The 576,716-nt window shown below is 37.8% G+C and overlaps 1 protein-coding gene across 1 annotated transcript; it reads left to right on the top strand.

Moving 5' to 3' along the window:
* Positions 1–292,605: 292,605 nt before the first annotated feature.
* LOC150083652 (aryl hydrocarbon receptor protein 1-like) lies at positions 292,606–575,320 on the top strand. The gene is made up of 10 exons (XM_090378555.1): positions 292,606–292,661; positions 414,510–414,613; positions 445,146–445,235; positions 469,891–470,026; positions 474,679–474,752; positions 481,233–481,420; positions 490,926–491,032; positions 508,525–508,666; positions 514,933–516,124; positions 575,210–575,320. The coding sequence occupies exons 2-10, from the start codon at positions 414,590–414,592 to the stop codon at positions 575,318–575,320; spliced, it is 2,064 nt and encodes a 687-aa protein (XP_090234681.1). The 5' UTR covers positions 292,606–292,661; positions 414,510–414,589.
* Positions 575,321–576,716: the final 1,396 nt, after the last annotated feature.

Raw genomic sequence — 576,716 nt, 5'->3', positions numbered from 1 at the left:
GTACTCCCCACACCGGGTAGAAAAGACCTGAGTTCGAGTTCCGTTGATGATCTGGGGAATTGTTATGGGCTTTTTTACAACCTGGTTGAGTTAGTCGATCTCAGGCGAGGATAGAAGGGTTTGTTTTCTCCCGGAAACTCGGGTTTTTCGTCCAGCAAGCAGAAAATCGACCTCAGAACACACGCAATTTACAGACAATATCACGAAGCAGTATGGACCTAGTTGCTGATGCTCCTAAAACCCTACAACAACAACAAAGAGAACAGTTGTGTGAACTGTTGAATAAAAATTGTACTGGCCAGACTATTCAATGAGATAAAATATTTCTTACTTGGGAATTCGGATATAGTAGTGTAAAATGTTAAAATTAAAGCGTACATAATTTGTGACCAAGTCTTAATATATCCGTTCGCAAGACAACTACATGTTAGGAAAACTGTACCTCCGCATATTATTGGGCTGTCTGGTCCTTTCTAATATGCACAAAGATTAACAAAGAAAGTAATATTTCTTTTGCCATTCCTCCACTTTCAGCCGTTAGTTTTTCTTGTCTGAAACCGTTGCATTATGTCGTTTCTTATCAGAGCCTTAAAGGATCGGGGACAGAGGGGAGAGGGATGCCAGAACTCACAAGATGTTAGGGGAAACCATTACACAAGTCAACATTATCCGCGTTAACTGTGTAATAGAGCGTTACAATTACATAATCGAGATTGCACGATAATTAACCACTTACACAGCCAGCGGCATCTGCTGACCTTTGTCGGAAGCACGTGTCCTTCTCCGCTTCGCACCTGTCATTTGGAGTTGCCAAACAATTTTTTTTTCATTTTCCTCTTTTCTTCTCTCTCTCTCTCTCTCTCTCATTATACTGTCCCCTCAACCCAGCCCCTAGTGTCGTCCTCTTTTGAGAGACTCCAAGCTAAGTAGTAGAGAAATTGATTCTTAGTGTGGGAGAAGAAATGTTTGCCTCCAAGACAGTGTTCCTGTTGGAAGCAAAATACGCTGTCGGGTTACGCAGTTGGACACGTTTGCCCTTGGAGACGAAAGATTTCAACAGTTAACAAGGCTCCTAGAGGTAAATAATATAACTTAGTGGTATAATATAACTTAGTGGTTAGTGGTATAATTATAATAAACAAGTAAAAGTAAATTTAACTTATGAAGACTTAATTAAAAATCGCTTCACTCTGGCCTCTTATGTCTTAATCAAAAATTAAACAAATATAGAACCGATAACTGAATGCGAAAGCAATATGCGTCCATCTATACGCGTTGTGTTACATTTTGGGCGTGTTCGATTATCAAATTATGTATCTTTGGGGGCTAAAAGCTTCTGTACTGTCCCGTTTTGAATACAGAATAGAAGCATTGGCAAACCAAACCAAAACTTCACCGCACGAATCTCAAGTGATGAGCAACTGTGAGGTGGAATTTGCGTAGAAGGTAAAAATGTTCTGGTTATAGAACATTTTTCTTCGGGGCACGATTACAAAACGGCAGAGAAAAAATAGCTACCCTATTCTCATGAAATCCAGTACACAGATCCAGAAGAATATTCTAAATAACTCTTGATTTTTTGAAAAGGATCGGAACTGTTGTTTACAGATTTATAGGAATGATTCTGTAGGGGTATTTGGAGCTAAAGGTTTTCTCAGTCAGAAACAAATCCTGAGCTTTTTTTTTTTTTCTTCCCCTTCGAGTAGTGACTGAACATCAGAAATATATTATGTTTGAGGATTGAACTAGTTTTTGGGAAATGATGAAGTTTACTGGCTATTGGGATGGATCTCAACATTTCTTTGACAATCTGGGAGCCTTTCTGATAGTCTTCTTGTGGAATTGCTATTAGTTCCTGTGTGGCATTCTAAATACTTTCCTTAATCATTGCAAATCTCTGACCTTTCAAGGTGGGTTTAAGTTTTGGAAACAATCATAGGGAGATAAATCTGATGAGTACGGCGGATGGTCGACTACAGTGATCGTGTGTTTTTCACGATATTCTTGAATGGAAAGTTCCACATGTACAGAGCAGTTATGATGCAACCACCAATTCTCTGAGGCCTACTTTCTGGTTGTTTTCGTTGAATAACATCGCAAAATCGCCGTAGAACTGTTCTGTAACAAAAATAATAAAATAAAAATTCTGTTTATACTCCAGGACGACCGCACGATTAGAGGAATTCACAAGATAGAGAGAATACAAGATAGCACGGTATTTAGTAGTCACGCAGGTTGAACCGCGATCACTCAAAGCACGTGTACTTATGTAACTTGTACTTGACCACTCGGCAACAAAGTACTCTTGTAGCATTTCTGGTTCACCTTTTGACCATACGGGACAAATTAAAAGTGAACTATCGCCCTGTAAATAAAAAAATACGATAAGCTTGATCGTCGCATTTGTAGAAGATAAACCAACGTCCAGTCCTCTAAATGGAAGACTCTGAAATATATATATATATACATATGAGATAGATATAGATAGTATGGCGATAATTGTTAACTTTATTATATGGAATTATGGGCTAGTACCACTAAAGCCTTAATGTAATATATAGTATCTTATTTTTAAATTTACCTGATGTGTACTCCAAAACAACAAGTTTTTGACGATTACAGGAGTTCGAAGTCAAGAAGAATTATTTTATTTTCTGCCAGAAAAATTGCCTATAACAGCAGAAATAACAAGAAGCAAATCTTAAAGTGGCCACGACTTGTTAAAAATGTGCACAAAGAGTTCCTGTGCTAGTTACTGTTTATAGCTTATTTGAAATGTGTTTACTTCTCCTATAGCCTCACTGTAGCACAATTGGTATAATCACCGTCCTTTCCATACCGGATGGAAAAGACCTGAGTTCGAATCCCTTCAATGGCAAGCGGAATTTTTATAGGCCTGTTTAACAATGTGGCCAAGTTAGTCGGTCTCAGGTAAGTATAGCATGATTTTTTCCTTCGGGAAACCCAGGTTTTTTGTCGAACCAATTAACCACAAAACACAAGGAATTTACAGGCACAGTATATTGACTCTTCATGCCCTCTTGCCAAATGACGGGAATAATTTATTGAGCTATTCTAAAAAGGATGAGTTAGAAGGTTTCCCCCATGATTTTTACATTTGTTTTTCATCGTGCAAACAGACAAAAAATGCACGATAATGTCCTGATAGTTATGGTCCGATTCGCCTTGGCACTAACTCAAACCCAATCCATTATATATTTCCGTTTCAGTCAGTTTTTTGCAGCGTATTTTGGGCTGTATATACACCAATATGTGTCTTGTATAGTGTATATCAGGGCCGATTACCATCGCTTAATAAGTGACAGTCGTTTAAAATCTAAAATACACAAAACTTTTACAAGCCAAATTATAAAAATTTTAAATGCGTGAAGCTTATGAATGAATCTGATCAATCACATCTAAGTTTTATCTGTACACAAAATCAATGGATCAAAATAAATTATTATGAACATATATGCAGTTATTTCAAATATACATAATCAGGTAACGTTATGATTTGATATTTATATTTTATGTCTTTTTAAATGAATCAGAAGCCAAAAATTGGGTTATATATATATATATATATATATATATATATATATATATCACGCTGTCCCACAAAATAGGCTGGGCATTTTGTGGGACAGCGTACAGACCCGATCTCGCAACGTGTGTACTCGCATTCGCGTTTGCTACTCTAGGGCCATAGCCAGCCATTATTTATTATTATTTTTTTCCCTCTGATTATTTCTATAAAATTGTACATTGTAACGCAGATATACTGTATAATAGAATAAGGAGTGAAGTGATTGTGTTGAGGTCTTCGAATCCTGTCGAAGAAGCCTTTTCAATCGGGGCTGCAGTCCACCGGTCTCAGGTTTTTCACCATGCACAACACGGGAATGCACAACAGCGCAATGATGTCTTCGATACTACGCTATAATAGGGTGTTTCGAAACTGCATGTAACAAGCGTAAGAGCATATTCTAGCTAAAAATAACCAAAATCAGTTCCTATAAACTGTAAAAGTCTTTATTTTCTGAGATATTAAACATTATAAATTTAAAAAAAACCAAAAACATAAAAAGAAACTTAAATAAGCCTCTAAAAGGAAAACATCTGAAGCAGCTGTTCAAAGTGACCTCCATTTTGTTAGTGCAGCATTCTGTGCGACGAATCGAAGATTTTCTGGCATGTCTTATCGTTTCAGGATTATTCTAAGAGTATGAGGTCGGGTGATCATGCTGGCCATTATACAGGGCCGTTCCGACCAATCCATCACTTATTATACTCCGTATTTAAAAAGTCAAAAATCTCACGGGAAAAGTAGGCTGATAGTGTGCATAAACCACATCCAGGGGTGTGTTTTCCAGTAATTCCCACAAATTGTTCTGCAGAAAACGTAGGTATGCTATTCCTGAAATCCTTGCGGTAAAAAATAACGTTCAATGAGATTCCTCCCTCCAAACATTAAAAGAAAAGGTATGCTGATAACGAGAATTGAAAATCGCATGTAGGTTTTCTTCGATTCAAGTACATGTGTATCAGTGTTTCGAGAGGTGAGAATTCTGTTTCCTGTAAAACATGATTCATCTGTAACCAGAACACGGCTGAGAAATTGAGGATCACGTGTACATTGAAAATTGAGCCACTGACAATTTCTGCGTTTATTCATATCTTTGTGGCAACAATTCTTGTACAGGCTTACTGTGAAATGGATACAATTGCTATTCATGTGGTGTCCTTCATACGCTTGCATATGAAACATTTATGCCATCTGAATAACTTCTGGTATATGTAGTAGAAGAGACTTGTACAGCACGAAGTATTTGCTCTTAGATATTTGCAGTTCATCGAAATGTCCCTCCAACAGCATACATTCGTAATGGTTTCAACGTAGATGTTTCTCTAAGTCGTCTCTACGAATGTTTTGCAGTTTGGTGCTTCGTTGCACTGGAAAATTTTCGGCTGTCTGCGAACAACAGAAATTCTTGTGTACCTCACCATAGATACAAACCATACCAGTTAACTCAGCAAAAGTAAACAGATTTGTACTGTTTCCATAATATATATGTTTTATTCTCCCAACTTGTATCAACGTACCAAGTACCAGTTGTTACTCACAACTGATACTTGGTACGATTCATGTACTAAACAATTCATTTCGATGTTGGTTAAAACAGATGAATATGGTTAAAACAAAAGTAATGATGAACAAGTATGCCACAGGAAGGGAAATAATTATTGAAGGAGCAGAAATTGAAAAGGTGGATTCACATACTTATCTGGGACAAGTCGTTAGCTGTAATAATGATAAATGCCTGGAAGTCAAGAGAAGGATAAATTTCGGATGGACAGCATTCAAGAAATATAGTCACATACTGAGGAGCAATATCCCAATTTGTCTGAAACGTAAAATAATGAACCAATGTATACTCCCCAGTATGACTTATGGAAGTGAAACTTGGCTATTCACCAAAAGAATGGAAGAGAAGCTAAAAACTACACAGCTAAGAATGGAACGAATTAAATTAGGAATCAGACTGTTGGATAATAAGAGAAACACTTGGATTAGGCAGCAAACTCAAGTAAAGGACATTCTTAGCAAAACTAAAGAACTAAAATGGACTTGGGCGGGACACAGAGCTTGAAGACATAATGACAGATGGACTAAGAAAATAAGAGAATAGTACCCAAGAGGAGCTAAAAGAAAACCAGGAAGACAACAACAGAGATGGACAGATGAAATTCAAGAGTTCGTGGGCAGTAAATGGATAGCCATTGCACAAAACAGAAGGAACTGGAAAGTTGCTGGAGAGGTCTTCATTCTGCAGTGGATTGAGAATGACTGATGATAATGATCTCGGAATTAAAAACTTTTGAGACATAATGTTTGTCAAAGTTTTTTCTTTTTATTTGTAGGAATATGATCCTATATTTATTCGGTGCAATCTGAAACACCCTGTAAATAACAACTTAGAAAGAATACGGTTATTGACTGTATTCTTGTAGAAATGATCAGCTCTAAATTCCTTTGACCTAAGTAGCATGCTGGAGTATAAACAGATTTTTTTTTTTTCTTTTTAGTCTGTTGTGACAGCATGATTCTCCATTTCCTGCATACTCTGGTTTTTCATCCCGAAAAACAGTAACAGGCGTAACAACCATAGAACATACGTAATTTAAAGACACGATATACTTATTTCAGCTAAAAGCTTTAGGTTCCTCGGATTTATTCTAAATCACCACACTAACTGAGTTGGATTGTACAGAATTCGCATGGAAGCAACGAAGGCAATGAAGCGTTATGCCTCCGTGGCCGAGTGGGCAGGAGCGGGAGTGCAGTAGCACACGCTCTTTGAGTAGACCGGGGTTCAAACCCCTGACTGCTGAATACGGTCGATCTGCCAACCCGCACTGGACCAGCGTAGCAGATTATGGTCCATTTCCCTCAACATGAATTGTTGAGGAGGCTTCCACCCTGCAGTGGGTTGATAATGGCTGCACTTTACTTTTTTTTTTGAGTATTGCGTATCCACCATGGCAACTTATTCAGCATGATACATCGTCGCGAAAGTATAGCGGATTCGCCATTTGTCACTCATTTGGAGAGTCTGGGTTCGGTTCCCATCGATGACTGAAGAAATTTCTAAAGTCCTCTTCAACTTAGGCTGTAGTCATCTTGATCTCAGGAGGAGGGAGTAAGGACCTCCCCCTATCCGACGATTTATTCCAAGTTTTATAGCAAGCATAACATGCAAATCGGCCAGTGAACACACACACACACACACTTTGTACGAATAAAATATATTATACGGATATGAGCTACAAGTTACGGTGTCCTTAAAATAATTTGAATTGAATCTTTTCTGTGTATTTGTGTGCATTCTTTGCTTGGTAAACCGACTAAAGGATCGCGCAATTTTCTGCTTTTCAATGGCATCTAATGAAAAATTTTTATGAAACGCTTGTTCTGATAAGGCAAAAGACAGTTAACGCGTATTCATGACATTATCGTTATGTCCTATGAACGGTAACGGCTAAATCCTAACTCCAAGCCTAAACCTTTCCATACTGTTGGAAAAGTTTCTCCGGGGGCAGGAGATTTAAAATTCTGTTTCTCATTGTCATGCAAAGACAAGGAGACAGAGAATTGTGCCCACATTACACGTCGTCGCTATATCTGTTTCTCCCCAAACTATGATAACGCACGACAAAAAAAAAAAAAAAAAGACAAAGCTCATGGAATCTCGAAATGAAGATAATTTTCATCATATGGACTAGCCACAAAACAAACAAGATTCTTTTTAATCTGCTCAACTGTTCAGGCAATAGAAAACCGATGGACAGACACTGGGGAATAACATATACAGACAATAATCCCTCAGCATTTTTCATTTTTGACACTGCTGTTGACGTGTCAAAACATGGCTGGTGACATTGGATTATAAATGATCTTGCAGCCTGGCACTTTGAATGCTTGATCCAATACCGGTTTGTGCGGGTTTTTCTCAGCACGGAATTGTCTGTCATCTGAAGGCTTGCAAGCTGCAAACCCATCACGTTGCAGGAGTTTGGGCTATTGAAAAAAAATATATACTTGTACACACTTTTTTTTCGTAGTATGCGAAAGCTTCTTTCTTGTCCAGAAAACATGATCACGATCGAAAATGAAGGCGCGGTGAGAGGGAATTAGCGGCTGTTCAATACCTGGAAATGGTTGGCGCAATTTGCTGTTTTCTTTTATCACGGAATAATAACCTAACTTCAAAGAAACAGCTTTAATCATTTCTTTCCTCGAAATACGTGGGCAGATGTTTTCTTTCACAATGTCCACGGCCACTACAATAGGAACCTGCCAGTGAACATATTTCTTCATAAAAGAAATATTGTATCTTGATAGCGATTCCATCAGCAAACCTTCATCAAAAAGTTCGGTAAAAGTACAGTCGAATCGATTGCTTTTAGTAAAGCTAAAAGACAATGACATCTCTCTGTCTTTTTTTCTTTCTTTCACCCTCTCCCAGGCCATCAGCCTAATAACGGAACTGCAGTCATTTTGAAGACGAAGGCAGGGTATAATTTGTGCGATATCAGATGTCTCTGTGAATCGTGCCTCATCAATTACTAACGCCCTGCTTTTTTATTCTTCTTTTTTTTCTTTCTTTTTTATTTTTTTACTTGAGAGGTTCCCTTTCTGATCGCTTGCTGTGAATGACACCAGTGAATATCCCACCCGCTGAGCTGGACAGTATGCACGCGCCAGTAATAAAATCTGTTAGGCCTCGCCCATAGCTGATAGTGCAGCAGCGTCCTTAAACATCACGTGATGTGACAAGAAAATAACAGCGTGCAGGGACTCCCATTGTGACCCAAAGGGAAGAGATGGGAGGTGGAGGGGACCTCTACGTGATTGGCAGTCTCTTTAGTTCCAGCATCAAGAGCGACAGCTACGGGTAGCAACGCAGGGCCGGTTACGTTTTCCTCCATGGATTGGTCATGCTGCGATGAATGACGCAGAATTATACTGGGGTTGTCTTCATAATCGACCCCTTTTAAATTATGTCACATGACTTGTGTGTTTGCAACCTTATCCTAGTTCTATAATGGATAAAAAAATATCATAAAATCTCATATAATCATATCATATCATAAAAAAAAAAAATCTGATTCTCCTGCGATTTATTCTTTAGAAATCGCGCTGAGCATCTATTTATAAATCGCAGTTTCATTTATTTTTCAATAGTCACTCTAATGTACAAGTAATTGTTTCTTATTCGTTCTCTTTCTCTGTCTTTCCATCTCAACAAAACAATTCCCTCCCCCCACATACACACACACTCCCCCCTGCGATAAAATCTTTCCTTATAACAGTTCTGATTATGGCTGATCTTAATCAGTAGAAATTTGCCGGATTATAGACTTGTTTTTCCCACTATTACTTGAATAAAACATGTTTTCTGTATATAAATGTTTTATTTTCGATATCTTCAAAAAGAAAAGACACATTTACAAGATATTTCATTAGCGATCTATTGACAGGAAGTAGCTTGTTGATAAACCTGTTTGACTGGCAAAGGAACATCCTTAGGCATTTTTTTCGCGTCTCAGGGTTAGCGGATTAAGTGGCAATTTTGTTGCCAGGGGAAAATGATTGTAGCAACTTATTTGTAGCCTTCATGTAGAAAAGAAGTTGAATGGGGAGAGTGGAGGAACGACATCAGTTAAAAAAAAAAAAAAAAAAAAAAAAAAGTTAGCATTGTTCTCTGAGGACCGAGAATGGTTCACGACTTTATGGATACTGAGAAAATAAGTGTGTGAAAGGAAATGGTTTGTTACGCTGATGCGAGGGGTTCTTTAAAACGACAAATGTGTGATTTTTGGCTGGAAGACTCACTGGTATGGGAGGAAAGAGGGGGGTTAATAACCGTCTTACTTCGTCTGATTATACTGCTGATGGAAGGGGCAGTTTGGATGAGCAGTTAACCTGCGTGTAAGTGCAATCTGAAATACTTCGACCTTTGGGGTCTGAAGAGTAGTTGAAAGTTAAGTTCACTTTGTCCGCGGATTATATCAAAATCTAAGTGAAGCCTCTATAACTTTTTTGTAGATGAAACACCTTATCAGATATTAGCGCCACATTATTTAAAACTTTCCTTTCCCTCATACTGTGAAGTTTGTTATATCAGGTTCGACAGGTTCTCGATATAAGTGTCTCTCAACTGATGAATAATTTCAGCAGTGACGTTTAGTGGATGTTCAAGTATGAACGCGGATTATGCCTGGAAAAATTACGTACCTTCGTTTCTAACATAAATTATAATAATTGTATGCATCTGGAATAACCAGTGATACTACTGTAGTAGCCAGAATAAAATTCCATCAAGTTGCCGATGATAAATCCACACTTGCAATTTGGGTTGCACGCATTCTGAATCACTCTGTAGTTGCAAAACACATGCTGAATTTGATCAGTGCTGCTACTTATAAGGGAACAATATGGCTTTCGCTTGGGAAAGTCCATAGTAACAAAACTGCATTTTCTGGTTGTGTTTGAAACATTTCATGAGGCATTTTTTAAAAAGACATTAGTAGTTCGGACATATATGAAAGAGGAGTTGTCAGACGCGATTGTGCATAAGTACACTCATTTTGAGTGACCGTGGTCAAGCGAGCTTGAACCACGGTCACTCAAATATGTTAAATACGTATGGTGTGTTGCGTATATTCTCTATCTTGTGAACTCGTATGGTCATCTCGGAGTTAAACAGAAAATTTGTGTATTTTTAAATACAATGATTTCTTATTTTGTTGTTAGCAAAAAAAGAAATCTTAACTGTATTCGTTATTTTAATCCATATCAAATTTTTCACAAATATCTAGCCATTTGCCGATCTCTCTCTCTCTACTATCTTCATAGATAGTACAGAGAGAGAGAGAGATGTTAATAAGCGAGCGGTGCACGCATGCGAACTTGCGTCTGTTTGTGTAGGAGGGTATGGAACAGCGCAGGAAGAAGGAGGATAGGGGCGGACAGCTACAATCGTGCTTATATAACTTAAAAAAAATAAATAATAAATTTTAAAAAGTTACTTATTTCGCATAACATCCATCTATTACCAAGTCAGTGCATTAGTTTCACTGAGACTCCAAAACATGACCTGGAAAACGATTTACAACAAACTAAACGCTCCAATAGGTGAACATGAAAAAAGAGCTTTGCGTGCGGATACAGATTGCGCTTGAAAGATAATAATAAAACGATCACTGGTCCATTATATAAACGTATATATAAAGTAACGCTTCATTTGTTATTCCTCATTCAAACCTGTTTCTCTTTTTTCTCTTCTGTTTTTAAATGGAGGAGAGCGAAGTGTTGCAGTTAAAGTTATTCATATATGGACATTTGAGGAAGTTGTTGTAGAAAGGTTCTGGGAGCATCAGCAACTAAGGCCATATTGCTTCGTGCATATTGTCTGTGTTCTGAGGTCGATTTTCTGTTTGCTCGACCAAAAATCCTTGTTTCCGGGAGGAAAACCATGCTACCCTCGCCTGAGACCGACTAACTCAGCCACGTTGTGAAAAAGGTCCATAAAAATTCTTCACGTCATCGACGGGACTCGAACTCAGATCTTTTCCACCCAGAGTGGGGAGGGCGGCGATTCTACCAACTGTGGTACCCACGAGGGACTGCAGATCTGTCTTTCACTGAGTCTTTTTGCAAATCGAAATCTTTCGCAAAACCCTAATATCTTTAAATATTCTAAATAATTAATAAAATTAAAACAGTAATATGTGTACAAATTAAATAAGAAGTGAATGAAAAAAAGTAATGGAACATCTTCAGAACCTCTGGGATCCCTTGGGTTCCGAGGAACATGCTTTGCACCGTTCTAGACAGATCGGATTGGATATTTCTTAATCCATATTAAAATATTGCCCATATACATAGCTCAAAAATCTTTATCCTACACTTTCTTTTCTAAGTTATCATTCTGGTGTTGATTAAAAATAAAAGAAGCGTAACAAATGTCGTACAATCTCTCTTCTTTGATTGAATATCTCACGGAACTCATTTTGAAACATATGAGCTAGTCAAATACCCGATTATTGATCCGTTCAACTCGTAAAGTTGGAACAACAGAATCCTTTTAGGTTTAGGTCGTGGGTGTCATAAAACTTGTCACTTTCTCCTGTCCCCCCACCCCTGTAACTCAAATAACACGTAAGGAAAGTAAACTGTCATGTGGGGAAGAATTTTGCACAAAGAAAGACTTACTTTTGTTGCCCGAAAGCAGATGTTTACTATACGAAGGTGGTTTCTCTTAAGAGCTGAATATTTTCAAAAAACCTTCTATCAGCTTCCGTGTTTAAGTTTTAGTGCCAGTTAACTCATTTGTGCCAGTGACGCCATTAGAGCCAGATGTTTGGAACAATATATGAGGTACACATACAAAGCAAACATCGCAAGGAATGAAGGAAGTAGTGCTTGGTAGATTAGATGTCGTGCTATTGTGCGAGAGAAGGCACCAGTAACTGAACAGCTGTATCCGCGTGCTGTTGGAAGGTGGTTTGCAATAGAGCACCGTATCCGGTGTGATTAAACAGTACCATTCCCTTTCTTCTCTTAAAAACAATATCATGTTTTAAACGAGTCTGCGCACTGATAACCTCAACTTCAAAGTGTTTCATTACTGATCGCCCAATTCTGAAGGTTAATGGTAACTTGACCGAACTGATTCTTTCTTTTGATTAAATTTTACGCCTTTGATGTTTTAACTCCCGAAATATGATACATCTCGTGGATTTTGATGAGTCGAATCCAAATTGCCTAGCATTATTTAGAGAGGGATGCAGCTTATGTATTTAAATTTATTGAACATTTTCAGAGTAATTTTAACAAATATTACAATGGCATAATAAAAAGTCTACTAATTTTCCTTTCGTTTGTTTTTTTCCTTTGCAATGATCAGAAGCTTATCTGATCAATGTCCAGCAATACTCTAATCGTGATTGGTAGGTTGTCCCCTCGCCACGCCATGGAAACAATGAAAGGAAGTGATACTTTATTAAGCGCGTCAGTGTATATATACGCGTAATGCACCTATTTATCTTCACCTTGTCCGTCCGTCTGCATGTAAGAATTTTGCTCCTAGTGGACAGATTTTAATGAAATGTTATATTTGGATCTTTTAAAAAGATTTTCCGAGCCATCCCAAATTTAATTAAAATCAGAGCAATAGAAATCTGGCAATTAATTTCTTTGTCCGTCCGCATGCAACTCGAATCCCAGTGGATGGACTTTCATGAAATTTTCATATTTCGACCTTTTAGAGAGATTTGTAGAATCATCTTAAATTTCATTAAAATCGAACTAATAGCAATTTGACAATTATTATTTCTTTGCTCCTCAGTCCGCGTGTCGACTCCTTTGGATGGCCTTCTCAAATTTTAATTAAAATCAGACCAATAGAAATCTGGCAATTATTATTATTATTATTTTCATACATAAGCTATTCATATACCGTATATTGTAGCTGAAGCACTGGGCATTATGTTATTACGGCAGTGTTTCTTGTATTCTCTCTATCTTGTAAACTCCTCTGACCATGTGGTCGTCCCGGAGTATAAACAGACAATTTATTTATTTAATTTATATCTCCACTAGAAAGCTGACTCCAGAACTTCTCACCAACAGTCTAAGTAATATGAACAGACAGACAAAAATCTAATTAAGTGAAAACTAAAATATGAAATATTTTGCATACTGAGGATGCTAGGATAAACGGGCTGCAGGTTCGAAGCGTTAAAAAATACCTTGTCCACTACATTTCAATTGAAAAATTTTTTCCATTGGTATTCATTGTTACGTATAGGTTTTGGGTTTTGATTAGTTCTTAAATAGTCATCTTAAAAAAGGGGGGGGGGGTATTTATTTTTTAATGCAGACAACATACTAAATCTTTAGAAATGACAATTAGGCTTGACATAGCCAAGTGGTCAGGAATGAGAGTGCGGTAGAACACGCTCTTTGGGTGGACCGTGGTTAAACTCTCGTGATTGTTAAATACAATTACCGATTGTATTCATCATAATTTCTCTGAACTGGTGGTCATGACGTTTAAAGATTTGAATGCTTGGGTTAATTAATGAGATTTTCAATTCAATCGCGTAGATTTGAGTATATACGCGATTGAATAGAAAAAAGTATCCGTTACAATGCAATGATAGCATTTACATTTATATTAGTGATGGGAATAATCCAGAGGTTTTCCTCCAGCAAACAGAAAATCGTACTCAAACTAAAATCCTACTACAATAACTGTTTCGGTGGCAGCTCTTTAAACGATGATATTGCAATTTCATCAGTGGAGTGCAGGGTAAAAAAACCCCAGTGCACACTTGGCAAAACATTACAGGAAAACGTTTTAAAGCAAAACAGGGTGCCATTGTTAATTTTCTTAAATTTTTCTAGACCAGTAGCTTCTTTAATCTCATTTTAACATCCTAGATTTACTATCATCGATCTTAAGTTCAAGGCGTGGATGATTTGAAGAGAATTACCACGGCCGCACTTATGTTGGATATCCAGTTATTCTAGGAGAAGTTTTGTTTTCTTGTCTCAGTGGCAAACTTGCTAAAACTGTACGGTTAATGATCTTATTCATTGTCAAAATTATTAGTTGTAAACTCCTCTGGCCCTAGTAGTCATGGTGGATTATAAACAGAACATTTAAATTTAGCAGCACAACTACAACACTTGAGTCAGCATCTTTTTCTGCGCTGCAAATTTAAATCGCCACAGAAGGAAGTGGGTTGCGTCAGGTATTCTCTCACTGTATGTGATCTGAGTATGTCCTAAGGATGGTTTATCTATTTTGTGAGAGAAAAATTCGAAATTTTTGGTGCATAGAATACAAAAGTATGCAGCGTAAAACTATGTAATTTTAAAAAAAAAGGGGGCAACAAATGTGCATATCCTCCACAAACAAAGACTAGAGTGCTTGGGAAGCTTGAGAAGGAAACAGAAAAAGGAGAAGAAAAAAATTCCATTTTCTTTTAATTTAAAGGCTTAGCAATGAACACAAAATGACATCAGTCTGCTAAGGCATCTGGATAAACAATATAAAAATTTAAAAATATTCTTCCATCCATTTCGGTAGCGAAACAAATCAACTGTTCCTCTCAGAGAAAGAAATTACACTGAAGTAACAAATGAACCCACTTTGAAGGAAAAATTCAAGGTCATACCATAGCACAGCTTCTTGTTTAAAGTGAAGACTTGTGATAAATCTGGGAAAATATTTAATGTCGGACCTAATTTCCCAATTTAATTAAAAATATATTCACTTATAATAAAACTCATTTTTACTAACTGTTGCAGTTTTTATAAGGACTTTTATTGGACAAAGGACCTAAGTATGCGTTATGAGGGGGCAGTAAATAAGTATTTACCCTCATATAGAAATATCTGAGTTAGGGATTTCAAACTTGGATGGACATTTCACTCTTCTCTATGTAGCTACCTTCCAGAAGTACACATTTTTTCATCTGTGGATAAGCTCTTTCAGGCATAACTTGAATAGAATTCCTCACTTTGAGCCGAAAACTAGGCTTCCACTTCATTAATTACCTCTTTATCAGTTTGAAATGGTTTCTTCATTTCAAACCCCTTAATGGTTTCTCCCCTTAAACCCCCTCTACCCTTTAATTGTTTCTTCATTTTAGGCAAGAGGAAGAAGTCTGATAGCGAGAGGTCGGGAGAATAAGGTGGGTGCTGCAAATTTTTAAAGCCACACCTGACTGAAGGGTCCACTGTGAGAGCAGCATTGTAAGCAGGGGCATTGTCGGCTAGAAGATGAACACCTTTGGATAGTTTCCCGCGTCCCTTCCGCTTGATAGCCTCTCTTAATTTTTCCAAGAAATTTCTGTAGTACTCCCCAATGATGCTTTTGCCTTTTGGGAGGTAATCTGTAAAGGTGATACCTTTAGAGATGCGGAAGTCTGATAACATAATCTTGTTGGCAGACAATTGAATCCTGGCTTTTTTGGGATGTTGGTGAAGACGATTTTTCCATTGTTTTCTCTTCTTTTTTTTTTTTTCTGGGTCATGGTAATGTATCCAGCATTCGTCCAATCATCCCAATTCGGTCAAAAAGTCAAAACTCTCTCTATAAAGCTCCAACAATTGTGCAGAATACTCTTTTATGTGGTGTTTTTGAGGTGTCACCAATCCTAGAACCCATCAGGCTGCCACCTTAGATACATGCAGAAACTCATGCATTATGGAGCAAACAGACCCATGACCAATGTTCGCTTCATTTGCTATAAATTTTATAGTCACACGTCTGATTAAAAACAGACTATTACATTAGGGTCACCCGGAAAGTTATTTCATATACCCATGTGAATTGTGTCTGTAAATTGCGTGTGTTCTCTGGTCGATTTGCCTGTTTTGCTAGACGAAAAATCCCAGTTTATAGGGGGAAAAAACCTTGCTATCTACGCCTGAGACTGACTATAATAAAACTCATTTTATTAGCCAAGGAGTGAAAAAAGCCCATAAAAGTTCCTCACGTCATCGACGGGATTCGAACCCGGGCCTTTTCCACCCGGTGTGGGGAGGACGGTGACAATATTACTGCTGCTACCCGCGCAGACCTATCTTCAAACCAGCTGTTCCACTTTAGCCACAATGTGAGTGTCTGCGGCTAAGATATTCTTGGGTCATCATGCAAACTGCTTGGCCCGCACCTGAACTGTCTTTTCTAATTTTTCAGTCTCATATGATGGGCAATCCTACCCGTATACAGCTTTCATCACCTCATGAATTTGTTTTGCTTCTTTGCCTTGCAAATGAAGAAATTCTATTACGGATCGGACCTTAACTTTCGCAAGCATACCACCTCTCGCTGTATTCATGTCTGTAGTTCAGTAACCGACGGATCTAGAAAAACAAATAAATATATTCATTTAAATATAACAAATAAACAAATACTTATTAGACTTAGTTGTATATATACATAATATCAAATCCCTAACTGAAATATTGCTAGGTGAGAGTAAATACTTATTGACGGCCCTCGAATATCCTAATTATTCATATTTTATTTATTTTATTCAATTAGAGACACGGGATCTTACCCAGAGAAAGCAAAATGCTACTGGAGTTCACAGAACATCACATTAATATCCATACATAACTGCAACATCACAAAATTATCTACAAAACATCAATTTACAAATTAAATCATATAACAGACACTTCAATTAATATCTAATTTTTAAATACTGTGATATACATAAAATTAAGATAAAATTCACTAGATTCAGATAGTTACAGTTTTAAAGTTAATCAAGCTATAAACATTGAAGGAATTTCAGATCCTGTGGTACAAAAGCACATAACTCTCATAAAAAATATCCAGAAACTTTCAGTATAAATCAAGTGAATTGTCAAATTCAAGTCAAATGTCCCCCACACATTATTTACAAGAACGCTGCTTTTCATCCCGAGAAGCAGCATCCGTATGGAACGACGCCCCCTGGGTGTGATACTGGCTGGTCGTGAAGTTTACTGAGTATTTCAGATGATTTGGATCCGTTAATAATTGCTCGTACTGCATCAGATTTGATCAAGAGGAAGATGTTAACTAAGATGCTGGTTTTGTAGCTTCTGTCCTAGCAAGGTGTTTCGGGACATTTTGTAGGTCACACATTTTGTAGGTCACACATTTTGTAGGTATAGGACTATTGTGATAGTCAGGAAGAAGCGAAGGGGGCTGCAAACTAGATTCTGCAGGGCACTTTGACAGTGGTGGATGCCGTAGTTTGCTGCCTTCTTCTTTTCCTACTGGTTATGAAGATGCCATCGTCATTTTCGGGGCATCTAGTGATCTCTGGTCGATTTGCTTGTTTTGCTAGACAAAAAAACCCCAGTTTTTTTATTTGGTTTTTAGGAGCATTAGCAACTAAGGCCATATTTCTCCGACATCTAGTGAGTGAGTGACAAGATGGTTAAAGGTTACAGTGCTAACTCGGATCAGCATTAGCTACTTCGGTGTAATGTCCAGGGTAGAATATAATCCTGATCTGGATATTGTGAGCGGTTTCCTATTAGCCAGTGTAGTATCTCATAAACCAATATTCCAGACTGAGGTGTTGATTCGGAGCAGATCACGGAAGCCTTATAAGGAAGAGGCATTCCTGGGCACATTGGACATGAGTGCCGGTTCACAACTGCCAATGAGCTCTTGTTTTAAGGACCACACAACTGCATAATTATAAATGATCATAAATACTTAAATAAATTATAAAAGTTTTTAATATTTTATTAATTCTAAAAGGGAATAATTTTTATCGTGGTAAACAAAAGTATTCATTTAGGCTAAAAGAAGAGATAAAGGTTTTGCTTCCATAATCGATAATATGCACAAATGCAAGGTCTTGGCACAATTTAAAAACTCGTTTATATGGAATATGTCAATATAAATGAACAAAAAAGTAAGTATGTTTCCAGAATTATCACAATTATACGAAGATTTTGGTACACCTAATTCTTGCGACAAAGAGAAAATCAAAGATCCGTTAATGTTGTTCGAGGAAGTTCACGGCGTTACATGAAGTGTGGCTAGTCATCCTGTAGTGTTGAATCCACAGTCAATTGGAATTCCTTGCTTCACAAATTCGTTGTTTGAGCAGCTTGTTCCTTATAAAATAGGGATCAGTGGCAAGCTGAGTTCGGAGGAAGTCGCTGAAGATTTTCTTCATCATTCATAAATAGACCATCAATTCAAACTCTACTAGATTCTTTAAGAGTGATAGGTATTGGAATCTGAGGTTCACGTCCCTTTAAGGAGTTGTTGTTGTTGCTGTAGGGTTTAGGAGCATCAGCACTAAGGCCATATTGCTCCGTGTATACTGTCTTTAAATTGCGTGTGTTCTGTGGTTGATTTTCTGTTTGCTGGAAAAAAATAATAAAAGCCACGTATCCCCGCCTGAGACCAACTATCTCAGCCATGTTGTGAAAAAGGCCCATAAAAATTCCTCACGTCATTGACGGGACTCGAACTCAGGTCTTTTCCACCCGGTATGGGAGGAGGGAAATTTTACCAACTATGCTACCAGTCACGTGGGTATGCTTTAAAACATCGCATGAAGGAGGGAGCAAAATTTATAGTTTTCTAGCCACTATCGCAAAACTGATACTAAAACAAAACACAGTAAGTGGTTCTGCAGGTTTCAGAATGCTATGAAAAACAATTTGAATATTCCTCAATGATCAATCTTAAATAATAAGGGGAAAAACAAATTCGCCACTTATTTTCGTGTCCAGTAACATTTCAAGTCAAAAATATATAACTTTTCTACTCAATAAGCATAAGGAAGAAAAAGAAATTTATAACTATTGTAATGTTATTTACAAATTCAAGATGACTTAAAAAATTGTTTTGGAAACATTCAGACACTCTGTTTGAGGATGGAAAGAAATGTGGAGAACGCGCTTCTCGTAGCAAATTTAAAAATTTTCAATTTTAAAACTCCAGATATAAATATATGGATCTCATAAAAAATCTCATAGAAATTCTGAACCGAGTGGGTAATGCAAGTGTAATGGTTTCCCATGAACGAAGCAGAAAGCCTACAACCATACCACTAATATTCTATAAAAATTCCGCCATATAGATATATATTTTTTATTTTAGCCTAACCGACTGTTTTTAAAAACAGTTTCGGATGCGAACAGTTTTCTTCCTGTTTGCCTACTTCTGTCGGAAGTTGCATGGCGTGCAAAGAAAATGCACGTGTTTTGCGTGAGTAGGGCTAATTTCCGGGGTAGATATTCACTGCCGGCCAAAAGGAACAGAAACATGGAGACCAAGGAGAATGTCCAAAATCTGTATTCATTTGGAAACATGAAATCAGGCCAGAACCTAAAAGAGAGGGGGGAGACCCTTAAAAAGAGGGAGGAGTAGCAGATTACTTTCCTCCCTCGTGCCGATACTAATAAAAAAATGCCAAATTCTTTAAAAATTAATCGCGTTCTATGGAGATGTTTGTATCATTTAAGTTTTGTGCACCTTAGAATGGCGGCTAACACAAGAATAATTGCAATAAGTAATTATTATCCCTTGTATGTTATTATCATTATTATTTAATCAGGTAAAGAAAAGTTACATCCACCTCTAGACAGCAATCAGATACTAGGAGGGTAAACATACAAGAGATTAACAATATTTATATTGGGTAAAATAAAAGATACGCAGATCAAGTCAATAATTAATTACAGAAGGTTAAGAGAGATTATTTTCAACATAAAATCTCTAAACACACTAGCGTCAGGCCAAGAAGAGGGCAGGGAAGGCAGCCAGATGCTGCAGACTGTCCGGAACAGGAGAAGGAGCGCATATCATCCTCTAACACTTCTGTGTTAGAGGATGATATGCGCTCGAGAAGCCACGTAAAGCGATGGTGAAATGAAAATTTTGATCTGAAGGCCTTGTCCACACAAATCGCCTCAGGGTTGATATTTAGGTTGAGGATCCAATCGTGTTTGCTGGGATATGTTAGACACTCGAGAATAATAATCACATTGGGTGCTACTTGATGAAGGGTGCTATAAAGGAGACATCCATAACCTTTATTTTCACAAGGATAAATGCTACCAGGAAGGGGGGAAGGCTCTACTCTCTCCGCCTGCGATCTAACTACAGCCTCGATTGAAGAGGTCCTTAGAAAAATGGCGATGTATCGTGCCGACTAAGGAGACTGTATAGAGGATAATGATAGCTTTCCATCAATGCAATAAATAGAGGTGATGAAAAGCTTATCATATAATTCAGAAACAAAGCTATACAGTTCAAATACTTTGCTATTGTACCTAAAGAAGGGTCAGAAAAAAACCAAAGTGATTCTGTTTATATACTCTAACAGGAAGGAGAAGTATGTCAAATTTGGTTCTTTGTCTTCGTGATGCAATTGAAATAATGTTTGTTTGAAGCATATTTTTAAGTCTGTTCGACTTGTATGTCTCAAATATTCTGTAATCATCCCAGTGAGGAAATTCTACATCTCCGCGTAAAACTCACTGACTCACCTTGTCTTATCCAAGTAAAAACAAAAAAAAAAAAAAAAAACAGAATTCTCCGCTCAGCTATAAGAATGAACCTGCCTTTCCAAACTGGGAAAAGCAATAATACTGGGGATGGGCAACCTTTGATCAACTGCAGCCGAATGAAAATTTTATAATTTTTTTTTAAAAGTCCTTCAAAAGGACTTTAATTTTTAAAATCCTTTTGAGCATTGTCTTTAACATTAAATATTGTCTAAAATTTATAGTCGACTTATACACTAAGTATAAAATCCTAAACTGAATTAAATGCACGTGATTAGGATTAGAAAGACATGAATTAATATCATATATATTTTCAATTTCTTACATATATATATACATTTTTACGTAAATATACTCTGCTTTCACCGTTTAATATCCAAAAATTTGATTTGATCATTATCCTCTTCATCAGACAAAAAACGTCCATGGAATTAGGGCTTACTTTTTAAATTCTCGAAAAGTAAACTTTCGAGATTGCCATCTTATAGTAAAGCACTTCCAAATTGAGGCACTGCATACAGAGTTGATGGTTGTTGTTGGGTTTTAGGAGCATCGGCAACTGAGGCCATGTTGCTCCAAATTGCGTGTGTTCTGAGGTCAATTTTCTATTTTCTGGACGAAAAACCCGAGTCTCCGGAAGGAAAAACCATGCTACTCTCGCCTAAGACCGACTAACTCAGCCACGTTGTGAAATATACCCATAAAATTCCTCCCGCTGCATACAGAGAAACCACTTCGCACTACAGTACTAAACGTGCAACAAGGAATGGCTCAGCTAAATAATCAAAATCGATGTGCACATATTAACATAAATAAGAGCGATGTCACGTCCTAACCCATAGGTTTTGGTTTCGTGAGCCACATAAGGGAATACGGTATACGCTTACCGCATTCTTTACAATTTAATGTGCAGCGTAATTAAATGTCACAAAGTAAACTTTCGAAAAAACAGCAGAAATAACCGAATTAAAAAAATGGACAGTGGTTCCTAATGCAGATTTTACTGCAATACACCACTGTGCGAGATGCATTAATTCCATTCTAAAGGGATCGGCTTATAAGTAGAATATACTATTATAATGTTTAATAAAGGAGAATATACTATTATAATGTTTAATAAAGGAGAATATACTATTATAATATTCTTCAAGGCCGAAAACAGTCGACATATAAGGAGGAATATGTATTTTAATTTGTAAATATGCAAAAAATCGATATAGCGATTGAATATTGGATATTTCAGTGGTCAATTTATATTTCATGATTATAATTTGGTAGCCACACAACACAATTATTAATAATTGTAATTAACGAACTTAAAGCTAATTTTGAAGTTATTTTTTATTATGACAGTTTTTTATGAAGTTTTACGATTCTTTTTCACATTTACTTGTTTCAAAATTTATCCTTTCTTGGAATTTAAAAAAAAAAACGAGTGGTAAAGGCAAAAACTTGCGTATTATTTGGTTGTAGTAAGGTATGCTAATGGACTTAGCAGGGTGGAACATGATACTTTTTTTCTGGAAATAGCGGCACATGATAGCGATAAGTTGGAACACAACTGTTTTTATGATTCTCTTTTATTTTTACAAAAGTTATTAGTTTTCTGTTTTGCAAATTTACTATCGTTGCTCTTATTTCGATCATAAATCTTTCCAGGATGTTGTGTGATCATATATAATTTTAAAAAATCCAACTTGTGCAGAACAGCCGTTCCTCAGTTAATAATTCAATGAAAGGTACGCCTTTCCCAATCCGCCAGTGCAACCAATGAGGACTCTCTAATTTCGTTGATGGTGGGCCAACAGATCGATAACATGAATACACTGGCTGCTTGCCTCTTACGAAGCAACTTATATTAACTGAGCTGCAAACGGTGTATTTTGAAAGGAAATTAAAGTCCGTTTCTACCATTTCTGCTTAAAAAGATTTCTTAGATCTTTTATTTATTTACTTTTTACGCGGCCAATCTCCGGTTAAAGCACGAAAGAAAATCATTTACGACTACAAAGTTAGTGAGAGAAAAATAAACAGAAGCAATGCCGGATTATCTAAAATGCTAAGAATATATTAATAAAACTTATTGATCCCTGAAAGGCGAACACTGATCACGCTGAAGTTGAAAAAAAAAAAAGTATATATATAGTTTATCTGACAATAGAATCTGGTATAAACATTTGCCACCGCTGACGATCCCTTTCCCTCCACCCAACCTTCCCTCTAATCCCACAGAGAAAGCGCAGTAAGCTTTTTTCTCTACACGGTTGAACCATCTTACAATCTTATCTTTTAATGCACCTGTGCCTCAGCGAACAACGTCGTTAAGAGAAGAGCACATAAAATGCAACATCCCAAATGGCTACATTTCCCAAGGACCCCTCCTTCTCTCCCCCGTTTTCCTGAGCGTTTGATCTAAGATGGAAATAGCCTCGAACTCAAATCATTCTACAGCAACTCACGCTATGTTCCAAGTCCCTCGAAACTCTCCAAATGGCCTTAATAAATTCCATTCTCTAAAACGCGAGGAAGGAGAGGGGGGACAAGCTGGGATGAGGGGGGGAGGGGTTCGGAGATTAAATAGCCAAAGTCTGTATTAATTTCGGGTCCATTTACCGCTCTCGAGACGCCGTTACTGGCATCATTCCACCTTGGACGTTCACACGAACTTAATCACCGCATTCTCTACACAGGAAGGCTGCTTGTGCGGATCAGTTCGTAGCCAACCGCCTTGCTTGGCGAGGAAGGAAGATGCAAGCGTTCGCGTTGCAATGGGCACCAGCGCACCTGTCACTATATTCAGTAAGGGGAAGGGGAGGAGGGGGTGGTTAATTTCGCGGCCAACCGTCCGATTGCGTTTCTCGCCGTACCGCTGAGCTCATTCTCACTTTTCCTGTAGCGGGTACACAGTATTTGCTGAAGTAGCAAATCGTAAGTTGGAAGAACCCGCTAAACACGATGCAAATGTAAGGAGATATGCAAAAAGATAAAAGCGGGCGGCTCCTGAGTAATGAACATTACGCACGAGAGCAACGGTAGTGAGCGAGATGAGCGTTAAAGAAACTTTCTCTTCTCTTCTCTTCTCTCTCTCGGTTCTTGATGCCCGTATTCCACGTCCGTCTTCGGAAACAGAAGATATCCACTACTTTTTTTTTTTTTTTTTCTGGTTGTTTCTCTGGGTAAGTGGTATGTGTTACTCGGCACACGGCATACAGTGTCACGAGATGTGTTTGTGTGAGTTACGTAGAACCACGAGAGTCGAATAATGAGAAGAAAGCTTTATCGTTTTAATATTCCGTAATACAACACTAGACGATGCTAAAGGTTATTCAGAAATATTTCTAACATAAGAAGAAAAGTACCATTAGGGAAGAGGCAAACCTGTGTGATAATTATAGACGTCTTGCTCTCCTGGTCAAGACACCATCGTATAACACAAGCAGTTAAAACTAAAGTCAGTCCCTTAAGAGAAGAGAAGAACCGACGCCATTTCATCTGCTCAGATAGAATTTGGCTTCTTGGAGGAATGATTCAAGACATAAATTACACTAATGGAAGGCAAATTGACGATAGAATACACGCAATCTGTCTCGGCGCGAATTCTAAGCAATCGAACTTAAGTACAAAAATAAACAAGAGGTTCTTATTTATAAAACCGGTCTTCTTAAAGATGCACTTGGAGATAGGCTCTGTGAAGAGGCTATCTTCAAGTGCACCTTTGAGTACTCTGATATACAATACTGTATTCATCTTCCATATATAGCAGGGACGTCCAACCCTTTTAGGCTAGAATGCCAAAAGAGATAAACGGCTAAAGGTCGCCGGATGTAAGGGATGTTGTGGCAAGCGGGTTTCAAGCCGTAAGACTAGTTCCTTATCCCTAATTATGTATTTTTCGAAATAAAATTTAATTTTTGTTATTTATATTTGTGTTTACAGTTAATAATTAAATAAGAAATCCACCAATTATTACATAATACTAATAACATTCCTATTTTATGATTATAATAGTACTGCTAATTGTGAGGAAGATATATGAGAAGCGCATGCGGTCCGCAGGTTGGACAACCCTGATATATAGGATCCCTAATTACTTTCTCTGAACAGCAATCTATGGTTTTCCCTTTAACTTGAACTAGTAGATACCGATTTCCGAAATAACTAAAAAGCTAGTCTTCGAGGACTTTTTATTGCTGTATAGGATTACCTGTTTTTAATATTCTGTTGCAGTTTGCCCATTTTTATTTTTGAAATCCTCAAATAAAAGTTTTTTAAATAAAATAAATTTTCTGTTTATACTTCGGGATGACCATACGGCCAGAGGAGCTTCCCTTACTGGTTTGGAGATTTTTGCTTCAAATTTTGAACAGGATACTCACACCTTTATGATTCCTAGATAATTTTTATCGTTTCTAAATCGGCAATTTGGAAATCCCCGAAGTGTCGTTTTGAAACATTGCATCCATAATTTTTCCTGAATTCGGCTTGCCTACTGCATTCAGAAAAAGCTAATTTCGATTTAACTGTTTACTGGAATGCGATGAAAAGAGGAAATAAGTGAACCAATGAAATGTTTAACTCGGAAATAAAAGCCCATTTAATTAGTGAAAATAGGAATGAAGCGGCGAACAAGTTCTGTACCCGAAAATTGCTTATTGTGATGTATTTCATATTCCTATAAGGAAACTACGAAATAGAAAGATTAAATGTGAAAGAAGACGAAGAATATTTGCAGAGAAACTGCTTATAAAAATTTTCTTGCGATAATTTTCATCCGCAGATAACTCGGAAAATGAAATATTTCTTCAGTTTAATTCCTAAGAGATAAGAAAAAAAAAAAAAAATTGTTACTGTCAATGATAATTGACGTAGCCCAGTGGTCAGGAGCGAGAGTGCATAGCACGCGTTCCTTGAGTGGATCGGGGTTCAAGCCCGTGACTACTAAATACGATAAATATTTGTATTGACGATTTATTGTAAACTATACTGACTTGGTTGTCGTTCCGGAGCATAAACAGAAAATTTTTAATTTATGTTCATAACATTAAAAAATTCGACTTTTCTATGGTAAAGAATTCGTCACTTTCCCACCGTTTAGAGCGGTCCACGTTCGAATTTGCCTATTATTTAAAGAATTTATTGAGGCCTTTATAAGCAGGGCTAAGTTAGTATCTAGGGCTGTACGACGCATTGCTGTTTCATGGCCTGAAATGCCTTTGTGAAACAGTAAAAACTGAAAAGAGAGAAAAAAAGAAACATCTAAGTGGCTTAGAACTGATTTACATTGAATATGATTTGCTAATTATTTGGACAAGAAAGAATTTGTAAGATATTTCATAGCTCAAAGACTACAAATATAAATACAGTATTTAAAATGAGGTGGTGTGAATACAGTTATTCCTTGCGTGATGATTTTTTTAAAATTTTGGTTATATTCTATACACTTTATGGTAAGACAAGTTTGAAGTTATGATCTTCAAGGAGCAACAGCAACTAAGGCCTATTGCTCCGTGTATATTGTCTGTAAATTGCGTGTGTTCTGTGGTCGATTTTGTTTGCTTGATGAAAAACCCGAGTTTCCAGGAGAAAAAACCATGCTACCCACGCCTGAGACCGACTAACTCAACCAAGTTGTGAAAAAGGCTAATAAAAATTCCTCCCGCCATCGACGGGAATCGAACTCAGGTCTTTTCCAGCCGGTGTGGGGAGGACAGTAATCCTACCAACTGTGCTACACACGAGGGCTTACGAATTTAGGGATACGTATCAACGCTAATACACCTGATGATAAATGTATCAAAGCGGCGATATAATCGATTTCTGTAAGAATTGGCACATAAATTAACAAGAAGGCCGCGCATCTGTGAGGAAACCATTGGTCATATTTGTGAAGCATTCTTGTGCAATCCTAAACAGTCAACCAATCATCCAAGTTTATAGCTAGCTTCCTCAGTTTTAGTGTTCATAACGTCCATCTGAAGAAACTGCGATGTTTGAAATTCAACAGCTAGGCCTATGTGTGGCCTTTCAATTTGCTACGCTGATGGGTATGGAGACAGGCCAAACATAAGCCTAGCTGTTGAATTTCAAACATTTCAGTCCGAATCTTGAGTATAACATTGTTGATGGTTTCCAAGTTTGATTTGGGAATTTACAAATATAGCTGATGGAAACATTCAGCAGAGAAGTGGAAAGATGATTTTACGTAGGAATAAAAGTACACAGATTAAAAGCAACTTATGTACGCTGGTCATTATTAGAAATGTATGACTTGAACTGAAATTGGGAGTACATGTATTATCATATATGAACAATGGAAAGTAAACTGTAAATTTTGTAAATTCCGGATGTCATTGCTCAGTATTTCTTTATACGTTGCACCAACTAAGCTGTTTTTAAAACACTCGCCAAAAAGGCTCAGATGTAGTGGACATTGAAAAAAATTGGACGATTGTTGCCAATTACTAATTTTCCAAAACATGAAAGAAACAACACCGATATTACATCGAAATGACTATCCCAACAACGTATACTGCACTTAAAGGAGCAAATGAAATCTTTGGATGCTTCTGGAAACAGATGTTTGCGCGTCTGTTATAAAAACACTATCCCAACACTGTTGTTTAAAAAATCAACAGAAATCTCAAAGTCTGTTAAAGCCGTCTTTGAATTCATTTTATAAACTATGCAAATCCTATATGCGGATAATCACCACCCATTGGGACTTATCTGCGAATGTGGACGAGCAGATTACGAGTGTCAACTTTTTAAAATTTTCCCCTCAAAACCAAGATTATGACAGTAAATGTAAGTTTAAGGATAAATAAGGATAGGTCTATTTCTGTAATAAAAACACAAAGGTTTGTACTGGTTAGCTCAATTTTGAACAACTTCTGGTATCTTGAAGGTCGGAAGGGCAATTGAATTAATGGAGGACAGGAGCTTTGATACTATCGTACCCGTTAATGTTTTCTTTAATAAACTTAAATCTAACATATCCTGCCTTTCTGATAGTGTAAAAAGTTTTAAACGGATAACACTAATCAATATAAAAAGTATTTCATATTGGGTTACTCGAGAAAGAACAAACTAATTCATCCACCTATTTGTATTACTTCTTAAATTGCGTGTTCTCTCTGGTCGGCGTGTCTGTTTAGCTGGATTAAAAAACCTGGTATTCCGGAGAAAAACATGCTGACTTCGCCTGAGAAAATCAGTCACTTGGTGAAAAAGGCCCAAAAAAGCTGCTCGCATCCTTAATGGAATTCGAACAGAGACCGTTTCCCTACAGTGTGGGGTGGACCGTGATTATAACGAGTAGCACAGTGGACGAGGTCCACTGTGCTACCGCGAGGACGAGGATCAATTAATATAACGAGAATCACACTTTAATACTTCTCTATAACATAGGTAGGTATTTGATAAAACATTTCTGAATTCATTGCATTGCTTTTTTTTTTTTTTTTTTTGGGCAGCTTCACAGGGTGTCCAAACTTGAGAGGCACATCCAATTCGTGGAAGAACGGTCATCTGATATGTGACGGGTGAGTCATGAACGGTCATCTTACGGGTGAGTCATGATTTAATCCGTTGTGGAACCTGTGGAATGTTTTCCAAGGTCGACCTGGTGACTAATCCTACCTCACCTGGGGATTCTTTTCTTTGTGATCGATGTAAGGAGTGCACCGATCTTAAATTACAATTTGGCGCACTGATGGAACAATTTGAGTCCCTGAAAAAACGAGTGCTTGCCCTCGAAAATAATGCTTCTGGGAGCTCGTCAGGGACTCAAAACTCCAGCAATCTACCAAGTGATGCACACCCGATTCGAGCCTCAAAACAGAAAAACCAAGTGCAAACTACCCTGGTTAGAAAGGACATTGTTTTATTAGGAGACTCCATTGTCAGGGAAACGGGGAATATTTTTTGTAATAAAGATAGGTGGAGCAGAACCAGGGTATGTCTGCCGGGAGCAACCATTGATGATGTCACCAACAGACTGTCAGATTTTAAAGGGGGTAAAGAAAATATTATTATTCATGTGGGAACAAACGATATTAAACGTACACGATCTGACGATTTGTTGGAAAAATACAGGACCATGCTGAGGAAATGTCGCGAGCTAGGCCATAATGTCTATGTGTCTGCAATTCTGCCCAGACACGATAGGAGGGATTATATGTTAAGAGCCTTGTGGATTAACTCAAGACTTGAAGGAATCTGCAAGGCTTTAGGGGGTAAATTTCTATCAGCATGGCCCACACTTGTAGGTAGAAGGAATTTGTTTTGTAGAGACGGGATACACTTAAACAAAGGTGGTGCAAAAGTTTTTGCCAGTATTATTGAGGATACCTTAAAGGCTCAGGGAAACTGCTAGTTAGGGGGGATGTGGGTAATACTGACACGCGTTTATCTGATAATATTGGTCAATGTAACTCTTGCACATACCTTAAGAGTTCTTATCTGTTACCCCAACTGGACGTATTATCTAGATGTTCTGGGGGCAAAGACGTTTCACGTGAGCAGGTAGCTAATATCAGGGAAGAGAGCCTAAAAAACTTCAAGGGTTGTGTTAGGGTTGTTAAATATACAAGAACAGTAAATCTTAATTGTTTATACAGTAACGTTAGAAGTGTCGTCAATAAAATGAGCGAATTCGAACTGCTGGTTAAAACAAGTAACGCGGACATAATAGGGCTTACGGAGACGTGGTGCCACCCGGAAATTGGGGATGATGAGTTTCAGTACGGCTTGTATAATGTATTTAGGAAGGATAGAGTAGATAGAAGGGGTGGTGGGGTAATGCTTCTTATCAGAAGCAGCCTGAGTGCGACGATAGCTTTCCCAGATTCAGACATTTCACATGCTAGTATAGAGTCTGTATGGTGTGAGATAGTTGGAAACAAAGGTACAATGCGAGTAGGCGTAATCTACAGACCAGGTGATTGTGAAGACTATGACAAAAGCCTCTACATGCAAATGGAATGGGCAAGTAAGCGTCAATGCCTTATTATGGGTGATTTCAATTTGCCTCTAATTGATTGGAGTAAATGGGAAGAAAACTCGACATGGGGAACAAAATTTTTAAATCAACTAGATGACTGTTATTTGTATCAACATGTCAGGGAAAGAACTAGAGAAAATAATATCCTAGACCTCATCATCATACATGAATCAGATGACATAACAGGGCTGACAGTAGAGGAACCAGTAGCAGGAAGTGATCACGGAGTTCTACGGTGGATGATGACGAGAGAGGTAGCAGAAGTAAAAGGCAAAGGAATGGGTTTTAATTTCAGAAAAGGAAATTACGATGCCTTAAGGTACTACATGGCCTCTATTAACTGGGTAGATATCGCGCAGAGAATGAATACAATTGAACTGTGGTACGCTTTTAAAACATTAATCACAGATGCCTTGAATGCGTATATACCATTAAAAAAATACTCCACGAGAAGGGTTCCAAGTTGGATGAATAGTGAAGTTGCCACATTACTTGAGCAGAAAAAGGTGGCATGGAAACGTTACAGAGCAATAAAAAGTACTGAAGCCTATAACAGCTACAAGGTGATGTGTAATAGAGCCACAGAAAAGGTTCGACAGGCAAAGGCAGTTTATGAGAAATCACTAGCAAACAGAGCAAATAGGGGGGATAAAGAATTCTTCACATATATAAATGCCAAGAAGAGCAGGACAAACCAGATCGGACCTTTACGTAAGGGAAAGGGGATAGTAATAAATACACCAGCTGCCGTTGCAGATGAACTCAACAGTTATTTTGCATCGATATTTACAAATGAAAAGCCTTTTGTGGCAATGGGAAATTGTGGGAGCGAAGTTAAAAAATATGTAATTAATGATATTGAAATTTCGCAAGATTATTTAATGAAAAAACTTTCAAGCCTACAGACTAGTAAGGCTCCTGGAGTTGATGGAATATACCCTATAATCTTGAGAGAGGCGGCAAGCGAGTGCATTGAACCACTGAGGCTGGTTATGCGAGCATCACTAGACTCTGGGGAGATTCCCTTGGATTGGAAAAGTGCAAATGTATCTCCCATACATAAGGGTGGCTCTAAAAGTGAAGTGGGAAATTATCGACCTGTCAGTCTGACTTCAGTAGTAGGGAAAATCATGGAGGCATTGATCAAGGGTGGAATTCAGGATCATTTGGATAGAATTGAAATTCTCAAGGATACTCAGCATGGTTTTGTAAAGGGAAAATCATGTTTAACAAATCTGGTTCGCTATTTCGAAAGGGTCACTCACGAGCTGGATTTAGGAAATAATTTCGACATTGTTTATTTAGATTTCAGCAAAGCTTTTGACTCAGTCCCACATGAGCGGTTGCTTTATAAGCTGGAACAGGTTGGAATCACTGGGAAAATCCTTAGATGGATAGAAGGATGGCTTCAGGGCAGGAGGCAGAGGGTTGTGATAAATGGCTATTCCTCAGATTGGGTTGATGTAAGAAGTGGGGTTCCCCAAGGATCAGTATTAGGACCACTGTTGTTTTTAATTTTCATAAACGACATTGATGAAGGGATAGAGGGCGTGATGTCTAAATTTGCAGATGATGTTAAAATTGGTAGAGTAGTTAATGATCACTGTCAAGCTGAGCTTCTTCAGAGAGACCTAGATAGACTTCAAGAATGGTCAGAAAAATGGCAGCTGTGCTTTAATCCAACAAAGTGTAAGGTATTACACCTGGGAAACAGTAATCCCAAAATAACTTATTCACTTGGTGGAGTTCAACTAAACCCAGTACTGGAGGAAAGGGACTTGGGTGTTACGATACGGTCAGACATGAAATTCTCTGAGCATTGTAAACAAGTTGCAAGGAAGGCCCATGGTGTCCTATCGATGATCTATCGAACTTTTGCAAGTAGAGATAGGGACGTGATAATCCCATTATATAAGGCCTATGTTAGACCACACTTGGAATACTGTGTTCAAGTATAGAGACCGCACCTAAAGAAAGACATCGAGCTTCTTGAAAGGGTGCAAAGAAGGGTAACTCGCCTGGTGAGATCGGCAAAAGGGCGTCCTTATGAAGAAAGACTTCGAATATGTGGGTTGCAGAGTTTGGAAACTAGACACCTTAGAGGAGATTTGATTGAGGTGTTTAAGGCTCTGAGAGGCATCAGTAAAATGAATGAGGACAAAATTTTCAAGATTATAAATGATGCTAGAACTAGGGGACATAAATTAAAGTTACGGGGGGGGGGAAATGTTTAGATTGGACTGCAGGAAGTTTTATTTTAGCCAGCGAGTTATAAATTACTGGAATAAGTTGCCTTCATGGGTGGTGGAGGCCGACAGTTTGGGGAAATTCAAAGGTCATCTGGATAGTACTTTCGGGTAAGGGAAGCGCATAGGATGATAGGATTAATTTCCTTTTTATTTAATTTTTAATTTCATTTTATTATTTTTATTTATTTATTAATTATTATTATTTATTTATTTAATTTTTGTTTTTATCATTGTTTTGTTCGGATTTTTTTTTTTTTTTTTTTGGCTGGTGCAGCATAAGCCATAGGCTTTCTTGCACCATACGGCCGTTACTAATACTAATACTAATGTCTTGATAAAGTGTTTTTATCATGAAATTCCTTGAATATGCATTTAGCTAGATCCAGTACTCTAAATGCTCTTTTGATAGTTTCAGCAAAGTGAATGTTAAACATGGTATGCTTATTAAACTTATATAGAATGAGATAATAGAACATTTTTTCCAGTCACATCTAGGTATTTGGTCCAATTACGTAATGAGTTAATATCGCTTTCCAATTCTATGCAATTTTGACGTCATTACACAACTCAAGCATCAAGCCTCGATTATCAAATAAACTGAATGGCAATGAATCAAAAGCCTTTTTTACATCTATATAGATTACATCCATTTGCTTATTTTTAACAATCGTCTCCTCGATAAATAAGTGAGTTTCGATGGCTATACATGTTGTTGCTACTTTCTGAACACTGGCTTGTATTTGCCACCGTACCGTATTATATGCAGTTACATAATATACTGTAAAGACAGCAGCCCTGATCCTAACTGTTCCAGAGTTACCCATGAATCCAACCAAGTTGGGCTGCCAGTAAGTTTTCAATGATTTGATGGATCAGCATAGGTATAATACTTCTAGGTTTCTCTATCTGTAAACAAACAGGGCGGTTTATTATACGATTCCTAATTTGAAATATTAACCGATAACTTATTTCTGATTAGCTGGTAAATATGTCTTTTGTTGTCGATCACAACACGCACAATTTTCATCTCGCTTTGAATAATAAAGTTACTAGCTCACCATCGATATTATCAGCTCATAATACCTTTTTATATTTAATAAGGTTATTCTCCCATCATGCAATTCGTATGCTTAGTAACATCATTCAGTGCCCTCGTGAGTAGTTGGTGGAATCGCCGTCCTCCCCACACCTGATGGAACAGACCTGAGTTCGAGTTGCGTCGATGACGTGAAGAATTTTTATGGCCTTTTTCACATTGTAGTTGAGTTAGTCGGTCTCAGGCGAGGGGTAACATGTTTTTTTATCATGGGAACTCGAGTTTTTTGTCCCGCAAACTGAAAATCAACCACAGAACACACGCAATTTACAGACAGTATACACGGAGCAATATGGCCTTAGTCGCTGATGCGCCTAAAACCACACTACGTCATTCAGCCTATTGTAATGAGCTCTCCTTTAACTTATGCATCTCAGTGGTGCAATTTTTAAATATAATAAAGATTGCGTAGTAAGGGCATTGCGCATAAACTCTGAAATAGGTTTATATGGCTTAGTAACAATAATTTCCGACTAACTTTTAATAGACTAATGAATCATAATATATGCTCTTGTTTATACTCCGGCACTGACCTGGCGTCGTGCCGGAGTATATTTGTATTGATGATTTACAATAAATCATCAATACAAATGTTAATCGTATTTAGCAGTCACGGGCTTGAACGCCGGTTCACTCAAAGAGCGCGTGCTACTGCACTCACGCTCCTGACCACTCGGCTACGTCATAATTTCTATCTGAAAATGTAGCAGCATTTCTCACTACCTCACAACTCACTGTCGATTTTAACACCGGCCATAAGTCCAACTATTCAAACTACAATATGTATTACTCTATTTTATTATTTGAATGCTAAGAAATGTAGTGCGTATAACAATCTAAAAAATAGTTATACACATTACACTTCAGTACTAGATTATAAAAGAGAAATTGTAGTTTCCTTCAGGGATCATTTCTTTCTCTGCAATCCAACGTTCCACTCCATTCCAGAATACATAATTCTACGGCTAAGAACAGGCAGCAGCTACGAAGCTTACCAACCTGTCCGCTATGGCTCGGTCCATGATTTTCAATTAGCAGTATTTTACATTATTTTCCTACAAGAAACAACTCAAAAAATATCCTGATATTAAATCGCCTAAATAGAAAATAGAGCACTTCAGGGAAATGTTCTTCTTCTTGCTATAAATGTGTATGCACATTGCTGATACAGTTATAAAATCAACATATAGATGCGTTCAACTTATCTCTATAGTCCTTGCTGCCCCTAAGAATAACGTAATAAATTACATTTTCGGAACTGCACTACATTTTATGTAAAGATGCCATTACTTACAGCATCATTCTCTGCTGCACATAAAACTCATGGGATTTACTCTACCCAAGAGAAAGATTACGCATTACTAGTTATATCAATATGCAAAATGGCAGGAAAACCACATTATTGACCTCAAGTCTGTTGTACTTCTCAAAATTGTTGTGCCGCCTGTGCTTTTGTGACATGATCCCATCTCCAAAGAATTGCCGCAATGTAAGTGAGGCAGGAATGTTCAGAATGATATCACAATAGACAGCTACATTCAGCAGACCGGGTTAGTCAGGTGGGTAAAGTGCCTGCCTGGCAACCCAAAGGTCGCGGGTTCGAATCCCGCCTCGGGCTTGGATCAGGGTAAAATGCAAAAACTTTGGGAGGTACATTATGGCCACAGAAGCCGATGCGCCAACAACTAACCAACTAATAAAAAAAAAAAAAAAAAAAGCTACATTCATTAGTTTTATCGGTGACAATCAAAACACCAAATCCAAAGCACGCAAAACAGGACCGTACCATCACTACTACTACCGAACTTCAATACAAAAAATGTTGGTGAAACTGTTCTTTGGAGGTATATCACATATCATATTCGTCCATCTGATGCTTGGACTGTGTGTAGCGTACTAATCATTCTACACCACATCCTATCACTGTTGTAATGGTCATTGTTTTCGTTCTCTGCACCAGAAAAGCACTATTAAGTGTTGCCGAGAGTTGTTGCTGTTGTTGTAGTAGGGTTTTAGGAGCATTAGTAGCTAACGCCATATTTTTGTGTATATTGTCTGTAAATTGCTTGTGCACTGAGTTCAATTTTCTGTTTGCTAGACGAGAAACCCTAGTTTCCAGGAACAAAATCCGTGATAACCTCGCCCGAGACCGACTAACTGAGCCACGTTGTGAAAAAGGTCCTTAACAAGTCATTCGATCATCGATGGGACTCGAACTCAAGCATTTTCCACTCGGTGTGAGGAGAACGGCGATCCTACCAACTGTGCTACCCACGAAGGTTGTTGCTGAGAGAAGCATAGGCTTACAAATAGTTTCGCGACCATGATAATCCATTTTATGAAGTGATTTTCTGATATTTGTTATTCGTTTACTTAAATCAGTTTTTTAAACTGTCTCTCCTGCCAACTGTGGGTGGTCTACCTGGCTTAGAATTCTAGGTAGAATCCCCAGACTTGAAAATGGTCGCGTTGGTCCTCTCTTCCATGACATACAATGTCTCCAGTAGTTGATTTTGGGTGTTAATGCGCCGAATGGACAACCAATATATGACAATCTTCACACTTCTACACTTCTGAAGGGTTTAGGTCCTTTTCTCATCTCATTCTGTTCCAATGCCTTCGTTGGCATCACACTTGGCATAATCAACTTACTCCCCACCCAGGGCGGAAAAAACCTCAGTTCGAGTCCCTTCAATCAAGCAAGAAATTTTTTTTGGGTCTTTTTCACAACGTGGCTGTGTTAGTCGGTCTCAGGCGAGGGTAGCATGGTTTTCCTTCCGAAACTCGGGGTTTTCGTCCAGCAAACAGAAAATCGACCACAGAATACACGCAATATACAGGCAAATTATATACGGCGCAATATGGCCCAAGTTACTGATGCACCTAAAACCCTACAACAACAATCTGTTCCATCTATCTGTCACCGAGTGCGCATGCTTTCTTTATATCATTCTTTTGATTGGTACTACCATCTACCAATGATACTAGGATTTCTGCGAGTTTTTTCATAACGTTGTTGAGTTCGTCGGCCTTAGGCGAGGGTTGCATGAGTTTTTTTCTCACGGAAATTCATGTTTTTGTTTGTCCAGCAAACAGACAAATCAATCACAGAACACATAAAATTTACAGACATTATATACATATACTGTGCAATATGATCTAGGTCGCTGATATGCTTAAAACTCTACAACAACTGCCATCTACTTGTCATCTACCGGTTTTGCAATGATGTTTTTCTGGAGATGGATTAGTTGAAAGATAACAATTAAAAGAGTGAACAAGTCGTAACCTACTGCGTATAATTCAGAAATAATTATTTGTTAGTACCTTTCAGTGAGCAATAATGAGGATAATATGGAAGAAAAACTATCTAAAGAACAAAACGAATAGAAAAAGTAACCTATTATCTCTTCCTAATAATTAACTAGGTGTTTGCTCTGCCTTTAACTTGACAAGATCATTTTACATGGCGTTCCGCTCTGATGGGTAGCACAGTTGATACAATCGCCGTCCTCCCAACACTGGGTGGAAAAGACCTGAGTTAGTTAGTCTCAGGCGAGGGTGGCATGGTTTTTCTTCTGGAAACTCGAGTTTTTTATCCAGCAAATGGATCACAGGACACAAACAAGTTACAGACATATTATGTACGGCGCAATATGGCTTAAGTTGCTGATGCGTCTAAAACAACTACATTGCTGTTCCTGATAAAAAAGAAAAAATGTCCACTGTTCTGATCAAATCCAATCGATAACCATAAGTTTTCGAACAGTTTCTGAATTAACTGGTTTTGTACGTAATTTCTGTTTCTGATTGGTAAAACCAACGTTCCTATATATAGTAATGAAACAAGCATTACTCGTATTTACTTTAATTAATAAATAATCTTTATTTGACTACCATAAGCATTATAATAACTTTTATATTGACACTTTATAAACAACCACTCCACGTCCTTTTTCTCTAAATGTTGTATGCACACATGTTGTCGTGTAAATGCGATTACAAAAACACCTGTAGGCTTTCGAATAGCTGGATCCTCTCAGGGGTGTTGTCATTAGGTCATCATATTTAATTATAAGATTGCTGCACTACTTTATTAGCGGTGATCAAATCACATACAGTGGAAAATGGCAACGCACGAACCTGTGACTGAAGATTTTTGCTAATATTGGCTCTTTGTATCATAATAAATAAGCCCAACTTTGCTAGTGCCATTAGGATGCATATGTTGTTGTTGGAGCATCAGCAAATAATGCTATATTGCTCGGTGTATATTGTCTGTAAATTGCGTTTGTTCTATGGTCAATTTTCTATTTGTTGGACAAAAAATCCGAGTTTTAGGGAGGAAAAACCATGCTAGCCTCGCCTAAGATCGACTAACACATTGTGAAAAAACACCCCTAAAAATTCCTCCCGGGATTCAAACTCGGGTCTTTTCCACCCGTTGTAGGGAGGAGGGCGATCTACCAACTGTGCTACCCACGAGAGCCATTAGGATGCGTAAAAATAACCATAACACAGTCAAATAACTTCGAAAGTACCAGCTAAGCGATCTGTGTAGCTGTTATCACTGAAACTGTCATACATGATAGATTTTCTCCATTGCTATATATTGACTACTTACAGATAGCATAGACTACAATATGTGGTGCGTAACATCTCGACTGTATATTGAACATGGGTAAGAAGTAGATATTACGAAGGCAACAAAGCAACTGTTCATCACATTTTGTATTCCGACTTAACCACTGAAAGCTTTGAATCGAAATCCGGATGTGGACGTGTTATATACTTTAAGCTAACACTAGCTTCAGAGCATAGACTGATAATCAAAAGAATTTTATTTCTGAAACAGCTGTGGATGTGCTTTTAGGTTCAAAATATCACGCGTATGTATATGGACATATCCATGCTGGCAAATCTATCATGAACGGGTGTTTTGGTGAAAGCGACACAGAAATGGATAAGAAAGATTCTTAAGAGTGATGGGGAAAGAAGAAGAAGAAGCATTTAGCAAAACCATTTACTGTCTCTCTACCTTCTCACCAAGGGTGTTTTGACCGGGCCAGGATACCAGAACCCTGTCATTGCATCTTATCATTCCCCACTGTCATCACCCCCAAGCGTCTGTTAGCAACAGTACATGACGACTTGCATAATAAACAAACCACTTTCTCCGTCTGCACCACGATCTACACAGCTGCCCTAGCTATCGTTCGGAATGCCATGCCGTAATTTGCCACTCAGCTTGACCTAGCAGTTGGAGTTTCCAGCCTAATGATACTGCACCTACTTGAAGATGCAGATGACAGAGTTTCTCTGTACGTTCGATAACCGGTGATACGGATTGCGTGGGGACGGAAAGCGAAGGGGGAGATAACGGTACGCACTGCAGATCGCACGCGCTCTGTCCATATGCTGACCACGTAGAGCCGAAGCACGAGCTTTCCCCCCAAAACTCGTCTTCAGGGACGTCTTGTTCATCTATCTTCGGTCAACTGAGGGCCCGCGAAAGTCACGGGGTTTATTGCTCACCTCGCGCCCGATGCAATCACACGTCTGCGGGGAAACTCAAATGACAACCTTTGTTTCCCGCACTCAAGTGATCCATAATCGGTGTCATTGGCGCCCATGCCTCCGCAACTCCGACGGTTAAACCACGGGGTAGGATGGCTGCTTTGCTGCATCGTGACCGACGCACCTGCCCTACCGATGATGAGTCTTGTTTAAGTTGCGGTATTTAGTTCAAGCTCCGGGATATCACGGAGTACGCGGGGAAATACAGTTTTCTAGCGCCTTCGCTCAGCCTACACCGACAGACGAACATCTACTTTTCTTTCGTAGTTCCGGTGAGTGCAGTTCAGCGTTAGGGTAAGTGTGTTGAGACCTTCGGCAAACAGTACGGCAGAACCGCGGCAAACAGTAACGTTAATTGTGGTAATAAGCAGCGACGGCTAATATTATACGATCTTGTATTATTTTCCTGAATATCGGCACACTTGGGTAATAAAACATATATGATCGAGAATAATAATAATAAATAAATTTCTGTTTATACTCCGAGACGACCACACGGTCAGAGTTCACAAGATAGAGAGAATACAAGAAACGGCACCGTATTTAGCAGCCACGGGATCGAACCCCGTGAATGCTAAATACGGTGCTGTACATGCAGTCCGTTTAAGCACATGGTTAAATTATGCTAATCAAAAGTTCTGGAACCTGGAAAGGGAGTGAGCATTTTTCAAAATTGCACATCCCCCCCCCCTCCCTTTTTTTTTTTACTATGGGCTGTGTGGAATGGCCCTCTGGTCTGACATTAGAATTTGCTGATTTCCAAAGCATTTTAAGGGGCAAACTCGATCAGTATTCAAGAAAAGAAGACCGCTCATTTTACATAACTTTTGTTTCTAGACAACAAGATTTATTTCTTAAATTGGAAGCGCTATTAAAATTCCTGTGGTGGGGAAAAACATATTACGTCCTGTCAAAGTTAAGAAACAAAGTTAAGACATTTCACTTGGGTGTACATGTAATAAGTTATAAATTTCTAAAGAAAGAACGCATCCTTCACTAATTATGGACTGGTACATCTGCCGTAAGGCATGCAGGTCACCTTAGCCGACCGAGGAAGTCCGCAGGGGTTAAGGAAATGTGAATGGGACATTAGTTAGCTATTACAAGGAGCCGCTACGTGTCGCACCCCCATAACCCTCCTTTTCCCCCCTCTATTTCCTGTGGTGGAACCAGGTTGGCCGCCCAGGGCTCAGCAGAAAACAACAGTTTGCTAGTTTTTCGTTCGCTTCATAATTAGGGTAATTTGTTTATCGTCACCATTAGGTAGCCGGACCCTGACCTGTAGCTGTGGCAACCACACACGTCTGCCTAGGGCGCCAGCCTAATCCATCTTTTGTCACCCCTTGGCAACATTCAAAGAAAGAAATTGAAATTTTGGCAGAGATCCATTGTTCGTGGTGATGGGGCGAAGGGGCTTACGTACAAAGTCCCAGATTCACTGGGTCTGGGACTTTGTACGTAACTGAACCCTTTTATTACGACTCAGTTAATTAATAAGCATTATACATCACAGAAAACGTAAGTAGATGGAGAATTTTAATTCCATGGTTTCCACTTTGCCTTCTACACACATTAGGAGACAAAAATGTCTGAATATTTCATTAGCATTCCGTCCAATCTGCATAGCATCGCAGACCGGAGTAATCCAAATCTCCGTGAGTTCAGGTCTCCTAATACAATGGAAGAAAACGCGAACATCTTTTGTTCGCATTAAATACTTCTAGTGAAAAGTGGATTCGAAATTATTACCTCCTGTTGGGAAAGACATGCAACGTCTTCTTTGACCATTGTGTGCCAGAAGGTAAGGGAAAGGAAGCGTAAAATATTTCTGTGACTACCAAGCAAAGATTCAAATTTATACGCGCTGAACCTAGACCTGGATCAGTATCAACGCTCCTATTGAACAACAAAACGTGTCGGTGTCCTGCATGCGTAGGTTTGATGTGCAGCAGCAGCAGAGGAAATATTGTTATTAATATCAATTTATTTCCAAAGAAATACCTCTTTACAGCTATAGCTAGAGGACACGGGTTACGTGATAATAATGAATAAATATTGCCATACTATTTACAATCTATGTACAGAGTACTCAAATGGTTTGATACATATATGGCTTAAAACTGCATCTGATTACATAAATACAACAATAAGTGGATAATATAGCATCACAGAAGTTATATCACCTAGAGTTTGACCAGGGCATACATATCTGCTAGAGAGGCAAATTGTACGTTTTGTCCTTGCACAACTTCTGACAGTCAATGGATAACCTCTTAAATATTTCCACGGAATTAAATGGAAACATGTTATCCAGGGAGGTCATGCTAAGCAGCTTGGACCTGTATGGCAGTGCGCTGGTATTACTTCTATTACGATCTAGCAATGATATCCCAGATATCAGGTGAGCTTAATTTTCCGGAGAGAAACTGGGAGAAGATCACAAGGTTCCTGGAGATTATATGATACTTCCAAGGTAGCATATTTAGATTAGAGAGAATGACAGATTTTGAGATTGTGGGTGGTAGGCATGCGATCTTATTTAGCCATTTTAAAATCCAGTATTCCAGGGATAGGAACCTGGTTTGGTAAGATGGAGGTGCTGAGGACCATATAGTTGCGGCATTGACAGTGACGAGTACGTCCAAGATTGCAAAACGCAGTGTTATTCTGTTTCTTACAGCAGAGCGCGTCTATCTTGCAGAAATTCACAGATGTATGGAGAACGTGTAAAACTGTACGTGTACGAGTGTACCAATGGATATATAGTTACTGCGAATGCAAAACTCTAGAGGATGATCCGCACCAAGGGCAAAGTTTGCACAGAAGAATAAGTTTTGGCAGACATCATCAGGGCGAATACCTATACAAGGGTTGCCTCTAGCCAGTAAATAGTAGATGTGTAACCAAACCGGTATGCAACTAAGATTATAGGTTATGATATGACAAGGTAGATGAATGTCAGGATGGGTTGCCTACCAAAGTCCATGAAAAAAAAAAAATCTCGTTTTCTTCAGACTCACACTTTCGATATTGTGATTGCAGGCGTTTCTTCTTCTACTATATGGATCTTAAAAGAATTTTATTTTATTTTTTTTTTTTCTATAACAAAGCAACTGATTTCGTGTAATGGAAAGATCTCATCTAACTGTGCACTGAAAAACGTTTTATGGACTGAAAGCCAGTCGGTCGACTTCTCCTTGAAGGACATGCGCCGTGCATTTCCGCGGAACACAGGTAACGCAGAAGCGTATTCCATAACACCAGTATGCTAAGAGAAGCCGCACTGAAAGTTGCCAAAAAAAAAAAAAAAAAAAAAAACACCCTCCAAAGGGAAGAGGAAGATTAGACCCAATGGATGTTCACTGCACGGATAGTTTATAAAATCTAACATTGCCAATTAAGCGATTGATAGCGTATAGTAAACAGTAACTGCTGCTAATTATCGCTTACCTTCAGGGTGCGTTGATGTTCTTACAAGATCCGAGCATCCTTCCCAGCAGCCTCACCGATGTCCGCGAATCTTAGTCCCAGTCGTAACACTTACCCACTTCCTTCACTAGTAGCGTATCCATCTGTACCTGACGACGCAAGAAAAGGCTTTTGGAAGGCAGTCCATGCAGTGTAGTTAAATACTGTACCATGCACTCCGTTCTACGATAAATTCCAATCAATGGTGATCCGATCGTGTCGTGCCGTTACCGTGACTCACGGAAAGGTAGGCGACAACCTGGCACTTCGTATTCCGACAAGCTACGGCCCCTGCGTGACACCCGCTACTTCGCCTAACGCACGTATTAGGCGGGCCTCGGGATGATATCCGTGCCAGTCACCTCGTCCTTCACACTCGTCCTTCACGTGAATTTTTGTAGCATCCTTTTGACGGTTAGACCCAGTAATTTCTTAATTTCTTCAAGATTTGTGACTATTTCCTACGCTTCAAGACGTGCTCTATGGCCATTACCCAACATTCTAAACATAAAGCGTATAGTCTCGTGCAACGGAGGGGTGGTTGCGGAATCGCGTTATTTACGTTTGGATTTGCAGTCGGCTTAATCGTATTTCTAGTGACTCATTGGAAACTGTGAATAAAACCTAGAATAAGTTACATTCGTGTCAGCGTTGCGAGACTGTTAAGAATCTAACGTGCTGTCTCGGCGGGGAATTAGTAACGCTCAGATGCAACTGTCACGAGGAAGCACGCCGATGTACATTTCAAGCGATATGTACATTTCTCTTTTAAAAAGTGAAAATCTACGTTTTCGTGGTAGATTAAACGTTTATCATCAGCGTGCGGAGATCGATACAATTAATCTTAATACGATATTAAGATGCCAGATATCGGTATAAGAAACCAAACGGCTTTGAAAGCGTAAACAGAGGTAGAAACGTTTCCAGAAGCCATCTTTGTGCACCCTATTTTCAGAAGTTTATTAAAAATCTCCCAACTTGAAATAAATTAGCTGTAGAGAGATGTATTCGCCTTCATCATCTATGCAGGTCAATCCGTAATCAGTGTTAAATGTAGCCTAATGTTTTTTGAAGGGCGTTCGCTTTCCCGACTTAATAATACATCACTGTTCTCTTCTCAGCTCAGTGTTCCCGAACTCCACGTGCTGGATACCTTCCATAGAAGAACCGACGCTCCAGGCTAGAAGATTCAAGGTTAATCAAGAACCTGACCTAAGTCGGTGATTAGTATTGGTTGCCGTAAGGTCAAGTGTGACACTTACTACTTCGTGCGGTATTTTTAGACAAGTAATAGAACTGCCTTTTTTTTTCTTTTAGAGAAAATTAAACGAAGAAGACGCACTGTTTAAAAATAATGAGATAGTGAAAATAATAACAAAAAATTACACGATTTTAATGGATGAAGAAAGAATATTCTCATTTAAAGTTGTTGCCGGAGTTCAATTACTTTCAATTTTGTTTTTTAGTAAAAAATAATGATTTGATTGCATTGTGTTTGTTGGGTTTGAATGGGCCGTTCAAACTCTCCATTTACATCTTTCTTACTGAGTTAAGCTGAGAAAGTTTTAATGTCTCTTGGATCCCGACTTCCTTTAAGAGCAGTCTCATTTCCCTCTAGATCACACGGAAAATGAAACTGCGCTGCGTTGGCTGTTACACAAAGTTTATTGTGTATATAATTAGACCGCCCTAGTTAACGTGCCGACTACCAAGGTCAAAGACAGTAGCCTCAAGCTAAGCTTATCAATACGTGATACGGGTTTAAAACCTCTTGTTGATAATGGTGGCCATTGTCAGAAACAAAAAAAAAGGGAAACTCCAGAAGAGGAGCTTTCTGGTCTACTGGAATAAGTCTTAGTTATTGGCGCAATCTTCCAATCCAATGGTGTTATTGTGGAATTTTAAAATGATTAGAAACCACGTAAGATGCACATAAAATAAGTTAAGCAGTATTGCTCAAAAGTTAGGTTAATCAAGTGTCAAGTCTCTATTAACAAGCGGATTATTGAGAGATACCCGTTACGAATGGGTAAAAATTCGCAGGGAAGCGGTATTTACAGGGGATATGGGACTACACTGCTCGACAAAATTAACAGAATAAAATATTTTTCATTTTATTGTGAACGGTGTTGCCGAAGACACTGTTCACAATAAAACAGGAATCCGGTTTTAGCCTAAAAACAAATTGTAGACGATATTTCATCTGGAGACAACGACAAATGCTGTACTATCCCTCCAACATCAGAGAAAGGGACACTTCAGGTTGAAGTGGTGTTCTAGTGTTGGGCGGAATCCTCGAACCCTATTTGCGACTTTTCAGGGGCGTGGTTGACCCAGATTTTCTTTTCATGCGCGACAACGCCACTGCACATAGAGCTCAAGTGGTGGAGGAATAGCTTGAAACTGAAAACATCCAACGACTGCCGTGGCCAGCATGATCACTAGAATTAAATCCGATCGAACATGCGAGGGACGCCCTCGGACGTGGCATTGCACGCCGACAGCAAACTCCTTGGTCACTTGGTGGGCTGAGTTCTGCGCTGGTGGAAGAATGAGATTTGTTGCCATAGAATCTTATAGATACCCTTATATCGATTATGGTTTACCGCTGTGAGGCCTGTTTAGCTGTTGGAGGATCATACGCCGTACTGCGGTCATGTGACTATTTTTCGAGTATCTTGTATCGACTTCAGTAATGTGACCTTTTGATAATTCTTATATAACTCATTTAAATGTCCTTTATACCTGTCCGAAGTTTCTCGTGTCTCTATAGTACACCACCATCATACCAAATTTTGTCCAGTTTCAGCAAGCTGCACGAGTCACACCACGTTTCTGTGTGTTCTGTTAATTTTGTCGAGCAGTGTATATTTCTATTTGCAATTGCGTTTTTTTGGGTATACGGCGACACACACACACCATAAGGCTTACGTTATGGCTGCCTACCTTTAATAAGGCTTACCACATCTCTTGTGCATTTTGTTCAGACATCAATCAGTTGTACATCGTTTTGTTATCCTTAACAAGCTCTGGTCACACACTCTGTGTGATCCCGAAATCAAGTCGGAAGTTTATTCGTGTACAGAACAGAGAAAAGCTATTACCCCCTTATAGCGAAATATTTATCGCACCAAGCTTAAAATTGAGTTTACTCAAATATTTACAGAAATGTGCAACGTTTTTTCTGAATTTTTTTCTGAAATTTTTAGAGTTATCCGGTTTTAAACCGAATTCTACTACTTCTAAAGATGAATCATTTTCTGCCCGTACAACTTGAAATACGAGCAACTCGTACTTGCTCATTGGGCTATTGCCTTCTCGCCCATTTCCTCATCGCTCTATCAGTACTCTGATGGCTCCACATCTTCCTCCTTCGCTTTACTTGCCACTTTTTTTTTTTATTGATAATCAAATTCCCACTTTACTGCATTTGATTGCATTACTGGTTGGAAGGCAACCATGTACTCCTCTCGCGATATGGAATATCACTGAGAGAAACGGAGGAATAACAAAGTAGTTTACCTCCTTTAAATGGCCTTTTGGTGTTCAATTTTTTTCTTTATAATAAAATTACAAAAAAAAACGTATAGGTGAATTAAAATTAAAATTATGCTGTAATCCATCCGAGATCAACAATCTCGGAAAAAAAAAAAACCCTACAAAAGTTCCTTGCGTCACTGAAGGGATTCAAAAAAGCGCAGAAGATTGATTGAAAGAGTAGGGTCCCCCCCCTTCCCTTTGTGTTATTCCGAGATTTTCGGCCTACTTCTTCTTCTTCTTCTGGCGTTATACTCCAGGGTGCGTTAATGCTTCTTATGAGTTCAGGAGGGCGAAAAGTTACGATTTCAGTACAGTGAGACACCAGTGCACTTGTAGTAGTAGCAGTGGCATTTGATGCAAGAAAGCAAGTGTATGAGCTTATGCAGCATCAGCCAAAAAAATATATATATATATATATCACACCATTCCCTCCAAATGCCTGTCCAGTTCCTCCTTAAATTTATTCAACCTATCAACTTCCACAACGACAGATGGAAGTTTGTTCCAGCAATTAACCACCCGCTGGCTAAAGGCAAATTTCCGCACATCTAATCTACATCTGTCTTTTCTTAATTTGAATTTATGCCCCCTTAGGTTCGTAATCTGAACAAGTGGAAGGATCCCATCAGAATTCAGCGTGCTCAGTGGGATGAGATGGGCAAAGGCCTAAGAGGGCTTTTTACGAAATTGGGGAAACAAAAGTAAGGCTAACACGTTGAAGAGTCTTAAAAATGGTGAATATGTAGAAGTTATGGGACCCACACTCCGACCAGCTTGTTTGTTTATTTGGTCCTTAGGAGCATTAGCAACCAAGGCCATATTGCTCCGGGAAATGCGGTGGTCATTCCCTGACCTTTCCGCATCCTCCGTATTTGGTGGTGACGGGCTCGAACCGCGGTCTAATCAAGAAGCGTGTGCTACGCACTGCTGCTCCTTCCCACCTGGCTACGGAGGGGCCTACTCCGACCAGCGCTAAGCAGTTATAACCGAGAGGGGGTAGTACGATAATATAAAATACACTTTTAGATCATAAACAATTTTTGATTAATAAATAAATGGCTTTTTTGTGGGAGCCACTGCCATTCAAATCAGTGGCTCCCATAAAAAAGTCGAAGTCACTGATCTATCCATTCCCAATGTGCAAATCTATATAACAAACGGTAATTTATGCACATAAACTCAATTTATTATAGTAATAACATGATTTACTTTTATTGCTCTTAAAGCAACTCAGAAAATATGATGGAATATCTACTCAAAGATCTTTAACTCTTTAAGGCCGAGGGCCACACCACACACCAACAAACTTTTAGAAAGTGTTAGACATTGGTGGGTTGTCTGTCTCCCCTCTCTCGTTTTAATTGCTATTGGTGGCCTACAAGCGTTATACAGAAGAGTTTATTGAACAGCGATATTTAATACTATGGGCGTCGCAAGGTGGAAGGGTTGCACGAGTCAGTCGACTTCCCTCCCTTTGGAAAATATTTGTATATCAGGTAGAATCACTTTATCGACCCCTCCATCTTAAGAAAATTCGTGGAAACGCACCTATCCTATTTATTACACCAAGGGGAAAAAAATTACGAATGGAGATGTGTGGTTATCCGCATCCATATGCTTTAGGAAATAGATGGTCGTTGTGACTTCTAGATTAAAAAAAAAACTTTTGCATAATAAAATCACTTTCTTCAGGCTTTTTTATCGACGAAAGAAGAAAAGACATTTATCACACCAACTTGTTACACTAATCATTAAAAAAAAAATGCACTGTCCAAAGCAATATCTTACTGATAACAGTGAAAGGCTGGGTGTGGTTGCTTTCTTAGGCTGATTTTATCATCAGAACCTCAATTTTTTTTAGCGATTTATCTAAATAAATAATAATTTGTAAAGGTGGGATGTAACAGGAGAGTGTCTTTTCTACATAAATTATAAGCTGTAATGAAGCTGGCTTAATTGCTGTTATTTGCCTTTTTATAAAAAATCGTTTTAAATTAAAGCAGCCGCAGGATATGAATTTATGTGGAGTAGAGGGATCGTTGCTATCCTCTAGTTTTAAGCATAGAAGCGTAAGCAGGGCCGGACTAAGGATGAAATAGGCCCTAGGCCATATATAAATTTGAGGCTCCTTTAATATATAAACATTTAACTTATTTATTGTACAATAAAAAAGGTATAAGAATAAACACTTAACAAAGTTAAGTTTAAATATGCTTTTATATTACATGTTTTCTTGGTTTATTATTCCCCCTATCCCCGAGAATTTGATAATTCTTGATAATTCTTAATAGTTCTTGTTATTATTAATCAGTAGCATAGATAGGATTTTGAACCCCGACTTCTTGCTACAAATCCTGACTCTGCTACTAATGAATACACAAGTTCTTGAACTAACTTAAATTTCTCTGGAGCGTATTCATAATTTAAATTCCAAATATCGAATTCCGTTACAGAGAAATTTGAACAGGACAGGTTAAGTCAAACTGCAAATGAAAAATCAAATTCGCAAGGTCCAGGCACTGCTCCAGAGATATGTAAGTGCGCAAGTAGTTGTATTCATCATTTCTAGTCAACATTTCTCAACTTATTTTCAAATCCTAATAAATAAGCCCTGCTCACCATAACTAACAAGATTTCCGATCTACTTAGATGGAACATAAGTAACAAACGTAACGACACATGGACTTAGGTCTCACGTGCCATGAGAACTTTACTTTAAAATCACACTGTGGTATAGCAAAATCCAAGACCCTCTCTACCTTGTGGGCTTTAAAACAATAAAACTAATTTGTATTCGCAATCTTGAGCTAGTTAAATAAATAAATAAATAAATTTTCTGTTTATACTCCGGGACGACCAAACGGTCAGAGGAGTTCACAAGATAGAGACAGAATACAAGAAACAGCACCGTATTCAGTAGTCAAGGCAATATCTTAAGGGCTTGAACCCCGGTCACTCAAGGCACGTGTACTTATGCACCCGCGCGCATTATAAAATGCTCCCTATACCCTATATACGCATCTATTCGTATGTTTTCTACTCGGACTAACTTCCAACGAACTGAACAGTTCCTTCCTAAGAACTGAATAGTGGCATTTTAGATAGAGAAATAGAAATATTAGGCAACCCCTTCACCATAATGAGGGTCATCTTTCACATCATCCTTAATACGACGCCTTGGAAACAACTGGCAATCTCTAAAAACCTGAACGCCTTAACCCAGTTACTAACTGGCAAGATCGATATTTCCGTTATCAAGACTATCCTAATCAACCTTAAGGGATCCATTAGGCTCTCTCAGCAGGGGCATATCCCAAACCGCACCCATCTTTCTGCCAATCTTGAAGGACTGGATTGATATTTTTCATGAAGCACATGGAACATAATTCATTTTACATTAGAATATAATAGAAGGCACTATATTCAACTATGCCTAAAAACTCTTAAGTTCCATTTACTTATTATACCTCTTATTTACTTTTCATCATTATCAATCATTATGACCTGGGTTACTGCCTCAGCCTCAGGGAGGCGGGTCACCATTATCTAATACAAACTTATTAAAATATGTATATGGCAAACTCTGACCCAAACCATCACAATAAAGTATCAGTTGTATAAATAAAAATCTCTATAATAAAATCCTTCTATACAAACATACGCCTTTTTACACTATACATATAAAGCTTTTAAATATACAGTATCTACTTAGCCCTTTTCTACGTGTAAACACAGCAGTAGGAAAATCCAAAAAAACTTCATAACTTTGTTGATTTTTAAAAAACCGGGAGAAAAAACCATGCTACCCTCGCCTGAGACTGATTAAACCACGTTGTGAAAAAAGCCCATGAAAATTCCTCACGTCATCGACGGGACTCGAACTCAGGTAAACGGTTCTAGTGAAACTATAATTTAGGTTTATCTGCTAGGTAAGGATGTTCACAAAATAAGGATAAGGACGTTCACAAGATAAGGGTAATGAGGTTTCTTATGTTTTGGGCTTTGCTTCCGTTGATATCAAATTTAATATCAGTGTATTCGAGTCGTTAATATGAATTCCGTATTAACGATCAGGCTTGGATAATTTTATAAATTTTAATTATTACTTTTATTGCGTAGTAAATTATTGTAAATTAAAACAGATTCGATCTTCGTGATGATCGAATCTGTGCTCTGAAAATTAATATAACACTAGTAAATCATTCTGTACGTAACGAAAGAACAAATAAGTTTGCTGCATGCCTCTAACATCTCATATTGCGAAGCAAACCATCATGAACTCCTATAGTTTTACACCAAAAAAAACAATACCGCTTCTTCAAGAAAATATATCGCTATATATTTGTAGAGTCATTATACATGCAGTCATTTCAGACATGGAATGAGTGTTTGCCGATTAAGGGACAATAATTCTTAAAACGGCCGTTTCGGTAATGACAGCTATTACAAATAAACAGAAAATTACTTCTCCTATGGAGCAGTGCTGTTTATTTGGCGTACAAGACTAAGACACCTCGTGGGATTTGTTTCATGATATTGAGATGCATGGTGCATTTGCAGAATACAGCTCTTCCCGAACAAAAAAAAAAAAAAAAAAAACATTTTTGTACTCCACATACATTAGTGTATCTGTACAGTTTTAAAATTATGATAGTACTTTTGGCTTTCTTTACTATAATCTTTGTTCAGAATATTAAATAAATTAAAACAGTTCAAAAGCATAGACGCTTTACAGAGAGAGAGAGAGAAAGAGGCTGTGGGATGAGGGTGAGATCGTTTGGAAGGAAGCACATATGTGGTATAGTACTAATATAATATACAAAGTTGTGCAGAAGGCAGGTATAACTTGAATTACGTATTAAACAACTAAAAAGCATGTCGTGTAACATAATAGCCATTACATCGAGTTCTAATGCTGCGTGATGTGAGCTGTCGCCTTTGTCATCTGCTGCCCGCGATCCTTCTCTCACGCACTCTGACTGATGAAATGGAAGCTACCACATCTTATGTGGATGATATCGAAATCCGTGGGATCTGGCACGGCTGTCGTATCTTGATGGATGAATGGATGTTTTATTGGGGGGGGGGATAACTTGAAATCTGTGAGATAGTGTGTAAAAATGTTTGCCTCCTATATTTTTCTCCAGGGTTCAGCAAATGTTTAACAAATTAAAATGGACAAAAGCAGCGCAAAATTCATAACGAAAATCGAGCGTGGTCTTAGAAACTCAGTATTAAAGAAGCATTTGTATTCTCGAGGTTCAATCACTGCTCGTTATAGTGCAGTTTCAAAAATGAACATATGCTTACCCCTTATAAAATTTTGTAGAAGCTACAAAAAATGGACTGTAAAGGCAATCAGGCCAATTGCCATGTAAGATTTATATCAAGACCTAACTACTCATTTAATTTAAATTCTGAAACTTATTTTATGGGCATTCAGGGCATACACACATGTGTATATATAGAAGCTCCACGCTGTAGAATCTATTCTTCTTCCTATTATTATTATTATTTTGTTTTCGTTGTTAATGATTTCTTCAATCAGTTTGCTTCCAATCTGCTGTACAGTTTTCAAATCTCAACATATATCTAGTGGAAAAGCTGTTATGCATATTAAACCTCCCCCCCCCCCCACTTCCTATACCAATAATCGCATGACATGTATAAATTGTCAAGGGATCGCCATCTTTGATCGATCTTCTAAAATAATACAGATGCATTGGCGACCAGATCATAAGGACAGCATAAACACACTTCATGTGCCATGTTAAGGTAGGTCGCCCGCTACTGGAGCGCTGAAGTGAATACAACTCCGCCCCCTAGGTGGCAGGAATACAACTCATGAATCACACACGCCTACCGCCTCTTGCAATGAACAAAAAAAAAAAAAAAAAAAATCAAACTATCTACCAGTGTTTCTATTGTCGGCCATCAGCGACACCAATACGCGCGAAGACTGAGCCCTAACTATGCCCAGTTTTTTCTCCGTAGAGGGTGGTGGCGGCGCCGTTCGAGCGCACTGGACCATCACGTGCATAGCTGTGACGCACGAAAAGCCATAGCCTATAGCACCTTGGCCTGCGGCCGTCAAAGGGCATTCCATTTAGCCGTCATGGATGGGCGTTTGCACGCAAATGCTAAAAACGAAGGGGGTGGTGCCGGGAAAAACAGAAGAGTGGAAAAAGGAGGGGGACATCAGTGGAGTGCAAAAGTTGATTCTTGCTTTTTCCTTGACTACTGGGTTGCGTGAAACAACACCGCTTGACAATATCAGCGTGTGCTACTTCCTTCATCCCAGAGATGGTTCTGCTGGTACGTCAACATTGCCAAATGAAACTGGGATGAGATCGCATGACCTTTTCCAGCTTCCTATTAAACGTTTCACGCATTGTAATAACAATACACTGAGCATCTCCAAAATACCTTTTTCACATAGTTACGGATGGGAAACATTAATAAGCAATCCTCGACTGCTCATTGAACCAATGTTGAACTACTGATGACCTCCCAAATGGTATAACTTTAACTGGGATTTTTGGGATACATTTGGTGATCCTCACTTGATCTGTCAATTCCAGCTATTTTTGTTCTTTTCGTTCATAGTTTCCTGCTACCAGAATCGAGATCAGACATCATCATTTATCAAATAATTTCATAATAGCATCATAATTTAGCAATTGCAATTGCAAACTGAATTATACTAAGTAGAAAATTGCAATCTCGAAATGGCTCAAGTATCATAAATATACAAGTATTCTTTACTTACCACACACACACACCAGTCAGAAGGGTTTAAAGATCGATATTGGTATATATATTTATTAGTACATTTTTATTTCTGCGCCTGTATGATTATTTAAAACCAGAACATCATGATATTTGTCAGAGTGCACCTTAGTAGCCTATGCTAAGGCTTTAAGAACTCTATTTCTTGTTACAACTGCATTTCAACGGTTTTAGTTTTACCCGAACAGTGGATGGATGGAACTGCAGGGAAGAGGACACAGGCCCATTGTGCAACTCCCTTCCCATTCCAAGATCGATTAACTGAGCCAGAGCGAAAATGGGAAGCGTTCCTCAACTTCGGTGGCGAGCGGAAATCTAATCGAGACTGTTTTCACTCATTACGAGTTTACCGAGGTTCGAACCCACGTTACCTAAGAATATATCAAATATTCTTATATTTATATCTCGTCAACTCTGCTGACTCTATGTCTCCGTCCTGGAGTATAAGCAGAAAATTTATTTTATTTACAAACCCGCAAGGGCAGCCCAATAGTAATACAGCATATACACTGCCTTACTAAAAGTATTCGGGCACCCACTCGCAATACAGTGAATGGTACAAGAAGAACTCTGTTGGTTGTTCTAGATTTCAGACTTGAATCCTATCGAATATCTTCAGAATGAATTCGAACGCAGGATCAGGGTGCAGTCAGGAGGTTTCTCTTCTATAGTTGACCTGGCGACTGCACTGAAGACGGAATGGATACAAATACCTCCTGCAGGGAACTAGGCGAAAGTGTTCCACGACTGGCTGATGCTGTCATCGGGGTTCAAAGAACCTCCACTTCAATAATAAAATGAACAAAATAATGCTTACAAGTTAGTGCATGTGCATCAGATCTGCTCGCAGCTAAATACTAAATAGTTATAAGATTGGCATCATTATATATATCTCATATTGTGAATACCTTCACAACGAGTTGCCATGATATTGCACTACCTCGAATAAGTAACTTCACCATAGGAGAAGACTATTATTACTTATTCTCAGCGGATGCTGCCACCCAGAACCGTTTCGGAGTTGATTGGCTCCTCTTCGGTGGGTGAGCAGGCACCCTGGTGTTGCAGTGATGGCAAGGCAGTTACGAAGTATAACTCCATAATATCTGGGTGGCGGCATCCGCTGAGAATAAGTAACAATAGTCTTCTCCTATGGTGAAGAGTTACTTATTCGAGGTAGTGCAATATCATGGCAACTCGTTGTGAAGGTATTCACAATATGAGATATACATAATGATGCCAATCTTATAACTATTTAGTAGTTAGCTGCGAGCAGATCTGATGCATTTGCACTAGATTGTAAGCATGTTAACCCACTACACAACTTGAGGCTTTGCCCTAAAATGGGACGTAAACAGAGTAATATAAAATAATACAATTAATTTGTTCCTTAAAAACCCGTGCTTGATCAAAAGTGATGGCGTCCGAATACTTTTGATAGGTTAGTGTATATTGCACATTAAGAGTAACAGCAGGGGCCAATATCAAAAAAATTGGGGGTGACTTGTTAAAAATTTTCGTATATGTGGCACTAAATGTAATACACCCACTTCTACATTTATATATTTATATCATAAATATATGTGTAGATGTTTGCATTTAATTGTAATTATGGCAAGGAATTTTCTATAGTCTATTCACGAAAAGGAAGTAAAGAGCTGTTAACAATAGTGCATCATTCTCACGTGTTCACATGTCGGGGTACAAACAGATTGTAGCATTAATGGCATGAAGGGTAAGCCAGTACCATTTTATTTACTAACAGACGTTCAGAAGCATAAATATCCCGATTTTCTTGGACTTTTAAGTGTAATAGTTTAGACTTAAAACCTCCAGCAATTTTTACTATCGCTGTTCGTATGAATTCGTTTTCAATCTCGAACCTGAACTACCAAATACGACTTCATAAAAGGCATTCGCATTTTTCTGTATTTTTTTCAATGAGTTTGAAGCCTCATTTTCTACACGGCAACTAAGACTAAGTCTCTGAGAACCTTGGCGCAGTTGGTGAAGGCCCAGTGCAAAGGTGAAAAGATATCAAAAATAAGATAAAACGATACCAGGGAAACAGAATGAGGTAATGATGGCTGATTACTGGTTAAAAATCAATTTGTCTGCTCCTCATAAAGAAGTACAAATTCACCATTAGGGAAAATAATTGTGTACCAAGAAATAAACGCTCAAGGTGCATCACCATGTGCTCTGACATACCTGCATATTCACATTAGCATCCACTAATCACTCTCGTATATAGAAAACTGGCTTCTTGAAAAAGGACGTGAGACTTCCTTAGCTGAGCGTTGCTTAAAAATAGAGTTACAGTGCATAAATCCACGTGTGCCACAAAATACGGCGATGCTCTTGTAGTTTCTATATTCTCTATCTAATAAACTCATCTGACTTTTGTTACCGTCCCAGAGTTTTTTTTTTTTTTTTTAATTTCATTTATTTTGCGACGGAGTACAATAAATCATCAATCGCATTTAGTAATCAGCTTGAACTCCGGTCCACTCAGAGAGCTCGTGCTACTGTACTCTCGCCCCTGACCACTCGGCTACGTCAGGCCTAAACATATATCTGAACAGCAAAATACCAAACCCTTATCAACCTCATGGCCTGAATACCGGCAACAGTTGCTCACTTTGGTTATAATCAAAATGCCATAGTGCTTGGAGATCTTGATTTGCTTGCAACAGATGCAGAAATTTTTGGGAGAGATTAACGTCGGACTACTTTTTTTATAGTTTGATAGTTCCTCTTCCCCACTTCCAGTAGGAGGTTTCACTGCAGATGAACTTCTGTTCTTTATCCAACAAATCAACACTGAGCGCGGATGTAATCTAGATTAACAGTGTTACTTCTTTACTGATAAATACGACTCACTTTGTTAGCAGGGCTTATGAATACTTTAAAGGAGGAGGAGGAACGCAATACCAACTTTTTATTAGAAATAAACAGAAAATCTTCGACACACTGAAGCAGTCTTTGTGGCCAAAGGTGAGCCAAAACCGAATGCTATTAATTTCTTTGAATAAATACATGTTTATTTCAAAATTTCAAGTGTCCCAAGGCTTTTGATGGGACAGTAAATTCCGGTAAGAAATCTCAGAACTACCCCAATGCTATGTTCAAAGTTCGACACACCCAGTCATTTAAAAATTTCCAAATATTATTCTTAATGTTATTAATAACATACTATAAATGCTATTAATATTCTAAATGACCTTACAGATTTATCCTGATCTATGGTCAAGATCTTAATCTACTGGTTTCAGGAGACATCCAAAGAATAAACGATGCCATTTTCTGGGCAAGGTGGAAATAACTATAAATGCATTTCCGAAACAGAGCCGAATAGAGACCTCTGATCAGAAACGCTTCTACCCAGTGAATTTTATAAGTCCATTCACCCGTCTCAAGACTCCTCTCCTGCACAATAAACAGTTTTCATCTACGCTAGTTCAATTTTAATTCTTTTCAATGTAATTTAATGTTATCACTGCAATTTTGAACTATTAGCATTTAACGTATGATTTTAAGTTATGTAACTTTAGTAAAATCTTGGATTCCTATGGACATCTGTGTTAGGAATCCTTCCTACCAGGGCTGTAATGTTGCATAACTGATAAAGATAATTATTATTTTCAATGAAATAGAAGAATATGTTTTTTGTACTCATATTAAGATTATTATGTGGTGGCTTAGTAATATTCGAGGAAAAGAGAGAATCTGAAACGAGCCTCTCTCTTCTATTTACTTACCACAAATAAACTTTGGATACAATTGATGCTATACAACAACCAAATCCTTCCTGAAGGAAAAATGTCACTTCGCATTTAAAGGGAATTGAAAGTAGGAGGCATAACTGGGGAAAGCTGCGAATACTGCGGTACCATCTTAGGCCAGTACCCCAGATTATTGACCCTCTAGCACTTCTGCAGGATGACGAGTTGTTGACCTTAACTCCGCTTCACTCCATCATAATGGGGGCCTCTAAAATGACCCTTCATTCCCTCATCGAGTGCCCCCTAACTGCTCTACAAGAATCTCCCTCTATATATATATACGAGTATTATAGACTTACAAGCATTTTATCCTTATCCCTCGCACGAAGAAATTGTTCTATCTTACATCAATCATATCGGGATTTAGTTTCTGTCAACTTGATGCTATTCTTCATATTTTTTTTATAGAGTTACTCCATTTATGTCCTCGAAAAGTATAACTAAGACTAAAGAACAAATATTACTGTGGATGAAATTGATGCTATACAATAATCAAATCCTTCCTGAAGGAAAAATGTCGCTTCGCAAAGAAACAACCATCCCCTCAAAGTATTATTTTTTAATTTTTTTTTACTAATTTTTTCTACGAATAGCGTTACTCGTACTACACATAGGATTGTTTGTTATGTTTGTTATTTGGTTTTTAGGAGCACTAGCAACTAAGGCCATATTGCTCCGGGGATATACGGTGGTCATTCCCTGATTCACAACCAAATACGGTCATCCTCCGTATTTGGTTGTGAGGGCTCGAACCCCGGTCTAATCAAGAAGCCTGTGCTATGCACTGCTGCTCCTGCCCACCTGGCTACGAAGGCGCCTCTACACATAGGACTATAATACTTGACATCAGCGTTGTTATTGGGTGAATAGGAAACTTTTATGGCTTTTATACGGTGGCTGAGTTAGTCGGTCTCGGCTGAAGGTCAGATGGTATTTTTCTCCCGAAACAGGCAAACTGACTAGAATACAAGCAATTTATAGGCATATCCAGACACCACGTAGCCCATAGCCCTAGTTGTCTAGGCAAACATTCCGATAAACGGAAAGTAATTAAAGAAAAAAAAAAATGCTTCTTAATTCTTAACTTCTATTGAACAATAATCACTGGGTGACGCCAAAATTTCTGCACAAATTTTAATTCTTTGTGAGAGAGAACTTGTCTGGTCCTCCCAAGGGACCCTTTGCGTCCTCCCTCTAAAGGGAGTTGTTACAGTTTAGAAACCATGCCCTATGCAATGTGGAGGTAATGTCGAGAGTATGGTCGATTTTTTTTTTCTGTAAGTAGGCTAAAAATATATTTATATATACATATACTGTAAACAATCAGTCATTATGACCAGTATTCCCTGTTGTCCTAGCTACCATCACTGAACAAACATACATTTCCGCTCAATGATACAATGACCTCGCTGCAAATCGATAAATTACAGGACAATGTAAATTGGAGAAGAAAAATTTCGAGCAATAATCAAGAGAAGAGCAAGGTGGGGTAGGAAGTATCGGTATATGGGTATAGAATATAACAGCAATGAGCTGGAAGGCGGGAATTTTCAGAAACTGTACAAAACAAGGCGAAAAAGTAACAAAGATTTAGGCATAACGTTGAATGAACAATTTTCCTTCAAGCACATTTCTCTGAAATGAAAGAAAAAGAAAAGAAAAAAAAAAAAAAAAAAAAACACAGAAGCTAGCTTCTTTATGAATTGCCACGCCGATCGGTCATAGCCTTGCTTTGGCGCAAAAACAAAGCAATGACAATAACCATGAGAAATATTATCCTTATTAAACTATTAACATACACAATCGACAAACACAATAGATTAATAACAAACTTTCCCTTTCACGAGGAAACTTCAGTGAAGGACTCGGACAATTTAGATAAACATCCTAAATGTTTCCAGGAAAGAACAATTTAACATTGAGGTGATGCCTAGCATGTCAGGCGTGCTATACTAGCAGATGTCCTATGGAATTTAGGCCAAACAACACCTTCGGACCAAAAACCAAGTATAATACGAACACTTGGTAAACTGCATGATTAACTTTATCGAAATTCTGATATATCGCAAGTGCGCTTTTTTATTCTATGCAATTTTTGAATAACTGGATAAAATAGCTAATTGTTCTAACTGACGCCTCTAGCTTTAGTTCGCATGTTGTCCTTGTCATTATATTACATACGAGGGGTGATTAGTTAATCCGCGGACTGGTACAAGATCTTATCTTAATTGTCATCATCTGAATGTTTTGTGCACTTCTCCTTCTCGAAATACTCTCCCTTGAACTTTACACACTTTCGTCACCTTCGTACCCACGCATTAAATGCTTCTTGCAAGCCATTTTTCGAAAGATTGCAAAGATTGCGCGTTGTGGCTTTGCGAGCATTGTTGTCGGACGCGAACCCTTGCCTTTCAAAGCTTTCTTCAGACGTGGGCACAGAAATCACACGGGGCTAAGTCCGATGAATAAGGGGGATGTGGAAGAACTTCGGCATCAATGGCAGTGATCACTGCCTGCACATTATTAGCCGTATCAGGCCTGGCATTGTCTTGATGGAAAAACCACTTCACACAGGAAAGTTCGGTCACACCGGAATATGGCCGTCCTACCAGACATTCATTACCATACGCTTCATTCATCTCTTTAACTTTTTCCAATGCATTTAAGCCCCGTCTGACACAATAACGAATCGCATATCGCTGTTCAATCTGTATGTCTGACATGATACTTGCTTCAAAACGATCAAGTATCATGCAACACTAGCTCGACAAGTACTGGCATGCGCACACAGTTTGCTCAGTAGCGATCAGGTAAAGAACTTCTAGTGGAATTTATGGAACATTCGCGCGGTAAACATAAAATCTTGCACAGTCTGCGAATTAAATGATCATCCCTCATAAATTAAACACGTAAGCAATTGTAATACGAGGTTATCATGAAAAAATGCATAATACAGTGTATAGTAATTCAGCAATATACTAGGATTTCTAGAAACCTCTGATTAATAAAATTAATGATTAATATTAATTTCAATTTGCATAAAGCCGCTATACATGCACGCTCAATCAAGTTTTGCAAACTTGTCTGAACGCGTTTGACCTTGGGCAAATTTGTCACACTTGCTTCAGCGTGTATGGTCTGCTTAAGTAGGTGAGTATAGCATCTTATTATCGCTATATAGAACAGGTTTGAAAAATTTCGTAATCTTAAGGGATGAAAATTCCACACTAACGTCCACTGCAGAGAAATTCACCATACTATGAATTTCAGATAAATCTGGATTTATGGCGTGATTGAGTAGTTTACTTCACAGTGATCAATAAACGGATACTGCGCTTACATACTTATGTCCTTTCTAAGTATTATATCTTCCCCTGAGAGAGTAGAGCAATCTTTATGACTGAAGTGGACTTCACCGTGTTTACATATAAGGGGAGTGGGAAGTTGCCTATACACATATGTTATGTACTGTATAGCAATGGATGAATGTGTGGGGGAGGCTGGAGATGAATTAAAGCAAAAATATTCAAAAAGCCTTCTTCAATTAACGAATAATTTCAGTGACTGTTAAGAACTACTTGGAAAATACTTCAGCTTTGGTCGTTTCCACAGAAACTGTTTATGAACAAGATATTCGAAACATATCAGATAAAGGTGGGTGTGACGAGATGCTTTTCTATGGTATAGGGTGAAGGAGCGGGAAATGTCGATAACGTGACGTATGCGGCGCAGTGGGTGATACACGAGCCCATAAACGTGGAATCTGATGTGGCTAGAGACGACAGCCCCTCTGATGGGCGGGGGGAATCAGAAGCCCGTATCGACGAATTGACGCACGTTGCCGTCCTCGCTTCAAATACCCTACAGTAAAGAAACGATACGACTGCGAGAGCGTTAATGGTCCATTCATGGTTTGTGTCCGTCTGTAGCCATAGCAACCAACCAGGCTACACGTGAAGAATGCCCTCTATTACACTTCCCACATAGCAAAGGTAGGAAGAGGGAGAAATGGTTGTTTCTGAATGCATAAATAAGATAGATCAGTAGTTGCTGTGTTGATCCGGGTCGTGTTGGTATTAGCTTTACCACTAAAAGTTTGTTGCTAGGATACCAGACTTAGGCTGCTATAGACAATCTAAGTAACCTATATCTATCTACATTTATTAGTTATACTTTAGACGCTATCGTATGTATCCGATGATTAGTGTACCAAAGTGATGAGCGCACAAAACACACACACAAAGAAATATAAAAAACAAAGTACGATAGTGTTGACAGAGAAGGTGTGCATACACATTTGCTAAAATGTTAGTTATACCATATTTGTAGCAAAATAAGGTAAGAGGAGTCCCTCGCTTTTCCCGAAGAAACACTTCACGGGTACAGCGTTGTTTCTTAGGGAACACCACTGCATAGCACTACACACCCAGAAATACCACTGCTTTCGCCAGTTTACGTTTCATAAATCAGCGGATTAACTCTCCGCAAGGAAAGGTTTTGTACGACTGGGTTCTCTCGTAACTAAGATGGTATTCACTAACGGCTGCTCAATGCCAGTCCACTCAATTCACCTTACTTCCTCTTCCTTAGGACTTGCCGGGTGCTAGTAGTACTCTGATAATAGCAAAAGCACAAACATATACTTTTGTCATTCTCTTCATAGCTTCGAATGGACCTTGAGAAGTTTTGCAGAGACTTCTCAACATATTAATCCCTAGCTAGGTAATAATCCCTAGCTGAAACGTATAATAAGAAAGTGAAAAAAGGAATAAGAAAGTGAAAAAAAGGCGGCAAAGAACAGGAGTAAGTTCAGGAGCACAGGTTTTGAGAACAAGTGGAGAAATACCACAGGACCTGGAGCTTTCTTTTTTTTTTTTTTTTTATGAAAACCCCAAACACGAAAGGTATCAAAAACTATAGTACTTAGTACCGTGCATGGGTTGAAAGAGAAGTATGGGGGGGGATACCGGAAACTTTGCTCTAGAGACTAAACATGGGTTTCGCCACTTCAAGCCTCCAATAAGCAAAGTGGTGCTATTTCACCGGTTGATGAAAGTCATCTACCACCTAGCATCAAGATTCGGCAAAATCCTTCTGACATCCTTTTGACGGAAGACCACAGGTGGCATTGAATGGAGCGTGTTGGGAATGGTGGAAAGTGTTTTACCAAAATCATTAATACATGAGTTGGAAGAAAAATGGGATGCTAGCAGGTTAGCTTTATCCTTGGCTGAAGTGACAACAGAACCATCTGGTTTTGACAGAGGTGGGAGCAGAGATGGGAAAAAGTTGTGGTCAATAGCTTTGGCATGAGACCAGAATGCTCGGCTACCACCATTAGGGCAAGAAGCAAGTTTTTCTACTCTCAGCCTGTTCAAACTCTAGTTTGGACTGATTAATAACTGCCTTACAATTGTTGCGAGCTTTGGTGTAGGCAGAAAATTAAACTGAAGAATTAGAAACAAGACAATTACGATATGAAACGTTCTTCTCTTGAACAGCCTTAGCACATTTATTGGAAAACCAAGGTTTAGATAAAGGACGAGATTTTAAAGTGGAGTGTGGGATAAATGATTCCATTCCTACAAGAATAATTTCACTAACACGATCAGAGCAAACGCTGACATCAGAAGTTTTGAAACAGTAATCCGACCAAGGAAAAGAAGAAAAGAAATCTCGCAGGTCATCCCATTTTGCATTCTTGTAATGCCAAACAATACGACATTGGGAATAGCCATGAGATAAAGGTTCCATTGGAGAAGAGACAATCACCAAGTTGTGATCTGAAGTGCTTAAAGAACCGTGTACTTAGAAGGGTTCTTTATGAGAAAAAGGTCCAGCGTGTTGGCTATATGGTTAGGATTGTCCGGTATTCTTGTAGGTAAATGAATAATTTGTGTAAAGTTATTAGTAACTGCAAAAGCCTCAGCATCTCGACCAGCTGGGTTAGTGTCACTAGAAAACGGAAGCCAGCTGTAGTTGTGAACATTAAAATTACCTCACTGTTAGGAAAGTTGGACTGGAGAAAGTCAAGTTGCAAAGAGAGGAAGTCAAAGAGTTACAAGTGATTAGTGGAGTTGGGAGAACGGTAGAAGGTTGGGAGAAGATTAAAGAGAGGAGATTCTAAATTGCCAAGTCTCTGACAGGGAATATCAGAACGGACATATGCACAAGTACCACCTTTGAGGCGAAAGGAATCATACAGCAAATAATTTGGGCATCTGAGATGAGCAGTAGTTGAATCAACTGATAACTGAGATTCTGTCAGAAAAAGTACATGGGGTTTGGCAGACTGCAAGTGGAAATGGACTTCGTTGAGATTAGAATTGAGACAATGTATATTTCTGAAATGAATTAGGAAGTGTTTGGGAGGTTTAGATCTTTTCGCAGATAAGCTCGCTCTATTAGTTTGAAAATTCATGGTGTATTCAATGGTACGAAAAAGTGGGTGGGACATGCTGTATGAAGTAATGAAATTTTTGGATATGGTGTACACATGGCAAGAATATACCCAGATCCTTGGCATAACGTGGCCTCGACAATGTCCCCCGCATATACACTACTCGGACTCCCTCCAGTCACTATCTGGCAGAGTAGAGGTAGCAAGATTATACACTAGCTGATCCAGAAGCCTCCTAGAGAGTTACCAATAGGTTCGGTCCGGTGTACTAACTAGCGGCCGGCCTGCGAACACCGTTTTAGAGCTGTACCCTCGAAATGTAAGGAATATTGGATCTCGCCACGATGTTCATCATAACCTCAAAAGTCGTCAATCATACTGCATGATGGAAGAAATGGGGAAGGGTTGACTGGAACTTAGCTCTAGAGACTTAACATGGGTTCCACGACTTCAAGCCTCCAATAAGCAAAGTGGTGGTATTGCACCGGTTGATGTGAATCATCTACCATCTAGTACTGCCTGGTAACAGAGGGGCCGCATTCCTCCATGTGGTGTGGGCGCCACACCTCGACCCCTGCTTACGTTGGTTCACACCTGAGTGGTCACCCACCATGTACTTGTGCATGGAGGTTATACCCAGGATTACTAACAGTCCCACTATCGTGAAGGTGCAAGCAGAGGATCTGGCTGTCACAGACCGTCCGGACTTTGCCGAAATTGGGTCCACTTGACTTGAATGTCACCTGAATATCAGGTGACACTCTGGTGAATATCAGTTCCATCAGCGTTTTAGACTCCCAGGTAGCAAGTACAGATTGTCTGGCATATCTGAGAGAATGTCTGTGGCAACCTCAAGGACCTTGGTGGTCACAAGGACATGTAACCACCACTATATTCTAACGCCGCTTTGCTCTTTGCATAGGATATTTCCATTTAGAACCATTAAAATGTTTTCATGAATGTATCAATCAATATTTATCAAACCATTCCCAATTAGTGCAGTTAACTAAATATTTCCTGATGTCATAAAACTTATTTAACATCCCCCCCTCCCGCATTCTGAGGCACACATGAACGTCTAGAGCTGAATACTTCTCTCATCGGAGCCCTGACTACCCTATAATAGGGAACAAACGTTGGAATACATAGCCAATATAATCTTATTGGGATTCAGAGCAAAACAATTCTCTCCAAGTACCAATTCTCTCCAATATAGAACATAGTGTGTATATAGTATTAGGGTCAGGCGCCACCTGTGGTTTCCCACATCTGCGCCATATGTACGCTGTGAAGAAATACAGTACTATTGTAAATGCCAGAAAAGTGTTGTGTGTTGTATGTGACCTATTGCGTTAGGTTCTGTTGTGTATCCTGGTATTTGGTCGCAGGGTCCCTGGTGGGACTCCACGTTGCCCACACACACACCACTAGGAGGTAGCCAAGCTGCCCATTATTCTCTGGCTTGTCTCCGCCAGGATCGCCAGAGTTTCCTGGACGGAGGAAAAAAAACAAAAAAAGGTAGAGTCGGGGAAGTACAGAGTGTACGCAAGAAAAGAGGGTATAGCTAGAAATATGGAGAATGTAGGCGAAGGCATCCTACAGGTTATCAATGGAGCAATAAGCGCCATCAGGTGAAAGGGGAACCCAGGGAGGAGGATAAATAAGACACAGCAAGAGTGCTGTGTGTAAGTTGCCACTGGTAAATCAGGTGGCTCGTGGGCCGGTTAATCCTATCCAGGTTAAGATCGGTTGGCCAGTTAGGTTAGGATCAGATGTTTGGAGTGTTCCTATTCTGCGTTGCAATAGGGTGCTCCGTCTTGTGAAGAGGGCTTGTGCAAACTTAGTAAACTCATAGTAGTAGTTTTCTTCTGTGATGAATATTTATCATTTCCTTGACGGTTGTCTTGAATACGAGTAAACAGGATGCTGCGGAGGTCCTCATCGTATTGACAGGTATATACTAGCTGGTTCCAGTGTTCTATTTCACCACATGCACAGTAGGGGTTGTCAATAGTTCCTATGGATGTTAGTTTGTGGTTTATTGATCCGTGTCCGGTAATGAGGTAGGTGGGATAAAGGACCAGGAGAGAACCAATTTGGAGACTTGGGAAATACGGCATTCACATAAGGTATAAATTTCTTGGTGATTGGGCCCTTGTCGGTAGCAGTTCATCTGTCCTGCGAAGTCTGAAGTAGTAGGGTGGCAATTTGCTTCTTTTCCTTCCCGATTTCATTCAGGTTATTGATGGAGTTTCAAAGGATAGTTGCTGGTATTCCCCTTGATAGATAGTAGTGGAGGCCCTTCGAATAACCTCCATATCGAGCAGAAGGATGCCCCCAAGAACCTGAAGGGCTAGGTTGCTAACTGTGCAGCATGCCCTTGTAATAGGAAGAAGGATGGTGCGCTGGATGGTTTCCAGTTTACGTTTGTTGTTGCTAAGAGTTGCCCTGCGAAACCAGACTCCAATTTCCACCCGACGTAGGGCGCTTCCACGAACACAAACTTGAAAACTGTACAGTACCACCCACAACTCACGGCGCAGCTTTCATCACTGACTGGAGCCTCGACTTAGAGAGAAGTTCCATTAATGCACAGCGGAAGATAAGGAAACTGACACACTCAAATCCCATCAAGCGATTTGAACTAGGTGCCTAACTTAGGTGTCTTTAAATCCCCTACCCTAGGCAGGGGAGGATATTGATTTCTGTCTCCTCCCCTTCCCAGTGGGGCAGGCCCACTGACTTTTTGGGGTCGCCTTCTCTATCGAACAAAATAAAAACTACCCACCCAGGTCATTTACAATCTCGCAGCTTACTCCATGAGAAAAAGAGAACGAAGAAATCTGTGTAACCGTATAATATTCATTACGATTAACAATTGCCACTTTTGGATTAGCACGGGAAAAGAGTATTCGATATCTATAAGGTTAAAATTAAATTATTATGTTAACGGTACTCAAACGTAACAACCACCCGGCGGACACACTTAGAATTTTATCACTAAATACATAAGATTCCTGTATTAAAGCAATATCTAAATCTTTCTTCTTCATTAGTTCTTAGTCCTCTGGCCGTTAACATGCAAAACTGAAATTTTTATTCCAAAATTATCCATAGTGCTGTCCTTTCTTCAACAGATCTAAAGTTTTAGCTCTTTCTTAGCAGCTTTTTTATCTATAGCAGAATGGCCAGAGGCATTACCACGATTCTAACAGCTAATGCAAGGTGATTCTGCTCTAGATTTACAACCTTTATAAGAATGACCTTTACTAAAACAACGACCACATAGTCTCACCCGACAGTGCTCAGCAACATGGCATATGACATACCACGATAACATACAGTTACTGTTATATATACTCTTAATATTCTAGATCTTTCTAATAAGGTCTTATACAAATGTCCATCTGTCTGCAAGATCCAGTTATTAGTAGTCTTATTTCAAACTTTGTTAACAGAAAGAATTTTTACAGCTTTCAGACCATCCTTCCTGGTGATCACCAACTACCTCAAGTTCCGACTCCATAAGTCCATAAATCCGCTGCTCCATAAATTCTTCTTTTATCCGTGTTAAAGTCAACTTCATAAACAATTATTTTAAGATTTTCTCTTTTTCAAAACTTTACACTAATCCCGAAATCACTAATCTCCCCACAACTTAATATCTTAGTAATAGAAGACAGATTAAATTCCTATCTCTAATCCTCTCTGGTCTCATGCGATTCTTACTTTAATATCCTTTAGTAAAGGTTTCACATTCATCAAAATTCAGATTTTACCTGTTCACTGTCCTTAAACTTATCATTAGCTTTAATAAATATGTGTATGTTTATTAACCAACACATATGAATCCTGCATTTCTGTCGAACGTAGCCTGAATAATTTTGCAACTGCTGCTTTCATCACCTGAAAATACTGGCCTCAGTTTTACGGGAATTTTGTCTATTGTATGTACACCACAATTCAGGAATCGTGTCTATTGTATTAATTGTACAATTAAGTTTAAGTGTATAAATTTCAGCATCATTGTAAATAATATGCAATTCAACTGATTCGTTTTTTTAGCTATCAGGTAGATATACAGTATTTAAAACAATGTAATTTTATCCTAACAGCACCAACAGAACACCTTCTAGTAGACACTGTTGGGAGGCTGTATTTGCCTACAAAGCCTGGTCTCATTGAACCTATTACCAGTCTCCCAGACAAGATTACTGTGGGGTTCAATGGCTTTCCCCCTAATTATTTGTCCGCGTGGATAGCATAGTGGTTATAATTACCATCCTCTTCCCACACGGGGTGGAAAAGGTCCGGCTTCGAATCCGATCAATACTGCGAGGAACTTTTATGGTTTCTTTCGAGTTAGTCGGGCTTTTCGTCCATCAAAATATCGACCAGACAAAACACACAATAGACAAAATACATTTGTTCAGATCAAGTACTTTTTGGGTGACCCTAATATGTCTGACTTTTTCTTCTATTTATTATCGAGAGATCTGTAGTTCCCACATAATTGACCTACTCCTCCAAGCATTCAACAATATCCAGCAAACCGCAAAAATTTAGCCGCAAGCCTTGTGAGGTAGTTTTCACATCGGTGCCAAAATGCCCCCGATATAGAAACTACCTTAGAAGGCCAGTGCCTAAAAATACTCACCCCAACTGAATCCAATTCATACTGAATTCAACGCTTAAGGAGACTATCACCATCAATTTTCTTGAGACCTTTTGCCGAATCCAACGCTCTCTGAATCAAATGGATGGAATAATTTGGATATTGTGCTAGCTTTTGACAGCCTCACAGGATCTCAACTGAAGGCTGTACTAATCAAAAGGCAAATACAAGCAATGCAGCACAATTGTAGCCTCTTGATGGTCTCAGGCGAGGGTAGCATGGTTTTTTCCAGCGCAAGAAGTGATATGAGTATCCCACGTCGTTCTATATGCCTCCCCTGTTTCGGCCTCTGCACCAGCTGTTAGTTTCAGAGGATTCCCGACTGACAGTATATACGGAGCAATAGGGCCTTAGTCGCTGATGCTCCTAAAACCCTACACAAACTAACCTCTTGAACAGAGTAGTCCCTCAGGAAAATCTTTCTGCTTCTCTTTTCATCGCTGCCATTAACCCCTTTAGTCGCTGCAATGCGAATTTCATTTTACAAGTGACGACCTTAAGGTGTTCATTCCCTTCGGTGACAATCTAAATGTCCAACTAAAAGGATTCTTCAGATAAGTCGATGACTTCGCTTTGTATCTCAACAAGTCTCGCCCTTAACTAGAACAAGATTATTCAAATGTCTTTCAGTATATGAAAATACTATTAATGATCAATGCGGGTCCCAGCGTCAGGTAAGTATAATATATGAAAAGACTGACGATATACAGACAGATCACTCTACAGAGGTATCCCTTCAGAGAACATGGCCCTCGCGGATAAGAAATGGTTATAATCGCAGTCCTCCCCACACCGGGATAAAAACTAAATTACCGTCAATGACGCGAGGAATTTTTATGGGTTTTTTTTTTTTTTTTTTTTTTTTCTACAACGTGAATGAATTAATCGGTCCCAGGCAAGGATTGCATGGTTTTCTCCCAGAAACTCGCGTTTTTCGTCCAGCGTATGGAACGGCCCACCAGGTCCCTATATCTCAATACAATAGAGCATGCTGTGGAGCATGCTCTAGGCAAGACGTTTGCTAGTTTTTAAGCCCCCTCTCAGAAATCTTACTATTTGTGTTAGCCCTTTAAGCAAAAAATGGATATTTATATCCTCTCGTTTTCAACATGCCTCGACATCATCCTGTTTTTGCCACCCACAGAGAACACACATCTTATTTGGGTATGTTTCCATTGAATATCAACGCACAGATTTTGGCCACTGGTGAAGTCAATTGCGTAACTGTAATTTTAGATGGAAATTTATCCAATGGTTGTGCATTATTAACACACATTAAATCGAATGCCTCGATAATTTCACAGCACAGATATAGGGTTGTGATAATCTGTCTTATTATTTTTATCGCGTGCTAATATTACAAAATAGAAACAAATGTAGATCTTATTTTAAAAATAATTATCAGTTATTTTTACAATATACATGTAAACTGTGCTGCCGCTTTATTAGGCACACCCCTGCTGTGCATACAAATGGTTTGTCCCAAACGTTGCAAGTCACATGACCATAGTTGTGGATATAAATGCAGCAGAACAACCTTTCTAGTATCAGTTAAGCGTACAAACCGTAGCAAGAATGGGGAAAACGAGTGATCTAACGGACTTCGAACGTGGCATGGTAGTAGGCGCAAGAATTGCTGACAAAGCATCTCTGAACTTTTCATGCACCACAGGGTGTATCGAGAATGAGGCAATGAACAGAAAATATCCTCTGAACGGCACTCCTGTGGAAGAAAATCGCTTGTTGATGAGAGAGGTCAGAGGAGGATGGTTAGAATTGTGCAAGCAAACAGACGGGCAACAAAGTCGCACATCACGTCAGAACACAACCTTGGTGCGCATAACAAAATATCGCAACGGACCACTAGTCGCACTTTGTCGCGAATGGGCCACAACAACCGACGGCCACATCGCGTACCTTTGTTATCAATGAAGAACAAGAGAGCACGCCTCCTGTGGGCACAGCAACACCAGCACTGGACTATCGAGGATTGGAAAACAGTTGCTTGGTCTGACGAGTCGAAGTTCCTGGTACATCATGTTGATGGAAAGTTCATAATTTGGCGAAAACAACATGAATCCATGGACCCGTCATGTCTGACGACTACTGTGCAAGGTGGTGGGGGCAGTGTTATGGTGTGGGGAATATTTTCTTGGCACACGTTGGGTCCATTGATACCCATAGATTCACGTCTGAATGCCACATCGTACCTAAACATCGTTGCTGACCAAGTGCATCCGTTCATTTTGACAATTTTTCCTCAGTCAGATGGTTACTTCCAGCAGGATAATGCGCCGGTGCACAAAGCCCGAATCACTATGGAATTGTTCGAGGAACATGACAATGACATTTCTTTGCTGCAGTGGCCCGCTGAGACCGCGGATCTCAATCCTATTGAACATGTTTTGAATGAGCTGGAAAGGGCTGTTCGTTGCAGGCCTACACCTCCATAATCTCAAGGAACTGCGTGACACACTCATGTCTGCATGGTACTCCATTCCTACACAACATTTTCAGCATCTTGTTCAATCCATGCCTAGATGAATTCAGGCTGTTTTGAAGGCTGAAGGAGGCTCAACACGCTACTAGGTAGGTGGCAGCACAGTGTATATTATATGAAATCAAATTACTGTATGTTCATAACATGAACAAAGAAATAGTATTTCGAGCAATGTGTTCGAAACTGTGCCACTCTCCAGGTAGCACAGTTGGTAGAATCCGGTCCTTCCCACACCGGGTGGAAAAGACCTGTTTTTTCTCCCGGAAACTCGGGTTTTTCGTCTAGAAAACCGACCATATAACACATGAAGCAATATGGCCTTGGTTACTGATGCTCCTCAAACCCAACAACAATAATACGTGTTCAAATCTGTATATACTCACAGAATACACATCCACAGTTAAATGGGAATTATGTATGGCCGATGTAAAAACAGCCAACAGTCGTTCTTTGTTTGATTATCGAAAAGTATAATAAAATTTGACAGAAAGGGTGTCGAATTCGGAATTATCCATTTGAATTTCCTATTTGTTACAAGAATATGCATCTTTATATACATTCTTATAATAATTATGAACATTTGTACAGTTTTTAAAGATTTATTTAGTACAATTTTCAATACATTTAAGTAAATAACATATTTTTTTTGTTTCTATTTCAGAGTGATCCATCGTTGGATATCTGAACTTGGAGAAAAGGTGAAAAATTGTATCTTGGGTGAGTGAAGTATGAAAGTATGGTTGTGCAAAGCGAGAGAGAGCGTACCGACGACACTTGCTGAGGCATCCTCCAACATGGAAAAACCACTAAAGATGTTCGCAAGGCTTCATAAGAATAGCATATTCTCAGAGAGCTATTCGAACAAGAAAGAATGTCAAGTCAACGAAACTATTTCCCAACATCGAAACAAGAGTGTGGTTTCAAGCTTTTATCAAATGGTCGATCTAACTGTAGATTGCAATATTAAAAACTGGCACATTACAAAACTGAGACAAATTTAAATATGTCGTTGGGCTGCAATACCTTTATATCTTGTGCTGCTTTCGCTTAAACATGTCTACTCCGCTTTTAGACTGCACCACCGCTGAGCAATGAGCGATAATTCGCTATTGTCGTCTGATGGAATGCCCTAGTGGGTAGCCAAGTCTGCTCAAGGGTATATGGCGCCCCCTTCCGCCAATACGAAGTTTTAATTTTTTAGAATGATTAATTTTACATTTTATTTACTTATAAAAAGTAAATTATACGCAATATAATTATGTAAAATACATTATGTAAATTAGTACATAATTATAAATTATAATTACGTAAATTAGCAAATTATGAATATCAAAAGCCAGTCCTGGGTAGCACAGTTGTTAGAATCACGGTCCTCCCACCACTGGGTGGAAAAGACCTGAGTTCTGAGTCTCGTCGATGATGTGAGGATTTTTATGGTCTTTTTTCAAAACGTGGCTGGGTTAGTCGGTCTCAGGCGAAGGTAGGACGGTTTTGCCTCCTGGAAAATCGGGTTTTTCGTCCAGCAAACAGAAAATTGACCACAGAACACACGCAATTAAGAGACAGTATATAAGGAGCAATATGGCCTTAGTCGTTGATGCTCCTAAAACCCAACAACAACGAACGCATGTCTGATGGAATGAAAACCGTCGAGATTCGTAGACAAATGTCAGCTCAGTACGGGTTAAGCTGTAATAGAAAAAAGGTTCAAAGGTTGTTTGACGGCCCGAACTTCGACTACTCTACCATTTTAACCTTTTCCATCCACTTTTACACGTATCACCAAAACCCCCATTAAGTCATTACTCATCTATAATTGTGGTAATTGTACATAAACGACCTACTCATATCTATTAGTCATACAAACAATTAAAGTGATCAGCCCACTGGCAAGTGTGCAGGCCTAAAGTGCGGAGCTGCTGATATTCCACATGTATATGACGAGCTGTGCAATGATTTTAACTTGAATTGTTAATCTAAGGATTTTGACAAGACAGAATATCGATGAATTTAGATATATAGGCAAGCACTGTCATTAATGTACAAGATATAAACAAGATAGTCGTAGATATAAACAGTGACGTTCAATGTTCCAGACTAACGTTCCTAATCAGTATTTTGTGTTAAATGTTATTCTGGCTGCTAATGAGCAAAAGGTGCTAATACCTTGCATACATGCCCAGCTGTGTCATGTTACGTGGCCAGTTTGTTATCCGCCATGATCAATAATGCGTAATTGATCGTGGTTTGATAGTGTAATGTTTAAAATAAAGATAAATAAAGTTTTATTTAATTATTTATTTGTCAAACTAAAACTTTTTGAATGATTTTTTTTGGATCCTTTACACACCAGACTATAAAATCCTTCCAAAATTATGGTAAATAAAAATATAGCTTAACAAGCGTAGTTTATTTTCCTCCAACTTATAAATTAGTAAACTTATTCAAATTTAATATAATCCTATTATCAGCACTGCAGAACTATTGATAAGCATTATCGAGAGATCATAATTGAAATAAACCATTATGGCACTTGCATAATTGAATTTCGGATTTTTGATGATCGAATGGAAAAGAATAATGGGAAATGTGCGGGAGAGAGAGATTATTTTACCAATTGATTATGGGGAATCATTCAATTATTGAAATAATCAATTATGCCCATCACCAATGCAGCACCAAGTTGACCTGGACTTTGTGTTTTTTTTTTTTTTTAATGACAGAACCATTTTCAGTATCTGCGCTGTAGACCCATACAGGATGATATGAGCCCACATCAATCCGAGTATATGGGAGTGTAATACATTACGACAGCGATGTATTACAAAATTTCTGGTCATTGAAAACATGAATCTTACTGAAATTCTAAGCAGGTTATGCGCATGGTATCCCAAAGAGTCTCTTATCATGTACGGGTGGTACTAACAAGGTTATTGTGAAATAGGCAACCTGTAATGCTCGACAAAATGGTTTCGTGAATATTTTATTGTGAACGGTGTTGCCAAAGGGGAATATATAATAGGCATCCTGGCATGTAAATTCCGAGTATCTAACAGAAATGGATCTACCACCTTACATAGCAGCACATTATGCAAATTATTCATGCCTATAAAAACACGGGTTGCAACCACAAAACTTCATTCCTTTTTTTTTTTTTTTTTGGCTTGCTCAGTTGCATAGCCACATTTCCAGCACTCGGGATGGTCGTCGTCGTTTAGACGATTCTTTGAGATGGCGGGCAGTTGGACGACTTGAAGACGGGTAGTCGCAGGCGGAGGTGGCACGTTGCTTAATGTATCACACAATGTCGTCTCGGTTCTATGGAAGCAGTTTCAGGAGACAGAATCCATTACAAGAGAAGCTAACCAAGGTCGCCCAAGGGCTAGTCAACCAGAGCAGACCGCATCTGGCTTTAACAGCAAGACGGAACCCTACGATGTCCTGTCATCCACTGTCTCTTGAGGTTGCTGCGGCCAGAAGGAAAACATTTTCAACCGTACTGTTTTAAGAAGGCTCAGTTCAAGTGGATTCTAAGCAAGAAAGCCAGTGGTTTCCGTCCCATTAACCCCAAACCACCGCAGAGCTCATTGGAACTGGTGCCATGAACACAGGACTTGGAGCCCTGACAAATGAGGTACAGTTCTGCTCTCTGATGAATCCCGTTTTAGCCTACAGACACTGCACCTTATTTCATCTGGAAACAACGAAGAATGCGGTACCATCCCACCAACATCAGAGAAAGGGACAGTTATGGTGGAAGCGGTGTTCTCGTGTTGGGTGGAATAATAATGAATGGCTGCACCCATCTTCATGTTTTGATAGGGATAGGAGTACCGTAACTGCTCAGAGGTACCGAGAACAGATTCTCGAAACCTATGTGCGACTTTTTAGGGGCGCAGTCAGCCCAGGTTTTATTTTCATGCACAACAACGCCACTGTACATAGAGTGAAGTGCCACTGCACAAGTGGTGGAGGAATATCTTGAAAGTGAACATATCCAACGACTGCCGTGACCAACACGATCATTAGACTGAAATCCGATCGAACATGTGTGGGACGCCCTTAGTCGTTGCATTGCACAACGACAGCCAACTACTCGGTCACTTGGTGAGCTAAAGTCTGCGCTGGTGGAAGAATGGGATTTGTTGTCACAGAATCTTATAGACCTTATATCGAGCATCGTTCACCGCTGTCAGGCCTGTTTAGCTGTTGGAGGGGATCATACGCCATACTGATGTCATGTTTCCATATTTTCGATCATCTTGTATCGATTTCTGTAATGTGACCTTTTTTGGCAATTCTTATACAATCCCTATAAATGTCCCTTATACTTGTCCGAAGTTTCTCACTCCTCATTTCATTGTTATTCTATCGTACACCACTATACCAGATTTTGTTCCGGTTTCTCGCAAGTAGCACGAGTTACACCACGTTTTTTTACGTGTTCTGTTAATTTTGTCGAGCAGTGTATTACAGTTGCACACCCTAGTAAGTTACATTCCATAACTCCTAAAAAAAAAAACATTCAAAATATTTATAAAATTTTACCTTGTCGCTTCATAATTTCATGTAAATAACCAATTTATTATTATTACGATAACTCAGTGAAGAATATAATTGTACTTACTGGAGAGTCCTTTTGCCAAATCTGGTTATAATTTCTAACCTTGCCATTCTTTCCATGCTCGCTGTACTTGATTTTGCACAATAAATGGATCTGATAAGAATTTTATGAAGAAAATGTCAATGAAACATTTGCCGTTTAAACATTATTTTAACGCAATCCATAAAAAACAAATTAAGCATATTTTAATCATCTTATGCCTTTTAAATATTATTACGTTATTTTTATAAGGCATTATTTTTATATGAAACATTATTTTTATTTTTATTTTTCTTACATTATTTTTATATGAAGCACAGAGTTTTGGAATTATCGGTTCTGTGATATATAGATTTAATTTGTTTTCAACTCTCTGTTGCTTAAAAAAGTTTGTCACTAAAAATACATCAGTTAAAGTTGAGAGGTTTACAATCATTAGGAGTAAAAATATACTTTATGACACATTTTTGGATTAAAAAAAATTTCGACTGAGTGTATGAATGCGGCAAAAGCAATAATATTAATATCGCATTAGGCAGTTTTCACTTCTTCCGGTTATGGTTAGTATAAAATAAAATAAATTTCTCGTTTATATTCTGCGACGTCCACACGTCAGAGGAGTTCACAAGATCGAAAGAATACAACAGACAGCACCCTCTTTAGCAATCAAGGGCTTGAACCCCGTTTCAATTTCTCATTCCCCAACCAACATACAATAAACATAATAGCTAGTGCGTCATCTACAATATACTGTATATGAATAGCCTATATGATATGCATAAAAAAAAAATATATATATATATTATTGCCGGATTTCTATTGGCTGATTTTAGTTAAATTGGAGAAGATTCGACAAATCATTCTAATAGAGAAAAATGTAAAGTTATTTGAAAATCCATTCAATAGGAGTCGAGTTATTACATGCGGACGGACGGACAAAGAAAGAAATAATAATTTTCGGATATTTATTCGTCTAATTTTAATGAAATTAGAAATCTTTCCAAAAGATCCAAATATAAAATTTAATAAAAATCTATCCACTGGGAGTTGAGACGTTGCATGAGGAAGAAAAAATAAATAATAAAAATAAAATAAAATGAAAATAAAATAAAATAAAATAAATAAAATAAAATGATATAAAGTTTCATGAAAATCCATCCACTAAGAGTCAACTATTACATGAGGCCGAAAAAAAAAAAAGCAGAAAGAACGTGATACTCAATAATATATCTGAAAGTACAGTAATCGTTTAATGAATATTTCCTTTATTTCACTATGAGATGTAAGGAAGCAGTGGCGAATCCAGAAAAAGAAAATGACAGGGGGGCACCATTTTGTGCACTAGAATGGCGCTCACTTTAGCATCAGTGTTGGCAACTGTAGTCAGTTGAAAATAGCTGAAACACAACGCAAAAATGGATAAAATCCTATGTTAACAATGAAAAAAAAAATTTTTTTTGTAGCTAAAGGGAATTTAAACAATTGGTGTATATTTTACGAAAGACTACGGGGGGGGGGGGCTGCTTCCTCCACCCTGAATCCGCCACTGTAAGGAAGGATATATAAAATACCTTCCTCCCTGATGTATGCTCTTTCTATTTTCATCTCGTGTTGTCATTCTTAGATCACAGTGATTCTCACGCTTTCAATAGAATAATTCATGAGAATAAGAGTGCAAATTTCTCTGAATTGAGCTGCAATATCGATTAATGTATACTGTAGCTTTTCATTACTGCTGAACTAATTCAGCCATAATGGAAGGTATCCTAATATACTTCCACGATAGTGACAAACATCAAGCCACTACTTGATCTTTCAAGTCATTCACGAAATAATAATAAAGAAACATGTATAATAGGATGAGCGAAATCGTGATTTGCTCGTCACGGATCCAACACGTGACAACTTCGACTACTGGGAGTTGTCAGTGACAAATGAACTGAATTTGCATTCCGAGTTCCCATGTTCACGTAGCACCTCATTCTTTCAGCCAAATTGTTAATTTATTAATACGAAATATAACTCCATTGGGATAAATAATCAGATTATCATGGATGCTATACAAATAGGGGAAGGGTTAAAAGTGCTTATGGACAAAAGAGACATGATGCAATTAAATATTAAATTTAACAGGAGGCTAGGAACGCACATGGTGTTGTCTATAATTTGTAGGACCCTTCTAAGCAGGCAAAATGACGCTGTTGTCTCTAAAACATGGAGAGACAGCATTTGGAATATTGTATTCAGGCATTTGCATTTGCATTTAGAGTTTTCATTTAAACACGACTTCTAGAGAGGGTTCATCTTTGGTGTAGCGTGGTAGACCTGTTTAGCATACATAAGACCCTGAAGAGGTTAAAAAAAAAGTTCTTGTTTATACTTCAGCAGCACCACCACCAGGTCAGAGGAGTTTACAATAAATTATGAATACATTGATTAATCGTATCCAGCAGTCACGGGTTTGAATGATGCTCGACTCAAAGAGCGTGTGCTACAGCACTTCCGCTACTGACCACTCGGCTACGTCAGGCCTAGTAAAGTAAAACGAATGGGAGGTACAGTCTTCTGTAGTCGTTTATATTTGTGCCATCTTAATCATTTAGGTGTTGTTGTAGTACGTTGTACTACAACAACACCTAATTGAAAATTTCAATTAAAAATGGACTATATATCATGTATAATAACCGGAGATTGTACTAGACTAGCTGTGGTATACCAGGGAGGGTTTACCCCCCACCCAGTGGGTTCCGGACTCGTCCTACCAGCATAGTAGAACAATATAAATAAATAAATTTTCTGTTTATACTCCGGGACGACCAAACGGTCAGAGGAGTTCACAAGATAGACAGAATACAAGAAACAGCACCGTATTCAGTAGTCACGGGCTTGAACCCCGGTCACTCAAGACACGTGTACTTATGCACCCGCGCGCCTGACCACTGGGCTATGGCGGCCTTCAGATATGGGGCGCCTCCGCAGCCAGGTGGGCAGGAGCAGCAGTGCGTAGCACACGCTTCTTGATTAGACCGGGCTTCGAGCCCGTGACCACCAAATATGGAGGATGCGGAAAGGTCAGGGAATGACCACCGCATATCCCCGGAGCAATATGGCCTTAGTTGCTAATGCTCCTAAAAACCAAATAACAACAACCTTCAGATATGTAGATGACTTTTAAGTTTAATTGAACAGGAGGGCAAAAATGAACATTAAGAATTTGGCACAAATGTCGTTACCAAAGGCGCCAGTGGCATATTATCACGAGCTTGGGTTCTAGTGGACACAACTTATATATATATTTTAAACCTTTTCATTTCCCCTACCCCGGGGTTAGGGCCCTTGCGTAGCTGCACCATGGATGACACGCTACTGCCAAAGGCAAAGAAAACAAAATAAAACAATAAAAAAGGTTAACGATTAATGAAAAACATTAATAATTAATGAAGGATTAAACATTTATTTTAATATTTGTATCGGACGATTTCCAAAGTTAATAATTTAAATTCTGGACACAAATTCAGAAACTAAGAAGTTTAGAATTTGAGACTATGAAGCAAGAGACAGCTGGTATCATACATGGAAACCAATTACGTAACAATCTCCCCAGCAGCTCGCGCTTAGGTAAGCCCAAAATTTCAGGGGTCTAACTGGGTGATTGTGATTCTGAGTTGCGGTACCCTCTATGAAAAGCATCTTTGTTTCTCTCGGGTATTTTTGGTAGTTTATTTATATTCGTAGATAGATATGATGAATATTTAAATAAATACAGTGTACAGTACACCTTGCCAAACATTGAATAAAATTAAATCTCTTCGTTTCCTGTAAGACAGTGGTTTCAACCGGAGTGCCGCGGCACACTAGGCTGCCACAACAACATTCCAGGGGTGCCACGTAATTTGAGTTTAAGTTACTTCAACTTTTTTTTTTTTTGAAATTTATATATTTATTTCATTATAAAAAGGTGTACGGTATCCATTGTACCATACCTTTTTAATTTTTTGGTAATCTATAATTGATGTTTATTTAGTATCTCTATATAAAGAATAAAATTATTATAATAACTATCATATAACATATATATTTTTAATATATATATATATATATGTATATACAGAATCGGATTATTAAAAGGTCGAAAACCACTGTGTTACGTAGTGCTTTTGGGCTAGGGGCGCCGTGAAAAAATTACTGAGACACTAAGGGTACAGTGAACCGAGAAACTTTGGAAACCTCTGCTGTAAGATCTTACATAGTAAGGTAGCATTTGATTAAGGTGTATGCATCCCGCAAGCAGACAAGACAAAACTTGTTTATACTCCGGCACGACCACCAGGTCAGTGGAGTTTACAATAAATCATCAATACAAACGTTAATCGTATTTAGCAGTCACGGGCTTGAAACCTGGTCCATTCAAAGGGCGTGTGCTACTAGCACTCTGACTCCTGACCACTTGGCTACGTCTTCTGAAATTTAGAACCGAATATGGAAGATTACGTCCCTTGTTTAAACTTTAAAAATTGGTTAACACTTTAGCTCTAGATTCATAACCATATAGTATTTATCAATTCTTATCTAGTTGCTCAATATTTTTACATGGGCCGATACATAGAAATAAAGTTTATAGTCATCACCACTTCTTAGGAATGGAGGTGACATGACTTGACGATTTCGCTTATCTGAAAAATGGAAATGACGATTTTCGCTTATCTGAAAAATGGAAATACTGTACTTGTAGGTTTCTTCAAGAATTTCAGTTCTTACTAAAAGAAGAAATTCAGGTTCAATGTATTGATTATCTCAACAGAATCTTCTAGGAACATTTTTTGAAGGCAATCAAGTGTTCTTTTACTCGGAGGCCTCTGTGGGATTTGCTTTCTCTGAGATGAAGTTATCTACACCTGGAGCATCAGTCCTGCACGTATTAAAATCTGTGAAAGTGTCATTATGTTCACCATAAAATGACAAATTTACAGAACGAGGGGTTAGTGAGGTGTAGCATAAACAACTCTTCGAGAGAATGAGGGTATTTTCCTTTAAATGGCTCCCGTCCACGATCCTCATGCTTCAAGTTGGTTCAGAATATTTTAAACAGACTGCTCCTGAAAGTAGTGCTCTTTTCTTTCTTCATTTCCTTATTTATTTTATTTTAAATAAAGACTTCCTTTTACAGAACCACTAAAAAGACACTTTCCATTCAGCGCACGATGGCATCATTACATTAGGCTTTGAGAACCAAACACGGTTGGAGACTATCCCTGGCCACCAGCACAATGGATTTTGCTTTGTTTATTTGTGATCCTTGTTGCACTACTTATGGCAATAAAGATCCAAATATAAGTTGATATTCTTCCCTCATAAAGAATGTCTCCCATCATGAAAAAAATAAATTAAATTATCATTAGAATGAATAATCATTCTTAATTCCACAGCTTTTCATTGGCAGATACACGAAAAACATTAAAAAATTAATTAAGAGGTGGGTATGTAGAAAAAAAATCTATTTTTTTCTCCCATGGAAATTTTATCCAATGGAGAAAAGGCAGGATTCGTTCGAGGAAAGTTAAGGCTGTTTCTCAGTTAATTAAGGTTCTGCAGCGATTCCATAAGTTAGATCCTGAAATCTGCTCACGATTTCACGTGTGTGGCCCTTTCTGCTAGTACAATAACAAGTGATCATCCAAAGAGGCACAATTTAAGATGTCGCATGTTGGGATTTACTGTTGTCGTAGCTAAAACAAATGTCTTGGATATAATATTCTAAGAATTACAAATAAAATCTTACATTATATGAGAGTCTAACATAATACATTTATGCATAACCACTAATCAGCAAAATCTTGTGCAGCCTCATCTGTCTCTACTTGTCGGGTAAAGCGTTAGGACGTGAACGCGGACATTCCACGCCCGAACTGGACGAAGAGCCTTGGGTAAGACAGGAAACAGATTATCAAGGCTAGTTAAGCCTAACAGCGATGTTATCTCTGACCGCCAGAGGGTGCTGTCGGGTGGCCGCACGACATAACCAGGAAACATGACATCTTCAGCCGGGGGCGAACCTGCTGTGTGGAATCGAGCTCGTTATGTAAGCTGGGCAGCGTTCTTTTGCACTCAATTAGGAGCCAGCACCCAGCATCTGTCAGCAGAAGACAAACTAATGATCAAAATTAACGTTAATCCGCTCCAAATGAAGCGAGTCTAGATAGGTAAATAATAGACCACTGGTCGTTTACTTCTATAAATATACGATAACAGATCAAGCAACAGCGAACAGAGGAGGGGCACCATTTTATCCCTTCAATAATTTTCCCAGTTATTATGCAGGAGCTGAAAAGCCTATTTAGAAATATACGGGCCCGAAAGAGTAGAAACTTAGACCGATCATAAAATTTCGAGATAAATACTTAATTTTTTGGGCATACATATTAATTAACGCTTAATCTTTTCTTACAGGGACACAGGACAAACTAATATGACTAAAATCGCGCAGAAATAAATTCAAAGAAAGTACTGTAATTACATGCAGCTCTCTAAATATCCTGTTTATTTTTAAATATAACATGAATCCTGCTCGTGGAGACAACTGTCTTAACAACGCATGAAAATATGCAATGGCTTGGTTATTAAAGAAACATTGTCAGTTTTTATGTATACTGTAATTGAACTATTATTTTGTTATATCTTCCTTATGTTAAAAAGGTCTAGCATAAGAAAGATGCAACAAACTTTAAGTAACGGCAGATATGGAAATGGAAATTTTTTTGCACTGTAGGTATGAATGCATATTTATAACTTGCTTTCCTCGTGCATACAGTACAATGCCACTGTTTAAATTTTGCTTTCATAAAGGATAAAGGATATCAATGCTGCTTTCATTATGACTCCTCTGAGCTCTGAATTTCTGCGTGACCGGAGCTGTTGTTGTTGTTGTAGGGTTATATATATATAAATAAAATAAATAAATTTTCTGTTTATACTCCGGGACGACCAAACGGTCAGAGGAGTTCACAAGATAGACAGAATACAAGAAACAGCACCGTATTCAGTAGTCACGGGCTTGAACCCCGGTCACTCAAGGCACGTGTACTTATGCACCCGCGCGCCTGACCACTAGGCTACGGCAGTTGTTCTGTAGTCCATTTTCTATTTGCTGGACGAAAGATGCGAGTTTCTGGGACGAAAAGCCATGCTATTCTCGCTTGAGACTGATTAACTCAGCCACGTTGTGAAAAAGACCCATAAAAATTCCTCACATCATCGACAGGATTCGAACTACAGGTCTTTTCCACCCCGTGCGAGGAGGACAGCTAATCTACCAACTGTGCTTTCTACCCACGAGAGCGTGACCTAAGTTTTTTCGCGAATAGCACAGCGATTATAATAATCGTACTCCACAAACTGGATGAAAAAGGCCCGAGTTCGAATCCTGTCACTGACGCGGAGAACTATGGCCATTTTTCACTCCATGGCTGATTTAATCGGTTTCAGGCGAGAGGAAGGTCAGCTCCTCCGGAAACTCGGCTTTTTAGTACAGAAAAACAGCCAAACCAGAGAACGCACACAATTTACAGACATAATACACGGGTAGATGAGGTAATTCTCGGGTGTCCCTAATATGGCAGGTTTCTTTTTTTTTTATGACCGAAGTATAAACATATTTTTTTATTAATCACCATCATATATATGGTGATTAATGGAGAAGTAAGCGGGGGGGGGTTAAAATTAAATTTAGGAGAAGGGTGTTGCAGAAGGAATACATAGTTGATAATTTAGTTGTCTTGTTGTCTTTCGACAAAATGGAACGGACATAATGATTTTAATTTTTATTTTATATATTGGTCACGTTGTTGTGGTCGTTTTACAGTATCGTTACTGGTGATATTTCACCTTATTTGGTTTCAGCGTTATGTAGGGGCGCGAGCCAAAATTTACCCGTTTTTGATATCCCACCCCTCCCTTGTCTGTCCTAGTTACTGCTCCGATAAGTAATGAACTTGTTTGACTTTCTCAAATTTCACACTGATGTTTTTGACAGTGTAGTAGTTTCGCCACGAATCACTCATTCAAAGAGATCTGGATTTGGGCCTACTAGTGGCTTGAGGAATTCTTAAAGACCTACTTCAATTGGGAGTGTAGTTAGCCGATTTATTGGAGACCCAGTTGTGCCTCTCTCTCTCAATGAATAATTCTGGGGTTTTTATCCCGCACAAAAATGGAAATCGGTCAGTGAACACAGTATATTAACTAGCCAGCGAAGAACTGGCGTACGTCATTTAAAGTCGGATTGCCAAAAATTCACATACAGTCAACCAATCTTTAATAGTTAATAAATGAAAATTTATTTAAGACATTTTTTTAAAGGAAAGAGCTTCTAAGGTATCATTCCTCTTAGAAGTATTGCCTAAGTACCCCTGTAATGATAGAGAATAAGCTAGAAGAGGTGATGACCAGCCCCTTTTTTGAAATTAAATATTTAAGGATAAACAAATCAAATTTTATCTACTGTAACTTGTGTCCAGGAAATTAAATAAATTTAAAATAGATTTCCTGCTTATATTCCAGGACGAAGCAGAGTTCACAAGATAGAGAGAATACAAGAAACACTGTATTTAGCAGGTACGGACTAGAATCCCGGCACTCAAGGCACGTGTATCATCCTAAATATGTTACAGACCTTAATATTTTGCGCCTCATTCTTGACAGAATGATGGTGGCATTTAATATCAAAAAATTGATGAGATATTCACAGGTACATATCTTTTGTCTGAGTTCAAACCGTGGAATAATTTATATGAAAATCGAAATAAAATTCATTGTCCGAAAACAGCATTACGCATCTTTGCCATTTCATACTCATCTGCTCTACTGTATTTAACAAAACTCGTAAACCATAGGGGTGTTATTATATGTGTGTGCCAAGTGAACATGGAAAAAGTAAAGTTAATAGGAGATAAAATAGAAAGGGAAACTTTTTTGTTTGCTATTTTCGTTTGCGATTGGCTCTGGCTAAAACGGTAAAGAAACAGTTGGCTTTGGCTAAGAGCCATCAAAATTATACAACTGAAGGGAGGAAAAACGTATTGTGGACGGATGAATTGAAATTTGAAATTTTTGGATCCAAGCGTAGTAGAGTTTATATAAAACGATCAACTGAAGAAAAAAAAAGGTGCCACATTGTTTAGTGCCTACAATCAAGCACAGTGGTGGTTCCATCATGATCTGGAGTTGCTTCTGTTTTTCGGGAGCGGGCGACATCGTCAGAATTGAAGGATCTTTAGGAAAAGAAGGCTCTAAAACATTCTTGAACATAATGCAATATCCTCTGCACTTCGACTTTGTGGAAGAAATTTTATATTATAAGACAATGACCCGAAGCGCAGCTGTAAGGTGTGCAGGGACTTTAAGGTCTGGCAACTAAACAACAGGAGGATGGGGGGGACGATATTGCAAATTATGGTGTGGCCCCCCAATAGCCTGACTTAAACCCAATAGAGCTTCTATGGGCTCATCTAGACAGTCAAGTTCGTGAAGTTTGCCCATCTTTACAAAATTTATAGGGAACCTTGCAGGTCGCTTTGAATAATGTTAGTCAAGATACTATTATAAAATTAATCACCAAAATGCCATGTCTGTGATAAAATCTCGTGCAGGATATTTTTATGAAAACGCAGTAAGGTTGTTTAACATTAATCCTTTCAATATTTTTTGCTGTAAATTTTTCGTGTAATAAAAAATCTTAAAATACTTTGTAGTGTGTTGTTTTTTTTTTATTATAAACCTTACATTTTCATAGATAATTTTTAAAAAAATAATAAAAAAAAAAAATAACGAAAACATGTCATACACTGCGGTTCCAAACTTTTAGGAAGGAGTGTGTTTATATATATTCGTTATATATATTCGGAGTGCCTAATATAGTCAGATAATGAAAATTTCGAACTTTTACCAAAGTGAAATATATATATTTAATTAGGAAATGAAATTTATGGTATTAATGAGTAAAAGCAGGGTGGATTAGAACGGAATAACATATAAACTTGTAGGAAAACTAACGTTTTAAATAAATTTCATAAAATATTAGATGGTCAAAATGGCTAAAATCTTAAAAGTCAAATTGTATTGATATATAAAGCGATAGAGAAGAATGTCTTAAGTGAAATATCAAAGCATCCGACAGTAAACTTACAAAGAGTAACTAGTGACTAGATTATCTTAAAGAATGCTTAAAAACTATTATGTATTAATATATTTAAAAAATGATCGTTCATTTAATTTTTATTATTTTTAAAAGTAATATTTCATATTTTTAAAAAATTGATATGGTCATTAAAATCGCCGTATCGTCGTTCTGTCGCGTTTTCGGTTGTTACGAAAACCAGTTATCAGTGTAATGTAGCAGCTACCATAACAGCCTTAATAGATATCTAGCAAGAGTTAATATAATAATGCTAGATAACTAATCTTAAATAACTGGTTCTTGTGGTTAGCACAGTTGGTAGGTGGAAAAGACCTGAGTTCGATGTTAGGTCCTCACACACCCGCTGGAAAAGACCTGAGTTCGAGTCTCGTCAATGACGTGAGGAATTTTTATGAGCGTTTTTCACAACGTGGCTGAATTAATTGGTCTCAGGCAAGAGTAGCGTGGTTTTTTCTCCCAGAAACTCGGGTTTTTTGTCCAGCAAACAAAATTAACCTCAGAACACACGCAATTTACAGACAATATACATGGAGCAATATGGTTCTGATGCTCCTAAAATCCTACTACAACAACATAAATAATTAATATTTATATATTAACACCTCATTAAAAACGCTGATTCCATAGCGTACGGTATATGGGACTGACTACACAGTGAAGAATTGTGTCCAGTTTGTCAAACGAAACAGAATGGAAATGGTAAGCTTGAAAGATATACCTTCTGGTATATTTTTCAAGCGACATTGAATATTACCTTTGAATATGCGACATTGAAGATTACCTTTTGGTAATCTTCAATGTCGCATACTGGTAGATGTTGTAGAAGAAAGAGAAAAACTTCTGGACGAACTAGCAGTTAGGTTAAGGAAAAGACAAAACAGTCGTAAAGCTGAACAGTCTTATATAAAGGGATTTAATTTACTTAGTAATTAGTATCAGGCAGTTTATATTTCATAATTAGAAACAAGGTACGTGGAGTTGTCTGTATATTTTCGATTGTGAAGGGAAAAGAAATTAGCAAGTTCTTTAGAAAACATTTTTTGATGTTCATGGTCAAAGAAACTGCGACATGGATACCCAGTATCTTGATGTCAGTCAAAGCATAGCAATGTGTACTTTTTGTCATGTACTGTTACAGAATTGTAATTGTACTATATAGTGTACAACAGTGTATAATGAAATGTGCCTTTATCTCATCCACAGTTGGGTTACCATCTGTTTTGCATGGTTGTTAAATTCGTGGAGTCGCTAATCAGGTGGATCCCACTATAAATGAATAAAATAAGTTAACAGAGTTATCCTAAAGGATTTTATCCATCTAAACAGCAACATTATGCAAGCGAAATGGATAAGCATAATAAGTTTTATATTGTCCATTATCTTATTGCTTTTATCAAATTATTCCAATTTTTTTTCTTTTCCCTATCGAACGATAACTTGGCGTTTTTTCGAACAGCTGCACGATAAACACCAGATGTTTGTGCGTGCCCACCTCTAACACAGTTCAGACTTTCGGTACCAGATGGAGCCTTTGTGCTAGTAATTGATGATCAATAATGTTAGAATAAGTGAAACTCTGAAAGGATACTTGTAGTTTCTGCTTCAAATTTTTTTGGAGCATCTGAATTTTTCGTTTTCATGTTTGCCAACGATATACCAACGATATCTGTTTGTTTTCGCAATTTCATACTCACAAATTAAATTTATATGAAAAGTTAACGGAGAAAGAATAATAGGACAAAACAGAGAACTAGCTTTTGAATATTTAAAACATCTCGGATGGATAAAAAATGCCATTTTACAAATAAATAAATATATAAACCTTTATTATTTGTTGTGGGAGAGATCTCAGACATGACCTGCAGTAATATCCGATACAGCACGCAGGCCCAGGGGTTAACATTAGAGACATTAATTATGTGTGAAGTTAATGATTATATACCAACAATGATGGATGATTATCAGCTAATGATGATAAATAGACGGCAAATATGCGAATACTTGCGTATTAAGTATAGGAAATATGATGAAGGAGGAATAAGAAATATATTATTAGCGATATCTGTGTTTAAAAGGACAGCACCAGTCTTGAGCATCAGGTCAAGGATAGGTATCCTGTATTTAGCACTTTTACTACAGAAAATTGAGCGTATCACCATCAAACTACAAGATCCTGTTAATCATTGGTGCTGAAATGAATCTACAAATATTGGCTCTGAGTCGTGATTTGGGAGTGGGTTCTCTATTGGCAAATGTCCCAAAATACAGGAGCATCTTACACCCAGAAGCCCATTTATTAGAGGGCAAATGAGTCTTTTGGTTGACTCATAATTGATCAATATCAGAAAATAATTATAGAAAATAAATGGTAAGATATTTTCGAAGTGGATCATTGAGTTACTTCGAAATACGTTACCATTAAAAATACAATACACGGACGGTAAAGTCCGTGCATTGTATTTTTATAATATATTCGTAATTTACTGTGTAATTTTATTAGAATGTTTACACAGTACAATAACAGATTAAAGAATACAAACAATTCAGTACTATAAAATTCTTTAAAAAACGGTTTAAATATTTCATTTTGGATTAGAATTAAGAAACATGACTGTCTGCACTTCTTTCGAGAATATTCTGTTACTTGGAACTGAAATTGCAATTGTGCAAACTCTACTGTGGACTCATTCGAATAGTCTGGAATAAATAATTTTGTTTTCTTTCTATCAATTCGGGCGATTTCTGTGTCTTGATAAGAAGGATTGATTTAAATAGTTATATCTCAATAAAGCTAGGTGCTGCAGGATTTTCTATTTGAACAAGTTGTGCCACAGTATAATCAAATTTCTTTCAATAGCCAATGGATTTGTTGACAGATTTTTAAGCTGAGGGTGATGTACGTAGTTGGAGCTGCCATTTTGTTGTTGTTGTTGTTGTTGTAACTGGAGCACCACTGGTATATGGACAGGCGGATACGGCCTCTGCTAATAACTTGAGTCATTAGATTATTGATAACCCAAGTCACTTATTCAGCAAAATGACTCGATTCATTGAATGAAGTCACTCACTGGCTAGCCATCACTACTATACATGACTCCTTGGGAGGTGCAATCAGAAGAAAATTCCCCAGAGGCTCATAAACAAACTGTCATCATTTGAATATTAGTTTTAGAAATGATTCCCTTGAAAATCTAATGGACATAACATCAGATCGCATTCTCTTTTAAATTTCGGTCTTAAATTCAACTTATTATATATATAAAATTACTCTTCTAAAAATTAAAACTGATAAGTTTCTATATGGTTTCTTATAAGCTAGTTTCTATATAGGGAACACCAATTACTTAGCATATAATTATTGTCTGAAGAGTTCGAATAAGAGGGGAAAATTTAAAAGATAAGAGGGGAATATTTCTCTTGTTTATTGGAATAGTAGTACTGATCATCAAAATAAGTGTTGGAAAGCTAATTTGAAATGTAACAGTAAATTGTATACCGTGGTACCTCGTGGATGCCTCGTCATAAACTTACATGATTCCATTATGTTATTCTTGGTATAATTTATGTAATATGTGATCAAATCTCGATACATTTCGAAAGTCTCTAATTTACATGCCTATAGAGCGTCTTTTCATGCTTATCATTTAACAGTTCAATTGTAGAACCCTGTTGGTTCAGTTACGTATATTTTATGTATATATTATGTATATTTCTGTAGTTTATAAATGACTTAATTTTTCTTGTAATGTTCCGTGTAAAAATGGTTTTAATTTTACACTCAGAACTATTTGTAAATAGTTTTCATTTTTCTCCGAACTATCTATGAATAAGTATTTAAAGCCTCTTTATCTTGCAGCGAATCCTTAGGCGATAATTTAAATTACCATTAAGGTTTTACCAAATCTCATGAACTCTTAAAAAATACTGATGTGATCTGCTGAACATTCTCATCGCTGCACATGTTTTCTCTTAATGACTTCCACCTGATTCACTGCACGTTCTTAATGGACAGAATATTAATATACGTTGGACTTATTCATTCAACCCACGGAAACTCAAGCTTGATTAACAAAAAAAAAAAAAAAAAAAAAAAAAGGAAAAAGAAAGAAAAGGAAAACAAGCTGTGTTGATATTAGATGTTTGTCCGCTATTTCCAACTATTCTTATATTCAGAATCTTCTCTCTCTCTCTGCACAAGAATCAGGCAGAAATTTTTAATTTCAGTAATAAGCAGAACAGCTCAACGTTACATATATTAGCATTGCAATTTTATCTCGCTTGAATCTCTGAACTCATTAGAAGACAGTTTAATTATTCTATGCATTATGTTTCTTCGTTTTATCAATTGTAACAAAAACATTTAGCTTTATATGCAGTTAACATTTTTTATTTCAAAATTAATTCTAAAAATAACAACTAATAAGCACTTATACATAATGGTATTTTTATGTTGTTTCAAATAAAGGATTTTAATATTAACTGACAGATAACAAGAGTGGCCAGTTAAAAAAGGATTACACTGGTTTCAAGATTTTTGCTCATTGAAACACGCCTTCGGGGGCAGCACAGTTTGTAAGATCGTCATCTTCTGCACACGGGTGGAAAAGACCTGAGTTAGAGTCCCGTCGATGACGTGAGGAGTTTTTATGGACCTTTTTTGCCAATGTGGCTGAGTTAGTCAGTCTCAGGCGAGGAGCATAGTTTTTTTTTCCCTCCGGGAAACTCGGATTTTTCGTCCAGCAAACAGAAAATCTACCTCAGAACACACACAATTTATAGACTTATAAGTCTAAGGCTAAGGCCATATTGCAATATGGCCTTAGCCGCTGATGCTTCTAAACACTACACTGAAACACGGTTTTTATTTATGAGTACAGTTTTATTTCCTAGCTAGTGTGATTACCAAAAACTACTGTTATTTTTCCTATCGAGATTTTCTAAAAATGGCAACCCACTATTTATCATAGTGCACCCAACTGACATACAGAATATATCGAGAACCTAACGTACAAGTTAGTGCAATTGTATCATTTGTGTACGTAGCCAACTACTTTAGTAGTTATAAACTGGCATTATTAAGTATATCTCATATTGTGAATACCTTCACAACGAGTTACCATGATATTGCACTACTCGAATAAGTAACGCTTCACCATAGGAGAAGAGTATTGTTACTTATTCTCAGCGGATACCATCACCCATACGGCACCGTTTCGGAGCTTATTCTATATGTGTGGGATAATAACTCTACTATCCACTTGTCCCTAGCAAAAAGTAGGAGTGGAAGAATAGGTTATGGGAGCCGACGACCCATTGCTAACACCGCGACACAGGACTCTACGTCTCAACTGGGCTAAAGAACGTCGGCACTGGACTTTGGATGATTGGAGACGGGTCTCCTGGTCCGATGAGTCCCATTTCCAGTTATTTCGAGCGGACGGGACGGTGGGTGCCTACCTGGAGGAAACCGCACGAAGCTATGCACCGGCCTGTCAACAAGGAACTGTTGAGACAGGTGGACGTCGGTAATGATCTGGGGCGTGTTCAACTGGCACACGTTGGGACCTCTGGTACGTCTAGACCAGGGGTGGGCAACATCCGGCCCGCGACGATGTTGAATCCGGCCCCCTCGGTAAATGCATAAATATAGAAAATCCATACCTGACTACACTCGCCGTAAACGTTCGGCTTAATTCGGTTCAATCGGGAATCACTGTTGTACGGAAGTACAACAGTAACCAAGTGATTCTACGCAGCGTCAAAGAGTTATTTCCTAATTATTATTGTAGCATCGATCGAACGATGTTCCTTTGGGTTTGACTTCTTATTGAAAAAAATAATATTGGTGCGAGATATTTTATGTTTTATGCCTTTTCTAATTATTACAATTTTTAATTTAATATAATTTATAGCCCATAAAATGAGCCAATTAAAAAAAAAAGAAAAATTGATGCCGAATGCCGCATTTTCAATGATAATTGGACATTCAGATATTTTTTTTAAAAATACATTAATAATTTGATAATTCAAGTAATATAACATTTTTTAGGTTCTGATTTTTTTTATTAAATCGTTCAATCTATTCCGGCCCGCATCACGATGCGAAATTTTCATTCGGCCCGCATCATGATACGAAAATTTCATTCGGCCCGCTGACGAAAAAAGTTGCCCACCCCTGGTCTAGACGCATCTGTGAACGGTCTAGGTTACGTGTCCATCCTTGCAGATCATCTGCATCCCTTCATGGTCATCGTGCACCCACAGACTCTGCCAGCAGGACAATGCGTCCCCCCATAGAGCTACGGTGACGAGAACATGGTTTAAAGAGCATTCCGCAGATTTTACCATCATGGAATGGCTTTCCCGTTCACCGAATGCGAACCCTATGGAGTATCTTTGGGATGATGTCCGTTCCAACTTTGGATCCACCACCCAGGAATGCTACGGAATTATGGACAGCGGTGCAGCAAGCATGGATGTAAATACCTGTGGAACGCTTTCGTGAACTAGTGGACTCAATGCCTCGCCGTGTGACCGACCTTATCCAGGCGAAAGGTGGCCTATCCGTTACTAGGTAGGTAGCCCATGATTTCTGTCCACTCAGTGTATACAAGGCTTCATAAGTGTTAGTCAGGAAAGTGGTTTTTGTGTGTGTGTGTGTGTGTGTGTGTTTTTTTTTTTTTTTTTTTTTTTTTTAAATGGTAGTTGTTGGCGCATCGGCTTCTGTGGCCATATTGCACCTCCCAAGGTTTTTGCAGTACTTTGATCCAAGCCCGAGGCGGGAATCGAACCCGCGACCTTTGGGTTGCCGGGCAGGTACTTTACCCACTCGGCTAGCCCGGTCGGCTGTGTGTGTGTGTGTGTGTGTGTGTGTGTGTGTGTGTGTGTGTGTGTGTGTATACAGGAGGAATACGAAAATATTTTCCCTTCAATATCGATACCCTAATACGACTCGCGAAGGCCGCCGTAGCCTAGTGGTCAGGCGCGCGGGTGCATAAATACACGTGCCTTGAGTGACCGGGGTTCAAGCCCGTGACTGCTGAATATGGTGCTGTTTCTTGTATTCAGTCTATCTTGTGAACTCCTCTGACCGTTTGGTCGTCCCGGAGTATAAACAGAAAATTTATTTATTTACATCTGAGTTTGACACCCTTTTTCTTGGTTGGTTGTCCTGGTTCTTGCTTGTCCTGAGTTATGTACGTGTCTTGTAAGATCGAATTAATTTTATTTTCAGTTATATCAGAATTTTTATTATTTATTTATTTGTTTTTTATATTGGAATAAAAGGCAATACCGTAGGGCATGAAAGTTCGACAGTTAGAATATGGGAAAAGTACTTATCCTGTTAGAAGAAATAGGGAAAAAAACGGGAAAAATGTTCGGTTTATACTCCAGCGTGATCACTAAGTCAAGGATTAAGGGATTAAGCCAACTAATCATTTTGATAAGAATATTATCATTAACGGTAAAGTATCACAGTCAACTGAAATGCGCGTACTAACATTTTATATTGACTACTCGGCTACGTTAAGCTTATTAACAGTTGGAAATTATGCATTTTTTAAAATGCAAAACTGATTCACAATTTGTGTGTTAGGGGTTATACAGAACAACTGCCAAGGCATGTAAGGTTATGCATCGTCAGTATATCATGTCTGAAAATTTCCTGTTGATGGAATGAAAACTCCTAGTTTTCGGGGAAGAAAGGAGGAGGACGACTGACTCAGTCACGGTGTGAAAAAAGAAGACCAAGGAAGATGGGACCAAATGATGGAAATTTTTACCGCACTGTGTGAGAAAGCAGTGACGCTACCCGCTTAGCCACCCACGAGGGGTTGGTCAAGTATGTTTTACTATCACAACTATAATGGAATTCTCCATCCTAAAGTTCACAAATACTTAGCAACTCATTATACTGTACTCGTAATCATTTCAAACCAAATCTTGCTGTTTCATGGACTACACTAGCTTATCAAAAGTATTCGGACATCACGAATTCATTACTTTGCTCATTCGTTATTCGTGTTTTTGTGAAAATCGAATTTAAATGAACAAAGTAATAATGTGTAGCACCATCTTTAGCGTTAATGATAGCACCGATCCGTCGTGGAACGTTTTCGACCAATTCCTTGCAGCAGGCAGTAGGAATTTGGGTTCCTTTTTACCATCGGGGAAGTCTCCATTTCAGCAGAAGACGAGGTGTCTATTCCCCATGCCCTGATCCAATATTCCAACTCATTTGAGAGGTGCCAGATCAGATTCAGTTCTAGATTCTTCGCTGGCCGATGAACTGTTGCACTTCGTTTTCCTCAAACCAGATTTTTACACTGTTTCGCAACATGAGACGGAGCATTATTGCTGATACAGGAAGGGTACGTACAGGACAGCCAGCGTATGGGCAAATGAAATCGTCCAAGATATCAATGTATGGCTTGGTAGTGATAGCATTTAGCACTGCACCCAACGGACTGAATCCAAAACACAAGAATTAGACCCTATCCTACAGAAACTCGTCCTCCGAACTTCATTGTGGGCACAACAGATGACGGTATATAGAATTCCCTAAAGCATTCTCTACAGCCACTCACTGTCTAATCTGAAGTCTGTAATGTGATTCGTCGCGCCACAAGACTTTACACTGTTCCATGGTCCAAGAACAATGGAACTAACAAACGCTGCAGACAACGTTGGACTTGTGAACAATAACTCTGCTATATAACTCCCTAAACAGCGAACTAATTTACGGACACTCTTGTGGGCATCTGAAGCTTCAACGTAACCTTCTCCAAGGACATAGCTCGGTTTGCTGAGACCACTTTTTTTTTTTTGAAAAATGCTTGGAAGGTATTCTAAGTGCGCACAGTGATGTTTTCATCTCTAGTGATGGCTAGAGGAAGCATAATCAAAATTTCCGGGTGGCCTTCTAAAAAAGAAGGCCCCCTGGAAATTTTGAGAGCTAGCAGCAATTACAGGAGGTCTTAGTCAACAGCCATGGGACATCTCAGTTAAAAAAAAAAAACTCTTGTAAATCATTTATAAGTGTGGAGTGGACCAACTGGATGGAGACACCAAATCATGCTTTGACACTAACAGGACGAATGAAGCCGTTTGTTTGTTTGGGGATTTATTAGTCGCATCGGCATCTGTGGCCATGGTGCGTAGTGCGCCACACAAATGAAGCACCAACAATTTCACAAGTGTAAGAATGGGGGGAAAAGTGGAAGTTATTGAACACATCTCTCTTTCAAGAAATTTGGAATCGGTAATGCGACGACGAATTTTTGGCATTCTATGAAGTTTCGTTCTACATTGACACTTTATTCAGTAAGCATTTGTGAATCTTGAATCAGGTATTTCAAATTTATACAACAAAATATATTTTTGCAAAAATCTGCAGTCTAAAACAAACGTGAAGAGCTTTATCGACCTGGTCATCTTATTGTCCGGAAAACACGATAAGTTGAATATAAGTGATTTGAGCAAACTAGCAGTTCAGTTGGGTTGCTTTGAAGTTTTGAATTTTCGCATGGGCAACTAAGGCTACCAGGACTCAGTAAAAGTATGCAAATTGTGTGTATTTTATGGTCTGTTTACCTGCTTTGCAGGATAAAAATCCCGAGATTTCAGGAATGGATGGGGGGGGGGGAATCGAGCATTCATATCCCAGGACAGATTAACTCGCCTATGGTATGAAAATCTCATAAAGTTTCTTCCGTTATTCCTAGTAGGAGGACGTTTTGTAATTTCTGCCTTTTATGTTTGCTCCAATATTTTACATAATTTTGAGTTTTATGAACATGCTTAAAATTAGACACATCACGAAATATCTAACAGAGAATTATTTAAAATTTTTAACAAAATTTTTATTTGAATATAAAGAGATTTTTCTTAGTTTATGCTACGAAAACTGAAATATGCTAATCCAGTCCGATCTAGATAAATGTACAAACTAATCAGAAATTATAAAATACTTCCAAACAGTGGATTTGTATCTTATGAAACAAATGGGAGCAATATCGTTCTGTTACACGTCAGTTCCATTCCGATTTCCGATGATTTTTCCCCATCCTAAAGATGCGTGCACGTGCATACGAATGTTCGTGACGTTGTTGGCAGATCAAAAGACACCAACTAAGGCCCATGTTACAGCACCAATAAGGTGATAACATGACATTGTAAAGCAGATTCCTTAAGCCCTTAAATTCTTTGGGTCTAAAACGCACACTCTGCACGAATAAGTTGTGCATGCAACCAGATCTCTCTCTCTCTCCCTCTCGAAATAAAAGTACTTCCTGGCAGTTGACAGTTTGGAGTTTGGTAGACGAATACACCATTAAGGAGTGGTCTCCTGGCCTAACTAATGGAGAATAATAATCGTCCAGTAGTCAACTAACGCTAGTAGCATATTCAATGAAGACCCTTCTGTCGCTGCTCCACTTCAGCAATCGTGAAATGGCGCGTGCCGCGTGCTACCTTAAAGGCCGATTCCCCTTGTGACGGTAGACACGAAAAATGGCGTGACCTGCATGACGGTGCGTGTGGCAAAGGTCAGCCGGCTTTTTTTCCTTTCGTTTTTTCCCCCCCTTTATATTTTTTCTTTAAACTAAAATGAGTGCTATGACGCAGCCGTTTCGAGATGCACCCGGGGTGTTCGCACATCTCGTGCGTGCTCAGCAGGCAGGTGTCTCCGTGGCGGAATGAAAGACTGTCTCCACGAGTGTGGTTGCAGTTCCAAAAGCCACCTCCATTTCCGCCGAAGATCGCTAATGCCGCCCGATTCGTTCGTAAAGAGCGACAATCAAGACCAGTGAAGAGGCAATTAAGATACGGAGATAAAGGAGCGGATACGATCTTGATCATTAGCAGCCGGGGGCAAATGGCACGTGAGACCAGGGCAGCTGAACATCCCTATTAAGTTAGGAGAGAAATAAGAAGGAGATCGTACTTCGGACCTGCAGGCAATGAAGAGCAAAAATTAAAGGTCTCCTGTATTAAGCTTTAAAAGAACTTTCACTCAAGGAGGATTCGCTTAATAAACAATTTGATGTTCTTTGTGTGTATCAACACACGAGAAGAACTCGTTTGTCCTTACAAAATTATTGCAGGATACAATACGGTATCGGTTAATAGCTTCACATGTTCTGTTGTCCGATTCTACTGATTTTCGTGTGCGTCAACTTCACGTGCGTGAGCTCATAAACAATAGACTGTCCAACGTCACAGTAATCTAAATGTTTCGTATATATCATCCCATACAACAGCACACGCTACAATGCGTGTGAACGAATATAAATCAGGCAGGCAAACGAACTTGACCTCACACATTTTTGTGATGCCTATTTAAAAAAAATAAACAAAAAAAAACCGAAGCTGCTCGACCTTGACCTAAGAAATCCCTACCGTGAGGAAGATTATCTTTGCATCACGTGATGTTGCATATGCTTTCAAATGGATAATGGCCTATTCCGGAACAGCTAACGCTTTAATTTGAAAATAAATACCCGTTATATTTACATACCTCACTGCCCACCTCTTTTTTTTTTTTTTTTTGTCCGAAAGTCCGCGTGCAAAGTAAAAATGTCTCTTGGTACGTTTCCAACATGAGAATCTTTTAGAACTCAAGTCCTTCCGTCCATCAATCCAGACACTACAGGGTGTCCACAAACGTCCTTTATAAAACTAAAACTTTATTGTGTGAATAGGACATAATAAAAATTTGAAAACCACTTCCAGATGATGAGGATATCTTCAAGTTTTTACTAAGCAACAGGATGATGCGCGCGCTACAGTAGATGGCAACATGATCGCAAAACTGTAATCAAGGCGATATCTACCAAATCCAAGAAGGCGCAGTGCGTACTTTGGTTCAACAAGCTAAGTTGGCCACCGCTGTAATTTTCAACATAGTTCAAAAACAAGTCGCCCAGTACACCTACAGTTCTGCAATCGATATCGGACACGAGAGGACTTCTTTTAGAAGAGTTAATAGTAAGTCATAACTTATATGTTATAAACAGACCTAGCCAGTTATCTACTTTTTATGGGCCCTATGGGTGCGTCCAACATTGATGTTACCAACGCTTCTGTTGGTTTACGATATCGAGTAAGGGATTGGAAAACAATAGAAAACTGGACATCCAGTAACCATCCTGCCATTTCCTTCCGTATGGATATTTTTCCTCGGACTGCTGATTGCTGCCAACATTTTCCAGATCTCATTGGATATTCTATTAAAACTTGGTCAGTATTTGATTATTCTGTTTCTGTCGATTTCTAATAAGCAACATCAGATGATGGAAGAATCTGCAGTGTCTGCAGATTCTTCACTATTCAGGAATACATTAGAGCGGCGAATAAGTCATCTAAGAAAAAAATTTTCAGTCCTAAATCTTACCCTTGGTGGTCGAGTGAGCTTACAGTACGTTGTTGATTTGTGCATCGTGCAAGATGCCAATATCAGCGTCGCCGTTATTGGGATCTTCAGAAGGTTAACTGGCTGCATGAAATATATCAGCTAAAAATATAATATATCATGAAATATATCAGCTAAAAACACCTACAGCTTTGCTGTAGGTGTTTTTAGCTGATATATTTCATGTTTTTTAGAAAGGGTGAAACAGAGGGCTTTTGTCAGGGAATCAGGAAATCAGAACCCATGGGGATTGTTATATGCTAGCCATCCTGATCAAACGCTTACCAATTTAGCTAACTTGTTAAAAGATATCGCCCGTGAAGGGGCCTCCAAATCTGTCCACCTGTCTCCCAGGACCAAGAACTGGTTTACCAGCGACGCAAAACTCGCCTTCATCATGAAACAGAAACTATACAGGAAATGGCAAAGGACACGGGATCTAGCCGACTACCAGCTCTATAAAAAACATCGGGCACGCTTCCTACGCATTCGGAGGAGGGCGCTGAATGACTGGATTGCATACAGAATGACATTTTGGAAAAGAATCTACACCAACAAGAACCAACAGTCCCCCATGACCACTGATATCTTCCCCGCGTGGGCTAACTCGCTCGAAACTAAGCCCCTACCTGCCCCAAACCCCTTTATTCGGGTTAATCCACCAGCTAACCAGACATCACTGGATAAAATAGCCATCACAAAGGAACGCCTTACTGCGGTCATCAACAGTCTTCCCAACAAGTCTACCACTGGCCCGGATGGATTCCCTGTTTTCATGATTAAACTATGCAGTGTATATATCATAGACCTCTTGCTTGACGCATTCAACTCCGTCCTCGTTACAGGAGTTTACCCTGCCATCTGGAACACATATTAATTTTCTCCCGTTCCAAAAGAGTGTAACCCAAAATCGCCTAATGACTACAGACCAATTTCCGTAGGATGCACTTTCCTCAAAATCTTGGAAAAAGCCATACTTCCTGCTCTCACCCATCACATGTTCGGCCACAAACCTCCATACCTCCATAGTGTACTACCTGGACGACCCATGATCACCAACCTCTTGGACACTGTTCAGAATTGAAGGTACCTTAAGCAACAAAGAACAACTGGATATTGTGTTCCAGACGGCCTTTGACAATCTGTCCACCCATGCATTATGTACCATACTGTGCAACTACTTCAAAATCTCTGGCAACATCCTAGTTTTCCTTAGGAAACTCCTTCAGTCCAGGACCCTATGGATCAGAAATCAGAACCATAATCACCGCATTCTCTGCTCCAGAGGGCTCGCCCAAAGGAGCGTTCTCTCTGCCGCCCTCTTAGCCGCATCTTTAAAACCCTTCAAAGCAAACCGTACTAATTTTACCACTTACGCAGATGATATTAAGTTCTTCATCATCACAAAATGCCCCCAGTCTCTCCAGTCTATTATTGTGAGCTCCAACCGACAGCTACATGAACTGGAAAACTACCTTCATGCGATTGGGCTCTCCATTAATAAAGAGAAAACTTCAGAACTCTCTATCACCAAGAAGAAAAATACCAACGATGTGAACATCATATAGCGAACTCTTCAGTTAAAAAAGTCACCCAACATAAGGATTTGGGTGTCACCTGGGACAAAGACCTCACCTTCTTGCCCCACTCGAACGAAAACATATTTGGCTTTATGGGCAGTAAAACAAGAGATCTCCAACTTCCATAACCCGGACCTTATCATCAAATACATTCTTCGTTGCATTATCCCAATTCCTTTATATGCCTCGACTATATGGTACTCAGCACCCTCATCATACAATCTACGAGCGGACCGGGCTAGCTGAGTGGGTAAAGTACCTGCCCGGCAACCCTAAGGTCGCGGGTTCGATTCTCGCCTCGGGCTTGGATCAAAGTACTGCAAAAACCTTGGGAGGTGCAATATGGCCACAGAAACCGATGCGTCAACTACCAAATCAAAAAAAAAAAAAAAAAAAAAAAAAAAAATCAATCATACAATCTACAATAAAATAACACCTACAATCTCAAATTTTGTTCTGGTCACCAATCTTAATACGCTTCCTTGGAGGTATCACATCATCTCTAGGAACCTTCTTACCCTCTCTCAGCTTCTATTCGGAAAACTGAGCTCACCTGATATATGGGATATCATTGCCAGACCGTCAGACAGGAGACGATGCCAGTCCAACACGTCCCCATACAGATCGAAGCTGCGTAGCATGTCCTCCCTGGACAACATGTTTCCACATAACTCCTTCCAAATATTGAATAGATTAGCCACAGACGTAGAGAAGCTCTGCAAGGACAGAACCTACAGATCCTCCATTCTTGCAGACATGTATGCCCTCGTCATGCTCTAGGTGCACTCTCTGTGATGCCGCACTATCCACGCTCCGATGTATCCGTATGCACTTTTATTTGTTGTATCTTTATGTTTTTGTATCTTCACCAGTGGCTGTTTAAGGCCGTATATTGTATCTGGGCTCTGTACAATACAATGCACTTGTCTGTCTTTTATGTTTTATCTCTGTATGAACTCATGTCCTCTAGCTGCATAACTGTAAAGGGACATTTCTTCGGAAATAAATTGATAATAATAATAATGATAATAATAATAATAATAATAATAATAATAATAATAATACAATACAAATTTATTTATCATTTGAATTTGTTTACAATACAAGAACTCGTTAAGAAAAGTAAATTTCTTGACAAGTTGCAATTCATCAGTTAAATCAGTTTTTGCATACAAAATTGTTAGCTAACAGAAAAGACAATGAAGTCATTACACATAATACATTCCACTCTGTATACAGAGGTAGTGATTGATCCGCATTGAAAATCTATTCTAGTGTATCATTGAGTATAAAAAATTTTCTTACAAGGAATTTTAATTTGGAGATTGAATAACCTCTCCTGAGCCTGAAATCAATGCTTGTCAACAAGTTATTTAATATGTTCATTGTATACCTATCTCCAAATCTATTTAGTACCCTAGGGTGAGGCAAAACAACTGCTTTTGGATTCCTTAAGTTGTGTGAAACATTCCTTTGAAGATTCAACTCTTCATAAATAGTGTTAAGATTTTTCAAGAATAAATTTAACTTCAGTTTTTGAATTGGATATAGTATTTTGTATTTTAACAAAAATTGCCTTCTCTTATTCAGATCACTCCAAGGTTTGTCCCCATTAACAGTTTCAGAATCCTGTTTAGTAAATTGTTTATAACCCTTATTTCAGTTATATTTGCTCTTGCCCATACATTTACTAAATAATTGAGTTCGGAGTCCACTAATGCATAATATAAGGTGACTTTTGTTCTTTGATTTAATTTATTTTTAATATAATAAAAGAAGTGCACATAAAATCTCATTTTTTTGTACAAATTTGTTATTTGCATTGCCCAACTTAGATTATAGTCTATCCATCCCAAGGTAACGGTGATTTGAAACTTCTTCAACTGTTTGACAATTGCAATTCTGGAAGTTCTGTTCATGTAGGCATTCATGTTTATGTAATTTAATAGAGGGATGAATGTCCAGGGTTTGGTGAGGGGGGGTCTAATTACCAAGAATTTGGTTTTTTCAAAACTGAGTGCTAATTTATTGTCATGCAACCAATTTTGTAAATGTGTTACATCCTGCTGTAAATCTAATGCCATTTTTGTAAGGTTCTTTCCAATTGTATATAAGATTAAATCATCTGCATAAATTTTTAAAAAGGAGTTCTTAATTACTTCGAATATGTCATTTATATAGATGTTGAACATGATTGGCCCTGCATGGGTGCCCTGTGGTACTCCTCTCTTTATATTGTATGATTTTCCCTTTGTATTCTCTACTTAAACTGTGATTTTTCTTTTGTATAAATAAGATGTTAAGAGTTGATTGACTGTTCCCCTTATACTATATTTCAGTAATTTCTGTTTCAAGATTGCGATATCAATTAAGTCATATGCTTTGGTCAAATCTATAAATAAGATCATTATGAAGTTACTGCTGTTCAAATGTAAGTTAAAAGAGTCTACTAAACTCTCTAATAATGTCTGTGTGCTATTACCCTTCTGATATGAGAATAGAGAGTTATTTAACAGTTCATATTGATGTAGATATATACTTATATGGGTAAATATATAATTTTCTATTATCTTATTTATAACTGACTGTATTGTTATTGGTCTATAATTACAAAAGTCATCAGGTGTTCCCTTTTTTATATATAGGAATTATTTTAAAAGAAAGTAAGTTTGTAGGATAGACTCCTGACGCCATCATCCGTGCTATAAGCTCCACCAAGAGAACAGAGAACTGTTCTTTATTTTTCTTTACTTCGGTTACTGTAATACAGTCAAGTCCGTAAGATTTCTTGTTCTTTAACTGTTCTATGATCTTGAGAATCTCCGTGTACTGTGGAGCAAGGATTACACAGGAGTTCACTACCTGAGGAAGATTATCTTTTTGAGCAAGGGAGTCTTGGCAATAGTGTATATTGTATCTGCTGAACTGTAATACAGCTTCGGAAAATCTGTTTGCAGCCTCATATTGTTTATTTGTACCAGATACCTGTTCAAATAGTGTTTTGTTTTGATTTCCCGTTGACTTTTTCTTCCTTGTACTTAGCAGGTTATTTATAATGCTCCATTTATCCTTTTGAGTTATCTGTTTATCCATAAAAAGTTGATTGTAGTAAGGGTTTTTTTGCTTTCTAATCAAACCTGTCAATTTATTTCTAATTGTTTTATAATTGTGATAATGTTCTATCTTTGATGGACAATTTCTATACTGCTTGAAGTATTTATCTCTTTGTACCATTAATTCTTCTATTTTTCTTGTCATCCAAGATTTCTTATGTTTAATCCTGCCACTCCTTGAATTTGTGTTGCAAGCTGAGAGATTTATTTTTCTCTCCGTATTAATCCTCGAATTGTTTATCATTTTAATTATTTTATTTGAAAAGACATTTGCATTAGTTGTGTAAGACGCTTGCTCTTGTCTTAACATGTTTTCTGTGTTGTGTTTCAGCTTGCCTGTTGATAAATATTTGTTCTTCGCAACATTTGTTAATTTTTTATGTTCACATGGGTGTTGTTTTGCGTACATATCTATTATCAGTATGCATGTTCTATGATCTGAAAGTTGATTTAGTTGTATGTAGGAATTTGCATACTTCAACTTTATATTTATTATAAGATGATCTAAGCAGGAGCTCACTGTTATATCTCCCTCCGTCCTTTGTTGCCTTGTTGTTCCAAATAAGGTATGTTCAAATCCATAATTATTTAAGATTGCAGAGTATCTGAGTATAACATTTTCTGTTTCATCGTTTAGTAAATTGATATTGAAGTCTCCCACTAGTATGGTCTTATCAGCTTGTATGTCTTCCCATTGCAGAATTATGTTATCTAATTCTATTAGAAAAGTGTTTATAGAATCTGATGGTGGCCTATAAAAAGCACAAATCATGAATGTGTTCTGTGGATCTTCTCCTAATAATTTGAGACAGCAGTTTTCGCAAGACTGAGTCTCGTGGTAAACCTGTATTGCCTTATAGCATGTTCTATAGTATATTATTATTCCACCACCCCTTCTCAACTCTCTCAACTTATAGACCTTGTCATATCCTATATGTTATAGTTGGCAATTTCATCACTTTTTACGTTAACCTCTGTTAAACCTATATAAGAAATATATTTTTTCATTGTATTTATATATTGCAAAAAGTTAAACCAATTTTTTCTTAATGACCTGATGTTTAGAGCTACCAGAAAAAACTGTTTTTTTTTATAAATTAAAAGAGCTTGGATATTTGGATTTTTTAAAAAATGTAAAGGTGAATTGAAAGTTCGTGATTCCTCAAAAAGTATACCTGATGTCTTAATATATACTTAGGCCTAGATTTCAAGAAATTACAATTATTCACAATGAAGGAGTCTATTTTATATACTGCAGATCCTTTGAACTCAAGATTCCTATGGCTCTTGAAGAGTCATTCTTCTTCACGTAAATCCTTCCATATTTTAACCATAAAATTTTGAAACTGAGTTTTTACTATAAAAATTTGAAACTGTGAGTTTTTACTAATTGTTTTGTTTCCCAAAATAATTGCTTGAGGCGTGTTGTTAAGTGGTTATTTATGTAGATTGGAGCACTGCCGTTGTTCTGAAACACATCATTTGCTATGAGTCGAATTTCCTTTGCCTTTCTCATCCATTTTTTTCTTTACCACATGATTTGAAAATTTCACAATTAGTGTAGGCTTGTCATTTATTTTTTTGTTGTTAAGTATGTAGTAGTGTTCCACTTCGTTATTGTGCTGTAGCTTTAGTACATCTTCTAAATTTAGTGTGTTCACCTGCATTTGTGTAACCTCTAAGTCTTCGTTTATGCCTATTGTTGAATTCAGCAATTCACTTCTTTCTTTCTTCTCTCTCTCTCTCTCTCTCTCTCTCTCTCTCTCTCTCTCTCTCTCTCTCTCTCTCTCTCTCTCTTTCTCTCTCTCTCCCTCTCTCTTCTTTCCTGCACAATATACATCTCCACTGCTGTTTCTTCTGCTTCGCCATCCCTTTATAGGTTGCTTCTTTTAATGAGCATCATGCTCCTAAAAACCAAATAACAACAATGAGCATCGAAAATGATATCCATTGTTGCAGCCATGACATACCACCTCTACCACGTGTAGGCGGTAGATTGCACTTTTTGCATATATAGTAGTAGTAGTAGTAGTAGTAGTAGTAGTAGTGGCATGGGATGCAAGAAAGCAAGTGAATGAGCTTATGCAGCATCAGCCAAAAAAAAAAAAAAATATCACACCATTCCCTCCAAATGCCTGTCCAGTTCCTCCTTAAATTTATTTAACCTATCAACTTCCACAACGACAGATGGAAGTTTGTTCCAGCAATTAACCACCCGCTGGCTAAAGGCAAATTTCCGCACATCTATTCTACATCTGTCTTTTCTTAATTTGAATTTATGTCCCTTTAGGTTCGTAATCTGAACAAGTGGAAGGATCCCTCATAATTCAGCATGCTCAGTCCATTCAAGGCCTTATACACCTCAATAAGATCACCTCGCAGGTGCCTAGTCTCCAGCCGCTGTAATTTGCAGAACTTAAGCCTCTCTTGGTAAGAGGATCCTTTCATCCCTCTCACTAATCTTGTTGCCTTTCTCTGTACACGCTCAAGCAAATCTACATCCTTCCTAAAATAAGGCCTCCAGACCTGCACGCAGTACTCAAGGCGTGGCCTGACCATTGCCTTATAAAGAGGGACAATCACCTCCTTCTCCCTGCCAGCAAAATTCCTATAAATGATTGACAAAACCCAATGACCTGCCCTGGCAGCCTGTCTGCATTGCTCAAAAAACTTCATATCTGACTGCACAATTACTCCCAGGTGTTTTTCATTTTTTACCACCTTAAGTGTAGTACCACACAGTTAGTACGTTTCTCTGGGGTTACTTCTACCCATATGCAGTACTTTGCATTTGTCAAGGTTCAACTTCAGTTGCCACTTCTTAGCCCATCTGCTCAAATTATCTAGATCCTGTTGCAGTAGCACACTGCCATTACTGTCATTAACAACCCTGCCAACCTTTGTATCATCTGCAAACTTCGACACTAAGCCTGATATACCTTCATCAATATCATTGATAAATATACAAAACAACAGAGGACCCAACACCGAACCCTGTGGGACTCCACTAATAACATTAGTCCACGAAGAGCAGCACCCATTAATTACCACCCTCTGTCTTCTCCCACTCAACCATCCTTTTATCCATTGTAGCAACTTACCCTTAATACCATTCTGCTCCAATTTGTACAATAGTCTTCCATGCGCAACAGTGTCAAAAGCTCTCCTGAAATCCAAATATATGATATCAAAATTATTTTTTTGCATCCAGTTCCTTTGTAACTACATCATAATATCCTATCAAATTTGTCAGACAAGAGTTTCCCTTAACAAACCCATGCTGTGTCTGAATTATTGCTGCAGTCTTGTCTAGATGATCCTGCAACGCATCTTTAACCAGTGGCTCCATTATTTTACCCGGAACAGAAGTTAAACTAACTGGTCTGTAATTACTCGCGTCACCCTTCGATCCCTCCCTTTGTGAATTGGGGATACATTTGCACATCTCCAGTCCGTGGGGACCTCCCCAGAATCCAAGGATGCCCTCATAATTATGGCTAAGGGTTTGCTTAGTTGCTTTACCGCCTCCTTTAATATAACTGGATAGATCCCATCCACTCCAGGTACCTTTCTTATGTTTAACTTCGACAATTTCTCCTCCACTTTGCTCTCAGTTATTACAAAATGATTATGCACCCTGCTACAATTTGATAACCTTCTGCCATTTTCAAATCTTAATAATTCCTCACGTGTGAATGTAGATGCAAAATACTCATTCAGTTTGTTTGCTATCTGAGCAGGATCATTAACAGTCGAACCATCGATATCAAGTGGCTATTCATCCCCTTCCTTTTAGATTATATTTTAATTCATAATTGTAAATCTTTGGAGTAGTCAACACAAGACGCTTTAGCTAATGCACTTGCACTAAATAAACAGCAAAAGATAGGATTAGACAACTTACAAATGGCAAAGATTTCCGATTTTCTTTAAGAGCGTTGATACGTAATAATAATAATAATATAAAATTTCCAGGGATAAACTGCATACTTGGGGTATGTTTGGAACAGTCAGTGTAGACTCTTAAGAAACCATAGGATGGGAAGATACTGTTCAGGCAATAGTTACCAAATTATTTGCAGTAGATAATCCTGTACATGACATAATAGAGCAATTAGCCATTCGAACTGATAATCAATTGTATGAAACTCAAAGAATTGCACCGTTAAAGTTCCATAAATTGCATCCTCACACGCTCTTGATGATGTACAATAAATGTTTAACTGAGGGACTCTTCCTTGATGTTTAGAAAGTAGGATTGTTGAAGCTTATCAGAAAACCAGAAAAACCTGTATTAGAACTTAAGTTATACCGACCATTTGCTCTTTTAGCAAACTTGGATAAAATTCTTGAACGGCTAATGGCGGTGCGTGTTTCTGACCTGTTGGCAGTTTGTAATATGGTTTCTTCAAGACAAAATGGTTTTTCAAGACTGCCTCAGCCACAGGGTAGATCATACTAGGATGCTCTTGTTGACTTCCTGACATATATTAAAAATTGTACGTCCAAGTAGAACAATAAATCTCCAGTAATGAACTGACGATTTATGTTGATTTGAAGGAGCATTTGACTCTCTGTGGTGGGAGTCTGCTCTTGCACAGCTACAGCGAACGTTGTTTCAAAGTTATTTTACTTTATATACGTTGTTTCAAAGTTATTTTACTAACAGATATATGGTGGTTAAACCTAAATAGTTGTGTCAAAAACAAGTATTGCGAGGTGTCCTCAGGGATTGGTGCTGGGGCCTCTCATTTGGAATTTAATCCCGCAAAACTGGCTAACACAATCCTTCTCAAATAATCAGATAATTGCATTTGCAGATGATCTTACTGTTATTACTGCTGGAAGATTTAGGAACGACTTTAAAAATGTAATGCTAACTATGTATTGACAAATCTTTATTCTTGGGCACAAACAATAAACTTACCATCAGCCCCTTAAAGACGAAGATGATGTTTGTTATTTAAGAACAAATTGGAATTCAACCGAGCACCACAGATTAAGTGGGGTACAGATACCACTGTCGTCGGAAACCAAATATTTGTATTTGATTATTGACTATAAACTATCATTCTTCCCACATCGAAAATACCTCAGTAATAAAGTTTCTGAAGAAATTATCAAGGTTTCTAAATCAGATTGGGGATTATCGCAAAACAACCTATAGATTTCAGATCAAATTAAATTCAATTCAGTGTTTAATGATTCTCAGCAAGTATGTCCAACAGCTGCCGTTCAAGTGTTAGCGGTACACAAGGATTTGTTTCTTGTGTACCGGCGCCTCCGTAGCCAGGTGGGAAGGAGCAGTAGTGCGTAGCACACGCTTCTTGATTAGACCGGGGTTCGAGCCCGTCACCACCAAATACGGAGGATGCGGAAAGGTCAGGGAATGACCACCGCATATCCCCGGAGCAATATGGCCTTAGTTGCTAATGCTCCTAGAAAAACAAAAAAACAAACAAACCAAATCTTGTGTACCGAGGGCTTTGTTACTGTATTAATAGAGAGAGATACCTGCTGCTATTGTTGATATCGAATTAAACAACTCTGCTAGTGTTAAAAGTGAAAAGATGCGATGTTTAAATGAAATAATTAATTTATAGCAAACAAGATGGAACACTGGGACTTATGGAAGGGCCACACGACTGTTCATTTCTGAAGTCACATTTCTGATTAATAGGAATTACGCGTTGGTTTGATTCCAGTTTGGAAACATTATTCTTAGTCACGGATATCTTAATGATAAACTGCATGCACTTGGTTTGATCGATACTGCTTCGTGTTTTTATGGGGCCAATGAGAACTAGCAACATATTCTTTATGAATGCAGCATTTATGACAGCTACAGGACAGTGCTTCACGAAACCACAGGAACTTTGGTGCCCGGCCAGGAAGCATTACTTCTTTCTGATGAACGTATCTTTAGTGCATTCCGGGAGCTTTAGAAAGCAGTATTTACAGACAGAAGAAGCTTGCCACAATCAGACAATCAGTACTGAATTAGCCTTATTCTGTATATGTACATCTGATGGATCCTGGCTGCCCTTGAATGATTTTGGTGGATGGTGTGCTTTTTTTTTTTTTTTTTTTTTTTTAATACCTTTAGTGTGAGCTCCCAGAGTTTTTTTTTTTTTTTTCTCTTTGTCTCATAAACTGAGACCATACTTTGGCTCACATTCCCATGGGTGGAAAGTACTTGGAAGCAGCTTTCCAGGTCATTGTTGCTTCAGGGTAGATAAGACTAAGAGGCCAGTACAACACAACACAATACGCACTAAATACACAAACATAACACTACTACACGTCTGGCCTATTTTGCCCTGTGTTAAAAATTACAAGGAGAGGAGGCAGATTCGAACGGATGTTCTAGGAGTCGCCTTAATTAAATACATACATACATACATACAGTTCTGCAATAATTTGAAAAATTCACAAAGGAACAAAGTTAGTGAGGGCACAGTGGAGCTTGTTGGAGAAAATTTTACGAGAAGCTGAGGGAAATGCATACATGAGCTTAACATATCAAGGACAACAGTGTGTAACGTATTACTTATCTGCATAAGGATTAAACCATACAAGTTAGAGCTCGTACAGCAGCTGTCGATCGAGGACCAAACCATGAGGATGGAATTTTGTTCGGAAATGTTTCGATTTATGGAAGATAGTGACAATTTCCTGAAACGAATCATCTTTAGCGACGAGTGCACACCAGTGGGAAAGTAAAACAAGCGAAATGTGAGAATATGGAGCACAGAAAAGCCGCAAGAAATCTTGTAATACCAGCGCGACAGTTCGAAAATAACTGCCTTTTACACGATGAGTTGTTGCGAAGTGTACGAACCTTTCTTCTTTGGAGAAACTACATCCACAGGCATCGTGTATCTGGGCATGTTATGGAATCTCCTCATGCCCCCAACTGCAGGTTGACAATGATGACAACTTGATTTTTTAACAAGACGGAGTTCTATTACATTACCACAGCGGTTCGTGCATACTTGAAGACAGTATTTTCTGGATTAGAAGAGGAGGACCAATTCTTTTGTCCCCGCAGTCGTGTTATCTGACTCTATGGTACCTATGCCACGAACCATTATGGAACTTAAACGCATCTGTGAAACAATCGGCCACGTGGACAGGGATATGTTTTGTCAAATATCGGAAGAATTGAATTATAGGTGAGACATCTGCAGAGTGATTAAAGGTACCCAATCAAACACCTATAATTAAAATTTGATGATATCCTCTGTTTTCATGTTTGTATCAATTCACACAGTAACGTTTTAGTCTCATAAGGAGATTTATGGACACCGTGTATAATTTCGTAATATAACTACGTCATGCCAGAGAGCAGCAACCGAAAATAAAAGTAGCCAGGACATTTAAAAACACTTAGATAACAAACAAAATCAGTACCGACCATAATGCCAAGCTTAATGATTTTTTTTGCAGGAAGAAATGGACGAAATGCGCAACTCAACATAAGTGGCGTTGATTAACTGCCATGTTGACCAACTTTCGTTCCGGCCAATAGTTCTGTACACCAACTGTCAGAGTTCGGTTTAAGATAGAGTGAACGGACTTGCAGGGATGGGAATCGAGATAAAATGAGGCATGAAGGAGAAAATTGGAGAATAGCTGGGATTTTAGCTACATCCACGATGATGTAATTTTTTTTTTTTTTTTTTTTGGATTTTTATTAGTAATGCTGCAGATACTGACTTATATTTACGTATAAATTTAAATATGAATTATTTCCCCATCTAGCACTGCCTTGGCATTTCCGATACATCTTATCGTCTCACTGTAGGAGATAACTGCAATTTATTTAAATAAAATTCATTTATTTTCGTCCATCTTTTCATCTACATGCAATAAATTGGTTGTAGAATAAAAAGATTGTCTACTCCTTTCCAAGAGGGAAGTTATGTTTAACCTTGGGATAATCACACCAAGGCACGCTTCGATGCCTACTGGCGGCACTAGCTAGAATGTAAATAAGCTGGTTCACTCTGAAAGCATCTAGAGGCACACAGCAATTGCAACTGATAAAAACAACAAGTTTCCATCATTTGGGATTATAAAGTAAACATGGAATATATATTAGAGAGAAATTCGTCAAACTACAGTACACAAACCTTTCTCTTGTTGCTCTTTAATTCGACATTATTAGACTCAACATCTTGTGTTAAAGAAGCCTCAATGAAATGTTCATTTACAAATTTAATTTAAGAAATGAAAAATATGTCGCATGAGACATTATTTACTGGAGGATTCCCTCATGAGGGAAACAGATCTTCGCTTTTTTTGCAACACAAGCTGTCCAGATAGTCGAAACTGGTTTACATTCGAATTAATTGTGCGGTATCAGTCGTAATTGTTTTTCATCACAAATACGCAAATCAATCTCAGAACCGATAAAATTCATAAAACAGAAAATACATCCCATCCACTGTGTGTATGAAAAGCAGAATACTATATTTTTCTAAACTAATAAACAAAATTTTCTAATAATAAATACATTTAAGTGCAAGGTTACAGCAAGCACAACAGAATCTTCCCTTTTATCCTCCTTTCCAACCTTATGGAACGTGTAATAAATTATTTACTAAAAAGAAGTTCTAATTTTTGAGGTTACTTTGAACGAGCACCGAACCATAATTACAATACTTAACTGGCTGAAAATGACAGAACCTGCGCATTTGTGAACGAGATTCAAGGCTGCTCTTTCTGTTCTTCAAGAATGTTTTCATCGATCCGCTAGCATTATCCATCTCCATATGATTAGAGTTTTGCTTTCTTTAATCCGCACTGCACCTTTAATTGTGGTTATACTATGAGTAATTGTTAACCTTTCTAATGTTGCGTGAAATTTAAGGACCCACACTAATTGGTGGCGACGATTGTGGAGTAAGGAAAAAATCCAAAATGAATACTTAAACACCATTATTCAATTGTTGTAGACACGGCGTGCTCTTTTAAATACCAATGCCAATGCGAGCCATTGTTTCCCAAATCCATCATCATCTACTTGAAAATCGTGACTCTAGAACCACTCTTATGGGGTTAAAACTGGGCCTAACATGGTGCGCGAGGCATACATTAAAAAAAGAAAAAAGCGGTACTGGGATGACTGTAATTGTTTCTAATTAATGCACTCAACGCTATCCTAATAACTGGCTTGTGTCCACCAATCCAAGCTGTCTTAGGAAGGTAAAGAAAAGAGCCCAGTTCGACATGGTTGGCACGCGAGATAAGTCAGGATGCTGAGGTGGATGTATTTTGTGTACACTCACCTTGCACGCGCCTGCTAACAATGGTTGCGTTCCTCGGAGATATAACACGCAAAGCAGAGAAAATGTTAATGCAAGTATGCCAAGACCATCACGAATCCGACACCGCAATATGGGTAACATTTCCGGCATAAAGGGATAAGTTAGTTTAACAGACTTATGTGAAGAGAATTTGAAAACGAAACTTGGAAAGAACTCACAGGTGAAAGATTAACCAGAAAGCGGCATATACGAATACGCGTACAGTACCTAATTTAACTCTGACTTCTTAAAATTAAAACGGGAATTGCAAAGTTTGACCAATGGCTGTTGATTTTTATTTGTAAATTCGAAAAAACAAATTTTAAAAAATGTTAGTCCGTGTATCGCCTTGCAGTAATATTAAAAAGAAAGGTTGCTCAATCTGTAGTACACCACTGTAGCATGGGAACGAATAGAGATTGAAAACCGAGAATAATCTTGTTAAACATCGGACTTAATATATCTGCAAGCTCTAACGTTTCGAGAATGAGGTTGGGTTAGACTCTATTGAATAGAAGTAGAGGGAATGAAAAAGGGGGAGGGGACATCGACTGCCTCAGCCATAGTACTCAAGGACGAAGAGGAAGAAAAGTTAAGTCGAGGAGTGTGGAATTGCACTCTTTCTTAAATGTATCACATTCGCACGATGTGATATAAAGCCGTGAATAAATACGTAACGATAGTGTATGTGCTCAATTCAGTTCAAGACGAAAGATTTAAATGATATTAAACGTGGCCTGGAAGCCAGCGCCTGACGCGCCGGTATGAGTATCTCAGAGACTGCAGCCCTGCTGGGCTTTTCACTTATGATTGTGTCTCAGGTGTACCAAGATTTGTCCAATAACCAAATAACCCGCCGAACGGTGATCCTGTGGTCAGAAATAGCTCGTGGATGCGAGAAGCCAATGGAAACTGTGAAGACTAGTGTAAAGTAATAGAAAGGCTACAGTCAGTCAATAATAACCCAGCACAATAGTGGTAATGAAAAAGGAATTTCAGTAAGCACAACTCGTTTGTATCTTGTCACGGATGGAGTATCGCAGTTTACGACCTAACCAGGTTTTACTGTCAGCAAAAACAATAAGGTACGATTAGAGTTAGCTCAGGAGCATCAACAGTAGAGGATTAGGAAAACGATACATGTACTGAAGAATTCTGGTTACCATCGTTTAATGCTGATGGGAGGGCCAGAATAGCCAGAAGCTGAGACTAAATAGAGACGAGTCCGTGAACTCATCCTGCCAGGTGTCAATGATCCAAGCCGATGGTGGTGTGATTTGGTGCCGGAAGTATATTCATGGTGCACATTTGGCTCTTGATAACAATGGAACAATATTTAGATCTACAGACTACAGTATTTAGAAATTAATTTCGACCAGGCATATCCCTTCTTATAAGAATCCATTCACAGATGCATTCACACTGCAGCTGGATAATGTGCCATGCCACAAGTCCAGAATTATAGAGAATTGGTTCTAGGAATATGAAAGTGAATTGAGCCTACTATGGTGGCTTCCTAAGTCACAATAGTAGGCTCAATTCACTAGACGAGAGCACCTGTAGGATGAGGTGTGACGAGCTCTTCAGATAGAGTAGGGATCCGCAATCATCCCATATGCAACAACTGGATACATATTGGTGTAACGTTAGAAGTGGGGTCCCCCAACGATCGGTTCTTGGACCACAGTTGTTTCTGATTTTCATACACGATATCGACGAAGGGATAAAGAGCGTGATGTCAAAATTTATAGACGATGTAAAAGTTGGGAGGGTCGTTAGTGATCAGTGCTAAGCAGAGCTTCTTAGGACGACTTGAACAGGTTTCAAGAGTGGTCAGAAAAGTGGCACCTATTTTTTAATGCAGCAAAATGGTAATTCAGCCCTTGGTAAGGGCTGAATTAAAAACATAGGGGAAGAAAGGGATCAGGGAGTTACGATACGGGCAGATATGAAGTTTTCTGAGCAGGTTAAACAGGCGGCCAGGAAGGCCCATGGTGTCCTTTTGATGATTTATCGAACAATATTCTTTAGAGTGTAAGAAGGTCACAATCCCACTGCATAAGGCAATTGTAAAACCACATTTGGAATACTGTGTCCAAACATGAGAACCTCGTCTGAAAAAAAAAAAAAAAAAAAAAAAAAAAAAAACCCAGGGCAACTCGCATGGCGAGATCGGCAAAAGGGCGACTATATTCGGAAAGATTTCGATTATGTGGGCTACAGAGCTTGGAAACCAGGCACTTTAGAGGGAGCCTGACTCAGGTTTATGAGGCTCTGAGAGGGGGTTAGTAAAATGAATGAAGGTGGAATTTTATTTTCACTGTTATAAAGAATTCTAGTTGTGGAAAGCCAACGGTGGCAATCCCCTCCCCAAACACTATTATATTATAAAGAATTACAGAACTAGGGAGCCATAAATTCAAATTACATGGGAAGATGTTTAGATTAGATTGTAGGAAGTTTTCTTTTAGCCAACGAATCGTTGATGACAGGAACAAGTTACCTCCGCAAGTAGTTGAGACTGGCAGTTTGAAGAAACTGTCAACTACTCAACTAACTGCTGGATAGTTACCTACGTGAGGAGGGAAGCGCATATATTTTTGTATTTTCTTATTTACCTTTACTTTCTTTCTGTATTTTTTTTCCGACGCAGCAAAATCCTGTGGCTTCCTTGTACTATATGACTAATGCTAATACTAACTGCAGATACAACTTAATAGACGTACATGGATCAGCATCCCTGTGACATACTTTCAATACCTGGTTGTATCAATGGCACGAGTACATCCTGTTTTGAGGGCTATAGGGATAATACTTACTCGTTATCAGGTAGGCGAGCCTAATAAAGTAGCCACTCAGAGTAAGTGCAAACAATTTCATAGCACGGACAGAGAGGAACACGAAGATTAATTGAAATGGACAAAGGATTATGCCAACTGGTAATCAATTGGCATAGTCAATCAGTTGGTAAACTCTGCCAATCAACGTAATTTGTTTTTTTTAAAAAAGGGTACAGGAACATTACTTTGTGACATTATTTTGCATTTATTCTTTTTATATCAAATTGCGCTGTCATTTTATTGTAATATTATTGAAATATTATTTTCCAAAATTCAAAGTTTGTTTGTAAGAACACAATATTCATACTTCAAATGGTCTGCTAATAGTCTTCGTACAAACCGCATCAAATACTGGTATAAAGTGATGAGAACAGCGGTTGCACAAAAGCATCCCAGGGAAGGGGGAAAAATGTAGATAATTGTATGTGTGACATAGAACTGCGTTGGTATTATATTAAAGATTTGATTTTTACAGGATTGCGACACAATATGTTCTTATTACACAATTCAACATTGCAAAATTATTGGTCACCTATAATCACATTTGTTATTAGCAGTTTTAAATATATAAATTAGCGTATAGGTTAGTGCAATTGCATCAGTTTAATTCGTAGCCTTCTATCAAAGTAGTCAAACTGGTATCGTTTTAATTATATCTCATATTGTGAATACCTTCACAACGATTTGCCATGGTATTGCACTACGTCGAATAAGTAAAGCTAGTCATGCTACCATGTAGCATGAAGCTCTTGCACTAAAATACTCTATAAAATATATAATCTTTATTACGGTAAGAAAAACTATACACAAATAAGAATATCAGCGGGTTTACCTCGGCGCCTCCACGTTTTCCTTTTTTTAACTCACTTTTTGCAGCAGATTTGCTACAGACAGAACTACTCTATTATTATTTTTTTTAATGAAGCATATCATTTAATGAAATACTTCATTTTAAATCGAAGTGAGCTCCAATTTTAATGTCTATATACATAGGGTAACTTTCTGCAACTTGGAGATTAATTTTCTCTCTGCAAGCCCGTTTACTATGTGGATGAATGGTTATTTTCCCACTCAAACATCTTGACTAATGACAGAGTACAGTGAGGTTTTTCGTCTTCTTTCTCCAACTGTTTACTTTTTTGAAAATCAGTCGCCTGTTTCCGCTAATTGCAAATCTAATCCAGATTTCAATAATTTTTGCTAATTACGCCTGCCTTTTTCATTCGACAAAGAATTTCTTAAATGGTGCTCCACACACTATTAAGCACTCTTTATTTTAAACTTGGCCTGTACAAACAAAGCCATGTGCAAATCATACGTTTCGCGATTATTTTATCCACAGCTTCTTCAGTGATCATGATCTTGCTATTAAATTGTGACAAAAACACCAAAATAACAGCAAATTGTCAGTTAGGTGTTTTTATTTTTTAAGTTTGGTGAACGGATTAAAAGATTTAAAGCTGTCATTTAAAACATTTTAATCCGTTCCTGTTCTATTATTGAGCTAATGTCACTATACTAAAATTCGACATATTAAAAAGTAATCCAATTGACTCCTAGACATTAAGAAAACTCCAGGACATCATATCTAGAAGAGTAAGTGGTTAGAAGATAGCAGTAAGCTAGGAAAGGAATCTTCATGGATATGGTTACCATAACGAAGATGGTTGTGTCATAGGCCCCATATTCACTGTACACGTTCCATAGCACCGCATGTGAGAGGAAAGAGTGAGAGTCAACGCATACGGTGTTCATCCTCACTGATTTTTTCCAGCTGCAGTGCGCCATCAATGATCAAAATCATCCTTCTCTAATAGTTATTGATGATCTCGTAACTTCAAAAACTGAATCTTGCTTACTTTTCCCAACAACTGTCCTGTCTCTATGATTTATTTTTGTACTAATGCATATTTTTAATAATGAAATCTCTGGACAAAGTAATTTTTCTCTAATTACTATTTTCTGTTAATTTCTAACCTTTTCTGGGAACTTCCATCCTAAGTCGAGCTTGTGATTTGCAATTTATCCATCCAAGAATTCATAATATTTCATAAGAATAGACTAATTATGTTTACTTTTTCAAATATATTAACGCTTTACAGTGTGCTGCCACTTTTAGGTAGACCCCTGCTGTGCACACAAATGGTTTGTCCCACAAGTTGCAAGTAACATTACCACAGTTGTGGATATAAATGCAGCAGAACAACCTTTCTAGTATCAGTTAAGCGTACAAACCGTTTTACACACCAAAGTTTCAAGGGTGTATCGAGAATGATGCAACGAACAGAAAACATCCTCTCAAGGGCACTCCTGTGGAAGAAAATCGCTTGTTGATGAAAGAGGTCAGAGGAGGATGGCTAGAATTGTGCAAGCAAACAGGCGGGCCACAATATCGCACATCACGTCAGAATATCGCAACGCACCACTATCGCACTTTGTCACGAATGGGCTACAACAGCCGACAGCCACATCGCGTACCTTTGTTATCAATGAAGAACAAGAGAGCACGCCTCCTGTGGGCAGAGCAACACCAGCACTGGACTATCGAGGAGTGGAAAACAGTTGCTTGGTATGACGAGTCGAAGTTCCTGGTGCATCATGTTGATGAAAGGCTCAGAATTTGGCGAATGCCACATCGTACCTAAACATCGTTGCTGACCAAGTGCATCCGTTCATGTTGACAGTTTATCCTCAGTCAGATGGTTACTTCCAGCAGGATAATGCGCCAGTACACAAAGCCCGAATCACTATGGAGTGGTTCCAGGAACATGACAATGACTTTTCTTTGCTGCAGTGGCCCGCTCAGTCCGCGGATCTCAATCCTATTGAACATCTTTGGGATGAGCTGGAAAGGGCTGTTCGTTGCATACACCTCCATCGAATCTCAAGGAACTGCGTGACACATTCATGTCTGCATGGTATTCCATTCCTGCACAACGTTTTCAGCATCTTGTTCAATCCATGCCTAGACGAATTCAGGCTGTATTGAAGGCTAAACGAGGCTCAATACGCTACTAGGTAGGTGTACCTAATAATGTGGCAGCACAGTGTATATTTACCTTGAAAACATTAATCACAGTTGGGGAACAGTTTATCCTGATATAATTTATACATCTGCGGCTTACATTTTACTTATGGGCTAGTGCCATTGCTGTGGCAACGGCACTAGCCCATAAATACCGTATACTAATACTAATAATTAACACAATACTATGTACCTCATATAATATATATATATCTTTAAAATTAAAATCAGCGTGAAGTGTAAAAATACACACAGATATTCATCCATTTATTATTTGTTTCATCCACTACTGATTAGATGAAACTAAATGGATGAAAATCAGTGTGAAGTGTAACAATCTACGCACAGATATCCATTCATTTATTTTTTTTCTGCTACTGAGTGGAACATCCACTCTGGGTGCGTTATCTCAAGAGGTCAAGGGAAGTCAGGTTGCAGTGCCTTTGACAACTGCCCTGTCTTTATGATTTTTGCTTTTCTTTAAATCTAAATTGTGACTAGCGATGGTTGTCCAACACATTAAGAAGTCCGGAAGTCTATCAAATCCCAATAAAGCAGATAAGATCTGAGTTTTCTTGCCTCAGCCAGCAGAAAACAATGCATTACCCGAAGCAGGGTGTAGTTTGGATACCAATTACCATGTATTACCTCCGTCCGCGGCTGTCATTGCATCTCCACAGTGGCCGCGCCCGTCATTTTAAGCACACTTGACTCCCCAAGGCTTGGCCTCTGGCCAATCCGCTCTACAGCAGTTAGTTCATTCATAAAAGGACGGCTTTAGTAAGAAGAGGGGTTAATTGGGGGTCAGCAGCGGGCCAATTATCGCGGTCGCAAGGCCGCTAACGGAAACGCTAAGAGTGATTTAAAGAAAAAAAGAGTAATTAATGTCCCATGGTATAAGTCGTAGTTGCTGGGTGCATGACATTTCAGGCGAATATGTTTGTTAGGCTGTTTAGAAAAGCTCTCTCATTTATAATGGTGCAGCAAGAGGACAGAGAGAGATGGCGAGACAGAGATAAAAAAGTTATAAATATGCTGCTTGAGAATACCGATGGTATCTTGGAGTTGGGCAAGAAGGCTTATCATTTCTATATATAGCGTTTAATGATCACTGTTTGAAGTAGTAACAAGTGCTCTGACCAGCTGTTATTGATAGCATCACACACAGCCAATTCACTTCACCCATTTCCGTTTATTATAGAGAAAATTAACTGTGCAATGAACACGCGCGTGCGTATTTGGAATAATGAGAGCAGTTACTTATCTAAATAAAGTTAAAGGAATTTAAAAATAGCCACTTTTTTTTTTTCTTTCACAGAAAGGATCCGCGTCTACAGTACAATGTGCTGTTCATTTAATAATCATTCTCGCGTGTAGCCCTATGATCCTATCGCTGTCCTTCACACCATATAGAAAAGGCCAGGTCCAAATCTCAGCAAGACTGGAAGAGTTTTCATTTGCTTCTTCCACAAAATGGTCAAAGTAGCCAGTCTCTGGCGAAGGTTGTACGATTTCCTTCCCACAAACTTCTATTTTTCATCCAACGTAACAAGAATATAGAAATCCCTCGCCAAGATACATTTCCGTAAAGTAAAAGAAAAATAAATACACAAATAAAATAAATTTTCTGTTTATATTCTGATACGATCACACAAGGTCAGAGGTGTTCACAAATTTGAGAGAATACAAGAATATTATCGCATTTAGCAGTCGCGTGGATTTGAACCACGGTCTACCACATTTGACAGACCTAAGATCCCACATCCCATATAAAATAAGGGTTAGGATAAAAAAAAAAAAAAAAAAAAAACAATAAATACCATAACAAAATATATGAAAAATCATAGGAAACGTCATTTTACATTTGTACAATATACATTTCATGAAATTTTTTTTATTTTACAACGTTCATTCAGCAACAGCTTTCGGTTGCATAATAAAATAAGTATGCTTTTTGCTAACTAAATAACCTAAAAATATTGTTAGAAATCACAGTTGAATATTTTTATTAGATAATACAGTTGCTCCGATCCCTAATCCCCACAGAGTGACAGAAGCCAGCATTAAGTCAAAACATGAAACGTGCAGCTGGATTGTTCCTCTGGGTAGCGTGTTTACCTACCCAGAAATAAAGTTCTCAGGTTCGAATCCCGCCTGGGTGTTGTGGTTGTGAAATATTTTTTTAATGTGAGGTATGAATAGTGCGATATGATATCAGCAATCGAATCGCCTTAAAAACTAAATACGTATACTAAGTACTATGTTTTGAACTAATACTGAATGTCACTGAAAAAATAAATGATTTTATACGTTGCAAATAGATTGTAACAGTGAGATACAGTCAAGGAAATATGGAAAACAGAAAGATATTGGGTCTGGAAATTATTAATGGAACACACTGCACCAATCCAGCGTCTGTATTGCTTAAATAAATATATATATATTTAAGTCCGGCCAATATATTTCCTCTTTGCCCTTGTAGGGTCAACTATCCTCAAAGAAATATTCAAAAAGGAAGGGCCCGATTTTTGAAGTCCTACTGTATACGGCAGTGATCAGTGGGTAAGTGGGAGGATAGACTGCATTGGTTCCAAAAAGATTAGTCACAACACCGTGGGACAGGCAGGATTAAGAAAAACTCCATTGAGTTCAACGGCAATCACTTGAGAAACTATGGTTCCAGCTCACGTGACTGCTAATTACTGTGCTGTTGTAGTCTAACATCTAAACTCATCTGATTCTATGTAGCCGTCTCAGAGTATAAATATAAACTTTTTTTTTTATTTTAGGATTGCCGTGAATTAGTGTCCTCTCCAAGTGTGAGTCGAGTGACAAAAGTTTGGAAACTACTAAGATAGACCGTAAACAAATCCTATCCCCTTTATTACCTACGTGCCACCTCCCAAATTGATTTAAGGAAGGCGAAAGCTAGAATTGTCGTGTTTAAAGAGACCGGATTGAACCGCGTATACATAAAAATATTACCGAATGTAAAATTTTGGTACAAATATAAAAACGCATTATCTTACAATCTGTGGTTAGCATATTGAATTTTCTGTACACAAATCACAGACAAAATACACTGACACCTCACGGCGCCTTAGTTGCTTTTGCACAAATACAACAATAACTTCATATGCAAAGTAAATACAGTAAAAGTGTCGTTATCCTATAAGTAAGGAGGTTGGGTAATAGCTATTATTTAGGAGCATCGACGACTAAGGTCATGTTACTCCGTGTACTGTATATTGTCTGTAAATTTCGTGTGTTTGGAGGTCGATTTTCTGTTGGCTGGACGAAAAACCCGAGTTTCTGGGAGGAAAAACCATGCTACGCTCACCCGAGACCGACTAACTCAGCCACGTTGTGAAAAAGGCCCATACAAATTCCTCACGCCATCGACGGAACTCGAGTCTTTTCCACCCGGTGTTGGGAAGACGGCGATTCTATCAACTGTGCTACCCACGAAGGCAATCCTTTAGTACATGTAATTAGCATTAGCATTAGTAGAGGCATTTGATGCAAGAAAGCAAGCTTATGCAGCATCAGCCAAAAAAAAAAAAAAAAAAAACCACTTCCACTTCACCCCTCTGTTCGTTCAAAATACCTGTCCAGCTGAGCCTTAAATTTAGGCTATCAACCTCCACTACAAGGGATGGAAGTCTGTTCCACCAACCAACCACCCGCTGGCTAAAGGCAAATTTCCGCACGTCTATCCTACATCTGTCTTTCCTCAATTTGAATTTATGCCCTCTCAGGTGATTCTTCTGAGCTAGAGGAAGAATCCCATCAGCATTGAGCATGCTCAAACCATTCAAGGCTTTATACACCTCTATCAGATCACCTCGCTGGTGCCTAGTCTCCAGACACTGTAATTTTGCAAAACTTAAGCCTTTCTTCGTAAGAGCACCCCTTTGTTCCATTCACTAATCTTGTTGCTCTTCTCTGTACTCGTTCCAGCAGCTCTACATCCTTCTTGAAATGAGGCCTCCAGACCTGTATACAGTACTCTAGGTGTGGCCTGACCATTGCCTTATACAAGGGAATAATCACTTCCTTATCCCTGCTGGAAAAATTCCTGTATATCATTGACAATACTCCATGAGCTACTCTTGCAGCCCGTCTGCACTGCTCAGAGAACTTCATATCTGCCTGCACAACCACCCCCAAGTCCCTTTCATTCTCTACCACTGTCAGTGTAGTACCACAGAGTTGATACGTTGCTCTGGGGTTGCTGTTTCCCATGTGTAGCACTTTACATTTGTCAATGTTAAACTTCATTTGCCACCTCTCAGCCCATCTGCTCAACCTTTCCAGATCCTGTTGCAGTAGCATAGTGTCAGTAGTGTCCTTGACAACCCTGCCAACCTTTGTATCGTCTGCAAACTTGGACATTAAGCTTGATATACCATCATCAATATCATTTATAAATACAGAAAACAATAATGGACCCAACACTGAGCCCTGAGGGACTCCACTAATAACATTAGTCCACGATGAGCAGTGTCCATTGATTACCACTCTCTGTCTTCTCCCCCTCAACCACCCCTTTATCCATAGCAGCAATTTGCCTCCAATGTCACACTGCTCCAATTTGTGTAGCAGTCTTCCATGTGCAACAGTATCAAAAGCCTTTCTAAGGTCCAAGTATATAATATCAAAGCTATTCCCTGCATCATAGTATCCAATCAAATTGGTCAGGCAAGACTTCCCCTTAACAAAACCATGCTGTGTCCGAGCTATAACTGAAGTCTTGTCTAAATGATCCTGCAGTGCTTCTTTAACCAGTGCCTCCATTAATTTTCCTGGAACAGAAGTTAAGCTCACAGGTCTATAATTACTTGTGTCAGCCTTTGATCCTCCTTTGTGAATTGGGGTCACATTTGCACATTTCCAGTCTATGGGTACCTCCCCTGAGTCCAAGGAAGCTCTCATAATTATGGCTAAGGGTTTGCTTACTTCCTTTGCTGCCTCCTTTAATATAACTGGATAGATCCCATCCACCCCGGGTGCCTTTCTTGTGTTTATCTTCAACAGTTTCTCCTCCACTTTACTCCCAGTTATTTCAAGATTCTGTAGCTTACTACTAGAGTTGAATACACCTCTGGCATTCCCCTTGCTGAATAACTCCTCATGTGTGAATGTCGATGCAAAATATTCATTTAGTTTGTTAGCTACCTGAGCAGGATCATCAACAGTTGACCCATCAATATCAAGTGGACCAATCTGATTCATCCCCTTCCTTCTAGAGTTTACATAAGTAAAGAACTCTTTGCTGTTTTTCTTTGCATCCCTTGCCAAGGATTTCTCGTAATCTGGCTTCGCCTGCCTAACCTCCTTTGTAACTTGGTTGCATATCAACTTGTATCTATCATAGGCTTCTGTGTCATGTGTTAATTTGTAAGTATCCCATGCATTTTTCTTCTCTGCCATATGCCTCATTAGTTCATCTGACATCCATTTTGGCCTAAACCTTGAACAATATTTCTTAGTTGGTATGTAAAGCCTAGTAGCTTCCAAGATAAGTTCTTTGAATGCTTCCCATTTTGAATTTGCTGTTGGTAATATCATCAGTTGGTCCCACTGTATAGAATTTAAATACTGTCTCAGTCCATCCTAGTCACCTTTACGGAAGCAATAACCCTTCCCTTTACCCCTAATGGTAGTTACCTCTTTGAGTAAATCCCACTTCAGCACACTTGGATCACTGCCACCTAGTGGTTCATTTATCTGCAGATTCTTAATGCATGAAGAATCACTGCTGATAATCAAATCCAGAGTATTACTCCCTCTAGTTGCCTCCCGAACATGCTGATGTAGAAAACAATCATCCAATAAATCCACAAAAGCCTTGTTAGTGTGTGAGTGACCAACCCACAAATTCCAGTCAATATCTGGGAAATTAAAATCCCCCATTATAAGACTCTCTGATTTACTGGCCCACTCTATTTCCCTGTACAGTTTCTTATTATACTCATCAGAGTCATTAGGCCTATAGCACACTCCTACTCTCAATTTTGATCTCCCAATGTTTATGTCACACCAAACTGACTCAACACTGCACTGTCCAGCGATGTCGACTGGCTTCACTTCCTTGGTTTTTATGTGTTTCTTAACTAATAGCATAACCCCTCCCCCCCCTTCCTATTCTGTCTATCCTTTCTGTAGACGTTGTACTCCCCAAATTGCAGTTCTGCATCCCTTATATCTGTGTGACACCACGTCTCTGATATCCCAACAATATCTGCCTTCGATGTTTTGAGCAATACCTCAAATTCATCAAATTTATTTACTAAACTCCTAGCATTGGTGTACACGCAAGTATACCTGCACCTGTTTCTATTCTTAGCTACCCTAACACAACCCATGTGTTTACTTGTACCGCAATGGCTCCCAGCAGTCTCTGAAATATCATGCATCTTGTTTTTCAGGCTTCTGCTCATTCTAATAGAAGCAGTGCAAGAATCTCTTTCACCTCTGCCAGTGGCTACTGTCAATCTATTGGTCTTTGTCTCCCCCCAAGCTAGCAGTTTTCCGACCCACCTAACACTGCCTCGATAGCATCAGCAAATATTCTTGCACCCTTTCTATGAGGAAATACATAATGAGGAAATCATTTGAATCGCTTTATGCATCACTGATGTAGCTAATAGAAATTAATAACATCATCTAATTAACTCCTTTGATTCATGTGATCATCTCGGAATATAAAACAGAGTTCTCTTATTTAATTAGCTACTCATTATTGTTTGGACTAAGAAAAGTAATTGCATCAGATAAGTTTCTACGCCTCACAGAAAATCAGTATAGTCGATTACGTGTGTTTTACTTAATAAATCTTTACTGCACTGCAATACGACCCTTCACGGCCAATAGCCAGAGGTTTTACATTGAGAAAGTTGAATTAAGGATAGAGAGTTCAAATCGAAATAATGAGTCTCTAGGCGTCCAGTGTAAATTTGTCAAATATTACATAATTTAGAGAGGCAGAAAAAGATGAATTAAAGATCTGTTTAAGATAAGTGTTTAGTCTCTAGAGCAAAGTTTCCGGCATCCCCCTCCCCCCATACTTCTCCTTCAACCCATGCACGGTACTACGTACTATAGGTTTTGATACCTTTCGTGTTTGGGGTTTTCATTAAAAAAAAAAAAAAAAAAGTGTTTATAGTTGTAAGATTTGATTTCATTTGAACAGCAAAGGTATATAAGGCATTCTAAACAGATCAAAGTATAACTACTTTGCAAATTAATATACATCGTATTTCAGTAAGATATAGATAGGTATACATCGCGCTGGTTTTAATCGAACTCATCTTACATTGCACAGCCAGGTCATAGACCTCAACGTTTCAGGTTTTGTCGTCCTAATTTGGAACCACTGATTTGAAGGAAGCCAGGGTTTCAGTGATCCGTACTGCCCGTCAAGGCACAAGTTTTTAGTTCATACAGCGTGGCTGAGTAATCGTTAAGCTCTTCTTGATTAATCGATATACAAGTAACACGTCTACCAGCTGGAATTTCTAATGGCGTACGTTGTGAGGGTGGTTAGAACAGAAAGTTGCGCTCTTCTACGGCTCCACAAGATAATATGTGGACATGTGTTATTGTAAGGGCGGCACCTGAAACGTTTGTTCAAATCCCCCTCCTTTGCACTGTGCCGATTCAGAAACTCTGAAAAAGCGGGCCAGATATGTGTGTAGTGTTATGTTTGTATGTATAGCGTGTGTTATGTTGTGTTATTCTAAGCGCTTGGCTACCCGGAAGCAGCAATCTCCTGGAAAGCTGCTTCTGAGTACTCGTCCAAGCCACGGGATGAGCACAGTGGATGTGTTCTGAGTTCAGAGTAGTCAGGACACGTGTAATCTCAGATTATGAAACAAAACAAGAAAAAAAAAAAAAAAAACAAGAAGTCATACGGGTAGCAAGGTCTTTGCGGTTAACACTGTAGTTAAAATAACTGTCCTCTCCACATCATGTGGAAAAGGCTCGGGTTTGAATTCCGCCAATGACGTAAGAAACTTTTATGGCTTTTTTTAACTGATTTAAAAAAAAAATATTTTTTTTCCCCCACTGGTTTTAATTGAATCCAAGCTGAGTCGTCGATCTTAGGCAAGGATTCCAAAGTTTTCTTTTCCCAGATATTCAGTTTTTCGTCCAAAAAAAAAAAAAAAAAAAAAAAAACCCGGCAAACCGACCAGAGAATGCATGCAATTTATAGACATATACACACACCGGGAGATAAATTCTTGGGTGGTCCTAATACGATGGATTTTTTTTTTTTTTTTTATGGATAGCCAGAATGTGGAAAAAAATGATAGTACTGTACTTTTTTATGGGTAGCAAGAATGCGAAAAAAATTATAGTACCACGCTTGTATACACCGCAACAGATTGTGGGTGTGAAACGATGAAAGAATCGCTGGTGCTAGTAGAGATTTGAAATTGCACTAGTGATGTTAAGTAATGTTTTTATGTTATGTCACTCGTATTGTGCTGTCTGTATGTGACTGATGCAAGACGCATGCGGTTCCTTGTGCTGGGTGGATCTTAGCATTTGTGCGGTTCCTTGTGCTGCGTAGATCTTAGGATTTGTGCGGTTCCTTGTGCTGTGATAGGAAGGCATTACCTGCTGTTTTGATGGGATCAGGATGTACGGAGGTGCATCTGATTTTCTCAAATAAGTGGAACAGGAATGTGACGTAAGTCTCCTGTTGCGCAGTCCGGTATCCTTAGGATTCGTTTGGGTGCAATTTGTGACATTAGGATCGGAATGCTGACCCAGGACGATTACTCGATACAACCAACATAACACTACATCATATTACGCAAACATATTCACCACTACATTGATCGGCTTTGCTGATCTTCACAAACATACGGCGAAGTTGGCACAGCATGGCTAGGCCGTGCTCCCTTCTCTCTCTCTCTCTCTCTCTCTCACACACACACACACACAGTCTATAACTGTATGATATTGTTTGCATGTTATTATACCTCATTATGTATAATAACCAACTGTTGGTTATCTGGCCGTCCAAAAATTGACCAACTAGTAATTGGGATAGCCATATAGCCAAAATGTATGACAGTCAGTAAAAAATGGAGAAAATGCAATTACCAATTTGCAGGTATGTTTACAGGGCTCACCTCGAATGCCAACCTACATAGGTTGGTATTCGAGGTGAGCGGACGCGTTTCGTCAGGGCTCCTCAGTTAAATGGATTGGATTGCTGTTGATTATTGCTTTTAAATATTTGATTTATTTAGGTATTGTTGGATTATTTTGTTATAGGTTTTCCTGTAACAGTTTGATTTTTTTATAATATTATAGATATAATTTTTTAAAGTTAATTTTCATTGATATTTAGCTAATTTTATAATGGTAGTTACGAGATCTGCCTTAAACACGTCACAGGGTATCGTGACTCACACGGAAATAGCCGATGGCGATTTACGGGTGAGTCACGATTTAATCCGTTGCGGAACCTGTGGAATGTTTTCCAAGGTCGACCTGGTGACTATCCATAGCTCACCTGGGGATTCTTTTCTTTGTGATCAATGTAACGAGTGCACCGATCTTAAATTACAATTTGGTGCACTGATGGAACAATTTGAGTCAGTGAAAAAACGGGTGCTTACCTCGAGAATAATGCATCTGGGAGCTCGTCAGGAACTCAAGACTCCAGCAATCTACCAAGTGATGCACATCCGATTCGAGCCTCAAACCTAAAAACAGAAAAACCAAGTGCAAACTACTCTGGTTAAAAAGGACATTGTTTTATTAGGAGACTCCATTGTCAGGGAAAGGGGGAATAATTTTTGTAATAAGGATAGGTGGAGTAGAACCAGAGTATATCTGCCGGGAGCAACTATTAATGATGTCACCAACAGATTGTCAGATTTCAAGGGGGGTAAAGAGAATATTATTATTCATGTGGGGACTAATGACATTAAACGTACACGATCCGACGATTTGTTGTTAAAATACAGGACCATGCTGAGGAAATGCCGCGAGCTAGGCCATAATGTCTATATGTCTGCGAATCTGCCCAGAAACGATATTTCAACATATAATCCCAGAGGGATTATATGTTAAAAGCCTTGTGGATTAACTCAAGACTTGAAGGACTCTGCAAGGCTTTTGGGAGGGGGGGGATTTCTATCAGCATGGCCCACACTTGTGGGTAGAAGGAATTTGTTTTCCAGAGACGGGATACACTTAAACAAAGGTGGTGCAAAAGTTTTTGCCAATATTATTGAGGATACCTTAAAGGTTCAGGGAAACTGCTAGTTAGGAAGGGGGATGTGGGTAATACTGACACGCGTTTTATCTGATAATATTGGTAAAAGTCTTGCACATACCTCAAGAGTTCTTATCTGTAACCCCAACTAGACATATTATCTAGATGTTCTGGGGGCAGAAACGTTTCAAGTGAGCGGGCAGCTAATGCTAGGGAAGCGAGCCTAAAAAACCTTCAAGGGTTATGTTAGGGTTGTTAAATATATACAAGAACAGTAAGTCTTAATTGTTTATATAGTAATGTTAGAAGTGTCCTCAATAAAATGAGCGAATTCGAACTGCTCATTAAAACAAAGGAATGGATTTTAATTTCAGAAAAGGAAATTACGATGCCTTAAGGTACTACATGGCCTCTATTAACTGGGTAGATATCGCACAGAGAATGAATACAATTGAACTGTGGTATGCTTTTAAAACATTAATCACAGATGCCTTGAATGCGTATTTACCATTAAAAAATACTCCACGAGGAGGGTTCCAAGTTGGATGAACAGTGAAGTTGCCACATTACTTGAGCAGAAAAAGGTGGCATGGAAAGGTTACAGAGCAATAAAACAGCTACAAGATGATCTGTAATAGAGCCACAGAAAAAGTTCGACAGGCAAAGGCAGTTTATGCGAAATCAGTAGCAAACAGAGCAAAGAGGGGGGGGGGATAAGGAATTCTTCACATATATAAATGCCAAGAAGAGCAGGACAAACCAGATCGGACCTTTAAGTAAGGGAAAGGGGATAGTATTAAATACACCAGCTGCCATTGCAGATGAACTCAAGTTATTTTGCATCGATATTTACAAATGAAAAACCTTTTGTGGCAATGAGAAATTGTGGGAGCGAAGTTGAAAAATATGTAATGAATGATATTGAAATTTCGCAAGATTATTTAATGAAAAAACTTTCGAGCCTACAGGCCAGTAAGGCTCCTGGAGTTGATGGAATATACCCTATAATCTTAAGGGAGGCGGCAAGTGAGTGCATTGAACCATTGAGGCTAATTATGCGAGTATCACTAGACTTTGGGGAGATTCCGTTGGATTGGAAAAGTGCCAATGTATCTCCCATACATAAGGGTGGCTCTAAGAGTGAAGTGGGAAATTATCGACCTGTCAGTCTGACTTCAGTGGTAGGGAAAATCATGGAGGCAATGATCAAGGGTGGAATTCAGGATCATTTGGATAGAATTGAAATTCTCAAGGATACTCAGCATGGTTTTGTAAAGGGAAAATCATGTTTAACAAATCTGGTTCGCTATTTTGAAAGGGTCACTCACGAGCTGGATTTAGGGAATAATTTCGATATTAGTATTAGTAACGGCCGCATGGTGCAAGAAAGCCTATGGCTTATGCTGCACCAGCCAAAAAAAATAAAAAAAAAAATAAAAAAAATAAAATAAAATTAAAAAAAATAATAAATCCGAACAAAACAATGATAAAAACAAAAAAATAAAAATAAATAACTAAATAATAATAATTAATAAAATAAAAAATAAATAAAAAGGAAATTAAACCTATCATCCTATGTGCTTCCCTTACCCGAAAGTACTATCCAGATGACCTTTGAATTTCCCCAAACTGTCGGCCTCTACCACCCATGAAGGCAACTTATTCCAGTAATTTATTATTCTTTATTTAGATTTCAGCAAAGATTTTGACTCAGTCCCACATGATCGGTTGCTTTATTAGCTGTAACAGGTTGGAATCACTGGGAACATCCTTAGGTGGATAGCAGGATGGCTTCAGGGCAGAAGGCAGAGGGTTGTGATAAATGGCTATTCCTCAGATTGTGTTGATGTAAGAAGTGGTGTTCCCCAAGGATCAGTATTAGGACCGCTGTTGTTTTTAATTTTCCTAAACGACATTGACGAGGGGATAGAGGGCGTGATGTCTAAATTTGCAGATGATGTAAAAATTGGTAGAGTAGTTAATGACCACTGTCAAGCTAAGCTTCTTCAGAGAGACCTAGATAGACTTCAGGAATGGTCAGAAAAATGGCAGCTATGCTTTAATCCAACAAAGTATTACACCTGGGAAACAGTAATCTCAAAATAACTTATTCACTTGGCGGAGTTCAACTAAACCCAGTACTGTATTGGAGGAAAGGGACTTGGATGTTACGATACGGTCAGACATGAAATTCTCTGAGCATTGTAAACAGGTTGCAAAGAAGGCCCATGGTGTCCTATCGAAATTTTGCAAGTAGAGATAGGGACGTGATAATCCCATTATATAAGGCTTTTGTTAGACCACACTTGGAATACTGTGTTCAAGTATGGAGACTGCACCTAAAGAAAGACATCGAGCTTCTTGAAAGGGTGCAAAGACAAGTAACTCGCCTGGTGAGATCGGCAAAAGGGTGTCCATATGAAGAAAGACTTCGAATATGTGGGTTGCAGAGTTTGGAAACTAGATACCTTAGAGGAGAGTTGATTGAGGTGTTTAAGGCTGTGAGAGGCATCAGTAAAATGAATGAGGACGGAATTTTCAAGGTTATAAATGATGCTAGAACTAGGGGACATAAATTCAAGTTACGGGGGGAACTGTTTAGATTGGACTGCAGGAAGTTTTATTTTAGCGAGCGAGTTATAAATTACTGGAATAAGTTGCCTTCATGGGTGGTAGAGGCTGACAGTTTGGGGAAATTCAAAGGTTATCTGGATAGTACCTTCGGGTGAGGGAAGCGCATGGGATAATAGTTTTAATTTCCTTTTCTTTTATTTATTATTTATTTTTTTTTTTATCATTGTTTTTTTCGGGGTTTTTTTTTTTTTTTTTTTTTTTTGGCTGGTGCAGCATAAGCCATAGGCTTTCTTGCACCATGCGGCCATTACTAATACTAATACTAATACTATTTTAAATAATTATTTTAACAGTTATAAAATATAAGCTTAAGAGGAAAATCAGAGTCACATTAAAAAGTTCAAGCACAGGCCATTTCTGAAGAACTCGAGGAAGCTCATATTTGTATGTGTTAAGAACCAAAGCAACTAAGGCTATGAGGTGAACATATTGTGTCTGTAAATTCATAATGTGATCAATTTGCCTATTTGCTGGACGACAAAACCGAGTTCCAGGAAAAAAAAAAGAAAAACAAAAAAACCCCGCAATTCTCGCCTGAGACTTACCAGTTACAGTACTCACTGTTTTAATGTTATGAGAACCTCTAGTACGTTTCCATTGGACAATTCAAAGCAGTGCAACAATCTACCTCCGTTTTCAACCACGTTTAATATAACTCGAAGCTAACAGTTTCCAGAAACACCTAACTTAGCATCAGTAGTATTAATAAATATTCTTGCACTTCTATTTAAATACAAGATATAATCCATATTTAGAAACGCAGTCCCTTCCGTTAAAAAGTGCAGACAATGCTGAAAAGAAATTTTACCACAATAAGCTCTGCACAGTCTATCTAGGCAAGAATTTATTGACACTCGGGACATAAATTCCTTCCTATCATACATGAGTAAAAATTTGACACTTTTACATTAAGTGGCTACGATGCTGCCAGTTGTGAGATATACAAGAAATCTTTGAACTCTCCCAGATTTTTAGGTATGTCGCAGGCTCACAGTTCCTTCTAATTTCTTGATATAGCTTTTGCTCCCCCAGGGAGGACGACTGGTTTTGAATTTTCTTCAGATTGAGTATATGCTCAATACTCATTTTGGATACGCATGTCTTCCATTTAGAATTTCACTGAAATTCGGCATGGAGAAATACAGTAGTTTGCAAAATATCAATTATTTTCAGACTACAGTATTGTATTTTTGTGAGCGATACTTGTATCCTACAGTGTACAGTGGCGGACAAAACAACTGCATCACTTGTGAATTTTGCAAATAATGTGTTTTGTGCTGCACTGTGGGTTGCAGAAATGTTCGAAATGCATTTGTTAGATGGGATATATATCTCTGCGAATGAAATCCAATAAAAAGACTCCACCTGATATACCTAATTGCCATAAATATCTTCCCAAAGGGTAAAATGCGTAATTAATGGAAATTTGAGAAATCATGCAAATGGCAATCATGACAACCAAACATACATTTTATTGTATTTACGTGTACAAACTGAAATGGCAAATTAACGTGATAGTATTGTACTGTAAATTAGCAAAATAAGTCCTCAATATTTTGTTATTCCTCCTCGAGTTGCAATTACAGCCTTGCAACTATCTGACATAGAGTTCATCAACTTTTGGATATACAGTTGCCCAATTTCGTTGTACCACACCCTTATAACGCTCTCCTGCTGCTGAATCTTACTTGTTGCTTTCTTCTGAACAATTTTAGACGACATTATGTACCAGGAGAAAACGAGAGAAAACATGTTTTAAGCTTTGTGAGACAAGAAGACAAACTCATCATTAAATCTAAATAGCATAAAATTTTACCAATTTTGCTATGTGGCAAGGTTCTGAGTCCTGTTGAAAAATGCAGTTTTGGACGTCTGTGTGGTGATCCCTAATAAAGGGTTTCAGGCACTCTCCAAGATAGCAGTGTAGGTATCTGCATTCACCGTTCCGTCAATAAACTTAATTCGCCCCACTCCTTTGCTTGTTATGCATCCCCAGACCATCTGACCGGCAGGGAACTTTACAGTCGGTGTTATGCAGTCAGGATGGTATGCCATCCTGACTGCATAACACCGCTTCCCGAGCCATGCAGGTTGAATTTTGATTCGTCAGAAAAGATGACGGTGTTCCATTGCTCTTTTGTACATGACACATGCGTTTTATCCCAAGCAAGTCGTTTCTTCCTCATTTGTCGGGTCAACAAAGGCTCCTTCTTGGGCCGATAGGCATGCTGACCACATTCCGAAAGCCATCTTTGGATAGTTCGTGCACTTGTTTCAACAACAGAGGCCATCTCAAAGTTCAGTTTTAGATCAGGAGCACTAGCATGGCGATTACGAAGGCATAGCCGTTTCAAATATCGATCTTGAGAAGGCGTAATCACTCTCTTACGGCCTGATCCAGGTCTTCTCTTCACATCATCAACACCGTTTTTCCCCGTTTTCACGCTTTAATTTCAGCACCCGCGATACTGTTGACTGGTGGCAGCCTATTTTATCAGCGAAAGCACGCGTAAAGAGCTCTTCTTGGGACAGAGCAACAGTTACACTTTTTTTCCTTGGTGTCAACTGAACATATGACGCAAAATAGGATATTAATGAGCTTGTATACCCTTCCAACGCCGTATTTATACAAACGGCTAATGCAATACCTTGAAATTACTGTCTTATGCAATAGAAGCGTTATCTGAGGCAATACCTTTTCTTTGCAACAAACAAAATGACTGTAATCAAATAATATCTTATATATTTCACTACAAATGTTACTTTTTTATAAGGTGATGCAGTTTTTTTGTCTGCCACTGTATTTATAAATATAGATAAACACAATGAACCAGAAATATTGAGAAAACTATATTCTACAGATGTAAACATCAGTCTGTGCAATAGCACAGTGGTATCGTCACCACCCTCCGCACGCCGGGTAGAAAAGGCCCAGGTTCGCCACTGTATTTATAAATACAGATAAACACAATGAACCAGAAATATTCAGAAAACTATATTTTACAGATGTAAACACCAGTCTGTGCAATAGCACAGCGATATAGTCACCATCCTCCCCACGCCGGGTAGAAAAGGCCCGGGTTCGAATCCCGTCGATGACGCGAGGAACTTTAACGGGCTTTTTGTTTCACTCCGTGGCTGAGTTAGTCGGTCTCAGGCGTAAATAGCAAGGTTTTTCCCCCAGAAACTGGGGTTTTTCGTCCAGCAAAACAGACAAATCGACTAGAAAATACGCAATTAACAGACATACGACACACAGCACGGCAGATGAATTTAATTATTCTGGTGGCGCAAAAATAATAGTTTGTTTTGGTAGTTTGGATGTAAATGAACATTGTCTAACGCATTACAGATATTATCCCTCAGTGACCAAAAAAGGAATGTTATCCGAAACTTATTCCCACTAGGGTATAATAACGAAGTAAATTTAAATTACTGTCACGTACACTAAATTTCTGGAAATAAGCTATTGCCGGTTCTACCAGCATTTTATACAATAATGTAATGATACGCAACTAGACAGCGGTAGACAAAATTCAACAGAGCATTCTCTGAAACTCCCACAGAGTAAACCACTCGTGAGGGGAACAAAATATTTAAAAGCGAAAACTTCAAAATACTTCGCGAAATGTAGGTCTTACCCATAATCCATATACAATTCAAGAGCAACTTCAATAGTCGCTTATGATAAATTTATGGTGTCTCACTATGAATTTTAACCTAGACTAAGGATATGTTTCCACGGTTTGCCAAGCTTGTTGTTAAGACAATTAGTTACGCGTAATGAGCAGTTCACCTCTGTCATAGGCTAATAATTTTCCAAAGAAACATTATCAACACCTTCATAAACATGTTTGTGGCTGACTAACAGCATTTCCTTTTCCCTCCACCATGAAGTGAGCTTCGGTGTAGCAAGTTCAATGTTTGGAATAGAATATTGATTCGCCAAAGATGGCTGTTGTTGTTGTTATTTGGTTTTTAGGAGCATTAGCAACTAAGGCCATATTGCTCCGGGATATAAATAAAATAAATTTTCTGTTTATACTCCGGGACGACCAAACAGTCAGAGGAGTTAACAAGATAGACAGAATACAAGAAACAGCACCGTATTCAACAGTCACGGGCTTGAACCCCGGTCACTCAAGGCACGTGTACTTATGCACCCGCGCGCCTGACCACTAGGCTACGGCGGCTGCGGTGGTCATTCCCTGAATGACCTTTCCGCATCCTCCGTATTTGGTGGTGACGGGCTCGAACCCCGGTCTAATCAAGAAGCGTGTGCTACGCACTGCTGTTCCTTCCCACCTGGCTACGGAGGCGCCCTGAGCGAAAGATGGCATCTAATCTTAACGGAGCAACTTCAAGAATTTGTTTAGGAATCATTTAATAATGACAACGTCTAAGCTAAATTTTTCATTGACTTCCTCGTTGATTCGATTTCAATGTCTGTGACTCTTCATTATGGAGTATTTAAAGGACGTTGTTGTATTGGGGTTTTAGGATTGTTTGTTTGTTATTTGGTTTTTAGGAGCATTAGCTACTAAGGCCATATTGCTCAGGGATATGCGGTGGTCATTCCCTGACCTTTCCGCATCTTCCGTATTTGGTGGTGACGGGCTCTAACCCCGGTCTAATCAAGAAGCGTGTGCTACGCACTGCTGCTCCTTCTCCCCTGGCTACGGAGGCGCCTCGGGGGGGTTTTAGGAGCATCAGCGACTAAGGCCATATTACTCTGTGTAAAAACCATGCTACCCTCGCCTGACTAACTCAGCCACATTGTGAAAAATGCCCATAAAAATTCCTCGCGTCATCGACGGGACTCGAACTTAGGTCTTTTCCATCCGGTGTGGGAAGGACGGCGATCCTACCAACTGTGCTACCTACGAGGGCGTATTTAAAAGAGCGCATAAACACACTAAGATATGATATTCATTGTCTACTGAGTGTTTGCATCTTATATGAATGGCATTGTATGACTGAATTGTTACTCTGCTTTGGCACAACTTTCCAACGACATTCCACTTTTTTTCCATATTTGTCTTTTTTTATTATTATTTTTTCATTTCTGAATAAAATATCTTTTTTGTTCCTTTTTTTTGGGTCAAAGTCGTCATGTATAAGGAAATGTATTTCATGGAATGAGAGGAAAAGATTTTGACTGATTTATACTTTTGGATCATAATGCATCAAATGCAGTTGAGTCTGAGCAATTTAGCTTATTATCACATACAGAACAAAGTAATCACTTCTTGTCTCGCATGTTAATTCTTTATTCTTCTGTAAATATTTGCCAGGAAAAATGGACCGTATTGGTAATTTTGTGTTCGTTTATCATTGAGAATAGGATGCGTGCGTGCGAATCCATTAATAAAATTAAATGACCGCATTAACAGGCTCACGAAACTGAAACCTACCCTAGTGAATTAAAAGTAGTCCCGGAAATGGTCATTATAATGTTCAAACAAGGACAGCATTCCAATTCCTAGGAAATTATTTAAATTTAATAGGTATATAAAGCACATTAATATAAAAAGCAACTTATTTTTTGATTCTATAAGTTATTTCTATCATTCCCAATTATTCTTTTATATAATTTGGTACATTTTACATCAATTAAGCAGCCTATTTGTCAAAAAAAGGTACTAATAAATCGAAGAAGATATGAGAAAAAAAAATTTTTTTTTCTTAAAAGGCACTGACCTCTGGTATTCTATGCAGTCGGTAGTAGTTTTTTTCAACAAACACTGTCCGTTATTCGTCAAAAGATGTCCCTATCATTAAAGCTGTTTCAATACGCATGTGTTTTCATCGCTCCACTCTTTCCTGAAAAGGGATGACAATGCAGCTGAAACACCTGTCATAACTATTCCAATGGTGTTGCCATCCCTTCAGAGTGGGCAGCCACACTATCAATGTATTATGTGGCAAACAAACAGTGACAGCTGCATATGAGAAATCAGTGCTTTCTAAAAAGCTCAGATTCTGCTGTTACGAATAAACGGTAATATTCGTGCTAATTTTAACATCAAATTTAAAAATTTTAGCCCAAATACAACAAAAAATTAAGCCAGACAGATGGAGGTCTCTTTTAAATTGAAACACCCTGTATAGCCTTTCAAGTCTCTATTCCTTCTTGCAGCACGTCATTCGCATTAGAATTTCTTTCCCTCTTTTCAGATATGCAACTGGGGTTAAGTGGACGTGAGATCAGGAAAATGGATAGTAGTCCTTTAAAAGCGAATGCTGTGAAGAGAAAGAGGCTGGAGTATGATCTATCTAAGTGTGTTAAAAAGCAATTAAGATAAGAAATAAAGGCAAGCCATCAAGTAACTCGAGTTTAAGAGGAAGTGCGCGAGGTGTGAGTGAGATGTCCTTAAAAAAACGCCATTATTTTACTCACAGCTAGGGAGGGATTGATAATGGCGCTAACGGTGTAACTGCACCGGTCCTGCGCTTACATACACGTTATTTAAAAAAAAAATGTGATATAACTTTGAAAATTTTAAACTCTGACACAATGTATTGCTAAATATTTTTGAAATGTAAGATGCCTCGTGCACACTCCTCGCGATTTTTCCAAGCTGGCTCTGCACACATAGGAAAGAGAGAAAGATGATTTTGGAATTCGAAGACCCACTACAACATTTACTGAGGGGGAAAGCATAAAGTGCTTTCCCCCCTCAGTAAATGTTCTAGTGGGTCTAACAGAAAGTTCAAAGAGAAGATTGCAATTTTGAATGTGAAAAAGCAAATTCAAATTATTTCTTTTAATGACATCGGAGCTCACCGCTTATATTCGGGTCATGTATTTGACTGTAGAAGCTTTCGTTCACGAGTCGATTTGCATACTGTGCGGCTGAACAATCCGAAATAACTCACGGGGAACCCCTACACCCTCCGCTTGAAACGAGCTAATTACAGTTTCGATTGGATGACATTTTAAAAATCCTTCCAGTCAACGTCAAATTCGGGTGGTCAAGAGCGAGAGTGCAGTAATGCACACGCATTTGAATGAACAATGGTGTCCTTTGGCATTGGAAAAATAATTAATTGCAAACTTTTCTAGCCTAGTAGTCGTGCTGGAGTATAAACAATAAAAGAGATTTATTTTCCAGCTGGTGTCCGAGACATCAGCTCATCCAATTACCAGTGAGCTGATTTGAGCATTATTCAGGCCATAGTACTTGTTGCATATATAACACACGTGACCTCTAATTTGGATGCCATAGATTATCTGTAAATTGATTCCCACAGGCACAGTGATTCGATCACCAGTTTGTGGCACTCTCATCCCAATTGCTACTAGCCATAAGAACCTCGGCGTCTATTTTGATCCGCAGTTGAGATTTGATGCTCACGCAGAATACCGCCGTAAGCAATTTAACACCTTACACTGGACGGCGAAACCGCACTTACTCTATATTAATGATGCTACAACCACCATCCGATATCTACTAATCAGAGTTTATCCCATAATTTTATATGCTGCTGAAATTTGGCCATCTGCTTCGCCTTGACTTCAGAAACCGATGTACGTATTTGAATAGAGTATCTTGAAATGGGCCACTCGTAAGCATCGCCATCCTTCTCAACTGAGAACCACTGACATGGCTAAGCAGCTAAATGTATCCACACTCCCAAAATTAATTGACATCACACCTTTAATTACTACTGCAAAAATGTTCACAGGCGCGAAAAATGTCCTGAACATCTGGAATATCTGTCAGTGGCATAACCCTTCACCATCCTCGAGATCTAACCTCAAACTTATCCTGAAACACAATTGGCTGAAACTATGTGATCGTTTCTTACCTGTTTAGGCACTACTGAGATCTGGAATTGGTCTGCAGAAATGCTATGTAGAAATTGGCCTGTAGAAATGGCTATCGGTAAGTAATACCATCGCATTCTCCTAGAGTGGAACAGATCAGTACAACTGGAATATCTATTGCTACATTTTGTGGTATAAACTGTGCCAGATTACCCGTGTCAGTTAATGATGAAATCAGCAATCCACATCGCTTTTATACCACATCGGTTTATACCACATTTTGTGGTATACTTTTCCCCCAATTTTATATATTGAAGACAAAGACGCGTCGTTTCCAAAATGGAAACACCCAACACACGAACTCCCATAATCATGCCTTTTTGAAACTCCGTTATACCTTTACAACGCCCCATAATTGCTACTTTATCACTTTGACTTGCACGACCAGATGCAAATTACCACTGCTCTAGGGTAGGAGCCTGTTGGGTGTTTTATACTGCGAGTATAAAGTACAAAAACTATACTTTCTATACTTTTTATACTATGACTAAGCTATGCGGCTTAGTCTATTACGGAATAGGGTGGTCAGGCTTGACGTAGCCGAGTGGTCAGTAGCACGAGCGTAGTGCACACGCTCTTTGAGTGGACCGGGGTTCAATCTCGTGACTGCTAAATATGATTAACATTTGTATTGATTGATTTATTGTAAACTCCACTGACCTGGTGGTCGTGCTGGAGTATAAACAAGAACATTTTTTTAGGCCTGACGTAGCCGAGTGGTCAGGAGCGCGAGTGTAGGAGCACACGCTCTTTGAGTGGACCGAGGTTCAAGTCCATGACTGCTAAATACGATTAACATTTGCATTGATTGATTAATTGTAAACTCCATTGACAGAGTATTAACAAGATCATATTTATAATTCAGTAATCGCTGAGCGTAAAACTCTATAAAACCAAGAAGGTATACCCTTCTCCGCATATACTAGAAGAATGTAATGCCTCAAATATTGACCTCAAGAAATTCGGTACTGATAACACTAGCCAGCAAAAATTATTTTTTTTCATACCTCTGCAATGAAAATGTGATTCTGGAGAAAATAAACGCGCCGATTCCGAAAATCACCATGAAAAGTCTCTATCAGGTCTACATCAAAAAGTGTACCAACGTTTAATGTTAAAATAAAGGGATATATATGTATAATTCAAGTTTGTAATACAAGTGTAAAAAATATTATACGTCATCTGTTATGTTTGGAGGATAGATTTACACCCCTGAGAACATGTCACGATCAGTTAATACTTAGAAAATATTGATACAGCCTAAAAAAATCCTCACCAAAAACGCTAAGTGTGCGCTTTTCAAATTGTCAATTGTTATATCGGAATTTGAACGTAAGAACCATAGGTAGATCTTATCTGAGGCCAGAATCGATTGCTAAAATAAGAGGATTAGCTTATATCTGTTAAAATAAATCAGTATATCGTACATTACTGGCTATATTATGCGAAATTGGCATATTTTGGTAAAACTAACCTTCCATATTTAATAACTGTGACGTGATGTGAAACTATCATGGCGATTTTCGAAATCTATGCATAAAAATTGGTTAAAAACAGCATTCAAGTTCGTGTTGGCTAGTGTAATCATTAATTCAACTCTAAGGACCTCGAGTGGGCCAAAAACCACCAACATCAAAACAACCTCACCGGACGGAGCTTTCCCCATGAATGACTCACAGCGGACCTCCGACAACTGATATGGCCTCTTAACACTGACCGTGAAAACTTGCAGCTATGCTGGAGCATTGGCGATCTGTACCACACTCTCTTGTGAGGTGCCTTTCCCTTTTCATGTATCTTTCCCTTTCCTGGGCGGGGGAGGGAGGATACGGTGTGCTGTCCCCTCTCCCACCACCCCACTCCGCATGCCACTCAGTGTTGCCAACTCTTAATAATATTTCCCGCTAGCCGCATACTCAAAATCCGCTATTTTTAGCACTTGACCCGCCAAATTTTTAAAATTTTCATTTGTTTGTAGTGAATAAAAACAAACAAACAAATAGTATATATAAATAGTTATTTATTTTTCTGTTTTTAATATAAAATCAATATCTAAAAATCTAAATTAATTTCGAAATTCAATACTTCCTCATCATATGCTTCTTGTGTAGCTATTTTGCGAAGCACTTCTTCAAGTAAAACAATTTTTACAACACTTTTCAACTCTTTTGAGCCCGTATCGTACTGAAAAGATTGCATTAACCGTGCCAACACTCATTCTGTTTTTTACTAGATTTAAGTTGCTGAATATTCTTTCCACATCTGCATTGGATAATGGCAAAATTAAAATACCCAATGCAAATTCGCTAATTTCTTTAAATGGATTTTCACCGCTTGCATCTGGATATTTCTAAACTTCTGACCAAAACTTCATTGTATTGTTGATGTTTTCCCATTTAATAAGAGTAATGTTTATATACTGTTGCTCAATTTTTTCAATTTCAGACAATTTTACTTCAGACAATTTTAAATTTTGTAATAAATTTATCAGTGGTTCTTTTTGTTGCTTTAATATATTGTTAACTGAGATTAATGACATTTTTTCTAATTCTTTTATGTTGTCCGGAAGGCGTTGTTTTAATTGTTGATACAAATCAATCAAGAAATTACGGCATCTCTCTCTTATTGCCATTTCATCTGTTGTTGTGGTAAGTTTATTCATTATTAATTCATTTATTTTTCTTTCAAATTGGTAACCTAAATATGGCTTAGGGTCTAAATAATTATTAATATCCTCTTCTGTCCTTTCAATATGTGTATTTGGTAAAAACATTTTATTGGCAATCATCGACAATAGCATGTTTAAATCATGTAGTAATAATGTAGGATCGGCAGTATTTGATTCAAAAGATTTGTTTACTCTTTGTACTTCAGATAAGATAGGTTTTAAAAATAAAAGATATGCTAAATTACTTTCATCTTTGAACTTTGAATAAAGAAGTTCTGCAGTATAACATTTGTCAGTCAAACGAGTTATTTCAAAATGGGCTTTTAATTCAATATACTGTTCTAAAATTCTTGTTATAGCAACTTCAATGGATAACCACCTTGTTTGACACGAATGCACTATCTTTTTCGGATCTACACCATCGTTTATGTCACTGTATAAATATTTGAATTGATTTTGTCGGCTGGTGGATTTACTAAACTCAAGATTTTGCATTGCACAAGGGTTTCTAGGAATACAACTATCGTGCTATACGAGGACTGACTATACTAAGATATCATTACACTGTGGTTATTAGAAATAATTATTACTTATTGCTCTGTGGTTATTAGAAATAATTATTACTTATTACTCTTATTACTTATTGCTCTGTGGTTATTAGAAACGTTGAAAGAGATGTCGGTAATTCGGATCGCATTTCTTGGAAGCCAAACAAATACGACGAAGAAAAATTATCCAATGCCATTCCTTCGCTGTTAAAAAAAAAAGGCGTCATTAGAATTTTTTCCACATTTTTAGATTTGATTCAACAATTTAAAGCCATGACCCAATGATCAGGTCGTTTGACCGCGAGCGTAACTACGTAAAATTGTTGGGGTTCTCCTCAGGGAAATCCACAATAATATAAAACCGATTCTTCGCTTTATAAAAAAAAAAAAACTATGAAATATGATATCACTACTATTTCAATTATGAATTATTTTTATTGTTAATTAAATAATTAATTGAACAATTAATTTAATATTTCTTAATATAAATGTTACATTGCCAAAATACATAAAATGCTAAACATTTATACTCTTCCCGCTAAAAGATCCGCTATCCGCTATTTCATATTTTTATCCGCTAAACCTGAAGCAATTCCGCTAAATCTAGCGGGAAAACCGCTAAAATGGCAACACTGATGCCACTATGTCCCCTCCCCCTGGTGAGGCATGGGCCTGCGTCACTGACACTCTCGGCGTCTTTCCTTTTTCCCCCCATGCTTCCCTATTGTTCCTATACTATGCCACTATGTACCCTCCCCTCCCCTCCCCGCCACTCCACTTTTCGCCGGGTTAGGCATGGGCTTGCCTCACTAACACTCTGGGGCCGTCTTCCCTACCAACCCCATACTTCTGTCTATCCCCCCCCCCAGTCTTCAGTCTCCCTTCCCTCTCTAGCTATCTCACGACTAGCGTTTCATCCTTGTCAAAACTACACAACCCCCACACCAAAAATTTTTAACTCTACCCCGCATAACTTATATCTCTTTCGCCCTGACCGAATTTCTAGCGTTTCTCCACATTTTATTTATTTATTATTATTTTTTTTTTTTTAGGTCCTAGCCACTGAAATCTTAGGAAATTAGGTGGCAAGACCTGCCAGAGTAAATATCTAAAATACTGGTATACCTGGTCTGCCTCCACGGGGCATAGTGTAGAAAACGGTGGGTCCCATTAGGGACCCAAAGGTCAGATGAACAGTGGTACAAAACATCACGCTCCACAATATCCATAAACCTCTGGCCTCTACAGTGTTCTGTATCACCCCATAATGTATACTACGCGGAGATGGGGGAAACCCATGGTGCCGTTAGACCCTAAACACACTATTCTGTATAATTCAACTCTAATTGCTACTTAAAGTATAACTAAAGTGAAAGAAACGGAGAAGCTAAAGAAATTTTTTTATCAATAAGAACAGTTTCAGTGAATAAATATTCGTCTGGAACTAGAACTTTGTAAACAAACATCCACTCGCTGAAACTTTCAGCTCCTGCTTTCTCTTAACGCCCTTGTGGATAGCACAGTTAGTAAGATAACCGTCCTCCCCTACACCGATGGAAAAGACCTGAGTTCAAGTCCTGTCGATGATGAGAGGTTTTTTTATGTGTCTTTTTCACAACATGATGAGTTAGTTGGTCTCACGCGAGGGTAGACCCGAATTTCCGGGTTTTTCACCCAGAAAACCGACCTCAGAACACATGCAATTTACAGACAATATACACGGAGCAATATGGCCTTAGTCGCCGATACACCTAAAATCCTACTACAACTACAATTTTCTCTTAACATTTAGTAAAAGAAATCTAAATGAAATTGGTACTCAGATGAAAACATGTATTTGTATCCCACTGAACGGCGTTCAGTCTACAATTATGCCATTATCTATGTTTGTTTTTATTATGTATGAAATTCAATAATGTATACATTATACTTTCCTCCAACATGTACATTTGGGACACTAAATGAAGGGCAAGAAAATATCTAGTTACAAAAAAAGAAATTTTTATATGTCCCCCACGGGTTTTAATGACATCTCTGTTATTCGTTTCCTGCTAGTTTTTGTAAGTGGAGCCTGGAATCTTGCTTCACTTCTTCCGTAAAGCTACGGGCTGGGTCTCTATTTCAACTAGAACGCCTTGTTTCGGCTTCTAATAGTTGTTCTAAAACATCCCAATGCCGTTCGCCTGATTATCATTTGTTCGGATTATTAAAAATTCCTTTATGTGTGTGATTAAAAATTTCCAAACTAAGAAGTCATCGAAGCCTTGCAATGTGATTCCGATAACAACCACAAAAGTTTCTTTGATAAAAGTATTCAAAAGTTAACAGAAGTGTGAAAGACACTGACTATCTGGAGAAGTAATAATATTTGTATTATCGATAGTTGACGATGATAAAATTTCATAAAAAATCTGAACTGTCAAAGTATTCTTGTGATGTTTCTGGAATCGCTTATCATTGTCTTTAAGTTTGGTTTTTTTTTGAATTCTAGGATATGTCAAATTATGAAATACGAGATCCCCATATTTCGACAATTTTTCTTGCTTGTTGGTTACCTTCTGTTAGATTTCTCAGAGTTCGAAGATACCAATGAAAGAGAAAAAAAAAAAAAAAAAAAAACGACTAATCTTTATCGTTATACGTAATGACTGGGGTAATGATACTTTGCACCTGCAAAACCTTGACCTCTTCTCTCGCTCCTGGAATCAGAAGAATTAAAGCAATCCCTGAACAGATCTTTTAACATGGTTCTTAATGGCAGTTGGGTGTATGAGTTTCTTGGCTGGCCGTCAGAGCTGCCATTTGTTAGGCTGGTTGTAACTGAAGATGAACGCGTCTGTCATTTCCCTGCAGCTGACTTAATAGTGAACTGGTGAGTAATGACTTCGGTCAAAATGATCTCCCCTCTATCGAACTGTGCCATTACTACTGCAGAGATGGAGGGGAGAGTGAGAGAGAGTATTGAAGTTCTTCACTAATGCACTTTTCCAATGAGGTAAGTTTTAATGCTCGATTCATGCAGCCCATTTTTGAGATTGGAAGGTCTCCCATTTCAGTAAAGCTTGGATCTCCTCTTTGACATCTTATGTTTATGCAAAGGTAAAAAAAAAAAAAAAAAAAGGCAGAAAATCACCGATAATTTAAAAATTTATAAGGATTAAAGTAAGAGACGTTAACCAGTACGGATAGAAAAAGAATGAAAAAAATAACACAAAAGAATGAAGAATGAAATATTTCACGCAAAACACGCTAGTTGAGTACAATAAACCAATCCCATTGCATAATAATTCCAGCTGGTTCTGCTGTTTCACAGAAAAGAGTATACTGTACTTCAAATGAACTTAAAATGGTAAAAGATGTTGCAAAATCACACACACACACACACGCGCGCGCGTCTCCAAGGCTTATTGGATAACTTGTGCTTTCGAGTGGAACAGTCTAGGATTCAAAGCCCACTACTAAATGGATGAACAATTTCATATTTTATGCAAGATTCTGTCAGTCGATCTTAAATAGAAATCGCAGTGTGGTAAAAAGGAAACTCGGCTTTACAGATGTAGTAGACTGAATTTTTTTTTTTTTTGCTGTAATTTCTAACTAATTGATTTCGAAAACAAAAACTAAAACAATATCTAAATTATTTTAAAACATTTTGTTTCCGTACTTATATAAAGTACTTATAACAATTTCTGCTAGATTCCCCCTTTTTTTTTTTTTGTTAAACAATCTTTGCTGGGTGCTTTTTATTTTTTATTTTTCCCATCCAGTAATGCATAGAATAATAATGTTCTCATAACAATTTTACCGCAGTAATTGCCCTCGTGGATAGCACAATTGGTATAATCATCGTCCTCCCCACATAGCACAGGTGAAAAAGATCCGAATTCGAATCCCGTCAATGGGATTAGTAGCATGGCTTTTTCTGCAGAAACTCGGGTTTTTCATCCAACAAACAGCAAATCGACCACAGAATACAAGCAATTTAGAGACATATTATATACGGCGCAATATAGCCGATGCGCCTAAAACCATACATCCAACCAACCAACATCCAACCAACCAGCTGCAGTAATTTCTCTCATGTTCTTTCCTTATTGTCGCTGTTTTTTGTTTTTTTTTTTCCACGAAAAGGAAGGTTACAATTATAAAAATATCAAGGTTAAAAAAGAAGAATAGGTAAAACAGAGACCTTGACATATATATGTGAGCATGTGTATGTTATGTACACAGAAATTAAGTTTGGGAAAATAAAGAAAATGTAAACTTCGGTAGCTGCTACTCATTTACTATCCGCATGTTACTTAAATAAAACAGTGTTAAATTAGATTAAGAATAGGTAAACAGTAAGGCCAGGCAAGTTTTTCTTTGTATTTCTATCTTACTTGGCTTGGCCTTGCTGCTTACCTATTCTTAATCTAGCTAAATATTGTTTTATTCAAGCATTTGACAGTTGAAAGTTTTTGTTGTAGACGCATAGTAGGTCATAGACTTAGGTCATATTGCACCGTACACATTGTCAGCGTCTGTGGCTGATTTTCTTGTTTACTGTACGAAAAACCCGAGTTTCCGGGAGAAAAAAACCATGCTATCCTCGTCTGAGACCAACTAACTCAGCCACGTTGTGGAAAAGGGCTATAAAAATTTCTCACATCGTTGACGGGATTCGAACAGCGATTCTACCAATTGTGTTACTCGCGAGGGCTTTATTCAAGCAACGTCTGGTTAGTAAATGTGTTGAAGCTACCGAAGTGTGCTTTACTATATATATATATATATTTTTTCTTTTTCCGATTTCTTATATCCTTAAGTATAATGATTTCAGAGAAACGTTTGTGAGAAAAGCTATTGAAGAGGTTAATTTTTATTTATTTATTTATTAATTAAAGCGGTCCCAGCCAACCAATGGCAACCCCGCTGTCAGTTACACACCATAGTTAACCCATAAATTTGAACTTCGTAAGTAGTGTAAAAGGCATCGTTTTAATTGTATCTCATATTGTGTGTGCCTTCACAACGAGATAGCTGGTATTGCACTACTTCAAATAAATAACGCTTCTCTAATAGAGAAGACTACTGTTATTTATTTTCAGAGGATACCACCACCCAGACGATCATTTCGAAGCTATTGGGCTTCATCATCATTAACTATTATATAGTTAATTATCAAAACCCATAAGGATTATGCCTCGTGTATTTCGTTTTCAAAATAAAAATTAAATATACATATAATTAAATTTCAGACAAAGTCCAAACTGTCATTGCAACGAGCTACATTCGTTCAGAGTCTGTTGGAAAGCCAGCAGCACAAGGCGCTGCCGAGAACAGAAATGCCAGCACAAGGAGCTGTAGTTGAAACAGACTCATGCTACCACCAAAGTAAAGCCTTTCAGAAAGATTCCACAGAACTTGAGGTAATTTGGCACTACACCATACCGCATTACCAATCAAAGGCTTCCAGATGCAGAAGAGTCTTCCGCCTAAGAAGTATTGCGGTTGCAAAGGCTTGGAAAGCCAAGAGTTCTCCTGTTTATCAGTTAGAATCATCTCGCAGCCTTCTGCCATAAAGTTGAGATTACTCACCCAAGATACCAATTCAATTCATAGATCGCTGTACTCCTCACAGTTGTACTTAATATGTTCCCATGATTCTCTTTCGCCACAATGGTAGCTAGATCTTTCAGTGATTCCTAAATCGTGCAACTTTGCATTAATCGAACCATAACGAGTCAAGAAGAACATAGCTTGTAAGTTTGGTGTAAACCATTTGAACTTTACCGAGGCTGCATTTCTTATATCTGGGAAAAATATTTGTGCAATCCGCCCTTTATCACAAACACTCCAACGCTCCTGCCATACTTTTACCAGTGTCCCAGATCCTTGCCTTTTCCTTCGTGAGATCTGCCAAGATGTCCACCTCTATATTCAGAAAAGAACAGGGAATGCCACGGCGGACGAAGTAACCAACGCACAATACACCAAATGCAGATCAATAGGCAATTTTCCAGTCACAACCTCCAAAGCTGGGGTAGACACAGTTCTGCATGTCATGGGTCTGCGCGGGGTAGCACTGGTATCGTCACCGTCCTCCCCACACCGGGTGGAAAAGGCCTGAGTTCGAATCCCGTCGATGACGCGAGGAACTTTAATGGGCTTTTTTCACTCCATGGCTGAGTTAGACCGTCTCAGGGGTAGATAGCAAGGTTTTTTTCCCCCAGAAATGGTTTTTTTCGTACAGCAAAAGAGGCAAATCGACCAGAGAACACACGCAATTTACAGACACAAATACGGATTTATGTAATGATTTACGGGTAACCCTAATATAATAATTTTAAATTTTGTCTCTACTCTGTGATGTAATCATTTACAGGAGACCCTAATATCATAATTTGTTTTTTGTCTCTACTCTGCCAGATAGTTACTGGAGGGAGTCCGAGGGTGTGTATGCGAGGGGAGGTGTACTGTCGAGGCCACGTTATGTCAAGAAACTGGGTATATTCTTGTCGTATGAACGCCATATCCAAATTTTTCATTACTATATATAAATATGTCCTCTCCACCTTTTCTTACTACTGAATATACCATGAATTTTCAAACTAATAGAACAAATTTATCTGTGAAGAGAGCTAAACCTCCGAAACTCTTCCTCGTTCATTTCACAAATATACGTGGTCTCATTTCCAATGTCAGTAATGTCCATTTTCACTTACAGTACAAGGTACAAGGTATTCGTGTAATGATTGCGGCCTCCAGGGTTTCCCCTATATACCGCTGTATCTTCTGTAGTTTATTTATAGCCGGCAAGTGTGTGTAAATGTATGTGTGTATGTTTTAGTGTAGGTTCTGATGGGTGTTGTTTGCCGGCCCTGGAGACTTTGCAGCCTGGAGGCAGGGGGGGAAGCCACCTGCGTCCAGACTCCCGTACCTTGCCACGAGGAGGCGCTCCAGGGGTTAGTAACCGCAAAGAGGGTTTCCAACCAGTGGTAAACCCGTGAAAGTTATGGGAAGGAGAAGTAGGACAAAGAAAGAAGAGAGATATTCTCTTAAGAAAGGAGCAGAAAACGGTAGGATGAATTAACAACTAAGAACAGAGAGGAAAGTTAGGTTTTCTCCGACTGGAAGAGGAGCCCAACCTCAGCCAGCCAGAGAAAGGAAAACTCAAGAAACAAATTTAATTGTGTCTGAGACACCAAGAAAATAACTTAACTTAACTTAGCATCTAATTACAAAATTTTCCAAAAATTTACAGTGAGAAGACAAGACTTCTGAGAAGCCCAGAAGAACTTGTCTGAACAATAGTTGGTAAGAGTTTTAAACAGTTACACTAAATAACAAGCAATCTAATAACCTTCAGTGATTTTGTTAGAACTGCAATTCTAGTATCTTAACACACAATGAGGAAAACTTGAGATTTAACAAGGCTATTAACTCCGAGAGTCATAATAAAATTAAGATCACAATTACATAAAAGAGGAAGTTGTAATTCTAAACAATAATTTTTTTTTTTAATCCAAAATTTTGAGTTAAACAGGATGAGCTGTATTTAGCATCTTTCGTCTTCTAAACACGGAGTTAGCATACTTACAAAAAGCTGAGAAGGATTCTGATGTTTCCAAAAATTTTGGGAAATCATCTAGGGTGTAAACATTAGTGTCTAACATGAGCTGGTAACGTAAATCTAAATATGTTGCAATTTAGGACTAAATGTTCCACCGTCTCCTCAGCTCCACAATGACAAAGAGGAGAGGGGACCAGTCCAAACCTAAAAAGGCGGGAGTTAAGGCCGTGACCCGTAAGAAGAAAAGAGGAAAAAAGTCCAGGTTGAAGCCAGGAAAGATTCTTAGATTTTACAAAGACTTTAGGAAGGAAGGAGAAAGTAATTCTGCCAAGGGAAGAGTCATCCCAAGAGAGCTGCCACTCATCAAGGGCTAAACTGAGCAGTCGAGAAACTTCAAGGTCGGTAGAGTTATTATAATTATTTTCAAAAACACCAATGGAAGCAGGGGTAAGACGCCTCCTGTGAAATTTAAGAAATGCAAGGATAATTTCTAAATGAATGGGAAGGCGCCCATTCAGAACTAGCAGGGCATCAGTAGAAACAGTTCTACATGCCCTGCTCGTGGCCAAAAGGAAGGATCTTTGCGTCTGTAGAAGAATTTTAATGATGAGAGAATTTTGAACACGGGAACCCCACGCACCCGCGCCATATGTAACAATTGGGAGGAATATAGATTTGTAGTATAAACCCAATGTTCTAGATTTGAGGTTCCAAAGAGATCTGGCAATGTGAATTAACCAGCCAGTAGTTGATTTAATTTTTACCTTTAGGAATTTGCAGTGTGGAAAGAAAGAAAGACGATCATCAATCACCACCCCAAGGTATTTAAATTCACGTACAAGCTTGATTGTCTGGTTGAGAAGCCTCACCACAGGAGGACGATTACGATTTAACAGACCTTTTAAGAGAAGCTGCTTTGTCTTAGATACAGAAATCGAAAGTTTATGAAGTGAGCACCATATGTGTAGATCATCCAAGATGTGGTTAGCCTTTGTTTCAAGCTCAAGGCGAGAATTCCCAGGGATCAGCAGGGCAAGATCATCAGCATAGGCAATATTAACAATATCGCCATGAGGGGCATTTAGCCATCCATCAAGGACCACGTTCCAGCAGACTGGGCCAAGAACGGATCCCTGAGGACAACCCCTAGAAACCGGTCTCGAAACCGAGCAGAAGCCCGATGAGACCACAAGGTTCCTATCTTGAAAGTAGCTGGAAATAAGGCTATAGATAGGACAGGAAACCTCGGCCCTTCGGAACAGTCTGCGAAACCAAATGTACTTTTTCTAGTAGAATCCTATTTATCAGTTGATTCAATCACTGCTCATCTCAGTTGTCCTGATTATTCGCTGTGTGATTCCTTTCGCCAAAGGTGGTACTTGTGTATATATGTCCACACTGATATTCCCTGTCAGAGCATAGTAATTTTGAATCTCCCTTTTCGATCTTCTCTGTTTTAAAATCTCTCTCCCAATCTGTCAGATTCATCTGTTGCCTCTATCGTTCTGCCCCCTCCACCAATCACTTGGAACTCTTTGACTTCCTTTCTTTGAAACTTGATCTTCTCCAGTTTAACAGTGAGGTAATTTTCCTTAGTGATTTTAATATTCACAACTCCGCTCGTCTAACGTTTTCTAGGTCACAGAGACCCAGCTGGTCGAGATGCTGAGGCTTTTGCAATTAGTAATGACCTCGCATAGATTGTTCATTTACCTACCGGGAATACCAGACAACCCTAAGCACGGTGCTAAAACGCTTGATCTTTTTCTCACAAACAACCCTTCTAAGTACACGGTCGAGGTGAGTGGTCCTCAGATCACAACTTGGTGATGGTCTCTTCTCCAGTGGATCCTTCCTCTCATGGCTATTCTAAACCTCATGCTGTTTGGCTTTACAAGAAAATGCAAAATGAGATGATCTGCGAGATTTCTTTTCTAGTTTTCATTGCTCGGATTGTTTCACATCTTTTGATGTGAACGTTTGCTCAGATTATGTCAGTAAAATTACACTACCCAACAAAAATTTTTTTTCGTCATACCTCTGGAACGAAAGTTGGTTATTCTGAACAAAATTAATGTCCTGATTATGAAAATATCAATCTTTTACTTCTGTCACGTCTACATCAAAAGATATAAGCATTTTTTAAATTCCTTGTTTTTATACAATATCAGCATACATGGTTGTAATTATTACACACAATGTATGTTACTTAGACATGTTTCCCACTCAATGATTTCCTTTTATACTCCAGATTGCTTTCCCGTTTAAGGAACCACCAGTAATCTCCCATCATGGCAGAGTCCCATCGTTTTTACATTGCAGATACGTCCTGGTGGAAGCGCTCTCCTTGTTCATCACTGACATCTGCTAAGTTTTCAGGAAAGAAATCCGGATAGGAATGAAGGAAATGCATTTTAAATGACGTTCGGCACCCCATGTTCTTGTAACATTTCAGCAAGTTTGTCACCAGTTGCTCATAGTTCTCTTCTTTTCTCTTTCCGAGGAATCCGTGTACCACAGTCTTCAAAGATCTCCATGCAGCCAGTTCAACATCATTCATCAAATGAATCCAACATCATTTATCCAATGAAAATTCCTTCCTTCAGCTTTGCATGATATAAATTTGGAAATATTTTCAGTAAATATGCGAATCCTCTGCTATCTTTATCCAGTGCCTTAGTGAAATTCTAAATCAGTCCAAGCTTGATGTGTAAAGGGGGAAGAAAAACCTTTTGTGGATCAACCAATGGAACATACTTTACATTTGCCGAGAATATCTCTCTCTCTCTCTCTCTCTCTCTCTCTCTGTCTCTCCCTTGTCCCAGTGTTGTACGACGTAGTGTTTGGCTGTTGCACGACTATCCCACAAACAGAGGAAACAACAGTATTTAGTGAAACCACCTTGCAACCCAACAAGCAGTCCAATCACTTTGAGATCACCACAAATATTTCAACAATAGTCATTGTAACGTATAGCAGCAAGAATCTGGAACGTACAATCGCGTTTCTTTCAGACCAACAGCATGAACAAGAGGAATTTATGGTAAAGTATTTCCATTATGAAGCAATACTGCTTTTAAACTTAGCTTTGAACATCAATGAACAAACGCCATTCAATGTTCAGTTCGTGCATAAGACAAACGACGTCTTTGCAGACACACATATTGTTTTCCATTGCAAAATATCTTGAAAACCCTTAATTTTGCTTACAGTATATTGTAATGTTTGTACCGTTGGCGAGTAAGTTCCACTGTTGTAGTCTGGATCCGAGTAATTCAGCTTTCTCTTTGGGTAAGGCCAAGTCTCTGATCAAGTCGCTTAATTCTTCTTGTTCAATGTAGTGTGGGACCTTTTCTTTTTCTGGCTCGTAGTCCAAATCATTTGAAGTACATGGTTCCACGACATCTGGTAAAACGATTTCTTCTGTACCTTTATCACTACTTCTAATACCCCAAGATTTTGGTGGCACAGGTGCTGGCAGTTCTTTACTGTGGCACTGGCCTAATTGCTGATGGGATACTTTTTTTTTTTTTTTTTTTTTTTTATGTGAACCCAAAAAACGAGAGGTATTAGAACCTATAGTACTTAGTACCGTGCTTGGGTTGGAGGTTGAGAAGACGAAAGAAGATATTTGTTGACATTGGACTTCAACTTCTGTAGATTGTAATTTTCAGGAAATACGTATGAAGGAAGGTTGTTCCAGAAAATTGCAGTTGAATGAATAAATGAGGAAGATGAAAAGTTGGTTCTGTGGGTTAGAAGTTGGACAGTAAATGAATGTTGGCTGGTGGTGGCACGTGTTCGGACTGTTTTGAAAGAGAGAGCGGGAATTATAGAAGCCAATTCAGAAGAACAGTGCCCACGGAAGTATCTGTAGAAGAGGCATGCAGCAGTCTATGAGAAAGCAAGTGGAGAGACTCTGTTAGAGAAGAATCATTAATTAACCTAACTGCCCTCTTCTGAATGGAATCAAGAAGCCTGAGAGAGGTTTTGTGGGCACCATCCCAGATGTGGGAACAATATTCCATGGCAGGGCGGATTTGTAATGTGCTTGTGCCAAGAGAGATTAGAAGTCAGGGTAATCCCTAAAAGAGATATATCATTTTGCCTAGAAATCGGAGTGTCACTAAAGATAAGCATAGGAGCAGAAGAATCCTTTTTGCGAGATATAAGACAAGACTGAGTTTTAGAAGGGTTGAAATCAACTAAGTTGTCTTTGCCCCACTGGAGAATTACCTGAAGATCGGCATTTAAGGAATTGGTAGCAGATTTTCGAGAAGTTGAATCTGATTGAGCAGGACAAGGTTTCTCAAAATGGAAAGTGGAATGCAATGTGCTATCATCGGCAAAACTATGGATAGGATCTCCAGTCAATGGAAGAAGATCATTAATATACAAGAGGAAAAGAGTGGGGGAAAGAACTGAACCTTGTTGGACACCGGCATTAGTAGAGAAGTTAGAAGACAGAGCAGCCATCTACCATCACCCTCAGTGAGCGATCAGAGAGAAAACTGGATAACCAATTACTAAAAACAGTTGGCAAACCATAAGATGGAAGCGTGTTTAGAATACCTTTAGGCCAAACACGATCAAAAGCCTTTGAGATGTCAAGAGCAACTACTTGTGTTTCACCGAATCTTTCCATTGAATTAGTCCATAAATGGGCAACATAAGCCAGAATATCACCAGTGGATCGACACTGACGGAATCCATACTGGCGATCGTTGATCAGATGGAAGGTTTCTAGGTAGTTTAAGAGTTGGCGGTTAATTGATTTCTCCATTATTTTAGAAAGAGTAGAAGTAATTGCAATGGGACGATAATTGGATGGGAGGGATTTGTCACCCTTTTTAGGAACTGGCTGGATATGGGCAAATTTCCAAGCAGAAGGAAAAACACCTTTGGAATAAGAAAGTGAAAAAAGGCGGCAAAGAATAGGATAGGAGTACGTTCAGGAGCACAGGTTTTGAGAACAAGTGGAGAAATATCATCAGGACCTGGAGCTTTCTTAGCATCAAGATTCATCAAAATCCTTCTGATATCCTTTTGACGGAAGACCACAGGAGGCATTGAATGGACGCTCCATTCAATGCCTCCTGTGTTGGGAATGGTTGGAGGGGTTTTACCAAGATCATTAATACATGAGCTGGAAGAAAAATGGGATGTTAGCAGGTCAGCTTTATCCTTGGCTGAAGTGACAACAGAACCATCTGGTTTGGACAGAGGTGGGAGCAGAGATGGGCAAAAGTTGCGGCCAATAGATTTGGCAAGAGACCAGAATGCTCGGCTACCATGAGGGCAAGAAGCAAGTTTTCTACTCTTAGCCTGATCAAACTCTAGTTTGGACTGATTAATAACTGCTTTACAATTGTTGCGAGCTTTGGTGTAGGCAGAAAATGAAACTGAAGGATTAGAAACAATCCAATTACGATATGCAACATTCTTCTTTTGAACAGCCTTAGCACATTTATTGGAAAACCAAGATTTAGATAAAGGACGAGATTTTAAAGTGGAGTGTGGGATAAAGGATTCCATTTCTGCAAGAATAATTTCACTGACACGATCTGAGCAAACGTTGACATCAGAAGTTTTGAAACAGTAATCCGACCATGGAAAAGAAGAAAAGAAGTCTCGCAGGTCATCCCACTTTGCATTCTTGTAATGCCAAACAACACGAGGTTGTGAATAGCCATGAGATAAAGGTTCCATTGGGGAAGAGACAATCACCAAGTTGTGATCTGAAGTGCCTAAAGGACCTTTCACTTCGACCGTGTACTTAGAAGGGTTGTTTGTGAGAAAAAGATCAAGCGTATTGGCTGTATGATTAGGATTTTCCGGTATTCTTGTAGGGAAATGAACAATCTGTGCTAGGTCATTAGTAATTGCAAAAGCTTCAGCATCTCGACTTGCTGGGTCGGTGTGACTAGAAAACGGAAGCCAGCTGGAGTTGTGAACATTAAAATCACCAAGGAAAATTACCTCACTGTTAGGAAAGTTGGACTGGAGAAAGTCAAGTTGCAAAGAGAGGAAGTCAAAGAGCTCCAAGTGATTAGTGGATTTGGGAGAACGGTAGAGACAATAGATGAATTTGACACAATGAGGTAGAGAGATTTTAAGCCAGAGAAGATCGAAAAGAGGAGATTCCAAATTGCCAAGTCTGTGACAGAATATCAGAACGGACATATGCACAAGTACCACCTTTGAGGTGAAAGGAATCATACAGCGAATAATTTGGGCATCTGAGATGAGCAGTAGTTGAATCAACTGATAACTGAGATTCTGTCAGAAAAAGTACATGGGGTTTGGCAGACTGCAAGTGGAAATGGACATCGTTGAGATTAGTATTGAGACCACGTATATTTATGAAATGAATTAGGAAGTGCTTGGGAGGTTTAGATCTTTTTGCAGATAAGCATGCTCTATTAGTTTGACAATTCATGGTGTATTCAATAGTAAGAAAAAGTGGGTGGGACATGCTGTATGAAGTAATGAAATTTTTGGATATGGCGTACATACGACAAGAATATACCCAGTTTCTTGACATAACGTGGCTTCGACAATGCTCCCCGCATACACACTACTCGGACTCCCTCCAGTCACTATCTGGTAGAGTAGAGGTAGCAAGATTATACACTAGCTGATCCGGAAGTCTCCTAGAGAGTTACCAATAGGTTCGTTACGGTGTACTAACTAGCAGCCGGCCTGCGAACACCGTTTTAGAGCTGTACCCTCGAAATGTAAGGAATATTGGATCTCGCCACGACGTTCATCATAACCTCAAAAGTCATCAATCATACTGCATGATGGAAGAAATAGGGATGGGTTGACCGGAACTTAGATATTTGATGCAGTGCTTGCTCTTTTTGGAAATACCTTTTATTTTTGTCATGCAGAAATAGCAGTCGTCGAAAGGATTCTTGGGCTCGCGCCACACCATAGGGACGGCAGAAGGTAATGCTCTCAGCTTGCCATATAACCACAGCCTTAAGTTTCTTGTACAAGTAATACAGCAGATATGTGGAGCCCAATTTTTTCTTGGTCACCGATCTTGCAGCCGAAGTACAATGAATATGCAACTTTTGTGACATTGCATATTTTCTTCCTCTGAATTTTTGAGGTTAAGTGTCCACAAACATAGCAGAAGTTGTCTGGGTGATTGATGCAAGTTCTGTACTTTGTCTTCTCCATTTTAACAATGAATTAACCTAAAAACAGTAAAAGCAATTGGTAAATTTTAACAGAAGGTGAATTCTTGTAGCGTAGTTTATCATACACTATACAGTATATTGAACAGTTGAATGATGTAATAAAATTAATAACAATACTGGCTTTTCTGGAAAGGTTTTTATTATTATTATTATTATTTTTATTTCAGTGGCATGTTGAAACTGCTTAAATTTATCGTTCCTTTTAGCACTTCTCTTTAGATAGTAGTAAACGTCCACCAAATGTTCAATGATTGACACAGGAAGGCATGCAGCTCCCTTTTCAGAACACAAATTAATGAGACGACAAGGAAGTCGATTGAGCACTTAGTGGTAACACCAAGTGCTCAATCGCCTCTTCTAAATACCCTCGCTACTCCTGTTTTTACGCCTACCATAACAGTGGCATGATCAAGCAGGCAGATTTTTAAAGGAATACCACATTCTTTCAGGTTGTTCATTAGATGCTCGATGTTCTGTATCCTGTCAAATTACTATCCAATGCTGCTAATGAGAGCAAGCTTCTTTCGATGTCACTACAGCAGGAAATATTTCAATTACTTTCATTACTGCTATCTGCAGACATCAAAAATGACACTTTTTTTCTTTTTCTTTTTTACAGTGATGAATTTTTCAGTCCTTTTCTTTCTCAATTTCACTAACAATGTCCTGCTGTTTCGTTCTAGCACCTTTTTTTGCTATTTCAAAACTGGAAAACAGATTTCTTAACAACACGCTTGCATGACTAGCACAAGTCAGAGAATTATATTCTATGATAAACGATGCGAATAAACATTTGGCACATATGACAGTATTATCGTCACTGTGAAATGCTACATCGATTTTTCTCTGTACTCCATTCTATCTTCATGCTTATTTGTTTTCGAATGTCTGATTACACCACATTTCCTGCCGCTTGAAACTGAAAATTCAGATCTACATAAAGTACACAAATCAAATGTGTTACCTCATCCAGATATTACAGTACGCGGTTGTTATTGATTTTTAGAAGAATCAGCGACTTATATCATATTTCTCCGTTGTATATTATGTCCGTAGTAGTGTGCGTTCAAGGGCTGATTTGCGATGTTATACAAGCTAAAAACAGAATAAATACAGAAAAATACAGAATAAATCATCGGGATAAACCCTCTTAACTAACTACTGCCTGAATTGAATTCCTCCAGTCACCGACGGGATTCGAACCCGGACCTCTCTAAACACGTGGCGAGACCACTATACTGTCAAGGAGTACAATACATGGAAAATCTTGAATATATGGCTTATAAAATTTTACTTTTAAAAAATTCTCAAGTTAACTTGGTTTTACTTTTTTTTTTTTGCAAAAAAAAGACAAATAAAAACTATAATACAACAAGATGGAGAGGAGGGGGGAAAGATAGTATCCTAGTCGTAAATTCTAAGAGTTGCTAGTAATGCTAGAGTATCATTGGATCCAATAAGTTTTCATGCTTGGGGTTAACATGAAAAATTTTATATTGCTAGCAAATAACTTTTGCTAGTAAATAACGATTCTATTCACAGTCATCGTGCTGCAGGTTAAACTAAAATCTACATTAGGTACAGACACCGGACAGAAAATTAGTCACTGTGGTATTTAGAGCACATAACAGATTGACCACAGGTGTTTTCTTATAGCACTGAATTTGAGTAAAGGTTAACCAGTGTTCTCTGTTTACATGTATATCAGCTGTGATTGAAGCAGCAAGTGGTTTCACCACGAAATATGGGGGGCAGAAAAGACATTAGTGATTGGCAAAAAGGTGTGATAGCATTTGGTAGGTCTAAACGATATCCTATTAAAGAAGGGACTGAATTTGCTAGCGTTTCAGAAAGAAAAGTAATAACATTTTTTAAGGAATAACTGTGTGAATGAAGGTGAACCAGAAATCAGAGGCGGAATTGTGGTCGAAAGTTTCTGTTAAGTTGGTTGTTGTTGGGTTTAGGAGCATCGGCGACTAAGGTCATGTTGCTCCGTGTAATGTATATTGTCTGTAAATTGCATGTGTTCTGAGGTCGGTTTTCTGTTTGCTGGACGAAAAACCCTAGTTTCCGGGAGAAAAAACCATGCTATCCGCGCCTTAGACCGATTAACTCAGCCACGTTGTGAAAAAGACCCATAAAACTTCCTCCCGTCATCGATGGGATTGGAACTCAAGTCTTTTCCACCCGGTGAGGGGAGGACGCTTATCCTACCAACTGTGCTACCCACGAAGGCTTCTCTTTAGTGGTCGTGAATGACGAGGACTATCGCGACTAGTAAACGAAAAACGAATTCAAACTAGACAAAAACTGATTTCTGTGAGAACATTGTAAAGAGAATTGCATAACGTGGATATCTGGAGTAGGGTCCCCCGAAAAAGACCAATATTATCAGCTGCACATAAAAATGACCGTCTAATATAGGTTAAACGGCATAAAAACTAAACTGCTCACGACTGAAAAGCTCTGATTGGTTAGTTGTTGTTGTAGAGTTTAGAAGCATGAATTACTAACACCATATTGCGTTCTATATAAGCACACTGGGCAAAAAAAATATGAACTTTTATATTAAGACAATCACAAACAGAAGAAATGCAAATAAATAGTAATAGATGCAAAGAAAACTGTGGCGTTGGGTGATGACGTGTTGCCTTGTTGAGTATATAGACTGCACTGAGCTGAAGCCAGAATGGCAAAAACACATGATCTATGAGAATTCGAAAAAGGTTTTATCGTGGGTACACGTTTAGTAGGAGCCACGATTCAAGAAACGAAAGACAACTGGTTTCTGAAAAGTTTCCATTTCAAAGGTTTTTAATGACTGGAAAGCAAGCGGCTCTTTCACATCTCAAAGGCGTAAATGTCGCCGAAAAACAATATTTCAAGAGCGAAGCCATTGTATTCTAAGGACTGCACCGAAAAATAGGGTTCCAGTGTGCAGTAAATAACATCTGAATCAACGAAGCCCAGAGCTGTCCTATTTCAGCAGGTACCATACGCAAGGAATTGAAGAAATTACGTAATGGCAGTTGCCTCCTATTCGGAAGCCACTTGTTTCAGAGAAAAACAGAAAAATCCGCTTGTCAAGAATGTCGTGATTAGACAGTGGAACAATGGAAGAAAGTCATGTGGTCGCACAAATTACGATTCATTTTGTTTTGCACTGATAGTAGGTAGACAAATAACGATACATTTTATTTTGCACTCATGGTAGGCAGAGAGTGTAGCGAGAACCCCACGAAGCGATGGACCTTACTTGTCTTGTTAAGACAACTCAAGCATCCGGAGATGGTGTGGAGAATATGTTGTTGGCACGAACTGGGTCTCCGTTGATGCCGGTGGAAGGTATCCAGGGAGTAGATCTACTGCACCCGGCAACATTACACTTTCATCCAGAAGGTGATAGCCGCTTTATTGATGACAATGCAACAGCGCATCGTGCCAGAATTGTGCAAGAATGGTTTGGAGAACATGACACGGATTTCCACCATCTTCCCTGACCCCCACATTTACTTAATCTCAGTCCTATTGAGAATGTGTGGCATATGCTAGAGGTAGCTGTCCGGAAACGAAGTCCTCTTCCTTCAACTTTGTCGCAGCTGCCCGATATTTTGCTGGAAGAATGGTTACAATTAGACCAAAACGCACTAAAATCCATGCCGCGCCGACACCTGCTGTTATTCGAAACAAAGGCTGCCCAATTCGATACTGAATAAAGGTTCGTACTTTATTGGCCAGCTTGTGTATTATGTCTGTAAACCGCGTGTGTTCTGTGGTCGATTTGCCTGTTTTCTAGACGAAAAACCCAAGTTTTCGGACTACCCTCGCCTGAAGCCGACAAGCTCAGCCACGTTATGAAAAAGGCCTAAAAAAATTACTTGCATCATTGACAAGATTCGAACTTGCGTATTTTCCAACCAGTGTGGGGGGAAGATGGCGATTACTGTATATTAATGTTGCTACGCGTGAGGGCACGATGTTGACTGCTAATCCAAACTTTGTCCATACTCTAATCATGCCAAGCACCAAATTTGCAGGAGAAACAATAAGGCGTTTCATGCAGACTATTTTCAAGATTTCAAGGTGGGTCAGCGATGTTTTGGAGATGTTTTAACTATGATGAAGTAGGTCCTCTACTTGAAATACCAACCAAGATTAATCAAATTGCCTAGATGCACAACCTGGATGATCAGGTTGTGCATCTTGCTGAATATTTGAAGGGCACCCATGATTTAGATACTCGTGTATTCCGGGATAACTGTTTGGTTCACAGGATCTTCATTGTTTTATACCGGCATGAGGAATACTAGAGAAAGGTAGGGTATTTAGTTGGCCAGCCAAGTCTCCAGATCTAAATCCTACAGAGGAGTATGAAACTATATCGAATAGAAAGTAAAAACACAACAGCATTCACAAAACCTGAATGAATTATGGGCTCAATTGATTTCAGAATGGTCTAATACTGATATAAATTATTTAACCCATATTTTATTAAATCCCTACCAACGAGAACTCATGAAGTGATCCCTGCTGAAGGGTTACACATTATTAATTGAAATTATTAATTAATTAATTGAAAAAATTACACAGGTGACTAAATTTTTGTGCAGTGTAATGTATATTCCAAATATATTATGCAATAAACATACATCAAAGAAAATAAAGTATTAACAAGTACGCAAGTAAGTATCGGAAATAAGGCTTATAACAGAAAAGGTTATGAGATGTGATATAGCTACGTACAAGGAGAAATGTGATCACTTAAATTATAATCACTTCAATTTACGCTTCAAACGAGATCACTTCAGTTTACGCTTCAAACGAGATCACTTCAATTTACGCTTCAAACGAGATCACCTCAATTTACACTTCAAACGAGATCACTTCAATTTACACTTCAAATGAGATCGCTTCAATACAGTACAAAAACTATGATCAGATATCATATGTCCTAAATACAGTAGCTATTTAAATGAAAACGGACCCAAATAAAATCTTGAAAAAAATTTTCCTAAAGTTTTAAATGAGTTTTAGAACGTGAATTACACATTAAAATGAATTGCAATCTTCATCTCTATAGAAAACCTTTCTTCACTTAATTACTCATGAATTAATAAAAAGAAATTACAAACTATACACATAAATGGTCTCTCCTGTAATTAATGTTTCGCATGAAAGTATTCAGCCATTACTAAATATTTTTATAAATATATTTATACTTTGACTATCTGACTATCTGTAACCACTTTTTACTTTATAAATGATAAATATAGGCCATTTTCCAATAAAGCTATCTACAATGAGTTCATGGAGAAATGTTAAGCTTGAATTTAATAACATTAAATCATATATTCATTAAGCGGAAGTTTTCTGTAATTAAAAAAAATTGAAGTCAGTTTTATTGAAAAAAAATAATAATAATGAATTATCTTTTATTAATTTTAAAAATTGATAAATTTTAAAGTTTCGTTTTAAATTTTTAGATATAAAACTTTTCTGTTTACACTTATAACTTCGATACAGGACAATAAGAGTTATGTAACGTTGGCTGTTACTAGTATGAAAGCTTAACTTATTTGGAAAATCCAGAAGAAAATATAAATAAATAATAAAAATTTAAAAACGTGAATTCAATAAAAATATATTTCATAAAATTAACAAAAAAAAGACAAAGCGACATTATTTAATAAAAAGAAAAAAAAAAAAACAACATCCTTAACCATTAATGTGGTCAGTGTAAAAATTTGCGGACTTTGATATATATATTTTTTTTTTATAAATTATATTCTCATCAGTCATCCTCCCATTTAAGCTCGTTAAAATGTGTTTAAGTATGGGAAATCGTCTCGAACGGAAGTGAAAAACTGCAGAATTTTTTATCTGTAAATGGATGTTCCCGTTTTCACATTCACAATACAGACGTGTGAAGATTTCGCAACAGATCCAAAGGCCTTCGTACCTCCTTTTAACAGTAGCCAAGAATCTTTTAACCTGTGGATAAATTTTCCATTATCATGCATTAAGCAGCAAACACCTCCATATACTAAACACTTCTAGAAGTTCCGGTGTTCAAAGGTGACATTTCTGTTGGTGGAGACCTTTTGACCGCCAATTTTTGCCACTCGGCGGGCTGCTGCCATACTCAGTCCCGTTTATTGCCGCTAGGGTGGTTTGTTTTTACCTGTCTACCTGCCGTGGCAGCGTCGACGTCCACCGCAATCATTATTCTGATACGTCAAATACGCTACGTTATCATTGGTGGATTATACCCTGAGGGGGTGTGGCCAACGCAGGGCTGCTTGCAGTAGAAAGTGACCCATCAATCATGCTATGTTTGAGATATTAAAAAGAAAATGAGGCAGCTATGGTCAGAATTTGGAGGGGGGGAGTTTAGAAGGGGGATGATTGTATCTTTGAGCCTAATTCCCTTCTGCCGTTATTCCCCCTCTCACCTGCTGCTGGGCGCGAATGCGGCCTCGGCCTTGCTCACGGTAGGATGCCTGCCGACACCGCTGCAGTGACCTCGCATCGGCTAACGTGGTGCTCCACATAGATCGCATTTAGCAGTGGAAAAGCAACAACGGTCGACATTCAAACTAGCGTTGGAGAATGTGTTTGGACTTCACGTGAAATCATCTTTACGTAGGCACGCGGGAGGGAATCTATCAGCATTCGGGGAAGTAAAGAACAAATAAACACACACACAAGACACCTGCCGGGACATGGTTGTGTACGAGATGCTGGGGTTACCTCTGTAAATTGTGTGCGCGTGCCGTCAACATGAACCACCTCGGGACTATGTACGCCACCAAACGCCGGCGACGGAACAGCAAAAGGTGAGTCCGTTTGTCCGTCATTCCTTTAGATATCGTTATGCACGCGTTGGCTGCTTTTCGTGTGTGTGTGAGTGTGTGTTGATGCCGTCGGGTGTATTGGAAGCACGAGAGAGAACACGCAACAGCCATCAATAGCCGATAATGCTTCTACTGAGCAGGGAAAGAATATTGACAGGCAATGGGCAGGACGTCAACTTCCAATACACCACAGTCATGCAAAATGTTATTTAAATCGCATTATCCATTGTTTACAACCTTATTGATATGATCCTAAGTGTGAACCTCTTACCTCTACTTTCCAGTTCCCCCTTCTCTTCGGGGGGGGGGGCTTTCACTACCATCTTCGGTTGATCCTTGAGCATTCTGTTATCGGCCACCACGTGAGCGAAGCTTTCGTGCTAGTCTAGCCCGCGTGTGACATGCCAAGCTCAGGCCTTGCATGCACCCTTGCCACGCACGCGCTCCTAAGGTGTTAATTTGATTATCGGATATGTCTATCCGCAAATAACGGTCATCCGACACACACATGCACACAATCACAGTTAAAGACTGTCGCGGAGTGTGCAACTTGCTCTTCGTCGAGAATATTTTGATGTAGATACAAACCGCTCTGTTCAATTTTCCTCATCACGACACGACAGGCCCTGCGTGTTTCGGATGTCTGTCTTGCAGCCCTGACCAGATGTCATTATGCATTGAAGTTAATGATGGAATAGAAGCAACAAATTGATTATTTTTCCTAGTAAAAGGATACCGAACTCGGAGAAAAAATTAAATAATAAATGAAAAAGCTCATGCGATGGTGTTTGAAAATAACCACATAATGGAAATAAGAAATGGTGAGAATCACAGGACAGAGAGAGAGAGATAAAAATACTTTTAAGAAATTTGTCGTTATCGCTATTGAAAGATAAAACAAGATTTTCTGGAAAATCAACGTGTTTTGTTAGCTGAACTCTCAAGAATTTTCTGATTGATAGTCAGTCAGTCTTTAGCTTACCGGAATTGTGAATATAGTATTTTACTGGATGAGTTCTTGCTAAGAACAGCAAAAGTGAGACTCGTGGTAATATGCAGAAAATTTTAATGCGTTTCAGTTACACTATCGTTTATTCTATATAAATAACACAATGCATCGCTATGGTTTTCAATATCAACTTGAATATCTCGTATATTTTTTAACATTGGAAATATATTTTATAGCAGTGTTTCTCAAAGTCCGATGTTAAAATAAAATAACTCCAACTATTACAAAAACACTTACAGAATACAACAATGCTTGCCAAAGGGAACTTTTTCTTTATCAGCACGAAATTCTATTGATACTCCGATAACACAAAAAATAAGATGAAAAGAATAAAATAAAATATTGTATTTTAATATCCATTTGTTTAATCGGTGCGTAAATAAAATTATTTGACTTCTTATGGTTCAATTTAGGTATACTCTTGAGGGGGGAGGGGAAATACGAAGTTATAAGCATCATAAAAAAATTAAAAACCAATAAAGGGTTATTTACCTAGTACGTCTTTGTGTTTTAGTTAAATAATTTAACTAAAACTTAAGCTTTTCGGGCCCATGTTGAGAAACACTGCTTTATATATTTCCCACTGTTTATGACATTTGATTCTGTTTGATTTAGGTTATGCATATAGGGCTAATTATATAAGGAAGGATTCCTTAATGAGTAGTATTCGTAATTCCACCAATCACTATTCGTAATAACACAGTGTACTCAATCGGGACAATATTATCTTGTAGTGCTCTTAGGATAACTGACTTCGAACGGAATTTCTACTATCTTAAAGTTTCTGAAACGCTGAGGTTATTAAAACCTGCCGAAGTCATCATATTGTGACAAAACAGAAAGAACAGACGCATAAAATACTCGAGGCTAAGGCCAGGAAGCAAATTAGATTGCGTTTTCATTGCAAATTTAAATGGCGGTGGAGGTTCAATAATATGTGATCGTATCTCACATTTTAGGCCTAATTTAAAATTCCTTTAAATTTCCCAGCAACCTAGGGCTGTCGGGGTGATTATATTAAAAAAATATATATTAATGATAATGTATAAACAGGATGTATGCCGCAGTCATTAAATTTTATAATAGTACAACTTCCAGTCATTATAATGCTCTACATCAGACCAATTATTTGCTTATTAGCAAGAATTAAGTGGAAATTAGTAGTTGAAAAGAATGTGAAAAGACAAAAACACAGGTTACAGACAGAAAATCCTAGTTACATGGCTCCAGTCATTATTCAATGAACTGAAGTTTCCAACTAATAGTTTCAAACTTTATTTCATTTAAAAAATTGGACAGCGGTTTTAAGAGGGAGTTAAGAGTTTATAAATTCGTGAAAAGGATAATATTAAGAGGCCTTTTGGATATAAGATATGTGTTGCTAGTTAAATGAGAAGACGACCTGAAAGAAATCTCTTATATTCCGACTGAAATTATCTATAGATAATTTCAATAATTTCTATGGATAAACACAGTACAAATACATTATGATCCTTAAACAATTACTATCGACAATAACTTAAATTATATATTAAACTGATTGATAAATAAATAGAGGTTTTAAGAGGAAGTTTCTGCAACTCTTGGACACTAAGAGGAAAGTGCATTTAGATTTAAAACACGATGTTTTACATGGCTAAAGTAGAAGAGAGCGGGATGATCAACTTACGCGTTTGGAGTCTCGCTAAACAGACAACTCGTGTACGTGGGAAAGGTATTAATATAACTTACCACCTGTCATCGTGTGGCTTATCCAATGTAAAAACAAGGGAGTAATAAGAAAGTGACTTCCTGCACTCCATGTATGAGAACATTACTATGCATCTCGTATTATCCTTACTATTCTTAGCTAACAAAGCTGAATAAAATGACACGATCTTATATAACTTATAAAAATGCATTCCTCTCTCTTTGCAGAAAGTTTTAATATTTATAAATACGTATTATTCATTAACGAAGTTTTCTGCTGTGAACTTAAGAATACCAAGTGATGACCTCCTGAAGTTTTTTTTCTCGATATGCAGCCACATCTGTTTTGGTATTCATTTTGCATTTGCCAATCGATCATCAGATGAACAGCCTCCACAGCCATCCATTTTCCAGATTACATTTCCAGATTGATGCATCGCGTATAGCTCAATTTCTAAACCGCAATAATTAAGCAGTGAAATAGATAAGAAAATCTGTGCAGATGTCTTTCATATCATTTTGATTTTTTGCTATTAGTGAAGACTCACTATTTTTTCAGTTAGGGAAGAGTCACTTTTTTTCTGTTAGTAAAGTGGCCACTATTTTATAATCACTATTACACATCTGAATATTGATATGCTTTGTAAGTGAACTCAGCTGCACGTAACCGAAATGTAGATAAAACAAATATTTTCATTGAGAAATAATGGTTCACATTCCGAGTATTAAAATGTATAAATTCTTTTTTTTTCTGTCGCATTCTTCTACAGTCTTCTATAATTCATAGCCTTTTATAATGCTATTCCTCCATCTCCTGTAGTGCTCTGTTTTGAGGAACAAACTTTTAATACATATTTCCTGAAAATTACAGCTTCTCACTTCCCAATCTGCCCACTCATGGGGTCAGCGTACTATAACATTTGCAACTAACATAAAAACTATATTTACATGAAAGAAAGTCCTCATGAAATTACGGAGGGTTCGCCGCTTGTTCAAAGAAGTTTGAATTCAAATTCCCTCGAAATTTCTTGGAACTCTAAAGACCTCTTCATCAAGGTTAAACGTTAACTGATCTCAGGGTGTTTTTAGCCTGATAACATGCAAATCGACCCGGGAACACATACTGGTAAAAGCCAAGTATGCGTTATCGGTTTCTATAAGTATACCACAGGAAATGCACTTTATTACCAAAAGTTGTCGATGCACCAAAAATCTTCCAAAAAAAGAAATTCAGAACTTGGCAAAATGCAGTATAGTACTATTTGGTTTTTACTTTCCTGTGGTATCCAGAAACCTTTATCATTCTGTGGTAACGGACTGAAAAACCTTTCGAAAACACTTTTTACCTTCCTGTGGTATCGAGCTAATTAATCTCCTATGAAAACAAAATTTTTAAAAAATGAAAAGAAAAATTTCAGTTTAAAACGCAACCATATGAAGAGAGCTCTCGATGCCTTTTAACCTGTGAAAATCATAAATATACCCGTAACTTCATATTTTTAAAATTAACTATAACCAACTATATAAGCTATTTGCTTATATGAAACTTAACTGTTCCCTGTCTCTGTCGGCAAATTACTTTTCCGATAGTGGCTCACTGGTCGCTTGGGAATGAATTCAGCAAAGTTCCTTACTTATGCTAAAACTGACAAAACACCAGGCTGGATGGATTCGGAAGATAAAAGAAATAAAAATAAAACTTACCTGTTTTAGCAATGAATGCAATACACTGAAACAATGTGTGGTTTTACATCCCGATAAAATTTCCACGGTTAAATGCTAATAACAGCGTCAGATGGATCCTGTATATCGTTAAAAAAATGAATTATTTAGATAAACTTTACATAAGTAACTTAATCTGTTGCCTGAGGGTGATAATACGAATTAACTGTCAAAAAAACAGAAAAGAAAAGAAAGAGAAACCGAATAGGCAGCCTATAATGTCTATGCAATATAAGCGAATAAGATTGTGATTGTAAAAGATTCAGAAAGCGTTTACACTACAGCCCAGTACTGTGTATATTAAGTTGCTGAAATAATAATAATAAATTTACATACAACGGAAATCGTAATTATGATCCATTGTACACAGGTTAACACAAAAAGTGAAGAATCTCGCATGTTGAATCTGTACCACGCCAAAGATTGTTGAATGTTGAATCTGTTTGTCGCATGTTGAATCTGTACCACGCCAAAGCCGTTCGAAAGATAGTGGTTCCACTAGAAATAAATTTCCGGGAGCATCAGATTCAATTTCTTCCGAAGGTGTGAATATTTTATCATTTATAAGTAACGTATTCAGTTTGAAATTCCCTATGCGTCTTCTTTTTTAATAAGAAAAAGAGAAATTTTAAAAAAATTATAATTATTTCACTCCAAGAAGAACCCGCAAGCCTGTTCCTTTGGAGTGAAGTAACGAGAAAAAGTAGTCACTAGTGCCGAGTGACTAGTTTTTCGGATTTTTCAACGGATTTGAACTATTATTGGCTACTAATATATGAAGGTGAGTCAAAATGAAAATTATATTTGGATTGCCTAAATTTATACGCTCTGTAATGGGAAAAAAATTCAGTATTGCCACTAAGTTTCCACTGCACAACAGGGCACATCTGATGCCTGGTACTCGCGGAGAGTGATGCGCAACAGCAGCATTTTAAAATCAGTCGAATAGATTATCAAGGAAATTTATTAGGGGAATTTATAAAGCAACATGCTTCTAGACTATTAAGATATTATACTGAATTTATTTTCTAGGGTACTACTTCAAATTATATCACTATATACAGAACTGAACGTCAAAGAAACTTGGCAGAAGGAGGATATTTTAATCAGATCAAAAAACATTAAGATAGTATACTTTATATTGTAGACGTCTACAAGGGGAACTGAGTAGAAAAATGATGTAGTTTATACTCTTAACCGTATCTACAAAAAAAGGTTTCAAAATAAGTAGTTTCGTCCTCATGATTCTGAAACAGGAACTCGGAGCTAAGTGCGTAATATACGAGTGCATAGGTTTAATACAGTACACAAATACTTATACACTAAAACTTTGCGAACAGGAAAAGGATTAGTATAATTAACTTAGAATTAATCACAGCAAGAATTAAAATTTAATAGGTGTAATAATATAATATTTAAATTTTAATAGGTGTAATAATTTTCATACGTACTTTAGCGTATCGGGATAAAGCATGAATATCATTCTCGTTGATGGATAATGACTTCGTCATGTCCCCATTTGGAAAGGTTTCAGGTTCGATTCCCGTTGCGGAGCAGAATACGAGAAGTTTATAGAAACTAAACACGAGTAATACACTTATATATACGGCGAGATAGGCTATAGGAATTTATAGGTTTCGACAGAGCATTCTTTTTCAGTAGTTTCCCTTGTGGAATTCCATTCTGTATTATGATATTCAAGAATGTGAAGCTGTTTAGAGTCAACGTGCAGAATGTTTTTTTTTAATTTGCAATTCAAAGGTGAAAGTGTTTGCATTAAGCTGTTTCAAGATTGTAAAAAAAAAAAAAAAAAAAATTCATAAACATATTGGAATGCTACGAACAGTTTTTGATACTTTATCAAAAACTGTTCGTAGCATTCCAATATGTTTCTTTTGTGCTTATCAAAAGCACAAAAGTTCAGTTGGTTTTCTTCAGATTAAAGCCAAAAATTAGATGCCGGAGGTACCTTAATCTCCTCTTGCTGTCCGAAACTGCAGGTTCTTTTCCAAAAAAAGAAATTAGGGCTGAAAAAGATATTTTAACGAAGTCTTGAAAATTCAGAAAAAATTGCAGAAGACATTTTTAGTTTTGCGAAAAAAGAATTTCAGACAGAATCGAATCTGGGCTGGGTTAGGGAATACTTTGAAGTAGATATGATATAAAATTATTCTATCCATTTAAAAGTACAATATGCCAAAGCACTTCCCGAACTGTTTACACACAACTCCTAACTATAAACATTTCAGGTTAGTGCCGAGTGGTCAGCGCAAAGGTGCATAAGTGCCTTGAGTGACCGGAGTTCAAGTCCGTGACTGCTAAATACGGTGCTGTTTCTTGTACTCTCTCTATCTTGTAAACTCCTCTGATCGTGTGTTCGTTCCGGAGTATAAACAGAAAATTCCATTTATTTTTTATTTATCTATGATTTCATAGATAAATAAAAAATAAATGAATTTTATTCATAAATTTCTGAGTGATGTAGGACAAAAGTTTTACGACGCAAAATTTCAAAGAAAAAAAAAAAAAAACTGTGTGCGTGTAAAATTTCAGTTTACACAGAAGTTTGCGATGTGATATAGTAAAACTGGCCGATCGACAAAATGAAGGCATCGGATGACGACGTCTCATTAAAAATAATCAGGAAAGGCAAAAATTTTTCCCATTAGCAAACATGGCTGAACCTTAATTGATGATATTTCATCCCCCTCTATTTTTCATCTGACTGGCTGTTTAAATCTCCCCCCCCCACCTACCACAGCCGAACGATTTACTATCAAGAAGTTATTAGCTACGATATACGTGTAAAACTCTGATAGCTGGCTTACAGAGACGGCACGAGAAGCGGATTCTTCCTTGAGGAACCAGCAACCCTCTGCAGTTTCGCTTGCCTTAGTGACGGAGCTGCCGTTGACGCCTCTCCTGCGGGCCTTGGGAAAAAGTAGCGAAAGCAGAGTGTACAGCGCGAATTGAAGTTATTTAAATAATGAGATAACTCGACGTTCTGGTGCAGTTCGTACTAGTGTTTTTAAGAAAGCAAGCTAAGAGTACAATAGTAACAAATTGCTCAGAGTTCCTCTTTTCCCTTTATTATTCATTTCAATTTTAATTTTAAATGCGTATTTTCCGTTATCCCTTCAAATGCCCAACATTTACAGCATGAATAATCCCATCATGAAGTTCCTCCTCTTTACCTTATAAAATTCTCCGTCTGTGGAAACAGTAAATTAGATTCATCTTCTTTCTTTCTGCTTTAGACTGCCAGAAAAACAAGTATTTCTAACATGATCTTAGCTCTCTCACTCAGAGTCAAATCCTTCCAAGTCTTTTTTTTTTTTAATTCCACAATATCATTTTGTTTCAAATTGAAGGATTACTGAAGTGGACCGATCAAGATTTTTTCTTATTATTATTGTAACAGAAATTGTTATTATTGTTACAAAAGCTAGCCTTCTGTAACAATAATAAGAAGAGATACGGGGAAGTAGTGCAGTACCGAGGCAATCCGTTGGAGAGATGGAATGCTCTTTGTTATTACAGATTCAGTTTGGGATGCATGCGGAAAGAGTTCTGGGAAATATATGAAGGGGTATATAGAAAACATATGTAAATTACTTCAAAAGCATTTATTAATACTTAGTGATCACATCCACTATTATTCTTTTGAAAACGGGAGAAGTCGCGCATTCAATTCACGCTACTACCTCGACTGAAAATTGTCCTTCATACAGTATACTCAGCTCTAAATGAAATCGGTCTCAGGTCGTGGGCGTGAGGTATACACGCAATTCTCGCACAACAACGTCTGGGATGGGTTAGGGTTATTTGCATGGCTTATCTTCCTGGATGGTGTGAAAGAACTTCCGATTGTAAAGTTCAGGTCCGATAAATTATCGTCATTGCCAGACCCCGGAAAAGTTTAAAATTATTTTATGTTATTGATGATAATTACATTAAAAATTACTATTTTATCCTCTTGAAATTCTTTTTTTTTTTTTTTAATAAGCTTTCTTTTGGTTCGTGAACAGCTTTGTCAAAATTGAACAGCGGAAGGAAACATAGCGAATACCTCACTCTTATATGCGTTAAGGGTTTTTATTTCCTTGGAAGCAAATAAAATAAAATCGAGAAATAAATTGAAAATATTAGATATTCGGAGCCGTGGTCTAAGTTCTCACTTTTTAAAATAACGTTTAGTTTTCTGAGAAAATGTTTCTCTGTCGACAAGTTTAGTTTGCTGTACTGTATTTGTTTTCCTTCGCATTAGCCGATCTGTTCATCTTCTGGAGGCTCTCTGCCTAGAGAAGATGGCACTTCATAGTTTATAGCATGTGAATAGTACTGCATGCGATCAGAGATTAGCACAATAACCTAATGTAATGCTTCTCCTGCTTGTAACACTGTATTTCTTTACAGAATAAATGAATTTATTAGTATCGTGGTCTAATATGTAATCTGTCGAGTATATCTGATGGATCTGACTCACGAAGAATACTCATTTAACAACACGATTCTTTAATTTTCTTTTCCTTTATTTAATTTCAAGGACGACCCTATGTGGCCCTTGCCTCAAATTTTCATAAATAGTACAGCGCGATATTCATATTTAGATTATATGAAATTGAGTAGATATTAAAAAGATACACTCAAGAGATATACCACAGCATATATGTGGTAAAAGTAGAACTGATACTTAGAACTGCACTGCTATATTTAATTATTTTATAAAATAAATTAATCTCAAAATAGTCCGCTTGATAGCAATTAATGGAATGAATAAACTTCCATCTCAAAGGTTATCACGATAAGTGCAACTTAAAAATAATTTCGTTTCCACCGGGAACGTCGAGAGCCAACAAACGCCCCAGGACAAACAGACTCACCGGGTTGCCTTTCCCCTACAAAAGGCAAAGAGGAATTTATTCCTCTTTACTCTTCAGATATGCCTCCCCACGATGTCTGAACTCAGGGAAGCTGACCCGCCTGACCTCCTTTCGATATTTTGCCAAGAGGGCTCGAAAAGTTACGACCTAAGTCTATGAGTGACATGGTGACTTAATAAAGATGTATGCACCACTTTATGTTAATAAAAGAGTGGTGCGTACATCTATATTCATATAGGTTCTTTACTCTTAAGCCAATAGCTGAAAAGTTTGACTTGTGTTCATCGTAAATGTGAGATATTTAATTTTTTTATTTCAAATTATATTCCATCAGGTATCTTCATAAGCTGCAAATAGTTTATCAGACCTGCCAATATTTTCTGATATCAACACACTACTGGCATTTTCTGCTCTTTGAAAGTTAGTTTCTATTCATTGCAAGTTGAAAAATTAGTTTTTATTTGACTCTGCGTCATGAATATTTAAACTGGAGCTTTCTCAGTATTCCTGATCCGATATTATATAAAGTTAAGGCTAGATTTATTAAAAAAAGTTATAAAGTTTATTAATTTTGCTAACTTCCACATGAGTGAATGTGGAGATAATAATAAAACCTCCCACACGAATTCGTCAACTGGCGGTAAAACCTAGAAAAAAGTTTTTGCAATCTTGAACAGGATTTGAACTACAGAATTTTTATTGGGAGGAATAACTGTACCCAAATAGGCTAAGGGGGCGATTTTAATTAAGGCTAAATTTAAAGTCTAAGGAAACGTAAATCGTAAGCAACATGGCTGTGTACCTCGCATCAATTACTGTTACGAGGAAGGCAAATACAAAAAATAAACTAAATCTGTCGGGATTTGCTCCAAGTGAGAGTTAAACTGGGGGGGGGGGCGCTATCACTACATAAACCCTTTATGCTTCAGTTAATTTTTAAATTTCCCTCAGCTAGTAAACTTGTAACCCCTGAAGAAACTGTTATTCGTGATCCCACTGTCGTTTTGCGCAGTTTATTTTTGCCAAGAGGGCTGGAAAAGTTACGACCCAAGTCTATTTAAGGGATGTTGTTAACTGCAAGGTTTTCTTACGATTTACCTGAGGCGCACCATTCCGACTCAGGACAACTTGCTCCCTGGCGAAGCAGAGAAGAACACGGAAAGATGAGACAACTCCATTTGTCGTGCAATGCGTGCGTTCTGTATATCTCGCGACGCTAACTGCTTCTCTCTCTCTCTCTTGCTCAAATTCGTGTAATTTCGTAGTTTCACGCGACTCTAAGGTGCACGAGTTGTCGTGCTGTTCCGCATGTGGTCCCGAAAAAGTCTCGCTAGGGCATGAGCGACAAATTTGGTACGAATATTTCTTCCTTTTAAGTTTTTCCCTATAATTCCCCCTACATCCCCTTTCTGGAAGCTTTGCCTCACGTAAACAACTACTTTATGTTCTGTTTATTGTTCTCTTTAGCAGACGGTTCGGGTCAGTTTTTAAAACCAGCAAGAATTTAACCAGTCGCTAAATGCGTGGTGTACCACACTTTCAACACTCCTATCAAGACTGTCTTAGAAGATTCAACAAAATATGGGTATTATTTATACCACTACAAGCTGTAGATATATTGGACAGCTAATTTCTAAAAACGTCACATAAGTTTTAATAACTTTTTGGAGCAATTTAAGCAAAATCGGCTCTTACAGTCCGAACAGAGAGACTTGGCTGTTTATTTTATAATGTGCTAACCTACAGCTGGCGCAGACCGCGATTTGGAATCGGGTGTAAGTGAAGGATCGAAACTCCCACGTGCAGAACTCGTCTCTAAAATTATTGACTAAAAAAAAAAGAAAGGAAGGGGGAGATCTTTTGACTAATGCCGTCCAAAAATGGTGTAAACACTGAGATACAAATATTGGAAATGTAAATCATTTGGATTTATATTAGCGACATCGAGGTACATCGTACAGGTCAATTTAGTGATATATTCAGCAGCAGTTGCATTTACGTGACACTGGTGGTTGTGAGATGATACGGGATTTCCCTCCGAACTGTATATTACATTTAGTTAACATTATCTTTAAAGGAGAAGCATCGATAGCCTGTGCGGCTACAGTGTGGGTTAATGGATCGGATTGCACACACACACACACGAGAGAGAGAGAGATCGAACGTTCTGTACCAGTTAATAGAGTCGATGTTGACGCATAATACTTTGTGTACTAAGTACTTAAAGCAATATACAGATTTTGTTTACTTTTGCTTACATCGCACGACAAAGATCGCAGGTATTCACGTAAAATATAAGTTTGCCTTATAGTTAAATGCTAGAGGGACCTAAAAATAGTACCTTAATCACTTCCTGACCATAAGGATAATACATTTAAGATAAATGTTTAATCGATTGGTATAATTTCGTTTCTTTTCTTATGTACAATTTGCATAAGCTGCTGTTTTTTTTTTTTTTCTTTTTCATTCTGTAACATCATTATTCATGAGCACGTCATTTATTATTTTTATTTTAATTAGCACAAATGAATACTTCATATTCATTTGTGCTATTCGGTGACAGAAACTAGGTGCTGATGATGACGCCTTGTTGTTCAAGAATATACTGTATGTATACTATTAAAGTTGAAAAGAGTCAACTTTAATTCCGGTTAACAACAATTTGCTGGTTCAAAATCTCCCACTTGATCACCTATTTTCCGGTGGATTATTTCTTTCATAACGAAATTTGAAACTTATTTCAATATTAATAACATAACTCCTGGGTCCAAGTGGGTACCACAGTTGGTAGAATCGCCGTCCTTCCGTTCGAGTGCCGTCGATGACGTGAGGAATTTCTAAGGGCTTTTTTTTTCACAACGTGGCTGAGTTAGTCGGTTTCAGCATGGTTTTTTCTCCGGGAAACTCGGGTTTTTCCGTCCAGCAGACAGAAAATTGACCACAGAATACACACAATTTATAGACAGTATACACGGAGCAATATGGCCTTAGTCGCTGATGCTCCTAAAACCAAATAACAACAACGACATAACCCCTGGCCATGGCCGTAACGGAAGTGTACACTATAATTCTATATATTATTCAACATTAGTTATTTATATATAACTGTAATCGATCAAGGTTATGTATTATACTTATGCTGTGAAAGTGTAGTGTTCGAATTCTGCCAATGATGGGACCTTTTATTAATATTCTTCGCCAGGTGGAGCTGTAAAGATTTTCTCAATTATTTATTTTTTTATTTTTTTTTAGATAGACAAACCGATCTTTACAGACATGATTAAACATGCAATCAGTTACTAAACAGGAATAAGCATTATATTTGTGTTGATGAGTCGAAAAGATCACAAGCAATTAGTGACTTATGTGAAAAGCTAAAATTAGTCGGGCATGCATTTGTAAAGTTATGGTTTTTGATCAGTGGGGAGCGAACCATTAAAAAGTACTTATTAATGGTTAACTTAAAAACACTCAATATGATAATATTTTTAACTACATACCATTAGTCTTATTTTTTTGTTTTCGTTTGTTCAGATTAGACAGAACAAAACTGAAGCAGTTGGCAAGTAGAATGTTTTATTTATATTTGGTTTCTTAACAGTTGCGTGTTGATTCCATCCGTCAGATTAGAGTTTTCATCGATCTCTAATTAGCTTTAACCTCCGGCTCTTCTACTACGTTGGTTCTATCCCTTGCATGATCGGTAAAAAAAAAAAAGGAATGACACATTAAAGGTGTAAACCGGAATCATTTTAATGAACATCAAATCTCAATGAGGTTCATTAACCCCCAGATGAGAAATATATAGGAAAACCTAAGGGTAAAGAACTCGAGGTTAACACCATTATCACTTTAAGTTGCTTGTATTTTTATTTTGGATACTTTCCCTTTTTGTTATGCTTTATTGCCATTTTCGCTAGAAACACCCATAAAAACTACACAGGAAGATCAAAGAGTCACTGTGCACCTACATTACACTAATTGCTATTGAATTGCCAATAAACCTTGTTTTATGTTTTTTACTGTGTTTACTAGTAATTAATAATTTTATTAATAATTTAATAGAAGGCGCCTCCGTAGCCAGGAGCAGTAGTGCGTAGCACACGCTTCTTGATTAGACCGGGGTTCGAGCTCGTAACCACCAAATACGGAGGATGCGGAAGGTCAGAGAATGACCACCGCATATCCCCAGCCCGGATAAAGGGTGAGGGTTGGCGTAAGGAAGGGCATCCGGCCGTGAAAATTGCATGCCAAAACAATAAAAACGCTGATCCCATATATAACGGTAAAAAGCAAGGACAAAAAAAAAAAAAAAATAATAATAATTTAATAGTAGTTAGTGCATTACAAATTTTCTGAAACAATCTACTGAAGATATTTATAGTTCCAAAATTGTCACACGAGAGAGAGAGAGCTTATCGACTTATCGAGGTAAGGATATATGGGAGGTGGGTTCTGTATGAGAAAACCTGGTCTCTGCCAGATGGTAACTACAAAGAAATGGTGTTTACATGGCAGGTGTCAGTCTAATTAGGCAGAGTGGGTTCATTAATATGGAACTATAAGTATCAATGCACTTGCTGTTCACTATTTATTCGTATAATCGCACCCTCAGTAGGAGCGCTTTTATACAATAGAAACTCAATCGCTTCCTAATGGACAGAATATTACTCAAGACGGGAGTAGTGATATTATAATAACTGCCTGCCTGAATATACCCAGGTCTAGAATCTGTTTTTTTAATTAAATGTAAAATACGAAGGACTCCATATGGACATGTGACTTAAATGCGCATTGTAAAAAGTACAAATTACAGTAGGACCTCCCGAATCGGCTAATCTCGGAACTCGACCTTCGCCTTTTCTTAGGCTTTACCAGGTTTAGAGTGGTCATGTCATAGTCATAAAAACAGCAGAGAAAAACACTGCATTTCTATACTGCAACCTATTGTACATAGTACTATACAAGTGTAGCCTTTCTTAAAAGAGAAAGGTAACGTACAGTACATAAATATACAACACATATTGTACAGTATAGTTAAAACAAAATTATTTCCTGTTCCAAAGTATACAGTACTGTGTACAGTACATTTTGAAAGAGGAAAAGTTTTTTGACAATATAACTTTTTGCATAGTATGCAAGGACTTGCATATGCGTTCGTCTGAGGGCTACACTCCTCGGGAAGACATCTGGGCAATAGATTTCTGAACAACGCACCTACACGAAGAGAACAACTCAAGATGATCATATTCTACAACGAATGATGCGCATAAATATTCGGCACGTATGACAGCATCATCGCCACTGTGAAATGCTGAATAGTTTGCATATTTCTTTCTAGCACTGCACATTGTTCTTATGCTTACCTCTTTCCAAATGTCTCAGTCAATACCACTTCCCGCCACTTTAAATTGAAAAATCTTATCCATACTACAATACATATAATCGTTTTCAGCTTTTATAATATGTGAAAAATCTAGTATGTATGTTTTTTTTTAAATATTATGTCGTACTTCTTTGGCATCTTACTTGAAGAATACCCTTAATCAGCTTTGCACAAAAAAGAAAGGAAAAAAAAAAAAAAAAAAAAAAAAATCCCTAGAGTAACCGTGGCGGTTACCGTGGTGGTAGCGGACGTTCAGTTCTATGCAAAATAGACAAGCAACACTTTACGGTCAATTCTTTCATGAAATAAGTAAAAATTCGCAGATTTTTTTTAAAATTCACAATTTAACCGCGAAGATGGAGGAGTCAAAACGAGTCAAAGAGACGTAGTCTCCGTCGTAAATCCGGAAAGCTGGCAGGTGAGAGTCATATTGCAAAGTTTCATTGTTTCAAAGTTTTCAATTGTTTCAATGTTCGCAAAGTTTTACCTGCTGCTGACTCCTAGAGACCAGCCCTAGTCTCTAGGAGGCGGCAGTAGGTGAAATGCACCCGAGCTCCAAATCCAAACAAAGGAGCCTTCTTCAAATACGGCAAGGTGGATCTCTTCTTTCTGTCCTTCCCCAACATTAAATCTTACACCTGTGTCACTCTAGAATCGACCCTGCCCCTAGGCCGCTGTTTTCGTACCGGAAACTGTTATTATTATTATTATTACCGATTCAAACGTAAAGTTATTCATTTTCAAAGACTTTCTACTAGAAACTGTTGACGATTGGCAACTTGATGTAGCTCCAACCTATAACTATACAAAATTTGTAATGGCGAATCCTTCGAGAAATTCGTGCTATTTCTCCTTCAGTGTGTTCTATTATCTGTGTGTGAGTATACCGTAAATACTCTGGTTTAACTATAAGGCAATGGGCTTGGAGAAATTAGTGGAGTTATAAATAGCGAAAGAGATATGACTGGATTTGTGGACGAGGAAGTTGATAATGGAAAGGATGAATATAGTGAAATCTACATGTCTGTGGCGAGTCATGAGAAAATAACAGATGTAATATCCGCTGGAACAATGCAAAGAAGTTCTGGAAAGGGTAGGCCAAAGAACGTTAAGAATAAAACCGATGAAACATTAACTAAACTAGATACTGAAGAGGAAAGCAGAAGTGAAGGTTTGCAGATGACTGGTGGTGACTTGGGGATGTTTACTCCATTATCTTCCAGAAGTCGGTCTCCCGCCTGTTTTAGAGCAGTTAGGCTTCGAAATAGATCTAATATAATGGAATGCAGTTCAAGGGGCACCCCTACCTCGCGGGGCACGTCTACGTCGTCATGCAGTAGATCCCCTCAGCCTAGGAAAAGTGCCAAAGGTAAACGTGTGCAACGTTCCAAAGTAAGTAACAGTTTGAAAAATACTATGCACAATGTTCAGAAGGATCTTGACTTAGCCAAGGCAAATAGGAATTTGGAGAAGTTGATGAAATGCACAACAACTGTTTCCCTTGGATTGTCTCCATGCGATGGAACACAGAATATGCTAGATCAAGGGGATTTTTACCTAGATCGTGCGAGGGAACCTGTAGATTTAGCTGAGAAAATATCTTTTAAAACATTTAGTGAGCTTTCTCTCTGCCTGCGCAAGGACCTGGAGGAATTTCTTTTTCAGGAGAAAAAAGGCGTTGGTTTGAGGATTGTAAATGGGATACTTTCAAGGTGGCGCACACTTGAAAGTGCTCTACATGATGTTGGCATTGAAAATGAACGTCTAAAGGAGAAGGTCACTGGCTTAGAGAGGGTACTAGATGTGAATGAGAAACAACTGAGAGAGATCCAGATCAAGGAAGACTGGCTAACTAATGCTTCCTTGTTGGGAGCAGAAAATAAATGCTTAAAGGATAACATTACATCCTTGGAGGTGAAATTGGAGGAATACAAACAAAAAATTGAAGACTGAAAATTAAAGATAGTGATATGGTAAGAGAACTATATAGTAAGGTAATCCAGCATAGAACACCTCAGAATCAGGTGAACATCGAGGGACGAGGGCAAACTAAGGGCAGAAATGAAAGTCAGGTGTGCTTGTCTTCCTCGTCATTGGATGGGACAGGAGGACATGTTCTGATCAGTGTTGCCATTTTAGCGGTTTTCCCGCTAGATTTAGCGGAATTGCTTCAGGTTTAGCGGATAAAAATATGAAATAGCGGATAGCGGATCTTTTAGCGGGAAGAGTATAAATGTTTAGCATTTTATGTATTTTGGCAATGTAACATTTATATTAAGAAATATTAAATTAATTGTTCAATTAATTATTTAATTAACAATAAAAATAATTCATAATTGAAATAGTAGTGATATCATATTTCATAGTTTTTTTTTTTTTATAAAGCGAAGAATCGGTTTTATATTATTGTGGATTTCCCTGAGGAGAACCCCAACAATTTTACGTAGTTACGCTCGCGGTCAAACGACCTGATCATTGGGTCATGGCTTTAAATTGTTGAATCAAATCTAAAAATGTGGAAAAAATTCTAATGACGCCTTTTTTTTTTAACAGCGAAGGAATGGCATTGGATAATTTTTCTTCGTCGTATTTGTTTGGCTTCCAAGAAATGCGATCCGAATTACCGACATCTCTTTCAACGTTTCTAATAACCACAGAGCAATAAGTAATAAGAGTAATAAGTAATAATTATTTCTAATAACCACAGAGCAATAAGTAATAATTATTTCTAATAACCACAGTGTAATGATATCTTAGTATAGTCAGTCCTCGTATAGCACGATAGTTGTATTCCTAGAAACCCTTGTGCAATGCAAAATCTTGAGTTTAGTAAATCCACCAGCCGACAAAATCAATTCAAATATTTATACAGTGACATAAACGATGGTGTAGATCCGAAAAAGATAGTGCATTCGTGTCAAACAAGGTGGTTATCCATTGAAGTTGCTATAACAAGAATTTTAGAACAGTATATTGAATTAAAAGCCCATTTTGAAATAACTCGTTTGACTGACAAATGTTATACTGCAGAACTTCTTTATTCAAAGTTCAAAGATGAAAGTAATTTAGCATATCTTTTATTTTTAAAACCTATCTTATCTGAAGTACAAAGAGTAAACAAATCTTTTGAATCAAATACTGCCGATCCTACATTATTACTACATGATTTAAACATGCTATTGTCGATGATTGCCAATAAAATGTTTTTACCAAATACACATATTGAAAGGACAGAAGAGGATATTAATAATTATTTAGACCCTAAGCCATATTTAGGTTACCAATTTGAAAGAAAAATAAATGAATTAATAATGAATAAACTTACCACAACAACAGATGAAATGGCAATAAGAGAGAGATGCCGTAATTTCTTGATTGATTTGTATCAACAATTAAAACAACGCCTTCCGGACAACATAAAAGAATTAGAAAAAATGTCATTAATCTCAGTTAACAATATATTAAAGCAACAAAAAGAACCACTGATAAATTTATTACAAAATTTAAAATTGTCTGAAGTAAAATTGTCTGAAATTGAAAAAATTGAGCAACAGTATATAAACATTACTCTTATTAAATGGGAAAACATCAACAATACAATGAAGTTTTGGTCAGAAGTTTAGAAATATCCAGATGCAAGCGGTGAAAATCCATTTAAAGAAATTAGCGAATTTGCATTGGGTATTTTAATTTTGCCATTATCCAATGCAGATGTGGAAAGAATATTCAGCAACTTAAATCTAGTAAAAAACAGAATGAGTGTTGGCACGGTTAATGCAATCTTTTCAGTACGATACGGGCTCAAAAGAGTTGAAAAGTGTTGTAAAAATTGTTTTACTTGAAGAAGTGCTTCGCAAAATAGCTACACAAGAAGCATATGATGAGGAAGTATTGAATTTCGAAATTAATTTAGATTTTTAGATATTGATTTTATATTAAAAACAGAAAAATAAATAACTATTTATATATACTATTTGTTTGTTTGTTTTTATTCACTACAAACAAATGAAAATTTTAAAAATTTGGCGGGTCAAGTGCTAAAAATAGCGGATTTTGAGTATGCGGCTAGCGGGAAATATTATTAAGAGTTGGCAACACTGGTTCTAATAGTGAAAGCAGCTGAGGGATCAAGATTGAAAAATAGTGATGAGGTACGTTTAGCAGTAGCTTAAAGAAACTTAGGATAAGGAGGCTTCGGATCGGAAGATTAGGGATAATGGTGCGGTATTGGAGATGCAAACAGAAAAGTAGCTACAAGAGGTAAAGGAATGCGAGAGCATTAAACGATTGGGCGTGATTCTTTCGACTCCAAAAGAGCCAGGGCGAAAAATAATATTGTATGATGTGGAAAAAACGATCAACAAGGAAGAACTGTTAGAAGACTTATTATAAGGCAATGGGCTACTACCCGAGATGGCTCTATCTGCTGATGTGTGAGCCCTCTATATTGAAATCTCTTGTAGCCTGGAGGAAGGTTCTACAGAAACCCGTTATACGACCCTCCATCTTTCATCCTAAAAACGTATATGTAATCCTGTTTCAAAAACCGGATTATCTGTTTTATATAGTTATTGGTTGCTGCTTGTCAGTCATATAGAACACGGGAGGCGTTCTAAGAAACTGTAGTCATTACCAGTTTCTTTTTACTCGTACTTAAAATAGATTGACATTTTTGCGTACTGGAAACTAGAATTATTACTAATTTATACTGGTGCCTGCAATCACGCGTCACCACCCAATGCATGGTAAATGCCACCATCACTGAGTTCTGCTTAACTTCATGTTCCCGTTGCTAACTATTGCCAACTGAACACCTGAAACCATTTAAAATTTAATGTCCTTCAGATTCTGTTTAAGAACTCTTCGATTCTGTTTAACAATTCTTCAATCTGTCTAGATTCGTCTAGACAGATCGATTGGGCTTTGTCCATAACACGAATACAAAAAAGGAGAACAGTCTAATAAAAAGCAATACATAAATCATACAGTTAAGACGATTATGCTTCTTATAAAAGTTTTAAAATTGGTTCCTCGTTATTACTTTTTTCTCTCTCCAAAGTTTTAGTATTCTGATATTTCCTTGGTTGAGTTAAACACCACTGCTCTGCAACAACTCTAACAGCATTTGCATTCTATGATTTGTACCAGCTATGTTGCCTGGATGTGTACATTTTCTTCATTCCAACCTTCAGCATAAACACTGCGAGACAAGAAATTGCTTAATACTGACAATAGTACTGGATTATTGATAGATGGGTGGTGAGGTGCACAATATCGTAACTTCAGGATCTAATTAACTGCAAGTTAGTTAGGTTCTCAGTTTAAACAGATATTTATTCTCAAAGATTTTTATACGTCTACTGGCTGGTGACCCCTCCTTGACAGTTGTTTGGAGAGGTCTGGGTTCAACTCCCGCGAGAGACAAGAATTCTTAAGGCCTCTTCAATTAGGGCTGTAGTTACCGATTATAACTATATACCGAGGGGAAAAAGAAAAAAATATGAACACGGCCACAGTATCTAGTTATCAATCCTAGTAAACAACTATATCAAATATATCACCGGTACGTAAAGTATCCCTATTCTCCTTCACCTGTTTACATTATTTTATTATCTTTCCTACAAGAACAACAATATTCTTACCAAAGGTACTTTCAAAACCATCATACTACTTATACTTCAGTTCTCCGAAGGAATGTCACTCCCTGCAATTACTCCACAGCTGAATTTTGGTATCATTTCTGTTCATATAGTCCTGAACAAATCTTAAAATCATCCGCCATATGAAAAAATACATATACACAGAATCTTCACGCGTCGCATCCTTCAAGTAAGCCATAGTCTCCTGCAGGAGCTGTCAATAAAACCACATGAATATTTTGACTCCTATTAATTTTAACTATAAAATGCCCTGGAACCAACAGAATAGAGCTCAACGGACACCCTTGTCTCACTCCTCTATGGAACTAAATTGAGCTAGACACCCATTTATTTTCAATTCAGTTTTAATCCAGACAATACAGTTTTAAATAGTAATCTATCTGGTTATTATTGCAGTATACAATAAAGCTTACTGTAATAGGTAAAATAAATGAGAACACTGTCAACAGACCCTCGTAAAATAAATCGAAATAAAGGCAACTCTATAAGCTATATAAGGGATCTTATTAAAGCAATTCTATACAAGGGATTTGAGTTTGTATTTTGTTAGTGCATATAAACTGAAACCCCTTAAAAAGCTAATATTAAAATCCACATTCCTTCCAAGTACATGCTTCTTAGACTTGACCGCTATAAATCATCTCCTTTATATGCTTTTGAAACCGTTTATTTAAGAGTTTGCATACGTATTATAATATAACCTGTTTTTATTTTTAAATGTAGTAGGGATTGCCAGTTTTGTATGTCTTTAGTTTACCCTCTTTAGTTTTCTTCCTTGGAAATATACATGTTCCTGTAAAAATCTTGAGGTACTCTTCTCCTCCATTCCCAATATAAAAATCTCCAAAAACATAGGTGCCAACAAATCCCAAAACTGTTTATAAATATTAGAGAAAAACCATCCGGGCTTGGAGTCTGACAATTCTAGCTCTTCTCTAACAAAGGGGTTGCCTTGATATACTCTATGGATTTCAGAAAAAATCCCCTTACTGGGATTTTTTTCTGAAATCCCATTCCTGTAACGCATAGATTCCAGCCATCTCGTTTTAGATGAGAAATGGGTTCGATTCCCGCTTATGACTGGAGGAATTTCTAAAGTCGTCTTCAATCAAGGCTGTAGTTAGGTATCTCACGCGAAGGGAGTAAGGTTTCCCTGTCAGTTATTCCCAGTTTTTCAGCCTGCACAACATGAAAATCAGCCCATGATTGCACAGTTCTACAGACACAAAAATAGCTAAGGATGTGAGTGTCAAACAATAATTTGACTATCTGACTTTTTCTTCTTTGACCGCACGTTCCATCATTTGCTTCTTTAACTTTATCACTGTATTAAAGTGACTTAACTCTATTTATACCAACAGATTGGCATCTCTAGTGAATACTGCTATATAGTAGTAACTTCTTATAGCTCGCCACTAGTTCCACCTTAATTGTCTCCACACAAAGGGGAAACTCTTCAAATTTTTTTTCTCTAGTTGCTATATGTGACAACAAAGCCTCATTCTTACCTACTACTACAAAATGAAGTAATTCCCAAATTTTCTCAATAGGTATCTTATTCAGCATACCATGTAAAAAATCAAGCCTGACGTAGCCGAGTGGTCAGGAGCGAGGGTGCATAGCACACCCTCCTTGAGTGGACTGGGGTTCAATCCCGTGACTACTAAATACGATAAATATTTGTATGGCGATTTATTGTAAATTATACTGACTTGGCACTGTCGTGCCTGAGTATAAACAGAAATTTCATTTTTATATTTTTTTTATCTAGAATCACGTGATTTGTCTTAACAACCAACTGAACAGGCGAAAAGAAAAGCCATCTTCTTTTAAACAGTTCACCAAATTGGTATTAAAAAATCCCACACACCCAATAGGTGGGGTCTGCAGATATTCCCCACAGTATGTCAGCCAAACCTGTCTTACAATATTGTAAGTTCAGTAGATCCTACCCTACAAAAGCAATCTTCACGAAAAAAAAAAAAAAAAACGAGGCAAAAATGACTTACCATCAGGATTCCCATTGACTAATCGTCGGTCGGAAATTAAGCTGAAATTTCTAAAGTCGTCTTCAATCAAGGCTGTAATTAGCTAAACGTCGTAGTTAAACCTCGGAAACTTAGTGGTTTCTCATCAGGTATCATGTTCTTGCTATTGACAATTTCCTGAAAAACGGTGAAATCAAGTTGTTTCAGTTGAGCTGTTCAAGTTTGTTAGAACTTCAAATTTATAAAGCAGCTATTGATATTGTGGCCTTTTGAAAATTAAAATTGTGAAAAGTAGGACGGCGTTCTTGTCCTCTCTCTTGAGTTTTTGTAGCTGGCAGGATTTTAGATCGCCTAATTATCAATCAACATTCATATTTTTTGTTTTGAGTGTATACCACTGTATTTTCTCGGTAGTTTAAATTTTATTTATTTATTTAACTTAGTTTAGTTGTACAGCTCGCTCACGTATAGCCCGGCTGGCTAGGAAAGTGTAAATTGTAGGTTAATGAGAAATTGTTATATATAAAAGGTTAACGGCAGTACAAATTTTAAAGAGACTTGGATTTCGTTAACTGTTAACAGAGATAAAATCGGACGATTTAATCTCTATTCACAGATCGGAAATCTTATGGCTCTTTTGTATCCAAGATACAAAAGTAGATTAATTTTAAGTATACCATGTAAAATATCTGGAATAACGTGATTTGTCATAAAAAAACCCACGGTTCTCATTCTGAAAAGGAGAGCCATATTCTTTCACACAGTTTACCACCTTGGCGAACTATGTGACATCATTTTGAAAAGTTTTATTTCTTTTACATAGTTATAAACGGACTTTCGTCATCTTATTGAAATTTGCAGAGTTGAGAAGATTCTTTTAGCTGTACCATCTAGATGATTTAATCCTGCAGGCCACGAGAATACATAAGAGAGGACGAGAAAGTGCTACTATTCATAATTTTAAAAAGGCTAAAAGAGCATTAGCCATTTCATAACAATAACGTGATCTCTAACATGAGTAGAATATAAGTTGTGATTTATAAGTGCATTGGCCAGATATCCTAAAGGACTAAAGTAACGCTATTATGACCTAGAACAATACGATTACTATTTATTTAAGAATTGCTTAAATAAAAGTACTCTACTTTTTTTACCCAATAATAGTAAATTTCTTATGTATAATTCTTCTTCTTCAGGTTCCGTGTTCAATTGGAACGTCGAAGACCAACATTTTCCAGCTTCTTTTTCATGTCTCTTGCTTTGTGAAATATTTCTTGTGTCGTAAGACCCCCTGTTCATTCTTTGATGTTATTAAGCCACTTTTTTTCTTTGTCTTCCTTTTGCTCTTTTGCCTTTAAGTATTAGTCTTGCCGACTAGTCTATTAGTCTTTTAGTAAGTATTTTCCTTGCAGTATTAGTCTCTGCAGGTCATACTGAGGGCCTCTCATAAATATGCCCGCGGTAGGCCTGTAGTTAGAAGTGTTCTTGTGGCTCTTGCCCTCTTAAGGACCCCTCTTACGTATAAATGCATGTTAAATTGCACTAATTGTGCCATTCGTTTTTGATTTAGTACTAATTTTAAGAAAATAACATATACTAAACAACAATCTATAAACAATCTAATTATCTGGAGAAAATAGTTGTACTGAACGACCTGAACCACTCTAGTCAAAACGTACAAAGGCTGTAATTTATGTCAAAACATCCAGACAGCTATTCAATGGTGTGAGCAGATAAATAAAGTGAGCAGATAAATAAATAAGAATAAGACGCGATTAAAGATATAGCAAAGATGGAAGCACTAGTGTGTATATAGCACACCAGAGCGGCGTTACTGAAAGAAATTAACTAAATATCTCGACGTATTGATCCGTGTACATTTTTATTGAACCTTTATGACACTGTTTTCATATAGTTACAGCGCACGAATTTCTAAACATCCACAATACTTGGGCGGCACAGCATTTGTTGTGGAGCCCGTTTGACGGCTGCATGTGGCCCAGCGAGCGGCTTGTTCGACACTTTCTCCTAATCGAGAGAATCAAAATTTCTATAGTGAGACCCATTCCAGTTAACGATATTAGAGTGATTCGTCTGTTAGCATAATCAAGTTTTTGACAAAGCAGTCAATAAATAGAACACAAGCATTTAATGGTATGTAGCCAATTTCTCAGAATGAGAAGTTGCCGGCACAACTTAGCTTTTCTAGCCTCGGGATATCTATAAAACGAATAATCAAAACCGATAAAAACATTCGTAGTTCTAAATGACTCTTTCGTTTCATTAGTATGCCAGAAGATTAGCCTCTGGAGAACTAGTCCTAATTATAGGATGATAAATACAACTCATCAAGAAATGATTTGCCATAATTCTAGGAAAACTGGAGGAAATATAGTCTGACCCTGGCAATGAGGAATGTATTTAGATAACACCTGACAACTCATGCATTTGACAATTTGATGCCTGATCCAAGGGGAACATTAATAAATCTCCACATTTGTTTATTTAATTGGTTCAACTAAAATTTGAGAAAGAAAAGGAAAGAGATAAATGGAAGTTTTCGAACATTTAGATATAGTTCGCGAATAATAGATCGCTTTATGAACACTTTCTCGACAAATTGAAACATTTCTTTCACGTTCGCTTTTACAAGTATCCACCCGTACACTATAAATCTTATTAGTTAGATCCTTCTTGACGAATCTAACTAACAAAGACAATTATTTATATTTATGTATTTTATTTTATTGGCTGTTTCTTCAGTGCCTACTGCTCAGTTGCTTCCGTAATGTGAATAGATCCATAAATGCATCGTATTTATTGCACAAAATAAAAAAAAAAAAAAAAAGAGGGGGAACAATTGCACTCCATTGCGAGAACAAATGGAATTGGAAACTTTAGTAGTTACAAATAGTTAAAGAAAAGCATGTTGTTCATAGAAAACCACGAAAAAGTGAATATTATTAGTTATGGATAAGAGACAATAGTGAAACTGTTGTCTCATCCAATAGGAAAGACATATTAACGTAACGCATGGACGACAATGGACTAGTTTGGTTCGATGGTAATGGTGCTCGATCTCATTCACGGAATAAAAGACCTCTTGAATCGATGAAACATAACTTCATTAATTCAGCACACTTCACTCAGCGATTTTACAAAGTGCTGAGTTCAAATCTGCGAAGTGAAATTTGGACATCCTCCTAGCCTACCTATGAAAAAAGCTGAATTTATTCCGTTCTTCCCCTTTAAATCCCAATTTAGAGAGAGAGATTTGATTTGATTTGATTTTGGGTTTATTGGCGCAAAAGAGAGAGAGAGAGAGAGAGAGAGAGAGAGAGAGAGAGAATTAAAGTATACTATATTGAAACAAAGCGTGTGTGCTCACAGTCGATTTCTCGTTGGGTAGTTGAAGAATTCATGAGGGGAACCTTACTCCCTGTGATTCAGATTGGCTAACTACTGGATCTAGTAAGGAAAACTTATCAGTAACAGGAGCCTCTGTGTGTGTGTGTGTGTGTGTGTGTGTGTGTGTGTGTGTGTGTGTGTGTGTGTGTGTGTGTGTGTGCGCGCACACACACACACACACACACACACACACACACGGCAAGTTATATCGCAGTCGAGTTGCGCGAGAGGTGAATTGATAAATTCAGCTTCTTTCATGATTTTATATTAATTTAGTAGTGCAGATCCAGAAGTTTTCTGTTAATTACATAAATTACATATCAATGCATCTCAATATACATCACATCTCAATCTTCATTGTTGTTGTTGTTATTTGGTTTTTAGGAGCATTAGCAACTAAGGCCATATTGCCTCCGGGAATATGCGGTGGGTCATTCCCTGACCTTTCCGCATCCTCCATATTTGGTGGCTCACGGGCTCGAACCCCCGGTCTAATCAAGAAGCGTGTGCTATGCACTGCTGCTCCTGCCCACTGGCTACGAGGCGCCCAATCTTCATCTGAATAGTGAATTTTATCCACTATTCAGATGAACACCACTTCATCTGAATACTGGATAAAATTCAGAGTGCATGCATTTGCCATACACAAGATACTTAACGTGTAGCTGCTAAATACCCATCACAAAGGAACGCCTTACTGAGGTCATCAACAGTCTTCCCAACAAGTCTACCACTGGCCCGGATGGATTCCCTATTTTCATGGTTAAACTGTGCAGTGTATATATCATTGATCTCTTGCTTGATGCATTCAATTCCGTCCTCGTAACAGGAGTTTACCCTGCTATATGGAACACATATTATGTTTCTCCAGTTCCAAAAAAGTCTAACCCAAAATTGCCTAATGACTACAGACCAATTTCTGTAGGATGCACTTTTCTCAAAATCTTGGAAAAAGCCATACTTCCTGCTCTCATCCATCACATGTTCGGCCACAAACCTCCATACCTCCATAGTGTACTACCTGGACGTTCCACGATCACCAACCCTCTTGGACACACTGTTCAGAATTGAAAGTACCTTAAGCAACAAAGAGCAACTGGATATTGTGTTTCTCGACATTAAGGCGGCCTTTGACAATCTGTCCACCCATGCATTATGTACCATACTGTGCAACTATTTCAAAATCTCTGGCAACATCTTAGTTCTCCTTAGGAAACTCCTTCAGTCCAGGATCCTATGGATCAGAAATCAAAACCATAATCACCACATTCTCTGCTCCAGAGGGCTCCCCCAAGGGGGCGTTCTCTCTGCCGCCCTCTTCGCCGCATCTTTAGAACCCTTCCTATCAAACCGTACTAATTTTACCACCTACGCAGATGATATTAAGTTCTTCGTCATCACAAAATGCCCCCAGTCTCTCCAGTCTATTACTGTGAGCTCCAACCGACAGCTACATGAACTGGAAAACTACCTTCATGCGATTGGGCTCTCCATTAATAAAGAGAAAACTGCACAACTCTCTATCACCAAGAGGAAAAATACCAACGATGTGGACGTCATTATTGCGAATTCTCCAGTTAAAAAAGTCACCCAACATAAAGATTTGGGTATCATCTGGGACAAAGACCTCACCTTCTTGCCTCACTTTAAATGCCACTCGAACGAAACCACTCGAACGAAAACATATTCGGCTTTATGGGCAGTAAAACAAGAGATCTCCAACTTCCATAACCCGGACCTTATCATCAAATACATTCTTCGTTGTATCTTCCCAATTCCATTATATGCCTCGACTATATGGTCCTCAGCACCCTCATCATACCAAGCCAGGTTCCTCTCCCTGGAATTCTGGATCTTGAAATGGCTAAATAGGGTTGCCGGGCTAACACCTACAATCTCAAAATCTGTTCTGGTCACCAATCTTAATACACTTCCTTGGAGGTATCACATCATCTCTAGGAACCTTCTTACCTCTCTCAGCTACTATCCGGAAAACTGAGGTCACCCGATATTTGGGATATCATCGCCAGACCGTCCGACAGGAGAAGATGCCAGTCCAACACCTCTCCATACAGATCGAAGCTGCGTAGCATGTCCTCCTTGGACAACATGTTTCCACACAACTCCTTCCAAATATTTAACAGATTAGCCATAGACGCTGAGAAACTTTGCAAGGACAGAACCTACAGATCTTCCATTCTTGCAGACATGTATGCCTTAGTCATGCTCTAGGTGGACTCTCTGTGATACCGCAATATCCACGCTTCGATGTATCCGGATGCACTTTTATTTGTTGTAACTTTATGTTTTGTACTTGTTGTAACTTTGTGTTTTTGTATTTGTTATAACTTATGTTTTGTATCTTCACCAGTGGCTGTTTAAGGCCGTAATTGTATCTGGCTCTGTATGCAATGCATATGTCTGTATTTTATGTTCTTTCTCTGTATATAACTCATGTCCTCTAGCTGCATAGCTGTAAAAGGACATTTCTTGGGAAATAAATTGATATTAATAATAATAATAATAATAATAATAAATGTGGTATAATCTGCACAGTGGTATAATCGCCTTCCGCAGTACATCGGGTGAAAAATTCCACCGGTTCGAACCATGTCTTTGACGTGAGGAATTTTTATGGGCTTTTTCACAAGGTAGCTGAGAGGCTGAGAGTTGGTTCCAGACGAGAGGTTTTTCCTCGGAAACTCGGGTTTTTTGTCCGACAAACAGATAAAATCAATCACAGAATACAACACATGCAATTTATGGACATAATATATGCAGCGCAATATGGTCTAATTCGCTGATGGACCTAAAATCATACAACTGTGAAATGGTCATTCCTTTCGAGAGGTTTGGATTCGAATCCCGTCGGAGGAGAAATTCGAACATGAGTTATTCTGGGTTTTTTACCTTGCACAACATGAAAATTTTAGGACATAGAACAACTAGTTATGCACTGCGCTGTGTGAATATACACAGCGCAGTGCATTATGTCCTAAAATGCTGGTGCGCCATAAAACCATCACCAAGAATAACCACTATCAAATGGAAACCATCAGCTGCAACTGCGAAATAACAAAGAGACATCCATACATCTGTGATAACAATCAAGAAATTTATCAATTCGCAGTACGTCCTAACGATATGTTGTTTAAATTATTAATATTTATACTGTGAAAGTAAAATTTACTGCATAATTTTAAACACTTGAATATACTTAAATTAAACTGTCATGTTTCGAATCATTTTAAGAAATTATGGGCGAGATATAATAGGTCTAGTCCCACCAACTATTTATTTTTATTATTTTGCCCCCGTCCTATCTGGTTCCTGTATGAAAGCCAGTTGAAGCGCCGTGCCGTAAAGGAAATGTGCAACCCTTCTATTGTCAATTGTGAGGGAAATGTGTATGCTAACACGGCACCTTGTCGAGGAAAACGTGCATCCTGTAACGTTTGCATTGTCGAAGACCACTCAGAGTGTAACCGAATTGTCGAGAAGATTCGCAGGATGTAATAACATTACGCATTGTTGAGGAAGCGCGCAGGAAACTCAAATATCGTGACCAAACACCTGAAGCGTGCAAAACGGGTTGGGCCACGATGAATTATTTTCGAATATGACATTTCAGTTTAGTGCACTTGTGATTTGTCGAAATCATGAGATCGAGTATGCAAAAATGGCTACAGCTCGGTCTTAAGGCGTTCCCAATAGCAGATTTGGGCTTTTCTGCATGAAGTGATGCGTTAACAAGTGAAGCGCACAGTTGCAAACGATGACAAATCGCTTAGGTCGTTTAATTTCCGTCGTAGACACTTGGCCATTGCTACTCAAGTGCAAAATAAAAAAACATCAGATCAGCCAAACCACTTATGTATTTGGAAAATTCTTGATTGTCTCCTCGACTGCATCATTTCTATTATCCTGAACTTTCTTTTGGACCAATCAGTACATTTGAGTATATGCTTTTTTCCCCCTTCCCTCTCTGTTGATGCCGTGTGGTGTCAAGTAATGTAATAATTATGCATCTCTAAATACATAAGAGATATCATCAATCTCGAATAAGCCATCTACACAACTTGCCTTCGACTCCACGGCCACCAAGCGCTCGCGTTCGTCGCAAGAGGCCACTGCTGCGTTGAGGCTCCATCAAGGTGGGCCGCCGGCCTATGGGCAAAAGAGCGAAGCTCTGCTATGCACGGTGGCGAAATGAAGCCAAATTGCTACCGGTTTTGCGTCTCTTAATCGTTGTCCCATTCAGGCAGACGATAATCCCGTAGGGCACAGCCTCATTTGTGGGTTTGACCCTGTGTCGCGTTCTTCGCCTTCTTTCCTTCCGGCTCCTGGTAAGGAAAAGACAGCTTGAATGAGACAAAAAATAAAATAAAAAATTAAAGAATATTAAGGGTTTGACGTAAGTTACAGTACAAGCTGTACAAGCTTTGACGTAAGTTACAGTTTCTGTACGAGCTCAAAATACAGGTTTCATTTTATCAAATTAAGTTCGGTTATGTCCCCACACTCCTGAATCTCACAATGCTATCACTTGCTTGACCAATGATATATGTTCTAATATCAATGGTGTGACGCACAGAGTGAATACAGAATTTCAATTCACAACAAAATACATGGCATGAAAATACTTAAATTAAAAAATGTGTTATTTGAATAAGTTTATTTTTAGGGAAATTTTTATTACAAAGCTAACGAAATTAATTCAGTCGCCAGTAATATTATTCTAGCTAATTTTATTAGTTATGGCAATGCCATGTCTTGTTAATAGCCTATGAGCTAATTGCTGAAGTATCAAGACATCGTAAATTAATTTACCAGATTTTAAAATCTTTTCTGGCAATTACATTTCACAATATACCGTAAGGGATGTAAGAAGGAGAACTTTTCCTCTTGATTTTAAGCAGTATTAACCCTATCCCTCTACATTTTTACATTATATTACATTATTAATATAAATCTTCGTTTTACATTTCGATTACTGTAATATACTCTTCAGTGTCTCTGACTCTCACAAATTATGTTCTTATATTCTTTATCCCATAAGCTTGTATGACATGTGTGGCAATCCCCAAGTATGAAGAGAAACTATAATGTCGAACAGCACTGTTGTTCAAAATCGTATTTGAATATACATCATCATCATCATCAGCCATTTTCAATCCACTGCAGGATGAAGGCCTCTGTTTGTGCGTGTGCTGGAGGGTTTGGTCTTTTCCTCTTCACGCTGACCAGGCGTCTTGAAGAGAACCACTCTACACGTTCGTTGCCACCTAAGTGACGTAACAGGGCTTACCAATGAGAAGTCAGTTTTTAGAGAAGATATGATTCCTTTTTATTTTTTTAATTTTTTTTTTAAGGAAACTTAAGAAACGAATGACATTCGAGGAATAGCATGTAGCCAGCCCCCTACCTTATATGCTCCTGTATGGAAAGAAAAGGAAGAGTTTGGCGAGTTAGCCATGAGCTTAAAATAATGCATGAGAGGATTTTAGAGAGACAGGCCAACCGGACTTCTAAATCTTCTGAGATAGAAAGATATTGAATCCATCATTGTTTTAGACTGAGTGTCAGATAACACAGAGAATACCTGTTCCCCTCTAAGCCCCTTTGAATATACACTGAACTGTTTTCTAGTCCAGTGTATATTCAAAATTTTAATATTTAAAATATTAATATAATTACTTGATTATATAATCTGATGGTAAGAAAATTCATAAATTTTAAAAATACTAAAATTAGAATAAAAATTAATAAATATATCACGCATATTACTATACTTTTACGTTTAACGCAAATTTATTCAGCAGATTTATTCATCTTCCCCTAAAAGGTGACACTTCTGAAGTGTAAGTAAAAGAGGTTGTTGTTAAATTAGGTTTCGCAGTAGTTTCTAAATTACTGGAAAAGCAGAGCTTTCAAGGCTAACGTAAAAAAGAAGAAAAGGTAAAAATTTAAAATAAATTAAAAGTCCGTTAAAATAAGACGATGTAGCAGAAATCAGTTTAAAAATAAGATAATAATTTAATTTACATTTTATTATAATTGTTTGATTACAACAGCTATCAAGTGAAGATATTTTAAGCTGACTCTTTTTTTTTTTTTTTTTTTTTTTTTACGCTTACTTAGTTTATGTAGTAATAAAAACCTAAAAACTTATTGTAAAACCCGAAGAGAACAATTTCAGGTAGGTATAATCAATCCGGCTTGATTGTTCATTTTGTTCTTAAGAATATGGCTTGAAAAGGAAACTTTTCTAAATTAAAATAAAATCTTATTAATGTGGCCCATAAAAATTGTAATTTAAGTTATTAATACTAATAAATAACTTATTTAATTAATGATGTACATCAGCCATATTCACTGGAGAACCTTCACTGAACTTTAAATATTTACAGGATGTACTTTAAAAAATTATATCCTATATTTTTAGAGAGAGAGAAAGTGCTTCGTCACAGAACAATGCAGTCCTTGAAGAGCTTAAGGGCAATGTAAATTTAATATATAAAAACCGTCATGTGAAACAAGAAATGCGATTAACATTTGTATCGATGATTTATTGTAAACTCCACTGACCTGCTGGTCGTGCCGGAGTATAAACAAGAACTATCTTATTATGGAGAATGCTCGGCAAGCGTTTAGCAACGAATAAGAAAAACACAGTAAAAAATGGTAAAAAGATGGTCATTGCATTATTTAAATTTAGCCGAGGAATTATGTAAACAGAAACCAAAATTCGATGAATTAGGTTAGTCAGACCCTTACCAAAAGTCAGTTTTTAGAGAAGATATAATTCCTTTTTTTTTTTTTTTTTTAAAGGAGACTTAAGAAACGAATGACATTTCAGGAATAGCATGTAGCCAGCCCCTACCTTATACCCTCCGGTATGGAAAGAAAAAAAAATAGTTTGGCGAGTTAGCCATGAGCTTAAAATAATGGTTTTTATTACTTTAAATGGCCACACATAAATATGATTCTCAAGCTCAGTGATTGGGTCTGGTTAAGTTCAACGGATAGCATCACTGTTCGCTTTCACATATCACTTAAGCCGGGTGGTTAAAGTGCCTGCCTGGCAACTCAAAGGTCGCGGGTTCGATTCCCGCCTCGGGCTTGGATCAAAGTACTACAAGTGGCAACGTAGCACACGTCTACCAACAACTCACTCGCAAAAGCCTATTCATCTCACGATTGGCTCCACACACAACCTCTGAGCAAGTTAAAAATGGCATAAGTGATAATTTGAATATATCCGTTGATGTATACCAACTACCCACAAAATGGCCTTCTTATTCATCTTTCAGATTAGACTGCAACAGTACCCAATATAAAATCCTGTGTCAGCCATCCACTTGGCCTCAAGGGCTCCTCATCAGACCCTACTTTCAATCTTCGCCCCCCACCAGACTTCAGAGGAACAGCCAATCAAGCCACGATCACATTCAGGGTCCAGTAAACCCCACTAGCTGACTCACTACCGAAATCATGAATGGAAGCCAATTCACAATAATTCCTGTTAGGATATCTGAAAGAAACACCTTAAAAAAAGAGAGAAAAAGACCGCAGAGGGTACTAAGGAATATCCCCAGACATAATAGCATCTCTATATTCTATCAGAATGCCCGTAGCATCCATAACAAGCTTGAAACTGTAGAAGATCTTCTACTTTCGCACAAGTTTGATGTGCTCTGCTTAACAGAAACCTGGCTTGGCCGAAATGAGGAGCATTTTCCATATGCAGCGTCGGCTGGATATAATGTGATTCTCTGCTCCCGACAGGACAAAAGGGGAGGTGGAGTGGGACTCTTCTACAAAACACCGCACATACTTGTTACTAAGAATTATAAAAGTCAGTCCACTAAGTTCGAAGGGCTAATTGTGTCATGCGAATTTAAATCTGCTCGCATTGATTTTGCAGTTACATGCACCCCTCCAGGACCCGATGCTGAAACCGTCGACGAGATAACTAATTGGCTCATTCATGGGCTCCATCACTCAGCAAGGCATGTTATCTGTGGAGACTTTAACTTTTCCCTCAACTTGTTCATCTTCAGTCCAGATTGCTAAATAACCTTCACCCATTAGGAATCAATCTGATTAATAATCTCCCGACCAGAGGTGATCACCATCTTGATCTTGTGCTATCATCAAGCAATTGTGAACTTGATTCTACAACAGAAATAGCTTTTCAATCTGATCACATGCCAATTTTAATTAACTTATATTTTCCGACTCCAAATTACAACGTCTCGACTCAGGTCCACACCAAGATAATAACGAGCCCAAAATTACTCAACATTACTAAATGTCTAGAAGTAGCCACTGCAATTCCTTGGAATGCACTTGAGCAATGTGATAATCAACTTGCCTTAGACCTTTTAATTCGCTGGCTCATCACAATTTCTAATTATGCAGCCTCAAAGAAAATAAGGATCTCTGAACGTACGAGAGGATGGTGGACTCCTGAGCTGAGCAACAGTTTTAAGCTTAAACAGGAACTGTACAAACAGTGGAAAATGACAGGACTAGCTCCGGACCGAATTGCGTACTCCAAAGGACGAGCAAGCTTCAACCGCCTCAAGTCTCAAGCCATAAAACATCACATTGAAACCACACTTCATAAGGGCTGTCCATCATACCGACAGAAATACTGTGAACTCCCTCCACAGTTTGATCCTGAAAGGTGGATGGACTTTATTGCACGAGTTCAGCAAAACCAACATGAGCCCAGTGATTTCCATGTCTGATGATGATGATGTGCCCAGAGATGCACTTGAAACCATTCAATTAACAATTGCCGAGGCAACTAATTGCGTGAGACTCATTTTTCAAACAAACCATCATTTTCTCCTTGTGTCTGTCAAAATTAATTCTTTGCACTATATTTCTTGAAGTCACACAGAGATTTACGTCAATTAGGTTTGAAATAACCTCAATATTTTAGAGTTCCTTTGTTTTAAACATCCAAAAGGAAAAATTCAGGAATTAATTCAGGCGAAGATAGTCTACAGATCTTGGTGTATATCAAATTTTTAGAAATAGCGCAGCAAAAAAAAACCTAAAATTGTTATCGTTATGTTTGAGCTAGACGCCGTTGCTTAGTATTCAGTATTTAAATATATCGTGTGATAAATTCCTAGCAACACTGGGTTACCGTCTTGCTGAAGAAAATAGGACAAACCACACACCTACACGAAACAGCACACCACACCCGTTTTTTTTTTTTTCTTCTTCTTCTTCTCTTCCTCTCACAGTGTAACTCGTGAAAAATGTGCTGATGTTGCTGTTCCATACTCTGTTGGTTTGGCTATTAACACTTCCATTAATTTTGGCTATTAACTCCTCCATTGATAACAGCTGATACCACTGAAAATATCGTAATCAAGGGCGAATTCGGAGGAGAGGGTTGAATAATTGGGGTAATTACTAGTGATGTGCATAATCAGAAGATTAATAATCGATTAATTCGATTATTAATTATTCGACTGGGTCACCGAAAGTAACAATAGTTTTAAAAAAAATGAGTTCAGGAATTCGAACCGATGTTATCAATACCAAAGCTTAAGTCCTGCACTGTCTCAGCCAATCGACATCTCTCTTTCTCTTCTCTTGCATGTTATGCTTCTGAATAACTGTATCTGTGAACAGAACAATTTCATATACTGTTAACCCTCTGCCCACTTCCTTCGAAGACTGGACGTTCCTTGTTTTTCCATGGCTGGATTCGCGCTGATTGTACTTGAATGTAAAGGTTGTAAATTTATAATAATTTTCTGAGAAAAAATATCGCGGCGATTGGAGGAGGCAAAACGTTTGTTTAGTAGTCATAAATTATATATAAATAAAACGACTTACTCGCTTACTCCAAGTGAGAGCAAATTATTCGTTTAATGGGAATTCCAGAAATTCTCACAAAAGATCAACTAGTTCTAAGTAATCGTAGGGTATTTTTTCTAAGGTTGTCTGGAACTATAGTAAAGAAAAAAAATAGGCGAATCAAGATCATTCACGGACTCCATACGCACACTATAAAATAAGTGAGGACAGGGAATCTTAGCGAGTGGTCTTAAGCCCCAACTGTTTTTTCCTTACTATAACCGATATTTTTCAGGATTCAGAACAAACTTCATACTGAATTCTAAATGTCATCAAAAGTAGCCAGGAGATCTAGTTAACTGGAACTTTTCGTAGGCATTTAGTGAACATCCAATAAGCAAATCAATTGTTGGGTAACGTGGCGTTAGGGTTCTCATTTATATACAATTTATAACTGCCAGTTACTTTCCATGTTATTTCTTTCGCACAAGGTTTAGGTTATAATAACATTCATGAACGAAAGGTAGGGATCCTCCGAAAACTACGCACCCACATCTCAAAATACCGTTTGCGCATCATGATAGAAACAAACTTTGTCTAGCGTTCCATTAATGAGCACTGACAGTCTATTGAATTGGTTTCTGTCTTCATTGTTCCCAGTTTTACGAAAGGCGGCACATTCTAAACCAGACAATCTGAAAATTCCTGCCTGTATATATTCTGACATTCTGGATAAGAATGATGCATAAAGTAATCGTCACTAATTAACAAAGTTGCTCCTCGGAATAAATCATCTTTTCTCTAAAAGGGTTTACACATATAACTGGCACATTAGTAGAGGAGCAAGAAGGGTAGAATGATATGGCAATGCATAGAGGCATTGCCATATCATTCTACGAACAAAACATGTATTTTATTCAGAGAATTTAACAGTATGTTTGTCTACCTTTCAGACATGTTAATGTTGTTATTTATATAGTTCATTAGCATCTAAGCGTGTTGTCTGTACAAGTGAGCATACGGGCTGATCTGTGTGTTATACAGCCTGAAAAAGCAGGAGTAACGCATGACGGGAACCCTATCCCTCTACTAGAGATGGGCTAACTACAGTATCGAATGAAGAGCCCTTTTAAGAATTCCTCCACCCGTCCTCCTACGGGATTTGAACCCAGATCTGCTTCAGACACCGTTTCCACTCATTTTTTGTAAAACGTTGGTAGTACTGAGCCCCACTCCTGAGCTCCAACATTCGTGAGCTCCGCTAACGAAGAAGGCCGTCTTGGCCTTGCCCTAATTCTAAGTTCTTATTCATCCCAAAGACGTTTAGTTAGGTTGAGGTCAGATTCTGTGCTAGTCACTACAATATTCCGATGTTATTCTCTTCAGAACACGCGTTCACAATTTTTGCTTTTCGATATGGAATGTTTCAAAGTTTAAGGGCCACTTCCATAAAATTTCCAGGATGCAGTGCCCACCATTCACTATTCCATGCACTGTGACCAGTGAACTTAGTCTATATCATGTGGAACATCCCACACCACGAAACTACTCCTCTTCCTTCCAGATTTACAGTTGAGACAACACATTTAGATAGTAAGTGTTCTGCAGACATCCTCCATACCCATACGCAAACATGTCCAGACTGAAAGACCGTGATTCCTCGCTCCACAGGAACGATTTCCTTTGATTCACAGTTCAGGTTCGGTGTACCTCCATCATGCCAATCGACGGTGTGCATTTGCTTTTTATCAAAGGCTTTCAGGCTGCAGCTCTTCCGTAAAATTCATGGCATGCAGCTCTCTATGTATGATGTAAACACTTACAGGTTTGCCTGAATTAACTCGCAGCTCCAAGGCCAGATTATCTGGAATCTGACAGCGAAATGAGATAATCAGCCATCTCAATGTGCGCCATGATTTTACGCCTACCTGGTCGTTTCTTGAGCTCACTGCCACCTCTGGATTTCAATTCCTTCAATTTACGACGTTTGGGAATATTTAATCCTGGGCAATAGCACGCACAGACATTTTTGTCACTTCACATCAAACTATCATTCCCCTATGTTAGCTCTTTCCGTGTCCTCATTGTTCAGCGTACACATAAAAAATCAATTGCAGGCAACCGCTGATGATCTTTAGAGGTCATCAGTGGTTGTCTGCTGATGACTTTCTTATGTGTACGCCTAAGAAAGGTATCCCATGACTTTTAAACAGGATAGCGTTACATTGTCTCTACAATATCTTGTATAAAATACAATGTTATTTTATACATATATAGAAAGAAGTATTTCTATTATGTCGGCAAGACGATGCAAAGAAGAAAGCTTATGTAGCACCAGAAAATAAATAAATAAAATTTTAAAGAGTAACCAATGTCATTTTCTTTCATTTCATTTATCTATTTCTTTCAAGTATTTATCCAATTCCTCCTTAAATTTTGGTAAACTGTCATTCTCCACAAGAGTATGTGTGAGAGTTTATTCTACAGTCAAAAAAAACTCTGACAAAAGGAAAATTTTCGGAATCTAGTATTCAATTATCCCCTCTCAATTTAAGTATATGCCAGCTGTATAATTCACGTGATTAAACATTTCAATCAATTAAACAGTTCCTATCTAATACCTGGTTTCCAAACATTGTACCTAACAACACTCAAGTCTTTCTTAATAAGAATAGTCCCTAGGTGCCGTTAACCAATTTCGTTGCTATTCTCTGTATTATTTTTAAAAGGGGTCCGCATCTTTTCTAAAATGGGGTCTCAAAGCCTGTATGCAATATTAAAGAGGCGGTCTAACATTTCTTCGCTTAAACTAACCTAAGAAAGAAACCCATATTATTGTTCTTTTCATTCTTAGCTAAGGTCTTCTCGTAATCTGCCTTGGAATACCTAAACCCCTGAGTAATTTTATTACAAAGTAATTTATATTTACCGTAGGGTTCTGGGTCGGCTGATAATTTGGAATCATCTCATGTACCTCTCTTCTCTGTCATTAAAGTAAGTTGTTTTGTCATCCATTTCCGTCTATACCTTAAACAATACCTCCTCGCTGGTATACAAAGCTTAGCAGCTTTCAGAATAACTTCCTTAAATGTTCCCCATTTAGTATTTGTATTTGTTGAAGTTATTATTTGGTTCCATAGAAAATAAAGTATATGATGTCTATGAATACTATAATCCTCACCATAAAACTTTTCCCTGTGACAGCAGTCACTTCTTTAAATACCGCCCCTCTACTTCAATACACTGCGATCACCGATTGCCAGTGGTTTTAATTTTTATTCTTTTATTCGAAGCTTAATATCTGCTAAATCCTGACTATTAACCAGGTCGAGAATACTTCTTTCCTTTGTGGGGGTCCCTAACGTGAGAAGTGAGTGGAGTTACCAATTATCAAGTTCCATCCAATCTGTAAAAAAGTAGAATCGTCCATAACAAGCCATTGTGATTTGCTCTCCCATTCTCTTTTTCTGTAAAGATGTTTATTATACTCATCACGGTCTTCTGAACTATAACACACTGTTACTCTCATCTCTGTTTGCCCTCTACAATTCTTGTAGAGTTTGCCCTCTACAATTCTAAGTATGATGTGAAATAAACGTCACATCATACTTAGTCCAGGAATTTTACTTCCCGGTCGACTTCATAATCACCATGTACAGTATATTAAATTAATATAATTCAAGCAATTTAAGCTAAGCAAATATTGCAGCAAATCTCGCCACTGAAATCTTGGTTACGTTTCAGAAAAAAGATGAAGAACATACGATTAAAAATTAAATAAAAGAAGGATTACAAGAGGGCTGTGGCTATCTATCCATGTGCTAACACTTTGCTTATTAATTTATCGGAATCAAGTTGATGAAAGGAGACGAAAAAGTGCAGGAGTCTAAATTGTTTTTTGAAATTCGCACGACAATTTTATGATAGGTTATCATACATTTCAGTTTTAAAAATTGTAAACGAATATGCCAGCTCAACATTAAATTATCTAAGGGTACAGTATTAAAACGAAGAATTGCTTGGAATTAGGGATATTTTTATCAAATCTCAGCTCCGTATGTAAGGATGGGATATTCTATATATATATATATATATATATATATATATATATATATATATATATATATATATATATATATATATATATATATATATATATATATATATACACTTTTTTTCTCCTGGATCGTGATGGTTTCCTGCTTGATGATCAAATAGCATTTTTTGGATAATCCGAGGAAGAAGCATATAGTGGTCGTTAAAGGGGTGATAATTCTTTCCAAATAATCATACAATGTCAAGGTATTAGGACTAGGGGTGTGCTCTGGCTGTACATGATAATCTGAATGGAATTATTCGGTAAAGAGTAAATGATCTGGGCACATTTATTCACATTAATGATGAGGCTAAGGGAATCATTATAGGTGACTATAGTTTCTATTACATGAAGTTCCCCACGTCCTATGGGTGTGTTGATCCGGCATAATATATTAAGACTGCAATATTCTTGCAAAGCAAAGTTTAGCACACGGATGAGAAGCATGGGCCATTTGTAAAACATATAAAAAAAAGAAAAGAGTATAATTAATGCAAGAATTGTGAAAATGAGTGGACTGAATTTTATCAGTTGATGTTCTTTCACTATTCATCTTAATAAAAGTTGAAAAAGGTAAAAATAGAATTTATATTGAACTTCATATGATATAACATAAAAGGAAACCTTCTAAACGGATTAAGTAATTCAGGATCTCAAAAAAAAAAGGTCCCCTTTAGTTTGTTAAAATGGCCCTACTGCATGTGCGCAAGTGCAAGATATGAAGAAATGGGGGAAGAATTAATCAATACTATTAAAATATTTCAGAATGAAGTCAAGCGATGTAATAGGGTTTTCCCGTGAGTTATTCGGTTTTTTTTTTTTTTTTTTTTGTTTTGAGTCAGCCCAATATGCGAATCAGCATATGAACACACATTTGTGCAGACATAATACACAATAAAGACAATATGGACTAGCGCATTATGACGCGAGTGGTCGATACGTCTAGAAACGGCAAGCACAATCGAACAAGAGTGAGGTGTATCCTAAAATTATTTTTATCCATTAGTTGCCTGCACGACTCAGTAGGTTCATGACTGACATTTCATCGGGGCACAAACAGCCCCAAAGACTTCCGAAATTCGTAGAGCACTTGAACAACAAACATCGACCAGAATTTCGTGTATAATAGGTGTAAGTGGGTTGCTTCCAATATTTCGGAGTAATGATTAGAGCCAGAGCCGATTCGGGGTACCAGCTGACCAGGCAGATGACGGGGAATCTTGATTCAAAGGGCGCCAAGCAATCGTAGAAACAGAAAAAATAGCAATGTCACGGGGCGTTGAATGCAGACTTTGCCCGGGGGCGCCGTTTTACCTCGAGTTGCCGCTAATCAGAAAAATATTACAGCCAATGTTCGGTTTGGAAATAAATAAGCAGAACATTTATATCAAATTAATAGTGCGCACATGTGTTCATTAAAGATCTACGGTTTGCCTTCCGGTCTGTTACAGTCCAACCTGAGCGCTGATCTTGGCGTATCGAAGGTAGTCACTGTAAGTGACTACCTTCCATACGCCATTGTTATGCTTAAATGATGATTGCGGATGCCAACCATCGCACCAACTTTCAACTGACTAGCTTAAGCTGTAGTCAGAATGTAAATAAAAGTTAGAATTTCGTGAATAATATGTGCTTTGGCACAATAATCACTAGCCTTCTTACTTTTATATTTTGTTGCGCACAAAGTTTTAAAAAACCTATATTTGCATATTGTGCTGGTTAAAAAAACCGGACTAACTTATTTGAAGGTTAACTAAATTTAAAAATGAGAGGAATATATATTCCAACGTATTTTTTTTTAATATTCTGTTCCTTGGAATTATTTCATGACAGTATAGTGGTATCGTCACTTGGCACTCATTTGAAGAAGTTTGGTTTTGAATCCTTTCACAGACTGGAGGAATTCTTAATGGCCTCTTCAATCGAAGCTGTACTTAATTCAGGGTTCAGAATGGACGCCGGAATTCCGCTTTAGTTCGTCATACGTATAGGTAATGTCATGTATACACGTTAACCGTCTGCATATATTATCCTGACGAGCGTTTCACTTCGTAAAAGTTTCCATTTCGAGCTCTGATTTAATTGATCATAAGAGTAGTTATTCTGGATTTTTTTTCAGCATGCAGACTGTCTTGTCAAGAGAATTTACACTGAGTGGGAACTTTATTAGGTACGCTTATCCTTTTTGCGCAATGGAGTGCATCTTCAATCACAGAACCACGTCGCCGACCGGGCTAGCCGAGTGGGTAAAATGACTGTCTGGCAACCCAAAGGTGGAGGGTTCGATTCCCGCCTCGGGCTTGGATCAAAATACTGCAAAAACCTTGGGAGGTGCATTATGGCCACAGAAGCTTATGCACCAACAACTACCAAAAAACAAAAAAAAAAAAAAAAAACAGAACCACGTGTTCGTACCATGTGATATAAGGCAGGTGGACAGATGTGTACCAGACCCGACCTAGTGCTAAGCGTAAAAGTCTACAGTTACGTACATCGTTGCAAATATGGCATCCAACATAAAATACAGTAATATATGGATCTGTTCTTGCAGTTTTTATCTATTAAAGGCCTCTCATGTTGTTGCTTTTGGAATATAAACAACAATTTTATTTATTTATTAAATACGACCACCGCAGCCGAGTGGTCAAACAGCAAGGTACAGGCGTTGGAATTGACGTTGGCACACGCATTGGAATTGAACGTGGTTCTAGCCTACGTGACTGTTAAACATAGTGATGTTCCGTATTCCTTCTATCTTGTAAACTCCTCTGTGCATGTAAAGTGTGTTAGTTGTCTGACAGCACAGGGATTTCCCCCCATCTCCGCGTTGCAGTGGCGGATCCAGAAAAAAATGGCAGGGGGGGGGCACCACTTTGTGCCTTGTTTGTGCACAAACAAGGTACAAAATAATGCACAGAACAAAACAAATAATGTGACTGGCGGACGCAGGCACACAGCTGAAGTCTGAATTACTTTGAAGTCAACATTACGCACGACCAAACTGTGTGACACCTCAAACTAGAATGACAATCACATCATCATCAGCGTTGCCAACTGTAGTCAGTTGAAAATAGCTGAGCCACAATGCAAAAATAGATAAAGTCCTATGTTAACAATGAAAAAAAACCCTTTTTTTTTGGTATCTAAAGGGAATTGAAACGACTGGTGAATATTCTCCGAAAAACAACAGGAGGGCACGTGCCCCGGTGCTCCTATCCTGAATCCGTCACGGCCGCATTGTATACTCTGTTTTTGCGACACAGAACTCTGTGGAGGCTAAAGATTAAAAGTGTATGGGGGAGTGTTTTGTGACACAGAACTTTATAGAGGCCAGAGATTTAAAAGCATATGGGGAGTGGAATGTCGTGTAGTGTTTTGCACCATTGTATCTCTGACCTTTTAGCTGTTGGGCCCCTAGTGGGCCCACCGTTGCCCAGACTTTACCGCGAGGAGGCAGGTCAGGCACCCAGTAGAATTTTTATAGTACTCTGGCAGGTTCTGTTACCTAATTTCCAATGGGCCTTAAAAAAAAAACAGATTAGGGGATGTTGAAGGTTAAGTTTGCACGTGTGCCCGTTCTGAAGTATAAACTGAAAATTTCTCTACACTTATTTATTTATAAAATAGCTCACTGTAACTAGGGTACAGTATGTTCCAAAGAACATCGAAGCAACCAATAAACACCAGAATTATAAAGATGCGTACAACAGAACGTAAAAAAGTAAGAAGACTAGTAATGATTGTTTTATGCTCACTAGTCGTACTTGTAAGCATTTAAAACTTAAGTTTGCCTGATAACCGGTCACTTGATGATATCGCGCCAGCATGAAATAGTCAAGAATATATACACTGAGTGGCCACTTTATTAGGTATGCTTTTCCTTTTCGCGCAATGGAATGTGTCGTCAGTTACAGAATCACGTGTTCGTACTATGCGTATGCGATATAAAGCAGGTGTGTAGATGCGCAGCGATGCTATATGTGTGCAATTCAGTGAAAGAATCAGCATAATGAATGTAAGAAACATTGCACGTGGCATAGTGGTCGGTTCCAGATGCGCTGGAATGATTAAGCCGGAAACTGCAGACTGCTGAGGTTTTCAAGTACGATTGTGTCTCAGGTATATGACTGGCCCAATAAGCAAATAATATCCAGCCAGCTGATCTGTGAGAGCAACAGAAGCTGACAAGTCTTGTGCAAGGTAACGTAAAGCCTACAGTCAGTCAAATAACCGTGGCAACCGAAGAGGCATTTCAGAATGCACAACTAGTCGTACCTTGTCACAGATGAGGTATTGCAGCCGATGACTCAACAAGACTCTACATTCTGCAAAAAATAAAAAAAAACAGCACTGAAGTTCAAGATTAGAAAAATATCTCACGCTGATGAGAGAGCCATAATTTGGCGAAAACAGCATGAGTCCATACACCCTTCCTGCCAAATGGCAATAATGCAGGCTGGTGGCAGCGGTGCCATGGTGTATTTCTAGTGTGAGGAATGTTTTTGTGGTGCTCATCCGGCCCTTTAATACCAGTGGAGCAATATTTGCATGTCACAGACTATCTGGAAATTGTTTCCGACAAGGCACATCTCTCCATGGTTGCAGTGTATCCATCTGCCAATAGGCTCTTCAAACAGGATAATGCGCCATACCACAAACCCAGAATTGTTCACCTGATTCCAGGAATCTGAGAGTGAATTCAGCCAATTATTACGGCCCCTCTCGTCACCAGATTTCGATCTAACTGAGCACTATGTGATGAGGCGGAAAGAGCTCCTCAGAGTAGATACCCGCAACCATCCAATTTGCAACAATTGTGGGAAGTAGTTAAGTCAACATGGACCAGCATCCCTGTGGCACGCTTTTGACACCTCATTGAGTCCATATCACGACAAATCCAGGCTGTTCTGAAGAATAAAGGAGTGTCTACTGAGCTGGTCAGTCAGTGTAGAAATATTCGAATTCCCTAATTAAGATAATTCAACTATATAATACGAATAAATTGAGATGACATCACTCACAAAAGTAGTGAATAAACGAAAGAAAGATAACACAAAAAAAAAAAAAGAAGAAGAAGAAAAGTAATAGAAAAAACTCCCTCTGCTACCGATTGCATCGTGGCCAAGCTCACTTTGCGATGTGACAAATAATTTTATGCCCGCAGGAGTACCCGATTATGGGCAGTCATTATGACTGCTCTGTGATATCTCTTCTGCTTGATCTACCTGAGAAGAAAAGTATGAAGTCACGTAATTTCCTCCCCCGTAGTCTTTAATTTTTGTTCTCACCAAGCAGATGGCTGTAGACGCTAATCTAATGGCTAGGTTATTGAAAATTATAGCTAAGCCTTTTGTAGGCTTAATGGCTGTCTACACGAAACTAATGGCTACAGACAAGTGGATATTGGACCGAATAGTGGAGTCAGGCTTACAACTTGGAAAAATTACAGGTTAGCCTTAGACGATTCAGTAAACTAGTGGCAAAAAGGAGGGAAGCAGCAGACGGCGTATCTCTGTGGAGGGTAGCGGGGGAAATACAGTTAGGCAGGTAATGCGACCGTCTGTGCCTAGTGCTATTGATGGACAGCGCTCGTTCAAACTAGTACAATAAATATTTGATGGACAATCATCTATTTTGATTTATTTACATAACCTTTGGCAGAATTCATGCTAACGTCATCAAGGGCAAATGTATTGCTAAAATGGAAATCGACGAACTTCATACAATTTGGATAGAATTTAAAACATTGGGAATCACTATAAGAGTGTTGTGACTACAGTATTACAAAAACAACAAATCCTAAAAGCTTACGGTTCTATTTATTACGAATGCCAACTTCGTAATATTGTACTAAAGTACAATAACCAAGAAATGTGTTTTGAGTTTTGATGTTCAAATGGATCGTTTCGTGATGGTAATGATGAAAAGTGCAGTGATTACAGAAATCAGATGCGAGTTGAATAGCATTATTAGTGCATCGATGCTAACACACTTCTCTAGTTCTAAAAGAAAAATGACTGTGCAAAAGAAACTGGAAGTTTTCTAGCGGTGGCTAATAATGTGCAAACAATATTTTGTAAGGAAAAACATCCATCACAAAGCATCCTGATAAAACAAAAAAAAAAAAAAAAAAATCATCAAATAAAAGCCGTTCTATTAGAGTGTTCTCGGAGCATTACAGATCCCACTGGTTTTCGACTGTAGTGAATACAGAAGCAGCTCACTATTCCAATAAATGTTCCATTACCATTGAATCAGATATTAAATAAATTTTCTGCTTATACTCCGAACGACCACACGGTCAGAGAAGTTCACAAGATAGAGAGAATACAAGAAACATCACCGTATTTAGCAGTCACGGTTTCATTTATTGGTAAATACACCTAATGGGATGGGAAGGGGGGATCCTAGGCAAGAATCTGCGTTATACTTTAATAGAAATTAATATTAGGGCACGTTTATTTAAAAATATTCATTAAAATGAACAAGTGAGACGATACATCATAAAACAAAATTAATCGGTAAGGGAAACATGCTGTTCAATAAGTATAGAAGTACTAAGTATTGACGTGAATATACGAGGGGTGATCATTTAATTCGCGGACTGGTGTAAGATCTTATCTTAACTGTCATCATCTGAATTTTCTGTGGATTTCTCCTTCTCGAAATACTGCCTCTTGAACTTTACACACTTTTGCCACCGTCGTACCCACGCATTAAATACTTTTTGCGAGCCATTTTTCGAAAAACTATGAAGTGCTTCCGTTGTGGCTCTGCGAGCATCGTTGTCGGACGCGAACCCTTGCCTTCGAGAGCTTTCTTCAGACGTGGACACAAGAAGAAATCACACGGGGCTAAGTCCGGTGAATAAGGGGGATGTGGCAGAACGTCGGTATCTACGGCAGTGACAACTGTCTGCACAATATTAGCCGTCTTGATGGAGAAACCACTTCACACCGGAAAGTTCGGTCCCACCTGAATATGGCTGTCTTGGTAGGACGACCATATTCCGATATGACTGAACGAATCACATATCGCTGTTCAATCTGTATGTCCGATACTTGCTTCAAAACGATCGTCAGTGACACGCGGCTAAAGAAACTCTCTTCACACAACACTAGCTCGACAAGTACTGGCATGCGCACACAGAGTCTGCTCAGTAGTGATCAGGGAGATCGCCTCCAGCGGCAGTTATGGAAAGTTCGCGCGATAAACATAAAATCTTATACCAGTCCGCGAATTAAATTATCACCCCTCGTACAAATTTCAAGAATATACAAAAGATGGCTAACATATCCTTAATAAATACTGACTGCACCAAGTGATGATAGTTAACTTCCTTCACAATTACAACTTATCAACATAAGCAGATGTTGATAAGAAAATTTAGTTAATTATTTTATCAAGGAATTAATCAACGGAAAAAATGGGGGAATTCCGTTAAGGTAATATTGATTAGAATAAAAAAAAATTGATAATTTGCTTATTTAATTTGTTAGGAGCTAGAAAATGTCAATTTTATGGAAGTTCAAGGAAAGAACAAAACTATATGATAATTACAGTGTTGTGGTGAGTAACGTAGATACTTGTGTGAAATCTTGCGTTGAATGCGGTGATTATTTTCTTTATTTCTGAAACGTAAAAAAGTGTGAACTTAATTTAAACCTTTTCAACGATGCATTAGAAATATTTCTAATGATGATAGATTGAAACAGATTACGTCTCCGAAATTAAGGGTAAGAAAAACATGTTTAAAAAGTTTAATCAAAGCAACATTAGAAGTAAATTACATTAGCAAAGGGTTTAATATGTTTTACATTTTTGTTGCCTGAATGAAAGCGGCGTAGACATGAGAAACAGAGCGTAAATTTGAAAGAAAGTGATACAAGTTCTTAATTGGACTGACGGATTTCATAAAAAGAGTTGTTCATTTTTTTAGGTAAAGTGAAAAGGAAGGTTAAAAAACCACCACTTTTGAAAAAAATACGAGGATGGAAACAACACGAGTTGATTGCTATTTTGGGGGGGTGTTAGTCAATTACGGTTGGATTGAGGTCAGTGATAATGCTATCAAAGCCGGATTGATATAGAAAGCAATCATAGTGTGTGTGTGTGTGTGCAAATTCTGGTGAAATTTTCCAGATCACCAGCCAATAACTGCAACTGAAGATTGGTTTTGATGAGCAGCGAAGTGATGGCATAAAAAAAAAAAAACAGACTGAAGAGCAAACAAGTCTAAAGCAGAATTCTGTGAACACTAGAGTTTACATTATAATACATTAGAAGCATAACCCAAGTTGTACAATTATACTGATGAATTGAGATACCCAGTTAAATAAGTAAGTACTCTAGCAGCTTAGTTTATTAATTAAAAGGTCATTATTAATCTTGTTGAAAAATTGAATAAATCGAAGTCGAATTAAATCGGAATAGGTTCCATTTACAATATTTATCCTGACAAAATCATACAAAAAAAAAAACCTGGTAGTAACGGGCATGAACCCATATTGGCTGTAATAAATGGAGAAATGAATTGAGGAAAAAAAAAAACCTAATTGATAATGCTAAGCTAATGTGACAATGTTATTGAGGTGGATTTTGATCCTTTTTGCTTAAAGATGGGCACTATTTGAAAGTCTTCAATGTTTGTGGCAGAGATCGTGGATATAACGATTGCATGATTTAAGAACGAAAAAAAAGTAAAAAAAAGTTCGCATAGATACTTTTTTTTATTAAACAGTAAAGTGTTTTCTGTTTATACCCTGTAACGATCAAGCGCGAAACGCACGTACTGCTGCACTCGCGCTTTGACCACTCGGCTACGTCAGTCTTAAAACTGGTAGCCCATCAGGGCCTTTAGCTACGTTATAATAAAAATAAATAAATTTTCTGTTTATAATTTTTCGGGACGGCCGTATGAGGTCAGGGAAGCTCACAATATGTGAGAGTACAAGAACATCACAATTTAACAGTCATGTGAGCTTGAACCACGATCAACTTAAACGCCTGCACGAATGTACCTCGCGTTTGACTACTCGGCTATCGCGGCCGTTAAATAAATTTTCTGTGTATATTCAGTACGACCACATAATGTCTGGAAAGTTCGCAAGATATAGATAATAGATTAATAAAAGAACATAACCATATTTATTACTCACGTAAACTCGAACCATGGTCATTCAAATGCCTTGACCACTCTACGGCTATGCTCCTTGATTTTTTAAATTGGTGGATAATCTCTTCTGACGAGACAACAGAATTAAAAGCGTTATGATTAACCAGAAGAGGCAGCTGATAGCATGCTGAATGAGAGTAAATGCCCACGAAGGTTGGAAGCCAAAAGATTAGCTTTACCTTTTGGATGAGCAGCGAGTTGTTTCCAACCTTCCACATTACTTCAATATTAGTAATGAAGTTATATCGCAATAAGTTTTAGCAAATACAGTGCAGCGCTAGTCTTACAATCACACCTTAGAGAAAAGAAAAAGGTGTCTGAATACATTTACTTTTATTAATTATTAACTGGATTAATAGATTAGATAAGAAATAAATTTGCATTTAATTATTTACAATTAGCTCAAAGAATCCAAACTTTTTATAAAATAAAATAATTATGATAATGAAAGCGGCAGTGATATTTCTTAATGAACACAAACTTCATACAACAGCATGCAATTTTGTCTAAAGTTTCGTTGTTTCAAAGGAGTGCAGATAGGTCCATAATGGGGTGGTTGGCCTTTTCTCAGTATGTGCCGTGCTTGGTAAGATCTGCTTATCCCTCTAGAAAAAGGAATAATAAAGGATTGGCAGGTCTACTTCAACAGATAATCCTTCAGTCTGCATGGTGACAGAAAATTTCATGGATATTAATATCAAAAAGATGTTTCACTACCATTATGAAACTACCATTTCACAAGTAAAAGAAGTGCCACTTTTGATTGTTTCTTTTGCATTGAAAATGTGCAACTATGGAAGTGACTGTTTCATTATTTTGTGGCACAACAGCTAGCGCTTTATGATATATCAAATATATTTATAATAGCATGACCCATCATGGTTCATGCTGATAGTTCATGCTGTTAAAAAAAACAAAAACAAAAAAAAAAAAAAAAACGGAGAAGTGATCACAATACTTTGAAGTTTTTCAAGTGACTATCATTTTCCGTCATTTCATTTCTTTCTCTTCTTATTTGAGCGAGATGATTTTGTTTCCTGATATTATCAATATGTAATCGTTGAGAATGTTTTGTTTAAATTTTAAGACAAATTCTATGCCTTTCAATCAGTCTCTTTTTTGATGTTCTATGTCTCACTTATAAAGTTTTCTGTCACTACAACTATTTGAGCAATGGGTTAACAAGCAAAACCATTTGTGAAGTCGAGCGTAAACAAAACAATAGAAAACAACTAACTAGTCGAATTGGAAGCAACCATGCGAACAATAAAACTCCTTTTCGCTGTCAGTGGCAAAAGAGTTGAAGATACATTAGACGTTTACAAATGACCACGATGCAGCATTTCTTCCTAGATGAAGACTTTCTTTCACAGTGCTGGCTGGAAACAGCACGAGGAACATCAGTACTACAAAATATAACCGGAACGATTAGGCGTGCTAATTTAATTGTCTTATTCCAAACCATTTGAGCATCTGTAGAATACAAAAGAGGGTATAAATCAATTATTCATGTAAATCTTCAAACAGGAAGAAAGATTATGTATCGAGATTTCGAATCCGTTAAGTTCATCCAAGGAATGGTATATCAATTAATAACGTTGTATGCTGGGAGAAATTCAAACAAAATAGCCTAAACTCTGGCTACTTAAAAAAAAAAAATAATAATAATATAAAAAAAAAAAAAAATATATATATATATACAGGGTGTTTCAGTTAAACGTTTCAGAACTTCTAAGAGGGGTAGGGTACATCCTGACAACTCGAAATCATATAGCAATGTGGGGTCGGAAATGCTTTCCTGAAGCGGTGTTCTACACAGAAGCACCATAAAGAAAAGAGACCGTAAGTGAGAAATCGTTTTAATTATACATGAAAAGAAGCAAAAGGTACATGGATTAAAGTAAGTGTTCGAAGTTTCTTCCACGGGCTACAATGCACGCCTCACATCTCCGACGCATGGACATCCGAACATTCTGGAATACTCCAGGCGAATTTCGAATTTCTTGAACAAGAACGCCAAGTTAGTAGGATGGATGATTACACGAACGCAGAGTTAGCCGATATGCATTTGGCGTACGGGGCTGCAAATTGTAGTGGGCCAGCCGCACAGCGTTTGTACGCGGAACGATATCCGACGAGGCGTATTCCAAGTATAATTTCTTTGCAAGACTGCACCAGAGGTTAGCTGAGAGAGGTTCATTTGAAAGAGCTGACAGGGACAGGGTAAGAACAGCACGGACTCCAGCCGTCGAACAGAATGTGCTGCAGCATGTACAGGGGAATCCAAGAACGAGTACACGAAGTCTAGCAAATGCAGTCGGGGTTTCCCATTGCAGCTTCTGGAGGATTCTCCGAGAACAAGACATGCATCCGTTTCACGTGCAGCGTGTCCAGACACAGCAACCGGAGGATTATGCACCTCGTATTGCTTTCGCACAGTGGTACCTTGGAAAATGTGCTACAAATGCCCTTTTTCCTGCTGAAGTGTTGTTTTCCGATGAGGCATCCTTCACAAGGGAAGGAATTTTCAACACGCATAACGACCATATCTGGGCGGTCGAGAACCCGCATGCAATACGACGTCGTGCAACACAGATTCGATTTTCGGTCAATGTATGGGCCGGTATTATGGGAGATCACCTCATCGGACCTTACCTGTTACCGTGTCGTCTAACCGGACCTATCTACTTGATCTCTCTGCAGCAAGTATTGCCACAACTTTTGAGAGATGAACAGATTTCTGCATCGACGCAACAAACAATGTGGTTCCAACACGATGGAGCCCCTGCCCATTATAGCGGAGATGTTCGTAACTACCTGGATGTCACATTTGGTCAACAGTGGATCGGACGTGGTGGTCCCGTGCGTTGGCCTGCTCGGTCACCCGACCTATCATGTCTTGATTTTTATTTCTGGGGTCATATGAAATCGCTAGTTTATGACACCCCTGTTGACAATGCTGAGGAGCTGGTTGCAAGAATCGCAGTAGCTGCCGAAGAAATTCGAAATTCGCCTGGAGTATTCCAGAATGTTCGGATGTCCATGCGTCGGAGATGTGAGGCGTGCATTGTAGCCCGTGGAAGAAACTTCGAACACTTACTTTAATCCATGTACCTTTTGCTTCTTTTCATGTATTATTAAAACGATTTCTCACTTACGGTCTCTTTTCTTTATGGTGCTTCTGTGTACAACACCGCTTCAGGAAAGCATTTCCGACCCCACATTGCTATATGATTTCGAGTTGTCAGGATGTACCCTACCCCTCTTAGAAGTTCTGAAACGTTTAACTGAAACACCTTGTATATATTGCAAACATATATAACACCGAAAGGAAGGTGGAATATACAGTAAGAGCCCTGAAAGAAAGAAAGAAAGAACGAGGAGTACATTTTAACTGTGATGTTCAGTCCCTCCATGACAACGTAGTACTGTCGAAAATTTCGAGAAAGAAATGAACCACGCTGTCTCTTATCCAAGGATAACTTCCATTTTATTACATTTGCTCCTTGGGAGATTACATACATTTCAATGTACCGTATTACAGTATTTTCTTTATGCATAAAGACGACCAAATGCTTATCAAGAAATTCCAGTTTAGTTTCAGAAAGAAAGAAACAAGTACTTCTAAAAAGAAAAGCACCAAAAGATTTTGCATCTAGAATAAATCATGGACTTTGAAAATAAAGTTTTCTGAAACCATTAATTTTTCTCAAAAACATTGATAAACTTACAGAAAGCGTAGAGGGAAGTTTAGAATGGGTCACTTTGAGAAAATAAACTAATTTATGCGAATACATGTTTATATTTACATAAAACTAATTTATATATATCTACAAACTACTATAAACGGAAACATTGATAACGGAAATGCGAAGTATTGAAGAGCTTACAACGGCTGTAGGAAAACGGAAATACAATTATACAAAGGCCGCCGTAGCCTGGTGGTCAGGCGCGCGGGTGCCTAAGTACACGTGCCTTGAGTGACCGGGGTTCAAGCCCGTGACTACTAAATACGGTGCTGTTTCTTGTATTCAATCTATCATGCGAACTCCTCTGACCGTTTGGTCGTCGTGGAGTATAAACAGAAAATTTATTTAATACTGTGCCATATGTGCTCCAGTCTCTCTATATATTTATATGGAGACATTGAGTTTTAATTATATATATTCGTTCTCCTTTAAATTGCATAGTATACCGCATGCTAATCAGATTTAGTTAGCCTTTTACAACAATCTGAAATCTAGTCTATGGTCTCGTAAATACTATAATCTCTTTCGTGTTTTCTGCCGTTCAGAAATTCGCATACTTGATTACTTTATCAACGAATATGAGCATCGCATCTTTCAATGGTATATGAACAAATATTTATGTATCGAATAAATAATGTCTCTTCGTGTCATACATAAATGCTTCCCAAGCAAACCCAGAGGAAATTTTCCGAAAGTCAACTTTGATTTATATCGCTTCTTTCTACTTGTGACGCATAATTGAGAGAGAGAGAGAGAGAGAGAGAGAGAGAGAGAGAGAGAGAGAGAGAGAGAGAGAGAGAGAGAGAGCTACAGAAAGATATCCCCTATGATCACTCTATATTTCAAAGTTCCTTGGTCCACCACTATATACTATAATAGCTTGCTTACAGAGCATCAGAGCATTTACTCCACAACACAAAAAGAAACGCGTTTCCCTTTCGTGCTACAACTCTGTATGATGAGACGCCTCGTTACCCCGGTCGTGGAATGACCCCCGCTGGGTACTTGCAAGGTGTAATTCAGGTACGCGGCTCCGGTAGAAGACCTATTGACCAGCTACTGTTGTTGACTGAGTCAACATACCACGTAGATGACTGCCAGTAACGACCTGTAATGTGCTCGTGTTGTTGATGTGTCTCGTGAAATACGACCAGTGAGTCAGCCAAAGCACTAGGTGCTGCGATGTAGACATACAAAGGCTGCAAACTCCTATAAACAGGAGAACAGTAGTTACTCCACATTATATAAAAAAAAAAAAAAAAAAACCACCAATTAATCACTGTCTGAATCCGTTTTCGACACTGCTTTTATGAAGTTGAACTAATAAAAATTCTTCAAAATCTTCAAACAGGAAGTCTGAATTAGCGCTGTACTCAAACAGTACACCTGAAAATCAACTAATTCCAGGAAGAATTCCAAACTTTAACAACGTCTTAAAATTGTTCAGTAAGAGAGACCATGGGAAAAATAAATAAACAGTGCTACTGGAATTCTAACAACCTTAAAAAAAATAATAATAAAATTAAAAAAATAATAATAACAGGCTTCCATCTGTTGTTGTGGAAGTGGATGGTTTGAATAAACTCAAGGAAGAACTAGACAAATTCTTGGAGGATATGGATGGTTGAAGTATCTTTTTTTTTTTTTTTTTTTTTGCTGATGCTTTAAAAGCTTGCTTTCTAGCATCATTTGCCACTGCTACTACCACTATCACAATATGGCAGTACATGTACAGCCAAATGGTTCCACGCAGTCACATAGCATTCTCGCAAGCTCGCTAATAATGACTAGTAAGCAGTACAGGAAAGCCTCGCATAACGCGAGTTCGATTAACGCGAATTTCAGTTAACGCTATTTGAAAATTTATACCTTCTTCCATCGGAAGAAGACGTGTTACTTGTTTGTCTCTTGCTAATAAAGTCAATGCACACTTGCATAAAAATTCAAATTTTTAAATGAGCCAGATGAAAATGTTACCGCGAAGGAGATAACGGTAAAAGAATTAGATGAAATCTTTCGTATCGCATAGAACCTCAAACTAAAGGTTTGAGGTTCTCTGCGATATTTATTTCGCCAGGGCCCAGAGAAGATTGTTGTCAGAAGTTGATTGATGAAAAGAGAAAGTCAACACTGTTCAAATATTTCCGCAACACTCATTTCTTCATTGTGTATTTTATGTCAGAGGGTCCCAAACTTTCTCGGTTCATGGCGCTCTTAGTGTCTCAGTAATTGTTTCAAGGCGCACTCAGACCAAAAGAAATACCTAACAGTTCCGCTTAGTAGTTAGGTCCAAACAACTTAATAAGAAATGAAACTGTGAACTACCTCAAGGTAGTAGTTCGCGCGGTGTCCGACAGATGTCGAGTATCGCTGTGTTTCCCTCGAAAATTTAAAATATTCCGCGGCGCGCAGTTTGGGAACCGCTGTTTTATGCAATAAACCTTTAATTCCATAATTATTTTCATTATCTTTCATATTGTATACAGTTAAAAAGTTATTTAAAAGGTATTTTTAAAATTCTTTATGGACATTCCAGAAGGTCAAGGACCAATTATAATTTTTCTTATTGGTTATTATATTCGATTAGGGCGTTTCCGTTTTGCGCGATGCGCTCGCGGGACGAATTAATCGCGTTAATCGAGGCCCTCCTGTTATTTGATTTTTAGGAGTATTAGCAACTAAGGCCATATTGCTCAGGGATATGCGGTGGTCATTCCCTGACCTTTTCGCATCCTCCGTATTTGGTGGTGACGGGTTCGAACCCCGGTCTAATCAAGAAGCGTGTGCTACGCACTGCTGCTCCTTCCCACCTGGCTATGGAGGCGCCAAGAGGCCCTCCTGTATTTCCTCGTTAGCTGCATAGTGCACATTACGTAATACCAACATCCCACTAGGAAGTAAACTACTGATATGACTAGGAAGTAAGCTCTGATATGCCTTAGAATACGAATAGCATTGAGACCTTGTAAGTTTTTAATATTATGTACTTCCTACTCATATTACAGCCTCTGTTATTCATTATGACTTTTTCCCGCGGGGGTACTCAAAAAAGCATTGCGAAAGCCATAGTGCTTGCGGGCACTGTGTTGGGGACCACTGCGCAATGGAAACTCAGGGTAAATGGCAGCAGTAATTCACATCCATAAATTGCTTACAATGGTTTCTCCGTTTTCGGAAGTGAAAAAAAAAAAAAGAAAAAAAAAAAAAAAAAACATGTGAGAAATCCCAGGAAATTCCTTGCCTCCCGGCCTGAGATCAGAACTGAGCTCTATTTCAATTGTCTTCTTAAATTTCACGCATAAGCGATAGCATTCGAACATGGTCTTTCCGATGGAATGATAAATGATATCAAAAACACTGTTGAGAAAGAAGGCAGAAGCCTTTGAAAGCTTCAGTTAGTATTTTAGCGCTTTTAACCCAGTATATTTTATTGCATTTTAAATTCGGCATTTTATTATTATCCTGTATATCACAGTTGTTTTATTTTATTTTAAAATTACTATCAGTAATATTTTGTTTGTAAATCATTTATTGTAAATATTAAATATTTTAAAAATTTGGGTTTTTCGTCTTTCGTTTTATTCCATGGTTGGTGGAAAACACTAAAAATTATAGGATAAATGACATAACCGCAATAGCTGAGTGGTCAAACGCGAAGGAACAGTGATGCACACGTTTGAATTGACCGTGGTTCAAGTTCACATGACTGCTAAATATGGTGCAGTTTTTGCATTCCCTCTAGCTCTTAACTTCATTTACCCTATGGTATTTCCGAAGTATAAAGAAAAATTTCATTTTATTTTTATAACCATCATCCTGCCTAGACTAACAGAGGAGTTGCTAGTCTGCTGCAGTATTAGCCTCCAAACTCCAACAGTAACAGGCAACAGAACCATAACTGCAGTAGATGGAATTCTCAATACAACCGTCTAAAATTCTCTACTTAATTCACTTGCATCTTACAAAATTTAGTATTTTCTACAACGTTCTCGCATTAGGCAGTATGTCCAGAGACCTAGATATCTGTCTAGGATTCTATATTAGCAGCCAGCATCTGATATTATGTGTATCTTGTCTGTATAAATGTTCACAGGCCGATTTGCACGTTGCAACCCAGAAATAATTCATGGGGAGGGTGCTCCACTCCCTCTGCCCAGATTGAAGAGGACTTTAAAAATTCCTTCAATCGTCGACGCTACAGGAATCGAGCCCAGACCGTGCCAAACGAGTAGCAGGCGGAAATGTATCGTGGTGACTAAGCTGCCACAGAGGACTACTGATTAGGTATATGAGCTCCTGAGCCATTCAGTGTATGCTATTAATAATTGGCAAATATTTATATATATTGGGTGCATAATTTTTTTTTTCTCCGACAGGTATAAGGCACGTTATATTCATTCAGGGTACGTACGAGCGGGGCAATAAAGTACCTGGACTGGTGCTATGGCAGTCACGTTCGAAAAGTTTGAAAATAAACGGAAGTGTTATGTTGTAATTGAAATTTCCTCCAACAGATGGTGATACAGAGATTGTCCAGTAGGCTGACAGGTTGCAAGTAAGAACCAGTTTCGTTAGTAGCGTTAGCGTTCCAGGTCACGATTTTCCAATGGAACAAAACGAATATCAAAATTTTTTTAAACTGCGAAAATTGCAACAGAAACGGAAAAACTGTTTTTGAAATGTTAAAAACAGTTTATGGCGATGAACCGTTAAGTCGTAACAGTGCGTTTGATAATATAAGCGGTTCAAAGACTGACGTGCGGATGTTCGCGATAATCCGAGAAGCAGGCGTCAACCTCTCTATATGAGGACAGAGCTGCAGAAGTTCGAGAAATTGTGGCAAGAGATCGCCATTTTATCCTCAGAATCATGGCTGATGAGTTGGATATGAATAAGAAGACGATTAATCAAATTCTGTATGAAGATTAAGGGAAAAGGAAGGTCTGTGAAAATGTGTACCGCACAGCTTCACGGATGAGCAGAAGCAACGAAGTGCCATCATGCAAAGACTTCATCCAAACTTGTCGAGACAATTCTAATTTCCTTGACTGTATCGTCAACGGAGATGGCGATAAGTCAAGGAAAGTTAGTACGACCCATAGACGAAGCGTCAGAGCATGCAGTGGACTTCAAAATCAACACCAAGGCCCAAAAAGGTGTGATTTAGAAGGAATTTACAAGCGGGAGAATCAATGCTGCGTTCTATGTACAGATGCTTCAGACTATTGAAGCGCATTTCCCCCCCGGTGAGGTTCAATTTCGGGGGAAAGGCACAACAATGCCCCACATTCCACACTTGTTTTGAAGAATTATACAAATCAACCATTTAACTTACTCTCCCCATCTAGCACCAGTGGACTTTTTCCTCTTTCCCAAGGCGAAAAGTGCCCTCAAAGGAAAGAGATTTCAGGATGCGTTGAGGACAAAGAAAACCTCAACTGCCGAACTGAACATTATCTCTTTGGAAGCCTTTGCTGACTCTTTTTAGTAACTTTTAGAATGGTGTAATAGGTAGCAGTAGTAGTAGTAGTAGTAGTAGTAGTAGTAGTGGCACATGATGCAAGAAAGCAAGTGTAGGAGCTTATGCAGCATCAGCCAAAAAAAAAAAAAAAAAAAAAATCACACCATTCCCTCCAAATGCCTGTCCAGTTCCTCCTTAAATTTATTTAACCTATCAACTTCTACAACGACAGATGGAAGTTTGTTCCAGCAATTAACCACCCGCTGGCTAAAGGCAAATTTCCGCACATCTATTCTACATCTGTCCTTTCTTAATTTGAACTTATGTCCCCGTAGGTTGGTAATCTGAACAAGTGGAAGGATCCCATCAGAATTCAGCGTGCTCAACCCATTCAAGGCCTTATAGACCTCAATCAGATCACCGCGCAGGTGCCTAGTCTCCAGCCACTGCAATTTGCAGAACTTAAGCCTCTCTTGGTAAGAGAATCCCTTCATTCCCCTCACCAATCGTGTTGCTCTTCTCTGTACACGCTCAAGCAAATCTACATCCTTCCTAAAATGAGGCCTCCAGACCTGTACGCAGTACTCAAGGCGTGGCCTGACCATTGCCTTATACAGAGGGACAATCACCTCCTTTTCCCTGCTAGCAAAATTCCTATATATCATTGACAAAACCCCATGACCCGCCCTAGCAGCCTGTCTGCACTGCTCAGAAAACTTCATATCTGACTGCACAATTACTCACAGGTCTTTTTCATTTTCTACCACCTTAAGTGTAGTACCACACAGTTGGTACGTTTCTCTGGGGTTATTTCTACCCATATGCAGTACTTTGCATTTGTCAAGGTTGAACTTCAGTTGCCACTTCTTAGCCCATCTGCCCAAATTATCTAGATCCTGTTGCAGTAGCACACTGCCATTACTGTCATTAACAACCCTGCCAACCTTTGTGTCATCTGCAAACTTCGACATTAAGCCTGATATACCTTCATCAATATCATTGATAAATACACAAAACAACAGTGGACCCAACACCGAACCCTGTGGGACTCCACTAATAACATTAGTCCACGAAGAGCAGCACCCATTGATTACCACCCTCTGTCTTCTCCCACTTAACCATCCTTTTATCCATTGTAGCAACTTACCCTTAATACCATTCTGCTCCAATTTGTACAGTAGTCTTCCATGCGCAACAGTGTCAAAAGCTTTCCTGAAATCCAAGTATATGATATCAAAATTATTTTTTGCATCCAGTTCCTTTGTGACCACATCATAATAACCAATCAAATTTGTCAGACAAGACTTTCCCTTAACAAACCCATGCTGTGTTTGAGTTATCGCTGCAGTCTTGTCTAGATGATCCTGCAATGCATCTTTAACCAGCGACTCCATTATTTTACCCGGAACAGAAGTTAAACTAACTGGTCATTCAATCAGGTAGTGGTAGTGATTACATTAAAAATAATAATAAATAAATAAAACCCTTTTTGAGCTCCTTCACTTTGTGTTCTTTTAATTGCAACAGTCCAGGAACTGAAAAACATGGCTCGCCGCCAAGGAATGGCGGGGTGGGGAGCCTAGTTTTTCAATTATAAATTTAACTGTTATCTCCCACTAATCATAGCTACTGTCTGTATTGTTAAGATGTTACTGAAAGATAAAGCTCTATTAATCAAACTTTATTACAAAATTACGATTATGATATTTAGCCCAGTGAGTGTAAAAGTCCTCATACGCACATAAAGTCTCCGCATTAACCTTAACTCTTAATCTAAAGATAATGGCAACATTGATTTAGATGTATTTACAATTATATCAGCGCGTGCTACTCATGTTCTTAATGAACAAAGCTTATAGTCCTTGCACGTAAAGGAGCAGTCTATGCTGAACTGAATACTCCTTATCAACTGTTCAACTGTGTCAGTCATGTTTAAGTGTATTGTGTTGTATGTCACGATTTATAATTATGTATATAAACTTCAAAGCAAGGAGCACTTCAAACGCAGAGAAATGGATGAAAGCTGCCTTGTTCAAGACAGCCTAATAGTGTCTAATATTGTCTAATAATATTGTTTTGAAGAAAATGTTCTCCTTGCTCCTAAGATCGGACTAGTCGTCCATCAACTGCACAGCATGTGTCCAGTGTTTTCCGTATCTTCGTTTTACTGGAATTCCCTGAGGTACCTTTGGTAGAGACTTACGGTAAGCACGCATAGATTTTCTTGTCAGATTAAGCATCTGCATATGTTGGAACCAGAGGATCATCAAATTCACCGCGATCATGCTCCGTGGATGATTTACAAATTTCCTATGTAGATTAGTTACGGACCATACACGGACGGATGAAGGTAATTTACCAGTAAGAATGAAATGCTGCGTATAGGCTACAGAAAATCTTCACGGATATTATAAGCATGAAAATCTTCATGCTTACAATATCCGTGAAACTACCAAAAACTTCCCATATATTACAGGCGTACCAGAAATTGATTTTCTGCTTTATTCGGTTCAGATTATGCTCTGTTTCACACAAGATCATTTCTGAGGTTCCATTGTTTATATTTAAGATTAATCAACCCGTTTTCCGAGATTTGTCCAGATTTTCAATGATTTTTTCTGTCCCGAAAGTTTTTTTTTTCCGGATTGCATGCATGTCCCAGTTTTCCGAAATTTTAAACGATTTGGACATAGTCTCTTCTGTCATTTACGGGCAGTTCGCCGAAGCTTTGGTTGTACGGTGGCGCTGCCATACCATGAATTACAAGATTAAGCCATGTATAACTGGTTCCAGATCTATCACGTTAGTATCGAGTTTTCAAATTACGTTTCAGAAAAATTTATAATTCATTTAAAAGATAAGATTTTGTAATCTGTAATCTACTATCTCTTAGAATCTAAGATCTAAGATTCTAAGCAATTTTCTGAGATCTCTTAGAAAATTGCTTTTCCCAGAATATTGTTTTAATATAAGGCATTAACCGTGTGGATGTAAGACCTTTAATACCATTATGTTGTAGTATGTAAAATTAGCATAAATTAAACATGCAAAGACTTTTATGTCTAGGACAGCAAAAACCCCATACACCGCTATTTAAAAATCGAAAGCAATTATTATCAAGCTCATTATCAGATTTCCGATGAAAATTAAATTGAATTTTACTATGATTAAACTTTACTTTTAAGCTAAATTAAACTTTTATTAAACTTTAAATTACACTTTACTATAAAGAAAATTAAACTATGAAGATTAAACTATTATAAGCTATAATAGTTTAATATTATAGCTTATAATAATTTAATAAAAGAAAACAAAGGTGATGAAGGTCAGCAGGACTGCAAGCAAAATCACGATCAAACTAAACAACGAAAAATTAGAGCAAATACACCGCTTCAAGTATCTCGGAGTACTCATTGATAACCAGCTGAACCATGAGGCCGAAATCAAAAGCAGAATTGAACAAGCCAGGCAGGCATTCACCAAATGGAGAACCCTCCTCACCGACAGAAGCTTGAACATCATGCTCAAATTACGCACATTGAAATGCTACATCTGGCCAATACTGCTCTACGGTGTAGAAACCTGGACTCTAACATCAGCCACTACAAAAAAGCTCCAGGCCTTCGAAATGTGGCTCTACCGAAGAATGCTGAAAATTCCGTGGACAGCCAAGATAACCAACGCACAGGTCCTGCAGGACATGCACACGGAACGGGACCTGCTCAAAACCATCATCAGCAGGAAATGCAAATACCTAGGTCACATCGCTAGGAACCAACAAAAATATCACCTACTACCACTCATCCTGGAGGGAAAGATCGAAGGCAAGAAACGCCCAGGCAGACCGAAAATGGCATGGCTAGATAACATCAACACCTGGCTTCACATGACAACAGCACAAATTCTACACGCAGCACTAGACAGAGAACAATATCAAAACGAAGTCGCAAACGCCATTCGGCAGCATTAAAGAAGAAGAAGAAGAAGAAGCTATAATAAATTAATAAATATAAACAATATAAATAAAATTAATAAATATAAACAATATAAATAAAATTAATAAATAATACATAAATAAACAAACAAATAATAAATAAAAGTATTAAATATAAATACATTAATAAAATATTATAAATTAAATTATTTACTACGAAGGAAATTAAACGTTACTATGAATTTATCAGTTAATTTATTAAGAAGCATATTTATTTATTTAATATTAGTAAAATAATAAGAGGAGTTTACCTCAGTATAGTGCGTAGAACACTTCCTTATGATACCCTCCAGAAATTAAAACGGAAAAAACGAAAAAATCGAAAACTTACCGGTACATTAGAGTAAATAATGTACCGGTAAGTTTTCGATTTTTTCGTTTTTTCCGTTTTAATTTCTGGAGCGTATCATAAGGAAGTCTTCTATGCACTATATTGAGGTAAACTCCTCTTATTATTTTACTAATATTATCTACGTAGAACATATTGAGTAGTACAGCTCTGATTCATACTATCTAATTATTTATTTAATATAATTGCGTATAATTTAATATAAAATATAATTTTATATCTTATGTGTTATGTTAATAGGATAATAACTATACTAAATTTAGCTCTAATGGAGTTATTATAATTGCCAATTATTTATAATAAGGTTCTACTCCTGTTACAGCTGCCTGGCAAGGTTCTTATCTCCTTCAATGGTGGTCAAGCACCTTATGAATGCAGACCTGATTAACCAAAGATGCTCTGATTTCAAGATGGAGACATTTTGTTGGACTGTTTAGAATTTGCACAAAGGCAACTAAAGCCATGAGGCTTCAATATATCACGCCTGCAAACAGTGTATTGTATTATTAGTTTTCCTTTCCTGTTCTGCGGTATAAAAAACCATAAATTCGGAAGGGGGAAACAATCTTCTGAGATGGCTAACTCGGCAGATGAAAAAATACTAAGTTGAAGATATCTAAACTAGAAAAATGAGACATCCAGTCTTAAGTTCTATCATGGGTTATCTGTAATTACATTATATATAGCAGGATTTCTACCAATTGCTAAATTTACAATAATATATTTGCAATTAGTAATAGTATTAGCCACATAATGCAAGGAAGCCAAAAGCTTTATGTAGATCAATGATTTAATATGAAATAGTATAACTATGCATCGATATACAGTAATTGCTTTTACTGAAGACTTACAAAGATTCAAGGACTTTGAATAGCGGGCAACAGAGCACAAAGAACATGAGATCATAGCATTGCTCATGTTAATTGGATACAGAATAAAGGTGCGAAGAAAAAAAAAAATCTATAAAAAATAACTCGAATAATGTGTGAGAAAACCCATGAGTTCTTTTTTTTTTTTTTTCCATCGGAAGTATATTTGAATTCTTCCGATGAGCAGAACTCAAACGTTTCCCAAGCAGGTGAGAAAGTTATCCATTGTGCTAACCGCTGTGAGAAGGCATTGATACTAAGTGCTTATCTGTGGCACTAATAGAAGGATAGCACGACCGAAAGCAGCAAATAACAAACTTAATTTGATCCTAGGATCAGCAGGTATTTAGAATCTAGGATCGATCTGACTGGGAAAAGCCAAATTCAAGAATGTTTAAAACTACGGTTGTCATTTTGACCAGAAATTGTGAGTCATGGCGAATATGATGAACGATTCGAATGAAATAGCATCAACTTAAAACTTCAGTTTCAGATTAGTGTTAACGTTTTATTTGGTTCTTCGAAAGACAACGATGTGATTAACCTAAATGTGGAGTACAGAATCAGGTTTTCTACAGATAATAATAAAAAAAAGTTATGAGGTAAGCATATTAGACCGAGCTTATATGCAATGTGGAGAGAAGACGGTGCAACATGATAGGAATATTCAAGGTTTTATTTATTTTTATTTTATTTATTTATTTATTTTTGATACTGGCTCAGTAAAATTACTATTCATGCCAATTACTATTTGACTTATTGGCATAAATAAGCAAGCAGGATGCGCAGTAAGAATGAAATTCAGCAAATCAAGCAACTCGTTGATGACTGAATTCTGAGGAGGTGGGAGATAAGAAATGAGATTAAAGCAGATAACGAAATTGTTTGCACTTTTCGAATCGGAAGTGATGAAGTTCAGTCTGGATAGAACGATTAAAAATACTGGTTTTAAGGCTTCTCGCTCCAACATCCCAGTTTGTTAACTCTTATGCTGAGTAGCTTACACTGAATGGACAGAAATCATGGGCTACCTACCTTGTATCAGGCCCACCTTTCACCCGGATAAGGGCAGTCACACGGCAAGGCATTGAGTCCACTAGTTCACGAAAGCGTTCCACAGGCATTTCCATCCATGCTTGCTGCAGTGCTGTCCATAATTCCGTCACATTCCTGAGCGGAGGATCCAAAGCTCGAACGGACCTTTCCACAGCATCCCAAAGATGCTCCACAGGGTTCATGTCCGGTGAACGGGGAGGCTTCCATGGTGGGTAGTAAAATCTGTGGAATGCTCTTCGAACCATGTTCTAGTCACCACGGCTCTGTGGGGAGGCGCATTATCCTTCTGGAAGAGTCCATTGCCCTGTGGGTGCACGGTGGCCATGAAGGGATGCAGATGGTCTGCAAGGATAGACACGTAACCTGGGCCGTTCAGTGATGCGTCTAAACGTACTAGAGGTCCCAACGTGTGCCAGTTGAACACGCCCCCAGACTATTACCCACCGTCCACCTGCCTGAACAGTTCCTTGTTAACATGACGAGTGCATAGCTTCGTGCAGTTTCCACATACATATCCTCCCGTCCGCTCGAAATAACTGGAAACGCGATTCATCGGACCACGAGATCCGTCTCCAATCATCGAAGGTCCAGTGCCGATGTTCTTTCGCCCAGCTGAGGCGTAGAGTCCTGTGTCGTGGTGTTAGCAATGGGACTCTGGTGGGTCGGCGGCTCCAATAACCTATTGCGGCTAATGATCGCCTTCTTGGTGGAGACTTTCTGGCACCGCCTTCGTTGAAATTGGTGATGATTTGTGCCACTGTCGCTCTCCGGTTGGCTGAAACAATGCAAGACAGACGTCTACGGCCACATTCATACACCACCTTTCTCTGCCCACAGCCAGCGTTGTCTACGATGAGATGTTATTCCGGAAATGGCGTATTACCGATACACTTTTGATACTGTCGAACGGCGATATTGTAATTTCTGTACCACCTTCGGATAGAGTGACCCATGCGTCGGGCACCCACTATCATACCTCTTTCAAAGTCGGTTAACTCACGACGTTTATCCATACTGACATCGAATTACCGTCTACGTGAATGCAGTGATGCGGTGTACCTATATACCTGCCAAGCGGTGGGTTCGTCCACACAGCGAGAGAGTAACAGCGTTGCGTTGCCCAAGAACCAGGTATCCCATGAATTCTGTCCTTTCAGTGTACCACAGAGAACTTAGTGGAGACAGCAATAAAACCAAGATTCTGTGATTGAAAATACAGCATGCTCAAAGTTATTTTGGATCACTCTCAAGTGGGTCAAGATCTCAAGCCATGCCTCTGAAGTCCTGATCCAGAACAACTTTAAGGGACAAAATGGAGTCGTTGGTGATGGTGTAGATTAACTACTATTCAGAAACTGAACAAAAGAAAGAGTCGAGTCACTTTCCGATGGTTCACTGCGCTGGGTTTGAATGATATTGACTTACGTGATATATCGATATTCAAGGATGCTTGTATGAAGCGCTGCTTGGTGAAGGCAGAATAATATGCGTTCATAATTAAGAAACTTATAGTCCAAGTTCACCTTTATGCAGAATGATATACATCCAGTGATCACTGAGTTATGACAACCCCATCGGTAATGCTGCATGTCTCCCAGTATAAAATGCTGAACAGCTTCCTACGCTAGAGCAATGGTAATTTGCATCTGGTCGTAAAAGTCAAAGTGATAAAGTAGCAGGTATGGGACGTAGTAAAGATATCACGGAGATTCAAAAGGGCATGACTGTGGAATCTCGTGCATCGGGTTCTTCCATATCGGAAATGGCATGTCTTGTCGGTTGCTCACAGCCCACTGTGGTTAAGGTATTACAAAGAACAGTGTCCAATGGGTCAAATCACCTCCAGCAGACTGAATTGTAAAGGATTACTCAAGATGAATGTTCGTGGCGAGAGAAGGGTGTAGAGCGTTGTACGGGCTCAACCGGCAGGTCACTATGACATTGCAATACAATATAGGAAATGCAAGAACAATATCCCAAATGATGATGCGTCGCACACTCAGACGTATAGGATTCCACAGCAGATGACCACAGAGACACCCCTCTCCTCATCGCTGATCACCATGGACGGACGGCGAATGCTGTGGTGTCAAGAACACGCTGGTTGGACACTGGAGGACTGGAAACGAGTGTGTTGGTCGGATAAGTCCACATACCTGGTGCAACACGCCGACGGACGCATTAGTGTGTGGCGCACCATGCACCCATCGTGCATAGTGCCTACTATCCAGTCAGATGGCGGTGGTTGCTTAATACGGCGCGTGTTTTGCTGGCAAGAACTAGTACCCCTGGTGCGAAAACACCAAGGTGTCTACCCGCAGTTCTTAGGAGACCTTTTCGCAGCGGTTCTGCGCCGTCACAGGTGAACAAGGTGGAGATTTTTTTTTTTTTTTTTTGGTAGTTATTGGCGCATCGGCTTCTGTGGCCATAATGCACCTCCCAAGGTTTTTGCAGTACTTTGATCCAAGCCCGAGGGGGGATTCGAACCCGCGACCTTTGGGTTGCCAGGCAGGCACTTTACCCACCCGGCTAGCCCGGTCGGCAAGGTGGAGATGGGTCTAGGAGCCACCCTGACTCAAGAACATACAAAAAAAAAAAAAAAAAAAAAAAAAACCTCTTAGGAGACCATGTGCACCCTGCCATGTTGCATTTTTTCTCGGACACAAATGGGATCTTCCAAGACGATAATGTGTTATGTCATTGGGCTCTCACTGTGGACGAGTGGTTTGAGGAACACAGTAAAGATACCATTCATCTTGATTGGCCTCCATATTCGTCTGACCTCAATCCGATTGAACGCCTGTGGGATGTTCTGGAACGGGAAGTGACGCGTATGGACACGCAACAGTCATCTATTCCGACACCGTGGAGAGCCTTGCAGGCAGCGTGACAGGAGATCCCTAAGGACGTCTTCAGATATCCAGTGGAGTCAATACCTAGGCGAATAGCGACTGTTATCCGTGCGAACTGTGGCCCAACACAGTATTAGGTAGGTGTTAATAATTCAGTGATCACTGAGTGTATATTGTTTCTGCTATTGAGTTAGCAGACATTGAAGTGTTGTAGTTTCGTTCTGTGTTATATGGTGCCAGTGACAAGAGAACCAGTCTGACCTATTGGAGAGTTTTTACTTTTTTTACAATATCTGTATGGGGCACTATGGAGTGAGCGGACATTTGCTTTAGGACGATTGATGGAGGATCCATACATGTAGCATTTTCAGAATCAGAATGAGAAAAGGTACTTTTGAGGAAATTGCGTGTCTGTGTGTGCGTGCGTGCGTATCAAGCTCCAAAGACTAAAGCTATGAGGTATCAGTAGATTGTGTCTGTAAGTGGCATGGATTCTGTAGTCTATTTGCCTGTTTACTGTACGAGAAACACGAGCTTCCGAAAGACATAACAATGCAACCCACGGTTGCATAATACGGATAAAAATTCCTCGCGTCATTGATATGATTCGAAACCTGGTTTTTTCCACTTGGTGTGGGGACGACGGTGATTATATCAACTGTGTTATCTGCGAGGGCTTTTCAGGAAAACCGTGGGAGAGGAGACATCTTATTATATCAAGTAAATTAAAACAAAGTGGTGTCTGGAGGAAGGACTGCATCTTCTACGTTTGGATTCAAGCCGTTTCCCATTTTGTCGTGTGAAATATTTCCATTAAAGTTATTTCACATGACAGAATGGGGAGATTTAAATTTCCCTAAATAGAAGAGGCATTCTAATAATTTTAAGATAGTCATTCATCAGATTATTATTTGTATCTTAGAACTACCCATCAGTAACGTGTAGCGCCTGAGTACAGTATAATATTTAGTATATATCAGAACGAAGATAAGTAATGATATTATTCAGTGGACAGTATAAGATATGTGATACAGTTAGAGGTGCAAATAACATCCATTATCATCTCTTGCTCTTTCTAGCGTCAGCCCAATTTTTTTTTTTTATTTTTACAAGATTAGGAGATGGAGAAGCACATAAGACGGAAAGTATGGTGATACACGGTACAAACAAACTCTGAAATGTCATTTGTATTAATAAAAATAAAAATAAATTTTCTGTTTATACTCAGAACAGCACATAAGTCAGAGCAGTTTACGAGATAGGGAAGACAAGAATATACGTGGTTACGTGGGCACGAAACAAGGACACTTCAAACGCATTTACTATTATACTCTGGCGATAACCACTCAGCTAGGTCATACTTCTGAAAGAAGCTTTAGTGCAAAAATATTGAAAAAACAGGTGTTAATTTGGTAGTTTAGATTTTGAGCCGAGGCAACTAAGGCCACCGGGGCGTCACTATATTGTATTTGTAAATTGTGTGTATTCTGTGTTAGTTGCCTGTTTTTGAGGTATGAAAACTAGTTTCTAGAAAAACTATGCAACTCTCATCCAACTGACTCTAATACAGTGTGAAGAAATTCATAAAAGTTCTTTCATTCTGATGACAAGTATATCTCGATTTCAGCCGATGGTGGGAACTCATACACAGCGTTTGAGAGAGAAACAACTCTATACTCTTCACTACTACTCTTCCTTTATACTGTATATAGGAAAAAATATAAAGTGTGTGTTTGTACACTACTGAGTGTAATGTTCACTGGCATGTCAATAAAATACGAGCGCCTCTGCCACTGTGAATAGTGCACTTTGTCTTATTTTGCATATGGTTATATGATGTTAAATAAACGAAATATTATCTTATATTCTTGCATATGCGTGCTCGAATCTGTAAGTTTATCATCTCAAAAATGTACAGCGCATTGTTAATAGAGAACTGTTGAGCTATCATAATACTGCTTGCCGCATGGCAGTCCCTGTGTGTGTGTGTGTGTGTGTGTGTGTGTGTGTGTGTGTGTGTGTGTGTGTGTGTGTGTGTGTGTGTGTGTGTGTGTGTGTGTGTGTGTGTGTGTGTGTGTGTGCGTGCGAGAGAGAGAGAGAGAGAGATGTGTTCATATGTCTAACACTTTTACAACTCGATCATCTTATAGTGATCTATAATGGCCACAATAAAATCTTTTTATTGTAGCCATTCATTAATACTGTTTGCCCTTAGTGCAGGGTAGATTATGTGAAAGAGTGATGTTCTCAGTAAGGGCTGCCGTAGGGGAGCGGTCAAGCGAGAGGATACAGACGTGCACGCGATTGAGTGACCATGGTTCCACTCTGTGTGACTACTAAATACGGTGATTTTCTTATATTCTTTGTATCTTGTGAATTTCTCTGACCTTATATGTTCGTCCCGGAGTATAAACAGAAAATTTATTTCTGATATGATTTATTTATGATTGTATTCCGGAAGAAATGTGCCACCCCCTCCTCCGAGTTCCTTATTTCTGATTCAATACCAAGGTGCATAAGTTACGAGAGATAGTTTACCATACATTTCCGAGTTCTACAGCAAAAAAGGAATAACTGTAGTAGTAACCGAAGATGTTCAATGACAACCAAATTCTTATCTTAATTATCATCATCTGAATCTTTTGTGCACTTCTCCTTCTCGAAATACTCTCCCTTGAACTTTATACGCTGTTGCCACCGTAGTACCCACGCATTAAATGCTTCTCGCAAGCCATTTTTCGAAAGATTGCGAAGTGCTTCCGTTGTGCGAGCATCGTTGTGTCGGACGCGAAACGCTTGCCTTTCAGAGCTTTCTTCACACGTGGATACAGGAAAAAATCACACGACGCTATGTCCGGTGAATAAGAGGGATATGGCAAAACCTCGGCACCTATGGCAGTGATCACTGCCTGCACAATATTAGCCGTATGAGGCTTGGCATTCTCTTGTTGGTGAAACCACTTCACATTGGAAACTTCGGTCTCATAAGAATATGGCCGTCCTACCACGACACTCGTTACTATACGTTTCGTTCATCTCTTTATCTGTTTCCGATGCATTTAAAACCCGTCTGACACAATAACGAATCACATATCGCTGTTCAATCTGTATGTCCGACATGATACTTGTTTCAAAACGATCGTCAGTGACACGCAGCTAAAAAAACTCTCTTCACGCAACTCTAGCTCGACAAGTACTGGCATGCGCACACAGAGTCTGCTCAGTAGCGATCAGGAAGAGCGCCTCTACCGGCAGTTATGGAAAGTTCGCGTGGTAAACAAAAAATCTTGTACCAGTCCGCCAATTAAATGATACTCTCGTATAATGAATTCGATAGTCAGAGCTCAGAATCAAAACGATTTCCTAATTTAAAAATCAATGCCCGCATTTCATAGAAAAGTAAATGTACATTTACTCCAGCTTTTAATGTTTTAAGTTCTCTTAGCAAAACCGGTTAGTTATCATAAAATGAAATTTATGTAAAATAAATTAAAAAAAAATAATAATAATAAAATAAAATAAATAAATAAATACTTTTCGGATTTTTCCTCCTCAGTCTGAGTTTGTCCCCGTCTATTTTTCTATCAAATATAACAGATATTACAAGTCCTGAGAGGGAAAAGAAAATTTTTAAATAAAAAAGGCAATCCTTGGGACTCTGAAGTTTGAACACCGTGATGTAATACAGCATATTAAAGAGTTAAAAGAGATCAATAATGATGAATGATTTTCAATCTAGGTGTGTGTGTGTGTGTGTGTGTGTGTGTGTGTGTGTGTGTGTGTGTGTGTGTGTGTGTGTATGTGTGTGTGTGTGTGTGTCAGTCCACCTTACTGTTGTTTATTTTAATTGAAACATATGAGCATGGTTGAAATTAATGTAAGATTATACTGTTGGCTATTTCGACATAATAACCAACCTATAAGCAGTAAATGTCGGTGAACTACAGGATATAGCTCTTTCACTCGAATTACTATTAATGGGTAACCTGCAGGCGTTCTGCGTGAGTTACTGCGGGAGCGGTAGACTGACCACCACTACGCAGCCAGGTAGTCATGGGAAAATGGCCAAACAGATCATAGAGGTGATTTAGGGATAACACGTCCACCAGATGGTAACCCCCACAAAACTCAAACGCCGAGCTTATCGATCAACCGTGAACATATGGAACGTTACAGTAAGACAACAGGAGAGGTAGACTTCAAGCTTCGAGTATGTAGTTAATCGATACTATGGTGGAATAGAGTAGTACAAAAAAAAAAAAGTCTTGTCATACGGCTTTATTTTTGACACATTTGTTTTTTCACTCCTTATATGCCCACTTCAATGTTAGCATCAGATCCGCAAAATATTTAAACAGCACAGTTCTTTTAGTTTGAAATCTCTATCGTCACTCAATGGTACTTGAAACGCATCATGATGACCAGCTTTTAATAAAACCTACAAAGCATTCTAAGGGCTGGGCAAATTATTTTCTGCATATTGTGATCTCCGAAATGAGTCTTACACAGCAAATACACATGTTCTTCTGTATATAGATGAATCAAGTTAATCGAGAGCGAAACCGCAAAGCTGCAATCCTTCCCATTTTTTGTTTTTAATCCATTTTCTACCCTATTCGAAATTTAGGTCATACTGTTTCTTATGTCGTGCGATCGGAAACCCGATGTGATCTTTCTGTACTTACTTATCACCTTTTTTAATACGAGATCTTCACTTTCATCATAGTTAAAAAGAGATTTGGGGAAATGATACATAAGCAGGGGCGGATCGAATTGCTAAAATTCGGAGCTGCTCCAATTTGCAACTTTATGAACTAAGCGTCAATTACAGTATTTTCTACAAATATAAATTGATGTCAGGACAAGTTGAATTTTTACCGCAATAACCTAGACTCGGCTATTGAGAAAAGGATAAACTAGTAAAGTTATATGCAAAACATAAAAAAATTGTAAGCATGATCAAGTGAAAGCAAATGTTATCAGGCGCTTGAAGATCCATAACTTGGCGAACAATAAGAACTTTTGACAACAGATAAAGTGTGGAAGAGCTTCCAATATGGGGTAGACCACGAACAAACACAAATTAAAGTAATACTGTTAATTGTCCTCGCGGATAGCGTCAGTATTCTTTCGCACACCAAGTGAAAATGGCCTCGGTTGGATTTCTGATAACTCTCTTTTTTTCGAAACAGTAAGTGCCGTTTTTAAGTACTAGATGGTATTATCCATAACTTCAAGGAAAATGCGTTTGTTACATGCAAGATAATTACCCTCTTCATTATTTTCTTGTTGTATATTGTATAACCCAAGGCCGGACTTATCGAGGTGCAGTGGCTGAAGGACTACTCTCCCCCCCCCCCCAGCCTCCGGAACAATCGATCAGTGTCGGTAAAGGAGTCCAACGATCTTATTTTAAGGGCCTCTAAACATATGTGCGCAGGGTCCCCAAACTACCTAAATCCAACATTGTGTACGACAACATAAGGATGAAAAATTTTCTCGAAAGTGAGGAGGCTACTGTGAATCTACAGAACAGCTGCAGAGGCTACTAGATTTAATCTCTGTAGATTTTTTTTTTTCTTGTGGGATTATCTAAAACATAAAATGTATTGTTGAAAACCTGAGGCTGCAAACATTCTTACAACAATAATTAATTAAGCAATTTTCAAAATTTAAACCAGCTGTAACAACATGTGTCTTACGAAGGGCGGCTCCTGAACGCCAGTTCACCCCGCTGTGGTGCACTGTGATGATATAGAACTCTGTAAATGGCCAAAAGTATACCAAAAAACCAGTAAAAAACCAAAAGACGGCAAAAGGACTTCTATTGCGCTAATCTCAACCATTTTAAAAGTAACAGAATAACATCCACCAACTCAATTCTACTCTTACGCTATCTTTAAGCCCCCCATTTCATCAATGATCGTCAACATGGATTCCGTCAGGGCTGAACCACTGATGATGTCTTATTTTTGTTACTTTCCCAGACATATTACAAAAACTAGATAAATTTCTTGAACTTTTGGAGATATTCAAGCAATGGCTACGCGCATTTCGTAAGATTTTCGATTGAGTTTGACCTTCTAAGTCTAAGCAATCGTTCATCTTATTATCTCCTTCCAGTTTTTGCAAATCCATAGCCAGTTTCCGTTTTGATCACTTTCTATGTGATGGTAGCCTCGTTCTCAGCTAACGCCGGAGTTTCCCAAGGTTCTGTTATTTATTCATTGTTTTTCCTCCTATATATTAACATTGTAACCTTATCTGATTAACTAGAAACGCTAGCCATTGTTTCACTGATGACAGTACAGTACATAATATTTCACTTTCTTCGATGATGACAGTATTCGACATTCCACTTTGACACACACACACACACACACACACACACACACACACACACACACACACACACACACACACACACACACACACACACACACACACACACACACACACAGTTTATTTATTTTCTGAACTGAAAACTCATCCAGTTAGCCCCACAGAAAGGACCGTGCTGATTAATGCGGAAAGTCATGCAGAAATTATATGTTTGTCAGCACACTCTTACGTCATTCCAAGAATCGAGGACAGTTTTGTTACACGAATGGTCCAATATTCTTCTTTAGTTTTCATTAAAATTATTGACTTCATTCTGAGTCGTATCGGAGCAGAGAATCAGCCAACGATGGCCCAACACGCTGTTAGCTCACGATCCTAATAAAGCGTCCAGGCAGTGTACATTCATCTGTAATACTTTATTTTATTTATTTATTTACTTTTCCATATAAGGTACATAAATGATACATTTTATCCGCCACCAGAAGAGAAAAAATAAAAATACAAGGTGGGGACGAGATAACAAAAATATTAAGAAAAACTTAGTTCATATTAAAATAACACTTGGTAATGTAGGTAAAAAAACAAAGAAAAAGATTTTCGTACATCTTTAATCAATATGATGTTCCAAACTCATTCCAGCGTTCATGATAACTCCAGAAATATTCAAATATCACTCTAGTGTTAATGATTATTCTCCATGATAACTTTTCGGAGTGGAATTCAGATGGAAGACCAGTTTCGAGGTCAACTGCGAATGATGGATGACGCACAGCTAAGAATATAATAATTAAATACGTAACCAATAAACCTGCGTATCCTCTATGACAATGTACTAGTCGGGGTTCAAATCCTGTAAGAGACTGAAGGAATTCTTAACGGCCTCTTCAACTGAGATTGTAATTAGCCGATATCAGATGGGCAGAGCGTTTTCTCGGAATTATTCAAATGACATTAAGAGTACATAAACTAGCAACCCAGATGAACTGGTTAATCTGACCAAAGCAATCGATGCGATACAAACCTGAAGCAACATCGATAAAAAATTAACTTGTAGGTTTATAATAATAAATTTAACGTATATATTAGTTAATAACTCGTCCCCAAAAGAGCATTACAACGTACTCAGTTATAGTTATTTCTTAATAATATAAGCCTAATTGGAAACCCCTAATGAATGTATATCTCACAGAAGGACTCTAGGGAAAGAATACAGAAATATACTTTTCGTGTTCGCTCAATATCAGGTACAGCCGGTGAGTAAAAGTCTCCTATTGTATCAATGTACGCGTTTCCTTAATTCACATAGAAAAGAATGGAAATTTTCTGCAAACACATTACCTTTCCATTCTTTTATTTATATGTTGGGGTATTTCACAGTCAGTCTAATGTGCGGTTACTGCTGTCAAACGTATTGGTTTTGTAGTGGAAGTTCTGGAGAGAGACCCATCCTCTTGCTCTTAAAAGACCCCATTAATTCTCTCTGTGATCTGATAACGACCCTTAAGAGATAAAAAAAAGAAAGAAAAAGAAAAGAAATCGTCATTGCTACATTTAGGATTTAATGGTCGCCAGCCGACCATATTGTCGGTGCGTGCTCTTGCTGAATGTTAGCTGTTGATTCCAAGATCTTCTCTATCTAAAGGCCGTACTGTGGCCTCATGTGCCGTCATCAAATTGCCGCCTGTCACGAAGGCTACTACCTCTGGCTACAGTTCATGCCGTCCGGCATGAGAAAAATAGAGCGCTTGTGTTTACGATGAACAACTTCTTTGGAACTTAGAAAAACCCTTCCGCCTTTCTTCATCCTGTTGATGTCTTGTTTGAGTACTTTCCTTAAGAACAATCGTCTTCAAGGCAGAATGATATTTTTCGTAAGATGAATTAAAATTAAAATGATCTAAATAGTCATCTTATAAAATTCAAACACATCGTTTTTATCTTTAATTAACTTGAAACATTCATGCTGCGGATAATAAGTAATTGTGCGTTACAGTTTTAAAATGAATGTTTTTCTTTTTTTTTTTAATATACGCTAATTTTGATACTCAAGATCAAAATTAGGTTAATTTTGATCTTGAATTCAATAATAAAATTCAAAAAAATCGGGCTTGACTGAGAATGAAATTAGTTGATAACAATTATATGTAACGCAGAGGCATCTTTTACATTACTTAAACATCAAGCATGCTTGTGTGCATGTGCCTCACTGAAAATGGATTGCAAATATCAGACCTATTCTATCAGCACTACTAATGAAATTAATGGGATCAGTACGGTTAATTAATAAGTCGAAAAAAGATGATTGATATCTGGAATTCATTCTGAAAACACGAGAGCCTGTTCTTGTACACAAAGTGTTAGAGAGATCTTTGGATTTTTGTACCGTCTTAGCTGAGGAAATAATATCAAAAAAAAAAAAAAAAAATCATACTCTAGTTTAAAGAACATTTACTTCTCATTAACTTAAGTTTGCGACTGTTAAAACAGCAGTTACGTATGTTTTTCTATAGTGAATTATGGCAAATAAAATTTCTAAAAGAAAAATATTTAAAAAAAAAAAAAATTCTTCATATATGGCATTATCAAGTAGATTGTGGGCAACAACACTCGAAATGGCTAGTAGTAGCATGCATTACAAATAAAACAGCATTGTTTGAAAATACAAATAACATTACACTTGCAGCGTAATGCTATTTGTATTTTCTTCGATATGAAAGATTAATACGTTTATGATAAGACTTTTGATTAAACTTTATTTTTTTATTACATGAAAAAGAATAGTGAGCATCATCTAAGTTAATCAATTTGGCTAGGGGTTACCATCCCTACCCTCGTGGTAGCACAGTGGTTATAATCACTCCACTCTGCGTAAAAAAAGTCTGGGTTCGAATCCCATCACTGGCGCTAGGACTTTTTATAACCCTTTTCACACCATATCTAAGTTAGTCAGTCTCAAGCGAGGCTAGCAAGTTTTTTCCCTCCCAGAATCTCGGATTTTTCTGTGCTGCAAAATAATCACATTGAGCAGAGAACACAAGCAACATAATATAACGGATGGCGAAACTTTTTTATGAAATATTTTGCTATCCCGTAGGCACTGTAGTGTATCATGAAATTCTGTTTATTAAATAAATAACTTTGGATTCAGTATGCTTTCCTTAAGTAAAAGTGCAGCCATTATCAACCCACTGCAGGGTGGAAGCCTCCTCAACAATTCATGCTGAGGGAAATGGACCATAATCTGCCACGCTGGTCCAGTGCGGGTTGGCAGATCGACCGTATTCAGCAGTCAGGGGCTTGAACCCGGTCTACTCAAAGAGCGTGTGCTACTGCACTCCCGCTCCTGCCCACTCGGCTACGAAGTATTGTGAGCTAACTTTGTATAGAAATTTATAAACAGATAAAGGTAGCAGTTTTCAGTTACTTAAAAAGCCTATTCGAAATACAAGATACCATATTCTATGTTCAGATCAAATTGCCGGCAATCAAAAATACCGAGAATTAAAAATGCTGATAGCCACAAGGATAAATGGTTCAAAACGTGAACAGAGTTAAATTTCGATAGAATAAAACGCTGAAGCACTGGTTCTCAAACTTTAGTGACCAATTAATTCTCTTTTAGTTTGGATAAATTTCTGGGGACCTTCAAGATTAGCAACACTATTTCTACGAGAAAGAAAAGACAAATGACATGCCTAGTTAAAACATATAAACGAACAACTACACACGCACTAACTAGAAGCTACACGGAAAACTTAGTTGTAACTTGATGTACCACCTAGCGCTGAGGTAAAGAACTAAGAGCAATTCCTTTTTGACCACCCTCATATTATTAATAGTTCGATCAAAATATTTCTGGCGGAAGTCTCTTCGACGAGTTTCATAAGCGGTAACAAATCCAAGTTTCCATGAAGAAAACTGATTTATCACCAACAGAACAACCGAATATTATTATTATTATTACTCCTTAATGGGAGTTCCACCCCGTGCGGGTATTCGTACCAAGTGCACAGGGTGGTTGTTATGCCTGGTGTCGGTCGAGGAACTCTCTGACTATCCTGTTCAGGAATGCGACTGCTTGGAGTTCCTTGTAGGTGTTCTCTGGGAGACCTATTGCTACTAGGCTCTTGTGTGGGGATCTTTAGCACCATCCCGGTGGTTGACATGATGATCGGGATGGTTGTTACTTGTTGCATATGCCACATCTCTTTCATCTCCTATCTTAGTCTGTGTGCTTCCTGATCCTCGTCGGTTTATCTAGTATTTAGTACAACAACTTATTTTTCTCATCTTAAGCATTCTATATATAATAAAATATAGAATTTTATCTAAAATCATTGAAAGAATTTAATGTCTGAACAAGTAATTCATTATTGGGTCACAATAAAAATTCAATACACTTGGAGAAAGGATTTCATGTACTAATATCCGACAACGCTCCGAGCTCTCATCAACCAATTTTCCTTCTGTGGAATCACTCTTGATTATCTCAAGGGTTATCACAAAAAATTTCATGTGACAAGCATTCAAACTTAGCCATGATGATATACAGTATTCGCTTAACATATAACATTACCCTATTTTCATAAACGATGATAAACGGGCGAAACGCGGTTCTGTTCCCCCCCCCCCCCCCCCGCGAAATAATTATGTCACGCCCGCAGAAATAACTTTCAACGGCAATCTTTATATTTTTTGTTCAGTACAAAAAATATACAGTATAAACTTCAAGTATTTTATCTTGTTTTTTATGTTTCGCGATTAATGTTATTGATATTAAAACTTTTCACTCTTGCGGTCTACTGTCGTTAGATCCTAAAGGTTTGATTTTTTCTTTTCTTTTCTTTTTTTTTTTTTTTTTTCCTTCACTAGTCTATTTTTTTTCGGACAATCACAATAAAAAACGAAAAGTAAAAAAGAAAAAATATATACGTAAGTTGGTCATCCCCCATCTACATTATAGACCTATGAAGAAATATATTGTGTATTACGAAGATACGAATAGAGTTAGACTATTTTAAATTCGAGAGAACTGAAGATAGCCTACGAAAATTTAAAACAGAAATTCTAGAAGAAGAGTTCCTTGTCTTTTGAAAGGGATTTCCTCTCCATGCAAAAATTCATATCCTCTTGCATGTGTGCGTATTTCATAGATGAAAGTGTTTGCGATATTATAGGGAAACCATGCCAGATGAATGGATGATTTGTAGTTTATACAATTCGTTATAAATGATTATATTTTGTGTAACTATTGTATATGGTTGATTCTGAGGCAGCCGAAGTGATTTACTTAGTTTTAGTATTTTTTGGTTAATCTTGGGCCGAATTCTCAGTTCTCGACTCGTTCTTCAGTCATTTCTCATATTATTATTTATCTTATGATTTAATGTCAGCATTTCAACGTAAACAACGTTTTAATCAATATTTTAGAGACGACAATGCCTTCCTTTGACTTTTTGAATAAAAAAAAAGTCAAAGGAAGGCATTATTACCGTAGTGATTTGTCATACAAGGCATGAGTTTGCCTTATATATGTACAAATCACGTATACCAGTTGTACACAGTTACTGTGGTTTCTAGTGTGAATTAGCTGTTTGAATGTGATTTTATTTCCGTCAACAAATATTGGTTTATTCTATGGAATGTAACTAGCTGAAGCCATCATTCCGTAGTAGCTTATTGTTATAAATTATTGTCTCCTCAGACTGGGAGGCGAAAACTTCTTCGAATTTCCTGTTTCCAGGAAAATGTTCCCACTTGATGAACCGCAAAGGAAGTTGTGGTCAATCAATCGCATTGCTAGCAATAGAAGACAGGCTAGGATCGGTCGATCACCGCAGATCCATTATGGCTTCCTCCATGCCCCTCCCCTCATACCCAGTCCCAGGTGAAAGAACACCTCCTCCGTGGGAATGGGATCTGGCGGTTGTGCTGCCCGGGTTAAGCAGAGGAATATGGCTAAGACAGGGAAACCTCACGAAGATCTCCGAGTATATCCAGTGGTACCGTCTTTTTGGGGGTGCCCTATCAATCATTTAGGCGGTTGGCATTGAGGTTGTTTTGTTCTTTAGTTCGTTATTAGAACGCCTGTGGTCAAAATACACCCTTATAATGGTCAATTATGAGACTAACACATGCAGGCAATTCCAAGGAAGTCAAGCAAACCCGTTAAAAAATAATGGGCTTTGCAGATATAAAAAAGTGTAATAGTATAAGAAATATGATTCACCATTTTCATAATTTTTAAAATTAATGTTATTCATTTTTAAAGCAATGCAAACGAAATCGTGTATTTCATACTTATTTATAGTATGAAGTGTTACAAAAATATTATATATACACTTATCAATGACTCTCAGACTTTCTGTACCAGTGGGCACTAAATGAAGAAATTTGTGGTGAAGGTCGCACTCGATACGTAAACATGTGGTGAGGCTGAGGCCTACACCTTTAATCAGACATGTGAGTACAAATAAACAAAATATCTGTTTATACTCCAGATAGAACACACATGTCAGAGGGGTTCACAAGATAGATACAAGAACATTATCGTATTTAGTAGTAACGCGAGTTGAACCACGGTCACTCAGAGCAGTGTACTTCTATATCCTCATGCTTGATCACTCGGCTACGGCAGCCTAACAATCGCCAAGGTCTGACGTAGCCTCGGTCAACGCGGAGATACAGTAGTATACAGGTTTGAGTTAACCATGGTTCGAGCCCAAGTGACCGCTAAATACGACAATTCTCTATCTTGTACACTCCTTTAATCCAGTGTTTCTCAAGACGTGCTCCGTGAGTACTCTTCGCTTGGGATTCCGTGCTGGAGAATAAATTTTTACATAATTTATTTACAAGTTTTTTTGTTTTTTTTGTACTCGCCTTTTTCCCATTATATATGAGGTCAGCATTTTTTTTTTTTTTACTGTTTTGGCATGAAAATTTTACGGCCGGATGCCCTTCCTGACGCCAACCTTTACCCTTTATCCGGGCTGGGGATATGCGGTAGTCATTCCCTAACCTTCCGCATTCTCCGTATTTGGTGGTCACGGGCTCGAACCCCAGTCTAATCAGAAAGCATGTGCTACGCACTGCTGTTCCTGCCCACCTGGCTACGGAGGCGCCACATAATTTATTTACAAGTATTGTCTGTAAATATGAATGAGATCTTCTTAAGTTCATGTTCTGGATCGCTTTAAATACAATAAAATTAAAACACAATAAAACATTCATTAGATACTTGCCGGCCTGAAATAACTAAGTTGCCAAGAGCGAGAGTGCAGTAATACACGCTTCAGTGGCCTGTGGTTCAAGGCCCCATAACTGCTAAATACGGTTAATGATTGTATTTGTGATTTATTGTCCTCTGATCTAGTGGTCGAACCGTAGTAAACGCAAGAACATTTTTTAAAATTATTTTTAATTTTAAATACAATAAAAAAAAGAAATATATATATACAGTACATTATTCAGGTTTTCCATCTAAATTAGGAAACACTTTGTGGTACTACGTGACCTACTAAAGGTTGAGAAATACTGCTCTGCCTCTATGTGGCTGTCTAGGAGTATAAATAAAATCTATTTAAAATAAGAAAATTTAATATAAAAATAGTATAAGAAATTAATATAAAGGGAAAAAACATTTATATTTTTCGACTCTTTGAAACAAAGGACTTTATTGTAGGTAATTTTTAGTGTGTGTGTGTGTGTGTAAACATATCCTGAGGGAAGGAATTTTTACATAAATATAATTTAAATACAATAACGTTATGCTACAAATCTTTCATTTCAAGCATCCGAATATCAAGCATCTCATGTGTTAAGCATCTCAACTCTTTCTCTTAAAAATATAAATTCTTCTCTGTTTTGTTATTTGACTAGTGAAATATTCAGGAATAATAAAATGGACAGTCACATATGGTAAATGAAATTTGCTAGTTTAATTGATTTTTCCACAATCTGTAATTCACAATTCTTTTCATGAAAATTAGAAAAAAAGATGTCAGTTAAAAGTATCTTAAAAATTAAAATTAATGAATTCCAAACGTGATGATGTCCGAATATTTGTCAAGGAAATTCCTCTAATTTTTAGAGATAAGAAAATATTAAAGTTAGTAGTTACATGACGTTGTGTGTTAATTTCATTGGAAGTTGTAGTACGGTGGATTCATTTTACTTTATTTAAATTCTTCCGTACTTTTTATTTTATTTAAATAAATAAAAATAAATCAACCAGTCAATGATGAAATAAAGAACAAAATAATCAAAGAGAACAGCAAATACTAAGTCAAACTACTGCTGTTTGACTTGGTAGGGTTTTAGAGCATCATCATCATCAGCCATTTTCAATCCACTGCAGGATGAAGGCCTCTCCAGCAACTTTCCAGTTCCTTCTGTTTTGAGCACTGGCCATCCATTTACTACTCAAAAACTCATGAATTTCATCTATCCATCTCTGCCTTTGTCTTCCAGGTTTTCTTCTAGCTCCTCTTGGGTACCATTCTGTTATTTTCTTAGTCCATCTGTCATCATGTCTTCGAGCTATGTGTCCTGCCCAAGACCATTTTAGTTCTTTAGTTTTGATAAGAATGTCCTTTACTTGAGTTTGCTACCTAATCCATGTGTTTCTCTTCTTATCTAACAGTCTGATTCCCAATATAATTCGTTCCATTCTTCGCTGTGTAGTTCTTAGCTTCTCTTCCATTCTTTTGGTGAGTGCCCAAGTTTCACTTCCATAAGTCATGGTGGGGAGTATACATTGGTTCATTATTTTCATTGGTTCATTAGAGCATATTGCGCCATATATAATGTCTAAATTGGTGTGTATTCTATGACCGATTTGCCTGTTTTCCGGACGAAAACCCCAACTTTCCGAGAGGGGAAAAAGAAAAAAAGAAAAAAAAAAAAAAGCAATCCTCGCCTAAGACTGACCAACTCAGCGATGTTGTAAAAAAGGGCCTTAAAAATTCCTTGCGTCATTGACGAGATTCAAACTCAGATATTTTCCACCCGGTGTGTGAAGGACTATGTTTATATGCACCCTATCCGCGAAGGATCACATCTCTTTAATTAGATTTTTATTTGCATTAAACTTTAATTCCTAGTAATTAATGCTAGAGTAACTCAGTTTAATATAGCAATAAAGGTCCTGGGAAAGCTACATACACTAAATTCCGGATATTTAGCGGTTTCTCGTAAAGACTACTAGTCAACTCAGATTAATACAGTAATGAAGGTTCTGGGAGTTGCGTATACTAACTTCCGCTGGACTTTATAATCATTAGTATCCCCAAGGTCCAATTAAAAATAGTTATACAGTACTGATCTTTCTTATACCAACAAAGGCTTATTAAAAGAGATGGTTTTGCCTCTAGTAATAGTGGAAAATTCTTGTTATACTGCAACAAATTGTTCATTTCTAATATCCGTATATCAAGAAATTACTCAGCCCTTTCTCTTAAAAATATGCATTCTTTTCTATTCTATTCTATTATTTGACTAGTGAGTTAACATTCAGGAATAATAAAAGGGGCGGTCACATAATGTAAAATAACTCCCTAATTGAAAATAGCAATTGACTTAAAATGGCGTGACGCAAACCATTATTTATATCAGTGAGTTCCCTCTTTACATCTTCAAATCCCCATTGAAACAGAAAGGAGGCAGACGTAAGGGAGTGCCATGTTTTTCAATCTGGTGTGGGGACTCGTTAGCGAGGGAGAATGTGCCCACACCAGTGTGGCCTCTACCTCTGCCATTCAGTAATCATGAATTTTTAAGGATGAATCTTGAGTCTTAATGAGATTACCCATTGTACATAAACAAGAACGTTATCAGTTGTAGCAAAAAACCCGTTTGGGTAATGCTGTTTTTGCATGCGCTTACACAAAAACATTTGCCTCGCTGTGGTATGAGATTTAAATGGATGACGCAAAGAAATGTCCCAGTGGAATAATGAAAAGCATTAAAAGTTTGAATTTAAATGCGCTAGAGTTACTTAAACAAATGAAGTAAAAAGTGTTCTACCATCCCATTTGGTTTTTGCAGTAGGCAAGCTGGGTAAAAAGTCACGAGCTTAAACATAAAGGGAAAAAAAGTTGTAAGTTTTAATTATAACATTAATATTTCACTCCTCTACAAATCATTTATTATGTGAATATTATCAGTTGACAGATCACACAATACTTTTTGTTTTTTAAGCAAGTGAATTTACAAGTAATTGGTTTTCCGAAATGTTTCTTTTTATGCATTAATTTCAAAAGGTGCTTCAGTACATCTAAATGTTTAAAAAGGTCATAAAATATCGCTGAAGGAGGTCAAAATTTAAGATCATTGCAAAGTATATTGCATGATGCCTAATTGTAAATTATGTTGCTAATACCTTGTAAAGTATATTTCGTAATTAGCACGAGAAAACGTGAATAAATTAATCATAATATTGCATAACATTAAGTTTGATATAAAATGTGTAAGTGTCTCATCATGAAATTATTAAAAATATATATTTAATATATATTTTTTAAAATATAAATGTAAATATTTCATATTAAATGTAACTATCTTGTAGCTTTATTTCTGAAAGAAGAGAAATGTAAAATGCTAAAAAAAATGTAATGACAAACACAGGAATAATCGGATAGGTAGTGCTTAAAAAAATGGTCATCATCTATCTAATATATAATAAAATAAATTTTTTGTTTATACTCCGGGACGACCACGCGCTCAGAGGAGTTCACAAGATAGAGAAAATACAAGAAACAGCACCGTATTTAGCAGTCACTGGCTTGAACCCTGGTTAATCAAGGAACATGTACTTACGCAGTGCCGGGCCAAAGTATTTTTGTGCCCCGGGCAGAAAGTTTTTTTGCGCCCCCTTTACTAAGGATATATATTTTTTTTCATGATTTTTAAAATTTTGGCGCCCCTTAGAGAATGGCGCCCCGGACAAGAGCCCTGCTAACCCGTGCCTTAATCCTCCTATGGTTACTTATGCACCCTCGCGCTTGACCACTTGGCTACAGCGGCCTTCCCTTCCCTCCCCACAATTCATCTCTCTGTAAGATATTTTTATAGCTTATAGGTAAAAAATTCAGTTACTCTAATTATAATTAATATAGATATTTACTAAAAAAATTATGCTGGCAGCTAAGTATATATGTATCAATATAGCGTTTCTCCCCACCCCCCCCAACACTTCTTCCTTGTCCGCTTGAAACATTGCACACGCTTTCAAGGTTGAGGATGGATCTCAGCGTAGCCTTTCAAATATGAAATAAGCTTCTTTTTATATGTTCAGATACAAACCATAAATCTCTTTTTCTGTTTTTCTCATTAAGACTACGAATTTTTGGCCTCTTTCAACTTTTGATTTATTTAACAAAAATAGGGATGAACAAAGCCAAATCATTTCAATTCACTGTTGGGTTATAACTGGAATAAAAATTACTTTTCGGAGCAACACATTCAACTACTCAACTTGTTAGTGATACACTTTAGGTAAGAACAAATAACTATTTTCTTAAACTTTTGAGTAGCACTTAAACGAATACAGAAACTGTATCGCAATATGTGCAATAAAAATAGTAATGTTTACATCGCGGTCTTGTATTTTGCAGAAAAACTCATTTAAAATACTTGTATTGACGATTCATTAAATTTTGAGTACCACTGATAAAGCAGATAATGATTTGTGGTGTGTACAAGGAATGTGGTAGACACGCATCTAAAGAGACTATATTTTTACAGCCTTTCTTGAATGGTATGAGCAGCAGCCGTTTTCATGATATTACATCCCATCCTTCCCGACAAACAAGTCTTCCCGTGTCTCGTAGCGCCTAAGCGACTGGGATCTGGCTATATAATCCGCGCCAGGTGTACTACTCCTATTACCTTCTGCCGAGGGGAAAGGAGGGTGGGGGTGCAGAGGTGGCTAGAACTAGGGGTTCTGCATTTCTAGCCGCCTGCGGTGGAGCGTCTTTGCCACAACATACTAGCTGCTATAGTGGGAGTTCCCTCCATTATTTCGTTTGTCAGATTACCCCCCCCTTCTCTCTCTCTCTCTCTCTCTCTCTCTCTCTCTCTCTCTCTCTCTCTCTCTCAATGGATGGTTGGCGTCTGGGTGATATTCAAGATAGACACGCAGTACATTATTGGATATGTTCTGCGTTGTTATAATCGATACTGACTATATTAAGATTACACAAAGTAGTTCACTGAGCATGACAAACTTAGATTTTACGGCCCTGAGTAATTTACGAAAAAACCTGGAAGTGGGTGGCTGTTAACAGAAAAATATCATTAATGATAATATTCTTGTCCAAATGACCAGTTGTAAACTCTACTATCTATATGGGATCGTGCCGAAGGATAAATAAATAGCGCATAAAATTTTCAGTTCAGCTTCAGCCTTGAACCTCTATACTGCCTCATGTTTAGGACTTTTTTTCCTCTATAATCTCTATCAAAACATACTAACTTAGGTGCAGTTCATCCATTAATCAATGCTAATACCCCTATTAATAATGCATTATAATTTTGAATAATATTCTAAATGAATAGCAAAATCTTTAGACTGTTTAGAAGATAAGCAGAACGCGTTTGATAATAAATGGACGCGAAGTTTTAAATAGGAATTATTAATCTTAAGACTATTTACAAAATAATTTATTCTCAAATTTCATTATTTAATTTCAGAATGCTTCTGAAGGACTAAGAAGCATATTTCAGTTAACTGATAAACTTTATTTTGCAACGTATAATTAACGATTAACACGAGTTTACTTATAATTATTTTGCTGGCGCCTAAGGAGGAGGAGAATATTTGTGTGGAGAAGTGGCCAAATGTTAAAAAATCAGTTTAAAATGATGTTATTATTTTTAGAAAAAAAATAGCAATGTAGTCAATCGAGAGACGGCATTGCATGTAGTCTTGTGACTTCGGCTGCATATTTGCTGTCATAATTAAAATTGTTTTGTAAGGTTACGCCATTTGCAAACATATCTATATTGGCGAATCGTAAGCAACTGAAATACATTATGATAGCCGTATTTCTTTTCGTTAACTATTTTTATAAAGTACAAGTTAAAATCACAAGAAACACCCACGAAATGAAGTGTTTATTGCATCATACAGTAAATTCAATTATATGATGAAATGAATTAAATTGCTATACTGGTGTTTACTTGCATTTCCACCCTTCATTTTTTACCCTGTTTTTATATCCTATAACACGAGTAGATTGGTAGAAAATCAGAAAGGATCAAGTTCTAAACTGCACGACTATTAAATATGATACGCCGTCGGAAATAAAAGGAAAATTCTTGCATTGCTTGATAAATGCAAGGTAGAAATGTCAAACTAAGATCAGCTGGCGTGACTTATTTCTCGTGTCGTCAGCTGCTTGTATCCCTGAAATAAAATTTCTCAAAAACTGTTATTCCTTCAGTTCTGACCATCACACACACACACACACATACCCACGCGCGAGGAGAGGAACATCTTCATAATAACCGACTCTGGTAATCAGCAATAATTTTTTTTTTTTAATGAACATCCCCAACACGAAAGGTATCAGAACCCATAGTACTTTGTATCGTGCATGGGTTGAAGGAGATGGGGAGGGAAGGGATGCTGGATTCACCACTTCAAGCCTCCAATAACAGTGCAATACCCCCAAAGTGGTGGTATTGCACCAGTTGATGAGAGTCATCTACCACCTAGAAATTCATTTTAACTAATGCAGAGATATATTCAACGTGCCTGTGTGTGTGTGTGTGTGTGTGTGTGTGTGCGCGCAATTTTATTTTGTATTACTGCTCTCTCACCCCAAACTCAACTCCTGACAAAATAAATACATTTTTCTGTTTGAACTTAAAAAAAAAAAAAAAATGTACAAAAAATCGTTTTCTACAAAAAATGCCAATAATAAAACTGTTATGAAAAAAATTACAAAATAATTTATATTATTTTGTAACGGATTTAAAAAAAACATATTTTACTAACTTCGTCTGTGTTAAAGTACAATCAAACGCATCTGCATTAATATGCATTCCACATTAATCCAATCTTCTTCCAATCTTCTAGCTGCCTATGGGCAAAATCTAAACATGCCTAAATATCTATAATCCATACCTAAATACTGTATCTACTTAACATTGCATACTACTGTTTCCCATTAGCGAATACTGAGTAACCAGTTACTTGCAGCACTGCATGCATTTAGCAAAGCATTAAACTGAAACAAGTAAACTTGCATTTCATTATTCTCAATAAACTTAATGAATCTAAGTTTATTTTATTTTTTGTTGTTTTAATAGAAATCTTATAACAAAAGCAGCAGCGATACTTGTGAAATATTATAATCGATATTAAAAGTATGCATACTGAAGTAATCCACAGCCTTCGTTTAATAATAGTCCGCGGGTGTATTGTAAATACCGAACTTCGTCAGGTATTTACAAATTTGTTTCGCAAAATGAGGACATTCGTTTTTTGTGTTAATAGGATATCATCTCTCCAAGAAAGAGTACGTATATTCATTTTCAAGAAAGTAAAATGGCGATTTTCAAAGGGACATTGCTCTTTTATAGTGATCTTTTTAAAGTGATGATTTTGTAAATGATGCCTGAGATTTCCCTAAGTTCAAAAAGAAACATGCAGACTGTCCATCAAGTCTCAGAGGATTCTGTATTTTAAGGCGAATGGTATCCAAGTTTCAATACTTCTCTTGTAGCTCACGGCCGTAATGACGATTGAACCTCAAAAGAGGCTAGAAGGGTCATCCTATATCCACTTTACAGTAGGTTACGTGCTTTTTTTTATGAAAACCCCAAACACGAAAGGTATCAAAACCTATAGTACTTAGTACCGTGCATGGGTTGAAGGAGAAGTATGGGGGAAGGGGGATGCCCGAAACTTTGCTCTAGAGACTAAACATGGGTTTCACCACTTCAAGCCTCCAATAAGCAAAGTGGTGGTATTTCACCGGTTGATGAAAGTCATCTACCACCTACAATGTCCTGGGTTAATACAATTCAGTGACCATACTGCATTCAGTAATATAAATAAATTTTCTGTTTATACTCCGGGACGACCTCCAGGTCAGAGGAGTTTACAAGATACACAGAATACAAGAAACAGCACCGTATTCAGTAGTCAGGGGCTTGAACCCCGGTCATTCAAGGCACGTGTACTTATGCACCCGCGCGCCTACCACTAAGCTACGGCGGCCTCGTTTTATATGACCTTTGGATTAAGTACACAGTAGAAAAAGAATGCCATTTCTCGCCTATTGCAAGAACTATCTTCTATAAATCCTCAGTGCATAAAAGTACTACACGTGTTATTTCCACGTCTTCTAGGTCTTACGTGCTCTTCTAGAAAGTTTCCTGACTGACTTCATTCGGTGGTATAACGCCATATTAATTATTCCTCTAAGATTATTCCATAAACGTTAGAAAATATAAGATTTTGAATATCGAATTGCTCTTGTATTAATATTGTATTTTCAAGGGTATTGAATAATACAAACCGTATATGATAAATCTCATGCCAAATCTTAAACATATTTTGGCAAACTTCAATTTCAATATTTAAGCAGTCATTTATTTTTGAGGTTAGTATCATTTTATCTTAAGCAATATTTTTACTGAATGATTTTTTTATAACGGGACCTTATTCTTTATAATGGATAAATGGGCAGGTTATATATCCCGAGGGCTGAAATATCCAGTCATTTACTGAAACTAGTGAGTGACCAGAGGGGAAGGCAGCTGTCACTGACACCTGCTGTCCATCAGCCGAAGTTCACTTAGGCTATGATACAGTCGGAATAGTGGAGAAAGAGAAATGTGTGGCTTCGTTGTTGTTGTTAATAGGGTTTAATGGCAGAAGGGCTGCAGCAGCCATATTGGCGTGTCGCTTTTAAAACAGGTCTGTATAAAGAAAGTTATTCCATTGTGCCTACGGGAACACAATGTTAAATAATTTTTGGGTGTCACTTTGAGGCACAAAGCGGCTGCTTTCCCCGCTTATGCCTAAATGGCCATTGCTCATACGAAAGAAAATTTAAAATGGATACAACAATAATTTCAAGTGGCAAACAATTGGGGATAATTATATTGTTATAAAATCACAAACAAATAGCATATCTACTTGAATAATAAAAAAAAAAAAAAAAGCTGTTTATCAGTCATATTTGAAATGAGTGAAAAATCATAGAGATAAAAAAAAAGGAAGATAAAAATTCCACGTTTAGCTATAACTTAATTTGCTAATTAAATTCAATTTATGAGATATAATAATAAAATTCATGTTTAAAAAAACAGTTAAAAACAGCAATGCATGTATACAAAATTAAATAAAAAATCAATGATAAAAAATTATATTTTGAGAATCCCAAAAATCCCTTTGCGAAACTACATGGCTCAGTGGAGCACGCACTTACGCACGCTTTGAAAACCACTGCTTCTTAATTCTTAATTTTTTCTTAATTCGCCTAAAAATATTGCTAATATATCCATAAACAGAAAATTTCATTTAATCTCACTGCAGATTTCTTTATTGTTTTCTATCTTCCTTACATTACATAATAAAGATTGTAAAAATCATTCTCTCTCTCTCATTAAAAATCTCACGGAACCCCAACAAGTACTGATGGAGCCCAGTTTGAAAACCTATGGACTAAATGATATACTACTGCAAAGTTTACACACATGTACTAATCAAAATGTTTGTCTTATACATCTATTTAGATTGTATCATTTCCTTAAGGAGTATAAAAACCGTTTTCAAATTTATAGCATAAACTGTTGATGCAAACAAAGTCTTTAATAACGTAACTAAAATTCTGGTTAGACTTTGGACGTGGGTGAACTTTGGTAGATTTGCGTTGTTTCCGGCAGAAATTCTGACAAAATTTAAACTAATAGCAATCTTATATGTCATGGTATCACTATTAATAGGATTCCAGTGCAAATTCCCACTTTTTAATTTAAAGGAAAACAAGATCAAAGGAAAACGAATTACAAAGACCTTCAAAAAAATAAAAAATAAAACACTGTGCGCGGAAGATCTGAACAAGGAAATCGCCAACAAACTGACAAAGTTGTTAAACCCTTCGTAAAACATTTATCGTCACTACTTCGTGTGAGAAGCAATGTTCAATCGCTTGACCCGCTCAACGGGGCGCTACGCGTGTAACAAAACGCAAGGATTGCATGCAGACAACCTATCGTTTTGAAGCAGCGATGAGAAGCGCACACGTTAACGATGCGGAAGCTTCGTGTGCCTCACAAGGCGGTGTGGTGACATCCGGATCAGCTCTCAAGGTGGTTTCACTTTAAGTAAAATCGGTGTTTGATATAATTACTGAACGAAACTGTTCGCAGTCATTGGTGATAGTTGAAACACTCAGAAAGCGAGAGTTGCAGCACAATTACAGATAAGTATCTGGAACTGGAAGAGAAAAACTTTGAAACAAATAAAAAGGGAGCATCCTCAGACCTAATTAAAGTATGAATGTACAGACCTGATCAAATTCTGAATGTATATTAATTTCAAAAAAGAAAAAAGAAATAGAGGGGATGGTTCGAGAATGGCTTGGCTTAGGAACAGAGCGAATAAACAGGATTAAATTTTCTCGAGAAATCAAAACGCAGTAGAAAATTTACATTTATTAACTTCCACTTTCTTGTAAGAAGAAACAGTTCATTGTTTTTTCCATTAACTTAAGAGCAGTTTTTTGGGTCCTCTGTTTCATCTATGTTACAAAACTCCCGTTAATTTAACATCATTAAATCAATAGTTCTTCTTTTATACAGCAATGGGTTTATTTTAAAACGAAAGGAATATTTATAAACAAAAACCTCCGATTTATAGCAGCAAACCAATGGCTGGTTAGTTGGCTCTCAGAAGTCAGACAGCTGTCTTCTTTCCAAAAAATACCCATTAACACCGAAACACAATGTCCGAGGACTCCTGAAACCTCCCATCAAGTACCAGCGCCATCTAATTTCCGCTTATTGTTCTACGGACATGTTTATCGTAAACCAAGCCGACCTGTGCAGAGAAACCGGTCTGAATGCTAAGATTACCTCTTTAGCTGCGTACTCATTGGCCAATCACACATCCCTGAACATGGTAAAGGAGATGTTTAATGATAAACACATCGCTAGTAAAGGTCTCATTTGTCGCGACGGACGAAACCTTAATTTGTTGTAATTTTCGCGCGCAGCTGCTTCAACGACCTCCAGAAAACAGGAAGGACTGTTTGGCTAGTAACATATATACAGAACAGAGAATAGAATTATAGCGAAAGAAGATGTTTATATCAAAGAATAACTCCTCGTTACTTTTCCAATATTTTTAAACGACGTGTTAAGAGTAGTTTTTACACTTCATATATCAGTCATTATTATTATTATTATTATTATTATTATTATTATTATTATTATTATCTATCAAATTGCACAAACATGATTGCCTACATGATCAGAATTTCAAGAACTGAAAATGTCTAACTGTGGAAGAAGTTTCAAATCATTGTTACCTTGGGTTATGGATTGACTACAGTCTAAATTCGGTAATGCATATAACAAACTTGTACAAAAAAATGAGATTTTATGTGTACTTTTTCTACTACATTAAGAATAAGTTAAATCTTAGAACAAAAGTTACCTTATTTTATGCATTAGTGGACTCCCAACTCAATTATTTAGTAAATATATGGGCACGAGCAAATAAAACAGAAATAAGGGCAATAAACAACTTAATGAATAGGATTCTGAAACTTTTAATGGGGACAAACTCTTGGAATGACCTGAACAAGAGAAGGCAATTTTTGTTGAAAAATAAAATACTGTATCCAGTTCAAAAACTGAAGTTAAATCTATTCTTAAAAAATCTTAACACTATTTTTGAAGGGTCGAATCTGCAAAGAAATGTCTCACAAAATTTAAGGAACCCAAAAGCAATTACTTTGCCTCACCCTAGGGTATTAAATAGATTTGGAGATAGGCACACAATGAATATAATAAACAACTTGTTGGCTAGCATTGATTTCAGGCTCAGGAGAAGTTACCCCATCTCCAAATTAAAATTCCTAATAAGAAAATTCATGATACTCAATGACACAGTAGATTAGCCATCTTTGATTGTACTGAAGCACAGGGTGATTTTTTTTCCAACAAACCAATTTCATAATGTCCTGTAGAAAAGTACTGACCCATCCTAGATGAAGTTACTTTGAGAAAATTTATTCTTCACACAACACAGAAAAAGGAATATCTGAATAACTGTTCTATTTCTGGACTTTATACATATATAAAAATTAAAATTTATACAAATAGCCAACGTCTTTTGTAATGGATGATATCTGAAATCATTACTTGTAACGGCTGGAACCTTTACATTTGAAAGTGAGATATTCTTGTTTCCAGGCCCCTTTTTATTTTCTCACATGAAAAACTTAAATGGCTTAGGATAACTAACTATAAAAAAAGAAAAAAGGTCTGAACATCGTTTAATTTTTATTAGTGTGGCAGAGAGGCTCTTTCAACCACAACTAATGGAGCTGTTGTAGCTCATAATTCAATTGAACAAAGTACAAGCAAGCCATGTTAAAACTCTCATTTACTTTAACGCTAGCGGTGAGAAATCTTTTTCTGATGGTGTGTCGCAGGCAAAAAATAAAAATGTATATACAGTATATCTTCCATAAATCCAAAAGAATATTGAATTTTAAAAGCTGTATTCCAGTTTAGTATTGTGTACTCTAAGAATCTGGCACTACATCTTTTTCATAATATTTCAAATCATACTTTATTTTGTCCCCTTGTGTTTTTTCATACTTTTAAAATTATAATTTAACTCCTGTATATAAGCTATTTAATTCATTAATGCTTCTTCCATTTAACAGGTCTTTGATATTTGCAATTATAATTTTAGGAAAAAAAACATTCCTACATAAAAACAAAATTGTCGTCAAAGGACCCTAAGAACCACAAAAAGACCGGAGATCGCGGTTGCTCATCATTCTTTAAACTATCTTCAAAAGATAATCAAATAATTTTACGGATCGCATGGATAGCCCGGAAGCTCTGCTCCATGCTGGAACAGTGAAGACTATAATAAAAGTTAAAGGAAATCCATTCCCCTCCCGGTACCGTAATAAACAAGTACAAATACTGAGCTTTCCAAGAGTAACACTTTTTTTAACATATATTATTATGTAAACCGTATTATTATGCAAACCGTATCTTTTTTTATGTATTAATTTTTTGCATTACACTCCCCTCGAGCATCTAAGTACATTCCCATAAATAAATACACGAAACCTATATTTATGTTTTATCTTCTCTTAAATTTGTTTCTGCCCCTAGCAATAAGCCCCACATCCCAGACGTTTCGCATGAATTTTATTTTACTCTTCGCGGATTATAACTGTAACTTTAATCACATCATACATTTTCAAGTGGAATATGAATGTCTACGGTTTCATTTAAATGAAAAAAAAAAAAAAAAAGAAGAAGAAGAAGCTAAACTATAACTAGAAAGACAGGGCATGCTTCTACCAGAGATTTCTTTACAAAATGATCTGGAGTGGATAGCAGGGGGGGGGGAGGATATATATAAACGAATTTCGATATTAATTCTATTTTATTTTATTATTTATTTTTGATTTTACATTCCATTTTTGCTAAATCTACGTGAGAGCAGCCACTACAATTACTATATATCTCTCCAACAGACTTCCGCCTATTGTTTCCAAAATTTTGGAAACCTATCATGATACCCTTTTTGTTTCCAATGTCACCAATTCCAATATAGATTCTTCACTCACACTCCGCACTTCTATTTCGAGCAGAAATTTCTTTTTTAGTGTTTCGCATTAATCCTTCTTATTTATTATTATCCATTCCTCACATTTATCAGTTAATTAAAAATTAAAAAGCAAAAGTTCATTTTGATTTTACTATTAAGTGCTCTTTTTTTTTTTTTTTTTTCAAGAAGTTACATTATTCTCCGACTTTCTTAGATTCTTTTTCCTCCCTTCTATTGGGGAAAATAAATATAGAGTATAATAGCCTAGAATATATAGTAATACATGGGCAATGCCGAGGAAAATGGGTGAATTTTTTGTGTTTCAACTTACTGTAAGCTCTAATTGCAACTTGCAGCGAGTTGAAACAAAATTTAATAACATCACATAAAAATAAGCAGATTTGTAAATGAAGTTTATTAACTGGTTCCACAAAAAATATATTTTTTAAATAATATTTAAATGAGATTTGAATTTAAATTTCTATTAATCATTTAATAGAAATTGTTCACTAGAGTAATAATTAAGCAATAAGAATAAGGTTACTCAATCAGGCGATCTCTTTAAAACGTTTACAAGAATATGCCTTTTCTTGATGAGCTTAAGACTTAAAAAGAGTTCAAGGCTATGAATTATATTTAGCGCGCATGTCCAGCGTTGCGTGACCACAGATGAAATTAAAAGTCACCCAGATTATTATCGCAGATTTCTCTTTTTTTCTTTTTCTTTTTTTTTTTTTTTTTTTTTTGCATACAATCGGGTTCACTCTCCAAAGGAAAATAATTCGAGTCGGTTTTTCTTATTTAAGACCAAATACATTAACAACTTAAATATACAGGGTAGCTGTCTTCCCTTCTCTTTTTTCAAGTCTGCATAAATCAGGGAACAATACGTTCAGTAATCGGAGTAACGATATGGTACACAGTTATTTTTCTCCTATACGTGTACCGATAATTTGACATACTGAATCTAATTTTTATTGATTAATATTGTTTTTTGGTGCTGGAAAATTGGAATTTCTTTCTACCTTCATGACACTGTCCTTGTCTGTTAAAACGAGGTGCATTTATTAATAATTGTATTATCCACCTGGCAGTACCAAATTACCATTTGTCCATTACACTCGCGATAAGATTTGGTAGTTTTGGTGATTTGTTGTCTATCCCCACGCTTTCCCTTCATTACGATGGCTTTTGTCAGTCCCATGTCCACATAGTTTATTGGCCTCATTTCCAATGTACATGCAGTTTGTTGTTTTCTATTCATTGTTTAACAAATGGATGTTTTTTAATCAATGGATGGTTTTTGGATACAGGACGTCCTCTTTCATTGAGGCGACCAATTTGATAGCCTTCTTTGAATCCTCTCCAGAAATTCTGTTTTTTTTTTTTTTTGTTTCTCTTCCTTTGGGCACAGTCACAAGACTTCAATGCAGTATTCCAAAAGCAGTCTACCCATTGTCTTGTATACAGGGAGGGATAATGGCGTCCTTCTCTCTACTAGAAAAGATCCTATAAATCATGGACAGGAGGCACTCTGTGCCTTTTTAGCCACCTGTTGAAAAATTCATGCCAGGTTAGTATTAGTATTAGTAGTGGTAAATGATGAAAGAAAGCAAGCTTATACAGCTTTAGCAAAAAAAAAAAAAAAAACACTCCAGCCATCACCTGTCGATCCCCTCCAATAGTTTGTCTAGTTCTTCCTTAAATTTATTCAAACTATTGACATTCACAACAACAGATGGAAGATTGTTCCAACAATCAACTAACCGCTAGCTGCTGAAGACAATCTTCCGCACATCTATCCTGCAACCACCCTTCCTGAATTTTAATTTATGCCGCCTCATGTCAAGAGGAAGAATGCCATCAGCATTCAGCTTGCTCAATACATCCAAACCTTAAACACCTTAATCAAGTCACTTCGCAGGAACCTAGTCTCCAAACGTTGCAATTTGCAGAACTGACGCCTTTCTTGGTAAGAGCACCCCTTTTGTTCCCTTCAGTAATCGTGTTGCCTATCTTTGCACCCCTTCCAGAAAATCTACATCCTTCCTAAAGTGAGGCCTCCAGACCTGTATACACTACTCAAAATGCAGCCTAACCATGACAAAAAAAGATAATCTTGTACAAACAGATAATCGTCTCCTTATCCCTGCTAGAAAATTTCCTATATATCCTTGATAAAACCCCATGAGCTGTCCTGTTCAGAGAACTTAATGTCTGCTTGCAAAAATTACCCCCAGGTCTTTTTCATTTTCCACCACCCGAGTGTAATGCTACACAGCTGGTACATTAATATGGAATTACTACTACCATGCAGTACCTTACATTTGTCAATGTTAAACTTCAACTGCCATTTCTCATCCCATCTGCCTAATTTTTCTGGCTCTTGTTGCAGCAGCATACACGTACCTTGATTTCTGCCATTAACCCACCTTCCACCCTTTGTATCATCTGCAAACTTAAGATTCTCTAGGCCTGATATACTTTTATCAATATCTCGTAAATATAGAAAACAACAATGGGCCCAGCACTGAATCTAGGCGGACTCCACTAATAACATTAATCCAAAAAGGACATTGACCACTGATAACTACTTTCTGTCTTCTCCTACACAATCATCCATTTATCCATATCAGCAACTGCCATTAATTTAACGCAGCTCCAATTTGTAAAAATTATTAATAAAATATATTAGTAAAAATATCAAAATTATTTTTTTAATCCAATTCCTTTGTTAATGCATCAGAGTATCCAATCAAATTGGTCAGACAAGATCACTCCTTAACAAATCCATGCTGGGAATGCATTATAATTGCATTCCTCTCTAGGTGGTCCTGCATTACTTCTTTAACCGGTGACGCAATTGTTTTCCCTGGAACCGAAGTTAAACTAATAGGTCTATAATCAATCCTAATCACCCTTTAATATTAACATCGACGTTCAAGTAAATATCATCGTACAATATACAAGTAAATAAACTTCTGAGGAATGAGGCCTGCTGCACGACACATTAAATGCAAACTCTGGTCAAATACAATAATTCTTCTAGCTTTGAAAGTTACAAATGAATTCTCATTCTCCTTCTGTAGCATGAATTTGCCCACCATATATAGACAATTTTTTTTTTTTTTTTTTGACATTAAACACAAATTTCTTATTTCAAACTAGTATCAGACTATTTTTCAAATATACAATATACACTACATTCTTTATGCATTCTAAAATACAGTATACTGTTTGTACAAGTCAAACTAATTTAATCAATCTAGTTAATATACTTAGAACGTTCCGTTTCAGGCCCGTTAGCAAATAATAATAATTCATTTTATAACAAAAAAAAAAAAAAAAAAGAGGAAAAAAAAAAGGGATTACCTTTTATGAGCGAACTAGGATATATATTTTCTAAACATCCACTATATTGCTCATTCATTACACACTAATCAAAATACGGAAACAAACGTAATATCAAGTGCTTTCAGCTACAATATATGGTATATGGATACCTATGTGATAAGAAGCGCACATTAAAAAAAAAAGAATAATTTCAGGATTTTTAATGGCCCGATTTTAATTATATGTGTGAAGACTCGACAAATCGTTCTAGAGCCAAATATTAAATTTCATGAAAATCCATTCACTGAGAGTCGAGTTATTGAAGCGGATGGACGAACAAAGAAATAATAATTTACAGACTTTTATTGGTCCGATTTTAATTAAATCTGGGAATTGATCAACAAATCTTTCTGAATGAGGCATAAAAAAAAAAAAAAAGAAAAAAAAAAAGAAGAAAATCCATCCAAAGAGTGGAGTAATTACCTGCTCACGGACGGATGAACAAACAGACAGCCGGACAGAGATGCTGAAGACAATACGCTCCTTACACAGATATTTAAAAAAAAAAATTAAAATTCACATCACATTGATATGTGATGCGAATTCAGAAATTTTAAAATGCATACGTTCTTCTTCCAATACATTATCTTGCGAGTGCCTCCGTCATGTGCCTTTTTCACGAATGGAACCCTTCCACAGATAACATGATTTGCTTTTGTTTTTCTGATTATGCTTCCAGATAGTGAATCAGTGGAATCTAAGAAGCTGCAGACTCCAAAAGATGAGTGAAATTCTTTACTTCGAAACTTACTCGACTGTATTCTGTTCCTAGTCAAACATATCAATTTGAGTTAGAGATTATCATGCTTTAATAAAAACTTCGCTATGCGAATTATCAATTATAGCTTTTAATGAATAAATCAGGTTGATTTTCACGTGCTCATGCAATAATACTTTTTTTTAGTTTACTTTATACATGCCGGATATCTGCTCTCTTAATTTCAAGTGTATTTAATCTTCACACTCTCTGCCCTCCCTCCCTCCCAACTTTCTCTTTTCTTCGCTTTCTGTGTGGTCGTCCGTTCGTGCTAGGTGTCTCGGCAAGTCTTACGCCATAGGCGGAGCAGGAAGAACCGCATCTTTCACGTGCAGTGAAAAGCCTGCCAGTAACCTGTCACATCACACTAAACCAGCTGTCAAGACAAAACCCCTCGGTAGGGTATGATTACATTTCTGAAATCTGGTGTGGAGCAAGCAGACTTATTCTCCAGTTAAAGAGCAGCAGATAGAACAACAGAGAGAGAGAGAGAGGCTGTTTACAAGAGAATTTTTTTATCACTTTATGGAGTCAGTATATACAGTATATAATATTCTTTCAACAGTCAATTCATTTTAACATAATTTTTAGAAATGGTCATTTGACTTTCATGGATTTAAAAATTGACAGAGAGAGAGAGAGAGAGAAAGGGAGTATACTAGTACGGTTTCTCAAACAAACATATCATTTTAATTCAACGTATAAAATATGCATTTTATACATCTAACAGAACAGAAACGCTTAAGGCTGTACTTAATTGAAATATTACTGTCCTCTTTTTATATATTATTCCCCGTTTGTCGCCCCCCAGTTCCTCCTTCCTTTGTGAACTGCACTGACCTGCTGTTAAATTAACCAGCGCATGAGAATTCCCTACATTACTACTTTCTGTATTTCGTTACCAACCTCTTGGGTATCAAGTTCGCTAGGATCATCTCCTCCCTTCCGCACACACCACCTAATCCCGGTTGCTCACCAGTGGATACCATCGAACGCTATCCGGTTCGCGTGCGCCGTTTCCTTTGTTGCGTCTCTTTGATTGACTCGGTGGTATCAACGCTAAATTGCTCGGTACATACTGACGACGACAGTAAAGAGAACAGCATTTCATAGTAGCGGATGTCTCAATGGAGCAGAAGATGGGATCGTTCCTAAGCCAGTGGCCATCAATAACCTTGGCCTGATCCTATTGACATCACTGTATGTCTAGAAGAGTAAGTTCTTTTTATCGCATACTACATGGATAAGTATTGGGATTTATTGTGCTATTCATGACTCATGAATGGCCAAGAGAGAGATGAGATAAGGGAGAAGATCCCTTTCTCAAAATGTAAGCTTCCCCCCCCCACCCAGCTGTGGTTTGTGTATGTGCGTGGCGCGTTACCTCTGCGTGCGTATTAAACTTACAAATGAATCATATTTATTAATTTGATAAAAGTATTCATACACATAATAATTTATTTTACATTTCTTATTCAGCTACGTAAATTGCCTTATTACAGTTTTTGAGGTGGCTGTGGCGCAAATTTATCCTCCGCTGAAACAGTGGAAAGGCACTAAGATACAAAGTAATATTTTTATGTTGTTCAGTGCACCAACTCTGTTATAAATGGACCAAGTCGGGCAAGAAAGCAGCCATTTCATTAATTAGACCAGGTCACGTATTCTTTTACAAGATCTCCAGTAGCAGCTCTCACAGAAGTAACTGCACGTTTATGCTGCAGGTGTCACGATTAATCCGAACAGGGTTGTAGTGAATTTGTTCTGGAAGGTTGCTGAAGTCAGTAATATCAACTTTAAAGGTCATGGCGTCGCGCTTAGATAAAATAACTGGGTCACAATATCTCCTAGAGACTCAAACACACAATTATCAGAATATATCTGTAAGCTAAACAGTTTACATATTCCAGAAACGTTTCTTAATGTTTCTGGAATAAACTGCATAGTTCAAATATTCAAGGTAATAAGAACACAAGCACCATATCTATGTTAGGCTTACTTAAATTTAATAAATGGTTTTATCCCAATTAAGGAATAAATCTGCCTTTTGGTGACTTCTAATAGTTTTGATTTAAATATAAAATTAATGACCTTTTCGTTCCCTCGAGCTCTTTTCAGAAACGCTGTCAGCCGCATTCTTTGAAATCACAGTCCTTACACTTGCGCGGTAGACAGGATAATTAGTTACAAGTAATTTACGCATTCTGCAAAACTTTCTGGAAAGCACATTCCTGCCAAATGGTTAAATATTTCCAGAATTACAGTCGCATATAATTTAGCGGATGGCACGTTACACGGATAATTGAATATTCCTAAGTAAATAATATCACAAGTGCAATAAATTTTATAAGTTTTAAAATTTTTATTTTAAAATATTATAATAAAATTTATAAATTTTATTATAAATTTTATAATAAATTTTATAAATTTATTTTAAAACTCATTTATAAGACGAAACATAAGCCTAATATATCAATATTCACAATACACAAACACTAAAAGATAAAAGCGTTTGTATTTGGTCAAACTTTAAATCTCAAAACCAAATATGTACGTGCAAGTTCATCCATTTATTTAATTTTACTTCTCTATGAGAATGTGGATTAGTGCATATATTTGAAGGAAGTATTTTTTTCTCCTGATTTACTGTGATGTTTAGGAAGACGGGATGAATTGTGAGCGGGCAAATGAACGTACCTACAAAGGTATGCTGTAAAAAAATATAAATTAATGGGAAAATTAATAGATAAATATATATCATGAGATGTTATTAGTAGAATTTTTTTTATTAAAAAAAATGTGTTGCAGTAGAATCATGCCAGCAAAATTTATTGGTGTATCACTATAAAATTCTACTGTTCCCGGTCCAAATGATCTTACCTCCTTTTTAAAAGAAATGTAGCCTCCGTTATTCTTGTTCTGACTAGAAACTCCATCCAGTTTGAGCAACCTTGCCCTGTAAAAACAGCTCCAGTTTCTGGAATATCTACTACCAATTCCTTACATGCTGATCGCCATGTAATTTTACAATGAGGCAAAGATAACTCGGCTAATTCCAATCCTTCTAAAATTCAGTCCTGTTTTATATTTCGCAAAATGATTCTTCTGCGCCTATGCTTCTCTTCGACGAAACTCACATTTCTACACAAGATGACGTATCTTTATTATAGATTACCCTGACTTCTAATCTCTCTTAGCATAAGCACATCACAAATATGGCTTCCTCTGGAATATTGTTCCCACATCTGGGTAGTACATCCAAGACCTCTTTCAGGTATCTAGACTCCATTCAAAAGAGGGCAGTCAGGTTAATTAATGATCCATTTCTAACAAAGAAAGTCTCTCCACTACATGTCTCTGCTGCATGCCTTTTCTATAGATACTTTCATGGGCACTGTTCCTCTGAATTGGCTTCTGTAATTTCCCTCCCCCTCCTCTCTCTCTCTCTCTCTCTCTCTCTCTCTCTCTCTCTCTCTCTCTCTCTCTCTCTCTCTCTCTCTCTCTCTCTCTCTCTTCCAAATCAGTCCGAACACGTGGAGCTACAAGTCAACGTCCATTTACTGTCCCACTTCAAACTCACAAAACAAACTTTTCCTCTTCCTCATTTACCCCTTCAATTTCATTTTTCTAGAATAACCTTCCTTCACATGTATTTCCTGAAAATTAAATCTACAGAAATTCATGTCTAATGTCAACAAGCATCTTCTTTCATCTTCTCAACCTTCAACCCACACATGGTACTAAGGCGCCTCCGTAGCCAGGTGGGAAGGAGCAGCAGTGCGTAGCACACGCTTCTTGATTAGACCGAGGTTCGAGCCCGTCACCACCAAATACGGAGGATGCGGAAAGGTCAGGGAATGACCACCGCATAAAGGCAATATGGCCTTAGTTGCTAATGCTCGTAAAAACCAAATAACAACAACAACATGGTACTAAGTACTACAGCTCTAATAATATCTTTCATGTTTGGAGGTTTAATAAAAAAAAAAAAAAACATTTTGGTCAACAACTATATAGTACAGTAGTTGCTATTCTTCTCATTATAACTATGCCCGCATAAATCTAATTCACAAAAAAAAGGAAGATAAAACTGACTCCATCGCCGCACTGAATGCTGTTGCCGAAATCTTTGAACTTAAGATAGTTTAATTTTCAAGTATCTCAGTATCTATCTTAATCGTTTTATCGATAGTCATCAATACAGTTTAATTTTTAAAAATGCTCTCTCTCCCTCTCTCTCTCTCTCTCGGTGTAGAGAAAGAGAGAGAGAGAAACATGTTTAACAAGAACATGTTTCTAAATCCTTTGAAATTTTAACTCAAATTTAGATAAAATTCTATAAAAGCGTCGAGAGATATACGTAATATAAACGATGCTGAGGAGGACTGTAACACTACAAACGTCTCATCACAAACAGCACGGTCCCCTTAGCTGTTTGAACTGGTTTTACTTTGTCATGTGAAACCACAAAATAAACAGCGAAGGGGACCGTGCAATCGTTAATGCTTAATTTTCTGCACTCTCTTAAAATGGTTATAACCATTTCATCAACGGTTTTTTTTAGAGGAGAACTCCTTATGTGACTTGTGGACTTAGGTACTTCGTATGTGGTGTAAATCCTCCCCCTCCCAACTTTTGTAAGGCTTGGCTGCCAAGTTTTAAATGCGGAATAAATTGCAGTAGAGCAGTTGAAAAAAAAAAAAAAAGTTCAAAAGAACAAAATTTTACTTTCTTGTCGGGAAAAACAGTGCGTTGTGTTAGATGAAAAAAAAAAAAAAAAAAGTTCTTGTTTATACTCCGCCAAGACCACCAGGTCAGAAAGGTTTAAAATAAATCATGAATAAAATTGTTAATTTTATTAACAGTCAACAGCTTGAACCACGGTCCACTCAAACAGCGCTCTCGCTCAAGACCACTCGGCCACGTCAGGCCTAAATAAAATGTGCGCGCTGCAAGTCATAATCTTCAGCACACAACTCAAACTGAAAGCAAAATCCTTCTCTTTCATGGTTCAGAACTGACGGTGCATTGTTCAAAGATCTTTTGACCGTGTAGAAACTTTGACAGGAGAAAATTTTGAAGTGTTACAATTGACCCTTCTCAGAGTCTTCCCCACACAATAAAATTTAAGCAATGAATTGCTTAAATACATTGCTTAAATTTTAAATGCAATGAATTGCTTGAATTCAACTAGAATATACTGCGCTTAATTTATTCTGATATTAAGCATATTTTCCCCAATCGTCTTCCTCATTTTCCCAAATTATAATAACTGAATTCTAATCAATCGGTATATGCTAGAGGAAAAACTGATTATAGGAATTACTTTTCGTGCACTGTAAGGTTTTTTTTAAGGTTCCATAATTTCTTTTTCTCTAGATTTACTGTTAATGAAGGGAGGAAAGGAGCTAGTCTGCAGGTTGAGAATTCTGAATTTCTGTTATCTTTTACGCACAATCATCAGAGATCACTGCCTACATTTTATATGTTTAAAAATAAATTACGTCATCTGTGATTTCATAAATGTTTATTATAAACCGAAAACCATTTATTGAATTAGCGAAAATGTAGAAATATATTTATAAAATTATAAATATTTTTTTACAGAAAAGCTGACTAGATATGGAAATCACAAAAACGGCGATGTGTATAAATCACTTCGCATTACTACATACTAAGAAGTAACGTAGGAAGCAAATTTCGCGTAAATTAATAGGAGTGTAATAATTACATGTACTAAAATAAAGGGTTAGAAAATGTAACAGTTCTGTTATTTAGTGTATCGAAACGAGAAAATTGCTATCGATTTTTAATAAACACCTCTTAAGATCTTAATTACTTTTTGAAGAATTTTTTTCGATAGTGTTCTCGATTGAGGGGGAACAATTTCCGACGCCCTTCGCTTTCCTGTTCCCCCTTTCCCCTAAAAAGCCCATCACCGAACATTAGGCCCGTAATGCTCTAGATGTATAGTAGAAGGTCGGAACAGTGGGTGTGGTTGTGAGTCCACAGTAGCAATCGACGACGATTTAGTTCATTGATTGAGGCCGATGTGCCTCATGGGAGGCGTTCATTAGGATTTTTTTTTTTTTTTATCATGGTCACTCACTGTCGTTACGCTTTCTGAAATCTTCCACGTAGGTATGGTCTCGGCCTACACTTATGTCAGCTGTTGCTATAGTTCCCAGGATTATTTCATATCGTGGTATTGCTGCAGTAGCGATGGTCTTATCGCTCATTGCAGACAAACGCACATGTCGAGTTGATTGCGCGATAACAAGTATCCATTCTTAGTAGAGGTCTAAACAAAGGTTACCAGGAAAAAAAAACTATTTACAGGAAGTCATTCGCAGTAAGGGTATGACAACAAACTAAAATAATAATAAATAATAAATTAATTCAATTCAGTTGTTACTTTACATTCCCTTTCTTTTTACCTGTACCAGTGGGTAATGCATATTTTCCATATAAAAGAAATATGCAACCGAAATTAATACCGAATGTTATCTTGTTTAAGAGTCTTACGAGTATCAGCTTGAATCAGTTTTTGATACAAAGAACCTTTATGGCACAGTCAGTCTTAGCCTGTCACTTCGAAAGATTTTAAAGAGGAATTTTTCTAAACGCTTTTTTCCAGTGCTAATTTAGTTGATCTCATGCTCTAATAGCAAGTCCTCACATGCAATTTATGAATTTACGCGGAATATACACATGAACACTAATTGGGATCCATTTTATAGTATTCGAGCTAGAGAAAAATCGTTGCTCTTCTCGTTGAGTTACCGCAAATCCCCAAATTAGAGATACTATCTAAAAAGATGAGGGAATGCCAATAAACATAAATTACAGATATAGGTATCCCCCGAGTTTTGCGGGTATGACATAACGCGTTATTTTTTTTCACAAAAAAAAAAAAAACCCACCAACAAGTACCGTTATAATGTACTTCTCCATAAAAAGTAATTTATGACGGTACGACCCTAAGTCAGAGCAGTTTATAATTAATTATTTTAACAATGAATACAATAATAAAATCGTTAACTGTATTTAGCAGTCATTCGAATTAAACCACTCAGCCACGTAGGGCCTAAAATTAGAGACAAGAAATGTATATTTAACATAGGTAAGTTGAATACCCGCAGCCAGTGGACTAGTACACTTTTCGCTTTAATCCCTAGATCATGAGGACTAATTTCAAAGATTTCTTTCAAACAATATTATTGAGTTTTATAATAGTTTTCCATAAAAAGCTGATAAAATTTCATCAATGATATATTTTTCTTAATACATTAGAACAGGGATCGGCAACCTGCGGCTCGCGAGCCGCATGTGACTCTTTGAACATGTAACTGCGGCTCTTTAACTTTTAGCCCACATGAAGCACAATTTAAAATGGAGTTAGAGGACTTAAAAATCAAGAACATGTGGAGTGCAAGACTAAAATGCCTTAAAAACTGAAATTGAGGATTTAGAAAGGCAAAAGGCTGCCCTTGCAATTCTACACAAATGGACGGGAGAGATGAGTTGAAAAAGAAGGGCCAAATGGTGTTCGATGCGTGGAGTAGCTTACCGGACAAGTACATAAATTTGAAAATATTTGCGTTTGGACTTCTCTCAGTTTTTTGTTCGACGTATTTCTGCGGGCAATTATTTTCGAATGAACTATATTAAAAATAAATCAAGAAACCGTCTGAACAATGCGAGTCTCTCAGCATGTTTAAAGATGAAAATTACGGCATACTTGCCTGATATTGCGAGACTCGCTCAGGTTCAGCAGCAAAATTCACAATAATTCGTACCTAATTGTATGTTTATTACGTTTTTTCACTATTAATAAATAATATTTCAAAAAATATATATTTTTAATAAAACACCTTCCCACTCTATTCCATTTCTTAAATCTCCTCTCCCCTCCCCCAGATTGAGCTGAGGCGCAGCTCTTCGGATTCTCTTTTTTTTAATTAGATCAAAAATGGCTCTTCACTCGCAAAAGGTTGCCGACCCCTGCCTTAGACTTTCGGCGTTGTAACATAACTTTGGGATATTAGTGTACATTTAGGATATTGGCGCCTCCGTAGCCAGGTGGGCAGGAGCAGCAGTGCGTAGCACACGCTTCTTGATTAGACCGGGGTTCGAGCCCGTGACCACCAAATACGGAGGATGCGGAAAGGTCAGGGAATGACCACCGCATATCCCCGGAGCAATATGGCCTTAGTTGCTAATGCTCCTAAAAAATCCAAATAACTAACATTTGGGATATTAGGGGAAGGAGAAGATTCAGAATATCCCGATGGAGATCACACAAATTATAAATAGAATCGCTTTAAAATCTACGTGTTTACAATTTAATATTGATTAAATATACAATAAGTGAAGTAGGAGGTGGGGGCGGGGACCTTACCATAAGACGCATAAGACCTTACCATCTGTTGGATAAATAGAGGAACTATGGTGAAAAAACTGCAAGTTAGGTCAGAATGAGTATGTGTCTGTAATTCTGCCCAGACACGATAGGAGGGATTATGTGCTGAAAGCCTTCTAGATTAACTCAAGACTTCAGGGAATCTGTAAAGCTCATAATTTTTTTATAAGCGTGGCTCACATTTACATGTAGAAGGAATCTACTTTGTAGAGATGGTATTCATTTGAACAAAGGTGGTACAAGGGTTTTTGCCAGTATCATTGTATCATTGAGGATTGAGGGTTCAGAGAAACTGATATTTAGGAGGGGAGAAGAGTAATTTAGATCCGCGTTTATCTGATGATATGGGATGAAGTAATCTTGCACTCACCTCAAGAATTCTTGTTTGTTGCCCCAACAGCAGGTGTCGATAAGATCTTCTTAGTGTAAAATTAATGAAGAATTAATTAAATGAATGAAGGTAGAATTTTCACTGTCATAAAGAATTACAGAAACTAGGAGACATAAATTCAAATTACACGGGTTGAGGTTTAGATTAGATTGGAGGAAGTTTTCTTTTAGCCAGCGAGTCGTTAATTGCTGTAACAACCTGTCCTCTCAGGTAGTTGAGGCTGACAGTTTGAACAAATTCAAAGGTCAACTGGATATAATTTGTATTTGATCTATTTGGTTTTTTTCCCCCTCCTATTTTAGCAAAAGCCTGTGGCTTCCTTGCACTATATGGCGATTACTATTACTACTATAAAGTTATTGTTATTGAGTTCTTATCGATTACTGATGCCCCGCTAGCCAATCAGGCAGTCCAGGGGCCATTTAACTTAATAATAATAATAAAATCCCACAAGAAGAAGAAGAATGCGCTGCCACCATTTGGTTCCACTATTTCTACTTGGAACTTTTTGTTAATCGACATTTCTCTTTCCACAATTCTTTGTTATAATTCTGCATTCTTTATTCGCAGTTCCTCCTATCGAAATATAACCTGCTGGTTATATTTGGATAAGAAAACAAATGTCTACGTTTGAAATTTATTAGATATTTACTTTCTTTTTAAGCTTTGAGTTCGTGACATACAATTTAAGCTCCATCAATCCCACACTTTTTTGTTCTTTTCCATCTCTGTTTCCAGTTTTATTCGATGTAATCGGGGGAAGACTGGTTGGGAGATTAACCCTTTAAGGCTTCTAAATAGGCAGGTCTTCGAACCCAAAGGTTTCAGCTTTGTCAATTTTATTTTTGAATGACTGTCCAGAAAAAGTGCATCCAATCAGTATCATCCACTATAGCTGAATAATGAAAATTACAGCAGATGTTTCCATTTTAAAAACTCCAGGTGTTTCCGGTTGTTTTGTACGAGTATGTTATTAATATCAAAAGTTCTTCATAATTTAAGTAGGCGGAACATTTAGAAGCACAGAAACGTATTTTGAATATGTCGAAAGTCAACATGTAAAATAAATTACTAGCACTATTTTCAAGTTGCCACTATTGACGTAACAGATTGATTGATATAGACGTTGATGAATTGAATAAAGAGAATCGTTTCTGTTTTATACAAGCTGTTTAAAACAGAAATAAATTCAGAAAAAAACCTAAGTAAACGATTAGAATTTATTGCCCACATCAAAGCAGGCTTACGAATAAGTAATCGACAGTAACCAATGTTGAAAACATAATTTTAGTCTTTCAATACTTCCTCGAAAGTTTAACCAATGCTTATCTCTCCTTCATTTAAAAATAGTTGCACTTGAAAGAGTGTTAGCTGAGACAGCAGAACCTTTCTCCTGCACATCTGGATGAACATAGGTCACGCAAGTGTCTTGCTAGCCACATTACCTTTCACAGAACAACTCATTTCCGGTCACAATTACTGACCCTCTCTGGAAACTGTCATATTTATGATGACTGTCTACTATTCTACTTGCACTGCTGACGGAAGGTTAAAGCAAATGGATATTCCGTTCGCCCATCAGGTGAACGTCAACAAATTACTGGAGGGTCCGGAAAGAAGGGCAAATGAACGTTTTGAGACTGTCAGAAGCCATCAACCATCTTCCATAATGTCAATCAACCATACTAGTGAAATTTCCTATGGCATACGTGTCAAACGTGGTGCCCAAGCTTTATAATCGCTATCATCCAGTAACCCATCTTTAGGTCTGAAAGTTCAGAAACGTTGCCAATAGCACTAAATGAGGGATACTGAGAGATTGGCACTATTAACCGATATGTGAGTATCGCATTTCTTCCAAATAATCAATAATCATGAGAATTCTTCAAGAATAAATCTATTTAATGAAGGAATAACTTAATTTTTAAAATTTATAAAATCTTAGAAATTAAGATTGTCGCCTTTTAATTATTAGGATTGAAAGAGATATCTGTTCTTTAACAGAAATATACTTTTTAGCTTCAATCACTTTTAAATTGCAATTTTATTAAAAGTTTATATAAAAAGATCGTCATTTTTTAAATTAATTGAATAATAAAATGTCAGTAGATTTTCTTTGTTATAATTATTACTAAACTAAAATATACTGAGACATCTTTCCTCAAGATGGTGCTTTTAAGGCAAGGGTTGACCATTATTCTGTAGTTCTAGAATTGTCAATAATTTTGAATTAATAACAACGACATAGGTTATTTTCCATGTGATCTGAAAATAAGATAAATCCCACCTGCTGTACATAAATAACATTAAAATCGAAATAATTATGAAGTTATTATTATTCGAAATGATATCGAGTGGAGTTCTCAAAATAAAATTTGTAAACGTTTCCATGTTTCTTTCTTGTTTTCTTCTTCCTTTTCTTTCTCTCTCTCTCTCTCTCTCTCTCTCTCTCTCTCTCTCTCTCTCTCTCTCTCTCTCTCTCTCTCTCTTTAGGCAGACATATGACAAGATGCTATCCCAATAAGAACAGTTAAGTTAAGGAAAACAGCAATTCATTTATATTTTTGTACGAAATGTGTCTGCTTCCTCGGTACGAACAAATTCAGAAATTCATGATGGTGCGGATCAGTATTAATAACTAAGCATCATCCAAGACGACATTATTACGCAACTCCTTTTTTATAAAGTGTAACTATCAGTGATAAAAGCTGTAAAATCTTTTTTTTTTTTTTTTTGTTTTTCACGTTTTCTCGATTTTCTTACTTAAATCTACAGTACTTAAAGAGATCGTTCAATTTTTCAGATACAATTAACAGTATCAGCCTACCTGGTCATTTCATTTGCAAATCACACTGCAATATATGGTGGTAAGCAGTTGTTACGCTGTTTCGCATTGTCAGAAAGATACCTCATGTTCGACCTAGGAACCCTTCATGCCTGCATCAAATATTTCCTTAAAACGTCAGGTTTGCGATTGTCTAACCATGGCTCTAAGTTGCCAGGCATGCTCAACAGAAGATAAATCAGGAAACTAGTAGGCTACGGAAGAATGCCTACATTGAAGAGAAACTGTTTGAGAACATTAGCAGAATGGGGACAAAATTGTACTTAGACCTGTTCAAACAGGTCTAAGTACAATTTTAACGTAACCTTGCCCTGTGAGATTAATATACAATTATAAATCAATTAACCATTAAATCAGTGGTGAACAGCTATCATATCAAGATTCTTGATATTCGATTTGTATGCCTTTGTATGGGTAAGAACACTCCTTTTGCTAGGATATTGCCATTTACGAATCCTCCTATCATCACTCTCCAGACAGAACTTCACTCACCATTAAAGACAATCTCTGTTACCATTCTTTATTCTAACTGGAAGGAGTGACAACAGTGATTTGTTATGAAATGTAGTCAAGAGCTTTCTTTAATAATAATACTTGAATATAATCGATCTGTGCAACCAGACTGCAACAGTTGGTGGATCTTTTCATGGACATCACTGGCACCCTCACTTCCAGATCCTACCCCGCATTGTTTGGGACCACGTTTTGCCCTAGTGGTGGCAGAATGGCAGTCTCTGCAACACTGAAGTCACTGTTCAGATAAGATGTTCCGAGGAGTCGTCGACGTAATGCTCTTTGTGAGTGCATTTCTACCATTGTCAGTTGCCTACTGTTGATGTTTCTTGATAATCGACGTCCCAATGATGAGCCAACATCATCTGTAATTCTTCTGGGAGGTAACTCTGTCAGCTCCTATCAACGAATAATCGGGCTCTGTAGGTGTGTTCATCTATCCACTGATGTCAACAGCGACTAACTCTCCTACGATTTCGTCCAACATGAACGGCAATTTTCAGGTCCGATTATCCATGCTCACGGAGCACAATTTAGTTTCCATTCAAATTCATTAAGCTTGGCATATACTTCTCATACAAGTGGTCTGGGCAAATGAAACGACTTTTCAACAAAATTAGTTAGCAATATGCGGTTTTCTTTTTCAATTAAAAACAGCATGTGTCAGACTGATTGACCATCGGCTGCAGCACTGCGTTACAAGCCCTGCCTTTACACATCCTGTGAGAAAAGCCTAAGCTCCAATCCGATCAAGAGTGGAGAGAATTTTTAATATATTATTTACACACCGTAGTCGAGTTTGTCTCCCACCCCTTTCCTGTAAACTCGGGTTTTTCATCTAGAAAAGCCGCCCACAGGATGCACGCAATTTAACAGACAAAATATACTGAGGCCTCATAGCTTTAAGTGCTTTAGCACAAAAATAAACTGATCATTCTAATACCTCTGTATATTTTGAATACGTTTCTAAAAAGTTCCATTTCAACTTATATGGACGGTAAAATCATTTGCAAAATATCATCACGATCCGCTTATATGCAAAAATTTCACAGTTCCATTAACTCTTTCAGGGTAAGCAAGTTTTTTTTTTTTTTTTTTTTGTCTTTTTGTTGTTTTTAACACTGAGTATGCAGACTACAGATGTATATCATTGATCTTCAATTATTAATCTTTATCTTCAGTCAGCTACAATTTAATCCTGAAAAAGGAATGCAGTGGAACCTTGATTATTAGTATCAGTATTAGTAGTGGCAAAATGAAGCAAGCTTAATACATCAACCAAGAAAAAAATAATAATGAATACAATAAACTTACCTACTTGATTTGCCCATCCTTTCTAATAATTTGTTTATTCCTTCTTTAAATTTATTCCGTGATAATGTCACCATCACGGAAGCACCGGTTTCTCTAAAAATACAATTCATCAGAAGCAAAGTCACAATTTTTATACTGTACAGATAATATACAATAATTACAAATTAATTGTCAAGAAATTAATCAATTTATTCTCAGGAAATGATGCACGATTTGCAAGTTCAGTACTGCATATATACTTCCCTAAAATAGAAATTTATATATGTATGTAGGTTATGTATTATTATTATTTTTCTTTACATTTTCTAAAATAACCACAGAATATAAAATTATATTAGCTTAGTTGAAAGTGTTTTCACACACACAGTATATTGGTTCTAATTTTCCGTAAATATAAAACGGTTTACATTTAGTCGAGATTTTACAACGAAAAGTTCCGTACAGAGAAGAAAAAGTCTGCCACTTAACTGCCAATTCAACGAAAACAATCAAAAGAAGTGAGGGGGAAGAGAAGTTTTCACATTGTGGACCCATCGTATAAATTCCTCTCAAACCACGGAGGATATGTTTCTGAAAAGTACCGCGTCAAGCAATACCATGATTCGCACAACTAAAGTATTACAGAAAATGGGGGGTTAGGGGGAGAAACAATAATCATGCCAACAAAATATATGAAAAAACAGTAAACGTCATCTTCCAGTTATAAAAAAATAAACACGAATACTCCTGTCATCGTTTCCCTGATAGAACCTTCACTAAATCAATTCATCAGATTACTTTAGTTTTTGCATTTTTGTAAGTTCCCTTAATGTGAGGTGTGACATTTGAAAAATGGATCATACGTTATATTAAATGCAACTTTATTCTTGTTCTGTAATAAAAGAAAATAAAAATATGTTATCATATTACATGCTTGATGTTTTAATAGCTTCATGCCACACAAAGGAATCCAGACCTAGATGAGATACAATTTTGTTAATACAGACCGCGAAAATGATAAAATGATTACTTCTGGTATGTATGGTACTGTCGAGTGCTTCACTGAAAGGATACAACTTCAAGAATTCTCTTCCCTGTGCACTAGAAAGGCGGATTTGTCGAGATGCAATGGCATGGTTGCACCCAAGGCCGCGGAGAACCCCTGAACAACTCAAATGCAGTTGGTCCAGAGCTCCCACTGCCAGATATTTAGGGTTTCTAATAATATGTGCACCAGGATCCCCGGACTACCAAAATTTAGCAAAAATTAGACCCTGGCAGGTAGCACAAGTGATTATATGTGTATATCACACCTCCACACCGAGTGAAAAAAGCTTGAGTTCAAATCTCGTCAATGACACAATAACTTTTATAGGCTTTTTTTTTACAACATGGCTGAGTTAGTCGTTCTCAGATGAGAGTCGTTTATTTTCCCGGAAACTGGAATTTTTGGTCCAGAAAACCGACGAAGAATACACGTAATTATTACAGACAAAATATACCGACGCATCATAGTTTTTGTTACTTTGGCGTTTAACATACACATGTTATCGTTCACTACACCAGCCCAAATGAGGCACCTCCGTAGCCAGGTGGGCAGGAGCGGCAGTGCACAGCAACCGCTTCTTGATTAGACCGGGGTTCGAACCCGTGAGCACCAAATACGGAGGATGCGCAAAGGTCAGTGAATGAGCACCGCATATCCCCGGAGCAATATGGCCTTAGTTGCTAATGCTCCTCAAAACAACAACAATATGATACACGGGATGGTCGAAACAATAAATAAAAATTAAATAAATTTTCTGTTTATACTCCGGGACGACCAAACGGTCAGAGGAGTTCACAGATAGACAGAATACAAGAAACAGCACCGTATTCAGTAGTCACGGGCTTGAACCCCGGTCATTCAAGGCACGTGTACTTATGCACCCGCGCGCCTGACCACTAGGCTATCCTGTTCTTTTCTTTAAGAAGAATGGACTGAACCATGTATACGTAAAACAAGCTAGTTAATATATGCAACTGAAATATAACGAGTGCGTTACATTTTAGGCTTGTTGGCAAATAGTAATAATTCATAATTTATAACAAAAGAAAAGAGGAAAAAGGGCGACTTTTAACGTGAACCGAGAACATTTTGTTTCTGCTCATCCGCCACATTGCTCATTCATTTCTCCAATCAGCGCATGGCAACATATGCCATTCTGTATATGGACAGCCTAAGTGATATGCACGAAATAAATAAATAATAATAGCCAGATTTCTATTGGTCCGATTTTACTGAAATTTCGGATTGCGCGATAAATCTTTCTGAAATAGCCAAATATAAAATTTTATGAAAGTCCATCCACTAGGAGTCGAGTTATTATATGAGGGCGAACAATGGAGAAGCAATAGGCTCTTTACGCATATGCGCTAATGCACCTAAAAAAAAAAAAAAAAAAAAAAAAAAAAAAAGCCGTGGATTGTAAAATTTTGATATACAAATATAAAACCACTTAATGTGGAATTGGGGTTGACAAACTCAGTTGGGAAAGGATTCCTGCATGCATTTTATAAATATACTGTATATATAAAATAAATAAATAATATTGTAATCTGCATTGTTTTAGTTTTTACAGAAAGCTGATATTCAGCTATTCACTAGCGTCTAAAAAATAAATAAATACACTGCCAAAGCAAACAAATTAATAACATAAAAAAGAGGATACGGCACGGATAATCAAATGCACGGTTTTTAAAGCCACAGATAATCACGGTTTCAGTTCAGTTACAAAATTAACAAATTAACATGTTAAATTGCAGTATTACAAAGTTCGATGAAATATTTCTTAATATCTTTGCAAATAACATCAGGACAAATTCAGAATACAGAATAAATGCCAGAACTAATATTCCACATTAGCCAACAGTTAAATCGAGATCAGGGGTCAGCAACCTGCGTTACGGGTGACGAGGGTAGCACCAGACGTCCACGAACAGCACCTCGAGACGATTCCATTTAATCATCATTCCGAGAGAGAGAGAGAGAGAGAGAGAGAGAGAGAGAGAGAGAGAGAGAGAGAGAGAGAGAGAGTGGCATGTCCGTCTTTTGATCTCATTTTAAGCGAATCTTCCTCCACCCAAATGCATTCCAAAAACCATCACTCCTCCAGTGAATACTAATTTCTGCAAAATATAGTGTAACAACATGTTATCCAATAGATTCCACCAAAGATTTCCCACTGGTACCGGATAATCTACACCAGAGTGACAATGACAACACACCACCTCTTAGATACTGGCAACTCCCTGATCGAGATGCTTCGCCTCTCGTGCTGTTCGGATTTCTAATCTATTTACGAATAGTTTCAATAAGCCTCAAAACTCTCCTTTCAATTTGCAACAATACAAATGAACCGCCAATTACCAATTACAGAGAAGAATGCTTCTCTCTCTCTATTTTGTAGATTAACAAATAAATAACGAGTATAATTTTAATCATTTACCTGCTTTACAATAAGAAAAAAGAACAGGCAAATCATTAAACTGCTTATGTATATTATTTTCGCCGTAGATGAGTGGTCAAACACGAGAATACAATACACTAGTTTGAGCTGACCGTACTTCTAACCTGGGTCACACTGCAATTTTTGTTCCCAGCCGCTCCCAACAATGTTGGTCTTATCTGAATCACTACCGTGCCATGAGTATTAGTCGAGGAATAAAATTTGCTGTTGACCTCATTGGCCAGTCCGCCCCTGGTCCTAGCCATATGACTGCTAAGTACGATGATGTTCTTGTCTTCTCTCTCTCAATCTTGTAAGCTCCTTTGGCCCTACGTGGCCTTCCTGGATTATAAAAACAGAAAATTTAATTATTTTATTTAAAATGTTTGGGGAAAAAAAAATATTATCACATCACACGCAGTAAGCAGAAATATATTTCCGCAAACCAAAGATACTTCCCGTATCTTGGAAAGTATAAAAGTAATAAGATAACTGAGCGTTTACCAGGAAAAGAATTAACACATGAAGGGATATAAAGCCAATAAAAGCAATTGGTAGTGATTGCAACGAGAAGGGATAGCAAGAACAAAATAGGAAAGCTTAAAGGGAGCAACCAATAGTGAAAACCTCTAATGCATAATTAAGTAAAATGGAAGACATACACTGAGAGGGATCGTTTCATTTTATCGACTGACTCGAAAACAGTGATCTGTATTTTAATAATTAATTAAGTTGTATGTATTATATGCTTTCATCTGTCACAACGCTCATTTGTATTTTTTGTAATAATTCACTTGTTGCTTCATAAGTAGTCCATATCAAACTCTTCACTGAACCCTTAAATACAATAAATATTTACAGTCTGCCTGGTTTGAGGTCACAACGCAAAATGGTTTATGTGGATGATATTTACAGCACCCCAACTATGAGTAATGGCTAAAAATTAGACGCCTCTGATCTATAGTCCATATATTCACGCTGTTTGGGTAATTTCGCGAAGGCTTGGAGGTGGTCCAAAATGGGTAAAAATTTTTCAGATCATTTGATAATGTTTGCTGACCTAATTTTACAAGGCAAGTTATAAACTTCTGCTAACCCGTTAAAAAATTGCTTTTTTACAATATTTTGGTCAAGTGAGATATGCCTAATCGTTTATTTCAAGTTTTTTGCACCAATAACAGCGAAGAAGAGATTTATTATTAGTACTATTATTATTTTAATCAATTATTACATTCATTGCGAATAACACTAACAAAAGCGAGCGAGAATAGAAAATGGAGCCGGTTTTACTCTAGCATAAAAGGTAAAAAAAGGTAAACCGCAGCCATCATCAATGCACTGCAGGATGGAAGCCTCCTCAACAATTCATGTTGTTGGTCGAGCATAGAGGTTCCCAGAGTGTGGCGACCAACCTCCCCGGCAGCGCATTTAGTTTTTTTTTTTTTTTGGGGGGGGGGGGGGCGTGTTGTTTTTTTCACGAAGCAGTTTTTTAAACGAAATATGGACAAACCATCCTACTAATCGAGCTAAACGTATTTTATTTCACTCTTTGAGGTTAAATTTAATAATAATTTATAAATGTATGTATACTCATAGCTAAAGTTATTTGTTTAAATCTGTTTATTTGTTCTGGAAGTGGAGAGAGTGAAATTTAGGAATTATTTTAAAGGTGCACAAACATAAAAGTTTGGGAACCTGTGCTCAAGAATGTTCATTCATTCGTCCTTTGAATGTATGTAGAGAAGAGTTCCAAAGTGAGTGCCGCACTACGCATGCATCAGTTATTTTCTATACAGGGTGTCTCAAAAATACACGTCATAACTTCAGGTTCCTCATATGTAGACAATAAAAATATTTTATATCAACATAGTTCCGGAAAATGCTTGGTTTCCGAGTTATTAACCGGAATGTCTTATCTCCCGCAGGTGATTTCCTTCATCACAAGGTACTGACAGAATCTGGTGGGTTTCCATTCCGACCATGTACTCAAATCAGGAGCAAGTGGATATGCACTTTATGTACGGTTTGGCGGACGGCAATGCTTTGGAGGCTCGTCGTTTGTACACGAAAGGTTCCCAGAACGAAGATGTCCAGACAGGAAAACGTTTGAAAGTATCCATCGCCGCCATTGTGAACATGGGACCTTTACACCTCGTGCTGCCGACAGAGGACGACCAAGATCTACGACTCCTGAAGTAGAGGGGTGGATCAACTGCCTGGCCTCAACGCTCAGCTGATTTAAACCCACTAGATTTCTTCTTGTGGGGCCATTTAAAGTCATTGGTGTATTCGACTCCGGTAGCTGATGTGGAAACTCTCCGCAATCGAATTGTGGCAGGTTGTGAGACAATACGAAACATGCCAGGAATTTGTCATCGTCTTCGCGAGTCCATGAGACGTAGATGTGAAGCCTGTATTCAGGCAGAAGGTGGACATTTTGAACAATTACTATAAGGTGATGTGAACAGTTAAGTGTCATAGACAGACCTTCAAAACTCGGAAACCAAGCATTTCTGGAACTATGTTGATATAAAATATTTTTATTGACTACATATGAGGAACTCATTCCTGAAGTTATGCCGTGTATTTTTGAGACACCCTGTATATCCAATCACGAAAACCAGTTTTAGAATGGCACATCGCTTTTAGCTGACTTACGAATACGATGACTGAGTTATTCAACATTTAATAATTTATAACACAAATCAGTATTGAACAAATTAAATACAAATCGGTAATAAATACAAAAAAACATAAAGTGTATAGTTGTATTTTTTCAATATTATTGTGGTAGTCTGATGGCTAAACGGCATTTTATAGTCAGCCGGCACTGCTATAATTGTACAATTTTAGTAATAGCAAAAATTATCAATATATAATTATTAGAGTGGATAATTACTTTAATTATTTTCTGAAGATCATGAAGGATTTTATATCCTGTTTGTAACCACTGTTCATAATCTAAGCCAAAAAAAAAAAAAAAAAAAACTTTAATACAAACAAAAAATGTCGCTGTGTTCACAGACATGCCCATAATGAATCTCGTTTCATTAATAAATGTTTTGTTTATACTTCGGCACGACCACTAGATCAGACTAATTTATAATTAATCATTTCGAAAAGGAATACAATCGTTAACCGTATTTAGTTGTCACGCAGGCTTGAACCGCGGTCAATTCAAAAGCGTATGCTTGTGCGTTCTTGTTGACCACTCGCTTCGTAATATGGAAGCAACGAAGCAGCGCCACCTTATGAACATCAAGATGGCGCTGAATGAAGTAGCAGGAGTGCGGGCGAGGAGAACAGTCCCAAGCGCTAACACTTTGCTTGTTACAGTAGTGTGAAAAAGCTTTGGTTCTGTAGATACGCACCTACCCGCCAAAGAGACTTGATCGCAAAAAAAAAAAATAATAATAATAAAAAAAAAATAATAAAAAAAAAAAAAAAAAAAAAAAATATATATATATATATATATAATATATATATATATATTTTTTTTTTTTTTTTTTTTTTACTAAACCATAACGTACTTGATTAGAACTGTATTATATGCTTTGTAAAAAAATTATACAGGCTATATAACTAATTTTTGTTCTGAAATTATTCTATTTACTTTTATTTTTTTAATTCTATAATGAATCTTTAATTCTGAAATAATAATTTCAGAACAAAAATAATTCTATTATTTTTGTTCTGAAATTATTATGTCACACATGAGTATTGTATACCGGGCAACCTATGATGTGCTACGTAAATAAAACTGGTGATTCGTGTTTCTTTTTATAAGGGTGAGTAATGAATAGCACTACACAGACTACAGGAGTACAATGATTAAGCAGTGTTTTTCATCGATGCCAAAGGAACGAACGAACCAACCTTAAGAACACTCCATCACCGAAAAACAATAATTTTTATCTATATTTTGATATACGGGTAGATATGAAGCCCCTGACTACTTTACATCATGATGTTCTGGCTAAGGAAACCAGATTTAAACTGGTTTCTGAAAGTTAAGTAAAAGTATTATTGGGAACTTGCCAATAGAATCAGGATAATGTTAATAGATTACTGAAGCCTCATTAGCAGCCTACCTTCTAAGGCGCTGTCTCGAGAAATGTAAGAATTTATATGACCTCCGGAAGTGGTAGTGGCACTATTAGAGATCTATTTTGTCCAGTGTTGTTGATGTCATGCACAGTGATTACCCTAACTTTATTTTAACGACCCAAAATTTGAAATTACAGTGCTCTCTTTATATATGATATAGTATCTTCGACACGGGATCCTTGAGGCTTCTTTAATAATACGGTACAAGTCAAAAATTCACGTCAACTTCATCATCCTTCTTGAGGACTTATTTACTTTTTAATTTTCATCATCTGATTTATTTCTCTCCTAACCACAGTGGGGAAGGCGAGATTGAACTGTTCACTTGGATAGCCCAATATCTTCAATCGGCTATACTAGTTCTAGTTGGTGAAGGTTTTAAAATGCCACAATACAGGCATCATGAAGCCAAAACAAATCTCGTGAAACTCTGAGAATCCTTGGGCTTTCTAACAAGTGGTCCCCACAGAAGGGGGGGAAAACTCAAGCTCTCGATTTCTTAAACCATAACCTTCCAGGTTTCGAGATCCTTTCCCAGAACTTCAAGTTACTTTCAATCATCGACTTCTATGCTTCGACTATGAATTCTCATCCAACGCTTTTAATGGACCCTCTCGTAAATGAACGTAAAATGTTTTTGTTCACGTAAGTTTATGAGGCCTGATATATTTATTCAGCATTTAAAAGCAGTCAATTGGCAGAAAATACAAGATCAGTCTCTCACTGTTGTCAACGGATTATCCAGAGCTGCATAATCTGGTACAAAAGCAGTGAGGCTCCCCGAGAACGCACGAATGATTCGCAAGAAAGCACAGTGCTTTCCGAAAATTCTGACGTATATTTTTTTTTTTTTTTTTTTTTTTGGAGCATTAGCAACTAAGGCCATATTGCTCCAGGATATGCGGTGGTCATTCCTTAACCTTTCCGCATCCTCCGTATTTGGTGGTGACGGGCTCGAACCCCGGTCTAATCAAGAAGCGTGTGCTACGCACTGCTGCTCCTTCCCACCTGGCTACGGAGGCGCCACAGACGTATATGGTATCCCTCAAGAAAGAGAGATTATACAGTCCACTGAAACAATACAAACGCACATCTTCTCTACTCCAAAGAATGATAAGAAAGAATGACGCACTCCAAAGAATGATACCTCGATTTTTTATTATCAAGCAGCCAGCACCTTCCTTGCAGATACACTCTTTCATATCTGTCGGGAGATTCTTAGGTCTACTCAGATACCCAGAATCTGGGTCTACTACCATGTCAGACTTACACCGATGAGCCAAAACATTATGACCAGTGAATCGTTATGCAAACCGAAGCAACTGCAGGTGAACTACGGCGGGTGCGCGGGTCGGGACACGGTATAAAATACACCTGATACTGAGCTCCGTTCATCAGTGTTACTCTTGTTCTTCAGATGGGAAAGGCAGCGGACTTAAGCGAATTTGACAAAGGCCAAATTGTAATGGCCAGACGATTTTTTATCCGAAACGCACCGCTGGTGGGATGCTCACGGTCAGCCGTGGTTAGTACCTACCGAAAGTGGTCCGAGGAGGGGGAACCCACGAACTGCCGGCGAGGTGCTGGACGACCACGGCTTATCGATGCTCGAGGTGAGTGGAGGCTCTCCCAGATGGTACGTGGCAACAGAAGGGCGACTATGGCGAAACTCGCCGGTAATTGGAATGCTGATGACGGGAGTAATGTGTCATAACACACAGTACAATGAACCGTGCTGAAAATGGGGCTGTGTAGCTGCAGCCCGCTCTGAGTGCCCATGCTAACCACGGTTCACCAGCGACGGCGCTACAATGGGCACGCGAGCACCGAAACTGGACCTTGAGTGATTGGAAGAAGGTTGTCTGGTCTGATGAATCACGTTTCCTGTTGCACCATGTAGGCGGCCAGGTACGTGTGCATCGTTTACCTGGGGAAGTGATGGCGCCTGGATGCACCGTGGGACGAAAACAAGCCGGTGGTAGGAGTGTTATGTTTTGGGCGATGTTCTGCTCGGATACCCTGGGTCCAGTCATCCATGTGCTGGGAACTCTGACGTCTACCACATAACTAAACATCATTGCTGACCAGGTACACCCTTTCATGGCAATGGTCTTCCCCTCTGGCTGTGCCATCTTTCAGCAGGATAATATGCTATGCCACACTGCCCGGATTGTTCCAGACTGGTTCGCGGAATATTAGGAAGACTTCCTGGTATTGTCCTGTCATGCGCATCTGTGGTTTGTGCTGGAACAGCAACTCCGATCTGTGGTGTCTCAACCATGGACCTTACAGGAGTCAAAGGATCTGCTGGTTACGTGTTGGTACTAGATACCACAAGACACATTTAGAAATCTTGTAGCGTCAACGCCTCGCCGGGTACGAGCTGTTTTGGCTGCACGTGGAGGACCAATATCATATTAGGTTGTTTGTTTGTTATTTGGTTTTTAGGAGCATTAGCAACTAAGGCCATATGCTCCGCCATAATAGGTAAGTGGTCATAATGTTCTGGCTCATCGGTGTATTCCCAAAACCAGAAATGCAAGACTGCGGACGATTTTCGGCACATTTCAATAGGATGTACTCTTAAAATATTCGAGACGTGATTCATGCAGCATTGATCAATTGATGTTTAGGCCATAGATTCCACCCCTCTCACTCCCCTTTACTTGCACTCCATGTTAAGTGGAAGATCAACAATTGCCTATTGCTTCTTCTGGATCCAAAAATTCTTAAGTAGCAAATCAAAAGTAGATATTATGTTCTTTGATATGAAGTTGGTGTTCAAGCGGATATCGATCCCTGCTCTACTTCATATCCTACGACCATATCTGAAAGTCTCTTGAACGCTCTCACTGCAATCCTTCATTGAAAAGTGGACTGAAACAACAGAACACAACGTATACTGTATATATGTATACCTGTCTCATAGTGGCACCAGGACTATTCGCCCATCTGCACCAATTATCATGTAGAGGGAAAAAAAAAAAAAAAAAAACTTAATCACATGTAATGTGCGTATATACCAGACCTCTCTGCCATCAGGTGGCAGCCACCAATGGGCAAATACCCATTGGTGGACCTCGCACTTATCGTCCAGTATGCCCAGAAATGCATGGTCTTCATAATGCTTTTCACTTCCGTGATCTGGTCGTTTCCCTCCTCATCATCATACTGTATCTGTATTGCATATTATTCTTCGGTTGGCTTGCTGTTTTTCTAGACAAAAAAACCGAGTTTCCGGGCGGAAAATGTAGTCTTCACCTGAGACATTAATTCAGCCATTTGTTGAAAAAAAAAAAAAAAAAATGCCCATAAAAATTCTTCGCATAATTGATGACATTCAAAATTAGATCTTTTCTTCCGAGGGGACGCTGATTCCAACCACTGTGCTATCGCAAGGACATCTGAAGTGACACCTAAGTCAGAAACCTAGGTGTCACTTATGAAATAAATAGCTAACAGGAAACGAAATCGTCACGATATCCAGATCATAATTATATTCTAGCTTGGACATTACACTAATGCATGTTTCTAATGCTCATCCGTGTTAACATCGTAATCTTTGGCCAGCTTGTCACTCACTTACTGATACCCGGAAAATAAAATTGATGGCGTCATCATAATCTGTAGGAAAAGGAGAGGGCAGCAAGATGCGGCAACCAACTATCGTAGTACCCTGCGGAATCTAGATTGAGCCTCTTGCTTCTTCCCGGCTATCGCAATAGTGCCATACAAAGATCTACAAATTGATCTCGAAACATTTGCTCGGACCGAAGCTATAAAAGTAACATCTTACCCAACATTCTCTTCTTGATCAAAGCCTACTGATGCAGTAGGCTCAAATATTAGCGGAACCCAGTCATTTGAAATACAGTACAGTACTTGGAAAACTCCGCAGCCAGCCAGAATCACATCCAGGTGGTAATAGGGGGGGGGGGGGAACAAGGAGGTTGCGTCGAGCTACGGAGACAGTGACATGAACTATACTAAATGTTCCTGGTCATTCTGTATCACAGTTCTGCTTTTGTAGGAGAAAATCTGCGATACCTTGTGTTTGATCGACTCTAAAACTGCAAATAACTGAATGCAGTGAAAAGAATGTTCAAAAATAGATGCTAATTGTTGTTGTTGTAATAAGGTTTTAGGAGCATCAGCAACTAAGGCCATATTGCTCCGTATATACTGTCTGTAAATTGCGTGTGTTCTGTGGTCGATTTTCTGTTTGCTGGACGAAAAACCAGAGTTTCCGAAAGAAAAAACCATGCTACTCTCGCCTGAGACCGACGAATTCAGCCACGTTGTGAAAAAGACCTATAAAAATTCCTCACGTCATCGACGGGACTAGAACTCAGGTCTTTTCCACCCTGTGGCGGAGGACGACAATTCTACCAACTGCGCTACCCATGAGGGCGGATGCTAATTGAAGTGCCTGTTATGTTTTGTAATTTTTAAATTGTTCTTTTGTAAACAATTTTGTAATGTTGCCGTTAAGTAGGAATTTAGAATACTAGTGTGATACACTGTGATTCTCACGCTTTTCGCTGTTCTGGGATGAGATGCCTTGTCTGTAACTGGAAAAAATAAATAAAAACAAAGGATCAACTTTAGGTGCATGTTGGATATGAATGCAAGGGTTCGGGTCAGAAAATTGTGATTCCCCATAATTCCTAAACTTTTGTCTTTGATGTATAGCTGGTCATTCTATACAACAGTTGCCATTACAGATATCTGCGTAAGTGAAGGTTTCTGCCATGCTGCTGATTTAAATGAAAAATCGAATTTTTTAATTGTAATTTCATTTATCGTGATCTGGTAAATGCTTTTGCCACTTGCAAAGAACATCTCCTTCAGAACAGAAATATCCCAGAAGCGCTTCAGTGGATCAGTTCCTCAAGGTCGAGTACCGGAGATTCATATACCAGCGATTTTCGAAACGACTTCACAGCGCCTGTTGTCTGCGTGTGCACAAGGAAAATCCCGGAGTTGTTCTTATATTAAATTGTTGTGGCTGAACTAATGACCACCTACCACACCAGTTCGTCTTACATAAAGTCCTAAACAACTGATGGCATTAGAAGACAATTAGCCCTACTACAATTACAGGCAGTGTCGATTACCCGCTCTGCCCAGCCGAGGCTCGAGCTGGAAAATAGTCTCACCGTCATCAGAAGACACGAAGTCCTTGCCGAGGGGAACATGGCGAACAAAAGGTTTACTGCAGAGTCTGTGTATTTAGGCAGTTCTAGATAGCGGCGGGCATCAATCAGAAGCGGTGACGTCGACCTACGTACCTATTAACGCAGCCACTGACCTCCCCAGTTCGTCCTCGCGCTACAGGGGCGTCTTAATGACAAGACCTGTCAGTGTCGCTGTATGGTAGACAAGAATGGCCTCGTGGGGTAATAAGCGATTGAGAGAAAATAGTGAATGGATGAAGCTACCAACAAAATGCTTGGAGGTCCTCATTATCTTTCGGGTAATTAGTTAGTTTTTTCGCCAGAAAGGTGTTGTCTACAATTAATGGCCGATTCCTTACGGTAACTGCCATTCTTACCGAACTACATGCTGCAATAAACATACGATCTCGGAGAATACTTCCACAAAAAAAAAAAAAAAAAAAAAAAAACACAGGTTCAACACCAGGAAGTGAGTTGTAAGGGATATTCACAATGTTACTCAAGCAATCTCCCTACTGTAGATTATCCGTGCGTGGCCCCTTATCTACACTGTTGGAGAGAAATAGGAGACAGCTGTAATGGAACACTAATAATTACTATAACAACAGGCTAATAACAGTTTAATAATTGTTCCACGATCGAATCAGCTGTAGCGGATTCTGCAGTGGCATAATATCTGATATGAAGGGGGGGGGGGTTGAGAGAGAGAGAGAGAGAGAGAGAGAGAGAGAGAGAGAGATGGGAAAAGAAAACGATAGACATCCTTAAACCAACGCTTACCACCTAGTTATTTATGAAAAACTCCTGAGTGGTTCGCAATTAAAATTTTGATATAATAGTATCATTTTCGCTTTCCTGGTTCCATACTTATTCTTATTTTAGTTTTTTTTCCTTCTATTTTATTAAAATATTTATGAAAGGAAACACGACGTGTTCGCACTTTTTTAGGGATTATACTTAATATTACTAAAACAATATCAGAATTTAAATTTTATTGTAAATATGTTACATACTGTATATATTACAGAATTTTATTTTTAATAAGTTCAATACGGTGCATTTTATTTTAAAAATGAAACTTTTAAAAACAGGACCATCGTTCCGAATGTACCCACCCGGCACGTGCCACGAATCACAAAAAGTAGATAGACTTATTTTTTGATCTGTACCAACATCATTAAAGGAGCCTCGAGGATTTTAAGTGCCAGTGTCTCTTTATCATATGAAGACGATCCCGATTAAAACGGAACCACTGAAGAAACTATAATTATTCGAGGGAGTTCACGAATGGAGGGAGGGGAAAGGTTTGGAACTACTGCCTTAGCCAGAAGCAAGAAGAGCTAGAATATCACACCCTAGACAAAAGATTAAAAAAACATTTAAAAATTAAAATAATCTTGGAACTCTGGAAATCCACAGGAACTTCAGCAAGCGCGGAAAGGAATAATGATTAGATGAGTGAATGAAAGTCAGACGTACTTTTTTTTTTGGAAAATAATGTAAGTCAAACATTTTACAATTAATTTTATTAGTATTATCAAAGCATTAAAAATCGCATAAAACTTTCCTCCTCAGGAATAAATGAACGTATCCTAAAAAAATACTAAACAGCACGACGAAACCACGTCCTCAGCCATGTTTTCCTCACGCTGAGCGAGGGATGCCGCACTTTGAACACTAGCATTTATTTAAAAAAATAAAAATAATAAGGTCTTTTTACAATCTTGACTGATCTAGGAAACCTTCCACTCCCAGACCTTCTTTTTTGTTTCTTTACTTTATGGGCAGAAAAATGCTTTTCAGAACTAGGTGCTCTTTTCAGATGCTCTTTATAGAACAAAGTGAACGTTTTATTTGCTTAGCTTCAGGAGGACAGACCCAAAAAAAATTGCCATAGCCCCTTCTCCCATTCGGAGAAGAGGCTATAGCACCTTTTCGCCATGTTCGTTGTGTCGCTATACGATTACAATCAAGTTAAGACGTGTTTTCAAATGACTTGAAATCGTAAAAGATACGGTGAATCTCAGATAGCAATTTCATAAAAATATAACACAATGAACTCGCTGTTGTAATTTTTGAACAACAGAATTACACAGCAAAGAAGACCAAAGTTATGTATAAATAGGTAATATTATTATAGATAGCAGTTAACTATAATATGTTTAAGGTGGAGTAATGAGCACCTCTAGTGATATAACAAGTTAGGTAATGTATGCGTTACGTTATTTTACAAGCACATTCGATAATCAAATAATGTAACTCAGCGATTAATAACTTCTATATATTGCATTCAAGAAGTGTTTATTAAAACCGCACCATTAAGATGAGATTTATGTAGCCGTTCTTTTATTTTGTGGGGGAGGTTTGCAAAGGAAAACTGGGTTAACTTATCGATACGAAATGTAATACAAAGGTCCCTAAAGAATATTCTGAAACTCTGAAGGAGATTGGAGCAGCTGTTCCAAATTTATAGCAATGTTTCTGTAGGATGGAGAACTGGGGCAAGGGGCACTTGAAATGTTGTAGAATCGCATTTGGCTTAAAAGATTCCAAAGGATCATCGAAACATTCGCTGAACATTTCGTGTTGATGCGACTTTTCCTTCTCGAGTATGGGTAATGCCCGAAAAAGCAAAACTATATGTAATTTTTGTTGTGGTGGCTATATAATCGGAATTAATCTTAACACCTTCCAGAGGTTTACTAGAACATAAAATAAAAATTTGACGACGAACCGACTTTTCCTTATTGCGTACACGTGGGGGCATAATGGGCATGACACATCACCGCCTCACACTTGTTTGGAGAGGTCTGAGTTCGACTCCCGTCGGCCTGGAGGAATTCCTGAACTCCTCTTCATTAGAAGGCTGTATTTATGTATTTATTTATATACAGAATTCTCACCCACAGGGGACACAGACCCTAGATAATGGTAGCACGCAGAATCAATACAAACTAGAATTAAGTTATCTTGTTTATACTCCGGCACGACCACCAGGTCAGTGAAGTTTACAATAGATCATCAATACAAACATTAATCATATTTAGCAGTCACGGGCTTGAACCCCGGTCCACCCAAAGAGCGCGTGCTATTTCACTCTCGCCCCTGACCACTCGGCCAAGTCAAAATATGTTATGCATAGACGTTAGCCGATATCAGGCGGAGCAAGAATGGTTTCACCCCTGAGTTATTCCGGTTTTTCAGTCCGCACAACATGCAAATCGGCCCATGGACACACACTTCCACAGACATAATACACTTGCGGTTATAAACGTATACTTGAGGGGGGGGGCATTAATGCCAATGTTTATTTACTTTATTTTTATTGAGTAATGCCTAAAAACATATTTCAATTTATATAGAGAGAATATATAAATTTTTCAATTTATATATGCTATTATTATTGGCAAAAAGTAAAGCGAATTTTTTATGAAATTTGAGTAGCACAGATTTTTTTTTTTTTTTTAATTAAAAAGTCCAAATATAAATTTTATGAAATCTCTCCACTGGAAGTCGAGTTTTACATACGAAAAGCGATAGATGAACAAAATGAAGACGAGGCCTGTTTTACGCATTTACGAATTGCGTTAAATTATATGTTATCATTCTATGTATATTCTATATATAGGATAATCATATTTTTTCGGGATAATAATATTTTTCTTTGTATGATGAAACATGATCTGATTAATTAATGCCACATAGATAATCGCGTAACGTCATTCCTAAACTGCAATACTGTATATCTCCCTTGATTGGACAGCTTATTAACAACATCGTTCATCGTAATTTTTCGATGTTCTGTATTTTAGATAGTAGCTGAAAATAATTTTAAGTAAGTAGTCGAACACTATGTTCAACTACGTACCTGTTCCTATAAAAGCAGGTGTTCAGACAGTTCTGGTTCTCCCTCAGTTTCCAGTAACGGAAGAAATGGATTCCGTCTCTCGAAGGCGCCGACGGCTGGTTGCAAAAGTGTTGTTGTTGTAGTTCCCGGTAGAGGTGCTGAACTTCACTGCGGTTTCTGTTTACTCGACCATAAATTAAATGACTGTTTGCCATTTCAGTTTTGGAGTACCAATGTAAAAAATAGCACAAAAAATGCTGATTCACTTACAGGAAAATTGGAGAGAGCTGATAAACAGAACAACCAACGACTCACTTTAAGAACAGTTGTCTCACCCAGAAGGAGTAGATAGATTTCGTTCCAAAATTTGCATCAATGTACAGTGTCATCCAATAAACAAATGATGCAGATTTGCTGACTGTCTTACTTACTCACAGGCATACTTGCCGTCACTGTATAAAAAAATAATAATAAAATTAAAAAACCTATAGTTATAGGTTTTTTTCGGAACGAAACACAAAACTGACACAAACACTCTTTCTGAATGACGGATATTCAATTTTATAACTTACAGCTTTACTCCTCAATTTATATTATTGCAAAACACTCTAGAATCATCTACAATCTTCTATAATATTGAAACTATATTATCACTTTTTAGAATATTCTATAATCATCTACAACGGTCTAACATTGCAGAACTCTTCCACTATGTTCTATCACATTCAGGAATCTTCTACTTCCAGAAAGGGAATATTCTCAAATATTCTAGAATTTTTTTAAAAATATTATTTCAGTGTTTTGATTTTTACACATAACAGAAAATATTTTTAAAAAATTAATAAAAAATAGTTGGTCCTATTTTAATAAAAACTTTGAAATTTTTAAAAATATAATCTGATTTTTTTAGGCGGAAGTGTATGTCCATACGCCATTTTTTCATCCCTATGCTCAATAGAATACACCCCTGATGAGATCTTTCTAAAATATTGTGTATATCCTTACAAATGATTTCAAGTGCTTTAAAATAACTTTTTACATTCACCTGTAATGTTACAATTTAATTATAACATTTTAATAAATGTGTCAACAATCACATTTGGTTTAATAAAAGATCATCCTACACCTGGTGGCACAAACTCTAACTACGCAGTTATACAAATCTCATGTCGCATATATTGAACTCATGCCTAATATAGGAATACACTGTATTCCAAAATTTCCAAGAAGAGATAATATATTATAATATAAACTTTTAGAGATAATATAATACCTCAAACCTCAGAAGTTATTTTGTAATTTCCATGTGTAATAAGAGTCTTTTATGGCTCTATTTTGAACGCAAACAATTTAAAACAATTTCAGTTATTTTACTCCTACTCTTTCCCCGCCCCAATACCATTTTCACGGCCGTTAGATATTTACGTTTTAAAACAAATTATATTCAATATAATACTTGTATATTGCTTAATTCGATAAAAAAAAATAATAAAAAATTAGCGCAGATTACGTTCTCTATTTATATATACATATACGAAACTATATTTGCTACTTTATTTTGAGGATTTTAATAGCTTATTTATTTATTTCAGTGTTAGAGTGCCACCAAAGGATGGACAGACAAAATCCAATCCTAGTAAAAGACATCGAGAAAGATTGAATGCCGAGTTAGACACACTGGCTAGTCTTCTACCATACGAACAAAGTGTTTTGTCTAAACTAGACAAATTATCCATTCTCAGGCTAAGTGTGAGTTACCTTCGAACTAAGAGCTATTTCCAAGGTAATTTTATTTTCTGTTTTGTCACTATTTATTTCCAGACACAAATATTAACAAAATAAAAATATCAAAGGCTTACTGATAAATGATTGAAAAATTATGTAGCGATAAATAATACGCATTAGAATTGTTTTAAATTTATAGTAAATTCTGCCATTATAGATTTATTTTTTATGTTGTTATATTATAATTTAGTTTAGTGCTGCGCCTTTCGATACAGAGCTCACTTGGGGCATCAATTCCTCTGCCACTGCCACGGAAGTCAAAATCATTCACTCATTCGATAAATAGTACTTTTATAAGTTCTCCCAAATTGTTGAGCTGATATTCTCATCGTCGCTGATAGTATAAATGTGTCGATGTTATTTACATTTAAACAAGAAGTTCTAAATAATAATGAGTAATGGAAGCTACTGTAGGCTTTTTTTTCCCTTCGAGATGGCAGCTCGAAAAATATTCTTATCAGAATATCTTGCAATGCCCTCATACGATGTTAACTCTGTCGGGATCAGAAGATACTATAGTTCTAAATAGGTGGGGATGCTTGAATAGTCACCATTTCTTTCAAGGATGACACAGCAATAAAAATTCCTCCATCAGAATACTCTGTTGGGATCAGAAGATACTAGAGTTCTAAATAGGTAGGAATGCTTGAATAGTCACCATTTCTTTCAAGGATGACACAGCAATAAAAATTCCTCCATCAGAATACTCTTAAGACCTACCTGACATTTGGTTTGGGATACAGATACAAGCTTTCTAAATAGTGTTGCTTATAATTTGAGAGATGACTATCTTGTTTCAAGATAACTGACTGAAATAGAAATACCTACATAAGGGTGGCTCAAGATCCCAGCCTATTTGATAAACAATACAAACCAACAGTGAGATGAGTCGGTAAGGCTCACTCAAAGGAATACTGAGTGATTTTTGAATACCCAGTTTGACACATATTTACAAGATGACAATTCCACCCTTCTTGGAATACTATTTACCGATACATAATTCACATGGATTGGGAGAGATAAATGTAAATTATCTGGAGGAGCGTAAATTATATTTGTGAGAATAATTTATTTGTTTTAAATATAAAATAGTTTTCGGCTAAAAATTATACCCCGCTTCGTATAAAATTTAAATTAACTCCATTGAATATCAGAAGATTAATGTTCAATCTTTGTACCTTTTCACACATTGCTAAATAATTACATTATAAACAATTATTGATTTTCCTGATCTTTTATATGCATTAATTTTAATTCTTCTAGAAAAAGTACTCGACGCAAAATGATATTTTGAACAAAGTTCGCTAGATATGTCAAATTTTACTTTCTGTTTTAATGTGATATCCATTCCCCTAAAATGTCAATGAAATTGATACATTTATCTGAGTGGTATTCACTAGTAAAACCGTGAAGGCCAATTAGAGAAATATAAAATTTCGATAGGGCAATATCTTATAAAAGTATATTTATGTAGCCATCACTATAAAAAAAGGTACTACTATACCCCTTGTAGCAGTGTTTTTTATTTTATTTTAAATATTGTTTAAAACAAACAATATTTTTATGAGAAACACCTTTATCTAGATAAGCTATAATAAATGCAGTAATTAGAATAATGTGGCATATGCAAATATACAGTTAACGTTTTATTTTGACTGACAGGCAAAATGGTCCAAACCAGGCAGACAGTTCTGGTTGTCACACATTAACCTTAACATTACTTTTCTGTATTTCTCGTATTTTATGCAAAAATCTTACGTAATTTGTATGCTTTTTACATAAATGTTAATATGTTTTTAGAATCTGTGATTTGCTTTTGAAGGCGAAATAAACGAAGGTGAAAAGCATTCGGTCAAATAGAAATATAACAATTTATTATTATTATTAAGTTTACAGCGACTACGGTCTATTTATTACTTTTACGAGAAATACTGCTGTCTGCAGTTCTGTATTTTGGAAACGGAGTTAACCAATCGTGCACTAGTGTAGAAGACAGTCTGCGCGGGGTAGCACAGTGGTATCGTCACCGTCCTCCCCACACCGGGTGGAAAAGGCCCGGGTTCGAATCCCGTCGATAACGGGAGGAACTTTAATGGGCTTTTTTCACTCCGTGGCTGAGTTAGTCGGTCTCAGGCGTAGATAGCAAGGTTTCCCCCCCATAAACTAGGGTTTTTTCGTCCAGCAAAACAAGCAAATCGACCTGAGAACACACACAAATACAAATACGGGAAACCATAATATAATAATCTGAAATAATTTGGTGTAGATGACAAAACATATAAGGCAATAAAACTATGTGTTCCTGTGATAGTATAGGTTTCACCACTTGTCACTCGTTTGTAGATCTAGGTTCGATTCCCATCGAAGACTGGAATAATATCTAAAGTCCTCTTCAATGGAGGCTGTAGTTAACTGTTCTCAGTCAGAGAAAGTAGCGTTTTCCCCATAAGTAAATCCGGGTTTTTAACCCGCACAACATGCAAATTGGCCTGTGAATACACACTGGCATGCCGCAATATGATCTAAGTTGCTGATGCTCCTAAAATTCAAAACTAATAAAAAGATCTGTTTATCATAGTAATAAATAAATAACTTTTCTGCTTATACTCCGGGGTGACCCCCTCGGGCACAGGATAGACTGAATACAACAGCACCATATTTAGTAGTCACGTGGCTTGAAACACGGTCGCTCAAAGCGCGTGTACTTATGCACCCTCGCGCGTGACCACTTGACTACGGAGCCAAAGTAGACCAAAGAAGCGTTTATAGCAGGAAAGACAATTTAAAAACACCTACAGGAAAGTATGCTAGCACAGATAAAAAATAACGAGGAACAATTAATACTGATCACACAATATTTCGTATATAGCAGAGTTATCCAATTTCTGTAACTTGAAGAACAGTTCATTAAAAAAAAAAAAATTTCCTACTCCCTTGTAAGCTCATGGCAGCACACCGATTGAGAATGCTACACTACGGAACTGAATTCAAGTGACTAGGGTGGTCAGGAAGATTTAAGGATCATTTAAGTCAATATCTGTGAATCAGAGTAATATTCACTATGAAAATAAAAATTTAATTTGGATACAGGATACAGGACCGACGTTGGTAACACCTTGGCGATGTTGAGAAGAATAAAAAGAATTAACCATCATATATCAACAGAGTACATTCTCCAGAATATAATGCTACCTCTGGAAGCTTGCAGAGGTGACATTATGAAGTCTTGCCACGCTATAAGCCGAGAATACACAAAAGCTACTAGTGCCAATGGACGCTCGAGGCCACCACAAATGGCACCAAGAGACAACTTCACTTAATCAAACCAACAGAGAATTGTCAAGAAAGTCACCACAAAAACAAACAAAGCATGCCCGTGTTCCAATTTAATTTCGAAGTTTAGCCTATTAAGTATTCTCATTCCAAAAATGAGTGCCATCACTCTGAAGCACCCAGTGTCTTCGTACGTTTAACTACAAAACGAAAGATTTTACTACTTGGCTAAAGAATAACTGTTAACAGCTATGCTCAGTATGGTATAAAATTTGTACTAAATTAGAGCACTGAATTACGAATTGCGGCCTTTTTATCATGATTATCAATCATCTTATCATGATAAGGAGACAGCGCGACGAAAGCGCTATGAAATTTTTGCATTTTGGAAACTGCTTTTTGACCAATTATTACATTTATTTAATTTTTCATTTAAAACAGATAATATACCACCAGGCTTAGTAAACATTTTTTAAAAAATGTTTACTAAGAAAATTATCATCTAATATGTTTAATCTATAGTTTAGCTAAGATAATGGAGAAAGTTGTCTTCGATCAGCTATCTGCCTAATTTTCATTTGCCTAATATGTGGGACACATCACGGAAACAGCACCATTTTACATCTTTTGATATCTGATATTCTCAAGATGATTTGGATAAAGGACTCCAACAAGACACTATCTACCTCGATATAAATAAAAACATTTGATTCGGTTAATCACGATCTCCTATTACTTAAATGACAGTCATTATGATATTCAAGATACAACATTAAAATGGTTACTAAGATGTTTATCAAATCATGTCATTATTAAATTAGTTAACTGATATTCAACTGCTATTATTAATGTGAACGAAGTGCCGAACGGGGATCATCATGGGGTGTGTATTATTTTCAATCTTTTTAAACGATATAGTTACAGTAATGAATCATTCAGAAATTAAAATATTAACATATGCCGACAATACAAAAATTTACATTACTATACATTCAGTTAGTGACTGTGTTACTTAATGAATATTTACAGAAACTAGGAAAATGGATAAAAAAATAATAATTTAAATCTTAATCCAGCTAAATATACATGGGCACCTCCCTTTATAATATTCATAGACTTAACATAAGTCAAGTCTATGAATATTATATAAAATATTATATTTTGTGTGTTTTACATTTGTTTAAAATTATGGACTACTTCAATATTTCAATATATAGAAATAAAATCATACGTAACTTATAGCGATATTTCATCACACTGGTCGTTACAAAAATCATATCAATGGAAATGTTAAGGTGGTTGGGAAGCATTTTGGGTTAATAAAAAGAATACGCTGAAATTTTAAAAATATTGATTTATTAAAAAAATTATAAAATGGCAGTATTACCTACCTGTTATAGAATATAATTCGCAGATTTGGATTCCATACCAACGTAATGCATCTAGTTTGATAAACTATCAAGACAGATAATATTAAGTTTGGACTAGCGGGCTTAGATAATCATAGGAAACTATAGGCCATTCGTATAATTTTAAAAATAATTAATGTCAGATATGATAATAGAATATTGTTACAACGAAGATTAATTACTATAACTAATAACCACTCTTATACCAAGTGAAATTAATAATATAGTTTATTAAACTTATTTATTATAGCCCAGACCACTATCCATTTAAGGTGACGTTTCAGACATCTTACCGATACCCATCATCAGACCATGCTGTCAGGAGTAGAAAAATAGAAAGGGTTACAAATTGAATTATATTGCAATAATTATTAATTGCGTATTTTAAGTGTAAAGTATTTTAGGTTAAATTTCAGTTTTGGTTACAAATCTATATCTGAAAATTATCATCCAATATGTCTAATTAATAATTAATTTTTCATCTTGCCTAAAAGTAAATTTAACCTAAAATACTTTAGATTTAAAATACACAAATAATAATTATTGGAATATAATTCAATTTGTAGCCCTTTTTATTTGTCTATCCCTAACTTCCTAAGTGACGTAACTGTAGAGTAGTTTGTAGTTACTATAGGTTACTATGTTCATAGAGAATATAATAATTCCATGCATTTTTCGTCCCTGCCACACATCTCATCAGCTCATTTGAAATCCATTTCGGTCTAAATCTTTAATAATATAACTTAGTTCGTATAAAAAAGCATTTAAGATTACCCCCCTGAAGGCTTCTCATTATGAAATTTCAGGTGGTAACATCATCATCTTAGGAGCACCAGAAAGAATTTAAAAGCTAAGACCACTGTAGTCACATCATATGGCATCCCCCACCAGTACACGTAATCACTGTTACCTGTTGGTTTATTCATCTGAATATTCATAATGCATGAAGGTCTGATAATCAGATCAAGAGTATTGATTTCTCTTGTTGCCCTTCTATCAAGCTGGCATAGAAAACAGTCATGCAATAAATCCAGAAAAGTTCTGTTATTATGGAAGCGACAAACTCACAAGTTTCAGTCAACAGCTGAAAAGTTAAAATCTCCCATTATAAGTTATTCTGATTTACGGGCCAACTCTATTTGTTTGTATAGATGTTTATTACACTCATCACAGTCATTTTGCCTATAAAAAATACTCCTACTTTCATTTTTGTTTTCCCAGATTTTATGTCACACCAAACTGACTGAACATTACACAAGCTATGCACGTCAACCGGGTGCATTAATATAGATTATATGTTCTCGTAACCAAAAGCCTAACTTATCTTCCTTCCTATCCTGTCTGTCCTTTCTGTACGTGGAAAAAGTCGGGAGATCGAATCCCGTTAATGACGCGAGGAACTTTTATGGGCTTTTTCACTCCGTGCTGAGTTAGTTATTCAGACAGGCGTGGATAGCAAGGTAAGGCGTAGACAGCACGGGGGAAATACGGATTTTTCGTCCAGGGAAACAGGCTTAAAATTTTGGTCTTGGGTGGGCCTAATATGAAAGTTTTTTGTCCCTTCTGTACATTAGCATTAGCATTAGTAGAGGCATTTGATGCAAGAAAGCAAGCTTATGCAGCATCAGCCAAAAATAAAAAAAATAATAAAAATAAACCACTTCCACTTCACCCCTCTGTTCGTTCGAAATACCTGTCCAGCTGAGCCATAAACTTATTTAGGCATTCAACTTCCACGACAAGGGAGAAGTCTGTTCCACCAACCAACCAACCGCTCGCTAAAGGCAAATTTCCGCACGTCTATCCTACATGTCTTTCCTCAATTTGAAACATAACATTACATAGCACCTCTACACAACCAACATTACACACACGACAGGCATTTGGCGAAAGCCTCCTTCTGCAGAAGACAGTGGCGAATGTGGGAAACCCCTGTATCCCGAAACAACCTTAAACACATGGCATTACATGTCTTTTCTTTAAAGTCTGCCAGGTAGCACAGTGGTTATAATCACCGACCTCCCCACACCGGGGCGCCTCCGTAGCCAGGTGGGCAGGAGCGGCAGTGCGTAGCACACGCTTCTTGATTAGACCGGGGCTCGAGCCCGTGACCAACAAATACGGAGGATGCGGAAAGGTCAAGGAATGACCACCGCATATCCCCTGAGCAATATGGCCTTAGTTGCTAATGCTCCTAAAAAAAAAAAAAAAAAAAAAACCAACCAAAATCCCCACACCGGATGGAAACGACCCGGGTTGGAATCCCATCAATGACACTAGGAATTTTAATTGGCTTTTTTCTCTCCGTGCCTGAATTAGTCGGTCTTAGACGGAGATAGCAAGGTTTTGACCGGAAAACTTGGGTTTTTCGTCCAGACAGACAGACCAGGGAATTTATGGAAGATAGTTCCAATGCAGTGTGTGTTGTAGAACATAAGAAATAAAAGTAAATTAAGAAGTAAAATATTAATAAAATTAAAATAAGTGCTTACAGTGTAACTTAGATGCAATAACAGGTGGAATAAGTGAGAATTTAGCAAAGTTTTTGGGACAATTTGTATAAGAATGTAAAATTAGAAGATAATGTAAGCAAACAATTATACAATTCTCCCAAAAAATTTGCTAAATTACGTCATTTACTAATTCTCACTTATAACCAGTTGTTATTGCATCTAAGTTACACTGTAAGCACTTATTTTAATTTTATTAATATTTTACTTCTTAATTTACTTTAATTTCTTATGTTCTACAACAAACACTGCGTTGGGACTACCTTGTCCATATTTTTATGGAAGTTCTACTGCTTTACCCTCATATTTGCTCCCACTTATTTTTATTTTTAAAATTCCTTTTCTTCCACAAGCAGGGACAAGTATAGAAACACAGTTTTTGATACATGATTATGTATAAATACCTGATTACGTATCAATATTAATTTTCAGCTAAACCAGATTTTAATTTTATAATTTTTCTCCTCCCTTTTCTGGACTTATAACCAAAGTATCCCACCCTTATCTGATGCTTGCTATTACTCCAAATATTAATCTAATCTTTTTTACTTTACAATTCCCTTCTCTCTAATTGTCTAAAATATTGCCTTTCACTGTCGAAATTATGGTGCTCTTTGTGGTCGCTTCAGAATCATTCCTCTTCACTCTAGACAACTCCATGGGTCTCTTTTTGTTTACAATATCATAAACTCTGTTATCGATTCTCCATCTCTTCTTGCACAAATATCTTTCGCTATACTCCGTTTAAATTCTCGTTATAAAATTAATTTCTCACTGCCTGTTCCTCGTACTCGTCACTTACTTGGTAGTCCTCTATTTCGTTTTCTTCAGGTAATGAATAAGTACAATATTGATTTTACTCTTAATCCATCTATCTATAAGAATTTGCTCCTTACTCACTTTTCTTATTGTAAATTTTGTATATATTTTAATTCTAGTTCTACATTGATTACTACTGTTTTGTATTTTATGTAATTCCTAGCGTTCTCACCTTTATTTAGGGTCTGTGTGCCGTGTGTGAGAAACGTGTATATAAATAAATCCTAACAAATTCGGCCTATAATTTTGTTTAATTCATTATATCATATAGGATATTCACATTCTTTCTCTCGCTTTCAATATCTCCAATATCTGCTATCCTACTCCTATTAGTTTTGGCATTTTGTGTACTTTTACGCCTCCATCTTCGCACTTTTCAATAGATTTATTACTTTTACCTCATATATATATATATATATATATATATATATATATATATATATATATATATATATATATATATATATATATATATATATTACTTCATCCACTACCTCCGTTCCGATATGTGGTCGTCTGGTCCCCTGGAATTAGACCTAACTCTCCAGTCACTTCAAATTTCTTTATTAGTTTTCGAAGCCCCACTGACAAAGTCAAAGGTCCTTTAAGTTTCCGATATTCACGTAGTGCTGCATTAGCGTTACTATTATTCTGGTAGAACAGTTTTACTAAAAGAGCACGTTCCTTTTTTGTAAGAGCTATAACGGTTATTGACGGTGGCGTTGAACTTTGTGCTTTTATATAACAGGATGTCATTTGCGTAAGCAGCATGTCTTGAAGTAAATGACAACTTTTACATATGAGCAGAACCGTTTCCCTGGTGGCGGAAATTTGAACTAATTTTTTTCTTCTACAAATCGCTTCCCCATACCCTAAATGACATATACCGATTTTCACAGCGCTAACCCTAACTGTTTTGACACTAGGGTCTCCCTAATAGGGAAACTTATTTTAAAACAACCCAGTATATACAAGGGGTGGTCCCAGGTAGAGGCTAAAGAAACTATAGCTCCCGTCCCCTTATGATAAAAATAATGTGAATTTCTTTATTGCTACATGATTAAAGCTTAATGATTCTCTGAAACACTCCTTTAGCCCTCCTCCTTTATAAATTCCTGGGACGATCTTGTGTGTGTGTGTGTATATATATATATTTTTTTTTTCATTATTTTTGCATGTTATATATGATAAAATAAAATATTAATGTTATTGATTGATTTATTTTAAATTAAAGCTAATTATTGTATTATTATTAACGTGAAAAAAATTGAATAAAAATTTTCGTAATACGTCATTTAATTTTTTTTTTTTTTTTTTTTTTTTTATTTAAACGGGTACAAAAAATGTGGTGTAATACAGTGGACCCGCGCAGAACTTTAGATTGGCATGCGCGCTCTCAAGTTATGAAATTGCAGGTTTCAGCATGTACGCAGCCATGAAAAATGCACACACCCGTTTGTGAATTGTGGTGCTGAAAATCTGGCTGCCCTTAATTAAATGTGTATGCATTCACAATGAATATGTAAACTCTTCTGGCCTCGGCCGTATGGAAAGTAAACGGAAATTTATTTACCGAAAATTATTTCTGTTTCTTGTTTTGGATTACAGCACTCCCATACCATGGCACAGGTGGCCTCATATGGGTCTAAAACACCGCGCCCAATTACAGAAGCCGTTCATGGTAGTATAGGCAATGACACACCAAGTGCTGCGATTTTTCATTTTTTACATATTGTTTCCTTGAAAACGGGCACCATCCCTGTCAATGTTGTATTCCGAGGTGTATTCCACAAAGATGATCTATTTTTAGTTCATGGCGGCAATCTGCCCTGTCGTTTCGTTCAGAAATTTTTGAACTGAAATTACACTCGCTGCCGACTGTTCTCGTCTATCTTTTTTTCTTTTACTTTAAACCACTCTCGCAGAAGTGCGGCAAACTTCAATCTGTACTGAAAATTTTGTTTTACTTAAACTGAAACGTAAGGGTTCATTTCGGAAAACTATATTTCTCCCCTTTCCCCACACACACACATCGTAGCGTGTTGTCTTAAAGCGATATAAATATCTTTGCGATCAAACTGATTGGAGGACATTCAGCTCGGATCACCTCAGCTACTATAATTTAAGCGTATGTGAATGATTAACCGGAATCCCGATGAAAAGCTTAGCCCTACCACATTTCACAGCGGTAGTAGTTTCAGAACGAGAACGACAACACAAAGCCAAACGAAAAACAATCAAACCAACGTTGTTGTCCTTCGATCTTTACTTAACAAATGTTGAATAATTCATTTCAACGTCCTATCGATTTTTGTCGGAAAAGGCCAACATGGCGCTGATTGTTATCTTTAGAACATTTTATGGCTGCCACCCTACGGTCTCAACAGTGGACTGCGTGAGCAAGGACATCCGTTTCTTTCCCCCTCCCACCATTAATATTCAGCCGGAGGTGACATGAGCGCCCTAGGGGCGTCTCCAAGTAAAGCACTCAACCCTGTCGATAAATTCGATTCGCTGTTTGGCCTCATATGTCGTGCCGCCAGTCAGCGTGGATGGAGCAACTGCACTGAAGCCCCCGTTCTGTTGCCCTTTCGAGACCGCGCGCAGTGCGACTTTTGATTGACGGATTCATCGACATTTCCCTGCCGGATTCGTTTCACTCGTTTCTCGCACGTGCGACTAACACCTTCGGAATCGACACACTTCAACTAGCGATGACCTCGGGTATTTGAGAAACTGCCCTAACTGCCTTCCGCCCTCTTCTCTCATCCATGCGTGTTTCGTGAATAAGGTAGATACGGTACAAAATGAGTGAGATTTATTGGAAAACGGTATTTCTCATAGCAAATCTCGATCCTCAAATTCCAACGCAGTTTCGTTTATGAGCTGTAAAAAGGAATGGCTCACATATAGGATTACATCACAGCAAATGGCTGAAATAAGGGGCTAGTACAGAGCTTTTCAAAATAGATGTCATCACATTATCAGCATTCTCTACATATTGCTTCAACCTGTTTTTCACTCTGATTTCTTTACACTCTATGTATTGGTGTAAATAAAAATAAAAATACAATTATTGAGTAGTATATTAAAAATTAATGACATTAATTTCTTTTTACTTCTTTTTTATATTCCTGCACGACTATTAATAAATCAATAAATATTAAGTCACAGGAATTTACATTAAAAAAATAATAAATAAATTTTCTGTTTATAATCCGTAACGACTAAACAGTTAGATGAGTTCACAAGATTGGAAGCATACAAGAAACAGCAACGTATTTAGCACGACATGGACATGAACCCTATCACTCAAAGCACTTATTTACCCTCGTATCTGACCACTCGGCTACGGCGCTTTTGTAATTATTTTGACGAATACAATCATTAATTGCATTTAGCAGTCACGCGAGTTTGACCACAGTCCATTCAAAGTGTGTGTGCTTCTGCGCCCTCACGTCTAACCACTGGGCTACATTCCACGTACTTCACAGACTAATATAAACTATGAGTATGAGCAGCTAATATAATATACTGTACGTAATAAAGCTAATATGTGGCGTAATTGGTTTCAGATGGCTTTGGTTAAGTTTGTGCTTAATACCGCACAACTTTCTTTAGAACATTTATGGCAGCCATAAAATGTTCTAAAATGTTCTCTTACTCTTGTTTACGTTTTTGGCCCGAAACAAAAGAAAGATGCATTGTTTCGCTGTTTCAACATAAAGATAAAGAATAAGTTAGGTAATGTTTCACAGTGCGTTACATTTCGGCCATGTTCAATTTTTATTTCTTAATATAATTTAATTTTTTAATTTTCTGTGAATAATAAAAGCGAAAAGTAAGTAGCTAATTATGTAGTTACCAATTAATTAACAATTAATATATAGCATTAGCATTAGTAGAGGCATATGATGCAAGAAAACAAGCTTATATAACATCAGACAAAAAAAAAAAAAAAAACATTCCCATTTCACCCATCCATGCACTCCAAATGCTTGTCTAGTTCTTCCTTGAACTGGAGCCGACCGGGCTAGCCGAGTGGGTAAAGTACCTGCCCGGCAACCCAAAGGTCGCGGGTTCGATTCCCGCCTCGGGCTTGGATCAAAGTACTGCAAAAACCTTGGGAGGTGCAATATGGCCACAGAAGCCGATGCGCCAACAACTATCAAATAAAAAAAAAATCAATCCTTGAACTGGTGTTCAAAGAAAGTGCATCACCCCTTAAAATTGTAATTGTCGTCCGAAGGATTTTTTTTTTTTTTTTTTATGAAAACCCCATATAGTACTTAGTACCGTGCATGGGTTGAAGGAGAAGTATGGGGGGAAGGGGATGCCGGAAACTTTGCTCTAGAGACTAAACATGGGTTTCACCACTTCAAGCCTCCAATAAGCAAAGTGGTGGTATTTCACCGGTTGATGAAAGGAAAGTCATCTACCACCTACGATGTAAGTATATGGCAATATTTCTTACAAATTGCATCAGATAAGATTGATACGCATATGTGATGACGTAATATTGCATCAGCTGTTACTTTCAGCTATATAAGCACGCTCTGCTGGAGTTGCAGTCATTCCTTGCTTGTGTCAGGATGGCGAGTTACGTGCAGTTGACATCACAAAGAAAGAGTGTGTTTGTTGGTTTACGTGAGGAAGGACGATCTTCCTGTCATACTGCTTATAGTGTCTTGTAATCAGTCGACAGTGAGTAGATTTCTTTCCAAACTCAAGAATATTGGTTCTGCTGATAGAAAAAAAGATACCGGAAGCAAACGAGTTTCTAAGCCAAAAGAGGACCGCGTTTTGAAGCGCTTATGCCTTAAAAACCGTAAAGCTTCTATGTCTGAGCTGAAAAGAGAATGGGAAGAACATACAGGAGTGTCAAATGGATCCCTGAACAGTGGAAGTCAGATATTTTTTCGGATGAGAAGAAATTCAACCTGCATGGCTCTGATGGGAGACAAACGATTCGCCGTAGACGTGGTGAAGAATACTATCCAGATTGTATGGTGTCTACAGCGAAATTCCCTACCAGCCAAATGATTTGGGAGTGCATTTCGTATCGCAGAGTAGGTCACCTGCAGTTTATAAGAAGTTCCGTGAATGCCAATGGATACCTGGCTATATTGGAAGGCAAATTGCTGCCAACCATTAGAGACCATTTCAACCTGCCAAGTAACTGCATCTTTCAGGACGACTCTGCTTCTTGTCATCGGACGAAAAGTGTAAGTAGGTACTGTACTTCTGTAGTTACTTGAGCTTCATTTCTGCATTAGAAGTTCGACAGTAATGTGTTTACATTTGTTACCGGTGAAAAAATGGTTGGAAGAACGGTCCATTACAACTGGCCAGGAAACAGCCTAAACCTGAATCCTGTAGAGAACTGTTGGCATCGTGTGGAATCTGCAATTGCCAGAAAGAAACCAAAGTCCTTTCGTGAACTTCAGGAAGCCATAATTCGTGTTTGGAACCACGAACTATCCGTTGATTATCTTCAGAAATTGATCGTGTCAATGCCTCGACGGTATGCTGCTGTCATCAGGGCCAGAGGCGGTTCAACTAAATATTAGTTTGCACCTGGTGAACTTTTCATTTTGTTTTCCATTTAAAATGATAAACTGAACCAAACTGAGGGCTTCTGATAACATTTCAGCCGTAATTGTCGTGTTTACCAAAACTGTTGTATAAAGGTTGCAAATGCTCATTTTGGAATATTTTGAGAGCACCTGTCAAATATTACTTAGCATCGCCTTAACTATTAATAAATATCTTTTGTTTATATCTTTATTTGTGATGCTAGTCATTAATGTAACATACCATTGCGAAAAAGGGTTAGAAACGTGAAATTCCTGGGTGATGCACTTTCTTTGAACACAAGTGTATTTAAGTTTTCGACCTCGATTACGACAGATGGAAGTTTGTTCCAACTATCAACCACCCGCTGGCTAAAGGCAAATTTCTGCACATCCGTTATACAATTGTCTCTCCTCAATTTGAATTTATGTCCCCTTAGGTTGGTAATCTGAACAAAAGGAAGAATCCAATCAGCACTGAGCTTGCTCAAACCATTCAAGGCCTTATACACCTCAATTAGATCACCTCGCAGGTGCCTAGTCTCCAGCCGCTGCAATTTACAGAACTTAAGTGTTTCTTGGTAACAGCAACCATTTTTTCCACTCACCAATCTTGTTACTTGTTACTCACCAATCTTACTCGTTCCAGAAGCTCTACCTCCTTCCTAAAATGAGGCCTCCATACCTGAATGCCGTACTCAAGCTGTGGCCTGACCATTGCCTTATACAAGGGGACAATCACCTCCTTATCCCTGGTAGCAACATTTCTGCATATCATTGACAAGACACCATGAGCTACTCTTGCAGCCTGTCTGTACTGATAAAAAAACTTCATATCTGACTGCACAATTACCCCAGGCCTTTTTCATGCTCTACTACCCTGAGTGTAGTACCACACAGTTGGTACATTACTCTGGGGTTACTGCTATTCATATGCAACACTTTACATTTGTAAATGTTAAACTTCAGTTGCCACCTCTCAGCCCATCTGCTCAACTTTTATGGATCCTGTTACAGTAGTATACTATCATTACTGTCATAAACAACCCTGCCAACTTTCGTATCGTCTGCAAACTTAGACATTAACCCTAATATACCATTGATAATATCATTGATAAATACAGAAAATAACACTTGGCGCAACACCAAAACCTGGGGGACTCCACTAATAACATTAATCCACGAAGAGCAGTGTCCATTGATTACCACTCTCTGTCTTCTCTCACTTAACCATTCTTTTATCCATTGTAGCAACTTGCCACAATGGATAAAAGTTACCAATTAATTACAAATTTAATTAACAATTAATATATAAAGTAATTGTTTCACTTCACTATATACCTCATAACGTAACATCCAGTCAAAGATTTATAATACTTTACTTATTTCCTTCTGGATTTTAATAAAATTTGAAATGCAAAAACGTATTTTACAGATCTTCTATGATTTAATAAAATAAACACAAATAACACCTACCTCAATTGTAGTATGCAGTGAACATTTTTTTAATTTAAACTTCAACCTTACAGAATAAATCCAAATTGAGAAAGACGAACAAGAAATACATATAAAAATACCAAAATAAAGTTAAACAAAAATAATCCTAGCATATAATATTAAAAATAAAACATAAATAGAATCAACATTTAAAAACTTTTAATATATATTTATTAAAATTATTAAAGTTGTTAAATAAATCTAATTTTATTAATTGCGTAATTTCATAGTCCTGTTGATAAACCGTTAATATAAATAGTAAGATTTGTTGTTTGAATGGTTTTGATTTTCTGTTTAATCAAGGGAGGAAAGCTAATGTTAACAAGAGATAGTAAAAGATCATTGTCATAGTACGCATTAATGAGGTTATAGCATGCATCCATGAAATTACAGCATGAATTAATGCGTACTATGGCAATGGCGCTTTACCATCACTTGTTAACATTAACTTGTTATAATTTCATTAACGTATTGCATGCATTAAAGAAATTATAGTATCAATTAATGATGTTATAGCATGCATTAATGAATTTTAAAGAAAACGCGAAGGCCTAAAAGTTTTTTTCGATCTTCAAGATTAATCAACCCAAATATTTTACGCCTGTTAAGATAAATTTTGTAAAATATAGTTTTAATTTATAACATAATTTTACTAGATACAAAGGCATCTAGTAAAATTATACTGCATTTGTTCTATAATAGATTTACAAGTTCAAATGGATTCGAAAGCGGTGAATTATACTCGAATATGGGCAGAACAGCAGTCATTTTAAATATTTCAGTTAAAAATACTGGATTACTGAAATTCCAGCAAGATCATTTAATTACCCTTAAGTTTCCTCATGACTTTCGTGTGAATATATTTTAATGTAATTTTATAACTGTCGGTGTAAAAACAAAAAGTTACACCTAAGTCACAAACTGAATTATATCTGGGTGTCATAGTAGTAACCAAGAACATAGTCATATTGCAAGGGGTTAACTTTATTACGGCGCATTTTAAAGGATTTAATTTTAAATCATTATTATAGAGCCATTCATCTAATCAATTATCCATTGAATGGATTGGAGTATATATTTTTACATCATCTGCATAAGTCAATATTATTATATCGTAGTGTTTTATTATTGTTATGATATCGTTCAAATTTTATATTGATATAGTGGTTTGACAAAACACTATTAATCTGGTTAAACTCTATTAATCTGCCTATCATTGAATGCCATAAAAATGTAATTTATAAATAATATGGCGTGAGTTATAGAATCAAAGACTTTAGAAATGTCAAGATTATGGACATCCTTCTGCACTTTGTGTAATGCTGCTCTTAAATCAAAGTCAAAATTTGAATGATGTCTCAGTGTGGATCTACCGTGTATAAAGCCGAGATGTTCTTTATAGATTAAGTTTAGTTTAAAGAAGGGTGGCAATTGAAGAAATATAATGTACTTTCTTTATTTCCTCCTAGATTTTAGTAACAATGGAAATATAACACGTATTTTATTGAAAATATTTCTGGACAGCCACGTGTGGTCGACGCCCATGGTGAGCTCTTTGTGTCTTGTCTCGTAAGACAGAGCAAGGTAGCACAATGGTCTGGCTAACCAGACCATTGTGCCGCATCGCTCTGTCTAAGCTAAGACGTGTACAGGCTGTACAAGTCTTAGCTTGGACTAGTTTAAAGTACTCCCGTTAAAACAAACGAAAAATGTTCTTGTTTATACTCCGGCACGACCACCAGGTCAGTGGAGTTTACAATAAATCAATCAATACAAACGTTAATCGTATTTAGCAGTCACGGGCTTGAACCCCAGTCCGCTCAAAGAGCGTGTGCTACTGCACTCGCGCTCCTGACCACTCGGCTACGTCAAGCCTGCCTTAGAAAGCAAACCACAATTCGCCCAGGAGTGAAATTTGAAAGAGACAAGTCTTTAGACCAGTGGTTTTCAACCTCTTTTTTAATAACGGCACCGCTAAGTAATTTACTTTATTTTGTGGCACCCCTACTCAATTTTCTACCTGTTAGATCTCTCTCTCTCTCTCTCTCTCTCTCTCTCTCTCTCTCTCTATATATATATATATATATATATATATATATATTAAAAATATATGTTATATGATAGTTATTACAATAATATAATTATAAACAAAATTACAATTCGTAATACAAATTATATATACAGTATATATATAATAATTTTATTCTTTATATAGAAGTATTAAATAAACATCAATTATAGATCACCACAAAATTAAAAAGATACCGTACGCCTTTTTATAATGAAATAAATATATAAATTAAAAATATATATATTAAAAATATATGTTATATGATAGTTATTACAATAATATAATTATAAACAAAATTACAATTCGTAATACAAATTATATATACAGTATATATATAATAATTTTATTCTTTATATAGAAGTATTAAATAAACATCAATTATAGATCACCACAAAATTAAAAAGATACCGTACGCCTTTTTATAATGAAATAAATATATAAATTAAAAAATAATAATAAATAAGTTTAAGTAATCCGGGACAACCGTTTGTATAAACAAAAATTTATACAAACGGAGTATAAACAGAAAATTTATTTATTTATTTATTAAACCCAAATTACGTGGCACCCCTGGAATGTTCTTGTTGCGGCACCCGGATTGAAAACCACTGCTTTAAACCAACGATCGCGAACCAATGTCACGCGTGCCATAAGCGGCAACCATAGCGAAATACACCAGGCACTCAAATAATTTTTTTATATTGTTTATCAGCCACATCTAGCGGAGAAACCGCAAGTGTAATTGTGCGCAAAATTATGCAGCAATCAACAAAATTCTCATTAGAACGTTTAGTATTGCTTCCTTTTCATAAATCGTCTTGTTTATATCCTGACACGGCCATTAGATTAGAGGAGTTTATTTTGAGAATGAATATAATCGTTAACCGTATTTAGCAGTCACGCGAGCTTGAACGCGAGGACATTTATTACTGCACTCTAGTGTTTGACCACTCTGCTACATCGGCATGAAAAAAGTTCTTTATACTCCGGCACAACCACTAATTCAAAGTTTAGAATTAATGATACGGGCTTAAACTACGGTCCACTCACACGCGTGTGCATTACTCTTACTTAGCGCTTGTCCATTCGGCTACGTCCGAACATTATATAAAAAATATATATATTTACTAACTTTAGTCCGTTTTTTTCCTATGGCAAGCGAAAACTGCTATAACTGCATTTTTGTTCTAGCTTATTTTTATAATGTAGGCTGGGAGAGGTTTGCCATCGATACTCGAGACAATCGAACAAAAAAAGACAAATTTTGGTAGCGCAACATATACAAGTTTATTAAAATGAAATAAATAAACTTTCGGTAAATGCAACGTAGTAGACTATAACTAGTATCATCTTTCATTATGTCGTTTTTGCTTAATTATATCAATGATTTGAGAGAAAATATTTCATTTTTATTTTACTGAACGGATAAAATAATAGTCGCCGGTTCCTACCTACTACAGACCATGCAGAAATGATAAGCACAGGAAAAAAAAGGTGACACCAGGATACACTTGCTTAGTTTGATAGTTTTTATCATTATGCCAAAGCAATAAAGTTATAAGGTCCCTGGTCTGAGTCTATAAATTGCGCATATTTTCGTTGTTTACATGTTTTGATGGATAAAGAACCCGAAGTTCCGGAAAGGGGACCGTACGGCCCCTACCCGGCACTAACTAACCCAGCCAAGGTGTGAAAAAAGAAAAACGTCCATAAAAATTCTTCTGTCTTGAAGGGATTCGAACGTAGGAATTTTCCACTGTGCTATTTGAGAGGATGGGTGTGCTTAGTGCACATGCAGTCGGTAGCAGAAGGTACATTTTCTCGCATTTGATTGTGGTTAAAGTCACGTAACTGTGATGATAAATACGGTGATGATCTTGTATTCTTTCTAGTGTACGAATTCCGTTTATCTTATATAGTCGCCCAGGAGTGTAAACAGAAATTTTTACTTATTTATTAAATATAATAACATGACTAGTGGGATACACGTTTTAGATGCGAGACGACCACAGTAACAAGCAAAAGTCAATATGGTCGAAATGAAAGATCATGTTTTATTATTAAAGCTCTTTAACCAAAAGATCATGTTTTATTATTAAAGCTCTTTAAAAAAGTTAGAGGACCGATTTTCTCAAAATGGATTTCAGCAATTAATGAAGAAATTCCAAGATCACTTAGCTGAGTGATCAAGGACAGACAGCAGTAGCCAGATAGTATGGTTCGAGAACATGTGATCAATAAACACACTTATGATAATATTCTTGTCAAAATGAATAGTGATAAACTGCTTTTGCCCTATGTGGTTGTGCCAGAGTGTAAGGAGAAACTTTATTTGTTCTTTCTGGGCAGAGAACGCTGCCAAACTGCTAAAGTTAATGAAGTTGTTGTCGATCGTGCCACACGAGCAGCTCTTATAGTTTGTAAAAGGTTTGGGCCAGACAGTCTTCGCCACCATATGAGTTCTTTACAAATGCACAAGTTCGGCAATCGAGCTGTCACATTTTTTGTTACATATATATCGCTATCTTAAATAAAATACACTGGCTGTAGAATTGTTGCAAGTTTTATAAAAAACGCATTAAGTAGATACATAAAAATAATTTGAAATAAACTTAAAGCTAAGTTAGGTAAATAGTTAATGACATTTCTGGCAATGTTATTCTCCATAAAATTCTATTATATATTTATTTCTATGCACTGCGATCGACCATTTGCGGGCCACTAGTCTATACCATGGGCAAAAGCCTCCAATGTTCACACGCTAATATTCCGATTATTCTGGCTATTGAAAGAGATGATAATGGCAGGTACAAATATAACAAGAACGCTCATTTAATAATTAATATAATAATATTTACTTCTTAACAATTACTTAGTAATTAATTAAAATTACTTAATAATTAATTTATCAACCACATGCTCTGTGTTTTTTTATCTTCAAATTTTGTAAATAAGTTCATGTAAATATGCTTGTAAATATTGAAATAATATAACCACACCCTCTAGCTACATGCTGTTAATGGGATGTCTCGAAAGAGAAATAAACAGATAATAATATTTGGTTAATAGTCACGATTCATACACGCCGACCTATTCGGCTTATATCGTTCTGTTTGGTTTTGGAAAAAAATATAAAATAAAAAAAAAAAAAAAATAAATAATAAAATTTTACTAGTAGCAATAAGAGATAATAATAGACTACCTCAGGGCATACGGATATTCTTAAACCAGCACAATTAACATGCAAGCTTTCTTTCTAAACCAGTACAATTAACATGTAAGCTTTCTTTCTAAACCAGTACAATTAACATGCAACGTGCTGCTGCACTCTCGCTCTGCAACCAGTACTGGAGTTTACCTGTTCAACCAGGACAGTTAATTGGAAAAAGTGAAACTTTTATTCAATATCTAGTAGGACTACCTTTTTTACGAATTACAGCACATACATGTCGTAGTATGGATTCCACTAAGTGTTTCACTAGTAGGTACTAAACAAGAAAAAATGTTCAGAGATTATCGGTATAACTATAAACATAAATACCAGCACCAGGAAAGAAAAGAATCGCCACTGGAATGAATTAATAAAGTTATGTAAAATTCCATGGTATATCTCTAGAAAAAGAATTATCACAAAAAGCATCATTCTAGATGTTACCTTTGTGGCTGATAAGAATAACAGAAAATGGTTCTTCCCTAAGATGTTCATACCTAATCAATGGGCATGGCTATATTAAGGCTAAGTTGTATGGCCTCGGATTGGAAAGTTCAGATCTTTGTTCTAGTGTGGTTCAGGGGTATAAACAAAATCATAATTACAATTGTCAATCATATTTAGCAGTCGTTGTCGTAGGGTTTTAGGAGGATCAGCGACTAAGGCCATATTGCTTCGTGTATACTGTCTGTAAATTGCATGTGTTCTGTGGTTCATATTTCTGTTTGCTGTACGAAAAAGCCGAGGTTCCGGGAGAAAAAAAACATGCCACCCTCGCCTGAGACTGACTAACTCAGCCACGCTGTGAAAAATACCCATAAAAATTCCTCCCGTCAAGTCTTTTCCACCCGGTGTGGGGAGCCACACCGGGTGGAAAAGACCTGACGATGATTCCACCAACTCTGCTACCCACGAGGGCATGTTTAGCAGTCACGCGAGCTTTAACCACGGTCAACTCAAACAACGTGCTGCTGCACTCTCGCTCTGACGCACTCGGTTACGCCAAGCCTTAAATTTTCTGTTTATACTCCGAGACGACCACACGGTGAGAAGAGTTCACAAGATAGGATACAAGAAACTGTACCGTACTTAGCGGTCACGCGAGCTTAACATGGCCACTCAGAGCGCGTATACTTATGTACCCTCGCATAATTATACGCGCGAACCTTTCGAATCTTTTCCACGCAAGTAGTCCTTTTAGAACTACCTGCGTGGAACCTTTTCCACGTCGGTAATTATAAACACTGAGACACATGCAAGGGTTACGAATATCTTAACCCTTGCTATTGCTAATATTGCATTGCCCAGTAATGCAACTCCATCACCCTTAGGTAGCACAGTTGATATAATCGCCGTATTCCGGTGGAAAAGGCCCGAGTTCGAGACCCGTTTCTCACGACGTGAGAAATTTTTATGGGCCTCTTTCACAACGTGGCTTAGTTAGTCGGTCTTAGGGGTGGATAATATGGTTTTTTCTCTCGGAAACTCGGGGTTTTCGTCCAGTAAACAGAAAATCAACCTCAGAACACACGCAATTTAAAGACAATATACATGAAACAATATGGCTTTAGTCGCTGATGTTCCTAAACCCTAAAACAACAGCAACTCCATCCAACTCCACACCTTAACAATTCCAATAACTCATGTGTTGACACATGAGTTATTGGAATCTCCTGGACTTGACTTCTGAACAGTTACCACCTAAAAGAATCGGATACCTGAGCTGACTCCAATATTTTATCATTTCCTTTTTGACTTTAATTATTATTATTATTTTACTTTTTTTTTATCCATATTTTACTTTTTATTTTAATTTTCTTTTTTCTTTGCTAGCCCTCCTGGGAAGGATTGCTGGCGCCTATGAAGTGGGCTGCCCGGTAGTCTCTTATTCTTCTATGAATTCCGGATCTCTTTCGTCCAATATTATTGGTAGGGCAGCACGTGTATAGTTCTGGCACTCCTCCTCATGGATCACATGACTACTGGGAAGCAGCCTTCCTGGTTATCGCTGTTTCCCAGAAGAAAAGTGGCCAGAAACAACACAACACAACACAACAATACACAACTGGAAAAACAGCACCACACTCATTACTGGACATTTTCCAGAGTTCTGTATCATAACAGTTTACTACGGCGGTGTAAACTAACATTTAGGACCGCCCTATATAAGATACAATAACAAGGTGCATGAGGGAGTCTAACTCCATATTTGACTATTCTTCCATCATGATATTTGTCATCAACTGTTGCTAGAGAATTGTAAAACCGAAGCGCTCTTTCTAACATATCCTATACATTCTCAATTGGATTGTGGTCTGGAGAATTAGACAGAGTAGATGCAAATCTTAGAAATGTTCCTGGAATCATTAAGATTCCAGGAATCTTAAGATTCCATCATAATAAGATATAATTTTTGCACGGTGGATAGTTCTGTTTAGTCTTGAAAGAAGCCATCGCAATTCGAATGAAAATGAAGTGTTGCAGGATGAAGTTGGTCCGATAGAAGGATAATTGGTGGAGGCAACACGCACTTCCGTATGAGAAGAGCTACACTGCTCTACAAAACTAACAAAACGTTTTTCCTGAATATTTTTATTGTGAACAGTGTCTCCGAACCAAATATTTGACATAATAGGCATCCCGGTATGCAAATTATGAGCCTTACAGAGCCGCACATTATACAAATTATTCATGCCTATAAAAACACGGGTTGCGACCACATTACTTCATTCCCGTATTTTGGCTTGATCAGGCGGGATAGCTACATCTCCAATACTCAGGATAGCTGTTGTTGTTGTTTGGGTTTTAGGAGCATTAGCAACTAAGGCCATATTGCTCCGGGATATGCGGTGGTCATTCCCTGACCTTTCCGCATCTTCCGTATTTGGTGGTGACGAGCTCGAACCCCGGTCTAATCAATAAGCGTGTGCTACGCACTGCTGTTCCTTCCCACCTGGCTACGGAGGCGCCACTCAGGATGGCAAGTCATCATCGTTTAGATGATTTTTTGAGATGTCCGGCCGTTGGACAACTTGAAGTCGGGAAGTCGCAAGCGGAGGTGGCATGTTGGCTTAATGTGTCACGCAGTGTCATCGCGGCACTATAGAAGCAGTTTCAGGAAACAGGAACCATTACAAGAAGAGCTTGCCAAGGTCGTCAAGGTCAACTGTCTCTTGGGGGTTGCTGCGGCCACAGATGAAAACATTTCCAAATGAACTGATTTAAGAAGGCTCGGTTCAAGTGGGCTCTACGCAAGGAAGTCAGTGGTTTGAATCCCATTAACCCTAAACCACCGCAGAGCTCGTCAAAAATGGTGCCACAAACATGTGACTTGGAGCCCTGACAAATGGGGTTATTCTGTTCTCTCATGAGTCCCGTTTTATGCTACAAACAACAGATTCTAGACGTTATTTCACCTGTAGACAATGAGGAACGCGGTACCATTCCTCCAATATCAGAGAAAGGGACACTTACGGTAGAGGCAGTATTCTCCTGTAGGACGGAATAATGATCAACAGCCGCACCACCCTTCATGTTTTTGATAGGGGTACCGTAACTGCGGAGAGGTACCGAGAACAGATCCTCGAACCCTATGTGCGACTTTTTAAGGGTGCGGTTCGCCCAAGTTTTCTTTTGATGCACGAAAAAAAACTGCATATAGAGCTCAAGTGATGGAGCTCATAGAGCTCTAGTGATCTTTAAACTGAAGATATTCAACGACTGCCATGGTCACCACGATCCTCAGACTTAAATCCAATCGAACATGTGCGGGACGCCCTTAGGCATCGCGTTGCACGCCAACAGTCAACTCCTCGGTCACTTGGAGAGCTAAGGTCTGCGCTGGTGGAAGAATGGGTTTCGTTGCCACAAAATATTATAGATACCCTTATATCGAGGTTCATCGCTGTCAGACCTATTTAGCCGCGGAGGAGATTATATTCTGTACTGATGTCATGTGACAATATTTTCGAGCATCTTGTACCGACTTCAGTAATGCGACCTTTTTTGGTAATCCCTATACATCCTCAGTAAATGTCCCTTTGTTACTCCACGTTTTCTACGTGTTCTCTTTTGTTGAGAAATGTGGTACGTACCATGAGAACATATTTATTTATTATTATCATTAGCCATATGGTACAAGGAAGCCTGAGGCTTATACTGCACCAGCCAAAAAAAAAAAAAAAAAAAAAAATTCCGAATCCCATACGATGATACCACCTCTTGCCGTTTTACTGAGGGTCACAAGACAGGCTGAATTCGTGAGGGTCACGCCATACTCACCCTACCGCTGGTTTATAAAAGTATAAATTGAGACTCGTCAGAACATATGATTTTTTTCCTGTTGACAAAATATCCAGAAACAACATAACACAGTTTGTGTTATGTTGTTTACAACCATTACACACATTTCTGGCCTTTTACAGAGTTCTGTGCTCATCCCAGGGTATCAAGGTGGAGTTGAACCAACGTTCGGATGCCGCCCGAAATAAGATGTTATATATGTCTACATGAGACCACATGATCTTTTTGCAACGTTCCACAGTTCAGTCTTGTCGTTGGCAGTACCGCTCTAATCGATCCTTTCGATTTTTTATATAAAAAAGTGGTTTTTATATAGGCATACGATTATCAGATCCGAGATTCTTCAACTCCTATCGCATAGTTCGATTGAAAATGGGTCTTTCTTTGCCAAAGTTGAATTTTTCAGTACTTGCTGCACACTGGACCTTCTCTTTTTCACAGCGTGGCTGAGTTAGTCGGTCTCAGACAAGGGTAGCATGATTCTCTCTCTCGGAAACTCGAGTTTTTCGTCCAGCAAAGCAGAAAACCGAGCTCAGAACAAACCAAACACATTTCTGGTGTGTTTGGTGTTATACAATATGGCCTTAGTAGCCGATGTTCCTAAAACCCTACAACATTCTGACGCACGATTCACTTTAATTAACTGCGATCTTCTCGTTCTTGGAGCATTGACTTTCTGCAGTACAGTCTGTTCTCGTATAGCACGATAGTTGTGTTCCTAGAAACCCTCGTGCAATGCAAAATCGTGCAATATAAACAACAGGCCCTATGGGAAAAGTGGGGTTAGGTGTCGACCACCCAAGATTGAACACACATTTGAAACCAAAACATTACCAAACACAATAAATAATCGGGTAATTTTAATCGTTATAAAATACTTACGTATTTTATAACGATTAAAATACGTAATAAAAATATAATATATATTTTTTATTATTTATTATATTATAATAAAGTATTTTTAGTATTTTTTAATACTAAAAAAGTATTTTTTACGAATAAAATACGTATTTTATTCGTAAAAAATTTATTATATTAAATAAAATAGTGGTAATAAAATACTTACGTATTTTATAATACGTAAATCGTAATAAAATGCTTACGTATTTTATTACGACTATTACGTAATAAAATATTGCTAATTCTTTTGCTTCTATCGTAAGCAAACTTGTTTTTTGTTTGATTTTCTATCCAAACAGATGACAGCCGTTCCATCTCTTCCAATTCCTTGTGTCTTAATCTAATGGATTTTAATTACACTTTGAGTTGTTCCCGCTATGAAAGTTGTTTTTATTTTCTCCGCATTCTTTGTAATTCTCGGCGTTGCCTCCTTTAGGTCTATAGCACGTGCAATATCACATGGCCTTTCATTTCGCTCAAAGCGTTTCACAATTTCCTATTTTTTTCTCTATCGACAGAGGCGGACTAGCCATAAGCCTTACTGGGGAAACCCCGGTGGGCCAGAGGCTGATGTGATTTTGGCCATAAACCATAGTATGAGGCCACTATAAATTTTCCCGGGTAAGAATTTTTGATCCAGTCCGCCTCTGTTTATCGATATTGCTTTTTTTTTTCTCTCTCTCTGAATCTGCAGTGTCTTCGCCAGGACACTGCAGATTCAGCTTCATTTTCACACCTTTTAAGTATTTTACTATTTTTAGGGAATAAAGCGCAATTACAAAACGAGGAGGCACGCTTGATACACATAAACAAAGCTGCCCGCGTAACTGAATAAACACCGTAAAGGCCGAGATACACTATTAACACCCCACATTTTACTAAAGCATTTTTCTGGGGGTTACTACCATAAAACAATAAAAACAATTTCCACTTTCGTTTCTGCTAGTGGAATCTGTTATAAACTGGTAGTAAACTCCATCTAATTGCGTTTGCGATTATATCGATAGCTGGAATTGTGTTGGTTTTTACGTTATTATGGTGAAATGTGTTTCCCCTTCACTGATATAAAACACATAAATACATTTTCAGAATCTTCTTCATTCCTATCGTGTTGCGTTCGGTTGGGGTGATTCCGCGTTCGACTGCCATTTCTTGTAAACACAAAGGCGAATCGTGCATAAGCGAATTCGGTTCGTGTTATATAAGATATCGTTCCCCTATTTATAAATCATGTATGATCAAATTCGTGTAATGTAAACACGTGTTATACGAGGACCGACTGTACTCTCTCCTTTTAGATCTGCATTCTCCTTTCTTCTTTCACTCATTGTATACCTTTGAGATGGATGCTTTCGACGCACCAGTGATTTCCTTTATGCTCTGAATTGTCGCTCCTGCTAAACCTGCTCCAACAATAACACCTTTCCGAAAATCAGAAAGGTCGCCTGTCTTCCGTATGATTGGATCGGCTAAGACGCACCAAGAAAATGTACAGTATTTATTGATACCAATGAACTTCGATCATACCATGTAACAACTTACATTCGCATACCATAGGGTTAATTATCTGTTGATGCCAAGTGCAAAACAGGGTGTAAGTGTAATATTTTGGCCAGTGAGTGTAGTATTAGTCCAGTTCTCTACTTTAACAGCAAAAAAGACTTTGAAAAAAAAAAAAATTTTTTTTGAAGTGAAGTTTACTGTAGTTGTTTGTTGTTTTGGTTTTTTTTTAGGAGCATTAGCAACTAAGGCCATATTGCTCCGGGATATGCGGTGGTCATTCCCTGACCTTTCCGCATCCTCCATATTTGGTGGTGACGGGCTCGAACCCCGGTCTAATCAAGAAGCGTGTGCTATGCACTGCTGCTGCTCCTTCCCACCTGGCTACGGAGGCGCCTTTACTGTAGTGAACTATTGCGCCTCCTCACCGTTTAATAATGTTTTCTTTTCTTTTTTTTCCTTTCTACTTTTATTTTATTTTATTTTTCTTTTTTGACAGCTTACTTTGTTTGTCATTCATATTAACAGTGCAGGCTAAATTTAAACGATAATTAATCGTCAGTAATTACTGAATGACGCTTCGCGCTGATAACTTCATAAAACACCTGATACATTCAACTACTGTACTGTCCTGTCTTGAGCTCGGAAACATTAAAACCCTAAGTTCACTAATTCTGACCGACAAACACAATCCTGAAGTGTCAGAGAAAAAGTAGTGATTTATTCGCAATACTTTAAACAGCTTGCCTCCGGGGTGGGGTGCGCGATTCACCAAAATGATCTCATCAACCCTAAGCTCTGTGTATAATGTTAAAGAACCAGCCCCGCCCAACATTCCACCCCTACTATCCATCCATCCTCGTATTTTAATCATTCAAATAGTGCCATCTTAAGCCAGCATCTTTCGACTTATGCACATTTTGCTTAGTTCATTTTACCTTAATCTCTCGTATTCTTCCTGCTGTTGGGTACTGCATTACAGTGATGGCTAGCATTGATTTTCCCCTGGCTTCCAAAGTAACACGTGCCCAGATATAACTTCAAAATAATTTTGGTTAGTAATAATTCATTCAAAGCATTAGTGTTATCCTTATCTCGGTTTTACTACATTTACTAATAATAAATATTTATTAAAGTTATTACATATTCACTGTGAGCACATTTTATAAATCTTCATTAACGATTCAGAAATATTGATGCCCTAAACTTCGCCCTTTTGGGCAATTTCTTAACTTTAATTCTCATTAATACCAAGAAATAATTTATTACGAAATTGCATTATTATATGAAGAAGAAGTTATTGTGATCGAAGTTATTGTGTTCACGAAGCTCGTTATTGTGTATTAAACACTAGACAGAAAGGTGTAAATATGAGTATGCTCTATGAATATATTTACCTGTTTGCTAGACGAGAAACTTGAGTTTCCAGGAGACCAACTACTTCAGATACAGTGTAAAAAATGTCCATAAAAATTTCTCCCGTCTCGACTGGATTTGAACTTAAGCCTTTCCCCACACGTGTGATGGAAAATGGTAATCGTAAGTAGTAGTAGTAGAGGCATGTGATGCAAGAAAGCAAGCGTATAAGCTCATGTAACAGCAGCCAAAAAAAAAAAACAATTTCACACATCCCTCCGTAGCCGAGTGGGCAGGAGCGGGAGTGCAGTAGCACACGCTCTTTGAGTAGACCGGGGTTCAAGCCCCTGACTGCTGAATACGGTCGATCTGCCAACCCGCACTGGACCAGCGTGGCAGATTATGGTCCATTTCCCTCAGCATGAATTGTTGAGGAGACTTCCACCCTGCAGTGGGTTGATAATGGCTGCACTTTACTTTTTACTTTACACACATCCATCCCTTTAAAAGTTTGTCCAGTTCCTCCTTGAATTTATTTAAGCTATCAACTTCCACAACGACAGATGGACGTTTGTTGTTCCAGCAATTAACCACCCGCCGGCTAAAGGCAAATTTCCGCACATCTATTCTACAACTGTCTTTCCTCAATTTGAATATCCCCCCAGGTTCGTAATCTCAGCAAGCGGAAGAATCCGATCAGAATTGAGAGGTTATGTAGTAAGTGCGAGGGCACCAAGCTTGTAATTAAAAAACAGGTAGATAAGTATAACAAGTGTTCACAATTTTTGCAGTATATTATTTTTACAATCATGCTGGCTTTTCAAAACCGGGTTTCGTCAGGATGTGAATATTTATAGTGGACCTACATTATTCTACGAAAAGCCATGGAACACTTACAGTTATGAACAAAACATAATGCATTCAAATAAAACATACTTATTAAAAGAAAATTAACAGTGTGTTGTCCCACTTTTCGCCGATATCACTATTCCATGAGTTGTGGAAGGCTTTCTATTAATTTAGTATATAAATCGGGTTGTACTGTGTTCCTTTAAAGTACTATACTCCATATCAGTGGTGTTGACTCTTTTTTTTAAATAACAGCATCTCTAAATGCCACAAAATAAAATAAATTACTTATTTTATTTTGTGGTACCCCGGTTGAAAACCACTGCTCTAGATCTTCACTAACAAAGAAAGCTGACTTGGCTTTTTTTTTTTTTTTTTTTCTCTTTCTTTCTTTTTTTTTTTTTTTCTCTTTCTTTCTTTTTTTTTTTTTTTTTTCTAATTCTGCTTTCGATTTCATCTCAAATACGTTCATTTGGTTCGAGGTCGGTGCTCCGTGCTAGTCACTGAAACGTCCCAATGTTATTCTCTTCAAACTATACTTTCACAAACTTCTCTTTATGACAATAGAGCGCTATAGTGTTGGAAGGTGTAAGGGCAGCTTCCATAAAATTGCAACAATATAGGACACAGAATTATCCAAAATATATAGGGTGGAGTGTAGTGCATGGTTCCATACACTAAGACCAGTGGAGCAAGTCCATACCACCAGAAACACACCCAGACCATGAGGCCTTCTCCTCTCAACTGGCCGAAACACGCTCAAGTAGTAAACGTTCTGAAGGCGTCCTCCATATCCTCCGTCCATCAGACAGGATTGCTCTTGTAGGGTTTTAGGCGCATCAGCAACTTAGGCCATATGGCGCCGTTATATAATATGTCTGTAAACTGCGTGTGTTCTGTGGTCGATTTTCAGTTTGCTGAACGAAAAACTCAAGTTTCCGAGAGAGAAAAAAAATATGCTACTTTCAACCTGAGACCAACTAATTTAACCACGTTGTGAAAAAGGCCCATAAAGATTCCTCGCGTCATTAACGGGATTCGAACTCAGGTCTTTTCCACCCAGTGAGTGTGGAGAGGACGGTGATTATATCAACTGTGCTATCCACGAGGGCATCAAAGAGGAAGGGCGTATAGTATTACTCGCTGCCCCACAGGACGGCGTTCCATTAATCTCAGGCTGGTTCAAGGTGGCATCACACCACGCTAGTCTGCAGTATATGTTTGTTTTTGGTATCGAAGATTGTCGGCTGCAGCTCTTTCCTGAAAATTCACGAAATGCAGTTCTCTACGTTGTGGATACATACAGATTTTTATAGCGGAAATAGGTAACGAGCGGTTTCAAGGTAGGTCGGCGCCTGTCAGTCAGCATGTTACGCCTACCTTGTCGTCTCCCGGGATCAGTGTCGCTTCTGGACTTCCATTTCTTCAGTACGTTGCCAATTGCTGATCTTGGAATGTTTAATTGCTGAGAAACATCGCGCACACGTCACGCACGTCTTCTCGAATTATTGTCTATCATTCCTCCCTCTGAAACTTTCCTTGTGCTTGCTCATTGTTCGGCTCATCTGAAACAAATTTGGACTGAACTATAAATATTAAATATAAAAATTTTGGCCCACAAAGGTGATAAGCTTCCCACTGAACAGCTTTGCATGTCAAAATATTTGATATTTCAACCACACAAAATTTCCTGCAATCAGATGGACTATCCCTTGATTGACTTTTGGTAGGATAGTGTATATTCAGGGAAAAAAAAGGAAGAAAAAGCAGCAAAGAGAGAAACCAATCATATATCACTTATTACCTGCAGTAAATGAAATTAGGCTTATCGAAAAGTCTATCTAGATGAGTAAGAATCTGATAATTTAACTCGGTTCCCAGTATGACTGGTAGAGATATATTATTAGAAAGAAAGAATATTAAAAATTAGATTGCGGCATGGGATTAACAAGGAAACATAAAACATTTGGTAACATTGCAACATGTTTTGTAGATATTCAACAAAAACAACAGAATGCAAATCGGTATAATCACCTCTTTGTAAAAATATTTCTGTACTGTTATTGTAATGCGAAGTTAACCAACAAACACTAAATTCTGTTAAAGAATTATTTTCAATATCATACAGATTTTAGGAAGACACGAGGCGATTAAATTTATATAAGAAAGGAGTATGATTTGTTTAGTTTCTCAAGGGGTCTATCTGACAAGTGACATTTAGTAGCCTCCCGGCATAAGAAAAATAAATTCTTGTTCAACAGTTAAAAGAAAAGTTGCGAGAAATTGAATAATAGCTGCGACCAATTAAAACACTCATATCTTCACAGCACTAGTTCTGTTGCTAATTTTTAGGAGCACCAGCAACTTTGTCATATTGCACCATTATGTCTGTACACGTTCAAGGGTCGTTATTCATGTTGTGCGGGCTAAAATACCCGAATTAACTCAGAGGAAACTCCACTACCTTCGCCTTAAAGTAGCTACTACAATCCCGATTGATAAAGCTATTAGGAGTTCCTATAGTCTCTGATAAGACTTGAACCCAGACCTCTTCAAACTAGTAACATGTAGCGAAACCTACAATGTCACAGAGGACAGTAACTCAGCACTCATTTGCATATATAAAGCGACGTGAACGTAACTGTGCTCAGATGTAACTTTAGCTTGAGAACGAGCTTCATGGAAGATAACAACGTCAGGCCTGTAGATTTGATTTTATAAAAAGCAAGCAAACGGTAAAACTGTAGTTACATGGCTTCTACCATAGAGCACAGGCGGCCTCCGTAGCCGAGTGGTCAGGAGTCGGAGTGCTCTAGCACACGCTCTTTGAGTAGACCGAGGTTCAAGCCCCTGACTGCTAAATACGGTCGATCTGCCAACCTGCACTGGAGCAGCATAGCGGATTATGATCCATTTCCCTCAACATGAATCGTTGAAGAGGCTTCCGTCCTGCAGTGAATTGATAATGGCTGCAGTTTACTTTTTTTTTTATTTTTTTTTTTTTTATTATTATTACCATACAGCATATAGTTGATATAGCATTGCAAGTGAAACATTTACAATTTAGTGAAGAAATGATTTGATAAGAGTAATGCCAAGCTGCTAGCATATACAGCGAAAATAATGAAATTATGTACGTACAAATACAGTAAATACAGTAGCGTAATGACAAATTTAAAAATATACACAAGTGACAATAAATATGTAAATAATATACAAAGTATTTATACAAAAACAGACGAGTAATAATAATTGTAGCAGTACCAGAGCTCTTCGATATAGCATAAGTAATATGCAGAAAATAAAAAGTAAATTGCTTGTTATTTATATTGCTAAGATTCCGAGGAGCAGCTAATAATCTATGATTAGGCTAGCTCGAAATGAGTGGAGAGATAAGTCGAGCTTATACAAGTTTGTATCCAGGATAATCCTGGTGAGCGTTGCGTAGCTCCCGTAATCAATTGTGTAGGCTATGCTACTGAAGGACCCTTTCAGAGGAAGATTCTTGAATGAACCGAATATTAATCAGATTCAAAAGATCCATACTCCTAGTTAATCGAAATTAAAGTTCAGTATTTCATATATGAACATGATGGCTGAGTATTTTTTCTGTGCAGAGCGACATGAGACTGAAGAGTTTTCAGAGCTCTGGACAGATGCTGTTATGGAAAATAATCCTTTTTTCTGTAGCATAGCCATTTTATTATTTTGCCTTTATTAGTTTGAAGCACTATAGCAGAATAGACTTCAGTAATTTGTATACGCCATTAATGAGTGACATATCTGAAATTTTAATGTTTTTCTGTTAGTAAACGTGATTTTGTATATATATATATATATATATATATATATGATTTTGTTCAGTTAAGCCTGGCGTAGCCTCGTGAGCTAGAGTGCTGTAGTACATGCTCTTAGAGTGGACCGCGGTTCAAACCCGAGACTGTTAAATACGATTAACGATTGTATTCGTTATTTATTGTAAACTCCTCTGACCTGGTGGTCGTGCCGGAGTATAAACAAGACTTTAGGGCGACGTAGCCAAGTGGTCAGAAGCGAGAGGCCAGTAGCACACGCTCTTTGAGTTCACCGTGGTTCAAGCCCGTGACTGCTAAATACGATTGACGATTGTATTCATGATTTATTGTAAACTCCTCTGACCTGGTGGTCATGCCAGGGTATAAAAAAAGAATGTTTCCATAAGTTGAGAAAATAATTATAACATATAAATACACACTATTACAACGTCGATAACTTTAGTTTGACTCCTAGTTAATCCAGTTTCCATCAGAATAAGTGGCTCTCACAAGCTAGCTGTTCAATAATTTTTCTGCGATGATAAAACAAAGTGAATTTAGCAAACTAAGTAAATGTTTAGTAGAACTGAATGCACTACGTATTGAAAAACTTCTTTTATTTAAAATTAAATACTGGGCTGGAGTAACTGATTAATTCGTGTGGCGTAGTTTATAAAGCACAATGGCTAGTTGTTTCACTTTTCTTTGGTTGGTTTATTTTGTTTCTTTTATTCTGTTTCAGATTGGACTGTGAAATGGTAGTAGGTTTCATCATTTATATTTTGCATAAGGCAAGGTCTTGAACAGGAGACTGCTTTGATTGTAGTTAAAAAAAAAACTGTGCTGGCTGTAGAATGCAATCCTGTAGCTTTCAAACTCTGGTGGAACCATCAGCGGATCATACGGTAGATTTCGTGTAAAATCAGATCAACGATTGGAAAATACAGTTCTAATGCTATAATTAACTCTAATAGATGATACCATAACGACAGAATCAGGATCTGGCCAATTATTAATCACAACGATCCTAAACTGATATCTAGCATTGCATGAAACATCACAAGTCCACACTACTGATGTCTTTCAGGAACACAATACGGAAAATTAGTCCACTAGTTATGCTTAAAATTGCGATATAAGGACATTTTTCAGCTACCGCAAAACAATCCCAAGTTTAATTACTAATAACCACTCTAATACCACGTGAAATTAATAATAGTTTATTAAGCTTATAGCCCAAACCACTATACATTTACATTGTTCTGGTAGTTTTAGTAGTGTTATTCTGGTATACATTGTTCTGGTAGTTTTAGTAGTGTTATTCTGGTATACATTGTTCTGGTAATATCAGTAAGCAGGAATTCCAAGTTTACTAAATAGATATGTTTTCTTATATATATATATATATATATATATATATATATATATATATATATATATATATATATTTTACAAAATTGGAGCTTTTAAAAATGAAAGAGCTATTTTTTAAGAGCAATTAACCACATGCATTTGTAATCGTAATCATAACCAATGCTCACAAATCACACACCAGTGGAAACACTGTACATGGAGAAGAGTGATTGTTGGTTATATTTACACGAACTCATCCATTCCGGTTTGTTCGTGACAAAGACATCATGACATACTGTCTGTTTGAAAGTGTATTTATAGTCGAAAAATATAATTTGTTCAAAACAGTATGTGGAATTAAAGGGGAATTTCGAGAAAATATCCCGGTTCACCAATACCAATTTTTTTAAATTACTGATATTTCAGTTGTGCAAATTTTGAATCACCCTGTACAACGTAAACATCATTTAATATAATTTGACTATTATTATAATTGATAAATAAAGACGAAACAAAACAAAAAACTTATGTGAAGTGAAGTTTTTTCTACTCTCTTTCTCTCTCTCTTTCTCTCTGTGTGCTTGCGTGATGACCCGCGGATACATCCCCTCCTACTGCATTTAGAACAGAGGGAGGAATGGGAAGGGGTGGTTAGAGAATAGAGTATTTTAAAGGTTCATACAGAAGGGCTAGAACAAGATCTGTTAAGAGTGCTTAAAATTCGTAATCACTATAAACTTAATATATTCAAATGTTAATTCTTAATTTATCTACACAATAAATTAAGAATTATGAAATTAAGAATATTACACGAAAAAAAAAAAAAAAAAAAAAAGAAGAATTAAAATGGATATACTTGTAATTAAATAACATACAGAATTAAGCAGAGAATAGAAAAATAAATAATCGAAATTTATTTCTTTCACAAATTGTAATAATATATAGTATATAATATACACCGTAATATATAACAGACAAATATAAATCAATTTAGAGGAAAAATTAACCCACGAGAAAATTCAATTCGCAGTTATTACTAGAGATTTCAGCGCATCGAATGGCTAATCGTTATAACCAAAGCGATTATTGTTGCTAAAGCAGAATTTTAATAAAATAAATAATAAATTTTCTGTTTATACTCGAAAATAACCACACAGGTTTAGAGTATAAGATTTACATATAACATTTACTTTAATAAAACTATAATAAAAATTTGCCGGAATTAAAAAAAAATCCAGTGAGATAATATTTTTTTAAGGGTAAAACGGCACCAGGAATTTCTCCCATCTCTGCGAGTGTTCGCTGTATCGAGGGACAGTACTCTGTCAAGACCAGAGATTTAAAAGTGTGTGGATCATGTGTTGTATAATATGTTGTGCCCATTGTTCTTCTGGCCTATTGGCCGTTGGGCTCCTGATGGGACCCGACGTTGTCCGTACTATGCCAACGAGGAGGCTGGCCAGGTGTACCCTGTAATTTATTGTATTTTGGCAGATTCCCGCCGCATAATTTATTGGGATTTCAGTGGCTGGGTCCTAAAAAAAAAAAAAAAAAAATGATATTTGCGGTGGTATTTTTGCAAGATCGCTGTTAAGAGACAGAACGTGGGGTTTGTTCACTAAAATGACCGTGGGGTTGTACGCTAAGATGACAAGTTCTAAAGGCCTAATGGGACGGGCATTAATTTTGTTGTTAATTTAAATTCGGATGTGTGGGGCTTTCGCGGTGTATGGTCAAGAGAAGAGTAGGGAGACTGAAAGCTGGGGGGAAGAAAGAGAAGTAAGGGGCCGATAGGGTAGCTGTCAGTGGGGAATGCCCATGCCCCACCAGAGGCAAAGAGGGGGTAGCAGGAGGGGGAGAAGACAGCGAGCCGTCTCCCCCCTGCCAAGGAATAGGAGTACTGGATGAGGTTGTCTAATCGGGTTGTCACAGTGTGATATATATTTTCCCCCCTCTTCTTCTTCCCATTTTTTTTTTCTCGTTTAGGTAAAGTGTAAAGTATTTTCGTGTCTAACGGCACCAGGGGTTTCTCCCCATCTCCGCGCAGCTTTCATTGTAGGTGTCACAGTTCACTGTTAAGGCCAGAGGTTTAAAAGTGTGTGGGCTATGTACATGTGTACTCTTATGTACCGTTGTTCTTCTAGCCATTTAGCCGTTGGGCCCCCTATTGGAACCATTGCTCACACTTGGCCTCGCGGAGGCAGACCAGGTACCCAGTAGCTCTATATTTTATTCTGGCAGGCTCTGCCACCTAGTTTCCTGAGATTTCGGTAGCTGGGGCCTATGTAAAAAAAAAAAAAAAAATTCATGGGAGTGAGCGCTAGGATTGGAAAAGCCAAAAGGATTATAAAAGATGTAATTTGGACGTAATTAAACTTTGGAACTTGTGTGGGGCATACGCTAGTATATAGGTAAAGTAGGGAGGGAACCGAAACTGGGGACTGAGAGGTAGAAATATGGGAATGATGGAGAAGGCGAACCCAATATGGTCAGTGAAGCTGGCCCAGGCCCCACCAGGAGGAACAGGGGGGGAAAGAGAACCGTCTTCTCCCCAACTCTGAGGGGACAGGAGTAAAGGCACCACGCAAGGGAGCGCGGAGCAGATCGCCCATGTAGCGTGCCAGGGGCAAACCGCCTCATGTCACCGTCAGTTAGTTAACATCTGGTCCTGGTAGGTGTCCAGGTCTGTGATGAGATGAATGTCATGTTGGTTCGCATCCACCAGTGTCAGGTCCGACTGTGCCGTCCATCTGCCGTCCATCATGCTCCAGTGGTTGACATCAAATCGTTCACGATCTTGAGCACCCATTAGTGTCATGGCCAGATGGATGTCAAGTCCGGTAGTATTGTCAGACATACGGCTTATGTCCATTCCAGTGAAGTTGTCACGTTTATGGGGGTATGCCAGTGGCGTTCCACGACAGTAAATGTAATCCGCCTCGTGAAGAGCTCCTGGGCGAAGTCGGAGAATGCCAAATGTTCCTCCCTTGTGTCTAGCAGGTGGTGTTCTGTCCTCTGGGTAAGTAGGTCAGTTTTGTTATCAGGATGTTGGAGGTCGTCATAGAGGCAGTCATACACGGGGTGCTGCCAGCTCTCCAGGCCTCTGCAAACGCAGGAAGGGTCCTCTTCTATCCCGAGGAAGGACAGCTTAGCGTTGGTTGCTCCGTGCCCTGTTAAAACATATGTTGGCCGCAGTCCCGGTGAGAACAGCTCGGTGCCTTGGGGAAGATCTGGCCGACGTCGGGCACAAATTTCCTAGTAACTTCTCCAGTGTGGGAGTGATTCCATCGTTCTTGTCACACTTTCACCAGATAAGCTTGGAGTCTTCTCTTTTCTGCAGTGCGATTATTTGCTGGGTCCGTAATGTAACCGAGGCAGGTTTTGCTGGTACCCTTGGTTAGGTGGTGTAGGAGTCTCCTGCGCACTATCTCCAAATCCAGAGGGAGGGCGCCTGCAAGGATCTGCACGGCGTGTGTGCTTACCGTGCTGCACACACACGGGTGATGGTGAGGAGAATTGTTCTTTGAGTGGAGTCAATAATTCTTTTGTTTACGGCAGACGGGGCCTTGATGTACGACGCTCCAGCGGCATAGGTGGTTATGGGTGTGAAAACTGCTTTGTAAAAAAGATGGAGAGTTCGTCGGCCGAGGCCCCAGTCCCGTCTGGCCAACCTGGAGGTAAATGCAGTGTAAGCTCTGATTTTAACCCTTGTATATTTGAGGTGGTCTTGGAAGGAGAGGTTCTGATCCAGTATGACTCCTTGGTACTTGAGCTGCTTGGCGAATTTTATTGTTGCTTGGTTGATTTTTATCTGGGGAGGTCGCCGGATGTCTAGCTTTCCCTTCAGCAGGATTGAGTTGGTTTTTGCCGGGGAAATGTTTAGTTGATTCTTTTTTGCCCATTCTTGCAGTGTGTTCTGGTCTTGGTTGGCTAGGTTTTACATCTGGGCTCTGGAGTTTGCAGTCACTGTGAGTATGAGGTCATCGGAAAAGGCCTGGGATCGCACTTCACCGAGGTCCAGGGCCAGGAAAGCGTCCAGGAGTACATTCCATATTAGCGGGCCCAGGACCGAACACTGTATACGACCCCTGCAGACGGTCCTGGTGAGTGCCCGGAAGGAGGCATTGACGGTAATTTATCTGTCAGTCAGGTAGTTCTTGACTGTGCAGTAGAGAATTTCCGGGACCCCAGCGGTCCGGAGTCTTGCCAGGACACTCGGCCACCATAGGGAGTCGAATGCCCCGGCAAAGTCCACAGAGATCACTAGAAGGTACTTCTTGTCACATCCAATAATATTATTTACGGCAGAGAATTCCGTCTTGAAACCAAATTGGTTAGGCGCAGCAAGGCCTGCCGCATTATAATGCTGTTGGAGTCTGTAGTACAGTAGGCGCTCGAAGAGCTTGCTGACCACTGAAAGCAAGGCTATTGGACGATATGAGTCGGGGAGATCTGGGGGATTTGATGGATTCTTCAGTATAAGTTTAACATTTGCCGTTTTCCAAAGCCGTGGGAAGCGGCTGGTCTGAAGGCAAGTGGTGAATAAGTTGAGCCGTGGGAAGCGGCTGGTCTGAAGGCAGGTGGTGAATAAGTTGAGGAGTAGATCGGGAGCGAGCTCCATTGTCTTTTTTCACTATTTCGGGTTCGAGTAGGTCTGGTCCTGGGCATTTGTTCCCTTTGATGCGTGCTGCAGCATTGATGAGTTCCTCCCTACTGAAGGGCGGTTCAGTTGTCTGAGTTCGGTAGTCCTCATTTTCTTGGCATATAAGCAAGGCTCACTGGTTGTTGGGTCTGCTTCCAGCTTGAAGACTGTTTAGGATGTTGGCTACTGAGTGCTCCCAGGTTCTTGTCAGATCTCCATTTGGTAGTCTTGTTGCCATGTTGACTTCGCCAATGGGGAGTTTGATGGTGGCGATTTTGTACACCCCCCCAGGGACTGTTGTTGTCCATTGTCGAGACCATTTGTTCCCAAGACTCCTGTTTACTTTTACGAATTTGCGCCGTATATGCATTCCTGGCTTCCCTATATTGCTGGCGGAGGGCCTCGACCTCCACAGCTGGGCAGGTTCTTCTGGCCCTCTGAAAGGCTTTGCATCGCGTTTGGATTTCTTTTCTCAGTCGTTATAAGTTCCGGTGCCAATAGGGCATGGCTCCGGGGGTTGGATTCCCGGGGTAGGTATGGCAAGGTCGCTGGCTTGCGTGATCAGTGCAGTTGTCTTCATATGGAGCTGATTGGGGTCCTCAGTGGTTTTAAGTTCCTCTTGGTGCTCCTGCACTGCAACAGTCAGGGTGATTCGAAAGAGTTTCCAGTTCACTTTCTTGATAGAGTATCTGTGCAGCATTTGTCTGGGTGTAGGTGCTCTTTTGAGTGAGCGGGTAAGCTGGAATGTCAGGGATCGATGATCGCAGGTGGTCCAAGCATCCTGGATCCTCCATCCAGTTATTTTATTTGCTGTGTTTCTGGTGGCCATAGAGACATCGATGGATGCCTCCCACAGCGTGTTGCACAATGCTGGCAGGTTGCCAGGAACTCCTCCAACCTCTTGCCATTCTGGGTTCCCTGATGGTCAGCTATGTGGCTATGCCACACTGGTGACCTGAAATTAATGTCCGCTCCGATGATTATTTTGGCACTTGGAAGAGCGTCCAGAACAGAGTGAAGGTACCGAATCGCGAATGTGAACTCCTCTCTTAGGCGGCAATATAAGGCCATCATGTAGAAGTGTCCCAGGGCGGTGATGATATGGGCGCAAGCAGCCCACGCTGTACACAGGTGTGTTACTTTTGTTACTGTCTGGGTTTCTCGCCACAACAGCAGTCCAGGGAGTGTCATTTTCTGCCTGGATAATTTTATAGGTTAGTGGGTATCGTCTAACCGCCTTCGTATGTGTGTATGGTTCTTGCAGAATTAGCACATCAATATTTTTTCCTTCTGCTTTCAGTTTGACCTGATCGACCACTGCCTTGGCTCTCTGATCGTTGATTTGCAAGAATCTAACCTCGTTGGTGTTGAACTTCTTAAGGCGTGTCCCCATAGTTTAGTCTTGCTTGGTGCAAACTCTTCACTTTAAGGTACACTGGCCATTTGGCATCTCTAATCGAGTGCGTGGGGCCCATTTTTTGACTCTTACAGTTGGCATAGGTCGGTTGGGTATTTTTGTTAGGGCACGTGCTGTAGTTGTGACCCTTCTCTGAACAGTGGTCGCGTATTGGCACAGTCGGAGTGCAGGTGTGGGTTGTGTGACCAAATTTACAGCACCTGAAACACTTGGGCACAGCTACGTGCTTCCGGAAGCGGTGGCTGCCCCAGTTAACAAATATTCTAGCCTGGCCGTTTAACACATGGTCCAGTTATTATGACTTTTATCTTTAGTCATGGTGGAATATTTGAGTGTGAGTAAGGTCTGTGCATCCTGATCCTGAATATGATTTTTTAAGTTCTTCTGGTAGACCTTTGTCTAGGTTAAAGATGATTATTGAGAGCTCCTTCCGCTTGGGGGTGGCCGCTCTAAGTCCCAGTCCGGGTATTTTAGAATTGCTTATAATTTTCTGCGCTTTTCTTTGGTTTCAGTCTCTATTATTATACCTACATTCCTGGTCTTTCGGAATGATTTTATTCTGATAGTTTTAAACTCTTCACCTAATTTATTCATTACTTTGGTTTTTAGCTCTTCACTTGATTTGTTGCTGTCCGTAGATGTTGGTCGCAGAACAACCAGGTTGGATTGTGTCAGTAAGGTTTTCCTTTTGGTAGCAGGTGCAATTTCTTTGTTGTCCCGTGCAGCATTAGGTGCGGTCCTCAACGCTTGTGCATATGAGGGGGTGCGCTGTAGCATTTGGTTTGCTCCTCCCCAAGACTGGAAGGCCTCGAGCTTCGCTTTGGCCAGCTCGCAGTCAAGGTTTGTCTGTTGCAGGATTGTCTCCAGTTTTGTCCATATAGTCAAAATTTTACCACGAAGTCCCGTCGTAATTCTACTGTTCGATTCCTTCAGGAGATCTTCCAGAGCGGTTCTGAGGATCATAGTTTGTTCGAGCACTGTTCTTTCTGGGAGTGTGGGGTCCAGTGGTTTTGAAGTTTCGTCCTGCTTGATCTCTTCATCAGGGTCTGCTTGGGAGCACCTGGGTTTCCTTTGCCTCCTGCTGGCTTCTCGTTTCTCTATCCGTTTTTTGAGCAGTTCCTTTTCTGTTTTTCCGCTTAATCGTGGGGACCGTTTTTGCGTCCTCCAGTTCATCGTATTGGTCTGTGCAGAGGTTAGAGGTAGCGTGCCGAGTGGCAGAGCTCAAGTCGTCAGTGTTGTTTTCAGTTTCTAAAAGTATTTTGCACAAAAGTCGGATTATCGAAGAATTTCGGATAACCGGGTGCAGGATATGCTGTGGGGAATTGCTATCGAAATGATGCCACATGAAGGTAACTACTTAATGTTCAGGGCCATAACTAATCTTAAATAAGCACAATCAATTCACTATATAAAACAGTTCAAACAATCAAATTAATAAATATTAGTCTGCTACAGTGAAGGAAACTGTTCCCGAGAAATGCATAGCAAAGAAGATTGCTGCGATTGACAGAATAAACTGTGGTGTTCCGTTAATCGCCTTCCAACGCAATTAACAAACATAAGACACAGCACGGCAGATGAATTTAATTATTCGGGTGGCCTAAATATAATAGTTTGGGGGATTTTTGTTTTTTTGTCCTGATATGCTCTGACCTAGTCGTCTGGCCATGACAATTTAGTCTTTGTCAAACTCACTTAAGTCGGCTGCCTTTCCCATCTGAAGAACAAGAGTAATCCTGATTAACGTATCAGGTGTTTTTTATACCGTGTCCCGACCCGCGCAAGCGTCGTATTTCACCTGCAGTTGCTTCGATTTGCATAACGACTCGCTGGTCATAATGTTTTGGCTCATCGGTGTATATGCAGCAGCCAGCGCAAACAATTTGAGTATGACAGTTAAACTAAGGATCTCCCTTCTCTTCGTCGCCGCCCTCCTCCTCCTCCTCCGAGAGAGAGAGAGAGAGAGAGAGAGAGAGAGAGAGAGAGAGAGAGAGAGAGAGAGAGAGAGAGAGAGAGAGTCACCAAACAACAGAAGAAAATTGAAAATATAAAATTGGCATAATTTTTTAAATTGATTTTCTTAGAAAAGTTTATGGCCGTTTCAACAGTTTTAGAAGGTTCATACACAAATATCATTCACAACATAAGTAATTTTAGGAATATTTCTAATCATCAGAGAAATAATATTTTTGCTATGCTCGGCCACATTTAAAAAAATAAATAACCAGAACAGTGTAATTATTTATTTTTTTATTTTAATATTTAGTTTATTGTTTCGTCTAGCCATATATTATTTTACTTGTAAACTCATTTGCAGGTCAGATTAGGTTCGGTTATGTGTCTATTACGTGCCAAAGCAAATAAGGCCATGAGGTGTCAGTATATCTTGTCTGTAACTCGATGTATTCTTCGATCGGTTTGCTGTTTGTTAGAAGAAAAAGCGAGTTTATTTTCAATTAAAGAGGAGGAAAGCATCCAGCCTTTATTGGAAGACTTGCTTGATAATTTAACCTTAATTTAAATAATAATTATGCTATTTATTAGGAGGTCAGTATGTATGCGATGTACCTGTTGTTTTCACCTATTGTGCGTCTGTCTGTCTGCATGTAACAGCGCGACTGATTTTCATGAAATTTTATATTTGACACTGGTAGAATGATCAGGCAATTATTAATTCTTTCTTTTTTCATACATATCACATAAAGCTATCCATATAACGTAAGCACTAGATATTATGTTTGTTGCCGCGCATGTGCTTATTGGATGAAAGAATGTGCAATATGGCAGATGCAAAGAAGAGATATGCTCTCGGTTCGCGCATAAAATGTTTTTTTTTTATTATTATTATTAAATATAAATCATTAACCAGTTTTCTCTCTGACCATTCATTGTGGGCGATGGTAGAACCTCGTTATAGGTGATTTCAACATGCCTACGCCTAGAATGATAAGGCCACTGAAGATTTCATATCAGTTATTGGCACATTTGGCTTAGTTCACCAAACTACACCTCCTACCAGGGGAAACCAGATGCTGGATCTATTATTCCACAATCTCCCACACCTTGGTCTGATCATGAACACCACAGCTTCCCCTCTGATCACTCTCCCATCATGTTTGAGTTCAACTCAAACGCTGGTGAAGCTTTCGGGAATCGCAAAACTGTATTCTCCATCAAATACTTAAACCCAGAGATCATCCTTGCACGTCTCACAGAAATAAACTGGAAGGATCTACAGCAAGAATCAATAGACATTGCTATATCTAACCTGGCTAACCAGCTACTTGAAATTGCCTCCCAAGGAGCGCTTCCAAGCAATTAACATTCTCTGATAGATCCAATACATGGTTCAATGCTGAAATTTGAAAAGCATTCAAGAGGAAATAAAAAGCATTCAGAATATGGAAAAAGTACCAGAACTCAGCTAACTACCAGATGTACAAGAAAGAGCGGGCAACCTTCCTCAAATGTAAACGAAAAGCAATCCGGCAGCTGGTAATCAACAGAATAAACCACTCCAAACGTATTACATCCAAATGCAACAAAGATTTTCATATCGATGAGAAGGTATTTCAGGAATGGGTATCTTTGATTTTCAACGAGGTGCCATTAGACCAAAAAATCCCAAACCTAAGTGATTTCGTCATGCACTCCAGACAGCCCCTCTCAACTATAACTCTAACAAAACAACACCTTATAAATACCACCAATAGACTTCCTAATAAATCTACAATTGGTCCTGACAGCTTCCCTTTATGCAAGGATAAAGTGTGTAGTGCCTTCATTGTGGATCCCCTTCTTGTAATCTTTAATCGCATATTGAATTCCAGATCAATCCCGACAATGTGGAATCACTACAGGGTACAACCCATACCCAAAAGAAGAAACCCTAAGGTACCTAAGGACTTGAGACCGATCTCAGCGGGCTGCTCTCTATTAAAAGTGTTTGAGAAAACTATTTTATCAGCACTGATCGACCAATGCTCCTCTCATAGACCCAAACATCTGCATACTGTGATCCCGAAAAGATCTACATATACAAACCGACTGGACACCCTATTTAAAATTCAAGCTTATGATAAGCTCCCAATTCCCGCTCTCATCTACAGTCTAGAAAAATACTTCAGAATTACTGGAAGCCTGCTAAAAACCATCAACCTTATCCTTACACCAAGACAACTCATCATCAGCTATAAATCCTTCCAACAGGAGTGCATTATAACGAGAGGAGTACCGCAACGAGGTGTCCTGTCCGGTCTACTGTTCGCTGCTGCCCTTGAACCTTTCCTCGCAAGGTACACTGATTTCTCATCATATGCAGACGACCTCAAATTATATATAACATCTAAAGAAGCTGCACAAACTCACCTGATAAATCAGCGAGTCTCCTTCCTGATCGACAGCCTTGTAGCCTATCTACTACAAATAGGTCTGGAACTAAACGTATCAAAATCAGCTCAACTTACCTTTTAAAAAAAACAGAATCAAAAATGACACAGCCTATCACAACGGATTACAAATAAGGAAAGTGAAGTCTTACACCGACCTCGGCATGACTTGGGACGAGGGCCTCACTTTTCAGACCCATTTCTAGACCATGAAATCGAAGACTTTCTCTGCGATGTGGGCAGTTCGACAAGAGCTGACGGGGTTACGTCGATGTAGTCAGAGGATACGTCCAGTGGTGCCTACAACCTGTCGCATCACCAATCTGGTCTTCTGCCCCGACGTCGTACATAAACAGACTCCTCGCAGTCGAGTACTGTAATGCGATGGATGAACAGGGTCAAGGACAACGCATTCACCATCTCCAGGGCTGTTTTATATACCAACTTAAATATCACTCCCTGGAGAGTTCACATTGCATCCAGGAATATTCTTCTTCTTTCTCAGATCCTTACCGGTGTGACTGACGCCCCCAGTCTTCGAGGACTTATCTCTACTCCACCACGTGTTGGACGCAATAATGACAACACCTACCTACCGTTGCATTCTATACTGTGCAACCTGTGCTGACTGAAGAATTTCTTCCCAAACAACTCAGTCAACCTTTTCAATTCATTGGAAATAGACCCTCTGAAATACTCCGAAAGCAAGTAGTACAGAGTGAAGCGCCTCTCTGAAGCACACAGCTTACTTCAATTATAATTTTGTCAATAATTGAATTTTGTAAACAATATTGTAAATATACGCACTTGTGTAAATATTGTAAATAATTGTAATCCTGTATTTTTGTACACACTTCTTATATTGTAAATATTATAAATAATTGTAATTCTTGCATTTTTGTACACCTTCTAGCCAGTCGGCTGTGTATAAGGGGTAAAAGCAAACACTTGCTACTTTAATAAACGGATTTAATAATAATAATAATAATAATAGATGGCTTTTGGTCTTCCAATTTCTCGACTAATTCTGGTATTTTGTTCTTTCTCTCACTCTTTTCTTACTGTATATGACCTTCTTTCATGAATAGAAATCCTGTTCATAGTCTAGCCGGTGATACGTTCCAGTTTGAGAGACCTTGATCTGTAAAAACAGCTTAAAAATTTCGAATATCTACCATTAATTCCTTAAAATGCTTATTTCTGGGAAATTCTGTAATAATGACTTAGTTTACTTCAACCTTTCTAAAATTCAGTCCTCTCTTATTTCTCGCAAAAAGTCTACTTCTCCCATGCTCATCTTGGTTAACTCAGATTTCCAGACAACCTTTCTTGGCATAAAGATATCACAAATATTGCTTTCTCTCCATCAGAAAAAGTTGGTTTTCCTTTTCCCTCTCGGTATTAATTTTCTTCTAAACAGCCTACCGACTACAAATATCAAATTTGCCCTTCCATGGAATATTGTTCCCACATCTGGAATGGTGCCCCCCAGTACCTCTCTTCAGCTCTTAGATTCTTTCCAAAAGAGGGCCGTAATGTTAATAAATTACCCGTATCCTACACAGACTTTCAGTTGTCTGCATAATTATATTTTCTACAGATATTTCCCAGGCTCTGAACTGACATGTAATTCCGCCGCTCTTTTTCAAACTAGTCCGAACATGTGCCTGAACTAGTCAATGTCTATTCAATGTTCAATTCCAGAGTTACAAAACTACCTTTTCTTTTCATTTATCTCGTTCTTCTGTGCTTTGGAACAACCAGAAACGGCGCTAGCGTTTATAGCGCCTGAGGAAAAACCTTGTCATGGCGCTTAATTCATATCGTATCTTAATACGCATATACTGTATATGCAGTAGCGCATCTAGCGGCGATTATTTTAGGCGGAGCCTGTGGCAAGTGCCTCCCTTGCGTATCCCTAGCGCCAGGCATGGGAACAACCTCCCTCACGTGTATTTCCTGAAAATTACAATCTATAGGAATTCAAGTCCAGTGGCAGTAGAATCTTCTGTCTTCTCAATCTTTATGTTATACAGGGTATTAAAGTCTACAGGCTCTTATACTTTTCGTATTTGGAGTAACCACAAAAAATAAATAAATAATGAATAAATAAATACATGAAAAATATAAAATAAAATAAACAAATAAATAAAAAAAATTGTGCTATTTTTTGATTTAATGAAAGCCAAAATGTAAATCACAAAATAGTGGCAAAAAGAGAGATACGCGGCTCGTTGAAAAATGCGATTTGCGTAATGACATTAGCAAGTTACGCAAATAAAAGTAATATCCATTTTATTTTCCTGTTAAATTTTACAAGCTACGAAACATTTATACATTTAAAATGCACGATCATTTATAGTCTGAACCAACTCTCGGAATATCAAATCCTTAGGGAACCTATTCGGGAGACATATACTGAACTCACTTCGGAAATACTGACACTGAAGTTCCGCATAATAACTGTTCGTTTTGTTTTATTTTTGAATTTTCACTGGGACAACCAGAGTATGAGCTGTTAATGGTTACCAAGTGTCTGTAAACAGAACCACTAACAAGTGCCTACAGACACTGAGAAGTTGTTCGTTTTTTCTTACTATTTACAAGATGTAAACCCGATTTTCCGGGAAGAAACCATATAAACTCAGACATAGGGTGGAAAATACATAATAATAAGCAAATTAACTTATATATATTCAATAAAAAATTATTTGTTAGTACGCGATACTGTACTTGGATTCTGTTCTTATGTCCAGTTTTGTTTTTATGCCTTTCGATGTACCATCATCATAATTACAGTTACTATGTGTCAAAATAGGGAAATTTGTCGGAAGACAGATAGGACAATACACAAATTAATATACTAATTCTTGTTGGCTTTTTCGGATAAGTTCTAGTTAAGAAAAGTACATTTTTTCTAAGCACTATACCTCGTCTTTTAGTCTGCAATACAAGCCTAACGTAGCAGAGTGGTCAGAAGCGAGAGTGCTCTTTCAGTGGATCCGTGACTGCTAAGTATGATTAAGGATTGTATTCATGATTTATTGTAAACTTCTCTTACCTGGTTGTCGTGCCGGAGTATAAACAAGAATATATATATATATATATATATATATTTTTTTTTTTTTTTTGTCGAAAGGGTGGGGGACTTACAATTTTCAGAATTAATAAAAGACCAATTTAGGTTTACAGTTAATAAAACATAACCCAATCCAGTGCTTCTTGTAAGCCCATACCTAGTCGATACTTCAAGACCAGTTCCCATTAAGAATTACGAAAAGTTAATGCGCATATGCGTTACTTTCCCTAATGGTCGGCAAAAATTAGGAAATTTTCGCCACATACACCGGCTGAGGAGCACCGATACGATCTATTCATTCTCAACTATACAATACTGCTGGAGACGATGTTTATCTTATTTTCACTACGTTATATTAGCATTTATTTAAAATTCCTTTCACACTTTAATTGCCGACAAACGTGGGAGAGAGCATCCGCTCATGATATTACTCAAGTACTCTAGACCGAAGGCACTTAGACAAATATTAATGACACCGACGCACGTGTCTCCTGTCACGGGCTACGAGTGTGTGATTTGGAGATGTAATATGATTTATCGTCTTCCCCCCCTCTCGCAGACTTCTGTTTCGTATGTCATCACTTCAACTGTTGTTGCTAATTAGGATTCCGAAGCAGTAAGATAGCTCGAGGTAAAATGATATGGGGACAAGCAGCATGAAACAGCGTCTTCCTAAACAATGGAGATTTACTTTGGTTGGCTTTGCATCTAGGGAAAAAACGTGGTTTCACTAATAAGTGTTGGGCACAATGCATCAGCGTATACTAACCAGTAAAACTCACCTGTTTAATATGGATTTAGTAAGTTCTCATTAGGCAGTCGTTAACCCGCTTAACCGTCTACTTTTTTTAAAATTCACTGCACGAATTACAGTTGAGTATAAGTATTAACTAGTAATACTATATTAGACGTAAGTCTAAATTCGATTCTGGCAGGCCATTCTGATATCGACATATTCAATGCGTTATAAAGCAGACCGTACATAAATTTATTTCGAAAAAATTTCTGCTAGAACACGAATTAACTCATACAGCTCTATCAGTCTATAGTGGAACGTCAGACTGTAAAACGATAACTGGACAGCACTCAAATTTCGAATGAACGATGTGCAGACCGCACAAAAACGAGGAGCATCTGGGAAAAACGTTCGAAAATTTGACACGAGGGTGAAAGTGCCGTTGTGTCGAGCCCGCGTTTCAAATTGAATGCATGTGTGAAGTGGGGTTATAAAATAAATATGGACATAGTAGTCAGTTAAAATCAACATAGGACTTGCTCTGATGGCATGTGCATTTTATAGCAAAGCTGTTTTTATCTACACAGTAGTAAAACCGTATATGAGCTTCTGCTGCCATAAGAAAATTTATTAAAACTCATATTTACAAAAATCCCTTGATAATAATAATAATGTTGTCCGGACCACTCGCAGAAGGATACAATGAGAGTGATAAACCTGGATGTAAACAGCACTACGTTTTTGAGATTTTGTCTAAATCTACCGAGCTAGTTACCACGAATTCAACGATCTATTCATTCTCAACTATACAATACCGCTGGAGACGATGTTTATCTTATTTTCACTACGTTATATTAGCATTTATTTAAAATTACTTTCACACTTTAATCTCTTTTCTGGTACAAATTATTCGGTAGCAATATTAGTGTACACACTGTAAGAGAAAGTTTAGTTGATGTTAGTGAATGCTATTGTTATAAGTCAGAGGGAGGCCAGTGACGAATTCTATGGACTTCACATCTTCCAGCATGTAATTGGACACATAATCTCTAGGAAGTAATGGTTAATTTCAGGGGTCACACGATAGGTAGACGACAGAACAGAACTATCACATTAGGGCTACCTAGGAGCTAACTTATCTGCCTATGTTTATTATGTCCGTAAATTGTATGTGTTCTCGGTTCGATTTGTCTGTTTTGCTGGACGAAAAACACCCGAGTTTCGGAAGGGGGGAAATCTTGCTGTCGGCACCTGAGGCCGACTAACTCAACCACAGAAACTTCTTCGCGTCATTGACGGGATTCAAACCCGGGCCTTTTCCAGCCGGAGTAGGGAGGACCGTGATTATAACCACTGTACTACCGCGCGGACAGCAGAAAGAATAGGACACCCAAAATCAACTATTGGAAACATTGTATGCAAATGGAAAACACTTGTAATGCGACTATTCATTCCAAGTCGGGTACACCACCATTAATAGTGAAAGGCATCTTTAATAGGCTAGCTAGAAAGACAGTTGACAGAAATGAGATAACTGTAGAACCAGCAACCATCAGAAAAGCACTTCATAGGGAAACCATGATTGCGTAGCTACTCTAAGCCGAAGCTGTCTTCCAGAAATGCTTCACAATTCGAGCTTTTTTTAAAATTTATTTATTGCATTAGACGGTCCCCGCCAAAGTTTGGTCATATCGCTGTCTGAGAATCATATGAACATATCTGGCGTGGCGTATGTCCAAAGCACCAACAAAGTGTCGTCGCAATAGCATTGTGGCAACGGTTGCTGTCCTCCTACATGTGGAAATCTTGCAAATGACGCGGGAACCTTTTATGTTTTTTTTTCGTACTGTGGACGAGTTAGTCGGTCTCGGGAGAGGGAGCATTTTTCTCTTCCCAGTTTCTCTCTGAAATTCGGTGTTTGTGAACAGCAAAGAGACAAGTTAACTAGAGAACGCACGCAATTTACGAGACAATACAATATCGCTATATGAACTACTTTCTCGGGTAACCCAACGTTTGGCAATGGTGGTGCGAAAGTGGTTAGGGCCTGTTTTATTTGGTTTGTACTTGGTGCAGTAGTTGTCATCGATGAAACCATGAGTGCAGCTATTTATTGTGACATTCTGAACAAAAATGCCTTACCCGAATTGGAAATTCTTTGAAGAGGCGCCCGTATTTTTTTTCAGCTTGACGAAGCTTTGAGTTACACAGTACAGCCAATAACAATAGTGGTTTGAGGAAAATAATGTGGAATGAGTACCTTCGGGATGTTTCGGAACAAAAATTGAACGCATATGCGTTACTTTCAAAACAAGACGTTTTAGTCCAAGTATCGATTTAGCTGCAGCCTTGTGGGAGGAGTGAACTATGATTTGGGTCTTTGCATAATAAAACTTGTAGAAAGTGTCTCCAAGTGTTACTGATGTTATTAAATCCCATGGGGATCATGCTCGACATTAAACACTTCTTTTCTCTAATCAGATAGTTTTTCATTTAGTATCACAATACATATTAGAAGATAGTGTATATACCAAACCAATGCCACATGTTCTTTGAGAATTTAGTACCCTTTAATTATACTGGAGGTCATGTAGACAAAAGTAGCTCTGAAAGTACCATCGACAGGAGACGCGACACATGAACTCTGTGATGTGATTATCAATCTATTCGAAATGTTACTCAGCACGAAGGCGTCAGTTGCGGTTTGTGTAGCTAAAAAAAATGTTTCTGTAGCTAAAAAAAAATTAAAATTAAGTCATTAATATTATATAAAATGAGTCAAAATGGACTGTTAAAAAATTCAAGTATTATTATTATGTCTGTATTATTATTAAGCATAGAAATTTATGAAGTTTTCACAATTTTAAAGCCGATAATTTTCAGTTTTGGATAACTAATCGGAAGCATATATTGGATGCTTATAACAAGATCTTTCACACAGAATGGTTACTGAAATAGCTATTAAATAAAAGAGTTGGTTTATGCATGATTCACAATATGAGATATAATTAAACGATGCATTCATACTACCTGAGTAGTAGAAATGATGTGCAGTAACCATGCATAAACCAACTCTTTCATACTCTTAGACAAGTCTTAAAAATAGTCAAGAAATATTTTTAGATTAAACTACGCACACCATCAAGCATCTCTCATATTGTGGACTTATACTTCATAACTGGGTTGTCACTATTGCAACAACAGGGTACCTGCTCACCCACTCACCCACCGATGAGTAAGCCAACAAGCTTTGAAACGGTGCCGTCTGGGTGGTGGTATCCGCCGAGAATAAGTAACATTAGTCTTCTCCATTAGTGAAGCGTTACTTATTCAAAGCAGTGCAATACCTAGGCAACTCGTTGTGAAGGCTGATTCAAAATATGAGATATAATTGAACGATGCATTCATACTACCTGGGTAGTAGAAATGATGTACTTGCAGTAATCATGCATAAACCAATTCTTTCATACTTTTAGACATTTAGTCAAGAAATATTGTTAGTATTAAATAAGATGGTAGAAAATTTAAACACTTGGACCTTTCTTTATAATGACTGAAATAATTTCTTAAAAACAGAAAATGAACCTTATATTTAACGGTTTCATTTGATATTTTAGTAAATACTAGCAATAATTCTAAAAGTATAATTTTTACCCCTATAAATTCACATAGTTCAAGAACTACACTGAAATAACAGTGACAGAAGGGTTGAATTCTGCGAATGGTATTATCAATGCAAGCTAAGAACTCGAATATTCTTTCAAACATCTACTTCAGTGACTGAAGTGCATTTTCACAAGAATGGTACTACTGTTAATAAGCACAATTTCGTTAGTGGAGTGATGGGAATTCCGCGTTACATGGAAAATGCCAAATCTACTCGAATTAGTCTGTCTCAAGTTTTTTCATCCCGAAAAACAGGAAAATCCTATAATAGCATACATGCCATTTACAGATACAATATACATGCCATTTACAGATACAACATAAGGCCAAGAGGAAGCTAGGACCCCTTGGCCTTAGCTGCCTCAGTGAAAATTCAAATCAACCCAGCCCACATGGCCTACGAAAGTATTATATTGAATTTTCGAGCCAAATAATGCCAGATTATTTCTACCTTTGCATGGCAGAGTTGGATTGAGTTGTTTAGAATTTGTCCTGACGTACCTTTCAACTTCGCTGGCAACGGGGATCGAACTAGGGCCTTTTCCATACAATGTCACAGAGGAAAGGAAAGGAAAGGTACTACAAGATAAATATACATATACTGTATATATAAATATTTTTATTTTTTTTTCTGCCGCTTATATGCCTTCGTGGGTAGAATCGCCGTCCTCCCCACGCCGCGACATGAATTCGAGTTCCGTAGATGACGGGAAGGATTTTTATGGGCCTCCACAATGTGGATGAGTTCTGTCTGTCTCAGGCGAGGGTAGCATGGTTTCTCGTCCAGCAAACAGAAAATTGACCACAGAAAACACTGATGCTCCTAAAACCGTACAAAAACAACAACAAAGAAACAGCCGCTTACCTGTAGACGCCATAACGAAAAGCATTCGGCAAGACAACAGAATATCATCAGAATATCATCAGTCTGCCTTTAGCATAGCCTGGGAAATTAACTTCCAGGAAAAGAAGTTGCAGAGATTCCTAATTGGTAAAAAAAAAAAAAAAAAAAAACACATTAAGATATTTTCAATTTTTTCTCTCGAAAAGTGAAAAAAATTAAAAGAGGAAATTGTTTTTATGAAGGGTGAAATGACGTCTTCAGATCATCGAGAGGTGGAGAGGACCGGAGGGAGGAGGTAATGTTTATAATATTATCTTTATTAAATATTTGAACACTTTGCATTCGTTCTATAGATTTTCTTTTCTTTCCAGTCGGTAAATTTCCTGGAAACATTAGGCTGCGTAATTACACGGATTATTCCTAATAAGGTGACGTCGAGGAGTTTTTTTTTTTTTTTTTTTTTTCAATTTATTGCTATTGATATTATTACCATTCACAACCGCTTCTGATTGTTGCCAGATGACACTGGATATTAATCATGATCAGTCAGCTACTGTCAGATGCTGCTCTTACAATTTACAAGGAACAATAATTACACACAATACAGAAGGGAACAGTGTCGTTACCAATTTATCTTTGACATTAGAAGGGAGTGGGGCAAGAGAAAGTCCTTAAAACTTGGCCTTCGTATATATATTATATTATTTCATCCGAAACATTTTATTCAAAGGATAAAACCTGGGCTTATAGAATAAAATTAATTCTTAAATGAAAAGGTATCATTAGGGTCAAATTCTGTCCGAAATCTCCCAGTTCTAGGCTGCTTAGTTTATAGCAACGATCTGCTATATAGATAAGTAATTCATTATACCTTACTGTCAGTACCACTGAACGCTTAATTTTCTTAATCCACCGAAGAAATAATTTAAACGTGTGGCTTAAGAATAATTAACAACACTTGTTTGTTGTGGGTAAAGAAATGATTGATTTTCCCTCGAGGATTTTAATCAACCCTGTTCCTGCCGTTTAATCAATTCTCAGTGTTCAGAAATACTGTTAATTGCTCGCGAGATGTCAGACTGTGCTAACTTTAACAACATGCCTAGAAATTAATGTACACTTCAACCATTTTGGCGGAAAAATTTTTCACTTCCTTGCAGCAAATCTTTTCATTATCTCGTGGGTAATTATCATTATATATTTACAAACTTGTCTAATGATGACCAAATCAAAAGTGTGTTCAATACTTTGCTGCTTACACACTATTTATTCCGCGTTTAATAAGAAAAGTTTTGCAACAAGAAAGGATGGGGGAAAAAACAAACTACAAGAATTCGTGATGAATTCAGTATTCATAACGTATAATTATTTATTACAAAATTAATTTTTCCTAATGCATTTATAGTCACATATCAAGGAGAAAGTAGAATAAGTAACGACAGTATCCCAGGGAAACTGCTACAAGGTGCGAACCATTGCGTGGCAACAAAATAACAACTCCAGTAATCGACAGAGAACGAAGTCGTGCTGAGCAAATTTTAATTAAAATATTAATAACTGCGTAAGGACAAAAAAAAAACAAGAGAAAAATAGATATAACTATTAAAAATTATGTTGTTCAGATCTTATTAACAATCTCGTGAATTATTTCTTATGATCTGACATCTCACTTAGATGAACTGTTCCCGTTTTAAGAACTTAATAATGGGTAAACAACATTTACCTCTATAAATAAACGCTTTTGTAAACAAATTTTAATCGTTTTGCATTGAGCTTTCGCAATCTTTTTTAATATTAATGAGCAGATAGGAAGGATAAAAAATAGTACAGCCTTTTATCTGCCATTTATTTATTATTTGGCACACAAAATAGGGATTAGGTCACGATTACATTGTAAACTAAACGCCAAAGATAATGATTCGAATATCTCAATCAACTGTCCTCTTGGAATTGCTAATCTTTTTCCTACCCATTTTTTCTCAGCTTTGCTCTTCCGAACAGCAACGTTCTATTATTCCCTTTTATCCATTTGAACCTAATACCAATTACTGTTTTGGTAGATTAGTTCTCACTATTGATGACGTCCAGTCAGCCATTTCCTGGCTTAAAGATGTCACTGTTGTTTCTGGCCCTGATAACGTCACTGCTCTTTTCTTCAAGAAAAGCAGTTCCACCCCCACCTAGTTCCAATTCTTACAAATCTCTTCAATTGCTGTCTTCTTCATGGTTGCCACCCTTCAGTGTTCAAAGAAGCCTGTATTATCCCGATATATAAAAAGCATGGCGAGAAAGCTATGCCTAGCTACTATCGTCCTATTATTATACTGAATACAATTGCGAAAAAATTTTAACTCCTATAAATATCTTCCTATTTTCACCCTTTTATCAATAATCATCAGTATGCGTTGCTTCCCACGAGATCAACTGTTTCTAATCTGGCTTTGTTCTCCCATTTCATTTAATTTGATAAAAGAAATCAACTTGATTCGCTATTCCTTGATATTTCATATGTTTGACTCTGTTCACATTGATCTTCTGCTCTTCAATCTTTCCTTTCATCTTCTGGTCTACAATCCCCTTTACTGGGATTGCTTGATTCACTGCTTAGAAATTGTAAACGACGTAATAATCGATGGTACTTCACCAGCTCCGTTTACTGTTTCTCAAAGTGTTACTCGAGGTTCGCCCTTGGGTCCGCTTTCCTTTGTTGTTTACATTAATGATCTGTTAACTTTATTTTAGTCTATTAATGTTGAGTGGCAATTCTATGCAGATGATATTAAAGTTTACAAAGTTATGTATTCTTCAACTGAAGTGATGAACTCCAGTCCTGTCCTGATTCCCTCTCATTCTGGCTCCACAAAAAAAAAATAATAAAACTTGCTTGTAAACCCAGTAAAATGTATGTAAATTATGTTGCTTTCGCTCGAATCGTGCAGTTCGACCCTTGGTCTTTACTGATTATTATATTGGAAACTCTCTAATTGTAAGAACTGATACATTCAAGGACTCAGGTGTCCTATTTCCATCTAATCTTCATCCCTCTTGCCATGTCGATCACAATAATGCCTCAGACTTCCAAACTTCTCGACTTAAGCGTTCTTCCTCGATTTTTTAAGCGTGACAAAGTTATAATTCTTCTCTACAAGCAGCATACACTTTCCGTTTTTGATTATTGTGATATTACTTGGTCCCCTCAATAGGAACATCTTTCTCACAGACCTGAGCGAATTAAAATCAAATTCATTAAATTCTTATACTTTCGAAATCGCCTTACCTTTCACCGTCAAAACTATGAAGCTCGTTGCCGTCGTTTCAGAATCGTTCCTCTTCACTCCAGATGACAACTCCATGGGTCACTTTTTATTTAAAATATGTTAAACTCTATTATCGATTCTCCATCTCTTCTTGAACAAATACCTTTCATTATACTCTGCTTGAATTCTCGTTACAAAACTAATTTCTCGCTGCCTGTTCCTAGTACTCAACACTTATTCAGTAGTGCTCTGTTCCGTTTCCTTAAGGTATTGAATAATCACAATTTTACACTTATACCATCCATCTATAATATATTGCTTTTTACTCTGTTTTGTTAATACAAATTTTGTACGTATTTTAATATTAGTGACTGCTTTGTATTAATTCTCCGTAATGCTCAGCTTTCTCACCATTATCGTGACAAAGGCCTGCGTGTCCTGTGGATGAGAAGTTTGTAAGCAAATTAATTAATTAATTAACTGACAGATTATTAACAGATAATTTACCACAATTATGAAAAATCAATTTTTGCAATTATTAAAAAATCCCTTAGAAGTATCACAAGTTGCATTATACTGTATCAGTAGTATCTAATTACTAATATTGCTTGCAGATTGAATTCGGCCCTCGGAACATCCGAATAAATATCCGAACAATTTGTCTTCTCTCTGGTCGTTTTTGTGCATGCACAAAAACGGCCAGCAATATTTAGATTTTAAGGAGGTATAAGCTCAAAACGCTCTCTCGTACATATATGTAGTGGAAAATAGCAGGAGAATTTTACAAGTTTGTCACTAAGTGATGAATATTCATTTTTTAATCTAAGCCAAAAATCTATAAGATTTTCTTTATCGTCCATAGTTAAACCATCAACCAACGAAGTGTACTCATCGAATAGATTACGAATCCAATTTAATTTATTAGAAGTTTGAGAAAATATTCCCTAAAAGTCACTTCTAAAAATTTGAGATGATCACTGATCTTTCTTGACAATTTGGTCCAAAGTAAGTTTTCATTTTCTGTCAAAAAATTATATAATGTGTTAAAGCACTCGGTACTCGTCTCGATTGTGTTGTTCCAAAATTTTAATTTCTTATCATACTTTCAACCTTGTCTTCGACATTGAAAATGGTTGTATTTGAACCATGTAATGATAGATTAAGTTCGTTTATTTTTGAAAAGATGTCAACTAAATAAGCTGATCTTTGTAGCCATGTATTGTCTGTTGTACAGTACGTTCACTAATTAGGTGACTCTCAACTCGAATAAACGAGTAATTACTCTGCCATGGAAAAGCCACCTAACATCTGTGTGTATGTGTTCACGAACCCAAATAGAAACCGCTGCTCTAGTCTAATGAAAAGCTCATGAAATGCTCTTTTTTATTATAAACTGTTCTTTCCCATTCCCCACTATTATGATATAGCCTTGTTTCCCTTTTTTAACTAATTAATAAACAATTTTAAAAATGGGAGAAAATTTATTAAATACTTGTGTTTTCGCGCCATCTTAAGCCTATCATCATAGTGACTATTTGTACCTTGGTAAACGGAGTTCTGTTTATACAAATAGAAGGGGAAAGCTTCATTCTAAGCTTCCCCCTCCATTTTTTCTCTGAATTACGGTCTCTGAGTTACAGTCCCAAGAGTCATTATGGGACGGTAACCGTAATTCAGAGAGAAACTGGAGAAAAAAAGAGAAAACCGTAACATTCTATGTGGCACGTAGAATGTTACTTTCCGCATCCTAGTCTGCCATTTACTAGTTAAATTGAAATTCAATTTGAAAAACTGAACTTGTTAAAAAAAAAAAAGAAGAAGAAGCAATTTCATAACCTTGAAGTTTGTGGAAAAAAATATCAACTACGTAATTGCTAATCTATTTTACATGATTAGTACCCACCATTTTATATTATCATCGCTATGAGTCTAATGTCTTAACATTTGTACAAACATTTGTATTGATTGATTTATTGTAAACTCCACTGACTTGGTGGTCGTGCCGGAGTATAAGTAAACAAGAACTTTTTTTTTTTTTTTTTTTAAATTATCGCATACTTTGTTGGAGAAATCTGTAATGTATTATGTAATAAATACAGTTTCACTTATATCTGTTTTAAAATTTCCACATATCATATGCAAATGACATGCCTCTGGTACTCCGATTAAAACAATTAACTGGTGGAATGCTCAGATTGGAACTAAATAACCACTACAAAATCTAATTAAAAAAAATTAAGCTTCTAAAATTCACAAGTCCTGATTTAAGTATCGTTTTGTGCTGTATAATAGAAGATCTGAAGACAGAGCAACATTTTGTTAAACGCTGTCGTATTCGACGTGGTGTGAAGTGCTGCAGAGATAGTGAAAGAAATGCAAGAGGTTTACGGAGAGAAGTGTTTGAAGAAAATTGCAATGTTCACATGGCACAGGCGCATTAAAGAAAGTTGGAAATCTGTGACTCACGACTCACAAAATTGCGAGGACTTCCACCACTCCAAAGAACATTGAAAGGGCCCAGGAGAATCACGCTCGATCAGCTAAGCAGCATAATGTCATTCTCATACGGCAGTGCACACGGATTGAGAGCACCTTAAAACACCTCTCATACGGCAGTGCACACGAATCAGAGAACACCTTAAAATATTTCTAACCTGTGCTCGCTGGATTCCACATCACTTGACACCTGATCAGAAATAAAACCGCGTAAAAGGGTGCAGAGATATACTAACACGGTTTGAGAGAGAGACGGTGAAGAATTTCACAGTCGCATGGTGGCTGGTGATGAGATATAGATCGGTCATTATGATCCAGAAACTCCTTGCAAGACGGTTCACACCTACAAAACGCAACTTACGGCCACTTTTCACTACCAGACTTGTCAGAACATTTGAAACTGTGTCAGCGTATTCTAGGACATACACTCTTCTGCCATCTATCGCCAGTTCGCCGAAACATGAGCGGTTGTACGGTGGAGATGCCATTTCGCGAATTAAAAGATCAGCCTGTGCAATTACTGAAACGCCGTTCCAATACAATCTAAGAACTACCTATAGGATCTATACTGTCCGCGAACACGCCTGGAGGATTTAATACGGTTCTCATTTGTAGTTAGGTGAACAGGTAAAGATGCACTCTTAGTAAGGATTTCATTTTAATTGTTTAAAAGCACCGAGGACTGAGGCCATGAGGCGTCACTATATTGGGTCTGAAAATTGCATATACTCTATAGTCAATTTGTCCTGTTTTGCGGGACAAAAGTTAGTTTGTAGGAGAAAAAAAAAACACGCATACGCTGTGAAAGAACAACAGTCTACTCACCGTGCTACACGGGAGTGCTTTCTTTAGAAAATTGTTGAATTGTCTGTACCAAAATCGATGTCATTTCTTAAGAGAACCGCTCACATGTAGTTGAAAGCTCTTTTACCTCTTTCGTAAGGGTTGGAAGCTTTCTTATGATGAACGCTCTTTCCTTCATTACACTTATGATCAATTTAATGCCATGAATCTGAAAGTAATTTAAGCGGAATGCTTTCAAATGCAAAGATAAATAAGACTGCCAAAACAGCTGAGTTGTCAAGGAAAATCATATCTTAAAAAATCGTATTAAGATGATTTGTCCTAGTCAAACAACCTTTGATGACGAGTGAAGCTGTTGAGTGAGGTTATCGAAGCGATGAGCTGACGTAGCCGAGTGGTCACGCACCAGTACAGTAGTAACTGCGTTTTAGTTGACCGTGGTTCTAATCAACGTGACCACAAAATAAGAGTAATGATAATATTCCTGTCAAATTACTAGTTTTTTAAAAAGAGCCCTCTAAATTATGTTATAATACCAGAATATAAATAGAACATTTCAGTGAGACGTGAGGGCCTCAAAAATAGCATATCCTACAAGCATCAGAAGACTGCTACTGATTCATCTTTGTCTAAGACCCTCTTGGGTTTATTACCTAGGTAAACGTTTCACACAATATTCTGTTCAGCGAAGTGGGATGTTGTCTTCTTTGATGATGAAAAAGTAAGCATATGTGTGATGAATGGGGTTACATACCTCGATAATGAAAAGCAGGACTCTGGCCTAGAAGTTGATTCTTTAAGTTATGTAGCCGTGAAGGAAGTTGTGCACAGCAATGGGCCTTCTGTATACAATAAAGAGTTCTTATAAATTCAGACGTTTCCAGTGATCGCCTGAGTAGTTTATGCAGGATGGAATGATTCAACCATGTCTTTCTTGGCTCTGACATTTACATGTGTTGGGCCCAAAATTGAAGAGCAGAACGAATGCCATAACTTTGTCTATATTCGGGAACAATCCTTCTGGAGGCAAAGAATCTTTGGCCTGGGTGGCCACGAGGGACGATTGTAATTTTTTATAATCAGTTTCTTTTTTGAGTTTCAAAACTTTAATTCCTCTTTTTGATTAGAGGTAATAAAGTCTATTGATCGTGGCATTTTTTAAAACCACAATTGTAAGAATAAGAAAAAAACCGTCCCTTTGAAAATGTTTCATTTAAACATAAAGTAGCCTATATAAACTGTCATCCTTCCTTAGAATTTATCAGTCCTCTAATCCTGTAGTCGCTATCCCGTAAACTCTCCTCATCTACCGTGCCCCTCCCGGAGTAAAACAAGAAATTTGTGGCGTAGTGGTCAGTTTCATAATACACAGTTACACACGTCCGCAAGATACCACAAAATACAATAATATTCTTGTAAACACCACTATGACACTATGGCGCTCTCTCCATTTTATATAGTATTCATCAGCTATGATTATTCAGAATTAAGATTTAACAAAACATTAAGAAGGAAGTTAAATTTCAGGTACAGTTCCACAATTTCAGTCAATTTTAAAAAGGTTAGATTTTAATAAAAACTACACATTATAATCTTTTATTGTAGGCTTCAGTTATGACGAGAATCATCTTTAGTTTGGTTTTAAAATGCAAGGATGAATTACCAGGAGGTTCTTGGAAAAGAACAAGTATTTTCAACCATAAAAATAAAATCTTACAATGAAAAATTTCAAATTTTGAAGATTTAATGCGATACTTTACAGAGAATATTTTAAGATGAAGAATGGATTGGTCTCAATTTACATATTCAGAGATATAAGTTCACTTGTCTCAGAAGAGGAAGGAGAATGATAAAAAAAAAACTAGACCATGTCACGAACTCCTCTTGATAAGAAATATTTAAAAGGAAAGTTTAAGAGTACCGTAATAATTTCATATACGTAGAAGGTTTAGTTTATTAGCGTTACTGAGCTTACAGCTCGGACATACCATACTACATAAAGCGAAAAGTAAAGAAATAAAATTTGGAATATAATACGCAATATATTTCACTGATGCATTCTTAAGGTACATTAAACCATACAGAGCCATTAATAGTAATTCATAACGCTGCTGATAACATCTCAACAAACCACACAGATACTGTATATAGAAATAGTTGGCGGCTGATAAGCATAATATTAATTATGCTGATTATTCAGCCGATTTGAATTTTTTAAAAAAAATATCTCTGTAGGTATCTTTAATCTAAAGGGCATAACTAACATCTTTTTCCTACCTGTAGAGGATGCGATATTCACACGTGGAATTCACACACGGGAATATATATTCCTGAGCGGGTACACCGTAGAGGCTGAAGACACGTGTACTTTAAAGAGTGAGGTCATGAGCGTTGAATGTACCTGCTGTTGCTATGTGATTTATTATGTCCCTCCGGTCTCCAAGGGGGCAATTACTGTTATCTAAATCACAACCTTTCACGTATCCTCAATAGCCGCCGGAGCTAATGCTCTAAGACGTAATTACTCGCTAAAAAATGCTCTATGAATCTTTCATGCTTACTAGTCACCTGTCTCAACGGATCGACCTGGGATAGATTTTAATGCCGCCCAGAAAGGAGTAAATTCATGGACTTCACTAGGCTCTTAGCGATTTTAGCATAGTGAAAAGAATATTACGAAAGGTAAAAAAAAAAGTTAGACAAATTAAAGCATTAAAATTTACTTTCTTATAGAACAAACAACTAACCAATGCTATTGCAGTTATATGTCACACACCAAGTCAATCAAGTAGTTATTTCGGTATACTGATTAAGAAAATACGATGAAGCTGGAATATGAAGTTACAAGTAAAAATAACAGAAAAGTATCTTTTCACTGCACCAGCGCCCTTATACTGTATATAAAAGTGGAACCCAGAATATACAAAAGAGAACCGTTAAGTTATATATGAATAAACTAAATGTAGTTACCGCGGAACACAGTAAACAGAACGCTAATTCAGAATACTGTAGTTGGCAGACATCAGACTAAGACTAAGCTTATCTTTTATTATTATTATTATCAGTTTATCTACCTTATGGTACAGCCCCAAAAAATAGGTGTTGCAATACAATATAATATAATATACGTAGCCGAGTAGTCAAGGGCAAGTAATGCACACGCATTTGAATGAACCATGATTCAAACCCGTATGACTGCTAAATAACGATTGTATTCATTCTCGAAACTGTAAACCCCTCTGACCTAGTAGTCATGCCAGAGTATAAATAATAACGTACATGTATAACGAAATAAAATAAATTTGCAGACATTATCGATCCACTGCAGGATGAAGGCCTCCTCAACAAGACATGTTGAGGAAAAAGGACCATAATCTACTACGCCGGTCCAGTGCAAGTTGGCAGATCGACAGTATTTAGCAGTCACGAGCTTGAACCCCAGTCTACTCGAAGAGTGTGTGATATTGCACTTCCGCTCCTGACCACTACCTAAGAACTTTATTGCCCCTCTTCGTATATACATACTTATTTACAAGGCGGGGCAATAACGTTTCCGGACTGGTACAATTAAAATAATACAAAGTGAAGGAGTTCAAAAATGGATTAATTTTTATTCTAAGTAATCACCACCTAAATGAATGCACTTATTAATATGTAAAAGTTTCTGAAAAGAGTTAGTGAAAGCGACCAAAGAGATAATGTTCAAAATACTGTAGTTGGCAGACATCAGACTAAGACTAAGCTTGTCTTTTATCATTATTATTAAATCAGTTTATCTACCTTAAGGTACAGCCCCAAAAAATCGGTGTTGCAATACCTATGTTCAATTCCCCGGTTGCGTTTTTCTGTAGATCCTCAATATCCTGAAATCGCTTTCCTTTGAGGACAGTTTTCACCTTGAGAAAGAGGAAGAAATCCGCTGCTGCTAGATCTCGAGTAGGGCGGATGGTTGATCTGTACAATGCGATGTTTCGTCAGAAATGTCTTCACAACAAATGGGGAATGGACAGGGTCATTGTCGTGCAACAAGAATCAGCTGCCTTTCAAAATTATGGCCTCGCCTGTGAAATGCGCTTCAATTGTCTTCGAAGCACCTGTACGTATAACTGACTCCCCCCACTTCAGGTATAAATTTCCCTGTGAATCACATCCTGTTTTTCGAAAACAATGTCAGCGTCGTCCTGATCCTGGACTTCTGTAAACGAAACGTTTTGGACCTTGGTGATGATTTTGAACATTGCATGCTCTGACAGTCATCTCCAGGAACAATTTGACGAATCGCCTCCTTTTACATATCCAACTCATCAGCATCCTTTTACATATCTTTTCATCATCCTTTTACATATCCAAGTCATCCAACTCATTCTGAGGGTAAAACAACGATCTCTTGCCACAGTTTTCGGAACTTTTGTAATTCTGTCCTCAAGCGAGAGGTTGACGGACGTCCACTTCTGGGATCATCGCAAACATTCTCACGTCCGTCTTTGAACCTCTTATACCATTCAAACACATTAGTACGACTTAACGTTTCATTGCTTTGCTTTGAACTGGCAAAATTTAATAATTGTTGGTTGCTCCAATGCAAAATCGTGACATGGAATGTTAACGCTACTAACGAAACTGGTTGTTAATTGCAACCTGTCAGCTTATTCGACAATCTCTGTATCACCATCTGTTAGTGATACAAAGGTTGTCCAATGTACCACTTCCGTTTATTTTCAAACTCATCGACCACAACAGCACCAGTCCGGAAACTTTATTACCACACCATGTGGGCAGGTGTATATATATATATTCACGAAGGTAAATATATACATAGTCACATAAGTACATGCATTTAAAATTACATCTTAAAGACAATGAATAATTATAACTGGCACAAAAGAATACGGACCAAGTAATACAGTATACACAAAAATACAATATATAAGATAGCTTGGTTTTAGAAAATATGATGCACACTGCTGATTTATACTACACTCCTTTGGTACTAAGACCCAATCATCAGCGCGAAGCTAGCTCACAAAAGGTCCTCAAAGAGGCGACAGAGGCAAAAAACAACGGAACACCCTCATCTCGTTGGAGATAGAGGTTCCTGGAGGTCTGCAACTTATTATCGCCAATTTAGTCAACTAGCCGCGTTGCTCAATATCCTTACAGCAGAATTACATTAGTGCATTTATGTTCTTGAGGGAGGAGTAGAGTAGGGGTTCGATTCTGTGGTAAAGAAATCCCTTAGCACACTATTCAGCTATCTAAGTATCCAGTTTTCTAGAAAACGCTTGAGTTGTGTTTGTGTTGCTGACAACCAGGTTACTGATGCATATAAAGTAATAGGAATATAGCATTCGAAAATGTAGCGAATGGACAACTTGGAGTTGTATACTCCTACTACTTATGTTTATCACAATTTTTTCCGTTTATAAATGACAAAATTAATCTCAAAATTCATTGGTTTAGTTCCTGCTTCTTACCAAGTTTAATTTTTGGTTCCTCTCCAAGTAATGAGATGTCTTCCAGAGAAACTGTGACAGAAGATATTATTGACTCAAGTCCCCTTGACTACTAAATACGCTGATGTTCTTATATTCTCTCTACCTTGTGTGAACTCCTCTGAGCTTATGTGCTTCACACAGTGGTTATAATCACTGTCCTCGCCATACAGGGTGAAAAAAGCCAAGGTGTGAATCCGGCCAATGACGGGATTAACTTTTATGGACTTTTTTTTTTGACTCCGTGACACAGTTAATCGTCGGTCTGACGCAAGGATAGCGAAGTTCTCCAAAGATAGCAAGAGTGTTTTACCCTAGGAAACTCGGATTTTTCGCCTAGAAAGTAGGCAAACGGACCAGAAACACATGCAATTCATCGAAGTAATATGCATGGGTGGACCAGGTTGTTCTCGGGTAACTATGACATGTTTTTTTTTTTTTTTATCTTATGTGGTCTTCCCGTAGTATAAACAGAAAATTTATTATTTTTCTTTTTTGTTTTTGCGCCAAACTAACTAAGTCTACGAGGAGCTAGTGTGACTTGTTTCTAACTAATACAAAATTCCAGTAACATTCTTTATTTTGTGCATAGTGAAGCAATCTGGCAAAACTATGGACATTTTTTATTATGTGTATTCTTTATTCTGTGCATAGGGTTGCCAGATGATATCATGCACAAAATAAAGAATGCTACTTGTAGTATATGTCTATAGCACCCTTTTACTCGCACTTATTCGCATTTTCATTGGCTCTCATTTTGAAATGATTACTATAATGCCTGGTTAAGAATGATCGTTTCTGCATACATAGAGACACCCTGCAGTTTTACAAAAAATAAATAAAATTCACTTTCACAATCACCTTCACAGAAACGTTCTGCTTTTCCTGTTATGTATTTTTAATGAAAATGCCTGCGGAAATGTCTACTTATCTTAAGTTTACCATAAATTTTGCTGTTTATAACTGACGTAAAACGAATTTCAGAATTCATTGTTTTAGTTCCTGCTCATCACCTGGCTCCCATTTGGTTCCTCTCTAACAAAGATGTTTGCCGCAGAAATGGCAACAGAACATCCTATTTTGTGTTTTGTTTTTACATCAAAAACAAGTAAGGCTATGAGGCGTCACTGCATTGGGTCTAGACCAGTGGTTTTCAACCGGGATGCCGCGGCACCTTAGGGTGCCCCAACAACATTCCAGGGGTGCCACGTAATTTGGGTTTAAGTTACTTAAACTTATTATTATTTTTTAATTTATATGTTTATTTCATTATAAAATGGTGTACAGTGTATTTTTAATTTTGTGGTGATCTATAATTGACGTTTACTTAATACTTTTATATAAAGAATAAAATTATATACTGTATATTATATACAGTATATAATTATATACTGTATATAATTGTATTATGAAATGTAATTTTTATAATTATATTATTGTAATAAATATCATATAACATATATATATTTTTAATATTATATATATATTATACACGGATATATACAGAGAGAGAATCGGATCAAACAGGCAGAAAATTGAGTAGGGGGGCCGCAAAATAAAATAAAGGGCAACGAATATAACTAACGTCTTTCCGCGAGGCGACATTTATGGTATTATCATCGATTCATCACCCAACGCTTTCACTGCAGTTAGTGGCATCTAGCGTAAAAATACAAAGATGAAAACAATGGAAAGAAAAAAATGGAGGAATTTTTTGCTTGGTTTATTTTTTGTGAAAGGCGAGATAGAAAATTCCATGTACTGTATTATGAAAATAGTGCCGGAAGGCCTATTCCTATTGAAAAAATAATTGGAACTATGATGGCCACACGTGCTAACTCTGTGATAATTGTTTAATTAGCTTCAACAATTGTCCGCTTTGTAATAAGCAATAATTTATTCATTAAATAAATAAATAAAATTAATGAGTTATTTAAGATACAAACCAATTTCTTTTACTGTGTTGAACAGTCGCACGAGTTAGTTCCTAAATATTGTGGAGCTGTCACGAGCTACGAGTGAAAGTGGCTGGATTCCTCTCCCTTTAGTCAAACAGGTTCTTATTCACTAGAAACAACTGACCCACATTACCCGGTTTAGATCCTGCTCCTGATAGATTTAAATAAGTTACTAGCCACAAAAGTAAAAAAAAAAAATGTGCTAAACCAAACTTCCTCTCACCGACTTACGGAATACAAGAGCCTACAATTTGCAGACGACTCATCTGTCCACATGATTTTTAGCATTAAAATATTATTAACATTACAATTCGGAGTATTTGTACTAAAACTAATTCTGTGTCACATTAAGGTACCATTTACGCCCCCCCACCCAGTGGCCCAGCATATAATCGAGAACCCCTCCACGAAATCGATCGCGAGGTGAGTCCGCTGAAGGGGGCATTATTAACATTACAATTCGGAGTATTTGTACTAAAACTAATTCTGTGTCACATTAAGGTACCATTTACCCCCCCCCTCACCCAGTGGCCCAGCAGATAATCGAGGACCCCTCCACGAAATCGATCGCGAGGTGAGTCCGCTGAAGGGGGCATAAGAAAAAAAAGGTATATTCTTACCTTTAAGGCAATTCTGCTTTATTATATTTTACAATTGCATTTCAACTATGATATTTATAAAAGTCATTCATCCCCACTCCACCGCCTTTCTGCCTCAATTCGGACTTTGGGAGCTTTCCTCTGCGCCGCTCCCCCGTCTCCTCCCTCCTTTGGATAGAGACATGACAAAGTTTTAAACAATTTCTAGAAAACCATTTTTTTTTCAGTTGTTTTACACACTTGGAATGTTCGCACAATACACTGATGTCCAAAATTTAAATTACGGACATTTCTTTTTCCTTGTTTTAAGTACTTGAGTTTTTATATGAAAATTAATGTCGGATGCAATTTAATATGATAAATTTGAATATGACTTTAGAATAGGATTTGAAGATCCGAAACACGTAAGTCAGACGGACTATAAGACTGTGCTATAAGTGCATCTCTTATTTCTAATCTAACGCGGTACACAATTCATCAGAACACGATTTGCACTTTTTGTAGACGGTGGCAAAGGTGTTTAGAAAGGTAAACGTAATATATGTGTGCATAATCATATATGCAGCTATCGCAGTAAAGCAGCATGTGATTGAATACCATTATTACGAGAATTTTTTATGGGCTTTTGTTATACAGTATTGTAGCCAAGTTAGTTGATCCCAGTCTGGGGTTACATGATCCACCGTCCTCCACCTTCTCGAATTCGTCATCCCAAAACAGTCATACTGGCAAAAGAATGCACAGAATTTAAAGACATGATATGCTGTAGCCTCGTGGTTTTTGCACCTTGGTTGTTTAGTTTTTAAGTGTTTATTTTAGAATTTAGAATTTATACCGCAGCAATAAAGGCGATGAGTCCTCGATGTACAGTATTGTATAAACTGTCTGTAAACTGCGTGTATTTTATGAGCGGTTTCACTATTTTTTGCATAGTATTCTGGAGGAAATATCATGCAACCTTCTTCCGGTGGCAATTGTTATGCAAAAACTATCCAAATATCCTATTAGATCCAGTGTAGTAGCTTAAAACTGTGATTCCAAGAAAATTAGTATTAGGACTAGAAAATGCAAGGAAGCAAGCTTATTACAGCATCAACAAACAAAAAAAAAAAAAAAAAACCATACCCACATCAATTGTCCATCTTCTTTGATAGCTGCCTAATTCTTCCTTAAATTTATTCAAACTATCCACTTTCACAACAGCAGAGGGAAGTTTGTTCCACCAATTAATTATTTCTTGGCTGAAAGCGAAATTTTGGCACGTCTACCATACAACTAACCTTTTTCAATTTAAATTATATAAACTTACGTTTGCCAGCCAAGAAAGAGTAAGGATACCAGCACATTTAGTTTACTCAATCCGATTAAAACCTAAACAGGTCAATCAAGTCTCCTTCGAGGAGACTTGATTGACAAGTTTAGGTTTAGACTGGGGCATAGCTGCACAGGATCAGATCTATTTCATGCTAAACCCCTAGCATTGTGGCTGTTATGGGTATTATTGCATCAGGCAATCATGTAACCATTCACTGCCTGCAATAAAGATATTAATAAAGTTAAGAGTTTGCAAGATAGAGACTACAAGGGTATTATCGCATTTTGTGCATTCGAAGACGGAGCCTGAGGAACTTTGTACTTTTACAATCAGCACTCGGCTGCAGGTTGCATATGTGAATTTAAAATGTTGATTGTTCAGTTGCTGATTATTAAATTGCAGGAGGGGGGGGATAAGAAACCACAAACAAACACAGGTTTGTAAAAATACCAATCGAAAGATTTTGAGTGTTTACTAATAGGTGGCAGAACATTCAACGGTGGTACACAGCACTATTTTTTGCGCGATAGATTTCCAGGGATCTGAAATCAGAACACAAAACGCACCTCATGGAACACCTGTATCGCTACAAAGGTAACGAGAAATAACGTACTGAACAGAACTGCCACCAGCGACGAATTCGTGGGCCCATCACTTTCAACCCAAATTCAAACATGCACAAATGCAATGAAAGTACCCTACTTTACCCCCAAACATAGAATTTTAAAGCTTTACCGTCAGCCGTGAAGGTAATGATGACTTTTTTCTGAGCCTGTCATAAATTTTTTGTGCATTTTCAAAAAGGGGCGACATGAATATTGCGCCTTACTACACATATCTCAATGAAATTCGGCCTCTTGATCTTTTGAGATCTGGCGTATTGCTGTTGCATGACAACCATGGATCAAAATGGAAAATTTTACGAAACGGAATATTAGTTAATAAATTATCTTATTTATAATAATCAAGTCTGCACGTGACATTACCGATGCGCGTGATGAACCGAAACGGAGTTCCAGTGTGGTCTGATCTACTCTGACCACTGATGACAACGCAAAACTGCATACAGCGCGTACAACCGAAGAGACCATTTGGAGAAGGAGCTTCAGGGCTCTACAGCCGTGCCTCTCCCCCCCCCAGCGATTTCCATTTGTTTGGTGTACTTAAACATATCTTAGTGGCAAACGATTTTTTGATGATGTGCACGGCGAACGTGATATACTCTACCAGTTTTTTTTTACCTTTCCATATGACAGCAGTGTAACAGTGGGTTTCTAGAATTTCATAAAACGATGAGACAAGCATACAAAAGCATTTAGTGATTATGTTACAAATTAAATGCTGTGGTCAGGTTAGTTTATTGTTTTCACTTTTTTCTCATCTTTGTTACTGACTGACTGACTTTCCCTCGTATTTAAATTTTGTATTTAATTATTTTGAGATCATTATTCATGAACTCTGTTTACTTGTAAGTTTTTAATTAAGACCGCAGAAGTTTGTTATAGCGCAGCAATGGATTTGCTGAAGCTGTTGTTAAGGAAATAAGTAGTAAAGGCGGGCAAAAGCATTGAGTAAGCAAGAAGCTGTGGTGGCGAGAACTGTAATGAGAGATAAGAGTTGGATTTGCTGTCTGCACAATATAGGTATTTTAAATTACTGGGAAAACTGTTTTATAACTAAGTTATGGAGAAATGGTTCAGTTACGAACGTAACGTGAGTTATTAAGAAAACACGATCACTTGTCGCCTCAAATTATTGATAAGTTTGCTGTTATTAAATTCTTTGTTCTTTAGCAGCTTAACGCCCTTGCGGATGTCACCAGGTGAATAATATTGCTACACTATCACAACATAATTATAGAAAAGACCTGGGTCTCTCTCTCCCATACAGTTGGTAGAGTTGTTAGTAATATACATGTAATTTACGGAAAAACACGATCCTCATGGCCATGGCCTTAGTTGTCTGGGTGCACATATTTTAACATATGTGCACTCAGCACTAACATATTTTTCAATATCATATAAATATCATTGCCAAAGTCATACCTATTAATATGCTAACATATATTAATTAACAGTGACGCTGTTTTCTCTTTATATTTAATATAGGTAAATAAAAAAAAAAAAGTTAAACACCTCACAAGTTATGAGACGTTTTGCAAAAAAAATCCGCAGATTCTAGAGCAAGATTCTAGGGCAAGAAAGACTGTCTAGCTGTGCCACGTGTGCAGATTATGATAGGTTTAATTGTTTTTGGGCAATGTACGAAAAAGTCGGCGCTTCGGAGTTCAAAACCAGCACAATTGACAGTTGTTCGGAACCGGAGCTAACAGACTAGAAACTCAGATTTTACCCAACAAATTCTAGCTGCAGCCAGTGAGTTCTATCTAGAGAAAAAAAAAATGTGATTCTATCATCCTATGATTATGATCGATGATTTTTCTCCGTACTTTGCTTTATTCTTTTCTATTGTAAATTTTGATACAGACTAGAGCCCCCTTCCATCTCGTTCTTCGTTTTAGTGTAATTATTAAATTTCACTTCATTAATTCTCTAAATACTTTTATAAATGATAACTATTTTAATATTTAATTAAAATATAAGAAGATACATTGAGAATTTAGTATTAGCGATATACAAATGTAGTGCAACGAAACCACAGGTTTTTTCTGCCTGCCATAAAAAGTATAAAAAAATAAATTATATATATATATATATATATATAATTTAAGAGACATAATTAAAACATATATATATATATATATATATATATAATTTAAGAGACATAATTAAAACATATATATATATATAATTTAAGAGACAATTAATACACATTTACTTGACATCAGCGATATTTCGCTTATTTATCTGCAATGGAATTATTTAATTAATTAATTAGGCTGAATAGTCACTACAGTTGGAGTGAAGTGACAAAACATGGCATTGGAAATGGCCATTCAGTGCTTATCACTAGAAGCTCCGAACAGCAAATTTTTGTCATGAACTCGTTCTGGACTGTCACGGGTTTGCAGCAGTGACGATAAAATCATTTTGCTCAACTCTATAGGCTAAACTGTTTTCTGCATTACAAAATTTCAGTTAGCTAATGAATATTGCTTTCCTCTATTACATGTATGTAATATAAATAATGCAGATAAGAGAATCTAGTGCGCGAAAGAGTAGTCCGTACAAGTTTTATACTTGCTGTTCAATGTATAGAACGCTACTTATAATTACGATCAAATTACACTACTCAACAAAAAAAGCTTGATTCCGATTTTTTTTTTTTTTTTTTTTTTTTGCAAATAAAATAGCTCTGTTTTAAGATTTTCACATAATATTTTCCTAACTTCCTTTTAAGAATAAATGCCACGATTTGAATATCTGAAGACGTTTTTCTAATACGATCAGTTGGAGTAGCAATCGCCTCCATGTCAGTAGAGATGCACTTTAACCATCAACTGCACATCTACTTTCCCCACCACACGTGAAAAAATACAGCTGTGCATTCTGACAAAATAATTTCCTTCACATGATTTTGATGCACATCTTTTTTATCTTGATTTAATTAATGCCAGCCTCATCATTCTGCCCTCCCCTTCCTACTTAACACACACAGAGAGAGAGAGAGAGCTGTTTCTTCATTATAGCCTTACTTCATAAAGAAGAAGCAAAAAAAAAAAAAAAAAAAAAAATGATTTCCTTCCACTTTAAAAATGATGTCTGCACAAAAACTCCCTCTAGCATAATTAACTTCTATCTCTTGTAGTCTGGCTCTACTTTTCCATGACTTTAATATTATCCAGGGAATACCCGTTTGATAAAATATGGATACGTCAAGAGTTCTAATATTTACCCAAAGAACGCGGTATTAGAATGGAAAGCAATTTACCCCTTCTATAGAAAGTTCTCGAATGAATTTTATTTACAGCAAGTCATTCTAAACTAAAATTCCCTGTAGTCTTCATTAACTTTCGGCCGTCCGAGACACTTTATTACACATTAAACCTTCCGATTTGTTCTAGCTGAACAAGTTACAAAGTCATTATTTCTCTCAAGCCAGACATCAAACGCCGAGATCGGATTGTTTTAAGAACTCCTATTTTTTATTCTTTCCATTAGTCCGCGTTCTGCCCGTAAATGCAGGCGGCGCCGCTCCATTAAAACGGCTTCTGCATCTTCTCCTCCATCCCCCTCCCCCCAGTCCGTACAATTTAAACAGGAGCGTCCCATTTGGGACGTTTAATTATTTTTGCAGATGAAGCAAAATTGCCAGGCCCTCTTGGAAAATTCTGATCAAATCAAAAAGAAACATTAGGCGTTGTTGAAGCCAAGGTGGGTGTTTAAGAAGCTAAGTCGTCAGTGGAGCAAAAGTTAACAACTCACCGGTAAAATAGGAACACTAAGAAAAATCATATGGAACTACTAGAGAGTTAAAATCCTCACTCCTCAAGCTATATTACGTTTAAAGTCATTATGATCTTCAGGCTAAGAGCTAAGTAGTTTCGTAGCCGTATATAAAAATAGCGACACATTAATTTTTCTTCTATATTTATAAAACTTACAGAAGTCGAATTTAAAAAATAATATATTTACAATTTCCAAAAAACATAATAGAATAGTTTCGTTTAAATTGTTTTTCATTTATCGATGATAATTAATCATTTTTTGTATATACAATTGCTTAAGTCAATTATTCCGAAGAATTCTAATGATAGAAGGAAAAAAAAAAGCAGTTATGAACTTATGATATTTAACATATAAAAAAGTTAAACATTCTTTAAATTTAAGTTTTCTTTAAACAATTCTTTCTTTTCTTCAAAAATCATATTAAACACTTTAAATAGTAAGCACAGCATAAAATCATAAATTGTAAGTTTTCTATACTATAATAATTAATATAATTAAAGTACAGAATGCAAAATGAATACTTTTTTTTTCTCTTGGGAATTCCTTCGTAATCGCGATTTGTCTACACGAACATGTTCTCCTTTTATTCCTAAGGGCTTGTTGTGTTATTTCCAAAGCTAATTATACATTCCACCTTTATTAACTCTGCTAAAGATAGTTTTAATGAATATGGGATTGTTTAATCACGTTTCCCAATTGACCCCGAGTCTCACTACAGTCGCGGTTTTGGACATGTCATATGTAACATGTCATGTGGACATGTCATATGTAACTTTCTCTTTTAAACATAATAATAATAAATAAATAAAAGAAAAGAGAGAAAGAGTAATCATAACGATTAAGTTTTATATAGCAAATAAGTTTAGGCAGCATAGGCGCCTTCCAGCACAAGACGATATGCGCTCCCAATTACGGACCTTACACAACATTGTACTAGTAATTCTAATTTTATTGTTTAAATAGCCGTATAAAAGTTATTTTTTAATATACTGTTTTATAACAAGGCATTCAAGAGCTATGTAAATTTTGTACATAATTTTATGAAATCTGTAAATAATTTTGCAATTAATTTGCCTGTTTAATGTACACCCTTCATCCATGTGGACGTTTAGGGAGAAACCAATAATGGTTAAATTGATATATATATAAAATGAATAAGTTTTCACAAAAGGCATAAATCATGATACATCTCACGTTGAGAATCACTCCAAGAGTTGACTTACTGTTAAGTTCCGAATAAGCAAAACTTTCCCCACCAGGAGAAGGATACTGTTATTCTCGTATTTATTCGAAGTTCAAGAGTACGAGGAGCGTTCAAAACAGATTTGTTATTAACCCAGAAGTAGTTGTGATAGAAAGTTGAAACGAACACCATGTATTACACATTTTACAACGTAGTCACCACACAAAATGACACATTTTTTCCCCCTTTCCCCGCTTCCACAGGCCAGTTTTGTTGAAGTCCTCTGCCCTTCAAACCATGACTCAGCAGCAGAAATCACCTCAATCATCCTCAAAGTGTTTTTCACGAATAAAGAACTTCGGGGCAGTAAAGAAGAAATCCGAGGATGCAAGGTCGAGGAAATAAGCAGGATGCGGCAATATTTCAAACCCAAATTCGTGGGTACACTTCTCTGCAGCATGCAAGAATGCACAGGGACATTATCATGGAGCAAGCACACACCTTTTGACAGCTTTCCCCATTTATTATTTTTTTTTACAGCAGCACATAGCTTTATGAGGAGGTTGGAATAATACTTCGGCGCCACAGTACAGCCAGTTTGAAGGTAATCTGTTAGTATTACACCATACTGATCCAAAAAACTCACAGTATCACCTTGCCAGCACTTGGTTGCACCTTTGCCTTTTTGGGGAGTGGTGATTCTACATGGTTCCGATGGTTTGACATTTGTTTAGTTTCGAAATCATAATAATGGATCCAAGTTTCATCCATGGTGACTAGCCGAGAAAAAACTCCTCTTCCATTCTCTTGCTTTTCCTAGCACATCGACAACATTTCACGTGCACATTCCTTCTTCTGGTAAGAGGTCAAAAGTCTGAAAACCCTCTAGCAGACACTTTACCCATATGCAACTGTTGATGGATGATGTTCTCCACAGACCCTACACTAATTTGGAGCTTTGCGGCTAGTTCTTTGATGCTACTACAGCGATCCAGGATTAATGCCTCAATTTTTGCAATACTCCCTTCTGTTACAGCAGTTGCTGGGCGTCCTGGGATTTCTTCATCATGCACTGAGGTTCTTCCACATTTGAATTGTATATACCAATGTGCAACAACACTGTAATCTGAGCAGTCTTTTCCATAAATAGTGACCATTTCTTCGTGGATTGGTTTGGGTGTTTCCCCTTGCAGAAAGAGGAACCGAATCACTGATCTATATTACACTTTACCTATTGTGGCACTTCACTTCATTCATCGCTGAAAATAAAAAAAAAAAAAAAAACGAATTGTTAGATCGAAATCAAAATTTGTGTGATTGCTATAGAGATTTCATGATATCAAACAAAAAAAAAAAAAAAAAAAACATCATCTTTCTATCACAACTACTTCTGGGTGAATACATATCTTTTTTGAATCCACCTTCGTAAGTCAGTTCGTTGTGAAGGCCAGTAATACATTTGATCACATTCAATCATAATGGACTACACTCAGACCGGAAAACACCTCAGAAAAACTACACAAGGTTAATGGAGACTGAACCATGTGCAGAGCACAAGTTCATTCACTTTCCGATTTTAAAACAAGGACACATAGGGTAAAAAGTTACTGAGGGAAGTGCGCTTAAGGGAATTATGTATGGGCAAGGGGAATGGTCAGAAGATTTTAAGACTACATAAATTGATAGCTGCCAATAAAAAAGAAAAGCCATGCAATGAAATGCAAAGATTTTAGAACTATAATCTTGATATCGCATGCAGCAAAGATAATGCTAAGAATATTAAATATGAGGATCGAGGAGAACATGGGAGAAGGATAATTTGGTTTCAGGAGGGGGAAGGGACAAGCTATGCAATAGATGAGTGAGAATATTGACAGAAAGACATCTTGAAGTGAACAAAGATGTATATGTTGTATTTGGAGAAGACTTTTGATTGAGTAGACTGGGTTAAATTACTGAATACACTGGAAAGAAGTTCGGATCGAATCAAAGGACACAAGAATGATTAATAGGAGGATTAATAAGAATAGTTAATAGGAGATCATATCGGGGATTAAAAGTAATAATTACAGCAGAACAAGGTGACACTAAAAAGTGTAGTGATAGAAGAGGTGTGTGAGACAGACTGCGGTGTTGTCTGTCCCAACTTTATTTAATATATATGTACGAGAAATGGTTAAAGAGGAATTTGATAAAGAAAACTTGAGGACGAAGGATTGTATGGGGTGGAGATGAGGGAGAACAGTTATTGAGGGAGTTAGATTTGCAGGTGATGTGACACTGATGGCTGATTCTGAGGAACTGGTTAATAGGCTAAAAGTAAGGTGTGGTATACGAAGTAATTTACTAATGCTAAGTAATTACAAGTAAGTTGTTTACGAGGAGAATAAATATAGAAAAAAAAAAAGATTATGAGAGAGGGAAGAGAAGGGTGTGAGTTAAATATTGAAATAGGAGGGGAGAGAATGTAACAGATGACGGCGTACAGGTATGTGGGAAGACTAATGGTGGAAAAAGCAAGGAGCAGCAGAGAAATAAGATTAAGAATTATTATTATCGGTGTTCTGCCAAAGGCGGATCCACTCAAACACGAAACTACTTCTCCATATTTCTCTATCCTCAGCCCTCCTCTTCATCTCTCTGTCCCTCCTATACACTATCCCTCCTCAGTTTGAACAAGAATAGCAATAGCAAAAGGTAAACAAACTTTTGAGAATAAGAACATCATGTGAGTGATTAGGAATTGGTTTAAGGAAAAGATTGGTAAGATGTTTGTTATGGAGTGTGATATTTGATGGAGCAGAGGGACGTACATTGAGAATAGAAGATATCAGAAGATTGTAAAGTTTTGAGATGTGGGTATGGAGGACAATGGAAGAGATAAGGTGATTTGATAAAGTGAGAAATGAAGAGGTGTTGAGAAGGATTGGTGAGAAGATATGTTTGAAATAATCAGAAAGCTGAAGCCAAATTGGATTGGACATCTGTTGCCAGGTGAGCGACTGATAATGCGACGGAGGGAAAATGTAAGAGAAAGAAATCCAGATAGAGAGTGAATAGAACTATGATAGATAACGTGAGAGGGTATGGTGAATAGGGAGAGCTGAAGAGGGTGGTGGTTGAGGATAGCGAGATATGGAGAAGTAGTTGAGTGTATAAGTGGATTTGCCCTTAGCAGAATAATAACGATAATAATAATAAGTGGAGCTGTCCCCCGATGGCTACCACAAGGAAAGAGCAAAACCATCCAGGCCGACCAGCTAGAAGTGCTTTTAGAGCAACTGCGCTAGTGACCACCGAGGATGGTAAGAAACCGCAATGCATAAACAGTAGAAAGGAAATAAATACATTTACATGCGAACACTGAAAATAAGTTGGTCGTCGCGAGACTGGCCATAGCTCGGAAAGAAGAAGGAAAGGATTTGACAGACCTCATCGAAGAACAGAATAAAACGAAAAACACCTCGCAACACACGTCCAATCCAATTTGGCTTCAGCTTTCTTATTATTTCAAACATCTCTTCTCACCAATCCTTCTCAACACCTCTTCATTTCTCACTTTATTAAATTACCTTATCTCTTCCATGGAAAATCTGAAGGATTACTTCCAGAAAAAAAGCAACAATCTACCAGTCCATAAGGACGACAGACAAGCAGCACACCCAGCTCAATCTGATCGAAGAGACCCCACCCTCCCAACAGAAGAAACGAAAATGGAAAGATGAGCGAAGAAAGTACTCCATGGCAGGCACTACAATGACCCCCCCCCCCATTAAGAGTACATAGATAAGAAGGCTTCCAACGCATGGCTCACCAGGGGGACGCTCTTTCCTGAGACTGAAGCATTCATGCTGGCCATCGAAGACCAGTTAATCAACACCTGGAACTACAAAAAATGCATCGCCAAGGATCCCGGAGTAACAGACGATATATATCGACGACGGCACCTTGCCCCAGGAACAATACTGCGCATCAACGCGGGATCCAGGGTGTGCTTTGTCTGTGATCTCACAGACTAAGCACACTCACAGACACGACAAGGTCCCCAGCCTAATAAATCAGAAGTTAGCGAAGAAATACCAGTTGATCAAACTGTTATTTCTACAGCATTACAAGTATGAACATTATAGGCCGTACTAGAAACTTTCAAGACACAAGCTGTACTCCATAAGGGCGGACAAGATGATCCCGCACAACAGACATAACCCACAAGAAGGAAAAGAATACCTATCCGATTGACGTAGCGGTAGCCAACACCATCATCCTCAGAAAACCTACGAGGAAGAGACCAGGAAGTACTTAGAACGAAGACAGGAAGTCAAAAGAGAAGTGGCAAATGGAACAAGTAACGACCATCCCGATCACTGTGTTAGCCACCGGCATGGTGCCAAACAGCCTACATAAGAACCTAGCAGCAATAGGCTTCCCAGAGAACACCTACAAGCTGCGATTCTGAACACTTGTAGGAGTAGTCAAACGGTTTCGTCGACCAATTTTTTATAGCCAGACATAACATCCACCCCATGAACCCGGTACCAATAGCCGTCGTGGGAATAGAAAACCCATAAGGAGAAGAATTTTTTTATTGTTGGGAATTAATATTTTATTTTCAGTTTTAGCTTTTTTGTGCCCAAAAGTTCTGGATTTATTGTGTCCATAACTGTTCTGATTTTACTGTAAAATATGGTAAAGATACTTCCTTGTGCTCAAAACGAATTCATAAAGAACACAATTCTAAGCGATTCACAATACGAGATGTACCGTGGTAGTTCATGCCCTTTGAGCAAACTTAGTTTTTTGCTTATACGACTGCGTATTTAAATAGCACAATACCACTACGAGTACAATATTTCATAATGTAGAATGAAATAAATGAGAAATAAAATACACTTGCTTTATGTGACCCTAACCATAAAAGGCACGATGAAAGTTGAAACTTCTATTTAAAATGTATAATAAATCTTAATATTGATGCCTACTGCGATGCAGATGATATAAAGCTCCTCACACTGATTTCTCCATAAGATGATCTTCTTATGATAACAGGATCAATGAATAATACACTCACGGAAATTGAAAACTACCTCAACCAGTTCGGATTAAAAATAAACCCCCAGAAAAATCTGAATTTATGATATTCTCATTAAAAAGAGAATATAATAAATTAAACAAAAAAACGCCTTCTTATATTCAGCCAATTCTGTGTAATTCTCCTATTCTCATCATCAATAAGCATACTGATCTCGGGGTTGTGTTTGATCCTAAGCTCTGCTTCAGTTACCACATAGACAAGCTGCTCACTCTGGCAGCTCGACTCCGATGGATTGTCAAACAGTATTTACATTATATTAATGAAGTCACAACTACTAGAAAATATATAAAAACCACAGTATAGTCTCCGCTTTTATATGCTGCTGAGGTATGGGCATCAGCTGCCACTAGCACCATCAGGCCACTTTTTTCTGCTGAGTTTTGGCTCTTAAAATGGGCCATAAACAAACATAAACTTACTCCACAGCTAAGGACAACTGAAATGGCCAGTTTGATCCAAATTCACAGGCTTCCCACGCTGATTAGGGTGGAACGTCTTACCACGACTATCAAAATGATGGTTGGCGAGATTTCGGCACCATCATTCTGAGACATGTGCTCATGGAGAGTCCTTCAACCTTCCCTCAGAGTGACTCCAACTCTATTCCCACATCTCAGCCGTCTCCACCTATCCGATAGGTTCCTGCCTTTTCAGCTACTTTCATGTGTCCAGTCCTTCGATGCTGACCTTAATAAGTTCGCTTCTGACAGGGAATACAGACGTCACATCCTTGAATATTGTACTTCCCTGTCCCTGCTCCTTCTCCTCGAAGCTCGTCTTAATGCCGCAAGCCAACAATACCACCTGATATAAAGATAGCATACTAATATTTCAGTATGACAGTGAGTAATGATGAACTAACTACTTCTGTTCGGTGCAAAGAACGTTGTCTGTTTATATTATTATATGTATATGAAATTATCTGTTTCTGCCAATATCTTCTTTATATATTGTACTGTAAATAACTGTATTATACTTGGAGTTTTGAGCTGTACTTCCACATATGTATTTCCTTATGTTTGATATATCAATGTTCTCTGTTTATTATTATATTGTATTATCACTGTTAACCCCTGTCCTGGTCGCCGTGAAGGGCAACATTGCAATATATCGAATTGTAATATCATCATCATTATTATTGCAATAAAGATTTCTCATATCTTTTAGAGCGGTAAAAAAGGAGGGGGAAAAGTAACACTTATAATAATCACATCATAATCACAGTCACTCGAAAACCTCATTGTTTTATATTTAAAGGACCTCTATTGTGTTTATACCAATTTAACTGCTGCAGAAAATATATTAAAAATAGTTTTAGGGTTACCACATTAATTAAAATTAGTAGTCTATTTTCTTCCAGTTCTCTGCAAAATTGTAATTATCTTTTCATTAGGGCTAAAATCTGGTTGCCCTTAATTAAATCAACATGTACGCAGCCACAACGAATACATAAACTCTTTCAGCCTCAGCCGTATCGCGAATAAACTGAAATTTGTTTCTTTATTTTAATTAAAATTCTGAATTAAATTATTAGATATACTGCTAATAATTTTATAAATGTTCAGTATATTCATTCTGCCGTCTTGCTCAACAGCATCAAAGATATTTGAATTATTATTAGACCCACGGTGTCCTCCAGTGGAGTTCGAACACTGCTACACTTTCCGCTTTTCTTTCTTTGAGCCTCATCCCTCCTTCACTTTATGGATCTTTAGCATTCCGCTTTGTAAAGAAAAACCAGTTTTGGATAACCTGTCTGTATTTGTTGGAGGAATTTAGCTGAAAAATTTATTTCTTTGTGCATCCTGGTTTTACCCCATAACTTCTGGCTCCCGGTGGTAGTAGACACAACAATGAACTTGCCTCTGCATTCTGTAGCCAACATACGTAATAACATTTACATCAGAGAGAGAGAGAGAGAGGAACAAACAGCTTCCCTCCTACTTCTCCCGTTCTGTAATGTTTCTCAAGTACTGGTCATCTAAACGTGCTTTGGGCTCTGACAGGAGGCGGATCCCCATGTGTCTTGATTATGGTCATTCCCTTAGTTGACCACTTCGTGGGTCAAAGGTCGTTCGACAGCATCAACAGAAAAACTCTGCTTTCTTCCACCCAATTTCTCACCTTCCTTGCCACCTGAAAAGTTTCCTTTAATCTTTTCAAGCAGATAGAGGGTTGTAATTTATATTTATTTGGACGTCTCTATCTTCTCTTCCTAGAGAGAGCGAGAGAGAGCGAGAGAGCGTGTGAGGGAATGGGGAGAAAGTTGGGGAACAAATTAGAATCGCTGCATGGATTTATCTTTTCACGGGTCTCTCTCTCTCTCTCTCTCTCTCTCTCTCTCTCTCGATAGGGAGAATTCTGCTTGGAGTGAAGGAAGAACATACAAATTTTTATTAAGTCATATTGAAGTTTTCTTGAATGGAATAGTGAAACCTATTTAGAATACCACTAAAATTTTAAGTATTCTACCATGCTTTACCACCATACATTAGATGCAATGATTATGACTGTAATACAGAAACATTTTGATAGATATGGAATTCTGAAGGACACTCAACATGACTTTGTTAATGAAAAATCATGTTTAACTAAATTAGTAGGCTATTTTGACAAGGTTACTCATGAGCTGAATGAAGGGAACAATTTCGACATGGTTTATTTGGATTTTAGCAAGCATTTGACTCGGTCACTCATGAAAGCTTACTGCATAAGCCTGAACAGGTTGGGGTACTGGTAAGATTCTAAGATGGATTGCTGGGTGGCAGAAGGCAGAGGGTTGTGATTAGTGGATATTCTTCAAATTGGTGTAATTACATGAGTGGAGTCCCTCAAGGTTCGTTTCTTGGACTACTGTTGTTTCTCATGTTCATGAATGACATCGACGAAGTGATAGAAGGCATGATGTCAAAATTTGCAGACGAAGTAAGGATTGGTAGACTCGTTAACGATCAGTGCCAAGCAACGCTCCTTGGATAACTTGAACAGACTTCAAAGATGGTCAGAGAAGTGGCAGCTGTGTTTTAATGCAGCAAAATGAAAGGTCTTACATATGGGGAAGAACAATCCCAAAATAAATTATACACTGTGTGGAGTTGAATTAAAAATAGTAGAGGAAGAAAGAGAACTGGGAGTTACGATACGGTTAGATATGAACTTTTCTGAACAGTGTAAACAGGAAGCCAGGAAAGCCCATGGTGTCCTATCGATGATTTATCGTATTGAATGTTATCCTGTAGAGATAAGGAGGTCATAATCCCACTGTATAAGGCAACTGTAAGCCACATTTGGAATACTGTGTTAAAGTATGAAGACATTGAGCTTCTCGAAATGGTTCAAAGACGGGCAACTGGAATGGTAAGATCGGTAAAATGACGACCGTACAAGGAAAAGACTATACGATTATGTAAGCTAGAGAGCCTAGCAACGCGGTACCTTAGAGGTGACCTGATTGGGGTTTATAAGGCGCTGAGAGGAATTAGTAACATGAATAAAGGTGGAATTTTTGTTATAAAGAATTCCAGATCTAGGGGTCACAAATTCAAATTATAGGGGTTGAGGTTTAGATTAGATTGTAGGAAGTTTTATTTTTGCCAGAAAGTCGTTGATTGCTGGAACAAGTTGCCTTTGCAGGTAGCTGAGGCTGAAAATTTAAATAAATTTTACGGTCTAAGGTCAATTACCTGTGTGAGGAGGGAAGCATATAATTTATATTTTCTTATCTACTTGTGTTTTTTTTTTTTTTTTTGCCAGTGTAGCAAAAGCCTGTGGCTTCCTTGCACTATATGGCGAATACTATTATTATTACGTTTAAAAATTAAATTTTCTGTTTATACTCCGGAATTACAACCAAGTCAGTAGAGTTTACAATAAATCGTCAATACAAATATTTATCGTATTTAGTAGTCACGGGCTTGAACCCTGGTCCACTCAAGGAACGCGTGCTATGCACTCTTTTAGTCTCGAGATAAAAGGAGTCTTAACAAGCGTATAATAACACCAAAAAATCATCAATTTCCTTTAAAAAAATGAGTTTTTCTTTATATAAAATAAAAAGTGTAAACGTTATATTATATGATACTGAATATATTTACAAAGTATTTTATTGAGTTCAGGACTAAAAATATCGAGGTGGTTAAACATAGCATTTACATTAAATGTCATTTCAGGAAATTTTAGAGAAAAAATGCTTCAACCTACGGGGGAAAAAAATGAATAGTGAACAAACCGTTAGTGAGATAGCATCATATTGCGTATAGTTATAATGGAAGGAAACAGTTTCTATCATTATATATCCCATATTGTGAATCCCTTACAACGAGTTGTCCTACTCATACACCTGCAAAATGTAGCTTTTTTTCGGTAGCTTGAAGCATTTACTCTAAAATTTCACGGAATTTAAACTTCATTAAATTTCTTGTTCTTTCCGGAATCACTTTCCGGAAAGGTGCTGTCTACATGGTGAAGCTTAACTAAGAATAAATAATAAATAGCAAGATACCTGTCTTCTCTGAAGTAATGCTACTTATTCGAGGCGCATAAGGCAAATTTTGAAGGGATTTGCAGTATATAAGGTATATTATGATGCAAACCTCTTTTTCGCTATCATTATAGCTACGTCCAATACGATGCAATAGCACTAACCGTACGTTAACTGTCATATATTTAATATTTTATATAAAATAAACATATTATTATATATGAAATTATTATTATTATTTTGAAAATATTGCAAAATTGATATATCCTACTGAACTTACCTTAAACAAAGAAAATAATGGTAGCCAAAACGCAAACTTTCTCGATTTAAATATTACTTTAAATAATTCACCTCTTCACAATACCTTGGAAGTATTTGATAAAAGAAGTCAATTTAATTTCAACATTATTTATTTAACAAATTGGAATTCTAATATTTCCATTAGAGTTCATAAAAATATCATTCATACACAAATTTTACGTCTTGCGTATCTTAGCAGCAATCAAACACTTTTTATCAAAGCTTTAAACGGCCTGTATACAAAATTATGTTTAAATGATATTCGAATTAATTTTATAAATCGTATTATTAAAAATCTTTCTAAATTCATTAAACATAAATTCGGTTTCACTATGTCTCATTTTGATTAGGGTTAACATGATAATTTGTACAGATGTATAGTTGTATATTTAAATGGTGGTATTCCCACCACTTTGAAAGTGATCACATCATATGACTTCTATTCTGAACGATGCTCATGTCTTTTCACTTTCTAAGTTACCTTTTTATTTCCATTCTTATTTTATTTTAATTATTTTTAATTATTATTATTCGGACCCTTTCCTCACTTTTAACTATAGAGGGCTTCCATTGTTTTTTTTTTCTACTAAGCAACTTCACCGTCGTCATAGCTCTCCCTGTTTGTATTCTATTTATTGATCATGTTTATTATGCATTTTACTAATTGATGCTACATAATTTTAAAGGTATTTAATTTTATTCTTCTTAATTTTTCTTCTTATTCTTCTTTATACTAGTTTTTTTACACCTGACATTAACAAAAAATATATCACAGGCTAGTGGTATTAATTTTCCTCTTCTACTAACATCTTCACAGCCAAGGCCCTCTCTAAGAGGTTGGGTACTTACGAACCTAGCTTGCCTAGTATCTTTAAAATCTTTTCCTTCTCTTTACGTCTTTCTACTTTCTATTCTGCTTTTTCCGTCCGTTGAACTATTACTGCAATACGAGGGCGATTCGGACATTCCTTCTTTTCTTATTCTCGCTATCTTCGTCTCTCTTTTTTTTACTACCTTTCCCCCCCATACCTTGTATTACTTCCCATTTCAATGCTGCTGCTTGTTACACTTTTTTAATTTAACAATTTAACAGTTTTACTTAAATATACACACTGCGTTGAGGCTACCTCACTCATGTTTCTGGAGGTTTCAATAATTTTTTTTTCTAACATTTATTATTCAATAATATTATTCTTTAATGCTACCTCCATCAGCATGGGTTTGTATAGAAACACAGTGTTTTGGTACATGATCGGGTGTAGTCCACTGATGAAATACCTGATCTATGTACCAATTTATTTTCATAATTATTCTCATTTTTATTTTGATTTATTACTATTTTTTAATATGCATTAATTACCACTTCCTTTCTAGCTTTTGTAAATATGATTTGGCTTATTAATTCAGCCATTATTTCCACTGAATTCCACTTAATTTATTAGGTTCTTAACATTCTTTTCTTCTCATATCTTCTTCCATTAGGCCTGGCACGTTGTTGTTAATAACTTTCCCATCTTACTGTGTCCTTTATCAATTATTTCTATTTATTATATATATATATATATATATATATATATAACAAAATATCATAATTTAATGACTAATAATAATGTTTTTGCCATAGGGCTGCTGATCTATATTTCCTTTACTCCTATTACGATTAAAAAATATTATACTTTTGTGCTTACGTAGATTGGTAAACCAAAATGTTTACGCCAATACAAAGTGCACATCTTTTCAAGTACTCTAATCTTTCTTTTCCCTAACATATCATTAGCTACAATTATATTGGCTTGCTCAATAATTTTAGTATTTCAAACCAGTATTTCACAATAGAATATCAAAAAGAAAGAAAAAAAAAAAAAGAAAGAAAGAAAGAAAAGAAAATAAACTTGAAATTCACGGCTTATGCATTTGATTCACAAACCAACTTCAACCCACGTTTGAGGTGCAGAATAGAATTAATGAAAACAAGCAGATGATAAGAATAATTAAATCAAAGACTACCACAATTTCCGAAAGAAAGTATTATTCGATTGTAATTCAGCAACATTTTATTTATTTTATTGTAATTCAAAAATATTCAATTTTTTTTTAAATATTCAAATGAAACAGCACAATTGCAATAAAAAAAATAATAATAATAAACTTTTTATTTTGAAAGAAAGCGGTGTGATCATAGGAAAACGTAATTTCGGATAATAAAATGCCGGGATTATGCTAGGGTAATTATTAATAAGAAATGAGCTTAAAGTTTGTTTTATCCGCCATTTTAGATAAATAAACTCATAAGACTTCCTGTACGTAAATGTAGAATGCAAAGAAAACTGTATTTATGTTTAAGCAGCAATTTTAGGATACGAGAAATGACTATTAATTGCAGTTTCGTTGCCAAGATGGCTTTCGAACTAAACTGCACAAAAAAAAAAAAAAAAAAAAACAAGAGCAACAAAAAAAAAAAGTTTCTTCAATAAAACGCTTGTTCCCGGTTAGTCGATCACTTGGGAATATTTCCGCAAACGTCACTTTCCACTCGAGTGTTCCAGCTAACAGAACGCCAGAGCTGCACTGAAAATTCTGAATTGAAATCATGTCGTGCGGTTATCTGCATGCACACTCACGAAAAAAAGGAAACGATCCTAACAGTTCAGGGTAATGTATCTCAATAGGGCAACTTGACACTATTGTCTCGTTGTCACGCGAAGAATCAAAATGTTATTCAAAACGGAAAGGGGAATATCATGGTGTGCAGATGATCAAATACAAAGGAGGTTCGTATCCACCCGTTTACTGATGTTCAGAGATGTTCAAACTCCAAAGGAGTGTTGACCGCAGTGGTGATGATACTTCCAAGGACGAAACACATGAAAGATTGTTTTATAACACCGCCTTCGGATTACTATAGTTATTTTTCTTCTCTCTCAAAAAAAAAAAAAAAAAAAAAATGTTCCTCGACAATGTAAAAATCATAACAGATGAATGTCCTACCAAAGCATTAACACTAATATACACGACCACGAATTATACTTCCTGTAACAATACTGTTTTTACGTAAATTCACCAGGTGTATTTTATTGATTCCATTATGTATAATTAGCATCGGAAGTAAATTTGGTTCTAACATTCAGTTCCAATGATCGTCGGTAAATTTCATAGAAATCTAAAAATCAACTGCCAGGAAAGGGCAGAGGACGAGGCAGCCATTCTGCCTTCATGCCTCTCAAAATTGCTTAATAACCTGTCACGTGAATTTTGCACTTAATATGTGGCTGTTGTGAAGGTCGTAACACCTCAACTATGAAAAAAAAAAATGTTACAAATGGGATGATACCTCAAGAGTGATTGGCGAAATCAATTAGATACACACATGCAAGGATATGATTAATCACGTAACGCTAAATTTCATTTCTTTGAGAAAGTACCCATGACAGTAAAACAATGATTTTTTATAATAGACAACATCAATGATGATAAAAAAATACTTTAAATCGCAGGTACATTTAAACTAAAAAAAGTAAGTATTAAATTATCTCAACTTTGTATATGACTTGTTAAAGGATTTCTAATATATGATAAAATAATAACAGGATCGTAACCGAATGAAAAGAAATTTAATTTAAGATAAAATATGCAATCGGCCTTATCTGATGAATGATATAACGCCATAAAACAAACAAGAAAAAATGCACATTAAAGTAAGGAAAGAATGTTTTATTTAAGAGTTTTTCGCGGTTTGCATACTCTTCTATAACTGATAAATTAATTAAGCCCAAAATGATGTTGCATTTTCACACACTTCTTATAAAAGAGATAGACAGAACAAGCTTAACTTTTTCGATTTAATTTTTTTTTTTTTTTTGGAAATTCAGTTTTGCTTTATTGCAACTTGGCTGTATATAAAAAACCGATGTTTTTGCACAACTTTGCACGAATGTTAGGAGAGCACGATTAGGCTTACAGTAATTTGAGGCTTCATAAACTTATATAGCGTTGAAAATTGTATACTTTTTCATTTCCTCATACTGCGTCAAAAATTCACAACTGGGTTGTTAGCTCTTAGATTCTGTGAGCCTATCCAACGATATTCGAATAATTTCGGTGGGTGGGCACACAGGGACGGGCACAACCACTTCGAAATGGCACCATCTGCATTGTGGTATCCAAATGAGAATCAGCAGCAATAGATTTCTCTATTTGGGAATCTTGATTCATTCGAAATGCAAGAGTAGGCAACTCATTGTGAAGGATTTTATAACATGAGAATACTGTTTTGGCCTTTTAAAAATTATTAAACGCAGGACTTTCTCACCTTCATACGTGTTTTTGTGGAGAGCACGATTTAAACTGCCTACAAAATTCAATGATCTTAATGCTCACAGTAGAACAAAGTTCACTTTACCCAGGAATTTACTTGACATTAGAAAACTTTTAAATAAATGGCATCGCCAAAAAGGGTAATCTGCAACTTCTTTAAAAAGCTGAGACAGTTCTATAACAGATCTCACGGCAAGCATAGAGGTTACGATGGCTATATTGGCCGTCATAACCACAAGGCCGCAATTATACTTATGACACAGCATGGATTTGTTAAGGGGAATCTTGTTTGACCAATTTCATTGGATGATAGGATGTGGTCACAAAGGAACTGGATGCAAAAAATATTTTTTTTTGATATCATATATGTACTTGAATTTCACGAAAGCTTTTGATACTGTTGCACATAAAGGACTGCTGTACAAATTGGATCAGTGTGGCATTAAGGGCAAGTTGCTGCTATGGATAAAGGGATTGTTGAGTGGGAGAAAACAGCGAGTGGTAATCACTGGACATTGCTCTTCGTGGACTAATGTTATTATTGGAATCTTCCAGGGTTTGGTGTTGGGCCCATTATTGTTTTCTATATTTATCAGCGATATTGATGAAACCATATCAGGCTTACTGTCCAAGTTTGCAGATGATACATAGGTTGGCAGGGCGGTTAATGACAATAATGGCAGTATGCTACTGCAACAGGATCTAGAAAAGTTAGGCAGATGGGCTGAGAAATGGCAATTGAAGTTTAACATTGATAAATGCAAAGTACTGAATATGAGTAGCAGTACCCCAGAATTACGTACCAACTGTGTGGTACTAAACTCAGGGTAGTGGAAAATGAAAAACGACTGGGGGTAATTGTGCAGTCAGATATGAAGTTCTCTGAGCGGTTCAGACAGGCTGCCAGGACAGCTCATGGGGTTTTGTCAATGATATAAAGGAATTTTGCTAGTAGGGATAAAGGCGCCTCCGTAGCCAGGTGGGAAGATGCAGCAGTGCGTAGCACACGCTTCTTGATTAGACCGGGGTTCGAGCCCGTCACCACCAAATACGAAGGATGCGGAAAGGTCAGGGAATGACCACCGCATATCCCGGAGCAATATGCCCTTAGTTGCTAATGCTCCTAAAAACCAAATAATAACATAGTAGGGATAAGGAGGTGATTGTATAAGTCAATGGTCGGGCCACATCTTGAGTACTGCATACAGGTCTGGGGGCCTCATTTTAGGAAGGATGTAGAGCTGCTGGAACGAGCGAGTACAGAGGACAACAAGATTAGTGAGGGTAACAACCGGGTGTTATTTTCGAGAAAGGCTTCAGTTAGGCAAATTGCAGCGTATGGAGACTAGACACCTATGAGGTGATCTGATTGAGGTGTTAAGGATTTGAATGGATTGAAAAATCAAAATGCTGATGGATTCTTCTTCTTGCTCAGACCACACACGAGGGGGAACAATTTCAAATTGAGGAAGGGCGGTTGCAGAATAGATTTGCGGAAGTTTGCCTTTAGCTAGTGTGTGTGTGTGTGGTTGATTGCTGGAACAAACTTTCATCTGTTGTTGTTGTTGTGGAGGTTGATAGCTTAAATAAATTCAAGGAAGAACTAGACAAACTATTGGTTATTGTTATTTGTTATTTGGTTTTTAAGAGCATTAGCAACTAAGGCCATACTGCTCCGGGGATATGCGGTGGTCATTCCCTGACCTTTCCGCATATTTGGTTGTCACGGGCTCGACCCCGTTCTAATTAAGAAGCGTGTGCTAGGCACTGCTGCTCCTGCCCACCTAGCTACGGAGGCGCCTCACAACCTATTGGAGGGAATGAATAGGTGAAATGGGAGGTGTTAGTTTTTTGTTTGTTTTTTATTTGGCTGATGCTGTTTAAAACTTGCTTTCTTGCATCACTTTCCACTGCTAATGCTATACTTAATGAATCATCACTGCTTTGGGGGATATGCCAGAATACTTGCACTCTGTACAAGGTCGACTATTACAAATTTAATGGAGACACTACTACGGATACAGCGAGCATTAAATAATAAACAACAGCTGGATTTGGCAGCAGCCTTCGACAACATCTCTATCCCAGTTATGACAGTAATCCTCATTACAGGAAGCACCTTAAGCATTCTGACTAACATCCTTCAAGAAAGACATGTTATCGCAATTAACAGGAAATAAACAGCAACTTATCGTATCTCCAGGGGAGTACCCTACGTATTGTCTGCACACCTTCTTCGCAATAGCACTAGCTCTATTTTTAGCTCAAAATTTTGAACAATTCATTACATATGCAGATGATTTGAAATTCTTTCTTACCTCTAAAGAGCAATAAACAGCGCTTCATCTATCCGAGGAAGCAAACAAGACAATTAGGAAGCTTGAAGAATACTTACACTATATTAGTCTAAAATCAAATGAAAACAAAAATGACCTTTACCAAAAAAAAAAACAAGAAGAAAAAAGAAATTATAATCTTTGTGAATAATACCAGAGTTCAAAAAGTCTCCGCACATATCAACCTTGGCCTTAAGTGGGATGAAGGATTAACCTTCATACCTCACTTCGAACATATTAGAAAGAAGACGTACGCAGCACTCTGGAGCACTAGACAACAACTCACGGGTCTCCGAAGCCCTCATCTTATGATCCAGTACATTCTTAAATGTGTTACACCAATTAATTCCGTTGTACGCAACAACTAACTGGTCATTGGCCCCTGCGAACAACATCATGACCTCCTTAGGCATGGAAAACTGGCTCCTGAGATGGCTAAATAGGATCGCCGAGAAACCGTTTACCATTTCAAGAGCGGTCTTATGCTAACCTACACATCACTCCCTGGAAGCATATTATCATTACAAGAAACATATTAACTTTGGCAAAGTTATTAACAGAGAAACTAGCGCTTAAAGTGGATAATTTGATCACTCTCCCTAGAATGATACGACGAAGAATAAATGGGGAAGAACTAAGTCTCAGGTGTGACTTGACTCAGACTCTCTGGGAAGATTCTTCCCAGCAAATACTATTAAGTTTTTTTTAACAATTTACACATAAATCCAGAGAAACTATGTACAGATAAAATATACAGGAAAGCAATATCTTCGGTAATGTGTATGGGCAGGTACAAATATAATAAGAACCCTAATTTAAAAATTAATATAATAATATTTACTTTTTATCAATTACTAAGAACTTAATTAATAACTATTAAATAATTAATTAAATAATCACATGCTCTGAATTTTTTAATTTTCAAATTTGTAAATAAGTTTATGTAAATATGCTTGCAAATATTGAAATAATATAACAACACCCTCTAGCCACATGCTGTTAATGGGTATCTCGAAAGAGAAATAAACAGATAATAATAACTAGGGGGCTTCACCCCCTGCTCGCTTTGCTCGCCTACCCCCACGCACGCTTTTCTACATAAAATGTAGAGGTATACGGAGTAAGTCAAATCTTTTCTACGTAAAAGACACACCTGTCGAAACACACTGGTCGATATCTAATCAGGAAATGACCTATGTAATTATTTACCTGTGCATCTGTAGTGCGCGGCATTCTCAAGGTCGAATAAATATCACGGTAAAATTCCAGAACGGTGTACACCCTCCAACGTGGCGGCAAGCAAAACAGAGGGAAAGCAGTGATTGACAAATTGTGACTCCCATATTTCGACAAACGGACAGGAACAAAGCAGTGATTGGCAGATGCCACTGCTTTCACCGCCCACTGTCCTCCTAGGTTGATGTGCATAGCGTGTTTTTCCCCCACATTTGCCGCTGTTTTTAAATCGGGAACTCGTTTTCCCATTTTAAAAGAGCGAGGTGGAGGGATAAACACCCTACCTAAGCTAAGTCCCCTTCTCGACGACAGAAAACAATCAGAAAAGGGAGGTGCCCCTCATCTATAAATTATCGCCGTCGTCCTCGCTTTCATCGAAGTACCTGACGATGTATACTACACTGGACTTCAGCCAGTATCACTACAGTATGGAATTATTTACCTGCGTTTACATAGGTCACTTAGGAAAAGGCTTTTGCTTTGGGTTCCATAATACATAAGTAATATTGTTGCATCCGAAAGAGCAGGGCTAAAATGTTTAACTGAAATATTTACAAACTATACAAATATTTAAAATATTTACAAAACACTCAACTACAGTATTTACAAATATACAATATTCATTAATATACAAAAAACGTTACAATGGAACATCAAACGTTAGACAGTGAATCACGTGCACGGGGTTGGTAAACGTTATGGAGTTAATTGCATTTGTAGTGACGTAATTGTATCGCCCTCTTCTCCCATTGGGTCGAATAAATATCACTAGGAGGAAAACTTTTTAGATGATAATAATAATTATAGATGATAATAATAATAATACTTCAACACCATATGGAAAAGGCATGCGTTCGAAACTCGTGAAGCCGGTAGGAAACTTTAAAGGCTTTTTTCCCACTTTGCTTAAATTAATCGATTTCGGGTGACATTCGAACGGTTTCTGTACACCCACAAGCTGGTGATTTTTCATCCATAAAAACAAGCAAGTTGACTATAAAATCCATGCATTTTTCAGAAAGAGCTCATAGCCTTAGCATTAGTACAGGCATATGATGAAAGAAAGCAAGCTTATGCAGCATCAGCCAAAAAAAACACGCTCCCATTTCACCCCTCCGTTCGTTCCAAGTACCTGTCCGGCTCAGCCTTAAATTTATTTAGGCTATCAACTTCTACAACAAAGGATGGAAGTCTGTTCCACCTACCAATCACCCGCTGGCTAAAGGCAAACTTCCGCAGATCTATCCTACATCTGTCTTTCCTCAATTTGAATTTATGCCCTCTCAACTGATTATTCTGAGCAAGAGGAAGAATTCCATCAGCATTGAGCATGCTCAAACTATTCGAGGCTTTATACACCTCAATCAGATCACCTCGCAGGTGCCTAGTCTCCAGACACTGTAATTTTAAGCCTTTCTTCGTAAGAGCAACCCTTTGTTGCATTCACTAATCTTCGCCCTTCTCTACTCGTTCCAACAGCTCTACATCCTTCTTGAAATGAGGCCTCCAGACCTGTATACAGTACTCAAGGTGTGGCCTGACCATTGCCTTATATAAGGGGATAATCACCTCCTTATCCCTGCTAGAAAAATTCCTGTATATCATTGACAAGACACCATGAGCTACTCTTGTAGCCCGTCTGCACTACTCAGAGAACTTCATATTTGCCTGCACAATTACCCCCAGGTCCTTTTCATTCTCTAACACTGTCAGTGTAGTACCACAGAGTTGATACATTGCTCTGGGGTTGCTGTTTCCCATATGTAGTACTTTACATTTGTCAATGTTAAACTTCATTTGCCACCTCTCAGCCCATCTGCTCAACTTTTCTAGATCCTGTTACAGCAGCGTACTGTCATTAGTGTCCTTAACAACCCTGCCAACCTTCGTATCGTCTGCAAACTTGGACATTAAGCTTGATATACCATCATCAATACCATTTATAAATACAGAAAACAAGAATGGACCCAATACTGAACCCTGAGGGACTCCACTAATAACATTAGTCCACGATGAGCAGTGTCCATTGATTACCACTCTCTGTCTTCTCCCACTCAACCATTCCTTTATCCATAGTAGCAATTTGCCTCCAATGCCACACTGCTCCAATTTGTGCAGCAGTCTTCCATGTGCAACAGTATCAAATGCCTTTCTAAGATCCAAATATATGATATCAAAGTTATTCCCTGCATCCAGTTCCTTTGTAACCACATCATAGTATCCAATCAAATTGGTCAGGCAAGACTTTCCCTTAACAAAACCATGCTGTGTCCGAGCTATAACTGAAGTCTTGTGTAGATGATCCTGCAGTGTTTCTTTAACCAGTATCTCCATTAATTTTCCTGGAACACAAGTTAAACTAACAGGTCTATAATTACTTGTGTTGCCCTTTGATCCTCTTTTGTGAATTGGGGTCACATTTGCACATCTCCAGTCATGGGTACCTCCCCTGAGTCCAAAGAAGCTCTCGTAATTATGGCTAAGGGTTTGTTTACATCATTTGCTGCCTCCTTTTATATAACTGGATAGATCCCACCATCCCGGGTGCCTTTCTTATGTTTATCTTCAACAATTTCTCGTCCACTTTCCTCTGAGTTATTACAAAATCATCCAGCTGACTGCCAGAGTTTAAATCACCTCTGGCATTCCCCTCCCTGAATAACTCCTCATGGGTGAATGTAGATGCAAAATACTCATTTAGTTTGTTAGCCACCTGAGCAGGATCACCTTAGTTGTTTTAGTGCAAAGTCAAACAAAAAAAAAAAAAAAAAAACGAACTGTGACAGGCTTTGGAAACTTACTGGTTCCTCATCACATAGCAGGTGACCACACGCTGTCTAATGGAAAGATCAATAAAGAGTAAAGAGACTTCCTGAAAAATGAGGAATCAAAGTCGGAGACAGGCATTATTGACTCAGCTTTGGCGAAGGCGAAGTTCGTTCTGCAGTGATTCTTAGACTTAATATAACAGGAGGTTAAATCATACCAGCCACCACAGGAGCACGAGAGGATGAAAATATCTTTTTTACATTTTTAAGTTATACTTATGTAATAATTTCATGAATACACATAAATATCAAAAAAATATCCATATTAAGTTTTTATAATTAAAATCTGTTCAAATATGGGTTGAAAACAAATTCTAAAACATACCTTGAGCTCTATAGTAAAGTAGGAAATTTTTCGTTTGTTTTGGGTTGTATGTTTTTAATTCATTAAATAATTTTATTATATTTTCTTTCTTTAGTTTAAAGGATTTTAAATATAATTTTAATAATTTTAATTAATTTTAATAAATAAAATTATTATTCCTTATAATTACAATTTTCAGTAATCAGAGTTGGCTCTACTTTTCTTAGATTTATCGAGTTTCGAGTGTGTGGTTCGTAAAGTTCAAAATCAAAATCCGAATCTTGTATTATAAAATTCTATGATAAGAGAACTGATTAAGAGACCTTGTATTCTAAAATTCTATGATAAGAGAACTGATTAAGAGATCAACTAGAGAAAACGTTAAATGAATTCAGCTAAGGTTAATCAACTTGAATCTAGTTATAATAAATTCATAGTTATTTTTTAATTTTTAAGTAATAATTAAAACGACTATTATTTATTCTTATTAACGACTATAATTAATAATTAATAATGACTATAATTATTTTTAGGGCTATTAATATTAATACAATTTTTTCTGATTTCCTCTTCTCTTATATACTTTATTACGACAGAGATATATAGAATGTAGATTCTCAAAAATTTACTATAATTTACTTTACACAAAGATGTAAAGTATGAATCGATAATTAACAATAATCACCTTTACAATATTATTAATGAGTAGCCTTTTCATGATTGATATTATTAAGTTAAATAGTTGCATATTCTACTTCTACGCTGATATGATAATACGTATTGATGTTTAATGCTGTTTGAGTTTTATTATTATTATATTTTACATTCGAAAGATGAAATAGTGACACAAAAAACTTTCGACTCAAATAGTTTCGTTATTTTTAAATGCATTATGGAGTCAGAATAAATAAATAAATAAATTTTTCTGTTTATATTCTGGGATGACCAAACGGTCAGAGAGGTTTACAAGATAGACAGAATACAAGAAACAGCACCGTATTTAGCAGTCGGAATATTGTTTCAGGAGGAGGAGGCAAAAACATAACAGAATGAAATAAAAAATAAATGGAGTTAACGTGCTTTCATAGTAGAGAAGCTATATAATTATTTTTAATAGAATTGCAAATTGGCAAATTACGTTTTCCTTTCTTTGGAGAAAAATGAAACAATTCGGATCATTAGTATAGAGCAGTGATAGAATAACTCGCACAATCACGATGACACATTTTCGAGGATTAGCTATACTTTACTAAAAATGCAGGAAAGCAACTTTATGCACCTTAGGATTTACTATTTTAAATTTTTAATTTCAAAATTTTCTTTTGTTTGTTTGTTTTAAGGGAACTCATCTACACAAAAAAAAAAAAAAAAACTTTTAGCCTTCATTTACAAGTATCGCAGTATTCATTCAGAAGCTGGAAATGGGAAATTCATTTAGGCGATTCTACCCGCCTAAATGAATTCAGTTTATCTGCCATTAACACGTCGGCTGTCGATCTTCTCATGAATTAATCATTCCCTCCATCCTCCAAAGAACTTGTTCGTCTCACGCAGATAAGTACATGAGTGAAAATGGGAACAGTAGTAACCTTTGACCCAAGGCTGTCTCACTGGCGAATGATCTAATGATTCTGGTCATAGCCTGCCAAATGTTGCTACATTATCTAAGATTGAGAAGTCAGCGAAAGTGATATCATGTGAATACGTGGAATGCGACAGCAACACGATGTGTTTCCCAGTTAAAAGAAATAAAAAGAAAGTCCAAAGGAAGAGCAGCTGGAAGCCATTCAAGATACCAATGGCTAATAAAAGTGCCAGTTTCTTTTACAAAGATCGTTTCCCACAAGAACAATTTAATGTATTTCGAGAATAAATGCATATTTTTCTGCTGATTGAAGTACAGCAAATTAAGGAAAGCACCTTGAATAATCTGATACAGCAATTTATCAAGAGTTATATTGTGTTCTAGGGCAATTCGTATCCGTTCATAGTCCCAGAGGATCAAGAGAATCTAATCGTAATAAATGGAGAAGAAAGTGGAAGGAGGGGAAGGGTGCTAACATATAGATATACAGGGTATTCAGTTTAAAAGCGAATCCACGTTATTTGGATTTGGTAAACCAACGCTACCAAGTAACGATTTGTTGTAATCGTGTGGGAGCCCTAGTGGAGAACGTTACGTAACTGGAGAAAATGAGTTTTGAATTTCAAGTGTTACAGTACGTGTTTGTGAAGTCGCATGCGTTACTACTGATGAATAAATGAACTTAAGCGCCTTTAGGAGCATCTGTACCTTTAGGAACTTTTTCCTAAAGGAGCATTTAATGATAAAATTCTGAAATTTTTTCAGAACGGTTCAACAATCGAGTTGTAAAAGGAGTAAACCCATTCAAAAGCAATATTGAATGGGCTTACTTTTTACGAAAACAATTCCTTGATGTTTTCAATTGCATTAAGTTTTTCATCTTGGAAAAATTTAATTACTTATAATTTACTTTATGGATTTTACTTATAAGTAATGATTTTTTACTTATAATTACCTATAATTGTTATTAGTTTAGTTTTAAATTTAAAACTAAACTATATATTCTTAAAGCTGTTATAATCACATAATTCTACACTTTTCTTGTCCATGCGAAGGTACAACAAAACACAATGTCTAATAAGGCATTCGTTGAGCTACTGAGTACATACGTTCTGCAACCCAACCAAGCTGCATCGCTATGATGACGTCTATATCTGGAATCCTGCGCCCACAAAGCCTTCCAAAATAGTGTACCAATGGACATAGGATGCTTATTGCAGGCTGGTTACAACTCTGCAATCTGGCCAGGAGTCGTCATTACCACAGTGTATACGCTGGAATCGATTCAGATCAGAAAAGCAAGAAGAATGCGAGGCCAAGGTCTTAAGTAACTTAAGCATCTCCAGAGATTTTGACAACACATTTCATATCTTTGTGGTATCGAACCGTGATAGGTTAGATGTCACAAAGATGCGAAACATGTACTATTGTTGGAAATCATGCGCAATACTTGAGGAGTACTAGGTTGAAAGGTTGATGGTTAAATGAGTTTTTACTGATTACATTATTTCACAATGTTCTCATCAAGTTTAATCTGTTCCTTGTTCAAGTCCTTCTGTTTTCTACACCTTTACCTTTCGCTGCCCGCTTTTCCTTTAACGAATTGAAAATTTGCATTTTGTAATACTGTATTTGAGAAACATCGTCGACTATGCAGAATGAGATGAATCGTGACATATCTTTAATTGTTTGTGGTTCAGAATTTTGTTTATAGTGATATTCCTAACACAGGAGGGAATACTTAGATTTCCTCTAAGCAAAATCGACTTAGATTATTATCTAAGCTCTTAGCCACTGTGTGCTAAAAAGCATATGACTTTAAAATTATAGAATATATATTTTTTCTAGTATTTCAACTTATGGTCGTTGGATATCCAAATAACTTCAAATTTCGTGCTTAAATCGAATGATCTTGAAGAATTCTTAATAATCTTAACATTAACAGCTTGGGATCCTTTAAAAATATTCCCCATGTAATTTTTTTATGTTATTAGGCTCCAACCTAGTCAGTGATCGAGTTCTGCATTAACAGAACAAAACATATATTTGAATTTGATAGGATATTATGATGTGGTTACAAAGGAACTGGATGCAAAAAATAATTTTTATATCATATATTTGGATTTCAGGAAACTTTTGACACTGTTGCGCATGGAAGACTATTGTACAAATTGGAGCAGAATGGTATTAAGGGTAAGTTGCTACAATGGATAAAAGGATGCTTAAGTGGGAGAAGACAGAGGGTGGTAATCAATGGGTGCTGCTCTTCGTGGACTAATGTTATTAGTGGAGTCCCACAGGGTTCGGTGTTAGGTCCACTGTTGTTTTGTATATTTATCAATGATATTGATGAAGGTATATCAGGCTTAATGTCGAAGTTTGCAGATGATACAAAGGTTGGCAGGGTTGTTAATGACAGTAATGGCAGTGTGCTACTGCAACAGGATCTAGATAATTTGGGCAGATGGGCTAAGAAGTGGCAACTGAAGTTTTAACCTTGACAAATGCAAACTACTGCATATGGGTAGAAGTAACAACAGAGAAACGTACCAACTGTGTGGTACTACCCTTAAGGTGGTAGAAAATGAAAAAGACCTGGAGTAATTGTGCAGTCAGATATGAAGTTTTCTGAGCAATGCAGACAGGCTGCCCAGGGCAGGTCATGGGGTTTTGTCAATGATATATAGGAATTTTGCTAGCAGGGAGAAGGAGGGGATTGTCCCTCTGTATAAGGCAATGGTCAGGCCACGCCTTGAGTACTGCGTACAGGTCTGGAGGCCTCATTTTAGGAAGGATGTAGATTTATTTGAGCGTGCACAGAGAAGGGCAACAAGATTGGTGAGGGGAATGAAGGGATCCTCTTACCAAGAGAGGCTTAAGTTCTGCAAATTGCAGTGGCTGGAGACTAGGTACCTGCGCGGTGATCTGATTGAGGTGTATAAGGCCTTGAATGGGTTCAGCACGCTGAATTCTGATGGGATCCTTCAACTTGTTCAGATTACGAACCTAAGGGGACATAAATTCAAATTAAGAAAAGATAGATGTAGAAGAGATGTGCGGAAATTTGCCTTAGCCAGCGGGTGGTTAATTGCTGGAACAAACTTCCATCTGTCGTTGTGGAAGTTGATCGGTTGAATAAATTTAAGGAGGGAACTGGACAGGCATTTGGAGGGAATGGTGTGATTTTTTTTTGGCTGATGCTGCATAAGCTCGTACACTTGCTTTCTTGCATCACATGCCACTACTACTACTACATCGGTTTGTGAGTGTGAGCGCACGCACAGTCTTAAAGGTTATTTTTGCATTTTGGTTCAATTCCCGCCCCAAGTAATATGTAGTTTTATAATTAGCAGCAGCACTTTTTCTTCTTATTCTTGTTTTTTTTTTTTTTGTGTGATATACAAATTCGATCCTACAACTACATGGCCCAGTGACCACGTAAGGCACCCCAGCGCTACAGTTAAACCGCCTAATTTGTTAAAGGAGGTCTAAACTTTGCTGTTATCCCAATTGGACTACGCCACAAAAAGAAACTACAGTCGCATATTAATACAGTACATACAGGATTAAATCCGAATTTCAGATTTACAGGGCTTGAATTCCGTTAAAGACAAAAGAGATATAACAGGAAGCCAAGATGACATGAAAGATCAGTCGCTTTGCTTAAAACAAGTTTTAACACAAAATTTTATGGACTCCAGAAGTTGCTACTTTTCCTGTCAATTGCCATATCTGTTGTAGGTCATAAACGTTATTTATGGTGCATGCTCAAGAGAAAGAGCAGCAGCGGCTTAGTGTCTTGCTGCCATAATGACCGACAGACGGGGGGGGGGTTAATAGCAGCTGAATTATTGGCCCATATAAGTGATGGACGTCCGTTGTTTTCACTGACGGTATAATCAGCAGTACGAAGAGCACGCGCTATTAAGACATCAGATGTCACGCCCAGGAGGAACGCTAGTCAGTTTCCATCAAACATTTTCAGTTGCGCCCACTGTATTTACCACTTGTTTTCCAGACGCTTCTCTCTCTCTCTCTCTCTCTCTCTCTCTCTCTCTCTCTCTCTCTCTCTTAGTAGCATATTTCTTTCCAGAGATGACACTATCACCACACTAAAATAAAACAATGGTTTCGGTAATCTAGTAATCTGCATAATTTTTTATTTATTGAATTATTTTTAATATTATATATGGTGTTGTTGATAGGTCTCGTCAAACTTTGGGAGCGTGTTCTACTGAGCATAGGGATGATAAAAGTTTATATGAACATAGGTCCGGAAACGCTTTCCTTCCAAATCACAGCCCGTTTTCTTTCTTTTTTTTTCACAGAGTTACGATAAGGATGCCTCTCAAGTTATTTATTATTTTTTTTATTAAATTATTAATGTAGACTGTTAGTGATCGATGGAAACGTTCCAAATCTGAGCGCGTCCGCTGTGGCGTCAGCTTTGCAAATTAATCTAATTTATCTATCATTTTACTTGATTGGCAGGGCTAGGCTTTGCCGATCTTACCAGATCATTGCCTGGTGAGATCAACAAAAGGGTGCCCATATGAGGAAAGTCTTCAAATATTTAGGCTACAGAGCTTGATAATACGCACCTCAGACGATGGGACCTGACTGCGGCGTAAAAGGCTCTTAGAGGGGAAAGTAAAATGAATGAAGGTGAAATTTTCACTGCCATAAATAATTCTAGAAGTAGGGACAAAAATTCAAATTATGGGAGGCAAGGTTTAGACTGGATTGCAGGAAATTTTCTTTTGCCCATCAAGTTGTTAATTATTGGAATAAGTTACTTCCATGAGTGGTTGAGGCTGAAAGCCTGAAGAAATCCAAAGGTCAGCTTGAGTCTTCACTTTGAAATGCTAGACTTATTTTCGGCGAAAATTGCACGCACTGTACATTGTACGTATGCTAATTTGTTTGCAAATGTCTGATTACATCACGTGTCCATCACTTGCAACTAAAATTCGTATGTACGGTGAACTATGAGTAAAACTGTTATAAGGTCATTACGGGCATATAAAGCAATATTGTCATGCAAATTTATTCAAACAATTTCTGTATCCAAGAGCATAACAAATATGTTTTTTTTTTTCCCCACAGCATGTTAAAAGGGCACTCAGATCAACTGACAACACCTAATTTTCCTCAAAATCGATGTCTTTCTCCATGCGCCATGCATATAGTGGCAGCAAGGTTGTTCAACTATTGTGGTGTAAAATTATTGCAGCGGTCTGTGAAGACTTCCTGAAGTAGGAGGACATTTACACAAGTGGAATAGAGTGTTTTCTACTGCATATCAGTTTGTGAAAATGCTAAAGTCATAGTGATGTAGTGATGCTTGACCCTTGACAACAGCCAGATTAATGGATGGAGAGCCCTTGATCTTTGTCCCGGCCCCAAACCTCACAGAAACTTCATCATTATCCAGTATTTGTATTTCGAATATTGCATCCTTTGTATTAATGCAACACTCACTCACATTAATACAAAGCATGTAATATTAAGTACAAATATTGCATGCTTTGTATTAACGGAAGACTCACTCACATTAAACGCAAGGCTATCAAAGCTAAACTACGTGACAATACAATGATGCTTACGCTAAAAATCACTGGAAACTCCACTTCATATCTTACTGCAATTATTAATAATATAATGGCATGGGGTTTTTGGTATACAGTTTGTGATTAGTTAAAATTTATTAAAAAATAACTTGAACAAATAAGAAAAAAACGTATAGAATTAGTAGTTCAGATGCCTGAAGTAGAACTACTTGAAACAAAATCTACCTTAATTATTAATATCACCTCAAGAGAGAAGGCTCAAAAACCGGGAATTTTACTATTACGAAGCATAAGCAATTTTTTCAAAAACAAATAATCAATGGCTTACAATTCCAACAGAAATGTGACTGGAGTCTAATTAGTTTTGAAATTAGTACAGTTCAATTACAAGCAGAAGTCGCTTTATTCGGAGGAGAACAACTGAACTTGGCACTAATCATGTGGCATGCAAAAGTCACAAGCTACATAAGCTAAAATTACCACTCATAAAGGTGGGCAGGAGCAGCAGTGCGTAGCACACGCTTCTTGATTAGACCGGGGTTCGAGCCCGTGACCACCGAATACGGAGGATGCAGTAAGGTCAGGGAATGACCACCGCATATCCCCGGAGCAATATGGCCTTAGTTGCTAATGCTCCTAAAAAAAAAAAAAAAAAAAAAAAAAAAAAAAAAACAAATAACAAAAAAAAACCAAGCCACTCATAAAATGACTACTAAATTTTAAGTAAACAAAAATGACTTATCTTACTGTAAATTTAAAAACTTGGATTAGCATCACATTATAGAAAATCTACAACCATGAAGCTTTCGACAAATTTATGCTATTCGGAGTGGGAGACAGCGCAACTTTCTTGAAAGCTTCTTGATTACAGAAAGGATGACGATGTCTAAGGAAGACGGTACCGACGTTGTCACACAGGATATTTCAAAGCCGATATACAGCTCCTTGTTTAACATTGGAAAAAGTGAAAACTTCTCAAGTTGCAATTGAAGATAGTTATGTGGAGAAACAACTTTGTGTTTCTCATATGCAGTATATGCATCTTCCTTTGTAAACCAAAAAGGTATTGAGATTTTATTTTGTGTGCGCGAGATTCTGGTAATCCCACCAAGAATTAAAAATATCCAATTTCGCCTTATTATAATCTCAGCACATGCCTTAGGGCAACAACGGTGAAAATTATCATAATTAAAATTAGGATAATTCATATGATTGGAAGGAGGTGAGAGAGAGAGAGAGAGAGAGAGAGAGACCAAAATAGACCCGATCCCACACCTTTACTTTCCCCGTGAATTCTGAAGCTAGATATACGGCGTGTCTCAAAATATTGGTACAAACGTTTAGGGGAGGTAGGTAACATCTAAAGGAATGTGAATCGCATAGGAACCCATAACCGGAAACGTCACGGGAAAGCAGTAGCACAGGCACAAGAAGTGGAAATGACACAAGGCAGTAATTAGTGGCAAACATTTATTTGACATAATATTAACAATGGAGTACGAGATGGATGCATTTCATGATGTTACAACATGCTCGAAGGTTCCACCATGAGACGCGATGCATGCGTGATACCGACGCAGCATGGATTGGCGGACACGGTCGAACACACCTGGAGTTTCTTTGACAGTAGTAGCAGCAGCGCAGACGAGTCTCGCCACGAGATCCATTTCCGACTCCACAGGCGATTCATACACGATAGATTTGAGGGCCCCCACAGAAAGAAATCAAGGCTCGATAAATCAGGTGAGCGTGGGGGCTAGGCAACGGGTCCACCACGGTCAATCCATCGACGCCCAAAACGCCTGTTCAAATGGTCACGAACACACCTTCCATAATGGGCAGGCGCCCCGTCATGTTGAAACCAAATGTTGCGTCTCACATTTGCTGGAACATCGTCAAGTAACCCTGGTAGAACTTGTTCAGGAAAGATCCGATATTTAGCGGAGTTCATGCGGGATGTTAACAGGTATGGGCCGACTAAACAGTCACCGACCATACCTGCCCACACATTTATTGCGAAGCGATGTTGTGCCACATGGGGGCGCACACCGTGTGGGCCCTCTGCTAATCCATACACTAGGTGCATGTCTGCCAGCTCACAGATCGTATATCGACGCATGCTCTTCGTGCGGCGACTACTGCTTGTGTGAGTAAACCAGAAATTTTCCCTCTCGCGAACTGATGAATAGCGCCGTGTACCGACTTACGGTGACGTTTCCGGTTATGGGTTCCTATGCGATTCACATTCCTTTAGATGTTACCTACCTCCCCTAAACGTTTGTACCAATGTTTTTGAGACACCCTGTATAGCTCTTCAGCAAACTACGCGTACTGTTAATAAAAAAATATTTTGAATAACATAAGCAAATGCTTTAAGGTAGGTTCAATTTAATTAATATTCAAAAGAAATATCCTTAGTGAAAAAAAAAAATTAAGGATGTTTTATGTAACTGTCTTCGAATAAGACAGGAACTATCACTACAAGAGTTTCATTAGTTACTGACACCTGTTCTTAAGTCAATGAAAAATAATAATAATAAATAATAATAAAATAAATAACACCGAATGAGCCAAAAAAAGTTAAACAGAATTTATTTTCCTTGTATAACAGATCAAAAACCAGACTTTAGAAGACTTCAACTAAAGAAAGCAGAAAAACTGGTTTAACCTGATATGGAAGTCGAAATACTGTAAACTGCACTTCAAAGATGAAGGAAAGAACGTACACCGAATATGTTCTTATTCTTCTGTCTATTTACCACAGCACCTTAAAAAAGGGAGAGAAGTAGATAATGTGGCATCACAATTATCTCGGGGGGATCGACTAAATACGTTCCTTTTAAATGCATTGATATGTTCAAAAATTGGTGAACCTTCTGTTTGAAACTCATGAAAAGCTTCTGTGGTGTGTGTATTAGTATTTGAACCCTCGCGGCTAGTACAGTGATGGCATTTTCTAATTTTCTACATTGTGTGGATGATTTTTGATTCCAGCTTGAATAGCCTTTTTTTTTTTTTTTTTTATGTGGTGGCCGAATCGAGGGCTCATGGATTGTATCTCCCAGAAATGAAGCGTTTCATTATTCCGTACAACAGGCAAACATCTCATGATGTGTGTGTAAGTAACCCCCCCCCCCATGCTTTTTTCACCTCATCACGAAAGAGAACCAGTTTCAACCGATGTCATGCACATGTATGCCGCTTGGACAATAATGGTGTCCGATCTCAGAGAGAGCCCGAAAACCAATTCATAAACATCAGGGAAAGGGATCGTTACAGTCTGGATAGGGCAATGTTAAAGTGCATGTATGGAGTCGCATATCGTAGTGAGAGGAAATGAGTCATGAGAAACAGAACGAAATCCTTGAAAAATATGTCCGACATTTTAGGGGTACAGTATTCCTTCTAATACACGATAATTCTCTCCCCCATATGACGGAATTGGTGGAGGATTTTCTTCAGTGTGAGGATATTTCCTAAGTGGAGTGGTCACGGTCTCCAGATCTGAATTCTCTTGCGAGCGGGGTTCACTATCTCTGGGTCTCTTCACCCTCTCATTAACCGCATGAGAACTTGTCGTGAGTGTTACCTGGTTATCAGGGGTTTACTGTATTCAAATCTGAAGACCGTGACCATTCCTGAGTGGAGTGGTCACGGTCTTCCCGCCACCGATTAAATTCGGCAATATCTTCTGCTGAATACTCATTTTTCAGGTTCGCCTGAGAAAATTTGTATAAATAATAAAAGAATATTTTATCAAAAAGTTCATACACAGTATACTCGTACATAGTATAGTTGCACCATAACTTAATTTACTTCTATACCATATTTCATATATGTCTTAACTTCTGTCCGCTAGTGTATAAAGGCAGGACCAAACCATGAATTTATGGATCCCATGTAAATTTATAATCCATGGTGGATTCGTTCCTCCCTTCTTAAATGTCATATTTTGCTTTCTAGTAGGACATTTTTATCTGCTAAACTGCTCTCCCACTAACCCTGTCTCTCCCATAGTTGTGCTTGAATGAGAGCTGTTCCACAATGCTTCCCTGTTTAATAATTAGGGTAGTGATCATTAAGTATTCTTCACTTGCTTAAATTCAATTATCTCTTTGTTCCTCCATGTTCCACGTGCTTTCTGTAGCTTCGTTGGACGCGTAAAGTGGATAGCATCGATGCTCTCTCTTTTCACACTGTGTAGAAAAGGCAGGAGTTGAAAAATGCATTCCGGCAGGAGTTGAAAAATTCATTTCGTTGGAACCGTGGAATTTTTTCAAACCGAGGAAATTATTCAGTCTCAGAGCTAAAATTGCATGCACCCCTTCTTATGGCTTTAGTTGCCTAAACAAAAATTCTAAAGTAACTCGAGACAATGCTTCCATCTGACCAATGCACTGGCATTAGAATGATTAAATGATGCAGGAAAGCTTTTTTTTTTTTTTTTTTTTTTTTTAAAAAAAAAAAAAACCCTTTCACTTTATGCTCTGTTGTCCAGCGCTAGTAAGTACCCGTCTAATTCTTTCTGGAATTTTTCCAAGCTCTCAAACATAAATGATATGTCCCTTCCAGTTTATATATGACTTTACGAAAAGTATTCGGGTATCACGGCCACCGTAGCTGAGTGGTTCGCTCGAAGGTACAGAAGTACACGTGCTTTTGAGTGACTGTGGTGTTCCAGTCCGCATGACTACTAAATACGGAAACGCTTTTGTGTCTATATCTCGTGAACTTCTCTGATCATCTGTAGTCGTCCAGAGTATAAGCAGAAAATAAATTAATTAAACGTCACGATTGGAAAAACACGGTGTAGGCTCACCTCTGGCCTCAATGAGAGCGTCGATCATTCATGCAACGCTTTCGAACAGTTATCAATAACTGTTCAAAGCACCTGCCAGAGCCGATTTTGGAAGAAGGCCGTTTTCGGCGCAGCCTAATCTGATGTTCCAATTCATTCCACAGCTGTCTAAGGAAATGATGTCCAGCTTTCCGAGTTATTTTCCAAAAATCAGTCTGCATAACTGCCCAAAACGTTCGCACAGGTCATAGATTTCATGGTTTCGGCTGGTTCAGATTAGCTAGTCTCAGGCCAGACAGACGTGGTTTTATAATTTATATTTCCTGTATATTACGGCGTATAAATCGCTCTTCTAAGCACCAAAAAAATGTTTAAAATTTTAAGGTCGCCTTATAACTTAAACAACGTTAAGCACGTGCAACATTTTACGCAATTATACATTGTCGCTCTCTTTTTAAAACCTAAGAATTTGTTCATCTTTTTCACCAAACGAAAACAGTCGTGGGATTCGTTGGAAGTTTTTCGAGTTTCTCGAGTTCTGTGGAAAAGTAAACCTTCGAGACTATAAATTTCTTCATCGTATTGAGGCACTGTTTACAGATGAAACTAATTTCCAGTAAACTGCTAAACAGCCAATAAGGGATGATTCGGTTACATTATCAAAGTTACCCATATTCACTAGCACCAAACCTACAGGCAAAACCGGCGTCCACAAGTTTTGATTTCGTTATCTTTTACATAAGGGCTTACTGTATAAGCTGAAAGTTTTCATTACTGTTTATCGTGCAGTATAATAAAATGTAAACACTTAAAAGAAAGTGTAAAAAAATTGAATTAAGAAATAGACCCCAATTCTTATTGCAGATTTTACTGTAATATGCCACTATGCCAGATGCAAATGATGACTGTAAAAAGGGAGGTCGACTTATACGACAAATATTTGATTAAGCACATTTTTTCAAGGCAGAAAAAAAAATGGAGGTCGGCTTATACGCCGGAATACATGGTATTAATAATTAATTGCCTATATTTATTTTACATGTTACATACAGTACATGTATGAGGAAAGAATGAATCCTACAGAAGCAAGAAAAATATTAATATGAATCAGTTAAAATAAAAATTAAATTAAATTTTATGCAACAATATGGATCGAAATGAAACTAAAATTTAAATAAATATATTTCGAATTTAAAGTCAAAATAGTGCTGTGTATTATTTTACTTTTATTTTTTGCTGTCAATGGTGGCCACAGACGTTTTTCTTATGTAGCATTAAGTTGAGCAAACTAAGTTTGCTACTTAGCGCACTGATCTCATATTGTGGAGGCACCTTTAACATGAGTTGCCTTGGTATTGCACTACTATAATAAAACGCACTCCTCCAGTGGAGAATTTTACCCACTTTTAATAATTTTTTAGCACTCATAGTACCCACTTTCTCCGATCACTTAATCTATTTTTTCCCCATAATTATAGGCGGCATCGAAGTGTAACTGTGATGCTGCCTGTAATTAGCAATCACTGAATAAGTACAGTACAATCTGTCGTCTTATACATGAATGAAAAATCAAAGGGGAAAGTGGATCTCACATCTCAATTAAACTCTCGCGCTGTGGTTTTCCAAAATTAAAGATAAACAGAGAGAAGAATATAAATTTCTCAACAACAAGAAATAAGAAGATGCTTGAGGTAGAATTGCAATATACATATATTGCATCATTAATAAATTGATATATCTTATGACGTATGAAATCTTAATATAAATAAAGTTAGTAGTCTAAAGGTAAGGAATAATTAATTGGTATTATTTTAAACACACACACACACCACGTATATCTTCGTGGTGTGGATGCTAACCTTGGACTAAGAGCCGCCCTAAAATTTTGCTTTTATTTGTAGTAAACTAGCACAAAAGCTTATCATACGCTAGTTGACGTTTAATGATAAAGTGATGACTCAAAGAACAGCTTTTTGGTGCAACAAACATCTGTGAAGTAAAAAAATATATATATAAAATAAAAATAAAAAATATATATATATCCAAAGTATGTAAAATGCATAATCAATAAACTAAATATAATAAATATACCAAATTTAATTTAATAAATAAATAAACCAACACAGATCCGATTAATGCCATCTTATATGATTAAACATTACATCCGTCTGTATATTATTTTATTATTTAAGATGTTAGTTATAGTGGTAGAGTCTAATGGTGTAGTTATAATCAAAATTTAGCAGATTATAGTGTATACCGAGAAACAAACCGGTACGATACAAAGAAACATAAAATCCTATGTAAGCGCCTACGGCAACCTGTAAAAAATATATATGCAATATAACATAAGGAAAACCTTACACACCAAAATTATATTATAAAATAATATTAATTATAGGTATATAGATATATTGAAAGGGACTTTTTCGAGGGTTAACCCTCTTAATGTATCAACCATAATTAACAGGCTATCCGTTTCTGTAGTCATCGTCCAGCATAACGGTGTCCAGAATATAGTTATGTAGTATAGGATAGCAATACCAAATGAAGGTAATGTAGTATTAGATAACAAAACCAAAATATATTACGGTTAACTAAAATTAATATATCTCAATTTAGTCGTTAGCTGGCTAGATGACTGTTAGCCTAACGGATAGCTAATTTACAAAAGATAATAATACATAGCATCATACAGAATTATATAGAAAGAGATCCATCTTTTGTTAAACATATATATATGTGGTATATTATATATCGTATAGGTAGCATTAGTATTAGTAGCATACGCTAAAAGTAACAAGAAGCAATAGTAGCGTAAGCTAAAGAAGGCGAACGAAGCAGAGTAAAGTATAGACATAGTACCTCAATCCCCCTCGAATTACTCTAATAGTTCATGAGGTATGAAAAGTAGAGTTATTACAGTAAACGGTAAAAAGAATAGAAAAGGCGAAGCATAATGTTACTTAGGATAAAACCGGGAGCGTAACTTCCCGTCTCTTATATTTATTCCGCACGTGTACGCATATATGCGTACCTAACCGATCGAAGCACCCCCTAGTAATTGTAGTTAATGTCACTAAATAGGCAAAATTAATTCTAAAATCTATAGCGCCCTCTGCAATTTTGTATATAAATATGGAACTAGCATATAGTAATGTCAACAAATAGACGGTTCTAGGAGACATGGTAGAGGATAATAGAATTGGTTCCTACCCATAGAGTAAATATAGGTACGACTTTTTCAATGAGTGTAAGCTATATATACCTTACTCCATGGGCAGTGCCTACTATGTACATATATACATGTCCAACAAAAGCTACCTATGCCAACAGTAACTTCAACGAAATACACCTACATATTCTATGCTGTATAAGTGCGGCTCAAGATTTTATCCATAATAAGATGTGGGTTAAGGTTATTGTGCCTTTTGTTAATTGCTATCAAAATAGCTTTATGTAGGTATCGTGCAAAATGGTGTGGGAATCCGATTTTTGTTAACTTAGATCTGAAATCTATAAGCGTATCTATAATGTAATCTACCTTGTTACATATGCATGTTCTTCTGATACCTTGTGCGACAATGATATTTCTATGAATCCGTTTGGAGATGTTAGAGTCGCAATTGGTGAGGTCTATAGAATTAAATTGAAATTCTTTACGTTTGTCATACAGTTTGGTGTGTATAGTATTATTAACTATGCGTATATCTAAGTCTAGGAAGGTAGCTGATTTAGAACTGTTTGTGTTAGTACATTCTAATATTAATTCAGGTGGATAGTGTTTAATAGCTTCTGTGTGGAAGTTAGGCATGTTAATAACAATCAAATCATCTATATATCTGTATAGAATAATGTCCTGTTTAAAGTTATTTTCAAAATGGTGAAGGTATAAGTTAGCGACTAGGCAAGAGCTACAGACTCCCATAGCAATGCCTATGAGCAGGAGCGGATTAAGGTCGGTTGAGGCCCCGGGCACAGAAGAAAATATTGGGTCCCTTAAAAAAAAGAGAGACACAGGGAAAATAAAAATACATGTTAACCATTTTTTTAAATAAATAAAAAATATTATGTACTATTAATGTTTTATTTCCAATAAAATTTGAATATAATATATATATATATAATATAATTAATAATAGCATAATAATAATAATCACAAAGTTTTGAACTAATAGTTGAACTAATATGTTCAACTAATTTGTTGGAGTTTTTCGTGGGCCCTTCAGAAGTCGGGGCCCAGGGCACGCGCCCGGTGCGCCCGCCGTTAAATCCGCCTCTGCCTATGTGTTGTCTATATATGGTGCTGCCATTAAATATGTAGTTGTTGAAAATGCAAAGGTTAATGAGGTCGTCCCAGTAGTATTTCTGACATGGTAATATATTTTTACATTTGTCGTAATAATCACTAAACACGGTTTTTAGGCTGTTATGAGGGATACTGGTAAACAGTTTATTAAAGTCGTATGTATTAATATATTCTATAGTATTATCGTCTTTATTAGTATTTAGGTAATTTAATATCGGGCTATTATTGAGTATAATATTAGAATTAACTACATTGTCGAAAATAATTTTTAGTAGGTGAACGACTTTATGATGCGGAATCTTGGCGTAGCTGTCTTTCTTGGGCTGTTATATCGTACCGGTTTGTTTCTCGGTATACACTATAACCTGCTAAATTTTGATTATAACTACACCATTAGACTCTACCACTATAATTAACATCTTAAATAATAATAATAATATATATATATATATATATATCTTACAGTATCAACTATAACTATTATGCTGACACTAGTGGCTACAACTGTTATTATGTGTGATAATCATCATATTAAGGTCAATTAAAGCAGACAGATCTGATTTTTGCAGTTTATTATTATTAGCCATGTGCTGTAAGGAAGCCTGAGGCTTATGCTACACCAGCCAAAAAAAATTCCCGAATTACCCTGAGAGAGAGAGAGAGAGAGAGAGAGAGAGAGAGAGAGAGAGAGAGAGAGAGAGAGAGGAATCACCAAGAAAGAGAAGAAGAATGATGATATCCAGCTCAGGACTCTGGGTGTGCCAAGCCCATACTACTCACCAGATGTGAGCCCCTGGAGTTGCCAGTATTCAGGTGATAATTTCATCTCAAACGAAAAAGTTGTTTACGAGAATCGTGGGAGGCTGCGTCAAGGCAATGTGTGGCCGAGCATGTCAGAAAAGCTGCCAGTGTATTACTTTCCCACCAGAGTTTGAACGAGATAACATACGGCATAAAAAAACAAGTGAACCCAGAGTATATCCATTTATTTTGTTATTCACATAAAAAAATAAATCAGTAGCTGCTACATATAATTTGGCAGCAAGTTGGATTGATTCTACACTGCTTGAAAAACTGCATAATAACCAGTTCCTTTAGAAATTAAGCAATTATGAAGAGAAGTGGTCGGCAGCCTTTCGGGATAATGCACCAGATTCACTCGTTGTGTGGGATCTCCAGCATCAGTGGTGAATATTTTGAAATGGGGAGAGAGGGCTATGAGTAAGGAAACTTTCTGCCGCTATTTTGCAGAAATGGTGCGGACAGTGTGAATGGGAGTTATTTTAATGCATCGGTGAGGAGGGATTATTCTGAAATTAAACTGAAACAATAGCAGGCCTGCTTCGCCACTTGTTAGTCGTTGGGAAAAGTCTGGGTTCGAGTCTCGTCAAAGACTGAAGGCATTTCTGAAGTCTTATTCAATCGAAGCTGTAGTTAGCCGATCTTAGGCTGGAAAATAGGGGGGGGGGGTTTCGTTGCTCAGAGTTTTTCAGCCTATACAACATGGAAATTGGCCCACGAACACACTTCTACAGACGTAACACACAATGACGGGCTTAAAAACCCGAAGTAACACAAAATACGGTCCAACTCACTGATGCGCTTAAATTCCAACAAGCAGGCTTGTCACTTTGTGAAAATTTTCGTGGCAATAACTTGTTGTGATGATCATAGTTATGGCAATAAAGTCGTATATTTCAGACACTAACATAGAAGATACTTTTTTTTTCGAATATATAGTAATTTCAAGGTAGGCCCTATATCTCATTATCTTATTATACGTAATACGAGGGCAGCAAATCGGAAAGTAAGCTCTTCAAATACTGTATTTTATTTTTAAGAGTCAGAAAAGAAACTATGACTTGTGCTAAAAAGATACTTTAGGATATCGGAATACTCTATTTACATATATCGCTTACCAACCTTCATCTGATGCAAAGTGAAAAAGATTTGTCTGAACTATGACAAATTCATAATAAGTTGAACTCTGAGAAATAAAACTTTTAGAAGAATTACACTGCTTTCGACTACATTATAAATGGGAAAACTAATGCTGAATTTAAGTATATAAACAAATAAATAAATTGTTACAAGCAGATACTGGTAAAACAAAATTATCACGCTGCTGTGTTCATTATTTTTAAGGAAATGTTTTCTTGCAGGATGTCCTTTAAGGTGAGGAACGGTGGAAATTCAGCCTATGATTGAGGGGGGGCGGGAAATACTGTATACTGTTCCATCCGGGCTGTTACAAACAATCCACTGTCAATTACACACTGTAAGTTGTGCACTGTAATGTAGGATGACACAATAATCAAGAAATTGAGAATATTTTCTTCTCATTGCATTCCTCAATACCTATAAGTAGGTTTGGGCATTCTCTTGATCGATCCGCAAAACATATTATCCTGGAAATCGATAAAGAGTATGTGCTAAATAACTGTGCACTCACTTTTTTAGCAGCAAGCGTTTATTTGAAGTTGTTGTTCATTGGAGATCAAGGATGCTTCGCCATGCACCTCCTTTGTGGGTTTCTATCGGTTTCTTGCCGTTAGCTACTGAAGTCATTGTCATTACTAAATGTTAAAAATTGAAAATTTTTAATATTTAGTAATTTTAACACTATTGAAAAATATATCTTACCCTCTCAAATACTTGTTTCTAATGTGGTTTTTTTTTGTAATGTAATTTTTTTCTTTTCCTTGTAACCTTTTTTCATACTTCTATGTTCTCTTAACTTCCACAGTTCTTTCTCATTTCTAACCCTTTCTGTCCATTTCAGTCTTTCAAGCTTTCTCCACAAGCACATCTCAAATACTTCAATTATTTCAGAATGAGTATCTATAGATAGAATAATTTGTTACTGCGTTCATACAATTTGTTTGTAAGAAATTTATAATTTGTTCCTGCGTTCATACAGGTAGGAATTTCGTTAACTCAAGAATAGAGTACGTTTAACTATGAAATTGCTATAGCAGAAAAAAAAAAAAAAAAAAAAAAAAAAATCTCGTGCACTTAGTAGAAGTGTACACTTTCTAACCGAGACAGAGGGTTTTCAAAGGGATTGGACCGCATTGATAGGTGCTGAGGTAGTAAAGTTTAAGTCATATAACTGAAGGAAAGGCGATGGGCAAGGTGCCGAGAAAAAGAATGAATATGGGAATGTTGGATGATTTGATAGAGGCTGATGAGTACCGTGGACTGAAGGAGAGGACTAGAGACAGTGAAAAGATGGTTGGTTGATTGATTTTCTAGGGTTTTAATGGCATATTAGCAGCTAAAGATAGAGTTTTTCGGGAAAGATGCGATTGAGTTCTAGTTGTGGTGGAGCTGCCATATGGTAGAGAACATCAAACGATGATCAGCTTCTTAAATTCTCATTTAATTTATAAAACTGCCCCTTTTAAAGTCTTTGACTAATTATTGGATGTTTCCAATATTATTTTTTTCCACAGAATTTTTTATTTTTTTTAATAAACTTCTCTCTCTCTCTCTCTCTCTCTCTCTCTCTCTCTCTCTCTCTCTCTCTCTCTCTCTCTCTCTCTCTCTCATTCTACTTTTCAACAAAACAAAGCTGCTGATTGACATCAGACGTTAACCCGTATGATTGAGATTAAGCTGAACAAGAGGACAGTCATTACTCTGAAGGAATGTAACCATCGCATAAATAAATAAACAAATTTCTGTTTAAACTTCAGGACGATCACATAGGATGAGAGGAATTTACTAGAATATTTCCGTATTTTGTGGCATCACTGTAAATAATAATGGTCGTTTTTGCAACAGCTTTGCTTTTTCTACTTTTGAACGAACACACACACACACACACACACACACACACACACACACACACACACACACACACACACACACACACACACACACACACACACACACACACACCTCCACGGATGAAACGGAATATGCTATAACTGAGTATGAATATGCTATAACTGAGCCGATGAAAAGTTAAATCTAATTATTATGCTTCTCTTCAGCGGTTGAGAAGAGAGAAATACTTTGCATTTACTAGACGTACAAAAATCGACATAGAATAGACTTAATTTTACTCACCAGGTTCTCATTTCAATTAGCGCCTCATATATCAAGAGGTACCAAGCGGAAAAATATGAGAAGTGTGTGTGCAAGGCAAAAGATAGAACAAGTTTTTTTTTTCTTTACATCGCTCAAATTTTACTTTATATATTTCCGTGGCAGCTTATTTAGCACGATACCTCGCCACCTGCTGTTTGGAGAGGCCTCAGTTCGAATTCTGTTCGTGGCTGGAGGAATGTGTAGGCTTCTTCAATCGAAGCTGTAGTTAATCTCAAGCGGAGGGTGCAGGCTTTTTCACCGTTAGTTATCCGGACTCTTTCGTCAGCACAGCATGCAAATCGGCCTGTGAACATACAAGAGCGGATCTAACTATTATTATTTATATTTATTACCAGGGGCTTGCAGTCCGGGAATCCTGATTGTAAATCCATGGTAACAATTATAAGTAATAACTATAAAAAGACAAACGAAAGTGAAACTGAAAAAAAGATTAAATGGAAATGCCACTAAAATAACCTTCCCAATTTGTGAAATAAATTTTTAAAAAGTAAACAGAAATGAGTAAAGTAAATGAGAAATGAGGAAATGAGTCAAATCCTGACAAAACAAAAGGCTCAGAAGAATATGTCTACCTGCGTACCTCTCATTTTCGGGTTGCCATGAATTCACTGTTAAAATTATCTAAATTTAAACTTACTAAAATCAGTTATATTTTAGTAAGTTTTCATTTGTTGTGTTATTTTTGGCAACTCATCAGATACCCCAACTCGGCCGAATGGGGAAGTTTCAACTTTTTGCAGCAGAGCGTTTGGGTGGACAGTGATGCAAGTCCGCGTGGCTGATAAATACCGTTAACAACTGTACTCATTGTCGAAATGATTAATTGTAAACTTCTCTGAATCTAGTGGTTGTGCGGAGTTAATGAGAAGAAAAACCGCTTTCACCTCTGAAGCACTGCAATGTGGATAACGTTACTCTTAGTATAAAAAAAAATACTACTAGTTAATAAGCAATAGGAATACTAAAATTTCGTGACGTGATGGTTAGGAAAGAAATATGCTAGTCCTTATAATTTGAAGCCGAAGCACTGATTACTTTTTAGTAACATTTCTAGTCTTTATTAACTTTCCATATTCTGTTTATACTTCGGCACGACAACCAAGTCAGTGGAGTTTACAATAAATCGTCAATACAAATATTTATCGTATTTAGTAGTCACGGGTTTGAACCCCGGTCAACTCAAGGAACTCATACAATGCCATCTTGCTCCTGACCACTGGGCTAATATACAATAAAAGAAAGGAGAAGATAAAATTGCTTACTCTAAACAGTGCCAAGTTAAAATAATTCTATTGGTATGCCTCGGCTGTTAGTTAATTCTATGCATCATATTTTGTTTTATATCTTTTACCTTTTAACTTCATATATACATATATTCAATATATGAGAAATATACGCAAATACATTTCGCATTAATTTGATATAAATTTCGTTACCTCAGTTACATTAGTACCAAATTCTAAATTGGAATGCGGAGGTAGACTAAGCTAGGCTTTAGAATGGTGAAAAAGACGGATTGTATTAATGTGCTAATCAATATTTCACGTTGGTCAGGCAATTTTTCATTAATATATCTTCCGTCTCTGTCTGGCTCTCTCTTTTTGTATGTAAATTTTGGGTGTGAATACCTTCGCACAGGACCAGCTAGAGTGATCGTCATTTTTTTTTTTTTTTTAAGCATTTAATGTGACGAATTAACCCTATCTTTGTCTGCCCTCCTCTGTCTCCAGACTAGATTTATTTATCTTATCGTTTATCAGTTTGGTGATCACTGCTCTTTTCTAACGACCGGAAATAGTATCTCCACGCGGAACGGCGTTTCCATTGTTTGCGCCATCCAGAAGTCCGCTACTAATTGGCATCTAGTGATCCAACCATATGTTCCTGGAGGCATTGCGGAGAACACTCTTTGCATCGCTGATTTCTGATATCAGTTTCCTGTGCGAGTTCTGGTTCCCCCTTTCACTCATGAGCAGGCATGATTTATTCATCGCTACTAATGGATTCCGTTTACGCTTCGACCTAGGCAGTTTAACAAATAGTTAGCCAACTTTAATGCCCATCAGAACCCAGCAGACGACACCTTGCTATGGTCCACTAGACAGACACGTGGCTTACGGGCCTCTCACAATTGCGACTTCTCTTTGCTTTCATACCGGTTTATAGATATGGCAGCTGTTTTTCTCTCTCTCTCTCTCTCTCTCTCTCTCTCTCTCTCTCTCTCTCTCTCTCTCTCTCTCTCTCTCACACACACACACACACACACACACACACACACACACACACACACACACACACACACGGGAATAATCGAACTGATCTCTATGTCGGAAGTAGGGGGTACAGAACCAATTTCCAATTCTAACTGCACCCTTTGCTAAGAGGATTGAACTAGTCATATTTGAAATTGCTATAAGTCCAAGATTAATTTATACGCATTATTATGTCCAATATACACATTTCCTAATATTTACGGGAAACTTATTATATCAACAAACGAATCCCAATCTTCATCGTAAACTCGTTAGATGATCATGTTCTTGACGAGACCTCTAATGAGTTTACCATGGGTTACGATCATCCACCTTTATCCAGACATCAGTTAAATATTCGTTTTTTTTTTTTGAAGAAGGAAGATTTCTTTTAAAACAAAAACGATTTGAGAGCATATGACAAAATGTACCAGCTTTCGACAGTACAAGGGTCGAAAGTAAAACCTGAACATTCCTGGGAGTTTCTGGGTCGAGTTCACTTTTCCCAGAAATATTCATTTAAATAAAACATTCCTAGTAAATAAAAATTCCTTTATCAAGATATGCAGATTTCGTATAAATTGGGGTAATAGAGACTGAATTTTTTTTTTATCTATTAAATTAGTACGTGCAACAATACAACCATCAACGTGCAAGTAAGAACAACAGAAGAGTGAATTAAAAAATCGAGAAAAGAATAAATAAATAAAAACAAAGACAAAAAAAAAACTGCGCAGTTTTGTCATAATGCACACAAATTTCACAGATCTTTTATCAATTATTTTCAAACGATTGCCCTTTTGTGATCAATACTTTAGCTTTTGTCCAAAAATGTATATGAATACCAAGCTTTATATATTTTTCGTTCGAAAGTGGCGGAACTGTGGTATTATCAGTGGCGCGTTATACTTTCATGGAGCCCAAGGCAAAATGGAATTTAGGGGCTCCATCTGAAGAAAAAAACTAATAAAGAACATTTTCAATTTCATTTTATTTTGACAACAAAGCAAACAAATTATATGACATAAGAACTAAATATAAAATTTCATCAAAATCGATAAAACCATTTTTTAAAAAAAAAAAAAAAAGTTTAATTTTCAATATCTTCAAGTAGAGTTCATTGCCCTTGGCAAGTAGAAAGTTCAATTTCGGATAAAAAAAATCACTTAAAAATAATAGTAAAAAACAGCAATGAGTTTTTGAAACAGTGACTTTGAGAGTCCTCTCTGATCGGGGCCCTAGGCAGATGTCTTTTTTGCCCATAGGATAACGCGCCACTAGGTATTATAATGATGCAAACCTGACTGTTGTGTGTGTTGTATTATTAATAATCCAGATTTAGCAGGTAGTTTGCAGCTTGTAAAAAAAAAATAAATAATTTTCTGTTTATACTCCGGGACGACCACACGGTCAGAGGAGTTCACAAGAATACAAGAAACAGCACCGTATTTAGCAATTCGGCTTGAACCCCCGTCACTAAAGGCACGTGTACTTATGCACACTCTCAGTTGACTACTCGGATACAGCGGCCTTTTGAACTTTTGTGCATTTCGTTTTTGGAAACTAAGTAAGATTGTTATTATTATTTTTTATTATATGTTACTTCAAACCAGTAAGTTACTACTCTTCGTCAAAACTCTATTATGATTCGTAAATGCGCCGACATTTAGAGTTGATTATGATAGTCATAAAATGATAAAACAATTGCTAATTCATATATATTAGATATGTAAATTAGCATTATTTTGATAGGTCCATGTGTGAGGAGGTAACATTGACAAATATAGTATTATTTTTAATTCATTGCTACGCCATTCTCTCATAGCAACACAACAAAAGCTTTCAAAAGCGATTGGACTGAAAGCTGCAAGATGAATTCTTAGTAGCTGGTGATTTTTCAGAAAACTTCATTTATTACAATATGAAGTTGAAGGATACCACTGGATTAATCTGCAGGCGTCCATTCATCCTTTGGTAACTTTTTATTACATGGATCATAATCTCAAGAAAAAAAAATCAAAAAGAAATTTCTGATAGACTTCATTGCGAACCCAAAAAAAATTTTCTATTTTTCTGATAGATCAACTGTCCAGTAAAAAAGAGAAAAAGAACTTTATAAGCTTATTCTAGAACGAAACAGATTTTCAATCAAATCAATTTTCAATTAGCATTTTGTGTATATGATGAATGTGGGAAAACTGTAAGAAAAGATTATCTGCTCGTGCAAACCATCAGCGCCCTTATTCTGAACAAATTACAACACCTAATTTGAATTTTCCGATGATCACATTGACGATATAGAATTCAACGACATGCTACACTCAAAAGGTACTGTAATATTCGTAAAACTGCAATTGAAACTGGGATAAAGTTTCAACTACAGTGAATTAAATTGAATAAACGCATTTGTACATGATTTGAAAACATGAAGGTAGTTGCCCTTCAACTCGATACATTATCCGCTCTTATTACTAGAAATGGTGGTCTGGATGTACTGGAAACAGATAAACTTGGTTTCCTTAATATCTTTAGATAATTAGCAGACAGCAACCCAACGCACAAACGCTGCCAAAGGATGAAATTCTGAATGGTTCAAGAAAAATGGAGTAACAACTTAGTAACAACTTTTAAATCATTGTGTATAAATTAAGCTATTTATGCAATTTAAAATTTATAACTCTAATATTTTTTAATCAAATGGGTAGGTCTGAAGTCTCAACATGCATCTGTTTCAGAGGCATTCTGCAGTGTTCATATTGTTCAATTTCCGACTGTTTTTATCTGAATAAAACTTCAGTTAATGATTTTATGACTCTCCCTAAGTTAAAACTTAGCACAGTGCTGAAGATTTTAAAAAACGTGGCGTGTAATTAATTTATTTTCAAAAGTTTGAAAAATGGAAAACCTTGCACACATTTCAAAAATTCAAGGTCAAATGTTACTTCAATAGCCTTTAAAATAAAACTCGGTTTTTTTGCCATTTTCATTACATTATCTTCTTATTCACGTGGACCATGTCAGCAGTTAACAACTGATACGAACCACCTGTCTCTATATTAATTAGACTGGCATATGCCCATTTTAAACTTTATGAAATTCCAAAAATCCACTCAAATTTTTCAAAATTTAAAGTCCTATAACTTTGTACCTGCTTGACCCAGAGAGCTATAATCTATCACATGTGCATAATTTTTATTGATGCCTAATAATCTTAAGTAGTTTCGTGAAAATCGAAAGGGATCAGGTAATCAGTCTGCTGAATTGAATTGTCCATGGAATTGTCCTCTTTCCCATTTTTACTATTGTTAAGTATGAATATATGGGGGGGGGGCGAAAATATGTATAATACATATAGTTTATTCTCGATTTGGGCGGGTCATCATCCGTAGTATCATTATAGGAACTCATATGATAATAAAATTAGCATAAAACTTTTGCTGAGTAATATTATTTTTTAAATATATATATATATATATATATATATATATATATATATATTTAAAAAAAAAAAAAAAAAATATATATATATATATATATATATATATATATATTTAAAATATTTAAAAAAATATATATATATATATAAAATAGGCTGAAATATTTTTATTTATGTTCTTATTGCAGCGGCTCTGAGGAGGGAAAAAGATCACCAAGGTCAAGATCATAGCCATAAACCTCGTGATATTTTGTATCCTGAAGTACTGATGGAAGGTGATCTCATTCTGCAGGTAACCTTCTAATGCATATAAATTTAGTTATAACATTATGATCATTTTTCAAAAAGTTAAAATAAAACTAAGGAATGATTTTTTGAACACTGAAAAAATATGTCAAGAACGTATACTTTGGAGGATTTATACGCTGTTCGCAGTTTATCAATTTGTGAAGGAGTACTTGCTACAGTTTTGTTCATTATTGAAGCTTCCAATTCATTTCTTTCATAAATAAATAAATATATTTATTGTAAGGTACAAAGGTACAAAAGTTTTGCTGCACAATGCAGAGCGAACCGAGTAATCTGAAGTATGCCTGCTCTGCTGAAAGTTGGATCAGATCGATGATATCAAATGGGTTGAGCTTCTAATACTAAATATAGGTATACTTCACTTAACGACAGTTCACTTCGCGAAATTTCATTACAACGACACTTAAAAATTACCATCAATTCAGTTTGCGACGTCTCTCAAGTAGTTATAATGAAACATTAAAAATAATTTCCAAAAATATCAAAAAAGCGCGCCGCCATAAAAAAAAAAACAGCACCAAAGCTGAGTAAAAATAAATCATGGTTGCAACGTTTATAGCCAAATGGAAGCGTGATTTAGGAAGTCGAAGGTACGCTATGTCATTTTTATTTTTGTGTTTACTTGATTCGTTTATTAACTTCTCTTTAACAGTCCTGTTCTGGACCCATTTACAAAAATGGCAACAAAACGGTCAGAAAAGGAAGAAGCAGCATGGAAGGAAGTTAAAACATCCAATATGAACAAAGCTTGGCTATATTATTATTTATTCAAGTAAAGGAAAAGGAAAAGATTACATCCACCTAGATAGCAAAAAATGGCTAGGAGGGTAAACATATCTGTAACAGATTAACGATATATACATTAATATAACGGATACAGATCACACAAATTACAGCAGCTAAGACAATATTCGAGATAAATGTTCTAAATAAATTCCGCATCCCTCGAAGCACTGTGCGGGAGAGCCGGAAAGTTGTAGAAAGCTGTCCGGAACTGGAAGGGGAGCGCAGTTTGTTCTCAAAGAAGCCTACAGAGAGCGAAGGAGACCTGAAGCATCTAAAATTCCAACATTGCGTAGGTGTCCGCAAGGACTTTGGACCTGTAGATCTTGTCCACGAAAATCGCCTCGGGGTTAATATTTAGGTCGTTCAGGAGACCCAAAGGTCGCGGGTTCGAATCCCGCCCCGGGCTTGGATCAAAGTACTGCAAAAACCTTGGGCGGTGCATTATGGCCACAGAAGCCGATGCGCCAACAACTACTACCAAAAAAAAAAAACAAAGTTCAGGAGACCAATCGTCTTTGCTGGAAACATATGACTGAGCGAGCTGATTTGGTTGAGGGCTGGTCGAATCTTAGACGTTTGGTGATTATTTGTTCTTCTGTTATCTTTAGGTAGAATGATGAGCCTATCGATGACAGGAGTATCTATTCTACCCGAAATAAATTTGGAGAGGGTAATTATACTGCGAGTAGTGATTATTTATTTCCAAGGGATCATTCCATGCAGCGAATGCAGTATAGCCCTAGAGATAGTAAGGGGATGTCCTGAAGACCTATTGAGGGATCGCAGCAGCCAATACTCAAGCCCCAAGAACTGCTGCAGGTAGGTTGGAAGAGCGAAGGACCAGATTTCCGACGCGTAGAGAGCCACATATTGCATTCAAACCGCGACCTAATTCGCGACCATTCGCGACCTAATTCCCCTTCGGAAGTGTCATTAACGGTCAATGATCCAACTTCTCTCCAAGATAGTTCTGTAAATAGATTGGTAGCCCAGGGGGCCGGTCCCACTCAAGAAACATCACCAGCATACCCCAACAAAGCCAAACCAGTCAACCAATCCAACGTATTGGAGAAAATGTACAATATAACATCCATCCAAACAAAATCGAAAATCTTCATATCGAGACTTGGACCGTCCACAACCGATGCAAATATATCTAAATTCTTTGAGGAACAAATAGGAATCAAGGTGGCTGTGAGACCTGTGAAAATAAGATATCCCTCCTATTCTTCATTCACAATTACTTGTGAAAAACAGGATGAACTAAAAGTGCTAGATACCAGCACCTGGACGCCAGGAACTCTAGTAAAAATGTACAAAGAACGGACATCTTCCGCATCCTACCGCACAAGTTCGACAATAATACAAGGATAGCAACCAATGTCAGCCTCATGCCAACCTGTCTCAATAACTCCCCTTAAATGCTTCTACCAAAATGTACGCAGTATCAGCAATAAACTACACCCCCTACAAACCATCATGTTACTAGCTGAATATCAGTTCATCTGCTTGACTGAAACCTGGTTATCTCACGGAAGGCAACTGGATATCATAGGTCAGCCTCTTGATTACCTCAGCCTCCATAATTCCAGGGATAGCAGACGCGGTGGAGGTGTTGCGTTACTGTACTCATCCAGTTTCAAGCAGTCCAGGTTTCAGGTGACCAAATCAGATAAATTCGAAGCCCTATGTGCCACATTAAGAAAGGATGCCATACAACTACAAATTTGTCTTGTATATCTACCCCCTGACCACACAGAAGATTCACGAAATGAACTGATAGCATGGATAGCAGCCAACCTAGTCCCCAATATCCCCACCTTCATTATAGGCGATTTCAACATGCCTACGCCTCGTCATGATGAGGCCACTGAGGATCTCATATCAGCCATTGGCACATTTGGCTTATTTCAACAAACCACACCTCCTACCAGGGGAAACCAGATGCTGGATCTATTATTCCACAATCTTCCACACCTAGGTCTGACCGCTGAACACCACAGCTTCCCCTCCGATCACTCTCCCATCACGTTTGAGTTCAACGTCACTGTAAACTCAAACACTGATGAAGCTCTCAGGAACAAGAAGATTACCAAAACAGTATTCTCCATCAAATATTTAAACCCAGAGATCATCCTTGCACGTCTCACAGAAATAAACTGGAAGGATCTACAGCAGGAATCAATAGACACCGCTATATCTAACCTGGCTAACCAGCTGCTTGAAATTGCCTCCCAAGGAGCTTCCAAACAATTAAAACTCTCTGATAGATCCAATACATGGTTCAATGCCGAAGTCCAAGTAGCATTCAAGAGGAAACAAAAAGCATTCAGAATATGGAAAAAGTACCATAACTCAGCTGACTACCAGATATACAAGAAAGAGCGGGCAACCTTCCTCAAATGTAAACGAAATGCAATCCGGCAGCTGGCACTCAACAGAATAAACCACTCGAAACGTATTACATCCAAATGCAACAAAGATTTCCATATCGATGAGAAGGTATTTCAGGAATGGGTATCTTTGACTTTCAACGAATTGCCATTAGACCCAAAAACCCCAAACCTAAGTGATTTCATCATGCACTCCAGACAGCCCCTTTCAACTATAACGCTAACAAAACAACACCTTATAAATACCATCAATAGACTTCCTAATAAATCTACAATTGGTCCTGACGGCTTCCCTCTCTTCATGGTTAAAGTGTGTAGTGCCTTCATTGTGGAGCCCCTTCTTGTAATCTTTAATCGCATATTGAAGTCCGGATCAATCCCGACAATGTGGAATCACTACAGGGTACAACCCATACCCAAAAGAAGAAACCCAAAGGAACCTAAGGACTTGAGACCGATCTCAGTGGGTTGCTCTCTATTAAAAGTGTTTGAGAAAGCTATCTTATCAGCACTGATCGACCAATGCTTCTCTCATAGACCGAAACATCTGCATACCGTGATCCCCAAAAGATCTACATATACAAACCTACTGGATACCCTATTTAAAATTCAAACTGCTCTCAACAGTAAATCTCAGCTAGACGTCATCTTCCTGGATATTTCATCTGCTTATGATAAGCTCTCAATTCCCGCTCTCATCAACATTCTGGAAAAATACTTTGGCATTACTGGAAGCCTGCTAAAAACCATCAACCGCATCCTTACACCAAGACAACTCATCATCAGCTATAAATCCTTCCAACGGGAGTGCAGTATAACGAGAGGAGTACCACAGGGAGGTGTCCTATCCTGTGTACTGTTCGCCGCTGCCCTTGAACCCTTCCTCGCAAGGTATGCTGATTTCTCATCGTATGCAGACGACCTCAAATTATACATAACATCTAAAGAAGCTGAACAAACTCACCTGACTAATCAGCGAGTCTCCGTCCTAATCGACAGCCTTGTAGCATATCTACTGCAAATAGGTCTGGAAATAAATGCATCAAAGTCAGCTCAACTTACCTTTACAAAAAAGAGAATAAAAAATGACATCACAGCCTATCACAATGGAGTGCAGATAAGGAAAGTGAAGTCTCACACCGACCTCGGCTTGACTTGGGACGAGGGCCTCACTTTTCAGAACCATTTCTCCACTATGAAAACTAAGACTTTCTCGGCGATGTGGGCAATTCGACAAGAGCTGACGGGGTTACTACACGTCGATGTAGTCGGTGGATACGTCCAGCGGTGCCTACAACCTATCGCATGCATCACCAATCTGGTCTTCTGCCCCGACGTCGTACATAAATAGATTCCTCGCAGTCGAGTACTGGGTAATGCGATGGATAAACAGGGTCACGGGCAATGCTTTCACCATCTCCAGGGCTGTGTTATATACCAACTTAAATATGACTCCCTGGAGAGTTCACATTGCATCCAGGAATATTCTTCTTCTTTCTCAGATGCTTACCGGTGTGATTGACGCCCCCAGTCTTCGAGGACTTATCTCTACTCCACGTGCCGGACGCAGTAGTGACAGTCCCTACCTACCGTTGCATTCTACGCTATCCAACCTGTGCTGTCTGAAGAACTTCTTCCCAAACAACGCAGTGAACCTTTTCAATTCATTGACAATAGACCCTGTGAAATACTCCGAAAGTAAGCAGTACAGAGTGAAGAGCATCTCAGAAGCGCACAGCTTACTTCAACTATAATCTTGACAATGATTGAATTTGTAAACAATATTGTAAATATGCACACTTGTGTAAATTATTGTAAATAATTGTATTCGTGCATTTTTGTACACTCTTTGTATATTGTAAATACTGTAAATAATTGTAATTTTTGCTTTTTGTACACCCTTCTTATATTGTATATAATTGCAATTCTTGCATTTTGTACACCCTTCTAGCCGGTTGGCTGTGTATAAGGGGTGAAAGCAAACACTTGCTATCTTTTAATAAACGGATTTTAATAATAATAATAATAATAATAATGATACTGGTATACTGGCGCCTCCGCAGCCAGGTGGGAAGGAGCAGTGTAGCACACGCTTCTTGATTAGACCGGGGTTCGAGCCCGTCACCGCCAAATACGGAGGATGCGGAAAGGTCAAGGGAATGACCACCGCATATTCCCGGAGCAATATGGCCTTAGTTGCTAATGCTCCTAAAAACCAAATAACAATAACAAACAAACAATCATGATATACAGGGTTGTTAAAATTAAAGTATCCTTATGTACAGGGCTCTCGAGCGAGTTCTAAGGCTCGTACTAAAGAGAAATTTGGAAAACAGGTACAATAAAGAATGCGCTCGCCATTTATTGGAAAAAAAAAATTAGTTACAAAATTTGTCACTGTATGGCGCGTAACTATCTTAGTTACGATTATGCAAATAACTTGCGTTATTTGCATAATCGTAAGTTACTGCCACAGCGCCACTACTCAGCTCTACTGTGATGATGAGCCTATCGATGATGGGAGTATCTATTCTACCCGAAATAAGTTTGGAGAGTAATTATACTGCGAGTAGTGATTATTTGTTTCCAAGGGATCATTCCATGCAGCGAATGCAGTATAGCCCTAGAGATAGTAAGGGGATGTATAAAAGCAAAGCAGTCTTTTCAAAGCCATACAATAGATGTTTGCCTACACTACAGCAGCAATGCCAACAACGTTGCAGGAAAAAGCGCTATTAGTGAAGCTGTACTATCACAACAGGAACAATGCAGCCGCGGCTATCAGAGAATTCCGGCGTCAGAAGCGCATAAAGACCTATGACTGTGCTGTCCCCAAAATGATTGCGAAATTTGAAGCGACAGGACATCTTGGTGTTCAACCAGGTAGAGGTCGAAAACGAGTGGGCTCCTCTCGTGTTGAAGATGTTGCTATGGCTGTCGTGGATTTATCAAGTCAATCTCCATATGGTAGCGCAAGTGTGCCAGATGTTTCTCGTGAAATGGATATGCCGTATTCCACTGTAAGGCTAGTAATGCGTCAGGTGTTGCAGTACTATCCTTACCTAAGATGCACATGCTAAGCAGCTAAATCATGGTGATGCAGATATTCGTTTCACATACGCACTTCAGTTTCTGGCGCAAATGACAGTGGGTATCATTTGGCCATGGAACATCCTTTGGAGTGATGAAGCCCACTTCTGCTTAAATGGACAAGTGAATACGCACAACTGTCGCATTTGGGAAACAGAAAACCCTCGAGTTATCCAAGAGGTCCCGTTGCATTCTCCAAAAGTGACAGTGTGGTGTGGATTTACGCCACATTCATGATTGGGCCATATTTTTTTGAACAGTTAACACCGACTGTACCCCTCACCTGTTCCTTCACTGGATAGCAATATTACGAAATGTTGGCAAATTTTGCAATACCAGAGCTGCAACAAAGTGGGATACCATTCCACCATATTCAGGATACCATATTCATGTAAGATGGTACGCCACCCCACATCCCCCATTATGTCCAAAGATTGCTAAGGCAACACTTTACAGATGAACGGGTCATCAGCCTTTGTTTCCAGAGATCTTGGCCATCCCGATCACCGGACCTCACCTCATGCGACTTCTAGTTGTTGTTTTTTTTTTTTTTTTTTTTTTTTAACAACCAGGTGTATCGGGAAGGATGTCAAACTCTGGCAGATCTGGACAGCATTAGACATCCTGTGCTGGCTATTCCAGTTGACATGCTACGTGCTGCTGTTGAAAATGCTATTCTTCGAATGGAAACTGTTGTTGACCAAAATGGAGGACACATTGAACAATTGTAGCGCTGTTCAAGTGATTTGTATTGCCACAGCGCCATATAGTGACAAATTCTGTAACTAATTGTTTTTCCCAATAAATGGCGAGCGCATTCTTTATTGTACCTGTTGTCCAAATTTCTCTTCAGTACGAGTCTTAGCCCTCTACATAGGGATACTTTAATTTTAACAACCCTATACAAAGAAAGTGGAGATTGCAAAAAAAAAAGTCTGGCTTGAATATTGAGGAGGCTGACGTGATCGATTTAATGGAATCACATGGGGAAGATTTGACTACTAAAGACCGAAGAATGCAAGACAAAGTTTGAAAAAATTCTAACGTTGAAGTCCACAAAATTAATAACAGCTAAGGAGATGTCAGAAGCGTTTATCCATTTAGAAACTCCAATGGCCAACTTTACTGAGAATGATGAAGGCACACAACGGAGCAGCAGAATTAATAGGAACATAAAAAACAGGTATACGAATGTTACTATACGAAGAGAAGACGAGTACGTAGATGTCATTAGAAATACATTTTAAACGATCTTATTCACCTACAACAGAAGATTCATTGTCTTTGACCGACTAAGATAAAAAAATATTTTTTATTCTAAAATTTTCCTTTTTTTTTTTCCTGGTTATTACAGGCCTAATGCACGAAGTTTCAGTGTTCTCTTATTATTATGACATTTTTAGATAGGCAGTTATGTCATTTATGCAAAATAGACACGTCTATTTCTTTCCATATTACTGTATTACGCTCTAACAACTATTATATTTAAAATTTATCACTTATTATTTTTTTCAAGAAACGCATCTGTTATTTTAATATGGGAGTATATGGGAAATAGCCATTTCTTTAACGACATTTTGCTTAACGACTCGTTTCGAGAACCTAACCCTGTCTTTAAACGTAAGATATGCCTGTATTAATACATTTCCACGTGGTGTGAAAGGATAGTGTGTAGTTACTGTAGTAGTTTCGAGGGCTAATATTTGAGATATTTTACCAATGGCATTTTTGTTTCAAGACACTCTGTAGTTATTCAAATAAATTTGTTTACTTTTGATATGAACGTCATAATCAACAAATTATTGAAATTATTATTTTAACGGCACCAGAGTTTGCCGCTCATAAGTTTTGTTTCAGAATTGCGTGCGTGTGTGTGTCACTTTCACGAGTGGATTTAAATGTTATGCGGACTGAAAAACCCTAATAAACTCACGGGGGGCGGGGAACCTTCCTCCCTCCGACTGAAATTGACCTTGATTGAAGTGGACTTTAGAAATTCCATCAGTCGCCAATGGAAATCGAACCCACACTTGTACGAACCAGTGGCAAACGGCGATATAGTGTATCGTTTAAGTTGCCACGAAGGACTGTCGTAATCAAAATTTACGATGGGGCTTTTCAGAAGTTTTCCTGTATGGCAGCATTGGCTTTTGTTTTTGTGAGTGAATTCCTGTAAGTGAATCAACATTTTAATCAGCGTGCAGGAAGCCTCGTGAACCACGTAGAGTAGTAAGCCTTCGTCCCAGTTCGCTTATAACACCTAAGCGTTCTGTGTCTTCAAATTTGGCATAATATTTCTAAGACCTTTAGAACCTGGTCTAATTTGTCTCTCTACCTTTCACATTGGTGATACGTAATTAATATTCATAATCAACACACCGGTGGACGTGGTTGTGATCAGCGATATCATTTTCCAAAAGCAAAAGGCAGCCGACTTTCTTTTTTTTTTTTTTTTTTTGCTGTAAATGTACCCACCAATAATGAAACGCACGTTGTTGGCATAACTGTTCCTCCGTAATACTTGAAAAAATTAGTTGTGGAACCAATTTTTTGAAGTAATCCTTTTCTGCATCCTTTAAAAAATTTATTCGGTATTTAAATGAAATTCGGCTGCTCCTTAAGTCAACACAGATCTCAGAGTATAGGAACTTTAATTACGAACAACCTGCATACGAATAATTACAGTTTTCACTGCATTACTTCCAGAAGAATAAGACAGATTTATCTGCTGTTTAACAATCAAGTTGGAAAGCCACAGGAAGAACCAGGATAACGTCAATGTGAAATTTGGTTCTATTGTATATTCCCTCGCGGTAGCGCAGATGATATAAGCATTATCCTCACCTATACTAAGTGGAAAAGAACCTTAAGATCTGAGTTCGAATCTCGTCAATGACGTGAAGAATTCTTATGGGCCTCTTTCACAACGTGGCTGAGTTAGTTGGTATTCGGCGAGGTAGCATGGTTTCTTCTCCCGGCAGCTCGGGTTTTTCATCCAACAAACAATTAAATTCGCCCCAGGGATTACACGCAATTTACAGACCAGACATACCCTACAGTTATACTATAAAGCAGTTTTCTTACCTATCACCACCTATGCTGCAGGTGCGTGGTTTCACCGAGCGACCAATTGCAAAATCAAAGAGAAGCTTAACTCCATCCAGAGAAGCATTATTCTTGCTACCCATCGCATTTGTAGAACAGTGTCAACGGCAGCATTGCAAGTAATATCTGGAAACATCCCCCTGGATCTCTTCCTCATCTATAGAGGACTTACCTACTGCCTGAAGAATAGAATCCCAACTGAAATACTGGATATCGAACTCAACCTGGACAGTGATACCAAACAGGAGAGGGCTCGATGTCATAATGTGCTAATCAATGTCTGGCAGACTAGATGGGACACGACCACAAAAGGATTTGTTACGAGAACATTTATACCGGATGTCGCATTCGCAAGCAAAAAAAGCGGTCAACAAGTGGTTCTCCCTCAGCATGGAAACCTCCTTTCTGGTCATTGGACATGGGTCCCTCAACTGGAAACTCCACCGACTAGGTCTACTAAATACCGATCTCTGTTTCTGTGAGTCAGTCGAGAGTTGGGCACATCTACTCTTTGAATGTACTATCTACGAGGACCATAGACAACAACTGCAGGCAGCAATTTCGGGATTTTCTCCTGACCAAGTAGAACTCCTGGTACAATCGCAAAAGAACTTAAGGTGCGCTACAGCATTTTGCGGCAGAGGTATTCAAAAGTAGAAGGAGGATCATCCTAGCAGCTTCTGCAAATCAGTACACTAGTGGCTGCTTGGCTTAACGCCGACTCACTACTTCTTTAGTCTCGCATGGGAAGAAATGAGTTTCTCTCTCTCTCTCTCCTCCTCGTCTGGCGATCTACTCTGGGAGTGGGGATGTTCCCTGACCTGGAGCAGCCATAGCAATCACCTGCTAGTCTTTCTCTATCCGTCCCGTGCGGAATGGAAAACTTTTTTATTCTTCTCTCTATCATTCTGTCTGCTAGCATCCCGGCCAACGCTCTCCTTCTTTCCTTGACCAGGTTGCGGGATTAAACTTTCTATTTTTTTATTTTTATTATTTTTTATTTATTTATTTATTTTTATCGCGTTCTGCCCTGGACTGGGGCTCCCCAGAGCAGGCCAGAAGACCACTTTGCTACACGCTGTGTAACAAAGTATCCACTACATCGGGTGAAAAATTCCCAGTTTGAATCCCATCAACTGCGCGATGAATATTTATGGGCTTTTGTCACAACGTGGCTGAGGTAGTTATCCAAGGCGAATGTTGCATAGTTTTTTTTTTTTATCTCGGAAATTCGTATTTATCATCCAGCCTTGGTTCCTCTGACACTTCATACACACAATAAGTAGCAAAAATGAGTAGCTTTATTCTACAGAACCGTAACTTTACCAATGTGAATCATAACACGAGTTAAAATGTGTGAAGTATTGCCAGAAGGGCGTGTGCAGTCCAGTCCGTCTTCGCTCAACGTCGTTTTTATGAGCATTGTCAGAAATTTCATAGCGATGTCGAAAAAGTTAAAATAAAAAAAATCAGTATTTATTCGTACTTAAGATGATAATATTAATAATTTTCCATTTGGTCGAGTTGCCCGATTGCCCTCCTCCCTACTGCGACGTCCATGGTGGTTTTGATTATCATTATTTCGGAAGCATTAGTTTTATCTCCTTGTTGGCCTTACTTCTCTGGAGTGCGCAGTGTGTTTTTTGCATTACAGGTATAAAAATCTGGCGATTTTTCACTAGAAATATTTTTAGCAGGTGATATTTGTTGTAATGATTTCTTTCTTTCATAGTCTTCTAATTATTTAAAAGCCTTAACGAAAAACATTTGTTGTACTAAAGAGAAACAGTAGGCGGTTCAAAGTCATTCACCAGATCTACCTATTCCATTCTCACACTAAGGAATAAGTGAGCAGAAGGAATCCTACTTTGTTACCTCGAGCCGCCCATTGGTTTTTTTCCAAACTATAGAGAGAAACCGCTGGTCAAGAAAAACCAGAAATTCAACGGGAAGCTCCCATGAGTGAAAACTACCGACTCAGCATAATAAACAGCTGGTAATATGAAGATCTGAAAGCGTTTGAAACCATTAACTGGTTTCAGATTTCATCAACTGCACTTGTATCCATTAGAAATATGAGGCCAGAGAAGTACGTAAAATCCCAATTCCCTTCTCTAGCTAAAATTAAACGTACCGCCTATTGGGCTGCCGGCTACTGCATCAGTCTATTCCGCTTATCATTACTTTTAAAGTGTTGCAAGTAATATGAAATTATTTCAAAATTCTGCAATGAATTTAAAATTTATATGAGAAGGTCGTGATGTACAATTGTAACTAGCAATTGTCCATCTCGATATAAGTATCGCTAGTTCTGTTATAAAGTCGTGTGAGTGCAGTTCACGCTAACACAATTATTATAAGAGATGGATAAGTCCCGAAGGATTTATCCATCCCAAAGTATGCCAGATGAGATTTACAAACTGTATACAGGGGCAACACTTAATCTGGTTTATTATTTTTTTATTGTTAATATTATTAAATATGTCAAAGAAAAATCATAATCGTTAATTTGACTTCAGTTTGAAGTATGGTGAATTTTATTTTTATCTGAGGTCTCTCTCTCTCTCGCCGCACACCCCTATTCACCAAAGTAAAAAGAAAGTGAAGGTCGTTGTAGTTAGAAATTCTTTTCTAAAAGATTGTTCACTCTGTCTTCTATCAGTTGCTAACGTGTTCTTCTTAAGGTCTAAAGCAAACGGCAGTTTAGAACAACTTAAAGACCTGATTTACTGTCATCCTACACCAGCCAATAATGAGACAAACATAACAGCACGTCCAGCAGCTTAAGTCTAAGTCCCTTCGGAGAATCTCTAATGAGTCCACCTTTGCTTTATTGACCGCAGCACTGCACACAGCGAAAGCTCTCTCAGAAGGAGAGATTAGCCAAGAAGTGCCGACTTTAACGACTCCCTCGTTATCAGCCATTAAAAGATTCACTGGCTGCTGCCGTATTAGGCTTGGGCTGCTGCTGTGATGAGAATGTTGATGATAAAGGTCTCGCCAGGTGACATGGAAATGCGCGCTTCAGGTTGATGGAAATCTGGAAGACGTTGAACAGGACGGTAATAGTAAAGTCGATAGTGGTTGTATATAGGATGGGTTAAGGTGCTTATGTAGCGAGGGTTTATTACCCCATATTTTTCACACAGATATGTGACTTAATTATCCTACCCCCCAAAAAAGTGGGGGGGGGAGATCTCCCAATCTCAGTTTCCTTCCCAAGGTTCCTTTCCCGGTCCCCTGTTTAAAACTTCACATAGATAAAGTTCATTGCCATTCCGCTTCCTTGACAGGTTATAAATTGCATTTAAGTTTTTATTTTCTGCTACTACAATTTTTCGTATGATTATTACATTTTCTGTTTTTTTTCTTTCTTCAGCTTCTCAGAGCCTTTTTTTCTTTACTGTTATTTAATTCTGTAATTAATTATAGTCATCTTTGAATGGTTGAGTAGGATGAAATTGGAGCCTACACCATATTTACACAATTTCATTTAGTGCTTACTACGTTACAAGTAAAATAGAATTAATAATACAATAATAATTACATTCTATGTAATCCTGACCGGCTCTCTTCCTTAGATATATACGGTAGTTATCGTAATGTTCATAGTGTAATCGGATAATTCCCGACAAGCAGTCTGCGGATTAGGGCAATCCGAATTTAGTGATTGAAATCCTCGTGGTGGAATTAAAAGAAGACCTCTTCACAAATGCTTAAGGGTATGTAGTGTGAGAAATGGAATGCAGTATGAGCTGAGAAGCAGCACCAAAAGAATTTCATTTAGGACTCATTTATAAATGCCAGTTACACTTTTAAATCATAGAGCCCTCCTAGTTACAGCTATGAGCGTTTAGCAGACTCTGGATCTATAACCAGAGAGTGGATCTGAAGCTCTGGCCCTTTCCTTCCTTCGCCATACAGCTTAACTAGCCTAAAAGCCAAAACACCGCTTAAGAAAATAACCTCAAGCGAACGTCTTATAAAGGTAATCGACAGTTTTCCCAATAAGAGCAACAATGGTCCTGACTGAGTTCTCCATTCTAATGGTCAAATTATGCAGTTACGTATATCTTTGACACTCTCCCCACCCCAGCTCTTGAAGCTTACAACCTCTAAACTGGGTCATACCTTGCTATCTCCCCAAAAGAACCCAAAAGATTATCTGCTGTCTACTTGGAGTCCTTCCTTGCTAATAATGATTACTATAGCGGTTATGCTGACGACTTAAAAAATACTAATGTCACGGGAGAGCTCCATCTTCCATTCACTTTAAGGATATGCAACAATAGTAGATTAATATTTTTATGCTACTGTGCTTTCGATAAACAAGGAGATTACCAAAAGAAACCTCAACGATAATAGGAAACTCGAAATTTAACGTCTCTCAATATATTGATTTAGGTATCACCGGAAAAATCTTATTATTCCTGGCTCATTTAAAAACCGATCAAAAAAAAAAAAAAAAAAAAAAAAACATATGCAGCTAAACAGGCATTTAAACAGGTCTCCACCTTTCACAACCCCGATTTCATTAGCAGCTACAGCATATTCTCCATGACGTCGCATTAACGGAAAATATATGCTGTAGTCATATGGTCCTCCATGCTCCTCAATTTATCAATTCAGATAAACGTATATGTACTGTAAATTAAATGTTATGTTCTCTTAAATTATACACTTTTATTAGTATTAGCCATATAGTGCAAGGGAGTCACAAGCTTTTGCTGCACTCGCCAAAAAGAAAAAAAAAAAGTAGATAACAAAATACAAACAAATGATGCGCTTCTCTCTTCACGTAGATAACTATCCAGTTAATCTCTGAATTTCTTCAAACTGTCAGCCTCAACTACCTACGGAGCCAACTAGTTACAACAATCAACGACTTGCTCTAAAAGAACACTTCCTACAATCTAGTCTAAACCTCTTCCGCTGTAATTTGAATTTATGGCCCCTAATTCTGGAATTCTTTAAAAGAGTGAAAATTCCGCCTTCATTCGTTTTACTAGCCGCTCTCAGAGCCTTATAAACTCTACCTCAATCAGATTCTCTCTAAGGTGCCTGGTTGCCAATTTCTGTAGCCCACATAATCGGAGCTTTCCTCGTATGGTCGCGCTTTGGCCAATCTCACCATGTGAGTTTCCCGCCTTTGGACCCTTTCAAGAAACTAACTAGTTCTTTTTTAATATAAATGTCTTTTTTCGAATGAGGTTACCATACTTGGACACAGTGTTCTAAGTGCTGCAGGACAATGTTCGATAAATCATAGATAAGACACCATGGGCTTTCCTGACAGCCTGTTTACTTCAGAAAACTTCATATCTGTCCTTATCGTAACTCCTAGATTCCTTTCTTCCTTTACTGTTTTTAATTCAACCCTACCAGTGTATAAGTTTTTGGGTTGCGTTTTTTTTTTCCAAGTGTAAAAACCTTTATACGTGATATATTTTTTACTAAATGCAACAAGTGATACTTGAGAGGTGTTAACTGCTATCAGCTGCATTTTCCTGGGTGATTACTAGTCTTCGCTTGTTAATTTTGTTTTTCATATTTTCATTTTGTAGTTTCATAATTTTCTCTAATTTGTTCATTTTAATTGTTTGGTTGCATGTAGCACCTCTCAGGTATCACATTGCATTTAATTGCATTTAAATGCCATGTGATACCTGTTCACAGGCTTCAAAACTTATCCGTTGTCGTTCCAGCTTCTTGCCGGGTCGATAGAGCAATCTTCATACGTGGTATAAAAACGTTTATTTTAAGACATCATGATGAATTTAGATTCTTAACGTTGAATACTGACTCTTAAAATGACTGCATGGGCTAACTGGTCTTCCGAACACCATCTCAAAATCCGTACTGTTGGCCAATTTAAATATGCAGCCATAGTGTTTATACTAAATAATATAAAAGTAATTCTTTTTACTTTTTTGGAAATATCTCACAACGTGTCATTCACTCAGTTTTTTACTCTACTTATTTCTTCCTGGATTTTAATAAAACTTGAAATACAGCACATATTTCACAGATATTCTACGATTAATAAAATAAAAAAATGGTAATAACTTATTAATATCTGTACTATTACGAGTAAGAAGAAAAAGAGGTAGGAAGAATTCTCATAATATTATGTTCACTTGTAGATCGTTGCCGAATTTTGTAGAATTTTTCAGAATATTATTCTGAGAATTTTATGTTAGTCAATTTTGTAGGTTTCTGTGCCATTTTTATACCAAAACGTTTAGAATTGAATACAATACTTTGGGCAACAGCCATTACTTGAGGCTGTGTTCAGGGGTAACCATTTTGGGAGAAATAAAATGATGAAAAAATATATAAATAAATAAAATATATAAAGAATATTCTATGGGTCTGTTTTATGTGGTTTGGACTTGACCCACTTGTCATCGATAAAACCATTAATGAGCCTGTCTGTTACGACATAATACCAATGGACTTTGAACCAACCAGTGCATCAAATCCAACTATGTAAAACAAGCTCATTACAATCAAACTACCATTGCCGAAAGGGCTGATTATACGGAGGTTAAGTGGGTAAGGCCGGATTTACCGATGTGGTGCGGTTTTTCCAGGGACCCCCAAGAACAACACAATTAATATTGGTATAAGCTCCGCAACTTCAATTTTAAAAATATGGCACTGCCAGTGCCGTATTTTGGGTCATGTTTTTAAACCCGGGTAACTGACTGTAAAGGATTAAAATCCAAATAAGGGTCCTTCTTCTCAGTCCTAGAAAGGAGTATCGGGTATCATCAATATTAATCCTCACACCCGAACGTTAAGATTGGCCCTAATCACCGAAATTTATGGCGCACTATGGCCACAGATGCCGATGTGCCTAATAAATCCCGAAACAAACAAACACCGAAATTTATTCTTAGTGCAGTAGGTGAAAGTGTTATCTGGACATACGCCACACCAGTTGCGTCCATCTAATGCCTGGACTGTGTAACGTGATTCGTTATTTCAGCCAATACTGTCGTGTTCAATGTTTGAATTAACTGTATCGTGATAGGCGATGACGAGCATTGCTGGAAGACAGCTTCGACTTACGAGAAGATGCGTGACCATGTTAACCCACTTTGTGAAGCGTTTTTCTAATAGTTGTTAGCCCTACAATTATCTCGATTCTCTCGAGTTCCTCTTGAATCAGTTCATTAAGAGCGTCTTTACGATTTTCTCTCACTACAGTTTTATAACCTCCACATGCTATTTTCGGTGGCCGTATGATGTTTGAACAGTTCATTTTGGGTGTCCCACTCTTTCTATTATTTGGCGAATGCACATGCCTCCTGTATAATCCTACTACCACACCTCTTGTAAAGGGAACCAGGTCCTTTTTTCGTCCCATTCTGTTACATCTGCTTTACCTGCAGATGGAGCAGAATTTGAGCATTATGTGGTGGACAACAATACATTACTGTAGTAAGCAAAAAATTCACAAACCTAAAATATTTCTTAAGAGATGGAACGCAATCCACAGAGCCTTGCAAAAGGATGCGTTCACAATTTTATCTGGTTTTGAACTCCAAAAAGGAACAATTGAAGTGGGTTTTAATTAGTTTTGTTAATAGCTGGACCAGATTCTTGACAGTCTTGTGTTTTTTGGGAGACTGATAGAGTCTCCCAAAAAATAATAGAAACACAATTTCAGACTGGCAGGAGTTTCAAATAGGATTTTGAGGTGGATCTTGTATAATTTCTTTTACACAGTTGAATAAGACAAAAGAAAGCGTCTATTCTTAAAAACACCGAGCACATTTGAACACCAGTTGGTAATATGTGTACAAAACTCACAGAAATATTGATCGCAAACTGTGAAGTTTACAGTTGTTTTATCTCGTTGTGGCTATTAGCTGCAGTGGATATAGTGAACAGGACAACTAGGAGTTTTGGACTGTGTAAGGTTTGAAACTGTGTAAGCAGCCTCATAGTGGATACTTCTGACACCATACAAATGAAGTTATTTTTCACTTGATACTGTTTAAATAATTGGATAATAATAAGTTTGAACCTCTATTTTGTGGTGGACAATATTCATGAAATAACATTGAAATTACACAGACCCTTTCAGATTGAAGATCACACAAGGAAACAAAATTCAACATTGGAAAATATATTAAAACTATTCTAGTGCCGGAAGAGGACTATAAGAACTCTGTAGTTGCAATCTCATCGTGGTGCCTATTGACTGGATTATCTAATGGTAACCAGAATTTTGTGTTAGAATGAAACAAGATATATACTGTACTATAGATATCAACAATGATGATATAGGACTATCTATAACAGAAACAGAAGGTTTATGTGCAGATTTAAGTGAAAGAGGTAGTAGCTGCAATCTCGTTGTGATTGTCAGCTGCTTTGAAAATTCTGGTGGACAAACTAGCCATATGTTCATGATTTGCGGCTGCCTGCCACATTATATCCTTTAAGAGTATTTATGTATTTAAACTTGTTGATTGTATTTAATTTAATTATTTATTGTTTTCTGGTTCTCAGAAACTCTGAGCTTTGTACATATAATTGCTTCTCAGTGGTACTGAGTTTAATTGTGGAAGTTTCTCTACTGGTACAATGATTTTTATTATTTTTTATTTTGCTTGCTCTCAGGTCTGGTCAACCTGGGGGCAGGGTTGCTGGCACCCACCGGTATTGCACTAACTCCGGTAGGTCCAGGACTTGTGCATTTCGGAACGAACAGAAATAGTAGACCCGGGCCCGGCTCCTCGTCTAGGGACGAGCATCAGGCAGCAGCTGACCTTGTGTTGGCTACTCCGTGGTGGCGAAGTGGCCTGACACTAACACCACACACAATAGCGCTTTTTCAGGCTAGTTTCGTAGAGTTTCTGCGCCATCACAGATGAACTAGGTGGAGATGGGCTTTTGCCTAGGAGCCAACCTTCGACACCACGAGGTCACATGTAACATGACATCATATATATGTATAATGAAACTGTAAATGTATATAAATTTTCTCTGTAAGTTTTTTATACATATATATAAAAATTATGTGTAAAAAATTGAATATATAAAATTGTGTGTATAAATAAATGGGGGTAAAAATGGAATGCTTTACTGGCAGTACTCCATGACATTATAGTGGTTTCATCACGTCACTCGGTTTAAAAGGTCTGGATTCGAGTCGCGTCAATGACTGGAGGAATTTCCAAAGTCCTCTCCAACCGAGGCTATAGTTAGCTGATTTCAGGCGGAGGAGTAAGATTTTTCTGCGTGAGCAATTCGGAGTTTGTCAGCCTGGACCACGAGCACACACACACACACACACACACACACACACACACACACACACACACACACACACACACACACACACACACACACACACTTCTACAGGGCATCAATCGTTAAATTATAATTGCTATACTACGTATACTATGTATTATACTTTACCGGAATTGTGACAATTATTTGGAGAGGGATCTGTATTGGTATCAGCAAGACAACGTTCCATGTCAAAAAAGTACTCGTAGTCAGTACAATAGTGATTTAAGAAAAATAAATATGACGAACCTGTCATTTCCGGCCCAGAATCCAAAATTGAATCAAACTGCCCACATCTGGACTGTTTTAGAACAGCACTTGAGAGCCAGAAGGCAGTTTAAGAGTTTACTGGGGCACAGTGGAGCTGTTGTTCCGGGGACCCCCAGTAAATCCACCTGTTGCAGTGGATTCTCTGACCAACGCAATTTCTGCAAGGAGCAAAGTTTCAATATTTATATGCGCCAGGATCTAAATCCGGCAATGGTCAGAATAAGACTTTTCTACTTCAAGTAGAGAACTAGCCATACGTGAGCAGCGTTGTGGTAGGCAAGGTGCATGATTCCAGTTTTCACATGCCAAAAAAAAAAAAAAACAGTAGAAATGTCCCCAGAGGGTTACCGATGTCATTAAAACCCATGGAACCTTACTGTAAACTTCTTCTTCTTTTTTTTTTTTATTTTTCTTTCTTTCTTTTTTTTATTTTGCGTAACCGTAGACAAAGAGATCCTTACGCAGTATCACTGTAAGGACGATATTCGTAGTTGAACACCGTTAGAACGATTAGAATTGATGATGCTGCATATTTTTATTTATTGGCTTAGATCAATAAATCAAATCAAAATTTTCTTTCCTTAATATTCATAGTTCACAGAATTCATTGTTTCATCATTAATTTTAAACAAGCTCAGCTCCAGCGATCAAACACGGCTGAGGTGCATGATGAAGGGAGAATACGGCTACCTTTATTTTCTCGAAATAATCCGTGTCTCAACAAAAACACCTAATTACTTTTACACTTAAAAGAATTATGAATAATTAATCATGGCATTTCAAATAAGACACGGTTAAAAACCACCCTTAGCTGGTAAAGAGAGCAGTGATAGAGTTAATTTCTTTCACTCTATTTTGCATTAATTAGATGTATATCACGCTCTCTAATTAAATACGTAATAGCTGGCAAAAGTTTTCGTGCATGAGTATGATAGTTTTATTAGAATTTTTACTTGCATGGTCATGATCTAAGCAAAATTGATTGACTCAAATTGTCTTCTCTAGAGCGGTAAAAATCCACTTTTATAGCGAAGCTTGTTATCGTTACTGAAATTGAAGGGAAGCAGGTGGAAAAAACAAACTCTTTAATAGCGAAATTAGAAAAATGCGGGTTTAGTAAACAAACAAAATGCGCAGCACCAGATTAGAAAGCTAGATTTCATTACCTTTTATGTTCTTGGTAATTCTTGCTTGATGTGAGAATTCTGATTATCAAGCATATTGTCTAGATTTAGAAAATAACGATGGTTACAACTGAAGAGGATTCTTAGGTTCTCATTTAGAAAATTATATATATAATTATGAAAACGTAATGAAAAAATTCGAAAAAATGTCCAGATTGACACGAGCAAAGTAACAGATATAGGATACACACTTATATGTCTATATAAGATGAATGGAAATGTTAAAGTAGTAATTAGATGGTAATTTAATATGCACGTAAGCATAGAGTAACTACTAATGCACCAAAGTGGTCTGTTATATGTATGTAAAGTGTAAAGTGTATTCGTGTCTGACGGCACAAGTGGCTTCTTCCATCTCCGCGTTGCTTTCATTGTGGGTGTAACAGTTCACTGCAAAGGCCAGAGATTGAAAAGTGTATGGAATTTGTAAGTGTAGCGTTATGTATCGTGTTCTTCTGGCCATTTACCGCTGGACCCCTGCTGGGGCCCAAAGTTGCCCACACTTGGCTCCATGGAGGCAGACCAGATACTCAGTAGTTCTATATTTTACTCTGGCATGCCCTACCACCTAGTTTCCTGAGATTTCAGTGGCCAGGACCTTAAAAAAAAGCGCATCGGAGGGGTAGACACTAGTTTTGTAAGGCTTAAAAGTTTGCGTACGTAGTTTAATTTAGACATTGTTAGAATTTTACAATGTGGGACGTGCGCTGGAGTATAGATAGAGTTGGGGGGGAGCTGAAGGCTGGGGGGCGAAAGGCAGAAGTATGGAGACAATACAGAAGGCGTCCCCAGATGGTCAAGTGAGGCAGGCCCATTCCTCACCAGGAGAAGAATGGAGGGTTTCACCCTCCCTGCCGGGGGAAGGGGAGAGACAGGACCACGCAAGGGAGCGCGGTCAGGAAAGCCAATTTTGCCATACAGCAATGCTGCTTCTCTCTTTTGCCGTTATGTTATTCTTATCTGGGTCACCACAATTTGGGAATCACTCATGGGACCAGTCCGGTAGTGTAGTGTAATGTGATCAGATGCTAGAACAGCTTTACGCACGCCGAATATCAAATTCCACGTAGTAATACCATAAAATAGGATAATATTCTTGTCTCTATGATATGAACTCCTCTGACATTATATAGCTACACTGAAGCATAAAGATTGGGCGAGATTATTCTTATTTCGGCCTTTAAAAAAGAAGCTGTATTTAACGAAATGTATTTGCATTAAATTTCATCAATAAAATTTCGTCAAATAAACAAATTAAAAAATCAGACATAAAGTATGTTTTTTTATGCGGGTTAGCATATACTCATGAGCCAAACATCACGACCACCTCATTATGTCCACTCCATGAGTGAACGCATCCCACAGCACCTAGGAGAGACGTCACCGACCAGCGAATCACATATAGTGACAGCAAAAGTAGTGCCTCTCAGTTCGTCGGAAGTAAGAAGCCCGTGCATAGTGTTTGGGGGTAAGGTGCCACCGGTAGTCTCCCACAGCTGCGCCATCAGTACTCTTGTGAACTATAAAAACTCTCTAAATGCCAGAAGTAGTGTGGCATGTTGTACGTGTATAGTATTGTGTTGGGTTCTGTTGTTTCTCTGGCTACTTGGCCGCATACCCACAGTGGGACCCTACGTTGCTCACCACTACTAGGAGGTGAGCCAGGTCGCCCATCATTCTCTGGCTGCTCTCTGCCAGGGTTGCTTGAGCTTCGTGGACGGAGCCCAAAAAAAACGTGTGGGCAAGCAAGGGTGATAGTGGAAGAGTGGAAGTCAAAGCGAGGAGGAAGATGGAAGGACGAGGAAAGAAGGCGCTCTCCAGATGAAGGAGGCAGGGAAGGAACGAAGGGTTGGACACCCCTGGACCGGAAAGCCCACCCAAGCCCAGGAAAAGTATTTTGGCATCACACACCTGAAGGTGTTGCTGACACCTTCAGGTGTTGCCTGACCTACTTTGCAGCATATAGGTGAAGAAGCACATACAATTGGGAAAGGGAAGCACCTGACGGAGTTTGAAGGGGGAATGATTTGCAGCAACAAGAAGGCGGAGGCCACATAGCAACCACAGGCGTTGTCGACTGTTCTAGCACTGCCGTTGTGAAATGTGCGGGAATGGCCCGAAGAGAAACAACAACCATCCATCGTGGAGGTACGGGGAGACCACCACTAGTTGAAAATCGAGGTGAACGGCGGTTGGCACGTTCTGTGCAGGACAGCAGGAATCTCACGATTCCTCAATTAACAGCAAACTACAACCAGGGTGCAGAGAGAGAGAGAGAGAGAGAGAGAGAGAGAGAGAGAGAGAGAGAGAGAGAGAGAGAGAGACCATACAGCGAACGTTCTTACGGATAGGCGACCTGTTCATATGCCCATGCTGACCGACCGTCATCGACACTTCTGTCTACGTTGGGCGCAGGAGGAACGTTGCTGGACATTGGACGACTGGAAAAGAGTTACCTGGGCTGATGAATCAAGGTTCCAGTTCCATCATACTGATGGAAGGGTGCGTATTCGACGGCGAGCAAGTGAACATCTGCAACCAGACTGCAGGACGAAAACATGCGAGTGGCCGTGGTATAATGGTTTGTGGTATGTTTTCATGGACATCACTGGATCCTCTTCCCCACTGAACATACCTTCACTGCCAGTGTCTACCTCGTAGTGGATTTGTAAGTAACTAACCGACTAACAAGCACACTATGTCCACTATGCCCTGCCTCGGCACTGTTAATGATACTAGTGGTAGTGTGCTACTGCAACAGAATCAAGAAATTTTGAGCAGATGGGCTGAGAAGTGGCAACTGAAGTTTAACATTGACAAATGCAAAGTACTGCATATGGGTAGAAGTAACCCCAGAGAAACGTACCAACTGTGTGGTGCTACACTTAGGGTGGTAGAAAATGAAAAAGATCTGGTAGTAATTGTGCAATCAAATATGATGTTTTCTGAGCAATGCACACAAGCTGCCAGAGCAGGTCAATGAGTCTGCAGGAATTTTGCTAGCAGGAAAAAGGAGGTGATTATCCCTTTGTATAAGGCAATGGTCAGGCCATGCCTTGAGTACTGCATACAGGTCTGGAGGCCTCATTTTAGGAAGGATGCAGATTTGCTTGAGCATGTACAGAGAAGGGCAACAAGATTGGTGACGAGAACGAAGGGATTCTCTTACCAAGAGAGGCTTAAGTTCTACAAATTGCAGTGGCTGGAGACCAGGCACTTGCGAGCTAATCTGATTGAGGTTTATAAGGCCTTGAATGGGTTGAGCACGCTGAATTCTGATGGATTCTTCCGCTTGCTCAGATTACGAACCTGAGGGGGCACAAATTCAAATTGAGAAAAGACAGTTGTAGAATAAATGTGCGACAATTTACCTTTAGCCAGTGGGTAGTTAATTGCTGGAACATACTTCCACCTGTCATTGTGGGAGTTGATAGCTTAAATAAAATTCGAGGAGTAACTGGACAAACTTTTAAAGAGAATGGATGTGTGAAATTGGATTTTTTTTTTTTTTTTTTTTGGCTGATGCCACATAAGCTCATACGCTTGCTTTCTTGCATCACATGCCTCCATTACTACTACTACTACTACTACTACTACAAGGAGGTGATTATCCCTTTGTATAAGGGCTTATGTCCCTTTGTATAACGGCATAAGGTTAAGACCCATCTTGAGTACTGTATGCAAGTCTGGAGGCCTCACTTTAGGAAGAATGTGGACCTACTGGAACGGGTGTAGAGAAGGGCAACCAGATTGGTGAACGGAACAAAAGGGTGCTCTTACCTAGAAAGGCTTCTAGGTAAGAGCACCCTTTAATGGTATTCTTCCACTTGCTGAGACATGAGGGATCATAAATTCAAGTTGAAGAAAAGTGGTTGCAGGAGAGATGTGCGAAGTTTGCCTTCAGCCAGCGGGTGGTTGATTGTTGGAGCAGGCTTCCATCTATTGTTGTGGAAGTGAATGGGCTGAATAAATTCAAGGGAGAACTAGACAAATTCTTAGAGTGTACGGTTGGGTGAACTGTTGGTTTTTTTATTTTTTATTTTTCTGACACTATAGCTTTCTTGCATCATTTGCCGTTACTATTACTACACACAATCACACACACTGAGGAAAGGTGGTTGCAGAAGAGATGTGCGAAGTTTGCCTTCAGCCAGCGGGTGGTTGATTGTTGGAACAGGCTTCCATCTGTTGTTGTGAAGTGAATGGGCTGAATAAATTCAAGGGAGAATTTATTACACACACACACACACACACACACACACACACACACACACACACACACACACACACACACACACACACACACACACACACACAATTCATTCGTGTTTTAATGCATTAGTATTGTATTGTGTTGTATTTTGTATTTTAGTATGGGCGGCTCCCAGAACAGTTCATCTCCGGGTCGTTGCTCTCTTCAGTTTTTACAGACTCTGTCAAGGTAAGGCCAGTGTGTGTCGTGTAATAAAAAAATAAAAAATCATCCCGCACAGGACGGAGGGTTCTGTGCGGTTGAACTGGAAGAGGAGAAAAGGAAGCAGAGAGAGAGAGAGAGAGAGAGAGAGAGAAAAGTTTTTCATCCCGCATGGGAGAAAGTGATAGGACAGAAAAAATTTGTCTGTGAGCTTGTGTGTGTATTCTACTAAACTATATTATTTTTAAGCCACCCGAATAATTAAATTCATCTGCCGTGCTGTGTGTCTTATGTCTGTAAATTGCGTGTGTTCTCTGGTCGATTTGCCTGTTTTGCTGGACGAAAAAACCCGTTTATGAGGGAAAAAAACCTTGCTATCTATGCCTGAGACCGACTAACTCAGCCACGGAGTGAAAAAAGCCCATTAAAGTTCCTCGCGTCATCGACGGGATTCGAACCCGGGCCTTTTCCACCCGGTGTGGGGAGGAGGGTGACACTGTCACTGTGCTACCGGCGCAGACGTGTGTGTATTGTGTAGTGTAGTAAATAAAATAAAATAAATTTTCTGTTTATACTCCGGCACGACAACCAAGTCAGTAGAGTTTACAATAAATCGTCAATACAAATATTTATCGTATTTAGTAGTCACGGGCTTGAACCCCGGTTCACTCAAGGAACGCGTGCTATGCACTCTGGCTCCTGACCACCGGGCTACGTCAGGCCTCGTAGTGTTGTGCACTGGTCTTTTGGCTAACTGGAAGCAGTGATCACCTAGACTTCCGATTCCAGGTACTCGTCCCTAGTCGCGGGAAGGCAAGGCCTCCCCTACTATCTGCTCGCCCTCCTCCTTGGGGAACGAGTTTCCCAGGGAGGAAAAGAAAACTAGAGTAAGGTGAAGAGGGGGAAGGACGAAAGAGGGGGAGACTCCCCCGGCCCAGGGGAACCCCAATCCAGGATTAATTGTTAGGGGGGGAAAACGAGAGTGGGTGAGAGGTTGCCACACTGACCTGGGGAGCCCCAGGCCAGGGCAGAACATGAGAACGCAAAAAAAAAAAAAAAAAAAAATCTTTAAATCCCGCATCCCGATCACGTAAAGGAAGGGAGCATCGATCAGGTGCCATTATTTATTTATTAAAAATAAATAAATAATAATAATAACAAAAAAAGTTTTTCATCACGCGCGAGACAGAGAGGGAAAGAGTAGGAGGAGAGTGTTATTATTACTCTGAATCCAGGAAATAGTCCCAGACCCAAAACAGAACGCGAAGAATTAAACTATTGTAAGAGAGAGGAAGCAAAAAAAAAAAAAAAAAAAAAAAAAAAAAAAAATGATAGGACATTTATCATTTTGCAGTCAGCTCATGTCCTAGGTTGATGGTCATTAGTGCTAGTCAGGTTTAGGTATCTGCATCTGGCGAAAACGTCCTTAGCAAATGTTTGGAAAGGCCCTCAGGTTGTCAGTCGTCGTAATAAGTTGGTCAATATGGCTAGGGTCAAGGTTTGTCACAATCGTTTTCAGTTGTGCTCGCTGCTCTTCATATTGAGTGCAGTCGAAGATTGTATGGAACCAGTTCTCTTTTTCCCCACATCTGCATCGTTCCGTGTTTGAGAGCCCCAGCTGAAACTGATGGTTAGAGAGTCCCAGCTAAAACTGATGGTTAGAGAGCCCCAGCTGATAACGGGGCACAACTCCCATTAAGGGAGTTGTGCCCCGTTATCAGAAAAGACGTTTCAAGGCTCAGTGAGAACCACCTTCCCACTACTTTATTCATTGTAAATGGTACGTCTGGGAGGAATCTTTTAGTCATAGTCCCGAGGTTCGAGGTGTCCCATCTGGTCTGCCGCACCTTGACGAGCTCGTTGAAACACCGAGTTTGTTCTTTAGTTATATCTTCCTCAAGGGAGATCTACATATCCAAAATGTAAGTGGGGATTCTTTTCTTGAGTCTAAAACAGAGCCCTCGATAGATAATGAAAAGATCTAGGAGAAGTGTCCCTGAAATTACCTGGATGGCAGCCGTGGATACAGTGCGACAGATCCTGTGGGTGGAAAGAATAATGTTTCTCTGGATGGTATGGAGTTTATTTCTCATTCTTACCAAGACCGCTCGGTGAAACCATGCTCCTGCAGCGTATGATACACTAGGTAGAAAAACCGCTTTATAGAATACCAGAAGTGTTCTTTTAGAGAGGCCCCAGTCACTCCTGGTTACTCTAACAATGGCTGCGATGAAGCTCTTAACCTTAGTGGCCATTTGCTGCAGGTGCGGCCTGTATTGGGTATTGGGTATGTTGAGGGTCTAACGGCTCCTGGGATTTCTCCCATCTCCACATACGTTCTCTGTATCGAGTGACAGTGCCCTGTCAATGCCAGAGGTTTGACAGTGTGTGGGTCATGTAGTATGTTGTGCCCATTGTTCATCTGGCCTGTCAGCCGCCGGGCTCCTCGTGGGGCTCGACGTTACCATACTCAGCGACGGGGACGCCGACCGGGTGTACTAATAAGACTAATTGTACTCTGGCAGGTCCTGCCACTTACTTTCCAGAGATTTCAGTGGCTAGGACCTAAAAAAAAATATATATATATATTCGCCGTTTGCTTAATAATGCGATTTGTTTAAACATAGAGTGGGGTTTTCGCTGAATGAGTTTCTCTAGAGCTCTAATAGTTCGGGCAGTAATTTTGGTGTATTAGATTTGGACCTGTGGGGTAATACGCTGTATAGGAGGAAACGTTTTGGGAGGGAAGGCAGAAGACTGGGGGGGGTAGAAGTAGAAGAAAAGGACTGATAGGGAAGGCAGTCCCTCGTTTTTCAGTGGGCATGCCCATGCCGCACCAGAACGAAAAGTGGGGTGACAGGAGGGGGGAGCAGACAGCGAAAGCGTCGCCCCCTTCGCCTGGGAAAGGGGGGGGGGGAAAGCAGGCTAGAACAGATGTCCAGCCCCGTTTGTCAGATGGCCTTCCTCGGCTTTCAGGAAAACCGTCCAAGGTTCAGAGGATGCCCGTTTCAGTCTTTGTATTTAGGTAGTCCTTTCAGGGTCACCACACCACCGGAGCACTCAGTGGTGCACGGGGAAAGAGACCGTTTGTCGTTTCCATTTAATCATTGCGGTTTTCTCGTTTTGTCTAGTCCAGTTTTCTGGTTGCAGTCTTGTCTGGTTTCACCCTGGGAGGGTTGGTGAGAACGTAGGCATTTTGTTGCGTTGTTCTGTATCACCATTTTTATGTTACTCTGTTAAAGGCGATGAGTGTTCTTCGCCTGGTGAAGAGCTGCTCAACAAAGTTTGTTAGTGCTCCATATTCTACACTCGAGTCCAGCAAGTGTGATTTCATATTTTTTGGGAAGTACTTTATTGTAGTCATTAACCTACATCGCAGGTCTTCATAGTTTGGGCAGTTATACATGACGTGTGTCCAACTCTCTGCTTCACCACACACGCATCTTGGGTCTTCTTCCAATCCAATCTGGGCCATTTTTTCTTTGAAGGCGCCATGGCTTGTCAGTACATATGATGTGTGAAGTCCTGGTTTGAACCAAGTGGGCTTTTGCGGGAATATTTTCCACAGGTCCGGGATGAATTTTTTTGTGATGCAGCCTTTGGTAGTTTCAGTCCAACGACGTTGCCAGATCCGTCTGAGGTGGTTCTGAAGCCTATTCTTTTCCTCTTTGCATGGCGTGCTGTTGTTAACTGTGTAATCTAACAAGGTGCAGGGGAGTCCTTTCACAGAAGGCCGCCGTAGCCTAGTGGTCAGGCGCGCGGGTGCATACGTACACGTGCCTTGAGTGACCGGGGTTCAAACCCGTGACTGCTGAATACGGTGCTGTTTCTTGTATTCTATCTTGTGAACTCCTCTGACCGTTTGGTCGTCCCGGAGTATAAACAGAAAATTTATTTATTTATTTATATGGTATTTGATTCCACCGTTTGCAATTTCCAACTCTAGGGGTAGAACCCCTGCCAGAACCTGCAGGGCGTTAGTGCTTGTGGTGCTACAGGCTCGCGTGATAGTGAGCAACACAGTTCTTTGGATTGCATCCAGGGTCCTCCGATTTACAACCATTGCTGTTTTGGTGTACCAAGCCAGAGCTGCGTACAAGATGGCTGGGAGGAAGACTGTTTTATAATGTACAAAGTACAAAGTAGGTTGAGGGTCAGACGGCACCAGAAATTTCTCCCATCTCCGCGAGTGTTCGCTGTATCGAGGGACAGTATTCTGTCAAGACCAGAGATTTAAAAGTGTGTGGATCATGTGTTGTGTAGTATGTTGTGTATAATGGGCAGACTGGCTACCTCCTAGTGGTGTGTGCGGGCACCGGGGAGTCCCCCTAGGGCCCTGCTGCCAAATGCCAGGACACACAACAGAACCTAACGCAATATGTCATATACAACACACAACACTTTTCTGGCATTTACAGTAGTACTGTATTCCTTCACAGCGAACATATGGCGCAGATGTGGGAAACCACAGGTGGCGCCTGACCCTAATACTATGCACACTATGCAAGACACAAGAAACTATCCGTTGTATGGGCACGTCAGCACCAACACTGGATCATTGGTATGTGGAAATCATTCGCCTGGTGTAATGAATCCCGTTTCCATACTCTATCATGCTGATGGGCATGATAGACAGCAGTGGGGTCACACGTGGCCCAGCTAACCATCCAGTCAAACTAAGTAATAGCATTTGTAGAAAGCAACATGAGCCTATGATACTAGGATGCACTTTTGGTGTTTGGCAGGCTGGAAGCGGCGGTGTTATAGTTTGGAAACCATTTTCTGGTGTGCTCTGGGCTCTCTAATCACCGTTAATCAACGGTCGATGGGAAGGCCTTTCTAACGTTGCCGACCAAGTCTGCGGGGGTAGCACAGTGGTATCGTCACCGTCCTACCCACACCGGGTGGAAAAGGCCCGGGTTCGAATCCCGTCGATGACGCGAGGAACTTTAGTGGGCTTTTTTCACTCCGTGGCTGAGTTAGTCGGTCTCAGGCGTAGATAGCAAGGTTTTTTTCCCTCATAAATGGGTTTTTTCGTCCAGCAAAACAGGCAAATCGACCAGAGAACACACGCAATTTACAGACACGAATACGGGTTAATGTAATCATTTACGGGTAACCCTAATATAATATAATATAATATATATATATATATATATATCGTCGCCGACCAAGTACACCCCCTTCTTGATAATAGTGTGTCCAGACAACTCCGGCGTCTATCAACAAGACAACGTGCTATGCCACAAGGCCCGGTAGGTTGCTAAGTGTTTTCAGGAACATGACAATATATTTGAAATGCCCAACTCAGCCGATTTCAACCCAATTGAGCATGTTTGAGACAAAATGGATATTCAATGTCTGGGAAAGGCTATTCGATGCTACGACCATCCACCTGACAATGTGCAGGTATTACTGGACATTGTGCAACGAATGAGTAGCACTACCACAGGACACCCTGCAACACCTTGTAGAGTCCATTCCAAGATGTGTAGGCTGTAGTATGAACAAAGGGGGGGGCGAGGTATTAGATAATGCAAAGCCAAGTACCGTGTATCCAAATTAGCATGTATTCCAAATACATGCTAAGTTGGTAGTTAAAATGCTGTTATTAATACATTGTGCAGGTAGCTAGACGGTCGAAGAATCAAAGTAATTTTACTGTCGCCATTCTTATCTCGATGATCAAATGTCACAACTAAAAGCAAAACTGAGTATACAGAAAGTTAGAAGGAATGCAATTTCCAAGAAAAATTTAACATTGCTCTTAAGGGATTTTCATTAGGACCGATAAAAGCATGATTAACTCGAAAAGAAATCAAAATCGGAGATCGTACAATCGGAATTTCATTGTATAGTACTATAATTTAAGCTACTTTAAGTAAATATATTTTTAAATTAAATATTTTTAAATATTCAGAACTAATGAACGATTGTAATATCTAAAAATGTTAAATCTATTTGCAGGCTTTAAACGGGTTTCTTCTAATTCTTACTTGTGATGGGGAAGTTTTCTACACCTCGCATACTGTAGAGACGTACCTTGGCTTTCATCAGGTGAGTAAAATTGCATAGAATTATATTGTATGAAAATTATATTTCACAATTTATTCAGCTTATTTACTTGAAAATTTATAAAATAACCCCATAAACTTATTTAAAAACAACACGATTACTTAATATTAAACGGATTAAGTACAAATGTATTTATGGCATAAATGCATTTGTTATAAAATATGAAGCCATTCCAAACTATCTTTTTGGGTGGAATGTACAAAATCCTGCCACTTGAAGGCACTTATCCTTTGAATTGCAAATGATATATGAAATTTTCCCTGTGCTGCACTACTAATAAATAACATTTTCCCTCGAGTGTCACTGCAACTTTTCTCAATGCTGTGGTATTTAATAGCATGATCCAAATAATTGACATATGGATCTGCAGATTGGAAGTCCTGACTACATTGCGAATAGAGACTTATCAGATGAAGCTGTCCTGTGGGACCCTCAACACATGCACAGGCAGCATGGGTGGAGCATAGGCCAGTTATTTTTGTCACTGTGAGCTTATGATCAGTAATGGCTATTGCAGCCCAAACCCGGGCAATAGCATTTCCCCCTTGTCCAGTTGTAACCACTTCAGACTGGATTATTGAAGAGGATTAGTGGTCAAGTGCATGGGTGCATAAGTATACGTGCCTTGAGTGACCGGGGTTCAAGCCCGTGACTGCTCAATACGGTTCTGTTTCTTGTATTCTGTCTATCTTGTGAACTCCTCTGACCGTTTGGTCGTCCCGGAGTATAAACAGAAAATTTATTTATTTATTCTGGTTGTAGGTGGCAGCCCCTTGACAACCCCTTTGTAAGAGTAGGGCTCCTGTAAGATTGTTGGTTTTTCTTCCTGGATTAATTTTGCTAACTGTTCCATTACTAGCAGGGATCTGTAACAGTTCAATTGAACTATTTTTATCGTTGCTCTATTGTAATTACTTCTGTGGGTGTGGTTATTCATAATCTGTTTTCTGTTGTAATGTTTCCACTGCTCTTACATATTCCTGACACTTGTTATCCCTGTAAGAATGATTATGTTGCTTCTTTTTTGCTTTGCAATTTGGACAGGATGAGGGTTGTTCCTTATTTGGGCACTCTGTGTGTTTGTGACCTGTGATTCCACAGTGTCCACAGGTTGGGTCCTGTTGTCTGCAATATTTAGCAGGGTGCATAATGAAATAAAAATATAAATTTAAAAAAAAAGTTTAAATAACTTAAACCCAAATTACATGGCACTCCTGGAATGTTGTTGCGGCACCCTAATGTGCCGCGGCACCGTGGTTGAAAACCACTGAATTAGGGTGTCGCCTTGTTGGAAAACGACGCTGGCATTCATTCGGTGGTTACAGCTATAGCATTTCCTTCCCATACACCATACACGAAGTGAATGTCTGCATATTCTTCTAACGTTAATGCTCTTCTATTCGCCATACACGTAATGAAGTTGCTGTATTACATCAACAATTCGTTCTTTGCAGCTTTACATTTTCATCATGCGTTTTATAAAAATGCAGTACAAATTACATAATACGTTGTACAACAATCAGATTTGCTACCCCACTTCGTGATATTCGCAAAACGCTAGAAGGGAAATGACGTTCACTAATCTGTTTAACACTGTAACTCAAAACCCGTTGCTCCTACTTCAAACTCAGTGTACAGTTTTCTTCTTGTATGAACCATTCCCTCAATAAATATCGACGTCGATTTCAAGGGCATCCTGTAAGTATAAATACATGTATATTAAATGTTCTGTTTATACTCCGGCACGACAACCAAGTCAGTACAGTTTACAATTAATCGTCAATACAAATATTTATCGTATTTAGTAGTAGGCTTGAATCCCAGTCTACCCAAGGAACGCGTGCAATGTACTCTCGCTCCTGACCAATGGGCTACGTCATATATAAGCGCCTATTGTCTTTATCATGTCTCTATGTCTGTTCGTCCATCCGTCCGCATGTTCTGCGGGGGGTCCCAATGGACGAATTTTCATGAAAATTTTATAGTGTATTTGGCCTTTCGAAAATATTTTTTGAGCCATTCCAAATTTCAATAAATTCCAACAAGTAGAAATCCGGCAATTATTATTTCTTTTTTTTCTTTCATACAAATTGTATGGAAAAAATAAATTAATAGATTAAATGTAGTTTTAATGTGGTATTGTAGCTTAAGTCAGTTCGTGCATGTTTCGTGGATATTGTTATGTAAAACTCGTGAATGTGTTGTCGCTTGTGAAAAGAAAGAAAATAAATGTGTGAAAAAAAATCTATAGAGGGAGAAAAACACTTAAAAGTATAAGGGAGAAGAGTAATGAATATTATACAGTTGCTATTACGGTGAACGGCTAAGTTTAGAGAAAGTGAAACTACAGAGTTTTATTGTGTTCTATAAAGTTATAATCTTAGTAATTAATTGCTAAGCAGATAGCTATATTTCGTTTTCATTTCTGTTAATCCCAAAAAAAGAAAAATCAATTAATATAAGAAAAAAAAAAAAATTGAGCGCGCCTAAAATGTAACGTACTGTGTACATTAACTTCTTATTATTATTATTCACTTCTAAAGCATTAATTGATTCACACGAAATAGAGAAGTCCCGTATTTGCCCTGTTCATGCTTTACGCTCATGAAAATAGTCTTTTAACAGCCATTATGAACGCTGCTATTTAATTACTAGCAGTCATTGTGTCACTGAATAGCATGGTTTCCTCTTCCAGTTAATATCATGTCTGGTGATACCCCAAAGTAGGAGCCTGCTGTTTACAACAGCATCGGTGATCATTCAAGCATTCATGACAGTTGCTGATTCAACGCGTATTAGTAACTCGCCATGTGAAGGAAGCCCGGCGGTAAGACGCGAGTAAGTGTATATACTATTAGGGTCAACAATAAAGAAATAATAATAAGCAAATAACAACGAACAAATAACCAAATTAAATAATTTTCTTGTACCTCTGCAGCTACATAAAGTCAAACCGGAGAATTGTATTCTGAAAAAAGCAGATAGCCAATTGCCTTTATACCATAAAATTAAATAAATTCCATTCAATATTTGGAATAAAGAGAATGGGAGCGGTTAATTTTTTAACACTAGTGCATTTAAATACTGTAATACAATAATTCCAGATTAAAACCACGTCTGTTAAAAAATAAAGAATAAAAAAAAAAGAAATTATATTGTTAAGAGACTATTAAGTCTAAGTATTAATTTTCGGATGATAAAAAAAAAAAAAAACCATAAGAAAAAGAAATAAAGATAAATAAAAAAAGAGAAAAGAAGAAAAGCATGCTTCTCAGCATTTGGGAATAAGTAATCGAAACTTTGTCGAGTATTTTCGACTCGGTCAAAATGCAATAACCTTGGTTTTTTTTTTTTGTGTGTGTGTGTGTATGTGTGTTGTTTGGCATTAAACAGAATGATAAACAGACAAATCTTGATACATAGTAGTATTACTTTTGAAAGATTCCTCAGTATTCATTATTTTTGCTATTTCTACAGAATACTAAAAATTTAATTATTTTTAGCATTCTATTTTTTTTTGGAGGCTTGAAACTCTGGAACCCAAGTTTACAACAATATAGGCCTACTTTATGTTTCCGATAACCCACAGAAAAGAAAATTGAGTATTTTCGGCTGCCAAATACATACAATTATGACGTTTAATATGTCTTTTAGTCTGAAAACCTCCTCATCAGAACAATTTTATTGGGAAAACTGTTGTTCTTGTCACTCACTGCGCGAAAAAAAAAAAAAAAAAAAAAAATTATGCAAACTCCAAACTGTCAGTCATCTTCACTCGGCACCTGGACTAATTTGGATGTATCGAGCGCGAATCGGATGTTTTAGGATGCGGAGATGGGAGAAACCCCTGGTGCCGTTCGACACTAAACACACTGTGCTTTAGGTTAAATTTTTAAGAATCTCCATCAGATTCTTGATATACAGTATTTATTGCACTTGAAAAGTCATCGAATCAAATATTGAGAATTTTTCGGAATGGCTACCACAGACAACCACCCACGATTACCTTCATATATTTGTATAATGGTTTTTTGTCTGTGACTTCTGTAAGATGTATCACACTACCCGTATTATAAGTTTTGTATTATTCTATAACTTTTGCCTCCACTCATCCCGTTGCACAACTTTTATACTTTCTGTTTTTAATATAAATTCATTACTGAATCCTTTCCTCAGCAGAGCTTTCTTCATTATTCCAATAACAAATTAAAACGCATAAAAAATAAATCTTGAATCGCATAAAAAAATTAAAACAGACATTGAATAGTTGCAGAAGGGAAAATTATGGCAAAATAGTGTCACAAGACTTGTTGCATGCCCTGTTTATATATATTTTGGGCTGAGCTGTTTTGGTTTATCTACTAGTTAAGTCAGGCTATTAGGCACAAGTGTTCATGTCTATAAATTGCGCATGTTCCAAGACCACTATGGCTGTCTTTCATTCTATTTTGGGGAATTAAAAATCCAAAATAACACACCTCCCAATATCTCTATACCATCCATAAGTATGTAAACCGCAGCCTAACATGATGATAGCCCAGTTTTGGTCTCAGTTAAGCATCACAGACAGAATTTGAATCAGGCCCTTTCAAACAGGTGGCAAGTGACATAGTCATTATTCTACTAGAGGCATCAAAATGTAATAACGCTAGTAGTTATAGAATTAACAAAAAAAAAAACAAATTTTTAGAATAAGTAAGCTATTTTGAGGATTTTGGAAAGCAAAAAAAAAAAAATATATATATATATATATATCATTTATCGTACAAAACACACAGAATATCACATTACCACACAAAGCAGACAGAATCGGTCCTTGAGGATGTCACAGACATTCTCTCAGACATGCCAGACAAGCTGTACTGGCTACCTGGGAGTCTAAAACGCTGATGGAACTGATATTCGGGTGACATTCAAGTGAAGTAGACCCAATTTCGGCGAAGTCCGGACGGTCTGTGACAGTAAAATCCTCTGCTTGCACCTTCACGATAGTAGGACTGTTAGTAATCCTGAGTATAACCTCCATGCACAAGCACACTGTGAATGACCATCCAGATATGAACCAACGTGAGCAGGGGTCGAGGTGTGGCGCCCACACCACATGGAGGAATGCCGCCCCTCTGTGTTACCAGGTGGTAGATGACTCTCATCAACCGGTGCAATACCACCACTTTGCTTATTGGAGGCTTGAAATGGTGGAACCCATGTTTAGTCTCCAGAGTTAAGTTCCGGTCAACCCTTCCCCATCTCTTCCATCATGCAGTATGACTGAGCTTATCTGCGAAAAGATCTAAACCTCCCAAATACTCCCTAGTTCATTTCACAAATATACGTGGTCTGAATTCTAATCTCAACGATGTCCATTTCCATTTTCAGTCTACCAAACCTCATGTACTTTTTCTGACAGAATCTCAGTTATAGGTTGATTCAACTACTGCTCATCTCAGTTGCCCAAACTATTTGCTGTATGATTCCTTTCACCTCAAAGGTGGTACTTGTGCATATGTCCGTTCCAATATTCCCTGTCAGAGACTTGGTAATTTAGAATCTCCTCTCTTCGATGTTCTCTGGCTTAAAATCTCTCTACCTCATTCTGTGAAATTCATTTGTTGTCTCTATCGTTCTCCCACCTCCACTAATCACTTGGAGCTCTTTGACTTCCTCTCTTTGCAATTTGATTTTCTCTAGTCCAACTTTCCTATTAGGGAGGTAATTTTCCTTGGTGATTTTAATGTTCACAACTCCAGTTGGTTTCTGTTTTCTAGTCACACCGACCCAGCTGGTCGAGATGTTGAAGCTTTTGAAATTACTAATGGCCTTACATAGATTGTTCATTTACCTAGAAGAATACCGGACAATCCTAACCATACAGCCAACATGCTTGATCTTTTTCTCACAAACAACCCTTCTAAGTACACGGTCGAAGTGAGTGGTGCTTTAGGTACCTCAGATCACAAATTGGTGATTGTCTCTTCTCCATTGGAGTCTTTATCTCATGGCTATTCCCAACCTCGTATTGTTTGGCATTACAAGAATGCAAAATGGGATGACCTGCGAGATTTCTTTTCTTCTTTTCCTTGGTCGGACTACTGTTTCAAAACTTCTGATGTCAAAGTTTGCTCAGATTGTGTGAGTGAAATTATTCTTGTAGGAATGGAATCCTTTATTGCACACACTCCACTCTAAAATCTCGTCCTTTATCTAAACCTTGAATTTCCAATAAAAGTGCTAAGGCTGTTCAAGAGAATAACGTTGCATATCGTAATTCGCTTGTTTCCAATTCTTCAGTTTAATTTTCTGCCTACACCAAAGCTCGCAACAATTGTAAAGCAGTCATTAATCAGTCCAAACTAGATTTTTAACAAGCTACGTGTAGAAAACTTGCTTCTTGCCCTAATGGCAGCCGAGCATTCTGGTCTCTTGCCAAAGCTATTGGCCGCAACTTTTGCCCATCTCTGCTCCCACGTCTGTCAAAACCAGATGGTTCTGTTGTCACTTCAACCAAGAATAAAGCTGACCTGCTAGCATCCCATTTCTCTTCCAACTCATGTATTAATGATCTTGGTAAAACACCTCCCACCATTCCCAACACGCTCCATTCAGTGCCTCCTGCGGTCTTCCGTCAAAAGGATGTCAGAAGAATTTTGACGAATCTCGATGGTAAGAAAGCTCCAGGTCCTTGTGGTATTTTTCCACTTGTTCTCAAAACCTGTGCTCCTGAACTTACTCCTGTTCTTTGCCGCCTTTTTTCACTTTCTTATTCCAAAGGTGTTTTTCCTTCTGCTTGGAAATTTGCTCATATCCAGCCAGTTCCTAAAAAAGGGTGACAAGTCCCTCCCATCCAATTATCGTCCCATTAGAATTACTTCTACTCTTTCTAAAGTAATGGAGAAATCAATTATCCGCCAACTTTTAAACTACCTAGAAACCTTCCATCTGATCAACTATCGCCAGTATGGGTTCCGTCAGAGTCGATCCACTGGTGATAATTTGGCTTATGTTACCCATTTATGGACAAATTCAATGGAAAAGTTTGGTGAAACTCAAGCAGTTGCTCTTGACATCTCAAAGGCTTTCGATCGTGTTTGGCATAAAGGTCTTCTAAACAAGCTTTCATCTTATGGTTTGCCAACTGTTTTTTGTAATTGGTTATCCAGTTTTCTCTCTGATTACTCACTGAGGGTGGTGGTAGATGGCTATCTGTCTTCTAACTTCTCCACTAATGCTGGTGTTCCCCAAGGTTCAGTTCTTTCCCCCACTCTTTCCCTCTTGTATATTAATGACCTTCTTCCATTGACTGGAAATCCTATCCATAGTTTTGCCGATGATAGCACATTGCATTCCACTTTCCATTTTGAAAAACCTTGTCCTGATCAATCAGCTTCAACTTCTCGAAAATCTGCTACCAATTCCTTAAATGCCGATCTTCAGGTAATTCTCCAGTGGGGCAAAGACAACTTAGTTGATTTCAACCCTTCTAAAACTCAGTCTTGTCTTATATCTCGCAAAAAGGATTCTTCTGCTCCTATGCTTATCTTTAGTGACACTCCAATTTCTAGGCAAAATGATATATCTCTTTTGGGGATTACCCTGACTTCTAATCTCTCTTGGCACAAGCATATTACAAATATTGCTTCCTCTGCATCTAAAAAAACTTGGTTTTCTCTTTCGCTCTCCGCGTTACTTTTCTTCCAAACAGCTGCTCACTCTGTATAAATCACAAATCCGCTCAGTCATGGAATATTGTTCCCACATCTGGGGTGGTGCCCCCAAAACGTCTCTCAGGCTTCTTGATTCCATTCAGAAGAGGGCAGTTAGGTTAATTAATGATTCATCTCTAACAGGGTCTCTCCACTCGCTGTCTCATAGACGTACTGTTTCTGCTGCATGCCTCTTCTACAGATACTTCCATGGGCACTGTTCTTCTGAATTGGCTACGTGCCGCCACCAGCCAACATCCATTTACTGTCCAACTTTAAACTCACAGAACCAACTTTTCATCTTCCTTGTTTATTCATTCAACTGCCGTTTTCTGGAACAACCTTCCTTCATATATATTTCCTGAAAATTACAGTCTACAGAAGTTCAAGTCCAATGTCAACAAATATCTTCTTTCGTCTTCTCAATCTCCAACCCAAGTACGGTACTAAGTACTATAGGTTCTAATACATATCGGCGCCTCCGTAGCCAGGTGGGAAGGAGCAGCAGAGCGTAGCACACGCTTCTTGATTAGACCAAGATTGGAGCCCGTCACCACCAAATACGGAGCATGCGGAAAGGTCAGGGAATGACCACCGCATATTCCCGGAGCAATATGGCCTTAGTTGCTAATGCTCCTAAAAACCAAATAACAAACAAACAAACTAATACCTCTCGTGTTTGGGGTTTCATAAAAAAAAAAAAAAAAAAAGAATTCAATTTATCGCACAAAACAGACAATAAGTAATATTTTTACTGAACGAGTTAAGTTCTTCAAAAGTTAATAACGTCTACAAAATCTAAGTATCATAAGCCGCTTAAAACCTATTTTTTGTACATGTTAACATCAACCTTAACCAAGCAAGTCCTTAACCAAGCTGTTGTGGATAGGTTGAAGATGGGCAGAAGGATCCTTTCGCATCAGCATCATCTAGCCATTGACCAAAAGCTTGTCCAGGAATGGGCACAGTTCAGCTTTCTGCAGGCAGATTTTTCTGATCCTGATTCCTCCCTCTCCCAGGAAGACTGGTTACCTAGGGCAGCACAGTTGACTGATATCGAAATATCTAGATAGACCCTAATTGATGTCATTAATAAATTACCCAAAAAAAGCTAATGTGGGTCCGGAGGGCTTCCCACTCTTTATTATCAAAATTTGCGGCATATATATGGTTGACCTTCTCCTTCACCTTTTCAGACAAATTCTCCAATCTGGAATAGTTCCTTCAATTTGGAGAACTTACCATGTTAAGCCCATTCCAAAGAACAAGAAACCTAAATCTCCGAAAGATCTCAGACCAATCTCAATCAGTTGTTCTTTACTCAAAATTTTTGAAAAAAAGTAATTCAGCCAGAAATTGCCTAGCACTGCTTTGGACACAGGCTCGAGTACCTGCATACCGTTCTGCACAGGAGATCAACAACTACGGACAACTTCTTGATACCCTCTTCAGAATTCAAGGGATCCTCAACAGAAAATCACAGAATAATACGTATCATATTCTTGGATATTACATCGGCATATGACAGAATACGCCTCCCAGCTCTTTTTACTGTTCTGAAACACTACTTCGGTCTGGCAGACACCTTACTTCAAATTTTGAAGTAAATTTTATTCCCTAGACACCTGTTTGTGATCCACAACGACTTCCAGGAAGACTTATTGACGTCTCAAGAGGCATCCTGCAAGGGAGCGTGCATTCAGCTATCCTGTTCACAGCAGTTTTGGAGCCATTCTTAGCTCAGAATCCTAACTTTGTCTCTTACGCCGACGATCTGAAGTTTTACGTGAGCTCTGATCATCCTCATCAGATTCATGATATCAACCAACATGCTTCTAGGCAAATATTGATCTTGAAAAATTATCTTGCCACAATTGTGCTGCATCTGAGCCCTTACAAATCAGCGCAAAAACCGATAACCAAAAAGAGGATTAAAAACGATATTCAAATCTTTGTTAGTGAGGAGCTACAGGGTGGTAGGCCACCCTGTTCATTCATCTAACTATCTCCAGATTGATCCTACAAGCAAATCTGGACACATCCTCACGCTTGCATGGCTTACAACGGGGCGAATTGATGCTCCATCGGTATCCACATTAATCTCTGGCCCGAAGAAGGCAAGAGGGAGACAGAAGTCCGGGGGCACCCCAACTCCTGTATCCCTCTGCGTCTTACGCTGACAAGCATTGATTCCCTGAGGGACATGTTTCCAACCAATTTTCTTCGTATCTTAAATAAATTTAGAATACACCGTGATACGTTCTGTGAAGACAAGCCCTACAGGAATGAAATCCTTAAGAACTGCTGCCGGATAATGAATCTATGATGTACACCTCTTGGACATGACTGACTGCTTTTTTTTTTCCTATTTATACATGACAAAGACTGTTTTTGTCTCCATACAATTGTATGTTTAATCCTGTAAATTTCTTGGGTCGAGAACGCATGTACTCCTGTATATTGTATATGTGTTCCTCGCACCTTAGTCTGCAAATATTCACACCCTTCTGACACATTGCCGTCTCGGGGTGACACAAGGTTTCTTGTGGTAATAAGCTTGAAATAAGCTTGATATATTGAAATAGGCTTGCATCGCGAATGATGCAAGCCTATTTCAATCTTTAATTTAAGATGATGAATCGAATAAAAATACTCCAGGATATCTAGCACACCCTCCAATTTATTTAAATATTTATCTGATATTTCTAACAAGGCAGTTCTTATAAGTTTAGTGGCCGTAACCTGGTTTCGCGCATTCAACATTCAAACATTTATATTAACAATATTTATTGAGAATTTAACATTTAAATTGAACAAGAAACAAGTACTAAAATTATCCTTTGTTCCTCTACTTTTGACGGTCTCGGTTTGTTAAGGACGAGATTCGAATTCCACTTGTCACTTGCTCGGAGAGGTCTGGGGGTTGGAATACAGTTGGAGACTGAAGGAATTCTTAAAAGCCTCCGCAGTCGGAGCCGATCTCAGGTAGAAGGAGTAAGTTCCCCCATGAATTATTCTAGGTTTTTCAGCTTGAAAATTGGCCCGTGACGCAGACTTGCACAGACATAATCGACACATTGCAATATGGCCTTAGATGTTAATGATGTTATATAAATAATACCGCTAGAATCAATTCCGTAGATTCTCCCACCCTCCTTTCTTTCCATCTTGCAGACTGATTTTAGAACTCACACAATTTACAGGAATGATACACAGGCCACATGGCCTAAGTTGCCTTAGAGCTAATAGAATAAAATCTATCCTCAACACTTCTCCCCCCCCCCCCTCTCTCTCTTCCTCTCTAAATATGCGCATGTGTATGTTTATCCGTAAACTGAAATTTACATCCAGCAAGAAAGTAATCGATGGTTGGAATAAATTTCTACGTAGTGTTATGGAAGTAAGTAATATAAATAAATTTAAAGAAAGTTTAAACAAATTACACCGGTCAAAAAAAAAAAAAAAGTACCGCCAGAGCAAAGTTGCACATTTTGAAGGAAACTGATACGCCAATTCCAAAAAAAAAAAAAAAAAAATATATATATATATATATATATATATATATGTGTGTGTGTGTGTGTGTGTGTGTCCATCACGTATTCATTGAAAAAATACAAATTTTAGTAACTTAATAAACGTTCAATTTCAAATATCATACAATAATACATATGCTATCTTAAAAATCAGTCTTATTCATTTTGAAATACAGTATTTTAATAAAACATAAAATGTACTACAGACACCGAGTGGACAGAAATCATGGGATTCTGTAACGGGTATGTCCACCCTTCGCCCGGATAAGGGCAGTCACACGGCGAGGCATTGGGTCCACTAGTTCACGAAAGCGTTCCACAGGTATTTCCATCCATGCTTGCTGCACGGCTGTCCATAATTCCGTCGCATCCTCGGTGGAGGATCCAAAGCTCGGACGGACCTTTCCACAGCATCCCAAAGATGCTCCATAGGGTTCATGTCCGATGAACGGGGAGACCTTCCATGGTGGGTGGTAAAATCTGCGGAATCCTCTTCGAACCATGTTCTAGTCACCACGGCTCTGTGGGGAGGAGCATTGTCTTGCTGGAAGAGTCCATTGCCCTGTGGGAGCACGATGACCATGAAGGGATGCAGATGGTCTACAAGGATGGACACGTAACCTGCACCGTTGAGAGATGCGTCTAGACGTACCAGAGGTCATAACATGTGCCAGTTGAACACGCTCCAGACCATTACCAACGGTCCACCTGTCTGAACAGTTCCTTGTTGACATGACGGGCGCATAGCTTCGTGCGGTTTCCGCAAGATACGCACCCTCCGGTCTGCTCGAAATAACTGGAAACGCGACTCATCGGACCAGGAGATCCACCTCCAATCATCCAAGGTCCAGTGCCGATGTTCTTTCGCCCGGTTGAGGCATACAGTCCTGTGTTGTGGTGTTAACAATGGGACTCTGGTGGGTCGGTGGCTCACATAACCTATTGCAGCTACTGATCGCCTGATGGTCTTGGTGGAGACGTTTCTCACACTTCCCTCGTGGAAGTCGGCGGTGATTTGTGCCACTGTCGCTCGCCAGTTGGCTGGAACAATGCGAGACAAAGACAGACGTCGACGGCCACGTTCATCCGCCACCTTTCTCCGCCCACGATGAGATGTTATTCCGGAAATGGCGTATTCCCGATACACTCTTGATACTGTCGAATGGGGATAGTACAATTTCTGTACCACCTCCGCGATAGAGTAACAAATGCGTCGGACACGCACTATCATCCCTCTTTCAAAGTCGGTTGACTCACGACTTTTATCCATATTGACATCGAATTACCGTCTACGTGAATGCAGTGTGCCTGTATGTACCTGCCAAGCGGTGGGTTCGTCCACTAGCGAGAGGGATGACAGCATCGCGTTGCCCAGGAACCAGGTATCCCATAAGTTCTGTCCTTTCAGTCCGCATTCTGTTTCCATAGAAATGTTTGCTACTTAGAGAGTTTTTCTTATAGTCCATTTTTGCTTTCCCTCTTTAGAAGCTAATAATAAAAAATAATAAATTTTCTGTTTATACTCCGGGACGACCAAACAGTCAGAGGAGTTAACAAGATAGACAGAATACAAGAAACAGCACCGTATTCAGTAGTCACGGGCTTGAACCCCAGTCACTCAAGGCACGTGTACTTATGCACCCGCGCGTCTGACCACTAGGCTACGGCGGCCCCTAGGAATAATCTCTCATCATGGCAGTATCCCAAGGACCCCAGTTTTCCATCGTGGATATGTAGAGGCAGTCCCAGGATTAAAAGAAATGGATAAATCAGTTAAGGGGGGGGGGGGGAGGCTTAAGCAGTTTTCCTGAGAATCATTAAGCTTGAATATCATCATCGCTTAGCCATAAAAAAAAAAAAAAAAAAAAACATTATTTTGATCATGGTGGGACTATAGCTCTTTTGCCTCTACCTGGGACAGTCTCAGTGCATATGTCCTGATAAAAGCGTTCTTCTTGCTCATCACTTACATCTCTTAAGTTTTGAGGGGAAAAAACTGAGAGGGAATGAAGAAAATGAATTTTCAAAACCATTGGACAACCCACATCATTATGACATTGCAACAAAGGTGACACCAGGGATTCATAATTATCTTCCTTCCTTTTTCCAAGAAATCCATGCACAACTACTTTAAACGATCGAAAAGCTGCTAGTTCAGTATACTGTAACTTTGTTTCAAATACAGCTAGGCCTCGCATAACGTGAGTTCGATTAACGCGATTTTCGGTTAACGCTATTTGAAAAATTATACCGCTTTTCACTTTACACGATGCAAATTTCCAGTTAACGCGATCTTTTTTTTTTTTTTTATACGATAGTTGAAAAAGGTTTGAATCGCGCGTTAAGCTTACCGCGAGTCGTACGGTCAATAAAAAAACGTTTGCCTGCTACCCGCCTCGATGTGTTCCATCAACCATCGGCAGAAGACGTGTTACTTGGTTGTCTCCTGCTAATAAAGTCAGTGCACACTTGCATAAAAATTCAAATTTTTAAATGAGCCAGATGAAAATGTTACCGCGAAGGCGATAAAGATAAAAGAATTAGATGAAATCTTTCGTATCGCATAGAACCTCAAACAAAAGGTTTGATGTTCTCTGCGATATTTATTTCGCCAGGGCCCAGAGAAGATTGGTGTCGGCTATCGGAAATTGATTGATGAAAAGAGAAAGTCAACACTGTTCAAATATTTCCGCAACAGTCATTTCTTCATTGTGTATGTTATGTCAGAGGTTCCCAAACTTTCTCGGTTCACGGCGCCTTTAGTGTCTCAGTAATTTTTTCAAGGCGCACCTAGACCAAAAGAAATACCTAACAGTTCCGTTTAGTAGTTAGGTCCAAACAACTTAATAAGAAATGCTGAAACTGTGAACTACCTCGAGCTAGTAGTTCGCGCGGTGTCCGACAGATGTCGAGTATCGCTGTGTTTCCCTCGAAAATTTAAAATATTCCGCGGCGCACGGTTTGGGAACCGCTGTTTTATGCAATAAACATTTAATTCCATAATTATTTTCATTATCTTTTACATTGTATACAGTTAAAAAGTTATTTAAAAGATATTTTTAAAATTCTTTATGGACATTCCAGAAGGTCAAGGTCCAATTATAATTTTTCCTATTGATTATTATATTCGATTAACGCGTTTCCGTTTTGCGCGATGCGCTCGCGGGACGAATTAATCGCGTTAATCGAGGCCAGCCTGTACATCATCCTTAAGCAGGATAATGTATTTGAAAATACATCATCATTTCAAATACATCATCCTTTCATTTGAGCCTAAATAGGCTCAATGAAAATGCCTTCTTTCAATTTTGCATCTGTTAAATATGGAAACACTTCCCTTAGGCAGCGAATCCACTTCTTTATCCAGAGCCTTAACAAAATTCTTCATTAATCCAGGCATTCTTTGCATTCATATGCAAAGATGGAAGAACCTTTTTTTTTTTTTTTTTGTTTTTGTTTCAACCAGGGAAACATTTTACATTACTTCTCCCTTGTAAAAATTCTTCCCTCTTTTTTCCACAAACGTAGAAAATAACAGTATTTTGTGAAACCTCCTTGTAGAGTGAGTAATCTAATTACCTTAAGATCACTACAGACATTCCAACCAAAGTCATGCTACTTTATTGCACTCAGGATATGTAAATAAACTTTACATAAAGTTTAATGAAAATAACATCATAACCTCATGCTAATTTAATTTAATGACTTCATGCTTTGTTCGAAATTTAAATTCAGAAAAACGACCACAGCCAGTAGTCAGTACAAAATAACACACGTAACGTGCGCATACACATGACACCACAAAACACGATAATATTCTTGTACTCTATCTTGTAATCCTCTGATTCCCATCCCGGAATATAAACAGAAAATTTATTTAATCATTTAAGTGCCGTATATAACTTTTTTGTTCAATAATAGAAGATAACAATACTTTTCTCAACCTTACTAAAGGGAAGTTTTATATATTATTATTGTTTTATTTTTTTTCTATTTTTATCAAATTATCCGTGGGAATGCATCACCTTGGAGAAAAAAAAAAAAAAACATTGGTCAACAAAGCCCTACTTACACAGATGGTGCCCCCCAGCATGGCTGTAAACACATGACTTGATGCTGTATTAGTCATGGTTCAGCCAGCCGCTTAATGACCCCCCCCCCCTCATTCTGAAGACTGCCATATTTTCCTGTGTGAAGACCTTTCCCAAAACTCTGCGCTCTCCCCCCTTCATCTCCTCCTAGTCTCGGCGAGACATATCGGTGTGATCGGTGTGCCCCCGTCGTCAGCAGGGGCGGACAGAACGGTTGAAATGTATCGGAGTCGGGAAGCCATATCGGCACCTCTGGAAATGCCTGCTTGCGCGTGGCATCACCTGTCCGCCATCAGGGTTCCGGCCTTTTCTACAGACCTTTTACAACTCTGTAAAAACTCATTTATTATTCGGACGTACCATATAATTACCGCAGTTCAGGAGGATTGGCCGACACCGTGGATGTTACGGTAATGAGACCTATCAATAATAGAATGAGCGTAGTGATCGTCCCTTAATGGAATTTGCTTACGAAATTTCACTTGAACTGGCTAAAGTAATTAAAAATTTTCGGAGGTGAGCGGGAACTTTGTTGTTGACCTGGCAAATCCACCAAGTGCGGTAACATTCCCTCTGACCTCCCCCCATTTCTCTCTGCAGCGCCAATAATTCCAACGGGTAGCAAAACTGCGGTTATGGAGGCGGCTGGGACGAATCGTGCGGTAAATGCACTCATAGATAATGGGAGATTTAGTTTTCCTCCAAATATTTTCGAACGTTTCAAGCATACCAGTTTTGTTTATTCTTATAAATGCTAAAGAGAAAATGGTAACTGTTTTAACAAGTTACACAGTGCAAACAGTACAAAACTGAACAGTCCTTAAGCATTTTGCTACGAATAAAGCGATAACGCTACGAGTAATGCATACTCGTCCCAAACATGAAAAGTTGTGAAAATATACAGTACTCTAATACTGTGAATGGTTTGGGGTGTAGACAAAAAGAAAACATTATTTCTGTGATGTAATTTATGTAGGGTACAATTTTCCTGAAAGTTATATGCTACACAAGAAAGTTGATTACAAAAAATGAAAACAGAAGACCAGCATAACAAATAAGTTAATTGTCGTGCTGGTCTTTCGAAACAGAAACGTAAATTCGAAATATGTCTGGTGATTACAGCATGCATTTGATTTGGATACGATTAAAACAATGTAGTGAAAATATAAATATTAATTAAGAGGAACAGGGTAACAGTAGGCATGGAAATGTCACAGAAGAAAATGATTTGGGGGGGGGGGGGGTTCAGAATTACCTTGGAGGCCATGACAAGGCATGACGTGCTGTTCTTTATAATTTGGCACTAAGGCATCCTATGACGTTTATTGTTAAACTTTGGGTCAATGAAATCTATATAGAGGCTCATATTATGGATATTATCCAGCACATATCGGTTTAAAGTCGACAACTTCGCATCTCTTGTGCATTTTTCGATTTGTGTTGCTTGGTTGCATCTACGCAAAGCAAGTCATTAATGACATTCACTGGTGAGACTGCAGAAACCGAACGTTTGTATGATAGAGAGCGAAGAGAGTTTGTTAAAACAAAGTGGAAGATGTTTACAGAGGTTTCGGGTGTTTGGTGTACCCTTCTTCTTTATTTCTGATAAAGCTATGAGGAACCGGTGTATTGTGTGTGCAAATCGCGTATATTCCAAGAGGGTGCAAAAAGCCCGACTAACATGACCACGGCAATAAGAAAATAAATACTTAAATACTACAGAGCTATGCTGGTGGTAGCTTGCTACTGGTAGGGCCTCCCAAGCCAGAGAGGTTTGTGGCTAGAGACCAGACGAAAAAAGATGCCTTCGTCCTCCAGGTTGAGAGTTGATGCAATAGTCCAGCTCCTCATTCATCATAAAACATTCTTTCAATACTAAAAGACCTAACAGAGATAAAATCAGGCGGACAAATAGAAATCGAACTGGCGAACGGAAAAGGTTTATGAATTTTGGCTGCTAGAATGTACAAGGACTTAGTACAAAACAAGTTGAAATTTTATTGGAATTGGGAAAATATAAATTGGATGTAGCGGTCTTAATTGAAACAAAGAAGAAATGACTGGAGAATATATTTTCCTTTGGTCTGGTGTCGACCGACATGTCAGAGCTAAGGCAGAGGTGGCTGTTCTTATTCACAAGAATCGCAGAAAGTTTATTGAAAAATGGAGCTTTCTTGATGAACGAATCATTACACTTGAAATAAAAATAATGGAAGAGAATACCTAATAACGAGTCTCCTACAGATATTAAATAAAATTTCTGGGAAAACCTGACAGAATAATAGAAGCAATTCCACGTTGCAGAGAGAGAGTTATAATGGGGGATTTGACTCCAGAGTGGGACAAGCTGCGGACAATGAAGTGGTGGGAAGGCATGGAGAAAATGTAAAGAATGATAACAGAGAGAGATTGATAGAACTTTTTTCTCTCAATATAAGCTGAGGATTAGTAACACCTTCTTCCAACATAGAGATATACACTGTGCTGCCACTTTATTAGGTACACCTACCTAGTAGCGTGTTGAGCCTCCTTTAGTCTTCAAAACAGCCTGAATTCGTCTAGGCATGGATTGAACAAGATGCTGAAAACGTTGTGCAGGAATGGGGTACCATGAAGACATGAGTGTGTCACGCAGTTCCTTGAGATTCGACGGAGGTGTAGGCCTGCAGCGAACAGCCCTTTCCAGCTCATCCCAAAGATGTTCAATAGGATTGAGATCCACGGACTGGGCGGGCCACTGCAGCAAAGAAAAGCCATTGCCATGTTCCTGGAACCATTCTATAGTGATTCGGGCTTTGTGCACCGGCGCATTATCCTGCTGGAAGTAACTATCTGACTGAGGATAAACTGTCAACATGAACGGATGCACTTGGTCAGCAACGATGTTTAGGTACGATGTGACATTCAGACGTGAATCTATGGATATCAATGGACCCAAAGTGTGCCAAGAAAACATTCCCCGCACCATAATACTGCCCCCCGCCACCTTGCACAGTAGTCGTCAGACATGACGGGTGCATGGATTCAAGTTGTTTTCGCCAAATTCTGAGCCTTCCATCAACATGATGCTCCAGGAACTTCGACTCGTCCGACCAAGCAACTGTTTTCCTCGATAGTCCAGTGCTCGTGTTGCTGTGCCCACAGGAGGCGTGCTCTCTTGTTCTTCATTGATAACAAAGGTACGCGATGTGGCCGTCGGCTGTTGTAGCCCATTCGCGACAAAGTGCGACTAGTGGTCCATTGCGATATTTTTTCTGTGCACCAAGGTTGTATTCTGACGTGATGTGCGACATTGTGGCTCGTCTGTTTGCTTGCACAATTCTAGCCATCCTCCTCTGACCTCTCATCAACAAGCGATTTTCTTCCACAGGAGTGCCGTTCAGAGGATGTTTTCTGTTCATTGCACCATTCTCGATACACCCTTGAAACTGTGGTGCGTGAAAGATTCAGGAGAACTGCCGTTTCAGAGATGCTTTGTCCAGCACGTCTTGCACCTACTACCATGCCACGTTCGAAGTCCGTTAGATCACTCCTTTTCCCCATTCTTGCTACGGTTTGTACGCTTAACTGATACCAGAAAGGTTGTTCTGCTGCATTTATATCCATAACTGTGGTAATGTGACTTTCAATGTTGTGGGACAAACCATTTGTGTGCACAGCAGGGGTGTACCTAATAAAGTGGCAGCACAGTGTAAGTTCACATGGTTCCAAGTAACAAAGGAACTAAAATCAGTAATTGATTATGTGATCGCTAAAGAACGATGCACAACTTTTGCCTGTGATGTTAAGGCCCAGAGAGGAGCAAATTGTGGTTCTGGTCACTTTTTAGTGAAGACTATGTTTTCGTTCCCGTAGGTGTGACAAAAAAGGAAGGAGAAAAGGAAGAAAGACTTTGAGAAATGAATAACTTGACACTGAAAGATACAAATGCTCACTAAAAGATGAGAGCACTGGCGATTTGTATCAACGAAGATTAGACCAAGAATTAGATGAAACCTACGGGGAAAGTGCAAAAGGCATATATGAATACCTAAAGGAAACAGTGAAGAAAATTTCTGGAGAGGCAATAGGAAAATCTCAAGAGATGAAACAAAATGATTGGCTGAACATGGAAATTAAGGAATTAATAAATGAAAAAAAAGGAAGCATACCAAAGATGGCTGAGCTTAAAAAGTGAAGTTCATAGAAAAAAAATATATATAAAGAAAAAAAATAAGAAAGTGAAAGCAGAAGTCATCAAGACGAAGAATGAGTCCTGGGATAGAGCATGTGCCGAGGTGAACAGCAAACCGGGATGTACAAGATCTGCAGAGGCATGGAGATTATTGAAGAGTTTAAGGAAACCTCATAAGCAAAATGCTAGACTGGAAAGTATAGATCTGGATGAATGGATCAATTATTATGAACAGCTATTGAATGAAAGAAGAGAGGAATTTAGAGAAACTGAAACATGCACAGTTGTCATGAAAAGAGGATTGAATATCGAAATTAAGGAAGTGGAACTGTAAATAAAAATGTCCAGGTGGCATTAACATGGAGCTGCTTAAATATGGATGTCAAAAAGTTATAAATCTACTAACTCGACTGTTCAACAAACTATGTGATGCGAAATACCAGATGAGATGCAATTGGATACATTACATCAATTTTTAAGAAAGGTGACAGAAGAGGCTCCAACTACAGAGGAATTTGCGTTTATGAGCTCTATTGCTAAACTATTTGGGAAAGTGATAAAATCAAAACTGGAACAGGAGATTGTAATTTCTAAGGAACAGTGTGGCTTTTCGACTGGACGCTCATGTATAGACCATTTATTCACTGTTAAACAAATTCCTGAAAAATGTCAGACTACAAACCACGATGTAGGTATGCTGTTCATAGACTTAGAGAAAGCGTATGACAAAGTGCCAAGAAATCTTCTGTGGAAGGCTATGAAAAAAATATCAATAAGCCAGTCATTAACTGATATAATTAGAAGAATCTATAAGAACAATACATACTGTATTAAAATTGGTTCAGAATTATCAAGAAAATTTAAGACTTCAAAAGGACTACGTCAAGGATGCCATTTGTCACCTACTTTGTTTAAACTATACCTAGAAGATGTTCTAAGACCGTGGTCTCAGAAGTGCAGTTCAATGAGTATTCACCTTGGTCAAAATAAGTACCTTTACAATCTATTGTTTGCAGACGACCAAGTTGTGGTAGCATTGGACGACGATGATGCAAATTACATGGGCAGAAAGTGACTAGAAAAATATAAAACATGGGGACTGACAGTTAAAAAAATTTAATAAGACAGAGTATATGAATCGAAGTGAGAATGTTCTGGATTTAGATGGAATACAGGTGAAAACTGTACAACAATTTAAATACTTGGGTGCAGTTATTTAGGTTGACGGATCATTTGCGCAGGAAATTGAGAGAAGACTGGGTGAAGGTAGAAATCGGTCATAGGAATGCTCAATTCTGTGCTATGGAATAAAAATATTATTAACAAAACTAAACATCAAATATATAATGCAATATTACAAAGTGTTTTATTACATGGATGTGAGACTTGAGCCTTAAATGAAAGACAAAAAATATTGGTTGTTGAGATGGATTTCTGACGAAGATCGGCAAGAACGTCTAGGACTGAAAAGGTTAGAAATGACGTGATAAGGAAAACAATGAACATCCAAAAAATCATCATTGATAAAATAGAGAAGAAAAGATTGAAGTGGTTTGGCCATGTGAAGAGAATGGAGGACGACAGATTGCCTAGAGGAACCATGGAATGGATGTCATGGAGAAGGAAAAAGAGAGGAAGACCAAGAAGGACGTAGTGTGAAAGCAGCTATGAATAGAAGAGGACTGGTGGACTGAGATTCGGAAGATAGAAGAAAATGGAAAAAAAGAATAAAGGAATGACTTTTCGATGTTAGGTTGAGGACAACCGTTGTAATAACGTAATAAATCCTAAGATGAAGAAGATTATTATTATTAATTTGTTGTGCTACAACACGTTGACAAGGAATTTTAATTTCCTTAACAAGATTTGTTATGTACACAGAATTCTGATAACTAAAAATTGTATCGTGTTCAATTATTATGCTACGCAAAAGTCTTATCCTCCTGTATCACGATGGTATAATTTTTTTGTTAAAATGTGAACTTCTTCTCCCCTTGGGGAAGAGAAAAAAGGAAAGTGAAATAAAAGTGTTAGAACAATGATATAAAAGAATAACTTACTGATAAGGAATTTGAAGTTCTTTAATAAGTCTCCCTGTGTATCTGTTGAAAGTAAAAATAAAGTTTGTATTATTATTATTATTAGTAGTAGTAGTAGTATTTAAGAGAACACAATAATATTCGTATAATATTTGAACGTTCAGTTTTCAAAAATTTAGCAAACTACACTTGACTTCAGGTTATTTACGCAATATTAAATGGTTTATTTTAAATATCGAAAGACAACAACAATCCATACACATATTATACATCCATATATAATAAATATGCATATATTTTTGTACAAACATGAACTAAAGAGTAATGGATAAAACTGCATGAAGGATATTTTAACCACTGACCTGACAGTTAAACAATTTATTTAAAAATAAAATACATAGGCATTAAAATAACTATAAAAGAAATAAAACTATTATGAGCATCAAAGATATACTGTTGCAGAGCATTATTGGGTTGAGCAGCACTGTAATCTTAATCCCCGGATGAGCATTGAAATATTGGATGTGGCTCATAATGCACGCCACCTCTTATGGTTAGAGGCCCTTCCATATAACTGTTGCGGGTCCCATTATTAATCGTAATTCTGGGGTCCGCATGCATCCTATTATGGAGGCCGTTATTTTACATAGTGATGAGAGATGGCAGGTAAATAATCGAGCAGGTGGGTCGTCGTGTACTGCATTCAGAGTCTGGCTGATGAATGTTAAATTACATCAGCCCGCTTCTTCCTCTTCCTTCTCCCTTCCCTCTTTCTTTTCTTTCATCCACCAGACTCGATGCGCATAGTGTTGTATATCCGGTATAGCTTCAGGGGTATAAGAAAGGCTGCTGTCGTTGCTTCTGTATAAGTTGAAAAAAAGAAGTACCTACGCCTCGAAAGCTCCTTGTTTATTTTATCCTTATTTGCTATTTCGCGTATATTATATTCTTATCGCTTTTAATTGCTATACTGCGCATTTTATTTCTTTTATTCGATTCTATTTACTTTTAATATCTTTTATGCTCGTAATAGTTTTATTTCTTTTATAGTTATTTTAATGCCTAGGTATTTTATTTTTAAATAAACTATTTAATAGTCAGGTCAGTGGTTACAATATTCTTATCAATATGAGTATACCTGATGCCCGAAGTCTCTTCTATTATATTGCATGAAGGATAATAATTTAATGCGAAATTTGAGCTTGTTTGGATGAAATCAATTTTCAAGCCTTGGTTTTGAACTTCTGAGGACCGCAATTAAATTTTAATTTCCTATAAATAGAATATTTCTTAATTTTGACTAAATAAATAAATTATTATGTGAACGGCTCAGGTAGACTCATATTCGAATTGTGCATGTAGAAGAATGTGTGTTCACGGGCCGCTTTGCATGTTGTGCGAGCTGAAAAACGCGGAATAACTCACTGGGGGAAAATCCTACTCCCTCCGCCCGAGATGGGCTAACTATAGCCTCAATTAAAGAGGACTTTGAAAATTCAGCAAGATGCTGACAGGAATGGAACCCAAACCTCACAAGAACGAGTGACAAGGGGGCTAAACCACTACACTGTTACGGAGCACGATGTAAAACTAAAAACATAACTTCAATTTTAATCGCGTTGGCATACTGGATCCAGATTGAAAAACACAGGTTTGGTCTAGGCGAAGAGCGAAACTAATGCATTTTATCATAAATGTAAAAAACAGTAAAACGGAAGTGCTTTGAAGGGATAAAACAGTTAAATTTGTTTCCACGCTATCAAGTGTTATTCGATTGTTTTTATATTAATACCATTGTGTCATATTCAATTACTAAATCTCAGCACCAGCCAATAAGTACAGTAAACGTTGAAGAAAGCATTTGAGAAAATTCGAAAAAAAAAAAAAAGATGATAATAAATTAGTGTACATAGCTGCAAGTAGCAAGTAAAGAATCCTTCTCTAACTCAAATAAATAGACATTCGTTTTAATGGATTTTCGTTACAGTCAGGTTAATGGTTAACAAGTACCAATATGCTGCAGAAAGAAAGAAAGAAAGTAAAGACTGCGAATATACATTGTATATTTTCTTCTTATCTTCAAGTATCATATTTCTATTTCTTCACAAATTAACGCAGTAGCGTATGTAACATCAGGGGCCTAAGAGGATATACTTTTTGGCGCCAAGTGGAACAAAAACACACCATTACAGAGCAATTTTCAAGGCCCTAAACTACCACTCACTCACTCTGCTTACGACTTAATTTCACCACTGAATTAACGACTACTCCTTTGCGCAACGTTCATACGCAAGTGGTATGTATTACTTGCGTATGCTCCAGCCGGTTGCTCCAGCTTTAATCAGCTGCTGTTGCCGCACTTTAGGAAAGTTGTTGAGCCATAAACAACAATGGACAGGTCAGTTCCAGTGACGAAGACGGAGAGAGAATAAGCTACTATTTCACTTCAAGCAGAACTAATACAAGTTCTGAAGTAATTAATTAAAGAGTATTATAATGTCAGAAATTAATCAGTCAAAGACCTAATTGCATACACAGCCAACAAATGGAGTGCTACGTCCACCACAGCTGTACGGGGGGGGGGGGGGACGGAGACACATTCATTTCATGTCTTTCATTTTTCGAAGATTCATGCATTTAAAATTACAATAATACTGCAGTTTAAAGCACGCGCTACAGCGAAACGCTTCAAAAGTTTGCTTATCGTGCATAATTGAATTTTATGCATTTAGAAAATAAATAAAAATGGAAAATTTACTACAAAATTCTTACTGAACGAAGGCGTGTCATTTGGCAAGACTGGAGGCTAGTACAGCCAAGTATGGTCTGATGATGGGTTCCAGAAACGTTACCTAATTGTATATTACAATTTAGTCGATAAGACTAAATAAACTAATGTAAAAAAAAAATAAAAGAAAAAGAAAAAAAAACACGTGGTATGAGTGGATATTCAGAGAGAAAATTTTCATTTAAAATCACCGGTAACGTCACTTCCAAATTACATATATGCATTTATTATACTGTATTTAAATATTTTATACGATAATTATTTTCCTTGCTTCATTAATTTATACTGTAACCATATTTTCCATATATGAAGTCCGATATCTGCCATCAAAGCGTTTACGAATTAGTTCATTCAGAAGATAGAGAAGAATTACAACGCCACCTGATGTGGAATTCGCACCTTCCAGCCGATCGGACCGGTCTCACTCTTCAAGAAGCTTTATTAACAGGTAAGAAATTTAGAAAACAATTAAAAGAAGAGGAGTTTGTTTTTACCCGCTTACTTGTTATTAGTAATATCAGATCTTGTTAACAGAAAGAAAATTTAATCAATTTATTACAATTTAAACGTTCAAAAAGTAACGGCAATTTTTAATATTTGAATTTTATGGTCATTAAAACAATTTATTTAATTGATTTATCAAAATCAATGATAAGCAAATAATTGGTAACAAAGTTTTGTAGTCAATTTTAAAATTATCTACACGCGTTGCAAGTACAAATATATAAAATTGCGCATTCATTGCAAAAGTTTAGAAAGATTGCATCTCCTCACAAGGTGGCGCCAGGATAGAGAACTGCTCAGTAATTCGCTTTTTAAGGAGTAAACTTTTAGTAATCTCCAAAAGAATAGAAGGTAAATAGTGGAACATGTAATTGTATTGCTGAAATAAAAGTGTTAAAATAAATACGAATGCTTACCACAAAATATACTCTAAGCGAATGACGACAATATAGTTACATGTGGCATGCTAAACTATCGACACCACTGAAAAACCTGGATTAGAAATCTTAAAAAGCATTTGAAATGTAATTTATTTCAAAACAATAACAAAATAACGGAAGTGGTACTGTTTTTACAGCTACTTTGATCACAATGCGCCGGTTCATATGCCATTATAGTGTGATCTTTTTAGGCGCGTTTTCAAAGATATAAATTGTCTATTTTGTTGTCACCACCAGGGAATGATGAAATTTTATATTAAGCACTTTCAGAGAAATTGTCAAGCCATCCCAAGTTGCTTTCAAACTGACAAATAGAAATTAGCATTTTTTTTTTTTTCACCATTATTAAGTGCAATTCCGATTCCAGAGTCCTATAGTTTCGTAAGCCAAGGCAGATTACAAGACTCTGGCAAAGAATGAGAAGAAAAGTAGCAAAGACTTCTTTACTCATGTAAACACTAAAAGGAAGGGAAGAATCACATTGGCTCACTTGATATAAATAGTTCAACTGTTGATGATCCTGCTCAGGTTGCTGACAAACTGAATAAGTATTTTGGATGTACAGTCACATATGAGGAATTCTTTAGGGAAGTGGATGCCGAAAGCTTACACCACTCTGTATAGTTTTCGATGTTTGTAAAATAATAGCTGTTTTTAACTCAGATTTTTAAGCTGATTTCAAAAATGTTACTTAGTTTTTTATATTTCATGCTGTTCTTTTAACAATAACTTAAGTTGTTGAGTTGCATTATTGAATATATTAAGTTAGCCGTAAATGCTCGGAATTTGTAAACTAAATCTTCACATGTTAGCAACATTACCTTTATCAGTGTGAGCTCAGTTTATTTTTCAGGTTATTGTGTCAAACTTGTGCTGAAAAGTGAGTAAAATGTCTTCTCGAAAGCGTTTGAACAATCGAACTTATTTTGTTATATTTGTGGAAGTTATGTAGTCCTCAAGCAAAAACAAGATTCCATGCCCTCCACTTATATTGGAAAATGTAGCAGCACAGAGTGCTGCAAGTAAAGCTTTTGAAGATGAAACTGAAGTTTACACGCCCTCAACTTTTTTTTACAGCATGAACTGAATTATCTGGTAAGAGATTTAAATTTACCAAGGAAGCTGCAGAACTCCTTGGTTCTAGATTTAAGTCAAAAAATCTTCTAGCATATGGGACATTTCTCTCATGGTACAGACAGAGAGAACGTGTACTAGTTCCCTACTTTTCTGAGGACGATTCTATGGTTTTTTGCAATAATATAAATGACTTAATGAACTATTTACGAATTTGTTACAATCCTACACAGTGGAGACTATTTGACTCATCAAAGAGGAGCCTGAAAGGTGTGTTGCGCCACAATGGAAATAAATATGGGTCAATTCCAGTAGCTCACTCTATGCATTTGAAAAAAAGCATACGAGAACTTGAAGAAGTTGTTGGCATATATTAAGTAAGAAGCAAGTTAGATTTGAACAAACTTGAGGTATTCCAAATGCGATGCCTGCGGCAGATCTTGGGCATCTCTCTTCGCGACCGCATCACTAATGATACCATCCGCGCCAGATGCCAACAGCAACCAACCATTGCCGACCAAATCCAGAAGCGAAGGCTCAGATGGTTTGGCCACGTATGTAGAATGGGCACGAACAGAATACCATCCACACTCCTTTGGAGACAACGACCCACCCAATGGAGCATCCAACGGACCGCGCCTAGGAAAACGTGGGCCAAGCAAGTGGAAGATGACTTGAAGAGCCGACGTCTCGACCTTAACCAGGCCAGGACTGAAGCCATGGATCGTAAGGTATGGAAGAACATCACAGAGCAAGTCCGAAACCCTGCGGCACCTACAGCAGCATACTGGTTGCGTGGCCAACCGCCTCCCCCAGCTGCCAGCTAAGGACCAAAGAAGAAGAAGAAGTAAGAAGAACAAGGTCTGTGCTGACTTTAAAGTGATAGGCATGTTACTTGAACATCTAGGTACACAAAACATGCCTTGCTTCCTACGTGAGTGGGACAGTCAGGCAAGGAGTAAGCACTGGGATGTCAAGGTCTGGCCAAAAAGGGGCAGTTTGTTGCCTGGATCAGGGAACATAGTTCATAAATCGCTGGTGAACCCCAAACTGTCCTTTTTCCACCCTTGCACATCAAGCTAGGTTTGATTAAAGCTTTACCTCAGGAAGATTCCTGCTCCAACTACCTGTGTACGAAATTCCCATCGATCACCGAAGAGAAGCTAAAACAAGGTATTTTTATTGTACCTCAAAAGTCCAAACTGATGAGGGACTGAGATTTTGAGGGAACTATGAATAAAAGAGAAAAACAGGCATGGATTAGCTTCAGGTCTGTTGTTGAGAACTTTTTAGGGAATTTCTTGTTGCAGACTACAAGAATATAGTTGAAAATGTGTTGGCAGACTTCAAGAAGTTGGCTGCAACATGAGTGTCAAAGTACATTTTTTACACTCCCACATCGACTAATTCCCAGAAAATCTAGAAAGTGTTAGTGAAGAACAGGGTGAGATGTTTCACAGGATATTAAAAACATGGTGATGGAGTAGTAAAGGAGATGCAATGCCAACTGATGTCTGACTATTGATGAAAGAAAAGAAAATTTGACCCATCGTAGATCGGTTTTTAAAATGAGAGGTGATGTTCAGAGTGGTGACAGTGATGTTTTTAAAATGAGAGGTGATGTGAAAATTAATAAAAATCTGTGAAAAATCAAATATCCTTTCGTGATTTTTGAAGAAACCTGACGTGATGGAAACAAACTGGTCATTTTTGAAATCAGCATTAGAATATGATTCAGAAACACCCTTTTCTGAGAAAATAGAGAATTTTTTTCAAAATGCACAGTAGTGTTATCAAACAGGGAGCAGCATTATTTTGTGATAACTGAGAGGAAAGTGGTAGAGAAATTGTTGAAGTTAAACATAAAAAAGGCACCTGTGATGGATGGAAAGCAAACCCTTAGCCATAATTATGAGAGCATATTTGGATTCAGGGGAGGTTCCTGTGGACTGGACATGTGCGAACCTATCCCCCATTTACAAATCAAAGTTTGACATGATTAATTACAGACCTGTTAGCTGCGCTTCTGTTCCAAGTAAAATAATGGAATCATTTGTTAAAGAAGTAATGCAAGAGCATTTATACACAAGTGCAGTTATACTTCAGTCACAGCGTGTGTTTGTTAAGTTGGAGATCTTGTCTGACCAATCTGATTGAATATTATCATGAAGTGACAAACGAACTAGTTGCAAAAAAAATTTTTGATATCATATACGAAGATTTCGATTTCGGGGAAGCTTTTGATACTATTACACATAAAGATTTCTGTACAAATTGGAGACGTGTAGCATTAACGGGAAAGTTACTGCTATGGATAAAGGGATATTTGAATGGGAGAAGACACACAGTGGTTATCAATGGACACTGCTCTTCATGGACTAATCTTATTAGTGGAGTTAAGCAAGGTTCGGTGCTGGCCCCATTGTTCTGTTCTGTATTAATAATATTGTTGAGGGTATATCAGGTTTAATGTCTAGGTTTGCAGTGATACAAAGGTTGGCAGGGTGATTAATGACTGTAATGACCTTATGCTACTGCAAAAAGGTCTATAAAAAGTAGGCAGATGGGCTGAGAAATGGCATTTGAAGTTTATCATTGAAAAATGCAAGGTACAGCCTATGGATAGGACTAATCTCAGAGTAACGTGTCAGCTGTGTGGTACTGCAATGAGGGTAGTGAAAAATGAAAAGGACCCGGGGGAAATTCCAGCCCCCTCCAAATTTATTCCAAAGCATTGCACTGCGCAGGTAAATTTTTGAAGAAAAATAAGCGTCGTCACAAAATGCATATGCATTCAAAAGATGCAGTGCTGGGTGAGAAAAAAAAAGACAATTTACTGCTTAAATATTTTTTACATTCGCAAGTTTACTGAAAAATGCTTAGTGATGTGCTACTCCTTCAACTAGATGCAAATAGGTTAAAATCGAATATTATTCGACTAAAATTTTTAGCAGAACAACTGGCATTTTGGAAAATGTTATCTGGAACTTGAGCATGTTCCTTAAATATCTTTTGAAATTTTCGCTGCATTCATTCTTATACTCTATGCATCTTACAACATTATTTTATTTATCCTTAATAGAAAATTCCCAGTTTCTAGAGAGGAACTTCACAGTCAGATTCCGGTGCCTTTTAGACAATACCTCTGGGTTTCTGGTAAGTGCTATAATAAAATTTTAAATGTTCAGCAAATTGATTTATTCTGCAATTATATAAAAAAGCATTTCCTTTTTTTTTTTTTTTGAATTCATATTTTAATTTGGTTTAAAGCACAGGCAGCTGTTTTACGAGAACTATAACATAATGCTCCTTGCATCATTTTCCATTACTAATATTAACACTAATAAACGAAGAAGTCTTAAGTTTCAGTTGGCTTTCTTTAACATTCCTTGAAGAAGAAAAAAAAAATAAAATTACTTGTTCTTTAAAAGGTACTGCAAAAAAGAAATATGGAAAAAAATCAGGTTGTGCTTTTCTATCTCAAACCAAAGTTGGGACCACAAGCACATCAGGTTAATTATCATTTTTTTCATTAATCAAGAGAGAAATAACAGAAATCGGAGAAAATAAATACTCCATTGAAAATGTAGGAAACAATGGACATCTTTTACACCAGTTCTCGCGAATAGCATTTTGGTTGGTGAGGCTGCTGTCTCATAGTGTGAGAAAAAGGGTTTGAGAAATACTGTCGGTAAAGAAGAAGAAGCTTTTCACGCTATAGCCGATTTAGTCCGTCTGCTGTGAGGATTGCATGGTTTTCTCGAGAAACCTTAGGGTTTCATTCCGAAAAAAAAAACAAATTAACCAGAGAAGATACACAATTCACAAACATTATACACGCCTGGTGGCCTTGGTTGCCTCACCACAATTTTTAAAAAATCCGGTTCTTCACAACAAGTGAAAACTAAATTGCGGTGAATACACGAATAAGCAAAAAAAGGTATAGTTAGCTGATAATAGAAAAAGGAACTAAAAATAAAAATTACCAAACCAGTATAAGGACAAATTAGAAAATATGTTATGACTTATAACATATATTCCTGCCGTCTTTTTAAGACTAAATTTGGTAGGGTGCGTTTGTGCTCCTATGTATTTAAAAATAAAATTAAATAAAATAAGAAAGACAAAGCAAAGCAACATTCGCCTCCAGCAGCGCGAACGTAAGGATCCCGCTCAAGGAACGCACGCCCATACCCGCCAAAAATGAGTACCACTCTTTTCTAAATGGATGAAAAATGGAAAGAACTGAGAACCCCACAAGCACTACCTCTTCAAGATGAATTCAATGCTTGTGAACTGCAAAAACGATCCTTTTTCTAATTCTTACTACGTAGTGTATCTTCCTTATTTTATTTCGTTTTATTTTTAGGTTGGCTTGGTGCATAGCAGCAGAATCGCCCCTTACTTATTGTAAGAAAGACAGCAGGAATTTGCCTTATTTGTAATGTGAATTAGTATTTCCTTTTTTCATAAGCCTTAGTAATATTACTACATCAGTCCCTATAGTATTTTTATTTTATTTTATATTACCAAAGTACTGGTAACATAAAATAAGATAGAGAAATGACAGTAACAGTTTTCATATTTTAATATCTGCTCCTTTTAACTGTATTACAGTCCAAAACAATGCGTATGGGCAGCGATTATATCCACAGTGCTACTCCCTTCGAGAGTTGTGAAATGTTTTTTTTAAACTATTTTTTAAACTATATTTTTAAACTATATCGCTATTTCATCATTGTAAACTAGCATATTTTGTTTCAATAATGGTAAAGAGGAACCGATTTTAATTGGGCAAGTGACGTTGGCTTCCATGGATGAGACCCTGCATCGCATATCATTCCAATTCGTCTTATATTTGGCTCAGATCGGCATTCTATGCAGGACAGTCCAAGTGTCCAGTAAATTTTTACCTAAGCCAAACCATCACACATACACTATTTGAGGGTGGGGTAGGGGAGGGGGAGAGAAAGAGAGCATAAAGACTCGTTGTGGTGTGTCATTTTAAAGATTTGCTTGACTAAAAGTGTGGCATATCATTTCCTAATAATCCTTCTGACTGCTAGTCTGTTAGTTTATCATTGTGTTTTGGTCGTCTGGAAGTTCTGGACAGTTGTATTTATAACCCAGTATTTTCTTAGGTTATACTAAGTAGTATATGCCTAAATCTAGTTGTCTGTCATTTTTCCCCCTTGTTTCAAGAGGGCTAAGAATATCAGAAATAACTGCTTGTGGCTGAGCTGAGAATAGCAGTATACAAGAGTATATATGTATACAAGTATCCATAAGTTCTTGAGCGACATTTTTTTTTTTTTTTTTTTTTTTGTAATTGAGTTAGCATCATGAAGTTTCATATATTGCTAGTATACATATTAGGACATAAACAAGCTAAACTAAAAGTTTCTGGCTATTACAGATCTGAAGTTACAAACAGTCAAGCTGTTATCAGTTTCCGCCAACGGCTGGCGATAGAGTTCCTTTTCAAGTCAGGGGAAAACTCGGTTGTCCGGATTCGTGAAAAATTAACAAAAATATATCAACAAGACACTGCTTATAAGACTTAATCTTAGTCTGGTCTAGGAATGTTCCAAACAATGTTAATAACTGGACATGGGTTAAAGAAAAGACTGGTAGAGCTTGGTGTAGAAGAAAATCCAATGTGTATTTGTGGGATGGTAGAGGATACAGAGCATATTTTACGACAGTGTATAAGATATGATATACCAAGGAATATGTTAATTAGGCAGATTGGCTCCGACTCATACACCTGGATTGACTTGTTTAAGAATAGAGAATGGAATGAAGCTTTTGCTGAGTTCGCTAGAGAAGTAAACAGGATTAGACAATTGTAAATGTTTGTATATATGTAAATAGTGTTTTTATGGAGTTGAGATTTAGTTGGAATTGGAATTTATTGATCTTATAGTTTATAGTTGTATAAAAAGGAAATGTTAGGAAAAAAAAGTATAAAATACAAAAATATATTGATTAATTTTATTGTTTAGGGTTTATAGTTGATTTTAGAATTGAATATTGATTTTAGAGTTTATAGTTGTATAAAAGAAAATGTTGTAAAAAGTATAAAATACAAAAATATATTGATGAATTTTAAATGTTTAGAGTTTTAATTTGGCTGGAACAAGAATCACAATTTACAGAAGCTTGCCTTTGAAGTTTAAAGTTTAATTGAGCTCTAGATAGTCGATATCGGTCTCTTCGGGGCAGGGGCGGTAACATATCCTCAATGTTTGATTTATCATACGGAGGATATGATTAAGGATCAAAAGATTAAATTTGATAGGATAGAGGAATAAAGCGCGGATGAGCTTATTGCTCAGGAAGCGCAGGTACAAGTAGGTGTTAGGACAATGATGATGATGCTCATAAGACTGACCACTGATAATACATTACGGGTAAGCAACGTTCGTAGAAGGAGTGCATGTTTTAAAGGAGAGGCCACTGGAATTTGTCATCAGCCAAGAAGCGGAAGACCAAAGTCATACATTGAAGAAAACACAAGGATTTATGAAATCATTCAAAAAGACAGGAAAATCACCATATATGCACTGATGTAAGCATTCAAAGAGAAGCGTATTAATCATTTTAGACACAAATTTTTGCAGCATATTTTCCTACAAATGGGTAGTGCAAGTAGGTACCCAAGCTGATAGCTAGAGAAATAAAATTCTCCGATCTGCCAAGACTTGTTGCAGGAGTGCAATAACTTTCAAGGAATTTTTTTATAGGCCTGATAACAGGTGATGAGACCATGATCTTCCATTATGACTCTTATTTTAAACGCTAGTCTATAGGACGGCCCATCATCTCCAATTAAGAAGAAAACCTCGAATTGCCAGATCATCATGAAAAATTATGACCACAGTGTTTTGCGACAAACGCCCAATTTTGGTTGATTTTTAGAGAAAGGTTACACTATAAGTAAGGAAAATAAAATATTATATTAGGGTCACCTGGAGATTTACTTTCAACTACCCATGTATATTGTGTCTGTAAACTGCATGTGTTATCTGGTCGATTTGTCTGCTTTTCTGGACGAAAAACCTTCTGGGGGAAAACCTTGCTATCTACGCCTGAGACCGACTAACTCAGCCACGGAATTAAAAAAACCCATTAAACTTCCTCGCGTCATCGACAGGATTCGCACCCGGGCCTTTTTCACCCGGTGTGGGGAGGACAGTGACGATGCCATTGTGCTACCCGCGCAGACCAAATTACTGATGCAAAAAAAAAAACAAACCAAACTATTATTTTTAGGCCACCCGAATAATTAAATTCATCTGCCGTGCAGTGTGTCTTATGTCTGTTAATTGCGTGTGTTCTATGGTCGATTTGTCTGTTTTGCTGGATGAAAAACCCCAGTTTCTGGGGGGGAAACCTTGCTATCTACGCCTGAGACCGACTAACTCAGCCACGGAATGAAAAAAGCCCATTAAAGTTCCTCGCGTCATCGACAGGATTCGAACCCGGGGCTTTTCCACCCTGTGTGGGGAGGACGGTGACGATACCATCGTGTTACCCGCGTAGACAAATTAATTACTGATGCAAGAATTTAAGACCTCGTGGGTGGTAGAATCGCCGTCCTCCTCACACCGGGCTGAAAAGACCTGGGTTCGAGTCCCGCCGATAAAGAGAGGAATTTTTAATGGGCCTCTTTCACAACGTGGCTGAGTTAGTCGGTCTCTGGCAAGGGTAGCATGGTTTTTCTCCCGGGAACTCGGGTTTTTCGTACAGCAAACAGGAAATAGACCTCAGAACACACGCAATATACAGACGGCATATACGGAGCAATATGACCTTTGTCGTTAATGATCCTAAAACCCAATAATAACAACAACAGCAAGAATTTAACTAATGAAATTGCAACAGCAAAGTCTGCGCAAAAGAAATTAAAACTATGAAGCATCGGTGGTCGTACAGTTGCGTGTATTCTTTGCCTGCTTCGTTGATAAGAACCTAGAGTTCCCAGGGATGGGAAACGTGCGACCCTCGCTGAGACTGACTAACTCGGCCACAGTGTTATAAAAGCCCATAAAAATTCCATTACTCCCACCTTGATGTGATTCGAATCCATATCTGTTCCACTTGGTGTGGAAGGCAAGCGATCGTAACCACTGTGCTCCTCACCTCGAGGGTCCCATCAAGCGCTGTAAAATGAAATGTACTCTTTCATTTGTTTATTGTTGTTCTAAATTGGTACTGTTTTCTTTCACGTGAAAGAAATCACTTGGATATTCATTCCACCTCTGATGGAAGATAGAAAAATACAGTATGGCAGTTCGTTTGTATAGTACCGTATTTTTTTCAACAGCCCCATGCCACACCGCCAGAGCTGTTTGAGAATAGTTCATAGACATTACAAATAATAATAATAAAATAAGAAATCGCCATATTTAACAGCCACATAGACTCGAACCACAGTCAACTCAAACGCGTGTATTACTGTACAGACCAGTACAGTAATAATACACGTACATGTAGAACTATAGGTTTCACTGGACAGTGAAACCTATGGAAAACCTATGGGATGAACTGGAATGCTGAATGAGGGCCATATCAATACGTCCCACATCGGTAGCTTAAGTGGTCACTGTTCTGCAGGAGGAATGGAGGTCTGTACTCGCTGCAGTCTATCGTTCGTTGGTGGAGAGCCTATACGAGAGGGTAGAGAGTGTTCGTGTGCGTGTTATAGAACCAAAGGGGATCACCACACTATTAATGGCAGTGACGTCATGTGAAACCGACGTGTGTCCGGACTTTTGAAAGCTACTATATATTATATATTATACTCTTAAATTTTTGAACAATTAAATCGTCTTCTTTAGTCTATTAAACTAAAACAGAATAAACAACAGACATGCAACAAATGAAACAGCCACTATTATTTTTGAGACTTCGTTTTCCAAGTTGACCAGAATTTCTTCAAAAGACTACTCAGTGAATATCATTATTTAAGAGCCGCATTTGGGTTAGCTACTTTTAATTCGCATTATACGCTATACTGTAGTATAAAATTTCCCAATTTGGACCACAAACGATTGCCACAGCGTGTTACTGTACGGTATGAAGTTTAGACATGAAAAATAATTGGCCTGCATTTTTACGAGATCAAGGCAAAACAGCAACAATCAAGTGTGAAAGATAACAGTATATGACTCAATTTCCTGGTACTTTTTTATTTTGAGAAATTAATCTACCAGAATTGTGGTTGTAATGAGATGGAACCACTTATCACATAGTAAAAATGGCAATGGACATTGCGCGATATCACGACTATGAACAAGTCGTTTCTTTTCAAGAGTTATCCATCAAAATTAATTCAAATTCCTTTAAAGGTGCCTTGAATTTTCAAGAAATGAAGGATTCTGTAAAAATGCTGTTGCTGAACAATAATGCTTTATTGTGGTGTAAAGAGTGTAAGCAATTTGAATTAACCTTGATGAATTAACACATTATTTTGAGTTAAAGCAGCGCTGAGAGTAAGCTGGTATGGTCCGATACGGAGTGCAGGTAAAACATTTGGTGCAAATAGGCGTATTTCAAATTGGTACACAACTTTTTAAAGAAAAATTTTAATATGTATTTTATTATCATCATTTATTTTATTTTTTTTTTCAGAGGTTGGATATTCGAGGCAGGATTAAAATTCTTCATGGCCAGAATCACAAAACGGAGGATCCTCCTTTAGCATTATTTGCCGTGTGCACACCATTTGGTCCACCATCTCTACTCGAAATGCCCCAAAAAGATTCCATGTTCAAAAGTAAACATAAACTCGACCTCTCTCTAGTCTCAATGGATCAAAGGTGAATATATTAGCATTTGTGATGAAAGTGCTATTTTTCGAATCAGATTACACAAACTTTTCCATTTAATTATTCATATTTGTGACATTAATAAAAGAGCACCAATACCGCCCAACAGTTTGCGAATAAGTTTTTATAGATTAATCAAATGAGACAGTGAATGACAATGGAAATGAAGACACCTGAAGCAACTTGGATAACTAACGGTAAAAAAGTAGCATGCAGAAACAGGTACTGCTTTATGGCACTATTTTAATTTTCATTTCTCCCTTTTTTATTTCACTTTTTTCCATTGCAAATAAAACGTCTGAAGGCCTTGAATGGGTTCAGCACGCTGAATTCTGATGGGATCCTTCCACTTGTTCAGATTACGAACTTAAGGGGGCATAAATTCAAATTAAGAAAGGACAGATGTAGAATAGATGTGCGAAAATTTGCCTTTAGCCAGCTGGTGGTTAATTGCTGTAACAAACTTCCATCTGTCGTTGTGGAAGTTGATAGGTTGAATAAATTTAAGGAGGAACTGGACAGGCATTTGGAGGGAATGGTGTGATTTTTTTTTTTTGGCTGATGCTGCATAAGCTCATACATTTGCTTTCTTGCATCACATGCCACTACTACTACTACCACCGGGTACAAAAGTCTAACAAACAAACTACTGTATTCTGTTCGAGTGGATGGGGGGGATATGAATAGTAGAGCGAATACAGTATTTGTAGCTTCTTACCGAAACATCGTAAGCTGACTTTTCGCCACAACTCGTTGAATTATACAGTCAGACTGCCTTTATTATCCCAATAAGTAATTTGTTGATACGTTGCAACCCAATGCTCAAACGTGTGCTACAGCCGAGAAACCAATGATCAACGCGATTTTCTTCTTAGTCATTCGAATAAGTGCAGGTGAGGCACTAGTCCGCTTCTTAAAATATCTCTTACAATAAGAGCATTTATTGACATTAACTGTATCTTAAGAAAAAGGGTATAAGCCTACTTGGATTAAAACACCACTGTTATTCAGTCCGTATGGTGTCGAAATCCTGTTATTTAGTCGGCGCGTTTTTTTTTTTTTTTTTTGTTTTTTTTTACTTCACTTCGTATGTTAACCACTGGCCTGCGTGCCGTGACGGGTCGGTTTCAGCATTAAGTTCTCTGTAACCATCTTTTCTTTTTCTTTTCTTAAGTTGCAAAAAGATTCTCTCTCTCTCTCTCTCAATGAACAATGAATTAATCATCACCTCCATGATTTTACCCTACTGCTGAAAGAACTGATCGGTCTATACTTGCTCCAATCCAATGGACCCTTAGCGTATATTTTGTTTGTCCCAGAGGTTTTACGCCCAATTCCGATTAAAATCCCGTCCAACGTTTACCTTCCAGCAGAGAGAAAAAAAAAAAAAAAAACCACACACACACACACACACACACACACACATATATATATATATATACACACACACAAAGTAATATCCCGTTACAAAGAACTTCTCGAGGATACACGAATGGTTTCGTCGTAACGAAATTTAGTTCCAATGAATATAGCTGAAATAATTTTTTTAATATGAATCATTATTTATATAAATAAATTCTGCTTCACTTTTGTAATATATATAAAGATTATATGAAAAGGGGAAGAAAGGGTAGGAAAAAAAAGAAAAATGTGAAAAAAATTATTTATGGACAAGGGCCAGAAAGCACAGATAGACAGAAAGTACCCAACGACCATAATATATAATATTTAAATAAGTAATAGCTACAGAGAATATAAAATAAAGGTAAAAAAAAATAGAATAACTACATCCATTATGAAATATATAAATAAATAAATACTAGAAACGGAAGATACTATATTGTCGTCTTGACGTGCAATTCTGGTGGTTGCATTTGAGGAAATGCCAGGATTGTGTGATATACGACAATATAATTTTTTATATAAGTATTTATTTATTTCTGGTTTTTTTGTAGTTATTCTATTTTTTTTTTTTTTTTACCTTTCTTTTCTCTGCAGCTATTACATATTTATATATGTTTAAATATCGACTTTAAAATCAATAATAAATAAATAAGTTTCGAAGTAAGTGTACTACAAAAGTAAAATTATTTTGTTCAGAGAGTGTCGCTTTGATAGCATATTTTATTTAAGAAATACAGTACAGTAAATATAACTTTTTGTTACTTTTTACATATTAATAAGTAAATTTTCTTTTTTAATATTTAACTTTTTCTCCACTTTGAAATAATATGAAAATTAAACTTTAAAGTAATCGAAAATATGTGGATACTGCAGGGATAAAAAAAATAAAAAATAATATATAATCGAAAAAAATATTGAACCAACAGTTGAAGAAACGGAGCAAAGTCATATAAATGAAGAATGATATGTAAAGTAAATTTAAACTTAACAGAACTGATTAATGTCAACGAAGAACTGATAAAACATTACATTAGACTGTGATATTAGAGAATCTAGAATATAGAGAATTATGGAGATATAAAAAATATGCACATTAGAAATAAAAGTAGAACACAGGCTAGTTAACACTGAAAGAAAAGGTATGTGTGCCCTGATTATCTATTAACAAAAGATAAGCCTCAAAAATTATAATGAAATAACAAATATTACTAAAATTATTATAACTAATTGTCATATAAGGATACATTGAATGGTGCGTTATCAAGGGCTAGTACCATTTAATGCATCTAAATAATAATCAGCAAATGCCATCTGTTTCAGATTGCTACCTGCCAGTAATAGTATGACCTAATAATATGCTAATATAGGAATAAGTTAGAAAGATATAATAAAAAAGTAATAATTTATCAAAATTTAGGAGCTAGCCCAACAGATAGCAGACTGAAGAAATATACATACAAATTATATACATAAGCTGAGAGGGTAAGAAATAAGCCCAGAGTAAAAAAGGCGACCAACCGGAATATATATATATATATATATACACGCAAGCACGCTTTTTTTTTGCCGTATCCTTTAAAAATTCCCTTTCTTCCTTTTTTTTTCTTTGATTCAAGCGAATGCTTTCATACCGTATTTACAATATTGGCTACATGGTGTCACTCATAATTTTTCAATTTTCTTTCATTGTAAACTAGTACATTTTAAACATAGGTTCGCAAATAATTCGTAGTACTGAATTTTTCATTAAAACGATTCCATTCAAACGATACTCACAGAGCTGTAATAAGAGAAGTCGGCCTGGACTCAGACATTGAGGATAGCCGCATACCACCTTTATAAAAATAAATCGTTATTGTGTGAATAACGTCTGCGACACAAACCTGAAACCACTTCCAGTATAACTTCAAGTTTTTATTCACCAACCAGAAAATATGCGCGCTGCAGTAAATGGCAGCATAATCGCAGAATTGTAATCAAGACTGAATTTACCAACAAAATTCCAACCCCTTGAATTTGTCGCTGATCGACAGCTTCTGTACGAGCTGCAACTTGCATGGTTTTATTCTCAGACAACGCCGAAATAGGTTACGTACTGTTGAACTTGACACGTTAAGCTCACAGCTGACACATCGTATGGATTTCCTGGAAACACCTCCTTAAACCAGATCCACTGCGCTTTCACTGACTTTGCTTGGTCACTACTTCGTCCAAGATAATTGCACAAACAGGTGTCCTTTATGAATTTTCCGTATCACTGCAGAACCGTAGGTCTACTCGGTGGCTTCTTTTTGAACAGTGTTCGGCATAACTTGTTCAACCAAAGTACGCACTGCGCCTTCTCGGAGTTGATAAATTCCGCAAAGTTTAGTTTTGAGATTGGTGAATAAAAACTTGAAAATATCCTCTATCATTTGGAAGTGGATTATATCATGTACCCTAGTCACACACAAAATTTTTTTTTAGTTTTTCGTATATCGGCCAAACTGAAGCATAGTGTCATTTATACACTGACAAAAAAAAATAATAAATAAAATAAATAAATAAATGGGCTTGAAAAGGGATGGGCAAAAATGCTTTTAAAAATTAAAAAAAATTATCGCAATCAAACCTTGTCTATTACTGGTAGATGTTCCTCTGAGCATCTGTCTATACATGTATTTCCCGTATGACAGTGTCCCCTTCCATTTCGGCGTGGTGGCGCGTAATTATCTTATTGCGATGTGCCAAAATGATCAGTTGAACGAAGACTTCGTTTCCCATATCCATGATATCTGTAATTCAATTCGGAATTCACCTGAGATTTTTGAATATGTGCAGTAAAATCAGATCGATGAGTGCAGTATTCTCAAGTTCGAGCAGCGTATATGATTGTTGAACATACTGGAAGAGTAACTGAACAAGTTACTCTTCCACTGGTCTTCAGCGACTGGGTTTCGACACTTGCAAATATTTGCAAGTGTCGTAACATATAATAAGATAAAAGAAAATTTAATTAGTCTAAACATTGAAAGAGTAAAAAAATGGGTCCAAATATGATCATAATTCGTTGTGGAAGATCAAGTTAAAGAGGAAGAATTGATGGATGAATTGCATAGCAAAAATTTAGTGGATATGGGAGAATAGGTAAAAGTAACGTCTGTAAGTAAAAGCAAATAGAAATAATTGATTATTGAGGTGACAGGAGCTGTAAGATTTCTAATTAAGAGAGAGAGAGAGAGAGAAGGTGTATATGATGTGGTGCCCTTACAAGATCAAGGATGTTAACTGGACTTGGTTATGAGATGCTTTGGATGCATGGAATATGGATACTTGGCAAAAATTGTTGACGTAAACAGGCCTGTGACTTCTATGCAGAAAAGAATAAATTCCAAGAAGTATAAATAAAAATAAGGCACTTGTGCCTATTAATTTTAAAGTAGAGAAATAAAGTGTCGACGCAGTGTAATGTACAGAAATTGTCCTGAGTTGAGACGGTTGTAGTCAAAAATAGAACTGAATATGGACAGTGTAAGTAGGAATAAAAGAAGGCGAGTAATGCAATTAAACGCACAAATGATAAAGTTAAGATAAAGTTAATGCAAGAAAAGGATATGGACGTGATTCTGTTACATAAGTCATATGCTTTTAAGGAACGAGCTAGACTGCAGAGGTTCCCAAACTTTCTCAGTTCACGGCGGCCCCTAGGCCAAAAGAAATACCTAACAGTTCCGTTTATTAAGTAAAAAAAATAAAGGTAAAGTGCAGCCATTATCAACCCACTGCAGGATGGAAGCCTCCTCAACAATTCAAGCTGAGGGAAATGGACCATAATCTGCCATGCTGGTCTAGTGCGGGTTGGCAGATCAACCGTATTCAGCAGTCAGGGGCTTGAACCCCGGTCTACTCAAAGAGCGTGTGCTACCGCACTCCCGCTCCTGACTACTCGGCTACGGAGGCCCCTAAGTAGTTAGGTCCAAACAACTTAATAAGTAATGTTGAAACTGTGAACTACCTCGAGCTAGTAGTTCGCGCGGTGTCCGACAGATGTAGAGTATCGCTGTGTTTCTCTCGAAAATTCAAAATATCCCGCGCGCCCCAGTGAGTTTGCTGCGGCGCCCTGAGACGCCGCAGAGCACAGTTTGGGACCCCCTGGGCTAGAGGATATTTGATGGACTTCAGAGCGATTCATCTTAAGGAAGAAACCTGCCAAGTACCTGCAGTAATAAGAAATAGGGATTATGAGCTAATTGTGTTGAGTTCCTTGTTTATATCTCATATTATTTGTATGTAGACTAGTTTACAAGTATAGGAAGAGTTATATTTGTGGCAGTTAGCATGATCCAATACAAGAACATTTGAATGGTGTTTACAAAAATAGTACATGTATACGATGTGAAAGACAGATTTGAAGCAATGGATTCTAATGCATGTTCACCAATGCGGAACAGCAAAGAATGGACAGACAAATGTGAAAACCTTTGTCTCATCTGGTATGTTATAAATCAGAGTGGACAACTAGCAACGTTATATGGCAATGCCCATGAAGAATCGAATGCTGATTTTACTTTGGCAAGCTCCTGAATGTGAGGAACTGATGTTCACACAAGAAGATTAGACTACTTGTGATCACAGAAGTATTACCTTATGAGATAGAGAATATGCAAAATAATAAGTGTCTTGTGATTGAAAGATTTTCGTTGAAGACAGTTATACAGAAAGCATTTGATCAAAAGCTGGATTAAGATCTCCAGTTAGGAGTACATGTTATATAAAGCTATTAACGGTTCTATAAGAATGAAGGGGGAAAAATGATATAGAAAATCAGTTCCTTGATAGTCGAAAGATTTTACATAAAATGAACAAAAATGTCACAGCTGCTATAAGAGAATTTTAACATCAAAGACTAGTAGAATTAGATGAGGAGGTACAGGCTTAAAAGAAATTTATAAAGGAAAAAAGGGAACAATATGTGACAATGATTGCTAACAGCAAACTTTACTTCTTGGAAAATTTTAATTGAAGAGAAAGAAGGTAATACTCCTCAGAATATTATATACAGGGTGTTTCAGTTAAACGTTTCAGAACTTCTAAGAGGGGTAGGGTACATCCTGACAACTCGAAATCATATGGCAATGTGGGGTCGGAAATGCTTTCCTGAAGCGGTGTTGTACACAGAAGCACCATAAAGAAAAGAGACCGTAAGTGAGAAAGCGTTTTAATAATACATGAAAAGAAGCAAAAGGTACATGGATTAAAGTAAGTGTTCGAAGTTTCTTCCACGGGCTACAATGCACGCCTCACATCTCCGACGCATGGACATCCGAACATTCTGGAATACTCCAGGCGAATTTCGAATTTCTTCGGCAGCTACTGCGATTCTTGCAACCAGCTCCTCAGCATTGTCAACAGGGGTGTCATAAACTAGCGATTTCATATGACCGTGAAAATTCCTTCACCGCCCAGATATGGTCGTTATGCGTGTTGAAAATTCCTTCCCTTGTGAAGGAATTTTCACGGTCATATGAAATCGCTAGTTTATGACACCCCTGTTGACAATGCTGAGGAGCTGGTTGCAAGAATCGCAGTAGCTGCCGAAGAAATTCGAAATTCGCCTGGAGTATTCCAGAATGTTCGGATGTCCATGCGTCGGAGATGTGAGGCGTGCATTGTAGCCCGTGGAAGAAACTTCGAACACTTACTTTAATCCATGTACCTTTTGCTTCTTTTCATGTATTATTAAAACGCTTTCTCACTTACGGTCTCTTTTCTTTATGGTGCTTCTGTGTACAACACCGCTTCAGGAAAGCATTTCCGACCCCACATTGCTATATGATTTCGAGTTGTCAGGATGTACCCTACCCCTCTTAGAAGTTCTGAAACGTTTAACTGAAACACCCTGTATACAACTGCTATGGATAAGGTAAAGGTTGATGTTTACTATCCAGCGATGAATGGGCACGGCAGGATTTCTATAGAGTTATAGGGAACTATTAATTCTATTTTGAACAGGACTGTTCCAAAATATGACAGGAGAGATGAAAATTAAAAACATTAGGAGATAAGCAGTATGTACGATCTTATATTCCTGAAGACGATGAATTAATACTGGAAATGATAGAATTAGAGTGATGTGGTGGCCAGGATGAGATTAGGTAAATTCACCCCCTCCCCCCCGAATCGACTTGGTGGAACCTGCAGTGACTAATAGATTGAAGTTAGACCAAGAGTAATTAGGATTATTTAATAAATGTATGAAGGAAGGGAAAGTTTCCAAGGAAATGGAAAATTTTCTTCCAATTTGGAATTTGTATATGTAAAAAATAGGAGACTGGATTTCATTTTTTTTCCCTATTACATCGCATTGATGATAAATTTGAAATACGTTTAGGTGATATTAGTATACCAGGCTTGAGGGATGGATTGTCTACTGGAACCAGTCAAATATAGGCTATTATTGGATTAAATAATTAAGAGAAAGAGGGTTTTCGATGGCTAGTCTGCTTAGCAGCAGGGTATACCTCAAATTGGTTCAGGCTGGAAACCACATGCCTGCCAATAGTCGGGGGTGTAGGCTAAAAGACCAGGCTTTGGATACATAAGATTTGGAGTTAATGGGGTTTTTTTTGGGGGGGGGGGTTCTATTATTTAGTTTCGTGTGTTTTGTAATATTTTAGAGTTAAAAATACAATTACAAGATAAATAACAGTGTTATAACAATGTTTTGGTCGTATGCGCTTATTTCTCGGGGGGCCTTTGCTATAAGTACTCCAAATGACATGAGATGCACAAGAACACCGTGAAATGACTACAATTGCTGTTCATAGAACATCTTCCATACACTTGCAATGAAAAATTTACGCGACCTGACAACCTTCTGGTACACTTGGTAAGAGATAGTTGTATAGCACTAAGTATTTGTTCTTCAACATTTGCAGTTCGTCGAAATCTACCTCTACCAGCATTTATATAATGGTTTATTCTTAATGGTATACATGTGTAACTAAGTGGTTTCTCCACATCAGCAAATGTTTTACAATTTGTTACTTTACTGAGTTGGATTTTTCGGTGTAACACTATGACTTCGTAATTCTTATCTGTTTAATAATAGCCATAATACGCCAACTAGGCAGTAGTCATGGCACCTGAAACTCAAGTAACAAATAAGTTGACACGGCTAATACGTACTCTACTACACTGGTTACTCATAACCGAGTAATTGGTATGATTTATGTAGTAAGACAATCTTTCATCCAAGGGTCACACTGTGGACATTGTATTCGCTGGAAGAAATAAGACTTTTATGTTGTTCACCTGCACATTCGATGAGCTGTACAGTTATATGAGGTAAGTAGCCTAGTGGTCAGGCGCGCGGGTGCATAAGTACACGTGCCTTGAGTGACCGGGATTCAAGCCCGTGACTTCTGAATACGGTGCTGTTTCTTGTTATTCTGTCTATCTTGTGAACTCCTCTGACCGTTTGGTCGTCCCGGAATATAAACAGAAAATTAATTTTCTCGCTGCTGACACGTATTTTTTGTTTAAGTCCATTTTACGCAGTCATATTTTTATGACAAATTTGAACATAAAATGTTTTGCCATGTGGTTTTGTAATTTATAATTAATATCCAGGAAATAGCGCTTTTGAATTATAATGTTTACTTATTTATTTTTATTATTATTGTTTTATTTTATTTATTTATTATTATTATTTTTTTTTATTTTTTGAAATTTAGGATGGAATTTAGTCATTAAATTTCATGACAATCCGTCCAATGAGGAATCGAGTTGTCAGAAGAATACAACAGGCGCTTTACACATATGCGAATACGTCTAAAAAGTCATTTCCCACTTGGCGGCTATACTGTAATCTAAAGAAACTTTACTCTTACTTTAGCAAGACAAACTAATTCATAACTAACTGAACTGTTCATCAATCACTGCCATTCTTAAATTATTCAAATGATGAAAATCTCATATGTGTCTTTTTGTTTTTTAAAGAAAACATACACTTTACTTATCCTTTTTTGCATTAACTTAAAATTTTAGAAACTGTTTTTAATTGATTCCTAAAGCTTTTCACTAATTTCCGTATGCACTGTTTGCCTTCTAGGGGAAAGCAACTACTTGGGTATTCTGATGGAGAGCTCTCTGACAAGGGAGGATACGATCTAGTCCATTTCGATGATCTCGCCTACGTAGCCAGCGCTCATCAAGAACGTAAGTTTGATTGATTTCTATCATAAATAATGTACATAAGTACTGATACCTGTGAAGCTGGCCACCTCCGAAGAGTGGAAAATAAAGTTGACTAAAACGGTGGTTTCGTTTTTGCTGAAGCAATACAAGATGAGAAGGTTCGACGTAGTCAATCTATCTTATCTCGAACTTTAAAGGTCGGGATAAGATGGATTTACTAGTTATTATAGATTGAATTTCCAGAAATATTACAGATAGATCTATATATAATATTGCTGAAAAATATTAATGGTAAAATATTAATAACATCAAAATTGAAACTATTATTGAAGTGAAATTATATGTTGTGGGATATCATTTATCCAAAATGATTGGGACTGATTGGCCGAATAACTGATTTTCGCTCACCTTATTTTTTTAGAAATTGTCGATCTCCTTGCTCTATATGCAATCTTCAAACTGATGTTATATTAATAATATTAATTATGTCACTAGTGAATAGCATTTCACGTTTACGCTTCGTAGATATTTTTGCAAAACAACTGAAGCGACTTGATACGGATCACCAGGCCACAGGTTGCGATAAAGCGAAGAGTCAGTTAACGTAATCGAACTTTAAATATGTATTAAAAATCAAACGGAAATACATTATATGCACAACATTCTTATTCCCAACGTCTCTTCTCAAGGCAAGTTCCATGTAAACAGAATACCGAACATCGACAAACTTCCCACGCCATCAATAAATTATAGTAAAAATAAAAAAGGTAAACTGCAACCATTATCAACCCACTGCAGGATGGAAGCCTCCTCAACAACTCATGCTGAGTGAAATGGACCATAATCTGCCACGCTGGTCTAGTGCGGGTTGGCAGATCGACCGTATTTAGCAGTCAGGGACTTGAACCCGGTCTACTCAAAGAGCGTGTGCTACTGCACTCCCGCTCCTGACCACTCGGCTACGGGGGCCTCAGCCCAAATTATAGTATGATAGTATAAAACCACAAACAGGAATTATTGGCCAGTATTTTATAAACATTTATATTACTTGGTCATAAAAGGGAGAAAAAACATTTGTTCTGCCACCTGATATTGCTAAACGAAGCTAAGCCTTCTCATAAATTTGCTTTATTATTAAAATATTCTCTTGATTTTTAAGGAGTCCTTATGTGCTGTAATGTAATAACTAGATCGTATGTATAGCTTAGCTATACAAAAATTAGGATAAGCTATACATACGATTTAGTTATTAAAATGTTTTTTAACTGGTGTAAAAAAAATCAATGAACCTATGGACAAAGAGCATATGTGGGTGGCGCTATGTGACATTTCCTTGATGGATATGAATAATCATCATCCACTTCAATGTTCTATGCGCAACGTGAAATTTTTTTATAGCATCGGCAACAAAGAACAGCTGAGACAAAAACGTATAGTTCAAGTGAAGTTACCACCTGTGATTTGAATAGGTTTCAAATTTCATAAGACATCTTACTTTTAGTTGTCAGATAGCAGTACTGTAGTGTGTTCTATGGTTGCTAACTAAGGCGGAAAGTGCATAATCATAGTTCGTTTTAGCGAAATGTTTGTTTGCTTTCACAGAATCTGCTTCAGACGCCTTTAGAATAAAATAAAAATTGCATGTGAGCTTTTCCGAAACTTTAACTTTTGCGATTTGAAAATATCGATGACTTTTCTTTGTGCGCAGCACAAAAAGGGAAGTCATTTCGAAATCTGTTGAGTTGTATTGGGTTGTTTAAGGCAAATGCTGAGGTAACTAAATCCACAAAGTGTTAATTTATTGTATCTATAAGGTTAGAGGTGTTATTAGTTCAGTGTTTAGGTAGGTGGTAGATGTCAGAGTGCCCGGCACATAGATGACTGGACCCAGGGTAGCTCAAAGCATGACACTGCCACCACCCACTTGTTTTCGTCCCAAAGTGCATCCAGGCGCCATCACTTCCCCAGGTAAACGACGCACACGTACCCGGCCGTCCACATAGTGCAACAGGAAATGTGACTCATTGGACCAGAATACCTTCTTCCAATCACTCAAGGTCCAGTTTCGATGCTCGCGTCGAAACTGGACCTTGTTCGCCGACGGTTCACCGGCGGCGGCGCTTTCGCCAGTCACCATGGTTAGCATGGGCACTCGGAGCGGCCTGCGGCTATGCAGCCCCATTTTCAGCAGGGTTCGATGTACTGTGTGTTGTGACACATTACTCCCATCACCAGCATTCCAATTACCAGCGAGTTGCACCACAGTCGCCCTTCTGTTGCCACGTACCATTTGTGAGAGCCTTCGCTCACTTTGAGCATCAGTGAGCCGTGGTCGTCCAACACCTCGTCAGCGGTTCGTGGGTTTCCTTTCTCAGACCACTTTCGGTAAGTACTAACCACGGCTGACCGTGAGCATCCCACCAGCAGTGCGTTTCGGATATGCTCTGACCCAGTCGTCTGGCCATTACAATTTGTTTTTGTCAACCTCGCTTAAGTCTGCTGCCTTTCCCATCTGAAGAACAAGAATAACACTGATTAACGCAGCTCAGTATCAGGTGTTTTTTATACCGTGTCCCGACCCGCGCACCCACCGTAGTTCACCTACAGTTGCTTCGATTTCCATAATGACTCACTGGTCATAATGTTTTGTTCATCAGTGTAAATTATGCATGTTCTGCAGTCGATTTGCCTATATTTGACCAAACTGGTCAAATGTAGAAAAAAATCGTGCTACCTATTTTTAAGGCTAACTCAGCCACGTTGTGAAAAAAGCCCATAATTCCTTGCGTTCGTTGGCGGGATTCGAACCCGGGTCTTTTCCATCTGGTGTGGAGAGAAAGCTGCTTATATCAACTGTGCAGGTATTCGAGGGCACTAAGTATGCGCCAATCAACTTCATAAATTTAGTTCTTAAATGCATATATATTAATTTCTTTATGCCTTTTCAATTCAATTCAATTTTTTTTTTTTACATATATATGTAAATATATACAAGTAACTGTTCAGCGTAGCGGCGGCACTTGGAACAGAGTTCAACTCTGCCAGTATTGTTTACATAATGCTGTAGTTTGGTCAAATGTAGATCCCATGTGGTTTGTATGTGCGTTTGCGCGGTAGCACAGTGGTATCGTCACCGTCCTCCCCATACCGGGTGGAAAAGGCCCGGGTTCGAATCCCGTCGATGACGCAGGAACTTTAATGGGCTTTTTCACTCCGTGGCTGAGTTAGTCGGTCTCAGGCGGAGATAGCAAGGTTTTTCTCCCCAGAAACTGGGGCTTTTTGTCCAGAAAAACAGACAAATCGACCGTAGACCACACGCAATTAACAGACATAAGACACACAGCATGTCAGATGAATTTAATTATTCGAGTGGCCTAAAAATAATAATTTGTTTTTTTTTGGTTTGTATGTGGCATCTTAACTGGGCAGCAGCAAAGCGGTATCCACCCTCTGCACCAGGAGGTGGGCCTTAATTGGCTAAAATGGGGAAGATCCCGCACCCACCGAAGGCAGTAAAAAATCGGTGGATGCCAGCATATTTCTCTAGTTGCACATACTAGAGAAAAAAAAAAAGAAAGAAAGAAAGAAAGAAATAAGTCACTGAAGGCTTCGTGAATTTCAGTATTACTAATTATAATCCTGAAAAGCAAGCAGGATGCAAGAAGAAAGTTTCAATTCACAATTATGCGTGGTTGGAACTGTTGAAATTGGACACAGTTTAATCAAAACGTTTACATTGTCAGGCGAGAATAGCGGAACATTTTCCAAAAGGGAGGCGCCTCCGTAGCCAGGTGGGCAGGCGCAGCAGTACGTAGCACACGCTTCTTGATCAGACCGAGATTCGAGCCCGTGACCACCAAATACGGAGGATGCGGAAAGGTCAGGAAATGACCACCACATATCCCCGGAGCAATATGGCCTTAGTTGCTAATGCTCCTAAAAACCAAATAACAACATCCAAAAGGGAATTTCTTAAGTCACAATAATAAGGGCAGTGGAAGACAACGTGCGCCCAGTCTTCTCGCTGCTGACAAAGGCAAGTGTCATTATTTTCTAAACCGAACTGAACAAGTTTCGATTTGGTGGAACCGTGTCCAGTGATGAGAAAAGACGTGTAGATATTAGGAGAGAACCAAGATAACATTTTTCGATCAGAAGCAAACAGTACATGATCGATTAACTTGTATATGACTCTGCCCTTGACTGACGCGGTCCAATGATCTTGCCAGTTGTTATTAAGTTTCGACAAGATACGCCTCTTTTCCTGCTTAAAATAACTTGAACAGTTTGCAGTAATACCAGCAAATTCCATCGGCAATGCGTGCTTAAGATGATAATAGAACGATCTGAATATAAGATTAAAATCTAAAGGCAATGTCCCACCTATTACTTGTCGGGCATCCATAGAAACTGTCCTGCAGGCACGTAGCATACAAAGCAGCATTGAGCGCTGAAGAGAGTACAGTTTAAGTCGAAACTTAACAGTTTTAACAAGCTCAAACCACATAGGAGAACCACAAGCGACAACTAGAAGAAACACAGCTTTGTAGTAGAGCAAGAGCATCTTCCTGCCAAGACCCCCAGTCAGATTTAGAGATTCTCACTATGGCCATAGTAAATTTCTTGACCTTCTCAAGAAGTTGTTGATGTGTAGGGTGAAGTCTAGTCGGTCATCTAGAACAACACCAAGATATTTTGGACGTAGGGTATTTGCCATCAATCTTAATCCTAGGAGGGCGGTTCGGATTAAACTGATGGTTAAATGACATCATCTTGGTTTGCGCCAGAGATATTTTAAGCTTGTTTTGTTTAGTCCATGCAATTAGGTCCAGAAAGAGTGTAGACGCCTTGGTTTCAAGCTGAGTTCTTGAACATCCGGAAACAATAAGAATCGAGTCGTCCGCGTAGGCGATTGGGTGGGTGAACTCAAATTTCCTGATAAGCCATCTATTTAAAACAATGTTCCAAAACAGACGTGCCAGGACAGATCCTTGAGGGCATCCATGCGAGAGAGAGACCTACTAATTTTCTGATTTTAAATTATACTTGGATAAACCTGTCTCTGAAGTAAGTCCGGATGACCTGATAATGCTGCATCGCACACTTAACAGTACGCAGAGCTTCAAATACGCTTTCCCACCACACGGAATCGAACGCACCTTCGAAAAAATCAATGAAGACAGCTAAATGGTAATTCGAGTCCAAGTTCTTAATATGTTTCTTTACTTTTAATAAAGCGTCCTCACAACATTTTCCCTTGATAAATCTGAATTGGTGAGTCGAAAATGATTTCTGATTATGAAATAACCTGTAATTTTATGGTAAAGCATTCACTCAAATAGCTTACCTAATATTCACTCAAACAGCTTACCTAATATTCACTCAAATAGCTTAAGTTTGAAAGAAGGAAAATAGGACGGAAAGATTTTGGATGTGCAGCTGGCTTGCCCGAATTTTTCATGAGCTTCACCAGGGCCGTTTTCCACAAATGTCATTTAGCAGACATTTGTTAAACAAATTTAACAGAACATTAGGGAACATTTCACCTAACTTCATTATTACAACATTTTCGATCAAATCCGGTCCAGGACATATAGAAAAGCTGAGTTTTTTCAGTGCTGTTTGCAACTCAGGTAATATAAAAAGATCTGTTTCCAGGCTGGTAGAATATTCAGAATTAATTTTGAGAACAGATGATTGAAAGTAGTTATCAGAGGAACAGTCATCGACAGGAAACAAGCCGTCAAGAATACCATTAACAGTCTCGTTTGTAACCAGTTTATCTCCAGAGATTTTATATAGAAAACTCCATGGATAAGAATTTCCAGTTTTTCCAACAAAAGCTTGCCACGTTAGAATCTTTTGCTCATTGGTTTCTTTATTATTTCAGTGCACGATAATCCCTCTTTAGTCCGGTAACAGTGGGCTTCCGCCAGGAACGATGGCGTTGAAACAGCCTTCTGGCACAATGTACTCTCTTTCTCAGGTCAGACAGGTGAGGGTTTCACCAGGGTACAGAAAATGGCCGAATTTTCTTTCTTCTAGTTCAGGGGTGGCCAACTTAATTTGTGATGCGATCTACTTTTTTTCTTCAAAATGTGCCGCGATCTACTGTCTCAAGAATTTCATTGCACATGGTTAAAAAAGTTAACAACAACACATATTGAAAAATGTTCTTTATAAATTTTAAAATTAAATACAGTTCAGAATTCTTGTTTTAAATTCATACCTATTTAAAATTTTAATTTATGTGAAGTTTGTGTCTTAATGTCATCTGCCAAGCTTTCAAAATCGGAGATATATTGTGATAACGCCAACTGTAAAGAATCTTCCGTATGCAAGTCCGTTAAGAGTAGAGCGATTCTTCGTCTGTTCGTTTCAAACACGAAAACACATAGACATGTGGAACCAAAACAGCAATTTAAAAGTTCACTGCATTTTTTTTCCATTTGGGTACTTTTCTCGGCAAACATATTTCCAAAAGTCTTTTTCTGATTATCTAGCTTTTAGGAAGATATCGTTTCGCAATGTAATAATTTCATTTTCAAGCAATATTTTCTTCATGTGAAAAATCTCGGCGATTTTTTCTGCAATTTTTGGATAAGAAATATATTGAACTTCAATTGTTTTAAAATCGCTGAATCTGGTTTCAAAATCATCCACAACTTTCTCAATTTCAGAAACATATTTCTCACTATTAAATTCAAAAACAGGATATTTTTGCAAATGATCTTGCATATTTGCAAAATGATGGAATCTTTTTTCTTTTAGATCCTTAGCCATTGTCAAAAATTTATATTTATATGCAGAAATACTACTAATCATGTCACCCACATTTTTATTTTTTCCTTGTAATTCCAAATTCGGATCACTTAATTTACTGGTAAAATATGCCAAAAAAGTCAGATCACACAACTAAACTGCATTTTGTAGCTGCTGATAATCATCTCCCCTTTGATCAACAAAATTTTTAATTTCATTCTGCAAATTTCAAATTCTCTGTAGAAACTTACTCCGACTCAGCGACCTCACATCTGTTGTATAATATCATATCTGGTTCATTTTCATCGAGTTGCATTTTGAAAAGTCTCCTTTGAAGAGATTGTCCTCTGATGGAATTCACGATTTTGAAAGCTATAACACTTTTAGTATTCAATCTTTTTGTGGCTAACACTTGTTGGCGGATGATACAGTGGGAACTCTAAAAATCTGGGAATTCATCATCCTTTGGCAAAATGCGATGAATCCGTTAAGATTCCCTGTCATTGCTTTAGTTCCATCTGTTGTTATTGATATGAGTTTAAATAATGGTAATTTAATTTTTTTTTCAATAAAATTTTTGAATTCGTTAAATATATCAAGACCTCTAGTTTTTTCTTTTAACGAAACCATACCGAGCAGTTATTCTCTAGTGGCAGAATCATCGAAAGCCATACGAATGAAAACGAGCAATTGAGCTGTATCATTGACATATGTATGACATATGACATAGGGTATGTCTGCCAGGGGCAAAGGTTGATGACGTTGTAGAGCGGATATCATCTTTTAAGGGCACAAAAGGTGATATAGTTGTACACATTGGCACTAATGATATTAAGAGTAGGAGACCAGCGGAATTACTTAACAAGTACAGGTCACTGTTGAAAAAAAGCCGTGAAGTAGGGTTGAATTTGAAAGTGTCTGCAATTCTGCGCAGACACGATAGGAGGGAGTATATGATGATAGCCTCGTCGATCAATTCGGCCCTGGAAAGATTGTGCAAGGCTCAAGGGGTAGAATTTTTTTCAGCCTGGACTGTACTTGTTAACAGAAAAGATTGCTTCTACAGGGATGGGATACACTTAAATAGAAAGGGTGCAAGAATATTTGCTGATGCTATCGAGGCAGTGTTAGGCGGGTCGGAAAACTGCTAGCTTGGGGGGAGACAAAGACAAATAGATTAACAGTAGCCACTGGCAGAGGTGAAAGGGATTCTTGCACTGCTTCTATTGGAATGAGCAGAAGCCTGAAAAACAATATGCAGGATATTTCAGATACTGCTGGAAGTCATTGCGGTACAAGTAAACACATGGGTTGTGTTAGGGTAGCTAAGAATAGAAACAGGTGCATGTATACTTGCGTGTACACCAATGCTAGGAGTTTAGTAAATAAATTTGATGAATTTGAGGTTTTGCTCAAAACATCAAAGGCAGATATTGTTGGGATATCAGAGACATGGTGTCACACAGATATAAGGAATGCAGAACTGGAATTTGGGGAGTACAACGTCTACAGAAAGGATAGACAGGATAGGAAGGGAGGAGGGGTTATGCTATTAGTTAAAAAACAAATAAAATCCAAGGAAGTGAAGCCAGTCGACATCGATGGACAGGGCAGTGTCGAGTCAGTTTGGTGTGACATAAGCATGGGTAAATCAAAATTGAGAGTAGGAGTGTGCTATAGGCCTAATGACTCTGATGAGTATAATAAGATAATGTACAGGGAAATAGAATGGGCCAGTAAATCAGAGAGTCTTATAATGGGGGATTTTAATTTCCCAGATATTGACTGGAATTTGTGGGTTGGTCACTCATACACTAGCAAGGCTTTTGTGGATTTATTGGATGATTGTTTTCTACACCAGCATGTTCGGGAGGCAACTAGAGGGAGTAATACTCTTGATCTGATTATCAGTAGTGATTCTTCATGCATTAAGAATCTGCAGATAAAGGAACCACTAGGTGGCAGTGATCACAGTGTGCTGAAGTGGGATTTACTCAAGGAGGTAACTACCATCAGAGGTAAAGGGAAGGGTTTTTGCTTTCGTAAAGGCGACTATGATGGGCTGAGACAGTATTTAAATTCTATACAGTGGGACCAACTGATGATGTTACCAACAGCAAATTCAAAATGGGAAGCATTCAAGGAACTAATCTTCGAAGCTACCAGGCTTTACATACCAACCAAGAAATATTGTTCAAGGTTCAGGTCTAAATGGTTGTCAGATGAACTAATGAGTCATATGGCAGAAAAGAAAAATGCATGGGATACATACAAATTAATGGGTGACATGGAAGCCTATGATAGATATAAGTTGGTCTGTAACCAAGTCACAAAGGAGATTAGGCAGGCAAAGGCAGATTATGAGAAATCCTTGGCGAAGGATTCAAAGAAAAACAGAAAAGAGTTCTTTACCTATTTAAACTCAAGAAGGAAAGGGATGAATCAGATTGGTCCACTGGATGTTGATGGTTCAACAGTTGAGGATTCTGCTCAGGTGGCTAACAATCTAAACGAGTATTTTGCATCTACATTCACACATGAGGAGTTATTCAGGAAGGGGAATGTCGTAGGTGAAGTAAACATTGGCAGTGAGCTAGATGATTTTCTAATAACTTAGAGGAAAGTGGAGGAGAAATTGTTGAGGATAAACATAAAAAAGGCACCCGGGGTGGATGGGATCTATACAGTTATATTAAAGGAGGCAGCAAAGGAAGTAAGCAAACCCCTAGCCATAATTATGAGAGCTTCTTTGGACTCAGGGGAGGTACCCATAGACTGGAGATGTGCAAATGTAACCCAATTCACAAAGGAGGATCAAAGGCTGACACAAGTAATTATAGACCTGTTAGTTTAACTTCGGTTCCAGGAAAATTAATGGAGGCACTGGTTAAAGAAGCACTGCAGGATCATCTGGACAAGAATTCAGTTATAGCTCAGACACAGCATGGTTTTGTTAAGGGCAGGTCTTGTCTGACCAATTTGATTGGATACTATGATATAGTCACAAAAGAACTGGATGCAGGGAATAACTTTGATATTATATATTTGGATCTTAGAAAGGCTTTTGATACTGTTGCGCATGGAAGACTGCTGCACAAATTGGAGCAGTGTGGCATTGGAGGCAAATTGCTGCTATGGATAAAGGGATGGTTGAGTGGCAGAAGACAGAGAGTGGTAATCAATGGACACTGCTCAACGTGGACTAACGTTATTAGTGGAGTTCCTCAGGGTTCAGTGTTGGATCTATTGTTGTTTTCTGTATTTATAAATGATATAGATGATGGTATATCAAGCTTAATGTCCAAGTTTGCAGACGATACAAAGGTTGGCAGGGTTGTTAAGGACACTACTGATGCTGTGCTGCTGCAACAGGATCTGGAAAGGTTGAGCAGATGGGCTGAGAGGTGGCAAATGAAGTTTAACATTGACAAATGTAAAGTACTACATATGGGAAACAGTAACCCCAGATCAACGTATCACCTCTGTGGTACTACGCTGACAGTGGTAGAGAATGAAAAGGACCTGGGGGTAATTGTGCAGGCAGATATGAAGTTCTCTGAGCAGTGCAGACGAGCTGCAAGAGCAGCTCATGGTGTCTTGTCAATGATATACAGGAATTTTTCTAGCAGGGATAGGGATGTGATTATTCCCTTGTATAAGGCATTGGTCAGGCCACACCTTGAGTACTGTATACAGGTCTGGAGGCCTCATTTCAAGAAGGATGTAGAGCTGCTGGAACGAGTACAGAGAAGGGCAACAAGATTAGTGAATGGAACAAAGGGTTGCTCTTACGAAGAAAGGCTTAAGTTTTGCAAATTACAGAGTCTGGAGACTAGGCATCGGCGAGGTGATCTGATAGAGGTGTATAAGGCTTTGAATGGCTTGAGCATGGTCAATGCCGATGGGATTCTTCCTCTTGCTCAGAATAATCACCTGAGAGGGCATAAATTCAAATTGAGGAAGGACGGATGTCGGATAGATGTGCGGAAATTTGCCTTTAGCCAGCGGGCAGTTGGTTTGTGGAATAGACTTCCATCACTTGTTGTTGAAGTTGATAGCCTAAACAAATTTAAGGCTCAGCTGGACAGGTATTTCGAACGAACGGAGGGGTAAAATGGGAGTAGTGGTTGTGCTGCTTTTTTTTTGGCTGATGCTGAATAAGCTTGCTTTCTTGCATCATATGCCTCTACTAATGCTAATGCTAATGCTAATATGTAGATTCATCCAGTTGTAAAGAAAAATCAGCACGCAAATGTTCGCTTTCATTTTCACTCATTTTTTCGATGCGTCGCATCACAGTATTGCGAGATAATTGCAGATCGTGAAGAGCACTTTTAATTTCATTTTTGATCTTAAAATTTTCAAAAAGGGAATCTGTTATTTCTAAAAATGCGTCTTTGATGAATTGGCCATCAGAAAATGGTTTGCATTTTTTTGCAAGAAGATGACTCACTTGAAATGATGCTACAGTTACTGCTTTAGATTGTAAATTAGGTGTCACGAATAAATTGTTGTGCGAATAATCTGGATTTAAGTTATTTTAATTTATTATATCTAAGGTCACTATTAGGAGTAAAATCCGATTGGTGTTTACCATGAAGTGTGTTGAAGTGCCTTTCTAAATTTCCTTTTTTTTGGGTATAGTCACGGAAGCATTGCAAATCAAAAAACATGTTTCTTTTATCATTAAATGATACGTTTTACTCTGATGAAAATGATACTTTTTACTCTTTTTCGTAGTATTCATTTTAAATCAAAGGATATTAAATTAACGTATAAATACTGTCCAGTTATTAATATTAAGTAAGCTAAATAAGAATTCGATGCATACACTATGCTGTCCACAACGTAACTGCGCGAATTTTCACTAGACAAGCCTAGCGGCTGAACGGCGACAATCATCATGTGGTTCAACGGATTTTAATAAGCGTATGCAGTGGGGCGCATAATAATAACATTTAGATTTTGACTAATCTATTTTATATATATATTTAAAATTCGTCGTGATCGACCGAAATTAAAGCCGCGATCGACTTGTTGGCCACCCCTGTTCTAGTTGATGTAGCAGTAGCACGGAGAAGGGCCTGTACATAGAAAGCGTACTCGTTTGGATTCAGAGAGGCAACGGTGTCCTCGTTGAAGGCTAATCGTAAAGAAGTATGGAAGATTGGCTATTTTATAAATTTGATAGAGTATCCACGAAGATCCTGTTTTTTTTTTTTTTGGTAGTTGTTGGCGCATCGGCTTCTGTGGCCATAATGCACCTCCCAAGGTTTTTGCAGTACTTTGATCCAAATCCGAGGCGGATTTCGAACCCGCGACCTTTGGGTTGCCAGGCAGGCACTTTACCCACCCGGCTAGCCCGGTCGGCCGAAGATCCTGTGTGAGTGGATGAACAACATTTTGGTTTTTAGAGATGGTAAAGGAAATCGCTCTGTGGTCGCTACACGTATCATTTTGTTTAAGCCTTGGATAAACAAGGTCTTGGAAGATAAACCGGATAAATAATGATCACTAGATAAAGAGGCCCAAATAGACACCTCATGGGAAATAACCAAAGTTATTTGGGCGCTGGCTTCTTTTCATGGAAGAAGGCGCGCGCGATCATTTTGTTGTTATGATGGAGATGTTTGGCGTTTGTTTTTGTGTTAAAGCAACTAAGACTATGCTTACTGTAAATTGCACGTATTTACATGACTTTATTGTAAACTGCATGTATTTTATGGTTGTTTTCTTGTTTTTCTGAATGAAACCTTCCTGTTCCGAGACCCACGGAATAAAAAAAAAATAAAATAAATAAATATATCCGTCCTGTCTTGATAGGGAATCGAACCCATGCTTTTTTCCACATTATGTAAAAGGAGGATGAGCGTAACCACTGTGCTTATAAAAACACGAAAGAAATGGCTTCCATGAATGAAGCAACTTTTTTTATTCAGTATCACGTCAAAACTGTCGTCAGAAAATGAGGTTAAAGCCTTTTATAACCTTCTAATCCAGAAATAAGTGGGCATACAGATTTGCAAGCATCATTAATTCCCCGCTCCCCCAAATTCGAAATTCTTGAAACTCAGTTATATTATGATGAAATCATTTATACTAAATTCTTATTACATTTTTGATGTGAATGCCTTCAATTCAATTGCATTACTGATTTTATATATCCAACATAAGGCTTTCAGTAAACTAGTTATTATTTAACACTTTTTCTCTAACATCAATCAGTCTTTATCTTCAATCAAGGCTAATGCTCTTGGCTGTCAAGACTAGTCTCTCTGCTTGCGTCTTATGAGATATCAAATAAAGTTGAAACCGATTTGAAATGGAAAAGGGTAGAAAAAATCAGCGTAGTTAGGACTACAGAGGCGCCTTCTCACCACAGTGGAGCAAAAATTCCCCTTGTAGCAAGTAGTCGAACATCCATTTCTAAAAATCACGGTACTAATCTAAATTATGCATACGTAAATAAATTAAAAACTTTTATATAGACGTTAGTGAGACACTCTTTTTAATGGACTTAGTGATGCATAAAGACCGGACAGATTTCTTTCTGAAATTCGTTATGCATAACCAAAAATGCTGTGTCGATAATATATGAAAATATAACTAAATAAGGCGTGTTACCTCCATGGGTAATAATACAGTGACATCGACTTTTCATAATGAGAGCGAGACTGTTATCCTCGCGGGTAGCCCAGTGATTATGACTTCCATTCTTCTACACGGTGTGTGAAAAGCCTGGGTTCGTATCCTATCGAGGGGATTTCTATGAGCTTCTGTTAGTGATCAGACAGCGTGAGTTGCATATTATCTCTGGGAAACTCGGGATTTTCATCCAGCAAACTGACCGAAGAATATACGTAAATACAGCCACAATACACTGAAAGGACAGAATTCATGGGATACCTAGTTCCTGGGCAATGTGACGCTGTCACTCCTCTCGCTAGTGGACGAGCTCACTGCTTGGCAGGTATATAGGTACACTGCATTCACGTATATTGGCAGGTATATAGGTACACTGCATTCACGTATATTGGCAGGTATACAGGTACACTGCATTCACGTATATTGGCAGGTATATAGGTACACTGCATTCACGTATATTGGCAGGTATACAGGTACACTGCATTCACGTATATTGGCAGGTATATAGGTACACTGCATTCACGTATATTGGCAGGTATATAGGTACACTGCATTCACGTATATTGGCAGGTATATAGGTACACTGCATCACTGCATTCACGTAGACGGTAATTCGATGTCAGTATGGATAAACGTCGTGAGTTAACCGAATTTGAAAGAGGGATGATAGCCGGGTGCCCGACGCAAGGGTCACTCTATCGCGGAAATGGTACAAAAATTGCACTATCCCCGTTCGACAGTATCAAGAGTGTATCGGGAATACGCCATTTCCGGAATAGCAGCTACTCGTGTACAGCGTTGTGGGCGGAGAAAGGTGGTGGATGAACGTGGCCGTAGACGTCTGTCTCGCATTGTTTCAGATAACCGGAGAGCGACAATGGCACAAATCACCGCCGACTTCAACGAATGAGTTGCTAGAAACGTCTCCACCAAGATCATCAGGCGATCATTAGCTGCAATAGATTATGGAAGTCGCCGACCCACCAGTCTCCCATTGCTAATACCACGACACAAGACTCGACGCCTCAACTGGGCAAAAGAACATCGGCACTGGACCTTGGATGATTGAAGATGGATCTCCTGGTCCGATGAGTCCCGTTTCCAGTTACTTTGAGCGGACAGGAGGGTGCGTATCTGGCGGAAACCGCACGAAGCTATGCACCCGTCATGTCAACATGGAACTGTTCAGGCAGGTGGCGGTCGGTAATGGTCTGGGGCATGTTCAACTGGCATACGTTGGGACCCCCAGACACGTCTAGACGCATCTCTGAAAGGTCCAGTTTATGTGTCCATCCTTTCAGACCATCTGCATCCCTTCATGGTCACCGTGCACCCACAGGGCAATGGATTGCTCCAGCAGGACAATGCGCCTCCCCAAAGAGCCGTCGTGGCTAGAACACTGTTCGAAGAGTATTCCGCAGATTTTACCACCATGGAATGGCTTTCCCGTTCACCGGACATGAACCCTGTGAGCATCTTTGGGATTCTGTGAAAATGTCCGTTCGAGCTTTAGAATCTCCACCCAGGAATGCGACGTAATTATGGACAGCGGTGCAGCAAGCAAGGACGGAAATACCCATGGAACGCTTTCGTGAACTAGTGGACTCAATGCCGCGCCGTGTGACTGCCCTTATCTGGGCGAAAGATGGGCCTACCCGTTACTAGACAGGTGTCCCATGATTTCTGTCCACTCAGTTTATAATGACGCTTTCTGGCCAACGTGCTTAAAACATACAAAAGAACAAAATTTAAAGATGGAACTAAGTTTGCATTCTTTACGTCACTGACGTGATCTTAGAGATGTTTTTTGGATGAGGTCTGTGTATTAACAACCTTCCTGCCTAGAGCATACCGTTCATTCCATACTGGCTATACCCTTTCTCTGTCTGTGCCGTAACACAGTGGTTATAATCACTGTCTCCCCCCACACGGGGTGGAAAAGGCCCGAGTTCGAATCCAGTCAATGGCTCTATGAACTTTTATAGGCTTTATTCCACTAGGTCTCAGGAGAAGACAGCAAAGTTCGCTCCTCCCCTGGAAACTTAGGTTTCTCGTCCAGCAACACAGGCAAATCGATCACTGAACACACGCAACTTATGGGCATAATACACGCAGATTTATGAGTTTGGTTTTGGGTGGCCCTAATAGCGTAGTTATACATTCCCTCTAATGGTTTACTAGGAGAGCTTTTGTGAGGCGACGCATCATCTTCTGTTAAAGAAAGTCGAAACTAACTTTTCAGGAAACGAAACAAAGCATTAAGGTTATTACCTAAATACCTTAGAGCTCATCTCATCTGTGTTTCTGTTCTATGGTAGTCCCAAGACTCTCGTCCAAATCCACCTAGTATTACTGTCTAACATACACTCTGTATAAAGGCCTGAATATTATATTCCAGGCCACCTCACCACCAGGAAGCAAGCAACACCCGAGCAGCTGCTCCCGGCGCAGGCACGTTTTCCAACCTGAGTCTATTATAACTCTTATTGTGCGAATTGGCACTAATCCCACACCCACCTGAGGTAGTGCTATACAGGTGGGTGCGTGAGAAAACCGTGAGCTATACGGTTTTCTCACGGAACCCTTGAATTAACAGTAATTCCATCTGTTTCATTAAACCACCTATCTCCAAATGAATCTCTTAACGCCGATTTTAAAGAAAGGAAATCTGGTCTCCCGTTCCCTCCAAATGAAAGTGTGGTGAGAATCTGATATGTCTTGATTCATCAGTAAAGAGCACTTAGGCCCACTGCTTCTGAGTGCAGTCAAAACGCTGTTGGCGCCAATCCAAGAGATCTTTTGTACAGAGACCGACTGGTTGTAGTCATGACATAATAAGTAAATAAATTCATGTGGGACCAAAACTGTTGGAAGCAATCGGGACCAAAACCTGCAAGTTTGGTCTTGTTCTTGTGTACAGGGATCAAAGGAACACAGAAAGCTGATCGTCGTCTATGAAGACTGCTTTCACGAAGCCTTCTATGCAGAGCATTCCAGAAGTACGGTTGCCAAAAGGCCCAAGAATTGACTACTCGTCACTGTAAAATATTTATTCTCAAAATTCCCCCAAATTTTAGAATTTGTCCCTGGAAAGGTGACTCACAAGAACTGAAAATCATCACATACTTGAACCTATTATCTTTCCAAATTCAAGATAAAGAGTCCATTTTGTAATTTAAAGAAGAAAAATGGGAATCTTAGCCTTGATACAAATCCTTCAGTAGATTCAGTAAAGTCTGAAACAAGTTTCAGTGTGCACTGTCTGCTTACTACGCTGCTAGTCATTCAGCCACCTGGCCCTTTACTTCGGTTCCATTTCCTCCTGCCTCCATTATCTCTAGTTAAATTTCAGTCCAGTTTGCTTTCCACCCCAAAGAATTATCCAAATATGTCTTTGTGACATTTTCAGAATAATGGCTATTTTGAAGTCGATAATGAGAGTTATAAACACGAAATACAGAGGTTCAGAAAAACAGGCTATTTTTATTTTGTTACCTAATTTGACTTTTGTAAGAGACCGTGAGCGACTTTATACGATCAGACAGATTATTTTGTTTTATAAATGACAAACATTAGTTCTATTTTAGTTAGATTTTAAGAAGTACTGCATTGGTGTTTTTGTGTTTGTTCCCTAGCTTTTGAACACCGTGTATTAGAGACTTTTTTCCAGTAATACGCTGGATACAGAATTTATTCCATTTGTTAGTGAATCATTGGGGTAAGTTTAAATTTTGTTTACTTATTTTCCTAATATAACTAATCATGTGATTAGAAAATTAAAATAAACTAAGGTGAAAGTATGGTGGCGTATTACCTTTTTGCCCACTGCCCTGTAAGGGTTTTCACCTGCTTATATTGACTGCCAAATAGCAGAAACACGTTGGTGCCATACTCAACTTTCGCTGTAGTACGAGAAATCAACCTGAGTTATTGCATTTACAACAGTAGTTTCTCCTTGCATCAACAACAGTAGCAATTCCAGGCTTGTATTAAGTTCTTGTGATCATCTTCAGAAGTGTTATACATTATTTTATGAAATATTTTATAATGAAATATGTTGTTTTTAATACCTAGATTTAAAATCCAAACTCGATATCTTTATTCAGTCTTGAAGACAGGAGCATCAGGGTTAATAGCCTATCGTCTAGTAATGAAAGATAGTAAATGGCAATGGCTTCAGACCAGTGCACGTCTAGTGTATAAAAACAGTAAACCAGACTTTATCCTCTGCACTCACAGGCCGTTGATGTAAGTATCACTACCACATAACTATAATATAGTATTATTACCATATTTATAAAGTTAACAGAAGAAATTTCCTGTTAATAAAAAAAAATAAAAAATAAGTAAATTTCTACGTTAGGTTTTAAAAGAAATTAAGAAATGGCTATTTTCTTGATTTCTTCTAAAACAATGAATTTCTATATAAATCTAACACTGACTTATAAATCAATATAGTAGAATCCCAGTTATCCAGAACAATCGGGACAGAGAGTATTTCGGGTAGTTTTTTTTTTTTTTTTTTTTTGAAAAATCCATCTCAAATACGATCTATGTAGAGGTCAGAGGTATTTTTGAGTCAAGAACGAAATAAAAAAAATAAATAATAATAAATAAATAAATGATAATAATAATAAAAATAAATAAATAAAGCAAATTTTGGAAGCCGCAATATTATTATACAGGATTACTCAAATAGAAGTACTTGCTCATCATTTGTCCTTTAGGCTACTTGCCGGGTAGGTAGGGAAACCAGTTTTCTCCATTTAGCTCTATCCTCCCACCTCCCACCATTCCCAGTACATTCCATTCAATGCCTCCTGTGGTCTTCCGTAGGATCGAGAATGGATGTCAGAAGAATTCTGAACAACCTTGATGCTACTAAGAAAGCTCCAAGTCCTGATGGTATTCCTCCACTTGTTCTCAAAACCTGTGTGTCGCCTTTTTTCACTTTCTTATTCCAAAGGTGTTTTTCCGTCAGCTTGGAAATTTGCTCATATCAAGGCAGTTTCTAAAAAGGGTGACAAATCCCTCCCATCCACTTATCGTCCCATTGCACTTACTTCTAATCTTTCTAAAGTAATGGAAAAATCAATTAATCGCCAACGCTTAAACTATCTAGAAACCTTCCATCTGATCAACGATCGCCAGTATGGATTCCGTCAGTGTCGATCTGGTGATATTCTGGCTTATGTTACCTTATCGAAAGGAAAAAGGAAAGGAAACTTTCCTTATCGAAAAAGAATTTTTTTTATTTGGATCGTAAAAATTTTTTACGAAAATAATTTTTTAAAATTTGGATCGTTACAAAAGTAATCAACAGATAATGAGCAGGTCATAATTTTTCTCCAGTTCTGAAGTGCTGTTAAAATGTCTGGAATAAAAGTATTTGTCACGGAGTTCATCGACTTTGTACCTTTTTTATTTGTAGCGAAAAAATTTGTAGCTTTTTTCTTTAATACAAGTTTTTACTAATCGTATCAATGTGGTTCAGTGGCGCATTCAGAAATTTGGTTTCGGAAGGATTCGTACGTTTCATACTAATAGTTTTTATAAGCGTTAACACGTGACAGCTCAATTACGTTCATGAGCCAAAACATTATGACCATCCCAGCCTCTACGAATGAACGCATCCAACAGCACCTAGGAGTGAAATCATCGACCGGTGCAGCATATATATATTGCCTCTCAGTTCGTCAATACGAAGCCCGTGCAATGGCCAAAGGGGAGGACCTAACAGAATTTGAATGAGGAATGATTTGCGCTGCTAGAGAGGCGGGAGCCAGCATCTCAACAACCGCAAGAATTGTCAGCTGTTCGAGGTCCAGGCCGCTATAGTGAAGGTGTAGTGGGAATGGTCCAAAGAGGAACGCACAACGACCCAACGTACCGGGACATGGAGACCACCAGTGGTTAGTCGAGGTAAACGGCGGTCCAGAACAACAGAAGGCTCACGATCCGTCAATTAACGGCAGACTACAAACAGGGCGCACAAGGAAATATTTCCGAGCATACCATCCAGCAGACGCTTATGCGGATAGACCTATAGCGTAGACGACATATAACATGTGCACATGTTGACCGACCGCCATCTACACCTCTGCCTGCAGTGGGCACGAGGGCAGCGTTCCTGGACATTGGACGACTAGAAGAGAGTCGCCTGGTCTGATAAATAAAGGTTCCAGCCCCATCATGCCGATGGACGGGTGCATATTCAGCGGCGAGCAGGTGAACAGCCGCAATCAGACTGCACGGCAGGACGAAAACAGGCCGGCGGCAGTGGTATCGTTGTTTGGATGATGTTTTCATGGACATCACTGGGTCCTCTTATCCACATTGAGCACACCACCACCAATACTTCCTACGGCATTGTTTCAGACCATGTTTTGTTCTGCATGGTAACGTGTATCCAGACAGCACTGGACTCTTTCAGCAAGACAACGCCAGTGTGCCACAAAGGTTCGCATTGTACAGGAAAGATTCGAGGATCACGTCCAAGCATTTCGTATGGTCCTCCGGCCGCTAAATTCTCCCGACATCAACCTAACAGAATGGGATGCAGAGCATTTGCCAGGCAGTCCACGCCACTGCCTCGCTCCGTGACGACTTTCTGTACAGCTGGTCCAAGATACCTGAGAACGACTTCCATAGTTTCATGGAGTTCGATGCCACGCCGGGCGCAAGCGGTTATTACGGCGAAAGGCGAACCAACACGCTACTAGGTAGGCGGATATGATGAGTGTATATAATATAAAACAAACTATTCTTGGGAGCTTTAGCCCCACCCTTCATGTGCGCATTCGTTTCTGTGATTTGTATACTTGGAAATACGATTTTATTATGCGCATATATATTTTTCTTTCTTAGTTAAATACTGAAATGAACATGAAATTTCGGATAACTGGAATTGTATTATATATAGAGTGATTCAAAATTCATGCAATCTAATAAAAGTGTGTTAATTTATCTTTGAAAACAATGGAATTTGACTCTAACTGCTAGAGTAGTATCTCTGGTCATTCCCAGATGTCCAACAAATGATGTGCTGCCTACAACGAAGGCAGCACATCATTTTTTCCTTGCATAGCACATGAACATCCACGATCTTCCGATTTTTATCTTTCAAACTATAGTACTTTAAAAGAAAGAGTATCCACTAATAACCTTCACATACTGGAAGAATTGCAGTAAAAGTCAATATTGAATCATAACCGTTTCCAAAGTTAACCAACGATAACTACACTGCTCAACAAAGTTAAGAGACACGTAGAAAACAAGTGTAACTCGTGTAGTTTGCGATGAAGCGGGACAAAATTTTGCATGGTCGTTTATCATAGAATAACTATAAAACTTTTCGACGAACTTGTGGACATTTGTAGGGGTTGTATCAGAATTACCAAAAAATGTCAAATTACAGTCGGTACAAGATGCTCGAAAAATATGGTCACATGACATCAGTACGGAGTATGATCTCCTCCAACAGTTAAACAAACCTGACAGTGGTGAACCCTGCTCGACACAAGGGTGTTTATAAGATTCCGTGGCAACAAATCCCATTCTTTCACTAGCGTAGACCTTAACTCACAAAGTGACCGAGGAGTTGGCTATCGGCGTGCAATGCGAGGCCCAAGGGCATCCATCCCACCCATGTTCGATCGGAATTGCGTCTAGTTATTGTGCTGGCCTCGTTGGATATCTTCAGTTTCAAGATATTCAGCCACCACCAAGTTCTATGTGCAGTGGCGTTGTCGTGCATGAAAAGAAAATCTGGGCAAACGACACCCATAAAAAGTCTTACATAGGGTTCAAAGATCTGTTCTTGGTACCTCTACGCAGTTACAGTACCCCTATCAAAAATATGAAGGGGGTGCGGCCGTTGATCATTATTCCGCCTCACACGAGAACACCGCCTCCACGTAAGTGTCTATTTCTCTGATGTTAGAGGGATAGTATCGCATTCCTCGTTGTCTTCAGATGAAATAACGTCTACAATCTGTAGGATAAAACGAGATTCATCAGAGAACAGAATGTATCCCATTTGTCAGGGTTCCCAGTTACATATCCGTGGCACCACTTTCGACGAGCTCTCCGGTGGTTTGGGGTTTTGTTTATTTATTTTTTTGTACTTTGTTGCGGCCTCCAGGGTTTCTCCTATACGTCGGGGATTAATAGGATACAAACCACTGGCTTCCTTGCGTAGAGTCCACTTGAATTGCGCCTTCTTAACACAGTCTGAATGGAAATGTTTTTACCCGTGGCCGCAGCAACCTCAACAGACAGTTGATGACAGGACATCGTGGGGTTCCGTCTTGCTGTTACAGCCAGATAACGGTCTGTTCTGGTTGGCGTAGCCATCGGGAGACCTTGGCCAGCTCTTCTTGTAATGGTTTCTGTCTCCTGAAAACACTCCATAAAATAAAAATCAAATTATTATATTAGGGCCACCCGTAATTTCTGATATATACCCGTCTATGTATTATGTCTGTAAATTGCGTGTGTGTGTTCTTTGGTCGATTTGCCTGTTTTTCTGGACGAAAAAAACCCCAGTTTCTGGGGAGAAAAACCTTGCTATCTACGCCTGCGACCGACTAACTCAGCCACGGAGTGAAAAAAGTCCATTAAAGTTCCCCGCGTCATCGACGGGATTCGAGCCCGGGCCTTTTCCACCCGGTGTGGGGAGGACGGTGACGATACCACTGTGCTAGTCGCGCAGACAAACACTTCCATAGTGCCAAGACGATACTGCGTGTCACATTAAGCCAGCCGACCGGGCTAGCCGGGTGGATAAAGCGCCTGCCTGGCAACCCAAAGGTAAAGTGTGTAAAGTGTAAAGTGTGTTTAGGGTCAAGCGGCACCAGGGGTTTCCCCCATCTCCGCGTAGGTTACATTGTAGGTGAACCAGTTTACTGGAAAAGCCAGAGATTTAAAAGTGTATGGACTTTGTATATATTTGATGCCTTGTACCGTTATTCATCTGGTCATTTAGCCGCCAGACCTCTACTGAGGCCCGACGTTGCCCCACTTTCGCCCCGTGGAGGCAGACCAGGTATCCACTTGAATATAGTTCACTCTGGCAGGTCCTGCCACCTAATTTCCTGAGATTTCAGTGGCTAGGACCTAAAAAAAAAAAAAAAAAAAAAAAATAATAATAATAATAATAAAAAAAAAAAAAAATAATAAAAAAATAAAATAAAATAAAATAAATAAAAATAAATAAATAAAAATGTGATCACGTTGAGGAGGAAGTGCTAGGAGGTCAAAAGAAATGATGGGTGAAATTGATTTTCACTTGTGGAATTTAGATTGTGTGGGGCGTTCACTAGCGTGCAGGTAGAGTGGGGAGGGAGACTGAAGACTGGGGGGGGAGATAGATAGAAGTATGGAGCCGATAGGGAAGACAACTCCAGTTTACAGTGGGGCATGCCCATGCCCCACCAGAAGGAAAAGAAGGGGTGGTGAGAAGGGGAGGTGACAGCAGTGCTGTCCCCTCAACCCCCGCCAGGGAAGGGTAGAAAGTAGGCCAGGCAAGGGAGCTGGCCTATTCGCCAACAGGGCATACATATGGGGTGGCTTCGGTTGTGGGTTAGAATCCCGCCTCGGGCTTGGATCAAAGTACTGCAAAAAAACCTTGGGAGGTGCATTATGGCCACAGAAGCCGATGCGCCAACAACTACAAAAAAAAAAAAAAAAACGATTAAGCCAACGTGCCGCCTCCGCCTATGATTGCCCGGCTTCAAGTCGTCCAAAGGCCTGCTGTCTCAAAGAATCATCTAAACGACGATGACTTTCCATCCTGAGTATTATAGATGTGATTATCCCACTGAGCAGGGCAATAAACGGGAATGAAGTGATGTGGTCGAAACCTGTGTTTTTATAGGCATGAAAATTTGCATAATGTGTGGCTCTGTAAGGTGGTAGATCGATTTCTATAGGATACTCGGAATTTGCATGCCAGGATGGCAATTATATCAAATATTCGCCTTCACTGACACTGTTCACAATAAAATATTCATAAAAAACATTTTGTTCTTCTAATTTTGGGGAGCAGTGTATGTTAAGTTTCATTAAACATGATGAAAATAATTTGTACTTGCATTTTGGAGGGAGAACACTTAATATTTACTGCAATCTCTAATAGAAATTTGTTTTTAATAATAATTAAAATATAACTTATTGTAATCCTTATTTTAATTATGTTAACAATAATATTTGATATAAGCTGAGGGAAGGAATGTTAGGAAAATAAATCCCCAACAAAATCAAAACAATTTTTCATACTTTGATAGTAAATAATCCAATTTTTTTTTTCATACTTTGTTATATATGCAATTCTAAAAGGCAGTTTTCCCGTACACAGAGATATCATGAATGATATCTTTGTGTACGGCGTTGTATTACAGAACGGACTCACAAAATTTGTAATATAAAACTATTGGATAATGATTTTAAATGTTTTTAATTATTTCTTTCTGACCAGTTATTAACTAATAAATTTCCTCATATTCTGATGGTAGGGAAGAAGAAGGTCGAGATCTACTAGGAAAAAGGACGATGGACTTTAAAGTAACCTATTTAGATGGAGGCCTCGGCGCTATGACTGACCGCAGTGGACTATTAAGTGATAGTGATTTCGTTTTACGGTGCCAGCGGAACCGCCGCTACAAGTCACAGATCCGTGATCTCCTTTCTACCTGTCGAAAGCGAAAAATTCCCGGTGATCCCTACCTTGAAGAAGCCAACTATAACAACATGTATCCCTATACCACAGAAAATGTGAATGGTCTGACGACCTACGCCACGGCCGCAGCCATACCACAAAACCTGTTTACAACAATTGACAATACTCGCTTCTTAGCTCCGGATAACTTTATACACTATCGACACCTTGGCACTTACTATCCAGACTATACGCATCATCCCGCTGCCCAGTATGGTGGAAACGGATTTCTCGATATGACTTCTGCAGCAGCACGGACGTGTTTTCCAGCAGCATACCCAGACAGCAGCCAGCTAACCAAAGATGATAAACTATACCCCTGTCAGCTGGAAGCGGCCAAATTTAACGGGGACGCGCCACGATTGGTACCGCAGGTTGGAATGGGAACAAAATCCTCTTGCTGTGAGGCTTATGTGACCACGAGTGATCCCAGTGCCTCCCTGAGGGGCTGTTTGATGAGTGCCACTAGTGCAGGTATCCAGCCACTACTGCCCTCCCTAGATCGAGATCCCAAACTCGGAGATCTCGGCTGTCACAATTTAAATTTCAGCCTACCAACAGTCGCGGGTACGGACTGCATTAATGTGCTTAAACCGAAGGGCACATCTCATCTGCGTGACTCTCCGCATTTATCCAAAGACTCCAAACTGGATATAATGTCGACACAGTCGTCCCTAGTGTCGGCATTCAGTAATGACACCCGACAAAGTGTGCTCATGTGGGGTAATTCCCTACCTAGGCCTAGCAGTGGACAAATGACTATCTCTCATCCGCATTCCATATTTGATGGTAAACTGTCCAAATATAACCACTTTGATGGAATAACAAAAGACTTCGTTAGCAGTGTAACCTCAGCTTGTAAATGGAGTGGGAATGCCACAACACCCAAGTCTGCCTCACCCCATAATAGTACAAGTCCCGCTAGTGGTAAAGTTGCTCCCGCAGTCAGCTACAGTACCTCCACCTACCATCCCGATTTGGGCCAAGAGGTAAGGTAAATTATCGGATGTTCTTTACTCATCTAAAATTTGATTAAATCAACAATATTTATTAATAAATTATGTTCATTTATTTTGAGCGCAAACGGAATCAGTAGAAAAATGACAAAAATTCAGTGGCTCAAACGAATTGAATTAAAGAACATCAAAAACAGGATGTTCGCTTACTTCGAGACACTGAAATAATTAAGAAGGCTGTTTGATATCGACTATGTTTAATGGAAAAACAGAAAACATTTACAGCGTTTTGTTTGCACCATTCGTTATGGCCAACTACAGTAAGCAGTTACCCCATATAGTGGCAACACGAGCTCCGTCAAAATCTTGAATTTACCTTGCTGTATTCCGAATTTGTAATGGACTGAACGAATTTAGAGAAAGGGCATCATCGTGATACCAGAGTGCTAAAATACATAATTATTACAAATAGGGCGTAGTTTCTGTACGTAGCATTGAACAAACTAAGTTTACTAATACGCGATATTACACTACGCACTTTAAATAAAGAGCACTCAAAAAAAAAAAAAAAAAAATATATCAAATTATTATTATACAGTATTAGGGTCTCCCGTAAATGATTATATATACCCTTTTATGTGTTATGTCTGTAAATTGCATGTGTTCTCTGGTCGATTTGTCTGTTTTGCTGGACGAAAAAAAAGTTTCTGGGGAAGGGGGGAACCTTGCTGTCTACGCCTGAGACCGACTAACTCAGACACGGAGTGAAAAAAGCTCATTAAAGTTCCTCGCGCCATCGACGGGATTCGAACTCGGGCCTTTTCCATCCGGTGTGGGGAGGACGGTGACGATATCACTGTGCAACCTGCGCAGACAAATAAAGAGCACTGCTCCATATGGACTAGCAATATACACTGCTCAACAGAATTAACAGAACAAAATGTTTTCAAGAATATTTTATTGTGACCAGTATCGTCAAATCGACCACCATAGAACACAAGCAATTTACAATCATAATACATATATGGGTATATGTAAGAGATTACAGGTGGCCCTAAAATAGTAATTTGAATTTTGAATCCCATTAACACCAAACCACACTGCAGAGCTCGTCGAATCTGGTGCCATGGACATGTAACTCGCAGCCCTGACAAATGGGGTACAGTTCTGTTCTCTGATGTGTCTCGTTTTAGCCTACAGGTTCTAGACGTTATTTCACCTGAAGACAACGAGAAATGCGATACCATCCCTCCAACATCAGAGAAATGGACACTTAACGGTGGGGGGGGCGGTGTTCTTGCGTGGGTCGGAATAATGATCAACGGTCACACAACTCTTCATATTTTTGATAGGGATACTGTAACTGCACAGAGATACCAAGAAAATATCCTCGAACCCCATGTGAGACTTTTTAGGAGTGCCATTTGCCCAGATTTTCTTTTCACGCACAACGCCACTGCACATGGAGCTTACGTGGTGGCGGAATTTCCTGAAACAGAAGATATCCAACGACTATCGAGGCCAGCACAATAAACAGACTTAATTCCGATGGAACATATGTGGAACGCCCTTGAGTGTCGCACTGCACGCCGACAGCCAACTCTTCGGTCACTTTGGGATCTAAGGTCTACGCTAGTAAAAGAATTGGATTTGCGGCCACAGAATCTTATACACACCCTTATATTGAGCATGGATCACCACTGTTTAGCCGTTTGAGGGGGGTATACGCAGGGATCATACGTTGGAAGGGATCACATAACATCAGTACGGCGTACTGATGTCATGTGACCATATTTTCGAGCATCTTGTATCGACTGGTGTAATTTTATTTTTTGGTAATTTTAATCAACCCCTATAAATGTTGCTTATACCCGTCCAAAGTTTCTCACTGTCTCCTCATTTCATCATTATTCTATGGTACACGACTATACCAAATTTTGTCCCGCTTCATCGCAAGTTGCACGAGTTACACCACGTTTTCTACGTGTTCTATTAATTATGTCGAGGTGTAGGGGAGAAGAAAAAAAAAAAAAAAAAAACGGCCCGGCACAGAACCCTGGGGAACTTCACTAATAATATTAGCTCACGAAGAGCAGTGTCCATTAACAATCACTCTGTCTTCTCGCACTCAACTATCCCTTTATCCATAACAGTATCTTGCTGTTAATGTCACGCTGCTCCAATTTTCACGCCAGTCTTATGTGCAACAGTACCAAATATTTTCCTTGCGTTCAAGCATATGATGTCAAAAATAGTTTTAGCATCCAGTTCCTTTGTTACTGCATCACAGTCCAATCTGATTGAGCAGACGTGGTCGCCCCTTAACAAATCCATGCTATGACTGCAGTGTAATTACATTGCTGTCTAGATGTTACTGCATTACTTCGTTAACCAGTGATCCCATTATTTTCCCTGGATAGAAGTTAAGCTAACAAGTTTGTAATTACGCATGTCCCCTGTTGATCCTCCCCCCTTTTTATGGACTGAGGATACCTTCAGATATCTCCAGCCCATAGAGACCTCCACTGAATGTAAAGATGCTCTTATGATTATGGCTAACGGTTTGCTTACCTCCTTTGTAGCCTCCCTTAATATAATTGGATAGATCCCATCTCATTCAGGTGCCTTTTTTTTTTTTTTAGATTAAACAATTTCTCTTCTACTATGATTAACCTAATAGAATGAGCGTTGGGGGCGTGTTAAAAGCCAAAGTAACCAAGGCTAAGAGGCGTCAGTATATAATGACTGTAATTGCATGTACTGTATACTGTATTCGGTTTGTTGCTTACCAGAAGAAAAAACGGAATTTCTGGGAAGAAAAACTATGGATCCTCGCGTAGAGTTGACTAACTCAGCTACGTTTAAAAAAGCCCAAACGTTACTCGCTTCATCGAGGATTCCAATTCAGGCGCTTTCCACCTAATATGGGAAAGCAGCGATTATAACCACGGTATTAACCTTGTAAGTACATAATGGAATGAATCTATTACGCCCATCACTTCTTTGCAGAGTATAATGAGACATGTTAATGAGAAATTGAAGAACCTTAATGCAAATGTTTATACATGCTTTAATATCCGATATCAAAGTAAAGTTATGAATATATCAGCCTCTTAAAACAGTTCAATTTAAGCCAATAAAATTAAACATGAAAATTAAAACATTGCTTTAAACTAGTCAATACGTGCTGCCATCTAGGAAGAGCAAAACGTATTAGATTCTCGACATTATTGAAAATCTTTACACTGTGGATTTGAGGGGGGAGGGGGGAAACGACAACCGGGAAAGAATAGGCGATCATCTAAGGCACACAGTTCGAGGGGGTAAAATAAAAATAAAAATGAAAACGATAAAAAATAAATAAAAATAACAAATTGTAATTATTTTAATTCCTTGCGCGTTCGAATGGAATATGAACTTGTAATTCATATTTCTTCCGTGCAATTCTTGTATAATTCATTTTTTAAATTTCTGAGATTTTATTATGAACTGCAAAAATTTCCTCGTGGGTACTACAGTGGGTAGAATTGCTGTCCTTCCCAATTTTTATTTTTATGGGCCTTTTTCATAACGTGGCTAAGTTAGTCGGTCTTAGCCGAGGTAGCACGGTTTTTCTCCCGGAAACTCGGGTTTTTCGTCCAGCAAACAGAAAATTGCCCACACAGCACACGCAATTAACACACAGACTTAATTATTACTGCAGTAATAATTCAGACACAGCATGGGGCATGAGTCTGTTAAGGGAAAGTCTTTTCTGACAAATTTGACTGGACACTATGATGTGGTTACAAAGGAACTGGATGCAAAAAAATAATTTTGATATCATATACTTGGATTTCAGGAAAGCTTTTGACATGTTGCGCAATGAAGACTACTGTACAAATTGGAGCAGTATGGTATTAAGGGTAAGTTGCTACAATGGATAAAAGGGTGGTTGAGTGGGAGAAGAGAGAGAGAGAGTGGTAATCAATGGACGCTGCTCTTCGTGGACTATTGTTATTAGTGGAGTCCCCCAGGGTTCGGTGTTGGGTCCACTGTTGTTTTGTATATTTATCAATGATATTGATGAAGGTATACCAGGCTTAATGTCGAAGTTTGAAGATGATACAACGGTTGGCAGGGTTGTTAATAACAGTAATCGCAGTGTGCTACTGCAACAGGATCTAGAAAATTTGGGCAGATGGGCTGAGAAGTGGCAACTGAAGTTAACATTGACAAATGCAAAGTATTGCATATGGGTAGAAGTAATCCCAGAAAAACGTACCAACTGTGTGGTACTACACTTAAGGTGGTAGAAAATGAAAAAGATCTGGGAGTGATTGTGCTGTCAGATATGAAGTTTTCTGAGCAATGCAAACAGATTGCTAGAGCAGGTCATGGGGTATTTTCAATGATGTACAGGAATTTTGCTAGTAGAGAAAAGGAGGTGATTATCCCTTTGTATAAGGGGCAGTGGTTTTCAACCGGGGTGCCGCGGCAACTTAGGGTGCTGCAACAACATTCCAGGGATGCCACGTAATTCGGGTTTAAGTTACTAAACTTATTATTATTTTTTAAAATTTATATGTTTATTTCATTATAAAAATGTGTACAGTATCTTTTTAATTTTGTGGTGATCTATAATTGATGTTTACTTAGTACCTCTATATAAAGAATAAAATTATTATATACTGTATACATATAATTTGTATTATGAAATGTAATTTGTATAATTATACAAAGGGTACTAGGAAAGTTTTGCAATATGACGCAACAATGAATCACAGGAAGCTGCTTGTTGCTGCATGTTGAGACATGTTCATACGTGCATAGTAGCCGCTGCGCCAAGTCGATGGGCTCAGTTATTCATTAGTAGTGAGAGTGTAAAGTGCTTGCGATGGCATCGTGGTCACGAAATGAGATAAGGACAGTTTTTCGGTATAATTTCGTGCGTGGTTTAACCATAGACCAGTGCTTAGAAGAAATGACTCTTGCACTAGATGATGATTGTCCACATCGTACAACGATATTCAGGTGGTATAGAGAATTCCAAAGGGGAAATTTCACTCTGGAGGATTCTGAGAGGCCGGGAAGACCACGAACGTCAGTTACGGAGGAAAACGTTACTGCTGTGAGGAAAATGCTTGACGAAAACAGGCGAGTGACCTACCAACAGATAGAGGATACTTTGGGCCTAAATGCACCAGCAATTCGTTCGATTCTGCAAGATCATTTGCACGTGAAGAAACTTTGTTCTCTCTGGGTGCCGCATCAACTGACTGAAGAGCTGATGACACGACGTGTGACTTGGTGCCGGGAGATGTTAAAAAGTTTGATAAGGGACAATCTCGGTATGTGAACAACATCGTGACAGGTGACGAGACTTGGCTGTACTATTACGATCTGCCGACCAAGGCTCAAAACAAAAAAGTTTGGGTCTTTGATGATGATGACACACCCGTAATTGTCAGAAAATCCCGATCTGTAAAGAAGAAAATGATAGCTGTATTTTTCAAATCGAGTGGAATTGTGGAACGTGTCGTTTTGGACACGCAGAAGACAGTCACAGCTAAGTGGTATACTGAACAATGCCTGCCTAAAGTCATTGGATCTATGAAGAGCCTGCGGCCAAAGTCAAGAATGGACACCTGGTACCTCCATCACGAAAATGCTCCAGCTCACCGCGCCAAAGCCTGCACCGAATATTTGACCACGACAGGACTGAAACTTCTCGAGCACCCTCCCTACAGTCCAGACCTTGCTCCCTGTGACTTTGCACTGTTCCCGCATGTGAAAATGAAGCTAAAAGGGAGGCGGTTTTCCAGTGATGAGGACCTTCTACGGGCTTGGGACAACGAGTGTGCTTTACTCCCTAGTGAAACTTGGCAGAACTGGTTTAAAGATTGGTTTCGGAGGATGGAGAGGTGCATTGAATGTAGAGGAAATTACTTTGAAAAAATTAAATAAACAAAGCTGTATTGCAAAACTTTCCTAGTACCCTTTGTATTATTGTAATAACTATCGCACACACACATATATATATATGCAGAGAGAGAGAATCGGATCTAACAAGCGGAAAAGTTAGTAGGGGTGCAGCAAAATAAAATAAATTACTTAGGGTGCCGCAAAATAAAATAAATTACTTAGGGGTGCCGTTATTAAAAAAAAAGGCAATGGTCAGTCCATGCTTTGAGTACTGCTTACAGGTCTGGAGGCATCATTTTGGGAAGAACGTTGAGTTGCTTGAGCGTGTACAGAGAAGGGCAACAAGATTGGTGAATGGAATGAAGGGGTACTCTTACGAAGAATGGCTTAAGTTCTGCAAATTGCAGCGGCTGAAGACTAGGCACCTGTGAGGTGATCTGACTGAGGTATATAAGGCCTTGAATGGGTTGAGCACGCTGAATCCTGATGACATTCTTCCGCTTGCTCAGATTATGAACCTGAGCGGCATAGATTCAAATTAAGGAAAGACAGTTCTGGAATAGATGTGCGGAAATTTACCTTTAGCCAGCGGATGGTTAAATTACTGGAACAAACTTCCATCTGTCGTTGTGGAAGTTGATAGCTTAAATAAATTCAAGGGGGAACTGGACAAACTTTTAGAGGGAATGGACGTATGAAATTGGTGTTTTTTTTTTTTTTTTTTTTTTTCAACCAATATGAGCTGGTGCTATATATGCTCATACGCTTGCTTTCTTGCATCAAATTCCTCCATTACTACTACTACAGTATATACAGAGCAATATGGCCTTAGTCGCTGATGCTCCTAAAATTCTAAAACAACAACTTCAAAAATAAATAACCCAAAAGTAATCCACACTTCGCACGTGCTTCTCATTCCACATGTCTGTGCGACTAACATTTAACATAAGTTAGCGTGCTTAGTTTCTGAATTGATTTTTGTGTAGAGGCTTTGAAAAATGGATGGTGAAACTGCTTTAAGTCAGACTACAGTTTCAGATCAAAGATATTTTATCAACGTGGTTGAGCGCCAATACAAATTTATAAGAAGGGGTAAATCAATAACAGATTGTAGCACGATTTCATGTTGGTTTCAAAGTTTTTGTCATGGTCAGACTAGAGATGAAGACAAGCCACGCTAAGGTAGATCGAGAACGTCTACGGACAACATATAGGCAGTCGTTATTACCACCATTTTGGAGGAAGACAGACGGACGACCTCTGAAGAAATAGCTAACGAGTCTGTAATAACAAAATCCACTGTACACCGAATTTTAATTGAGGTGTTATAAAAACCAAAGGGCGCCGTCCAATGGTTCCCACGTTTGCTGTCAGATGAACAACGGGAAAAAGCACACCCAGGATCCTGAGCTAGATATTATCATTCTTCTCTTCTTGGTGATTCCCTTTTACTTCTCTCTCTCTCTCTCTCTTAGGGTAACTGGGGAATTTTTTTTTTTTTTTTTTTTGGCTGGTGCAGCATAAGCCTCAGGCTTCCTTGCAACATATAGCTAATAATAATAATAAAGTAGAGAAATTGCAACGTAGTAATATGATGTTACCAACAAGAAGGTGAAGAGGTTGTGCCATTCATAGACGTGCAACTTCGAATCTGAACTGGTCTCAATCAGCTCAGTGGAAACTTCCATCTTCGCCACGCCCTCTAAAAATTGCGGCAATAATCAAAGTAGAAACAAATGGCCATCATGTCCTACGATTACGATTGTATTATTGCCATTGATCATGTGTTCCATTTGGAAAATCAGAAACTGGAGACTATTATTTCTTCGTCTGAAATTACGCCCGAAAATTTGTTAGAAGTAGTCAGATGTTGAAAGCAGGTGTGCTCGTATTCCATTACAAAGCAAGACCTGATGTAGCCGAGTGGTCACGAGCACATTAGCACACGCTCTTTGAGTGTACCGGGCTTCCAGCCCTTGATTACTAAATACGATTAACATTTGTATTGATTGATTTATTGTAAACTCCACTGATCTAGTGGTCGGCCCGGAGTATAAACAAGAAAATTATAATGATAATGTTCTGATATGAGTCCTTGCGATTACGATCTATATACTACGCTCAACAAACCGTTGGATGGACAAAGATTTCTAACTTCAGAAGTGTTGGGCGCAGCTGTGAGTGCATCAGACAGCTTAACTTCTGCAGACAGTTGTTAAATTACTTGAACGTTTAGAAGTAGTTAAAACCTGCGAAGGACACTACGTAGCAGGTTTTAAATATAAATTATGTTATAAAATACATTTATTTTAAATTAACCGTTTTTGTACATTACTTTCGGGATAGCCCTCATAGCTTTATTTCTTTACACTGTCAACGATCATTTTCCGCCCCTGTTTAAATTATGACATTGATGTGGTCCTAAACTGGAAATCTATACAAGAAAATAGTTATCACAAAAATCCATGTTGTAATTTTTTCTTAATAAATGGAACATTTAACAAATGCCATTTAATGCCAGAGCTGTATTCAACTCTGGCAGTAAGCTAGAGAATCTTGTAATAACTGACAGTAAAGTGGAGAAGAAATTGTTGAAGATAAACACAAGAAAGGCACCTGGGGTGGATGGGATCTATCCAGTTATATTAAAGGAGGCAGCAAAGGAAGTAAGCAAACCCTTAGCCATAATTATGAGAGCTTCCTTGGACTCAGGGGAGGTACCCATGGACTGGAGATGTGCAAATGTGACCCCAATTCACAAGGGAGGATCAAAGGCTGACACAAGTAATTATAGACCTGTGAGTTTAACTTCTGTTCCCGGAAAATTAATGGAAGCACTGGTTAAAGAAGCACTGCAGGATCATCTAGACAAGACTTCAGTTATAGCTCGGACACAGCATGGTTTTGTTAAGGGGAAGTCTTGCCTGACCAATTTGATTGGATACTATGATGCAGTCACAAAAGAACTGAATGCAGGGAATAACTTTGATATTATATACTTGGATCTTAGAAAGGCTTTTGATACTGTTGCACATGGAAGACTGCTGCACAAATTGGAGCAGTGTGGCATTGGAGGCAAATTGCTGCTATGGATAAAGGGGTAGTTGAGGGGGAGAAGACAGAGAGTGGTAATCAATGGACACTGCTCATTGTGGACTAATGTTATTAGTGGAGTCCCTCAGGGTTCAGTATTGAGTCCTTTATTGTTTTCTGTATTTATAAATGATATTGATGATGGTATATCAAGCTTAATGTCCAAGTTTGCAGACGATACGAAGGTTGGCAGGGTTGTCAAGGACACTACTGACACTATGCTGCTGCAACAGGATCTGGAAAGGTTGAGCAGATAGGCTGAGAGGTGGCAAATGAAGTTTAACATTGACAAATGTAAAGTACTACATATGGGAAACAGCAACCCCAGAGCAACGTATCAACTCTGTGGTTTTTTTTTTTTTTGATTTGGTAGTTGTTGGCGCATCGGCTTCTGTGGCCATATTGCACCTCCCAAGGTTTTTGCAGTACTTTGATCCAAGCCCGAGGCGGGAATCGAACCCGCGACCTTTGGGTTGCCGGGCAGGTACTTTACCCACTCGGCTAGCCCGGTCGGCATCAACTCTGTGGTACTACACTGACAGTGGTAGAGAATGAAAGGTACCTGGGGGTGGTTGTGCAGGCAGATACGAAGTTCTCTGAACAGTGCAGACAGGCTGCAAGAGTAGCTCATGGTCTATTGTCAATGATATATAGGAATTTTTCTAGCAGGGATAAGGAGGTGATTATTCCCTTGTATAAGGCAGTGGTCAGGCCACACCTAGGGTACTATATACAGGCCTGGAGGCCTCATTTCAAGAAGGATGTAGAGCTGCTGGAACGAGTACAGAGAAGGGCAACAAGATTAGTGAATGGAACAAAGGGGTGCTCTTACGAAGAAAGGCTTAAGTTTTGTAAATTACAGTGTCTGGAGACTAGGCACCAGCAAGGTGATCTGATAGATGTGTACAAAGCCTTGAATGGTTTGAGCATGCTCAATGCTGATGGGATTCTTCCTCTTGCTCAGAATAATCACCTGAGAGGGCATAAATTCAAATCAAGGAAAGACAGATGTAGGATAGATGTGTGGAAATTTGCCTTTAGCCAGCGGGGTGGTTGGTAGGTGGAACAGACTTCCATCCCTTGTCGTGGAAGTTGATAGCCTAAATAAGTTTAAGGCTCAGCTGGACAGCTATTTTAAACAAACAGAGGGGTGAAGTGGAAGTGGTTATTTTTTATTTTTTTATTTTACTTTATTTTTTTTTTTTGGCTGATGCTGCATAAGCTTGCTTTCTTGCATCAAATGCCTCTACTAAAGCTAAATAATTTTAGTTACAAGTTAATCTAAAAAATATTTATTTCAAGTGACAAACTTTCAATATTGCTTTCATCACAGAGATGTAACATATGTTACTACTCCGTGGCTTTCGCAATCCTTGCTTCCAGTTCAGACATTTTGAGAAGGGTAGCAACTCAGCTGATCATGGTTAATATATCATTTATAATTAAACATATTGATGAAATTTAATTGTATAAAGAAATTTAAAAGCTTGGAAAAGATGTGAGCCAATTGGAAAGGGTACAAAGAAGAGTAATAAAGGGCACAAAGAATTATTCTTATCACAAGAGAGAGAGAGGTTTGAGTTTTGTAAGCTAACGGTATTTGGAAAATAGGCATCTTTTTCTATAAATTTAAAATTGAAAAGAATGGTTACAGAAATAAATGTCTTAAATTTCCCTTTAGTCAGAAATAAATAAAACTATATGAAAATATTCCTCAAATTTGCTTGCCATTTTACAATTTCTAAGTTTCTCCATATGAATTATTAAATTCAAGCATATTTTCCTGGGATCATCCCAAAAAATATGCTTGAATTTAATATAATTTATGTGAACCCAGGACTGTTCTTCCTACTTAGGCCACACTTTGGTACCCAGATTCCCCACCAACCCCTAGGCAATTGAGAAAAAACTACAGGGAGGAATTCTAGCTAGCAAACAGTGTCTTAAATGGGTGGTAAAATTCAGGTTTGCCTTAGGTAGAATACAGAATGTACCTAGAGCTATTTGTCACTATTTCCATCTTATGTTGTGGAAGTGGGTTTGAATAAATTTAAAGGATTGAGTATATTACTAGAAGGAATGGACAAACAATGTGGGTAAAAATATTGAATTTTTTGTGAATATTAAGAGATACTTTTGGCTAATGCTGTAGTATAAGCCTTGGTTCCTTGCATCATTTTTGCCAATACTAATACCAATAATAACATATGAAGACTATTCTGTTATTGTACTTCGAAATCCAAAGAGACCTTGCTTGTAATATTATTTTTTGCTAGGACCTGGTGCAAGCTAATTCTGTGTGTGTGTAATAAAAGATACTACTGTGTGTGTGTGTGTGTGTGTGTGCACAATGTCTTACTCTATTTTGACCTCAAACAAGCTAAAACTGCATCAGATGGGAATAAACATCTACATAAAGAGTATCAAGGTTGTAGCATATCACAGATAAAGGACAGTAATGCTTTCATTAGGAAGTTGTTCATTTTTAGTGCCCTGCAACTCATGGCAACAGCATCAAAACATAAGTGATTAATGCAGTAATGTATGAATTTTTCTGTTTCTTGCTATATCTATAAAGTCAGTAAAATAAATGTCATAATACTGTAGATGTTTTTTACAACCATTTATGCACCCTCTGCATCATATAAAGCACCAAAGTTTTTAAGTATGGTACAGAAGTAACATACTTTTAAGTGTGTTACTTCTGTTCTTCTTTTAATAGTGGAGAGAACACTATGTAGTACTCTCCTTAGTGTTCTTGGAGAGTACACTCCAAGAACACTAAGGAAAAGGCTTAAAACTGACAGATTTATATGAAATATAATTACCAAAAGATATTACATGAGAACTTTACATGTTTTTGAATAAAAAGACACTGTACCCATGTGATAAACAAAAATTTGATTTAGTGATTTATACATGTGAAGATTCAAAGTCATTGGCACCCACTTATGATTTTTAGCAGGGGTGGGGGATGCAGTCTGAAAACATTTAAAACCAGGAAGAAGGGGTCCGTAACAATACTTTTATGCTCCCTCAGTTAGCAGATGAAGGGGAGACAAGATCCAGGGCCTATTTTATGGATGGAGAACTATTTCTCAATTAAATGGCGAATGCTTTATATCAGCAAAAATGGCGCTTCCGTAGCCAGGTGGGCAGGAGCAGCAGTGCATAGCACACGCTTGATTAGACCAGGGTTCAAGCCCATGACCACCAAATACGGAGGATGCGGAAAGGTCAGGGAATGACCACCGCATATCCACGGAGCAATATGGCCTTAGTTGCTAATGCTCCTAAAAACCAAACAACAACAACATATCAGCAAATGGCTCAATAGTTTATATACCATATCAATATAGCAATTTTCAGGAATATATACTTAGAACCAGAAGGGGAATAAAATGATATCAATTATAAAGTAAAAAGAACAGCAACAAGCCACCTAAGCTAGTAATCTGCTTTCAGAGCTGTTAATGTGAGTGCTGTATTAGTAATTATAAATTATACACAGCATCAGCCAGAAAAAAAAAAAAAAAACTGTCTCCTCTGTATATACCTTACAATTTATCTAATCTTTCCTTAAATTTATTCAGCCTAATACTTCCACAACCCCAGATAGAAGTTTGTTCCAACAATCAGTTACTCTCTGGTTGAAATTAAATTTTTACACATCTGTCCTGCAAACATGCTTTTTAAATTTAAATTTATGTCCCCTATCAATTCATCCTTAAATATTTACTTCAATCAGGTCTCCTTGCAGATGGCGAGTTTCCAGACACTGCAATTTATAGAACTTCAGTCCCTCTTGATAAGAGGGACTGAAGTTCTATAATATCCTTTTGTACCCCTGAATAACCTTGTTGTTCTTCTTTTCATTTGATCCAACAGATTCACATCCTTCCTAAAATGCAGTATTCTATGCAGTACTCCTGATGTGGCTGAACCACTGTCTTAATATTATTAAGACAGTGGTTCAGCCACATTTGCTACTACTAATATTAATATTAGTAGTAGCAAATGATGCAAGACAGCAAGCTCATACAGCATCAGCCAGAAAACTTCAAATTTCACCTATCCATCCCCTCCAATAGTATATCTAGGACTTCCTTGAATTTATTCAAGCTACCCACTTCCACAACAGATGGAAGTTTGTTCCAACAATTAACTATATGCTTGCTGAAGGCAAACTTCTGCACATCTATTCTGCAACCATCCTTGCTCAGTTTTAACTAATTCCCTCTCACATGTGTAGTCTGAGGAAAGGGAAGAATCCCATTAGCACTGAGCTTGCTCAATCCATTCAAAGCCATAAACAACTCAATCTGATCACCTCACAGGTACCTAGTCTCTAGATGCTGCAACTTCCAGAGCTGAAGCCTTTCTTGGTAAAAGCATCCCTTTGTTCCCCTCAACAATCTCATCATTGCCTCTCTCTGTACCTGTTACAGAAGCTCTACATCCTTCCTAAAATGAGGCTTCCAGACCTATATGCAGTACTCAAGATGTGGCTTACAACTGCCTTGTATAATGGGATAATCACCTCCTTGTCTCTGCTTGCAAAATTTTTGTATATGATAAAATCCCATGAACTTTCCTGGCAGCCTGTCTGTATTGCTTAGAGAAAATCATATCTAACTAAAATTACCTCTGGGCCTTTTTCAATTTCCACTACTCTCAGTGTAGTACCACACAGTAAGTACATACTCTGTGACTACTGCTACTCATATGTGGTACTTTTCATTTATTAATATTAAACTTCAGTTGCCATTTCTCAGCCCATCTGCCTAATTTTTCTTTTTCTAGATCTTGTTGCCGTAGTATGCGGTAGTTACTGTCATTAATCACCCTGCCAACCTTTTTATCATCTACAAACTTAGACACTAAGCCTCATGTATCTTCATCAATATCATTAATAAATACAGAAAACAACAATGGGCCCAGCACTGAACCATGGGAGACTCCAACAATAACATTAGTCCACAAAGAGCAGTGTGCATTGATAACAACTCTCTGTCTTCTCCCACTCAACCATCTCTTTATCCATAGTAACAACTTTCCCTTAATGGTACATTGCTCTAATTTGTACATCAGTCTTTTATGTGCAACAGTATTGAAAGTTTTCCATAAATCCAAGTATGTGATATCAAAATTATTTTTTGCATCCAGTTTCTCTCTGACTGCATCACAGCATCCAATCAAATTGGTCAGACAAGATTCCCCTCTAACAAACCCATGCTGTGACTGAAGTATAACTGCCCTCCTATCTAGATGGTCCTGCATTACTCTTTTGCCAGTGACTCCATTATTTTCTCTGGAGCAGAAGTTAAACTAACAGGTCTATAATTACTCGTATCACCCCTTGATCTCCTCTCCTTGTGAACTGGGTATACATTTGCACACTTCCAATCCACCGGGAACTCGTCTGAATCCAAGGATGCTATCATAATTATGGCTAAAGGTTTCCTTAACTCTTTTGCTGCTTCCCTTAATATAACTGGATTGATCCCATCTGCCCCAGGTGCCTTTCTTATGTTTAACTTCAATTACTCTTCCACTTTCCTCTCAGTTATTACAAAATCATACAGTTTTCTGTTAAAGTTTCTAGCATTCACTTCCCTACAGAATTCCTCACGTGAGAATGTAGAAGCAAAATATTTATTCATTTTTCCCACAATCTGAATAGGAACATGAACAGTTAAACCATTGACATCAAGTGGGCCAATGTGATTCATTTCCTTCCTTCTAGTATTTATGTAAGTAAAGAAGTCTTTACTGTTTTTCTTTGCATCCTCAGCCAAAGATTTCTCATATTTGCCTAAATTCCTTTGCGACTTGATGAAAGGCTAGTTTACATGCGTCCCATGCATTTTTTTCTCTGCCACAAGTTTAATTAGTTCATCTGACATCCATTTAGATCTAAGCCTTGAACAAACACTATTTCTGCAGGGCCATTAGTTCATCTGACATCCATTTAGGTCTAAGCCTTGAACAAACACTATTTCTTAGTTGCAGGGACATGCAAATGGGGGGGGTGCACTGGATGTGCTGCACCAGGGCCCCTGATCTAGAGGACCCAATAAAGGGTGCCGCCATTAAAGTCTCAACATAAATAAATGAGCCCCCCCCTAATCCCTTTTGTATCCCTTTGCTCGGCCTGCTTAGTTGGTATGAAAAGTCTTGTAGCTTTATGATTATTTTCTTGAATGCTTCTCATTTAGAATTTGCTGATGGTAACATCATCAGTTGGTCCCACTATATAGAATTTAAAAACTGTCTGAGACTGAAGCTACCTTTATGAAAGAAAAAACTTTTCCCTTTATGGTAGTTACATCTTTAAGTAAATTCTCAATATACTACAGTTACTGCCACCTAATTGTTCTTTTATCTTCAGATTCTTAATGCATGAATAATCACTGCTGATAATCAGCTTAAGAGTATTGCTCTCTCTTGTTGCCTCTTTAACCTGCTGCTATAGAAAACAGGCATCCAATAAATCTACACAACAACAAACAACAACAACATATCTCGAAAGTTAAAATTCCCCATTATCAAACATTCTGTTTTACTGGCCCACTCTATTTCTCTGTACTGTTGTTTTTTATACTGATCAGAGTATTTAGGCCTACTCTGCCTACTCTCAATTTATGCCTACAGGCCTATTCTCAAATACATGCCTACTCTCAATTTTACTTTCCCAGCTTATGTCACACTAAACTTACACTCAGAAAAATAAAAAATACCTGGGGGTAATTGTGCATTAGATCAGAAGTTCTCTGAACAGTGCAGACAAGCTGCTAGGACAGCTCATGGGGTTTTGTGAATAATAAACAGAAACTTTGCTCCCAAGGATAAGGAAATGATTATCCCTTTGTACATGGCCATGTTTAGGCAGGCATATTGAGAACTGTATATACTGGAGGCCTCACTGTAGGAAGGATACAGATCTGCTGGAATGGGTGCAGAGATGGGCTACCAGTATTAGTGAAGGGAACAAGAAAGTGCTCTTACCAAGAAATGCTTCAGTTCTGTAAATTGCAGCATTTGAAATAACCTGGTAGTGCTTACAACAACTACTTTAACAAAATTGCTCCTGCTCAGTAGTGAAACTATAAATTGTGGTCTTCCCTCCCTACAAGATTCACAAGTGAGCTACCTCTGCTCTTTAATAAGTAATCTGAAAACAACTATTCGGGTTCTCCCGTGGTGCCAGACTTGGTGTTATAGTATTTTCGTCACTGCTCATGCTGCACCTGATGGATGCTCAGTTTTCTTTTTTGTTTCTAGAAAATGTTTGGTGGTTTTGAATCCTGCTTCAAATATACTACATTTGACCTTTCATTGATGGATTGCAATAAATTTAATGTTTTTTTATTTTTTAATTAAAAAGTTGAATATTAAAAATGTGTTTTATTTTTAACCCCAAGCATGTCGCATGGGATAGATGAGACCCCAGGCAATATTGTGACTCTATTATCAGGGAAACGGGGAACATGCTTTGTAAAAAGGATAGGTGGAACAGGACCAGGGTATGTCTGCCAGGGGCGAAGGTTGATGACGTTGTAGAGCAGATATTATCTTTTAAGGGCACAAAAGGTGATACAGTTGTACATGTTGGCACTAATAATATCAAGAGTAGGAGACTGGCAGAATAACTTAACAAGTACAGGTCAGTGTTGAAAAAAAAAGCCATGAATTAGGGTTAAATTTGAAAGTGTCTGCAATTCTGCCCAGACACGATAGGAGGGAGTATATGATGAGAACCTTGTCGATCAATTCCGCCCTGGAAAGATTGTGCAAGGCTCATGGGGTAGAATTTTTTTCAGCCTGGACTGTACTTGTTAACAGGAGAGACTGCTTCTGCAGGGAAGGGATACACTTAAATAGAAAGGGTGCAAGAATATTTGCTGATGCTATCGAGGCAGTGTTAGGTGGGTCGGAAAACTGCTAGCTTGGGGGGATATAAAGACTAACAGATTAACAGTAGCCACTGGCAGAGGTGAAAGTGATTCTTGCACTGCTTCTATTGGAATGAGCAGGCCTGAAAAACAAGATGCAGGATATTTCAGAGACTGCTGGGAGTCACTGCGGTACAAGTAAACACATGGGTTGTGTTAGGGTAGCTAAGAATAGAAACAGGTGCATGTATACTTGCGTGTACCCCAATGTTAGGAGCTTGGTAAATAAATTTGATGAATTTGAGGTCTTGCTCAAAGCATCAAAGGCGGATATTGATGGGATATCAGAGACGTGGTGTCACACAGATATAAGGAATGCAGAACTGGAATTTGGGGAGTACGTCTACAGAAAGAATAGACAGGATAGAAAGGGAGGAGGGGTTATGCTATTAGTTAAGAAACACAAAATCCAAGGAAGTGAAGCCAGTCGACATCGCTGGACAGTGCAGTGTCGAGTCAGTTTGGTGTGACATAAGCATTGGGAGATCAAAATTGAGAGTAGGAGTGTGCTATAGGCCTAATGACTCTGATGAGTATAATAAGAAACTGTACAGGAAAATAGAGTGGGCCAGTACATCAGAGAGCCTTATAATGGGAGATTTTAATTTCCCAGATATTGACTGGAATTTGTGGGTTGGTCACTCACACACTAGCAAGGCTTTTGTGGATTTATTGGATGATTGTTTTCTACATCAGCATGTTCGGGAGGCAACTAGAGGGAGTAATACTCTTGATTTGATTATCAGTAGTGATTCTTCATGCATTAAGAATCTGCAGATAAAGGAACCACTAGGTGGCAGTGATCACAGTGTGCTGAAGTGGGATTTACTCAAAGAGGTAACTACCATCAGGGGTAATGGGAAGGGTTATTGCTTTCGTAAAGGTGACTACGATGGTCTGAGACAGTATTTAAATTCTATACAGTGAGACCAACTGATGATGTTACGAACAGAAAATTCAAAATGGGAAGCATTCAAAGAACTTATCTTGGAAAAAACTTAGAAATTATCTATCAAAGAACAACTAAGAAATATTGTTCACGGTTTAGGCCTAAATGGATGTCAGATGAACTAATGAGGCATATGGCAGAGAAGAAAAATGCATGGGATATATACAAATTAACACATGACACAGAAGCCTATGATAGATACAAGTTGATCTGTAACCAAGTTACAAAGGAGGTTAGGCAGGGGAAGGCAGATTATGAGAAATCTTTGGCAAGGGATGCAAAGAAAAACAGCAAAGAGTTCTTTACTTATGTAAACTCTAGAAGGAAGGGAATGAATCAGATTGGTCCACTTGATATCAATGGGTCAACTGTTGATGAACCTGCTCAGGTAGCTAACAAACTAAATGAATATTTTGCATCGACATTCACACATGAGGAGTTATTCAGCGAGGGGAATGCCAGAGGTGTATTCAACTCTGGCAGTAAGCTAGAGAATCTTGTAATAACTGAGAGTAAAGTGGAGGAGAAATTGTTGAAGATAAACACAAGAAGGTTGAGCACCTGGGTTGGATGGGATCGATCCAGTTATATTAAAGGAGGCAGCAAAGGAAGTAAGCAAACCCTTAGCCATAATTATGAGAGCTTCCTTGGACTCAGGGGAAGTACCCACAGACTGGAGATGTGCAAATGTGACCCCAATTCACAAAGGAGGATCAAAGGCTGACACAAGTAATTATAGACCTGTGAGTTTAACTTCTGTTCCAGGAAAAGTAATGGACGCACTGGTTAAAGAAGCATTGCAGGATCATCTAGACAAGACTTCAGTTATAGCTTGGACACAGCATGGTTTTGTTAAGGGGAAGTCTTGCCTGACCAATTTGATTGGATACTATGATGCAATCACAAAAGAAATGGATTCAGGGAATAACTTTGATATTATATACTTGAATCTTAGAAAGACTTTTGATACTGTTGCACATGGAAGACTGCTGCACAAATTGGAGCAGTGTGGCATTGGAGGCAAATTGCTGCTATGAATAAAGGGGTGGTTGAGGGGGAGAAGACAGAGAGTGGTAATCAATGGACACTGCTCAACGTGGACTAACGTTATTAGTGGAGTTCCTCAGGGTTCAGTGTTGGTTCCATTGTTGTTTTCTGTATTTATAAATGATATTGATGATGGTATATCAAGCTTAATGTCCAAGTTTGCAGACGATACAAAGGTTGGCAGGGTTGTCAAGGACACTACTGACACTATGCTGCTGCAACAGGATCTGGAAAGGTTGAGCAGATGGGCTGAGAGGTGGCAAATGAAGTTTAACATTGACAAATGTAAAGTACTACATATGGGAAACAGTAACCCCAGAGCAATGTATCAACTCTGTGGTACTACACTGACAGTAGTAGAGAATGAAAAGGACCTGGGGGTAATTGTGCAGGCAGATATGAAGTTCTCTGAGCAGTGCAGATGGGCTACAATAGCAGCTCATGGTGTCTTGTCAATGATATACAGCAATTTTTCTAGCAGGGATAAAGAGGTGATTATTCCCCTGTATAAGGCAATGGTCAGGCCACACCTAGAGTACTATATACAGGTCTGGAGGCCTCATTTCAAGAAGGATGTAGAGCTGCTGGAACGAGTACAGAGAAGGGCAACAAGATTAGTGAATGGAACAATGGGGTGCTCTTACGAAGAAAGGCTTAAGTTTTGCAAATTACAGTGTCTGGAGACTAGGCACCAGCGAGGTGATCTGATAGAGGTGTATAAAGCCTTGAATGGTTTGAGCATGCTCAATGCTGATGGGATTCTTCCTCTTGCTCAGAATAATCACCTGAGAGGGCATAAATTCAAATTGAGGAAAGACAGATGTAGGATAGATGTGCGGAAATTTGTCTTTAGCCAGCGGGTAGTTGGTTGGTGGAACAGACTTCCATCCCTTGTCGTGGAAGTTGATAGCCTAAATAAATTTAAGGCTCAGCTGGACAGGTATTTCAAACGAACAGAGGGGTGAAGTGGAAATGGGTTTTTTTTTTGGCTGATGCTGCATAAGCTTGCTTTCTTGCATCATATGCCTCTACCAATGCTAACGCTAATGCTATTTCAGCAATTCATGCTCTTCATCTAATCCGTCCACACAGCTGAAACTCTTAATTGCAGTTTTTGAAAATGTTTCCTTTGATTTCAGAATTGTAAATTCCAGAAATCTCTCTTAATTATTGGATGATTAGGAAAAATTCAGGAATTAAGTTAGACATAATTATATGCACATATTGAGTGGCACACAACTATTGACAGCAGGCAGAATTTATTAACATGTGTGCTTTTCTCCTATCAGTAATGCTTACTGGCTTCATAACACGGAAGTGTTGTCTGGAATCAAACTACTGACATGTGCTCTTCGCATTTCATGTAACAGCACCCATATTATTGACAAGTTGGCATCCAATTGTATGCATTCATTGAAGCATGCAGGTGTTTAAATTTCAGGAATTAATAAAAAATATATCATTAATATAAAAAATGGATTTTTCACAGTTGTGTTTAGAAATGAGTGAAAATAAAAGTGGCATCAAAAAGATGAACAATTTTGAATAATTTCTTGCTGATTTTTGAAATGTACATACATGGTTGTATGTGCATTTCAAATGCTTAAAGAAAAAGCAATCCTTTATGCACCATTAATGACACTTCTGTTAGTTCTGTAGCAAATAAAAATTATACATCATAGACATAAAATATAAATACGAAACAATTAGTCTCTTCCAGTTTGCAAATCCATTATTTCAAAATTTTATATTTTACAAAATTTTAAAATTAAGCATGAGAATGTTTTGCCACTTATTACAGTGGCAGTCCAGGTAGAGGCTGATGGAGTTATAGCCCCCACTATAATCAAAATAATGTGGAATATATTTTTACTGCTACATGATGACTAAAGTTTAATGATTCTCCAAACACTACTTTAACCTTTCCCTCCCTTTAAATGATTAGAATCCCTATAGAAAATCCTGGGACAACCACTAGCTTAATATATATAAATATTTAAAAATTGCAAGAACATTCATGCTGCACTTCACATTTGTTTTCAAGCAATAAGCCTAAGAAAGCCACAAAATTTAACTTAAAAAAACTGGTTTCGTAAAAACTGTTTCTATACTGGGGGGAGGTAAAGAAAGTTGTAATCATTAACTTTGAACCAAATCTTTTGTGCAAACGTTTTTTTTTTTATGCTGCACCTAAGAGGTGTACTGCAAGCTCTGCTGGATTAACATGAATATTTCTGGTTATTATAGCCTATTGACTAATAGGTCTTTTCACCAGAATGTTAAAGAGCGATCATTTAGCTGATGTCACTTTTTTGCAACATGTCTGTTTCCTGTTTCTTTGTGCATCCTTAGTCAATATTCAATATCATTTGGCTAAGAGCTTCAAATATTTTCCAAATCCTATTTAGTGCTTTCTTGATACATTCCATGTTTACTATGTAAAGGATTTGTTTAGAGAGTGCTATATAAACTTCTTTTAGTGATCTCAAATAGAATGAATGAAGATATTTTTTTGCCATATTTGTGCAAGTATTTTTGCTTTATATTCCTTTAAAATTTTACAGCAAGTACAGTAGTTTTTAATCATGTCAAACAAAAAAAAAAAAAAAGAAAACTTGATAAGAGAGTGCTGAAAGTTTCAAAATTGCTGACGAATGATTATTTTTTTTCAAGACTTGGATGACAAGGGTATATGTTGTCCTGTGAGGAAACAATATTTACAGAAACAGTAGCAAGGCACTATATACACACGACATGGCCACTTTATTAGGACCATTAACTAACAGTCTGATGGAATACTGCTGGCCCTAATCACTGCTCTGACACGATACGGAATAGAGTCAAGATGGTACTCAAAACTGACACAAGGAATATCAGATCATTCATGAAACAAAACTTTCCGAAATATTCTTGGATTGACTCAGGCAGAGGATAGTGCCAACGAATATGCCTTTCCACTTCATCCCATAGATGTATCCATCTATGGGTTAAACTGGATCCTTTGCATTTCCGGCACCAATGCAACTGTACTTTCTGGATAGTGTCTATGATAAGTGAACTCCACGAAGGTCTCCTACTCAGTAGTACCACTGCCAGTGGCATAGCCAGGATTTTTTGTCAGCAGGTACATTCACAAAAAAAAAGGTGCCAACTGAGCCATTGAAAAAGCACCACAATACCAGATTTCGACATCAGGGGGTACAATGTACCTACTGACCCTACCCTGGCTATGTCATGACCACTGCATCTATCATTTGCATTCTTGGTAATAATGCAGCCATACTTCCTAGTTGGCCACTGAAATCAGTGGCTTCTATGAAGGTCTCCTACTTCCATAGTGCATTCTTTATAAGATTCTTCACTCCACATTAAATGCAGAAATTAATTGTTCAGTCATTTTGTGATGATTACACTGAATAATCCACTCCAGAGTGAACACTTTGTGCCACCACCATAAATTTTAAGCCACAGTTGCATTTAATAGAATTAGTACTGGCAACTCGATGCTAGGAAACAAAAAACTTACCTTTAAACACCAGCCGAAAACAAATTATTATTATTCCTCATTCCTTCCAATAATTTGTCCAAACCTTCCTTAAATTTATTTGAACTACCCACCTCCACAATACTAGGTGGAAGTTTATTCTAATTAGGGGCATATTCCCCCTTAATCAAAAATTAAAAAAAAAAAGAATGCAGGAGGCGTTCTAAAAAAAAAACTCAAAAGCCTGGTCACCATGGCCCCCTTACAATGACACCTGGATACACCACTGATTCTAATAATTGATTACTCTTTGGCTGAATGCAAAATTTTCTCCCATCTATTCTGGAACCATCATTTTCCAATTTAAAACTATGTTCCCTTATGTGCTTCAGAAAGACTACAGGGAGAGGGGTTTAAAAAAGATTTATATTTATCCAGAAGTAGTTGTGATAGAAAGATTAAATTTCTTTTATTTCATAACTTGAAATTTCTACAGCAACGGCACATAAATTTTGGTTTCAATCTGACAAATCATTATTTTTTTCTTTGCAGCGATGAATAAAATGAAGTATCACAATGAATAAAGTGGAATACAGATCAGTAATTCAGTTCCTCTTTCTGCAAGGGAAAACATCCAAAACCAGGGTATGCCTGTTAGGGGGTTAAAGTTGAAGATGTTGTAGAGCAGATATCTTTTAAGGGCATAAAAAAGGTGAGACTGTTGTACACATTAGCACTAATGACATTAAGAGTAGATGTGTTGGTTTACTTAACAAGTACAGGGCAATGTTCAGATGTTGCAAGTCAGGGTTGAATTTGAAAGCGTCTGCAATTCTGTTGAGGCACAATAGGAAGCAGTATATGATGAGAGTCAAGATTATAAGGATGCAAAATTTTGTGCTCATGGAAATAGATAAGTTTTTAGGAAATTTTTACCCTCTTTTTGATTAATTAACATATTAAATTGTGTTTTACAAATACAGGCAACTCTCAGTTTATGAATGAGTTCCGTTCCAAGACATTGTTCATTATACGTTTTGTTCAGTATGTGTATCTTGCATTTCTGAGCTTTTAGGATACGTATCGTATAAATTAGCAGCCATTTTAAAGCATTAAAACCATGTGCTAAACATTGAATGGTCTATACAATATATTTTATTATAATGTACATATGCGTTATGGTTATTATTATTATTATTATTAGCCATATGGTGCAAGGAAGCCTGAGGCTTATGCTGCACCAGACAAAAAAATATTCCCGAGTATCCTGAGAGAGAGAGAGAGGAATCACCAAGAAAGAGAAGAATGATGATATCCAGCTCAGGACCCTGGGTGTGCCAAGCCCATACTCACCAGATATGAGCCCCTGGGGATGTTTTATCGGATACAATACGTAACGTAAAATAAAATAAAAAAGAATAAAAAACAAGATATCATACTTATTAATTTTAATTAAAAACATAGAGAGTTACAAAATAGAAATAAAGAAAATGAGTACTAACATAATATACAGGGTGATTCACTACCAGTGTGACAAACTTGCAGGAGGTGTAGGGGGCACAAAGACGAATCGGAATCACCTAGCATTGCAGGGTCCGAAATGCCTTCGTCATGCGGTAGAGGACGTTGAACGGGAGGTCGCGTGAACAGTGATCCCGCTGGAAGTCAGCATTTGCGAACCAGTTCCCGAGGCAGTAGGATGGACGAATATTCAAACGTTGAACTGGCCGACATGCACCTTGTGTATGGAGCTGCGGACTGTAATGGGTGCGCCGCTCTGCACTTGTACCAGGAATGTTTCCCGCACAGGCGTGCTCCTCATCATACGATTTTCGCACGTGTGTACAGAAGGTTACGTGAGACTGGTTGTTTCACGAGAGGTACAATGAATCGAGAGCGAACGACGAGGACGCCAGACAATGAGGAGAATATCCTACGTCTTGCAGAAGGCAATCCGAGTACGAGTACTCGAGCGATAGGCCAACGATTGGGTATTTCCCAATCCACTGTAAGGAGGATACTGTCAACAAACCAAATGAGTTCATACCATCTGCAATGCGTCCAATCATTGGAGCCTGCGGATTATCCACTCCGGAGGACTTTTGCTACTTGGTTTCTTCAACAGAAATGGTTCGCAAATGCTGACTTCCAGCAGGATCGCTGTTCACGTGACCTCCCGTTCAACATCCTCTACCGCATGACAAAGGCATTTCGGACCCTGCAATGCTAGGTGATTCCGATTCGTCTTTGTGCCCCCTACACCTCCTGCAAGTTTGTCACACTGGTAGTGAATCACCCTGTATGTACTGTACATACATACGTATTCAACTTTTATTTGTCAATATCTTCACCAGAGTTCAAAATTTTACGCATAAATGACACTAGGTGCAGTGAGGTAGGGAAAGGTGTCTGATAATGAAGAAACAGCTGAGTTTTCCACTTTTTTAAAATATGTTTTTATATAAGATTGCACAGTTAGATTCTTTTTTTTTCTTCAAAAATCTCATTGTACCATGCTAGACAGTCATAAATGCCTTTTTTCACTTTTGCAATTCTTTCCATATTTGTGTCGTCTTCAATGATCGCCAACCTCAGAAATTGAATTAAAAGCTGCAGCCATTTTCTGCCTTGTAAATATTCTGTGAGGCTGTGGAATATCAGGTTCTTCTGTTACTTCAGAATTTAGATGTGTCTCTATTTCAATTATTTCATCAGTTGTTAATTCCTCAAAATGTGAGTCCAAAAGCTGTCTCACATCAAGGTCAAGGTCCATTTTATTGCCCAGTTCAACAATTTCCTGATAATTATTGTAATAAATACATTTTTTAAAAGTTTATTTATTTAAATCTTACAATTATGTTCACTATACGTTTGACGTTTTGTTTTGTAAGGAACTTTATCTGAGCTTGACTGGCAACCCAAAGGTCGCGGGTTCGAATCCCACCTCGGGCTTGGATCAAAGTACTGCAAAAACCTTGGGAGGTGCACTATGGCCACAGAAGCCGATGCACCAACAACTACAAAAAAAAAAAAAAAAAAAAAAAAAAAAAGAAGAACTCTATCTATTGCCATCTTTAAGAAATTTTGAATGATTGTGATGTTCGTTATAGCGAATGTTCATAAACCGAGAGCTGCCTGTAGTTTAAATATTCTTAGTCAAGTTCATTAGCTTATTTTTAAATTTGGCTAGTGATTTTGTAAATTAAGACTTACTATTTGTACCACTATTGTATCAGTGTTTTGACACGAATATTGTAGCACGTAACTAGTAATGCAGTGCAATAGCAGGGTTTTAATTGTGATAAATAAGTAGCTCAAAGGTTCTAATCACTTGTTGGGCATATATCTTTTTTGTGTTTAGACAAATCTTGTGCATCGGACAACACAGTGGCAATCTTCAAGGCACAATGCACTGGTCCCACAGGAGATAGTTATTGTCGGTGAGTCCATTGTCAGGGAAATGGGAAATATGTTGTGCAAGGAGGATAGAGAAAATTTTACTGTTTTAGCAAGGATATAACTAATTTAACATTGCAATCATTATGGTATAGCATGACGTATATCTTGAACTTGATAGCATAAGGTATAATGTAAAAACTAGATACATAATACTTAAAACTAAATACACTGCATTTAGAAATCTATTAGCATAGTGTAGTATTGTCAATTAATCAAATAAATTTATTAATCATAGTAATTTTCCTTGTTAATCAATTGTATTTAAATGGAAATCATGCCCCAGACTGGAGCAACAAAGCAACAGGCACAAAGTAGCGGAAGTACAATGGCTTGGAGGAGAACCAAAAGGGGGGGCGATTCTCCAAAGCATCACAGCCTAAAAAATGTGCAGTTTGTGAAATGTTTGCACACATTTCTGGAACAGGACATGATCCAGCCAAAGAGGATGTTTTTGTGTGTGCTAGGTGCAGAGAGTGTGAATAAATTAGGCACTAACTCAGCATTCTGATGGGATTTTATGAGAGTTTGGAGAGTAGGGTACATACCCTCGAAGGAATTAAAATGGGGGCCCCATCAAGCTCTCAGCTGCACAACTCAATGGCAGAGCTCACTCTTGTGCATCAGACAACACAGTGCCAATCTTCAAGGCGCAATGCACTGGTCCCACAGGAGCTAGTTATTGTCGGTGAGTCCATTGTCAGGGAAATATGTTGTGCAAGAAAGCTAGGTGAAATAGGACCAGGGAATGTCTGCCAGGGACAAAAGTAAATGATGTTGTAGAGCAGATATCTTTTAAGAGCACAAAAAGTGATAGTGTTGTACATGTTGACACTAATGATATTAACAGTAAGAGATCTAAGGACTTACTTAACAAGTACTGGGCAACGTTGGAAAAAAGTCATGAGTTAGGATTGAATTTGAAAGTGTCTGCAATTCTGCCCAGACACAATGGGAGGGGTATATGTTGAGAGTCTTGTCAGTCAATTCGGCTCTGGAGATAATGTACAAGACTCATGGGGTAAATTTTTCTCAGCATGGTCTGAGCTTTTTAACATGAGAGACTGTCTTTACAGAGATGGGATACACTTGAATGGAAGAAGTACAAGATTATTTGCTAATGCTATCAAGGCAGTGTAGGTGGGTCAGAACTCTGCTAGCTTGCAAGGGTACACAGACTAATAGTCTAACTAGAGCCGCAGGCAGAAGTGAAAGTGATTCTTGCATTGCAACTATTGGTACATGCAGCAATCTGGAAAGCAAGGCATCTGGAATTTCAGGCCCTGCTGTGGGTCACCGTGAACATGGGCCGTGTTAGGGTAAATAAGAGTACGAACACATGCATGTATACTTGCATATACACTAATGCTAGGAGCACTGTAGATAAATTCGATGAATTTGAAGTATTGATTAAGTCATTGTATGCAGGCATTATAGGAATAGCGGAGATGTAGTGTCACTCAGACATAAGTAATGCTGAATATGAATATAGAGAGTACAATGTATGCAGGAAGGACAGACAGGGCAGGAGAGGTGAAAGGGGTTATGCTCTTAGTTAAAAGAATATTAAATCTGTGATAGTGCATCCAGTTGACTTGGGTGATGAGTGCAATGTTGAGTCAGTTTGGTGTGATATAAGCACTGGGAAAACAAAATTGAAAGTAAGAGTGGGTTATAGGCCTAATGGTTGCGATGAGTATACCAAACAGCTATACAGGGAAATAGAGTGGGACAGCAAATCAGAATGTGTCATAATGGGGGATTTTAATTTTCCAGATGTTGACTGGAATTTGTAGGTGGATCACACACAAACTGGCAAAACATTTGTGGATTTCTTGGATGACTATTTTCTACAGTAGCATGTTAGAGAGGCAATAAGAGGAAGCAGTGATTCATCATGTATTAAGAATCTGCAGATAAAAGAGCCACTGAGTGGCAGCGATCAGAGTGTACTAATGTGGTATTTATTTAAGGATATAACTATTGTCAAGGGTAAAAGGAAAGGCTTTTGCTTTAATAAGGGTCACTACACTAGTCTCAAACATTTTTTAAATTGTGTACAGTGGGACCAACTGATGATGTTACCAACAGCAAATTCTAAATGGGAAGTATTCAGGAAAGTAATCAAAGAAACTACTAGGCCTTTCATACCAACAAAGAAATACTATTCCAGGCTTAGACTTAAATAGATGTCAGATGACCTATTGAGACACATGGCAGAGAAGAAAAGTGCATGGGATGCATATAAATTATCAAGTGATGCAAAAACCTGTGGTAGATACATATTAGTCTGTAATCAAGTCAGAAAGGAGGTTAGGCAAATGAAGGCAGATTATGATAAGTCTCGTGCAGAGAAAAAAAGTGCATGGGATGCATATAAATTATCAGGTAATGCTGATGTAAAAGCCTATGGTAGATATAAATTAATCTGTAATCAAGTCACAAAGGAAGTTGGGAAAATGAAGGCAGATTATGATAAATCTCGCACAAAGAATGCAAAGAAAAACAGCTTGTATGCTTATATTAACAGTAGAAAGGAGGGGCTGAGTCACATTGGGCAACTTGATATCAATGGTTCAACTGTTAACAGGGGCATATTCAGAGGTGGGCTGAAGGGGAATATGCCCCTTAACCAAAAATTTGAAATTAAAGAAAAAGAATGCAGGAGGCATTCTAAAAAAACTCAAAAGCATGGTCAGCATGCCCCCTTACGATATTACCTGGACCTGGTCACCATGCCCCCCTTACGATGATACCTGGATACGCCACTGACTGTTGATGATCCTGCTCAGATTGTGGACAAATTGAATAAATATTTTGCATCTACATTCACACATGAGAAATTCTGTAGAGAAGGGAATGACAGAAGTTTATCAAACTGTAACGAGGAGCTAAATAACTTTGTGATAACTGAGATGAAAGTGGAGGAGAAATTGTTGAAGTTAAACATAAGAAAGGCACCCGAGGCAGATGGGATCTATCCAATTATATTAAAGGAGGCAGCAAAGGAAGTAAGCAAATCCTTAGCTCTAATTATGAGAGCATCCTTGGATTTGGGGAAGGCCCTCACGGATGGAGATAAACAAATGTATCCCCAATTCACAAAGGGAGATCAAAAGGTGACATGAGTAATTACAAACCTGTTAGTTTAACGTCTGTTCCATGGAAAATAATGGAATCACTGGTTAAAGAAATAATGCAGGACTATTTGGACAGGCATGATATTATACTGCAATCACAGCATGGATTTGTCACAGGGCAGCCTTGTCTAACCAATCTAATGGACTACTATGATGGATGCAGTAACCAAGTAACTGGATGCAAAAAATAATTTTGATATCATATACTTGAATTTCAAAAGGCTTTGATACTGTTGCACATAAAAGACTGCTGTACAAATTGTAGCAGGGTGGCATTAAGGGCAAGTTACTGCTATGGATAAAGGGATGGTTGAGTGGGAGAAGACAGAGCATGGTAATCAATGGGCTCTGCTGTTCATGGACTAATGTTATTAGTGGAGTCCCCCAGGGTTTGGTGTTGGGCCATTGTTGTTTTGTGTATTAATCAATGATATTGATAAATGTATATCAGGCTTAAAGTCCAAGTTTTCAGATGATACAAAGGTTGCCAGGGTTGTTAATGACAGTACACTATTGCAACAGGATCTAGCAAAGTTGGGTTGATGGGCTGAGAAGTGGCAACCGAAGTTTAACATTCACAAATGAAAAATACTGTGTATGGGTAGCAGTAATCCCAGAGTAATGTACCAACCATTCACTATATTCAGGGTAGTGGAGAATGAAAAAAACCTGAGGGTAATTGTGCAGTCAGATATGAAGTTTTCTGAACAGTGCAGACAGGCTGGCAGAGCAGCTCATGGGGTCTTTTCAATGATATACAGGAATTTTGCTAGCAGGGATAAGGAAGTTATTATCCATTTGTATAATGCAATGGTCAGGTCACACTTTGAGTACTGCACATAGGTCTGTTGGCCTCATTTTAGGAAGGATGTAGAGTTACTAAAACGAGTACAAAGAAGGGTAACAAGACTGGTGAGAAAACAAAGGGGTGCTCTTACCAAGAAAGGCTTAAGTTCTGCAAATTGCAACATCTTGAGACCAGGCACCTGCGAGGTGATCTGATTGAGCTGTTTAAAGCCTTGAATGGATTGAGTAAGCCTAATGTTAATGGTATTCTTCCTCTTGCTGAGACTATACTTTTTATAATGGTGCACAAGCTGCTGTGGCTATAGTGTGCCTACACACACAAGGGTGAAATAAATTCAAGTGAAGAAGATGGTAGTAGGATAGATGTGTGTGTGTGTGTGGTATGGGTGTTTAATGGTGCACAAGCTTCTGTGGCTTTAGTGTGCCTATTCACAGGAATGATAAAAAAAAAGGATAGCTGTGTGGAAGTTTGCCTTCAGCCAGCAGGTAGTTAATTTCTGGAAGAAACTTCCATCTGTCATTGTGGAAATTGATAGTTTAAATAAATTCAAGGAAGAATTGGACAAACCTTTGGAGCAAATAGATAGGTGAAATGGGATTTTTTTTTTTTTTTTTTGGCTAATGCTGTATAAACTTTCTTTCTTGCATCATATACTACTACTAATGTGAATGCTATGCAAAGTCTTTATTTGTGATACTCTTACAGATCAATTTTTTTAACCACTTGCCATTCAGTCCACACTCTGTGTCTAGTGATTACCACCTCTTTTTGCATTTGAAGAAGCACAAGGAAGGATTGGTTATATTTTTAGATGGTATATTTTTATCACAGGGAATACAAAAATTGGTCCCCAGGGCATTTAACTGTCCTTGGCAATGTCTTTTCTTTCTGGGCACACCTCATATCTTAAATAAATATTTTCAGTGCAGGTAACCCTCGTATAACACGGTAGTTAGGTTCCTATAAAATGTCATGTTGTGCAAAACCATGTTATACAGGACTAAGAAAAAGTACAAAAAGGGGGGTTACGTTCCAAAAGCTAACAAAAATACATTATTTCATTAACAAAGCTAACAAAAATACACCATTCTAGATTTCATGTATCTTCTGCTCTCTTTAAAAAATCTGGGTTTATTTGCTTTTGCTTTTGCTTGATAAATCTTTATGAATTTCATTGTATGGAACCAAGCATTTTTGAAGCTCCCTTTTGAACTTTAGGCTCCTTTCATTGAAGAATCTGCATTCAAAAAATAAGATCCTAATTGCTCGGCTAACTTTATGCCTTCCCATATGCTTTTCAGTGTAAAATTTGGAAGTTTAGAGAATTTTCATCTGCGCTATCATCCTCTAAATTCATTTGGATTTACCTCCAATGCCATTCCAAAGGAGCATCGGCAACTAAGGCGATATTGCTCTGCGTATATTGTCTATAAATTGCATGTGTCCTGAGGTTGATTTTCTGTTTTGCTAGATGAAAAGCAAAAGTTTCCAGGAGAAAAAACCATGCTACCCTCACCTGACTAACTCAGCCACGTTGTGAAAAAGACTCATAAAAATTCCTCCTGCCATCGACGGGATTTGGACTCGGGTCTTTTCCATCTGGTGTGGGGAGGAGAGTGATTCTATCAAGTATGCTATCCATGAGGGCTTCAGTAGTCATATCATCAAAACCTTCCCCTCCTACTGACATGGCAAGTTCTACTATTGCACCAATTCCGTTTTCTGCTGGTTCGACCATATTTCCTGAATGAACTGACTCGGGCCATACAGTTTTCCACATGCAATTTAATGTTGACGGTTTTACTTCTTTCGGTGATAAAGCTATGATTCTGATACAGTCCACAACTGAGAAATGTTTCCATGCCTCCATTACTTCAATAGATTTGGAATCAATTTTTTTCCAAAATCCATTGTAACGATTTTCTGAAGTAATGAGTTTTAAGGGTGGATATAATTCCTTGATCTAATGGCTGAATGAAAGAAGTTGTATTAACCTAAGTACAACTATGGCGGTAGGAACAAAACTTCAACGTTTGGATGACTTAAATCTCTTGGATGGCCTGGTGTGCTATCGAATAGTAATAAAACTTTGAAATCTAGATTTTTCCACAAGTTCAAAAGCACAGAACATAACACGGGGATTTCCCAACAAAATAAAATACAGGGATTTCTCAATTTTTTTGACTAGCGAGTCAACAGTGGGGATTCAAAAAGAGTGAAAATGTTGAAAAATTACATTCAACATAATAGCAGCGCCCTGCACAAAAGCTGAAAAATACGCTGTTATGTGTGACATTTGCCGAAATTCTCTAACCATGTTAGAGCAAAACCATGTTATATAAGTACCATGTTGTGCAAGGATTGCCGCAATTTATCAATCGTGTTAGAACGAAACCGTGTTGTAGAAGTACCATGTTATCCGGGGGTTGCCTGTATATGATGTAGGACAACAATGCTAAGTAAGAGGAGTTTACAACTAATTAACTGCAGTCATTGGCCACTGTATTTTTTGGTGTCGTATGGATTTAATCACATCGTGCATAAATGGCATGTGATCGTGCATAGCCATATTTGCTCAAAAGAATAAGAACAAGCTTTTTACAGGCACCTCCGTAGCCAGGTGAGCAGGAGCAGTGCGTAGCACATGCTTCTTGATTAGACCGTGGTTTGAGCCGATGACCACCAAATACGGAGGGTGCGCAAAGGTCAGGGAATGACCACCGCATATCCCTGGAGCAATATGGCCTTAGTTGCTAATGCTCCTAAAAACCAAATAACAAACAAACAAACAAGCTTTTTACAATTTTTATTCTTTTCCAGAAAGAGTGCCTGGGCAAGTCACACCCTTACACCAGAAGTTCCCAAACTTTTTTATACCTTTTACCCCCCCCCCCAGAATAAGCTCATAATCAAATGTATTGATGTATGTATGCTCATAATTAAATTTTATGTCATATCTGCAAGTAAACAGACATGATAAAATTTAATTACAAGCATACATACTTTTATAAATGTATACTTCAATACATTTGATCTCAAAGGTAATAAAATATACTTCATAACTTGGTTTGTCCATATTTCATTAAAAAAAGGACTTCATAAAAACAACATGCCCCACACTTTGGGGGCCCTATGCCTTACAACAATAGGCAATATAATATAAATATCAGTCATTATTTTCACTTTTACTTTATTTTTTTTTATGCATTTAGAATGGCATTTTTGTTGGTACAAAGGAATTTTTGATTTTGTATTGCACTGCCAGCCCTAAAATCACTTTAACAAGGTCAGGTACAGTTACACATACCACTTGTTTGTATTAGTACTCTGGAAATGAGGTAAGGAAGCAAAGCTTATACAGCATCAGCCATAACAAAACAAAAACTCTTCACCTACATTTGTCTATTGCTTCTAATAATTTGCCCACTCTTCCTTTAAATTCAAACTACCTATATCCACAAAGCTAGGTGGAAGTTTATTCCAACAAACAGTTTTACTGTGGTTAGAGGTGAATTTCCTCATATCTGTTCTGCAACCATCTATTATCAATTTAAATTATATCCTCTTGTGTGAGTCATCTGAGAAAGAGTAGAGATGCCATCAGCATTTAGTTTATTCAACCTATTTATACTTTATACACTTCAGTTATGTCACCAAGCAGATGGCTACTTTCCAGAGACAGCAATTTACAGAAGCTTATCTTTCTTGGTAAGAATATCCTTTTGTGCTCCTGATTAATCTTGTTGCTCTTCTCTGAATTCATTCCAACAAATCTATGTCCTTCCTAAAAAGAGATTTCGAAATCTGTATGCAGTGTTCCAATTCATGTGTATTCTTATAGCCTCTATCTTGTATAAATGGAAAATTTTAGAATTTAATAATGGTTTTAGCTATTAAAAACATTTTTTTAACAGATTAAACATCCTTATAACTCAGATTATAACAGTGTCCCTGTATCAGACTCCAAATAATTTTTTTTTTATCTTTACCACAGTAAAGATAAAAAAAATTTTTATCTTTACCACATCAATGCCAAACAATATATCGTGATGGTCATTACATGCAAATAGCCATACAATGGCATTACATAAAATTAATGCAATAGCATTACATCACCAAACATTATTACAGTTGCATTACATTAGGGAAAAAATCATCAAACAGCAAGTATTCCAAGAAAGTCAGGTATGATTTTGGATGTCATAATGATTAAAGTTATTGGGCATCCTTGGAGTTGATTATCTGTCCCTGGAAATTAATTGTGCCCAGAATATCCCCAATGTTTAGAATATATCACTGGAAGTCAACTCACAAGAACCAATGGCATATCCAGGTATCATCGTAAGTAGGGGCATGGCAACCATGTTTTTTGGGTTTTTTTTTTTTTTTACAGAACACCTCCTGCATTCATTTTCTTTAATTTAGAATTTTTAGTTAATGGAGGGTACGTGTATAGTGGGGCCTGCCTCCTCGTGGCATGGATGGGTACTGGGAAGCAGACTTCCTGGTGATCGCTGCTTCCTTGTAGCAAAGCAGCCAGAAACAGCTAAACAACACACACTACACAAACATAACACTACACTCATTTCTGGTCATCGTCTTGTATATCATCACAGAGAACCATGGCAGAGATAAACTAACGTTTAGGGGCCGCCTTGCGTAAGACACAACACATGTCCACATATGCCCCCTCTGCCCACCCCTGAATATGCCTGACAAGAACTGCATATTATCACATACTTATGATAGCTCTCTTTTTAAGTCAATCTATATAATAATTTGCTTATGTTCCTCCGTTTGGAATGCCCTCTGAACTTGGAAAAACAAAGACTAAACAAACTTTAAACCCTGTTCATTTTGGAATAGGTTTTATTTAGTTGTAAAATTAAGGGAAAAAAAAATTCCGACCGATTTTCAAATTGCAAGAATTGATTTAGCTCCCAGCGAAACTAACTTGCCGTTTACTTTGAAGAGAAGACAGTTTGTTAGCTTTTTGACATCACATCAACAAATCTCGGGATCAAACTTTCAACAAAGTTGGCGTTTTTGCTCGTGGAAAACTTTACATAGCATTTTCCAGGTCCACATAATTTTTGTACAATAATTTTAATTTTTTTAAAGGGCGATACAGTCATACATGTAAAAATTGATCAAATAGCATTTTTTTTTACCGGAGTCCGTTCCACTGACACCTTAGCTAACCAGGGCGCCTAGGGAAAGGTTTTTGTAATTACTTCAACATTAATCTTTATTTCTTCTCTGAAACAGTTTTGGCGATATATTCGCCATGGGTATTCCAGTGTCTGGAAATAGTCAATGACAGCACATTTCTTTACCACTGATATATCTCATTAATGTGAATGTTAATGTTACTGGCATAACTGGGGTGTGGAAATTGTGAACTTGGCCATAGTGCACAAGGAGGTAAGAAAAATGCTTATAATAACTGAATTTATGATTTATTTATGACTGCGATTTTAATTATATAAATGAATTATTATAAAAGCCTGTGCCTTTTATATATAAGCTACAGACTTTAAGGTAAAAATTTTATTATTTTACAATTAATTAAATTTATGTCATTTATTATTTTATAATTAATATTATACTAAAACAATAATTTCATTGATTACTTAATTAATTAAGTTCAAATTTCGTTTATTTGATCATTATTTAATTCTGTTCCCGTGAAACTCCATATGCTAAAGTCGTTTTGTACCTGGACAAGGTTACCTGTTTTTTTTTTTTAACCCATTTTAAAGGGTAATAAAAAGTGGTAACTGTAATATTGATAAAACTAAAAAGGTTAGCGAATGGACAGAAATATTGTTCAGTGGGCTTTAAAATAATGATAATTCGTTTGAATAAAATACGTGCTCATTTTTGCTTTATTCGCTACTCTAATTTTCTCAGCAAAAGTATTATGGTAAACTGTTAAACTGACCTGAGATATAAATGACTATATCAGCATTCATCACTGTAAAATGAAAAATAACGTAACTTATTAATTAACTAATTTCAAAGGAAAAAAAAAAAACTTTTGCACGAAGATAACTAAGAAAACTTCAAACTAAAGCCTTCCACTTCGCAAACATTACACTCTTACATCGTAAGATCGAGCAGACGATGACGGTTTATCATGCGTCTGCTAATAATGCAGCGCCGTCTCTCAAAATTTAAATAATTAAATGAGAAAATGGAAAAGCATTTTTATCACGAGTAAACCAAAAGATAACGACTTTAGAACTGTAACTCCAAATGCAGAACGTTTTACACAAACGTTATTTCAGTGATTATTTTTATTATTATTATTATTAGCTATATGGTGCAAGGAAGTCCGAAGCTTATGCTGCACCAGCCAAAAAAAAAAAAAAGAAAAAAAAATTCTGAATTACCCTGAGAGAGAGAGAGAGAGAAAACAAGAGTCAGAAGTAGAAGGGAATCATCAAGAAAGAGAAGAATGATGATATCTAGCTCAGGACCCTGGGTGTGCCAAGCTCACTCACCAGATGTGAGTCCCTGACATCAATAGTTATTGAAAAACTGTGCTAGTAAAGTAATGTGAAAAATAAACAACAGGTCGTTTAACAAAAATGACTGCTCAAAAACATTGATCAATTTTTGTACCCAGGGTCATGTTATGATGGAAGCCAAGGTAGGACAGTGTCCAGATGTCTATTTTAGTATACAGGCCTCCAGACCTGTATACTAAAATAGACCGCTGGACACTCAAAAGGATTGTAGCCTGACAACATAAAACTACGGCCTCAAAAATAACCGCAGAACTTAATGTCAGTCTGAGAAATCCAACTTCTAGCAAAACAGTTCAGCAAGAACTTCATGCAGCTGAAATTTATGCCAGAGCCGCTATTGCCAAGCCACTCGTTACTGATGGTAATAAAAGAAGAGACGCAATGGTGTGAAGAGTACATAAACTGGACATGTGATGATTAGAAACGTCATATTTTCAGATGAATCATCATTCACATTTTTTTCAACATCGGGGAGAGTTTACGTCTGGCGAGTTACAATGGAAGCACATCATCCTGACTGACTTGTTCCAACCGTCGAAATGGAAGAGGGTCAATAGTAGTTTCGGCAGCAATATCTTGGTATTATTTAAGTCCTGTCATCACCCTGAACTAGCGAATTACTGCCACTGATTACCTTAATATTCTGAGTGACCAGGTTCATCCGTGGTGCAAACATTGTTTCCCACAAACGATGCTATGTTTCAAGATGACAATGCTCCAAGGCAGATATGTCTGGTCTTAGTCTGAGAGTATGAAACGGAGACTAAGCATCTCCCATGGCCTACACGAGCACCAGACTTAAATGTTATTGTTTAAGCGAGGAGACCTGAGATTTCATCAAGCGTTTAAGGCGGTAAATGGATTGAGTAAAAGAAATGCTGATGGCATCCTTACTCGTTCTGCTGGGAATCATTGGGGTACAAGTAAACACATGGGTTGTGTTAGGGTAGCTAAGAAAAAGAACAGGTGCATGTATACTTGTGTGTACACCAATGCTAGGAGTTTAGTAAATAAATTTGATGAATTTGAGGTATTGCTCAAAACATCAAAGGCAGATATTGTGGGGATTTCAGAGACGTGGTGTCACACAGATATAAGAAATGCAGAACTGGAATTTGGGGAGTACAATGTCTACAGAAAGGATAGACAGGATAGGAAGGGAGGAGGGGTTATGCTATTAGTTAAAAAACACACAAAATCCAAGGAAGTGAAGCCAGTCGACATCGCTGGACAGTGCAGTGTCGAGTCAGTTTGGTGTGACATAAGCATTGGGAGATCAAAATTGAGAGTAGGAGTGTGCTATAGGCCTAATGACTCTGATGAGTATAATAAGAAACTGTTCGGAGAAATAGAGTGGGCCAGTAAATCAGAGAGTCTTATAATGGGGGATTTTAATTTCCCAGATATTGACTGGAATTTGGGGGCTGGTCACTCACACAGTAGCAAGGCTTTTGTGGATTTATTGGATGATTGTTTTCTACATCAGCATGTTCGGGAGGCAACTAGAGGGAGTAATACTCTTGATTTGATTATCAGTAGTGATTCTTCATGCATTAAGAATCTGCAGATAAATGAACCACTTGGTGGCAGTGATCACAGTGTGCTGAAGTGGGAGTTACTCAAAGAGGTAACTACCATTAGGGGTAAAGGGAAGGGGTATTGCTTTCGTAAAGGCGACTACAATGGACTGAGACAGTATTTAAATTCTATACAGTGGGATCAACTGATGATATTGCCAACAGCAAATTCAAAATGGGAAGCATTCAAAGAACTTATTGTGGAAGCTACTAGGCTTTACATACCAACTAAGAAATATTGTTCAAGGTTTAGGCCTAAATGGTTGTCAGATGAACTAATGAGGCATATGGCAGAGAAGAAAAATGCATGGGATACATACAAATTAACACGTGACACGGATGCCTATGATAGATACAAGTTGATCTGTAACCAAGTTACAAAGGAGGTTAGGCAGGCGAAGGCAGATTACGAGAGATCCTTGGCAAGGGATGCGAAGAAAAACAGCAAAGAGTTCTTTACTTATGTAAACTCTAGAAGGAAGGGGATGAATCAGATTGGTCCACTTGAGATCGATGGGTCAACTGTTGATGACCCTGCTCGGGTAGCTAACAAACTAAATGAATATTTTGCATCGACATTCACACATGAGGAGTTATTCAGCGAGGGGAATGCCAGAGGTGTATTCAACTCTAGCAGTAAGCTAGAGAATCTTGTAATAACTGAGAGCAAAGTGGAGGAGAAATTGTTGAAGATAAACACAAGAAAGGCACCTGGGGTGGATGGGATCTATCCAGTTATATTAAAGGAGGCAGCAAAGGAGGTAAGCAAACCCTTAGCCATAATTATGAGAGCTTCCTTGGACTCAGGGGAGGTACCCATTGACTGGAGATGTGCAAATGTGACCCCAATTCACAAAGGGGGATCAAAGGCTGACACAAGTAATTATAGACCTGTGAGTTTAACTTCTGTTCCCGGAAAATTAATGGAGGCACTGGTGAAAGAAGCACTGCAGGATCATCTAGACAAGACTTCAGTTATAGCTAGGACACAGCATGGTTTTGTTAAGGGGAAGTCTTGCCTGACCAATTTGATTGGATACTATGATGCAGTCACAAAAGAACTGGATGCAGGGAATAACTTTGATATTATATACTTGGATCTTAGAAAGGCTTTTGATACTGTTGCACATGGAAGACTGCTGCACAAATTGGAGCAGTGTGGCATTGGAGGCAAGTTGCTGCTATGGATAAAGGGGTGGTTGAGGGGGAGAAGACAGAGAGTGGTAATCAATGGACACTGCTCATCGTGGACTAATGTTATTAGTGGAGTCCCTCAGGGTTCAGTATTGGGGCCTTTATTGTTTTCTGTATTTATAAATGATATTGATGATGGTATATCAGGCTTAATGTCCAAGTTTGCAGACGATACGAAGGTTGGCAGGGTTGTCAAGGACACTACTGACACTATGCTGCTGCAACAGGATTTGGAAAGGTTGAGCAGATGGGCTTCGAGGTGGCAAATGAAGTTTAACATTGACAAATGTAAAGTACTACATATGGGAAACAGCAACCCCAGAGCAACGTATCAACTCTGTGGTACTACACTGACAGTGGTAGAGAATGAAAGGGACCTGGGGGTGGTGGTGCAGGCAGATATGAAGTTCTCTGAGCAGTGCAGACGAGCTGCAAGAGTAGCTCATGGTGTATTGTCAATGATATATAGGAATTTTTCTAGCAGGGATAAGGAGGTGATTATTCCCTTGTATAAGGCAATGGTCAGGCCACACCTAGAGTACTGTATACAGGCCTGGAGGCCTCATTTCAGGAAGGATGTAGAGCTGCTGGAACGAGTACAGAGAAGGGCAACTAGATTGGTGAATGGGACAAAGGGGTTCTCTTACGAAGAAAGGCTTAAGTTTTGCAAATTACAGTGTCTGGAAACTAGGCACCAGCGGGGTGATCTGATAGAGGTGTACAAAGCCTTGAATGGTTTGAGCATGCTCAATGCTGATGGGATTCTTCCTCTAGCTCAGAAAAATCACCTGAGAGGGCATAAATTCAAATTGAGGAAAGACAGATGTAGGATAGATGTGCGGAAATTTGCCTTTAGCCAGCGGGTGGTTGGTGGGTGGAACAGACTTCCATCCCTTGTCGTGGAAGTTGATAGCCTAAATAAGTTTAAGGCTCAGCTGGACAGGTATTTCGAACGAACAGAGGGGTGAAGTGGAAGTGGTTATTTTTATTTATTTATGTTACTTTTTTTTTTTTTTTTTTTTTTTGGCTGATGCTGCATAAGCTTGCTTTCTTGCATCAAATGCCTCTACTAATGCTAATGCTAATGCTAATGCTAATGCTACACATGAGGAGACATAACATTAAATTGAAAAAGATGGTTGAATGAATATCCGAAAATTTGCTTTCAGCCACAGAGTAACTGATTGTTCGAACAAACTACATCTGTCATTTTTAAAGTGCGTAGTTTGAATAAATTTAAGGAACGATTAGACAAATTATTAGAGGGAATAAAAAGATGGAGTAGGGTAGTTTCCCCACCCCCCCAATTCTGGAGAGAGCTTGCTTCCTTACGTCATTTCTTACTACTACTACTACTAATAGGACGTTCTCCTGTAGTTGGACTGTGGCAAAATGTATAGTATTGTTAGGCTCTTTTCATATATTACAGGGTTTGGTGATGCGCTCCTTACTGTTTTTAAGATTTATTAATGATACGATGTAAGTAATTCAAGGTTGGCGTTTAACTTTGTTCAAAATACAAATGTGAGCAGACTGGTTAATCAGGCTACAACTACACTGCTAGAGAAAGCCAACACAAAATGTTTTTCATGAATATTTTATTGTGAACAGTGTCGCCGAAGGCGAATATTTGATATAATATGCATCCAGGCATGCAAATTCTAAGTAACTAATAGAAATTATTCTTTACACAGCCGCACATTATGCAAATTATTCATGCCTAAAAAAACGCGGTTGCGACCACATCACTCCCTTTTGCTTTTTGACTTGCTCAGTGGGATAGCCACATCTCCGGTACTCAGGATAGCAAGCCATCCTGAGTACTGGAGATGTGGCTATAGATGATTCTTTGAAATGGCGAATCGTTGGACTACTTGAAGTTGAGCAGTCGCAAGCGGAGGTGGCATGTTGGCTTAATGTGTCTCGCAGTGTAGTCTGGGCACTATGAAAGTAGGTTCAGGAGATAGAAACCAATACAAGGAGAGCTGGCCAAGGTCGCCCGAGCACTACGCCAACCAGAACAGACCACTATCTGGTTGTAACAGCAAAGAGGAACCCTACGATGTTCTGTCACTGTCTGTTGTTGTTGCTGCGGCCGCAGGCAAAAACATTCCAACTGCCAACTGGACTGTGTCAAGAAGCATCAATTCAAGTGGATTCTATACAAGGAAGCCAATGGTTTGTATCACATTAACGGCAGCTTCACTGGTAACACAATGCTATTGTCACCATGCTCCCCACACCAGGTGGGAAAGGCCCGGGTTCGGATCCTATCGATGATGCGAGAAACTTTTATGGGCTTTATTATTATTATTATTATTATTATTAGCCATATGGTGCAAGGAAGCCTGAGGCTTATGCTGCACCAGGCAAAAAAAAAATCTGAATTACCCTGAGAGAGAGAGAGAAGTAGAAGGGAATCATCAAGAAAGAGAGGAATGATGATATCCAGCTCAGGACCCTGGGTGCGTCAAGCCCATACTCACCAGATGTGAGCCCCTGGTGGTATTTTATTCACTCAATGGCTGAGTTAGTCATTCTCAGGTGTAGATAGCAACGTCTTTTACCCTAAAAAAACTGGGGGTTTTCGTCCAGCAAAGCAGGCAAATTGACCGGAGAACACACTCAATTTACGGACACGATACCCTCGGGTAGTTTAAAGTTACTTCCCAGCTGCCCTAAAATAATAGTTTAGTTTTTTTTTTTATCCCATTAATCCCAAACCGCTGCAGAGCTCATTGAAACTGTTGCCAAGAACATATTACTTGGAGTCCTGACAAATGGGGTACAGTTCTGTCCTCTGATAAGTTCTGTTTTAGCCTACAGCCTAGACATTATTTCATCTGGAGGCAATGAGAAATGTGGTACCATCCCTCCAACATCAGAGAAAGGGCCATTTACAGTGGAGATGGTGTTTTCATGTGGTGTGGAATAATGATTAAAGGCTGCATCACTGCATGTTTTTGATAGGGGGTACTGTAACTACGCAGAGGTACCGAGAACAGATCATCGAATGCTGTTGTTGGATTTTAAGGAGCATCAGTGACTAAGGCCATATTGCTCCATGTATATTGTCGGCAAATTGTGTTTGCTGAATTCGATTTTCTGTTTGCTGATTAAAAATCTGAGTTTCCAGGAGAAAAACCATCCTACCCTCACTGAGACCAACTAACTCAGCCATGTTGTGAAAAAGGCCCACAAAATCCCTCCTTTCATCAATGGGACTCGAACTCAGATATTTTCCACCCAGTGTGGGAGGACAGTGAACCTACCAACAGAGCTACTCACAAGGCCCTCAAACCCTATGTGACTTTTTAGGGGTGGTGTTTGCTCAGATCTTTTTATGCATGGCAACCCCACTGCACATAAAGCTCAAGCGGTGGAGCAATATCTTGAAACTGAAGATATCCAATGACTGCAGTGGCCAGCACAATCACCAGCTTAAATCCGATTGAACATGTGTGGGACACCCTTGGGAATCGCATTGCATACCGACAGACAACTCCTCGGTTACTTGGTGAGCTAAGGTCTATACTGGTTGAAAAATGTAATTTGTTGCCACAGAATATTATGGACATCCTTATATTGAGCATGGTTCACCACTGTCAGACCTGTTTAGCCATTGGAGGGGTCTGTCTAGCCACTGTTTAGCCATATGACATACTGATGTTATGTGGCCATATTTTCGAGCATCTTGTATTGACTGCTATAATGTAACTGTTTTGGTAATTCTTATACAATCTCTAAAATGTCCCTTATACCTGTACGAAGTTTTTTGCTGCCTTCTCATTTCATCGTTATTCTATGGTACACAACCATACCAAATTTTGTCCCACTTCATCACAAGTTGTATGAGTTACACCACATTTTCTGTGTGTTCTGTTAATTTTGTGTGTAGATTATGAAGGAAGGTGAAGTGGAAAATGGCAAAAAGAGGTTTAACATTAATAAATGCAAGTTACTACACTTTGGTAATAGCAATTCTAGACAGGGCTTTGGGCATTATTACAGAGTAATGTGGAAAAACAATGTGCAGGGCTGGTGATTTGAATTTACAGCAAATTTTTAAACAAAATAATAATAGTTTACATAATCATAGGAATAAGGACATCAGTTATAATTTAATCATAAAAGTAAACAGTAAATTTTCAAGGCATAAGATGCCTTGCAAATGTACTGTTTTCATTTATAAGTTATAGCTATTATAGCATTTATATTATTATAGGATGAATAGTAATAGTTTAGTATTTAGTATTCATCCTGCCAAGGCTGTCCTTATGGTTAGCATGAGAATAAAAATGTAATATATACATAGAAAACTTTTGTATGTTTTCTCTGTATTTTATTATTTTGTAACTAACCACATAGGTACAGAGTTCTAAGTAAAATAAACTTGATGAGAATTTGTTTATCCCATCTCATTGAAATAAGCCCTTGTAGATAGCAGTTGGTAGAATCGCCTTCCTCCCCACCAGTGCCAGATTAAGGCATGGGCTAGCAGGACCGTTGCCCTGAGTTCGAGTCAGGTAAAAAACCATGCACCTGTGGCTTTTCCCCCCCAAAGGCAATGGGGGAAAAAGTACTATCTTTTTTTCCCCATGAGAGTACTAACTCTCAGTACTATCTTTAATTTAAGGTAAACAAATTAAAATCTGGAAGGAAAATACTTTCACATGACAAACATGAAGCAGGTACTGCAGCTTACTCTGAAATGGAAGGCATTTGTCAATATACAAAATTACTTCACAATGAGTGTCCACACTGGAGCTCCAAAAAAAAAAAAAAAAATACAGTGCACATTAACATTAGTAGAGGCATACGATGCAAGAAAGCAAGCTTATGCAGCATCAGCCAAAAAAAAACCTCCCATTTCACCCCATTTGTTCCAAATGCCTATCCAGCTCAGCCTTAAATTTATTTAGGCTATCAACTTCCACAACAAAAGATGGAAGTCTGTTCCACCAATCAACTATTCACTGGCTAAAGGCAAATTTACGCACATCTATTCTACAACTGTCTTTCCTCAATTTGAATCTGTGTCCCCTCAGGTTCTTAATCTGAACAAGAGGAAGAATCCCATCAGCATTCAACTTGCTCAGGCCATTTAAGGCCTTATACACCTCAATCAGATCACCTCGCAGGTGCCTATTCTCCAGGCGCTGAAATTTGCAGAACTTAAGCCTTTCTTCATAAGAGCACCCCCTTTGTTCCCCTCACCAATCTTGTTGCCTTTCTTTGTACTCATTCTAGCAACTATACATCCTTCCTAATATGAGGCCTCCAGACCTGTACACGGTACTCTAGGTGTGGCCTGACCATTGCCTTGTATAATGGGATAATCACATCCCTGTCCCTGCTAGCAAAATTCCTATATATCATTGACAAGACTCCATAACCTGCCCTGGCAGCCCATCTGCACTGCTCAGCAAACTTTATATTTGACTGCACAATTATCCTCAGGTCTTTTTCACTTTCCACTTCCCTGAATGTAGTACCACACAGTTGGTAGGTTTCTCTTCGGTTATTGCTACCCATATGTGACGCATTGTAAAAAAAAAAAAAAACCAAAAAAAAAAAAAAAAATTACAAAATCAGATATTAGTGCTATATCACAAATAAGTAGTGAGTTTAAACTTTTTTTTTCCCATAATGAGTGACTGAAGTAAATGCATGCACAGAGGCCAATGGTATGGATTATAATGCCGTTTCTTCTTTAATTAATTTAATATAACCATAATTTAATCAAAAGATTTCATCAAAAAGTTTGAAGAATATAACAAAAATTAATTTTATTGTGTTAATTATTTACATTGTTAATATTTTTCAATATAATTTTCCTTTGCAATCACACTTGTTCAAAACATTTTTGGTTTTGTGAATGCTTAAAAATTTTGATTGAACCAAAAATTGATTGGATTTCTTGAAGTGACTCAAATTGTTTTTCTTTTATCTGTTTATTTCTGGGAATAGCCAAATGAGAAAAACAATATGGGTGAGGCACTGCAGGAATCTTTCTGTTAGTCAAATTGCCGAATTTCATCATTTTCAGTACAAGTGACAAATAAGAAAAACAAGTGTTGATTCAGAGCAGCTTTCTGCTAGACTAGCATAGAACATCAAATTAAACCTTGGTGTGTGCATGCTCAAAAGATATTGTTGCAAGCCCCATTCACAATTTTTTATCTACTGCTAATGTGTTTAAATTTTATATGATCATTCATCAAACTTTATGATCAAACCTTGTGTATATCTATCTATCTATCTATATATATATATATCAATATAAACAGATGAGGAGGAGAAGATTTGTGCAAACATGAAACAGTGGACTACCAAAATTTGCACCTCTAATCTGTGGCATAGCCACCATGTAGGTAGGCAAGGCAATTGCCTCCGTGCCCGGGCCCTTTAGGAGCCCGGTGTCTTTGGCTGTCTCCTGTTTTTGCAATTTTCATTAATTAAGTAGGGACCTGAACATGTTCTTTGCCTCCAGCCCCGAAAAAGGGTAGCTACGCTACTGCCTCTAATCTATAATTTATCACATGCATCCCCATTAGGGAAGATGGTTTTTCTTCAGAATTTTGGCAAATGCCACTTTATAGCAAAAGTCTGTATTAAAATAATTGCTAGATATATCACATTTAACAAAGTTCAAGATGAAATATTTCCAGTTGGTTGATTGGATTGAATAGCACTTTACGCCACTCACAGGACTAAGTGGCTGGTAATGGACAGTAAAACATCAAATTTTCAGTAGTTGTTGTTGGTTTAGCGATTTATTAGGGGCATCGGCAACTATGGCCATAGTGCGCAAAATTTTCAGTAACCATGTTGCCAAAGTTGACAAATTTTGCTGTTCTTAATTTAGAATCACAAGAGAGAGGATAGTTAGTTCCATTTATTACATAAGGAAATGGCAGTATTGGTGATGCATATCCCCCTTCCCCCACTAAATAACTTTGCTGTTTGAGTTCCTCAACTACTGCGGATTTTTAAGAAATTCCAGTACCCTACATGAAGCCTGAAAAAAACATGATAATTCCACATCATCCTATCCATTATTTGAGGAAAGTGCTGATTCAAAAATACCTAAACATCACAGTGGTAATGCAGGGTGCATCTTGTTGGAAAGAAATATTTTCATCATTATTATTAGCTATATAGTGCAAGGAAGCCTGAAGCTTATGTTGCACCAGCCAAAAAAAATTTCTGAGAGAGAGAGAGAGAGAAATCATCAAGGAAGAGAAGAATGATGATATCCAGCTCAGGACCCTGGATGTGCCAAGCCCATACTCACCAGATGTGAGCTTATGTTACTATGTGATCAAAGAAAAATGGTATGACAAGCTAAGGGAATTGATTCCAATCCCACTATAATACCTGGCAATCATTTGCTTCTTCAATGAGCAGTGAAAACTGGTGGTTGCCTAGAGCATAGTTCTGTTTACACATAGTTCTTTACGTTTATAGAGAACTGTATGTAAACTGATCACAGAATCTTTTTAACAATACTTGTAATTGCTGCTCTGACACCCATTCACAAAATTCCACCTGCATGATAATGGTAATTAATCAAAAGCAGAAGGTATACAATATTTTATAGAAAAAAGCAAAGATTATACAGCATATACCCTCCATTATGGCCCTGCTTATAATGCTTGTAAGAGTGTGGAATGTACCATTTGTAGGAAACATCCATTAGGATATACAGTAGACAATTTATTTATCCCTCACTGTGCAGACTTCTCTGAAGTTGAAAAGCACTTTGTATGCTGCATCACTTTCCACTGTTGCATTAGCAAATATTTTGTACAATACTTTCTGCAGTAAATTTGTCTCATAATTTTCTAACTGTTAGGTAAAGTAATAATTATTCATGCCTCATTATAAGTTACACTTAGAGTGTATTCTTGAATTTCTAGTATTTTAATAGTTTTTTTTTTCAATACTCAAAAGATAAATAACATCTATGTCCATCTTATATACATGTAAACTTTTACATATGACCACAATCTCATGTGTGACAGGTCCTAACATATGATGCTAAATTTCACCTTACAAACACATAAAAGTGTGTTAACATTTTTCTAAATCATTCCTGTAGATGGGATGGGCAATATTGCTGTAGCTTAATCACACATTTGGGGATAAGTGGTACTAATTTGTATGGGGAAGGACTTCAATCAACACAGAATTTGTATTTTCTGTTGATTATATCAGCCATTCAAATTAATGCATCACAGTAGGCTATGAAAGTTCTGTTGTATTGTCATAACTAACTTCATGTGTGAAGGTTTTAAAAATGCCTTTAAATGCACTATATACAATTATTTTATCTGTTTCACTTTGAAAAATGTTTTAAACATTATTTACTACCGTATAACCGAAATATGGTATCTCCTAAATTGTGAAAAAGTTGCCGATTTTCAAAAAAAAATTCATTTTGTTCCCAGCTGTATATTTATGGTATACATATCTGAATATGACATGCAGAAATTTCTGCATACACACTAACTACTGGATCATAGCTAGCAAGCAGATGCCTCAATAATATCACATTACTGTATATAACTGGAGTAAAGGAAGCTTCTATCATTTGGAGGTGGGGGGCATTATCATATTTAAATATTTTTTGAAAGAAATAATCTTACTTCCCCAATTTGCCTCTCTCCTCCTCCTCTTTGTGTGTAAACAATGCATTTCCCTTTTCTTCCTAGCATATAGCATATATGAAATTCTAGTAATACAAAATGTTTGATTAAATAAATAGTAAAAAAAATGTGCAATATTGTTCTGTTTTTTTTAAAGCAGATGCCATTATAGAACAATTAATAAGAGTAGAGTTTCACTAATGTTAGGAAGCCAGTATTAAGGAGTCAAACACAGTGCTAAGGAGTGCTGGCTTGTTTCAGGGTTGGCAGATTGACACCCTAGGAGCATGGAGAGCCTATCTATGTAAGTCCCCCCTCACTTGGCTAGGGATAAGTGTGATTTCATCACATTACTAAACAACTAACTTATCCAAATCTGCTGCAATACAAATATCCATCTTGGTAACAGTTTTATTTACTAATGTTCTAAAACTGGTGATAGTATGCATATGCTAATGTATGTGAATTTGCAAGTTTAAACTGAGCTGAATATTTGAATATGAAACACTTTTGAAGCCTATTTATTATCAATTTTTAATAATAGCACAGTTGTAAATCATCTTATGTAACCTACGATGGTATGTATAGCATTGCTTTGAATGCAGAAATTCTGGATAATCAAAACGGTTATTATGTTGATTGTATAATCAAACAAGGCCTATTTATTATGATAGAGATACTTACAACATTTAAACAACTAAGGCAAACAGAAACTGTATTATCCATTACTGTGACATCTACTAATCCACAGTTAACCACTATTGCATAAATTAAGTCAATTATTTATTATATACAGGTTGTCCTGAAAAATGCTGATACTTTGACATTTCTGTGAAGGAAAATTTAGCATCATTGTTGGGACTTGCATTTGAATACCCAGAGAAGACCTTAATATTAAATGTTCAATATGAGCACCACCAACCATGAATGATTTTAATATGCCACAAAGAGGTGTATATACCTCCTCATAGCTTATTGCACATATACAGAAATGGAGTATGTGTTGGCAAGCTGCTCTTTGATTTCTTCAATGTGTTATTATTTCCCTATATGCACTTTAGCTTTCATCACATCCTGCATGAAATTTAGCTCTCATCACAGCTCCTACCTTACCTTTGTGGTAAGGTGCAAAAGACCCATCTTGCTAGAAGACATGCATTCACTGTTGTATAATTCCTTAACAGAATAAAGCTATGATAGCTAAAAGTATTAGATGACCATCTGCATGGATGATTAAAGGAAACAGTCTGACTAGACTAAAGGAGCTGGTGCCAACTCATGATCAACAACAGGCACATCCATTATGTGATACATATTAACAGTAGCTCAAATACAGTAGAACTTCATATATCTGGCATCCTTGAGGACATAGCATGTTCTGAGGTTTTTGAAAATTCCAGTTTTTATTTTTAAGGTTATACACATAGGCTAAATAATCAGGGTAATTCATTATTTTATTTTTTATGAAAATCACAAACACAAAGGGTATTAGAAGCTGTAGTACTATGCATGGGTTGAAATAGTAGTAGTAATGTGGTAGCAGTAGCAAATGATGTAAAAAGGCAAGCTTATATAGCATCAACCAAAAAAAAAACCCCTACACATTTCACCCATCCATACCCTCTAAGAATTTGTCTAGTTCTTCCATGAATTTATTTAAACCATCCACTTCCACAACAACAGATGGAAGCCTGTTCCAACAATTAACCACCTGCTGGCTGAAGGTAAACTCAAGCTTCCACACATCTATTGTGCAACCATCTCTCCTCAACTGGATTTTATACCCCCTCATGTGTGCAGTCTCAGCAAAAGGAAGAATGTCATTAACATTCAGCTTAATCAATCCATTCAAGGCCTTAAATGCCTCAATCAGATCACCCCACAGGTGCTTAGTTTCCAGATCTGGAGATTAGACACCTGCAGGTGATCTGATTGGGATGTTTGCAGAACCAAAGCCTTTCTAGATAAGAGCATACTTTTGTTCCCTTCACCAATCTGGATGCCCTTATCTGCAACTGTTCCAGCAGATGTACATCCTTCCTAAAGTGAGCCCTCCAGACATGTATACAATACTCAAGGTGTGGCCTAACCATAGCCTTGTACAAAGGGATAATCATCTCCTTATCCCTGCTAACAAAAATCCCATGAGCTGTATTAGACTTGAATTTCCATAGACTGTAATTTTCTGGAAAAAATGGCAAGGAAGGTTACTCCAGGGAACAGAAGTGGAGGTTTAAATGGGAAAAGTTGGTTCCGTGAGTTTGAAGTTGCAGAGTGAATGGATGCTGACTGGTTGCAACATGTGTTCAGACTGGTTTGGAAGAGAATATTGGAGAAAAGGCTTCGCTACAACTGGTAAACATAAAAAGTTTATTACAACAAAATAGGCTACATTAAAAATAAAGACAAATTAAAAACATTGAAATATAAAATTAAATTAAAAGCTATAAAATCAAGCAGACAAGACAAAGAGCCTCTTTGTTAACTTACTGAAACCTACAACAGCAGGTAAACTATAATACAAGGAGGTAGTCTAGCGTGTTCATATAAATACCCAGCTGTGAACCGTGCTTGGCAAAGGAAAGAAATAATAGATCAGCTTATAATTCTTGCCATCTCTCATGGTTAGAGGCTCTCCATATAGCTGTGGTGGGTTCCACATCAATCGCAATGCTGGAACTGGCATACATCCTATTAAAAAAGAGAGGACATTATGGAGGGCATTAATTTGATTTGATACTGTGGTTGCTTTTTCTGGATATCCCTGATATTTCTGTCATGCAGAAATATCAATCGCGAATGTGATTGGACAGTTCTCACCTCACCACAGGAAGAGTAAATACATATTTTTAATTTTCCCAGTTAGCCACATCCTCAGATTTGTGGTCAACACACTTTAATGTGTTGACCACAACATTTTAACTACACTAAGCAAAACACAGGGTTGAATGTGTTAACACTCCCCAACATTACTGCCATCTATGAGCAGATGCAAACATTATTATGTGCAGGTAATATAAGAGATCAGTGTAATATCTACTTCCCTGAATTGTAGTAAGATACTTACGGGTAAACACAAAAACCTGTAATGTATAAATTCCATGCGATGTGAAATTTTAAGAATTATTTTTGAGATTTACACATAAAAATTGAGTGCAAACAACTGATATATTATTTGAAGTAAAAGAACATGTTAGTCAATGTTATTGATGCATAATGCCTAAAACATAATGTTTAAAATTTGGCACCTGTGGTGCTTATTTAATTCTTTTAATGCTTTTTAATTCTACCAGCCTGTTTACCCACTGCTCTTGTATAGTTGACTGCTGTGAGGTATATAAAAAAAAAAAAAAAACATTCCCGGATTTTTTGAGGTTCTATTGTATAAATTTCGGTTTACACTAGACATCAGTTTAATAAGTTTAAACATCAGTGTAATAATAATTACACTGTTTAATGGTATGGATATGTAAATTTCATATGTATTAATATTATTCAGTAAAATGTTTCAAAATGATCTTTTATTTACAAAATATGCAAATAATTTTATTACTATTAGAATTAAAAACCTTAACATTAAAAAATTAACACTTGGGCAGAGTTTTTTTAAGACGTAGTTGTAATAATAGTAATGGAAAGTGATGCAAGAAAGCAAGCTTATATAGCATCAGCCAAAAAAAACCCTACACACTTTGCCGATTGATTCCAAGAATTTGTCTAGTTCTCCTCTGTATACAGGCATATGGCAATTCCAATAATGGCAGAATTGCCAATAATTCATTTCATTTAATGCTGGCCTATTTTAGGCAAATTCGGAAATGAAATTTTGATTTTCAATGATTATTTCAGGTCCAAACTCATTTTCTGGTTGCATAGCTTGCTACTGCTGCTATAGATCCATATGAAGCTCTAACGTGAATTTAAAAACCTGTCACCAAAGATATCAATATGTAAAATAAGCACAGTACCTTACCAACTGCATTCTGTAAATCATACTATAAGCCACAATGCCAAAAATAATTAACGACTTTGAAATTAAGTTCCTAAGTGATGAAATGTGGCATACCAGGGAAGGGTGACTATCATTAACCATTTTATAAAGAAATGGGAAGCACTGTTTTGCCAACTACACATCAGATTTACATTATCTAGAATTAAAGTTTGCTGATCCAACCAAACATGCTAAAAGTGTGTATCACCTAGGCCACTTTGTCTAATATTCATCAACAAAATTTCGTTAATGAATATCAGACATTCAAATTTGGAGACATTCATGTTGAGGAATGAGATTCAAACTCATACCTCCATGTTGCTCTTCCACTGCAAGTCCTCTGTGACAGTATAGCGCTTTACACTTGTCATTTGTTTGGAAAGGTCTGATTCAAAATCCTGTCATGTCAAAGAACAAAGGGAATTCTTAAAAGTTCCTTCAATTGAGGCTATAGTTAGCCAATACAAGAATGATTTGGGGGAGGGGGGAAGAATTAGCACAATGGGGTTTCACAAGTAATTATTCTGTTTTTTAAGTCCACAACATGCATATTGGCACATGAACCCACACTTTGTACAGACATAATACACAATTAAAAAAAGACCATATGAAGTAGCATACAACTGGAACAGGTGCACTAAAGCAGTCAATGTACATTTTTATCTAATAATAGACAGTATATACCTATAACTAATAAAAATGTAAGAAATTATATTCTTTCAGCTTTCTTAGTTGGGTCTCAACTATGTCCTACCTAGTCTTCTCTTCCTTCAGACCGTATGTCCTAATTTTTTTCTCCTGAGATCTGTCACTCTATTTAGAGTAAGTGCCAAGGTAATGAAAGCCACAAGGTGTCAGTGTATCATGTCCTTCAATTGTGTGTATTCTTAGGGAAGTTTGCTTGTAAGTGGGAATTAAAATCCAGATTTCACAAAAAAATAAATAAAAAATGGATTGGCTAACTACAGCTTTGGATGAGCATTATAATTACATTTAATCTGCAACATAAACCAACCTTCAATTTATTTTCAGGAATAAAGCATGCTAAGTTATGAAGAAATGCTATCATACGAGCTTAAAAAATATGTGAATTATGTCACTTATGTATTATTCATTTTATCTTCCCAGGTTTGATATGCTATTTCTAATATTCATATTACTCTACATAAAAAATTACAACTGCCAAAACTCCTAATTTTAAAATGAATAACATAAATAAAGTCAAATACCATTCTAATACTAAAGTAAAATAAATCATAACTTGCTATTTTGAACTACTTTTCTTTATTCCTGAAAATCTCCTTATATAAACTATGATTAAATATCATTTAACACAGTTGACAAATTATGCTATACATAATTTGTCAACCATTTTGTCTCTCAAAATGTATTATGAATACATATTTTGAATAAAATATATAGAAGCACCTCATTTAAAATCCAAAGAATGGTGAAATGCTGGACTGCAAAATTTTAATATAAAATAATGTATCACAATTCATAACAGTAAGCCTTTTTCTAGGAATTACCTGTTTTGGAGATAAGCTACAACAACAACAACCTCTTTAACAGACAAAACAACAAGGAGATTTTCAGGTTTTATATACAATGAAAAATGGCTGATCAGTGTTACCAAATGAATACATCAAAGTATTTTAGGGAAGAGTAATGACTTGATTAACACATTAGATTAAGGACATTGTGGTTTAATGTTTATGAATAAAAAAAAGAAGGGAGGGACTATACTCAATATGATCATTTAACATATGATTAGCAGGTATAGTAGAAAAACTGCTGTATATGCAGATCTTCTGGAATGTATAAAATAAAAGAATATAAAGACTCTCTCTCTCTTGCTTTATGTCACATAATAATTACATATTAGCTGTGTTTAGCTAAATGAGGAAGTGATTCAAGAAATAGAAGTTGTGATATTTCCTCTCAATTTGATAATGAAATAAAGGATATTTTAATTTACTCCAATAACATAAAATGGTTAAAATATGCTATTTTACTGCAGCACAGAGTAAATCTATTATATATCAGAATAGCACAGAGTAAATCTGTTATATATCAGAATTAGTATTAATAAAGATGATTGGCAACTGATGCTGTTTTTTATGAATAATTAGAAATAATTTGTTAAGTTCAATATTAGATTTGTATGTTTTTTGACTCTCCACATAAAAAGAGTGGGAAAATAGTTTATTTGCTCAACACAATTTTAATAACAATGTCATATTGTTGAGTGAAGAGACAAAAATTTAATACACTATCATGTCATAATTTCATAATAACGAAATCATAATTACATAATATTTCACATTATTTAATATCATTATTAAATTATTTGTTTTAATTGAGTTACTGTTTGAAATTAACTCTGTACTAATTTCATAAGCTATTAATATTGGGCAATTAAGAGTCAGTTTTTTTTTTAATGTTATATCTCTTATTTTTATTTTGTATCTAAACAGTTCAGAGTAGTAGTAGTAGTTATTGTAGTGGCATGTGATGCAAGAAAGCAAGTGTATGAGCTTATGCAGCATCAGCCTAAAAAAAAAAAAAAAATTTCACACAACTATTCCCTCTAAAAGTCCAGTTTGTCCAGTTCCTCCTTAAATTTATTTAACCTATCAACTTCCACAACGACAGTTGGAAGTTTGTTCCAGCAATTAACCACCTGCTGGCTAAAGGCAAATTTCCGCACATCTATTTTACATCTGCCTTTCCTTAATTTGAATTTATGCCCCCTTAGGTTCGTAATCTGAACAAGTGGAAGAATCCCATCAGAATTCAGCATGCTCAACCCATTCAAGGCCTTATACACCTCAATCAGATCACCGTACAGGTGCCTGGTCTCCAGCCACTGCAATTTGCAGAACTTAAGCCCCTCTTGGTAAGATGATCCCTTCATTCCCCTCACAAATCTTGTTGCCCTTCTCTGTACATGCTCAAGCAAATCTACATCCTTCCTAAAATGAGGCCTCCAGACCTGTACGCAGTACTCAAGGCGTGGCCTGACCATTGCCTTATACAGAGGGACAATCACCTCCTTTTCCCTGCTAGAAAAATTCCTGCAGATCATTGACAAAATCCCATGACCTGCCCTAGCAGCCTGTCTGCACTGCTCAGAAAACTTCATATCTGACTGCACAATTACTCATAGGTCTTTTTCATTTTCTACCACCTTAAGTGTAGTACCACACAGTTGGTACGTTTCTCTGGGGTTACTTCTGCCCATATGCAGTACTTCGCATTTGTCAAGGTTAAACTTCAGTTGCCACTTCTTAGCCCATCTGCCCAAATTTTCTAGATCCTGCTGCAGTAGCACACTGCCATTACTGTCATTAACAACCCTGCCAACCTTTGTATCATCTGCAAACTTCAGCACTAAGCCTGATATACCTTCATCAATATCATTGATAAATATACAAAACAATAGAGGACCCAACACCGAACCCTGTGGGACTCCACTAATAACATTAGTCCACGAAGAGCAGCACCCATTAATTACCACCCTCTGTCTTCTCCCACTCAACCATCCTTTTATCCATTATAGCAACTTACCCTTAATACCATTCTGCTCCAATTTGTACAGTAGTCTTCCATGCACAACACAGTGTCAAAAGCTTTCATGAAATTCAAGTACATAATATCAAAATAATTTTTTGCATCCAGTTCCTTTGTAACCACATCGTAATATCCAATCAAATTTGCCAGAGAAGACTTTCCCTTAACAAACCCATGCTGTGTCTGAATTATTGCTGCAGTCTTGTCTAGATGATCCTGCAATGCATCTTTAACCAGTGACTTCATTATTTTACCTGGAACAGAAGTTAAACTAACTGGTCTGTAATTACTTGTGTCACCCTTCGATCCCCCTTTGTGAATTGGGGATACATTTGCACATCGCCAATCCGTGGGGACCTCCCTTGAGTCCAAGAATGCTCTCATAATTATGGCTAAAGGTTTGCTTACTTCCTTTGCCACCTCCTTTAATATAACTTGATAGTCCCATCCACCCCAGGTGTCTTTCTTATGTTTAACTTCAACAATTTCTCCTCTACTTTGCTCTGTTATTACAAAATCATTAAGCACCCTGCTACAATTTGTTAACCTTCTGGCATTTTCAAACCTTAATAACTCCTCATGTGTGAATGTAGATGCAAAATACTCATTCAGTTTGTTCGCTATCTGAGCGGGATCATCAACAGTCGAACCATCAATGTCAAGTGAACCAATCAGATTCACCCCCTTCCTTTTAGATTTTATATAAGTAAAGAAATCATTACTGTTTTTCTTAGCATCCTTTGCCAAAGATTTCTCGTAATCTGCCTTCGCTTGCCTAACCTCCTTTGTGACTTGATTACAGACTAACTTATATCTGCCATAGGCTTCTGTGTCGCCTGATAATTTATATGCATCCCATGCATTTTTCTTCTCTGTCACGAGTCTCATTAGTTCATTTGATAAACATTTAGGCCTAAACCTTGAACAATATTTCTTAATAGGAATGAAACTTTTAGTAGCTTCCACGATTAATTCCTTGAATGCTTCCCACTTGCTGTTGAATTTGCTGTTGGTATCATCATCAGTTGATCCACTGTACAGAATTTAAAAACTGTCTCAGACCACTGTACTCACCTTTATGGAAGCAAAAACCCTTTCCTTTACCCATGATGGTAATTATATCTTTAAGTAAATCTCAATCAGTACACTGTGATCACTGCCACCTAGTGGTTCCTTTATCTGCAAATTCTTAATACACGAATGATCACTGCTGATAACCAGATCAAGAGTATTACCCTCTCTGGTTGCTTCTCGAACATGCTACTGCAGAAAACAATCATCCAATAAATACTCAAAATCTTACTAGTGTGCGAGTGACCAACCCACAAGTTCCAGTCGATATCTGGGAAGTTAAAATCCCCCATTATAAGACATTCTGATTTACTAGCCCACTATTTCTCTGTACAATTGTTAATTGTACTCATTTGAGTCATTAGGCCTATAACACACTCCTACTCTTATTTTTGCTTGCGTAGTGCTTATGTCACACCAAACTGACTCAACAGTGCACTGTTCATCTATATCAACTGGATGCACTTTTTTTGATTTTATGTTTTTCTTAATTAACAGCATAACACCTTCTCTCTTCCTATCCTGTCTATCCTTATCGTACACATTGTACTCCCCAAATTCCAATTCTGCATTCCTAATATCTGTGTGACACCATGTCTCTGATATCCCAACAATATCTGCCTTTGATGTCTTGACCAACACTTCAAATTCATCAAATTTATTTACTATACTTCTAGCATTGGTATACATGCACCTATTCTTATTCTTATTTACTCTAACACATCCCATATACCCATCTGTTTCACGATGACTGCCATCAGTCCCGGAAACCCCTAGCACCCCTCGCTCCAGGCCGCTGCTTATTCTAATAGAAGTAGTGCAAGAATCACCTTCACCTCTGACTGCAGCTGCTTTTAACCTTTTAGTCTGTGAATCCCCCCAAGCTAGCAGTTTTCCGACCCACCTAACACTGCCTCGATAGCATCAGCAAGTATCCTTGCACCCTTTCTATTCAAGTGTATCCCATCCCTGCAGAAGCAGTCTCTCCTGTTAACAAGTACAGACCATGCTGAAAAAAATTCTACCCCTTGAGCCTTGCACATTCCCTCCAGGGCCGAATTGATCGACAAGGCTCTCATCATATACTCCCTCCTGTCGTTTGTTTGTTATTTGGTTTTTAGGAGCATTAGCAACTAAGGCCATATTGCTCCGGGAATATGCGGTGGTCATTCCCTGACCTTTCCACATCCTCCGTATTTGGTCCCTCCTGTCATGTCTGAACAGAATTGCAGACACTTTCAAATTTAACCCTAACTCATGACTTTTTTGCAACATTGACCTGTACTTGTTAAGTAAATCTGCAGATCTCCTACTCTTAATGTCATTGGTGCCAACGTGTACAACAATATCACCTTTTGTGCCCTTAAAAGATGACATATGCTTTACAACGTCATCAACTTTTGCCCCTGGCAGATATCTTAATTCTGGTCCTATTACATCTATCCTTTTTACACAATATATTCACCGTCTCCCTGACAATACAGTCACCAACAATAACTAACTCCAAAAGACCAGCGCATTCTGCCTTGGAGATTGCCGCTGTGTTGCCTGATGCCCAGGAGCGAGCTCTGGCATTCAGTTGGGAAGCTGAGAGCTTGATGAGCCCCTCATATAAATTTATTCGAGGGCATCTACCCTACACCTCAAGCTCTCATAGACACCCATCAGAACGCTGAGTTGACGCCTAATTTCTAGACACTCTTTGCACCTGGCACACACAAAGACATCCTCCTTGGCTATATCATGTTCTGTTCCAGAGAGTTCGGCAAACATTTCACAAGTTGTACATTTTTTTAGGCTGTGATGCGTTGGAGAATCACTCCCCTCAGTTCTCCCTCGAGTCACAGCACTCCTGCCACTTTGTGCCCATTGCTTCGCTGCTCTAGTCTGGGGATGATATTTTAAATTAATCAGATCAATAAATTAAATTAATTAATTGTCAATACTACACTATTTAATAGAATCCTAAATGCAGTGATGCGTATTACGCTATATAATTTTATGTTAGAGCTACCTAGTTACCACAATTAAAAATTTGAATTCCCTACCACTCTATACAAAAACAATGGCTGTAAGATTCGAACGAAACAACAGTTTTACGTATATTAAATAGTAATCTACAAAAACCCTTTATCTACATTAAAAATAAAAATAACCAGCATAACTAGAACTATAAGACTATGTATAAAGTACAATATAAAATAACAATTAGGTAAATAAAATGGCAAACACGTCGCTTTTTTGGAGCATGTAATTCACAGCTGTAATTTTTAAAGAGAGTCAGCCCCCTCAGATATCAATCAGATGTCAAATATTAGTTCCCATTCTACCAATGAATAATGATATTATGCTAAACTTGTGCAGATATCGTTTCATTGAGTGTATTATAATAATTTATAACAGACTAATTGAAATAGGTAGTCCAAGCATATGATTAACTACTTCTAGAACTTGAAAAATAAGCCTTTCATCTGCAACATAATACACATTTCTTTGTCACATTTCTAAAGTAGAATGATTTTTAGCCAGAATTTTAGAATGTTTCGTAATAACCTCTAACCATAACAACTTCATTATGAATGTTTTAAATTTAAGTTTCAATTTCATCATACTTAAACATATTATAATCATGCAAAAACTTTGTAAATTCATGTTACATGACTAACCTTTTTTTTTTTTTTTATTTGTACAGTTGGACCCACTGGGCAGAACAGAGAATGGTCGGCCACCTTCTGTGAAACAAGAAGGAAACCCCTTACTCTCCATCTCTGAGGTGACCAACACTCTTCTAAATCATGATTAATTTTGTTTTCTAATTTTTAAATTCTCTGGATCCATCCAAAGCAGCCGTTATCTGCAGGCTACATTCTGTTGGAAATGGTACAGTGAACAGAAACAATGAATATACAGTGTATGCGTACTCTGATGATTTACTCATAAAGGTATAAAAAAAGCAAATAAAATAATCCAAATGGAGATTGGCAATTGACACCGGATAAACTTTTTACTGTGGACAATAACAAAGCAAAGAAATAAAAGATATCTTTCAATTTTCTTGGACAGAGGAAGAAGTGAAGAATGTGGTCACCTACTCTCCAGTGAAAATTTTGACATTTTTTTTCTTTTTTTATCCTGCTCTTTCTCTCTCTATTTCATAATGGTAAAATACAGGGTATTCAGAGACAATATCCAAAACAGAGACAAGACCTTGATGCACATAAATTAACACCTCATATTGCTAATGAATGAACAAATGAACATGTATAGGAAAAAAACACAATACTGGTTGTATATTAATGAGTGTGATTAATTAGTTATAAAACATAATTTAAAATTTTCTAGTATGAATCATGCTACTCCTTTCTTGTGATAGAAACAGTTTCACAAAAGAGTAAACATATCTATAAAGAAAAGATAAACAAAAAACAAACAAGAAAATGCTGTATCTTTGTTAATATATTATTTCAAGTTGCATTTCATGCGTGTTACACTGTATACACTTATTTGAAAAATTAAAACATTCATAACATCCTCAATTCATATTAAAAATTTAACACTAAATAAAAAAAAGAATTCTGCAACATTAATTATAGATTTCAATGCAGTAAAAAGCTGTTAGGGGTCAGAAAAATGAAAATTTTATCATTTACCTAAAGTATTTTGTTTACTTGTATAAAATCTAAGTAATATACCAAACTGGGTGAGGATGCTATGTGCATTTCTATTATGGGAATGAGAGCATGCAAGTTTTTTCTGATGTTGAAAAGAATCACTTTCAACACAAAAAAGAAAAACACAAAACCTTAATTCTCTCATTTATGGAAGATGCTAAACAAAGGTATCTTTAAATGGTTTCTTTAAAAAATTTTACTTTCAGAATATAATAAGAAAAATCTTTTGTACTTTGCTGCAGCTTCTAACTCATGAAAATGTTACTAGAATTCGACACTGTGTTTGGTAATTTCAAATTTTATCAAGCTTGAAATGCAATAGTTTTATTAAGAGAACAGATTCAATATGTACAAATATAATATAGCATATCAATTTCTATCTAAGCTCCTCCATTTCTTGAGTCAGCACTAAATATTTTATTTAAGTAATAACTAAACACTCTGGCAAAGCATGAACCTTTAGTTACATGACCTGTCACTAATAAAAAACAAACCAGATCTATCTTTATTTTAAATCTTAAATACACT

The sequence above is a fragment of the Mastigoproctus giganteus genome, chromosome 7 (assembly GCF_048544385.1).
Source record: "Mastigoproctus giganteus isolate SK-2022 chromosome 7, ASM4854438v1, whole genome shotgun sequence".
Lineage (NCBI taxonomy): Eukaryota > Metazoa > Arthropoda > Arachnida > Uropygi > Thelyphonidae > Mastigoproctus > Mastigoproctus giganteus.
Note: the sequence above shows the minus strand (reverse complement) of the source record. Positions and strands in the feature narration are given on the sequence as shown.

What these genes read in the sequence shown, in the direction of transcription:
- LOC150083652 (XM_090378555.1), top strand. Translation starts at nt 414,590, where the DNA reads ATGGAAGGTGATCTCATTCTGCAG. An exon ending in CGTACCTTGGCTTTCATCAG is followed by an intron (nt 445,236 to 469,890) that starts GTGAGTAAAATT and finishes CCATATATGAAG; the next exon opens with TCCGATATCTGCCATCAAAG. An exon ending in TGCACTCACAGGCCGTTGAT is followed by an intron (nt 508,667 to 514,932) that starts GTAAGTATCACT and finishes TTCTGATGGTAG; the next exon opens with GGAAGAAGAAGGTCGAGATC.